A 552154-nucleotide genomic window follows, 5' to 3' on the forward strand; every position below is an offset into this window, starting at 1 on the left:
TTGGTTTTTGTAAGACCTTATTAACAATTTTTTTGAATCTATGATGAATCTGATTGATCATGGCTTTATTTTCTAATTGTTTCCTAATCATCGATTTATTAATTTATTTCACTTTAGTTTTTGTTACAGAAGCAAACATGCACATAGCTATACAATTTCACATTGTACAGTAGAGCCCGATTTGGAAAGTGATAACCCTAGTTGTTCCCCCACATCCCAAACACACAAGTCCCTCTCCCCTGGGTTAGCCACTTAAAACCTCTCCTGTCTTTAGCACTTTTGATGGTTATCACTGTTCACTAAATAACGGGCCTATCACCTTTTATTGGTTCAAACCTCAGAGAATATTAATTATAGTTTTAAAAATTGTTACTGTTATTATTAATATAATCAGACCTCCATTTTTGATTCTCAACTTTAGACATTATCTATTTACTTTCCACAACATATGCAGAAGAAATTGAAGCTCATCTCTCTCTTGCAACCTTTTACATGGTCAAAGTTTGTAACATTTATTTTCATTCTGTAAATATAATTTAGTTCTCTTTATACTTATCCATAAATTAACTCCAAGATTAAATAAATAGTATTTTAAATATTATGAATATTTACATATTATTCATTATAGATCCCAATACTGTGTTGTGGAAGAATCCCTTCTTTCTTTAGCTCCAGGACATTTTCTTCTAGTACTTCCTTGATAATTTGCTGTTATCCTTTTTTTTTTTTTCAGTTTTCTCTTTCAAATTTCTCTGTACGAATATGAGAGCTGCAACAGTGCCTGAACTTCAATTATAGTTTTCACTTTGCTCTGTTTTGAGACATTAATATAACTTTATTTGCTAGAGGACCAACTTCGTCTTTATCTGTGCTCTTATTATTCAGAATGCAATTTAGTTTTCATTTTTGCAATCATATTTGGTTACTAAGACCAGTGTTTGTTTTCTGATTACACTTTTTAAATTTTCCAGTTTTTCTTCTAGAGATACAATTTTCGGTTAAGTTGTTGTTACATATACTAGTAAGAATTATTTTTAATGCACATAATATTCTGAACTTTGCTTTTTTGCTCCTGACATTTTATCTTGGTAATTGTTGTATGTCAGCACTCATACTTCAATCTTTTTATTTATTTATTTATTTATTTATTTATTTATTTATTTTTAATTTATTGGGGTGACAATTGTTAGTAAAATTACATAGATTTCAGGTGTACAATTCTGTATTACATCATCTATAAATCCCATTGTGTGTTCACCACCCAGAGTCAGTCCTCCTTCCATCACCATATATAATAGCTACACTGTATTTCATTTTCTGTTTTACATATATGTAACTTTTTAACAAGTCCCCTAATGATGGATATCTGGCTTTTAAAGTAAGAATTGATATACAAACAAAACTGCAATTATTCTCTTGTATATATATCTTTGTGCATATAGCTTGCTATTTCAAGTAGAATACGTTCCTAGTTGTAAAAAGTGCTGAATTGAAGTGTCTATGCACTGCTGATTTTGACATGCATTGCCAAATCTCCATCCACTGAGTTTATACCTATTTACATTCCCACAGAGTGAAGAAATTTCTATCTTTCCCTCTCCTCCACAAAGTATGCTATCAGACTTAACGTATTCCATCAGTGCAAAATGGTACCGTAGTATAGTTTAATTTGCATTTTTCCAATTATGAGTGATATAGATCCAATTATTATATGTTCAAACGTCTTTTGCAATTCCATTTCTGTTAACTATTTAGTTAAACCTGAACCACATTATTGATATTTTTAAAGTGTTACAGGAATTCTTTATGTGTTAAAGAAATTAGTCTCTTTGATCCTGTGAGTTAAAAGCATTTATTTAGATACTATTTGTGGAGTCTTTGCTATCCTAAGTTTTCAGTAAACTTTTCTAATTTAGAATAGCTTCATATTTTTAAAAAGTAGTGAAGATTGTAATACAGAGTTCCTACATACCGCACCCAGTTTCCCCTGTTATTAACTTCGTAGATTAGTAAGGTTTGATGGTAGCAATTAATCAATATGAATACATTATTATTAACTAAAGTCCATACTTACTATTCACATTTCCTAAGTTTTTACCTAATGTCCCTTATTGTTTCAGGATCCTATCACGTTACATTTAATCATTATGTCTCCTTTGACTCCTCTTGGCTGTGACAGTTTCTCAGACTTTACTTGTTTCTGATGATCTTGACAAGTTTTGAAGAACATTGGTCAGGTATTTCGTAGAATGTCCTTCAGCTGGGGTTTGTGTGCTGTTTTTCTCATGATTAGACCGGGAGAAAGACCACAGAGGTAAAGTACCATTCTCATTACATCACGTAAAGTGAGCGTACCCGAAATGACCTACCACTATTGACGTTAAACTTGATGGCTCAGCTAAGGTAGTCAGGCTTCTCCACTATAAAGTTCTTCTCTTTTCCCTCCTTTCCGTATGTTATTCTCTAGAAGGAAGTCAGTATGCACAGCCCATGTCTAAGGAGTGGGGACTCAGACTTATGTTTCACTTTCTGGAAACACAGTATCTACATGAATTATTGGAAATTCTGCACGACAGATTTATCTCTTCTCTCCCATTTATGATTAATGTAGGTATACACATAGTTGTTTATTTATTCAAGGCTTTATTTGTCAGTATGGACTTATGAATTTTATTTTTCACTCCAGTTTAATAATCCAATACTACTTTAATTTGTTGCTCAAATTGTTCTGCTTTGGACATTGGGAGTTCTTTTAGCTGGCTCCCGTATCCCTTTGACAAACACCCATTGTTGTGTGCATGTGGTTTCTAAGCACTTACTGCAAGATGCTCCAGGCTCATCTTGTATATTTCCTCTCCTACTCTTAACATCAACAATTTCCCTAAGGAGCCCTATTTCTTTTTCTGGAGATTGGTGTTAAAAACCAAGGTATGGGTTCTAGGTGTGCTCATTTTTATTAAAATGTCATTGCTTCTAGGCCATCTCAGCTGACAGGGCAAGGAAATATATATGTGTATACTGACACATGTACACACACATATCTATAAATATTTCTATATGTTACCATCTGAAGCTATATTAAGCTAAACATGAGTTCATATTGATGTCTTCAACTGCAATCCAGTACCACATGGATCTTTCTAGCTTCCTCTCTTACTTATCCTTAAAATCCTATGGTAACAGTGAGACACCTGGCTCCTACCATGTCATCCATTTACTTAATTGTTCAGTCCCAGTATACGTATGTAGAATTTTCAGAATTGATAACTTGTACCTTCTTGGGGAAAACTTTATTACCTAGAGAACAGTGTTTAAGTACAGATTCTACTCATTTCCAAAGGTAATTAGATCAACACCTTTCTCTCACCCTCTTCAGTGTATTTTTTCCATGCATTTGTAATATAGTTAGATTCTTTAGTCACACTCTACTTTCCATCCTAGGATTCCCCCTCCGAATCGCCTAAATTGTTATTATTTTTTAATTTGTGTATGTTAATGTTTACTCTTTGTGTTGTAAAGTTCTATGGTTTTGACAAATGTATAGTATCACATAGCAATTATTACAGTATCATACAGAAGTTTTATCACTCCAAAAATTTCCTGTGCTTCCCCTCCTATTCAACCCTCTCTCTGACCTGAATCACCAGCAGTCACTGACCTATTTACCATTTTTATAGTTTTGCCCTTTTCAGAATGTCATAAAATAACACTGTGGTTTTTTAAAACTGGCTTCTTTCATTTAGCAATATGCATTTAAGATTTTTCTATATGTGGCTTAATGACATCCTTTTTCATCATTGAATAGTATATTCCATTATATGAATGTACCACAGTTTGTTTATCCAGTCATGCATCAAAGGACATCTTGATTACTTCCAATTTTGGGTAATTACAAATAAAACTGCTATAAATATTCATGTGTAGGTTTTTGTATAGACGTAAGTTTTTAAATCACTTAAATACCTAAGAGTATGATTGCTGGATTATATAAGAATATTTTTGACTTTGTAAGAAACTGCAAAATGGGCTTCCAAATGGCTGTACCGTTTTCCCACCAACAGTAAGTAAGAATTCTTGTTTCTTTACATTTTTGTCAGAAGTTAATATTGTCGGTTTTCTTCTTCTTTTTTTGAATTTTAGTCATTCTAATAGGAATGTAGTGGTATCTCATCTCATTGTCATTTTATTTTATTTATGTATTTTTTAAATTAAAGTTTATTGGGGTGACAATTGTTAGTAAAGTTACATAGATTTCAGGTATACAATTCTGTATTACATCGTCTATAAATCCCATTGTGTGTTCATCACCCAGAGTCAGTTTTCCTTCCATCACCATATATTTGATCCCTTTTACCCTCATCTACCACCCCCCTTCCCCCTTCCCCTCTGTCATTGTCATTTTAATTTGCACTTCCCTAATGACAAATGATAGGGAACATACCTTCAATTGTTTATTTACCATCTGTATGTCTTCTTTGATAAAGTGTCTGTTCAGATCTTTGGCCCATTTTTAAGTTGGATTGAATATTTTCTTATTGTTAAGTTTTAAAAGTTCTTTGTATATTTTAAACACTAGCCCTTTACCAAATATGTGTTTGCAAATATTTTCTCCCTGTTTATGATTTGTTTTTTCATTCTCCTAATAGTACCTTTAGCAGAGCAGACATTTTTAACTTTCATAAAATCCAATGTATTGCTTTTTTTTTTTCACAATCATACTTTACATGTTATATCTACAAACTCATCACAAAGCTCAAGGACATGTGGATTTTAACATATATTTGCTTTTAGAAGTTTTATAATTTTATATTTTACATTAGGTCTATGATCCATTTTGAGTTAATTTTTGTGAAATGTATAAGTTCTGTCGTTTTTCTTTTTTCTTTGCTTTTCTTGGTATAGGGAAGTCTATTTCTTCCAGTCCCATTTGTTGCAAAGATTATCCTTTCTCCATTGAATTGCCTTTGTGCCTTTGTCAAAGATTGTTTAACTATATTTTATCCTAAATATTTTTTTATGTTTTTAGAATAATCATTTTTTTAAACCTTCTGGTTTTGTGTTGAGTATATAAGGGCCTTAACTTTTCAAGATTATTTTTTAAATTGTCTCATGTCTTTGCTTAGTATTTTTATGTCGTTGCTTAGCATTTTTATGTCCTTGCTTAGAATTTTATGTTTAAATTTTTGATCCAAATGTAATTTACATAAATTTAAGTGTGAAGAAGAGATTCAAATTTATTTTCTTCTGGTGGCTTCTGAGTTGTCTGAAAACCATGTATTGAAGAATCCATCTTTTCTTTTTTTTTTTTTTTAATTAATTTTATTGGGGTGACAATTGTTAGTAAATTTACATAGATTTCAGGTGTACAATTCTGTATTACATCGTCTATAAATCCCATTGTGTGATCACCACCCAGAGTCAGTTCTCCTTCCATCACCATATATTTGATCCCCTTTACCCTCATCACCCACCCTGAATCCATCTTTTCTACACTAACACACTCTTCTCATATACAGAAATTTTAATGAATGTTGGGTCTATTTTTTCATTCCTTCTTCTATTCCATATTCCACTCATAGATTTTCCAGTCATGTCAATAGAACACTATTTAATTACTATATATTTATAAAATATTTTAATATTCATAAGACTAAATTTCCCTTATTATTTTTATTTTTCATTGTCTCCTTAGAGTTTCTTACATGGTTATTTTTCCATATCAACATATGATTCAACTTATCTGCTTCAGAAACAATTTATTGCTTTTATTGAGTTCAAATAAAATTTAGATACTAAATTAGAAATAACTGAAATCTTTATAATATTGATTTTTCTATCCAATAATACATTATTAAAAACTTATTTTGTGTCTCTCAATAGTATTTTAAGGTTACCTTCATAATAATGTTGTTCAATAATTATATTAAATGCAAATGGTTTAGCCACCCTAATTATAAAGCGGAATTGTCAGATTGGGTAAAAAACTAAGGCCCAGCTACTTGCCTATAAGAAATGCACCTTAAATATAAAGATATAAGTAGGTTAAAAATGAAAGGATGGAAAATGATATAGTACACTGACATTAATCAAAGCGAAGAATATTACCAGAGAGAGAGGGTTATTATGTGATAATAAAGGTATCAGTACATCAAGAGAACAAAACAACCCTAAATGTTTATGTCACAAATAACAGAGATTCAAGATACACAAGCAAAAGCTGACAAACTGCAAAAAGAAATAGATAAATCAAATAATTACTGTTGTAAATTTCAATCCTTCTATCTTAATAATGGACAGAACAAGTAGACAGAAAACTAGTGAAGATAAGGAAGACTTACACAGTATCAACAAACCTGGCCTATTTGACATTTATAGAATACTCACTCCACAACAGTGTAATATATCTTTTTCAAGGGCACATGGAATATTTACCAAGACAGATCAAATTATGGGCCATAAAATGAGTACTAATAAATTTTAAAAGATTGAAACGAGAAAAAGTTTGTTCTTTGACTAAAATGAATATACTAGAAATCCATGCAAGAACAAGACCTAAAAAGTTCCCAAATATTTGGAAATAAATAACACTTTCAAAGAACTTATGGGTCAAAGGAAAAAGTCAAAGGGAAATCGGAAAATATTTGGAAAAAAAAAAAGCACATATTTTGAGATTGCAGATGAAACACTAATTAGGGAGAAATTTATATCAACTAAAGACCTAGAAAAGAAAAGGAAAAAAAAAAAAATCCCAAATCAATTATCTCAGCTTCCATTTCTAGAAACTAGAAAAAGAAGAGGAAATTAAATTTGAGTAAGTAGAAAAAAGAAAACAATAAAGATGATAGTGGAAATCAATGAAATAGAATACAGAAAAACAAAAATCAATGAAAACAAAAACTTTTTTTTGAGAAGATCAAAAAATTGGATAGACCTTTAAACAGATTATGAAAAAGACAGTGGAAATGTATGGTTGTATGCTATGTCAGAGGGGTAGTAGATAAGGGAATGGGGGTTATCATGGTGTGAGGGATATAAATGATAAACATCTATTACATTGTTTTGTACAACTGAAACTAATAAAAAATAAATTAAAAAAGGAAAAGAGAGAGAAGACACTAATTATTAATATAGACATGAAACACACAGCAATACAGATTCTATAGCTATAAAAATGTTTCAAAGAAAACATAAGTAGAGTTTCATGTCAATACATTTTTTTTAATTTAGATGAAGTAGTTAATTTTTTTGAAACACCAACTAGCAATGCTTTTTCAATAAGTAGATAATCTGCAGAAACAAACTCATAGATACAGAGAACATTCTGATAGTTGTCAGATGGGAGAGGGCTAAGGGGAGGGGTGAAAAAGGGGAAGGGATTAAGAAGTACCAATTGCCAGTTATAAAAACAGTCATGAGGATGTAAAGCATAGGGAATATAGACAATAACATTGGTGTCAGATGGGTAGTAGGCTTATTGGGGTGATCACTTCATAAATTATATAAATGTCTAATAACTATGTTGTACACCTGAAACTAATATAATATTGTATGTCAACTGTAATTAAAAAATTAAAAACAATAAGTAGATAAACTGAATAGCCCTATAATATTAAGGAAATTGAACGTGTAGTTAAAACCCTTCTCACAAAGCACCCTAGGCTTAGGTCACATCAATGAGGAATTCCACCTAACATATAAGGAAGAAGAATAGCAACTCTGCACAAACTCTTTTTGAAAATGTAAGAGGAAAGAGTACTTCCTAACTAATTCAATGTGGCCAGCATTACACTAATACCAAAACCAAACAAAAACATTACAAGAAAAGTAAATAGCAGATTAATATTCCTCATGAATATAGATGTGAAAGTTCTTAATAAAACTTTAGCATCCTGAATATACAAAAGGGTAATACATCACAACCAAACTGGATTTATTCCGGAAATGTGAGGCTGGTTTAACATTAGAATATCAATTGATATAATTTGCCATATTACAATCTAAAAAAGAGAAAAACATGGTCAGCTCAATAGATGCAGAAAAAGCATTTGACACAATTCAATATCTATTCATGATAAAAATGCTCATCAAACTAGGAAAAGGAGTGAGTTCCCTCAGTCGAATAAAGAGCATTTTGAAAAACCCTATAGTTAATACCATATATAGTATGAAAAACTGAATGCTTTCTCCCTAAAATCAGGAAAAAGGCAAGGATATCTATTCTCATCACTTCTATTCAACACTTTACCAGAGGTTCTAGTGAGGGCAATAAGAGGGAATTAAAAAAAGGCATTTGGATTAGAAAGGAATAAAACAGTCTTTATTTGCAGATAACATGAATGTCTGTGTAAAATCCCAAAAGATGTACAAAAAAGCTCCTAAAATTAATATGTGAATTTAGCAAGTTTGATATCAAAAAATAACAGTTTTATGTCAATATTTCTATAAATGACAATTTGGAAATATAAATTTAAAAAGTTCTACTTACAATAAAATCATAAACACAAAATATAACAAAATATATTCTAAGATTTGTATGCTGAAACTATAAAACATTAATGAAAGCTATCAAGGCAGGACTAAATAAATGGAAAGTTGTACCTACAAATCAATAAATTCAATGCAACTCCATTAGAAATACCAGCAGGCTTTTTTTGTAGACATCAGAAAGCTGATTCTAAAATCTGTATGGAAAAGTAAATAAATTAGAATAATTAAAACAAATTTAAAAGAACGCAGAGGACTCCTACTTCCTCATTTTTACACTTATTGTAAAACTACAATAATTAAGACAGGATACTATTTGTGACAGGTTAGACATGCTGATAAATGAATGAATCATATATAGATACCAGAAATAGATTTGAACATGGAAGATCAATTGATTTTTGGCTAAGGTCCCAATGTAATTTAATGGATAAAGGATAGTCTTTTCAGCAGCTATTGATGGAACAGTTGGATATCCACACACACACACAGACACACATACACACACACAGCAAAACAAACAAACAAACAAACAAATCCCTCAACTTGTACCTTGTGTCATATACAAAAACTGCTCAAAGGAGCATAAGCCTAAATACCAAATGTAAAACTGTAAAACATAACAAAGAAATTATTAAAGAGAATAGTTTTACTTTCAGTTAGGCAGAGATTTATAAGAGAGGACACGAGAGCACAAACCATAAAATAAAAACGATAAATTGAATTTAATTAAAATTTAAAACTTAGAGCCTTTGAATGGTAAGAAAATAAAACGACTTCCATAGACTGGAAGAAAATGTCTGGAAAAAGTTAAAACTATAGAGGACAAAGTCTGATCAGTGATTGCCAGGAGCTGCAGGTGGAGGGAAGGCATCGATGACAAAGGAGCGCATGGGAACTTTTTAGGATGATAAATACTTTATATTGATTGTGATAGTGATTATATGACTATATATGTTTTACAAAACTCATAGCACTGTACACCTCAAAAGGGTGAACTTTATGTAAATTATACCTGTCAAGAGACAATTCTTCATGGATTTCTTGCATGTACTATGAGTAAGGCAATGATTGTCCCTTGTTCTTGACTATCTTTTTAAGAATGTTTGCATAGCGAATAGCCTTGGTAGACAGAGATAGGGTCACCCTCCAGAGCAAAGTACAGGCATACTATTACTTGTCTAGTATAAGAAAGATAATGTCTACCTCTGGAGCAAAAAGCAAACTTACTGTTGAGTAAGTTCCGGGTTCCTCATCTGCAATGTAATATCCTGTACGTGCAAGTGTCATGTGACCCATGCCATGTCACCATGTGAGAATCAGGGCTCAGGGAACTGGTGCAAACATTATGATACTCTGGTAGCTGTTATCTATGTGAGTAATAAACTGTCCTTCATCTCTGACCCAGGAGTCTGGTAGAACAGCCTCCAGGACACAGCGGCAGGGTGACTTGTTAACTTGCAAGTAGTAAAATCTCTGATCGTCCATAGTTTTGACACTTGCGATAAATATATTGACCAAAATGTATGTTCAATCAGGCAATATATGGCCCTCTACTTTGTTGCCCGTTAGTGAGAAGAAATTGGAGGAGAAATTGCAGGTAAAATACTAGAAAATATATTCAAAGGCAGCTGTCTGAACTGGGCCTTGATGTCATGAATCTCCTCTAGTGGGAGAACTTATTCTCTAGTTTGGTGGTCAGCTTCAAGTTCACCCATTTGTAATAAGTAATTGGCATGCAGGATCTCAGCTCCCGCTCCCCACACAAGAATGCGGGATATGGTGAGGCCAAACAGGAACACCTGTGGAGTGACAGATAGGAGAGTCATACCACTATAGTCTCGCTGGAGGCTGGGTTAGAGACACAGGAAGCAGGAGCCACACGATCCACAACCTGCCATCCGCTCCTCTGCCACCAACCTCACTTGCCAACTGCAATATGCCTTGCTAACTGCAATCCCTACTTGTTAGCTCAGCCACCATCTGCAGCTAGTGTAGCCACAGCAGTTATAATAGTGGCTAATGGCTGACTGGTTACAGATGATGGCCAACTAGCCATAGCTGATGGCCATGCAATCACAGTTGATGGCGATTTACTACCTGAGCCAGCACCTTTCCACGTGAGGCCAAGAGCCTGGAAACTGCACTCCTGGCTCTGTCCCCACAGTAATATTAAGATTTTTCCTGAGGGCAGGAGGTGAAAGGTTCTATTTCTATCAAATAACCATTACAAAAACACCCCCACACACTGAGCATTAAAGGAGGAAAGTTTGTGACCACTATTGCAGAACACAGGAGAACCTATAGACCTTTGGCTGATTCACTTGGGAGAATGAAGGGGGTGGGATGCATAATTCTTGTTAAGGAAGAATGGGAACAGCTGGATCATCTTTTTGCTCAGCCCCTCCCATTGTTTCTTATGCCAACTGCAGGTCCATTTGAAGATGATAGTAAAAGGTTCAGAGTTTTATTTGTTTGTCTGTTTTGTTTTTTTGCAGTAGGTACTGGCTGTGATAATGCAGTTTTCCCTGCAACAGACAAACTCCCCTGGGAAGCCATAAATGAGGCACTGACTGGTAGTAGTGAGTCTTACTGCCCTGAATTGGGTTTACAATAATGATGAAAGTGGCCCGTGCAGAAAGAGAAACTGACCCCCAAAAATCTAGATAAATGCCAGCTGTCAGCCTTGCCACCCTGGAAAATTCCCCTAGCCCTTATGTGGAAATCGAAATAGAACGTAGGAGGTGTTATCTTAGTAATGGGAAAGTGACGCCCAGATTCATGTTGATTCCCCGGAGGTCTCTGTGCGCATCAAGCCTAAGCCAGCCAGAAGATGTACACCCCATGACCCCAGCTGGAAATCGCTGTGGCTATGGCTGCTCAGTCAAGGCGTTTTGAAGGACGAAATAAAAGGTGTCGGCCATGAGGACCTCACCATTCCATATAGTACTGGGGAGGCCCAAACCCATGTTAGTACGTGTGGCTGGGCTGAGAGAAGCTGCTGCACTGCTCAAAATGGAAAGTAAATGTGCCTTGTTATTGGTGTGGAGACACTCTCTCTCGTCCCTTTGATTCATCTATCCCCCACTATCTGAGTTACTTTAAGGAGAACTATGATTAAACACGGGGCTGAAATCTCCTCCTATCAGGAGCAGTAAAGGCAATATGTACCTCTCTGTGTGTGCTAGAGAACTTCGAGGGGGGAAGAGACTCAAATTTTTATGGCTCTGTTGGACACAGGTGCCCAACTCACCACGATACCCATTGCTTGCATTCAGCTAATGGGATTTGAGCAAGGTTCAGAGAGGAGCAGGGAAGTTAACCGATTTTGTGGTTGGGACCCTTCTGGCCAATTCAATGTGCTGTAGTTGTGGCTTCCACTGCTGGATGTATTATTGATCTTGGTGTTTTACATGCATGTTCTGTGAATTCTCATAAAGTCCAGAGAGAGGCTTCTGATCAGAAGAGAACTGCTCAATGAACACTTACTTAGTATTTCCCTGTGGGTGCCTACAACTGCGCTGTGATTTGCTACCAGTGGATGAGCATGAGTTTTAGCGTGAGTGTGTCTTCTCCCTGATGTCCAAAGCCTTTACTTTTTAAATTATGTCCTGTTACTTGGCAAGTCAGAAGCCTGGGTCTCCATGGCTTTAACTGTGATGTGATCACACCTCGGCCAGCAGAGGTGGCTGATAAACCCTGAGAAAATTCAAACCCTGCTCGATGAGTTTCTTGGGACTATGTGGATGGATTCGCTACGCTCAAGGATACCCCTTTTGAAAAGCATCTGTCAGCTTGCTCTTATGGAAAGTGAGTGCCTGATCGTAAAGTCCTTGTGACCCAGGCTCAATGATTAACAGTTTGGGGAGTGCTCAATGAGCTTCACTTGTCAAATGGAAACGGTATATTCATGTACTCAGCGGGTTGGTCTGATAGCATCTGGGATTTATGTGAAAAGTGGCAGCTATTTCTCTGGGAGAAACTTTATCTCCCATCCTACCACTTTGGAAAACTATTTGAAAGTACCTACTAAAGCAGTACATATAGATACATTACGACCCAGCAATTTCTCTTCTAGGTATCTAACAGAAATGCATACATGTGCATATCGAAAGACATTACATCAAATGACACATGTGAGGATATTCATAGTATAATTACAATTAAAAAGCTGGAAATAGCTCAATTGTATAACAATAGAGTAAATAAGCAAATTGTGGCATATTCATGCAAAGAAATATTATGCAGCTATTAAATGAATGAATTAAAATGATAAGAACATGAATGACTTTTGAATATATAATTTGAACAAATCAGGCACAGCATAATAAATACTATGTTATTCCATTTATATAAAATCCAAAAGAATGCAAAAGAATATATGGTTTTAGAAGTCAGGAGAATGGTTAGCTGTATACTTTTACAAAACTGGGTGCAAGGTGACTGGGAGGGATCTTGATGCTATTAGCTTTCTTATTTCCTGATCTGGGTGGTAGTTACATGGGTGAATTTGCTGTATGAAAATTCGTCAAGCTGTTGACTTATAATTGGGACAACTTTTTCTCTGTATTATTGTCATGCGGGAGACCCTGCTCGCTGTGCCATGTGTCGTGTGGGGCGGCCTGCGGGGTCTCTGCTCCTGTTCTCCACATAAGAACATAGGACACGGTAAGGCCAAAAAGGCACACACACGGAGCCATAGATGGGGGAGTCATACTACTATATTCTCACTGGCAGCTGGGCCGGAGACACAGGAAGCAGGATCCACACAATCTGCAACCCGCCGTGCTAACTGCAATCCGTGCTTGCTAGCTCAGCCACCATCTTCTTGCTAGCCCCCATTTTGCTGCTAGCGTAGCCACAGCAGTTATATTAGTGGCCAATGACTCACTGGTTACAGCTGACAGACAACTAGCCACAGCTGATGGCCATCTAATCATAGTTGATGGCCATTTACTACCCGAGTGAGCACCTTTCCATGTGAGGCCGAGAGCCTGGAAACTGCACTCCTGGCTCTGTCCCCACAATTATACTTTAATAAAAGTGACTATTAAATAATCATGCCATTGATAATAAAATGCTGAAAAGACTAGCACAAATACACAAACAATAAATTACATACTAATCATATTTATTAATACAAAAGCAAGAATCCCAAGTAAAATTGTAGCATATCAGATCAACAAGTAAGTTAAAAGCAAAACGTGCCATGATGAAGTAGAGTTCATTTCAGGAATTCAAGTCTGGTTGAATATATTGTCTTCTCTATAGATGCTAAGTGCATTTGAGAAAAATAAAATATCCATTCTGAATAATAATACTTAGTAAATCAAAGATAGAAACGCCCTCATTTGAATATCTATATAATAGCAGCAACCAATATCACACTCCATTGTGAATCAATAAAGGCATTTCCACTTAAATAAGAAAAACAATAAATATGTCTGCCAATACTATTATTGATTATTTTTCTAAAAGTTCCAGACAATGCAATAAGGCAAAAAAAAAAATAATTAATCATCTAAAAACATTGACAATTTGGGACTAAAACTCTTCTTTATTGAAGACTGTATTATTATGTGCCTGAATAAAAAACAAAAGAACAAAAGAATTAATTCCATAGAAGAAATACTGAACAATAATGCTCAGCACGTTGGGTATTTATAAAATATATGTTTTAAAAATTAGAAAGGGTAGTGAAAAAGAAGATTCCCTGACTACAGCAAAACATACATTATAGGAATTTATAGCAAGAAATATATAACATCCATAAGAAAAATATGAAACTTTGCTGAGGACTATAAAGAACTACTTGATAGGATGGAGGGAAATACCAGATTTATAGACTAGAAGGTATATCTGGTAAAGATTTCACTCTCCCATGTTAACTTACTATTTAGAGCTACACCAATAAAAATACTGATATTTTAGAACTTTACAAAATTATCTTATAATTCAACTGGAAAAAATACACAGGTGAACATACTTATGAGAATTATGAAAGTGAATATGGATAGATGACTCATGTTAGACAACATTAAAATGTGCAATGAGGCTGCAATAATTAAGATAGCGCTGTCCAGGAAAAAGAGTTGGCAGACTATTGAAGCGCCTCAGATGTCCAGAAACAGATATTTATATACACACATATATGACTCTAGTTTAAAGGCAGCAAGTAAAATAAGTGAGGAATAGGTAGATGATCCCCATTATTTCCAACCACAGGCAACCATTCTATTATGTTCAGTGTAGATACTTTGGTTATTTATGTTCTTGTAAAATAGGTATTTTCATATTATATGCCCATCCTAGTTCTTGCTTAAGGCCTCATTCAGCCCTTAAAATCCATGCAGGTTACTATGTGAAAATCTAGTGGCTCATTATCTGGAACACAAGCACTCCATGGTGTGCATTCACCACATTTTGGCTATCGACTTCCTCAGCAGCTGGCACCCAGATTGCCTCAACTCTTTAGCATCAGGTAACTTTTCCTGTGACACTAGTGATCTGAGCCTGGAGATTTGAAATCACTTAGAATGGCTGCCTTTTTCTTGACTCTTTTGTTACTGTCTAGGATTTCACCTGCGCTTGGCCATGAGTTTTACGTTTTTTAGTATGAGTCCATTCCCCTTGGCAGAGAAGCATCTGGCCTGTCAGGAGGCTGGGCCATAGTTGGTGGGTGTGGCCTTCCTGTGCAGTCTGTGCCTACGGGCTGTGGTGTCTCCCTTGTCTTCATGGCTGTGCTTTGTGTCCCATTTGTGATCAGCATCCCCAGACCCACCTTTAGACAACGGAAGGCAAGGGAGGTTTTAGAAAATAAGCCGTGTTTTAGGATCCGTCCAATCAGGATTGGAATGCCAGCTCTGCAACCCACAGCTGGACAGCTTTAACCAAACCATGTAGGCTTCCTAAGCCTCAGTTTTACATCAGTGAAATGTGAGTAACAATAGCTAGTGCCTGAGGGCATAGTGAGGCTTAAATGAGATCGTACATGGAAAGTTTACTCGCTGTTCTTTGAACACACATGACTAGGACTCCAGTAGAGTTTGCTTGCAAGACTCTTCCATGCTGACTCACTCCCTTATCGCCTTCAAGTATTTCCCAAATCCCACCTTCTCAGTGAATTCTGTCCTGATTACCTTAATTAAAATGACAAACGACTCTTCTTCGATTCTCAAGTTTTCTTTTTTACACAGCACTTTCACCTTCGAAGATATTAGGCAATTTATTTATGTTCATGTTTCTTGTTAGTTGTCTGTCTCCCCTTGCCAGATCCTGGTTAGGACCCTGGTCTGTGTTTTGTTTACTAATGGATCCTAAGTACTTGGAAATAGCACTCCACGCCACTGTTTCCACGTAGCTTGGAGTCCCTACTAAATAAACATTTGTTAAATGAATAGTTATACTTAGCGTTGCTAAAATCAGAATAGTCCCAAGAGCCTACTAATAAGAATGTGCCAGAATGGTCACTTGAGAAAGTCAGTCTTTAGAGAAGGCAAACACCAGGCTGAGACCTGGACGGGATTGGGGTCTCCCAGCAGGAGTCCTTATTCTCAGTCACTACCTAGGAGACCAGAGGCCCTTGCGGGGAGTAGCCAGGTTGAGTCACCTCTGCATGGAGTAGACAGTTAATAAAGGTCTATGCGCTGGATTTGGACATGACATGCATTTAACTTTGAAGATAGAGACAATTATGCCTTAGGCACCAAGAGCTCCATGATCAAATGGGAAATATCTTTGCTCATTGTCCATTGGCCTGACCATTTGGAAAAGAGCTCAACTTTGATCTAAAATTCAGCCTGGAAGCTGATCCTTCTGGTAACTGAAATGAAAATGGAGTACCCATTGGAAGGGGCTGCTCAGGAGCCTATATAAACAAAGGGGGAATACCATCCCCGTTTTTCAGGCCACACGCATCCTCCCCTGGTGTTGAGAGAAACCTGGTATGGCGCGGGTCACTGGTGACTTGGACGTCAACTTCGCTCAGAAACCTGCTGGTCAAGAGGGGCTCCAGATGGTGCGTTTGGGTGCTGCTGCCTGTGGGGTGGGTAAGCAGTCACCTGTATTAGAAAACAGGTTGTGTTTGAATGGAGAGACAGGGGTCTGGGGTCCCACAGACTCATCTCCACATTTTTCTTTTATGTGCCTCCCGCTCCTTTGCCCCCCTCTCTCCCTCTTCCTTCTTGTCCCTTCACTGCTCTCCTGTCATCCTTCCTCTGTCTCGGGTTCTCTGCTCTAAACCGGCAGTCTCATCACTTTAGTGAGTATCCGAGTCACCGGGAAGCCTCATGGAAACACAGATCATGGGACTTATTCCTCAGGGATGCTGATCTAGTGCTTCCGGGCTGAGGCCGGAGAGCTTGTCTTTCTAGTTAAGTTCCCTTGTGGTGCTGCTGCTCGTGGTTCAGGGTCCACGCTTTGAGAAGCGCTACTCTGTTGCTTGATTTCTCTCTACTCCTCGCTCCACACTGTGTGTCTCTGTCCACCTCTGCCTTTCTGTCTCCTCTCTCCCATTGTTTTTCTCCTTTATGTCCTTATTAACCTCTGTCTCCCCTTTCACTGCTCTGAGGTCACTCTTCTCTCTTTTAGCAACTTAGATTCAGGCGCAGGGTGGAGAAGGAAGCCCAAGTCCCATTACCCAGCATGCTGCATTGCAAACTGGAATTCTCTTGTCTTCTCTCCAACGCTCGTCAGAAGCCCTCCTGCGGAAGCCTCCACACCCTGAGAGCCAAGGTAGGAACTAAAGCCCCAGATCCTTCTGTATGGCAGGCTGGTACCTCTGCTCCTCTCTCCCATGGAGAATGCCTGGGAATCTTCAAAGACCACAGAAGTGGTGGGGAGAGATGAGAGAAAGTGAATCCATGAAAAGGCGTAAAAAACTGACAGTTTCAAAAATAATGATCTGGGTTTCCTCTTATTTAAAACTACCGAGCTGCCCTGCTGCTTTCATTGCTGCTGCAACTGACACTCGGCTATGTTTGGAATTAAAAATACATAAGTGCTTTCTGAAAAAGCTGCTAATTTGAAGGTCATTAGCAGCCAAAAACATTTCCCTTATTTATAAAAAAGGCATGTAATAAAGCTATTAATATTTACTCTTCTCCCCGAGCTCTGGCGTGCTTATTCCCTCCAGCATAACCTGCCTGCTTGGTCCTGGCTCCCAGCAATGGGCCTGGTGGTCTTCACTTCTTTATACCTGCCCTGTCTGGCGCTGGCCTCCAGCACCCCAAGGAGCCTGTGACTCACAGCGGCCTGACAGGAATGGATGTAAATTGCCATTAGAGTCGGTGAAATGGCCCTGTCTTCCAGGGAGAGGGCACTGCCGGCAGTTAAGTGCTGATGGGTTCAGAGGCACTTGCCTTGGTAAAGAGGATATTTGGGATAATTTCCCTTGTGACTGCAGCTTGTGTCCTTGCTCCCAGCAGCCAGGCAGGCATGCGTCTCCTGGGGCCGCTGTGATGGGCAACAGTTGTGTTCGCACTTGACCCAACATCCCTGCATGTCTGGAGGGAGCCTTCCACACCTCGCTCACCCTCCCGCCCCCAACCCAGGCTGTGGCTCACTTGACTTCACATTGCTGTCAGCCACAGCGCCCCAGGACTCTTCCTTTGTGTGAGCACCACTCTCGGAAATTCTGTCTCCTGCCAGCTTCCCTGAGCTGGCCCCACCACACAGCCCCGCCTCCCAGCCCCCTCTCCTCAGCTGTTTGTTTATGAGGGAAATTACTAGAAGACCAGCCTGTCAGCAGCTTCCCGGTGAATCCTACTTGCAGAAGGGAGGGGTAAGGGGTGGGGAGAAAAGCAAGGGGGGAACGGCAATGAAGCTGGGGTTGTGGTTGCCATAGGAATATAGAAATGGCACTGACAACTGAAAAGCATTTCACAGAGCAGAGGAGAAGGAGGAAGTGAGAGGTGCGTGAGGGGCGAAATCACGGTGAGAGGACAGCTCATCAATAGGCAGTCACATAAAATATGTTCAGAAGAAAGACTATGTGGAGATAGGGTCCCGGCCTAGGAGGGCAGGTCCTGTCAGAGGGCAGGGCTGAGATAAAGATGTCATTGCTCAGCCTAGTACTAGGGAAGCAAGCAGCACAGGGGCTACGTGGAGACCGTCCGATCCCCGCCACCCTCACCCCCTGCAGGGCAGTGACCACCAACCTTCTGGTTTGGGCAAGGCAGACCCCTGTGTCGGCCGGATGACCTTGTGATTCCTTCTGAAAGCCTGGTGTGTGGCAAAAGGAAACATACAGCGGTGTACTCTGCCTTAATTTAGCTTCTTTTCCCTGAGATTTATTATTTCATTATTTTTTTTTTAAAAAAAAGTCATTTGGGGCTTACTTAACCAGTTTCTCTCACTGCTCTTATTCCTGCTAATTACATGTGTGAGGCAGCCACCGATTATGCTTGCTGCTCAGTGTGGGCTGGAGAAGGGGACAACCTCCCAGTGGTATGTAGAGTGCAATCAATCTTACTAAGCCCTCAGGATAACGCTGGGGGCTCAGAGGCCACAGAGGTGGGCTGCTGGCTCTGAGAGCCAGGGTGAGGGACAGGCAGCAACTGGGTCATCAGAGCCATTTCCATCAAGGTCAGTGACAGAAGATGCTGCAAGTAAGGGTGCCAGCAGCTGGGGGCCGTGCTTCTAATGCCAACTTTTCTCTGGAGCAAATCTGCTGCTCCCGGCATGTTGTGGATGGCAGTGGGCTGTCTGGAAATGCCCACCTTGTCTCCAGCCAGATCCCTCACCCAGGAGACCAAACCTTCAAAAACTGGCCTCCTACACCCTCCCTCAGGACTCCGGCCTCTATGGCAGCATGCAAATCCCTTTTCTTTCCTCTCCTATGAGACTGCGAGAGCCATTAGAGTAAAGACTGTGCTTGGCTTTTATAGGCATTCAGTAAAGATTTGTGAATGAATGGATGCATGAATGAATAAATACATTTTAGCCTCTTAGTCTTCCAGTCTTCACTGCCACCACCATCCCCCGTCACCAGTTTGTATATCTCTACTTTCCCCTGGCTTCCCGTGGGTCCCCTGGAGAAAGTCTCATCATGTGCTCTAACCAGCCAAGGAAACAGATTCCATGGTGGCTCACTGTTCCCTTTTCTGGTATTTTTGTCCAGGACCACAGTCGTTTTAACACTGAATATCAGCCATCTACTTTTTACTACTCACAGTAATATTCTGAGGAATTGCTTTGTTTCTACATTTCTGTAATATGGGTGGTCACAAGCAGAGTTGTGGTACAACAGGACTCTCTGAAATGGCTTTCAAGAGACCATTGGCAAGGACTGCCTGACAGGGCTGATCAGACAGGCCCAGGATTGGGATTTATTTGGTGAGGCTTTTACAAATATTTTGGATTCCTGACCTTTGTCACACCTCCCTGACTCCAGCCACTGCGTCTCCAGGCCACCTTAGACAGGTTGTGTCCAGGTTGGCTTGACTCTAGAGCAGGTGCTCTTAACCGCTGGTTAGACCAGGCTCAGAGAACTAAGGTCCTTGCGCAGTATGTAGTGCTCCACCTGCTTTTGTAAATAAAGTTTTATTGAAATACAGCCACACCCGTTCATCTATATACCATCTATGACTGCTTTCGTGCTACAATGGCAGCATTGAATTGTTGCCACAGAAACCATATTGTCCACAAGTCTAAAATATCTACTATCTGACCCTTCACAGAAAAGTCTTCGCATCCCCTGCATTAGATCTGCTACACTAGAGTTTAGAAGAGATGCTAGATTTTCTTGCTAGATGCAGGACTCAGAACACACAGAGTTAAATACATCTCAGCACCATATGACAGTGTGCAAATAAGACCAAAGGAATGATGTTCACTCAAATGAAATCAGCTGTACAGTTATGCCCCCTGGGCCAGACAAGTTAATGCTTGGCAAACTACCCTCTCTGTGAAACATCTCAGCAGGAGCTGGGCCCCATGGTGGGAAAAAACAATAAAAAATTGTTAATTGTTAAATTGGATGTCAGAGAAAATATCTTTCAAAGTTGCAGTAAGCACTTTGCATTTGGAAAATATCAGACTGTGAATAAGGCTGGAGGTCACCAATAGGCAAAAGGAGCTCTTCTCCCACTGGGCAAAGTGCATGCAAGGCTTGGTGCCATCTGCTCTGTTCTGCAGAAAGACCCATGACCAGGTGCCCTGTTCAGCTGCTGCATTTCCTTTTAGCAAAAGCACAAATAAAACCACGTGAGTAGGGTAATCTAAACATGGTTCTAAAGAGATGTCGTAAACATGGCCCAACCTGGAGCCTGGGGTGAAGTGACTTTAAGAAGAATCAATATAATCAATGAGTATTGTTGGTCTTTGGTCTCCTCGGTTAAAGGTGACTCATGGCAGAGGTAAATGGATTCAATTATTAGTTCACTTATTCAACAGATTTACTGTGTGATGACTGTGCCCGAGGCCTGCAGATTCAACCATGAATAAGAGAAGCTCTCCAGGTTGGCAAAACTCCTAGTTTGGGAGGGCTGGATACAGATGCATAGACAGACCATTAGAACAGAAAACGAATATCATAATGGTGAGACGCACAGGGAGCTGGGAGGTCTCAGAGGAGAAGCAGCTGACCAGGTGGGAAGACGCCGAGATGTCTTCAAGTAAAACAGGCTCACAGGATGGCCAGGAAGCAGCCAGGTGCGTGGGAGGCGGCCTTCCAGGGCATTGCCCCAGCCGGACCTCCAGGACGAGGGACAGAGCCTTGGATATCAGGACAGTGAGTGCCGTGGAATGTGCCAGAACAGGGGTTGGGAAATGCAAAGAAAAGTGAGTCAAATTCATATGTTTCCAAACTTCTATTTTTCAATTTTCTCCTTCACATTTTTGCCATATCCATATATTAATTGTACCCTTATTTAGTTACTATTTTTTCTTGAAAATAAGACAAAGTTTTACTTGAATATATTTATTTTAAAAGGAGACTTCATAATATCTGTGAAATAATGTATGCATTTTATGTGCTAGATATATTTTTGTCTCTAGTATACATTAAAATAAATGTATAACTATTATGATTTAAATAATTTGAATACATACATTCTAAAACCCTCTGGCTCACTGATGGTACATTTGGCACTCTTGGGAACCCAGCAGGTTGACCCCTGAGGATGGCTTTGCAGTCACAAGAAAATCTCTGAACAGTTATTAGCTGAAAAAAGCTATTTATAGTGACTAATAAGCCCAGAAATTGGTCTTTAATCCAAAGAAGAGATTAGGTTTAGCACCAGAAAGGACAGGCCCTTGGTCTGTGAAAATAAGCGAGCAATATGCCTATGCAACATTGAAGAAGTTTCCAGAATCCAACCGTTGCTCCAATTTGACAGGCAGCCTGGGAATCCACCTAGAAGCAAGGCAAAGCTCGATTCCAATCTCTGCAAACATACAAGGTGAAGGGCAGAAATGATTAAGATGACAGATACATGCAATTGTGAAGTTCACAAAACCCCAAATCCACAGAGGTTAAGGATTGACCTTTATCAGAAGGCATGAAGACTTTTTACAACAAACCTTAGGCACTGATTTGCTTTCTATTTTTAGGTCATGTTCCTAAACCTCTAGAAGTAAAAAAAACTAACTGACACTCGCTACCATTTATTGTGCACTCCCTAAGAACCAGGCTCCAGACCATGTAATTTATATGTGGCCCCTCATTTCACCCTAGTAAAAAACCTTGTGGGTAAATAATACTACCCTCATTTTACAGACACAAAGCTTCAGAGTGTAAATAGGTCACCTGTGCTATGTGACAGGACTGGGATGACCAGTAGAAGTCCTCAGAAGATGCTTAGCTCAGGTGGCAGTATGTTTGGTGATTCAGAAAACACACTTCCGGCAAAAACCTGGGTTCAGATGCTAACTCTTCAGTGAGATCGGAAACAAGCTGTTTGAACTCTGAGCCTTACTAGTTAACACATTAACTAGTTACCAGTTAACTCAAGATGGGTATAATAATAACAATTGTACAAGTACTTGGTGTGCCTGGCTCACAGAAGGACTCAAAACAAGCAGCAATTGCTATTACCAATTATATATTATAATTGAATTTGTGATTATTATTTTTGAGAAATTCTCAAGTGATCATATTTCCAGCCCCCACCCCCGGAATACTTCCTCCAATTAGCTGTTAGAAAGACTCACTTTAAATTCTAAATGTAGAACACTCCCAGCTCTCACTCTTAGATGAAACCTGGCATGGGAGCCCTAATCAGCTTATCTGCCTTTGCAAATCTCTTGGCTATGGTCAGAGATCCCCAAGATGTCTGTGATCTAAAAGGGGAAGTCCTGTTGGTGTGCCAAACCCCACTGGCCTTGAGAGCCGAGCACAAGTATATTCTGCCGCCTGGGTCTGCTGACCTTTCCTAGTGCATGCTGGGAGAGTAGGGCTGAGCTGTCATCAAGCCCTATTGCTCCAGCAGGGAGCAGTGGGGTTGAGGGAACTTGGAGAGTCAACAGAACCACAGCAATCCCCCAAAAGGTGGGCTAACTTCTCAGATTTGGAAGCAGTGTGTTCTCTTTGTACAGCTTAGACATGGGACGCATTCTGAGCTCCTCATTTCGTGCCCATGACCCTGACATGGGCAGATAAAGCCCTGAGGTGACATGTAGCTACCTACCTACTCATCCAACAGATGCCACAACATCTAAACAGGTAAAGATTGCTGTGCACAATCAGGATTGTGTCCCATAGTAGTAAAGGTGCTCTAAGAACAACCCTGCCTCTCCACCCAGTTTAGTGGTTTCTATCCTGTGGGAAAGCTGGGGAAGCAGCTTTGAGGAGGTTGGTGAGCTGCCCAAGCAAACACCAAACTAGAGTGGAAAAGCCAAGGGTTCTCTCTGACCCGTCTGACCTGTCTTCCTGGCCCAGCGGCAGTTTCACGTATGTTGGTTGAATGAATGAGTGGAGTCCCGTTTTGCTATTACCAGTCTCTGCTCCCCAAGTCCACATCCTAGTTCCTGAGACTCTAGGATCCTGAAGCTGGTCTCTGTCCTATGGCTAAGATCCTGATCCTGAAGCACAGATATCCCAGTCCCCCTGCCTGACTGGTTGGTCCTATTTGTCAGACCTTTCCATTCATTAGGATGTCCATGAACTTTCCCTGGACTTTGCGGTGCCTTGGTGACCACCTGTGGCCTCTCACTACCATCCTAGCTCAGCCTCTGTCCCCGGGCACGTTCCATTCTCTGTGACCAAGGCTCTCTTATCCTACTCCTAGAGGCTATCTACTTCTGGACCCCAAATCTCTCAGAATGATACTTCCTTTTGGGTGTAGTCTCCCTTGGCCTGCCCGTGTCTCCCCCAACTCCATAAAGAATTATTATGTGTTGGAGATACGCAGATGAATATGACCCAAGGAGCTCACAGACTAGAAGGATGAATATGATGGAAGTAAGGACAATTGTTTAGGGGATAGACAGGTGACTGACTGCAGACTGTGCCGCCCTCACACATTTGAGCTGGGGCCTAATGGGCCCATGGCTGGGGAGTGGAGGGAATCCTAGCTCAGGGACAATCATGAGTACAGAAACAGAGGTGGAAAGGGTCTGGGCAGGCAGCAGGTATTACCTGGTGGGAAGTTTTGCTGGAGAGGTAGACCTGGGCCTCTCTTCCATGATCATGAATTTGGACTTCATCCCACCGGTAGTGGGTAGCCACAGTGGGAAGTGGGCCTGTGATGTTTTATATTTGTTTCTCACCAGATCCTCTCACTAACCACTTATCCATTTCATCAGAAATGGGCGTGCTGGCCCTATCGCTCTAGCATTCGGATGACAAGGCCCATGGGTTCAATCATGGCTCTTCTACTGTCTGTTTAAGAGGCTGCAGAAACTAAATGATTAGTTGTGAGGAAATTGGAAGGTGAGCTGCACTTCTTCTAGAAACTCATGTCATTCCTCATTTCATTCATCCTCCAAACCCAGGGAGAATGGCTATATTTTAAGCTATCCCATCTCCCCAGCTGTACCCCCCGCCTTCTGTGTGGGTGTGGTTCTCTCCATGGTCGCCCTGTCCTCTTCTTTTCCTCCATGAGTCCTTTTTAATTAGCTCTGAAATGTGCTCAAGCCTTTCCCACTAAAAAATAACAAAATAACAACAACCAAAAGCTGCCTCCTTCAGCTCCATCCCTATTTTTATTCTCCCCTTCGAAGTCCAGTTTCTTCCTGCTTTTATATGTAATTTGGGGAATGGTATCAAAATCCACTTGGTTGCCCAAACCAGAAACTTGGGTGTCACCTTTGATTCCTCTTTCCCTTTCCCCTCAACAGCAAATCCACATCTACCTTCTGCTGATCTGATCTCTCTCATATATCTTCAATCAGTCCACTTTTCTCTATCCCCACTGCCGTCTCACACACTCACCAGGCCACCACCACATTGTCACACCAGCCTCCTAACTTGTCTCCCAGAATTGAGCTTAGTATACCTTACTCCCTTTTGCATTTTGTGGCTGGAATGATTTATATCAAATACAACCCTGTTTCCCCCCAAAAAAGACCTAGCCAGACAATTAGCTCTAATTATAAATAGCTTTCACACAGGATGATTCAGAAAACACACTTTTGGAGCAAAAATTAATATAAGACCCTGTCTTATATCATAGCATATGTATTATTGTGGGGACAGAGTCCCAGAGAGCAGTTTCCAGGCTCTCAGTCTCACGTGGAAAGGTGCTGGCTCTGGTAGTAGATAGCCATCAGCGGTGGCTAGTTGACCATCAGCTGTTTCCGGTTAGCCATTAGCCACTAATATAACTGCCAGTGGCTATGCCGAGGAGGCGGTTGGTTGGTTGGCAGAGAAGCCAACGGCAGGTTGCTGATCATGCGGCTCCTGTTCCCTGTGTCTCCAACCCAGCCGCCAGCGAGAATATAGCGGTATGACTCCCCTATCTATGGCTCCGTGGGTGTTCCTTTTTGGCCTTACCATATCCTGTGTTCTTATGCGGAGAGCAGGACCAGAGACCCCGCATGACAATTATTATATTATATTATTTATATTATAAGACCCGGTCTTATAGTAAAATAAGACCGGGTCTTATATTAATTTTTGCTCCAAAAGATGCATTAGAACTGATTGTCCAGCTAGGTCTTATTTGCGGGGAAACACAGAATTCCCTTGTTTCAACCCACTTTTCATCAATTGCGTTCAGAATAATACCCAGATTTCTTATGCCATATAAGACCCTTAATGAGCTATTCCCCGCCTACCTCCCTTGGCACCTACTCTATTCTCCAGCCCTGCTGAGCAGCCTATGATCTCATAAACATGCCACCTGCTTTTGAACTTTTGTCCATGCTATTCCCTCTACCTTCAACACTAATTCCACCACTAACATCGCCCCCTTCCCAATTTGATCAGTTATTTCACTCCTCATGTTCCAGTTTATCAGATGACCCTTCCTAGAGCTTATTTGACCCTCTAGGGCAGGGGTGTCCAAACTTTTTTCAATGGTTTTCACCAAGGGCCATATGCGGTAAAATACACAAACAGCCGGGCCACTCACTGGAGGTGAAGTATGTATTGCCTCACCTGATTTATTTAGGTAAACTAAATATATTTTTGGAATTTGCTGCGGGCCAATTAACAATGGATCGCGGGCAGCAGTTTGGACACCTCTGCCCTAGGGCAATGACAGTGCCTTTCTCTGTGACCCCATAACCCTGTTTATTTCCCTGTTGAAGTTATGTTAGAAAGTGGAGTTCTGCTATAAAGATGGTAGTTGGAAATTGTCAATCTTATTCTGTATCAGAAAGCCATTTCCAGAGCTACAGCAGTTCCTAATGTACATGCAATTTAATGTACATGTGAATCTATAGACCAGAAACAGAAATTAAAGTCTTCTTGGGGAGAAGAGACTCTTTTTCTTTTAGGAGATCAGAATAACAGGCTCAGTTGCTCAGGACCTTGCAAGTGGCTTATTTACCCATAATTTTGTTTTGTTTTCCTCAACTTTTTTTGTCTTCTTCTGATGAGTGAGTGGCTACTGGAACTCTTGGAGTAAGGATGGCTTTAGAAAGGTCAAACAACTCTTGGAAGAAAGTCTCAGTGTACAAGGACTGGTAAAAGACACAAATGATATTTCCCTGCCAAGGAAGTCCTGCCTGGTTACTCTGCCAGCCAATGTCAACCTGGCAGGACAATAGCCCTGGCTCAGCTTTCAAAAGGATGGGCTGCTCACTGCCCTTCACTGCCCTTCATTTGCCTCCATTGTACCAGGACAGTGCAGCATTCATTGCTGCGTCTTGGGGACTTGGCATGGGGACTGACATTTGGTGGGATGCTGCTTTCTCTGGGCTGTGCTCTGGGGAAGATTCAGACATCATAATAAGGATGCAGACGGGGTTGAAAAGGAGTGTGTTAAACTTCACAAAACTAAAATTAGAATAATTTACAATTGATAGCAGCAGAGAGTAAGTGAGAAAGATTCCAACTAAATACCTAGGGATTAATTTCTCTAAAAGTAGGCTGTTCAAGGTCATGGACTTCTGTAGGTGAAATAATGACATGTTAAACTTTCTCAAGTCAAACTTATTTAAATCACCATATATGTACTGAGTGGCTTCCATGTGTTGGGCAGGGTGTTGGGAGTGGGGTACAGAAGTAAAGAGGACATGGCCTGTGTTCACTCCCACTCCAGAAATCTGGAAGGTTCTAGTTGGGAATGCTGTGTGTCAAGTCATGACTCCCCAGCAACACAAGAACCCATCAAAGGCTTGTGATAACAAGCTCAGCCCTGGAGGGAGGCATGCAGGGGTGCGTGGAAAAGAGAGGCCACTTTTTCTCCCAGGTCTGTGATACAGGTCCATCTTCCACTCCCCAAGGGTGTCCATCCCATCCACCCTTAAGCAGGGTCTGTGGAATACATCCCCCCATACATACGCACCACCACCACCATCACCAGGGCCTATAGTCTCTGAGAGTTTGTTCTTAGACCTTCTTATTTGGAAATTGTTGGTCTCGAGAGATATCCTGGTGGTGATGTCAATCAAACTTGAATGACCTTCCAGTGTGATCCAGGCACTCCCTCCCCTTTTTGACAACCTTTCTGTGACGTCAGCAATTTCCCTCTACCACCACCATCCCCATTGATAGACAATGTAAAACCTCTGGCTACTTTTGAAAATGACCCTGTCACTTCTATATGAAGTGCAAGGCATCTCAATAAATGCTGAGCTCACTCTGACATGGATCTTAAGTGTCCTTTGAGCCTTCCTAGTGGCAGAGAACAGTGGACAGTGCCTGTTTGCTGCTGGTACCCCATCACAGCTGTTCTTCTCCCTTGCTTCTCTTGCCAGGGACCTAAACATGCTCTTAGTCAGTGGGTGCCAGAGCTATTATTATTTCTGAAATGATAACAAGCTTCTCAGGTTAGCCCCCAAAGACCTTCTTGAGAAGAAAAGGCAGCTGTTAGAATCTTTCATTTTTAACTACAACTTTGTAGATTGTCAGCCTCCTGCCTGACGTCTCCCTCTTCCTGCCCTTCAATAATCCTGGACTTCTATCCCTCAATTCTCAATAGCTCCTGTTCTCTTCACACATGCTGGTCAAGGGTAATTTCTAGTCCTCACTTGATTTCAATTATTCTAAGGGACTCCCGTGAGAGCCCAATGACCGAGCTCTACACATAACATTTTTGGGGGTTGGGGGTGTAGAGGGAGGTGGTAGGTGCAGGAGGCATATACTTTTAGCAGTATGTGTTCCTATTTGACATATATGAGCTTCAGTGATCTCCAGATGATACAATAAATATATGCTCTATAGATGTATCTGCTGTCTAGCCTTCATTTCATTCTTTAAAAATTAGAGGGGGGTGAGGAGAGGGCACAGAGATGTGGATCACAATCTCCAAGGCTTCCTGACAAATCGCCTCCGTTCCCATAACCCTGGCTCAGGAATTAATTAAACATCTCCCAGTGTCTCCTGTGCAGTTCCTGCCCACCCGACACTTGGTGGCTGTAGGTGTGCCTGACAGAGGCCCCCTTTCTGTGAGCCATACCCTGGGCTGCACAGCACTTTAGCCCGGCTCACAGGGCCACAGGCCACTGACCACTGTGTGAAGTGTGTTTTCAAGAAAGGATCAAAATTGGAATTAATCCTCCAACAAGTGACGAGGTAGCAGGTCTACCTGAAATTCAGAGAATTGGGGTCTTGCTGCCAGTGAGCATTCTCCTCAAGGAGCTCTTTTGAAAGTATGAGTAAAGTCCCCTGGTGTTAAAGGCCAGATACCTCGGTACAGGAGACAAGCCTCTTCCATCACTGCAGCCCAAGGGTGTGAGAGTTCATTTCCCTCCTTCTGGGTAGCTCAAGAACCTCAATGATTCTCATTCTCTGAGTCCAAGGCTTTACCTTGGACTCAAGGTAAATCTTGAGTCCAAGATAGATTGAATGTATTACCATTCATTCATTCTGGGAAGGTAGGTCAGTGCCCTGCAGTGGTTCAAAAATGTGCTCCCTGAAAAGCACCATCTGGTGAGTTGTGAGAAGTGCAGGCTCTTGGTTTCCATTTCAGATCTACTGAATCAGAAAACCTGGGGGGCGGGGGGGGGCAGTGATCTGTGTTTTAACACACCCTCTAAGTGATGCCAACACGTGCTCAAGCATGAGATCCACGGGGATAGTGGTTCAGAGCGTGGATTTGGATTGCCTGTGTCAAATCCTGATTCCACTACTGTGTCATCTAGGAAAGGTCTTTGTATCTCAGTTTCCTCATCTGAAAACCGGGGACAAAAAAAATGTCTGCTACTACTTCACGAGATGATTGTGAGGAAGAGAGTTAACACATGCAAAGTAGTCGGAATGTGTCTGGCACAGAGAACCTGCTCAGGCATATCAGTCTTTATGAAAGGTGGTTATTACTACCTGATCATACACGTGAGAAGCAAACTGAAGCCCTAAGAGGTTAATGACTGGACTCGTGCTACAGAGGGAAGGCATGATGTCTCAACCACTAGAAACACACCACATTTCAGGCTGTGGGGTGGGGAGCCCTGGCATATGAAGCTGTGCTGGGTATCTGCAGGGAGGGGACACTGTCAAGAGTTTGGTTATGCTCTTCCCACTGAGAATTATGCTTCCAGGCCCTGGCCTTGCTGACCCCTCATGCTTTCCCCTTGTGTACTTTGGGCTCTCTCGTTCTCTCTCTGTCTTTTTAAAGATTTTATTGGGGAAGGGGAACAGGACTCTCTCTTTCTCTCTTTCTCTTTTTAAAGATTTTATTGGGGAAGGGGAACAGGACTTTATTGGGGAACAGTATGTACTTCCAGGACATCTTCTAAGTCAAGTTGTTGTCCTTTCAATCTTAGTTGTGGAGGGCACTGTTCACCATCCCTTACGGGAATCGAACCAGCAAGCTTATGGTTGAGAGCCCACTGGGAATCGAACCAGCAGCCTTCGGCATTAGGAGCATAGAGCTCCAACTGCCTAAGCCACCGGGCCGGCTCTCTCTCTGTCTCTCTCCCCCCTTTCTCTTCTGTCTCTCTCTCTTTCCCTCCCTCCCTCTTTTGTGGGGTCCTGTGGTAAACCCCAACCAAAGAGTGTGGTACGACCTTCACCTTGACCTTGCTTTTCCTGCAGCCAGAAGGTGTGCTGGCATTGGGGAAGGAACAGTGAGGATGTGGGGTAAAGGAAGCTGCCTGAGGAATTTGGTGACAAATTAAAATTCATTCCTGTGGAAAATTGAGAGTAGATTAGTGGAATTGCCTAGGCTTGTACGACACTTCACGGATTGAGGTCTTTGGAGTAATTAGCAAATTGTGCATGGAATTGGTAAGCTATTAGCAAGGGGAAGTTTTCTCTTCTACCTACTGTGTGGCTGTATTGGGGTCCTTTGCAACATATGCAATCCGCTGAGACAGTTCTGACCATCTCCTCCTGCCACCCAGGGGTTAAGCACAAGGGTGGTGCTTTAAGATGGGGCTCCCCTACTTCCCTACTTTGGAGCTGTACCCCTAGGCCTATGAGCCTCTTCAGAAGGTGAGGCCCTCCCCAAGTACAAAGTTACCTTGGACTAGGAAAAAAGGCTCATCTCACCTTAAGTATGTATTAAATAAGCTACGGGGGAATAATAGCTTCCCTTACTACCTCACACTGCTCCCTTCCAACTGCATGTTCAAAGACATATCACAAGAAAGCAATCTAAAACAGTCTTTCGTGGATCTTATAAAATTGGCATGGATGTGAAATTCTTACATGCAATGTCTAAACCGAAATCAGTGTCGAGAGTGTATTATGCGTGATTGTCTATGTTTTTTTCCGGTGACTTTTTAAGCCACATATTTGAGACTTCAGAGCCTCATAATTATTTGGTTCTTCCTTTGGATCACATCAGTGGAAGTGGTTTTCATATATTCTGCTTCTCAGGAGTCACAGGGTCCCAGTGTGTTCCCTCCATCTCATTAGGGGGAAGAAAGATGGTTATTAAGGAATCTCCTGTAACTTGGGGACAGACCCACTGGGGTCCGGGAAGACACACTCTGACACCATTCTATGTAAACCCAGACATGCTTCTGCTCATTTTAATTAGACAGATAAAATTAGCAAGGAGATTAAGGTAAAAGGAGAAATTAAAAATATTTAAATGTTAGGTGGAATTTACAAAAGTGAATTGAAGAATGAGGTACAAGAAGGAATGCAGAGAGACACAGACACATTAGAAACATTCCTCGGATGCCACACGGCTTAAGTCAGTCCACGGATAAGGTAAGAAGAATTCTCCCTTGCCACCTCTTGAATTGCAGATTCCAGGAGTTGGAAGAACATTCTCCAGAAACACTTTCCTTCTCCTTCTCTTCAGATGTTACCAAGAATAATTAATCAGTCAGTATCCTTCTAGAATGGCCCACACTGCATCCAATTCAAACCACTCACCTGTTTCCTATCAGAATTTGCAAGCTCTTGAGAGTTTTTCCCCATTTCATTTTATTTTTCTCCCTACCCTCTCTCCCCACTGAGCCAGTAGGCCAACTGGGCCAATCAGTAACACAGTCAGGCCCCTTTGAATTTCCCAGGGCAAAGACTTCCCAGATCTTTCTTGTTTGCATCTGTTACGAACAAGCACAGTCATTATATAACGCAGACGTACATATGCGTGCTCTCACACACGGAAACAGGTTTTTCTTTTTTTTTTCTTTTTTCCAATTTGTGGTTTCTTTTTTCCTTTTTGCAGAAAATGCAAACAAAAGAAAAACAAGGTTTTCAATTGAAGGTACATCTCTTCTTCAATATGAAGACATTAATTGAATTGGTCAGATCCCCCATGCAGTGGCCAGCAAAATCCTTTGGCAACTGACAGAATGACATCTGGAGACTCAGGAGCTGGGGTTGGTTTGAAGAAACTTCCCTACACGAGTCGTGAGCAAAGGGACATGGGTATGGGAGAAGGGAGAGGACTCTTGGGGAGGAGTACAGAAGGAGAAAAGAAAAGAATGTCATTGGTGAGGAAGAAAATGGAACGCTGCTGTTTCTTCCCTCCACCTCCTTCCCTTCCTTCCTGTGGATGGATGACTCCAGCCCACTGAAGGGGGGAGCTGAGTTTACTCTTGTCCCACAATGCATATTGTTGTGTCTTCACTTCCACTGAACATCACCGTTTCATATTTTCATCATTATGTAGTTGGTTTCCCACGGCATCTTAAACATGCTTCTGTTACTGAGAAATGAAAGTTGACTATTAAGGACAGGTCCAGTTTATTCTTCACTGATGTAATGCATTTCTCAGTGGAGAAGCCAATCTCTCCAGAACATTCTACAGTGGTCAACCTCTGGTTCCCCCTTGAGCCTGGTCCTTTTCCTTCCTCTCCTCCCCCCAGAAGATCAGAGTTCTCATGCCATTGCTGTTGGTGATTGACTCATCTGGACCCTCATAGAATGAATGCTGTTCAGGATCTTCTTTTGATGACCTGCTAAGGTGACCCCTATTCTCAGAAGGTCTCTAGGAGGGAAAAAGCCACAAAAGAAGACACTTTAGTGTTAGAGCAGCTTTTCACAGATCAAAACTCATCATAGAAGGTAAGCTCCTGAGAATAGTTGGGTAGGCAAATAAAAGTGTTTAAAATCCCAGGGGTCCAAGTTTCTGAGTCTTTGGCAAACACCTACCTAGATATTTTCTTGCTCAAGCTCATTTTTTCAACGCAGTGGCCCTTGTCTGCAAATACCCTCCAACTACAACAGTCCTGGAAGTGCTGTACCTGGTTCTTTACCTATCAATTCTGGAGCAGGCCCGTCATCGTGTCCATGACCCTAGGTGAACTAGAACTTTCCTCTGCTATTTTTGTTTAAACACTCCAAGAACACACTGTATGGGGCTTTAGTTATTCTGTAGTGTTTTCAGCCAAAATTAGCGATCACCCACTGTGATTGAAAAGATGTGGGGCTTGCTTGGTTTTCTGATGTTTTTTCCCCTGAGTTTCCGCTTTCTGCCTCTATTTGAATTTTAATATGAATTTGTAAGAAGGGTGATCTCAAAGTAACTTTCAAATATCTGCCCAAGCAGAAATCCAAGGAATATGTTTAGGATAGGGGTTTGGTTTGGATTCATCTTGGAACTGTGAGTCTTAATGTGAAGAAGTTCATGGCTTAATTTTACTTTGGGGAGACCATGCTTCTTTCCTTAGTCAATAATAACAATATATGCCATTGCTTGAGTGCTTTTCATGTGCCATATACTATTTCATTTATACCTATGGAAGCATCTTGTAAAAATTGACAAACCTTTCAAATTCAATGGTAGTAATTTAACAACAATCATTTCTCGTGTACATCCTATAGGCAGGCAATAGGCAATCAGCCAAGTGCTTTGGCATGTGCTATTTCATTTACTTCTCACCACAAAGCAATGGCATGGGCCTTATTATCATCTGCACATTTATAGATGAGGCAAATAGGGCTCAGAGAACTTAAGTAACATGCATAGAATCACACAGTAGGAAAGCAATGGTGGAGCTGGGGTTCAAATTCAAGACCACTTGGCTCTCAGCAACCCTGCAGGGCTGCTCGCAAAGTCTTACTAGGTTCATGACTGTACTCCCCCCAAAGCCCCGGGTCGCCCCGCACAACAGAGTACTTTGTACACTGCGCACCAGACCCCTGAGGAGGACCCTGAGCTGCCCCTGCCTCCGCAATGCCTTGGCTTTCCTGATCCCCCTCCTTTCAGCGGGCGGTCAGTTCCCCAGGGCTGCAACTGCTTTCACTTGTTAAATTGCCCATGTCCTTTTAGCAAACACTTTTGAGAAGCATCGTTGAATTTTGGATTCCCAATCTATTTTATTTAGTTGCTCGTGTTCTTTCCCCATCTTTTATCTCTCAAGAAACAAACTAAATTGCTTCAATAGTGCGTCGACATTTTTTTACTTTGAACTAAATTCCTTAATTTTCAGTTTCATTTTCCTTTTAGTCTTTTCTTTGTTCTTTTTCAGGTGGCTCTTCCTGGACTAAAGGAATTACTCCACTTGATTCCTTCTGTTTGTAGGGGATCAGGTGATAACGGCCCCTATAGTCAGCCAGACCACAGTGGAGAAGCAGGAGTAGCCCTGTTTTCTGTCCCTGCACCCAGGCCCTCAAACATCTGGACCATCCAGATTAACTTTACAAGATGGGGAAGCTGGTTTTCCACTAAGTAAGTATTTCTTTTTTTACTTTTGGTGTCTGCCAATAATTCGCGTCATGGACTGTCCTTTTTAGGTATCCCTAGGAAATGAAATCACATTTTGAAAAACAAGTTGTGAAGTTTAATGGAATCATGGCTAGACGCACATTCAAGCCACCTCCCTGGAGGAAGTGGAGGTTCCATCATTTCTGGCAAGAATAAACCTCAGAGATGGAGCTAGACTGCAGGAAGAGGGCCTGCAAAGCAGGAGTCAGAGACAGAGGCTGAGTGTCAAGCCATCCCTCTGGGGCTCAATTGCCGGGGGTGGATATCCACCCCCTCCCCTGGGACTCAGCACCTGGCCCACCCCAGGGGGTAGCCCTGCACCTAACACTGTGCCTAACACAACAGGTGATCAATGCGTGTTTGTCAACTGCCTGGTGGACTGGCTGATCCTGTACTGTGGGAAATGTGTGTTTAGGAAACCAACCTAGTGTTGTCAGTACACACTGTAGCCTGGGCAGCCAGTCAAGTCTCCTCTGATGTGTGTGTGTGTGGGTGTGTGTGTGTGTATTCAAATTTTGACGGACTTTAGACGTTAGTGGTTCATAAACTTGGCTGCACTATAGAATTACCTGGGGAGTTTTTAAAATCATGATGCCCAGGTCTCAGCACATATCAATTAAATCAGAAGATCTAGCGTGGGAACCAGGCATCAGTACTTCTAAAGATTCCCAGGTGATTCCAGTGTGCAGCAAAGTGGGGGCATCACTGTGGCCCTGGAGTGGACTGGGAGAAGGATATGGAACTGGCAGTCAGGAAAGCAGGCTTTAGCCCCCACTTTGCCACTCATGAGCCCTGAATCTATAGAAACTAACTTCACTTACTTGCTGAGTTCGCTAAATGAAAGGGGTGGAACTATATAAATGTTGGGGGTGCCAAAAAATGTATACAAGTGGACACTGGTCAATGTTGCTCAAGCAGTAGTTCGCTGTAATCGGAAGTGACTGGACGCTGATGGTAACCATACTGAGCACCTCTTGTAATTGCAGAAGTCAAACGTGACTTGTATTCGCCTTTTGTTATCAGTATATATTGAGTATTATAATTTTAATAGTTTTTTTTCCTTTCTTAAAGTATGTATACACTTTTTTGGCACCTTCTGTATTTCCCAAACTAGAGTTTCATAAAACCCTGCCCATCAAAAATATGGCTCCACAGTATTTAATAATTTTAAATGGGTTTCTTTATTTCAGGATTTGTCATGGCCTTTACAATGCTAATATGTGTAGTGAATCTCCAAGAGAGAGATAAAGTATGCAGTATTTCCCCAATTTATTTGACCGGGAGACCTTTTTTCCAAGGAGAACCTATTAACATTTCCCAGAGCTGGTGCTACTCAGAACATTCTTGGGGAAATGATGGACTACATGGGTCTTTAGGACCCTTTCTGACTCTCATTTTATTTGAATAATTTTAGTTTTTGTATTCCTCTATAATCCTGTGGGGGCTGCAGACTGGTACATAATTTGTGGGGGATGAAAATGTATACTTATTTACAAGTGATATCTCAGTACGAATACAAACACCCCCCATATCTGAGAGTGTTGCTGAGTCAGTGTAATGCCTCTTCCTGCTATGTTGTTTAAAGTGCTGGCTGGCTGTGTTCTTTCCATCTGGATGCTCCCTTTGATGGGTTGAGTGCAAAAACTCAAATGGAGGAGAGACTCTCAGTGATCAGGCAAATGACATGCGGCTATGACTGAACAAGTCTCATTTGGGGCCCAGAAGGATCTTGGCCTCCCCACCCACTCCCAGCCTCTTCTCCATCTTTCCAAGGTGCTTTCCCACCAGACCTGGTTCTATACAGAGGCAGAGCTCTGTGTCTGAGGTCATAAATCAGGACTGTCACCATGGGCAATGGCAGGGAAGGAGCCTTGACCCCCCACCCATGGGCTGGACAGAGACGATTCTCATCACTTACTCTGATGTCATCTGGGTGACCAGCTGGAGGGAGGTGAAGCCGGCGGTGAGGAAGCTGTCCCTGTACTGAACCATTTTGATGGCACTGAGCCAGTCATCCACGGTGGTAAAGGCCGTGAAGTCTGGGATGGAGCGGTCTAGCAGAGGCTGGGAAGGCCTATGAGACAGAGAGGAGCAGGTGACCCACAGCTGCAACAGTGCATGGAAGGAGACACTCTGGCTGGACAGTAGACTTCATGGAGGGCCGTATCCCTGACAGGATCAGGATTACAGTGGAGCTCTGAGCTGACCCTTCCTTACAGAATCTTGAGTTGGCAGTTGGCATGGCTTCTCGAGGCCAGGTGGCCAGGCCCTCTGCCACTGGGCACTGTCACATGTCAGTCAGCCCAGAAAGGCAGACTGACCAGCATGCAGTCTGAATGAAAGGGAAGGCCCATAACTCCCTGGTAAACTGAAACCTAAGAGCTTAATCATCCAAAGATATGGTCCTTTTAAAAATACATACAGTTCATTACAACCTCACCAAATCTATTGGTAACATTTTTTTTTCTGGTTCCTTCCTCAGTCAATTGAAATAAATGGAACAGAGCAGCCCACTACTGATCTTCTCTGGCACATTCTTAAAGCAGACACTCAGGTACCCAATTCCGAAAGCAGGGTGCTATCTTGACATCTCCTTCACCCTCAGCACCCATGCCCGATCCTTCACCAAGTCATAAAAATTTGACCTCCAAAATCACTCGAACTTGTCCACTTCTTTCCACGCTATTAGCCTTATTTAAGGCCCTATCTTCTTTATCAGGATTCCTATAATGTTCTTCTATCAGTCTTTCTTTACGCATGCTTGTTCCCCTCAACCTGAGTCCCATACTGTAGCCTGATACTCATTTATAAATGCAGATGTGATCATGTCAGTAACCCTCAGCCAAACCTGATTCATGTCAAACCCTTCATTGGGTGCTCATTGCTCTGAAAATCAATCCCAGAATTCTTAGCAGGGCCTAAAGGCTTTGAGCGCCTAGTGCTTTCCCACCTCGCCAGCTTCAGCCCCTACCCAGTCCCCTCACAAACTGCACTTCCAACACACTGACCCTGTCCTTCCTGCTCTTGGGCCTCTGCACGTGCTGCACCCTTAGCCTGGAACCCTTGTCCGTCTACTCCCATCTTCTTTCATTCAGTTAATGTATCCTCGCCCTTCAGTTCTCAACTGAAATAACACTCATCAGAGATGACTCCCTGACACCAGGCAAAGGTATATGCTCTCCAAACACCACACACTCCCTGCTACAGGGGCTCTCATGGTCTTAATTTTGTATATCTTTGGGTGATCATCTGATCAATGTTTGCTGCTCCTAAATTATTCTACACGTCATGAGGGCAGTGACCATGTCTAGATTGTTCATTTTACAGTCCCAGCAGTGGGCGCAGGGCTTAGCACATAAGCACCCAATAAACTTTGGATGAAAGGATGAATTAATAAATGAGTTCACCCTGCAATGTAGATGACTAATGTACAGCTGACAGTTGCTGACAGTTATTCTGTTTGTTTACTTATAACAAGTCCAATTTATTTGTATTTCTTTGTCTCCCAGGAATCAGGGCCTTTGACTTGCTAATAGGTTGTTCAAAGTTCCAAGTCTGCAGCTCCACCTGCCTAGCAGACTGGTGTGGTTAACAGACAGTGTGTCTTCTGAAAACAGGCTGCCCAAAGGGGGGGCCACATACCAGTCAGATCAGATATGCTCAAATATTAGCGAGCCTAGTGCCTAGCCCATCTGAAGCCAATGGGAGGTGGAGACTCAGACAGGTTGCTTAACATCTATCTACAGCCCATGCTAGATGCGGGGGACATTTTAGAGAGAACCAAGGGAAAAAGGAAGAGTCTTGGAACTTCTTCCATTAGTGGATAAGCTCAGCTACCTCACCCTTGCTCTCAATGGACCAAAAGGCTAGAATCCTTGCTATTGGCCTTGCCCCTGGCTATGAGAATCCTTGCTATTGGCTGTGCTCCTGGCTATGAGACCACCCACACCTCGGAACCACCTTGTTCCAATAAACTCACACAGCGGTGATGGTTGCCACAGTCTTGAGACTTGCCGGGTTCCGGATCATCTTGTCCAGGGTGTTGACAATCTCTGCAAAGCGAGGCCGGCTGTTACGGTCTTTCTGCCAACAGTCCAGCATAAGCTGGTGTAGTGCAGCTGGGCAGTCCATGGGTGGGGGCAGCCGGTAGTCCTGCTCAATGGCATTGATGACCTACAGTGACACACATGGAATAGGAGTGATCGGGTGAGAGGCCCCAATTAGTCATTCACAAATTAGCCCCTGAGGATGGACCCAGGTGCCCTCATTCTGTGCTTCTACCTCCCACCATAATGGATTTTACATGTACTTGGTTTTTCTTGCTAGACTGTGGGCTCCTAGAAAGCTGGGAACACATCTTATTGTCCCTTTGTGTCCCAAGCATCTGATGCTGGGCATGACACACACTAGAACTCTGTAATTGTTTATTGAAGAATGAGTTGGTGAATAGCTTGAGAATCTCCTCTCTTTAAGAGGACATTGACCCAATTCTGCCTTACTGGCAACTGTTGGCACCAGGCAGATGAAACAATGGCACATGGGAAACTTGTAAACCCACTATGTATAATGGACACTCACAAAAGCCTCTGATGGATTTATCCTTTCACTGCTAAGGGGAGAGACATGAAGGAAAGGAATCAGCATTTGAGGGAGAGCCTATTGCGTGCTAGGATCCTCTGACGCTTCCTAGGCATTATTCAAGAGGCAGCAATAGGAATTGGGCTGAAGATACTTTGGTTAAATAAATTGGTTCAGCACAATGAAAATGGTCAAAATAACAAGGTGATCCAAAATCAATATTTCCAATCAGGTTTTGATAATGTTTAGCAGACTTCAGGGGGTAGTTTTATAAAGATTTTAGAATCGTCAAGTCTGTTTTTCAGATTGTTGTGTTTTTCACCCTTTACTTCTTAATTTTCAATGCATTTAACTCAATTATGCCTGTTCTGTGCTTTTTGTAATAGCAAAAATAATTGTACATGGCCCAGTGCAAACATATGAATTTATTATGGTACACCTGTCACACAATGGAAAGCCTGGAATATAATGCAGGCCTTAAAATGAGGTGGCAAAAATGTACCTATTGAAATGGAAATACACTCACATTGTAACATTAAGCAAAAGACAGGCTGCATAACTGCAGGCATGGTATAATCTTGCTTTTGTAAAAAACAAAAATCAAAACAAAAAAACAGTAATTATACACAAGCAGAGAACAGACCTTGGTAGGATGTATACAATGGAGTTAGCGGTGGTTGCCTCTGGGCAGGAAGCAACATGAATGCTCTTTATGTTTTTCTCTTTGCTTGTTAGTTTATTTTTTGTAATTATTAGGCATTGATTTTATATTAAAATAAACAGTTAAAGCTCCTTAAACAACAAAGGAAATAATTTGGAGTTCAGAGAGTTTTAGGTATTTTCGCTTCTAGTTTAAAAAATGTCAGATTCATTTCAACAGATTATTCTTGTGGTGTGTTTTTTTTTCCTTTTACTTTGTGAATTAGTCAGAAAGTGAATATTTTTAATCAGTTTATAGTTTTACAAATTCTCTGCACAGTATATAGGATATGAGATGGGGCATGAGATAATATAGTAACCCGAAGTCATTAGAGATAATCAAGGTGTATGATTCCTTCGATTTAATGTGGCAGAAAAACAAATAAGCTTTCAAACCATACCAATATCATCACTATATAAAAAACCAGTGACTGGGAACATTCACTTTTGAATGATATGTTGCACTACTGACAAATTTTTCTCTCTGCCAAACTGTTGTCAATCAAATTACCTACTATCCTCTTAGGAGGACATTTTAGCCCCATTTTTTCCCATGAGGAAATGGAGGCAGAAGCAGTGAAGTGACTTGCTTGAGGGCACACAGCTAATAAATGACAGGGCTGGGAATAAATCACAGGGGTGTCTGATTTTAAGTTCTGAATACCTTGAAGCCCACTTTTCCTAGCCCTCTCTCTGGCTGCCATTGTAATCTCAGCTTGGAGAACAGTTCTTGGAGCTGTTTGATGTCCTCATGGCAGGCAATAGGAGTATGGGGCTAAAGCAAATAATCCATGAGGATGAACAGCCGGGCAGCATTCCCATCAGTCTGGCTCATAAACCAGCACTCTTTCTCAGCTCCTTCCAGACAGCCAGATTGAGGGGGCTTGTCACACAAGTCCCTGTCACTGTGGAGACAAGTGGGATTACCCATTCAATGACCCCACGAACTCTATCTGGGTTCCCTAAGGACAAGCTAGGTGGAACCAGCAGTAGGGGCTAGTGTCAAAATTCAGCTTCTCACAGGGCTAAAGGCCCCCAAGATCTTCCAGTGCAGGGCAGCTCATGTTCCTCTAAACGGCTGGCATCTCTGTTCAAATTATCTGATGTCCGAGCCCAACATACTAATTTTCCCCACTGACAAGTTTCCTCTCCCATCGCCCTTCACAAGGAGCACTGGAGTGAGGAGGGCCTTTGTGTGGGGGCTCAGCTCCATGGGGTGACCAGCTGACCAAGCACTCCTTGCAGAGCTTTGACAGACTGGGGGACCCATGCAGGCACCGAATCTTCTGCCTATGAGCTTCAGACTGAATGCAACTTAGCAGCCTGTCCCTTCTCTCCTCTGCAGGCCACCTCACTGGAGTTTTGGGAAGACTGTCCTGGCATTTGTTTTTGTATTTCCTCTGCTGGTGCTGACTTTGTTTTCAAGAGGACATCAGAGAACCACTTCAGGTCCACCAGGGGAGCAGACGTGTGTGTTGTGCTGGTGAGGGGATGGCACTATCATTAGAAGCCCAGACCTTGGAGGCCAGGGTTAAATCCTTTTTCCATTTCTTATTAGCTCCAGAAAATTGTTAGAGACACTTGACTTACTGAAACTGCACAGATGGGGTTGTTACAAAGATTGAAAAACACAGTGAGGTGATGTATATCGAGCACTGCACATGTGAGTGATAGAAAGAACCCCGGTATCCCATGGAGGCCATCGTTTCTGCCACGTCTACTCCAGTAAATGTCATCTCTGCAAAGAGGGTTGCTGTTCTGCTGGCCATTTGGAGGTCCAGAAGGTAGTGTTTAAACTCCTTCCAATGCTCATGTCTACAAAATGGGGCTTAACCTCATTTACCATTTCTTCTAGGTAATTTTGTTATTACTTGAGTAACTCTGGGAGCACTGGTGCTTCTTTTACTAATGAAAAATTTAAAAAAGGCTTTACCCTCGATTCCAAAGAAAAAATACCTAGGTCATTAATTGATGTGTATGTAGCATTTATCTACTCAAATCTTTCACCGCAGTGCTATGCCTTTGGAGAATTTTGTTCTCTTTTTAAGGATCTGGGTATTTTCCAATTTTTCTGAGTATATGTAAGTTATAATCAAATTAAAATGTCATTATTTCAAAAAAATAATGATGGTCCCCTAATGGGGCTTTTGGATCATTCTCTGTCATGTCTGCCTTGCTAGTAGGTATGGAAAACAGGGAGGAGGCATTGAGATGCACCTTCAGTCTGCCCATCAGATGGCTCTCCACACCAGTGACCATGTTTGAATTATGTGGAAAATATAGCCCAAGGATGGGGGTATAGGGTGTCCTGCTGAGCAAAACTGAAAATCAGAGTGAGTCCTGAGTCCCTTCCCTTGGTCCATAACAGAATGAGACAAATGGATGTTGAAAAGATTGGAGGTTAGAATGAGATCAGTTTCTAGAGAGAAGGTGAGAGTGAGGGTGTGGGCCATTAGAGAACTAGTATAGGCAGCCGTCACTGGAGCAGGCTGCTGGCGCACTTTGAATGGTCTGCACCAACTCTTTGAGCCATCCTGAAGCAAATGCCCTGAGGCCTAAAGAGACAGGGGTGCGGTGGGGTGAGGGGCTGCCTGTTCACCTGTACTCAGAGATGGCAGGTGTGGGCATTGGGTGGGGACAGGTGCGTGTAGTCTGACCCAAGTGCCGTGAGCACATGGTAAAGTGACTGGAGCTTCTCTGGGAAATGAGCAGGGCTCTTTCCCTTGCCTTGAAGTCATCAGCAGGGGAGCTTCTGATGTCTCCAGACATGCATTTTACCATTAGTGACTCGGGCAGCAGGCAGTACCTGCAGAGTGAAGTGGAGGAGCTCAGAGCAGCAGAGGAACCAGGGCAGAGGGGGTTAAGTTAAGCTCTGATGTTTCAATAAAACAGCAGCTCCTCTCCACAGACACTGCCACTCTCATTATCTCTGTCAATCAGATCCAAGCAGCAGAACTTCCAAGTTCTCTCTCTGGCTGACAAACTCTCTGTACATGTTCAAAGACCTTCCTGGGCTCTGGAAGCCCAATTACCAGCACTCCGACTTGCCTCTACAATTCTCTTTCTTAAAGCCCTTCAATTGTCATCTGTAAAATCTGTTACTGCTACCACCTCAGTGGTTTTTGATGAGTGGGGCTGCAGCTGAACAGCTGGGAGCCCCTCCTGGCTCTCTTGCAGACCATGTCGTAAGATGCTTTCGGAATGGGCAAAAGCCGCCTTTTACAGAGAGCAGAATTGCACTTGGGACAATGCTTAGGGGCTTTATTTGGAGAAATACAACAAAATTAGAATAAACTGCTACGTTGCAGATGGTCCTGTTCCCTTTGAGGCACAGCTCAAGTGTCAAATATCTGGGAAGACTTTCCTTACCTCCCCCACTTAAATATCCCCACAGCCCTATGTATGTGCCACTGGAGTGTAAACCCCCCAAAAATAGAACCAGCAGGCACAATACTTGGTCACAGTTATCATACAATGAGTGTTTGTTGAATGAATGATTTCAACATTCTAGAAGTTTAATATCAGAAATTCCATTTGTCTTTAGCATAGGCGAATGCATTTGCTAAGAATATCTTGAATGTCAAATGTTGCCTGTCAGACAGTTTCATAATCCATTCTATGTGTGCTGAATTGTTCTTAATCAGATTAAAGTCTCTGGGCAGGACAAAATGGGTCTGCTTTTTTTCTGGCTAACATTTATTATTCATCTAGCTGATGGTATGGACGGAACCGGGGTGCAGCTGATTTCATGAAGCAGCCTCGGCATTAATTCCAATGCTTACTGATTTGCCATGGTACAGGAGCAGAGGCGAGGCATGAATAATCATAGATAACAGAGGACCCAGATGCCACACATGGTTGGCATTGGGACCTGGTTAAGGATGCAGCCATTTTGCCTGCTTTGGGCTGAAGCCACCCTACCCCTGGGAGCAGGGGGGATTGTCATAGCAGCATTCAGCTCCTCTTTCATCTCGTTGGAAAATGTTTTCTGGGCTCCCAGATCACTCTCCATCTTCTGAGCCACTGGCATGGCTCTAAACTTCTGGCTGGATAGAGGGCTGGCTGAGGGCAGATTTCTTAAGGTTACCAGACCTCAGAGCTCAGCCAAGCATGGAGGTGCTGGCGGTGGTGCTGGTTGCCCCATCTAGATATCTGGATCGAGGATAGCCCAGCCTCTTCTTGCTTGTAAGTTAGGAAAGATAGTAACTGCCCCACAAGGTGATGGGAAAAGCAAGCAGAGAACAGAGTTATGCAGGCTTTGCAAATAGTAATCCTCTTAGCTCCAAGGGGAACATACATATGCATTCAAAATACAAAGGAGGCATGGTCCTGGGTAATAGCCCAGGGTCTAAGGCAGTGTAGAAATCCAGATAGGACTTTTGATTGGGACTTTATCAAAGAAAATCATCCTTAAACGGCTTCCAACCTTTTAGTAATTATGGAGCAAAAAGTCCCATCAGGAACACCCCCAAAATTCCTCTTCTCTAAGCATCTCAAATGACCTTTTCCCTTCCTTTCCCACCCTTGTTCCTTGAGGGCAGCCTGGAGGGGTGTTGGTGACCTTCACTCGGACAGGGTCCCGCTCCTGTGGCCGGTCTGAATCTGACCAGCTTTGGGAAGCTTGCTCAGCTCTTCCTTAACTATTTGGCTCCTAGAAGAGTGAATTCTTAAGAAAGAAGGGCCCTTTACAATTTAAAGCTGACAGGTGCAAGTGCCAGAGGCAGAGCAGGCCTGGAAGCAGGCCTTAACCAGTGCTGCTTCCCTTCTATCATGCATGGAGAAGGAGAATGCACAGGCTGAGTGCTTTGAAGCAGGGCCGAATTTTCTGCTTTATTTTGGGCCTGATCTATTTATTGTTCACAGCCATTTAGGACCAGCTCACTGCCTTCTGGGTTGGCCTGGGTACCTTTACAGGGTTTGGGGTCCTTGGGACTGTCACATCTCTACGCTGGGCTCTTTGATTAATTCAAACATTGGTGCCAAGGGGGTCCCTGGATCCCCAGCCCTGGACAGGGTATGAGGCCCTGAGCTGAGAACAGTTAGGAGGGCTTGGCCTGCCGTGCCTGTGGGAGCCCTTGGATGGGGGTGTGTGGCAACCAGGTGCTGCTGACACTCACATCTTGGTTGGACATATCCCAGTAGGGTCTCTCTCCAAATGACATGACTTCCCACATGACAATCCCGTAGCTCCAGACGTCGCTGGCAGATGTGAACTTGCGGTAGGCGATGGCCTCTGGAGCCGTCCATCTCACGGGGATCTTCCCTCCCTGGAAGAAGGAAAAGAATGGTCAGCCCAACTGTCAAGTTTCTAGTTGAAGGCAGGTGAAAATAAACTCGGCACACACGTCTTTCCACTCTCCTGCTCCCATGTCTCGTGAATCAGGACAGCTAGGATAGTCCGTGCCCCACAAGCAGGCCTCCATTACTGCACCTAAGTTGCTCGAGGAGGATCAGTGTGTCCTGTGCTGGTCTCACACCACATGTGGGCACACCACATGTGAGGTAATGGCAGCTACAGAAGCTTCGTTTGCCCCCTCCCCCCAATCCCCTGCATCCTGATGCTAATGTCCCTGGTGAGTAGGAAGAGAGTGTAACTGTCATGAACGTACTACAACATAAAATTCCATACTGTGTAAGATAGGCTACATGAGCTTCGTGGTGCACATATGGCTGTCTTTTTTCCACAGCATTGTAAAAGTCACAGCATTTGGGTCAGGAGGAAGCAAAACAAACAAAAAAGGAAGAAAGGGATGAGCAGTGCTTCCTGGGGGAACCCCTACCACAAGATCACACAGTGCTGCCCCGTGTTCCATTTTCCTTGTGCCCCATCTCTGGGAAGATTTCCTCACTCTGCAGCCTGCTGACAACCCTGGGCTGAGGTCTCTGCGGACACTGGCTGTCCTCCCTTCTCCACTGTGGAGGTCGATGTCTTGAGGCGGGAGATACAGTTTTCTAAGGGTTGCTCTTCTTCTTGCTCTGCAACCCCACCCTGGAAATTTCCAACTTGGCCCTCAGTTTTTTTTTGCCTGATCTTGGCCTGTGTTATTTATCTAAGGGATGATACCCATCCATTCATTCATTCACCGTGTCAACAAATAGGCAATGAGCTCTGCTTTGTGCCAGCTTCTTTCTGAGGAGCTGGTGTCCTAGAGACGAGCTGGCCAGGGGTCCTGTCCTCAGGCTGCACAAGGAGTGGGGTGGCAGACGAGAAAACAGAAACTGAAAATGTATTGTTAACAAGATAGAAAGTGATGAGAGTGAGGCCCAGGGGATTCAGGGTGTTCTGAGAACCAGAGGAGAATCCCTGACACAGGATGGGGGTAGGAAAGGTGGCCAGGAGCAGTCAGTGGGGCAGCTAGAGACTTTTTCTGGTGTGGCTACCAGAACTGCTCCTTTCCACCTGCGTGACGAGGGCAATTCACCTAACCTTTTTGTGCCTTGGTTTCTCGACAAAATGGGGGTAATGATCGCAACTACATATTCAGGTTGTTGTGAGGATTAAGTGGGTTACTATCCATATAATGCTTAGGACAGGGCCTGGCGTAGAGGGCAAGCATGGTCCGCATGCCATCTATGACCTCATTATGCTCAGTCCTGGAGGACTAGTAGAAGTTAATTAGGCAAAATGGCCAGAGGAGGGAAGTCCGGGCAGAGAAGCATGTGCAGGTGCTGGGGGTGAGAGAGAGGATGGTAACTACAAGTAAACCAGGATGCCTGAAACATGGATTCTGAAGGGGAAGTAAAGGGAGTGAGCAGAGGGCAGGGTTCACTGTATAGGACACTGATGTCACTTACAGGGGCAAAGAGGGGGCACTCAGCAAGGTTACCCTCCAAAAACTCATCATCTGTTAGTACAAATTTATTTTCAATTTTTGTCATGCAAACACCAGGATCTCATTTTCATGGCCCTTTTGTGAGGACTGGACTCTGCCTCCATAATACGTGAAACCTGCAGCTGCCTCACTCTTTCCTCATCAGCCTCATGCCTTGGCTGAAGGAGGCTATTTTTATACTGACCATTCTCATGATCTGTTCAAATCACTAGAGATACATGTTGAACTTCAGCAAAAATACCTTAAACATGTATAAGTGGTTAATCTGAGCACCAGCGAGAAAGGAGCAAAGTGCCAAGTGTACTTTTATCTGGTCTCCTACCAGGGCCGGGAGTAGACTGCTGATCCCCTAGACGTCCCGGCACACGTCCAGCTTTCTGCAAAGACGTTCGGATTTCCCCTGAGGAGGATGGCAGGCTTTTGTGGTGGGACATGTCCTCAGCTCAAACGCCAGCAACCAGGAAGTGACGAACGCCTGGAGGGCAGGCTTGAGCTGCTGAGCCACAGGACACTCTGTTCCCAACCTCCCACCATGAATATACTGGTGATATCTACATGGCCCCGTGGCTGGGGAAAACCAGTGGAAAATACATCCAGTGAAGCAAGAGCTATCAAAGACCTGGGGTCCAGGGTCCACTAACTAAGGAGCACAATGTTGTAAGTCTCTGTGGGGACAGAGCCAGGAGGGCAGGTTCCAGGCTCTCGGCCTCACGTGGAAAGGTGCTGGCTTGGGTAGTAGATGGCCATCAGCTTTGATCGGATGGCCATCAACTGTTACCGGTTAGCCATTAGCCACTGATATAACTGCTGGTTGATTCGTTGGTTGGTTGGTTGGCAGAGAAGAGGACAGTGAATCGTGGATTGTGTGGCTCCTGCTTCCTGTGTCTCCAATCCAGCCACCAGCAAGACTATAGTGGTGTGACTCCCCTATCTATGGCTCCGTAGATGTTCCTTTTTGGCCTCACCATGTCCTGCATTCTGGTGCGGGGAGTGGAAGCTGAGACCCTGCATGACAGTCACCATTAGGGGAGGGGTGTAGCCACACTTGGAGAAAGTCTGGCCCAAAGGAGAGGAGCAGACAGGTTTCTGCTCTCTCATCCTACCTGGGTTAAGTGAGGTAGGAGAGGGCAGGAATTTAATTAGTGTGACTCTGCGTGTGTGTGTGTGTGTGTGAGAGAGAGAGAGAGAGAGAGAGAAAGAGAGAGAGAGAGAGAGAGAGAGAGAGAGAGAGAGAGAGAGAGAGAGAGAGATTGAATGAGACTCTGTGTGAATGAGAACTCATCAATATGTGGGTGAGAGAGTGAGAGTGAGACAGAGAAAACTTGGCCGGCCCTGCAGGTCTGTGAGTAAAAGAGAGTTAGGGTTTATGTTGTGTGTGTATGTTTGTGTCAGAGATGGGGGAGGGTAGATGAAAGTGTGGTTCTTCTGAATTTCAAAGAGGCGATCTGGGAGTCTGAAGGTGTCCTCTCTGCCAAGTCTGGAGCAGACCCGAGGGGCTGCCAGTGACAGCTGTTGAGCTGCTCCCTCTTGCATGTAAAGCGGCCATGCCAGGCCTGCTGGCAAGGCTCCTCAGCCCTCCTGCCACCTTGTGCTGCTGGGCCTCACTGAACACGGAGTTTGGCCTGTCACTGCCATCCCCCCATCCCAGCAGGTGGCAGAGCCTTCAAGAAGAGCCGCCCTGGACAGGCAGGTGGCAGCTTGTCATGCTAAGAGAGTAGGGGATGCTGAACTCAGGCAGAACAAAAGGAAGGCCAAAGTCAGGGGAGCACAGGGATGGATGCTTTCTTTCTTGGGAATTTTAAACTTTCCTCCCAGCTTTCAAACATCATACGATCAGCGTTGCCTTCTGATGCTCAGAGGTTAGTATGGTGATGAGTATTTAGCTTGTCTTCAATTGTGTGGAAGGATTTCTGTTAATTTAGATGACGGTGACCAGCTCAATGGAAGGGACTAGAAGTAAAGGAAGAGGGATGGTGTTGCAGCAGGCAGGGTTTCTGCTGGCAAGGATGGCCCTCCTGCTGGAAGAGCTGTCTGGATCAGAAGGCCTAAGGCCAACACATTCATTTGACTTCAAAGTGCTCTAAGACTGTCTGGCCCTCACTTGTGTAGGCATGAGGAAGGGACATCGAGGGGTGGTTTGCTCTGTTGGATGGGAAGGAACAGGAGGGAAGAATTCTTGGGTGGGGGCTGAGGAACAGATGAGGCTCACCGGGAAGGAATCTGCATCTACGTGGGCAAAGAGGAGCTGAGCATTGTCCCCTGAACAGGGATTCTCCAAGCACTAAATGCCTTGCTTCCCCTAAGATGCTGAGGGGCCTACACAGTCTGCAGGACCAGGTTTCCCCAGAGCTGTGGCAGGGGGGTGTCACTGTTGGAACATGGAGGAGGGAGAAAAGGAGAGGAGAGGGCTCTGAGCCCCAGATGACTTCATACACTGACCTTCCACATACAGCTTGGCATCGAATGGTTGTGCTGCCAAGAAATTCTTCAAAAGTTTGAAATCCACTGCTTTAGAATAATCATGCCTTAACTTAAGACAAACTATAAAGATTGTATGTGTTTGATGGATAAAGAGAATACATCTGGCAGCAGATTAATTGTAATGCAGCCATCTTCAGGGTCTCCTGCTGATAATCCACACCTGCATCTGCCAGCAGGTGTGATAATAACAGGGAGAAGTTCTACGTAGAGGTAGTTTAGTACGTCAGCCTCAGCCAGCCTGCAGCAAGCATCTTTTTAGCACCCACTCTGCGCAGCACAGTGCTGGGCGTGTGGCAATGATGAGACTCTCAAGAAGGAATACATGTCCCTAATGCCATTAAGCCAGCTCACTGTCTTGCCACAGTGAGATCACGCAGTCATGGTTCATACCTTTGGTTCTAGAACCCACCCAATCATGGAGCTTTCCAGGCCAAAGTCTCAGCGTAGGGTTAGTTCCCCTTGCTAGTTACTTATCCTAGAGCTGTCCATAGGGGTAACACTTCTGTGAGTCCAGGCATTGCTATAGTACTCTTCTCTGCCATCTTGTGTGAAATAAAGTCTCAGCGGGGATATAACATGAGTCCAGACATCTATCAATATTGAGTCTGGGGACAATGGACGTGTTCGTCAAATATTGAAATCCTGCTGCATGAGGAATCGCCTGGAAGTGACAGCATCATGCAATGGCTCTGAATTTCATAATGCCCTGGTTCTAATAGGTTCCTAATGTATATAAAACATTGGGGTATTGTGAAGATCCAACATGACATATATGTAAACCACCCAGTATATTAATGTTGCTATTGAATAAAAATTTATGAATTAGATTATGTACCCCAAAAAGATATGTTCATGTTCTAACCTCCTGTACCTTATTTGAAATAACCTTATTTGAAAATTTGGACTATGAAGATATAACCAAATGAGATGAGATCATACTGGATTAGGGTGGGCCCTCAATCCAACGACTGGTGTCTATATAAGAAGGCCACGTGAAGACAGAGACACACAGTAGAGAATAACATGAAGACAGAAGCAGAGATTGCAATGATGCCTTTATAAGACACGGAACTCCAAGGATTGACAACAACCACCAGCAACAAGGCGCGAGGCACAGAACAGATTTTTCCTGAGAGCTTCAGGAGGAAGCATCACCCAGCCAACACCACAATTCTGGATGTCTAGCCCCCAGAACTGTGAGAGAATAAATTCCTGTTGTTTAAAGCCACCCAGTTTGTAGCACTTTGTTATAGCAGCCACAGGAAATGAATACATTGACTATATACAATTTTATCAGGCACTAGTTTAAAAATACTGTTGTTAAATTCCCAGATGGCAGACCCACCATGAACTACTATTAGGGGACAGTGGGATTCCGAAGTGAGGGTTAACGTTTATGTTGGAGCCCAACAGATAAACCAGACAGAGGTCTCTGTCGTCTTCCTTAGCGCTGTGATCAGACCCGGGCCGTCTACACCGTGAAGGACTGCCTTTTGCCGCGCAGTGTGAGTGCTATGGCGTGAGCACTGGAGAGGCAGCCATGCACTGCCACCGATGTGTAACGAGGACAACAGTCACAAGGCAACTCTGATGATGATCTGGAACCACCACTGCTAATCCCACTCACTGGGGAGGCACGGCGTGTCTGAGGGAGAATTTACCCTACCGTCCGTGTCCCACCCCTGCGGCCACTCCAGGGCTCCGTAGCTGGAGGCAGTGTCCACACTCCTGGGCAAACCCAGAAAGCCTAGCCTGGTGGTTCTCAAGCTTGGCTGCCCATTGGAATCACTCTGGGGATGTTAATTTATTCAGAATCACTGGGAGTGGTGCTCAAGCATTGGTAGGTTTCAACATGCTTCAGGTAATCCGGGTAATGTGTTGTCATTAGTCATGACCACTGGCTGGAGGCAGTGATTTTCGAGTTTGAATGTGCCTCAGCATCTCTCAGAAGGCTTGTGAAAACACACATCACAGCGCTAGAACCCAGACTTTTGAACTTACTAGTTCTAGGATAGGGTTTGAGAATTGACATTTCTAAGAAATTCCCAATATGGGTCCCACACATTGAGAACAACTGGCATAGACCAACCCAGCAAAAGTTATGAATTGAGTGAGGTCTCATCTTGAATACAAACTCTGATTATTATTAGTGTCTGGGTTGAGAAGGATTCTGAAGCTTCATCTGGGCTCAGCAAAGAAGAGTGCCATGACTGAGGAGCAATATCTGCCCAGAGTGAGGGAAGGGGTGGTGGTATATATGGTAAGTATTTGAGAATATTGCACTAAACCTTAAAAGATATTAAAATGAGGGGGGAAAGAGGGAGGTGGAAGGCAGTGACCTGGCTTTATCAAAAGTTTCCGTCAAGTATATTTGTGGCCCAAGGGAAATGGAGGGTGAATTGAAGTTCACATTGCAGAGCAAGCACCCCTCTGGATGCTGTTGGACTCTCTGACTCTCCCCTTGGAGCAGTGACCATCCCTACTGTGCTGCTGGCCAGCCTTGGTGAGGCATCTGCCTAAGAGAGGGGCTCTGCTCTGCCCTTTGTAGACAGTTCAGACATAGATGGCCCTGCCCTCAGGGTACTTCCATGGGACATACCCTCCTCCTGTTCCTCAGTCATGGTCCACTGCCCTGGACTGAGAAGGTTAATGTGGCTCTCAGTGATAAATTAAGAAGGTATTGTAGAATGAATGTCTCTATTTAAAAGCATTCTGAAAGTACACTGACCCATTTTCCCCAACCTAATCAGCAAAGTGATTTTTCCAGATAAGACCCATATCAGCCAAGAAGGAAAAGAAGTTTCTGCCTAAAAGGTTATCTTTCTCTGAATGTTACTAGCTTCTAACAGCCAGTGGAAATGGCTTCTGGCTGCTGAATCACAACTGAGTCTATATAATAAAGAGGCTGTTCCTAGTTCCCCAGGATGCCAGGAATTTGCATGAAAACAGTCTCTCCATCTTCTGAGAGAGTTCATCTGGCCCTGCTGCTTATTTCTTTCCAGAAGCCACAATCTTGATGGTGACACTGTAATTTATTACCATGCGAAGGATTATAATGCAACATACAGAGAATTAGAACTTTAGGTGGGAAATAGGCTGCAGGAACAGGTGAGCTTTTGGAGAGGATGGTCTTATTTGTCATGCAAATGGCACACATAACAGGGAAAAGGGCTGGGAGAGATGACAACCCCAAAAGACGCACTGCATTGGCTGCAGACAAAATTGTTTCTAAATAGAATGTTTTTCAAAGCTTTTCTTGAAGCATTAGCTGCTCCTCCAAAAACGAATGACACAATGTATTTTGTACTAGTAATAAAATATGTGATTTGAATAACTACAAATGGAGAGATTTACAGTCGGTGGGGTCCTTGCTGCCTCTCCCCTGAGCTTTGTGAGCGCTGAAACCCTTCTGTGAGATGCTGGGAAAGGTAATTGCAGCCCAAACATCATTTTCCAGCAGCTAGAGAAAGGCCTATTTGGACATAAATTAACTAAAAATATGCGGATGGTAGTGTGTGTTTCATGTGTGAAGAAGAACAGAAAGGCCACTTGGTGACGTTTCCCAGCTGGGGAAAAAACAAAACAAAAATCCTCTTCAACCAAACAGATGTTTCTCTGCACTACATTGCTGGGGCCCACAGCTGTCTTTTATTACTCACCCCCAAAATAGTCCCTGATGACTGAAGTGTGGGTATTATTATTATTATTATTATTATTATTTTTGCACAGCACTTCTTGAGTTTATAATTAAAAAGAAAGAGTGGAGAGACAAGGGCAGTCAGACAATTCACTGACTGCCTTCATTCATTTGACAAGCAGGCAGTGGTGACTGTCTCTGTGCCAGGCCAGGGTGAGTGGAGGGAAAGGAGCAATACCGCTTCTGCCCTGAGGGAGGCACTCTTCAGGGAATACTGCAGTGACTCAGCTCGGTGACGGTGACGGTGCAGGTTTGGCGTCTCCTTGTGCGATCCGGGAAGCCTGGGCCTCACGATCAGTGCTCCTGAAAAGGCTGCCCCTGGGGAGAGTGGTTGGATGAACTGGCCCAAAGGGCTTTAGAGTCTCTGCACTTTTCCGTCCCAGATATTGGACCGCTGGTAACCTTCGGAGGAAGCCAGTACCCATCAAGGACCGGTGGGCAAGGATGTGTCTGCTCTGCTGCTTTATTCCATTGTCCTCACTGAGCTGACTTAGGCCTGCAATTGTTTTTTTCCCTCCTCTTCACACGATGTAAGCATCTGACAGACTGCCATTGGCAACCCATTTTAATAGACATAGTAGGTATATTCCTTGCTCACAGTGTAATTTTGGGTGCCTTACCAATGCCCACTAGCCACACGATTCTCTCTTCCTGCCCCCACCCTCCAACAGCTATTTAAGAATAATCAGTCATATTAAATAGTTTAAGCTCACTGGCCTCCTGAACTACCCACCTTTCTTGGCACGGTTTCTCCCTCAAACAATTCCAGCAGTTATAACCAAGTCACTTAAACACTGTCTTACCGTTTCCACCTGCCAATAGGGATAATAATGCTTAATTATCTCAGAGGGGTGGATGAGGAGCTGTTAGTAATGCTGCTGGAGCTCGAGATGTGAGAGCGAAGCTACTCCACCTGCCTCCCGACATGAGCCCTGTTCTCTGGGCACCTGTGTGCCTCTGGTGGCAGTGAGGGATGGCCAGGGACGGGCAGAGCCAGCCCCAAGGGAGGCCAGCTCCTTCCTGTACCTTCCCCACGAGTTACCAGGTATTCTGAGGCTCGTTGTACAGACACTGGGAGCTGGGAAGCAGGAAGGTGGCCGTGGGTCCACATCGTATAAAAGATAAAGGGGGCACTTGAAACTGAGCTCCTTCCATTCCAAATCCTGTGCTGCCTTTTCCTCACAGTGGATAACAGGAAAGAAGAAGGCAACATAAATGAAGTGTGTCCCTGTGTATGGAGGGCAGGTGGCATCTTTTCTCTCCCAAAGGAGAAATAAAAGGCGTGGCTTCTGTTCTATTTTCACAGAACCTGGGGCCCAACGCTCTCACCTGTGCCACCTGTGCCATCACCACCCCCAGCTTGTGCAAGTCCCAGTGAGCTTTGGGGTACACAAGACCATGCGAGTATATGGCACTTTTGATGTTTGAAGGACACCTGTGGTGAAATAAGAATATTAAGGTAGTAAGATAAGACTATTAAGAATATCAAAGTGAAATGAGAAAAAAAGTCATTGCTTGCTTTTTAAAATAAATCATCAACAAGCAGAGTGCATAGACTGGGAGTAAGTTAAGAAGACTGATGGTAGCATGTGTGTGTGTGTGTATGTGTGTGTGTGTGAAGGGGGAATGAGGACATGGGGAAATCTCACAAACTGTGGCAGGAGTATAAATTGGCCAAGGTTTTAGAAAATAAACTTCTACCAAAATTTAAAATGTGCAACTCTTAATATGACCACAAGGGGCAGATGAACATCATGTGCCTCCAGATGTGATACCCTGAGAAGGACACACCACCATTTATGTAATGTACCATGCATAACCTGGGTCTAATCATGAGGGGAGATCAGACAACCCCCAACCGAGAAAGGTGCTATTAAAAAGGAGGGGGGCAGTATTCTTAAAAATTATCACTATCATCATAAAAAAAGAAAGGCTGTGAAAATGTTCCAGATTAAAAAACACTAAAATGACTTGACAACGGAATGCAATATTTGATCCTAGACCAGATCCTTCACTAGAAAGAAAACGTGCTAAAAAGGTCATTTTGGGGTCAATTCACAAAATTAGAATACAGACAGAAGATTAAAGTATTTCATCCATGTTAAATTACTGAAGTTGATAACTACACTGTGTTTATAAGAGAATATATGATGGCCATAGTGTGGTGAGTGGGACTGGTGATAACAGTCACTAAGAGCCACAGGAAAAGAGTCAGGAACGGGGTTGGGCGAGCAGACACTGAGGGTCTCTTCCTCCTGCTGTGGAGAACCCAGCTGCCTTGGGACAGCCATATTGCTCCCTGGGAACAGGGGCTCGGCTCCATTCTACATCAACTGGTCTCTTACTTGGTATCTCAGGTCTCCAGGAACATGTTTGTCATTTAGGCATTGATTTCTTATTCACTCCACGAATAGGAACTGAGCAGAACACGACAGCTCAGGGATACCGTGATAAAAGAGGAAGCCACGCCAGCAGCTGAGAGAGAAGATTGCAGAGCTGGGTAAGAACATGAGGAGGGTAGAGGCTTTGAAGAGAATCCGAGCAGTCTGGAGCAGGGCACTGATGTGACACTGGTACAGGAGGTAAGGGCAGTGTTGAGAACAAGGGGAGGCAGGGACGTGGCCGAGCTGCCTGTGCTTGTTCCCAATCTCTCATTCTTTTGGCCTTGGAGTCCGTTGGCCTGCTGGTCCTGTGCTACAGAACCCTTGTTAGGGTGTGCTGGGAGACACAACGCTTTAAACTTTAGCCAGTGCTGCTGGCATCTTACCTGCCCTTGACCCTTGACTGATCTAATTTCTGATCTACCTTGGCATTTATACTACAGTTCCCCATTTCTTAGAAAACCAACTCCTAGAGTTACTTCCACATTCCCAGACCTAATTGTCCCCCAACCTGGTGGGTCTAGACCCCTGGTCTTTGCCTCCCTGACGGCTTCATTTGGGCCTATGGGAGCCTAGGAATAGATTAGCATATGAGTATCCCAAAAGCAGTCAGGTTCTTCACAGCGGGAAGAAGAAATCCTCAGTTTTTGCTCCTCCAACCCTGGACTTGACTATTTCCCTGTGGCTCTTAGTGGCTATTATTACCTGTCCCAATCACTAGACTTGGAGCCTTCCTAATCTTGCCACAGCCTTGAAACTCTGCCTAGAACTGTGGGGCCTCTGTTTCAGAATTTTCTGGAATTATAAGAGTCATGGTAACATCTCCTGCTGAAGTCCAAAGATTCTTTCTTTTCAGAAGGTTCAGAACTCGTTTTATTTGGGGCTGGTGAACTGTAAGCCCTCTAAAACAACTCCCATTTCTATCAGAGCCATGGCTTTCCCCGACCTGGGAACATGTATTCACTGTTTTCTAGGAACCCAGAAGACTTAGGAAATAATCATCAACCACAAGTCAAGAGAAGCTGTGGGAAGCTCCCAAGATCTTTGGCCTCTGCACATGGAAAGCAGAAGCCTTGCCATCTGGCTTTGTTCATCCTGGAGATTCTACCACCTATAGGAATGTTTTAATATTTCCCAAGGCCTATAGGATTTTAACCTTTCTGGGTTCTCCAGGGTTATATTTTACTGCCTGTGGCATAGTGAAATTAGGACAAGTGAAAGGCAGGGTATCCTAGCGCTGGGACAGAGCAGGCATGAGGGCAGAGAAGCAGAAATTAAGAAAATAGCATATTTGTGAAGCTGAGAGGAGCTTGTCTGCTTCCCCCTCATCCTGCCCTCCCCTTCTCTCAAGTAAACCACAGACGGTTTACATCAAACAGTGGGCAGAGTGGATAGTGATAGAACGAGACGAGATCTGAAGAGTCATAGCCTAAAACAGGGAATGGCAACCTGGGAACAGGTGAGAATCTTAATGTTTTTGTTCAAAGGTCATTCCAAAACATCCCAGGCAAAAATCAAAGAGAATGTGATCATCAGAATGTTATTAGGTTGAGTTTCCAAGAAAAGCACAGAAATATTTGATTGGGTTATGGAACTACCATCCAAAATATTTCTTTTTGTCAATGACAAGTGCTGACATGGTGGCTGGATTTGGAAAACATCATTTTGCAGCCAAGATAATACAGACCGGTTCAGACAAGAATCATCAGTGGATACTCAAACAAGGGGAGCAATTTTGATGAAGAGCAGGGTATTACATGGCCTGTCTTCCCACAGCTTGTTTTCTAAGTTATAAGAGAAAAAAAAATGTAATATATACTGTATGAAACTATAAATTGGGGAAGTTGGACAAAATCTTGACCAGGTGATCAAAATTAATAACATCAACAAAGGGAAGATGGACATCATGTGTCTTGAGATATGATACCCTAGGAAGGACACAACATCATGTACAGAGGATTATGGCCAAGTAGAATCTGAATACAATTATGAGGACTACCAGAAAACCCCCACAAGGAGGAATGTTCTATTAATAATAAAAAAAAAGTGACTGTGTTCTTAAAAAATGTCAGTGTCATAAAAGACAAAGACAGTGGAAATGTTCCATGCTGAAGGAGCCCAAAGAGACATGAACTAAATGTAATACCTAATCTTAGACTGCAGGTCCTGGAAGGAATTCACTTCTAATAGAGAATGGTTTCAACAAAACTAAAAATCATATCCATTTTTTTCAAAAATTTTATCCCAATTGAAAAAAAAAAGAGTTCTTACAAATCTCCTCAATTGATTAGGTATCTAAAGGAATTCTCCAAATGATGGCATTTCCTTTTGAAGTTGTTCTTACAGAGGCTGAGAAGAGCCCCGGGACATGTCTATCATGACTTCAAATGTAGACAATAAATAACATGTAATATCGACAATACCCTAGCTTTGGAACTCCTACAATGTAATAAAATTTCCTGGAATCTTCTTTAAAGACTAACATTGGGCAAAGTTTGTAGAGCCCCCTCTAGGCCTGGAAAAAGTATGGTTGGGGACAGAAATATTGACCACATAAAATGACCTAGTGTCATCAAATCTGATGGCCTACACTTTTCAATACTGTACCTGTAGTGGCAAAATCCTTGTCTGAAAGGAAACCTTGGAAAAAGGTCAATATCTAAAACACAGAAGAGAGGAGAGGCTGTGTTTGAAGCAGGGTGGTGGTCTGGAGCCTGGCTAGGTCTCCCCATCACCTCAGCAGGGCCCCTGATCTAATTCTTATTAACTCTAGGACACGGAAAGAAGAGTACTGGGCATAAGAATAGAGAGGCATTCTGGAGACTCATATACAAGGGGTGAACCCACATTTTTTGCCTTTCCTTTGATTCACATATATGTTCTAATATGACTGTTTTAATTTTGATCTTATTATTTAAAACCCTAAACGTTTTCCCTGTCTCGGTCTACTAATGGTTCAACTGTTTATTATGCCTAAATGGAGTGGATGCTTCCTGAAGGTGACTGAATGGACTCCAATTTCCTAATATAGTCACGAATGCTGTAATACATACACATTTCAAAAAAGTATCATTTTGCAAAATTGTGCCATGAAATAACAGAGGCTGTGGGAAAACATTATAAAGGGAGAAGAGCATTCAAAACATAACCACCACAATCCTAATAAAAATAGCAGCACAGGTAAATTACAAGCTTCATTTGCACCAGTATATCAGGTCTTTTTCAGCCTAAACCCTGAGAGTCCTGCGGGGCATTCACATCTCGTAGAGATCAGTTTCATCAAAATGTAAAATCTGATCCAGAGTATAGACTTCCTTGTCAAAAAAAAAATTAAATAAAATTTAACATAGAGGAAAATGTTCTCATAGTTTCCTCATCTTTACTCTCAGCTTCACCAGCTAACAAGGTGGAAACTATAGTGGTTTTGGAGACCACTAAAATAGCCACTACTTGTAATAGAGAAAGGCCTTTCTGTACATGTAACATTTTTCTTCAGGTCGTCTCATTATGCTAAGGCTTTCTCTAGGAAAGCTTGACACTGTCTGCTTCAAAACATAAATATCCTAGGGAAAGATCATATGAGAACCATAGGACTTCCCCATCAGAGGAGCATCATTTCCCCATGGACCAGTCATGTATTGAGTGAGTTTGCATTGAAGAAACAGTCACTGTCACAGAACAGGCTACAGCTCCATTCACATTCTTATGAGGCACCTCATGGGAAGCAACATTTATCAGGTGTCCACTGGGCGCCAACTTCTCTGCTGGCTACTTACATATTTAGTATCATCCAGTTCTCACAATCATACTAAGAGATAGGTTCTTATCCCCATTTTACAGATTAAGAAACAGAGGCTCCTGAAGTAAATACCTCATCCAGTTTCATAATGTGTGAGTAGCAGAGACAGGGCTTAGATTTTGACTGTTGTCAAAATTGTCATCCAAGTTTGTGTTTTTTACATTGCTTAGATTTTATATTAGGATCCTACCACATACATTATTAACTAAAAGGAACTAATCTCACTCATTGCTAATTACATTTAGCATGTCATGTATTGCTGCAATAGATTTTTCCCCCCAAAATCAGGTAAAATGTTTTGTGAAGAGCCAGAATTATTCTATTTCCTCAGCTTTTATAGTAACTTTTATTTGTTTTACATTTTTAAAGCATTTTCAAAACAATATTTTTCCTTTGATCTGTACAATAATCACTTGATATAGAACAAGTATAATATGTTATCCCCATTCAATAGGTAATGGAACAGAGCCTAAGATAAGTTAAGTTACCCCAAGTTAATAACTGGCAGAAACAGGATTCAAACCATGTTTTCTGGCTCAAAATTCAGCCTTGTCATTATAACTGCTTAGGAAACCACCATCAAAATTACCTAGGGTGAAGTCCTGTGTGTTGAATTTGTCATTAGAGCTATTGGACCAAGTTATGCTATATGATTTCAAATGTGATAAAAACACTGAAAAATAAAGAAGGGAAAGAATGAGTTTAGTGTATTTGTTATTGAAGACAATAATTACTTGTAAGATAATGGGTATTAAAAGCCTATACAAATAAACAACCCAAAAAATTGAATAATGGGTTTTAAATGATGTCTTATTTACTTAGTAAAATAATCTTCTGGTGCTGAGAACTATTGTAGAATACTAATCATTATTTTGGATAATAGAACCATAGCATGTGCAATAGGGAAAAGTAATTTAGGAGGAATATAAGCTATCTTAACGTAATATTAAGGGATCAGCCTCCCTTCTGCCTACCTCTTCCCCTTTCCTGGCCAAACCTTTGCCCTTCTAATTCTCAGAGTAGAATATCCAACTACAAAACCATTTCATACCATTTTATTGTGACGTTGGTTTAAAAGCACATGAACTCACACTGCTTGGCAATTTGGGGTGGCGTCTCCTGGATTTTCTGCCATCCTCTAGGCTTCCCGGAGTGGGCCAAATTCCTTTGCAAAGAAGAAGTTTTTAAAAATGACGAGACCTAAAGTCAGAGTGCCCAGATGACTCCTGGCTAAGTCATGGGCCAGCACCCTGGGCTATGTGTCCCAAACATACACATCTAATAGACGGTAAATAAGAAAATGGGTGTGGAAAATGCAGGTATCCTGTCCCATCTGGTATGGAGTAGCAAGATGTGAAGCTGCTGGGTCAGCCCTGGGCACTACTGGGCTGTGGCTTTGCATTCTAATAGGAAATTCTCAGATGATTAATGAATAAATGTCAGTCTTGCTCTTGTCACCTGGGTCACCTCCCCTTCTCTCTCCCCACTGCTCAGTTCCTTGGCCACAAGAGAATAAAGGAATGAATACCTGATAGGTCACCTTGAAAAAAATAGTCATTGCTGACCAAGAAAAAAAAAATACCTTTCTCCAACAAAAGAAAGAGAGCTAGCCATGAGGCGGGGCGAGCAATGTGCAACTCACAAGCTGAATCCATGGCTTTGAACTTTTCTTTATGCCGTTTTCTCTTTTTATCAAACACCCAGATGGCATGTATTCTCTAAGTGAACAATATTAGCAGACGTCTACGTGGATCTTTTCACTGAGAATCTTCTTTTTCCTGTTTCGTACTCTCTCACTTTCTCACAGGGAAAGGGTTTACTGGAATGCTTCTGTGGGAAGATTAAAATAAAATCTTCACCTGTAAAATCTTCCCCACACATTCTCCCTGCAGCTAGAGTATCTGCAGAGTGTTAGCAGCATGACATTTGATCCGCTCTCCTCCTGGTCTTCCCTTCCTCCTCCACTCGGTTCTTTTTCTCTCTCTTACACTCTGACTCCCTTTCTTTCACCTGTAAACTGTATTGGATGAGTTTCTTGGGTGCCTCCAGATTTTTAAATTCGATTTTCCCAGAGGAAATATAATATGCTTAGCTTTGATAGTGCTGGTTGAGTTTCTGGGGTCTTTAGAAAATCACTCTTGCTTCTGTGCGCTCTGGGAGGGATGGATGGAAGGGCCTGTTTTCCCTTTCTTGCTGCCTAGAGATTCTCTAGACCCACAGGTCTCTTTTTCTGAGGGGGCTGTACCCCATGAAGAGCTCCTAGGCCAACTTCTACGAGGTCCTGGAGGCCCTATTAGGCTGGGAACATGGGACGAGCACCTCCACCTCTTGTATCGACTTCTCCAACAATGTACAGGACTCCTGCAGAACTAGAGGGAGATTTGCAAAGACTCCTAGAATCTCAAGCCTGTCAGGCCTTTGGAAACCCGAGCAGTACCTTTATTTAAGCTCTTGTGCTCATAGATCTTTGAAAGAAATGCTCCTGCAAAGATACACTGCCACCCCAGTGAACTCAACAAATCAGGGTTATAAAGTGGTATTTGTGTGTGTGTGTGTGTGTGTGTGTGTGTGTGTGTGTGTGTTAACTTTCCTTAAATCTCATGCAGTCAGGTTCTCCTGAATACCCGGTAAATTCCAGATATGCCCCAGGACCCTCCATGTTGTATCCCACCCTTAACCCTTTATTGTCTGACTACCCACTCATTGCACATCTGTCCAGTGATGGGTTGGAGGTGGTCTCTTGGACTCATGGATTTGTATCAGTCTGCGTGGGCTGCTGTAACACAGCACTATGAACTGGGCGGCTTAAAGAGACAGACATTTACTGCGTCATAGTTCTGGCGGCTGGAAGTCTGAAATCCAGGTGTTGGCAGGATCATTCTCATTCTGAAGCTGGTAGGGGAGAATCCTTCCTTGCCTCTTCTAGTTGCTGGTGTTTGCAGGCACTCTTTCATGTTCCTTGGCTTGTAGATGCATCAATCTAATCTCTGCGTTCGTCATCACAAGGTCATTTTCTCCCCGTGTTTGTCTGTCTAAATTTCCTTTTTCTTATAAGGACACTAGTGATTCCTTGTAGGGTTTACTGTCATCTAGTTTGATCTCATCTTAACTTGATTATAGCTGCAAAGATCCTACTTCCAAATAAGGTCACATTCACAAGTACAGGGGTTAGGATTTCAAAATGTCTTTTGTGGGAACACAATTCAACGGATAACAGGGCCCTTCCATGGCTAACACACCATGATTTTATCGGCATGCACACTTTCTTCCCAACACCAGCCAAATCAGCCTGTTCACCTAGTGAGCATACCAAGTATTTGGTGGCCTTTTTCATTCTGATCAGACTATTACCTCTTTCCGGAAAACTCTCAGACTCTGAGCCCTCATAACCTTGTCCATTTACCCATTGCCCATCCATTCATCCTATAAACAGTTACTGAGTACCTTTATGTGCCTAGGTTTACCACTTAGTTCATACTCAACTCATCCGGCAATCTACCCCATCCCTTTCTCTCACCTCAACTGAAAGCAATCTCTCTTTACTTTCAGTTTATGATTCCAAACTTTTATTTATTAAGTATCCAATCAGTAAAATAAGCCTATATCTTAGTGAATGATTTACAGATACTACTGCTAATCAACATTATTACATATAAATAAAGTTTAATTTCCTACTTTAGCAGAGGTCCTTGCCTCTTGCCCGAAATCATTGATCCTTGATTGATTGGTTCATTGACTTCTTGACCAACTTCCATTGGGACTTCAGTTGAGAAGGTGAAATCTGGCTCACTACCCTCTGCTAGGAGTACTTCCAACCAGGGGCCTCACAATTCAATCCTCTATTTCTTCACAGCACGCCCCACCTCGCCCCTGTGTATTTGCAACTAGACTCTTATTTCCCGTTCTTCCCCTTCTCCTATGCCATGGAGTTCACGTTGGAGCCAAGCTACTATGGACCCACTTGGGCAGCTCACACAGTCCTTACTCCTTGATGCTGACTCACCCTACTTTCCATGTCTCCCCACAGCCCATCTGTACTTGAGCACAAGCTTCCCCATCACCCTTCTCTCCTCCATGCTTGGTCCTTGCTGAGGAAGCTGGGTCTGTGTCCAGCTCTGGCACATGACGCACTGGCTGTACTCTTCCCCTAATTAACTCCTTTCCATCCCTGGGTTTCAGCCCAGATGTTCCTTCTTCAGGGTCCTATGATACATGCTTGATATACGCTTTCCCACAGCACCTAACAATTGTAATTACATAGTTAATTGCATAATTAGTTGTTTAACGTCTGTCTTTTTTGCTAGAAAGGAAATGCAAGGAGCTCAGGAACCAACAGTTTTGTTTACTACTGTGCTTTGCACATACTAAGTGCTCAATAAATGTGTTGGCTGGGAGAACAGGTAGTAGAGGCATTGCATGGGACTGCCACCAGGTGGCTGGCCCCTCCTACAGGCATGACAGGCATGATGACAGGCACTTGGGAGGAGGGCTTTACCTGCCTGACCTCCACACACTAGGCTCCGAGCAGACAGATATGCTCTCTGAGAAACCTGACCCGCACCTTGCTTCAGTCCTCAGGGTATGAGCTGGCTCCGATTCTGGACTCCTATCCTCATCTCACTCATGCTAATAATACACTGGCCTTACTAATAATAATTATGCTGAGTCTTTTTCAAAAGGGCATTTTAGTCAGGGCCTGATATCCCTAACTGAGCATCTGGTGACAAAGTGACCCAGGGAGACATAGCAGAGGAAAGACGAAGGCAGAACTGCCGGAAGAATGATTTGAATGGCAGAGCATGGGGTACAGAGGCATTTGACTTATTCCTCCCTCAACTTAATTAATGCTACAGAAGAACTTCCTGGGGACCAGGATTCGGTTTTATTCTGGCTGCAATTAAAGGGGTCCCCCCTTTTTTCCTTACTTGTCTTTATTCCTCTCTAGTTTCCCATCCACCCAAGAGACAGCCTATTATCCAAGGCTCAATGATTGAAAGAAGGGCGAGAAATCATAATTGGAAAATGGCCTCACGAGGGAAGTCATAGGTCAGAAAGGGAGGAGAAGTGTGATTTAAATGTAAAAACCACCAGGAATTGTGGGAAGGAAAGCTGGACCTGGGATCACTGGACAGAAAGTCAGAAAACTTTTCTCATTCTAAAGGATGAAGGTCCTAGCCTGAGCTGAAACCTGTCAGGCAGAGGGATCAGCCTATTTAGCAGCTTCTTAGTTGCTTAGCAATCTTAGTTGCCTTTCCCCTCTGGTTTCTCCTGAGAAGTTTTCTTCAAAATTCTTCCATGGTGATCTTGTCACAAGAGCCCTCAACTTTTCTTTGTGAACTTCTTAAAGTAGGACTATAAAGTACAGACCGAAGAGGTTGTTTCTGGAAGGTGTGCAGGAAGGATTATCTTTGAGATACTTTTCTGCTTTCTTTGCACCTTTTAAGTATAAGTACATCATAAAGAATAACAGCAACAAAAAAATCTAAAACAGAGTGCAAAAATAGTTAACTCAGTTCTCAGTGGTAATGAAAGGAAGAAGCCTAGCCATTACCCTGTATTGACTCACAAGGTTTGAGTCTGCACGTGGTGTCTCTGGGTAGCCTGGGTGTGTGTGTGTATTTCTCTGTGTGTCTCTGACTCTGTTTTGTGTACCTATATGTGTATACTGCACTGTATACATGTGTGTGCTATGTGTGTATTGCTGATGGCAGCCACTCACCACAGGCTTAGGGGAAAGTGCACAGAGCCTTGCTGTCCACAAAAGTCCCCACAAGGGCTGTGCATAGCATCGCTGGCCCCTGGTGGAACAGAAAGTCTGGGCAGCCTGGACAGAGAGAAACCTGTGCTCCCAGCTCTGCCCTTGGTTCCCTGCTGTTTTAGGGAACAGTCATGCAGGTCTGACACTCCTCTGGGGTGTGCCAAAGTGAAGCAGGTCTCAGACTATTGGTGGCACCCACTTCTCCCATGCAGGTTGGGCTCAGAGCCTGGCATGAAGAAGGGGGAGGGCACCTAAGTCTGATGCTTTGACCTCCTCTTTTCTCTGTGGATGCCCCTCTTTGAAAGATTCTCAGGCACGTTCCCTAGAGAAAGAAGAACTCTCCATCTCAGACATGGGTGACTCCCTCAGGCAACCTTCTCTTTTTTTAAGGCTTATTTACTTACAAAAGATGGGAGCTAAACAAATGCTATGCAAGAAACCCTCTCTGAGCTCCATCCCAGTGTACTAGGCAGCCAGCTCATTGATAACTGTGACAGTGCAGATGACCGAGGTGTTACTTTGCATGTTTTTGCTACTATGGCATAGCAGCAGCTCAAGACTGAGAGTATCCCCACCACAGAGCCCCAAACCAGCATCTGCCTCCAGGTCTTGTGCCCTCCCTGTCTCCTCAGACAGAGGTGATGCTGGGCCAGAGGCACAGGGGCTCCAGACCATGATGCCCAAGTGATGCCCTTCATACGCCCCCTGGGCTTGGGGAAGGAAGGGTTCTAGAATGACAGAAAGTACATTTTCTTTTCTTGCCTGACAGGATAGGGATGCCCTGTCAGATTTAGTTTGATTTTTGAAAAATAGAGTAATTGACATTTCTTGCAATGCAAGTTTGTCAAGGAAGTATATGCCCTTTAAAGTAGTTCAATGAAATGGTCTCCAAGGGTGGTCCAGGACTAACGTTATCAGCATTATCTGGGTACTTCTGTGAAAGGCCCATTTCCGAGCCTCACCTAAGACCTATAGATGAGAAATTCTGGGGGTGGGGTCCAGAAATCTGTGCTTTCACAAGCCCTACAGAGGATTCTGTGGACAGCGAAGTATGAGAACCACAGTTTCAATGGACACAATAATCTTAGTTGCCTTTCCCCTCTGGTTTCTCCTGAGAAGTTTTCTTCAAAATTCTTCCATGGTGATCTTGTCACAAGAGCCCTCAACTTTTCTTTGTGAATGTCAGCTTTAGCTGGGCTTCTCAACACTCTCTGTCCTACTGCTTTCTGTTTTGGAGTGACCAGGAATAGGCAAAGTTATAGGGTCTTATCTGTCAGTTGGCTTTGAAAATGTGCACCTGAGGGTGTCTGGCTGTGGAGTATGAATTCTGAGAGCCTGGAAAGCACTCATGGCAGCATCTACAATGAACACATGAGCTGTGACCAGAGCACAACTTGTACTGGAGGTTGTTTCCACTTCATCACATGGGGTCTTACAAATTTCATTTTCTGGATGAGAAGACCAAAGGCCAAATTTATAGAGCATAGTTTGAATCCAAGTCTTTCACTCTTCCTACCATGTTTAACAAACCATCTTGCCACACCAAAGTAGGACAGTGTTCTAAAGAGGGATTTTTTTTGGCACTTTCCCAGCCTATATTGCTAAAGACAGGCCTCAAATGCACAGTGTAATATCATGGAATAAAGGTCAAATTTTATTGTGAAAGGAAAGGCCCTACAGATTTCAGCATGGATGATTGTGGCTACAGTGGATGTTCTCCTCCAGAAACAGAGTGAAGGTGGAGGCTGCAGTTGAGACAGTAATTCACGGGAATAATGGGGCAGGAAGGGACGAGGGTCCTGCCTCCATGGTGACCTGGGGTGACCGAAATTCATCACAGGGAGACAGGGCGTTTGCCAACCACTTGAGAGGCACGCCTGATTTCCATCAGCAGGTTCAGGATGAGCCATGGGGCCAGGTGCTCACACAGATCACCTTCGGGGAAAGGCTGCCCCTTGTCCCATAGGGAGAATGGACCCTCCATGCCCCGTGCCCCAGACAGAAGTGCAGGAGATCAGCCTGATGCAGACGGAGCAGGTTCTAGAGGAAGTGAAACAGCGGAGCTGTCCCTGGGTGGGTCTAGGCAGTCAATGTGGGACATGAGGGGCTGCAACAGCCAGCTTAGCATGTGAGGAAGAGCTGGTGAAGGCAAACAAGATCAAGTAAGGACCAGGGCGCGGCCAGCAAATGGCCTGAGAAGATAGCTTCTGCTTCCCACGAGGAGGGGCAGATGCCCGAGAAACAGCTCAGTTTGAGATTCACAGAGGGGGACAGAGTAAGGTGGAGAATAATGTCAGCAAATATTAGAAGAGAAAAAGCAAGGAGCAGGAGGAACTGGAGGGCTTGGAAGGAAGGAAGCTTCAGAAGTGGCAGAAAACACAGGGTGTGGGGGAGCCAGGGGCATGAGTGGAGAGGAAGGAGCAGCAGGAGGAGCAAAGGGGACAGGGGTGAGGGAGATCAGAGGCGCCTTGAAGGTGGAGTGCAGTTCATGATAAAACAGGGAGGCCTGCAGGGAGTCGGGCTGAGGGAAGGCATGGAGGAAGGCTGGAGACTTCTCAGAGACAGCCTGGGGCTCTGAAGGATGGCAACGATGACACTACTTTAGCAGAAGGAATCTGGCTGAATACCAAGAAGGGAAAGTTTTGCTCACAAAGGGACTGAATGAGGCCTCTTCTTACTGATCAGAACAGAAACCAAGCCATGCTGGAGTAGAGCTTTGACTTAACCAGCAGAAAGCTGCCATCCAGAAAAGATTTATGGGATCCAGTTGGGGCTCTGTCCACCAATGTGATCTGATAAAGGGTACAGATCAGCTTTGTGAATGTATATGTGGTCCCTAAAATGCAAAGAGCTAATTAAAGATGTAGCACTTTTCCTGGTATGTGTGTGCCTTTTTTCTCTCCTGGTACTAAACAGATGTGACTTGTGGAATCAAACATTGAGAACTGGTCTGTAATACAAGTAGGGTATAATGGACTGAATCCTCACATCCTCCCAAAATTCACATGCTGAAGCCGTAACCCCCAGTGTGATAGTATTTGGGGGTGAATCCTTTAAGACATAATTAGGTTTAGATGAGATCATGAGGGTAGAATCCCCATGATGGATTAGTGTCTTTATAGGAAGAAGAGAGACCAAAGAGTTCTCTCTCTCTCTCTCTCTCTCTCTCTCTCTCTCTCTCTCTCTCTCTCTCAAAGACACAGTGAGAGGTGTCCATTTGCAAGAGAATAAGAGGATTTTCCCTAGGAATTAAATCTACCAGCACCTTGATCTTGGACTTCCCAGCCTCCGGAACTGTGAGAACTAAATGTCTGTTGTTTAAGCCACCCAATCTATGGTATTTTGGTTATAGCTACCCGAGTAAACTAAGATACACGGGAATATTAATTTGAATATCCATAACAGTATTCAGAAACATACCTGCCAAAAAAGAAAGTCGTGTAAATAATATAGGTGTTAGAACCCAGCCCAGCTCATTTATTGGTCCCTCTTAAAGGGTGAGTATGTTAGGAGCAGTTCAGATCTCTTCCCTAGTTTATTGGGTTTATTCCCATTGTAAGAAAGCACAAAGGAACATATTTTGTCTGTTCTTCATTCCAGGAGACTGGTGGGAAGGAAATCCTCCTGGAGCTAGAAATAGCAACTTAAAACAGAGAAGAAAGACCTGTGAAAAAGTATGGTAGAAAATTAAGACAGAATAAGAAATGAAGGTTGAGAGCCTACTAGGAAAAACTAGAAAACTTTAATAGCTACTAATGATGTCTTCACTTATAAAATAAAATAAGACGTACCAGAAGATGGTGATGTTAAAAAAAAGTATTGAAAGAACTGTATGAAAAGGGGGTATGAAGATGGAGCATAGCAATCTTAAGGACTGTTTTATGAAGCTGTTGATTAAGGATAATAAGCTGAAGGTTCCACTTTTGGTTGGAGGAGTATGCTTCCAACAAATGGACTCTCCAGCAAATAACAACAAAATACTAGAGAAAAGGAAAAAAAAAGAAAGAAAGAAAAGAACAAGAATGAAAAGAAAGGAAAAACTACCTGAGAATTCCAGAAACTGAACAACAAGAGGAGAGTTTTACCTTTTGAAGTTTATAGACATCACAGTCTGCCCCTTGGCTAAAACTACAATTGAAAAACCCACCCTCTTTCTTGCTGGAGGGACCAAGGGAAGGAATCCAGAATAATCAGGGTGGCTGGAGAGTTGGGAGAGAATCTCTGGAAACAAAAGAACAAGGGAAAGAGAATCCCAAATTCTGGGTGTAAACTTTTCCCAATTCTCTGGCTGATTCTTGAAACATGAATGTATGATACAGGCTGAAAATACAGGAACTGAAATCTGAGCTACTGCCCACTGCAGACAGGACAGAGTCCACAGGTTGAGTCTAACCAAGTTAACTTCCTGCTAGAAAGCATCAACACTCTTTGTATCAATGTAACAGAATCTACAGTCTCTACATCATAATGTTCATAATATACATAATGCAAAACTACTAGACATACACAAAGAGTGAAATGTGACCCATTTTCATGGGGAATAAAAAAGATATCAACCTGAGGATGAACCAACTTTTAAGCAGCTATTATACTCAATGAGATAAAGAAAAATATGCTCATCATGAATAAAAAGATAAGACATCTCAGCTGAGAATTGGAAAGTATGAAAGAAAGATTAATAAGAAATTGTATGGAAAAAATACAGTATCAGGAAAAAAATCACTTAGAGGGACTTAGTTTTTTAAATAGCAGAATAACAATGAAAAATGAAATAATCGATGAATTTAAAGATAGATCCAAAGAAGATAGGGAAAAAAATGGGAAAACAATGAATAGAGGCTCGGGAACCTGTGGGACAACTTCACAAGTTCTACATACAAGTAATTGTAGTCCTAGAAGGAGAGAAAAAAGGACAGGAAATAATATTTGAAGAATTGTGGCTAAAAGCTTCCCCAATAACAGTGAGACATAAATTTACACATTTAAGAAGCTTAGAAAGTCTCAAACAGGATAAATTTGGGGTGGGGGGAATCATGTCCAGGCACATCATAGTTGAGCTAAAAACCAAAGATAATGAGAAAATCTTGAAAGCAGCCAGAGAAAATCACAGTATATATTCAACAGAACAATAATTCAAGTAACTGTGGGAATTCTCACCAGAAACCATGGCAACCAGAAGACAATGAAACATCTTTAAAGTGCTGAAAGAAAGAAATCTATAAACCTGGATTGTTTATCCAGTAAAAACATCTTTCGGGAATGAATGCAAAATATAGACATTTCTCTGATAAAGGAAAATTAAGATAATTTATTGCCAGAAGGCCTGCATTACAAGAAATGCTAAAGGAAGTTCTTCAGACTGAAGGAATGATACCAGAGGGAAACTTGGATCTTCAGGAATGAAGGAAGAACAGGAGAAATGGTAATAATTTTAAGTTAACATGAAACATTTTCCTCTTAATATCTTGAAAGTACATATCACTATTTAAAGGAAAAATTGTAAGATTTTCTTGTGGGACTTTTAATGTATGTAGATGACAATTATAATGTAAAGGGCAGCAGGAGCGGGGGTGGTAAATGGACCTATATGTTTTGGTTATGTTGTTGTTTCTACATTTTATGTAACGTGGTATAATATTAACCCTAAGTAGACTGTGAAATTGAAAAAAAAATACTGGGGGTGCCAAAAAAATGTATACAAGTGGACACTTTGGTCAACGTTGCTCAAGCAGTAGTTCACCGTAATCAGAAGTGTCTGGATGCTGATGGTATCCACTTTGAGCACCTCTTGTAATTGCAGAAGTCAACTATGACTTGTTTTCATCTTTTGTTATCGGTATATATTATTACAATTTTAATACAGTTTTCCTTTCTTAAAATGCTTACAAATTTTTTGGCACCCTCTGTATACGAGGTATGACAATTAAGTTCACGAGCTCATTCTAGAAAAAGTGCTACATACCTCATTGCTGAATATCACTATGGTCATCTTCGAAGTACTCCCTTTGGGAAGCTATGCACCCATGCCAGTGCCCAGTCCACCTTTCAAAGCAATTTTGGAACTCTTTCTGGAATGGTGATCAGAGCTGTTGTCATATTACATTTGATGTCCTGAATGTCATCAAAATGTCTTCCTTTCAATATTTCCTTTATCTTCAGGTAAAGAAAGAAGTCATTGGGGGCCAGATCTGGTGAGTAGGGAGGGTGTTCCAATACAGTTATTTGATTACTGGCTAAAAACTCCCTCGCAGACATTGCCATGTGAGCTTGTGCATTGTCGTGATGCAAGAGCCATGAATTATTGGCAAAAAGTTCAGGTCTTCTAACTTTTTCATGCAGCCTTTTCAGCACTTCAAAATACTAAAACTTGGTTAACTGTTTGTCCAGTTGGTACAAATTCATAATGAATAATCTTTCTGATATCAAAAAAGGTTTGCAATATCATTGCAACAAGTTTGTAAATTAATTGTCAGACCTTGTATATTTATATATATATAAATTCTAGAGTAACCATGAAAAAATGTACAAAAGTAGAGTTGAAAAACCAATAGATACAGGCAAGTTAGTAGCCCACCCCCGTCTGCCTGAAGATGGAGTTGGGGGAGCTGCAATTTTGCTTGGCCTCTATGTGTATTACCCAAAGGCCAGCAGAGCCAGTGGGCAAAGATGACAGCTGACTTGGACTCTAAAGACAATACTTTGGGAGAAGAGGGGGGAAAAAATAAAGACAGAGATATAGCCTCTCTAGGTTATCATAAATGACCACAGTTGGGCAGGGGTCCAGCACACTGTGAAGTCAGATAGGGGGCCGCTGTGCTGAACACTGGACTCAGAGTCTGGAGACCTAGACTGAAGGGCCAAAGGTGCACTGACAAGCTGTGTGAACTCAAGTAACTTGTTTGACTTCTCTGGGCCCTGGATCCCTTTGCAAGTGAAGGAGTAGGATTTACAGCAAATTCTTAGTAGTTTGCCTCTCTGGAGGAAAGGGACAATTGCACATCCACAACTCTGACTTTGCATTCAGCTGTATTGGTAAATGGTGGGCTCCCATGCTCAGAATGAGGCCATTGCCCACTCCATCCTCTCCCAAGTTAAGTATATTTAAATCCACTGGCTTTTCTTTTTTAATTTTTAAAAAATTTTCAATTACACTTGACATTCAATATTATACAGAGGGTGCCAAAAAAAGTATACACATTTTAAGAAAGGAAAAAACTGCATTAAAATTGTAATACTCAATATATACCGATCACAAAAGATGAATAAAGTCATGTTTGACTTCTGCAATTACAAGAGGTACTCAAAGTGGTTACTATCAGCGTAATTGTGATATAGTTTTTCCTTTCTTATGTGTATACATTTTTGGAACCCTTTGTATTAGTTTCGGGTGCAACATAGTGATTAGAAAATTATACAACTTACAAAGTGATCACCCCAATAAGTCTAATACTCATTTGACACCATACGTAGTTATTACAATATTATTGACTACATTACCTATGCTATATTTTACATCCTCATCACTGTTTTTATAACTTGCATTTGGTACTTCTTAATCCCTTTCCCCTTTTCACCCATTGGATGAAACTTTCCCATCTTGCAATCATCAAAATGTTCCCTGTATCTTGGGTTTGTTTGTTTGTTTTGTTTATTCATTTATTTTGCTTTTTAGTCTCCACATATAAGTGAAATCATATGGCATTTGTCTTTCTCTGTCTGACTTATTTCAGTTAGAATAACACCCTCTAGGTTCACCCATATTGTCGCAAAAGGCAAGATTTCATTCTTTTTTATGGCTGAGTAATATTTCACTGTATATATGTACCACATCTTCTTTATCCATTCCTCTATTGATGGACACTTAGATTGCTGCTATATCTTTGCTACTGTAAATAGTGCTTCAATGAACATGGGGTGGGGTAGGGCATGTCTTTTTTAATTAGTGTTTTGTGTGTTTTTTAATTTATTGGGGTGGCAATTGTTAGTAAAATTACATAGATCTCAGGTGTATAATTCTGTATTACCATCTATAAATTCTGTATTATCATCTATAAATCCGATTGTGTGTTCACCATCCAGAGTCAGTTCTCCTTCCATCACTATATATTTGATCCCCCTTACCCTCATCACCCACCCCTACCCCTTTACCCTCTGGTAACCACTAAACTATTGTCTGTGTCTATGAGTTTTTGTTTCTCATTTGTTTGTCTTGTTCTTTTGTTGGTTTTGGTTTATATACCACATATCAGTGAAATCATATGGTTCTCTGCTTTTTCTGTCTGACTTATTTCGCTTAGCATTATACTCTCAAGATCCATCCATGATGTCACAAATGTTCCTATATCATCTTTTCTTAGCGCCGAATAGTATTCCATTGTGTATATATACCACAACTTCTTTATCCATTCATCTATCGAAGGACATTTTGGTTGTTTCCATATCTTGGGCACCATAAACAAAGATGCAATGAATATTGGAGCACACGTATCTTTATGTATAAATGTTTTCAGATTTTTGGGGTAGATACCCAGGAGAGGGATTCCTGGGTCATATGGTATTTCTATTCATAATTTTTTGAGGAACTTCCACACTGCCTTCCATAACGGCTGCACCAGTCTAAATTCCCACCAACAGTGTATGAGGGTTCCTTTTTCTCCACAGCCTCTCCAACACTTGTTACTATTTGTCTTGTTGATGAAAGCCATTCTGACTGGGGTGAGGTGATATCTCATTGTGGTTTTTATTTGCATTTCTCTGATGATTAGAGATGTTGAGCATTTTTTCATATGTCTATTTGCCATTTGTATGTCCTCTTTGGAGAAATGTCTCTTCAGGTCCTCTGCCCATTTTTCAATTGGGTTGTTTGTTTTTTTGTTGTTGAGTTTCATGAGTTTCTTGTATATTTTGGATATTAGGCCTTTATCGGAGGCACTGTTTACAAAAATCTTCTCCGATTCAGTTGGTTGCCTCTTTATTTTGTCAATGGTTTCTTTTGCTGTGCAGAAGCTTTTAAGTTTCATATAGTCCCATTTGTTTATTTTAGCTTTTACTTCCATTGCCTTTGGAGTCAAATTCATAGAATGCTCTTTGAACCCAAGATCCATAAGTTTAGTAGAAGAAACATAACCTATGTTTTCTTCTATGCAGTTTATTGTGTCAAGTCTTATGCTTAAGTCTTTGATCCATTTTGAATTAATTTTGGTACATGGTGACAGATAGCAATCCAGTTTCATTCTTTTGCACGTGGCTATCCAATTCTCCCAGCTCCATTTATTGAAGAGGCTGTCTTTCCTCCATTGTATGTTTCTTTGTCAAACATTATCTGTCCATATTTATGGGGTTTTATTTCTGGGTTCTCAATTCTATTCCATTGGTCTATGTGTCTGTTTTTCTGCCAATACCATGCTGTTTTGATTACTGTAGCCCTGTAGTACAAGCTAGTCAGGCAGTGTGATACCTCTAGTATTGTTCTTTTTTCTTAAGATTGCTTTGGCTATTCGGGGTCTTTGTGGTTCCAAACAAATCTGATGATTTTTTGTTCTATTTCTTTAAAAATTGCCATTGGGATTTTGATGGGGATTGCATTAAATCTGTATATTGCTTTGGGTAATATGGCCATTTTAACTATGTTGATTCTTCCAATCCATGAGCAGGGAATGTCTTTCCATTTCTTTGTGTCTTCTTCAATTTCTTTCAAAAACATCTTACAGTTTTCAGTATATAGGTCCTTCACATCCTTGGTTAAGTTATTTCTAGGTATTTTATTCTTTTTGCTGCAATTGCAAAAGAAATTGTTTTTGGTATTTCTTTTTCTGAGATTTCATTGTTAGTATATAGGAATGCAATGGACTTTTGTACGTTGATTTTGTAGCCAGCAACTTACTGTATTCGTTGATTGTTTCTAATAGCTTTTTGGTGGAGTCTTTAGGGTTTTCTATATATAGCCTCATGTCGTCTGCAAAGAGTGATAATTTAACTTTTTCATTCCCAATTTGGATGCCTTTTCTTTCTTTGTCTTGTCTGATTGCTCTGGCAAGGTCTTCCAACACTATGTTGAAAAACAGAGGTGATATGGGACAGCCCTGTCGTATTCCTGAACGTAGAGCAAAGGGCTTCAGATTTTCACCATAAATTATGAGATTAGCTGAGGAGTTGTCCTATATGGCCTTTATTATGCTAAGGTTTTTTCCTTGTATACCTATTTTATTAAGTGTTTTAATCATAAATGGATGTTGTATCTTGTCAAATGCTTTTTCTGCATCAATTGATATAATCATATGATTTTTGTCCTTTATTTTGTTTATGTGATGTATCACTTTGATTGATTTGCGGATGTTGAACCATCCTTGTGCCCCAGGGATGAACCCCACTTGGTCGTGATGAATAATCTTTTTAATGCATTGTTGTATTCGATATGCTAGAATTTTGTTTAGGATTTTTGCATCTGTATTCATCAGAGATATTGGTCTGTAGTTTTCTTTTTTTGTGTTGTCCTTACCAGGTTTTGGTATCACGGTAATGTCGGCCTCATAAAATGAGTTAGGGAGTACTGTCTCTTCTTCAATTTTTTGGAAGAGTTTGAGCAGGATTGGTATGAGATCCTCTTTGAAGGTTTGGTAGAATTCACTAGTAAAGCCATCTGGTCCCGGACTTTTGCTTTTGGGAAGGTTTTGGATGACTGATTCAATTTTGTTACTGGTGATCAGTCTGTTTAGATTTTCCAGTTCTTCATGGTTCAGCCTTGGAAGGCTATATGTTTCTAAGAACATGTCCATTTCTTCTAGGTTATTGAGTTTGGTGGCATATAGTCCTTCATAGTATTCTTGGATGATCCTTTGTATTTCTGTGGTGTCCGTGACAACTTCCCCTTTTTCATATCTGATTTTGTTAGTGTCTTCTTTCTTCTTATCTTAGTGAGTGTAGCCAAGGGTTTGTCAATTTTGTTAATTTTTTCAAAGAACCAGCTCTTTGTCACATTAATTTTTTCTATTGTTTTTTGATCTCTATTTCTCTCTGCTCTGATTTTTGTTATTTCCTTTCTTCTGCTGACCTTGGGTTTCACTTGTTCTTCTTTTTCTAGTTCTTTAAGGTGTAACATGAGGTTACTTATTTGGGATTTTTCTTGTTTCTTGAGATAGGCCTGTAATGATATAAATTTCCCTCTTAAAACTGCTTTCCCTGCATCCCAAAGATTTTGGTAGGATGTATTTTCATTGTCATTTGTTTCTATGTATCTTTTGATCTCTCCTCTAATTTCTTTTTTGACCCTGTCGTTCTTCAAAAGTATGTTGTTTAATCTCCATGTATTTCTGTTTTTTCCTGCTTTCTTTTTGCAGTTGATATCCAATTTCAAAGCCTTGTGATCAGAGAACATGCTTAGTATGATTTCAATCTTCTTAAATTTGCTGAGGCTGATTTTATGTCCCAATACACGGTCTATCCTTGAGAATGTTTCGTGTACACTAGAAAAGAATGTATAGTCTGATGTTTTAGGATGAAGTGCTCTATATATGTCAATTATGTCTTTTTCATCTAATGTGTCATTTAGGACTGCTATTTCATTATTTATTTTCTGTTTGGATGATCTATCCATAGCTGTCAATGATGTATTTAAATCCCCTAGTATAATTGTGTTTTGGTCAATTTCTCCCTTTAGTTCTGTTAGTAGTTGCTTGGTATATTTTGGTGCTCCCTGATTGGGGACATAAATATTGATGACTGTTATGTCTTCTTGTTGTATAGTCCCCTTTACCATTATGAAATGTCCATCTTTGTCTCGTTAGCTTTTTCACCCTGAAGTCTGTTTCATCTGATATCAGCATGGCTACACCTGATTTTCTCTGGATACCATTTGCTTGGAGTGTCAATTTCCACCCTTTCACTTTGAGTCTATGCTTGTCCTTGTAACTGAGATGTGTCTCTTGGAGACAGCATATGGTTGGGTTTAGTTTTTTGATCCAATCTGCTACTCTGTGCCTTTTTATTGGTGAGTTCAGTCTATTTACATTTAGGGTGATTATTGATACGTGAGGATTTCCTGTCATTCTGTCTTTAGTTTTCTGGTAAGGCTGTGTCTCCATTGTTTCTTTGCCTTTTTGTTGTTGTCTATTATTTCTGTGTGGTGGTATTCTATGATGTTTCCCTCTGTTTCTTCTTTTATTACAGTATATATTTCAGTTCTGGATTTTTTTTTTTGAGTGGTTACCCTTAAGTTTATGTAAAAAAAAGTTTGATATTTAGAGTATTCCATTTTCTTCAGCACGCTCACTTTCTCCATTGCTCACTTTCTCCATTACTCTCCCCCTTTTTATGTTTTGGTTGCCATAAATTGTCCCTGTTGATGGTGCTTGAATAGCCTCCTTTAGTATTTCTTGTAGTGCAGATCGTGTATTAGAAAATTCCCTCAGCTTCTGTATGTCTGGAAAGGTCTTTATTCCTCCTTCATATCTAAAGGATATCTTTGCTGGATATATTATTCTTGGCTCATAATTTCTCTCTTTCAATAGTTTGAATATTTGGTTCCATTCCTTCCTGGCCTGTAGAGTTTCTGCTGAAAAATCTGATGATAATCTAATGGGCTTTCCTTTGTAGGTTATCGTCTTCTTTTCCCTGGCTCTCTTGATGATTCTTTCTTTGTCGTTGATTTTAGACAGCTTCAATACAATGTGCCATGGAGAAGGCCTGTTGGGATTGAGGTAATTAGGTGTTCTATTTGCTTCTTGGATCCGAGGATCCAGTTCTGTCCACAAGTTTGGGAAGTTCTCATCAACAATTTGTTTGAATATATTCTCTGTTCCCTTCTCTCTTTCTTCTCCTTCTGGTATGCCCATTATTCTTATATTGCTCTTTCTGATGGAGTCAGAAAGTTCTTGTAGAGTTCTTTCATTTCTTTTAAGTCTCAAGTCTCTTTCTTTTTCCATCTGTGTAATTTCCAGGTTTCTATCTTCGATGTCACTGATTCTTTCCTCCATCTGGTCAACTCTACTACCTAAGCTGGTTATTTCATTCTTGATTTCTTCTATTGAGTTCCTAATCTCTAGAAATTCTATTCGGTTCTTTTTTAAAATTTCAATCTCTTTCGTAAAATGCTCATGTTGTTCTTTGATTGTGTTTCTGAGTTCATTAAACTGCTTTTCTGTGTTTTCGTGCATCTCGTTGAGTTTTTTCAGAACTACAATCTTGAATTCTCTGTCATTTAAGTCACATATTTCCATATCTTTAAGTTCCTTTTCTGGAGACTTTTCACTTTCTTTCTGAGCTGTCTTGTTGCCTTGGTTAATCATGGCAATTACTGATTTATTATTTCTCTCCCTAGACATCTACAGGAGTGGCTTCTGCAACAGGTTGATAGGAAGAGGTCTTTCTTTTGTTTTCCAGTACTTATTGATAGAATGTTTTATTTTCTCTCCGACTGCAGCCTTTCTTTTCTCTCTCACACGGTAGTGCTATATTTTCTCTGCACTATTCCAGCTTCTCACACAATGGGGGAATTCCCTGGGAGACAGGCTTCTCCTGTATTAATAGTTTGCCTGGGTCACAGGGCGCAGTGTCTGTGTGGGTATGGAGAGAGCTTTTGAAGTTCCAAAGCTCTTCCTGCACCAGATTCAGAGCCTGTGTGTTTCAGCAGTTCTGTTTACTCCTACAGGGATCCGCCCAGATAGGTGGGGCCAGGGGCAGGTTAAGTTGTGAGAGGTGGCCCAGAGCAATGGTGGCGACCACCACCACAGCCGGTCCGGCTTCCACAGGTTCCTCTCCTTTGCCAGAACTAGTTGGGCTGCGAATCTGTGTCTGCGGTCCACTGTTCTCAGAGCAGCAAATATTCTGTTCTTTTGATCTGACACTGCTATGTTCCGCTTCTAGCACCGGGCAGTTGGGTGTGGGGCGAGCTCTGGGAGGGTAGGGAGGGGGTGGCTAGTCTCAGTGCCTAAGGCTTCCGTTCTCTGCTTGGTAGTGAGGGCTTAAACCACCATTTTCAGCCTTCTTCCCTCAGTCTTTTCTCCGAGGTCTCTGCCGTGAGTTTTGGGTTCAGCCATGTTATATGCTGCCCCCTCAGCCCTGTGGGCCGTAAGTGGAGCCCTAGCAGTCCGAGTTCTTCCCCCTCCCGCAGCTGTGGTAGTTCCGGGAGCAGCGAGCTCGGAGCACTGAGCTAGGTCTGCGTCCTGCGCCCCCGCGGCTCCATCTCCGCACTTCACCCTTCCTTCCTCCCCCGCTTGCAGGATTCTCCCACCTTGAGGTGAATTCAGTAGTGGGTCTGTTCGTCTTGCCTGTCTGCTGTGCAGGGAGTCCTTTGTGGAGTTATTGTTGTTCGATTAGTCGTAAATCCAGGGGAGCTTTATAGAGGCTCACCTCACACCGCCATTTTGATGACATCAAATCTGGTGTTTTGGATTTTTCTGGATAAACATCCAAAAGTGGGATTGCTGGGTGATATGGTAGTTCTATTTTAATTTTTGAGGAACCTCTAAACTGTGTTCCATGATGGCTGCACAAATCTGCAATCCCACCAAAAGTGCTGGAAGATTCCCTTTCCTCCACCTCCTCACCAACACTGTTGCTTGTTGATTTATCGTGATAGCTGTCTGATAGGTGTCAGGTGATATCTCATTGTGGTTTAAATTTGCTTTTCCTTGATAATTAGTGATGTTGAGCATCTTTTCATATGTCTATTGGCCATCTGCATGTTCTCTTTGGAGAAATATCTATTTAAGTCCTCTGCCCATTTTTTAATTAAATTGTTTTTTTTTTTTTGATGTTAAGTTGTGTGAGTTTCTTATATGTTTTGGGTATTATCCCCTTATCCTATGTATCATTTGTGAATATCTTCTCCCAATTATAGGTTGTTTTTTCATTTTGCTGATGGTTTCCTTCATGTACAAAAATGCTTTAGTTTGATATAGTCCCATTTGTTTATTTTTTCTTTTGTTTCCCTTGCCCAAGGAGACACATCCAAAAAGATATTACTAAGAGCGATGTCAAAGAGTTTACAGCTTATGTTTTCTCCTAGGAATTTTATGGTTCTGAGTCTTACATTTAAGTCTTTAATCCATTTTGAATTTATTCTTGTATATGGACACCCACTGTTTTGATTCCTGCCTTTATGTCAATGACTCCTAAATATACATCTGCATTTAGGCTTCTCCTCTATGCTCCAAATGCATATATCCAGCTACCTATTAAGCAGCTCTACTTAGATATTTTACCAGCACATAAACATCAAAATGTTCTAAACAAGTACCTTTCAAAATTTCATAGGTATCAGAATTGCATGGGAAATCTTGATAACAATGCAAAGTCCCAGACCCTACTCTGCTTCAATGAGTCTGTGCCTCTGTGCTCCAGGTAAATCTGATACCTACCCAAATTCGAGAAACACGTTCTAAACCAAAACTATAATCTACCCCCAAGCTTCCTACTACTCCAACCAGTTCCTTTCCAGCATCCCCACTCCAGAGAATGGCACCATCATCCATCCAGAGATACTGGGTATCATCCTTGGACCTCTGTCACCTTTACCCCTAAGTATCATCTACTATCAAGTCCTTTTCATGTTACTCCCTTGATCCCTCTGGGCTTCACTCACATCCTCACCACCCCATAGCCTCCTGACACTTCTTTCTTCTACTGTTGCCTCTCCCACCCATCCTCCACACTGCAGCCAGGGTAAATATTAAAAAAAAAAAAAATCTTTTTTTTGAGATAGTTCAAATCTCTAGGAAAGTTACAAGAATGCTACAAAGAATGTCTGTATACTCTTCATTCAGATGCCCCATTACAACTCTCTACAATTGTCCAGAAATGCCCTCTGAAGGCCTTTTACTGACCTTTTAACACCCTGTTATCAGACCTCTCTAATCCCCTTCAATGTGGAACAGTTGCTCAGTCTCTTTAACTTTTATGACCTTGAAATTTCTGATGATCATAGGCCAGGTGTTTAATAGAATGTGTCTCAATTTTAGTTAATTTGATATTTCCTCATGATGAGACCCAGGTTATACATTTTGAACAGAGTATCTCAAATGCGATGTTCACTTCCTGTTACGTGCTACACAATGTCCTGTTACAGGCATTGTGAACTTGAATCACTTGATTCAGATGGTGTTGTCAAATTTATCTGTAAAGTTACTTTCTCCTCCTTTGTAATAAATATTTAGGGGGAAAATACTTTGAGGCTATGTAAAATCCTGTTGCTCTCCTCACTTTCACCCAAGTTTTAGCATCCATTGATATTTTGTAACTTAATCTGATAGTTACCAAACAGTGATTTTTCTAATAATATCATTTTTTCCACTACTGGAAAAATGTCCTTTTCTCTTCATTTATTTATTCATTTGTATTCATATCAGTGTGGACTCCTTAGTTCCTATTTTATTCAATAGGTTATTATCTGTTACTTCATTATATGTTTTGAGGCTCAAATTATCCATATTTGGACATTGAGAGGACCTTCAAGCTGGATATTGTGTTCTTTTGACATGCCCCGATCATTCTTGGATTACTTTCTTACTTTCTGGCATAAAAAGATATGTTGGGATCATCTTGTACTTTCTCTGCCCAGGCCCTGGAAGGGGCCATTTATCTAATGAGTCTTGGTTGCTTTTAGTGTAAAAGAGTATATAAAATCCAAGATCAGAGTTTTAGGTGTACTCTTCGCTACACCGGTGTCATTGCTTTGAGGCACACTCAGCTTATATTTATTTCTCTATCTTTTTATGTGTTGACAACCATGAGTTCATACCAATACCTTGAATTTTAATTCAACACCATATAATTCATGCCAGCTTTCATGCTTTCCACATTTGTACATCCTTTTCCAACAGCTCCCGTTATTTCCAATATATTTCTCAATGTCCTTGTATATAGCTACTTTTCCAATCTTGCTGGGCTTCCAGTCCCCCTCACACACAGGCCTCAATCTCTGCTAGGGTTTACCTCCCTTGCTCAAACATCTTCCTTTATGGGGCCTGCCAAATCATTTTTTGGTGAAAGAAAAAAGAAAGCTGAGAAAGTGTATTTTGTTTGCTTTTAAAGAACAGAGGGGAAGAGATTGGAAGAACAAAGGCAGGAGAAAAGCCAGGTTACTTTTCTAAAATGAAAATCCATCACCTCTGAGCTATGTGTGTGCATCTACCATGTTTCCCCGAAACTAAGACCTAACCAGAAAATAAGCCCTAGCAGATTTTTCAGGATGACATCCCCTGAACATAAGCCCTAATGCGTCTTTTAGAGTACAACTTAATATAAGACCCAGTCTTATTTTCGGGGAAACACGGTGTGTGTGTGTGTGTGTGTGTGTGTGTGTGTGTGTGCGCGCGCGCACGCACACATGCACTCCCATGCACACACTCACACACACAGCCCTTGAATGGCTTCCTATTGCTCTCAGGCTATAAATGTCATCACAAGGGTCCAGGAGGCCATGCATGATGTAATCGCTGCTGACCTTTCCCTTTCACTTTCACTTTCTCTCCAAACGCCAAGCACAGGGGACCTGTCATCTCCTCTAAAATTCCATCTTCCCTCTTGCCACAGGACCTTTGTATGTGCTGCTTATGTCTCTCAGTGCTCTAACTTGCCACATGCACTTGGGTGACTTATTCTTCAAATCTTTGCTGGTGCACCATCTATCTCTTCCTCTGGAAGCCCTCCTTAATTCCCCCAGATATAGTGAGACTATTTTGTTATTTATTGCTTTATTCATGCTCTCATGGAACACAGTGGCTCTTATCTCAACTGGGAATTATGCACTTATCTGTATATGTGTCTGAGTAATATCCTCTTTCCACATTAAATTTTGAGTGGTGTGAGAATAGCAACAATGTCTCTTTTTGAGCATGAATGTGCCCCTAGTTTGTGGCCCAGTGGCCCAGTATTGGTACATAGTAGATGCTCAATAAATATTTTTTCATGTGAATAATTTGTATTTTTAGAAACATAAAGTGTTTAATCAGCAAACATGGTAATTTTCTCTATTTTGAATGAAAGGCAAACCATGAACGAATAATATGACACATGTGGTGAGGCTGGTGAACGTATGACTGTGAAAAATTCTGAAAACTCCTAGGTCTAAGAGTTTATAAGCTTTATCACTTAGAAAAAACACAAATTCACAAAAAATGATGCAAATAATGTGTATAGGAAAATAATGTGGGAGTCTTTACCTAAGAAAATTTTAATATAAAGCATATACAAATTGCATATTTGACTCACATCATTATACGGGTGATTCAAGGTCATTTAAATGATAGTCCTTCCAAAGATGGAATAGAATTTCATTCAAAATTCAAAGGTGAGTATATACACACAACGTATGTGTGCATATTTTAGCACTGGATAAAGTGATTTTAAATTGCACTTGAAAGAAAAGATATTTGAGAGGAGCCAAGAAAAGCTGTTTTTTGCTTTTAAAAGAGAATGAAGGATGACTTACTTTACCCAAATAGTAAAAGTCTTGCTAAAATTATTATAATCAGAATAATACAGACAATATGACTTTCATTAAAGTTAAGAATCAGAACAATATGGTTTGGCACAAGAGTCAATAAACAGATCAATGGAGCAGAATTGAGAATCAAAACATAGTTCATATAAGGAACTTAATATATAACAAGGATGACATGTGATTCAATTAAAGATGGACAATGTGTTTAATAAGTGGTGCTGGCATGATGATCTATTCACCAGGACGAGAACAGAGTAAGAATATATATCTAATACATATTCAAAAACAAATTTGACAATAGCCCTTGTGCCTATGGACAAGAGATGGATAAATAAGCAATGAATACTACAGTAAATAGGAATAAACTACTGCTACATACAACAATATGAACGAATCTCACAAAGAGAATGCTAAGTAAAAGCAGCCAGACACAACATATGTGTATGGTTCCACTTAAGTGAAGTTCTAGGACAGGCAAAACAAACCTATGGTAGAAAAAAAACAGTGGTTGCCTCTGGGTGTGGGGTAGAATTGTGAATTGACAGGGGAAGGACAAGTGGTAATGTCTCAGTGTGAATGTCCTGTATCGTGATAGGAGTTTGGGATTCGGGGTCATTAAAATATTAGTTCTTCCAAAGGTAGAATCGAATTTCATTCAAAATCCAAAGATGAGTATATACAGATACATATTTGTGCATGTTTCAGAACGGGATAAAGTGATTTTAAATTGCACTTGAAAGAAAAGATATTTGAGAGGAGGAGCCAAGTTGAATGCAAATGTTTAGGGGTGATATGTACTGATGTCTACAACTTATCTGGAAATGCACCAACAAAAAAAGATGGAGGGATAAATGGAGAGAGGGATGGATAGTCATATGGTAAAGCAACCATAGCAAGATATTAATTCTAGAATCTACATAGTGGGTATATGGCTGTCCTCTGTAAAATTCTATCAAGTACCCTGCATGCTTGAAATTTTTCAAAATAAAATCTTGCGAAAAATAAATAAATTTCAGTCTATTAAATGTTTAAATATAGAATAAAATCCCAGTAAATAGTACAGGAAACTTAAAAAGCATTTTATAACCTTGGAGTGAAGAGATCTTTTAAAACAAATTAGAAAACTCAAGAAGACAGAGGGAAAACAGATATTTTCGACTACATGAATATTAACCACTTTTGGAAGCCAAAGGATATCATCATAAACAGTATCAAAAGAAGAACAGATGCGGGTAGAGGGAATAATTGTGTCATATGGCAGACAAAGGTTAGCCTCTCTAATATAAAAAGACTTCCTACAAATTCCTTAAAAAACAGAAAATAGCTTGACAGAAAAGTAGATAACGACATGTATAGATAATTAACAGAAAAGGAAACATGAATCCCAGTAATTGTGTGAAAAGACATTAATATCCCTAGCAGTCAGTTGAAAATGCAAATTAAAACAAAATGAGGTATCATTTCTCATCTTTGGATTGGCACATTTTTAAAGATTGATCACCTCCAGTGCTCGTGAGGATGCTGGAAGATAAGTGCCATACACTCCTGGTGAAGTGTGACTGTTTACAAACTTTTAGAATAGCAACCTGGCAGAAAGAATATCCAGGAGACATACAAGACATAAAGTAGTAATAGGCATAATATGATTCCATTTTTATAAATTTTTTTTTTCAAATTTTGAACAAAGAGAAAAATGTAAAGACATACCTAGATGCCTTGTAAAGAAAAATGTAAAGAAACAGATGCTTTGGGACAGGAGTTGTAAACCATGGCCTAAGTGCCAAATCTGGCTGGTCACCTTGCTTTTAATGGCTCATGAGTTAAGAATGGTGTTTATACCTTTTTAAAGGGGTACATTTTAAATGGCTTTGAAATTTTCTACATTATACCCTCATTTTGACTCTTGGCCAGCAAAGCTTAAAATTTTCACTATATGGCCTTTTAGTTTACTGACCCCTCCTTCCGGGGAATGTAGTTTCTTAGTTATACTTTTTCTCTTATTTCTTTGTATTGTTTTCATTTTTATAATACACATGTATTACCTTTGCAAGTTTAAAGAAAATAGATAGGTAGGTAGGTTGGTGCAAGAGTAATTGGGGTTTTTGCCATTTATTTTTAACCTTTTAAACCGTAATTACTTTTGCACCAACCTAATGGATCAATCATTGCGGATGCTGTTGGGAATAGGCATAGGTGACAAGAGGAAACAAGGGGGACAGTCCAGGTGAAAGAAAAAGGTACTCTGGAATAGGGTGGGGGCAGAGAAAGAAATTGACAGGTTTCATAAGAACCTATAGGAGTTAGTGAGGGATTGGACATGGATCGTGAAGCACAGAGAAAAATCAAGTCTGAGTCCATGATTCCTAGGTTTCAGTGGTCAGTTGAGTGGTGCAATTACTGAGATGGAGAGAGTGGGGAAGGGAAATTGGAGAGTAAATCAAGTCCTCTATTTCGAACCTGTGAAAGTTCTACATGGAATTGTGTGAAGTAGGCAGTTGGACATAGATGATTAGAGTCTCTTGGAATGTGAACGGGGATGCAGAGCAGGAAACACAAATTTAGTAGTATTCTTGATACAGATGGTACTTAACGCTATCTGGAAGCAATGGAACGGGAGGAGAGAAGGGGACCGAGGGTCTACCTGCTGACACACTGCCAACCTAACAGGAGCCTGTTCCCTACTGACCGATGTCTCTGATGTCACTGTCCAGTTGTTTGGATTCCCCCAAATCACCTGTTCCAAAACGTCCTCTTCCCATTTGCCAAGAAACACCATGGCTTCAGAGTAGACACTAACAGCCTATGCCCAATTCTCCCAGATGGATTGTTCTCCCAGAACCTGGCTCCCCCAGTGGAGAGAGGAGTTCAGGTCCCAGTCACTCGCAGTTTGGCCCTGCCTGCCATAGGTCCCCAGACACATGCAGCTACCTTTTACTCATGCCATGCTTTTACCTGAGAATACCAGGAAGGACTCACCAAGGAGCTGGTGTAGGTGGGGTCGGAGGTGTCATCCTGGAGGTAGCGGGAAAGGCCAAAGTCAGACACCTTGCAGACCAGGTTACTGTTGACCAGAATGTTCCTGGCTGCCAGGTCCCGATGCACGTAGTTCATCTCAGCCAGGTACTTCATGCCAGCGGCGATGCCTCTCAGCATCCCCACCAGCTGGATCACCGTGAACTGTCCATCATTTTGCTGTAATAAGACACAAGGGGCATCGGAATCAAGATGGGATTCAGTGGTTAAACAAAAGCTGAGGTGCCACGGCCTTGCTGCTAGTCAGCCTCTGTCAGCGCCGGGCCGAGCGGCTCACTGCCTCCTCCCTCCCCTGCTGCCATCCTCATCCCTCTCCTTGAATGCTGTGCTCTCTTCTCCTTGCCAAGTCCTGTCAATTTCATCTCCAAATTACATCTCAAACTCATCCACTCCTCTCCTTCTCCACTGCCACCATTCTAACCAAGTCATCGTCATCCATCACCTATTACAGCCTCTTTGCACCTACCCCCTCCCTGAGAATCCATTCTCTACACGGCAGCTAGAGCCATCTTTGTAAGACATAAATCAGGGCATGTCACTCCCTAGCATAAAGCTCTCTAATAGCCTCCCATTGCATTAAGAAAAAAAAACAGCAACAACAACAATCCTCCAAACTCCTTAGCATGGCCCACGAGACCTCATGGGATTAACTAATGCCTCACCTTATATGGGTGTTTCCCTCACACCTGTCTAAAGCCACAGTGACTGGCAACTTTTCAATCTTTTCCAAACCACGCTCTCCCTGCCTGAGGGACCTTATACGTGCTATTCTCTCTGTTTTTTCCCAACAGTCAATACTTGCCCTTCAGGTCCCCACTTAAGTGTCATTTCCTCAGGGAGGATGTCTCTATAACTCGTCCCCTCTTCCAAATATAATTAGCTTTTTTTAAATACTATCTTTTAGCGTATACTCTTATTTTTCTTCTTAGCACATATCACAGGTTTTAGGTGTGCATGTGTGCACGCACCTGCCTGTCTGTCTATCTCTGCTGCTTGACTCTAAGCTCTTTGAGGATAAGAACCCTCCCTTTGTATTCCTTACCATTGTATTCTTGGTGCTGAAATCTTTAATGTAGGTAGAAAAAGTTCAATAATCATGGGCTGAATGAATGACGGGTACATCTCTCCCTGTTTACAGAATTAAATGTTAAGGCATCTTCCTTAGGTATCACAAGGGCTATTGGGGTGACCATACCAACCTCATGGGGACTGGTGGTGCAGGAGAAGTGCCCACACAGTGTCTGGCATGAGGACCCTCCTAATGAATGGGAGCTGTTGCTGCTTCTCCTCATGCCAACCTGTGGTGCTGCCCTCTCGCTAATCATCAGTGGGTTCAGTCTCTGGGGTGGATGCCCTCCTCAATGTTAGATGACAGACTCTTCAGTGAATGAATACGTGCCATTCTCCTGCCTCCCCAAAGCCCCTGGGTCTTAGCTCTACACACACTAGTTAAATCAGTAGACGCTGGGCCATGCTGCTAAGAACACATTTCCCATTTAGTCCAGCCCCAGCTTCTCCCCGAAGAGCTCTGAGTTGTCTTCTGTAAGTAGAGCATGGCTCAGTCATTGAAATGCTCGGAATGGGGGAGAGGTAGGAGAAGGCAGACAACCCAAGGTCTAGTCTAGTTACCTGAGCACAGGCCCTGGAAAAAGCAGTCACTTCCTCTGCCCTAGTGTCCTCATGTGAAATGCAGAAAGCATAAACAGTATGAGGAACTCCCATTTGGTGAGTACCTATTGTATGTAAGATGTACACAAGACTCTCACGTGCATTACCTCAGTAAAATATATGTGGGACACATCATTTACACACGTGCTCTTACAAAAGCATTTTCTATGCAAAAATAAGTATGGAAAATAAAAGAGCTGTTATAAAACTACACTGGTTATTAGCGAAAACCCCAACAGAAATAGCTAACAATGATAGCACGAATTGTTGAAGGCTCTATTCCTCATGCAAGATTGCAAGCTTGAGTTTGTGTTCCAGAGTTATGCCCCCCTGATCAGTTGAAGGAGTGGAGCAAACCGATACTCCCTCCACTCCTTTCAGAGACCCCTACCAGAGGATGAGCCCCAAACACACTGAAATTGACACCCCCCCCAAATTCCAGGCTGTTTCTAACTCAAACTTTAATCATTCCCCAACTGTCCCAGAATGCTTTCTCTACAATATTTTCTTCTAACCAACTCCAAAAGAAAGTCCAGAACTATCTTTTGGAAACTCTGATGGGTTTACAGTACATGGTACCCATTCGTGAGAGTTGGGTGTGCCATGAGTGAGGCAAATTCTCCTTACTCATGAACTTCAGTCAGCACCTCCTCAAGAATTAGCCAGGCTTTCACTAGCACCATTCCTTTTCTCTAAGTATGTCTCTGGGGATCTGCCTCCCCAGAAAGCTATCATGCAACTTCAGTATATTAGAAACTGTATCTCAGCTTAAAGTCACCAGGGTCATATTTTTTCAGTTCAGTTTTGTTACTTCCTCTCTGTGAGTGTAGACAACACTCTGTGGTTGAAAACGAATGTCTCCCTCAAGGAGCCAACTTGTATGTAGATGTTAGGGGAGAGGCCCTTGTAGTGGTTGGAAACCACGTAAACCGCGTGTTGAGAAGAGCAATGTTGAATGCATGGAAAGCAATGTGTCTACGTCCCTACTTCAGTCATTTTAGTCTTCACAGAACTGCCTTATTGTCTGATTTATTTTAAAATTTAGATCAATCATCCTTAGAGTTTCTAGGGTCCACAAGACCCAACAAGTGGTTAAAGTCCAAGCTTTGGAGCCAGACAGACCGGGGTTGGATCCAGACTCTGCCGCTCCCTAGCTGCGTGCTCTTGGCCAAGTTAATTAACCTACAGAGCAGTGATTTCCACATCTTTAAATAAGACCATAGTGTCCACTCTTCATAGGACTTTGGAGTGGTTAAATGAGATGAGACATGCGAAAGGGCTTAGCTCAATGACCAGTAAATACTAAGACAGCAGCAATGGTTGCCGGTATTATCAGCAAAGCCACAATGTCGCATAAATCATCTCTCCCATGTACCTGGGCTGCCTGGTGAGAGACTGGCACCCATGTGTGCCTGGCACACATGGGGCCAGAACTGTGGGTTCCTCTTGGCTGCCTGGGTGTGTGTGAGAGACATCCTAGGATTGCTGCCCTTGGAGAATATAGTTCACAGGTTGGCTGCTGTAATAGCCCCTCCCCCCAACAGTAGTGTAGATCGGAAACTAATAATGCAGGCCTGAAATTTGGATCGATTGATCAACCAACTTGACTTTTGAATGGCAAGTCATACATATGTTTTCATCTTTAATATTCATTCTGTGAATGGCAGACAATAGTATATTGTTTTTACAGAGAAGATAAAGGAAGTCCAGAAAGTTTAAGTGATCAGCCTTAAATCACTGTGTGGTTTTGGCTTATAACAAGAATCTAAGTCCAGAACAGAAAGTTGCATCTCTACTGACATTCCATCTCTGATCAATTGGTAATGGCTATCTCAAAGGCTGTGTGGAGAAGAAAGCTGTGTATAAGCTTCACAGGAAAAGAAGCCATGATTGATTAATGATGTCTGCCATGGCCACAGAAAGTAGAGACACTTGTAGCCCATATCTGCTACACTTATCTGACTCTTTTAATTCCTGTCCAGTGCCTTTTCCATTGGAATATGTTGACTTTGTGATGTCCAACGAATTTTCTTTACGATATGCAGGGGACTCACATATCATGATAAGACAGGGTCATGCCCGTTGAGTTCATAATCTTGGTGAAACTTAAAGATATAAACATATTAAGATTTTTCTGACATGTTCAATGGTTTTATGTTCAGTTCATTGAGATAACTCCCCAGGAAGAATCTCCAGTGTTATAAACATTAGCATATAAAGATAAACAAGACAAAAAATAAAAGATTTTTTTAGTGACTTTGGGAAAAGATCTGCCATGCTGAGCAAATGGTAAAAACACAGCACATAGAAGAAATACAGCCTTGGTGAAGTGATTTAAACTTTCTTCCTTATGAAGTGCTTTCTGCTGAAATTGCTTTTCTGAAAATTCACTGAAGCCACTTGCTGGTCCTTTTATTAGACAGGAAGGATTTAGGTTTTTCAATGTTCATTGACAAATCCACTTCAGGAAATGAAACCCTTATTTGATTTGTTTGAAGAGAATGAATCATAGATTTTTTTTTTAACTGAAAGAAACCTTTCAAGATCATCCAGCTCAATGCCTTTAGTTTATAGATTGGGAAATTGAGTTAACAGATTTGTTCAAGGCCACCGGGTGACTCATAGCAGAGCCCAAGCAGAACCTCAGTCCCAGGACTTCCAATCTGGTGTTCTCTTCCTGACATCTGTGTTGCTGTTGTCTAGCTTCAGCCCATGAATGAGCTTCCCTGATGATTAATGTCTCCCTTTGACATTGCTCGGTGACTTCTAAGAGGCTTCCAGTTGTGACCATCTGTAAATGAACCAGCAGCAACCACAAAGCCACGTTTTAGGCACAAAGGACTTACAGAACATGTCGAGCTTCCTGGCTAAGGCATAGGACATTGGTGAGGTTCATCAATGAGATGATGAACCTCATGAATCTGGAGGTTCATAATCTTAGGGATCCTCAGATTATGGGAGAGCTACCAAATTATATCCCCTGGCTTTGAGTGCCAAGAAGGAAATACTTAATTATAGATATGCATGCTGTGTAATCCATGGCAGAGCCATTAAAATAAATGGATAGCAATGAACTTACTGAATGTGTGGTTAAAGAATAATGCTGTTTCTAATCCTTCCAGAATGTGAGAGATTCTAAGTTCTGCAGTGGGAGAGGAGCAGTGAGTAGTGGACCGGGAGAAGCCATGTCTGATGTGCTCATCTCTCAGACACTGACCCACAGCTAGAGCTGGGGCCATTCTCCAAAGACTCCACATCCAGTGTGAAAGGACCGGTTGGAGAGGAGGAAACCCCTGTACAAATGGAGGACTAACCCTTTTCCTTTCTTCTCTGAATGGTGATCCTAAAATTATTCTACTTCCCAGAAGATGGACCCTACAGAACTAAATTGATGACCTACTTTTTGATTTTATCAAGCAGGAGATACATCAATTAATGTTGCTATGCTCCAGGGTTTGGTAGTAAGGTTGGAATTAGATTTATAGATTACCTGCCTCCATGCAGTGCAAGGAGTCAGAAACGCTTCATTTCCCCTCTCCTCCTGGCACTGCCTGTTCTGGCCGTTCCTTTCTGGCCATCCTTTCTCCTCTGTTTTCTTGTGTTCCATTGTTGCCCCAAGTTTTTTGCCCACCACCTGGGCCTCATTATCATGAAAAATACTGGTGTCCAACATGCCCCCATGCCCTGAGCCCCAAATGGAAACAGCCCTAAGCAGAGCAACGGTGTAGGGCTTTGATTTCCCGTGGGCTCCTGAGAATGAATCTCCCTTTTCCCCGGCATGGTCCAGGGAGAGAGTCTGATCACAGTCCCCAGATCATGCTGGGGCTCTCTGCAAAGTACAGGCAGATGACAGGTTGGAAATAAATGACTCTTGAAAGGGTCTGTTTCCAGGAAACCCTTTTTCTTCTCACATTGCCTTCTATTCACTTTTATTTGACTGTCTTCATGAGAGCTCTGATCGTGAATGAATGAACCCAGGAAAGCAGAGTACATACCCTGCTCTGACATGAGAGGTCTGGCTAGAAGGCTGAAAGACCAGGCTTACTCTGGATGACCAGATTTCTCCTGCCACTCCCAGACATTTTGTCCCAGAATTGGTTATATTCGTGTTTTTCATTCAACTAGCATTTACCAGGCACTCACTGTGCTAGGTGCTTGGGTGTCAAAATACAAGGCATAACCCATACCCTCAAGGAGGCTGTGGCAGGAAGTACGTGGGGCCCACAATCCACATTTGTTGTTCCTCCCCCCCACACACACAAAAGCACTACTGCCTAATGACCCAGAAGAGGCAAAAAGTGTGCTCGCCCTACAAAGTTAATTTCAGTGTTGTACAAATGCAGCTTCTAGACGAGTCCCGCAGCTGTCCTTCCATACTGCAGCCACTGAGCTCTGCACTGAGCTTTGGTGCCTCCATCCAGCTGCTAACAGATTACCAAATGGCCACCCGGCTTTGGCCTTTGACCACTCTATCCCATTGTTTCATCAGCCTACCTGCCCTGCTCCCCCACCTGTCTGGCACATCCCTTCTTCTCCAATATCAGATAAATTCTCTCTCCTATATAAAGCCTTCTCTGGCTTCCGCAGGAAGATGTCAGTTCTTTGCTTATGATACCTCTATACTCCATGCATAGAAACAGATAGTATCATAGAGGCAGATGCTTGCTAGAAGCTTTGGATGTTAAGGCCCTCAAGGGCAGGACCCTGGGTAGCATACTGCAGTCTCTAAGATGGATATAATAGGACCTCCCATCCCTTATGTGTAAGAAGATATCAGGTTGTGGTCCTTCATTAAAATATGGGGCTTGTTTCCTCTGCAAAATATGGGGGCCCATCATTATGATTGAAGTGATGCTGCATGACTTCTGAGGCCAGGTTACAAAACAGACACAGCTTCTGCCTTGTCCTCTGGGATGCTTATTTTTGGAACCCAGCTTGCTGTGAGGAAGCTCAAGCAGGCCACGTGGACAGATGCCAGCTGACACTGAGCATCTACCACAAGACAACTGAGTGATGAGCCTTTGGATGATTCCAGGCCTCCGTTCTGAGCTGCCCCAGCTGACACCCCATGAAACAGAGCTATCCTTGCCGAGCCCTGCCCAAATTGCAGATTCATGAGCAAAATAACTCACTGTTGTGCTAAGCCACTAAAGTCTTGGCGTGATTTGCTACACAGCATTAGAGCAATGTCTCTTTTATCTCTATAGGCACAGCACCCAGCACAGGGTGTAACCAGAGCAGTCACCCCATGAATGTTTCAATGACTGACTGTACAAATGATCCTTTGATCTGCAGCTACAGCTACTGTTTGATAGTTTTGGTGACACGCAGAGTCTGCTGCTTGGTATTACCCTGAAGTCCATGCACAGAAGACCTGGCCCTGTTGTTTGGTGCTGCTCCCTGTACCCTTTGCTCTCAGGCTCCCCTGAAATCCCCAGCTGAGCTTTCTGTCCAAGGCAGGTCTTGCTCCCCGGCCTCTGCTCGGTCAGCTTCCTCTCCCTAGATATCAGCATCATGGCCATTCTCACTCACCCCTACTCTGAGTAGCTCTGTGATAACCCATAGAAATAAAAATGGCTCCAATTTGGCGCCATTTGGGTACACTAACAATGATTTTTTACAGATGCCCCAGCCACAGGCCTTCAGATACCCCCCACCGGCACTGCAGGTTGAGTGGGAATCACATTCTTCATCAACCCCAGAAAAGACTTGTCGGTGCTGGTGATCCAGTCTTCCCCTTTCCTGCCCAGAAGCACCTCCTCAGAAGGCAGGTGGCCAGGCTCAGAAAAGGACAACTTGATTTTATCTCTGATCTGCAAGTGTTGAGAGCTGGCTGGGAGAGGAGGGCAACTGTACTGGGGAAAAGGCAGAGATGGCCACTGGCATTCTGCATGAATCGTACAGCAGCTGAAAGTCTCTTCAATCTCTGTGATTCATACAGATGCCAATGGCCATTCTTTGTCCCTTCTATTCATTCTCACTCATCCAACAAGCATTTATCAAGGCCCTACAACATGACATCCTCCTATCAAGGGGTCCACAAGCTCTTTGTTCTTTTCTTTTAGCAACAAATCTGTTAACCTTGTGAACACCTCCGATACCTTCCCACATTTCATCGGGCGATTCCTGAATGGCAGGTTATCCTCATGCAGACACTTCTCCCCAGCCACTGTTCTCCAGCATCCACCAGTGTTAACATCATCCACGCCCCTGAGCTTCTCTTACCCTTAGAAAGGAATCCAAGGCGCCATTCTCCATGAACTCTGTGATGATCATGACTGGCCGACTCTTGGTGACCACGCCCTCCAAGCGAATGATGTTGGGATGATCGAACTGACCCATGATGCTCGCTTCACTCAGAAAGTCCCGACGCTGCTTCTCTGAGTAGCCGGCCTTCAGCGTCTTGATGGCCACGTAGATTTCCCTCTTGCCTGGAAGTTTCAAACGCCCCTTGTATACCTCTCCAAACTCTCCTGCAACAAGAATGCAATTATTACCTGCTTCCTTCTCAGCCTGTCGAACCACTAGGGGAGGCAGCTTATGAAGAACAATGGTGCTCAAGGTGGAATTGTGATTAAAGTGGCAGCAATGGAAATAGTGTTTTCTCATTGTAACTATGATGTCTTGGCTCTAATCAGTTCATGGCAAACAAAGAAGGAATGCTAAAATATGTTCCCTACCTTGGATCTTAGAAACAGTTTGGGTAACTAAAGTGCAATTTCAGAATATAGATTAGTTTGTTTTTCCCCACATTTGGCTTTTCATTTGTGTCCCAGTTGAATAATTGAAATGAAAGGGTCAGTTTCACTTTGGTAGAGTCATAATTCATTTTTAGCCGAGCTTAGTGCGAGAATGTCCAGGGGCTGGGAGATATGTTCAGGTTTTTAATCCTCCGAATGAGATGAATAGCGTTTATGTTCCTACATTGTCCTGAAAATGTGTATGTCTGTTGGGTCCCCCAGAAAGCAGACACTGAGAAGTTAGGAAGGGAAGTTAGCAGATACTGTGCAGGCTGAAAGGGGGAGGGAGCAGGATTGGCCAGAGTCCCAGATCACCATAAAGACCTGACATTAGGAAAAGAAAGGAGGAAGTTAGAAATGGACAAGAAGAGCCCCAGATTGTAATGCAGACCTGGCTGATGCAGACTCGATAGTCTCATCTAATCCAGGGGGAACTCCAGAGTACAGAGCACCTACTCCAGAAAGTTCCAGGTCCTAGCACCCCACTGTGTTCAGTCACTGGCTGGACTGTCAGGAAGAGCTAAAGCAGATCCTGAAGGCACTGCAGCTGGAGGCTGGCAGCTGCCTGAATTCCTGGCAGCTGAACAGCACGTGGTTTTTTCCCAGCAAACACAAGCTCAAGACCTCCATGGGTGCCACAGCATTTAAACATTTTTTTGTAGTAAAATCACCAGGAGTAAAAACAATCTGGTGACACTATTTCATAACTGAAAAAAAGCTGTCGAATCTGTTAAATGTACTTTCAAAGTTATTTGATGATTTAACTTGGTTTTCTAACTTCCAGTTAGAAAACGTGAAGCAGTTTCACGTGAAGCAGTTTCGTATCTACTTGTAAGTGCATCACTGAAATGCGTGTCAAAGGCCTGACAGGAGAAACATGGCTCTCTGCTGGGAAAACTGTCTTTTTTTACTTTCAGCTTCTGGAAGAAAATGACGGAGCACACTGTGAGCAATCAGACAAATTACTGGCCACATTACAAATGCCAGTTAACATCTCCGCTGTGATTCAGTCGGGAGTTCCTTTTGTTTTCTGCTACCAGAAAGATTCCAAAGACAGCTGCATAAAGGGTTTTTCCTGCAAAACTGCTCCAGAGTCAGTGGAACTTGCTAGAATCTAGGGCTAGAGTAGAGGTTGGCTTAAGCATCATTAGGAAGATTTCAACATGGACCTTACAGTACTAAGATATGTATCACGTGTAACACTGGTCGTGGCTTTTAATCACGTGCTGCTTTGGTGAACTGCTTGAGGTCAGGGCACCCCACTGCAGTGCCTGGTACGTGACAGGCACATCAATAAAAATTGGGGTATCATATTTATTATTATTGGTTTGGCTTTGGCTTTGCACATTTTTGGGTTCTAAAGTGCTGGAGGCTCTATCCATGCTCTACCCCAAAGAAACAGAAGTATCAGTATTTACGTTTTTATGAAAGACTGTTTACTGCCGTATCTTCTACAGCCAAACCTGGTACAACCATAACCCGGGGAATGTTTGGAAATGGCACGGCCATGCTGCAGAATGCCCTGAGCTATTGAAAACTAACAGATGCGTGCTATGTACTGACTTCAAAAGATGTCTGTATTATAGTGTTAAGCAAAGGAGAAAAGAAGAGCAAATTATAGAATGTGGTATGTAGTACGTGCCTGTGCGGGGTGTATGTATGTAAAGAAAAAGTATGACGAAAATTCACATCAAATTTATTTTAACTTTAAATTATTTTTAAAAATGGGTTACACTAGAAGGGTGGGAATAGGAGTGGGGAAGCACAGATTGGTAAAATTAATTTGGTTACTTTTATGTTGTTTGAATGGTTATAAGAAGCATTACTTTTGTAGTTCAAATGAATAAAATATAAAGAAAAGTACTGAGCAACAAGGATCTGTCATATATGTGAGTATGTATATGTAAATGTGTATGTGAACAGCATATATATATATATTCCATCCCTCTGACACCTTGACCTAGTAGGTATTCAATAACTATGAGCTGAATGAATACAAATTGCATATTTGGCAAGTATACTAATTGAAGAATATTGGTATTTCTTCCTTGTTATAATAATGAGTTCTTTTTTCTTTTAGCAAAAAACAACACAGTTGAAAGTTGAGGGGAAAGGTATGCTAAGATTTCTTCTTGGAGGAAACATTACACCAATATTTACTGACAACCTACTATGTGCCAAGCATTGTGCTAGGCTCTTTGCATATCTTATATCAATAATCCTCACAATACCGTCATGAGATGAGTACCATTATGTCCATTTTACTAATAAGGAAACTGAGACACAAAGAAAACATGCCCCAAACCGCAGAGCTGTGAGTCAGAGCCAGGGCTGTTGCCCATACCCACTCCTTTTCCTACCGTACTGTCTCTCAGTAGGTCTTTTCGGTAAGCAGTGCCACAGAGAACAGACCTGTGTGGATATGAAGTCACCATCCAGGGACCACTGTGCCCCAAATGTGCAGGTCCTAACAGTTTATATGCAATTACTGTCACAGCAACTCAGTATCCAGGGAACAGAAAACACAATAGAACTATCTCATAGACAAATGTCATATCGAAAGTCCCTGTCTAGCTAGTCCAGTAGGATCAGAATATTTAGGAATCAGAGTATTTATCAATTTCTGTACATCAGTGTGAGAAATTTGGAAAAGCACCCCAGGTGAATCTGATGTTACCCACAACACACACACAAATACCCTCAGGTGAAGACTTCCATTCTACAACAGTGGTTCCCAAAGTTGGCTACACACTGCAACCATCTGGGGAGCTTTCCAAAGGAAAGGGGCATGGGTCTCACCTCCAGTGATTCCAATTAGTTAGTCTGGGTGCAGCCTGGGCATGGACATATTTAAAAGCTGCCCACAGGATCAGCTACCTAATTTGTGGGGCGAAAAAAGAAACAGGATTCCTTGTTCAAAAATTACCAAGAACTTCAAGATGGTGACAGCTGAACATTTAACCAAGTGTGGGCTCTTCTGAGCATGGGGTCCAGTGTGACTGTACTGGTCACAGGCCATGAAGCCAGTTCTTGCTGCCCAGGTGGTTCTTAAGTGCAGCCAAGGTTGAGAACCACGAATCTAAGCCACTCAAGGATCTTTCAAGGGGCTCAGTGAACTCCCAAAGGCCCTGCAATTTTCTCTACCCCTTTGAATTCGTTTGAAAGCAGTGCTTGCATATGGGCCACCTCTCAACGCACAGAGCCCAACGAAGAGGGTGGGTTTTATAGACGTGAGTGGAAAGAAAGAAGAAAAGAAGGAAGAAAGCAACAAAAATGTGGCTTTGGAAAGTTCTAGCCCCATAAAATGGTGTGGATCACATGATTTTCCTAACGGACAAATATTATTTCATTGTTTAATCGTTGTGGTTGATTGGTCTTCAAGTGTAGTGCTTCTAATACTTTAGCTTTAAATTGCACCCTGTGTGGGGGTATCATCATGCAGTTTTAAAAAAGTATACAATAAAAATACGCTCTCCTGAGAGGATTTTTCGGGCAGTGAAACTACTCTGTACAATATGATAATGGTGGATACATGTCATTATTCATTTGTCCAAACCCATAGAATGTACACCACCAAGAGTTACCCCCTTATGTAAACTATGGACTCAGGTCCATACATAATTATGATGTATCAGGGCAGGTTCATCAATTGTAGCAAATGTTCCCTCTGGCGAGGGATGTGGATAATGGGGGAGGCTGTGCATGGGTACATGGGAAATCTCTGTACCTTCCCATCAATTTTGCTGTGAACCTGAAACTGCTCTTAAAAAATAAAGTCTTAGAAAAGATGCTTTCCTTGGGTAGGAAGAGATGGGCTTTGTAGTCAGTCACGACAGTGGCGGCTGCTCTCAGAAATCTGCTCTGCAATCACTGGAAAGCAGTGGCTTAAATGATGGTGAGTCTGTAAAAATAGCTCCTTTCCTGCTTGGCAAAGAAACAACTTCATGTTCTCCAAGCCCAGAGGTTTTCAAAGCACGAACTGCAAATGAAGCCACTTAATCCACAGTCTTCACTCAGAGGCTATGCTCCACCCTGTAATTAAGTGGCCCCCGAGTACAGTTGGGGAAAACTCTGGCCAGGAGTAGAGGAAGAAGTTCACATCCATGCCAAGCCCACCACCCAACTTTGGGCACATGACTTCTCCAGTCTTAGCTTTCCCAGCTCTGTACAATAAGAAATCAATGACGGACTGGTGGCCCTTCCTAACAGGGTGTGGAGTTTGTGAGAAAGCACTTTCTGGAAACTAAACTGTTGGAGACACATGTGGGTAGGGAGTAGGGGAGGGTACTGAAAGAGAAAAGGGAGGAAAGTAGGTTTTGGCAGCCTCGTGGGACTTGGTGGAAGTTGATCTAAGGCGCAGCAGGGCTTTTTGCCAGGGAGAGTGGGGACGTCCTGCTGATGTATCTGGGCTGTGGAGGTTGTCCCCAGGTAAGCCTATGGTGCTAAACTCTGGGGACTCTGGCCCTCTCGTGTCTCCACAGCCTCATAGGGAGTGGGTGGGGGTCAATAGGGATATTGTCGTGATTAGTAACAAACAGAAAATCAAGACCTTCTAATGTTTACAACCTAAGAAACTGCCGTCACGTATGGTCTTTGATCTTAGGTTCTTGTACTATTCTCAGGAAACTATTTTTGCTTTATTGACACCTTTCCTATCATTAGGGCCAGGACTTGAGGTCTGTGGTGCTTAGATTTGCCACGTGAACTGTAAAGAGCTTCCTTTTACAGGAGCTCTCAATCATGACCATACATTTTTCATTTTTTAAATAAAAATTCATAATCCCTAAAAATATTTTCAACCCATCAAGCATTAATATTATACTTCAAACAGATGCTTATAAGAATGACTGGGGTAGTGGTTGTGCTTGATTCTTTCTGTGCCGATCCTTTACTGACAGTAATTGCAGCCAGTCTAATTTTGGTCTAGCTTGACTTTGATTGGCATGCATCTTTGCAGCTGACCTTGGAGGCTCTCTTACAGCAAAACCTCCCCATGGCTAGGACCCAGCTCTAGCTGGAGGACAGTTTGATGGCCAGTAGCTCTCAGCAGGGGCTCTTAAACTGTGGTTTCTGCCCAACAGCAGCACCTGGGACCTTGTTAGAAAAATGCAGATTCTCGAGCCCCGCTTAGACCTACTGGATTAGAAGCTGAGTGGGTGAGGTCTTGTAACTTGGGTTTTCACACGCCTCCAGGTGATTCTGAAGCCTGGCTCACGTCTGAGAACAACTGCCCTCAAGGTTATCAGCTGAGGGTCATTTAGCTAGTTCCTGTGATTGTCCTCCCAGGCAGCGGCTGAAATGATTCTCTACAAGTTTCAGCTCCTTGCCAGTTCCCCTGTCCTACCTTCCTTAGCAAAATGAGGAAGAGAGAAAAAATGGTTCAGCAGCATTAAATGCCTCAACTATTAAGTATAAAGTCAGGAGGAAAGAATTTTCAATTTTTGAAAATGAAACATCCAACCTGCCAGCAGGTATTTCAGGAAGTGGTTATTGGCTGTGTGCAGCAGGAATCTACACACACTTGCACTCTTTTTTTTTTTTTTTTTTTCCAGCAGCATTTTGAAGTCACAAACTGCCTTGGGGGGAAAAAGGAAAGCAGTGCTTCTAGTTACTAATTCAAGCTTCCCCCAGAAAAGGGACTTTTAAAGAATAAATTGAAACTAGGTTTTAAAGTATGATTTCCAGCAAGTTTTATCACAGGAGCCTGTGCAAGGCAAGTAAGTAGGTTATGGCTGAACCAGCGACCGTAAAACCAGACCCTGCACCCAGAGCAGACATTACTAACTGATCACTACCACATTCCTCCTTTTCAGCATAGGCCCTCTGGTTCCCATTACCAGGCCATGGGAGTTGGCAGATGAGATGGAACCGCCACACTGTCCACAATACCTAACACCTAGATGGTGACAGCAAACTCTTTTTTTATCTTCTAGCTTTTAGTAGTCATTAGGCAATGTCATATCTATATATCACTTATTATTTTCCTAACATAAGCAAACACGTAGAATTAAAAATGCTAAACACCTGGGTCCTCACTTTTGTCCTTCTTAAGGCAGATAACTGATCATATTAGTAGAAGAGGAATACTAGCTGATGGTACCAGCGTACTCCAGGAAGAACATACTGTCCCCAGGTAATGTGAGACAGCCTTTGAAGCACACCAGATGGGCATACTAAATTCTAGGACAGGGTCCTTATTCCAAGCGAAGAGGTTTGGGCACACCAAACTACTGGATAGAATTTATCATCAGAAGCAATGTCCCGGTGTACTTAGCTGCTCTTTTCCAGAACAATAACCAAAGTAGCAGATAGTATGGGGGTTACATTCACCACAGTCAAATCAGCCATGCCTGGGTTTCAATTCTTGTGCTATCATTACCTCAACTGGCAGCACGACCTTCAGCAAGTGATCCTCTGAACGTTGATTTCCTCACCAGTGTACACACACATCCAGTGAGTGTTCAATGCATGCCAATTATATTAATTATAAGTACTGAAGACACCTATTTGCTTTCCTCTTCTAGAAACTTCCTGCTGTCACTGTTACCCAAAAGGAGGCTATCCTCATGCTACCCACCCTCACTCTGAATGAGTCATAGAAAGTCAGGCTGGCAGGTGGCCTTTCTACCAAATTATCCTCAAACATCCATCCTCTCCTTCAAAGAGAGAAGGCATGGGCCTAGCTGGTTCCATTCCCATTCGTACACATCACAAATTCCCTCTCCCAACTCTCTGTACCCAGCCTTCTCACCTCAAGCCCCCTTCTTGCTCATAGTAAGCCATCTGTGGAAATGCTGAATCAGCAGCTGCTAGACTTAGATGAAGATGTGTTTATTAACTAAAATACAATTGGCATGTCTTCCCCTAGATGATAGCTTCTCGTGACACCTCTACCTACATTTTCATGCACTTGACAATCACACTCAGGGCTGCTGCATAGTTATACAGGGTACACACTGCATAATCCAGGAGAGCCATTCATGCCATAGGGGCCCAATCATACATAGCAGCCCTGGTTGAGCTCTGGGCAAGTCTACTGATCAAACAGATCAGAATTATCCAGTGCATTGGAATTGACCTATGCCATGATTTTTATTAGTCAGACTCATGGTTACAGAGATGATATTCTCCAAAGACACCAGATAGTCTGCTGCCCTCTCTAAAGATACTCCAATTATTTTCACTATCTTCAGATAGGAAGAGAGAACCCTTCCTCTGAAGGGTTGGCCTCCCTTCATTCCACTGGGTCACTTTCAGAGCACTCCATTTCTCCCCAGTCTTTTCCCATTCTCCCAAGCTCAACCCAGTTCTCATTCCTGTTATGTTTTCCCCAAGGATCTACTTTCATTCGATTATATGCAACAAATATTTAATTGAGCATCTGAGAGCTACACACTAGGCTAGGCAGAGGACAAAAAAGAACTCGCACGTTCTCTTTCCCCCATACAACTTTGAGCCTGATGATGAAACATGGGCATTAAACAAATAGTAACAGAATTATCAATGAATAATTATAGTTCAGACTTCTTGAATGGGACCACACTTGGCTCATAGTTATTTTTTTATTCCTTTGTTCAACATCTTCCACAATTTTAGAAGAAACTGAGGCAGTTGATGCAATTCATCTGCCTCATAGTTTCTAGATTTTACTCTATTGGCTTTTGCTCACCTGCATAACCATTGCTACTCACACTCTGGGAACTGGGTTGCTTTCCTCTCCCTTTAAGATGTTTAATCTTGTTCCCCTCATTTCTGGCCACGGAATCTCTCCATGCCATGTCTCCCCATCAACTCCAGTCACCATGCCCACTAGTTTTTCCATTCACCATGTTTGGATATCTTTTGGTTTAGATCAGTTTAGTTATTTTAGTGAAGCCTTCCTTACCACCCTGGATCCCAGCATCTGACCCCACAAAGCCTCTCTACATTTCCAGGCAAAGCCCCATCCTGGGTCTGCATGCCTTACAAGGCAGTACCCGCCTTCTAGTCCACTCCACACAGAGCATCTATCAGTTTGTTCCCCACCTCATTTCTATCACCTACCCTGCTCAGAAACCTATAGGAATTCACCATTTTCTATTGATAAAATCTATCCCTCAGCCTCTGGGTCTCTGGGAATCAGCTTGAATCTGCAGCCTTAATAATCGATACTTACCCTCAGAAAAATCCCTCCCCAGCAAGCAGCCTTCTCTCCTCCTTGCTCTCAGTAGGTGCTGCACAGAGTGTCAGCCCACGCAAAGCCTCTCCATCCTCAGGGGCCTCACAGATCCCTCTGCCAGGGGTCCTCCTCTGACACCAGGCCTCTCCTTTTCCCACCTCCAAGCATGTGTTGTCCGAGCCCCTCATCTTAGTTCTCAATCCCCTACCTTCCTCTTGTGGAGTGGCCCTGTGTGTCTATGTTAAACAATAACCCACGCAGGACAAGATTGCTGGCATGGAGTGTATTTTCCAGCATCCAGTACAGTCGCAGGCACAGAATCAATGTTTAATGAATGAGGATCGTGAGCTTTGAACTTAATCCCTCCTGCAACAAACACGACCCTCTCCTCTGGCCCTATACTCAGCAGGCATTGGCCGATTCCTCTCCTATGTCTTTGAAATAACCTTGCGCAATCTGGAAACGTGTGGGTAAGTGTTCAACTACCAGCTCTCCCCAAAACAAAGACATAAGGAAACACTTGTAGCATTTACCAGTTCCCATGGTATAAATACTCCTACCAAAGCTGATGTCAAGTTACCAATATGATGTCACTGAACATAGGGATGGAAAGATATGCACACAAGTGGCTCTTGAAAGGTCGTGTAAGCTGGCTCCAGCACACCACTGCTGGAAGGTCATATTACTCTTTCTCCTTAAATCATTACATTCTCCTCTTCTGTCTTATTATCTCATGAGTTTCACAAAAACTTACTTTTTCTGCTAGTTTTCCTCCTGGAAAGCTCAGGCCAAAGGTTATCTCCCTTGGGAAGTCTTCCTGACCATCCCCTTCTCTCCACCCAGATGCTGAGCACCGTTGGCCCAACACACCTGTGTGGTGGATGGTGTAAAATAAGGAACACATTATTGGCCTATTTGCCACTAAGACTGTAAGACCTGGTAGTGGAAGAGCGGTTTGTTCATCTCTGGAATGCCACATCTAGCATACAAGAAGTGTTCAGCAAAACTTGATGAAGAAACGAGTGAAGGAAGCACAGATGACTTCTGATTCTTCTTGTCATGTTTTGTGACGATTGTGCTCAGTTTTTGCTCCCTGCTCTAAATCTGCCAGGTGCCAGGTGGTTAAGAGAAATATAGTCAGTTACACTGTATAAACCTTACCTTACAAAATTATTTGTTTTAACGTGACCTTCACACCAGCTCTTTTACCATGAAGTGAAGTCAGTCTCAGTGAGGCAGGGTGTGGGAGAAGAGTGGGGACTGAGGAGAACAAGAACTGGAGAATGGAGAAAGATTGATTCCAGCCAAGAATCTCTTCTGTAAAAAGGGCATCAAGTTACACATAGTGAATCGCTATCCACAGGAATTAGCTCTGGGATTTCTTAATCTCAAGGAGATGGGTGTCTGGTAGAGGGTAGTCAGCAGAAACCAGGCAGAGGTCTTTATCTCAAGCTACTGGGCATCTTATGAATTGCTCAATGTATCCATCCTTTCCCAGTACCATGTACCACAAAGAGGACTGGGTTTCTCTGAATAGAATGCACAAACATCAGGAAAAGCTACACAAAAATAGAAGGATGGCACAGGGCCATCAACTGTCCTTTTATAGGCACCCAGCAGTCTGTGAGCTCACCCCAATTGTAATTGCCTGGCAGGATCATAAGTGAGAAGGCTCTTTACTCCTTCCCTTGCAAAGGTGGGAGGGGGCTTATGTGTATTCCCTGGAATGAAATGCAGGCCAGGACACATCACTCTAAGCACATGACATAAATAACAACATTAAAATCACTAACACCATTACCACATGACATAACAACAATTAATAATGTGGGGAAACAGGGTGCAGGACTGAAAGCTCGCCTTCCCAAGTTTACTGGAGAAATCTGAGCCCCTGAGAGTAATCCAATCTATCTGGTATTCAGCCTTCCAAGGCAAGATCCTTAAATATGTCAGCATCTAAAGAAGAAAAAATTATCTGCACAGAAGTAAAAGTCGTGGTTCAGTAACATATTTAATGAAAGTCAATGGGAAATATGTAGAGACTCATGTGGATCAGATCATGGCCAGCTGGCTGGAACTCCTGAGGGGCCGGTGGGAGGAGAGTGGTGTGTCCTGACAGGGAGCATCCCAGCACCCACCGCAGTGATGCCATGAGGTTGAGCTCTTTAAGAGGGAAACCAGAGCATGAAAATGGTGGCCTAATGGGTCAAGCTTTCAAATGTGACTTCCAATTTCACAGATGGCTTTTTGACCCCTCAGTGCATTAAGCGAGGGAGTGAATGGAAGAACGGTGACTTTCCCCCTAAAGATAATATATGAAGTGGCTGTCTGTAAGACTTTGACTAAATATATTTTATTGAGTTAAAATATTATTGGAAGAGGCAACTCCATGACTCTCCGAATATATGAATAAAACATTTCTAGACACAGGAGCTACGAAGACTGCAGCTTATGAGTGACGAGAGCTTATACAATGGTTAAAAGAATTAAAGAAGAAGAAAAGACAAAGAATGTTTTAGAAGAATACAAAAGTGGAAAAGAAGACATGAAACAAATGCATCTTTTAAGAGGATCCAAAAGATTCAGAGAGAAGGCAGTAAAGAGATTACTTACAAAGTAATACTATTTGGGGATATTTTACTCATCTACATTAATAAGCCTGGGTCCATTGCCAAATTGACTCAACTACTGGTCCATCAGAGAAAGATGAAAATTCTAGATAAGCCTTTTGGTAGGGTTTCCTGAGAGTTAGGAAGTTAGAGTTAGAAGAGTTAGTCAGGCAGTTAGTTCTCTGCTAGGCTGAATTTCTACTCCAATGCAGTAAGATGGATGAGAGCACACATGTGTCTTGGGAGTGAAATTTGTCTTGTGTTACTATCCGTATCATAGATCTTTTGTAGAAAATATGGTTATGGGTGGGTTTTCTTCTGGAAACAATGGTTCTCCTTCAGTTCACCATGATCTGTCTCCAAATACATGTATGCAGGAAAAGGGTAACTAAAAATATGGGGGAAAATCTTGGCCCAAAGCCATGGAGATATCATTGTCAGTGAGTGGGAGACTAAGGCAAGCTTCTAAAAATTTATATTTCTTTTAAAATCTTCTCAACTGGTTTCCTATATCTTTTTCCTTATCTGAATTTGGTGGTCCATTTCCAGAGCTATTTCTGAATCTTTTAAAACCACAGCTGAATTCTCTGCAACACCAAACATGATCAAGGTCCCCAAAAGATCCCTAGATGCACATTATAGATGTTTTGATCTCATCTTCTAGGGAGAAAGATGGTAGAGAACACCTAGAATGTGGGGGAGAAGATGTTCGGACACCAAGAGAACAGAAATGAGGGGAGGGGAGAGCCATACCTGCTCCGATGACCTCTTCAATTTTCACAAAAGATACATCAATCTCCTTGGCAAACTCCCGGACAGCTTCATTGGGGTCCTCATAAGTGAAGGGGTCAATGTAGATCTTCATCCCTGGGGAGCCTTATTGGAGGAGATAAGCAGGGTTAACATCCCAAAGAGGATATGGTGGCGATTAAGCATAGGTTGCTGTCCCCAGCAGTAAGAGGAATCTCTCCTGTACAATAGGCTGCCTCTCCTTGCCTTGCTAGGCCTCCCATCTCCCTTCCCTCTGGGCCACGCTCGCCTGGTTCTCTGTCCTCTACTTCTCCTCCATCTTCTCTTCTGTATTTGAGCTCTTGATGAAATGTGGAGCAGATTACTTATAAGTGACAGATCGGGACCAGTTCCCACACTGGGCACTCACAGAAGGCACAGTAGCTGATTGATGCCAACCAAATGCATTAGCGGAAAAGTGGTGGTAAAATGGTAGGGTAGATATCAATATTTATCAACTTGACAACTTTCCTGAGTGGAGGCCACTGTTAAGGTTATTACTGACGGTTGTGTCCAGGCCTGGAAGAGGGATGACGATGGATTTAGAAGGGAAAAAAAAAAAAAAAAAGAATTTGCTATTAGGAAAACCTCAAGATGGAAATACCAAGACAGTATACCAGAAGAGAGAATGTGAAGAGAAAAACACAGAAAATACTGACAGAGAAAAGAGCAAAGTCTATGTAGAAAAATGAGGTGGAATGAAAGAAAAATGGTAATTGAATCCCCATGACTTCAGACACACTGAAGTATGAAAAACGAATAAAATGGTGAATGTGAAATACATAAAGGAATATAGACTTTGTCACTGATGTTTACAGTAGCAAGATAACTAGGTGTGCAAGGGGACAAAACAGAGAATTGTCATTGCAGAAAAACTAGATTCAAAAAGTGGAGGACAGGGGACAAAAAAGGAAATGGACCCCAGGAAACAAATGGATTCATTCACAATAGAATGTTTCCACATGTTAGATGTGTTACTAGGCAAAGCATAGAAATTGTTTTCATGGTGGTGGTGTGCTGGGGAGGGAGGCTCCGAAAGCTAAACAACACAGTCTAGCATCCCATCCTGGAGAAGGGGAGTCATTTTCCCTGCCCACCGCTGCTGCCTGGTTCATGGAAGAACCAGGTGAGCAGGGCAGGCAGGTCTAGAGAAACCCAAGTGCTGTGTGCCCGCAGCTGGGGACAAAGGCTGAGACTGGACCTCAGGTTCCCTGAGCTCTGGCCTGTCAGCACTGCACCCTCAATCCAGCTTATCCTTGGGTGATGCCCAGCCCTTCACACATGGTCTAGTTTTGACATTTTTCATCCAAAAATCTTCGGGTGGCTCTCCATCTCTCCTAGATTAATTTTGGCTTGGTCACCAATTCAGGCAAGGATTGACAGTGCCAGAGTACAATCCAAAGGGAGAAAGAAAATACAGCAAAGAATTGAAAGGGATGTTTCTCTAAGCCAAAGAGAGCCAGCTGCCCTGCCCAGAGGAACTGCCTTTTCTGGAATATGGGTTATCCCCAGTCATTATATATAATCACACCTAGCATGCCAGACAGCCTGCTTTAGGCTGGGCAACACCATCCTAGAATGCACCTTGGAAACCTGGGGATGATATCACTGATTTTGGAATCTACTGACTGAAATGTAGACACAACAAATAGAATGTTCTAATCCTGGGGGGTGGAAGGTGCGGGTGGGGAGAGTGAGTGAGAGAGAGAGAAAGAGCGAGAGAGAGAGAAATTGATTCTACTTTAATAACAGTGGATAAAAGGGAAAATAGAGAGGGGCATTTGTCTCTTTCTCATTAGAGAACAAGTGAAGAGCAAGGAGGACTGAAAACAGGCTGAAAGTGTCTAACAAAGCCAGATCAGCCACCTCAGGAGCAAACCTTGAGACAAGGTTTTGAAAACAAATGGCTTATCTGGGAGGTGATCCCAAGAAGTCCCTGTTACCACCATGGGTAACTGAAGCAGGCTAAAGCCCCCTTGGGGCAGCTCTGAGAGCCAATGTAAGCCACCAAAATCTTCATAGTTGGCCCACCCTAGCAGGGAGGGATCTGTGTATTACCACATGATTCCCACCAGTCATTGAGTGGGGGCCACACAGTCTGCTGCATAGGTGGGCAGGAAGCTCCATGGCCAGAGAGAGCATTTATGTAAATTGGGTAAAGGTAGGTCAAGTATATGGTAATGAGGGAAACTAGATTTGGGATGGTGAGCATGTCATAGGGTATATAGATATGAAATTATAATGCTTGACACCTGAAATTTATATGATGTTACTAACGAATGTTACCTAAATAAATTAAATTAAGAAAAAAATGCAGATGCTACAGGTAAAAGTTGGCCAGTGTGCACTGGAGGGGTGAGGGTGAGAGATGAGGCAACAACACGCCCACTTTAAATGCAAAAAGGACAGCAGTCAGTGTCAACAACCTGTGACTTTTCCCAAAGTCTGTGCTGAGATGAGAGGAGGTTGAGAGCCCAGAGGTGCGATCAGAACCTCAAAGCCTCGGAGGAGCCCAGCACAATGCAGCAAGTCCACACCCATCTCTTTTTTTTTTAATTAATTTATTGGGGTGACAATTGTTAGTGAAATTACATAGATTTCAGGTGTACAATTCTGTAATACATCATCTATAAATCCCACTGTGTGTTCACCACCCAGAATCAGTTCTCCTTCCATCACCATATATTTGATCCCCCTTACCCTCACCTCCCTCCCCCCACCTTCCTTATACCCATCTCTTAACAATTTGCGCCTCTGCCAGTGGAGGCAAGAACACCTCCCTTCCAGGCTGGTGGTAACATGAAAGAACATATTGTGAATGACATACCTAGTACAGTGCCTGATGTACAGAGAGGGCTCACAAATTCATATACTCATGATAACTGTTAGTAAATTGTTCTAGGAAGTGTTTGAAGGGGTAAGGAGGGGAAGCGAGGTGGGGTGGGCAGTGGGGGATGTAAGCTGCTTAGGGTTACATCAGTTACTTTAAAAGTAACTACACTGTTATTTTAGATCCAGGGCTTTTAAACGATGTATGCTAAACTGTCCTACAGGATCTCTTCCATGGAAACTAATTAAACAATCTAGAATGTGCTTTAATGAATGGTTTGCAAGTAACGACATATATCAGAATGAATGAGAAAGGATTCTGAGTTAATGAGGTTTACAGATATTGGCCCCAATCAGTTCGGGGAAGCAGCTATTCCCAGAAGGGAATGGTTTATCTCATGATAGTGCCAGGATTTTTTAGGCCAGTAATGGGCAACTAAATGCGCCTAAATGGGAGAAAGTTCATACTGTAATGACAGGTGCAGTTTACTCGCGAAGAAAGGTTTGCTACCTTGCTGTGGGGACAAAACCCCAAAAAACAGTTTCCAGGCTCTCGGCCTCACATAGAAAGGTGCTGGCTCGGGTAGTAAATGGCCATCAACTGTGATCAGATGCCAGCAGCTGTGGCTAGTTGGCCGTCAGCTGTAACCCGTAGGCCATTGGCCACTAATATAACGGCTGTGGCTACGCTAGCAGAGAAGGAATGGGGGCTAGCAAGAAGATGGTGGCTGGCAAGCGCGGACTGCTGTTAGGCAGATTATGTAGATCCTGCTTCCTGTGTCTCCAGCCCAGCCGCCAGCGAGAATATATTGGTTTGACTCCCCTACTTATGGCTCCATGGGTGTTCCTTTTTGGCCTTACCGTGTCCTGCGTTCTTGGGCGGGGAGTGGGAGCTGAGACCCTGCACGACAAATGGCGCAGCGAGCAGGGTACCCTGCATGACACTTGCTGACTTGTAGAATTATGGAGTGTGTGTGTGTGTGTGTGTGTGTGCGCGCGTGTGTGTACATGTGCACGCATGCACACACATGTGATGTCACAGCTACTCTTCTGGGGCCAGGGATTTTGATTGTTACTGAAGCCTTTTTCACAAGAAGCTGAAAAGGCTGCAAGGAGCCTCGCAGTGGTGATGCAATGTTAATTAGAATGTCTGGCCTCCATGCAACAGTAGGAATCACTTGTTTTCCCTGAAATTGAGGATACTGTTGTTACATTGAGGAAGGAAAATGGAAATAAAAAGTCGAATAAATAGCTTAAGCTGGGTGTTTTCTTCTGATAGTGTCTGATGGGGCTGACCTAGGAAATGGTCCTGGCCTGCTTTCTCTGGCTGGGGGAAGTGATCCATCTGCCCTAAATCAGAAGAGTGATTTGGCTGAGCACGTGCACGTAATGGCTCCCACTGCATCACCTCATCTCCGAATGACACATCTCTCCAGACTTCTCTCCCGCATTACAGCTAGCCTTTCTCAAGTCCCAAAAGATGATGAGAAAAAAGAATGCCTTTAGCTAGGCAGAACAGGTCATTTGTCTTTCGGCTCATTTTGTGTTTCTGCATAAATCCTGCATCAGCCTGTTCCTGCTCCCACTTGCCAGTGAGCAGTTTTTAATTATCAGGAAAATGGTATTTAGTGCAATGAATCACCAGACAATGAACAAGGAATTCAAGTCAGCTGCCGACTCGGGCAGAGCCAAACATTTGGAGACGGGGCTCAGAAAATGTGAGTGTTGGGGAAATATTATTAGTGGCAGTAATAATAATATCAAATGTAATATAGCTCAATAATGTAAGGTATTTCACAACACTCTGCCCAATGCCTCCCATTATTATTAATATATGTTTATAATATTTAAGTTTCCAATTATTTTTAACATAAGTTATATATCTTTGGCACAAAAATGGTATGTATGGATCTAAACTTCTGATTGCTAGTGCCTTGAGAGAGAAACATTTTTTTCTAGTTTATGATTTTCTTGTTTATTAATTTGTATTAAAGATCTAATTTATAGATCTCTGTTCTTTGACCTCAAAACCCATTTATGCTATGGCTGGGTCATAGCCTAGACTGCCTAACCCTTTAAAGGATCGTAGTCCTAGAGGATTTACTAAATCTTAAACATGAACCAAGGCTTCAAATATATTAAGTTGGGGGAGAAATGACTTAGCCACAATCCAGAGCCTTCCAGCATGTCACAGAGCAGTCACTGAGGCAAAAGGAACTCTGGGCCATTGTCAGAATCAGGGGGCTGTCAAAAGTGAAGAGGCTGCAACAGATTCTGGGGATGTTGGCAGATGTGTGGAGTGTATCTAAAAGGTCAGTTTACAAGCTTACAAGTGCCTGGTTCTCAGGTAAGAGCAGAAGTGAGCTGGGAAAGGGCCGGTTCCAAACAGTAGGTGACATTTAGGAATTACAAGCTGAGGAAGAAGACTGAATGCTCCTCTTTAGGCCCTCTTGTGCATTCAGAAAGTAATATACAAAGTCAGCATCATGGACGCTGAGTAGGTCCATGGAAAGCACGACTGTCTAGGAGGCTTCCAGGGTGCCAAGAAGAGCCTGATGGCTTCCAGATGGTGAGATTCTTAGAGTCCCACAGTATGGTTCCAGAAAAGATAGTTGGGCTGTTTTCAGCCACTGACATCTTGTGTCCCAGCAGGTTTCATGGAGCCATGAAAAGGAGGCAAGTGTGTTTCCTTGGTCCACACTGTGGACCCAAGGCAGACTTTGTCATCTTTGTGACTCATTTAAATTTGATCCAGCTATCTAAACACAAAAGGGAAGCAGTTCAGAAAGGGAAGCATATGCAATTTAGTCCCTGGAAAGGATTTCATCCTACCCTCTGCCTCAATACATTGATCACTCCTCATTTTTCTCAGCACTGACTGGACACCCAAACAGCACTGTTCCAGGGACTGTGGGAGCTACAGGAAAAATAAAGTTCATGAATTTCTTCAGGCAATTAAGACATGAAATAACTGGGGTACGATGCTGAAGAGGCTAGACTCAGGAGCCCACACCTGGAAACAAGCTGTAAGTGCTGCAGAAACCAGAGAAGGCAGAGATGTATGAATGCCAGTCTTCAAGGTCAGAATCCTAAAAGGACAAGTCACATGGTCATGCATTGGAGAGGGAGAAGCTTGTCATGAGGCGCAGCTCAGGGAGAGGCCCACCATTTCATGAGTGAGGAGAGTGTGACCCACTTGAATGTGGAGAGAAACGGGGTCTAAAGTGGAACAGTGCTGATGTACTAGCATGAGAGGGCCCTGATTACCAAACAAAGGTGTTAGGATTGATTCCATCGGACACTCAGCTAACAACTGTTCCATCAGCAGGGAAGGGGCGTACGGAGAGCAAGGCATTGGGGAGTTCATTTTGCTGGCTGGCTGCAGCATTCACATGCATTGTCGTGGGGAAGGGGCTGGAGGCTGAGAAAACAACTACGAGGTTATTGCAATAATTAAGGTGGAAGATAACAGTATTCCACAGTGAGAACAGAAAATGAAGCAAGAGAAATTTCAAAGGAATTTGGTGAGTAATTAAAGGTAGAGAATTAAGGAGGGACAAGAAGAATTCAAAGCAATGTCAGGATTTCTAGAATGAAGTGGTCCTATGAACCAGGTAATGGACTTTGGGAAAGAAACCCTGTGGTCAGGGGAGTTGGTATATGTGGTTTTAGATTTTGAAGGTGCACATAAAATAGGCAAAGACTCAAAGTCAGAAAACTCAGAATTGAAACGGAGCTGGAAGACTGGATGTGGAGTTGTAGATTTGGGAGGCACATGGGTGGTCGCTGAAGCTGCTGATGGGAAAGGCTGAAGATCGAGCCGTCTCTTGGAATGAACATACCAGAAAGGTTGATGGGCACTAGAAACAGTTTGTTCCACCTGCTTCTGAGGCCTGAGACCAAGACAATGGGTGGTTGTCTTTCTCCAAGAAAAAGCAGAGGTCCTGGGTGTCCAGCCAGGACTTGGGAAAGAATCCAAGAGGAGAGCCCCAGGGCGGGCAACGAGCCTGAACGGAAAAGCATTCTGAGGATCTGACGGTGCTCTTCCTTCCACCTTCTGTTTGGGGGTTTCACCACATTCTCAAGCTTAGTTCTTCACACCACGGTTATTGCCTAATATGTGTCTCCAGGAGGAAAGCGAACCACCACAGTCTAGTTGCTACTGAGGAAGGAATTTCAGGAAAAGGGTTTAACATCTCCCTGCTTCTTAGGTATCAAAGTCGAGGACAGGCAGGTCCTTTCAGGCAAAGTCCACTGGTTCTGGGCCATGAAAATCATTCTGGGAACCTGAGGGCCACAGCCAAGGAGCTCAAGACTAAAAGAGTGAACATGGTTTCTAGAGGCCCTGGCTTAGAGCCAGCAGCAGACACATGGGTGAATCTAGCTCATTAAATTTATTTGCCTTTTAATAAGCACCCACTGAAAACTCAGCCACCTTCTTATACCAGGGGGCCTTTCCTCCTCTCCCCCAAGGCCCTTATTTACTTATGCTCAGTTACAAATGCTCCCGTTACATCAAGAAGAGGCAGCCCAAATTTCCACAGTCTGTCTCCCTCCCTTAGGGGTACACCTGACCTTTACTCTGGTGCCTAAGGTGGTTTTCAGAGGGCTAGATGTTGTATCCCCTATAGTTCTAAAACACACCTACCACCCAGAGTCAAGAAAGCTGGGTGTAGAAACTTGGAGCTAGATGTTTTTTCTGGGTCTAATCTAGTTGAATCTCCCTCCTAAAGCAGAATCTGCTCTACAACATCTTTACCTGACAACTATCTCTGCTTGAATGCTTCTAAGAACAGAGAGCTCACCTCCCCACAAAGCAGCCTGCCTCTGTGTTGGACAGCGCCAGTTTGGGGTCGGGGGGACTCTGTTATATTGCAGCAAGTCTGCCTTCATGGATCTTTCCCTTGATGGTTCCATTTAACCTCATGCAGCACAACAACATTCCTTCCCTTTTCCATGATGGTATCATGCTTGATGACGACCTCTAGGTCCCTGCCTGCATTTCTCCAACACCACACTGGTGCTTCCTAGTCTCTGAAGTAACAGATTAGGACTTGACACCCTCCACAGGCCAGCTGCTGTCCTCTGGATAAGTGCTTTTCTGACAATGTCCTTTCTGAAATGGGGTCCCCAGAAGCAAGAACGTCACTCTTAGACGTGTTCCTATCAGCACAGAGGACAGAGTCTCTGTGCATCACTTCCTCTGATCCGAATTTTAATGGACTACAGAGTCCAACCTGCGTTTGAAAACTGGTTTCACACATCCCTAATTCTAAGACTCCAGACATGTTGCTTGTCCCCTCTTGAGGTTCTGTTTCATCATGTGCAATACCTACCTCACGGGAGAATTATGAAGATTAAATTAGTTAATACAGGTCAAGTCCGCAGTGCTCAAAACTGGAGTATCATTGGAGTATCAAAACTGGAGTATCATTCTGTGTCAGTAACAGGGCCTGGCTCCTTTATCAGCTACATATCACTCAGATTAAGAATGTGGTCAACTAAATACCTACATTTTGTTCCACACAAACAAATAGCTAGTCAGGTCTCCTCCTTTTTGTACTGCTTTCTTTTTGTTTTAACCTAAACACTAGATTCTAGATTTATCCCTCTACCTTTCATCTGGCAGATTTCAAATTAGCATTCAAAGCTGACGGATAGTTCTGAATTTTGATTCTGTCTTCGACGGTGTTAGTTATGCTCGCCGACTCTTACCTGCAAACTTGATAAGCATTGCTAGGCTTGCACCTGACTCATGAATTTAAACACCAATCAAACAAACAAGAGATTGAATTGGACAAGGAGTAGAATAAACCCGGTAACTTCCTGTCTGGCTGACAGAGTCACTAACCCACTTTCTTCTGGTAGAAGACAAGCTGTGTCCCCACTTTACAATGCTTTCCCTTAGGAGAGAATCAAATCTTTTTGTCAAAATGAAAATTGACTGCCTCTACCATTCCTCTTGAATTTACTCAATGTGTAACCCTAGTAAATGCAATAAGGCCCTCATTATTTTTGTCTTAATAATCCTTTGCTGGTGCCTAATGGTCACTGAATTCAGTTTTAAATGCCCAGACGCATGTGCTTCAGTCTCTTCAAGTATTATATTTAGCAGGGATCAAGCTCACCCTTCTGTTCTGCAACCTCCGTGCTCTGCCCTCTTACCCTGTGTGAAAATCAGTGTGTTGGCCGGTCTACGGTCTTTGGGCACATACACCACCCTTTTCTTTTTCTTTTTTTTTTTGCTTTTCTCAAAGCTTAATAATTGTAGTTCTGTGATTATATCTGTTGTTGCCTGCAACATGGAAATGGGTCTGTTAAGGTTGCTTTCTGAAAGCCCCTGACCCCTTACCAAACTTTTATCTTCCCCTCTCCCCACCCCTACACACTCCATCCAGTACCTAGCAGCGTTTCCCAAATGCAGACTCAACTGGAATTTTTCTAAGATAGATTCCCAAGCCCACCTGACATACCTGGATCATCCTGTCCAAGCAATTTTTAGTCAGCCAGCACTTTCTGAGAATTGACCCACATAAACCATGAAGACACTCCATCTTTCTGCCTTTTCTTGGACATGGGAAACACACAGTCCTGCCCACTCACCTTGAACATGAACCACAGGTTCCCAGGCTCTTCATCCAAGCATTCAACACTACATCCAGCATACTTTCTCTTCCCAACCCACCTTTCCTCTAGTCTCCCCAGATCCCAATCTCCGTTTCACATGCCTGTTCACTGTGCTGCAGGCTCAGAAAACAGACATAAACCAGTGTCCTAGAGAGCATGATGATCTCACAGTGACCAGATATGCCATGTCTGGTCACCAGGCAGGCTACAGAAGGTTCTCCATTTGCAAACGTTTACATTAGGTCTCCCACAGCTTTTGTATCATCTTGGGAGGCAGGTCTGAGAGGGAAGGGACCATCAGCCTCTCTCTGGTGCCCTCTGTCCTGCCTGCAGGGATGAGGCAGGGTCCGCTGAGGCACTGATGAATGAGGCTGGAGAGCTGCTGCAGGTTTTCCCTCTGAAACCAGTGACATACATCTGCTGCAGGTTTTCTATCACTCCCAGAGCAGGAAGCCCTCAGAGTTCCAGGTTGCTATCCACATCCCACAGTGAGGGGCATGCATATGGATGCCCCAGGTATAATGACATGCACACCTTCAGATTAGGCTTTATTGAACTTTCTGTCTTCTGTAGTGGGACCCGGGGGGGAGGGGTGGTGAGGTGGGTGGGGACTAACAAACCACCAACCAGGACACCTGGTAATAGTCCTCAGCCCCTTCTCACCTGCGCCTGACCACCAGGCAATTTGAGCCTCTGCAATATGGGAAGAGCATAGGCTCTGCAGCCAGACTTAGGTGATGTGCAGTCCACTTCTTCCACCTATGAGCCATGTGACCTGAGTAAGTCATTTAACCTCTCTAGATTAATGACTGCCTCTGAGAGTGGTTGTCAGGGTCAGAAAAGTGGAAGGGAGCTACCAGAATAAAGTTCCCAAAGCATGATGCAGAATAGGCTTTTTGTAATTAATGATTACTGCCCCTTCCCCATCTGGGACCAGGCAGTCCCCCATCAGAGCCTTGTTTCTTCTTCTATTACATGTGTGCTGAGTCTTCCTCCAGCTCTACAGCCCTCCTGCTGTGATTCTCCAATAGTGATAGCTTTAGTAAGAGGGACTGATGGCCACGGGAGAAAATGCACTAATGCAATTCAATGCGTGAGACTGTAAGTTTAGAGAACCTGGTATAAATTGGAGCCAGGTTTCAGGGACTGGATAAAAAAAAAGAACAGTTATGAATAGAGGAAAAGGACATTTATTAAAGGTGAACTGAATTAAAAAGAAGACAGACTTCTAAGGCAGCCAACGGAGTGAACTCTAGTCCATAAAGAACTCTGTGTCTGTCCGAGTCACAGAAATGGCTAATGCACAGCCTGTCAACACTGTCCTCAGCTGTCCTCACCGGTGGCAACAAGGTTACTATGACTGCAAACTGAGTTTTGGGTGGACCTGGGAACCAGAGAAGCCTGTTTCTGAAAACCTTAGAGGTGACAGAGTCCCCCAGAACAGGGCTGTGAACATTTTGGAAGCACCTCTGTGCATGTGGGTGCCACAGGGTGGCCCAGCAGAGCTGGGCCCTCCAGAGCAGGAGAACGGCCAGATCTCAGGTAGAAGGCCCCAACAAGTCACCAAGCTGCACCTGACTTCATGATTGGGAACTCTCTGTACCCCACCCAACAGGTAATAACAAGGTTTAGCTTGCATGCCTTTAAAATGGGAGCTCTCTCCTAGGACAACCCATTCTAACCGTGGCTACCTGTAATCTTCAAAATGGTATTCCTCCTTTTGAACCCAATTTTGTGTCCTCTGCCTTCAGGTCGACATGGCCATCTCTAAATGTCTCATCCAGAGAGTTCTCAGGATGCCAAATCTAAAGTGGACTTTACTGTGGCCCTCAATGTGGCAAAGAATGAAGAGCAGGGAGCGGGGGAAATGTCAGAAGACTGAGGCAGAGGCCGGGAGGCAGGCAGACGGAGAAAGCCCTTCATAATCCTGCTGTTCCCAGGAGAGGGCACCTTCCCCTGAGAATCATAGATACAATAAAGTCTTTGTTGTTCAGCTGGGGAAGCTAATGCCTTGCCTGCAAGGGTTAATGCACAGATTAATATAAGGGAAAGCACCATTAGATTGCGCCATGAGGCAGGGAGTCAGGATGTGGGAACAGAGAAAGAAGGTAGTAGTGTTTTCCCTCCTGAAACCAGTGACATCTGGTTAAAATGGAGGCCTGGAGTGGCCTACAGTAGGAAAAAAAGTGGGATAAATGGGATTCTGAGTGTTTTAGGAGCTGTGTGTGTGTATTTAGAGAGGGGCCACTGTCTGAAATCCCCACCCCCAGTTTCTGCTGCTGATTGGGGGGCTGCCCTGGATCACCATGGGAGAGCCTCAGGGCCTCTCAGCCAGCACAGTGATGACTGTTTCGACAACAGCCCAGCTGCCAGCGGCTTGGTCCTCTACAAGCCCTCAGCAGGTTCTTGCCTTGGATTGAAAGACCCTAGAGAACAAGACCACACCTACAGAGTGGCTTTCGTACAGCTCAAGCCAGCACTGGCCATGTTAGAACATAAGCTCCTTCATGGTAAAGCTGCTGTGTGGATGTCTTGTAACAGTGGAGAAGGGATGAGTTTGAGCCATGAGAACTTTTGCCTCTAAGCCCATTTTCACTCTCTGAACTGGCCACTCAAGGCATGCTTAGCGTGCGTGTGTAGACAAGGTCTGTTTTCCATGCTCACTGCTGCATGAACAGGAAGAAAAGGGCTTACATTGCAACAGGGGGATTTAACTGAGGTGAGGCTTACAGAAGAAGCCTGTCACAGCACAGCGTAAAGTGCTGGGACAGATTTCTATGGACATCCGTGGAATTCAAAAGGAGTTATTCAGAAACAGATCACGTCTGCTGCAAGGATTAAGCGTACCGCTTTCTAGAGGCAGGAAGATGGCCCAAGTGACCCAGTGAGAGACCTTTTCAGACCATGCAATGTTGTAATTACACAGATGAAAGAATAATTCTGACATAAGACTTTACGTTGCACATTGGTGAGGGGAAATTTTAGCTATAAAAATACTATATGTCATTTTTTAAAGAAAGAGGAGTAGGATAATGAGTGAGAAAAACTTTCAAGGTACTTTTTAAAAGAAAACACTTGGGAGATATCCCCACACTTTGGCCTCTTGGGCTCTGCTATCTTTTTAATTCCCTACATTCATGTTCTCTGGCTTATCTGTGAATTTGGTTAACACATTCCCCAGCCGCTCCGTTGGATAAGATAAGGCAGAAGATGTTAATAGGGAACCCTCCATCTTTTCTCACTGTGTCTGATTTCAGGATTCATTGACTTGCTAAACCAATCTTTTCCCTGCATTCCGTGTCCTATATGGGCTTATCAATGCAGAAGATAATCTACTTGCCAGGCATCCAATGAGTGCCCACAGTGGGCAGTCAGCAGATAGGGCGGCAGCCTGGGCTCCCTGGGGACCTGCAAAGAGAGGCGGTTCTGGGGCACTGGGGGCTGAAAGGAGGCCTGCGGTCAGGACTGGCCAGTCTGGCTACAAGGAGCTCTCCAAGCACTTGCCTGCTCTACTCAGTAGTTCTCCAGGGGTCAGGCAATGGGTGTGTGCTTTCTACTCACCTCTGCCCGTGCTGTAATGCTGGAGCTTGTCGCTGTACACAGCCTCTTTGCTGTAAGCCCGTTTCCTATGAACACAAGGAAGAGGAGCTCTCTCAGCTTTTCTGCTCCACGGAGTTCTGCCTAGGCCTCCTGTCCTGATGGGGGCTTACCCAGGCATCTCCTGGCATGGGGAACTGACTGCAACTCTCACTTTAGGTGTAGCTCCTATCGTGGCAGGTACTGTAGTTTGACCACCTCTGTGGGCAGCTGGGTCTGCTTTCAAGCCAAGGTCTTTCAGAGGCCAGGCAGGGCTATGGGCCCCTTTCAGAGCTTGGGGTAGAGGCTCTTGAGGATGCCTATTAGGGCTCTGGCTGCACTGCAGCACTGCTTGGGAGGGGCCAACCACAGGGCTTTGCACAGCAGAATCTGGGCTAACCACCAAAAGCAGTAGCAACAGCATTAAAAATTCACAAGGCCTTCAGGGCCAGCGCTTCTGCTGAACTCGGAATTCCTCTTTTCCTCCTTGGTTCCCCTACACACAGCTGCCTTGTGCCCTCTGCTGAGAATCTTGGCTCTCTAACCAGAGGATGGGTTGTGGCACAGGCTGTGATGCTCCAGTGGGTCAAATGCAATTTTGTCACTGTCACTCTGAAACATTGTCGTGTGTGAGGGGGGCTAACATCTCGGCTGAAATGAGGCTTGAGGATGGGTGCTGTTTATTCATAGCCTTTCCTAGCTCTTATAGAGGAATTGATCCCAGGCACAGAGAAAATAAATAATCTAGGGAATTCTTGGCTGCCTATGGATTGAGATGGAGTGATGATCAGGAGTTGGACCGTGTGTCCAAGAATGGCCATGACTGGTCCAGGCTGTGTGACCTGAAAGGGATCCAAATGTGGGGCTTCCTAGTCTGAGGAGAGCAGGCTGGGGTGGGAGTGGAGGGCCTACCTGCTGCAGACGATGGAGATAGCCACCAAGGACACAACAAACACAACTCCAGCCGCCGCCGAGCCAGCAATCAGGGGCAGCTGCTCCCTCAGCTCAGACTTGTAATCATCTAGGTGAGAAAGAGACATTAGAATCCTTCCGATACCCTTTGCATACAGCTGGGACTCAACGCATGATACCAAAGACATTTCGTGTGTGTGTGTGTGTGTGTGTGTGTGTGTGTCCCAATATTGCAAGGGAGATACTTAAGAGTAAAACATTATTTATTGTTTATGTGAAATTCAAATTTAACTGGCTGTCCTGTACGTTATCTGGCAACCCTGATGGCAATACCTCTTGAACTGAGGTTCCCATGCCCTGCATCAGAATCTCCTGAGCCCAGTTGTTAAACATGATTATTTCTGGGCCCCTCCTCAGATCTCCTGAATCAGAACCTCTGGGCGAAGAGCAGGTGTCTGCATGTTTACCAAACACTCCAGGTGATTCTTATGCTCCCCAATGTTTGGGAATTAGCCTTCAACTCTGTGGGGGGAGAAATAGACTTCTGAAGAAGGAGGTAGTTCTGGAAGGCCCCCACTTTCTAGAGATCAATTTTAAAGACTAAAGGTAAAGTTTCAGTTTCTCTCTGCTGAGAGCTTTTTGTAACATGGATGCTTTTTAAAAAATTAATCTGGCAAAAGAAAAAGAGCAAGGACCCACCATGAGAAGTCTATAACAATGTCTTTATATATTCAAAACGTCATGAAGCAATGTCACCTTCCCACAGGTCCTCCAGCCTCAATGACCCATCATTGATCAACCTGCAGACTCACCTCGTGCTGCCATCGGGGCCCAAAGCCTCAATGAACATCAGCGAGTGTAATTACTACCGATGTGTGATCCTCAGTCGTTAAGATTAATACTCCCGAATTTGGCCACTTACCAGAACTCTCTTACATCTAGCACCTCTTGGGTTTACAAAACTTAACTGCCAATGTAAAAGGAATAGCCTTCTTGGGAGAAATTTGTTACATCTTGATTTGTCTAGCAGAATTTCCAAGAGACCGGTGCTCAGATCATTTTGAGTTTTGGGCTTTTAATCCTGTGTACCTCTTGATGCCAAAGTGACCATAAATCTAGATGGTAAGTGAGGTGCCAAGAGAGGGACAGAGTCCGTAAGGAAAAGAAGACAGCCTGCGTTTTTTGTCATACAGCAGCATTACTAATCTGAATAAACTGGCTCACCTTTCCACCCCATCTTAACATCCTCAAAATCTGAAGAAATTTCACCTACAATAAACTCAAAATGGGTTGCAAACTCCAGTCCAACAGGAGCCAGACAGCTGGCACTAAAGCATCTAGGAGCAAATCACTGGGAAGTGGTGGGCACTCCACGGAACAGCGGTAGCTCACCGTGGAATGCCCACCAGCACTGCATCCTCTTACAGTTACTCCCAAGGAAATGGATATTATGATTTTTATATGGAATCATATGATTGTTAAATCTTTCTGGTGATTTTTTAAATTGTTAAAAACTGTAATGTGTCAGTATAAAACCTCAAGCTCTGTCAAGTGCCTAGTCAGAGAGTGCTGGCTTCAAATAAAATGTTATATAAGGGCAGGCTTCTTCCTTTATGATTTAAGTAAGAAAGGAAAAATTAAAGGCTTTCCATTTGGGTGATTAGGAATAGATTGACATTTGCAAAACCATCAGGAATAGATCATAAATGAATAAATAAATGTAGATCGTTGGGTAGATAGTATGTAGGTAAATGAATGCATACACTATGGTGAATGGCTAGCTAAGGAAAAGAGTGAGTGAGCCCAATCAGGCAGACGCACCCGACTCAATGCTCAGGTTACACGGAACTCTGATTTTCATTAGTATTAAGGGGGGTGGTCTCAGAGGAGGGGAGGAGATCATTATAATAGGGAACTAATAAAGCCCACAGGTGGAAGTGTTTTTGGTGACTGACTTTCTGGCCTTGGGGACAATTTGGAAAACAGTGGCCATTGTCTCTGGAGACACCTGAGCTGACTAACTGGAGATTACAAATGAAGCTGCTTCAAATGTTCTGAGATGCTGGGTGCATGGGGCTGCCACTCCCCAAATTTTAATCTCTCCATTTCCTTCCTGGAGACATGGGCTCATGCAATGAGGCTTTGAGCTCAGCTCCCAGTGCCTGAGAACAGAGGGCTGCAGTGGGAGTGAGGGTGAAACAGCAGGCTTCTGGGCCCTGCTCCAGAGACACTGAGAGGTGTGTGGTGGGTCTCACTGCTGTGCACGCGCAGGACACACCCAGAGGCCTCTCTGCATGTGGTACAGAGGCCCTTCAAAGGCAAATCCCCTAGATATTGGAGAGACATGCGCCGAACTTTAGACAGATATGCTGTCTGGTGAATGAAGCAAGGAGGCAAACCTATTCCACAGCGCTGTTGGGAGGCAAACCCTTCTGAGGGAATTCTACCAGAATCCAGCTGGAGGTTGGCATTTTGGCGGAGAGTGCGGCTCCTCCCGCCCCAGCTGCCCAGCCTGTGCTCAGGTCACTGGCCTGCCCCTTACCGTCCGTCAAAGTCTGGAAGCACATCTTGCCGCTGAACTTGCCATAGCCGGCCACAGTGCGGGCGCGCACCTGTACCACGTACACCATGCCTGGCCGCAGGCCATCGATCCGCGCCGTGTTGGTCTGGCTCCTGGCCATGGAGGAGTTGAACTCATTGTGTTCCTGAGCAAGAGCAAAGGGAAGGGGTCGGCAGCCCGCTCCTGAGTGCTGCACCCCTAGCCCGCTCTACCTTGGAGTACCCAGGTGCCAGCAGTTCTTGGTCCTGCAGATCTGCTAGAAGTTGTCACCAGACCTAGGCTATCCCTCTGAATGGGGACAGACTGGCCTGGCCTGGGGGAGTGTAGAATTGACTCTGGACTATGGAGTGGCTACACTCTCAGCAAATGGCTGAGCTCTCAGGGCCTGGATGTGGGGTTCATGGTCATTTTCTACTCCTCCCCTCCTCAGGGTTCAGAGGAAGAATAACAAAGCACATCCATCTTTGCAAAGCCTATCCAGTCTCCGAGCTCAGCAGAAACTAACTGGGTAGACTGAGCTGCCCCATTAGTGCCTGCCTCTCCGTGTCTGGCTTCTGCTGTTTTCTTTCCTCTCCTCACTCCAACTCTCCCTGATTACTCCTTACAATGGCTGTTCTAGATCATTCTATAAGTTCCCTCAACTCCTTAAGCAAATAGCTTTACATCTACTCTGCTGAATGTGCATGTCATTTTGGAGTACCTCCCATACCTGCTTCTGCCTTGATCTGTGTCTGTCTGGGTCCCCATCTTCCAGGTCCATCTCCCCCAGATTCCGGGGAGGTCAGGTCCCTTCTTCCTGGAGAGCAGGCCCTGTGTCCTCACCCCTCCTACCTATTTCCCTAAATAGGTAGGCCCCGCCCTTCTGTCTGTCACTCTCTCTAGCACCTTCTGCCCTGTCCTCCACAGTTCCTGTTGTCTGTACACATGTGTTCTCAGTTTCACACAGGTGTTGCTCCTGTTTCTCATCCTTCTGGTTCTTCTGCCTATTGTGAGTGTCCTGAATCAGTTGCTTCTCTTTGCTACTGATCTTACGTATTATAACATTTGGCTTGTGCCTGGATTTTTGTAGCGTCCCATCTTTTCTGCCACTCCCTTCCTGCCTATTCCAAACTTCTTCTTAAAAAAGATTTCTGACCTTCACTAAAATTATTATTAGATTAAAAACAACAAACAAACAAACCTCCTAAAACTAGATTCAAGGGCCCTTCATCATTTCAATCCCTCACATCCCCTAAATCACCACGTTGCTGCCCCTCCAAGGACCACAGCCCTGGCTACCAGACCTTTGCTTAGGCTGTGTTTCCACTGTGCAGTGCCTCTCTCCAGGCATGTCAGGCCCCCCTGTGCCCTCCAGTTCCCTTAGGCCGACACCCCTCAAGGCCTGCTCTTCTGGGAGGGCTTTCCTCACTACTCCAGCCCGCAGACTTTCTTATCTTGTCCTTCATCATTACACCTCATTCTCAGCACCTTCAGACACAACAGCCTTCTCTCTACTCACTTCCATTGGGGGCATCGTGGAGATTAGGGCTTAGTTCCGAGCATGCAGGAACATGAGTTTAGAGTCCGGGCCTGTCCCTGTCTGCACCATGAATCTTAGAGCAAAATGGGGACATTAGTAAAAATGAAGAGCTTGGGTCACTGGGATGGAGGCGCTTAAGTCTCACGTGCAGATCGGGGCTACTGCAACCAGTTCTAGGCACAAAGGTTCCTAGTGACATGGTGACAAATGAGGGGAACGATGATGACAAGAGTTCTATAAACCGCATCCTCCATCGACAACAGATGAAACTTGGGGAGTTGAGTGAAGACAAAAGAAGTATAGTAAAATGAGTAGACATGAATGTTGTCTTAAAATATGTAAAAGTCTACTTTGCAAAGGCGAAGATGACAGGATGTGTGTTCATTCATTCATTTGGCCAGGCAGTCACATGTATGACACATTACCATATACTGGGTGTTATACATGGGCTACAGGCACTAAGGCATGGTCCCTCTCCTCTGGGGACACAACATCTTGTGGGGTAGACCAGAAAATAAACACATAATGACAACCGTGTTGACTGAGTGCCTTGCTTGGCAGAGGGCAGCTTAGGGGGCTGTGGAAGAACAGCAAAGGGTCACACAGTCCAAACTGATAAACAGGGTAGGAGGAGCTCAGAAAAGGATGACATGAGTTGAGTTCTGAAAGATAAAATAAATTAGCCACATAGAGAAATGTAGGGAGTGAGAGCTGAATAGACTATCCCATGGGAACAGAATAAAACATACAAAAATGAGGTCTAAAGGAGTTCAGGAGCCCACAAGTAACTGGGTATAGCTGGAGTGTGGGTGGCATAGGGGGTGGTGATGAATGCTTCAGAAGCAGTTGTAAGGGACCATAGGTGAGAGGCCAGCTTGAATAGACAGTCGAAAGTTACAAAGAGGCCCACGTGCACCTTAATGGAGTCTGGGAGAGACTGCCTGAGGAAGGACTACCCATTTATCATTTGATCTATTTACGAAGCAGGTGGATTCTCCACCATCCCCAATCAGGGATCCAGCAGAAAGAAGACTGTCCACTATAGAAGATGTCACAAAGAAGGCATCTACGTCTTTGGTTATTACTAGCTTGACACAGTGGAGAGCTGAGATCTGAAACTGTGAAAATCACATCACCTTGCAAGTTAGGACAAAATCCCATTGCTACAAAATGAAGGTGGCTGCCTGAGGTCTCTGGTTTTCCTGGAATCTATGGAAGTATGCACTGCTTGAAATAAGTGAAGTATTGACTGGGCAGCTCTTTTACTGACAAATGTGTTTTGATGTATTGGCATTTGGATTTTGAGGATAAAACATTAATGCATAATCATTTTCTAGTCCATACATTTAAGAAGTTCAGTGATTAAAATGAATATCATTCCTTGTTCCCTTCAAATCCATTAACCAACTTCAGGCAAACAAGAGAAGAGCGAAGGTCATGGTTGCTTTTTTTTGGTCACGTATGACTGATTTCATAAGCATGTGGGAGATAGAGGCTGTGGCTGTTGTGGGCAGAGACCGTGTCTCCCTTATTTTTCCATCCCCAATGTGTAGCACAGGGCTGGCACTGCCCGGGTATTCAACCACTCAGTGCTAAATGAATGAATAAACAGTACACTTCTGATCAGTTATTTGAACCAACTGATTGAGCACAAGATATTGCCAAGGTCTGAAAGAGTTTCTGTGAGAAAATGATCCTAAAATTTGAAGGGTAGGAATTCCCAAGGCCGAAACCAGCCCATTCTAGCCTAGACAGTTATTATGAAGAGCAAGTAATAATGCTTTATCATTAAGACAGCCGAGAGCAGATGTAGATGCCCCTCCCATGGTTTGCCTACAAGCATTGACACCAGGAGTGAAAAGTGCTACAAGACAGTAAACGAGAGAGAATGATGAATGGAAATGTATTCAAATGGGGAAGGAGATGAACATGGGAGAGGCTCTGGGAGTGTCATCAGCTCCAGGCATCTGAGCTCTCTATTAATAAGTTGTTGGAAGAGGCAAAAGCCTCATTGATTCTACTCACAGAGGAGAAATTGAAAAGTGTCCCAAGCACAAACCAAGAGGGTGATGGGGGGCAGGAGACCCAGGGAGGGCTTTCAAGGCTTGGAAAACTACAGCCTCTAGCCAGCAACCTGTTTTTGTAATAAAGTTTTCTTGGAACCCAGCCATGCCCATCTATTGACATATTGTTTATGGCTGCTTTCCTGCTATAAAGGCAGAGTTGAGGAGTTGGGATAGAGATTTTATGGCCTACAAGCCTAAAATATTTATTACCTGGTCCTTTACAAAAAATATTTGCTGACTCCTTGTTTAGAAGAAGTGGCATGAGATGGAGGAGTGGTGGGTTTTGTTTCTTTGGACTGAAACCAGGACATCACTAGGCGGAGTTCTATTTGTGTTTGCATCTTCTAAAGACCAGGATTCCAAGGCTGTGTGGAACAGGTGGGCGAATCATTCTGGTTACAAGCAATTGGATTTCAAATTAAGACACAATCTCTTATTTCAGGGTCCACACTAATGTTGAGATTGTCAGCATCGGTATGATTACGTCCAGCCATATACTGAGCTGAGAAATACATTGAAATATAGTAAAAATGTCTGTAGTTCTGGTGCTGTGACTCCCGAGCTGTGACAATATGTGGTCATGGGTAAGTCATTTAACCTTCCTGTGACTTAGTTGCATCATCCATAAATTGGCTATACCTGGCTTTCAAGAATCTTTCTTTTAAGGGTCAGAACTAATATATCTGAGAGAACCTAGCACGTAACAGGCACTTAATAAAGATGAATTATTATCATTGCGGCTATTATTTCAAAATACCCTCACAAGGTAATATCTTTTCTTTAGTCATATTAGAAATGTTCAAGGCAATGTAACAGATTTTATAGTCAAGCACTTTACACGTAAAGGAGCGTTCTAGAGCAACATTCCAAACAGTAACCAATGCTTTGGCAAATAATCTGTGTTCCCAAGGAAAGCATTCTACCCTCTGGAGTGGGGACAATAATATGCTTCACGGAGGTATGGAAAGCGCCTTGGACATTGAGCTGCTGTGCATGTGTGTCTGTTAATAATTAGTATAAATTACTGAGAAGCAGGGACATGGCCTGAAATGGGAGAATAAGCTTTCTCCATAACATCAGAAGTGGAGGTCACTTATAGTATTTTAAGGGAAGAGGTTTGAGTGTACAGGGAAAGGCAACGAAGGAGCTTGGACATGGGCTGGGAAGTGAGGAACCAAGGCGCACAGGCACAATCCTTTCGGGTCTGAGCCTGTCACTAAGGCCTCCACCCCTTTTCCAGGGGTGAATGCCCTTGACAGCAGATGAGGAGGAGGGCAGGGGGTCTCCCATGCATTCAGCCTCTTACCATCACCGCCATTTGCTTCAGGGCAGAGAACCCAGTCTGTAGGCTCACTTCTAACTGTGTGATTACGGAGGAGTTTTTTTTTGTTTGTTTGTTTTTCCTTTTTAACTACTTTTTTCATCGGTTTCTTTACCCATTATCAATGATACTAAAATTCACCACACTGAGTTGTGAGGGGGAAAGGGGATAATGCTTATAAAGCCCCTAGCACCCAATAGGGGCACACTAGGGAGAAATTATTATTCTTTTGAGATCAGTTACAAGGCTCAATTCCATGAGTGAGTGGGAAGGGGGGGCTGGGTGGAACCTTACTGATGACTCTGACTTCATACTGTGTACTGGCCACACATGATACCCTGTTAAAATGTTAGGTCAACTTTGGTGATGAAATGAGATTTTTTGGTCAATTGGTCCAAACAGATTGGTCCAAAACATTTTGGAAAGTCAACATTTACTCTATTAACTGATAAAAACATATGTAGCAAATAAGGGTCCCAAACTCAAAGCTGAATGGATATAATGGTTGCTTATGAATCCAAGTGGTTTAAATTACACCCAATTCACTAAATTTTCTGAATCAACTGTCTACATAACTCAGTATTCTCTAACTGAATAGAACACTGACTAATCCTCACCTTGCTTGCAAGTTCAGCTATAATGGTTGAAGGGCATACCTCCTCACAGACTAGAATGGTGATCCGTCTGCCCCTCCACTTTCAGGGAGATAAATTGCTACCATTTAAAAAATGTGAAAACTGTGACCTAGAGTGATTACCTAATTTGACCACCTCTGCATGGCTGGTTGGTTAGGGAGGGCCCTGGAAACTAGAGCTCCTGCTTTCCAGTACAGTCGTGGCCCATTGTCTAACACTGCCTCTATGTCGGAAGGCTACAGGTCTCCACCCTTGATCCTCTTATTCCCCTTCACCCACTGGATGATCTCACACAGATGCAGGGCTTTCACACTATCCACATACTGACAACTTCCAAATGGACATCCCAACCCCATCCTCTCTCCTGAACTCCAGATGTGCACATCTAGCTGCCTACTCCACATCTCCACTTGACTATCTCAGAGGCATTTTAGACATTGAGCTGAACTTCTGTCCCTTCCTTCTCACCAAACATGCTCCACCCACAGTAATCCCTTTCTCCATCAATGGTGTTTACATCCTTCTAGTGGGTCAGGCTAAAACCTCCCACATCCAAAATCCAATCTGTGGGAAACCCTTTGGGCTCCATATTTAGTTTATATATTTGGAAATTAACTGTTTCATCAGCCCTCTGCTTTCACTCCGATTCAAGCTACCATCATTCTCGTCTTAGATGATTATAATCTAGCAGATCCATTTTTAATAAATGATCCTTTTAAAAATGTAAGTTAGATTTTGTAAAATATAAGTTAGATCCTTTTAAAATGTAAGTTAGACTTTGTCTCTGCTCTGCTTCTAACTCTCCTATGGACCCTCATCTCATTTAGTGGGAAAGCTCGAGTTCTTAAAGCCCAACATGATCACCTCCCCTGATTTCCTCCCTTCCTGTCAACTATTTCCCCATTGCTTTCATCACTCTAATCATGCTGCTCTCCTCCCTGTTCCTTGAACCACCAGTCATGATCTTGCCTCAGGGCTTTTATATAAGCTCTCTGTGCCCCAGATATCTGCTTCACAACACCCTTACTTCCTTCAGGTCTTAAAACCTGTCATCTCCAAGAGGCCTGCCTTTACCATCCCATTTATTTCTGCAACCAACTCCTCCCTCAAACCTCATCCTCTCGATCCCATTTTACCTTACTCTGCCTTTTCTTTTCCCCTTTACAATAGTAATTTTCTGACATACTATATGATTTCCTTAGTTATTATGTCATTGTTCATTGTCCATCTCCTTTTATTGGAAAGTGAGCCCCTTGAGGGAAGAATCTCTTTTTGATCACTAGTATATCCTAAAATAGTACCTGCCAAACAGTAGGCACTTGATAAATACTTGCTGAACAAATAAATGAATGGATCTGGTGCTTTTCAAATAATGTATTGGGTCTGTATAGAAAGAACTGTATTTTCCTGGGATTTTGCAAATGCTGGAGTTTACTATGGTGGGAGGAAGTCCCTGCTTCTCCCACAGACAGACCAGAAACCAACTCCACTGGGCCCCATTTCCTTATTCTTGGCAGTATATGCCCTGCTGTGCCCCCCACCCCCAGCCATAGCTGCAAGAATGTAGTCCAGGAAGATAATATATAAATTTCCATTTCTATTAATTTTTATCTCATCCTTTTAAATTTCCATTTAAATATTTTTAACTTCCATAAATATATTAGTGCGGTAGCACATGCATATGATTTATAAATAGACAATGTCATATTGGAGGTACTTACTCCAAAACTTTGAAGAACACCAGTCTACAAAACCACACAATTTTCAGAAAGTTCAGGTGACCCCTGACAGCTTTGTAGCATCCGCATTAGTACAGCAAGCACATGACTAGGAGAATGGAATTGGTCCTCCCACACCAGCCCAGGGAGCCGTTCAGATAGCAGGGTGACGGGTTGGACGGTTCTCTCCTGAGTCAATATAGTAAATGCCTGGGTTGTGAAGGCTTTTGCCAGGGAAGACCTCTGGTCTCTATCACCAGGTCTCCATCACTCTCCCAGAGAGCCTCTATTCTCCATCACCAGACTCCTCCCTCCCTCAGGACTTCTTCCAGCTTGTCTCCTTGTGTCCTCAGCTGGCCACTGCCTATGGAACAGTGGCTGGCCCTGGGTCTTACAAGCCTGAGGCAGAGCTGGCTCACCTTCTCATAGTATCGGATCTCATAGTCCAGGATGATGCCATTGGGCTGCTCCGGCTGTGGCCATGACAAGGTGATACTCCGCATGGTGGCGCTGACCTGGTGCATGATGGGAACAGTGGAAGGGGCTGTGGAGAAAGGAAGAGACAGGGCATAGAAACAGACCTTCAATTAAATGAGAAGTGCCATCTTTCAGAGATAAGGAGGGAGAGAAATGTCATTAGGTTTGAACCCTGCCCTTTCTTTCTCATCAGCTAAGCTGGATCTGCAGAACTTCCTGCAGGTTTTGCAGAATGAATGGAGTTGGATAACAAAGGAGTGAAAGGTGATAATTTAGGATAGGAGAACATGTATAAGGGCAAGAGCTGGAATGGGCATGGCATTTTCTGGGTAAGGAGGAGGAAGTCTTCACCAAAACAAGAGAAGGTTGGAGGAATCATGGAAAAACAATGTGGCCTGGCAAGCTGGAGCCAATTAGGGACAAGTCTAGGCTTCAGACAATAAGTAGGACAAGAAAAGCAATGGAATGTTTTTGAGCAAAAGGTGTTGAGGGAATCTCAGTCTTACAGTAATGAGCTGGGCTACTGCAGAGAAGAGAACCTGGAGGTAAGAGGTGACAGCAGAGACAGTAGAACTGGTCAGAATTACTGTGCAATGGAAAGGAACATTCTCGGTAAACATCTCTTTCTGAGACTGCTTGGAAAATGTTGCTGCACTTCAAAAGAAAGCAGAGGCATCTCTAAAAAAGACATGAACACAGACCCACAACAGAGCTCTTTCAGACTTCTGGCAGAGTTTTCCAAACGGGGACATTCACAATAAAGAGCTCAGAAATATAAATGAGTAAATGATACACAAACCAAACATTTGGAAACAGGATAATAATTCCAAAATCTGTGAAGTGATTCTGAAACCTCTGTTTGGAAATAATATTATTTATATCCCAATTCAACACTTTTCACATCGTGTAAGAAGAAGGAAAACAGTCTGGAAATAACAGATGAGGACTGTCTTTCTAGGGGAAGAGGCAGGTAATAGATGAGGCTTCAGCCTGCGCTCACTCAGGGGCTGTTACGTTTTGTTCTGGCACTTCTGCGCTGACAAAGGTCGTTTCCTCACAGGAACGCCACTTTACAGGGTTTCTCTGGGGACTGTGGCTGACTGACATTTACTATCCTCAATTTAGATTCCCCTCCAAGACTTGAAATTACAGAGCACGGCCACCGGGTTATGGGGGTCACCACATTCTCTACCACTCGCTGGATTCTCAGTGAGCACCTACTACATGATGGGTGGAGCGTGGTGATGCTGAGCACGTATTCTGAAGATGCTCATAGCCTGGGGAGCCACAAGGAGAGTGTTAGGCTGAGGCCTTCGGATCAGAGTGTCCACCTGGGACTTTGCACAGTTCCCATTAGAGGTCTGGTGGTGGCTGTGAAAATATGACTCTCAAAACTCTTACTGCTGGCAGCATCACTGACTAATGGCCCCAGCTGCTGGGCTCTGCAATCCAGCCCCACGTTCAGAGAGAGGCCTGCTTCCCACAGGCTGCTCCCAGGCAATGACTGACAGTGGCCTGGATGGCAGGACAGGACAATTCCTGACTCTTCAGATGGGCAACTTTCACTCAAAGACGCCCCCTTGGACGTACCACGGCTTCCTTGTGACAGCACCACAGTCTAACACTCTTCCTACCCAACTGTCCTTCCTTCCCTCTCCCTTTCACAAGGATCAGACCTTCATCCCAGCCTCCTCTGGCTTCTACCTCATTTCCCCCACTCTGGCACATCTAATGCCACTGTGGTGTGTGCTTCATGAAGGACTTGAATTCATGCAGTCTTGAATCCTCCTACAATTACTCTGTGCCTGGCCCTGCTATGTCCCCAGGGATAGGAGGCTCACTGCCTCTAGGAGCTATGGCTCCATATTTGGGTAATTTCATCAATCTGCACGTCTTCCTTATTCTTATCTGAAATCTGTCTTATTCCCATTGGTCTCAGTTCTGCCAACTGAAGTAACATAGAATATTCCCTCTGCCATAGAATGGCTTGTCAGATAGCTAAAGAAACTAGTTAGGTCTCCCCTGAGTCTTTCCTGCTGAAAAGAATGGCCAGATACTGGGAACATTTCCTCCATGATACACTGCCACCCAAGCTAGCTCTTTTCCAAATGGGGCTTGTGTTGTCTAAATCTCTCTTTAAGCATGAGGCCCAGAGGTGAACCCAATTCTCCCACTGCTGTTTGAGCAGCAAAGATTAGAGCTAAATTAATATCTACCATGATCTGTGTACCATACATCTATTGATGTGACCATTATTAGCCTTTGGATCCAAAACACACCCCTGCTATTCAGTTCTAAAATCACAGTCAAATATCAGTCACCTTTAGGTTGTCCCATGGTATGCTCCTCATCTTTTGTCTGTAGAGTTGGCTTTTGACTACAGGGATTTACATGTATCTCTTTACCTTTATGATGTTAAATTTGGCCTATTAATCTCGTAAACCAGAATGCTTGTTGATCCTGATTCAACTATTACATGCACCTTCTCTTCCTCCCAACTTAGTATCCTGGCCCAATTCATTAATTAATTGAGGAAACAAATATTTATTGAGCATTAGCTATGTGCCAGGCACTGTGCTAGGTTCTAGAGAGTCCACAGTGAATGGAATAAAATTCCTTTTCCTCACAGAACTTATTTTCTAGTGGAAGGATTCAGAGACTAGATGTAATAAATGAAGCAATCACAAGGAATGTTGAAAATATTAAGTGTAACAGGAAAAAAAAATAGAGGAGAAGAGAAGGGATATAGAATGCCAAAGTGTAGGAGGCAGCTGGGAGAAGGCTGCGACTCTAGATCACATGGTCAGCAAGGCCTGCCTGAGAAGTAGCTGCAGGAGCACAACGTTGACGGAGGGGAGGGAGGGAGACATGCAGCTACTGGGAGAAGAGCATTTGAGAGGGACCGGCCCGGGCAAAGCTCCTGAGGTAGGAGCAGCCTGGTATTTCAGGGGAACAGGAAAGAGCCAGTGGGACTGGAACAGAAGCAAGGCCACAGAGTAGGATCCTGAGACACAGAGTAGGACACTAAGAAGCCTTTGGCTTTTTACTCCGAGTGAGATGGGGAACCATGGGAGGGTCGTGAACAGGGGAGTGACACAATTTAACTTGCATGTTAACGGTATCACTCTCTGCTGTGTTGAATAGAATGCAGGGGCCATGTAAAAGCTGAAAGACCTATCCTGATGCTATTACAATAATCCAGCTGCAAAATCATGGTTACTTGGACCAGGCTTGGAGCAGTGGAGGTGGGGAGAGCAAAGTGTTCAGATTCTGAACACATTTAGAATATTTCAATGGATGTAGGATGCGGAAGAAATAGAAGAGTCAACATGATTCCAGAGTTTTTGGCTTGAGCAACTGGAAGGTGGGGCTGCCAGGAACGGAGATCAGGCAAAACATCAGTAGAAGCAGTTTAAGAGGAAAGAGCAGGTGCTCCTCTTAGGTGTGAGATGCCCAAGATGTTGCAGAGGAGACACTGAGTAGGCAAACGCATGTATAAGACGTCCAGACTGGAGATAGACATTCAAAGTCATCAGTATTTCAAAGATACGGAAAGCAGCAGAACTGGCAGAGAGCACCAAGAGAATGAGTAGAATAGAATATATGCTCTAAGATTCAGGAAATGAGGAGGGAATAGCCAAGGGGCCTGAGAAGAAAAGGCCATGAGGTAGAAGGAAACAAGAGGCCTGATCACCTAGAAACCAAGTGGCAACAAGCATTCCCAGGAGGAGAGAATGTGTCAAATGCTGCTGCTAAATCATATAAAATGAAACTAGGAACTGAGCATGGATTTAGCAATAGCCTAGATTGTTAATGGTGTGGATGGCATATGATCATCTTTTCCAAGACCTTGTGTGCATTGTGCAGAGCCATGGAGAGGAAAAAGGGGCTTCAGAGAAGGTGAGGCATTTTCCAGTGTCAGTCAGATCATTGGCGGGGTGGGGGTGAGATGGGAGGGTCCCAATGGTATCCCACTAAGATGGGCAGAGAATGGCTTCTGATAAGCCTGCTTTCCCCCACTACCACCACTGCTCACTGTGCAGCACGGGCTGCCCTTTCAGACCTATGTAAAACAACGATTCCATGTTATTAATCATGCTATCAGAGCCATACAGGTTTTCAGGATCCTTCTGCCCTGAGAGCTGAAGCATCACGTATTAAAAATTGAAAAGAGGAAATCCTAACGGCGTGAGGATTTTTGTTTTTCTTTGCTTCTAATCCCTGGAAAGCCATCATTTAAGATTCAACATATTTGCCAAACATTGTGCCAGGCCCCTGCTCTAAATACTGGGGACAGAAGGACAAGTAAGAAAGTCACAGCCCTGCCCTGAAGAACTTTGGAGTCTAGCTGGGGTCAGATGATAAAGAAGAAATCATAGGGCAGGATACAGAGGCACTCGGTAGCCAAAACCCACTGAGAAAAACGCCCCTGTTACACAGATGGCAAGCACCTCCCAGCTGCCAAGCAGCAGCCGCAGATCCAGGAGAAGTTGCCAGAGGGTAAAGGTTACCCCCACCTGCATTTCTCCGATTTCTGGCGATGACAGGATGCTCACAGATCCATCCCATGGCAGGTTGTTTAATCTCACACAGGTCACTGTAAGTGTCTTACGTTTTAATTGAGATGGGATTTAGCACATGGGAGAAAATATTACCCTTCCACCCTGAAAATCAGGGGCAGCTTACATGTGGTGCTCTGCCATTGTGATTAACTACAGTGATACAGTTTTCCCCCTTCTCCAAGTGCAATGCCACCTCTGAATCTGGTGCTTTACATGCTATGAAACCTTCAGACAAAACAGAAAATAAAAATGAGCGCAGGTATTTTCTCAAACACCAACTTCTAGCAAAACTAAGGCAGACGAAGGAGAGAGGAGAAGATTGTTTAAAGAAGCAGCCCTTAGGACCCCCAGATATGCTGATTCCAACAGTAAGTCCTGGCCAACTGTCTTTTCTCCAAAACCTGCATCCTCAGATGAAGGAGCAATTTCAATGAACTCTTGAAAGAGTCTCTCTTTTACAAGCACACAAAACACTTTTGATTAAATTAAACGTGCTACTGAGAGAGGAAACAAAACTATAGAGTTCAGAAAATTATTAAAATTTAGGAAAGAAGCAAATGTAGACCTTTAGAAAAAGTAAAAGTACAGAATTAGTTTAGGGACTATTTGGAAAGCAGATACTGAGGCTGAAGAAAGATGTATTTGGCCTAAAGAGAAGATGCTAAAAAAATAATAAAATAAAATAAACAAATATAATCAAAATTGCCCTGCATTCTTTCTTAGCCAAATAAGGAGGCTGACCCAACAGGAAGCCGGGATTCAAAGAAGAGAGGGGGAAGCAATGCAAAATGTCCTGTCAGTCACCGAGGAAAAATCAACTAAGGGCTCGAACAGAATCAGAACCAGGTGTATCTGATAAGAGAATCTAGAGCTAATAGAAGAGGCCCTTTAATGTGTCTAAAGCAGAAAGAGACTCCAACTTCAAACCTCATTGGTCAAGGGGCTCAGGAATGGCTATAACGCAAAGGCAGGCCAAGTGAGTTCTTGTCTCTGTTTTTTTGCCCAGGACAACTTTGGGAAACTGTTACTCCTAAATGGCTTCTGAAGCAGACAGATCCGAGACAGTACATCACACACATCTCGCAGCAAAAGGGCACACAATGTTCTTACCTAAACTGACAAATGAGATGTGTATAAATTGTAGGGACAGGATGCCGCCGCCCCCCCCCCCCACCATAAGTTATGAAAGAACTCACAGGAGACAAGGGAGAAGCATTAGCCCAAACTGGCCACAGGTCACTGCCAGTGACATCAGAGATGGGGCATGGCCGACTATCAGCCAGCCCTCCATATGTAAGAAGGGCTTCAAAGGAGATCATAGGGCCTGCAATCCTGTGAGGCTAATTCTGTGTCGGCAATGGAGGCAGGACTCAATCTCAGCTATTAAGAACCCCCAACCTAGACCCTGGAGTCTTAATGTGCGGAAGCCGTGCTGTCATAGCTCAGCTAGACCATATATTTTTATTTATCACATTCCTTGACCCTTTAATTAGTGACTTGGTCATGTTCAAAGTTTTTTTTTACTCATTTCCCCCCCTTATTTGATAGGAGCATTTTCCCCTAACAATTAAGTATCTCAGATTCCAAAATGTGAGAATGAGTTGATGCTTTTTTCTCCTAGGACAATTATTAAGTGCTGATGTATCATCTTTATTAAAATTATTTTTTACACTTGAATTTTACTAATCACGGTTACCCCAATAAATTTCATAAAAATTAAAAAATAATAATAATAGAATAAAATGTAATTTTATGCATATATAAAACACAAAAAAGTTATTTCCTAATGTCTTAATTGATTTTTGTGTAAAAATAATTCTTCCAATAGTTTTAACCATAATCCATTTGGGATATAATAAATCATATAACAGGTTATTATGTTAAAATGTTTTATTTAAGACATCAAAAGTATAAGTAGTTTTAAAGAGAAATAATAGCAAAACATACCTACATTCAGAATTAAGTTGATCTATTGGAGTAAAGTGTTTGAAGAGATTATACAAATATGAAACTTGGATTTCAGAGTTCAGCAAATCTCCTCTAAGGGGAAAAGTGTTGCTTTTGTGGGTGGAAATCAGACTGGGGACAGCCTTGCTCAGAGGCCACCTGTCACCTGCTCTAGGAGCTGAGCTGAGGTGCAGGTCACAGCTGCGTCTCCTCTACCTTGGCTCACGTGACAGTATATCAAGTCTCCTGGAAGATAAATGGTGTTCAGTTAGGGGGATTTTCATATCTGAACTTCCAAGGAGACCCATGGAAATGGGAACCTATTTGCCTCCCTCACAATGACTCATGCTGGCCAGGGTAGGGGAGCTTTCCTGGGCCCTTTCACATGATTTGTGGGGAGAAGTCCTACTAGTGACCCCTCATAGCGATGCTGCTTCTCCAGCCTCCACAGTGCACCTGAAGATTGGCAGCCACTTCTACCATCCTGTACCTCGCTTTTTCTAGGGCAAAGGTCCATCAGCTGATAGGCATTTGGGTTGTTTCTACATTTTGGCTGTTGTGAATGATGCTGCTAAGAACATTTATGTATAAATTTCTGCACAGATCTATATTTGTATTTATCTTGGGTATAGGCCTCGTGGAATTCCTGGATCATATGGTAATGCTAACCTTTTCTATTCTTTCTAGACTAGCATGTCCCAGCCAAATCATCCTTAGACTAAGCACCTGTAATCCATACCGTAGATGCAAGCTGTGAAGAAAACAAGGTGGGGGAGGGAATGTAGTAAGGAGCCAAGGACCCCAGCTCAGGGCAGTAGAAGTTAGCAGAAATAAAGAAGAGCTATGGTCAGGGCTCTGCAGATGCTGCAGAGGCTATAAAACATGAATATAAATCCTTATGTTATGAATTTTTCATATGTTCTGAGGATGTGCCCTGTTTATCCATTGGTCCTTCCAACTAGATCCAGTCCGCCAGGCCAGGGGACTTGGAGACCACCCCAAAGTCTCCTTCTGGATCCACCACTGTTCACATATGTAAATCAGTCCCTGGGCATTGTTCCCTAGGGTACATGTGAAAAGCACGGTCCAATGACAGCCTTGGGTATTTATTTGATAAAAATCTTTAAGGAAATAAATAAGCATGTGAACCCAGGCAATGTGGAAGCAATGGTATGAATGGATTTGGAGAAAGGGAAGGCTAGCAGTGGGGTTCCCAGGAAAGTAGTGTGCTAAATGTTCCAGAAGACAGATGGTTCCCATCTCAAGATGACCATAAGTTTTTCTGGGAAGTAATCTAGGAAATAAACAATGGGGTGCCTTGTCCTTGAGGATAAAGAGACCCAGTGACGCTGAGAAGAGGTGTGTCATGGCCCACTCTTCCTATGCTATGATCCAAGAGTCGCAAATGCTCTATTAACTTTGTCCCTGCCTTTCTCCTGGACTTGTCACCAGTATCTTCTTACACCTAATATCCTGTCCCAGCTCACTTGTCCACCTCTGGGCCTCTTCACTTCAAACTGACTGCAGCCAGATTAGTATTTCCAAAGCTCGATTTACCCACATTTTCTGATGCGTAAAATCCTTCAATGGCTCGCCATTGGAAAAAGTCCCAACTCTCTCTTTAAGATTTAAGATGTGGCAGCCACCAACCAATGCAGACTGCCTCCCACTGCTCCCTCTCAGGAACCTACTGCTCTCAATTAACTGCTCCACTCACTGTATCCCAGCAGAACTCAGCTGTTGAGATCTCTGCTGTGGAACCACCTGCTCTGGCCACCTCTCTTCATAACTCCACCAGCCTTCAGAGACCCAGATCAGGCCACACACTGCCTCAGGTTAGCCCTGCCAGACTATGCCCCGCAGAGCCCCCCCCCCCCAACTCAAAGTCTTACTTTAATAATTCACTTGGCTGTAATCACCACCTTGGGACACAGTGCACTGTGATCTAACTTTCCAGGTGCTCTCCATCACTGGAATAAACTTTTTAGAACATAAGTCAATAAACTCTTTAGAACATAAGAACATCAGTGTTTAGCCTCTTTCCACCTTATTAGTACATAATTGAGGGTCAGTAAAAGTTTGCCTTTCCTGGAATAATTGCAGTTTTTTTTTTCTCTGAAAACGTCAGAAGTAAAAGGGGTCAGGAAGTTCTGTAGCTGCACCTACCATGAATATGGGCCTTCAAAGGCGAAAGGTGTGTAGGGAGGGGAGGCAGGGCTGTGATTTTGCAGTCTGCAGCTGCAGAGGAATATGAGCGGGTCTAAATATAGTGGCCCCAAGGGAGTGGGGACAGAAGTGTGGTGAAGAGGCAGAAGCAGGGAGGCTGGGGCCATCTCCATCTCACTGTTTTAGCTGAAATGTTACCCTAATGTTAGTAGTCGTTTAACTTTTCTTCTTTTTACGCTGTGGAATCCTTTCTGCAAACAAAATGTTCCTTGTAGCATAGTGCAAAACAGAACAATTCAGAGCTGTTCTGGGTGAGTCAGAAGTGGGAGCCCCTGAGCCTCCGGACCACTCCATTTCAAGGCTCCCCAACTCAGACCCCGAAGGGTCCATAGAGAGATCCAAAAATGTTGGCCAGTCTCCAGAAGTCCCCTTGAGGCTTCAGATTAAATTCTGTGAATTCCTAAAAGGTATGGGTGATGAGATTGAGAGTGAGGAGTTGGGGTGGGTTTCCTTACGTGAAACACATTCTTAGGAAAAAAACAACAACAATACTATATTTAAATGTTAGTGAAAGACTTCAGACCCACAAGTACTGATGACAAAAAAGAACAATTTACGCACAAATAAATTGTGCAAATGAAGTGTGCATAGATGAATTGTGTTTTTTCTGACATTTCTATTTTAGGAGATAACTTTGTTGAGAAGGTACTGCTTAGATAACAGGTTCTCCCTCTGTTGATGAAAACTCATTTCATTGCACAAATATGCTTGAATTTTACATTAAGAAGCCTGACTCATTAAATATGTTTGGTGCAGTAACACTTCTGGTCAAAGTAGATTAAATAAATAAGCAATTAGTTTTGAGACTGGGTACGAATCCAAAAGCAGAATTATCTCTTTTTCTAATTGTTTTTCCCTGTTGTGGAGGTTGACTTCTTTGTTTTCACTCTGGGCCGCACCTTGAGATGACTCCGACAGCCCCTTCCAACCTCCCTCTCTACCTTGGCGTCACCTGGGGACAGAGGGCTGCTTCGAGTGGGTGACATCAATTTGATGCTTTTGAAAGAATGTTGGCTGAGTCTCGTCATAGGCTCAAAGGAGCGGAGATGGGAGAGAAAGTGAGGGTTCAGGCCTGGGTCGCTGAGTTGGCCCCACACCCCCAGATAAGTGCCTCCTTCCCAGGTTAGGTTCCAAGCCAAGGGATGTAGGACAACTAGGGGTTGGGGTTAGGGGCTGATGGAGGGGGTGTGTCTTTTTTGGGACCATCCACCTGACCCTGCTAGTTCTCAAAATGTGGGCCCAGATCAGCACCACCTGGTGAGGAATGCAGACTCGAGCACCAGCACAGACTTCCTGAATCAGAAACTCTGAAAGTGGGGCTCAACAATCTGTGTTTTAACAAGCCCCCCAGGGGATTCTGACGCAAGCTCAAGTTTGAGAACTATTTGTCTGGAAATCTAGAAATCAGAACGTTAAACTTTGAAAGGGTATCCAAGGTCATTCAGTTTTCCGTCAACGCTTACAATTTATGGATTAGAGCACTGAGGGCAAGAGAGTGAAAATAACTTCCCTAAGTCCTCAGCAGTTTCAAGCAGAGCCAGAAATAGCCCTGCTTCCTGTCAGCACTGGGGCCTTTTCTCCCCTCCCCCTACACGCACACACCCAGAACTCCCTTGAGGATGCTCAGCAGGATGGGTGCTGCCTGGTCCCTCAGGGAGATCAGAGGTCCCCTCCAAGGGGGAAGAGTGCAGAGCCCGGTGCCAGAGGAGGAGGCTTCCAGGCTAATGGGGTCCTGGGGTCCCTTGTCCCTCCTAGATCCCCCTGCCTGGCGTCTCCTTCCTGTGGGGGTAACCAGAAGGTACACCCAGGAAGGATAGCAAACCTGAATGCTGTGGGGCCCTATGGTGGCAAGAGGCTGTGAAGGGGTGTGTAAGTTAGAGGGGTCCTTGTCAGGTGATGCCTGTCCTGAGCAGGCTCCCCAGGGTGACTATGAGAGCAGGTCAGAAGACCCAGCAGGACTCACGTGGCAGCTGGGGTTAGGTCCTCAGGACCGCCTCCCACAAGCCTGTGAGACTTTTCTGCTGTGGGACCAGAGCAGTGGCAACTCTGGTTTGTTGAATATTTAGTCATAGAAGGCAGTGCACTGGAAACACTAGTGCTGCAGTGGCCACAGGAGAGCAAAGAAAACCCTACAGCAGGCTGTGCGCCCCTTACTCCCTGGCTGTCACGCACAAGTGTTCAGCAGAGCACCCGTCACAGCTGAAGTTGCTCCCTTTTCAAAGCCACAAATTCCAGTCTTCTGCTTCCTCCTGGCAACCTCTAATGAGCCCACTGCACCTGTCGTTGGCCTCACCTGGCCCTGTCAGCCTTGACTTCCACACGATGCCTCAGCCTTCTCCATTTTTGTTACCGCTCATTAACCAGCTTAGGTTCTATCTTTGCAATAACATAATTGATGATACGCCCTTTACCCCCAGGCAGGCGTTGCCTTTATCTTTTCATAAGATACAACCAGCAAAACTCGACCCACAAGAGGCCCACAATCAATAAATTTCCTGTATGGTCTGCTCTCTAGCAGCCATGCACTGCTGAGAAAGTCACATAACGGGACATATGGGAATCTTTGTAAATACATGATTCCCAACTTCAAATGAACCCTCAACACTTTCTGAAAATGCTGAATTTCTCTGGTTAATTCCATCTCCCATTCTCTGCAATGGCACTGCCAAACTTTTTCCATTCTCCTTCCACCTTCCATCCCAATACTCTCCCTTCACTCTCAGCAACCAAGCTTATCTCCCACCTCACAGAGAAAATAGAAGCCTGCACATCCAACTGCATAAATAATACCTCAACTTGGGTACCCCAAATCTCCACAAATCACACATGCACAGAACTAAACCCACCTCCCCTTGGCACCGTCCCTGAACACTTCTGGGAGCCCCTGGCATGTCTCCCACATATTTGCAAACCATCCTCTCATTCTTCTGCTTTGGTTTCTTTGTGCTTGATGTCAGCTGCCTACAAGACCCCTGAAGGAAAGCCGTTCACCAAGCCAGATTTCTAGTCCGCTCCCCGAGGTGAGGACCTGTGGTCCTGTGGCAACACAGTTCCCCTGTATTCCCTCAGGCAGCACCCCACTCAACCCAACCCCAACAACCCTGCCCCCTGCTTAGTTGCAGCACCTTGTCACCCAGCCTCAAGACTCCCTGCTGTGCTCAAACCTCACCCTGTTCCTCCTGCAAAGCTACCTTCCTTGCCCTCCCAGGCCTCGTCCTGGGCCTTCACTCCCTTCTAGGGCACCTGACGAACCAACTGACGCCAGAGGTCCTGTCTGCAGCCAGCCCTCTGCACTCCCACCTTCTCACAAGCTTCTTTCCCCACATGTAAACCCAGTCCTAAAAACAAATGCCAGCCCACTGGTTTATGAGGTACCACCAGACTGTGAACGTTAGGTAAGGCCGGCCACGACATCCTGGAACAGGACACCATGTGAGCTGCAGAGATTACTAGAGGCGGGAGACCTGGTCTTCAGGAGCTCTCAGTCTATCAGAAGAAATATGGCCTAAGCACCCGTAAAACGAATGCACATTCAAGAACTTGTTGTGTCACCCTTATAACTAGTACAGTTCAGAGAAGGGCAACACACGTCAGGATTTTCTACAGTACAAATAGGCTCACAGGGGGCATGAACGGGCCCTTGTCCTCCTGAGCTCTTCAGGATAGACAACACATTTGCTCTGTCCCATGAAGGAAAGGAAGGAGAGGGAGACAGAGAGAGAAAAGGAAGGAAGGGAGGAAGGGAGGAAGGAAGGAAGGAAGGAAGGAAGGAAGGAAGGAAGGAAGGAAGGAAGGAAGGAAGGAAGGAAGAAAAGAAGGAAGGAAAGAAGGGGCACACATATTTAAAAGGCTTGATTCTATCATTCTACACTTGGCTCTCAGAGGTAAACTGACCCCAAGGTCTGGGGAGGAGTATGGCAAAGAGTCTCCCTTGCACTGGAAAATATTTGTGGCCCAGCATTGCCTTTATTTACCCAGAACATTTAATGTGCCTTTTTTCCCCATCTCTCACATCCGCTCAGAGAAAATGTTAATTTTCTGAAATTAAACACTTAGCTTGATTACTGTTTTGTTAATTGCTGCATTCAAAAACCCCTGGTGCTCCTGCCTGTTTAACATGGATGGTGCTGTGAAAATGATAGGCGCAGAGTTGGTGTGCAGGTGGACAGACAACAGCAATGGAATGTCTCCCTGACTACCCCCAACTGTTCTTGCTCAAGCAGCTGAGTCTCTGCCCATGGGGAAAGGGGGCAGACCAGGTCATAGCAGGTGCCTCTCTCAGGGCCTTGTTTTGGGAGAACAATGCACCCAGGAAGTCCTACGTCTCACCAACATCTGGGAGAACGTAGGAGCCTAACTCCCATCAGAGCACCGGCCCAGAGATGCCTGAGGATGGAAAGACCACAGAGAGAACTTAAGATGCGCCATTTGCTGATGCCTGAGATTAATTGAAGAAAGATTGAGGCATTTTCACCATACATTTATTTGATAATTTCTTAATTCATTCAATGAACATTTATTGAATGCTATTATTTCCAGCACCTAGCTAGACACTGGGGAACAATAGCTAATAAGATGGATACAGGACATGCTCTCTAGGAGATTACGGTCGGCTCATGGAGCAGACATTTACTGGAGGAGCATAGAGTGGACACATCACAAGAACTCCCTGTCCTCCTATCCACTTTGCTGGAGGCATCAGGCAAACAGCAACTGTCTCCTAATCCAAATAGAGGTGCCCTCTGCAGTGAGGGTTTTAACAATCTCATTTGGACTTCGAACAGGGTAAGGTACTTAACTCCAATCTCACTGGCAGCAGTCCGATTTTCACTTAACAAGCCCTGTAGTTAGAGTACCTGGGCCAAGATGGGGTAAAGTGAGCAAATAGGTAACCCATAGGCATCCTCTCAGGGATGCAGGGCGAGGCTTTCTCAGCTGTTTTGGAGCTGTTAGCAGTGTCACTAGCCACTGCGCGGACCTGAAACAGGGAGAATTCCCGCATTCAACTACAGTGTGGCCCAGCAGGTGACATCTGTCCACATGAAGTTCCAATTGGTCAGTTAGTAAATAATAAAACCTCCCACCCAACACTGTCATTGTACAGCAACAACCACCACAGATTGAAATGCTCTCTAGCCACTTGATGTGGTTACACCCTAACTTTTGGAAAGTGAGAGCAGGCATCACAGCAGGTTGTAGTACCAAGAGTCCAGTTGAGGGAGCACGGAGTCCCTTCCCAGAGAGTCACATGCTTATTTGTCACTTTTCTGGGCCTCTGATCCCAGTCTCAGTGAGTACTATGGACTAGAATGTGAGCTCCCCAAGGTTTCGTGTGTTGTTTGCTACTGTGTTTCCAGTGCCCGGAGCTGTGCATGGCCCTCAGAAAGCCTCAGAAAGTATTTGCTGAGTAAGTGAATGAACCAGAGCAGAAACATGGAAAGTAGTCACAAAGACTATGTTGAATGAATTAATACATTTCCAAAGTTAAAGTACTTAAACAAACAAACCCTTGTGAATGTGCTTGAATCTCACTGTGTTCCTCGGAGCAGAGCAGGGCTCCTGGCATATCCTAAAATCATTCCCTTCCATTTTCCTGTTAGGACCCACAGAGGACAAAGCTAGCAAGTCACCTGGCTGACCTGGAGAGATCATCTGACCACCTGTGGACCACCAGGACATATTCTGATCACCACACATCAGCCAAACATTTATATACTAACTCATATGTGGGGACTAAAGAAAACTGGTGAGTATTTATCGAGGGTCTCTGGGGCTAGCACTGTGTGGTCCCTCCCTCATGAAGCTGGGGCAGGTGAGAAAGTCTGAATTCTCCACAGAACTCACCATCTAGTTGATAGCCCCAAGGCTGCTGGGGATGGAAGCCATGACTTCGGTCATGGTCAGTGCTACCTGCCGACTTGATCAGCTCAGCAGACAACACACCACCATTTTGCAAATGGCAAGGACCTTTCTGAGGTTACTTGGAAGTTCCTTCTCAATGCCAAGGCTTAAGAAACAATAAAAACATCCTTTTTAGAATTAACAAGGAGAAGAAAGCAATGAACTATGAAATTGGATTAAGAACAGTGAAAATTTCATTTACTTAGGGTTTTTAAACTTTTCTTTATTAACTGCAATAAAAGTTTTCTTTAAAGTCATTCCAGGATTTTTAAAGTTCTGGCTCAATCTTTTCTCTGCGCTGGAGCAAATTTCGCCTGCTAATTTCCAAGGAGACCAGCCCTTAAAAATGAACTAGTTTTAGCATATGGATCTTAACACTCTAAATTTTTACAGGCAGCAGTGTAATATTGTTTTAATATTTAATTTTGAGATTTACATAATATCTTTCCTCCAAAGACCTCAATATATTGCAATATCATAAAATTTCTTTCATATTCAAAGATTATTCTTTATGCATGCAAATACTATATTTAACTAAGGAATAATGCAAATTAGGTGATGTATTCAGAGAAATCAGTGGGCTAGGTAATTCTTCTGTAGGAAAAGGAGTGTCTCAGTAAGTTAATTGTCTAGGAACTTCAAAAATGCCCTAAAAATGGACAAACTATAGAGGCTTGTGACTATTAACAGAAGTAGTATATGTATTTTTTCAATCAAGTTAAGTAATGGATTGTGTCTGTGTTGTGGGCACGTTGGATATGTTAGTATTCCACATACAATCGGCACAGCAGGCCGTTTATGAACTGTGTGGAATATAAATGTCAGATATCAATATAAATATCTGCTGGTAGCATCACAAAAGCAAAGGGAAAATTGTCGATTCCCCAAACATACGACAAGGAAAGACAGTATACAGGCTTCTCTGAGCTGCAGGATCAGCCTGTGCTGGGTACATAGGTTCTGGCTCCACTCCTGCCTTCAGTATTAACTCATTGGGATGCAAACGTCATTGCTCTCCTTTCTAGTGCTCACTCTTTCCTCATGGAATGGACAAATTGATACCTGTCATTTATCTGATATAGATGACATTAATCCCAAACAAAGAGACTGAGAGGCTTTGAAAGGAAAGAGCCCAGGAAGAAAAAATCCAGCAAATTGCTCTCTGGCTCAGGACATATTCTCAGAAATGATGCTCATCTCCATGGCATGGTTTACAACATGATTCTCTATCCCCTGTCTCATTCGATTGTCACAACACCACTAGAAAGCAGGTGTCATAAGTCCCATTTTATAGTTGAGAAAAGAAGGATCGTGGCAGTTCAATAAACTTGCATGAGTCACATAGGAGCAGAGAAAGGTTACCAACCCCAAAACTCCTCAGCTGCACCCCTGCCACCAGGAGAGCCCAAGAGATGAGGGAGGTGACTGTCCCGTGGTGGAATGAGACTGGAAAGCACAGCATGTTCACCTTTTGAGCTTGAGTAAATCAAATTAGCCCTCTGAATCAAAGGTTGGAAACCACAGCCAAAAGGCCAAATCCAGAACTGGATTTGTTCGACTCTCAAATGTTTTAAAATTTTTTGATTAGTTGTCAACATTTTACATTTGGGTTTCCAGCTTATCAGATGTGGCAACACTGGTTATGGCACCCTGTGCTGGAGCTGAGTAGGGACTGCCCCTGTTGCCTTTAGTTCCCCGTTATCCCCACCACTCCATATTGCCTGAAACCTGCTTTGTTCCTCTCCCTTGCCTGCCTGGCCTCATGGATCTTTGAGTTGGTTCTCTCTGGCTTAGATGGTCCCCAATTCACTGACTTAATCTGGCTACAATTTGATTTTATAGATGTGCTGGTCTGATTTGTCTTATTTACTTTTTCCAAGATTTCCTCTGAGGTCCCCTTCCCCAACTCTGACACTCTGAGTCTAGTTGGCAGAAAAGAGAAGTAAAGTTTGTCATTCACTTTAATTCTCTCTGACAGCTGGATGATCCAGCCATCAGTCTGAATCTGAGGGCAGGTGCCAGAGAGTGACTGGGGGAGTTAGTGGTGATAACAACCTCTCTGCAGATCTCTTGGCCACAGGAACAGGGAGAGTTCCACCTGATCTGGTTTATTTTAAACTCAAGGCAGCTGTATTCAGTGCAAAGCTGCATCCCTGCAGACCTCACATAAATCTGAGCTTGCATAATTCATGACCAACCCTGACCAAAGATGATGGACAATTTTTTGACAGCTAACGTGGCCTCGCTATGTGGCAATCGCTTAGAGAGACCTTAAAACTTACACAGCTCGCCATAATACAATTTTTTATCAATCAGAGGATAAAATGGCCACAAACCGGAGTTTGAAACCCCAAAACATCATTTGCTGGCTGTGAGATGCTGAGCAAATTCCCAAAGCACTCTGGCTCCAGTTTCTTCATCTGACCTGCCTCATCTTTATAAAGAACATGGAGGGGCTTGGCACAATGGAAGTGCTAAAAAAAATGGTAGTTCTCTGCCACTGCCTATGGGCTGGGAGAGGATCCTATCCTGCTACTCTCCAAGTAATACAAGATCCTTGCGTAGTCTGACTACATACGTGACTGGGGTTCATCATGGAAGGAGAGGGAGGCTCTGGATTTCAGGACTCAGCAGAGTCCTGTGCTTGCCTGTGTAAGAAGAACTATATTTATTGTGTGTGCGTCCAGTGGACCAGAAGATGATTACAAAGCCTGCTATAGTCTCTTCTTAGATCACAACCCCTGGGGTCAAGAAAAGCCTGTTGGTGACTTTCTGTGATGGAATGAGACCAAACATAACCCTTTTTGTTGGGTACCTACGTCAGCTAAGATAAGCTGCCTGCCTCTTTTTGGCAGGGCTCGTGAGAGCAGCACGATACAGCATCAATACAGCATGCGTGGGCAGCCCCAAGAAAGACGAGATGACAATCCTGTGTCTGGTGAACAGTAAGCTCTGCATGCCCAGCCACAGATGAGGTCCATAACTCCTAAACAGAGGAGAGCCAGCCCAGTGCAGCGAGCGACTGCTCAAAATAGAGTCGAATGTTCATGAGCATCAGGTTTCAGCTCCAGTCCAGAACCACTTGGCAGCCAACGCATCCAAACCCTTCTCTCATGTGACCCTTATATCCATTGTCAGGGCCCAATTCACCTTGCAAACAACTTGCACCCCTCAACACAAACCCATCTCCCATCTCGATCCAGAGGCAAGGGAAAGCCTTTTATGGTTCAGTGTCACAATGAAAATTATGGAAGGGTAACAGGGGCTGTGAGATCCCTTCCTCTCAGCAGGATGGCATTGGTGGGCTCTGAATAACCCTTCCATGATTGGAGAATATGGAATGGACAGCCCAGAGGGACTGTCTACCTTTTGGGACAGGAAACAGGAAGGCGAAAATAGAGGTGATGTCCTGCTGACTCTCCTCTAATCCTAGATTCTCCAAACCCATTTTAGCCTAGCTTCTGTATCAGAAAAATGGAAACACTAATGCCCAAGTTAGACAGTAATTATGAGGATCAAATGAGTCCATGTATTTCATAATTCTTTGTCAAGTCAAAAGAAACACGATTATGAGGTGTGACCTATAATAAATATTGCCTACTCCTCAATCAGGACCCACTCAGTGGTCCCCAACTATTTCGGTTCAGGTAGTTCCAGACACAGAATGGGCACTCAATAAATGCTATGAGCTGACTTAATGATTGATCCCAGGACCGCTCTTGACCAAATTCTTTACCTGCCGTCTACCGACTCGTGACACAAACAGTAGAAGAGTGGTGGCTACAGGCGCTGACAGGGGTCACACTATACGATGAGGTTGGGGTGGGGAAGCTGACCTGGATCTCCCCCAGGGTGGAAGAATTCAGGGTGCCCTGGAAAGGAGTGAGACATGCCCTGACTTATCGGTGATACCTGAGTCCAGCCACCTCATCCCTTCATGGCTGTGACTCATTAGGTGTTTTTTGTTATGATGCCTGTTATTTACTCTGTCTTTCATCTCTTATAAAATGTAGCTTCCATTCATGTTTCTAAACTGTTCTTGCAGGTATAGGCTCAAGTGCTTATTTTGAAGGTTCTCACTTAAACAAATTATCTGCTGATTGAAGACAGTTTGCATTCACCTATGGATTCACCAAAGCACTGTGATAGCACCACGTCCTCAGAGCCTTGCCACCCACAGATTCGAAACCACTGGTCAACTTGACATTTATTTTATAATAGCCATATGCCACCAAGAAGCAGTTGCATGCTTTGCTTATTGAGTGTCAACTTTCTGACACCCAAATTCTAGAATTCCCAAAGAGAAAAAAGCATAGATTGAAAGGTGATAATGGGACTAGGCCAACAAAATCCAGGAAGGTTAAGAATAAGGGTGGGGGGACAAAGGGAATAAGAATGGGTGAGAAAAATGTCTCTTCATGTCCTCTGCCCATTTTTTAATTGGATTGTTTGTTTTTTTGGTGTGGAATTGAATGAATTTTTTATAAATTTTGGATATTAACCCCTTACGAGATATATCATTGGCAAATATCTTCTCCGATTCAGTAGGCTCCCTTTTCGTTTTATTGATAGTTCCTTAGCTGTGAAAAAACTTTTTAGTTTGACGTAATCCCATATGTTTATTTTTTCTCTTACTTCCTTTGCCCGAGGGGATACATCAGTAAAAATATTACTCTGGGTAATGTCTGTAAATTTTAGAATGGATAATTGGATAAAGAAGACGTGGTCCATATCTACAATGGACTGTCATGTGGCCATTAAAAAGAATGCAATCTTACCATCTACAATAACATGGATGGACCTGGAGGGTATTATGGTAAGTGAAATAAGTTAGACAGAGGAAGAGAAATATCATATAATCTCACTTATGTGTGTAATAAGGAACAAAATAAATGAACAAACAAAACAGAAACAGACTCATAGATACAGAGAACAAACTGATGGTTGCCAGATGGGAAGAGGGTTGAGGGGGCTGGGTGGAAAAGGAGAAGGAATTAGGAAGCACAAATTGGTAGCTACAAAATAGTAATGGGGATGTAAAGTACAGCATAGGGAATATATCAATAATATTGGATTAACTGTGTATGGAGCCAGGTGGATAATCAACTTATTGGGGTGATCACTTCATAAATTACATAAATGTATAACCACTGTGCTTCTGTATACCTGAGACTAATCTAAAATAACATTGAATATCAAGTATAATTAAAAAATAAAAAACTAAAAGGAAGATATTACATCTTCAATCCCCCCCCAAAAAAAAAAGAATGGGTGAGGATAAAAGTGAGTATTTTGAATGTTGGTCATGCAGTGCTCCTTGCAGAAGCCCTGGTCCCTCAGCTCCACTGCAGCTTGGGAAGGTGCAGATGGCAAGACAAGCAGATGGGCAGGTTTGGGAATAGCAGGAAAAGGAAAGGGGGGGGGCAGAAATCAAAGCAAACCGATATAAGTGGCAGGTTTGTTCACACATGCTTAGAAAGAGAAAAGACAGCCAAGCCCAGCAGAACACGACAGCCTGGCAGGATTATTATTCCCAGAAGCTGGGACACTAAAATATTCCAGCCAGTTTTCTGCCTTAAACTCTGCAAGGGAAATACTGCTAACAAAAGCTGCCCATGTTACATGCTCAACATGATGCCGAAAATTACCACTCCCTTTTCTTTGGGTAAGACAGACTGTCACAACCTTTGTCTCCATAGTACCGGGCTGTGGTCACCAGCTGGAGGCTTCCACACTTCCCCTCTTATTTTCTCACTGAACATGTATGCATGCAAACACGTGACCATATACATACATACAAACATGCACACATGAACACGTGCACACACTCTCCAGCAACGACGCAGCCATCTGGACAACCATGGTCTCCTGCAACACCTCTTTTCTTCTCTGTTCTGACAGCTTAAACCCAAGCATCATCTGCCATCAAAGATGCCTGGTATTAAAAGACGCAGAACAAGCTGACAACGAGGAGGTGAGGAGTAGAAGAGGATGGAGTAGGAAAGAAGAGGTCAAGAAGCAGGAAGTACATGGAGGGAGAGAGCAGAAATAAATACTTGGCTCCTGCGATTCCACTAACAAGCAGTCATTTTAGAATTTGTTGATTGAGAAAAATCCATAATTCCAAATAAGATCACGGTTCACTGCCTAAGAGCCCCGTTGTTGCCTACAGACGTGATGTTTACTTCCCTTCTGCAGCCTTGCACCATCAGCCCTGGGGAGAGAGGGTTCATTTCTCTCTAACTCTCCTGGTATTTCATGCATGTGGATAGCACATACTGCTTAGAATACATCACCTTGCAGCTTTGTATGTCCTGTCCGTGTCCTGTAAATTCTTCAATTAATGAGGTTCATGGGAGGAACAATGATGTCCCAGTATCACTTGTATCCCTCCCTCACATCCACAGCTTGGCATACAGTAGGTGCTAACGTGCTAATAACTGTCTTTTAATAATGAGTAAATAAATAAATAAACACATACATACATACATACACACATGCATGAACTGACTGGTTAAATGGATATAAAAAGAGATGGGTTGTTGCAAGAGGTGTGAAAAGTAATAGAGAGAAAAGTTCAGAAGAGCAAGAGATATAGAAATAAAGAGAATAGAACGTTTTGAGCTGTGCATGCCACGAGCAGGTACTGGCTATCAGGAATGACCTATTGCCCACTCTGTGAGGTCTCCATAACACGGTAGCATTCATCTGAGCAAGCCATAAAGGAGAATGCACTCCTGAATTACATGGGTTTAATTGAAATGTAATCTGTAAAGGTAATACTGACTTAATCACATGATTACTAGAAAGTTTCTTTTATTGTATTTTTTTTTTAAGTTAAAGTTTATTGGGGTGACAATTGTTAGTAAAGTTGCATAGATTTCAGGTGTACAATTCTGTATTACATCATCTATAAATCCCATTTTGTGTTCACCACCCAGAGTCAGTTCTCCTTCCATCACCATATATTTGATCCCCTTTACCCTCATCTACCACCCCCCACCCCCCTTACCCTCTGGTAACCACTAAACTATTTTCTGTGTCTTTATTGTATTTTCTAATAGAGTAGCACTGGTGTTTCCAAGACCAAGCAGGGCTTCTACTCATCCACCTACCCATCTATCCATCTGTCCATCCATCCATCCATCTGTCTATCCATCCGTGTTTCCAAGGGCATTGTTGAGTCCCAGCTGGAGCTCAGAGCACTGGGTCCTACTCTGGCTTGGATATACATCTTTGCTTTTGTGCCGGGCCCAAGAAAATCCCTCAGAATCCAGCTCCCTTTCAGAAGTGAAACCTTATACCTATTTCCTCCACGGCCACAGATGCCCATCACCTGACAGCTTCAGTCCTAGGAGGAGGACTGCGGGCATACTAACAGGATGGGTGTGACTGCAGTTTTGTTCCTGCACAGAGATAGACAAAGAGCCAGCCACACAGACAGAAAGAAGGGCACAAACGCGTCCAGACTTACCAGCTTGGTTTGTTGTGATGTTGACAGAGACGTGCTGTGGGGGGAAGGGGCTCTTGCTGGAGACTCCATTGATGGCTTGGATGTCAAAGGTGTAGGGGGTGTGAGCCCACAAGCTGCTGATGGAGACACGGCCCTCAGTCAGGCCCAGCTGCTTGGGCACAAACTCCACGTTGTCGTCGCATCGGGAGCAGCTCCGACGGTCGGCCCGGCACTTTTTACAGATGATGTTGTAAGTCACATCATCCCTCCCACCTGTTTCTCTTGGAGGGTGCCACTCCAGAATGATGGATGTCTCATTGACGATGGAGATGACGTTTCTGGGACCTGATGGGACACCTGGAAGGAGACAAAGAAGGGCCGAGTGAGTGTGGAAAGAAGTTTCCTTGTCCAGTATCTCTTCATCTGTCTTCGGTGTGTTCCCACCCTTCTCACATGCATACATCCCCTCCCCTTCTTCAATCCCAAATCTCCATGCTTCAACCGACTCTGAGAAAAAACGGTGGCCAGAAATGACAGCCTGTCCCAAATTCCCTTTGCAGTCATCCCCACTGAGGTTCTTCTTCTTTCAATCATGTGTGCCAAGGGAAAGGAGGATGCAAACACCGGGGTTCAAGTCTCTCTGTTCTTAGGACCAAGCCACATCTTCCAGCTTTAGTGTCAATGACATGTATGTATATTGGACACTGACTGGATTCTTGGTCTTTTCTTCATTGGTGTAGAACTCAAGGGTTGAGGGATGTGAGTGGACTACCAAAAACCCCAACGTATCCTCACATCCTGCACAAAATCTCACTCAGTTTGAGATTTATGTAGTGTGTGCATGGTGGTGCCCATGTTTCTCTGTAGGTTCAGCTGCCAGAACACCCGGATGGATGAATATTCACATTACACAAGCTTTAGTGCCCAAAGACAAGAAGCAAGGTTGGTGGAAGAGTCATGCAGCCACCATGTTTGACCCCATGACACAAGAAAAGCAGAGGGAGTTGTTCCAGACACTCTGCTAGCTACTTTGCATGCACTTAACACCCCAGCCCCCATAAAACCTACTGGGAAGATAGTCATTAACTCAATTTTATAGAAAGAGAAACTAAAGCTGAGAGTGGGGACTGGCTAAGGATCTTGTGGTCTATAAGAACTGAAGCAAGTATGAACACACATACCTGCCTGATGCCTCATTCCAAAGCTTATGTTTTTAACTAAATCCCTGGGCTGCCTGCTAGTGAAACCGGCTATTGTTTCCACCTAAGGGAAAGCTGTCTCCAACCGCAAACTTGCACTGACATGGTACTGCAAATGTTGGTGGTAGGGTCACATGAGAGTCGAACAGACTCTCCTACAAACCAGCCAGGCTCACTGGGACTCAAGAAGGGCAGCTTCTTCCCTCTGGACAGCTCTGTCTATGACTGCTGTTCTCACTCTGGCAAACGGCCTTGTTGAAAACTCTAGCAAGGTTGGTACTTCGTAGGAGGGCAAAATGTTGCTAAATTAATGGCCAATTTGGGGCATTTTCAGATTAAGTTGGAGAATCTCCTGCCAAAGGACAGAACAGATCACAGCCTCACGTTCCCAAGCTGAGCTTTGCATCTCCCCAATGTCTAACTGATGGAAATGAGTCCTGCCCGGAAGCCACCCCCCCTTCCAAATGCCAGGTCTGCTGGAGCAGCCGCTTCAGATAGTAATACATTCAGGATACACGCACGTGACTGTCGCCAGCTGAATGAAGACATGTGTAAAGTGGTTCATGCTGGAGACAGGAATCAAATGCCAACACACAAAATGAGGGAATAACAACAAGGTCGGGGGGCACCAGGGAAGGATTCTGCGTTGAATCAGTCAACAGCAAGCAGCGAGAGCAGACAGCAAATATTAAATCGAATTCTATTAAAACATGAAAGAAAATCAGTACTGTACTATATATAAAGCCCATTAGGCCTAAGCTAAAGCACAACTTTCATGCACATTTGTGACAAGGCCGGATTCATGAAGCATTTTTACCAAAGTCTTGCAAATAGCATTCAAGAATTCCCTACCCATGTGCCCAGGGATCAAATCCGTTTCTTTTTGAATCTGCACACAGCCAGCACTGGGCAGGCAGTCAGACCCGCCCGAGGTGGGCTCTTCCTGGACAGAGTCTCTCCTTGCATTGTTCATTAACACTGTATTGGCCAGGGCCTGTCTGGGACATGTCTGTTTGCTCAGACTGATGAGACTCAGGCCACAAGCTCCCAGTGGTCAATGCCATTGCTTCTTGTATCACTTTCACAGCAGATGGCCCAGGCTCAGCTACAGGCCACTGTCTCTCATAATAAATACATTCACTGAGTACTTGCTCTATGCCAGGTGTGGGGCAAATCCTTTCACAATGTTATCTGATTGTATCCTTGGGCCATCCTAAGGCTACCACTCAGATAGCAGTCTTAGGCAGAGGGGCAGACACAAGTCCTGTGCTGGATAGTGACCAGCCATCCCTCCCACCCTATAAAGACCACCCTCCTCATTTATCTCCTCATTCCCTTGACCTTCAACTTCACCCGCTCTCTCTCCACCTTCTCCACTTAAATTTGCATAAGTCATTGCTGTTTTAAAATTAAAACACCGTCACCTGGCATCTCTACATTGCATTTTCTCTCTTTACCAAGCTTTTCCATCAAGCTTTTCCAAAGTCGAGTCACATTTGCTGGCTCTCCTCTCTCCCTGCTCCCCCAACTGCAGCCTATTACTGCCCCCTCCTCCATCACACCCGCTTCTCCTTTGGGACTCCTGTTTAACAAGTCCAGGAAACATAATTCAGTCCTTCCCTTTCTGGTCACCCTGTGTTGTCTCCAGCCAGACCCGGAGAGTCACATTTTCTGTATCCCATAGCACACAACTCCATTCCCTTTTCTTCAGGTCTTTCCCTTCCTCTAAATGCCCCATCGCCTCATAACAAAGGGCTTCGTCAATTGTCCTGCCCTACTACAAAATCGTCCTAATGAATTCTCCAACATCGCTTTGCATCTGTCCCATCCATTCACTCCTGTGAGTTCCCAAATGTACATGGAGTCACAGAGTTCCTCTGCTCAACCCCAAGCATCCATAAGTTGACCCTCCTGTCCACATCTTTCAGATGACCTTGATATCATCTCCGGCCACTTGACCCTCACCCTGCAGAGTGGCCAATAGGAAGATTCTTGTGCAGACTAAACTCTCTCCAGACTCCTGAGCCTTTGAACAGTGTCCTTTCCTGTCTGGATTTTTCTCCCTTCTATCTAGTTGATGAACTGCTGCCCACACTTCAAGATCCTGTACCCATTCCACCAGGTTTCCCTGATGCCCAGTCATACATTCTAGCTCCGGGCTTCCATAAGCTCATTCGTAGACACTGAACCCAGATTCCATCATTGCATTGTGAGGGTCTCTTCCTGTGTCATCCTCACCTCACTGTGGCCTCCTGGTGGACAGGGGCTGGTGGCTGACTTGTCTCCATGATCCCTATGTCTAACACTTTATTATCTAAGGGGCCACCTGGTTTTTGACCTCTGTTCAGTGTTCAAGGCTTCAGGTGACATGTATGTCCCCCTCTCCAGCATGAGACAGGATGCCCTGCTGTGGGGCTGATGGAGGACGTGGCAGTGGCAGCAGTAAGGACCCACTGCTTGTGACACTAAGTGGGAAAGGCTTTGGTTAGACAAAAGTGGCAAGTGAGGAGCTGGTATGGAGAGGCCTGTTCTGCCCCTGAGGTGATGGTGTCCGTGGCAGCTGGGGAGACCCACCTCGTCAGTGCTATTCCATGTCTGTTCACTTGCTCCCCACTTAGAAAGAAACGCAATGAGTTTTCAGGGAGGGTTTTCATGTTTATTTAGAAAGCGCCTTCAAACGAAGCTACCACTTCTTCTCATGTATGGTTTCATTCCAGAGCAAAGGTATCTGTGGGGCACGAGTGGGGTCTGATGGAAGCTGTGGTTGTTGAATCCAGGACTGTATAAATCTGAATTGTTTCCTTCCAAGGAGCAGGAATAGACCTGGGTGGCCTTCTCCTGAAGAGCAGACTCAGAGAGCTAGGAGAAATGAACATGCCCTGCTGTCGGTCCTTCCCTAGTCACCTCTTCCCCGGCAGGTTGTATCTTGTCACCTCAGAGCCCAGCACAGGCCACGGCTCGCAGTGTGTATCTGTGGAAGTGGTCTGAGTCTGGACCACAAACAATGACTGGGGCCCCATTCATTACTCATCTGTTCACTCATTCACTCTTTTAATAAATATTCCTTATAGTGTTCTAGGCACCCAGGAGACAGGAAAAAGCAAGACAGGCAAGCTTATGCTCCAATGGAGCTGACACTGTGGTGAGAGGAAAGTGACAGGAATGAAGGAAACACAGAGATAAATGAGATGATTTCAGATAAGAACAAGTGCTAAGAAATAAAACAACCCTCAGTCTTTGATTGCCTCCCAACAATGCTTATAGCTCCTGTTCCTTTGCCCATGGCCTGCTGCAGGCCAGGCATGCCAGGGCCCAGTATTTGGGTGGCTAAAATGATGATGCTGTCAGGTCTCTGCTCCACGGTCCTGACCATAAGGACACATTCCTACAAGTAAGCCGGTTGGCCTCTTCTGTGCCTGAATGAAGAATCTGACTAGACCAGGTTTGGCCTTTGAATAAATCTCTCTAGAGGAATGTGCTAGGGCCACTTCCTACCCATCCAGACTGCACTCCCTGGATTTGGGGCCCTACCCCTGCAGGAAGTATTTGTCCAGAACCAGGACACCTAGCAACATCCTCAGGAAGGAGTCTAGTTGAGACAACCAAACAAAAAAGGTTTAAAGAAGAGTAGAGGGAGGCCAGAGGGAGAAGAAAATCTTTCATCTTCTTTTGCAGAAGCACTTAGGAGGTGCAGTGGCAGGGCTCAGGGCCAAGGTCTCCTTGTGTAAGGCCCCTACTCTTGATCCACACCCTTGTTTTCCTTAATTACATAGAGATAGGCTTTTTGAAGCCTCTCTGATCTGTTGTCATGGTTACTACTGATGGAAACTTCATGTTAAAAAGGCTAGGAAAACTCAGTCCATTAAAAGGATGGGAAAACTACCAAGCTGTGATTCTCTATTTGGGTGGGGGGAACATGGTGGGTCTTGGATTATGGGGATGGGGCTCGATGTCTTCCAGGATGTTCCTGAGAGGTTGACTCAGCCTACATGGAGCATGGCTGGCATTGGGACCTCAAAAAGTTAAACAGAAAATATTCTTCTAGATCCACTGGGCCAGCCAAGTCTTTCCATATTGAGATAGAATCTCCTACTTCTTAGCGTGATTTGGGATAGATGATTTAAAACAAATATGGAGAGATAGAATGGGTGGGAGAGTGGGTAAGTTTATTTGTGGGCATTAAGCTGGAAATAACTATACTCCTGAGTAAGCAAAGGGAAAATCTGCTGAAGACAGGTAAGCCCTGAAAGCCAATTCCTTTATCAGGAATCTTAATAAGGCCAAACTACTGGTCTCAGACTTTAGATGTGAATTTCAGGCCAGTCCCAGGTGCTGAGCAGCAGTGTCCAGCTAAGTGCATTGTTACAGCCAAGGTCTGTGTACTTGGACCCTTCCCAATGGGAAGCTAGTGAGGGTAACAACAAGGTAAGGCAAATGTCCTTTCGGGAGACCCCTCGTGCATGCTGAAACTCTGCTGTTCTGTATTAGGCCATAGACAGGGTCCTCGTCATTGTGTGTATGACCCCTTGGAGAATCTGATGAAAGCAACAAAGCTTTTTCTGAGAAAAATAAACATGTTCTTGAACACATACATTATTTTTCAGAGGCTCTAAGGGGTCTCTCTACCAATGAACCCCCTAAATGTTCATAGCAACCATGTTTAAAAATATTCTCTTGTCGGCAAACCTTGAGAAGGTGAACTTCTAAGTCTTAATTTTCTCATCTGAAAAGTGTTTTTTGTTTTTTTGTTTTAGATTTAATGAAATAACATGCCCAAGGAGTTTAGCTGGGAGGCTGATACACCGAGGAACTCAGTAAATGTCAGCTGCCATTATTATTATTATTATTATTATTATTATTATTATCTGGAATGCTGACCACGCATCTAATTAAGACTGATCTAATTCAGCCACGCATTCCTTAAGCAGACACCCCATACTCAGGACGGGGCTGAGCACTGTGAAACCATGAAGGTATAGAGTTTGGGGAACCCATATGCTTAGTGAGGCAAGACCCAATACCGTGAAGCACTGGGAATTGTAAACACATACAGTTAAGGATCAAAGTAAGCAAGAGAAACACAAAGAGTTACAGAGGTTACATAAAAGGTCAGATCAATGCAGAACAAAATGTTCAGGGATGGTGTCTGGGGGTCTTGTCCACAAAGGTGGAGTTATATTTGGAGAGAAGAACCTTGGAGGCTGTCCGCCCAGTCTATATGCTCTAGTCCACCTAGCCCTGCAAGCACACTCAGGAAGAGGTAGAACCTTAGACTTGGGCATGGGGTCCAGCTTTTTTGGGCTCATGACCTCTGTGTGCACCTTTACTGGCATACCTCAGAGATATTACATGTTCAGCTCCAGACAACCACAATAAAGAGAATATTGCAATAAATCAAGCCACACCAATTTTTCGGTTTCCCAGGGCATATAAAAGTTATGTTTACACTATACTGTAGTGTATTAAGTGTGCAACAGTATTATTTCTAGAAAACAATGCACAAACCGTAATTAATATATACCTTATCGCTAAAAAATGCTAATCATAATCTGAGTCTTCATTTGTTTTGCTGATGAAAGTTCTTGACTTGATGTTGATGGCTGCTGACTCATCAGGATGGTTGTTGATAAAGGTTGGGGTGGCTGTGGCAATTTCTTAAAAGAAAACAACAATGAAGTTTGCTGCACTGATCGACTCTTCCTTTCACGAACAATTGCTCTGTAACATGCTATGCTGTTTGATAGCATTTTATCCACAGCAGAACTTCTTTCAAAATTGGAGTCAATCCTCTCAAACTCTGCTGCGGTTTTAACAACTAAGTTTATACAATATTCTAAACCCTTTGTTGTCAGTTTGACAATCATCACTGCATCTTCACTAGGAGTAAATTCCAACTCAAGAAAGCACTTTCTTGGCTCATCCATAAGAAGTAACTCCTCATCCCTTAAAGTTTTATCATGAGATTGCAGCAATCCAGACACATCTTTAGTCTCCTCTTCTAATTCCAGTTCTCTTGCTATTTCCACCACATCTGCAGTTCCTTCCTCCACTGACGTCTTGAACCCCTCAAAGTCATCCATGAGGGTTGGAATCAACTTCCTCCAAACTCCTGTTAATGCTGATATTTTGACCTCTTTCCACAAATCATGAATTTTCTTAATGATATCTAGAATGGTGAATCCTTTCCAGAAGGTTTTAAATTTACTTTGCCCAGACTCGTCAGAGGAATCATCTCTATGGCAGCTATTATCACCTTATAAAATGTATTTCTTAAATAATAAGACTTGAAAGTCAAAATTACTCCTTGATCTACAGGCTACATATTGGATGTTATGTTATGGGGCCTGAAAACAACATTAATCTCATTGTATATCTCCATCAGAGCTCTTGGGTGACCAATGCATTGTCAATGAGCAGTAATATTTTGAAAAGAATCTTTCTGTGCCGTTCTCAACAGTGGGCTTCAAATATTCGGTAAACCATGTTGTCAATAGATATTCCGACTCTGGGCTTTGTTGTTCCATGTATAGAGCACAGGCAGAATAGATTTAGCAAAATTCTGAAGGGCCCTAGGATTTTCACAATGGTAAATGACCACTGGCTTCAACTCAAAATCACCAGCTGCATTAGCCCCTAACAAGAGAATCAACCTGTCTTTTAAAGCTTTCAAGTCAGGCATTGCCTTCTTCTCCCTGGCTATGAAAGTCCTAGGCTGCATCATCCACATTGAAAATCTGTTGTTTAGGGTAGCTACCTTTATTACTAGGTTGATGCAAAAGTAACTGTGGTTTTTGCAATTATTTTTAACTTTTTAAACCACAATTACTTTTGCACCAAGCTGATAATTACCTTAGCTAATCTTCTGGAGAACTTGCAGCAGCTACTACATCAGGACCGGCTGCTTTACCTTGCACTTTTATGTTATGGAGATGGCTTCTTTTCGTAAACCTCACAAACCAAACTTGCTAGCTTCTAACTTTTCTTCTGCACCTTCCTCACCTCTCTCAGTCTACATAGAATTGAAGAGAGTTAGGGTCTTTCTCTGGATTAGGCTTGGCTTAAGAGAATGTTGTGGCTGGTTTGATCTTTCATTTAGACCACTAAAACTTTTTCCATATCAACAATAAGGCTGCTTTGCTTTCTTATCATTCATATGTGCACTAGGGCCACACTTTAAATTTCCTTCAAGAACTTGTCCTTTGTGTGCACAAATGGGCTAACTCCTATGTCACTTTTGACACGCCTTCCTCCCTAAACATAATCATTTCTAGCTTTTGATTTAAAGTGAGTGATGTGCAACTCCTCGATTCACTTCAACACTTAGAGGCCATTGTACGGTTAATAATTGGCCTAATTTCAATATTGTTGTGTCTCAGGGAATTGAGTGGCCTGAGAGAGGGAAAGAGATGGAGGAACGGTGGTCAGTAGAACAGTAAGAACACAAACATTTAGCGATTAACTTCACACTCTTCCATGGCATAGTTCGTGGTGCCCCAGAACAATTACAACAGTGACATCAAAGATCACTGATCACAGATCACCATACAAATATAATCATAAAAAATGTTTGAAATATTGTGAGATTTACCCACATAGTGACACAGAAACACAAAGTGATCAAATGCTGTTGGAAAAAAAAAAATGGCGCCAATAGATTTGCTGATACAGCATTGCCCAAAACCTTCCATTTGTAAAAAATGTAATATCTGAGAAGTGAAATAAAGCAAAGCACAATAAAACAAGGCATGCCTAGACATATGCTTCCTGGCCTGCCAGGAGATGATCTGGCTTTGACGTGATACTTTGCCTTCCTTGTTCTTCCTCCACCTATGGGCAAGAAATCCTCTTCTTTCCTCCTACAATAAATTGTGTTCTCTCACTATCCCTTTAGAAGAAAGATGTGAGGTAGGGTCTGGGAATGAGCCAGGAAAGAAATTTTATATTCAAGCCTCATGAATACTGTGAGTCAAGAATGCAAAGAGATAATGTTCTCATGGCTGAGAATAGTCAAGATTGTAGTTTGGGGGAAAAATGACTGCATATTTCAATGTGAATTGAGTTAAGAAGGCATAGAGAAGGAGACCAGAAAATGACATCAGGGGAAGTAAGCCAGAAAATGATATCAGGTGAAAAAAGTGTGGTACAAGAGGCCAGAAAGACATGGGAGGTGGTGGTCCAGAATTAGGCATCAAGAATTATAGTTCCATCTCTTTACCCATTGCTTGCTGCAAAATAGCTACTTCAAGAAACCATGTCTGAGGGACTGAAGAAGGAAAGTTCTTTAAGATTTTATGGGAAAATAGGAGTCAAGGAGCAAAGGCAGACAGGAAACGGAGCTGTACATGTCTGAAAAGGTCTTCTATGGAGGCAAAATATGCAGGAAACCAAGTCTGGATAATTGTTATGCCTTTGCCCTCAATACAGCATACAGAGCTGAAAGCAGAATGGATTGGAGGCTAATATAAACCAAAAGAGGGAAAGTTTGCAATTGTCAGAAAGGTAATAATGTTATAAAATAAACATGAAGTCAGTTTCATGTTTAGCTGTGGTTTGTTCTTTCGTACCTGGTTATTTGAAAACCATGTCAAAACAAACGAACAAACAAACAACTTTTTTATTCTTTCTAGCTGCTTTGTGTAGCTATAACACTCCCCGGCCTATGTTCAGCTCTCTCTTTCCCTCCTGAGGCACTAATTCTTCTTCCATTATTCCCTCACTCATTCTTGGGAGAGCTTGGACAAGAACGACAACTGTCCTAAAGGAACTGGTTATGATGCTGTGTACAGAGCTGGTTCAGGACCTTGGAGAAGGGCAGCAGCCTGCTTGTTCCCCAATCCTTTCACTGAGATTCCCTGAATGGCAGCGGGGGAGCTCCTAAAGATTCGATAGCAGGCACCAATAACAACACAATTACAAGGTTTTGTGACAGCAACTGTTGACATGTCTTGTCATTGTGGGATGGGGTGGGGGTTTCTCTTTGTGGCCATATCAGGAAACCAAGAGTAAGTTACAAGGTAACTGGTGGAAAGTAGTGACATCAAAATGGACAGATGGTTGAGGTATCCTCCTCCTCTTCTCAATAGCAGAAACTTAGGCTTGAGGTTTGGGGAAGAAACAGACCAAGAACTGTCTATAATTTTTGAATGATGGGCACCAGACATTTGGAACACCATTTTTCTCAATGTGAAGACGATTGTGTCCAAAGAGGGAGTGGTGCTGGGGGGCCTGCGGTGCCTGTTTCATTGCAAGTTCAAGTGCCCTGGTTCCTACCCGTTGGGCAAAGAAGAGAAGGTGTTAAAACCTGGGGAAATCATGTTGCTTTACTTTGCCTAACAGCTTTGGAATCCCAACATTCCAATTCTATGCCACCTTTGAAATCAATTTAAAATGAGCCCCAGGGATGTAGGTTTCCTGTAGACAGACCCCTGTGCCATCTGCATAGACGTCAGAAGGACAAGGCTCTGATTTATTGGGACTTGTTCATTTCATGCCACGGAGTGAATGATTAATGTTGGTCATTTGCCTGGAGTAGATTTCTACAAGGAGCATCTGAAATAACAGGGATGGTTTTGATTTCCATTTCTATCGAGTTCTGTATGAAGTTTTGAATTTTGTTTTAATAATATGCCCTATACGCAAAGTACTACCTTAGGTGTTTTGGTACATTACTAAATAAAATCTAATTTTCCCAACATCCTATGAGGTAAGAACTATTATCCCCAGGTAACACATGAGGAGAATTAGCTCAAAGGTATTAAATCACTTGCCCAAGTCACATGGCTGGTGAGTGGTAGAATCAAGACTTGAGAGCAGGCCTAGCTCTTTCCACAGTTCATCTTTAACATCTCTTCCACCCAGGGTGGAGGCACTAAGTATGTAATGTGCAGGTGGATGTAAATGCAGCAGGGTGCTAGGTGGTGCAGGGTAGGTTTCTCATGGAGGTGAGAAGCTCTTATTCCTGAATCATATCAGGAACTTCCCTGTAGAAACAGCAACCATGTTTCCAAGATCGTGCTGAGCACGTCTGCACATGTTGCTCATTATGGTCTTGGAACTATTGGGCCTGTACTCAGGCAATTTTCCTAATCATAACAGTTAGTAAGAAGAAGTGACTAGTCAAAACAAGGAGGGACCCTGCAGAGAGGCATTTGGGAAACATCAAAGAACCCAGTGTTACATATTTTACCAAACACCACTGTTTGTAGAAAGTATTTCTTGTTTCTCCTGCTTGAATGGAGTTTACTGTCAGGGAGAAAAGGGGTAGATTTCACTTTCTGGAAAAAGAGCCAGCCCCTCTATCTGGCCTGAGCTGAAGCCTGAGGGTCTAGGTTTCCACTAGGCTGCAGAAGCCTTTGGAGGATGGAGGAGAATCCTACTGACAGGCAGCATCTCTCAGTAGCAATGTATTTAAAACCAGTCTCGCATCACTGTGTGTGTGTGTGTGTGTGTGTGTGTTGGGAGGAGGGATAGAAGGTTGAATCTTCTATTTGTGGCCCAAGGTGAGGGGAGAGAGGAAAGCTTTGACAGGATTCCTCCCTACAGATCCCCTAGGAACACTCCAAGTCAAGGAAAGCTATAGGTCATGTCATCTTAAAGACATGGCCTTCAAGACCTCTTGCTTAGTCCTGAAATGAGGCCTCAGAGCCTTCCATGGTGGTAAAGAATGCACTGGATCCCCAAAGAGCAAACAGGGGCTGCATGTCACCTTTGCTTTAGTGTGACCTTAGGCAGATCCCTTATACTCTCTGAACCTAATCACACACTAACTCTTGACCAATCAATCCATATGTGTTTACTGAAATCCTACTGTGTGCTACACCCTATATGTGAGGTTATGATACAAAATGTTCAATGTTCACAGACGTCTACCCTGGGGAGCTCAAAGTGTGCACAGGAGGTGTGTGCCTGTACAACAGACATGCAAACCGGTGTCTAAGAAGGCTGGTGGAGATGCAGCCCCTGGGCCAAGACAGGGACTTGGGAGGACACTGCTCTCTCCACAATCATGAGGAAATCAAATGGCATAATGCATTACATATCACTGTACTCTACATGCATAAAGGACTGTCTGGTACAGAAACCCAGGTACCCCTGTCCATCTCTTCAGCTTCTAGAAGAGAAAGAATGGCCAGGGCACACCTGTGCAATGAATACTGGGCATTGTCCAGAACACTTGACCTGAAGGCCCTCAGAAGCAGGAAGAACATCTTCCTACCTAGGGCCCCCTAGACCTCTGCAGACCTCCTCTGTAGGACCTCTGATGGCTCCATATAGGACTCCTACCCTAGACTGGAGCAGGTTGTACATTCCCAGGTCCTGTTCATGGCATGTCTGGCCCAGGTAATCTCTCAGAGAAAGGATCTCCATAGGTCTTCCAACTGAAACAGCCATACACTAGGCCCATGCCCTCCCAAAGTAAGCTCAAAGGCGTTTGCTTTCACCAGAGTGAACAGTCTAAGCCAATAAGAATTTTCTTGAAGTCACTGATTCTAGGACACACTTCAATCATTGGCACAACAGAAGAATTGACCCTACTCAGGCAAGGCCTCACTCTGGTATATCATTGTAATTGCTACAAACTCAGATCCTCAACCATCCCAAAACCATGCAGGCATGGGCATGGGCATGGCTAATTTCATGAGAGCCACTTGCAGGCCGTTTCACTGGTCATGGGCACAAAGGCTGCTCTTCACTCACAAGGAGAGCGAATTCTCACCTCACAGGCAAGTTCCCCTTTGTTGGCCAGCAGACAGCATCCTCTTTTGGGGGACTGAGAGGCCTTCCATCTCTGCTCACTGAGCATTGGCAGGGCTTGGTGGTGACCGTGGTTTCCCACCTGTGCATGTCTGGCCGAGGAAAGCCAGGCTGCACCATGCTTCATCTCCTTATACGGCTGCATGTCAGCCTCACTCCACTCCACACTTATTGCCATTTTCAAAGTGAGCAGAGCTCAGAGGTTACCCAGAGGAGTTGCACAAAAGGCATTCTTGGGCATTTCATGCAACTGTAAGCCCATAGCCACAGGGCAGGGGTGGGGGGCAGCCAACCATTACTACCATTGCCCTGACCCCTCTATTCTCGCTACAGAATAGGGACAGAGAACAGAGGGACCTTTGTGTCCAAGTGGCCCTGTGGCCCTCTACCTCTCAGCTGCCATGAGAGAAACCACTCTTCCTGATGTGGCTTCAGAGTCAGAGCACTCTTGATTAAGCGAGACAGAGATGGTCTCTGGCACAGGCCGGAAGGAATCCTGGCCGTTCCACAGGCTGACTTCAGACTACAGCCTGCTCTTTCTCTGCAAAGTCATCCATGATCATTTATTCACTGGGGAGTCCAGCCCCATGTCATAACAGTTTTCAGGTGTCTGGCTCCAACTGGGCACTTTACAGCCAATTGTGTGGAAAGTTTCTCAGTTGACCAGACACACAGCTTTCAAAATAAATCACTACAAAATGCTGGTGTCCTGGTCCTATGCCACACATAATTCAGACAGAATGGACATGCCCAAACAATAATACTCATTTCTGTCCACTTCACCCAGCTTCCCACACAATACAGAAGCCCTCTTGGCAGGTATCCCCAGCACCTCTTTGCATACTTCCAATTAGAGGGAGATCACTAATTACTCAGGCAGCTTTTGATCTCTTGAATAGTGTTCAGAATCTACACTTACACGAAGTTGAAAGTGGCTTCCTTAGAAATCTCTGATGACAGTCAAAGACCTCTGGGGCCCTTGGTCTTTGTCACACCCAATTGAAACCATCAGGGATATGTGTCACTGCACCCACATTGTTGCTTCCACATCTGTTACCAAACCAGGAGATCAGGAAATTCATAGTCCTGGTTTGGAAAAGGTTGGTTGGTACCAGGTTTCCAATATGGCAGCTGAAAGATCAGCACAGGAAGGGGGGGGGGTGGAGCCTGGGATCCCACCCACTGCAATGGAGTTGAGTGCAGATTCTGAACCTAGAGAGGGTCAATGATCAGTAACGGGGGTACAGTGGGCAGATATGGGTTCCAGGAATACCTGGCAGTGGTGACCTTGAAAGGTGACTGCAGAGAGGATGCTGGCCAGAGGTTTAGAGGTGAGTTACATCCCAGACCCCACTATGGGCTTGGGTTTGGCCTCTTGTGTCAGAATTGGATCAGGATCTGATGCTGAGTTACATAAATAAAAATGGAGCGACTGGAGGAACTGGGACCCTAGTCATATCTAAAAACCAACTGTGAGGAGCTGGGTGGGGCATCAAGACGGTCTATACACATGATACATAGATTTGTGATCACATTGTAGGGGGGTAGAGACAGCGCAGTGACGGTGTCAGAATTCAGTCAACCTAGGATGGCTCTCCAGAGCATTTGCTCTAAATTACTCATTTCCCCCGTGCATATATTCTGTTCTTACCTTGTACTGCACAATTTATATATGACTTAAGACTTACCTCTTGAACATTATTCATAACAATCAAAACAAAGACAACAATTTATTGAGCACTTATCATATGTCTGACACTGAGTGAGGGATTTTACATACATCATCACAAGTGGCACAATAATAAATAGTACCTTGATTTTATGGCAAAGAAACAGAAGTTCAGAGAGGTTAATAAAACTACCCAGGGCCACGCTGCAAGGGACGGGTGGAGCCAAGAGTCAACCCTTGTCTATCTGATCCCAACAACAGGTCTCTTACCACTGACTCTTGACTGTGTTGGGCACCTTTGTTTAAGATTATGGAGGCAGTAAAAAGAATACCAGATCAGCATGTCAAGAGCTTCCAGTTAATGGACAGAGAGTCCTATACCTGAATACCTAGCCTGTGTAGAGCATTCAGAGTGCAAGCAAGGCCTCTTCCTTCCAGGGGATGAGGTGAGATTCTGGCAGAAGACAGAGGACCCAGGCACACTCACTTCCACTTGTCTTCTCCTTTGAGGAGGAGAATTGGAGCAGGGAAGATTTAAAAACCCTGAGCTACAGATGCCATCAAGTTCCAGCATCCATCCCAGACTAACCCTTCCTAAGAGCCTGCAAATTTGCTATTAATACCATTGCCTGAAGATGGCCAAGGAGCACTCATGACAATAGAAGGTCCTAAAACCAATGGATGGAGAACTTTGTTCTGATCTTCGAAACAGAGAGTAGATTAAATGAATACACGTTACCTGAATTCCCTCCTACTTCTGAAACTTCACAGTGAAATCAGTGCTTTGTGAGCCTCAAGGGAAGAGTGACAAGAACCAGCCTATCTGTAAGTGCAAGTCAAGCCGAATGACGTTGTTTCTTTTTCTAAAAGTTTATGAGCTTGCAGAAAACAAGAACAAGAATAGCACACCGAGATTTCAACAATGGTAACTGAAAAACTACACAGATACACGTATACCAAAGGAATAAATGTTAGCTAAATAATAATGCCAGTGCTTGGATTTTAGCAACTGTGAAAATAACATTAAAGTAGGCAACCTGGTAAACAACTCCAATAATAGTAATAGAATAACACAGCTTACTTTCATTGACTACTTCCTGTATGCTGAACACTGTTCTAAATAGAATTACTACATTTAATACCCTTGACAACACAGTGAGGCTAACACACACACTCTACCCATTTTATGGATGAGAAAATGGAGACTCAGAAAAGCTATGTCAGTTGCCCCATGTCACACAACTGGCAAGTAGCAGGGCGGGACTTGAACCCAGGCATAGGCTCCAGAGCCCATACTCCTAACAATTATGCTAATACTTCTCACTTGAAAGATGATAAAAATTGGTATTCAAAGTGATCTGTACTGGAAAGAACACTGTGCCTAACCCACAAGGCAAAATTTCTGAAGTCATATTTGTAAGTGCAAAAAAGGAGAGGCCCAAATGCAGCATTTCCTAAAGGGACAAACAAAAATGCTGGATGTTTAGTGGCCCAAAAAGTCTGGTAGGAGCCCAGGGTGTGAGGGCTGCAACCAAAGTAAACAATCAAATGTATCCCAGTTACGGGAGAAAATCCATCACGTTTCCACTGAACTCTGCTCCAGGAAAAGAGTTACCCGTTTCATTCTGGCTGCCATATTTTGCAAGTTGTATTGATAAACATGAGGGATTCAGAAAAGATGAGTCAGGACAGTGGGGCTCAGGAAATCATGTACGTTGGGGAATAGATAACACAACAGATGATTTGCCTACAGTAGGTGATTAAGGAGAGGTGAGAAAATTGCCCTTAAACATTAGAACAGCCGGCCTGCAGAACACTTGTCCTCAATGATGGACCAAAACTAAGTAGGGGAGGCAGGCAGTGCCCAATCCAAGGTCCAGAAGATCTCACCTACACTGATGGATGTTGGCTGCCTAGCAATGGAATAGAGCTGCCCTGAAAAATATATCAGCTGTCTGTCATTACAGACTTTCAGAAAAATAGATGTGGAATGACTGACCACCTGTTAGGGTTGTTGTAGAGAAAAAGCAGATATTGGGGAAGTTTGGGTCGTAGGACCTAGAAGGCTGCTCTGAATGTTAACAAGTGTGACTCCCAATGTTCTTATGATGAAATGCTGAAATGGAAACGCCAGAGCAAGTGCCCAGCTATTAGCTTAAAACTTAGAGCAATAGGATGCCTCCTAAGGGTTATACCCACTTGGGTCAAACAACTGTGAAAAGAAATTGTAGATTATAGAAGTGTGAAAGCTTGTGTACACAGGCAACACTGACCTTTCTTGAAACAGTAGTGACAGTTACAAATAGCTTTCAGCTTGCAGTCACACTCCTCAATTCTGCATCCAGGAGTATAAACCATCCAAATCCAGGCACTCTGAGAAACAGCTTGCCCTACGACGCTTGTTCATCTGTGACCCTTGTCTAAATTTTACCTCAAGGAAAACACTGATCCTCTACCTCTCAGAAGCACAAATGACATATTTTTATGTGCAACATGGACCACGTCTAAGGGTAAAGTCAAGCAGCTCTGTTATCTACAGAACAAGACACAGCAGTATATCTTTTACTAAAGCCCTAGTCCTCAGTGGGTAAAGCCTACTTCAGGTAAAGCTGCCCTTTTTCAATAGGTTGCACCTCCTAGATCAAAGAGGCACATGCTTTTGAAGAAATCTGCCTTTGAAAAGTTGTAAAACTCATCCCAAAACTGCAGTGTACTCCCCAGTGTATAATACTGAGTCTTGTGCTGGGTGGAGCGTTTGCACCCTGAGGGGCCTTCCTGTCCTAGGGTGCCCTGAAGGGCCCCTCCCTGCAGTGGCAATCCCAGAGGCTCCCGCTTGGCCTATTTCCTGCTAAGAGGGTAGAAGACCGTCTGAGGGGGGTAGGCCCATCACCCATTTATAATCCCTTCCCACCTGATTCTCCATTTGAGTTCAGGTGAAGGGTCCTCACCAGTCACTTTGCTTCTGCCTCAGTTTCTCCCTCAGCCCTCCCTGAGCCCACCGCCTCCAGCCAGGTTATGCTCCCTGATCTCTACTCTCTTTCCCCCATCACTGCTCCCAGCCTCAGATGATAGAGGTCTCCACATTGTCCCAATTACCCAAAAGTGAGAATAAACTGGAAACCAAGCCGGAGCTGGTGGGAGTCGTTCTGAGAACTAGTGAGACCTTCCCTTGTAACACTCAAACAAACATATATGTACAGGTACTCATTCATACTCATATCACATCCCACCCCTCCTCTAATCTCCCCCTGTCCCCCTCCCTCTGTCTCTGTCTGTCTGTCTCTCTTCTACCCCTCCATCCTCCCCAGCCAAACCTGGCACACAGGACATTGACGGGGAGGGGCAGGCCCTGCGGTTTCAGTCTGGAGGAATTCACTCAATGGCCTCTCTCCCCAGGAGTCATAAAGCAGAGGACAGAGAAACATAACCTAATTCTAAAGCAATGTTCTAAAACTTGAGCTTGCTTCAGAATTACCTGGCGTTCTTGTTGAAATTCAGATTGCTATCTCCCACCCACCATCACCAGAGCTTCTCATTTAGTACATCTAGGGAGGGGGCTGAGAACAGTATTTCCATGTCCCTAGTGATGTTGAGGCTGCTTGCCTGGGGCCTGCATTTAAAAATCATTGCTGTAAAGGAAAAATACAAAGCATCACTGGCAATCATGATGAGCGTGACCCACAAGGAACCAAGACCAGCTGGAAAAGGTCTATGAGCTGATGTCCCTACAGGCTTTTCACATTGTCCCAAAGGCCATCAATCCTGGCCACAGAGGACTTCCTTCTTCTCCTATCATCCCAAGGCCCTTTCCATGCTCTGGGCCTTAATGTCCTCTTCTACATTCTGGGTAAAGCCACCATGATCCTGGGCAGACCATCCAAGGAGCATGACCCTGCTCCACAGAGACAACCCTACTGCCCTGGGGCAGTTGGGGTGAAACAGGAGGCCAGCTGTCAGCCCCTAAAAGGATGAAACATAAGCTTCAACCAGATAAACTGGCATATGCAGCGGTGCGAGAGGGAAGAACAGGTTCTCATCCTTCTTTGTGGAAGGCAGATTCAAGAGTGAGCGTAACAGCAAATCAGCATCACGCTCATGACCACCTGCACCATCCTCTAAGAGCTACCAAGTTTAGCTCCCAGTATGTGTGAGGTCAGAACATTGGAGGTAGACAAGCCTGAGTTCTCACCTCGAGGCTTCACTGGCATTGCACTCTTGAATTCTCACAACCCCCTAATTCGGTTCCTCCATGCCCAGTTCTGCTGATGAGAAGTCTTGTGCGCAGAGGCTGTAACATGCCCAGGTCACACCCCAGCCCCTGCCTTGCCACTCAGCTTCTATGCCTTTCTGTGTGAGTCAGGATGGAGGTCAGGGCTGGTCCCTGGGGGACACCAGTGGCTGGCTGGCATCGTGCCCCCTCATGTAAGGGGACAGCAGGAGAGCCCAGGGGACAAGACCATGACCTCTGGAGCCCCTACTTCATCCCCTTTCTCTGATCAAAACTGCAGAGGGAAACTCATTGCATGTTACAAAAAGATACAAAGAAATAAGCCAAGCTCCAGCTTGTCTCTGTGATCCATCAAAGTCTTTCCCAGGTGGGTGACAGAAAAAGGGTTTTTGTGGTCAGAAATGTAACAAGGTAATTATTTTTACACCAGTCCTTCTGCATAGTTTTTCACAGACAGCAATTTTATAAGGCATAATTATCTATTTTCACCTGCTTCATAAATTCCTCCTTCCCATTTCGTCTCCCCGTAAACTAGAAACTATTTAAAACTGAAGACACGCATTTCAGTACTTGGTTTCACATTGCTGTGCACTTCCTCATGTGTCCCTGGCTGCTCCCTCTTTCCGCCTGATCCTGTCACACTGCCCGTGACATAAGACCCTCCTGTGGAAAGAAGCGTGTCTGACCCTGAGGTGTCACTCTGTCCCTGCTCCCTGAGAACTTACAGCCAGTCTGGTCTGTCACTGCTGCTGCCCAGCTTCTCAGGCCTCTCAGTCCCAGAGGAGAAGACTCCAGAGCAGCTGGAGTCTTCAGATGCTCGGTCTGCACCTCCCCCCTCCTCCCACAGCACATCTGGTCACAGTGGCCAGGACCGTCACGTTGTTTTCACAAGGACATTCAGGCCAAGGGGAATGTGGAGGCCAGGGCCACACAATGGATTCAGCTGTGATGGTCACAGACCATGTCAACCTGGATTCTCCCTGAGGGCATCGCTTTTAGTTTTAGATCTCCAACATCCTATCACGATGGAAGCTTCCCTATCTGCTGCAGTCTTCACACTTTCCAGAGATACAACCAAAGGCAAGTTCTAACACCAATCGAGAGTTTGCTATGGACCAGGCATGGTGCCAAAGATTCTATAATACTATTTTGCTTCATCCTCATCACAACCCAGAAAGGCATACATTATCGTGAGGTCGTGAGAATAAAACGACAGAATGCAAGACAGTTATGGAATTAGCCCAAGGTCACAGAGAAAGTAAGAGACAGAGGCAAGATTAAAACTTTTGTCTGGGAAGTGCCAAAGCTCATCTTACAAGCACTACAATCAATCGAAGATTCAATAAGCTCTCCCAGAACCCACCAAGATTGGGGCAGTTTGGGGACGCCAGGACTCCCCAGGGAGCTTCCAGGTCTCTGCGCGGTAGCCCAGGGAGGCAGTAGGAGGAAGAAGGTGACGAGTCCCTCAGCGGAAGCTCAGTAAGCCCGAAGTTCAGAGCCAGCTCCTCAGCCCCCACCCGTCGCAGACCCTCCTGGCTAGTGGGCCGCACCTTCCCCTTGACCTCTCTTCCTGTCTCCTGCTGTAAGTGGCCCTTTGGTAACTCCTCACGAAAGGCGAACCCCACTCTTCACATAACCTGGCTTCATTCAGCGAGTTCTGTTAGCAGGGAGGGGTGGGGGTCAACTGTGACCTACCTCTAGCTGTCTCCCAAGCTCCCACCTCATCCTGCCCATGGCTTAGGCTGTCACTCTCTCTCTGAGGGCCTCCCTGACCTGCTGTAGTGTGTATCCTAAAAGCTTACATCAGCCTTCTTGATCGTCTCTCTTTCCAGAGCCTGCAGGGGACAAGGCTTCCTCTTGAATATGAACAGGGATTGGCCAGGCTGGGCAAGGAGGTGGTCAGCCAGGCATTCATGCAGCAGACCCAGAACTCCAGGCAGAGGTGCCAAAGAAGAAGGAAGAAGGAGGCTGGGTGTCTACAAAGCAGCAGCAATGACATCGTCACGCTCAGACACTGAGCTCACTACGCCGCCTCCTCCAGTTACACTTGGAGCTCCAACCAGCTCTTTTAACACTGCCTCGGGGGAGCACACAAATACCTGCTGAGTCCCAAACTTTGTCAAGGACAAGACTGGACACAGAGGGCTTCCAAGGCATCTCCGAGGTCAAGGGGATCCCAGGCTCTCCCAGAAGAGTACAAACAAAAATGAAGAAATGTTTACACAAGGCTACAAAAGTTATCACGCATCGCGAATGCTTAATTTAGAATAAGTGAACATTTTTAACACTATAGAAACACAATGAATATCTATGTGCTGGTCCCAAGAGATTAATGGAATTCATTAAAAAATGTTCGTTTTCAGTGCACTGTAAGTATTTTAGCCTTGTTAAAGAGCACGTTTTGAACTGTAAGATTCTTTATAAAATGTTCAGTGTCGTCAGTGAAAGAGTATGACTGTCGATTTAGTCTCATTTAAAGGTGATGGCAATAGGCCAAACCTGAGGTCTTTCTAGACGTGAAGGCCAGGGATTTTAGACACTCCTGACACTGTCCCCTTTCCCCACGTCCACACGACCCGGACACTCTAGGTGCCCACTGTCCTGCACATTTTAGAAAGACACAGCTCCTCTTTATCTAGGTCTTCCCACTGCCACACTGGACCATGATTGGTTCCTGATTGGATGGATGCAGGATGGCACTTGCAAAGTGGAAAGCACCTGGGCCATCCCCACCTCATCCAGCCTCTCTCAGGCTGGGCTGGGCTCGTGTCCAGCTCCAGTTGTGGAACCAGCCAGGGCCCCTAAAGCCATGGTGTGGGGCTGTGCCTGGCCTCAACAGCTCCAGATATGCTCCCGGTATCTGAAAAATTATTTACTGTGGTGATGTGCAATGTCTTTTTAAGAGAACAGATGGTACCTCCAATTAGAATGCTTTAAAAGGAAACCCTAATGAGATTATAAGAAGCCAACAAATTGACTTTTTCATACAGTACTTCCTTGGTACACAATAAATCAAATATATAATGAGGCTCAATAAAATAGTAGGTTTATTTACACTTGTTTTGCCTACCATTGTGCTGCAGCCTAGACTAGATTCCGAGACCCTCACCAAGTGCTTGCCCCTGCAGGCCGAGGCTGGACAATGCATCAATGAACTGCCATCTCACTGATGGAGCCTGACCACCACAGACAAGTGTGCCTTTGATTTAACAATTTCTAGTCTGGGGAGGTAAGAGCATAGGCCGATGCAAAGGGTGTGGTGATGTAGACATGCCTATCTAGCATTCACCCACACTCTGAGCGGGGCGGGGAAATGATGGGCGGACCACAGCGAGTGAGGAAGGTGTGCCTAACCTCAGAGCTAGCTGGGCCAGAGACAGGAGAGAAAAGCCCGGGACACCTGATTTTAATGACGTGGACTCAGGATAGGGGGAGGCAGGGAGGACTGAGGGTCTACAATTTCACACTGGAGGCTTTGGGACATTCCTATTTATTCCAGGAATCAGTCCTGTTGGTCCAAGCACATCAGGTTAGATGGCTGAAGACAAACCTTGAGAGGTACATAGGAAGAATGCTGTATGGCAAGGAGGACAGCCCCACCTCAGCATTCTGAACATTTGGTCATTGGTGTACCTTCCCTATAGGTGATCTTATAGCGTATATCTGCTGAAGTGGGAAGCTCGGAGGCACAGGCTCCTATTATGTGTGTTCAGTTGATTTGCACAGAGAGCTTAGTCGGTCAGAGAGGGTTCACAAGCAGAAATGGAAGGGAATGTTTTCAGGGGGGAAATTGTGAGACCCTCGGTATATGCTTTGTCAATCATGGAGACCAGTCCTTAGGACATTCAGGCAGGGAGGACAGCATCCTTAAATGACTTCTAAAGTACATTAAGCAATGTTTCTCGGGCTCGTAGAGGCCCAAAGGGGAACCTCTGAAATCAGTAGAGAAGATATTGCAACAGAAAGACAGGGACTCTAGTCAGCAGAAATGGAATCACTTCTGTTCATATCAACCCACCAGAGAGGGAGGTCTGGGGAAAACCAGTTTACAAGAGGATGAGCTTTTCCTCAGTTCAAATCCATAAACATTGATCGACCTCAGGACCTTGATCTAGAAGACACTTTCATTCCTCTTCTTTACCCAGCAAAGGTTACATACACTGCAAGGCCAGAATTAAGAAATTCTACTCAAAGCTAAGTCACTTTTTTGTCCATCAAACTGAAAATATGTAGGAAACATTCCCTCTGTACCCTTCTATTCCAGGGGTGCATGGAAGGGTCTTGGGTACAGGAGGTGAAGGGAAGGTGCTTTTGGCAGGGAGCCAAGCAACAGCATCCAATGCAGAATAAAGTTCTAGCATAATTAATTAGAGGCTAACCTGGAGCATTGACTTTGGCATACAATGGAAATACTGAAAAGAAAAATCGCCCATGCTTTAGGGATGCAATACTTAGGGAGATAGGAGCATGTACTCTAAAGTGCTGTTTAGGGAGAGTGGTGCTTCCTGCCTTCCCACAACTATGGGGGGAAAGACTGGGAAGAAATTTTTGCTTCCCCCATCCCTACCCAGGAAGTGGAGTGACTCGCTCTTCACTTTTGTTAAGATGACTGTTCTTCCTTCTAAAGCAGAGGATGGGATAATGGTGGAGCTGCTGCCTTAGCCCCAACTCCTAAAATATATGCCTCAGAGATGCCCACTGTGGCTAGGACTCTGGTCTTATCATTTGTTGGGGGTACAGACACTGCACCATACTAGGCACTGCAAGGGACACAGGGATATGGATATATGGTCCTGGCACACATTTGGCAACTGAGATGAGAAGGCAAGTACAAAATAATTGAGCAATTAATAAAATTATGAGATTTCTGAGGAGAGCCTGGTCACACAGATACAGGAAGCCAGGTGAAAAGAGGATACTCTCAGCTGACAGGACCAAGAAAGCTTCTTGGAGGAGGTGACTGGAAGATTTGCTAGGAATTGTAATGTTCTAGTGGATCTTGATTTTGCACTCAAATAACTCATCAGGTTGGCAGGAGTTGTCTTGCTTTGGTGGGAAGAAGATTCTCCCATCTGGGAGGAGAAGGTAAGAAAGAACAATCTTGACCTTGTGCAAGTAAGCAGAGAGAGAGGCCCTCCTGCCTGCCCCATACAGGAGCTGTCCGTTTCAGCACCAGAGCTAGCATTTCTGTTTAGTACAGCAGTTGGAAAATGTTGTCTTGGTCTCCTCTGCCCCAGGCCCATCACTTGCACTGTCAGCAAACCAAACTCCCCAGCCCAGAGCCTTTACTATACACTTACTAGTGCATGCCACTTCCGGGGGGTCAAAATCTGCTCGATAATAGCCGGTCCGGCAGGTGCAGATGGGAGACGCCTCTGAAGGGGACCGGCTGTTGGAGGGGCAGTGGGAGCAGCCCTCAGCTTCCTGGCTGGCCTTGAACATCCCTGCAGGGCAGGCTGGAACACAAAGAGACCATCTGAGAATTAATGGAAGAATGGCAGTCAGAGGTCCTTCCCTTGCACTGGAAAATGAAAGATTCTGCCCCCTAAAATGGACATTGAGATAGCCCCTTACACAAAGTGAGCATTTAAGACTGAGAAAACCCCCATTTAACACTTCTAATTCTTCAAACATTCTTAGTGAAAAATGCCTTCCTGGTACCAATGGCCTCTCTCACTTGAACAATATGAATAATAGTCTTCATTTTCAGGTGTGTTGAGATTTGAGAAAATGAATATAATGTGTAGCTCAGCGTCTGGGATCTAAGTGCTCTATAAATGGTTATTCCCTCCCTTTTCTACCTAGTTCACAGCCAGGGTCTTACCCTGAGCCTCCACTGAAGGAACCTTGCCTAATGTCCTTGGATGGAAAAGGGTCCTGGTTGACAATGAACCAGACCCGTGGTTCTTAAATGTCATGTTGCAACACACAAGGGACACTGTGAGCTGTGTTAACAAGCACTTGTTATGAGTGATGGGAAAGGACTGAAATTTATGAGTGATTCTTTAAAAAGAAATTAAAGTGATTTCAAGGTTACTGTGTGAACAACATTATTCTTCTTTAATTGCATTTTGAAATGCTGTAGAGGGTGGGACAAAGAAAAAAAGATAGCTTTGCAGGCAGTGAACCAGAGAATGTGTCATGCACTTGGTGTTATCTGTCATATACATGACTGTGGAGAGTGTTGGGAAAGTCTGGCACAGCCTGAGGTACTCTCAGATAGAAGGCGCTTCCTCTTAATTCCCTATATGGTCAGGCTGTGAAGACCCATGGCCCAAAAAGTCCGATTCCAGCCCATCCTTTGGGCTTTCACCATGCCTCATCTACAGAGACCCTCTACTTCAGATATCAGCCTCTTCCTTGCTGATTCCTCAAACTATTGTTCCTGCTTGCTCTACTTCCCCGAGACCCTTCCTCACCATCTCAGCTCCTGATTCTTCCTGTCCCCAGGAAACCTGCTCTAGTTCATCCTCCTTTGAGAGCAGGTAAAACTGCCTGTATGGTCAATTCATTTGGCTTTCTTCCATTCCTCACTAATTCATTCAACAAACATATACTGTGTCTCTTCTGAGGACCTGATCCAGGGCACATAGAGAACATAGCCTGCCTTCAAGGAGCTCTTGATCCAGTGTCCTCATACAATTACAATGCAAGGTGACCACTGCTGTAACAGAAGTACCATTACGATAGCTTCTACTTATACAAAGTTCATCTTCCCAACTATATAGTTCCCTCATGGAAAGTGCAGAGCATTCTTTAATAATATTAGTAGCCACCATCTGTTAACATTCTTGTTAAGTGCTTTACCTGCATACTCTGTGGGGTAGCTATTATTATCTCCATTTTGCTAATGAGGAAATTGGGACATGAAGAGGCTCAAAAAGTTGCCCAGGATCACACTGTGGGAGAAATGATAGTGATGATATACACATAAACTATCTGGAAAATATCCACAGCTTGTCTGTTAAGACAAGAAGAAAGGACTCTTTCCTGTGCTGGGAAAGTTTTCTCACTTAAAGTGAGGTATTTCAGTTACTCCGTAAGTGCCTTGGGGTGGGAGTTCATCTTGGAGAGGAGGCAATTATTTCTGAAATGGAATGTGCTGGAACTGCATAACCCCAGAGTGATCAACGGCATCCACCTTCTTTGCATTGTTAACACCTGTTACTTACAAAAGGGTTCTAAGACCAGATATTTTTAAAATGTGGATTTAAAAAGTTAATCTCATTTTTTATTACAGAATTTCTCAGAACTTCCAGAAATGGGATATAGAATGTTATATTTTCTCACTGAGAAGCCCTACTTTATAGAGCGTTCTCTGGGATTCAACTCCTATTGAACACACTGGGATAGATGTTGTCTAGATGATCCAGTAAGGTTTTTCAAGATTTGTGTTGTAACCCATGTAAAAATGCACCACTTGCTAACCCATCTTAGCACATTCAAAAGAAACTTCTCTGTAGAAAGAAAAAAAATTAAATCTTTACTAAAGACACAACAAATAAAACAACAAAGGAAAACCATGAATGACATGCCCAAAGTATCCTAGAATTTGGCGTAGTGATCTATTTTTCCAAGCCCACTCAGGATCGTGTCTCCCTCTATTTCTTTACTCCACTCTCTCTCCTTTCCATATCTCTTTGTCGTCTCCTGTAGGAAGCCAATGTTCCTTTCCTCTGTAAATCACCCAGCATTGTTGGCCCCTGTTCAGTTCTTGTGCTGAAGTACACAGAGAAATCCCAAGCCTGTGCTGTTCAAACACAGCAAAAGCTCTTCCCCTGGAAAGTAGGGGAGGGAAATGTACGCCTCTCATACATTCATCTGGTCCCTTCCACACTGTAATTTTCTTAATGTATTAGTCCAAGAGGAACAAGGTGTTTTCACTTTCTTTCCAGCACTTAAAAGCCTCTTTGCTTTATATTTAATACAGCATAAACAATCATCTTGATATCCACAAGTGACGAAAGAATTTAGAAAGTGCTTTCCTAGGATTTCTGATAAAGAAAGACAGAACTGAGGGTCTGGAAGTCTCTGGACTCTAAGGTGGCCACAGGGCAGAAAATGGAGAATAGCAAGTCCAAGCTGGACTTTAAGGAGAGACGCTCACAAAAGATTGGGGAGAGAGGTCCAGGGAGAGGGTATGATTCCATCCTCCCCAAGGCAGGAGGCACCAGGCAGTGGTCAGACACTCCAGGGTCTGATTCCTGTCTCTGCTGGTTGCTCGATGATCACTGGCAAGTTATGTAATCCCCCAGCACCTCAACTTGCTCATCTGTGAAAAGAATCTACAAAAAAATAAATTTACACTTGTCACAACAACTCCCACAGGTCCATAGAATTTGACAAACTTAAATATGAAAATGTGCCTACCATTGATAGGGCTAAATAATGCTAATTCTTCCTCACCCCCACTTACCCTCTCTCTTTTAAAAAACAAGTTTTCTTTGCAGAGACTTTTAGAATTCAGGGTTAGAATATAAGTTTTGAGTCCCAAAGCAGACAAATACATCCTGAAACCAAATGGAAAAATATGTTTCTGCACAGATTATCTTATATATTAGTTGAATCATTATGCCTATAAAAAATAATTTACCTAAAATCACCCAATGGATGAATGTTCTTAATATTCAGATTTCATAAGTTAATGTTTTAATAAAATCGGTGTCTAGGCATTCCGTAATTTATAAAGAAGTAGTATTCCTAGGTCGATTTATTAAACTTTTAGATTGTAACTTTTAAGCAAACTTACTCTCTATTTTCTCACAGAATTAATGCTTTACGTAAGGGTTAAAATGCCAGCCTAGTCCACAAAGCCTTTTTAACTCATCTTGTATCAGACACCACTAATAAGAAATAGAAGTTAACAACAGTGTGATTTTACTAAAAATTTAACATAGGAAAATAAATAAAAATATGCCGTCCCTTGAGAAAAAGCAACTTGAATTAGAGGTAATACGTGGGTAGATTCTGACAAAGAATGCATATAGTCCAAGGAAAGCCAAAGCAAATGGCCCGGGTAAGTCACTTGAGTATGTAAAGAAGCTGGGAGTACCACGGGAGAGCATGGCGTGACTCTGGCATCCTGGAGACCGTACATCTGCTGAAAGGCTCTACGGTTTCAGAAATTAGTGATTATAAACTGTGATCGCCTCACCAAACACGTACTCATACTTAAAAGCAATTTCGAGGTTGATAACACAGTTCTTTGCTTCAGGATCATTTCAAAACTCAGGGGTTGCCTTTCTCTTGAGACTGAATTACGTTCAGCACTGTCCCTAGCATTACAAGCCCCTCCTTCACCAAATGTTCATTGAAGTTCTACCCTGAGCCAGGCACCATGCTAGCAAAACAGAGCAGAGTGCAGGTGCGGGGCAGCCTTTAGGAAGCCCCCTTCCTGGTGAGGGAGGCCGACGACGGAACGCTGATTCCTCCGAGGTAGTGGGATCTCTGCTATGCTTGCGTGCGAACGGGGACACTGGTCAGGGAGAATGTGCATCATTTTGGAGTCCATTGTTATGAGATGAGGACCAGAAGAAACATTTTCTTGTGGTGACTAGGAGGTGAGATTCAGAAGGAGAAGCAAAGACAAAGCAAGAAGGGAACAGGTAGAAGAATAAGAGAGGTAGGAAGGGAAATTAGGTCAGAGTGCCCAGCCCAGAATCTCAGCGGAGATGGTTTCATTATTATTCCAGTGGGTGGGTGGAAAGAGATGAGGCTCAGGTGCTTCGCCGTGTATTCATATTCACACAGACCATTGTAAGCAGGCCACCTGTAACTTGGAGGGCTGTATGTTTCTGATACCAGTGCCGCCCACCATTGCTTTGTTTTTTTAAGAAAAAGGGGTTAACGTTCCTCCATTGCAGTTCACACAGGTGATAAATGGAGTTTTTTGCGGGGAGGGCACCCTCACACACACACTTCTTTCCCTAACCTTGACTTTGGCAGAGAGGAAGAGACCAGACCTGAGTACCCCATCCCTAAGCATGTGTGTATTTTCCATTCCCCAGGCAAAACATACAGATTTCTCTCCTTCAAGTGACGAGGGACTATACATGTGACCTCTAGCGGATATCCAGAAGGTCACCTTGAAATGCCCATCCAACTGCTCAGTGCCTCACTGAGGTAACAAACTACCTTGTGCTTACAATGCTCTTCAGAAACGACGCCCCTCGCGTTCCTGAACGCAGCCTTCCAGTGACACTAAATTCATCACCTACAGCACTATTACTTTATAAAGAAACAGATTAAGTGTCTCATAAACAGTGCAGTGATTGAGATAATGGAAAGCGCCTCTCGTGCCCATCTGCAGCATCAGGTTATAAAGCATTTCCAAGCAGCCAGGAAAAGGAAATTAATAGAAGCAAGAGGGAATAACCACTTTTATGCAATTTCCTCAGGAGATAGTGGACCATCTAATCTTTATTGGAGCCCTTTAACCTGTCACTCAGCACTCACCAGAGCCTCTTTAGCTCTCACAATTTTTCTTGATATCGAGGGAAGATAAAATGAAAACCTCAAAACATGATTGTATAATTTTCACATGTAGAGGGTGCACATAGTTTCTGCCCCTCCCCCCTCAATTGAAGGCTCAGAAAACAACGTTTTTATGCAGCAGAAATGTGGGAGAGCTTAACTATTCCCAGCATATGGTCCAGAGGGTCACAGCTACTCTGCAGGAATGAAATCTCTCCTTGCATTTTTAATGTGATTCTTCCCTCCATTGCCGCCTCCTGTCCTTGCTCTTTCTTTTTAATAATCTGATTACTTCTCCTGATCTAATTTTTCTCCCCCAAATGAGTTTGGAAAGGTTTATGCCAATGAATATTCATCTCCTGCTTAAAAACCGGGTACCTTTTTCTCAAGGCAGGTGCAGCTCAGCAGCTGGCTCAGAGGTCTGCGTGCCTCATGGGGCAACTGCGACAGGGGCAGGGCACCTGGTTTTGGCCAGGAAGAAAAAGGTTCATAGCCCTGAGCTCCTTCTTCCTAACACCTCCCCTTCCTCTCCACACTTTGCTCCAGCAGAAGAGCTGCTCTGGGCAGCTGCGGAGAATCTGTGGTGGGGAGCAAGAGGTCTCTATGGGACATACATGCAGCTCTGCACAGCTCTTCCCTTACGTCTTGTGGCCTCACATTGGGCTCGATATTAAGACTCAGTCCTGGGGCCGAATGTCTCCATCACCTACACATTATTGATGGTTGACACCATGGGTACTTGACTCTGGAATGCCAGGCACGAAGCTCCCTGGAAAGAGGTGACACTGGGGCCGCTGTGCTGGAACCCCCTTGTCTACTTTCACTAACAGTCTTTGCTCTTCCCACAAATAAGTCTCCCTGAACACCCCCAGGACATCCCATTCTGACCCCAGTTCTTGTAATACTCCAATTTCCCCTCATATTCAAGTTAACATGTTGGGCAGATGGATAGCAGAGAAGTCGTTCCCAGGCATGCATGCTTCCACCCATCTGACTACTGTACTAGTCTGAAAGTTCTCTGAAGGCTAATGCTGGGTCTTGTTATCTTTACACTTCCCTCTCCCCGGTGCTTAGCATGAGCTTACACCTGGGCATATGCAGTCTGTGGCTCTTTGGCTTGACTATGCGCCGAAGGCCTGTTGGGATTAAAACCCAAAGATAAAAGCTGTGATAAAAATAACAACCACAACAATAATAATATGCTCTTAATAGTAGAGTGCAATGAGATGATGGGCACTCCCATACAAAGTGTGGATTCCTAAAAGCTTTTCTGTATTAAGATTTTCAAAATGTTCAGGGCTCTGATTCAACAATCGTACTTCTAAAGACTCATTTTAAAGAAAAAGTAAGCAGATGAGGAAAAGGCTTTATGTTAATGGTTGTTTATTCCAGAGTCATTCAAAACATGGAAGGAAGGAAAAAAGAAAGGAAGGAGGAAAAAAAGAAAGAACTGTCAGATGATAGGGTACTGAGTAAATAAATTATGGAACATCCATATATTAGAATACTACGTAGTCATTAATATTATACCATAGGAAAATATTGTAAAAGTAAGTTTAAAACTAAATATGTAGTATAAACGTCATTACAGACACAAATATACACATATACATATGCATATACATATATATGTATGCACCTATATAAGTCATACTCACTAAAATGAAAATTAGGAATGGCAGCATTACTAATGATGATTATTTTGTGCTTTTCTGTAATTTTCCAATGTTTTGCATTGTATATACAGAACTTGAGTAATCAAAGAAAATCTCAGATACTACATGTTTAAACTTTGGGGAGGACACAAAAGTATGGATGGCACCCTCCAATCCCCAAGGAGCTGAGCTGAGCAGGGCAGGTTACACTGGGCTGTTTATAGAGAAAACCTCTGTCCCAGAGGTGGAGATGTCTTTGGAGGAAGGGAAGAGTAAAGGAGAGCTGGGAAGGCTGCATGAAGAAGGCGGTACATGCACAGGTAAAAGTTGATACAGAAATGAGAGGGTGGGGCAACAGGAAAAGAGCGCCCCAAGACTCAGAGAGAGCAGGTCCCTGGCTTGCCTGGAGAAACTTTGGGTAGCTACAGAGGTCGCCAGGAATACGAATCATTTATGGGGGCCATGGCATTTTTTCAATTCTGTGTGGACCGGCACACATGAAGTCAAATGGATCTCCATTTCCTGTCTCCCTGGACCCAGTGCCCGCTGTAATGGCCTGTGCAGAGGGGATACTTAGCTGTGTCACACATTCGTATCACTCTTGGTGACACTTGCTGAAATTGATGAATGCTGTAGGCACCATGACACAGATGAGACTATAACTTCCAGTGCTATTAAGCTGCTCAGACAGCAGCAGCAACAGTGAGCCCAGAATGCATCAATCAGCATGGAAGTTGTTAAAGAGGTGGGGTCAAAATGGGGATGCTTTGCCGGGGTGGAATGGGGAGATCAGTGGTCATGACAGAAGGGCAACAAATAGAAGAGCAATGTCCCGGGGGGTGGGCACTTAGGTTCTTGTCACCAACGGCAGCCTGTCTTCAGGGAGCGGTTAGGCACAGCACAGCCAAGGGCAGGTCCAGGCATGGGAGGCTGGGCTGGGCATCAGAGCCTCACAGAAGGGATTTCAGGGCTACACCCTGCAATCCTGTGAGGAGGCTGAGTCTAGAGAGGTAACCTGGGCACGTGGCCTCAAGCCCCTGGACTTTATACCCTGAGGTCCGTGGAAGAAGTCATCGATGGGATTCAAGTTAAGAAGAAACACAACTGGATTTTTATTTCTGAAAGATCATACTGGCTGCTGGGAAAAGAATGGATTGGAGGAGTGGGGACAATTAGCAGAGATACAGTAGGCCAAAAAGAGCGATAATGAGTAAAGGGGTAGTGGGAAGGGAGCGATGTAGATGGGTTCGAGAGTCATTTAGAAAAGGAGAACCTGGTGATTGATTAAGAATCAGTCATTTGTTCAACAGATATGCACCGAGCCCAACTAGGTGCCAGGCACTGGGCCGGGCGCTGGGAATCTAAGACAAGGACCCATTGTCTGGCTTGTGTCCCTGCTCGTCCTCCAGGTTTCATCCATCTGGGTTAGGCATTTTCCTGTTCCTGGGGTTCTCATTTAAAACTCCAGCACTCTGGCACCTGGTCCCTCCCATGACTTTGAGGGTTTGGTGGGTGACATTAGGAAAGGGCCCAGAGCAGGGAAGGGCCCTTCCCTTTTATATGCATGTCTCATTCATTCAACACACATTTGGGGAGCACTTTCTATGTGTCCTGAGGTGCATATGAGAGAGTCACTTTCTTCACATTGGGAAAGAAGAGTGCTATCGTTGAGAAGTGAAGGTAGACATGCAGGGAATCAGAAGTGGAAGTGGGACCCGGAGGAGCCCCCAATCCAGAGTCAGAAAATGGACAGATGGGGATGCAATTCTCAACGTGTTGGGCTTCAGGGACAGGGCAAGGCCTCCTGGAGAAGAGCCGATGTCACAACCAGGTGGTGAAAGAAGTGGGTGAGCCTTGCTAGGGGAGGGGAGAGAGGATCTGTCCTTTAGAAGAGGGCAGAAGTACCCTGCCAGCAGCCAGAGAAGAGCCCTGCAAGGGAGCATGCTTTCCCCATTTCCTTTTCCACCCCCAGGGAAATGCTTCTCAGGGCAGAGGAAGGTAAGGGCCAGATCACCTTTTGCCTCTCCTAGGGGCCCTAAGTCCTTTATCCCGATTGGATGCATTGGGCCACCAGCTGCCAGGCTTAGACTACCATTGCTATGCCCAGCTTTGAAGCAGGTAGGGAATCCCCAGATGTTCCCTCTCCAGGCCCTCTCTCCACCCAAATCAGAGCCTGGCTGCCAACATTCTAAAAACACCATCAATCTGGTAACTCTGGGCAGCGGGCAAGGGGGACATATGCTAGCAGTCAGACTGCTTCCCATATTTTCAAACTGAAGTGTTTACCCTTTGAGAAAAACCTTGTTTTGAAGTACTTCCCCTGACACAGACCTTGATGAATTTCTTTACAAAATAATTTATAAGCAAGTTCTTAAGACAAACGAAGGTGACTTCTCACTGCAGTTCTCAGGCGGCCGATGCTCTTTCCGGTGAGCCAGGGAGCATGAGCTGGCCACCAGCATACACAGATGCTGAGTGTCATGGGTCATCACATCCAGATTGGCACTGCTTTCCCCTGCAGTGCCCATATGAAAAACAAACAAAAAACAAAACAAAGCAAACAAACAAACAAAAAAAAAACACAAAAAAAGAACAAAAAACAAACAAAAAAAAGAAAAAATCCAGAAACAAAACACCAATCACAAATTTCATTTTCCCTCTAAAACCTGACAAGGCAAATAGTACTCTTCTCTTAGGGAAGGTATTATTATTTCTCCCTTGCCAAGCTTCCTCGCCCCAAGGCTTTGGCGAGACCATAGATCATAGGTAGCCAGGGTGGGAAAGGACCTTAGAAATGCCCTAGAACAGGGTTGGCCAGTACCCAGCACGGCTACCATCACCACCCCTTATGCCAGCCATCACAGACATCACTAATTAATTACAGCACCCTTTCCCACTCAACCCAAACCAGCGCTCCGAATCTTTCACACAATGCCCCAGGCAGCTTCGACCCATGGACCAAATTGGCACATCCGAGAGCTATAATGGGGAAACTGAGGCCTGGGGAAGGCAATGAGTAATTTGGCAGAGGTGCACAGTCAGCAGGGGAACCAGAACAACCCACAGGGTCTGCTTCGCCCAGCCCTGTATCCCAATCATCAGGATGAGCCTGCTGCAGCTCTTCAGACTCACCCTTGCCCTGGAGTCACCTGCCTCAACTCATTCTCCTTCTCATCTTTGGGGTCAGCCCCACAGCACAGCCTCCTCTCTGGCTGGGAGGCCAGGGCACCTAATTATTCTCTCAGTGTGCATCCAGGAAAGAGCTGCGTTATGTTTAAGTAAGTGTAGCTAAGAGGTGCCGCATCTCAAGAGAAGGTCAAGTGCTGCATATGTATAATATAAGATTAAGATTTTTCCCTTCTGTGGTGTACTTGATAAAATAATTTTGCTGTGACCTTTATAGAAACCCAGGAGTAGAAATGGGCACAGTGGAATTTCCAGCTTCTCCCCAGGTCACAAAGTCATAAACACATAAATCTATAACAATATTACATACCATTCAAGTGGGACAAGTGAGCAAAAGAAATGATTTGTATTTTTCAGTAATAATGGAGAAAAGCTTTTGAGGCTGCAAGTCTCAAGCTGTATTACCAGAGATGTCTTGACAGATGATGGGCAGGAATCCTTCCCCCCTCTGCACTGGCCTAGCCTGTGGGCCCAAAGAGTGTGGCATGCCCCCCAAGTTCCCCTGAATGTCAGAGAAAAGAGACCTGTCCAAGGTCACACAGGAGTCAAAGTCAGGTCTAACTGGTTCTGCCACACCTTTGCCAGGAGGGTGTGTTGGGCCTGGTCTCAGCTCCTGAACTGCAGTGATAGTGGATGTGGCCCTTTCCAAGTCTCAGAGTCAACTCTGAAAAAGTGAAATAACCATAAGCAATAATCAACATTGAAATAATAAGGCTACACTTATCCCCAAAATTCTCCTAGTGGGAGTGACCGTGAAAAGGCAGAACCTTTGCATGACATTTATCCAAAAGGCTAAAGGCAGACAAAGTTGGCAGAATCCATTGTCTGACCCATGACTTTTGCCTAGGAACCTTACCAAATCTGAAGTAGCCTCTGAACAGAGAAATGCGGCTCACAGGTTCTGGAATAGGGAAGATGCCCCCCTGAGCATCTGGGCAGGGCCAACCCTAGGCACCACGTGAGTAGGCTAGTGGGTATCACAAAGCAGAGCAGCTGGGAGAGGGTTCTGCTCCTGGGAGAGGCAGAAAAAGGTTGGATAGTGTGTTCTCTCCAGTGCGCATTAGTCCCCAGGTGCTGAGAGGTAATTTGCAGAGTGCTCTGTGTCCTCCCTATTTGCAGTTTCTGGATAAACATTAGCATCACCAACTGCCTCCAGGTTTGTCAGTGAAACATTATTAAGGGAGAAGCTTGCAGCAAGGATCAGAGGTGTTAAGGGGGCACTTAGCACTTCAATCTCAGTGTGCATTTAGGAGAAGCCATTCAACTGAAGACACTGCACCAGGGAAGGCCTAGGGAAGGAACAGCGGGTGGGGACCCTAGGGGGAGCCAGGAGGGAGGAGTAGGGGGAAGTGGGAGCAGGCCCTGCTGAGCAGCTTGGCAAAGGAAACGAGTTCAGGGCTGAAGGGATGACAGGAGTCCAGCTGGACAGGAGGCCACTACACTGGTCCCTCTGATGAAGAGGAAGGGGCCTGCTCTTCCTGGCCCGCTCTCTCCCCCCAGGCCTTTGGGGCAGGCCAGTAAAGGCCTGTAATTAAATGAGAGACGAGTATGTTCTTCAGAGCACAGGATAGGGTAGGCTGTTGGGCCAGCCCCCTCCCACCCTCAGCACCCTTCTAAGACAAGGTCTGTGGATTGCCAAGGTGACTCCCCCCTGCTAGAATCGGTTATAAAGTTGTGTCAATATTAACAACAATAATTTTATTAATTATAACAATCAATGGCCAGTATTTAAATAATCATTTATCATGGGCCAGGTACCTGGATGTTCAGCATGATGTCATTTCATGCTCGTAAGAGTGCTAAGTCATGTGCTACAATTATTTGCATTGTGCACATTAGGAAACTGAGGTTCAAATAAGTCAGCTGCTTGTCAGAAGTCCTAAAGCCAGTGGTAAAGTCAGGAATTGAACACGGACTGCCTGAATCCAAACACTTGATAGATCACTGATTGGAGTGTTTTAAAATCAACTACATTTCCTTGACACCAACACAATTAGTGTGTATCTTGTTAAATATAAAGTATGCCAACATGACTTCTTGGGGCAAGAAGTAAAAATTTCTGAGTTATAGACTCCACTATTTATAGCCATAGGAAGCGAGTTTTATAATCTTTTTGTGTCTCAGTTTTCTCATCTGTAAAAACAGAACAACAATAGTCCCTATGTCATAAACTGTTCTGATGATTGAATAAGATAATGAAAACAGAATGTTTGGTGCAGTACCTGGCATGTAATAACTACTCAATTACAAGTAGCTGTTATATTTTTCTATTACAAAATCATAATGTGTTCACTATAGGTAAGGTGTCATCCATCACCTGGCGACTGTGTTATGTTTTTAAAGGACATTTGTCCCATCACATGGAACACTCCCTTTAAGGCTTGACAATGCATGGGCATTGGCTTGAGTCACTGAGATCTAGGAATACAAGCAGAAGTATATGAGTATGTAGCTCCTGGGCAGTCAGCATAAAGAAAGAAAGCTAGCTCTTCATCCCTCTTTCTTCATTCCTCCTGGCTGGAAAGTGGACATGATGGCTGGAACTCAGGCAGTCATCTTGGACTGTGAGGTGGAAATTGTGTGCTAAGGCTGTCAGAGCAACAAGTTATAATATACCTGGGTCTCCAACACTGTACCATGGAGTACCTTACCAGCCTGGATTTATTTTACACGACAGAGAAACAAATGAACTCTGTAATTTAAAAACCAAATTATCTTATTTTTCTATTTCTCACGGACAAACATAATCATTTGTCTGACCATTCCTTTTCAATTAAACTATGTAAGGAAGGTAGTATCATTCCCATTTCACTGGCAATGACATTGAGGCTCGGAGAGGTAAAACAACTTGCTGGATATTTCACAGCTCGTCTGTGGCAGAGGCAGAATTTGAAACCAGGTCTGCCTGACTTCAAAGCTGATGCCTTTCCAGTTACTTACTAATGTAAGTTATTCACGGAGATCGGGATATTCTGTATGTCTCGGTACGTGCACTAAGGCTCAAGAACGCACGTGTTCAAGTACACGAGGTCAGGTGAGAGGCTTGGGAAACAGACAAGATGTGCTTCTTTTCAGCTCACTGAAGACATCTTGCCCTACTTTCTCTGCTTCCAAAGGGAGGGGAAAAATCAACAATTATGGTCTATGTCATATGCTGGCTCTGAGCCCTCTGAGTCCCTGCCTGCCTGAACGCCTGACCAGATGTAAAAAGGTGATATATGGATGTGGCCGCTAGGTATTCTGCAGAGGCCTTCTCGGAAAGGCAAATTCATCTTTCCAGTAGCTTCCAGTGAGCAGAGGGAAATGAAGAGAGTGTAAATAGTGGGACTGGCTCCATTTTCCAGAGGACCAGAAGGTTCTTGGGCTGCTCAGCAGGGTGGGGGTGGGGGCCAGGGTGAGTGCTCACTGGTAATAACTGTTCCTGCCTCTAATGGGTGCCAGCTTCTTAGAATATGAGAAGCTTGCTATTTGCATGGCATGTGGACACCTATAATTATTGTTTACTGATACCCGAGGTCAAATGTGCTAAAGGGGCCAGTACCTTGATGCCCATTTCCCGGATAACTTCAGGGTAGCATATAGGGCCAGAAGTATCCAGCCTGCTGCCCACCAGCATTAGTGGGCACAGACAGTGAGTGCCAAGGAGACCACGAGCATTAAAGTCTGGATTTCATCATCAGGCTAATAATCATTATAATCCTATGAAATTTCATTACTGAATTCCCTCTTTACCATTTCTACACGTAACGCTCATTTGTTAATAACCAAGATAAAGGTCCATAAAACAATATTGCTCCCATGTAACACGTCTTTCTCCTCGCTTGCAATAAGAATCCAGAATTTCATCAGAGGAATGTAAGCGCATCACCAAGATGTGTCAATTATTTCGAGATGACAGGTATTCGATTCCCAAATTCATCAGTGGGGGCTGAAAATGTATTGGCTCATCAAGCAAAGCACATTTCTGGAAGCGCCCTCACCATTTGGGAATCAAATAATAATTGCACTACCAACACCTCGACTTTCTAATGGAATTTTTCAAGGAGGCTAAAAGGTTTTGACACATTCCCCTACCAATCCATTCTCAGATTCATCTTCTTTGTGGGCTTCTGAAATAGTGATGGCACTGGTTTTATTTTTCCCATTTTGCAGAGGAAAAAATTCAGATTCTCAGCTCAGAAGGTGTGTGACTTACATGAACAAAGCATGTTAGAGGCAGAGGAAAGATAGACAGCAGCTCTTTCACCCCGGGGCTCCAATCACTTGACTATAAGCTTCAGAAACATCCCTCCTTGGATCTAGGCCCTGGCCTGGGTGCTGGAGACACAGAGTAGAGTAAGCTAGAGTCCTCATTCTCAAGGAACACAAATGCTAACGATAATTACAAAATACCATGATTAATGTGAAAAGAGCAGTATGTATAGAAATAGGGAGAAAAGAGGTAGTCCTTCTCTATATTTGTTGGGAGAGAGGGTAGGTTCCTTGGAGGAGAGAGCAACTGATTAGGGTTTTGAAGCATAAATAGGAGTTTACTAGGTAGATAAAAGAAGGCATTCCAGGCAAAGGAAATGGTGGTGGGAAAGAGTCCCACCTCTTATGCTTAGAAGCTAGGCTGGTGCCCATCACCAACCTAATGAAGCAGAAGACTTTTCTTCGTGGGGACAGATATAGGCTGCTCCAAATACACTGGAGGGGGGCAGAATGTTAATTGAGTCTTGAAACAAATACGAACCATGGGTATGTTTCAGGATCACCACCCGCAACCCCCAATACTGAGTCTCTCTTAAAGAATGCTGCCAGTTCCTCACTATGCCAGGTGTTCATTCATTCCTTCCTGCCTTCCTCCTCCTGACTCTCAGAGGTCATCAAAAACCTCCGGCCTGGCTGATTTTGGATAGTGGGGTACGGATGGCTCAGCCCTGGATGGGGCTGCCCAGACTCCCCAACCCTAAGATGAACACCTTCCTAATGACCTGAACCCACCTGCCATGTTCCCCCAAAAATCAGACCTAGCCGGACCATCAGCTCTAATGCATCTTTTGGAGCAAAAATTAATATAAGACCTGGTATTTTATTATATTATATTATGTTCTATTATATTATATCATATTATATAAGACCTAGTCTTATATTATATTGAAACAAGACTGGGTCTTATATTAATTTTTGCTCCAAAAGGCTCATTAGAGCTGATGGTCCGGCTAGGTCTTATTTTCGGGGAAACAGGGTAGGATCTGCAGTCTCTGGGAACTCTTGTCCAGAGCAGAACAACAGAATTACAAAGGGCCCCTCTGAGGAAGGGGCGTTAGTAGTTGCCATGGAATGAATGTTTGTGCTCCCCAAATTCATATGTGAAAGCCCTAATCCTTAGTGTGAAGGTATTTAGAGGTGGCGCCTTTGGGAGGTAATTAGGGTTAGACTAGGTCATGCGAGTCGGGCCCCTGTGATGAGATTAACACCCTTACAAAAAGAGAAAGAGACACGAGATTGCTCTCTTTCTCTCTCGGAGGACAAGCCCCAAACAAAGGGCATGTGAGGACATCACGAGAAGACGCCTCACAAACCAGGACACAGGCCCTCACCAGACCCTGAATCTGTCGGCGTTTTGATCTTAGACTTCCCGACAGCCTCCAGAACTGGGAGAAATAAAGGTCTGGTGTTGAAACCCCTCAGTTCACGGTATTTTGTTAAAGCAGCCCAAGCTCAGGCAGTAGGAATGTATCTTCCTTCTCTCCGAGGCCCTGGCCTTTCGTCCAGGCGTGTGCTGATTCCCTTCTCCTGGGGGTGCCCCCCTCTCTGCTCCGATGCCGGGCTGTACTTCAGGCCTTCCCACTCAGGGCCCAGTGTGGATTTATGATTTAATTTGTGTGTATGGCACGAAGAAATGATTTCTGGGCTGGTCACTTAAGAAATGATTAAAGACCATCATTTCAAACCCACAGTACTCTCTGGGGGAAGGGAAGCAGTTTGAGACAGAAGGAGGTGTCGGTAATACACTGAGAGGGACGCGTGGCCAGCGAGGCCCATCACCAGGCAGGAGACAGAGGCAGGGAGGGCTAGGCCACCTTGCTGCTGCTGCCGTCAGGGGTGAGTGTGTACTGGGAGCATTGGGCGACACCCTCGGGACAAGATGAACCACCCACATCAGACATTTGTGATGCTATCTTTGTCCACACAAGCAGATGCCATCTGAGGCAGGCACAGGAACAGCCAGCCCCGTCTCCCTTCCTTGGCATCTTTACAATCTCAGAGCAGTAAACCTGGCCCCAAAGTGTCTGAGTGTGAAGGAGGAAAACCACTCACAAAGGCCTCCGTCCTCTATACGCTTGCCATGCCTTGACACAAACCGGAAACCCACCGGCAGGAGCTCTAAATCACCCCGATATCTCTTCCAAGCCAACAGCCAAAGTCACACTGTACCAATTTATCAGGTGTGGTTATAAAGACCTGAGACCAGGTAATGAGCTTGGGGAGACACACCCGGCTCCGCTGGGGGGACTCCTCAATGTCAGGGCTGTTCTCAGGACTAACTGGGCCAGAAGTAACCACAACTAAGGCCTGGATCCGCCGGCTCAGGGCTGCACATTCAATATGTGGCCCCAGGATGTCGCAGGAAATAGCAATGGGACAGCAAAATGCACCCTGAGTGTTGACTCCAAACACCTGGGTTCCAGAACCAGTTTTTAAACCTTTGCTACCTATGAGGTTATGGGCAAGTCCCCTTGTAGCCTCTCAGAGCTGCCGTGGACTCACCTGTGAAATAGGGACGTGAAGAGTAAGAACAGCGTCTCACCTTTGTGGTTGATTGGAGAACACAGTCAAGGCTTGATCTGCATGTGAATTACAGTTTCCACAGCTGCTAACCTGAACCTCTCCAACCTCCATCATGATAAATGATACTTTGATTTTTGTAAGCTCCTTCTATTCTAAATAGCAAAAATAACGGCTCGAGCACATGCTCATCTATGCTTTACATCTCAGCCAAAGCAACAGGGGGAGAAGGGCCCCTGGGAAGGACGGAGCTGACCGTCAGGCCAGTTCTGCAGCTCCTGGGTGTGAGTCTCCCTCTCAGGACCACACTGATGCCTTGGGTGAAATTAATGGTTAAACTGGATCCATTGATCTGCCTATCCGGATCTTTAACACACGCTCACTCTCACGGTCATTCATCCATCATGCGGCCACTCAGCACACACCTTCATTGGATAGTGGGGTATGGATGGCTCAGCCCTGGATGACAGGGCTTACTTCATTAAGTAAGGGCCCTGTCTAGTACCGAGACAAGCAAGAAGCGGTCAGTGCCACAGGGAGTGCATGCCCTGATCTGGAAGACCTCTCCCAGCTCTGCGAGGCTCATCCAACTCTGAGCACCGTCCTTTCCAGGCTGTCCCGATGGGTCAGCTGAGGCACCCCAACATGAAAGGCTGAGCTCACCCACTATATGGAAGACAAGGTGGAGACGCAGCTCATCTGGATTCAGGCCTCCCAAGAGTTTGCAGAGTTTCTCCATCAATGCTGATACCAAACGTAATGAAGATACATATTTCGCAACAAACTGTCCCTTTTTCCCATGTGAAAAAGGTATTCAAATTAAAAACACTTTGGTCTCGTTCTCTCTCTCTTTCTCTCTCCTTTACTTTAACTTCATTTTCTTGGCATATCTCTGAGCTAAAAGAAAAAAAAAATCGATTCTGGCAAAGGGAGAGGGAGGACCCATCCAGCAAAGATTCTACCCACTGCCTCGGTAACTATTTTGCTTTTCTGCCACCACAAACACACCCATTGTGAGTGCCTGTTGAGCTGCCATCGTCACCTGCTCCTGGGCACTGAGGGGGCCCCAGGATGGGACTGGAGACCCATGCAGACTAGGGTCTCGAGGACTGCTCTGGGCTTCTTGGGAGGCTAGGGGACAGAGCAAGAGGGACACACATGTGATGGCCAAATTTGGCCTTTATTCTCATTGTTATTTTTATGGTGTAGGATTTAATTAACTTGGCCCATGTACTACTAAGTTCTGCCTACTCCACACACAACTAAAAACTCCAGTTAAAGAAATAGGAGAAGAGCAGGTGGAAGCCTCACCACCTCCCACCTGCCCAACTCCTCCGCCAAGCTCGAGAAGTTTCTCCTTGTGATAGAAATGAACTCTACCTCACCCCACTCACTCTCCCTCTCGGCCCCATTTCAGGCCATTTCTGCTGGGATCAGAGCATTGACCTAATGGTTCCATCCTCTCTTCTGTATCTTCAACCTCCGTCTATAGTCTGTCTCCTGTGGATGGTCCACAGGCCAATGTCCCACAATCTGTGGCTTCCCTAACCCTCCCTCCCGTGTCTCCCCTCCCTCGCATCCCAGTGTCACCATATCCTGTCATCTCAGCATTCTGAGCTATTTTGTCAAAGCTCCCGACTTCTGTCCCACCTTGTCTTGTCACCAGCTCCTTGATTTCCCCGACAGCGGCTTGTCTCCTCTGCACACCTGCCAGAGAGGTCTTTCCATAACACAGAGCTCACAGTGGCCCCTTCCTGCCTAAAACCTCCCAAGTGCTCCCGTGCCATGGCAGTGAGGCCTTGTGGCCAGACAGGGCTTTCCCCCCACCGCCTGGGATCAGTGGCTCTCTCACCCTTCCAGCCTCTCCCGGCCCGGGCCCACACATGTGTCAGAACAACTCAGGGCCCCTCCTCAAGGCAGCACTGCATCTTCTGCCACAGTTCTAGACTCCAATGTGCCTATGTGCCAAGCTTCCCACCTGGCAATGACTGCCTGTTGACCTGCCTGCCTCCCCACCAAGTTCCCCCCAGTACCCTGGGTATCTGTGCCTGCCGATACCTAACCAGCACTCGCACACTCCTGTTAAATGGGCAGAAAAAGTAGGTACAGGCAAGACAAACTTTTAAAAGCTCAGACTTTTTGTTTTTAACTTTTCCCCACTATATGGCTGCTATAATGTTCCAACATGTTGCTAAACATGGATTCCACTCCCTGGTGCTCACTCATGTGGGAACCTGAAATGTGCGTAGCTCACATTGCACTTGATGCACGACAGTCCCTCATTTCCCAGTTGGCCTCCGCGTCTCCTCACACACTGTCCCCTTAGCTCTACATGTGTATTTGTATCCTGTCATCTCCAGCAACACTGTCTCATATCACAGTGCAGGGCATGGAGCAGAGGGGCCCAGAGATAGAGCCTGGCTCCATCTCCCCCAGCAGTCACCAACCTCTCCAAGCCTCATCCTCCCCATCTGCAAACTAGGAATAATAGCTCCTATCTATTACAATAATAACAGTATCATAATAACAATAGCACCTACTTGTACTGAGATGAATCATGGTCATCCATGTAAATGATTTACATAACAGGCAGTCAAAACAGCACATCACCATCAGCATCATTTGGTCTCTCTGTCCACTAAACCGTATGTTTCTGAGACCAGAGGCTGTGTCTGTCCAAGGTCCTGCCCAACCAGCTGGTGGCTTCAGGTCCTTGTTGAATTGAATTCCTTACAAGGCTATCAGCTCTTTGGCTCTCATGTCTGTTCATGGTGACCCTGCAGTCCTCCCACCGAACCCCTGATTTCCCCAGGCTCCTCTCTTATTCCTGGCCCAGTTTAGGGGTCCTTTGGGCAATACAGGATTTCCTGCAACACTGAGTTCTGCCTACCCTGCCAATCACCCATGCTGGGGAGGGCCTGCGTTTAATGCCTCCCAGGCTAGGCCTTCCGCTTGGCTCTCTCCACTCTTGCTGTTCTTCCATCTGCCTCACAGGGAGACACCAAGGCCTCCTATTCTCATTTCCTTTCCTCCCCCAGGAGCTGTGCAGCTCTGAGCTCCCTACCCACAGCAAAACAGCGGGGACTTCTGTGCTGTCCTGATGTTTCCTTGCTTCTGCATTCATGATCGCTCCCTTTTGGGTCTGTAAGTGGTCAGATCCCACCTCAATGGATCCTCAGGCTCATAAAGCATGGGTACTACCTTTCCCAGAATGCTGGCCTGTGGGGGTCTGGATGAGAGCCCACCAATGAGAGGCTCTGCCACCAGATATGGAAGGGGAAAGAGAGGAAGAAGCTTTGAGAGGGCTCTTCAGCAGGGGTGGTGAGCAGCCCATGCGACTTGGCAGATGGGAAGTTTCACAGTGACTTCCAGCTGTCTTCTACGCACCTCTCTCACTGCTAGGGGCAGCTGTGACCATTGCCAGCAGGGTCTTCTGGCTACTGACTCCCTGAAGTTGGTGGCCAACTTGAGAGTGCTCAATGGCCCAGCCTGACAGCTGTCTCCCCACCCATTTCATGAGTTTTGCAAGCATCTAAATTCCTACGTCAAATCTGATTCTACTTGAAATAACCTGGGATATTTCTATGTCAACTTCCTTCCTCCTCCCCTCACACAGTTTTTTTCTAAAATAGGTTAAATACTTCTTCCCAAAGATCTCCTTTCATGCCACACATTTTAAGAACTTGTGAGGAACACATTCAAAGATACCAGGAATATAAAATTCCTCAAAGACTTAACGTGCTTTGCTGATGATAGAGAAGAGGGTAAGATGAGTCCCCCGGGTGGTTACACGCCAAGGGCTGTGTGAGATGCTGTACAGAAATTACATAATTATATTACTTCATTCTCAAAACAACACAATAACCATACACAATAATAATGGCAAATAGCCACTGTGGGCAAGGATTCACTCTGGGTGAGGGTTATGCTAGGTAAGGACTTAGCTACGATGTCATATTCAATTTTTCTACCAGCCTATAAAATAGGTGTTGTCATTACACCTTTTCATAGATGGGGAAACCAAGGTACAGAGAGGTTAATTAGCTCCCTCCAGGTCCTACGGCTGTAAGTGAAAGAATCAAAATTCAACACAGCTCTGTGTTCCTCCTGAGCCTGATTGAAGTTTACAGAAGGTGAGATTTGAAGCTTTGGTCCCTGACCTACAGCAATTTTCACTGGCACTCAAATCCTAAAAATGCCAAGTTGCCCCACTGCCAGCACACCCCCTCTCTGAGTCCTTCTCACACCTGCTGCTTTTTCGCCTTCCCCGGGACCACACTCTCCTCGGTCTGTCCAAACATGGACCTCTGCAGCTTCTGCTTTTTGCCCACAAAGTATGCCCAGGGATCATTTGATGAAAGCAGTTTACCCCTATTTTGTAAAGAAAGCTTGGCTTTCCTCAGAAACAATTTCCTTTAGAAAGAATCTGATGAAACTTGCACGAAGCAACAAATTTGGGGTTTTGGGCAGGATGGGGCTGCTTATCTCTTCTCCTGGCCTCTCTGTTTTTTCTCTTGGCCCCAGCTTCCCCTTCTGGAATCTGGCTCAGGGCCACTCCACCTCATCTGTGAAGCCTTCCTGTGAGCCCAAGGTTTTGTCCTGCTCAGGGCATCATGACTGAACCAGGATTTGCAGTAATATCCCACCCCCCACGAGCCTCTTCTGTCCCCACACCTCCCTTTCCCAATTTTTCAAGTAACTCCCCAACTCAGGAGAACAGTGCCAGCCAGGGAGTCAGTGTGGCTAGTGACAGTACTAGGAAGCAGTGTGCCTCATTAATGGGAGCCAGCCCCCCTAAACCACTCCAAATAAACAGGACTTCTGTTATAAAACAGTGAACATGATTCATAGATATAGGTCTATATCTATAGGTCTATCTTCTCTTCCAGCCAGGGGACACCTCTTAGTTTCTTTTGCACCCAGAAGACATTTGTAGGTGGGCTTGGGGTGGCCATTTCTACTCAGATATTGCATGTCATGCCCACCCTTGGAGAAAGGAGACAGCTGGGGTGAGGGGCGACAGAAGGAGAGGGAGGCAAAGCATCAGTAAAGAGTGAGTCACGTCTCAGATCCCACTGCATTGCCTCTGAGAGAGGGTACACGGGGACTGGTCATTAGGGTACCACATACATAGCCACACATGCACAAATTGCAGAGCCGTTATTTTGTAATTTCCATAACGAGGCTTTTGGAATAACAATCAAGCTGAAAGGAAAGGGAAGGAGAACAGCCCTGAGGGAGCTCAGGACTGCTTTGCCAAGGGCCTCCCTGCCCTGCTCTCCATCACTATCTAAATAAATGGCTGGTCTCCAGGAGACAGGAAGCAGACTGAGGCCTCCTCTCACATGGGGTTTGGGAGCAGAGCCTTTCAAAGTCCTTGCTCTCATTGGGTCAGGGAATATGTGGCAGCAGTCACAGGCAGAAGTCTTCTCACATGGCATCAATTGGATGGATGCATGGGACCCATTTGTGTGGAGACATGGGCCCACTGGTAGGTTACCATGGCTCTGCAGGCTGAGAGCTCTGTGATCACCTCATTTGAGCCTTCTGGGCCATCACCGATCAAGCCCGAGAAGCATCACTTCTCTAAGAAGATGTTATGGTGGGTAACTCGTTAGTGGATGGCTGGTTTGTTTTTAAACTTATGTCCACAACACCCTGCCTGCTCCTAACACAGGCTGGTGTCCAGGAGACAGGAAGCATCTTGGGCTCGGCATTGTGGTGTTGGATGCTGGATGCCAGAGATCTGTGGTGCCTGTTCTCAATTATTCTTACCCCAAGGACTTTCTCTGGAAGATGCTGTGATTTTAGAGATCAGAGAAAAGGAAAGGGGACTCAGAGAAGGGAGTGAGCCTGCCGAGATCGATGAGAAGGACTCTATTCTGGAAGCCAAGCCCATAGTAAGTGCTCAAAAAGTACAGGTTGGATCTGAAGCCACCTTAGGAGAAGGTAAAAATTCTCCTGAATTTTAAGACTCTTCTGCCACTGGATTCTTCTAGGCTCAGCCCCTTGACTGCTGTGAACCCCTGTCCTCCCTAAGAAAGATGCATGATCAGATTCCTCTGGGCATAGCACATCCAAATTCCCAGCCTCCATCTGCTTTCCTCTGCCTCCCTCTTATTTAGGTGGTACCTTCTCTGTCTGTTTGTCCATCAGCTCACTGGCCTTACAGACTACTTTTTCAGAAGATCCCACAAGCTGGCTCTGCCCAGAGAAAGTGCTGGCCTTGCAGTGCCCAAACCACAGGGTGCAGGAGGGTGGACAGAGCTGCTGGTACAGGCTTCTACCTGTGTGCACACTACAGATGTAGGAGCTCAGTGTGAGGCTGGTTTCTCCTGCCACCTGGGGGCCAGGGAACTGGTCTTGGGGTGCTTTGGCTGATCAACTCCTTTCCCTCCAGGAAACAGCCAGCCAGCCTCAGGCCCCTTGGGCTCCCAGGGCACCTCCCTGAGAGGACCTGTACCTCTTTTCTGTTCCAGAGTATGTCAGCTTCTTCTTCTACTCCTTTCCTTCCTCCTCCCTTGCCAGATACAGAGGATGAGCTTGTCTTGAAGGTCTCCAGGCTTCTCATGCTGGGCCCTTAAGAGTCGGGCTTCTTATCCCATCAAACCCCCTGTTAGCAAGGAGCTGTGGGATGCAGGAAGTAAAGACCAACTATTTAGACTCCAATCCAGACTCAGCTGCTGATTGCTTTTCAAACCTTAGATAACTTGCTTTATCCTCTGGTCCTTAGTTCTATCATCTGTAAAATGGAGTGATACTAATGGCACCTACTTCAAAGAGTTCTATGAAGATGTAATAAATCGATGCCTATTAAACGCTTTCTATAGTCTACCACATAATAAGGGCTCCAAAATTGGGCTCAAAGTTCTGAGGGACTGGTTCATACTCAGAAGTAAATGACTAAACCAATGGCAAGGGTCGACCTTCCGGCAGGTCTCAATTCTTGAAATTCCTCAAAGTCAACTCCAGAAAGCCTTAGCTGCTCCTGAGCATCCTACTTCCAGGTGCTGGGCTGTGCCCCAAGAAGGGCCTCCACGGGCTGTTCCAGCCCCTCCTGTGGCAGAAAAGTGCTGTGCATCTGAGGGTCTTTAGGTTTCCCCAGGTCCCACCTCCCACAGTTCCTCTAGCTTCCCTTACCCCACCCCCTCTCCACCCAGTCAGTCCTGCTACCATTTCCACTCCCTAGGTTTAAGACCCAACAAGTCAATGCCCAGCCATGTCTTGGCCCAGCCATCTCATGGCCCAGTGACGTAAACTAGAAAGCAGAGCATACGTGTCAGAGGAAATGGGTTCTGGGACAATGCAGAGGTGGGAGGAAGAGCTGACACCAGAGCTGGAAGAGGGACAGGGCCGTGATGACAAGTTAGAGGCACAGTGGCTGAGGGGGTGCCTTGCTCTCTGAGTGAGGAAGAGCTGAAGCTCGGGGGAAGGCTGTAGCGAGCTGAGGCCTCAGGGAGGAACTGCAGAGCTGCCTAGGGCTGCTACTCCCACGGGGGGAGTAGAAGGGCCACAGGACTCCTCTCCAAGAGCTGAACCGGGAGGTGGCCGCATCCTCTCTGAGGCTGAGACTTGCTCCAAGAGCTTCTTCGCCCACTCTCTTCTTCTCTCCCTCTCCTCTGGCAAAGCACATTCCAAAATCCACCTCTCTCCCTTCTTTCTTTTTTCTTTCTTCAACAGTTTTATGGAGGTATAATTAACATACTATAAAATTCATTGCAAGTGTACAGTTCAGTGATTTTTAGTGAATTCATGCAGTTGTGTGACCATCACCACAATCCAATTTTAGAACATTTTCATCACGCCCAAACGTTCCCGCATGCCCATTTGGAACCAATAACTGCTCCCACCCCCAACTCCAGGCGACCGCTGATCTACTTTCTGTTTCTATAGATTTGCCTTTTCTGGATATTTCATGGAATCATTCTCTATGTTCTTTGCATTTGGCTTCTTTCATTTATCATAATGTTTTTGAGGTTCATCCATACTGTAGCATATATTAGAACCTTATTCCTTTTTATTAATAAATAATGTTCCATTGTATGGACATACTACATTTTGTTTATTCATTCACCAGTTGATAGACATTTCCATAATTTCCACTTTTTGGCTATTATGAATAATGCTTCTGTAAACATCTGCATGCTAGTCATTGTATGGACATATGTTTTCATTCACTTGGGTGGAAACCTATGAGTGGATTTGCTGGGTCATATGGTAAATTTATGCTTAACTTAAGATACTGCCAAATTGTTGTCTAAAGTGGCTGTGCAATTTTACATTCCCACCTATAATATACAAGGGTTCCAGTCTTTAAAATTAAAATTTAGAATTATAGCCATGCTAGTGGGTGTGAAGTGGAATCTCACTGTGCTTTTGATTTGCATTTCCCTGCTGACTAATGATGTTGAGTATCTTTTCATTTGCATATTAGTCATTTGTATATTTTCTTTGCTGAAATATCTGTTCAAATCTTTCGCTCACTTTTTAATTGAGTTATTTGACTTCTTATCATTGGGTTTTAAGAGTTCTATATATTCTGAATATAAGTCCCTTATCAGATATATGATATGCAAATATTTTCTCCCAATCTGTGCCATGGTTTTTCATGGTATTTCTGAAGAGCAAAACTCTTAATTTTAATGAAATCCAACTTATCAATTTTCTCTCTTATAGATTGTGCTTTTGGAGTCATATTTAAGAAATTATTTCCCTAAGATCACAAAATTTTTTTCCTAGAAGTTTTAGTTTTTCCATTTAGGTCTATGATTTATTTTTGAGTTACTATTTGTGCATGGTGTGAGGTAAAGGTCTAATTTTGTTTTTCCTGCATATGGATATTCAACTGTCCCACCACTGTCCCTTCTTTCTAAATGGACACCAGGCATCCACCTCTTGGGATGGTTTATAGCCACCAATGTGACTCAGACCATCCATTCACCCCAGAAGCCTAAAATGGGAGAACAGTTTAACAATGAATACAAGGGGCTAAGGAGAAAGGTCCCAAGGTTCATGTAAGCCCCTTTCAGGGTACCAAGCAGACCTGCTCCCTCTTAGAGTGACATGCCCACTGTTTACACTAGGGAAGATAGCAATGATGGCGGAGAGCTGTGAGGGTGATGGGGATGGAGGCAGAATAGTAGCCTGCTGACAGCTGCCTCTCCCTTCCTACCACAAAGGGGTAGGGGGAGCTGTGGATGACGCCACATAAGCCACCATACTCCATTATTAGCCAGCGCTTGTCTTTGACTAATAAAAGCCCCCCCAGCCCCTAGCTGTTGGCAGTTAGTATTAGAAGCCAAAGAAAGAGATCTTCCATCATTTGTAGATACCTCATCAGGTCCACGTAAGCGTCAGGTGAACTGATTTTCTCTCTGGGGGTGGGGTCACATGCTGACAGAGACGGGGAAAGGTATGCCCTGTGGATGGAGAGCGGGGACACAGACAACACCTCAGCAGCAGGCCTGCTCCTAGAAAGCTGGCGATCGATTCCCATGCAATCCAACCCTGCGGCAGACAAAAGGAAAATGCCAGCAGACTCCCTGGCACTCTAAATGTCTGAATTCCCAGACGGGCAATGCTGCCAGGGTGGCTGGCAAGGTTCCCTCTGACTCCAGGGAGGGCTACAGGGACAGGTGGGAGGTGAACTGAAGGTGTGGGAGCAGCCCTGACCGGAACTGCATGGTCAGTGGAGGGATGGCCCAGGAGTCAGATAGCTATGCTCCAGGAACCATACTTTGAAGACAGCTTCCTGCACCCAGCACCCAGTCTGCCTTCCTTCAGAGACTACCAAACACTCCCAGAGATCTTTCCTAACTTGGTGGGCATCCACTGCTTACACCGGCTTCTCCCACCCAACGTGAGAAAGCTTTGAAAGAACACAGTACACAGAATGGCAAGTGTCTTCCAGCCCTGGCTTCTTTGGGACAGCTGGATGAATTCTGTGCAGAGGGCTCTCCCTCCCGGACTGTGGGTCCCACTCCTTCCTCCCCACCCATCTCCACTGCTGCTGTGCTTGCTCCCTCTGGTGTGGTTCACAAGGCCTTTATCAAGAGGTCACATGCAATAGGGAGGAGGGAGAGCGGTCCAAAATGTAAGGATTGGAAAGCACCTTGGTAAGGACTTGGTAATGTCATCCTTACATGTTAATACGGGGAACCTGCTGTCCAGAGGGGAGGCAATTAGCCCAAGCCTACAGCATCGGAGCCTGGACTAGGCCTAGCTCAGTGCCACTGCCTCTGGACCAGTGACCAGCACCTGCCCAGGTGGGAAACACATTTTCAGAACAGTGAGGTTTGATAATGCAGTGATTCAAAGCTAATGGAAAGTGTTTTGTGCAGTAGCAGATGGATAAGAGTATTCCTAAAAGCAGGGTCTCTTTGTACTACTCAATTAAACTCTAGAGTACAAAGTAAATATTTAAGAAATAGAATTAACCCTGAAAGAAAATCATCCAATGGTTTTGCATATAAAATCTGGAAAGAAAAACTAAAAGCCTATAGAAGGTTCTAAACTTGCATTTGTTCAGTTATTCATTCATGCATTCAACAAATATCTATTGATTAAAATGCACCATGTGAGAGGTCATAAATGGTAAATTCTAACAATTATATTGTTTTGTGCACCTGAAACTAATTTAAAAGTTTAAAAAAAAACCACACATATACCTAAAACTTGGCTAGCCTACCCAGAGGAACCCAGTATGACGTGCTATTTGCTTGCATGCATATATAGATATGTACAAGGCTTTACACGGCAGCATTTTTGGTGATAGTGATAAACTGTGAACAATCTTAATGTGTGTAACAAGAAAATAAATAAATTCTGGAATAGTCATAAAAAATAAAATAAATGCATCATGTATGTTTAAATCTATGAACTCATGATGACACTTAAAATAAAAATCCTCATTGGTCAATTTGGGACACTGTAAGGACCAACTCATTATCTGCAAACGGATAAAGAGAAAGAATCAAGCGTTTATCTGCCTTTCCTGTATAAACAATAGCTCAGGGTAACCAAAGTGGGTAAGTTTCTCCCTATTCAAGTATTCCAGTTAATATGTGCAGAAGGAATAATAGAATTAGAATGTTAACATTTTGTAAGCGCTAATGAAACACTGGATCTGGGCAATGAGAATCAATACCTGTAACATCACAGAGACCACCAGGCGTGATGTGCCTCCTGATAAAGAATGTAAGATGGAAGTGTGTTTTCCAAAGAAACAAACCTGAATCATAAGCAAGCCCCTTACGTCTAATGGACAAGAAATGCAGAGGATAGAGAAACAAGTTCAACAACACTATTGGAATGCACTTAGCAAACCTACACTATGGGACTCTATAGGGCAAAATACCTGGTTTCTTCAACAAATGGGTTTCAAGAAAAAAACAAGAGAGTCAGGAGGAAAACTATAGATTGAAAGAGACTAAAAAGACTTATAAATAATTGCAATTTAAGGACCTTCTTTGGAGCCTGATTCAAACAAACTAAAAAAAAAAAAAAGTGAGACATTCAGGGAACTTTGAAAACTCATTGGATATTTTATGATATTAAGAGATTATTGTAAATTTGTGTAGATGTGTTAATGGTATTGTGGCTATTTTTCTAAAGAACCCTTATCTTTCAGAGATACACACTGAAATATTCACAGAGGAAATGATATGATATCTTGCATTTGTTTCAACATAGGAGAGTAGATGAAAACAGATTTGCCTTGGGCTGAAAACTGTTGAAGCTGAGTGATGAGTAGAAGTAGGTTCATTATACTCTTCTCTACTTTTCTGTGTGTTTGAAATTTGCCATCATAAATATGTTTAAAATATTTTTATTTTGAGCTCAGTGACACGTACAAAGTAGAGAACTGAACCAGACAGGAAATAAAACTATTCTCCTGGGATTCATGGGGCCCCCATTCTAGTGAAGGGAGAGGGGGAGGAAGGAACAGACAAAGGCATAATAAATAAAAGAAAATGTCATGTCGATAAATGCTTTAAAGACAATAGAATAGGGAAAATGAGAGTGATAAGGATGAGGAGTGGAAGGTGCTTTAGACTTTAAGGTCAGAGAAGGTCAGAGCCAACCATGCAAAAGATCAGGGGAAATAGCTTTCTAGGCAGGCGGAACGGCAAGAGCCATAGGCCTCAGGCAGGAAGGACCATGAACATCAGGGAGGGCGGCTGGATTGTCTGCAGCTCCGTGGGCCTGCACAGAGCAGAAAGAGACACATCAGAGATCAGAGTGGGGTCAGGCCATGGAGGGCTGGTAAGGGAATTTGGTTTTATTAGAAAGGAGTGAAAGGATGGCGGACTGGGCTATGTTCTCCAGTGGAGATGAAGCAAAGCAGAGACTGAAACATATTCTTGAGGTAGAGCTGATAGAATCTGTTGGGGGGTTAGAAGCAGGATGGAAGATGTTGAGGAGAGGAATCGAGAATGACCGAACTTTCTGGATTCAACAACTGGATCTGTGTAGGTATCATTACTGAAATGGTGAAAAGCAGGGAGCAATCGATGGGGAGAAAACTAAGAGTTCTCTGTGAGTCGCATTGAGTTTGAAATGCCTGTTAGCCATTCAGGGGGAGAGGTTAAGTCATCAGCTGTATATATGACTCTTGAGCTCAGGTCTTGGCTGGAGAAGTAAATTTGGAAGTCCTGCTCCAAACTGTCTTCCCTTGGGTAATAGGTTATTCTCCATTGACTCACAAAAAGGAGACCACCTTCTGGTGACAGAGAAGTAGTAGCAGAGAGCCCTTAGAGAACCCCTGCTCAGAACATGCAAAACTGCTGACCCACAAGAGGGTTTGGTTTGGCCCAACTCAGAGGTTTTGCTCTGTGTTGAATTGATGTGATTGTTTTCACTGAGTGTGCTACGAACATTAACTCAAATAGATGAAAGGCCGAAATGAAAGAGCTAACACTATATACATGTATATATGTATATATACACATACATGCATGCGTACATACGTGCATGACCACATACGTGCATACGTATGCACGTGCATACGTATGCACGTACGTATGTACGTACGTACATACATACATATATCCCGTCTCCCCAAAAGTAAGACCTAGACGAACAATCAGCTCTAATGTGTCTTTTGGAGCAAAAATTAATATAAGACCCGGTCTTACAAAATACTATGTTAGATAAGACCCGGTCTTATAGATAGTAAAATAAGACTGGGACTTATGTTCATTTTTGCTCCAAAAGATGCATTACAGCTGATTGTCCGGCTAGGTCTTATTTTCAGGGAAACATGGTAATTCTTAGAAGAAAATGTGGGTATAAATCTTTATGATTTTGGATTTAGGTAATGGTTTCTTAGATATGACACAAAAAGTACAACTAACAAAAAATAATAATAGGTAAAATGGAGTTCGTCAAAATTAAAAACTTGTGCTTCAAAGAAGTTGTGGTATATATACACAATTGAATACTATTTGGCGGTAAGAAAAGATGATATAGGAACATTTGTGACAACATGGATGGACCTTGAGAGTATAATGCTAAGTAAAATAAGTCAGACAGAAAAAGCAGAGAACCATATGATTTCACTGATATGTGGTATATAAGCCAAAACAACAAAAGAACAAGACAAACAAATGAGAAACAAAAACTCATAGACACAGACAATAGTTTAGTGGTTACCAGAGGGTCAGGGGGGTGGGGGGAGGGAGATGAGGGTAAGGGGGATCAAATATATGGTGATGGAAGGAGAACTGACTCTGGGTGGTGAACACACAATGGGATTTATAGATGATGTAATACAGAATTGTACACCTGAAATCTATGTAATTTCACTCACAATTGTCACCCCAATAAATTAAAAAAAGGAAGAAAAAAAAAGAAAGTTAAAAGACAACCCACAGAATGGGAGAAAATATTTGCAAACCACATATCTAAAAAGGAACTAGTATTCTGAATCTATAAAGAACTCTTTATAAAACTCAACAATAAAAAGACAACTGACCCAATTTAAAAGTGGGCAAAGGAGTTAGACATTTCTCTGCAAATGTACCAATAGCCCCAATAGGTAAATGAAAAGATGATCAACATTAGTCATTAGGGAAAGGCAAATTAAAATTACAATGAGACATCACTTCTCACCCATGAGGATGGGCATAATAAAAAAAATGGATAATAACAAGTATTGGTGAGGATATGGGAAAACTGGAACCCACATGCATTGGTGGCGGGAATTTTATGTAGCCACTTTGGTGTAGCCACTTTGCAAAACAGTTTCTCAGCTTTTAAAAAAGTTAAACATAAAGTTCAAAAAAGTTAAATATAAAGTTAGGTTTGAAATTCCGATTCCAAACCTAACAGAATTAAAAATATATGTCCAAACAGAAACTTTTACACAAATACTTACTATTGTTTATAATAGCTAAAAAGTAGAAACAACCCAATGTCTATTGACTGATTAATAGATGAAATGTGGCAATCTATACAACGGAACATTATTCAATCGTAAAAAGGAATGAAGTACTAGTACATGCTACAACACGGATAACCTTGAAAACATTATGCTAAGTGAAAAAAGGCAGGTACAAAAGACCACGTATTGTATCATTCCATTCATATGAAATGTCCAGAGTAGGCAAATTCATAGAGACAGAAAGTAAATCAGCAGTTGTCAGAGGCAGGGTGGGGCAAAGTGGTGACTGCTAATGGGCACGGATTTCTTTGGAGGGGGAATAAGATAGGGGTGACAGCTGCACAATTTTGTGGACGTACTAAAATCAACTTTAAAGGGTGAATTTTATGGTACGTGAAATATATCTCAATATTAATTGAGGGAGGGAGGGAGGGAGGGAGAGAGAGAGAGAGAGAGAGAGAGAGAGAGAGAGAGAGAGAGAGAGAGAGAGAGAATACACACTGGCTCTCCCATCCTTCCCCATCACGTTCCCCTGGCTCGGCCCTCATGGACACTGCATCTGAGAATTGTGGCCCAGACTTCTTTGCATCATATGCATGAGCACACTGAGGTCCCAACGAGCCACAGGGACTTGTCCAAGATCACACATTAGCACTAGGAGAGATGGAACCAGAGCCTATATCCCCACACCTCAGAGCCCCTAAAAGTCTATTCAGTTTCCCTAGGAATTTAAGGCCTTAGGATACTATTTGGTGTAAAATATACCCTTTGTTGTTGTTTGTTTGTTTTTTACGTCCACAGTATCACTACCTTCATCCACTCCCATCAGGAAGCAGATGTCCATCAAACCTGAAACAGTCATTGCAACAGACACTGACAGTGAAGCTGGGAGGTGTGGCAACTGTTTCTCCCCCACACCCCCACAGGGGTCAAGGCAGGTCTGTGCTGCACTTTCTTCTCCCCCATTTCCCTCTTCCTTTCCTCCCCTTTCCATTCCCCTCCTCTCCCCTTTTTGAGTTGTTTCAAACAGGTGCCAGTTCACTCCTCATGTAATTGCAAATTGGGAGACTTCCTTGTAATGGGGTGAGCTGCCAGGGGTCAGCTCTACAGGAGAAAAGTGACCCATGTCATGACATTCCAGATAACAGGCTTCTTCAGGCACTCTTGGGTGACATCTGAATTCTAAATGTCAGCTTAGTAGCTGTGAAGCAGTAAATGGTTGTGTTCACTCAGAGAGGACTCCTTCTGTAACAAAATTTTTCCTACCTCCGAAGTAAACCTTGTAGAGAAGATGAATGTAAGTTCCCGGTTTTATCACTGAAAGGAATTTGAACAGAAGAATCTGCTACCATGGGGAGCGACACAGAAGGTGCACACAAAATATTTGCTGATATGATTTGTTTGATAATATTCATAAGGGTCGTTTCCATGAATTTGAGTGAGGTGTCCAGTTTAACAATAAATTGCTTCTCCCAGGCTGTATTCTGTGAGATGTCATTATGTGTTCTGAGGAGAAAAGCTTCCTGTGGTCAAATAAGTTTAGGAGATCCAGAATGATGCTAAAGACAAAGTACCAAGGACACCCCTATTGGGGATGGGCCTTCCTCATCTCCAGGGCATGGACTGGCCCGCTAGCAGCGGGGAAGGGAGTGAGGAAGAGAAGGGCAGAGCCCACTGGCCTGCAGGCGGGCCCCCATTCCTATTCATAGCACGCCCAGCAGCAGAGGATCTGGACATCAGTGCCGCGATGAGGGCACTTCATTCACCTTTTGCCACGTTCACCAAATGAGATTAAGAGCAGAGAATGAAGGAGACAATGAGCGGAGCAGACAGAACGCACCCGTGCAAACCCAGAGTGTGGGGCGCCAGCGCTCAGTGCAGTGTGGCCATTTTTTCCAGCCTCTAATGTGGCTGGTTCATTCCTTTCTCTCCCCATCTGTGCCTGTCCACTGTCTGCCTGACTCACCGCTCCCAGGGGCTTTGATGTGGCCCCCCAGGAGTCCCGTCTTGCACCAGAGAACCCAGACCAGCTTTGGAGGGGCCACCTTCTGGGCGAAATCCCAATGTTTCGGTATCTGATTGCTCTCTACAGCTGATCAGATGTGATTTTCCAGTTGAGAGAGAAAATAAACTCACTAAAAGAAGGGAGTTAAAATGAAGCTAAGCTAAAAGACAAAGCCTGAGGACAATGGCAGCGCAGGTGGGGGCTCAGTCCTGCTGCCTAGAGTGTCTGGGGCTTTCAGTAAAGGCAGCAAGGACATGATTTTGTGTATCCCTACACACATATGCATACCTACCTGTATATACAGTATATGGGCATGTATAGACATGTGCATGCATATGACATGTGTGCACATATGTCAAGAAGTCTGGTTTTGAGATTGGGAAATGTGGTCACCATACTCAGAGAACCTGCAAGGAAGAAAGAGTCACCCACGCCTTGGGGGTGGGGGGACAGAACCCCTCTGAAGACCTAGACAAGGGGGTCAGGCTCAGACTGCCCAGTCCTGTGGAGAGAAAGAGGCAGGAGGGCACCAGAAAGCGTCACAGATGGAATGACACAGACCAGCGTCCTCCGTGGATGTAGGAAGGTGGTTTAAGGCATGCATGGGACCAGGGATTTGTGATTCAGGGCCCGGGGGACTTGATAACCCCAACGGTAGGGCATACCAGAACCTCCCCCAAGGAGAAGAGAATAACAGAAAGGGAAGAAAGAAGGCACAGAGGAAGGCGCTCAGGGAGACCCGTGGTGCTGTCCCAGGAACACAGAGCAGAATGAGCCAGCTGGCCTCAGCACAGGACGCTGAGAGGTCACAGGCTCCTCACACGGAGCCTGCCCACCGGATCTTAAAGTCACTCTGGCTGGTAATCCCTTTGGCCCCCTCTCCTATAAAACTTCCTCACCCGGGGACTCCTGCTGGGAATGACACTCCAAAGATATGTTCGGCTGCATGCGTCACCTGCGAAATCAGGAAGCCTTTGAGGCTGCACTGATTGGCTCCTTCCCCAGTCCCTACCTCACCTGCTCCTGGGGTCAGAGGCAGCAGGAAGGACATAGCCATGACATGCATAGGATGTGGTGGCTTCTTTAAGGTACCCAGTAACCGCCTTATGGGGTGGGGGTTCACTGAACAGGCCCAGAGTGTCTCCCAATCCTGCTCCTCTTCATTAGGGGATGTCCTTCTCTCGGCCTACATGGGTGGGAACTGAGCAGAGCTGGGGAGGGGCAGGGTACCCTGAGCACAGGCACTTGGGTAGGAATCTTCTGGAATGACAGCCCTTGAGCTCACATCCTCTCTGTCTGCCCTATTCCTCAGGCTCCTCGCTTGCAAGTTTTCCTGCTCCCCGAGTCCAGCCTCCCCCCACACAGCTACTCCGTGTCCCACCTGTCTGTCTAGGAGGCCTCCAAGAAGCCCCAAGCAGCTCTGTGTAGCAAATGCATTTAGAAGCATGAAATCTGTTGAAAATCTAATGAGACCAGAGTAAAATAGATAGAATTTAACTTCTTTCTCCCAGTTCTGGATTTGATGCTGCCATCTCATGTCTGCTTAGTGGATCTGCCTTTGCTCAGAAAAGCCCCAGGGCACAGTCAGCATACCTGACTTAGCCTCCACACCAGCTCTGGACCTTCTGGGGGACATTCGCTGCCTCTGGGGCAAAGCAAAGAGTGTCACATCAGCTCTGCCTACAACAGGCCCTTCCAGAGGCTCTAGAGAGTTCAAATACCTGCCAAGGAGGGAACATTGTGGGAAGCGCCTAGCAGGGCTTCTCCATCTAAAGAGGAAGAGAGATGTGGTGTCTGCAGAGCCTCTTCACCTGGAAGGCAGAGAAGGCCCAAGGGGACGAGCAGGCCCGCATAGGGAACCAGCCCATGGGTGCCTGTCCTACGGGAGCGGAGGAGGCAGTGGGCTCCAGCTCTGCTGTGTGAGCAGCCTGTTGCTCCAGAGTAATGTGCAGGCTTCCTGATACAATGTCACCAGGCATAGGTGGCCTGGACTCAGAAGTGAACACCACTCCTTCTCTGGGCAGTAAGCATCTGATGGGTGGGCTATTGGTGCTAAGACAGAAGAGAAAGGGAAGAGCTGTGGGCCAGGCCCAGGGCTGGGATGAGGGAGACCCCCAGGTGGAAGAGCCCTATGGAAACACTGTGTTTCTTGCATCCCTATCCTAAGGGCCACAGGACAAGAAGGTGCCCAAATGGAGAGAGTGGGAGACTCCCTGCAGGTTGGGAAGAATAAGGCCCATTCTGAGACCTGGGCTGTGGAAATGATGTTTGCCAGGTGCCATAGAAATGATGTTTGCCAGGTGCCCTTGTGGGCACCTACCAAGTGCCAGACCTTGTCTGTATGACCTCATTTGTCCTCAAAGGCGGGCTATGTCACTCGCCAGCTGAGTGGCCATCATGAACAAGTCCCAGTCACCTAATTGCCGTGTACCTTGGTGTTCGTATCTTTAAGAAAATGGGAGGCATGGTACCAATTCTATAAGGCTGCTTCAGAAACAAGCAGGCAGCACTTAGCACAGGGTCTGCCCACGGGAGTGCTCGATCGCCGTGAGCCAGCATGATGATTGGGTCTTGCCTAAAAATGTACCCCAAAGGCAGACAGAGAGTTAGGACAATATGTTCTTTGCCGTATTATGCATCATTTTATGAAAAGCAGACACAAACCAAATGTCCAACATTACAGAAATTGTTTTGTATGTGATATTATACCCAAAGGTAGAAAGCCAAATGGACAGCCATTATAAAGAAGGTCCATGATGTTTTATATCAAAAATGCTTAGACGACATTGTGAGGTACACAGTGATAATAAACTAGATAATGAGGCTGCAGTCCAAGAGAACACACCAAAATATTAACAAAATTATAGGTAGTGTTCGCCTACTTCTTTATTATGGTTAACTTTTCACAATTGTGACAGTAGGTATCTGTTAATTATATGTTAAATATTTTAAATATTTAATATTTTATGTACTTGAACAAAAATAAAGAGCCAGAGAAATACTGAGAGCCAGAGAAACACTATGTAGGATGTACGGCATAAGGAGGTAAAAGGGAACAGAATGCATAGGGACAAACGGATGCCTTTGGAAGAAGCCCCTCCAAAATCAGGGAAATACCCAGAAAGGAAAGGATGAAACCCAAGCAGAGAAAACGAAAATTGAATCTGTAATAAATTTGAGTTTCTAAGGAACAAATAGGCAGTGTTTGTGGAAATGGTGTTGCGTCTGGAAAAAAAGAACATAAATATGTATACAATATAAATATTTTATAATAAATCGGTGAAGATCTAATGAGCTCACGTCAGCACTAGCTAGAACTGTGAAAAGTCTGAGGCTCCCGCCACGCTGGTCGGGGTTTTTGGTGCAACACGGACAGACTTAGTTGGCGACGCTCAGAGGCAGCCACCCTCCTTCACCTGTGTGTGATGATGCCATCCGATGTCCACCAGCGCAGAGAGAAACAAGATGCTCTGCGTACAGCATGTTCGTCCTGACATTTCCTCGCATCCACCCAGCGCTCTCTGCATTTTCCTCTCTGCTCCTGGATCTCCAGGTCTCCAAAGACATTGCACCCTATGTTTTGTTCTGCTCCTGTTCCAAGCCAAGCCCCACTCTTCTGGAAAGGGCCCGAAGATGAAAGGCTCAAAAAGGAAAAGAAATGATCATTGAATAGGAACAAATTGAATGCTGGGGGCTATTCAGGGAGTTGGGGCCCTAGCAGTGAATGATACAAGCATGGTCTCAAAGAGGTTAAATTAATGTCAAGTTACTTTGTGCCAGGTCAGACGCAGAGTAGGTGCCTCATGCCTTGAATGAAGAGTGGGATAACTCAACAATGATTTTATCCATTGTATTATTGGTCAGAGTTCTTCAGAAAAACAGACCAATAAGCTCTGTGTGTGTCTGTGTGTGTATTTAGGTAGAGAGAGAAAGAGATTTTAAAGAATTGGCTCTTGGCTTACGGAATTGTGAAGGCTGGCAAGTCCAAAATCTGCAGGATAAGTCATTATCTGAACACCCAGGAAGAGTTACAATTCAAGTTTAAAGGCAGTCTGTTGACAGAATTCCCTCTTCTTCGGGGATGTCAGTCTTATTTTTTGTTGTTGTTTAATATAGGCCTTCAACTGATTGGATGAGGCCCACCCACGTTATGTAATCTGTTTACTCAAAGTCTACTGATTTAAATGTTAATCTCATCTTTAAAATACCTTCATAAAAACATCTAGAATAATGTTTGACCAAATATCTGGATTCCATGGCTTAGCCAAGTTGACATAATAAATTAACTATCACACTAACCTTTTACTTTTATAGATGGAGAAGAAAACACAACTCCTTGGAGACACCATGACTTGGTTACAGAGCTGAAAGAACCTAAACTCAAATTCAACCCTGTATCTAAGTAACGTCCCTCTTCCACTCTTCACCTCTTCAACAAAGAGCAAACATTTCTTTTTCTTTTTCTCTTTCTCTAATCAGCCTTTTCCGTGAACCCAGAAGTCTGATTTCCAGAGCTTATTCAAACTCAGAGACCATCCTGAAGGAGTTATCTATCATTCTGATCAGTTTTCCAGAATATCCAAAAATATTTAATCAACACACACCAGAGACGCACATACTGTCCCGTTAGGCCCATTCTGTGGCTCCAGTTCAGCCTCCAACTTGCCATCTTTTTACACAACCACAGTCTGATGTCTGCTGTAACCAGGGCTGAATATTGACCAACTCTCTCTGCAAGGATCTGGAATTTTTTCCTAAATACTCAAATAGGACCAATCCATGCTTGTTCCAGACAGATTAACTCTATCCTGGCAAAGGCATGGATTAAACTATTAGGTTGATCCATATGAAATTGCTGACCTACAGAAACACCATTTTTAGATAGTTGGAGGAAAAATGAACTCATGTTTTCCTGGGCAGACCTCATCTTCCTTGGTGCCTGTTCTCTGTGGAGGGAGACTTTCCACTCCCTCAGTGGACGGGAATGAAGGATGCTGTTATTAAAAACAATCTAAAGCGATTTGAGAAGTGACAGCCTCTCTTAGAGCAATGAGGTAATGCATCCAGCCTGCCTTCTTTGCCATTTAAATTCCTGACAGGAGGCATGGAATGTGAACAAATTGATTGTCCTGTACAAAGTCAAGTAAATAAATAGCAATGCTGAATGCAATCATTTTCCATATTGCTTCATCAAAACCCACGTAGTCAGAGTCATTTATGAATTACGTAGGTCCCTACCGTTGTCATCTTTCCAGCGTGTTGCTCTCAAAGATGCCTGCAGGTGGGGAGAAATCGGAGAGCAGGTGCTAATCAATCTTGCAACTATGATAAAAAACGATTTAGAAAGATGACAGCTTGCTTAAACCATTCCTAAATTCCAAGAGGAAACCTGCAAGGGACTAAATCATTAGTATAATAATAGAAAGAAGGCTGGGAGCCGGTGTTTATTATTAGGGAGTAACTACCTTGGCGCCTTTCTCTTGCTTCAGGTTTTCAAAGAAAAAAATAAATAAACGTTGGAGATATAATAAGTGAAGATGGTTATGACCCAGGCCCAGAGTGAGGGTGGGCTAGAATAAAATGACTCCAGAATCTAGCTTGTTAGATTTCTTATTTCCCTTCCTTTTGGCCATTCTCAACATTAAGATAACAGAGTCCCAGAAAATCAAAGAGAAAGACTCCAGAGATGAGTGGTGGTTGGGCATCTGAGTCCTTCCATCAGTGAGTATGAGGGGACCAGAGGCGCTGAGGCAAATACTCATGAATGAGATGAAGCCCAAAGCTGCAAGGAGCAAACATGATGCCTTAGCAATCAAAGGCCACACATTCTCCCATGTAGAAAGGATGGGCCCCAGGAGACAGTGACCACAGCACTGATTATTAGTCTGTGGTATGATGACCAAAAAAAAAAAAAATTAAAAATGCAATGTTTTAATAAAGATACGTTCATTTCAATTGAAAAAAAACTATTATTTCCTTACCACTTTGGGGGATGGGGTTAAGGTGTCTTCTCTTTTATAGAATTAACAGTGACTATATGGTTATAATATTTTCAGTGGCCTCATAGGGAAGTTACATCTAACTAAAAGGTTAGGCTATAAATTCAGTACATAAGGCAAAAGCCTTATAGTCTAATCCTTGAAAATATCTCCATTAACCATTCACATGATGGCTTACATGCATCCTCGTATCATTTCCTCTAACTCTTTCTTAGTTAATGATTTATATCACTAAAATGCAAGGAACAGATAACCCACTGCTTAAATTTTGAAGGGAATGCAATGGTTGTGAAGGTTAAAAGGGAAGAGGGAATTAGGCTTCACTCCCAAGGTGAGGCTCCTTGGGGTGCTTGTGCTAGGTGAAAGCTCACAGCAGAACGACATTGTAGACTCAGGGACCAAGCAGCTTTTGACCCATCTCAGGTTTCCAACCAGGAAGGGCACTCAGAGCACAGAGCTCAAAGGTCCAGAAGTTAGTCCCTGCACCCTGAATTCCTCCCAGGCAGAAGGCATGTCTTGCCCCCGTCCCCACATCGAACCTGGCACAAAGTTGACACTCAGGACTATTTGATCAATGAATGACTGAATGAATAAATGAATGAATGAATGGCAAAATGTTCACTCTTCTATGATCACATGTTGTGAGGGGTTTTGAAACATGGTACGCAAAGTACCTGACACTCCTCCCATCAAGAGGTAGGGTCTATGTCTCCTCCCTTAAATCTAGGCTCTGGCTATTTGATGAGTGGAATATGATGTAAACTCTGCTATGCCAGTTTCCAGGCTGAGACCTTAAGAAACTGCTGGCAGCTTTCAATTTTTGTCTCTTGGGATGTTTCTTCATGGAACGCAGCCATCATGCTGTGAGGAAGCCCCGGGCTCAGGAGGGAAAAAGATGTTTTCTGGATGCCAGCTCCAGCTGAGTTCTCAGATGACAGTTACCATCAACTGCCAGACCTGTAAGTGCATAAGCCTTTGCAATGTCTCAGCCCAGCATCCTCTGATTGTAACTGCACAAGACCAGGTGAGCAAGACATGCCCAGCTGAGCCCATCAAACTCCTAGAAGTGTGAGAAATAGTAATGAAACGATTGTGGTTGTATTTAGCCAGCACATTTGTTACACAACAGATGTGGCTTAAAGAGGAAAGCTGAGTCAAAGATTCAAGCAAGGAGATGCTTTCCAAGGAAGACAAAAATCACAATTAGGAGGGCCTACTCAGCTGCTTAAAGCTGCATGCAGCCCAGTGGTGAGGGAGGAGACAGCGCTTGCAGACCAGGCTGCTTCATTTAGATCCCCAAAAAGCCAGTGAACTGTGATGGCCAGAGGCACCATCTCCAGGGTCACAGAAGATAGCCCACTTCTGACCCTGTAAGGAAGCATCTATAAGGGCTAGCACTCCAGCTCTACAGCAAAGTGCGCATAGCAACCAAACTCACAGAAGAAGGAAGCACGAGTGAACTGACTGTTGGTTGTATAGTTGTGCTATTCTATCGTCTCCTGAGACAGACACGAATGTGAAGAGACACGAAGCTGGGTGAAGGAGAAGCCATGGTGGCCCCATAGTCAAGGGTCTCTCAGCCCTGGTATGAGGCTGTAGGCCCAGATACACAATACCCCCTGCCCACCAAATGTGACTAGATCCCAGCATGGGTGTACATGGAGTGGTGGGTGTGGTAACAAAGTGGCTACTCTGCCCCCATATGTCCCATGACATCTACTTCAAACCTAAGTTTATAGGCCCTTGGTGAAGGGAGAGCCTTGCTAAGACTTGAAGAAGACTCAAAGGATAGACTAAAGAAGGCTTCTTCTGCGAGCTCAATCTGTAGTCATGCCCACCCTCCACAGTACCTTTGTTCTTGCCTTCCACTCACCCTTAAAGAAGCCTTAAAGTGTTCCGTTTTCAAATGCTGCCTCTTGGAGGAATCATTCCACGGTCTAGTTCTTCACCTTGCCAATCTAGGTTGATATCTGCTGTCTTCATGGCCTATTCACTCCCTCAGTAACCCTTGAATATCCAGCTTCCAACTACAGCAGGCTTCTTGACCTTGGCACTATCGACGTTTGGGGCTAAATAATTCTTTGTTGTGAGGGGTAATCCTGTGCATTACAGAATGTTGAACAGTATCATCTCTACCCACTATTTGCCCCTACACCCAGCTTTGACAAGCAAAGGGCAAATGTTTCCCAGGGGGAAAAAGGGAAAATATTGCTCCTGTTTAAGAACCACTATCTAGAGTAAAAAGAGGCTTCCACAAAGATGTGAATAAATGTTTGTTAAGAGAAGAACCAAATGAACAGAGAAATGAATGAATGAACCATGAATGGAGTGAATGAATGAATCGATGCACTAGAATGGAAACAGACTGCCCCCAGGAAGCTCTGGGTACATAAAGCTGAGGTCTGCAGGCAAGGAAGCAGTTAATGGGTCAGCCAGCCCTACTGAGGCCCTGAATCCTCAATGGGCTTTTCTGGCCATGCAGTTTGATGTGTTTCCAATTAATAAGAAGACTTGCAAATGCCAATGGATGTTTAATAGGGTCATAGAAATGGGGCTTTTGATAAGCCAGGCTGAAGAGTGTGACCCAGGAAGCTCAGGCACCTCTCTGCCAAGGTGCTGATTCATTCCCTTTGTCAAGTTGCAATTTGGAATGACAGTTTCTCACCTTCTGTTTCCCTAGCTGCCATCTGCAAAGGTTACGTGCTCTAATTTGCCCAGCATTTCTCTTTTCTTGACCTCTCTCTGTCACTTCTCTTTCTCTCTCTTCCTCTATCAGGACCTTTTTAGTAGTTCACTGGACTCTTGTGTGCTGTCCCCTACTAAGGTAGGACCAGTGAAACTTCTGGCTAAAGGTCAGCAGACTTTTTCAATTAGAGGAATAATGCTTTATACTAGAAATCAACTTAAATTATACAGATGCCAAAGGGGCAAATATCAACGGGAACCAAGTCTCTTGGATGGTAGAGTCTAACATTATTTCAGGCAACTAGGCAACTCTGTGGGTCAACAGGTCCCATTTTTACAGATGAAGACAAAATCTAACATTCGTTATCCCATTTGTTAAATATTTACCAAAAATCTACCACCTGCCCTTCCATGAGCAAGTTGCTATGGTTACAACAAAAATAAGAAGCCATCCTCAGCGAGCTCACATGTCCAGCAATGGACAGAGGCACACACCGCAATAATTACAATAGTGTAGGATGAGCTGTATATCAGAAAGTACAAAGCATTTGCTAGAGCAGCAGTTCTCAAATATCTTTTTTAGTCTTAAAGTCCCTTCACATTTTAAAAAATTATTGAGAACCCCAATAATAAACTCATTACATATTAACACAAATAACTATATTTCCAACAAAAATGAGAAGAGTGGCATTGCTTTATTGGTTTGCAAATCTCTTTATGTTCAGCTCAATAGAAGACAGCTGGATCCACACTTTTGCTTCTGCATTCAATGTGATGTAATATATGATTTTGGTTGAAGTACATGAAGAAAACCCATGTCACACAGATATGCAGTTGGAAAAGGGAAAGACATTGTAGTAGCCTTTTTAGATCATTGGGGATATTCTTCTTTAATACTACACCAAAACTCAGTAAGTTTATTTGCAAAGTAGAATCTTCAACTGAATTAGTGAAAATTTTGCAATAAAGTTGCGTTAAAATATGTTCATCTATTTGAGTTATTCATCAAACTTTTATCAATGCTTGATTCGGTCACATCATGTATTGGTCATGTGACAAATATCAGTACAGTAAGTTATGCAGATCTTCCAAATGTTGACTCCTTACATTATACAGTGTCAACAAACTATATTCACAGTCAAGTATTAGGAAACTTGACAGTTTCTAATTTTCACTTACAAGCTCAAATTTTTATCATTAGCAACCAATACTTTCAGTTGATTTTCTCTTTTTATTTTCAAGAAAGTATCTGCCAAATACCTAAGTCTGAATAGTCATAATTTGTGTGCCTGTTGAATTTTTTTAAGTAAAAATTGATGTTCTATGAAAAAAAGTGGCTAGTTCAGCTTGCAACTCAAATAATCATGAGTGCTTTTCCCTGAGACAACCATGATAGTTCAGTGTTTTACTTGAACTTACCATTTCATCACACAAAAGGTTAAATGAACATGTACTCAAGGATAGAGTTGAAAAAAATTACTAACTTTTACTGCTTCAGCAAAGACATACTTAAATAAAACGGGCATTGTTTTTTGTTTTATTTTGTTTTGTTTTGTTTTTAGTGACTGTTGGTAAAAGACAGAATGACCACTAGTACACATTTGGGTGCCAATGCTTAAATTCTTGCTAAGGCAAGAATTAAGAATACTGTCTTCATAGTCAGGTATATCCAAGTTTTACCCACTCCTGATGCAAATACCATGTTTCCCCAAAAATAAGACCTAGCTAGACAATCAGCTATAATGTGTCTTTTGGAGCAAAAATTAATATAAGATCTGGTTTTATTTTACTATAAGACTGGGTATAATATAATATAATATAATATAATAAACATAACATAACATAACATAATATAATATATATAATATAATAAATACAATGTAATGTAATGTAATGTGATGTAATATAGTATAATACCGGATCTTATATTAATTTTTGCTCCAAAAGACACCTTAGAGCTGATTGTCTGGCTAGGTCTTATTTCTGGGGAAACATGGTATCAACGCAGTGAAATAAGCAAATGACATGCAAGTTTTATTATGAAAATAGTTCTGACTTTGAAAACCCCCTAAAGGATTCCCTAGGGGTCCGTGGAACACATTTTGAGAACCTCTATGCTATGGTAGCATTAAATTCTTCAACATTTCTAAGTATCTCCTGAAAAACTACCTTTCGTGTTCATACTCAGCCTTGCTTCTGAGATGCCTCAAGAGATTAAACACAGCAAGAAAAGAAAATGCAAAAGGTAAAAAATGTAGGTAGAAAAACATTTCAGGAAAGATATAGTCTATACTGCAATGTATGATCTAAGTTGAATTAAGCAGGTAGTTTAATTTAGCTTAAAAGGCAATACTTCAAAAACAACCAAATGTGTTAAGACATTGCAGACCTAATTAATATGTTTTCTAACAATAATCAGTAGCATTTATTAAACATTTACTAAGGGACAGGCATTGTGCTGAGACATTTGCCTGTGTTAATTTGTTTGATCTTTCCTGCAACCCTATGAAACAAATATAATTACCTCCATTTATAGGCCAGGAAACTAAGACTCAGAGAGGTGAAGTAATGTGTCACATATTAAACAGTAGTAAATAAGAAAGCAGAATTGTGATTACAAATGGTTCTGTCTGACCAGGAAGCTGGCGTTCGTAGCCTCTATGCTCTGCAGCACCTTGGGGACGGCTGACCACGCAGGCCAAGCTGATGCTAGTCTGCTGCTTGCCAAGGGCTACATGCTGGCCTGTGTCCATGGGGACTGGTCCCTCAGGGCAGATGCAGGCATAGCTGCTCTCCTCCAGGAAAGCAAGTTTTTGACACACTTGTAACCCCTAAGAATGCAGTCGTGCTTTCCGAGGACACCCATTCCCTGTACTTGTTACAGCAGCCACGGCAGCACCAAACTCCCCACAAACCTTGAGGCCCCTCATCACCACTGTACTTGTGACATATACAGAAATGTCTGCCCACTGACATCCTGGGGAGCTACAATAAATATAGGCAGACCTCCTTTTATTTTTATTTTTTAATTAGTGGTTTGAAAGTGAGACAAATTCAGTTTTAATTAAAATCCATTTCCTGATAAATTCACTGCGTGGAACATTCATTACACAAAATCTCCCTGCCAATCCATACCTGTCCTACTCATTCTCAGTGAAAGCCCTGCCCTGACAGACTGCATAAAAAGAGTAGAATCCTGAGGAGACTTCCTGGGTAGGGCTGCAGAGGGATCCTTAGGAAACCAACATACCCACCTCACTGTCCTCCTGTCCTGAGCTTTGGGCAAAATGCAGGTCAGCTTCTCTCCCCTTTTTCCTCCCCAGGCCCTAACTGAGGAAAGGACCTGAGGAGAACAGTCTGAGGTACAAGAGACTAACCTGCCTCAAGGTTTCATCCATGCCAGAGGCAGTCGGATTTCTATGGATGTAAAAGGCTTCCTCCAAAGAAATGCATCTTGGGAATTTCTGGTTTGGAGATGGAGCAGGACCTTCCATGGGAGAGGGCAAGGAGTCCTCAGAGAGTCTCAAACCAGACATGAGGACACATGTATCCTCCAGAGATGGTGTGGAGGGGCAGAGGGAGGAAGAAGGAGACCTGACTAGGAAATTATCCACTGCAGACTTTGGCCCCTGGGAGGTCCAGACCCATAAACACATCTCATGGAGGTTTCACACTCTGAGACAGATATTTGGGCATGAGAGAGAGCCCCGTTTGAGTGCTGATTAAACCTAACCTGTCAAAAGATTACAGAGAAAAGTACCCAACCGTACTTAGAAGTTCAGATATTCCACAGTCTTTGTGCTCTGAGAGTAGGATATAAACAAGAAAATAAAATCCCAGGAGTTAACTTGTTTAACTCCAGTTCAATAGTCTAGCATTTACTCTGTGGTGTGGGGAGCTGTGTATATGCTTAAAGAGGCATTAGGAGATGAGTCAGGAGGCTTCTTCAGATCAGTTGAAGAATGTGCTTGCTGCTCAGAGCAGATAACAAAACAGCATCCTGCCTACCTCGGGCCGCAGACCTTGGTGCAAGTGAATTCCTTGAAAGGAAACAATCAACCCAGTGAAGCTGCCTTACAGAATCAGCAAACTCAACAAACCTCAGTTCAGTGAGCAAAAGCCTACCTACACTGCAGGAGGGCAGTGTGCCTCAGCTACGGCTGCAGAATTCAGCAAATACAATACAAGATGCCCAATTGAATTTGAATTTTAGGCAAACAATATATAACTTGTGTGTGTAAGTATGTCCCAAACATGGCATGGGGCATACTTACACTAAAAAAATTATTCTTTGTGAGAAGCCCATTTGGGACATACTTACATTAAAAAAAAATATTCACTGTTATCTAACGTTTGAAATTACCGGAGCTGTCTAGATTTTACCTGGTCACCCTGTCTTCATCGTCCCAAATCTTGGGCTTCAAATTTTCACCTTCTTGCCCATGATAGCTGGCAGCCTAGTGTTTCCTTTTCCTTTTCAGAGAGACGGGCCTGCTCAAGGCTGTGAAGGAAGGGTAAGACCAAGGGTTTCTTATACAAGACTTGTGGGAATACTGTCATTTAAGAAACCCCATTTGAGGCAGGGGCTCTACAAGAAGGCAAAGATCCCAGCATTACAGTGTGTGTTTCCATAGCCACAGAAGGCTCCTCAGGCATTTCTTGCTTCTCAACATCCAGAGGTTCTGGACCACACAAGTAAACTCCAGGGGTACCACACTGTGGTCTGGGGGAGGACCTGGGGAATGACAGTGCCAGGAACTATTCTCTCCGGGACAGAGACAGAAGGGAAGAAATTAGAATTGCATCTGCAGAGTTTTAAGTAGTTCAACCAACACACCCTTCACTACCTACTGAACAGTGGGTTCATGCATTCCTGCCCTCCTGGTTTACAGACACCATGGAAGGGGTCCCAGGCAGTGGGAAACACTGCTTACTAGAAGGGAATATTTCGCCACAAAAGAAATCCCCTCTGAGGAGATTCACTAAGTCCCGGCTGAGCCTTTCTTAAGGGGCTCCAGACCTTTGCAGCTGGACGTTCACTAATCCCCATAAAATTCCAATGCCCTAAGAAGGGGAAGGAATTATAGATGTAAAATTGTTATCAGGAGGATTCAGGCGGATTTCTCCCCATCCCCTTCCTCTATCTCCTCCTCCTTGTCATGCTACAACAATAATGACGTGCACATATAGAGTGCTTTACAGTTTAGAAAGAGCTTCCCTGTGCTTTATCTGTGAGGCTGGGCAGTGCAGTGACCTGTTTCGGTGGTAACATTATTCCCTGAGCCTTCACAGCTCCTGCTTCAGGATTCTTCACAGCCACGGTCACTAGACTGAATTCCCTCGGCCTCAATCCCTTCTCATTCCCTTTGACACATGCACACACGTGTGCATGGGCACGTGGGCATGCCTGTAGATGCTGACATGTCTACTCCATAAACCCAGTGTTTCTCCTACCCTCCTGGAAAGTCAAGACATGGGCCTCCAGTTCACCAAATGCCCCCCCCCGCCCCGACCCATGGCTCAGAGTCTATGGGTAGCCCTCCCCTATCAACACCACAGGTCCACCAAAGAGAATGAGCTAGGCAGCTCTCAGGCATCACCCTGCAGGTAGGGGAGCTATTCCCAAGACACCTCTGCCTGCGGGAATTCTGGTTTCCTGAAAAAAATATTCAAAGAATATCTTGGATTTACTGCACATCTACTGCACACTTACTGCCAGGCTCTTTATACCACACTACGGTGTATGCATCACAACTCTTCTGGAAGGAAAGTAGTGTTACCTCAGTTGCATAGATGTTGGAACTAAGGTTTTGAGAGAATCAGCATTTGTCTGAGGTCACACAAGTCAAAAAGTGGCAGAGCTAAGATTCAAAGCCTGGAATTCTGACACCAAACACGTGTTTTTATTATTTACAAAGATTTTGTGAGACGGGAATTCAAACAGAGGTTGGTGGGCAAATTCTGCTCTGTGTGACACTGGCCAGGGTCCCTCAATTGTATTTCGCTGGTGGCTGGACTGGACTGGAATGTCCAAAATGGCCTCACTCCCCTGCCTGGCACCTTGACAGGACTGGCTGGCAGGCTGGGCTCAGCTGGACCCTGTAGAGTCAGGGTTTCTCCATATATTCTCTCTAGCAGGGTAATTGGACTTCCTACGTGGCAGCTCAGGAAGCCAAGAGACCGAGGAGGAAGCGACACATGCTATTAAAGACAAGGTCCAGAAGTGCCCAAGTGTTACGTTTGCCATACTCTATTGGTCAAAGTAGTCACAGGCCAGTCCAGATTCAATGGGAAGAAAAATAGTACCCCAAGCTCTATGGGATGAATATCAAAGAATTTGCTGTCATCTTTATTCTACTGCAGGTGATAAGTGAACACACAGATATTACATAAGCCAGGGCTGAGACAAGCTACCCCACTGGAGCTACAAATGGCCAGCCTGTCCCTCCTGCCTTATTCCGGTGAGGGTGATGAAAGGAACAGGCTAGCAGGAAAGGGACACACACCAGAGTTCTGTGACAGGACTACATGTTCCTGGGACTCTGATGCTGGGGGATTTGATAGGTGTAATCAATGCTCATGACAAAAAAAGGGGTCGGGCTTGATAAGGGGCACATCAAAAAAGTATTCCTACATTGACTAAAGAGTTCCTGTAGCTTTTCTTCGTAAATCACCACCAGTTAGAAGCTAATGACACACAACAAATGTGGCCGGATGAAATCTACCATTCAAGCAACACAGGTTAATTAGAACCCACTCCATGTAGATATCAAAGAACCTCCAGCGAATATGAAATCCACATTACAACCCTGAATCTCTCCGCTTGCTCAGTAAGGAGACTGTTTTCCAAAGTGGACCTGAGATACAATGCAACATTTTAGCTGGTGCATTCACTCTATCAACCAAGGGCAAGACACCCACTATACAGAAATCAGCATCGATGAGCATTGGGAATGGATGAGAAATAGATGCATCTCTCACCATAAGCAAGTCACCTAGACTCTCTACACCTTAGTTTCCTCTTATGTAAAATGGGCTTGGTCTACATGATTTCTAACCCTCTTCCAACATTTTTACGTTGCAAATTAGCACCAATGACCTTTAAAAGTCAAATTCATGCAAAACCATTCATTTATTCCCTTACATACCTAACAAGTGCTTTTCTGCACAAAACATTTATCTTCAAGGGACCTCACCCTGAGGGTTTGAACCTTCTCCAGCTTTCAAGCCAAGACTATGGAGAATTCTATCAAATCCTCCCCAGAGGCCAGAGCTTCATCCCACTGTTCTTCTTGTCTCATGGAGATTAGAAACGCAGATCAGACTTCTCATTTTCCACGTGCATCAGGAGTAAGGAGATTGAGTTTCAGAGTGATTTGCTGCACTGAAAACCCCCTACTTTGCTTCCAGGCCCGAGTTGTTATGTTAGCTCCTTGGCATGTGCTAATTCTCTCATTATGGGGCCTGGTGTGAGGGTGGTAGTATCCCAGGATGCTCTCCGTGCCTTGAAAATGTATGATTCTAGACTAACAGCCCATCCATCTTCTCCATAGCCCAGTTACCATCCCAGAGCTTTGGTCCTGCTCACATAGCCTAGCATTCCGCTGCCCAAATTAATAAATAAGGGGAGCAGAAGGCTGTCCTAATGGCCAGATCATGACTGCTTGTCAAGTCTTGCTGCCCACTTTTGTAAACCTCTGCAGCCCTGGATCCCAGCCACTTCAGTCCCCTGCTAGACCCTTCTGCAGATCCTAACTATGGCTTCCACATTTGGGTTTCCTGACCTGGCTGCCTGTTGTCAGCACAACCTGCAATTCTAGAAGTTTCCTAAATTGGTACAAAGAGGCTACTGACCAGAGAAGTTCAGGCACTGATCCCAAGTCAGACGTCTCTCCAGGGGAAGACAAGTGCCAGGACATTGTAACCCACAAGTTACACTGTGATGGTAGCTGAGTTAGGAGGCCCTTCCACAGGTCTGAAGGGTAGAACTAATGGTGAAGGAAACAGTGCCTGAGAGGTGGGAGCCTGCAGAGCACACAGCTCTCTGTCTCAGGGCACAGTAATCTGTACACTGCAGAGAACTCACAGGGAGAGAGGGCACGGAAGGAAAACCAGTGAGGAACCTGCTGACCTCACAGCCCACTAAGGCCTGCCCCCTCCATCCTGACCAGTTTGGTCAGGTGTGTCCCAGTTGTACCACACCCTTGATTAATTATCTCCCTGTTCAATTCAAGCAAGCCCTAGCAGCTTGGTTGGAATGGCCCAAGTCCTCCCTGGCGTAACCCACCCACCCTGTAGTTATAATGTGGGTCTGAGGTGCTAGTCCTCCAGAGGCAGTACCCCATCAGCCTCGCCAAGCTATTTATGCTGACAGTTTTGTTTGCCTTCACTACTCACCTGTGGAGGTCAGGATTGGTTCTCGCTTGCCTCCTTAGCATTTAGCCCAGAGCCTGACAGCCACTAGAAAACACTCAGTGGAAGTATGTAGCATCAATGAATGGATAGAGAGATAGGTGGATGGAAGGGAGGATGGATGGAGTGAGAGCTAAATGAATGGTAGCTCTTAAGGATATTTCTATTCGCCCATGCCCCTCTTTTCCTCAAACCTGTGGACGTGGACCGACCAGATACTTGACAAGTCCCATGAGCCAACCTTCCCAGGGACCACTTTTCTCTTCTTGGTGTTATGGCAGAGTGCTGGCACATTAAAGACAGGCCTCCACATCGGCCAGCATCTGACCACGGCCACCAGCTCATATGCTTTGGAATAGTTGATGAGACACATGCATCACGCAAGAATGTCTGTGGGGTAGGAGATGCCGAAATAGTATCTTGAGGCCAAAGGATGCTGGGCCTCCAGCCAGCCCAGCTGTCCCAGCAACAGGAGCCAGACCCATGTGAATTGGTGTGAGAGCGTCTGCGCTGGTGAGCAGGAGGGTCCTGGGTGGACGACCATGCCCAAACAGAGAACCTGCTGCATTTCAACCTCCTCCTCTAATTACCCAACGATGTGCTCCCTAGGGGGGACTTTAAGACTAAAAGACCTCCTAATTAAAGGTAATTCACTTTCCCAATTCCATTTACCATTGCTTGTAATTATTGTAAATACTGGCTTGGAATAAGAGAATTTTCTTTTTTCCCTATGCAATTCTAGCTTTCCCTTCTGTAGAATTAGGCAGCAAAATCCCACCTCACGGGTAAGAAGCCAGTCCCTCTCAGTGGAAAAAGGCAGCAGACAAGGCTTTGTGGATAAGAGAAAGCACAGATCCGCTGACAAGGGGGACTGCAGGTTTCTCTGCAGCCTCCCCAAGGAAAGATAGAAGCAGGAGGGCAAGAGAGAAAAGGAGTTGTTTGGCACAACTCATACCCACTCTGTGTGAGCAGCAGAACCCTAGGGCTCAGGCCATGTGACTCCAAACCCCAGTGGTGTTAGAAGAATGAGCTGAGAATGTGGCCATGGAAATGGCTCTGAGCTGGCAGCTGGCAGGGGGTGTGCTTATGGGGTGATCACTCCAGCTTGAACAGTGTATGAGCACACGGCCTCTTTCTGGGCCTTCAGTGTTCAGGGATTCTCTCTGTCCTTCTTCAGCTCTGCTAGGCAGCCTCCCTGTCAGCTGTCCTCCTTCCTTCTGGCCCTAAGTCCTACTCAGGTCCCACAGGCAGGGTCCATCCCTTAGGATCCCCATCCAGGAGAAGTTTTGAAGGTTCCCAGATGGTGAGATATTGCACTTGCAAGCCAGCTACAGGGCTGGGCCCCGCCATCTGCTTACATATTCACAAGCCCCCCGCGCCCTCCTCTAGTGACCTTTAAAAGTACCTGCTGCCAGGATTCACAGCAGCTGCCTTGACAGGGTTACCTGAGTTTGTGTGCAGGGCCTCCCTGGGCTAAGCCACATGGAAGCACCCCTGCTCAGGGTCTCTGCAGCTGTGACTTGGGGCCGAGCCTTGTCTGGGCATTAAAGCTATTCCTCCACCGCAGTCCAGCTCTCCAGCTTCCTGCATGGGGTTTCAGCCTCCATTCCTCCCCCAGGCAGACAGCACCTCCTCTCATAGCCTTTGGAACCCGGCTACAGACACTCAATTGGGAGCCTGTAGCCCTCACACACAGTTCCCAGATTGAACCTTCTGTGCTGCATAGGTCCTTCCAGGCAGACCTGACAGTACTTCCCAGCCCTCCTGCCCCCTGCCCTCCCCAGGTGGGACGTGCATATTTTATCTCCAGCAGACCATGAAGGTCTGAAGGAGGCAGGCTGATTTATCAGAGACATAACTATACAGTTGAAATTGTGTCAATATATCTTTGCATAGTGGATTCTGAAGGATGCCCCCTATTTCTCTGGTAAATCATATACACTTAAAGTTTCCAAATGCCTAAATATATATTTATCCAGTAAATCAGCACAGCTTTGAAGTGGCTCATTTCTTTCCTGCAGAAATACAGGATACAGTTTTGCTAACCTTGTTTTTCTTTCCTTCTCCAGGTTGAAAAACAGGAAGAAGAAGAAGAGCAGAGAAATGAAATTCTGAATAATGAATGTTTAAATATTGATGAAGGTTTGACACTAATGGTGTGAGGGAGAGCGTGCAACACAACAGCTCCTCTGCAGTGGGCTCTACAAAGAGAGGCATTCTGCTAAAGCCTTTCCGGCCTTTTCCAGCAGATAAATCCTCTGAATCTGTGACACATTATTGAATGTTCGGGGGTCAAGGCGGAGCACACAGGACTGGGATGGAACCTTCTCAATGAAACAGGAAAGGGCTGGTGATTTATTAGTCTTCATCTCCTGATTCCCTCTCTCAACCAATTTGTAAACAATTTATTCAGAAACAGCAGCTTCTCCTTTTTGAAGGATACAACCCTGGCGCTAGCCATTTCCCATCTTCCGAGGAGAATATCACCACCCATTCATTGTGAAGGAGGATTTACACGTCTGACACCACTAGAGCTGGGTCTGGCACAAGGTAAGTTCTTAATCAATGGTGATCTCTTTCCTAGAGCTTCCAAACCTTTGTGTCAATTGTGTGTTTCACAGGCACATGCTCCAGAAGGCTGCAAACAATCGCCTCACTTTATAGTCAGGAAGGTTGAGGCTTAGTGAATCAACGCATCCAAGAGAACAGCTATCCTGCATGTTTCCTGCAGGGTTAGGTTGCGGGTCGATTCTGGGGACTCCAGTGGCTGTTAACAATGGAAGGTCCCAAGGGGAGCTGACCTTTCCCTCAGGACACATGCTGCCCTATCTTCAAGGTAAGCTTTGGCCATGAGTTTTCTGAGTCTATACCCCTGTGTTTAAGCCAAACCCATAGTAAACGATCCTAGAATCTATCCTGATTGTCACACTGCAGGAAAAGACTTCCGTTGCAGTACCCTATCCCAACACAAATGAAATCCTGCATTGAAACCCAGTGATGTTCTTATTTCCTCTTGGTAATCACTTCAGGTTCCTCTTCCCTGACCCACTGTGCTAGTCATTGTCTTCAGTCTTTGCCACCAATGTCATCTACATTCAAATCTCTGACTCAAACACATGTTTCTCTTTGTACTCCCTAGAGGTCCGCTAAATGACAATCAATAATAGAAAAGGTGTAAACTCCTCACGAACAAGAAGCATTGAGAAGACACAGCACACAAAAGTCTACATGCATTTTTGGAGGACACTGACTTTGAGGAATAGCCACACAATCCTTGATTTCAAAGAGGGCATATGAGCTACTTGGTCACTGCAACTCCTCAGAGGCACTGTTCTCTGAGGTTAGTGGTGGGGCATGCAGGCAGAGATGCCTCTGCTCCAAACAGATAAATAAAATATCAGGTGATTGGAGAAAACTTCTCTTGAGAAATTAGAGGACATTTTAGAAAGGATCTCTGGATTCTGTCCCCAGTGAATTGGTCATCTTGCCATGTGACCACCTGATAGTGGCATCCATCCATCAACGAGCCCCAGCCCTTCCCAGGGAATGTCTGATCATCTTTCAGTGCCACACACTACAATATGAACAGATGGCCTGAATACTCAGATATGTTTTTTAAGCATTCAACATGAGATAGCAAAACCTACAAACAGAAAGTAGATCCAGAAGAAAAAGAAGCAAAGCAGAGAATAAAAGAAAATGTCTAAAATTAAAACAAATATCCTCCGAGAGATGGGAAGATATTACACTTGTGAAAAAAGAACAGGATCCTATGAAAAGAAAGAAGTTTTAGAAAATAAAAACAAAAGCTCCCCCCCCACAAATCAGTAAAAGGGTTGTATGATAAAGTTGAGGAAATCATCTACAAAGAAGAAAAAAATTGAAAATGGATAACGGGAAAAATATTATTTTTAAAAAAAATGGAGGGGGTCCATCCAGGAGGTCTGCTATCTGCTTAATGAGAGTTTTAGAAAGAGATAACACAAAATAGAAAGAAATGATTTAAAAGGAATTAAATAAATTTTATCAGAACAAAGGATATCAGACTCCAGATTGAAATACCCATGTAGTGTGCAGGCCAATGAGTGTTGTCTGTTGAATGTTAAAAATAAAAATAAACATGAATCCCATGGATAACATAGATCTTCAAAGCGTCCAGCGAAGGAAACGAAACCAAACAGCACACCAATAAGGAAAATCAGAATGTCAATGAATATCACAACAGCAGCATTGACAAGTAGAAGACAAATCAGTGTCTTCCAATGATTTTTAACCGAGAATGCATACCAGTCAATCAATCAAGTACAAGAGTGGAATAATCTTTTCAGACATGGCAAGGATACAAAACATTTACCTCCTAAACACCATGTCTTTTAAAGAAAAGTTCTGAAGGATGCACTCAAGCTAAACAAGAGAATAAACCAATAAAGATGAAGATGTAAAGCTCAGGAAGCAAAGAGCACAGTGTATGAAAGTAGCAAAGGAAATTCCTAAGATACTAACTGTGGAGCAGGACTGGAGAGCAAGATCTGAGGAGGACAATAAAGGATTTCAGGAAGGAGTTGGGAGATCATCTGAACCTTCTGAGCACTTGGAAATTACATTGGTTATTAGTGTACATATTTGATTGAGTGTGTGGGAAAAAAAGATTATACATAGAAAATTCAATAAATGAAAAAATGAGAGGAAATCATTAATCCCAAATTTTATAAAAAGTATACAAGAAAGAAAATAACCAGATTAACTCTACTTGGCTCAGCACCGAAAAATAATTGCATGGCTATAATAATGTAAACAATATGGATTTAACCCACAAGTTATACATATGGATTAACAAAATAAATAAATATATATTCTATATTGCACGCATGTAGATATCCCAAAGTGATATATGAAAAAAACCAAAGCATTACAGATACATAAGAGATAGAGCAATAGATATTAACAAAATAAGAAAAGAGGAAGAATGTGGAGAGGAAAGAAATAAGAGAAACAAATCTTCAGCAACCGTAAGGGGAAGTCAGAAAACAATGTTTAAATTGATATCGGTAAATAACATTATAAGCATATAATTCAAAAAACAGAAGTATATATAAGAAACAGATCAAAGTGTTAAGGAACAGGAAGGGTTCAGGGAGGTGGGCAGGAGACTGATCTTTTTTTTTTAATTAAGATTTATTGGGGTGACAATTGTTAGTAAAGAGAACTGACTCTGGGTGGAGAATACACAATGTGATACATAGATGATGTATTACAGAATTGTACACCTGAAATCTATATAACTTGACTGATATTTTTTTCATTTTGGTACTAATCAAATTTTTTAATCCATTACTTTGATAAAAATGAAAATTACTTTTACACTGCAAAGCTGTCATTCCCACAAGTGGGCCCACTACAACATGGAAGAAGAACGCGCTAGTCCACGCCCTGGTGTGGGATGCAGGGAGGCCAAATGAGAAGGGAGCCCCCCAAACACATGTTCCACCCTGGCTGGGAATTGATACACATCTTAAATTCTGGCAACATTCATCCTTGTTTCTAAACCACACAGTTGAAAGGTTTCAAAGAAGGTGGCTCTAGCAGATGAGTTGGAACTTTCCCTCTCTGGGATTAAAATAGAAAAAGTAAAAGTCGTATTTTCACACTATAGCCACACTGGGGCCTTATTTTCATGCTATCACACAGTTTGTGACATGAAAATAAACAATACTGGAAAGGAGGTGTTTCTGTGTTTTCCCCAAGTCTCTTGAGATGAAGTTGGGCAAAGGGTACGCAGCCAAACTGTTTTCACACCATGCCTCGACTGAGTCTCACACTTCTCTGCATTTAGAGGGGATTTTCATCACTGCCTGGTGTTAGAATTGACTAGGTGGAGACTACAAGCTGATAGCTCAGCTCAGCCATCATTAGTGTGTGTGACCTGAACAAAGCGTGGACGGGTTCTGGAAGGGCTGACCGCCTAGTTAAGGTTGCAGAGGGACCATATTTTCAGAATGGCCAAGAATAAACTACTTCATTGGGCATCCGAAATTTCAGCCTGAACCAGTGATATATTCACCTGAAACATCAACATAGATATTAAAAACAATTCCCCTAAAAGACAAGATTTGTTAAAGAGTTTGAATATAAAAATGCACAGAATGAGAATATTCACAACAAAGGAGAATGGGGTAAAAGAGTGGCTGGCCACCACTGCCTGACACAGTTTCTCCCAGAATCCGACTAATAGACCAGTAAAAACTAGACAAGGAAAACCCCCAAAGCCACTAAATTAACCACAATTTGATGTAGTGCTAAAACCTGGAGGGATTTCCATCAATTATAAAGCCCTGGGAGGGGACTGAAAAACAGAAACTGAGGCACACGTACACTTTTTTGCTTGAACTAAGGCCCAACTGAAATAAGACAGGGAGGATGTTATGTTCCTGTATCTGAGCTCAAAACACAAGGGTATGCCACCCTCTGCTGCAGAAATTCTCCACGGTGGGTGATTTCACAATGTCTGGAGACATTTTAGTACATCACAACCTGAGAGGAGGGCATGTTCCTGGCATCCAGTGGGTAGAGACCAGGGATGTTGCTAAACATCCTACAATGCACAGGCTGGCCCCCCAAACAAAGAATTAACCTGGTCAATAATATCGAAGATGAGAAAAACTGCTGTACTATATGGAAGATATAATTTAGGGCAATGAGAATGCCTATTTCCCCATCATACTGAATCTGTCTTTCTCACTAATGTGCGCGCGGACACACACACACACACACACACACACACACACACACACTACATCAGGTTGGAAGGCCCTAATATTGCTACCTAAAAGGACTTTAAAAAAATATATATTCAGGCAGGAGAAAAAGCAAAACAAAATCAAGAACCAATGAAGGACTAAGTTCAGACCACCTCTGAACAACACAAAGGCAAGAACAGAAGACAGTAAAACAACATCCACTGAGTTTTGCAGAAAATGGTTGTGGCCAGAAATTTTATACTCAACCAATACATTGCCTAAATGCGAAGCAACAAAAACATTTCAAGATATGAATGAACTCTAAACTTATAACATGTATCATTTGTAAAAGAAAATATTACTTGAAAACACACTCTACCAGAATGAAGTGAGTGATAAATCAAAACGAAGAATCCAAGAATGGGAAAGCTGGAGGTGAGCGATAAAACCCATTTAAATGTAAAGTTCTCTATATTATTATTGTAAATAATGAGAATGAGGGGAAACAAATAACGTACGTAACAAGAAAGGATACAAGCACAGACACAGCATTTTCTTCTAGTTCAAAAAAAAATCTCAGTACAGCACTGTGCTAAGGAATTGAAAAATCTCAACAAATTGAACAGTTCTCCTGGAAAATGTAAATTATCAAAGTGTGACACCAGAAAAAATAAAAACCTTAAATGGTCAATTATGAGAGTAGAATAAAAAACTACCAAACGGGGGTCCCTTCAAACTTTTAAGAAACAGATAATTCCATGCTATATTAATCATATCATGAAAATATAGGAAATATACTCTATCTACTTCATTTTATGTAGCAAAACTTATACCAAATGTGCCAATATAACTAAAAAACAAAAAGGGAAACTTTGATATGAATACTGATGTGGACATCTGAGTAAGAGCACTATAAAGCAAACATAGCATTCACGATGGCCAACTAAGGTTTATTCTAAAAACTGAAAATATAACTTTATGTATTTTTATTAATATTAATAAAAACCTCATGTCAAGTGAGCAATAAAAAACAATATGTTTATCTCAAAACATACTGAATATATTCTTCTTCATTATTCTTTCAAGTATATATACATTATTTTTCTTCCTAGTTTTCTATTTTAAACCTATACTCTTCTTAATAATGAAACAACTAAAGTCATTTCCATTAAAATTAGAAATAAAATGAGCCTATTCCTTCTCACTAGTGCTTTACAGTGTTCTGGAAGATCAGGCCAACGCAATAAGAAATGAAACAGAAATTACAGATGTAACAATTAGAAAGGAAGAAAGAAATAATCATTGCTTCAGACATTATGATTAGAGACATAGAAACTGCAAAGGAAACAACTGGAAAATATAATTAGAAAAGAGGGATCAAGAAAGTAGACCATTATAAAAGAAAAGGGGGAAAAAAGAGCCTTCTTTAATATCAGAAATAACTAGTTTTAAAAATCTGCTCACAAAAGCAATAAAAAACATCAAAAGCAAAGACAGCAGAATAGCCCTAAACTGTGGCACCAAAATGAAGAATATTAAAAACATTACTAAAATACACAAAACAAGATTTGACAAAATGGGGAGAGGTGCTCCTAGATGGAAGGCTGAATGCAATCAATTCCCCAAATGATACATAAGTTTAAAACATGACCAGTGAAATTACCAGCGCTTGTTTGGTGGTGGGGAAAAGGCATTGTTAAAGAGAAGGAATTTTGACCAAAAATATTCTAAGATATTCTGGTAAAATTAATGGAAAAAGAATTAAGAAAGTCTATAAAAAGAATAAACCAGATGTACTCTATTTTACAACTATTGTAAACCAGATGTACCCTATTTTACAACTGTTGGCACAGCACTGGTGCAATCATTGATAAATGGGACACTGCAACAGAGAGTCTTGAATAAACCCAAGTACATTTAAGAAATAATAAATGAAAAAGGAAACAATGTAAGTAAATAGGATAGAAATGCACTGCAACAATTGGTTATTGGACAAAAAATTAAATTAGACTCTTACCATGTTACTATTTACTAACATACATGCCAGCTGGATTGAGGAGTTGATATAAAAATAAAGCCATTTGAAACAGGACTATATCTATATATTATGTTGAGATGTAATTATTTTAATATTTTAATGAAGCAATTTAAAAAAATCTATCAGACAATATAGTTGTAAATAGAACTGAAGGAATTTTAAGCATTAAAAGCCCTGGCGGGGGGGGGGGGTGGACACGGGGAAATAACAAGACGGCGCAGTAGATAAACGCAGTACTTACCTTCTGTCACAACTACATCAAAATTACAACTAAACTACAAAACAGCCATCACTAAGAATCACCTAAAATCTTGCTGAACCGAAGCTCTACAACTAAAGACATGCAGAAGAAGCCACCAGAAGACTGGTAGGAAGGGCAGAGATGCAGAATGGGCTGGTCCCACACCCGAGTGTGACCATTAAAGACTGGGAGGGCTATTTCAGCTGTGGAGGTCCAGAGGAGCGAGAGGTCCTTGCCCCACCTCAGCCCAGGCTTCCAATGCCAGGGAGAGAAGTGCCCATAATTTCTGGTTGTGGAAACCAGCGAAGTGAGACTGAGTGAGGCTGCACTCCAAGGCGCTCCTCTTAAAGGAACTGTACACAGACTTACCCACAAGCGGAATCTCTCTCTCTGAGCTCCAGCACTGGGGCAGCAGCTGGAAAGGCAGCAGGGACATGTGGTGGGGAACTGAATTGTCTGGCTTGGGACCCGGGCTGGAAAGGTGGCTTTCTCCCAGACGAAGGAGCTGGCGGAGACTATTGTTTCTTTGTTGAGCCCTCCCCCTTCCAGCTTGTGGACACAGGTGACCATATGTGAGTCTCCGTCCTTCATTTGCCAGCCCTGGTCATTCAAGACCCCGCCCCACCCAACTTTTGGGCACATCCAAGCCACTTCCAGTGGCTTTTTCATACAAACCACCTACCTTAACTCAAGCTACAGACTTTCCTAGGGACTCTCACAGGTTCACAGAACCCAGACAAGCAGCATCAGGCTTCAGCGTGTCCTATTCCTCTGGCTGAGCAGCCATAACCTCAGCACTAGCAGCAGCCAGCCTTGGTTCATGGATTGGCCTCTCAAGGCACATCCAAGCACGGCACAGGTGGCAGCCATCTTCAGATTTCTTTGTGACTCCTGCCGGTGGCCCCGTGTAGGGAACAGGCTGTGGTTGAATCTGACATATACCAGATTCCCTCCAAGGTGGTCCTGGCACGGGCGCCCCCAGTGGCCAGCTTTGAAACGAGCTGGAGAATTACTCAGCCACCTCCAAGTATGACACACCCAAGGGATGGATTGGGCAGGCACCAGCGTCCTGCTGAGGCAGATCCTGTTCTGTAGGATCAGCCCCTGCACAACAACTCTTCCACTGCAGTCAAGGCCAGTCCTCACAACCAGGGAGCCCAAGGGTCAGTCTTTCCCATTGATGTGCAATCATCAACCAAGGCTCAACTACAACAGGACGGCACATACAACCCACACAAGGGACATACCTGGAGTGCATGGTTCAGGTGACCAGAAAGACTGCACCACTGAACCCCACCGCATACCTACTATATAAGTCCACTCTACTAAGACTGGAAGACATAGCATCAGCCCTACCTAATACATAGAAACAAACAGGGAGGCAGCCAAAATGAGGAGACAAAGAATAGAAGAACACAACAAAGCTCCAGAAAAAGGACTAAACAAAATGGAGATAAGCAATATATCAGACGCAGAGCTCCAAACACTGGTTATAAGGATGCTCCCTGATCTCAGGGAGAACTTGAACAAAGAGATAAGAAACATAAAAATGGGGATAGAAAACATGAAAAAGAACCAGTCAGAAATAAAGAATACAATAATGGAAATGAAGAATATATTACAGGGAATCACAGTAGATTAGATGAAGCAGAGGATCCAACTAGTGATGTAGAAAATACGGTAGCAGAAAACACCCAACCAGAACAGCAAAAAGAGAAAAGAATCCAAAAATCTGAGGAGAATTTAAGGGGCCTCTGAGACAACATCAAGCATACCAACATTCACATTATAGGGGTACCAGAAGGAGAACAGAGAAAGCAAGGGATTGAGAACATATTTGAAGAAATAATAACAGAAAACTTCCCTAACCTGGTGAAGGAAATAGACATACAATCCCAGGAAGCACAGAGAGTCCCAAACAAGATGAACCCAAAGAGGCCCACACCAAGACACGTCATAATTAAAATGCCAAAGGTTAAAGACAAAAGACAGAATTTTAAAAACAGCAAGAGAAAAGCGGTTAGTTACCTACAAGGGAGCCCCCATAAGACTGGCAGCTGATTTCTCAACAGAAACTTTCCCTTTTTAGGGAGTGGCAGGAAATATTCAAATTGATGAAAAGTAAGGACCTACAACCAAGATTACTGTACATAGCAAAGCTATCATTTAGTATCAAAGGACAGGTAAACAGCTTCCCACACAGAAAAAGCTAAATGAGTTTATCACCACCAAACCAGTATTACAAGCAATCTTAGAGGGACTTCTTTAAGATGGGAGAGGGTTAAGAATGGGTGAAAAGGGGAAGGGATTAAGAACTACAAATTGGTTGTTACACAATAGTCATGGAGATGTAGGGTATAGCATAAGGAATATAGTCCATAATATTATAATAACTAGGTATGGTGCCAGATAGGTACTAGAGCTATCAGGGTGATAGAAGGGAATAGGGTTAAGGGCAGGGTGAAAAGGTAAAGGTATTAAAAAATACAAATTGGTAGTTACAAAATAGTCATGGGGATGTAAAGTATAGAGAATATAATTAATAACATGGTAAAAACTATGTATAGTGCCAGGTGGTACTAGTTAGGGGGATCACTTCCTAAATTATATAAATGTCTAACCACTGTGCTGTACACTTGAAACCAATATAAAATAACATTGAATGTCAACTCTAATTGAAAATTTTAAAAAGGGGAGAAAAAATGAATAATACTGTTTTAGCGTGGTACAGTGTCAGATGGTTGCTGGACTTATCACAGCGATCACTTCTTTAGCATAGGGAATAAAATCAATAATGTGGTAAGAACACTGCATAGAGCTACGTGGGTACTGTTGAATACCTATGATGTACACCTGAAACTAATATAATATTATATGTTAGCCTACCTTAATAACAAGAACTTAAAAAAAAAAAAGTCCTGGGGAGGAAGGGGGTAGATCAAAAAAGGAAAGCTCAAAACACTCAGTACACAAAAATTCAAAACTTCTATTAAAAATCATAAGCAAAATTTAATGGTAAATTGAGGTACTGAGACATGCTACAACCTTGAAGATATTCTTCTAAGTGACAGAAGCCAGTTACAAAAGACCAGATATTGCATGATGATTCCACTTACATGAAATGTCTGTAATAGGCAAATTCACAGAGACAGAAAGTAGATTAGTCGTTGCCAGGAGCTGGGGAGAGTGGGAAGCTGAGGTGAAATGGGGAATGACTGCTGATAAGTAGGTTTCTTTTTAGGATGACAAAATGTTCTAAAATGTCATGAGGGTTGCAAAACTCTCTGAATATGCTAAAAACACTGAATCTGTACACGTTAATGGAGTGAATTGTATGGCATATGAATTACATCTCAATAAAGTTGTTATTAAAATTCTAATGGCAAATAACCAACTGGGAGAAATATTTGTAACATATTTGGACAAATATTCATAATCTCGATACATAAGGAACACTTAAAATAAGAAATAAGATACAGACACCCTATCGCAAAATTGGGCAACATCAATGAACACACAATAAATGACTAAGAAACTAACAATAGAAAGAAACTCGATAGAGTTTATTCTAGCAAGTTAGCAGAGATTCAAGAAACAGTAACAGGCAAAGCAGAAGAAGGTGCCAGACAAGGACATTCTCATCTACTGTAGCAGAACCTTCATCTGGAGACGGTGCTGGAAAGCAACTTGGGAATAAGCATTGAGATCATTACCAAATACACACCCCTTTATTCTACGTCTAGGAATCTGTCCCTAAGCAATAAGCACAAAGTGCCCAAGGATTTATGTATGAGGATGTTCACAGCATCATCATTTGTGGATATTTATAACATGCACAAATTAGAATGAATATAAATGCTCAAAAAGGGAGAAATGGTTAAATAAATTATGGATCAGCCACAAGACTGAATATTATGCAGCCATTAAAAAATGATGTTCTCAAATAAATTTAGTGACAGGGAAAATGATCACAATGTAATGGTCAAAGGATGAAGTATTGCTTACAATAGGATCCCATACACACACAATGCTAAAATGATCTCAAGATCATGGCATTCTGGGTGATTTCTATTTTTATCTTTATATTTCCCACATCTTCCATGTTTTGTACAATAGGCATATTTTAGTTCTGCAATTCAAAAATGAAAAATGATTTCTTTTTTCTGGAATATTCTTCTACAGCCTTTGGCCAGAAAGAGATGAATAACTGCAATGCAATTCCTCTAAGAGCTGTTATCTGCTTTGCACAGAAATCCCCCTTGCTTTGCCTTACCCCAGACTCCTAGGTTGGAGACAGTTTTAAAGGCCCACCAGGCTTCCGGAGGCAGCCCTGCCCTGCCTTGCCCTGCTTGACCGGCCAGGCTGTTTAAGTCGTGCAGATTGCTGTAACAAAACACCACAGACTGAATGGCTTATAAACAACAGAAATCTACTTCTTACAATTCTGGAGGCTGGAAGTCTGACTTCAGGATACTAGCAAAGTCGGGTAAGGGCCCTCCCTCTTCTGGGTTACAGAGTTTTCATTGGGTCTTCACATGGCCCAAGGGGCATGGGAGCTCTCTGGAGCCCCTTTCCAAAGGGCACTGATCTCATTTGTGAGTGTTCTACCCTCATGACCTAATCACCTCCCAAAGACGATCACCTTAGGGGTTAGGATTTCAACATTCACATTTGGGGGGGACACAAATATTCAGATCATAGCACTGACTAAGGGCCCCCTCCAACTCCTATGCTCCAGCTCATCTAGGCTTCTTATTTCTGTGGGGCTGAGTCTCTCAAAGAATACTTAAGTTGACAACATTGGTAAGTCTGAACGTCTTTGCATCCAAAGTGGTATTTATTCTGGCAAGAAACACATGAAAGACCAAAGAACTTTTAGAATTCAGTGAAATGAATGTCTCATGATTAAAGAAAATGTAATATATATAAAACTCATAGTAACAGAGAGTAGAATGGTACTTACCAGAGGCTGGGGCATGAAGGAAATGGGGAGACAGAAGTAGAATGGTAGTTGCCAAGAACTGGGGGGAGAGAGTCATGAGGAGTTATTATTTAATGGGTATAGATAGAGTTTCAGTTTTGCGAGATGAAAAGTGTTCTGGAGATGGAGGGTAGTGATGGTTGCACGACAATATGAACGTACTTAATACTACTGAATTGTATACTCAGAAATGGTTAAGATAGTTATGCGTATTTCCCCACAATAAAAAATAAAAAGAATGTCTCATGGTGAAATTTTAGGCATCTGGAAGGGATAGGGAGGAATTCGCACTCAGCCCCCAAGCCCACTGCTGTGGGGCAGCCCCCTCCCACGCTGGAGCTGAAGACTGGGGCCTCCAGGTAATTTGCAGCACTGCACGCACGGCTCAGCTGGGCGGCCTGTGGTGGGTAAGCCTTGGCAGAAAGGCAAGATCACTCAGAACACACACACATTCTCAGGCTGACTTACCCAGGCTGCCTCAGGCCCCCTCAACCCCTCTGCCTCGGCCTCTCCAAGGCACAGCGTCAGCCTGGAATTCCTGTGCCTCAGTCCCCATCAGCTGGCAGGACTCACTCCCATCTAGCAGTGAAAAGGAAAGGAGCTCTTCCCTTAAAGCCCACGTACAATTCCTGTCACACAGTGTCACTCAAAAAGTTTTAGGAAATTGGTCTGTGAAGGCAATATGCCCTGCATTTATTCAGCAGCTACTAGGCTAGGGGAATGAGATGCTCTCCCTGTCCTGGGAAGCTCATGGACTACTGGGTCCCAGGAAAAGGCAGATCAGGAGTAAACATGACACAGGACGGACAGTAGTCACGGTGTACACAGAGGAGTCCAGAACCTGCTCAGGGGAGGAAGGCGACATCTGACTGGTCACTGAGACGGGAGGGAGGCCGTCACAGAAAGAACTCACAGCATCACAAAGTCTCCTCGGTGGGAGGAGTGTCAGGTGGGCCCTGTAGATTAAGCCCTCCAGAAAGCCTCCTAGGAGGCCAGTCCTTGCTCAGCACGCCCTTCCTAGTGGCCGAAAGGCCTTGCTGGCCCCGCATCAGCACTATCCCGGAGGACCTCTGCCTCCACAGATCTAAGTGGGGCAGAGTGTGGGAAAGATGGGGGTAACTGCTGCTGCACGGACCCCTCATGATGGGGGCTTCACAAAGCCTGGCCATCTGCCCAGGCCGTTTGCACACCATCTCTGTGGGGACAGAGCCAGGAGGGCAGTTTCCAGGCTCTCGGCCTCATGTGGAAAGGTGCTGGCTCAGGTAGTATATGGCCATCAACTGTGACTGGATGGCCATCAGCTGTGGCTAGTTGGCCATCAGCTGTACCCAGTGAGCCATTGGCCACTAATATAACTGCTGTGGCTACGCTAGCAGCAAAATGGGGATGAGCAGGAAGATGGTGGCTGAGCTAGCAAGCGGCGGAGTGTGGATTGCGGATCATGCGGCTCCTGCTTCCCGTGTCTCCAACCCAGCCGCCAGTGAGACTACAGTAGTATAACTCCCCTACCTATGGGTCCGTGTGTGTTCCTTTTTGGCCTCACCATGTCCTGCGTTCCTATGTGGGGAGCGGGAGCTGAGACCCCGCAGGCCGCCACGCACAACAACCTCTTACCTTCCTGCTTCTCCTCCCCCTCACCCCCCTGTCCTCCCCAGTGTTCCCCTCACACCTCACCTCACAGCCCAGGAGCAGTGGATGCACTTGTCAAAGATGACTGTGAGACATAATGTGTCTGAATGTATGAAGGTCCCTCCTGTCCCCATTCATTCATTCATTTAACCAAAATATACTGAGCGAGCACAGTGGGCCAGGCCCTGTGGCGGATACTTGGGAATGCCACAGTAAGAGACACAGCCCTTGACCCCAACTTTTCCTGCCTCTCGTAGATGAGACAGACCAAAGTAAAGCCCCGTGCTGAGTCCCCTGAGCACAGACAGAGACAGTCAGCTCCGCAGGGAGGTAAGAGTGGAAGGCTGCATAAAGCGGGGTGGGTGGTCATGCTGAAAGCCATGGCAGAGAGGCTCCCACGGTGTGCCCACCCCCCAGGCCCAGCCAGGTGCTGTGGGCAGGCAGGGGAGGCTGACAATGGTCTGTGCAGGTGCCTGGGACACCTGAGCATTTAGCTGCAGCCACACAAGGCCCACGTTTGGCTTCCCCTGCCAATTCTAACCCATAGGCACCTGAATTTAAGATTCATCAGCGGGCTCTGGCTGCTGGGAAATGATTTGTTCTGTCACACACACACACACACACACACACACACACAATTTGCAATGCTTTGTTCTTGGTTTCCTACACATTTAATTACCTCAGGATAAATCTGATTTCCCCCCTTGGAAAATCTCTCTTTTGTTTTCTTTTCATTTCCCTTTCTTTCACGTTACATTTGACAAAGTTGGGAGAGACAACCAAGACAGATGAGCACGGAGGGTGGGAAAGGCAGAGAAGCCAGCGTGGCCCACGCAGGCGGGCCCTGGGATGACGCAGGCCGCCTCAGCTCCAGACCGGAGCTATAAATTAGAAGTGCCCTGTACTTATATTTAATTCAATAACAAATACTTACTCACATAAAAATAACTTATTTTCATTCTGAGAGGGGAAGGCCTAAATTTAAACAATGTTTCCCAGCCTGCCCAGGAAAAAGACTGCCAATTCTGCCTCTTCCTCCCTCTCAAGCTCGAGACCTTCATCGCAGCTTGGAGAGGAAGGGGGGTGGGGGTCATCCCTAGCTAAAGCCCAGGCCAGTGGGGAGGACTAGCTGGAACTTTCTGGAAAGGAAAGTACTCCTGACCAGAGTCCGAAGGCATAAGCGTAACAGACATTCTTAAGGGAAAGACACCCAATGGATGGGATGATAGCCATGCTTATCTAGTGAAATTCCTGTTCTGATCTTGAAAGAAGAGGAAAAATAAATCTATTGATTTCCCCTGCAAATGGGAGGAGCCAGAGCTCTGGGAGGCAGGATGCTCCCGCTGAAAATCCAGGCACTGGCCTGAGAGGGGAAGGCAGCGCCCCCTCCTGGTTTGCCAGGGCCTGGGCAGCACAGGATTTGGGTCTTGATTTTACCTGTCACTCAGGTGCTGGGTGGCAATGGGATGGACAAGAGGCCCTTCTCAGCCTTAGTCCTCTCACGGACTCCTCTTCTGACTCCACTACAACCATCTCTCCTGATGCACTGGCCAGAATGGTGGTTGTCTTGTTTATTAGTACTATTATCAACTAAAATCAGATCATTTGTTCCCCTCCTCCAAACTCTCCAGTGTCTTTCTTCACACATAGAAGGGGAATACTTCAGCCCAAGCTTGTTTCTCTGTTTTATTGGCAAATGGTGAACAAGGAGAAAGCCTGAAACCAGCAAAGCCACTGGCCCAGCTACTTGGGTGAAAACCACATCCACCCATCATGCCATGTGCTATATTTGCGTATCTCTGTTTTATTGGAAAGCACGGGGCCAGTTGGCTGGAAGTACTTCAGGATGACCAAAACCTCCCTTTCACAATAGATGTGGCACCCGATTACTTCCAAGGAACGGCCCTGCAATCTGCAAAATCATCCCCACCTTTACCCATTCAGGATGGGGTATGGTGCTGCTGAACGGAAGGTGGGTCATCTCCATTTGTCAACAAAGGAAATTGAGAGCAACTTACAAGTCCTGTACCACGTGAGCCTATTTTTCAGAGCTCGTCTCTCCCCTTTACTCCGTGCTGCAGCTACCGTGCTGGGATGGGACCCCGACTTTGCCAAGATCTTCCCACCTCAGAGCCTTTGTACTTGCTGGGTCCTCTGCCTGGACTGCTCTTCCCACATACCTACTCGTGAGTAGTACCTCATTTTTCTGCCCTTAGCTCAGGTGTCACTTCCTCAGAGAGGCCTTCCCTGACTACCCTTCGAAATCAGCCCCAGCCCCAGGCACTCGCTCTCCTACCTTTCTTCCCAGTCCTTGCCATAAGCTGAAATCCTTGTTGATCTGTTGCTGAGCCCCCCACCCCCCAAAGACGGAGTGTGCTGTAGGGGAGGGTGGGGTTGAGACTAAAAGGACCTGTTTTTCTCTCCAGGGGCATTGTCAAAGGGCAGATCCATTAAAACAAACAAATAAACAACTATGGGAGTCTTGCTGTAGACCTAGATCAAGATTGTGGCTATATTTGGGGCCTAGACTGAGAGTCTAGCCCCAATTCTGGGCTCTCGACTCAGCCCCACCAGCTACAGAAACACCATTCAAACCCAGCACGTCTTCCTCATGGTCCACTTCTGACCTAACCCTTCCTCCTCCTAACCTTTTCTTGGTTCCCCCTTTGGGGTCATCCAAAGAAAAAAGAACCTCAGAACATTGCTTCTTAACCATAGCAGCTCATGGGAATCACCTGAGATTTTAAACTGCTACTGTCCATACTCTATATGGGCCAATCAGTCAGCATGGCAGGGAAAGAGCAGGAACTGGCACTCGTGTTTGGTTAAAAGCTCCCTAGGCCTTCTCAAGTTCAACCAGGTTAAGAACGCTTGGGTCAGTGCTTCGGGGCTGTCTGCTACCTTTTCATTGGGGACGATCCCGGTCTTCTCTTGGGGGCATGTCAAAGCCATCGGGTCAGGGTGAGCAGCCAGGGAGTCTTAGGCTCCAGCTGACGGGCACTGAGTTGCACAGTGACTTCCAGGTGGGGGAGCAGGCACTGGACAGCAGCAAAAACAGCACAGAAACCGAAAGGTGGGAGCTACGGCCCTTCCCTCAGTCAGGCTCTGGGCCAAAATGGGACGACCATGCAAGGGAAGCGTCAGGACCAAAGCCTGGGTGCCGCCTGGGGTACTAACACCCCAAATACATTTGCAATCCTTTGTTTGCAAAACCTGGTAGCCCAAATATCCTTTCGTTCCCTAAAGACAAGGGGGAAATCTGTGATTTGCTGTGACCTGTAGTTCTGTCCCTCTTGAGGGCTGTTAAATAAGAAGAACGCAAAAACTGAAACAAATAGCTATCACAACCCATAAAGGAGTGGGTGACTCGTGCCAACATGAAAGCTGGGCTCTAGGTGAGTTGCTACTGTTGAATGCCAGGGCCTTGCTTGACACTTCACAAAGGCCTGCTGGGCACCTGCTCTGTGAATGAATGGCACATGCTCCTACCAGGCAGGCAGTCTTCAAAATAGGAGCCATTTGGATCAGTGATCTGGAAGCTGGGCAGCCGTGTCTCCTCCACCAGTGCCTCAGCTCCATGAGGGCACATGTTTCCTGGCGTTTAGCACAGTGCTTGCCACCAGCACACACTCGATAGCCATTTCTGGATTATGAGTGGGCACGTCGCGATCCACTGAATAGTTATGGTCTTCTTTCTAGAAGCAGCCTTCCCCTAAGAAACACCTGGCTAACTCAAAACTCAGCACCACTCTTGTATCAGTGAGGATTCCTGGCTGCAAGCAACAGAAATGGACTGTGGTTAAATGAAAACAACAAAAACTGAAAACAGAGGAGGAAAGATGCCTCTGGAAAGCTATGGAGCAGTGCTCAGGACCATTGGAAATGATGGGGCAGGAGACAGGACAGGCTGGGCCCCAGAGCCCGGGCCGCACCTCAGGAAGGGTCTGGATGTGACTAGACGTTCCAAATAGCAACTCTGCCCTGCCCACCCTCCAAACACATAATGAGGGTGCATCTGTGGGATTTGACATGGCCAGTGTTCCAACTCTCCGGAATCTTCAAGTTGTTCCCTCCCAAGTCAAAGCCTCAGTCAGGAGCATCCAGGTAGCTGAGCTGGAGTAAGTTGTCTATGCCCTAGCTCCCTGGAGGTGGGAAGGAAGACAGCAATGGTCCTTCAGTTTTCCTGCCACTCTCCAGGTAGACACCCCACCCAACAATGCAAGCAGAAAGAAGGATTCAGATTTTGGGCAATGCCCCCATCCTACCATGACCACACGTGTCCACTCCAACACAGAATCCCATCATCAACTTTCGGATTGACTTTATGTCATCAGAGTTTTCTTTGTTTTGTTTTAAGTAGCTGAGTTTAAGCAGGAACAACTCTCTTGCTTGATATGTAATTGAGTCAGTCTTATAATCTAGTGTTTACAATGTGCTAAATCTACAGCCAAGAGGAAACTCTGCTGCAATTGAAACTTTAGTTTCTGGTTACCAAGAGAGGCTGAAGACTCCATCATCAGGGAGATATTTGGAAAGAAGCTAAGCACCCTTAGAAAGCTAGGTTGTTTCCAGTTTGGGGCTTAGTATGTGGGAGGGGTGGCTGCAATCTTGGCTGGAGGCAGGCGTCTGGACAAAATGACTTTTCTTTCCTCGTGGTGTTTAGCCCCTACCAGGGTTCTCAGTCCAATGGCTGACCTCTCCTCTTTTCCCCCTCTGTACTCTCCCCCTAAGAGTGTCTGTCTAATCTGCCACCAGCTCTCCCAGATGTGTCTTCTGACATATGGACTCTGTGGCATGCGGTGTTGATACACAGAGGGTCGGGCTGCTGCTCTCCAGTGCCTGCAATCTGCTCATCTCACCCCCCGACAGGCAGTTTTGATTCTACAGCTGTCCCGATGAGGAGGCAAGTAGCTCTGGGTGGGCAGACCACACACGAGTGTGCAAATGTGTGACTGTGGATGAGGGCCCTCCCCTCCGCGCCTTTCCCGATCTCGGGTATCTGTTGCTAATGTCCTGAGTCAGCAGGTTTATCATCATCTGTTCCATGTTTCTAGGTATAAGTAAGGTGTTTCCGTTACTCCCTTCTGTGCTCTCAACTTTCCTTTCTCGCAAGTGGTGATGACCCTCCTTTTGTTTGGCACGATCCTAAATGGGCAAAGGTGGGGATGACTTTGGAGACTGACGGGTCTTCTTTCTGAAGTGGTTAAGTGCCACATCTATTATGATGTCATGGCTTGAAACTACACAGAAGAAGGGTGTTTTGGGTCACCCTCCAGTACTTCCAAGCAACATTCCCTGTTTTGCATAACGTACAAATATGCACATGATAGCACATAACATGAAGAGTGAATGTGGCTTTCAGCCAAGGAGCTCGGGCAGTGGGTTCAGTGGTTTTAGACTTTCTCCTGCATCACCAATGCCAATAAAATAGCCTTTGCAGAGAAACACACTGAGAAGCTTGGGCTGCCGTTTATTCCCCGTCTGAAGGAGTTGGCTTCTGGAATCCTCACAGAACTGACCTGCTACAGCTGCAGGAGCCCCGGCAGCGGGATCAGAGTGCCAGGCACCTGTTGGTCATGTGCCACCCGTCCCCAGCCCCCCAGCTCTCAGTCCATTAGCCATGTTAAGTGGAGAAAGGGGAAGAAATAAGCCAATGAAACGTGTAACAAGTTGAACCACATCCTGGCCTCAGCCAACACAGAAAGGTAGGAGCAAGCAAAGTTGTTTCTAAAACCTTCTATCTCCTCCCACGTATTTCTAACCGAATACACAAAGGAAAAAGGATTTTTCTTGTAGGAAGAGAAGAAAGATCAAGCCTCATTAAAATAAAGAAACAGCCAGCACTACAAGCCACATACTAGAAATGCAGTGGAATTCAGAAGAATATTGAAGGCTGACGCAAATCTCCTCAGACTTTGGACAAGATTTGGATTTCTCTAAAAGAGAATGTTGCATCTTGAAAGCCCCTCCAGCGATAGGAAAGCCATGCATGCAGGGGAAGGTGTGGGAACCTGGGGACTAGCTCAGAGGGTGTTCTTCCCTCCATCTGTCTCTGCCTCCTCCCACCCCCATCTCCAACAGCCCCAGGATAAGGGCTCCTGGCTGAGAGAAACTTCCAGGAGCGTGTGGAAGAGGCAGGGAAACAGCTTGGTGGTTCACAGCCCACATCCCTTGTCACAAAAGGCATATCCACCATCACACGCTTTGCTAATGCTCTGTGGGGGTGACCCCAGAAGTAAAGCACAAACCATTCCAAAGCACACGGCAGAAAGGTTTCCTAATTGGAAGGTTGAAACTGCCACTTGACAAAGTCGAAATACATCGCAAGATCAAATCAAGAAACATCCTGGTGAATCACTAAGCCTCAAGAATAAGGAAGGAATCTTCTGGACATCCAGGTGGAGAAAAGCAAATCACCTTATAAAGGTAAAAATCAGGCTCACCCTCAACTGACCACAGCAGCAATGTTCAGTGCCAGAAGAATTCTGAGCAAAGGAATGTATGTGGCCTATTTTGAACCCAGGCAGGTGCTCCTTACCCCATGTACACAAATTGGCAAGAAGATCCCAGCATTCTCAAGCATTCCACAATTCAGGGAACATAGCACCCATAAGCATGGGGGTGGCTGGTGGGAAGGGTATTGAGGGCGAAGATATACTCTGGTCAACCAAGAAGTAAACATAGTATCTTAGAACCTCTCCATCAAAGTGTGGTTCTTGCAGCCGCACCATTTACATCATAAGAGAGATTGTTATTATAGAAATACTGACCCTCCAGCCCCACCTCAGACCTCAGACCCAAATCTGCATTTTGACCAAATTCCCACGGGATTCTTATCACTTTAAGGTCTAGAATCATTGCCCTGGAATAAAAAAGCCCTGGCGGAAGGACAGGTGAATGGCAGGTGAGTGGCTGGAAGGAAGGCCAAGACAGCAAGGAATGGAATGCAAATTCTACAAACCTTATCAGTGTGAAAATAATAGCCCAAGAAATCCAGAGTTGAAGGGAGTAGGCAAGGTGGCAGGACATCAATAGCGACTGTGAAACTCTAAAACTGGGAATAAACCTCATCTTCCCAAAATAAATAAATAACTTTAGAGAAAATTCTTTCAGAAATTAATGTAACTTGTAATGAAGAAAAATATTTCTGAACTTCAGTAATTTTTGCAACTTCATTTTAATTTTTTTCTAAACTCAAATCAAACTAAACATATTGCTTTTAATTTGAAGATATGTACAGTAAGATTCTATTTTTGTAAAAGTGTTTCAATTTACCTAATTAGCTAGCTTTCAATCGGAGAGCGAGAGAGCTGTGATGATGTTCACCAAATGTCAATAATTTTTTCTCCATGTTGGAATTTGGAGTATTTTTTAAAAATTTTTCTTGGTACTTTTGTATATTACTTGTTTAAAAAACCAAAAAACAAATAACACGCTTGTATCATTTTCACACCAAAAAATTCTTTAAAAGCATAATCAGAAAGGTCTTTGTTTTAAGTAACAGATTTAAATGATGCCTCATTAGTGCTTCGATTTTATAAATCTTAAGGAAAAAAATAATTAAAATGAGGTTAAAAGAAGTCAGATTGGGAGACAAGCTAGCTAAATACTTAACTGCTCTAGATCCACTAACTACTGTTTTGCCATTACAGGGATGTTAGAAAATCCTTGCAATGCTTTCTTTTCAGAAGCTTCTCCAATAATTTGCAAACTCGGGATCTGTCCAGGGCTCGGCTCCCAAGCTGGTGCCCGCAGCTTTGGCTGTGGCGCCTTCTCAGTGTTGACACCCAGACTGAGCTCACCTCGTCCCCCTTTTGCTTCTCCATCCTCTGCTGCTTTCTGCCTCTGAAGAGCTAGATTCAGGGGAGCGTGCAGATTGTGTTACCTTAGCTGCACAATAAAACACCCAGAGCTTGAAGAAATGACTCTGCGAGCCACCTCCCAGACCATTGGTTCTCAAATTTTGACAGTTATCAGAATCATCCTAGGGAAAGTTGGTAAAAATGTACCCGCCAAGGTCTGTCTTTCGAGGCTCCTGGGGACCGTGTGTGCTTTTGCAGCTCTCCAGGTGACCCTGATCCCCACCAAAGTGTGAGGACGCAGTCAGACTCCAAGTGGGCTGGGGAGGTGGGCCGGAGCGTTGGCGGACTTCCAGCCTTCCCAAGAGGCTCTAACTGCAGCCAGGGCTGAGAACCACTGCGCTCACATCTGCTCCGAGATCTAGTGAAGAATGCAGGCTTATGCAGCTCCCCTTTTCCCCAGGCCACCCAGGACCCTGTGACTTTGCAGCAGCGTGGGGTAGACAGGTAGGTCCATGCCCCATTGACCATACCTGTCCCGTGAAGGGTCTGCGGGCACTGACTGCACTTATCCTGCTGACACCCAGATAGGTAATTTACGTTCCCCCATCTCAAGACATACTGAACTTTTGCTTAAGAAAATAACTACACTGAAGTTGTCTTTTAGGTCAGCCTCATCTTTGCACAAATGAAGCAACTGAAGACCAAGGCGTCAGGTGGCGGCAAAGCTCTCCCTTGATACAAAACTTCTGCTGCTGGCTCTGTGGCCTCCCCACTTGGCTAGGAAATGGCACCATGTATTTGGCACATGATGCGACATCTTTTGAGATAGATTATTTAACAACTCCTCACAGCAATCACTTTCACCTCTCCCACTTAGCTGAGAGTAGAATCCACAAGGGACTACTGGCCCTGAAAGATGGTCTTGAAGACTGGAATCCCTGGGATTTTCCAAGTCCTCTTTCTAGACGTCAAACATACCAGTGCATGCCTTGAAATTCATTCCATGATACGATGGAGACTGAGCTTTACCAGACCGTGGAGGGAAGTGTTTGAGAGCACACACTCTGGAGCCAGCTTGCTTGTATTTCAATCCTGGAGGTACGGCTCGGGGTAAATTATTAAACCCTCCTCTGGGCCTCAGTGTCCTCGTCTGTAAAATTGGGATAATAATGACACCTGCCCCATAGGAAGTGTGAGAAAAAATGAGTTCAGATATATCAGTGAGCATAGGCTACTGTCTGGCTCATAGACAGCACTATGTATATGTTTGCTATTATTATTTTCAAATTGCATCTATACGTTTGAATGCAACGAGCCTTCTGTCCCCTTCAGCTCTATGTCCCAAGCCAGTGCTTTGCCCGAGTAGGCTCCATTGTCTCTGCGGCATCTACTTCTGTCTTGATAGTTAGAACCCAAGCACCAACAGCAGCTCTCCTGGTTGAAGCCCCACCTCTTCCCACAGTCCCGGTCATCCTGACCTCAGCAGAGAGTCTGAGCCTCTTATGATTTTGCCACCATGCTGATGGTTGCCTAAGACCTCAGCCATCCCATTAGTAAGAAGTCTGCTAGATAACTGTATCCCGTCAGCCTTGAGAAACGGGATGTCATCACCTGACACTGCCCTTGGTCCTGACCTAATCAACATTGTAATCCATAAAGGGAGGAAAAAATATTTAACGGAATGTATATCAAATCAGGAAGTGACAGAAAGCTGGAAGAAATGGCTAAAATGCTGGGTAGTGCATTAAGAGTCACTCAGATTGATCAAGGGGGTTTGGAAATCTGGACTGAAGCCAAGAGAAGATGATCTTTAGATGGGACAAGTGTACATTATAAATCAAGGCCCCTGGGCTGTGCAGCACATTATGTGAAGAAGACCTAGGTATGCCAGATGACAACATGCTCCCTGCACAGATCCAGGGCAGCGCTGCACCCCAGACAGGGTTGCCCCACTGTCCTCTGAATTCAGGAGTCCCTCCCAAAGAATCCTGCACTGTTGTGGAAGCCACTGGCTAACAAAAACATTACTGACTAGGGTTTGCAGATAATTCATTTATTCATGAATCCATTCACCATTCATTTATTTCAGACTTTATCTTTGCAAGAGCTACTGGAAGAACTGCATACACTTGTTCTGGGTCTTCAGAAGGTCTAAAATTAGGAGTTAGAAAACCAGGAGGGGCATTTGACAGAGCAGAATCTTACTGACAGGAAGGAGTGAGCTTCCCGCCACTGGCTGTGTACAGAGGCTCTCGTCACTGGGAAGGGAACATAGCAAGAACTCTTACAGTGTGAGGCAGCTGGACCGCTTAGGTGCTCTTCCAAGGTGCCATTCCACGGTTCTACGAATCACATGATAAGGTTGAGGCAACAAATAGAGGGAGGCTGCATAAGGGGTAAACTGAATCCGGAATCTTTCTTTCACTCCCCAGCCAGCCAGACCTCCCTTGTGCTTCCAGGCAGCTCCTGACCTATTTCTGGCATGACCTAGGACCAAGGTGACTTCTGATCTGTGGAGTTTCTGACAGTCACCGAACACATGGCATAAGCCCCTAAGACAAATGCAAATTCAATCTGCAAGGGACACCACATTTCAGCTGTCAGGTAGCAAACATTAAAATGTTTGAGGTCAGACTGGGATTGGTGTCAAACCAACCTTAAGTCCCATGGGTCAGAGCATTACCTAGCACAATCCCTTGAAATAAAATTTAGCATCATGTATAAAAATTCAAAATACATGTACTCTCCTACTCTGAAACCCCATTTCTGGGATTATGTCATACAGACATACTTGGATTCTTACAGACTGCCCTATTGTTTAAGGAAGTTCACAGTAGCATTCTTTTCTTTTTTTCTTAAGTCTTCAGCAGAATATTGTTATCTGTCTATTGTCACTTCTTTTCATTGTGGTAAAATGTATGTAACATGATAATTATCATTTTAAATATTTGCAAGCATATAATCCAGTGACATTAAATGCATTCACGATATTGCCTAGCCATCACCACTATTTATACCCAAAATATTTTCATCATTCCCAACATAAACCTCTGTAGCCATTAAACAACAACTCCTCATTCTTCTTTACCCCTTGCCTTTAGTATCCCCCATTCTATTTTTGACTCTATGAATCTGTCTATTCTAAGTACCTCATATAAGTGGATTCATAAATATTTGTCCTTCTACGTGAGGCTTCTTTTAATTAGCAATGTTTTCAAGATTCACCCATGTTGTAGCATGCATCAATATTTCATTCCTTTTCATGGCTGAGTAATAGTCCATTGTGTGTACGTACCATATTTTGTTTGTCTATTCATTTCCTATGGACACTTGGGTTGTTTCTGCCTTTTGGCTATTGTGAATAAAGCTGCTATAAATATTTTTGTACAAATATCTGTTTGAGTCCCTGCTTTCTTTTGTGTAGTATTCTTTTTAATGGCAAAAAGATTAGAAAAAAACAAAATAACTATTAATAAGGAATTATTTAAATAAGTTATTGTACATCCGCACATTAGAATACTATGCAATCCTGTGGAGTGAGGCAGGTTTATGAGTCTTGGTATGGAATTACCAATAAGATATAGTATTATGTAAAAAAAGAAGAAGAAAGAGGAGGAGGAAAAAGAAGAGCAGCAGCAGCAGCAGCAGCAGCGGCGGCGGCACAGACGACTGAGGAGCAGGAGGTCCTGATTGCATGCCTGATGCAGATTGTCTCTGGAAGGCTCCATGGCAGCCAGTGAGAGCCATGCTGGGAGGCCCCTGGGCCCAGGGTCAGCAGAGAGAGAAGACCTACTCTTCACTATATGCCCTTTGTACTGTTGGAAATATTTTAATGAACTGAATGTTTTGCCTTCTGAAAAGTAATCAATATGTTTTTTAATTGGCATGTGATCACTTAAGATCCGGAGTTTGGTCATGGGTCCAGTAGAAGGTGGGGATGTGTGACAGCAGGGAGGCTGCAAAGCATCCCTGGGAAATGGAAGCAAAGCAAAACAGCAAAACAAAACAAACAGAAAAGTCTGACGTTTATCCCTTCAAGCCCTACAAACATCACCACTGCTGCCCCTGTCTTCGAACACTGAGCTCACTGTCAAAAGCCTCTCCATTCCAATGCCCCTATTCTCTCCTTCTCTTCTCCGTCTCCTAGAAAAGTAACTTAGAGAGCTACAAGATGAAGGGTGTGGGCTCACCCTGCCTGGCTGCTCATGCTTCAATCTCCTGGACAGGGAATTCATGGAGGGAGACTTGAAAGTTGCAGGGATACCCTGCCCCGAGGAGGGTCACGCTCCATCAGGAGAGGCGTCTGTCATCCTCCTCCAGACCAGACATGTAGAAAAGGTGCCTGCTCAGAGCCAGCTGAACAGACCTCATGGGATGATCATCAAATCACATTGGAAAATGAGATGAGGAAGGGAGTCAGAACAAAAGCCTGTGAAAAGCAAAATAAGGTGGAAGTTGCAGAAATTGGTGCTCTGTATTCTAAGGGCTGCCCGGCTCCTGGCAGGGTTTGAGATTAGTGTTGATAATAGCTTCACCATAGGACCACAAAAAAAATCAATGGAACTGGGACTGAGGCAGGATCCATTTATCTTCTTGGGGTGAAATAGAAGGTGTGATTTTAAAAAGACAAATTATACCAAATGCGTGTAATTGATGTGCATACACAGAACCGCGCAGGGGAGGCCAAACGCACACAATTGCACAATATCAGGCATTATTCTCATCAAGAGTTTCTTGTAACAATGCCAACCCCAGGGCATGGTTCAAGTACCCTGGAGAGCAGTGCTAGGCATTGAGTTCTAGAATATGGGGCATTATTTTTGCATGGTTAATTATCTGTTTGAAAGGGCGATGAAGAATACTGAAAGGAAAAGCGAACCAGCAGGTCCTGCCTTAATAATGAAACTACTTGGTGGGGACAGGACTCCAGATGTCACTTCATCCATCCCTTTGCCTTTCATTTAAATGGACTGTCTACCCCTGAAATGAGTTTTTGTCCTTAGTTTAAAGCTTCTATTTATGTGAGTCTCTTTCAGTGAGCTATATATGCCCTCTCATAGGCGGGATGCTGGCCTATTACCTCTATGGTGTCAGGGCCTGACATACAGAAGGGTCTCAAAGGCATTTGATTGAGTAGTTGATTAAATAATTAATTAAGTGAGACCTTGGTTTTCAACCCAAGAAGGCTATCACAAGCTGAAGTTCAGGGCTGTGTATTTCACCTCCAGCTTCCTTGTCCAGCTGACAGTGCTAAACAAGTCTAGTTGACGGTTCAAGCTAGTCCATGAAGAGGTAAATTACCAGGGAGGGGGTGAGCAGGGGCGCAGACGGGAGTGAGGAGAGCCATTGCCTGGTGTCTGGGGATCAGAGGACTTAGGACAAAGACCATCTCCACAGAGGTTTACTGTATGTTCACAGTTGATGTACTTCAAATCTCTGAAGACAAGTATGGACCAATGCCCCATGACATCTGACAGGTGAGGAAAAGACCTTCCCACCCCAGCTTAATCAAAGCCACTTCCTAAAAGTCTTCCTCAAACCTTCTAGAATAGGCCAACGGCCACCTTAACAAGATGATTTCTTTTGTGGTTCCACCCAACAACAGGTCTACAGGCCTCTTCTACCCTAGGCTGACAGCCAACCCTTTAAAGCTCTTCCTTTTTCCACACAAAGCCTGGCTGTATAGCTGTGCTTTGCCCCCTACCCCTCCCCTGCAGACAACCCCTCCTCCTTTAGTAGGAGGCCAGAGAAGAGTGCCCTCAGCATCTCTCCTGGCCACCTTAAGGTATCTCTTCACAGCCCATGGTCTTCCATTTCCCATCCAACAAATCCCCTGCACTTCCGTGCCCAGGAACCTTACTGGTCCCCTGAGAGGCAGCTCTTGCCCTCAAGAAGCTCTCAGACCAACCCCTGCTCTCCACCTATCTGATTTTATCCACTTCAGATCAGACTGAGATTGGCTTTTTCAACTATTCCTTCTCTGTCTTGCAAATTTCTTTTTCTAGTCACAATCTCTTTCCCTCAGGATATAAAGCTGATCAAATCTTCCCCCTTCCAACAACAGCAACAACAATAACCAAAACAAAAAGCCTTTTGGCATGCTGATTTCCCCTCAAGCCCTCGTGTTTCTGTACTTTTCCTTTAAAAATCTGTATTGAACTGCTTCCAGCTCCTCAATCCACTCAACCTTTCAACTGGGGAAGGGACTGTCTCTATCATGCTTCTGTAACTAAAGGTCACCAGTGACTGGCCAGGCATCAAATCTGCTTCATTCCTCATGCTTCTCAGCCCCGTGGCCCACACTGCCATCACTGACCAGTCTTTCTCATCCAGCCTTCTCCCACCACCCCTGCTCTGCTCGCTCCCTGCTGCTCAGGCTGTGACTTCTTTGTCTCCCTTGTTGGCACTTCTTCCTCCTGCTGCTGCCATGTCCCTCAAAGCCCAGTGTTCTGTCCTCTCTCCTTTTATGTGTTTCTCTTTCTCCATTCTCTTCCTTGGCAATCATATCCCAGTTTAAATCGAAAAATATCTACTAAATATTATGCACAAGACACTGTGTGAGGCACTGCTGATGTCGTGGCAATTATAATTCTTTCAAAAAGCTGACAGACACGTGGGGGTGGGGGGAATGATAAATAAATGACTTAACACACTATATTAAGGAGACTTTCTGGCTCAAAATGGGGACAGCAGCCCCAAGGTGCTTACAATTTTTCAGTACAAGTATTATGATGTTGAAAATTTATAACGACCTTTCTTCAAATATTGGCAGTGTCAGAATGGAGAGGGGGAGTATCTGCATCAGAGACCAATTGAGAAAATCCACCCAGCTTAGGACATGCTCCTCCTGATTCTACTGCTTGAAACGGACTGCTTGGGGAAAAAAGGGGATGAGGGGAATAAGGGTGGTGATCAAAGCTACCTTCTATCCCTGCCTTAGAGACCTAGGGCTATGACCAGTGCAGAACTGGGTTATGTTGTGAGTCAAGGATTTTTCCATTTCACCCTTTATACTCTCTGCCCTTCCCAGAAAACAACTACGGAGAACATAACTATCTAAGGCCTGAAAGTGCTGTCACGCATTTTGAGAACTGTTGGTCTCAGCACTTGTGGGAAGGGGTAAGCACAATAATGCCCAGAAGCGGTGCCTTCGGGGAATTGTACTTTTCACACAAGGCATCAGACCAGAAGAACCAAAGAACCAGGTGCTGCAGGTCAAAGGAATAGTTCAACCTGAACAAAGCACAGAGACATCAAGGGAAAATCTTTTAGATATGAGAAATTGGACTGGGACTTACGCACATCAATGTCCACAGCTGGTGCACAAACAAGAAGGGAATGAAATCAAGCCAGTGTGCAGAAGTAAAACGGCAGGATGAGCCACTCACCCTGCCTGTGGAATCTCACCAAGCCTTACCAACGTCCCTTGTGCTTTAAGGGAAAAGGGAAAACGTCACATGGTACAAGAATGGGAACATTGTTCTCTAGAGTGGCACACCTCTACAAATGAGGGACTGCAGAATTCAGAAGAAAAATTCAGGAATGTATTCACTTTTCCAGGTGTGTACAAGAAAGCCTGGAGCAGAAAGTCACAAGAAGGGAAAATCAGCAGGAAAAGATGAAAAGAAAGATGCATTCAAAATGGAAGGATGGCAAGGAAACTAAAAATGCAACAGCAGACACAAAGCCACTTGCAGACTATCAAGTCAATAACATAGAAAAAATGTGAAAGGAATTAAAACAGCATGGCAGAAGGTGAAAGATTTGGAAAATAGAGAAATGAAGAACCACGTGTAGAAAATGAGGATTCCTAAAATAGAATCCACAACAAATGAAGCAGAAGAGAAATGAAAGATATAATGTAATAAAATGTTACTGAGCTGAAGATAAAGGCCTGGTGTACAGACAGATGGGCTCGCCAGGCAAAGTCAGCGAAAAGAGACCCTAGACACATCATGAAAAATAATAAAGATAATGTGGGAAAGAGAAAGCAGGCTGCTCTCAGGTTGAATAAGGTGGCTTCAGACATCTTTGTGACACAGACCAGATCTAAGAATTACTCAGGGAACAAGGCAGGGACACAGTTAGCTACTGAAAAATAAGTTAAATCCATACTTTATACTAAATCCCCAAAATGAATCCCTGCTGGATTAAATATTTAAATAAAAAAATTGAGCCATAAAAGTAATATGGAAAAACACAGATGAATGTTTATATAACTTTAGCATAAGGATGAGTTTGCAAAGAAGGAATCAAAGGGAAAAGGACATATAGAATAAGACGGATAACCTAAACTACATAAAAAATGTTAAAGTTTGCTGCAAAAATACAGTTCTGAATCAAATTTAAAAAGTAGAGAAAAATGAAATATATATGACAAAGAGTAGTGTCTTGCAAACCAATAGAAAAATAGGTAAAGAATATAAACAGGCAATTCACAACAGAAGAAATACAAATAAGTATTTTGTGCAACTGGTAATAAAATTTAAAAATCTAAATTAAGATAACTAAGGTCTAGCATTTTCCAGCTATCAGACTAACAAAGAATCAAAAGAATTATGACCATTGTTGGAAACAGTAGGGGCAAGCGGTCACTGTCATGGGCATCTGGGATATGAAGGGGACAAATCAATACAGCATTTCTGAACGGCAATCAGGAATTTTTACCAAAAACTTTAATAATGGGGGACACTTTAAAAAATTGTACTTACTGGAATTTATCTTGAGAATGTCATCCATTAAGTTATTTAATATATATGAACAAGAAACTTAATTAGATATTATTTACAATAGCAGGAGAAAAAATTGAAATGGCCTAAATATCTAAGTTTAGTGAAATAAGCCATTACATTTAATATAAAGCAAGATTAATATGATAACATGGACCCCCATTGAAATGGAGGGGAGAAACAATATTTCATTTAAAAAAGTCATAAAAATAGAGAGCACCATTTTTGATAAAGAAATTCACGCGCGCGCGCGCGCACACACACACACACACACACACACACACACAGTAGTTTTATCTAGATACCAAGATTACCTGAGATTTTTTCCTATATATTTATTGTATTTCTACTTTTTTTACTATGAATGTGAATTATGTACGATTTTTAAAAAAACATTTAAAAATACAATTAAAAGGTCCAAAAGTGCAATTGCTGGATCATATGATAAACACATGTTAATTTTTCTAAGAAACTGTGATACTCTTTTCTAGAGTGGCTATACCATTTTAAATTCCCTCTGTCGATGTCTTTAGTCAGTTTCTCCACATCCTTGCCAGCACTTAGTGTTATCACCATTTTTTTAATTTAGCCATTCTGACAGATGTGTAATGGCATCTCATTGTGGTTTAACTGGTGTGTGCCTAATGTCTGATGATGTTGAACATCTTTGCATGTGCTTGTTTGGCCAACTGTAGAAAAATGAAAAAATATGTGCATGGCAGCTTTATTCATACATAATTGCCCCAAACTGGAAATAACCCAAATGTCTCTCAACAGGTAAATGGTTAAACAAACTCCAGTACATCCATATCATGGACTAACACTCAGCAAATAAAAAGGAATACACTATTGATACACACAAGAATGTGAATGAATCTCAATGGATTAATGCTGAGTGAACAAAGCTAACCTCTAAAAGTTACATACTGTGTGATTCCATTTATGCAGCATTCTGGACAAGACAAAATTATGATGATGGAGAACAGATTGGTTGTCGGGGAGGAGGGAAGCGAAGGAGAAAAGAAGTCAGTTAGGGCTATAGGAGAGTAGCTCTAGGGATGATTGTGATGGAGCTGCTATGTTCCTTGACTATGAAGGTGGTCGTAGGATGCTATACGTGTTTCAAAATTTAATAGCTCTAAATATACATGCATAAGTGGGTGCATGTAAAACTGGTGAACTCAGAATAAGGCCAATACACAGTATCAGTGTTAATTTCTTCACATGCTATTGCACTATAATTCTGCAAGATGTTACTATTGGGGAGAACTGGATGAAAGGCATATGTATATGGGTCTTTCTATATTGTGTCTTGCAACTGTATTAATTTTGAGATGATTATAGATAATTATAATTATCTCAAAATAAAACATTAAAAAATGGGACATAAAAATAGATAATGAAAACGCAAGAAGATACACGCTAAGACCTAACTACGTAGAGCAATGTCAACGCTGGAGGTTGGGGGACGCACAGTGGGCATTTTGCCCCACAGGGGATTCAGGGAGGTCTTCCCGGAGGAGGTTATCACTGATAAGTCTGGGGGTGTTATGAATGGCAAGAGCATCCCCAGGCATGGTACAAACCATGGAGATGGGAATGCAGCCTGAGATCCTGTGATGACTGCATATCTGAGGCCTCAGAAGCCTGTTGGGGAGGGGCCAGAAGCAGAGCAGACAGGGAGAGGGGATATCCTGGGAGGGCCAATTCTATGCCCACTACGTCATATTGTTTTATTTATTTACCATGTCATTCATTTATGCATTCATTCACCCACTTGTTCAACAAATACCTTCTATATGCCAGACACTGCACCATGTCCAAGGGATAAAACGATAAATAAAAGACCAGCATTTCCCACCTCACCCCAGTCTTGATGGGGAGACAGACAAGTAAACGGAAGAATGCAAACACATAATTGTGTGAAAAGTGTTATGACAGGGTGTGCACAGGCTGAATATGAAAGGGGCACCCAACCCTAGTGGGCTTCTTAAAAGAAGTGGCATCTGGGCTAAAACCGGAAGCATCAATGAAAGAAATCTAAATGAGCAGAAGGTGGGGAAGGATGGCCTTCAGGTAAAAGGAACTGATGGCTTGTACAAAGGCCCGAGATAAGGATGTGTGTCACAGCTGGGGAAAGCCAAGATGTTAAATGTGGCTAGAGCACTGAGTTGGAAACCTGATAAGACTTGAGCGAGGCTGAAAAGCTCATCCAACCCAGGGTTCCACAGCACCCTGAATGCCACGCTAAGGAATCTGGACTGATTCTTTGGGGGATGGAGGAACCATTGAAGTCTTTTCCACAGGGGAGGCTAATGATCAGAATTGGATCATCAGATGATGACTCTGAGAGTAGGGAGGGAAACAAGCTGTGGTGGTGCAGGGGACCCCAGCTTCAGCCCCCATCCATGCTTCAGGTCAACACCACCTCCTTTTAGAGCTCTCTCACAGCTTCCTGGGATCCCAGTACTATGGTCAGCACACATCTCCCCTCTCAGGAAGCACTGAGCTCTGATGGTTTATGGAGTTCTGAGCTCCTGGTTCAAACTCTCTCCCATCCCCGATCAATTGCTCCCTGTCACAAGCTGATCTTGTTCCAGTTCTTCACTTTCTGCATCATAAAGTTGTCCTCTGTGTGACTTAGGAGGCTCTGCGGAGCTGGGCATTTATAACCCAGAGATACCTGTGCAGTCAGCAGCCCCCATTAGTGTGCTGCTTGACAATTTAGCTGTCCCCTCCGAGGCCAGGATTAAATCTATCTGTTTCCCCAGGTCTGGCTTGCCTGGCATAAGGATGAGACTGGATGGATTCCCAGGCTGTGCTTTGGCAGCAAGAGCAGCCGGCAGCCTGTGCTGCTGTGGCTTCGAAACTGACAGAATAAGAACTGTAGACAGGCAAGCTGGCAGCAGGGGACAGGGGCAGCACCCCTTCTGGCCAGGCAGGTATCATCCTGGGCTTTGAGATGCCTGTTGGGAACAAGTGCGATCTGGGGAGAGGCTTTCAGAAAAAGGCCGGAGGTCTGTGACCTGGAGGACAGGGCCAGAGGACAGTGGGGAGAGCACCGGTCAGCCCCACATCCTAGTGAGAAGCAAAGGGTGGAAATCCACAGAGCTGGAAGCAGTGCTAGGTAGAGGCCACAACAGCAGGGCCAGTGGGATAGGTCGGGGGGAAGGGATTCCAGTGTTCAGAACATAGAGGGAAGAAGAGGGTCTGTGAGATGACCATCCATTGCTTGTCTCACTGAGAGATGAAGGAGATAGGTCTTGCCCTCAGGGAGCTCACAGCATGGGGGTGGGGAGGTATGACAGCCACAAGGCTCCACCCTGCTCCAATCTGACTCCACACTCTGCTAGGGCTGTGGGCCCAAGGGACTTAGGGCGTTTACCGTGGCAGTACAAACACTAGAAAGATCCCTCCTCTATGGCAGGATCACTTGTGTTGGTGTGCAAATGATTACAACAGCGCCTGATACCTACTGTGTTTCCCTGAAAATAAGACCTACCCTGAAAATAAGCCCCAGTTAAGATAGTCAGCCAGACGAACGCATTTAGTACATTATGACAATGTTCCAGAAGATGACATGACTGTATTTGAATAAATGTAGATTGTTGTACATGAAAAAATAAGACATCCCCTGAAAATACGCCCTAATGCATCTTTTGAAGCAAAAATTAATGTAAGACCAGGTCTTATTTTCGGGGAAACACGGTAGTGGCTGCTCAGTCAATACTTGTGGGATATTTGTCTTGGTTGAACCTCTGTCTCAGGAAATAAGAACACAAACAAGCTTGCTTTCACCACACTGACCAGAAGTTTGGGCAATGTCATCCAGAGGGAAGCTTGAAGCAGGTACTATTTGCTCACAGAGAGCTCCATGGGGCTGCCTCTCTCAAAGGGATCTCCCCGTTCCACAAGCTTCCAGCTGGAAATGAGAGTCTCCGATAGAGCCAGGCCCCGAGAGCAGATTCCAGGCCTTCAGCTATTCCCCAGGGCAGCCCACTGGCTGCCAGAACCACCCCTCAGGTGCTGGGCTAGTGTCTTGTCACCATGTCTCCCTGGCGTCTCTGGATGCAGTATCTCATCTTAGGTCCCAACACTGAGCTCCTTGACAGTGTGACCTTCCCAAAAATTGAAAAGGAAAAGCAGTTTTCCCTCACAGGTGACCTGGGATTAAAGGTTCCAAAATGCAGCTAGAAAAAGCACAGGCTGAGAGAGACACGGGGAGAAAGGGATAACAGCAATAAACAGCTCTGGAAACGGGTCTGCTTTTAGACTTACCCATCAATGGAAAGTCCTGAAAAAGTTCAACTGCACACCATGAATTTGGAGAAGAGGAAATTCTCACCACAGGACCAGAGAGGTGTGTGTGCGAATGATAGAGGATTGGCCTTGGGTGAGGGGTCTGTGAGGTCTCCTTGAGGAGGCGACATTTGAGCTGAGATCAGGTAGGGAGAAAGAAAGGAGGGATCTAGGCAGAGAGATCAATATTAGAAAGGTCTCAAGTTGGAAGGGAATGTGGAATAAGCAAGGAACCAAAAGCAGTCCTGCGGCCAGGGAGGCCAGCTAGGGGCGAGGTGCTTTGCACTGGGGTGAGGGGTGAGACACAAGTCTGTGGGGCCAATCTAGCCCAGTTGATGAGTTAGCCCAACTGATGACCTAGAGGTCAAAATTCCTTCTAGACCCTTAGGGTTGGAAAGGAGCAGGCTGAAAGGGTACTTTTTGAAATCTTTTTCTTTTCAGGGCTGACACCCTTATAGACAGAGAAGCTGCAAGTCTCCACTCGGAAGCAGGGAAACAATTCAAAGGCCAAGGTTTTCTACCTACCACCACCCCAATCTCGAGGGGGATCAGCCCTGGTTTGAAACATTAACAAAATCCAAGCCAGATCCATGAAAGATGTGCACAGATCCAGTGAGCTTTCCACACACCCCCGCACCAGGCACAGAAAGGGGTTGAGAAGGAATAACCCAGCGCTTAAACTGTGGCTCAGCTGCAAAGACAAGTTGTCCTCAGCCAAAGTGGGCCATGTCAAGAAGAAGTCCCCCATTCCATATCGGAGAAACAAAGGCCTGCAGAGCTGCCATTGTTCAGTGTGAACACTAAGAAATGAACAGCAGGGCAAACACGCAATTCCATTACCAATGGCATCAAAAAAATAAGAAAGGGGAAAAAAACAGAAATAGAAGTCAGTATGGAAAAAATTATAGCCCCAGAAACAGAAGGAAAGTATCCAGAAGGATTCTTTTTCAGAAAAATTCAATAATACGAAAGCTCAAACCCAGATGATGAAACAATAGAATAAAATTAAAAGAGAGATTGCAAAGTTAAAGAAACAAGTTATGGACCAAAATAACAACACTATAAAACTAATTTAAAAAAAAAAAAGAAATGGCTACAGAATTGATAGAGTTTAAGATCAAACCACTAACATAGAGTAAATACATAAAAAAAATCAGTGATTAGCAAAGAACACACCCAAAATAATCTATAGAGGACCACTGGTATCCCTAAATTAGAGGCCACAGCCCTCCATCCCCTCATCCCCCCAAAAAAGATATTCAGAGCGCCAACAGAAAAAAAAAATTATTAAAAGGAAGGAATAATCAGCAAAGTCAAAGGCATAGCTTGGTAAAGTTGTTAAATTTCAAAAATAAAGTATTCAGCCAGCAAGTCACTTCTAAAGAGAAGCATAAACTAGCCACAGCCTTGTCTATAGTGACATTCCCAAGCAGATGTTCTCATGGATGTAGAAGTTCAGGTAATGGAGAGTGCTTCCAGGGGAGAAAATTACTTCATAATGAAATTCGATCAACCAAGAGATAGATAAATCAAAATAATGACCAGTTTAGAGAAATTGTGATGAAGCAACTGGGAGTCTTTGCAGTCTTTAAACCTAGAAATAAAACTAAAACATTCTGAAATTGTTGTAAACCTTAAAATGAAAAAAAATAATTAAAAAAAAAACTAACAAAAATTAGGAAATGGGGAAAAGAAACGGAATAGAAGAAACAGAAGTATACAATTTTCTTCATCGTTCATAGCAAGGGGTTAGTGGATACTATTTAAAATTGAAATATGAAGTCCAGAATAATGACTCAAATTGCATTGTTTTTATAATATTCTTTCTTAATCTTAAGAACATCTTTCAGGAAATAATATATTTTGTGGTGAAGAAACATTTATCAAATGTAGCAATTTCCTCTATTTTATAGCAGTCTCTTTTTCTTCAGTTATACTTAAACAAAATTAAATTAATGTGTTAAAGATTTCCATGACCACATTATTCTAAAATTAGTTCTGACTCGCCATCTATCTTTCTAACTATAGTGAAGATAGATTATAGACATAGCTAAAGTGATGTTGACCAAAATTTAACCATCATAGTTTCTGGATTTTTTTCAGTTATTTTTTTACTTTCCTTATTATACCTTTTTTTGTTTTTCTCTGAAATAAAAATGTGTAATTTCACTGAAAACAAAGAGTCACTTTTCTAAAAATAAAAATATCACACAAAAACATCAATAACATGTTGTATAAGTTAAAGTAATAATTATGATTTTTCATGTTAGTAATTCCCATTTATTAGCAGTGATTTGTTAAAACATTTTCAGAATCTCCCTCTCTAGTTTTGAAAGGACTTTTGTAATTTTCCTGCTCTGGTGCAGCCAATGCACACACTAATTCACTTTTTCATTTCCCCTCTCGTTGCCCTCCAATCAAATATTCAGACCCCCTTTTGATTTATGTCATCCTCTACTTGGACCCTGTCTCATTGCTTCCACCGGGGTGCCAGAAACACACAGTAATCAGGAAGTTTGAAACATTTTCAGAAATCTTTATTTAATTTATGTAGAAGAGCTTTGTAGGTGTCTAACTTCTCAGCCTCCATATAAGCATGGCGGAATAGACAGCCAGAGCTGCTCAGCCCCTGGCCTAGAACTCTGATCGCAGGTCAGACACATCTCAGCCACCTTCCCAGAACAGACTCGGACACAGGAAGGCATCCCAGGTCTCCCTCCCCACTTTCTCCCTCCTTGCCTCCTTTCCTTTTTTCCTTCCTTCTTTCCTTCCTTCCTTCCTTCCCACTGCATCCTTCACACTTCCATCACACTACATAGTGAAGCATTTCCTACTGCTCTGCTTTCTACCCACTCCCTCTTTTCTCCTTCCACCCACCCGTTCCTCTACTTCTAAATTATCCCCAACAGTAGTGACTCAAACCCTGAGTATTCTGAAACAGAAATTCTCCAAGTTACAGAAATAAATCCAAGGATACCAGAATTTCATAAAAAGAGAATCAGTGTTTGGGGAGGGATTACTGTACACATAAATTCCTGTACGTAATCCAAGTAAAAACCACATGGATATGGATACCTGAATAATTGTACTGTGTATCTGTCATGGCCACCCCAACTAGTATCCATTAGCAATAGTCAGAGGGACAACGGGGCGGGCATCTTCTTGTATTGATAGTCCTATTTTCAGTCTAATGGCCCATTCGTTTACTGTGGTTGCTTTTATTAGGGCAGTTAGCACTTCAAGATACAATTTATAGAACCTGACAGTGATTTGTTCTGCTTATGTTTACTCATTTAATTAGACTAACTGCTCTTCTTTGCAAAAAATATAGTTAGGCTGTTCTAAAACTATGTTTGCACACATTAAACTGAAGACAAGAGGATGCCATTTAGAGGCCACAGCCCCCCACCCCACGCCCACCCCCCAAAAAGATATTCAGGGCGCTAATAGAAAAAAACAATTCTTAAAGGGAAGGAATAATCAGCAAAGTCAAAGGCATAGCCTTGCAAAGTTGTTAAATTTCAAAAATAAAGTATTCAGCCAGCAACTCACTTCTAAAGGGAAGCATAAAGTAGCCACAGTCTCATCTATAGTGACATTCCCAAGCAGATGTTCTCATGTATGTAGAAGTTCAGGTAATGGAGAGTGCTTCTAGGGGGGGAAATTAGCTCATAATGAAATTCGATCAACCAAGAGATAAGTCAAGTCCCGTTAGCATTTCTCCAGCTCTTACCTACTTTGTGCCCAGCTTGGAGCCCAGAACTATGGATTCATTCTCTTTCTACCATAACAGCCCACTGGGCTGGCAGGCATTTTACAACACAGAGCCTTGTATCATGTGGCTCAGAGGGACAGAGCTACTGGCTCAGACTGAAGAGTAAGGACTTGGGCCGCCCTCCAACCTCAGCGTAAAGAAGTCTCCTTAATGGATAGCAGCTCAGGTCCTGGAAAAAAGCCAAGCTCCACAAGTTCTGTTCGACCTTGTACAAGCCAGTCACAACGCCAGGATCCACAGTCCTCCTCGGCAAAATGGAGCTAACGGAAGTACAAATGCCAAGTGCTGTTGTATTAGTCTGCTTCGGCTGCCATAACAAAATCCCAGACTGGGACAGAAACCTATTTTCTCACAGTTCTAGAGGTTGGAAGTCTAAGAGCAAGGTGCCAGTAGGGCTGGTTTCTAGTGAGAGCTCTCTTCTCGGCTTGCAGATGGCCTTCTCACTATGTCCTCACATGGCTGGCCTTTTCTCTGTGCATGATGTAGAGAGAGCCCTGGTGCCACTTCCTCGATTTATAAGGACAGTGATCCTATTAGATGAGAGATCCACCCTTTGGAACTCATTTAACTTTCTTAAACTTTCTTAATCACCTTCTTAAAGGCCCTATCTCCAAATACAGTCACATTGGAGGTTAGAGCTTCAACATGGGAAAAAATTCAGTCCCTAACAGTTGCTGTAATGATTAAATTAGCAAACACATGTAATGTACCTAGGTAGGACAGTGCCTAGACATGCTACATGCTTAATAAATGTTAGCCATAATTATTGTTGATAGTTATGATCAAAATATTGAGTCATAATAGGCTAATGTTGGAAGAATAGTGAGTTCCCAATATTTCATGGTAAATAGGTTTTGAGGGTTGTATGAGATAAGAAAGGGAATGTCCTTCATCTTAAGATCAGGTTAGACCAGTTATTCCCATAATTGGATCTGCCAGAATTAAGAAAATCATATGAACACAACAGGCATAAATGTAATATAATGAGATTTTCATGATTTTCATCAAGATTAAATTCTTAAAGGTTTAAATTCTGAGATTATATCCTTTTACCTTGTGTTTTTGAAAACATATGGTTAGGCTGTTCTAGGACTATGGTAACACACATTAAGTTAAAGACAAAGGAATCCCTCCCTTTGTCTGTTTTTTGGTATTAAACTAACCTTCCTTTAAAAAATATTGCACTGATGATGGAAAGAAGCTCGCTTGTTTTTATTTGGTGTGTGTCTGTGTGTGTGTGTGTGTGTGTGTGTGTGTGTGTTTGATATTCTTAATGTAAAGCTTATATTAGTAACCCGATATTTTGGGGATTATTTTTGGTCCAAAAGTCTAGAGTTCATGGGCTGGACTGTGGTCCAACATACACTGAAAATTCAGAGTTCTCTGCCCCAGGCTTCCATTTTCCAGATGGGTAAGTTGGATCATGACCCCACTTGGGTGTTTCCAAGTGCTCTGGCTGGAGTCTGGAATCAGCTGCATGTTGGCTTGGACGTTCAATGCCATACGCAAAGACACATATCAATGCATATGCTTATTTGTGGGGACTGGCAATTAAGAAAGCCTCGTTTACGCTGCATTGCATTTGACAGAAATGACTTAAAAGGAAGTATCTAAGAGATAAAGCACCCTGAGTTGGCTGAACTCTGGCTAAATTTGCTGAACACTCTGTCACCACTTTTCCCAAATGAAAAAGATAGTTTCATGGAATAATCATGAGGGATTCTCCTGGCACTCACATTCTTTAATTATCTAGAAAACAGTCACTCTTCGTGATCATGGGATGAAGTGAGGGGTTGGCATTTGAATCATCGCATCCTGACCTGATGTATTAAGCCTGAATTCATAATCTAAAGCAATAGGAGAAATGCAGACTTTGTTATTCGCATCTCACTCCCGAGTTTTTGCAAATCTGTGTGTAATGGCCATATTCTGGGGCAAACATGTTTTCTGCTTGGCTGCAATTGGATGTGACTCCTAGGGCCATTTGTGTCATGAATAAGCCAATGATTGAGGCTCGAACCACACTGACCTCGGAATTATGGGGTCCTGGCATCCAAAGCCAATAAGCAACACAGATCCTAAGCCATCTTCAGTAAGTGCAGATGTTCTTGGAAGAAAGGAATCTCAGTAAAAATAACAGAACAATAACACCAGGAACTTGAATGCTAATGTTTACTGAGGGTTTGCTATGTTCTACTATCATGGTGAGCATTTTACTCATCTCATTTAATTCTTCCTACAACCCTATTAAATAGGTTCTATTATTATCCCATTTTATAGAGGAAAAATCTGAGGCACAAGTAGCACGTGGTGATGTAGTTACAGAAAAATTGTGGTTGCTGTTTTCAAGGAGCTTTCCAATCTCTGGAGCAATCAAGCATAAATGGCCTGTTGGCAATTCCAACAGAAAGCCATCTTCCATCTTCTTGAACCCCACCTCGGGCAGTCCAAGGTCCCAGGGGTCAAGCTAAGTCTTGTAGGTGTTCTACTGAAAGTGGCCCAGAGTAGAAACCCAAGGTCAGGACCGGAAGGCTAAATTGGGTAGTTGTGCAATAAAAAAGACTCAGATGAAAATGTGACAACAGAGTGGTGGTCCCCACTGATCCAGTTTCCTCTTGGAGTAAACTCTGGGAATCACAAACTCCATGAGGTCCCACCAGCCCCACATCCTTCCAAGGCTGTACCTTAAGGCCACCAAGCTCCCTTACCATGGCCACAAGGTGGAGCCTGACGTGGTTGTCTTCCTTCTGCTACCTCACCTCTCCCTTGGCCTCAACCACCCTCCACCCCCAACACACACACACTCCTTTTGGCCTCTTGTAGCACACCCCACTCCACAGTACACAAAGCTATTGCTTTTCTGAATCTTCTCCCCACAACTCCCTTGCTCACCAGGAAACACATGCCTAGATGTGTGAGACATCTAATGTGGCAAAAGTAGCTCAGTGTAGGCCCTTGGGCTGGGAGCACCAAACTCTCTGGAACTCTGGGCACGGACCCTTCCTTCTCTGGGGCCTGGAAGTGGTTGGTCCCCCTATACCCTCCAGAGAGGCATCTTGGAGAGCTAATATTCCATTCTGTTGCCTGCTTACCATCTGATGTTGACCTTCATTCTTCCTTTGGACCCTGCCTTCTCCCTTTTCTCCCCTTCCTGCAACCCCATCTCCTCTAGGCCTTGAGCTATGGAGAGGGGCTCTCTGAAGGCTGCTATCAGGGTCTCAGTCTATCCACAAGATTGGTATGCTTCAGTGGGGAAGGAAAGAGAACTCTGGCCGCAGGGGAGCTCACAGCTGGGGGCTATTGGGAGGATGGGTTCTTGCCCTGAAGAGAGCTATCTCAAGCTGTTCCCAGGCCTTCACTTTCAGCTGGCAGTGAGAGAGAGGCTCAGCCACGACTAGCAAAGCTCAGGGCCAATAATTTTGCCCTCGCTCCTACTTCTTCATCCTTTTGACCCTTTGGAGATATTTTACCACAACTGTATTGCACGTGAGAAATTCCCTATAACCACCACGAGTCACCCACTCCCTGGCAAGGCACAGCATTTATTCTTTATCGACCAAGTTCCACAACTGAAGTCACTCTCACCTGAACATAAGGACATGCTGGGGGCCGACCAGGAAGGTGCGGGAGAATGTCACTCTCACTTGGTGGATGAATGGCTGAGGCCAAGGGTGCCACTGTGACATAGTGTGGTAGCTATGAAAGCTTCCCAGATACTTGTCCAGACTTTCATCAATCTCTTCTGTCTATGAGGGTTTTGGTCACTGCTTGGGCAAAGGGTGGTAGGAGAGGAAGCCACCCACGGCAGGCCCTTCAGGAAAACCAAGCCCTTTACACAGGGTTTCACCCGAGGAGACGCCAGGCCTGCAAGGTGGAGGTGCTACAGACCAAGGACCCAGTGAATGCTCGGCTTTGCGCGGGTGGCATGGTGAGAAAGAAGCTCACTGGCTAAGCTTCTGACTCTGTGCAGCCTCCCCAAAACTCTGCCCTGCTCCCCATTCACCTCCATGTCCCTTCTTGCTCTGAAACACTTCCCACCTCCCCCATGGGCCCCTCTCCCAAGGAGATGCTCTGGCCAGAGGATGAGGCGGAACCCAGAAAGTGAGGGAGAATTAGCACTGAGCCCCACTGAGCCATGAAGGGAAGTGAAGAGGTGAATATTTTACACCTGCAATTAGTCACACATACAGAACTCTGCTCACAACTAGTTGCACCTACAAGTGGTTAACTGCTAAATACCAAATGCAATTAGGCCCTTATACATTATCTCTAGGACAAAAGTTGCCAACACAGTAGTCACTAGTATACACATGGTCATGCACACGCACACACACGCACACACACAAACAGGGACACATATACATATTACATGCAGGGGCACACACATGTACAGGGGCATACATACATAGGGCCACACACACACTCCCTGAGGGAGGAGTGAACGCTGAATAAAGCAATTTGACCCTCCAATATAGAGGCTGAAAGACACTAAAGGGGGGAGGGGCTTTTTATTAAAACGTCAAGAAGATGCATTAAAAGAATCTAGGTTAACTCAAGCCTTATATCAATATATAGGACACAGCTGAAGGCTCCAGCACCAGATAAGAACAGCACGGGACTGCAGATAGTTCTTTTGATAAAGCCTGAGTAATCAGGGAAAACAAATTGGACCTGGCACACAGGGCCGGGCTGCAGAAAGGCCGATGCCTTCAGACTGCACATACCACTATTAAACCATTATTTAACAGCATAGCTATAATCGTCATTTTAGCAGTTTGGTGGGTTTTTTTTTTTTAATCTCAAAATATTGCTTTGGATAGTAACACAAAATCGGGGAGTGACCTTTAAAAATTCTGTTTAAGGCCTCTTTTGTAGCCCTTTCTTCCTTCCTCCAGTTTCTCTGAGCTGTGATACTGAGTTGTCATATTTTTCAAAAAATATTTCCTCTTCAGCAGCCGAGTGAAGAGGAATACATCTGTGTATTTAATTGTCGTTGGTTCAGACGTGGTAGACTGAAGGACCTCTTCAGCGGTAATGAGACACGGAGGCACAGGACTGATAGACGGAGGGAGAGGGCTGAAGATCAGGGTGTGAGAGCAGCGCGGCTGATTCACGGAACCCCTCTCTGCAGGATCACACTCGCCTGCCTTCGCACACAGCTGCCACCTCGCTGTCAATCTTTCATTGTATGTGAAAAGAATCAAGGTCTCTCCGTCCTCTCCTCCTTTGTTCCTATCTTCCCTCCTTCTTTCTTCCCTTCCTTTCTTCTTTCCCTCTCTCCCTACTTCATTCATTCATTCATCAAAAAGGAATCAAATGATCAGAACTCACTGGACATGATCCCTGCCTTCTCAGTTGTCATAGTACAACTGCAAAGAATAATCTTTGTTGTTGCCAGGTCTCTGATTCAGAGTAAAAATTGCATAAGCATTAAAGAAAGATATGTCATGTAGCCACTGAAGACTAAGGACTTGGACTTGCTGAAATTTAAACCTTACCTCTGCCGCTTAGTAGCTGTATGACCTTGGACAAGTGACCTAACCCCTGTGGGACTAAATTTACTCATTTGTAAATGGGCATAACATAGCCAACCACCCAAAACTACAGTGAAGGTTAAATAGAAGTCTTAGCAAAATGTCTGGATTATTGTAAGTGCTCAATAATAACAAAATAATAGTCATTACCACGCTTAATCGTCAATGACATATTGTCGAGAAAGGATCCAACAATACTGGATATCTTCATGGAGAGTCTAACTACAGCCTGAGGAAGTTGGACAGATTTTGAACAACGCCAGGAAGATCATGGACTTCTCCAGGGAACCTTTTAGTTCCATATGCTTAGCGTCTAGAGCCATACCTGACAGGTGCCGTTAAGCATTGGATAGGCAGATTGGTACATAGATGGTTGCATGCAGGCATGCATGCATGAATGAAAAGGTGAAGAAGCAAAGAGTATCCTAAGACAGGGCAAAGATACTGATTTAAGGGGCATTGTGGTAGCCATGTGGCACTCAGTGCAATTTTTTTTTCCAGCTGTCTGTGTTTCAGGGACATGGTAGGATTGCACTTTCTGGCCCTTTTGAGGTAGGGGTGAGGCCATGAGTCTAGTTCTGGCCAATGAGTTGTAAATAGAAATGATGTATGTCACTTCCAAACCAGGGCATTTAATTGTCAATGCAAGACCTACCAGTTCCCTTTCCCTCTGACAGATGACTTTCAATGTCATGGAACAGAATCCCTGCCAACCCAAGATGATGATGAACAAGCACTTTGGGGGAAAACTAAACCTGTGTTGTTATAAGCCACTAAGGTTGGGGGAGCTTGTTACACTGCAACATAACCTAGCCTATGCAGACGGGTATAAGCACAATTTCATGACAAAAATTTGGTGTGGCTGGAGTCCTGGTAAAAGGCCCACCATGTGGGGAATGAGGTAGAAAGTTCATTTGGGGCCACCTTTGACTACCAAGAATAAAGAAGTTGGTCAACATGTGTCTCAGGAGATCCTAATGTGACCGTGATGGCTTAGTACAACAAGGGTGACTCTACAAAGTCTAATACCCCATGTCCTGTGCTCATCCACCTGACCCAGCCTTAGAGGGGGAGTACCTTTGGAGTACATGAATAAAATGCTTTGAATTCCCAGGAAACTATCTCTTCAGCCTCCCTTCTCAGAGAGGTTCTCAATCCTTTTACTCCCAAGGATTTTGCCAGATAAAATATCTTCCCTCCAAAGTGATGCAGTGTTATGGCTTATGAGATTCTCAAATCATGAAAAGCTCATGGTGTCCGATAAACATGCACGGAGTATGTATCCCCAGCAGAGGATGGCAAAGTCCAGCTCTTCTCTGACCTGGTATTGCCAGGGAAAACTAATGGGACAATTTGGAAAGCCTGTCTTCTCTATAGAGGGTATTACCGGAGTCCATTGCTAACAAGTGTCTCTAGAAGTTATCTTGTTGATTCCTTTCTTCCAGATATCATGGAAACTAGATCAATCTAGTTAGAAGGTAAATAATCTGTTGTGGTTTTAAAAACACGGCTGCAAATTCTTGACACCCCTCCCATTGGGGTTGGGGGGGGGGAGGTCTATGTCTCCTCCTCCTGAATCAGGGTGGGCTTGTGACTTTTTTGACCAGTGGGGCGTGGCAGAAATGACAGTGTGTGATTCCTGAGACTAAGTCATATACCTTATGCCTTGTTCACTCAAACATTCTCTCTCGGAAACTTGGACCACCATGTAAAAAGTCTAACTGATCCGAGGCCACTATTCAATGAAGAAACTCAAGATACACATAGAGTGCACCTCTAAGGACACCAGAATTCTTAGCTGAATTCTGCCTTCTCCTTCTAGTTATCCCATCCCAGGTGCCAGACATGTGAATGAAGAAGGCTCCAGACAATTCTGTCTCTCAGGTATTCAAATCTCCCCACTGAGGCCCCTGCTATAATGGAGCAGAAGCAACCTACCGCTGTAGTACCCTGTCCAAATTCCTGATCCAGAGAATCTGTGAGCATAAGAAAAATGGTTGCTGTTGGATGAACGAATTCATTCAGAGGAGTAAAACAGAGTACAATGGAGGAGTAAAATGGTGATTTGTTAAGCAGCAATAGGTAACCAAAACACAAGTTTACCAGTTAAGATCCCTGCAGTGCAATGTGGGGATAACCTAAATAGTCTTTGCATTCGGGTATCAAAGTAACAGCAAAAAACAGAAAACAAAAAACATGATTTAGGGAGAGATGATCTGGGCTCAAACACCGTCTATAACCACACTGACAGGATGGTCTTAGGCTGGTCACTCGACCATTCTTATTTCCTTTGTTTGTTTTTTTTATTCTACAAAATGGGAATAATAATGATCACAGTAATAACGTCCTCACAAGGTCAATTAAAAAAAGAAATGAGAAAGTGCAGCCTGCCAAGCCCTGTATAAATGCTCGTTGTTTCTGTCAATAGTGAAAGAGGTCCTTTCTAAAATGTTTTTTTGAGGCAAAAACATAATCTGAAGCTATTTAAGGAGAATGGAGTGAGTTACACGCACACAATCCCTGGTTGCCCCTTGCTGAAGACAATGGATTCCTTTGGAACAAAAGTCTAAAGTTACAGAGAAAACTGAAACACGTCAATCTGGTTTTTTTTCTTTCTTTCAACATGCTCTGTTACCAAAGTTTTAAAATTATAAAATAGCTTCCAAAGATCTAATCATTAGATGTCTTCCTAAGATTAAAAATAACTTAAATACATGTCTCCTGTCATTCAAATCATAAGGTAGAAGATACTGTACCACTCTAAATATAAGTTGAGAATATTTCTTTCTCTAAAGAAAAACCTTCCAACATCTTGATTTTGTTTCCTTGGGGGCTTTGACAAGCTGCATGGGGCCAGAAATCCTGAGTGTTTGTGTAGTTTCCAGATGCCAAGACCAGGGAGCCTGGCCCCACCCTCCATGGGGACAGCATGTTGGGGGAGGAAACCCAGGAAGCTGGTTCCGTGTTTCTCCTCTGAAGCCAGATGGCAGCAGTGTCCACCACCTCTCACATTACTGTGTAGTACCCATACTCCTCTCTCATTCATTCATTCAACACGAGTGTAATAAGTTCTCGTAATCCCTGCACTGGGCCAGGTGTGGAGCTACCGAAGTGACCTGGAAGCCATCCTGCCCTCAGGGAGATCACAGTCTAATGGGAGGACCAGGAGAGAGAACATTCTGCCTGTACAGTGTGATAAACACTACAGGAATCAAGGCTCACAAAGCAGTGGGGGCACAGAGGCAAGAGCCGCCAACATGTTTTTGCGGAGGAAGACGGGAAAGGCTTAGAAAGGAGGAAACATTGGAGCAGACTGGAGTTCTACCAACGCAACAGAGAGAAAAGGGAAATCCAGGAAGAAAAAAGAAAAAAGTGTCAGTAACATTGAGGACCAGACTCAATTCTGGGAACGCCTGGAACAGGCGAAGTTAGAAGTTTGAAGTGGGGCCACAGGAAATGGGTCTGGAGATGCAGTCCAGGGGTCAGGTTACTAAATGCCCTGATGCTAAGGGGGCAGGAGTGCATCAGACTTTATCCTGGAAGTAATGGAGAGACCTAAAGCATCTTGCGTACGTGGCCAGGACCAGCTATACCTTTGGGGAAAACCCCTGGGGCAGCCATATGGAAGATGCACTGAGGGGATAGGAACCAGGGAGACCAGATTGGACCCAGCCATACAGGGTAGGGCAATGGAGAGAAAGAGGAGGTTCCAGAGATCTTCACTGGTAGAATGAACAGATTGGGAAGCTCAATGACTTGGGGAGCTCAATGACATAGGAGAGATTCCTATGGGAAAAGGAGGGCAAACCTTGGACCTCCAATTTTTGAGCCTCCACAAGCAGTCCTCTGCCCCCTCAGCCACAGGCTGATGTGTGGGTATGGATTACATTGTCTGAGGATCCTCCATACAGGCCTGGCACTGTGGGAAGAAAAACGGAGGCCATGGAGGGAAACACTTGGTAAGGCTCCTTTTTCCATAGGTGGAGCCAGCCCACCAGGCTGAGCTGAGGAGGCTAGAGCTCTGTTCCCAGCCCTGGTGGATTCCCACATTCACTGGAGTCAGGCCTCAACCTTTATACCTTTTATGGACAGCCCAATGAATGCCAGTGCATCTGGAGAGAACAGAAAATTCACACTATCCATATGAAGTGGGAAGGAGAAGCCACGAGAAGGCAGAGGGGAGGGCGACCAGGGAGAGTCACAGTAAGTAAACCGGTGGGGAGTACCCCCCACAGACAAGATAAAACTGGGCATTTTACGCCAGGAGAAAACTGGGGGCCCCAAGGTACACTGTAACCTGAATGTGCTCAGAATGATGGTGAGAAACTGGGGTGGGAGACTTGGGAGGGAAAGGGACAAAAAGGTGACCCAGTCACTGAAGGAGAGTCTGCCAGAAACATTTGGAGCCTTGCTATCTTTCCTGAAAAGAAAGCTTGAACGTGAAGGAACAGGTATTTTGGGGAAGTCCCTGCAACATGGAGGTTCTATTAAAGGAACGCAGGACGCAGGAGTCCATTTCGCCCAGGATGACTTTCCCATTGACCTATCTCCCCCCTCCCCAGAGCACGGCTTTGCTGAAAGACAACAGGCCCAGCGCTGGGGATTTTCTGAGGCATTCTCCTTCACATCCTAGGCCACTCACTGTGACAGTGCCTTGTGACGTGGAAAGCACAAACTGAAAGTCGACACAGTGCTTTCTGTAAGCGGTGGCTGTTCGTAGCAGCTTCAAGCACCTCCCCACATCCACTCTGTTAAGCTATGAAGGGGGGAATGCAGATGTAGGAGCACTAAAGACATTTCTGCCAGTGTTAAAACATTCATGTGGAAGTTTCAAACTCTTAATTTTGATACACTGGGTCTCAACTCGAAATCAATGCCCTCCAGGACCTACATTTCCGAGAAGACACTGGCCTCAGGGTCCAAGGCGACAGAGCATCCACCTGCGGGGAGGCTGGGTGCAAAGGCTGGAAGCAACTTATCTGGGCGGCGGGTTTTGTTAGGACTGCTGCTTTTCTTAGGGCTTTGGCTACAAAGTTCCACAGATATTGATTTACAAACCCTAACCTTCCTTTCCCCAGAAGCCCTGCTGTAGAGTACCATTTTGCAGAAGCGGTTGTGTAGGGAAGTACATTTGGCACGAGAGAAGGAATGCCTGGGCTAATGCAAGTGTTATAGGTACACAGAGGAGGAGACTGGGTGACTGCTAGGAAAGTAACCTTTGAGCTGAGATCCAATAAAAGAAGTTAGCCAGGTGAAAAGGAGGGCAAAATTGTTCTGAACAAAATCCAAACACTATTAGAAAGCTGGCAAGCAAGCCAAAGGCTCCATGTTTTCTCAGGATAGTTCGATCACCTTTCAACTTTCCTGTGAACTGGCCTTACCCAAAGTGGCCTTCATTGAACCAGGTGAGGAGCTGGCAGGCTTCAATGCCCAGAGGAGCTATTGCATGGACCCAGCCAGACCCTGGGCCCCTCCTCTCTGCCGCTGCCCAGGAGCCCGGGGTAGATAAGATCAGGCTAGGTTGCTGCTCTCCTGGCTGCTTCCAGAGAGCTTTGAACTCATGTAGGGGAGAGGTGGTCAAAATGCATGGCTTCAGAACCCAAAATGGGGCAGGTTAGACCTGGTGACAACCAACCAGTCCATCCAGAGGGCCCACCTCTGACTTTGGGCGTCAGGACCTTCAGCTACAGATCATCTTACTTCCTGCTTTCATTTTCCCCTCACCTAATATCCTCATCAATTCACTTGATTCTGTTGGTTTATTTATATATGTCCATCGTCATTCCCCAAAAGATTTAATGCAGCCTACATGTGCAAATACACATCCTCCAGTCAGCAAAATGTTGTCTTTCCCCCCCTTCAATTCTGCTCCTTTAGATCTTTCTATTATTCTATCTTTAGAACTTTTGTAACCCATAGCCCTTGGCTAACTTTAATCTAGTCCTATAACGTCATCTTACCTATAAAGCAAGATGGAACTAATACGACCTGCATCCTGACGTTACTGGGGGGATTAATGAGATGACACAGGCAAAGCCCTTAGCAAGTGTTGGATCCATATGGGCTGTAGGTGGGAAGAGGTGAGACAGTCCCAAGAATCTGTCCCTGATTCCAGAGCAGCAGGAGCCATGGCCTCCCCGGCAAATTCCTACCACTGTTCTTCTCCCCCAACCTGCCCCTCACCCCATGGAGCCTACAATATGTCTGTTTTGTCTTTGCTCACTCTCTCTATATGCTCTTCAGCCCTGTCCGCAAATCCAGGCCCTCTGCAAGGCCTCTGCCTTTGCTCAAGGCTCTCTACCACCAGACTTGGGCCTTCTAAAGAGACGGCGACCCTGACCCCCAGCTCCTAAGATGTGGCATCAGAGGTCCCCGAGCTCTCTGCATCTCTGGAAAAAAGTTTCCAACATCGACTCCAAACTCAATAGAACAAAGTAAACAGCTTTGGAAACAGCTTTCTTCCTACGTTTAAAAATAAGATCATGAAAAGTGCCCCAGAAAAATCAATGCTGGCTTTTTAAAACTCCAAATCAATATGATGTGTGAAAGTTCTCATTAAGAGAGAAGTGGGGGAGGTTCGAGAAATAAGGAAAACTAAAAAGGAAGAGATGGAAAGAGGGGGAGACAAAAAGAGAAACAGAGGGAAAGTGGGGGTGGCCGGGAGAAGAGCACAGAAAAGGGAAGAAGGAAGAGAGGCAGCGAGGCGCAAAGCTCAGAAGCAGCCCCACTAACAAAAAAGTACTGAAAGCCTCTCCCCCTGCAAGAAAGAGAGCAAAGAAGAAGAATGGGACTGCTGACCCTTCAGGGGCTACAGTCAGCCTCAGGCACTTGGGGGTCAGAGAGGCAGAGAGGACAGGGGAACAAATAGGCAATGAGAGACAGGTGCACACAGAAAAGTCAATTATGGCCCGTTGTCAATTAGAGCAAGAAATCAAAACCTCGATGTAGAAGAGGCAGACACTCAGGTAGGCCTTGAAGAGCTGATGAGAAATAAAATTTGAACTGCTGGAGTTGAGGGGGCAGGGGTGCCAGCATGCTCCGTGTGAGGTAGAGAATAACAACGGCTCATACACAATGAATGCTGTCTGAGAGCCAGCAACATCCTAAGCATTTTGCAAGCATGAATTCATCCAACTCTCACAACCACGCTCAGAAGTAGGTTATGAATATGCCCATTTTACAGTGGAGGAAACGGAGGCACAGAGAGGTACAGTAACTTACCCAAAGTCACCCAGCTAGTAGGTGGTGCAGCAGAGTTCAAACCCAGGTGGTCTGGACCCAGAGTTTACACTGTGAATCCAGCTGGGTTTGGGGCCTGTGGTGTTTGTGCATATGTGTGAACTCCTGAATGCTTACCTGAGTATGTGCTCTTATAGCAATGAGGCACCAGAAGAGTTGGTGAGCATAGCGACCACTGCCCCAGTCTGGGATTTAGGAAGATGAATCTGGAGACGGGCTGAACCTAGAGTACTGGAGCGGAGTTTGGTTAGAGGCCATTGCAGCTGGCAGAGTCTCCAAGTAGAAGGATAAAGGCAGAGAGACAGGACACGCCCCTCCATCTCAGGCGCAGCTCGAAATCCCTGCACAGCATATTCTGAAGACTATTCCTACAGCCAAATCACCAACTCACCGCTGGCCTTTGGGTCATCCCTCCCGCAGACATGTTTGTCTGTTTTTTCCAGATCAGACAGCACTTTTCGGAGTCTCCCTAAGGAGATAAGGCACACTGTCTTGCTCAGGCCTGAGAGCCTGGAGCTGCAGCATTCTCCTCTAGGAGTATTCCAGCAATGTTTTCTCCCCAGATTCCTTGACCACCAGCACGCCAATTCCCCCTTGTCACTCCTGGGCATTTCAGTTCTGCTCAGAGGATTCCTTCTGAAAGACCAGAATTCAAAGAGAACTTCTGCTCAAGTCCGCTCTTGTTGCCAGACCTGCCATTGGCTCCCCCATCATAAAGAAGTAGAGAGCATTTCCGTCAGGCTGCGCTGGGGCCTCGTCTGGAGCTTTGAACCTTGGTTAACACTTCTGTTGACCATCAGGTCCCCCTGCCCTACTCCCTTAGGAAGGCAAGGGAACCAGTCAGGACAGCCAGAAAAAGCAGTCCCTCGGTATGTGACTGCCCAGAGAACAGACTGCAGAGCTGCGTATGAGGGCACACAGACATCCACATGCATCTGAGACCACAGGGGGAGCCACAGGTCAGGGCTCCTGCAAGATGACACCTTCCCACACCCACGGAGGGAAGTGACTGTGCTCAGTCAGGCGTCAGCTTTATCTGTCCAATGAATCAGACTCCAAATGACCCTGTCTATGGAGCACCTACTGGATGGTAGAGGGAGCAGGAGAGCACTCCAGTCCCCAGAGACAAGGGTTGAGTCTGAGGCCGACCTGGGATGTGCAGAAGGACCCACCTGGGTCCCAGCTGCCCACTCTCCTGGACTCTGGGCTGAGTAGGGCTGTCACAGGCAGGGTAGGAGGGCCATCTAGTCCCACTCGCCTTCAGGAAAGTCCTCAGATTCAGACTCAGTGAGATATACTCAGAACTGAAGTGAGAAGTCCTTCACAACTTAAAAATGTGTCCCAGTATCCAACCAGCCTGCCTCTAGGGCGCTGCACATGAATACATTTTATAAATCCTATAAGTATCTTTTTATAGCATAACATGGAGTATTGCAATTTTGTGTTAAAGGCACTTATTTGTTGATGCAAACATTTAAATCATACCACAATTTTTGGAACTCTGTTTTGACATTATCCTGTGCACACAGCCCTGCACGGAGCATTGGCTTATCGCAAGGATGGTTTAAAGGGGGAGCAAGGGAAGGGACCCAGGGAGGAGAGGCGGCCTGTCCTGGGGCAGGTCTCCCCAGAGAAATCATGGGAGGCAGGTGTGGCCAAAGTCACAGAAGGCAAGAAGCGATTCTCAGACACTGCTAGTTTCTGTTTCTCACCTGTGAGACCCCCATTTAGCTGGTAACACATTAAAAGGGAAAAGAAAAAAGAAAAAGAAAAAACAAAGGAAGACATTTCAACCAGCTCTGCTTGGGCTTCTTTTCTGTGAATTATTGCAAGTGTTGATAGGCATCTTCCTTAAAATATAATTTAAAAAATATTGCAAGTGGGATCCCCCCCTCATAGTTGCGATGACTCAAAATCAGCATCTCCTCCCCACTGAACAGAAGCAAATTTATCAAAGGGGAAAGAAAATTAGCCGACTTGGTCCATCCAGTGGTAGAAACAAGACAGAAATAGGAGACAACGTGGGTTTGCTTTTCTGGGAACAAACATAGTATGTGACCAGATTTCAAACAGGCCAGGAGCCTGAGCTGTTCAAAGATCATCAAAGAGCAGGGCTAGCTGAACCAGAACAGTACGCCAGGATCCACTGGACCTGCAGGGTACCTCTTGAGATGGGAGGTGGCGTGGTATCTAGGGGACCGGTGCCTGGGCAGCGAGGAAGGGAAAGGGACTGCCACCAGCCCACACCAGCCAGGTTCTGGCAGACACAGCAGCAGCCCTCCCATCTTGTTTTCATCAGTGCCCCAAACTCCAAATGAACATTCGCTTTAAAAACAGTGTGCTTGCTATGCAAATGCAGCCTTCAAGCCTCCAGCCAGGCCCCTCCCCACCCAACCAACCACACTGTTGCCCAAGCCCCTCCTAGGCGGAAATTCCAGAGGAGACCCCAGGGAGACACAGCGTCCTACATCACTGCACCGGCTACTCAAGAGGCCTAAAGCAGAGTGATGTTGGAACTTAGGGTAGGGACAGAATGAAGAGAGGCTCCCTAGCAGGGGATAGAATCCACTAATCCCCCTACCCCACTTTACTTAATCCGCCCTCTTTTCTTCTGGTCTCACCATATTTTTGCACTGTTTGCTTCTCTGATTCCCAGGGCCTCCCACTTGATGAGTTAAGCCCATCGCTGGAACTGAAGCACTATTAGCCAGTTGAAAGCTTCCATTCTAGCCAACTTTGCCTCCTAAACAGCTTTCCCGGAATGTCTCCCTGCCCTCCCAACCACCTCAACTCTGAGTTACTTCTAACACCCAGGATTGGGGCCTGATTAGAATTTAAGATAATTTTCCCAAGACATTAGAGCATTTTCTGTCTTTCAAGGGGCATAAGGGTGAAAAGGGGATAAAGCTTAAGTTTCAAGGAACAAATGCTTTAAGACTGTGAGGGAAAATGGTTTAATTACTTAAGTCCTTAGAGCCTCAAACAATATGGTGGGCGGGTCGTTGAGAGAACAGCTTTGGGGTACAGTGTTAACTTGGGCAAACCTGTTTGGCCTGATGAACATGTGAGGCAGGGAAGCCACCAGCTCAGGAGGCTCACTTCTGATCTGATCTGCTCTGCCTGCCTAGGAGCTTCCATCAGCCACCCCTCCACCTTCTGCCTCTGCAGCCATGTGCCCAAGCGGACACCAGCCTCTTCGCACATTCAATGCTTATCATTCACTCGGGACAACATCAGTTAACAAGTGTGTACTCAAATATTGCTGCCCTCACGCAGCCCGCATTCTAGTGAGGAGAGACAAATAATGCATGTAATCAGTAAGCAACTTGTGCACTATGGAAGAGATGGTAACTGCTATGGAGAAAAATAGAGGGCTACAAATAAAGAGGAAGCGCTGTTGAGGGTTGTCGACACTGAGAGGAGAGTGGTCAGGGTAGGGGTCACCGAGAAGGTAATATTCAAGTAAAGGCGTGGAGGAATCCACACAGTTCTCTGGTGTTAGAACAACTGGATATCAGAGGCAACATCATCATAAAATGAACCTCAACCTGAACCTCATGCCTTCAATAAAAGCTACCTCAAAATGGATCACAGACCTAAATGTAGTAAAATATAAAACTTTTAGAAGAAGACATTAGGAAAAAACCTTTGTGACCTGCGATTGGGAAATAGAATCATTGGACATGACATCAAAAGTATAATCCATAACCAGGATAAATTTAAAAAAAAAAGGATAAATTCTCCAAACAATGGAAATTATTCAGCTCTACAAAGAAATGAACTGTCAAGCCATGAAAAGTCATGGAAAAACCTGAAATGCGTATTACTAAGTGAAAGAAGCCAGTATATAAAGGCTACGTACTGCATGATTACAACTGTTTGACATTCTGGAAAAGGTGAAATTATGGAGACAGTAAAAAGATCAGTGGTTGCCAGGAGTTGGGGGTTAGGTAGGGATGAATTAATAGGCAGAGCACCGAGGATTTTTAGGGCAGTGAAAATACTCTGTATGATACCATAACGATGGATACGTGGCATTGTGCATTTGCCCAAACCCACGGAATGTACATCAAGAGCGAACCCTAATGTAAACTGTGGACTTTGGGTGACAATGATATATCAATGTAGCTGCATCAATTGCAATAAATGTTCCACTCTGTTAGGGGACACTGTTAACGAGGGAGTCTATGCATGCGTGGGGGCAGTGTGTATACGGGAAATCTCTGTACCTTCCTCTCAATTTTGCTATGAACCTAAAACTGCTCTGAGAAAATACAGTCTTTACAAAGAAAAAAAAATTTAATAGATCAGTTGGATTTCATCAAAATGAAAGATTGTTTTGTAAAAGACATTGTTAAAAGACAGCAGGGACAAGTTATAGACTGGAAGAAAATATTTGCAAATCATATACTCATAAACAGCACTTGTATCCAAATATATAAAGAAATCTCCACCCTCAGTGGTAAGAAACAAAACAACTTAACAAAAATGTGGACAAAATTGTTAAATAAACACTTCACCAAAGAGTATAAACAGATGGCCAATAAGCACATGAAAGATATTCAACATCATTATTCACTAGAGAAATGCAAATTAAAACCACCATGAGATACGAGGACATACCAATTAGAATAGCTAAAATAAAAACTACTGACAATAGCAAGAGCTGACATCTGTGTGCTAGAAACTGGTCCACTGCATATGGACTCCTGAAAAGTTCATCTTGAGACCTTATTCCAGAATCGGGATTTTTCCCAAGAGATTCCAATGGGGTCATTCTCTCTTCTCATGTGTAGCCATCACCTTCAACCACCACCCGCGGAAGAGAATGAACCAAGTTAGTCCTTTCTTTCCAGGTTCTATTTCCTTTTCCTTTCTTTCTCCCTGACAAGTCAGTACCAATGTGCACCGTAATGAGACTTCTACTGTGCTCATCTTAATTGGTTTACATTCACAAGAAATCAGAAGATTATCTCATTTTTTTTGAATACACAGATCAAAATCTTTATGTCTACAAACATGAGTCAACTCATCTTATGCCTGAAGAAACTGCATCTCTAGAGAGACCGAGTCAACAGGTAAAACCTCCCTCCCTATAACTGACAGCATCTCTGGGCCTTCAGAGCGAGACTGGCTGAATGAAGCAATGGCAGCTCCACTCTAAACCATGGCAGAACCGCCAGGCAGGTGCCTTGGCTGCTGTGGTATCCAGAACCTTCTGTGAGCATGAAGTGAGTTCGAAGAGTTCAGGGTCAGAGCAGGGTCCTGTCTGAACACTGGCTGCTGTCTCCCCAGGCAGCCAACACTTCAGCGCCATGCATCAGGACGGCTCGTGGAAAACTTAATGACACAGGGCTGGGGAAAGAAATACCCTGGTGAACCAAGAATAGGACAGAGTGAAAAAAAAGCCCTGACAGAAAGTTTTGATTTGTTAGAGGATATTTTCCAAGCTGGGGCTTCCTGATGACTCAGCTGCTCCTGTATGGGGAAGCTCTCCTCTCCTCCCTCCCACCCTGGGACGAGAAGCCAGTGATTTCCCACTCTCTATCAGCCAGAACAAAAATTACCAATAAAAGGATACACTTAAATGTCCCCAAAATAGACACTGTTGTTTACTGAGCTATTGAGAGAGTGTGAAAAAGATAAGAAGAGCTAGGGTAGGTGGACACTAGCCATGGGAGTTTATAAGAAACTGTCATTTCTTGTTTCCTTCTCTTCTGTGATGGGAGGTTAGGACAAAGCCCCTCTTTGCCATTCTGAAGAAGAAGCTTTGTTGCTTATTTTGTCAAAATATCCCTCCCAAGCCCCTTCAGGGCCCCCTTGTTCTTCCCTCAGTGGCTCATAAATGCTGGCTGATTTGCACAGGAGCTGTCCTCTCTGTTGTATCCCTCCTCCAGGCTTACTCTCATTCTCTTGCTCTAATTAGCAACTGCTTTTTTCTTTTTTTCTTTTTTTAATTTTTGTATGCACGTTCAAAGGCAGAGAGCGAGGGGCGGAGAGAGTGAAAGGGAGAAAGCAAAGGTCTGCGTGAAAGGAGAGAGCAGATGGCTTCTTCCTCACCCCCTCTGTGTACCCGGGCCCCCGTGTTGGCAAACAACACACAATGTCTGTCTACAGAGCCCTTTGTGGTCCAGAAGGAAGGGCTAGCATTCAGCTACAAGCAGGAAAGGAGACTGTGGGGGACGGTCTGAAGAGGCCTGGCCACTGTGGGAAGCCAGGATAGGGAGAGGATCAAAGCTACCACCCCCTGGGATGTGCACAGGCAGCCACCTCTGCCTTGTTCTCCTGGGTCAGGACAAAGTGGGTGTGTGGATGACCAATTGGCTGTGTACTGATGCTATCAGCTCTCTGGGTAGCAAATATCCACTGTCCTCAATGGGGAGGGCATCTGCTGCTCCTTTGGCACAGTTAGTTCACTTTTTCGCTCTCCAGGTGGGCCAGGAGCAGGCAGTAAGCACACTTTGATGGGGTTCAGAGAAAAGACAAGTGAGAAGGCCAATCCCCAAAGATGAAACACTCTTCCAAATAATTGAGTTTTCATTACAGAAAGTTCTTAGGTGAGTGGGCAGGGTAGGTGGGCAAAGATCCCCACAAGAGGGAAAAGAGTTATCAACCTGAAAGACTGAATCAGTCACCCTGTTTGGAAATGTTCAATTCAATAATGAATAGCTTTGGTTACTGGTCCTTAACTAGTAGCTGGATTGCAAGATTTGAAAGATGTTAGAATAAAAGGGAAGCTAGAAAGAATTCTCAGAAGCCACGAATAATCAAGAACGGGGTTGAAGAAGCTGAAATAAGCAGCGTATGCTCCAGAAAAAGTAAAGAAATGAGCACAGGGGAGAAGGGCATTCTACACACACACACAGACAAAAGCTATTGTTCTTTTCAATGAATGATCCTATTATCGACATGTGGGATTATATATTAATTTGATGACAAAAATCCCTCTTGTAATATTTGCAATTGATGTCAATGATGAACATTGATTTCCTGTATTTTACTATAGGAAAGAATTCATTTTTATTGCAATTTGCATCTAAACAGTTTCCTAGGGAAAAAGATAAAAACAATGAATAGAAATAGCCATCCATTCATTAAAATTCTACCAATGAAATGTGTTTTCTTTTTTTTTTTTTTCTCTTTTCGAAGCAAATCAAGAGAGAAGACAAGGGAACAGAATACATGGAGGAAAAGAAAACAGGGGAGCTAAATTTGGCCAAAGATGCAGAGGGAAAGACAAACAGACCCAGAGAGAAAAGAAAACTTGCAAGTGACAAGGGTCACCACATTCGAATGAATGTAGCCGTGTGTGACAGACCTAGAAACCAAACAGAAACCCTCAAATTGCCTAATTCCCGGAACAGGCAAAATTTTGCCAAGTTCATGATTTGGTGGAGTTCTTGCATATTCCATACAATTTCAATGAGAAGCTCTATCCTTTTTGTACAAAGAGCTGACTGTCATTTTCCACTTGAAACGCACACATTGCACTGACCTTATGTCCTCTGTCAAACTGAGACGTTATCACCAACTTTTAGTGAAAGTGTTTCATGACGCATGAGCTTGTGACCATTCTGTTGATTTAGTTCTCTGTGTGTGTGCACAACGTTGTCACTATATTGGACAACAGACAGACAAGGCCTCTGCCATCACTGGTCACTTCCTCCATCTGGTCCTGCTTTCATCACCTCTGCAAATGCATGTATTGTCAGCAGACTCGTGCCTGGTCCTGACTCGTTTCTTCGGAGCTTATGCTACTCAGTGCTGCTGGGATGTTTTCTTACACATCCTAATGCAAAACCTCTCTTCCTCCTCAGTTCACATCCTGCTTCCACAAATTTTGTTTTCAACGCATTTTGTTTTGTTCTCATTTAACAGATGGCACAAAGTAGGCATTTGAGATGCAGAGAAGCATCAGGCATGACCCTGCCAATGAGGAGCTCAGAAAGGAGAAGAGTAAGAGTGAGAGCTGGGCCGAAGATAGAAGTGGGAGGGTGGGGGGTTCAACGGCACCCTCATTCTTGCCAGTGGGCGCAATCACACCATGAACTCCAGGGTTAGTTCATTCTTGGCCAACGAGAAATGAAGATCAAACCCTGATTGCTTTTCTTTGGGTACCCTAGTGAAGTTTATATCTCAGCCCAAATGGGACACTGAAGTCCCAGCTGCCATCACAAATCACAAATCTGCCCCTAAACGAATCTTGCTCTTCTTCATCTGAGGGAGGAGTAGAGAACGGCGGTTATTAGCTGGGCCTGAGTCCTACTTTATATGACCTTGGCAATGGTACTTAGCTTCTCTGTGCCTCAGTATCTTCAACTGAAAAATGAGGATGTTAATCATGTGCACCTCATAGGGCTATGGTGAGGATTTAAGAGAGAATGCAGGAAAAGAATTTGGCAGTGCGTCTGGCACGTAATGGGTGCTCCATGAATGACAGCCACGCTGTAGCAGTGTTTCCATGCAAGCTGGAAGCCAATCCAGAAAACTCTGTTCCATGCTCAAATTATAGTTATCACGTGATCTGACAACAAAACATGGGAATTCCTTGAAGAGTTTATAAGCTACTTTCTCAGCCCAGGTAAACAGGGCAAGTCAGCATTCTTTTCAAACATGTTATTTGCATATTACCTTTATTGGGTTTTTTAATTTTTTAATTTTTTTTTTGCCGTAACTACAAGCCAGGTTTTTAATTTACTATTTACTATTTTCTTTAAGTTGTCTCATATTTTAACCTGAAAGTATTTATTTTAATGGAAAAGTAGTGACAAAGGAAGGGAGGGAGGGAGGCAAGAAGGAAAAGGAGGGGAGGGGAGAGGAGAAGAGAGGGAGAATGAGGCAAGTAAGAGAGGTAGAGAAAAAGAATTGCTGCAGAGTTGGAAAAACCAGAAGGAAGTGGTGGCCGTGGGCAGTGACCCAGGGCTAAGCCAACGCTCACTGGTAGAACCAGGGCCTGGGCTTCAGCAGGGCTGTGGGAAGGTGTGTGCTCCAGCCTGGGACATAGACAGCTGGTCAGAGATGGGGCTGACACTGGTTTACGGATTCCAGGGAAGGGGTGGCAAGTCTGGTGAGGCTGGGTTGGTACAGAAGAAATGAAGAGAAGGCTAGAGGCTGGTGACAAGAAGAGGCAGCTGATGGGGAATCATCAGGGTGAGCCGAGGCCCAAGGACCCGGATGTTAGCTGGTAAAGGACGGGATTGGGGAGTGAAGGGATGGGGCCGAGAGGTGAGAGATTCACCTCACTGCAGAGCAGGGCTGCAATGGATCAGCAGAGATGCCAGAAAAGGCCTCAGGCAGGGAAGGAAGATGGAAAAGTGAGGTGTGTTTCCCCAGAAACCAGGCTGGGCTGGCTTTCCTGAGAGGACCTGAGAATGGCATGGCCCTTCCGCAACAGCACTTGCCCTTGTCCTGCCCCATCTGCAGGCCTTTCATCTACCATCATCTGGAAAACGCTGAAATAGGTGTATGGCATGTACCAAAATGCCTTGATGCTACAGATGAGCAAAGAACACATGAAGGATGGGATGCAGGCAGGAGGGAATGGAGCAGAGGCAAGTGAAGGGTGGACCACATCATGAAGTGAGCAGACTCCAAACTGTCCGCAACATGCAAACTCACTTGATGATGCATTAGACAGGAAAGCTTGTGTCTCACCTCCTGAGCAGGGCAACGCAGGGCACTGTGCCACATCCAGTGGCCCTCAGAGCGAGACAGAAGCAAACTCACACCAGGATGGGATGCCGATTTTCATCTATCAGATTGGCCAAGTTAAACATGATTGACATTTTACTATCTTTGCAAAGGTATAGGGAATAGGAGCCCTCTTACATTGTTGGTGGGAGCAAAAACTGGTAGAATATGCCGTTTTCTTGGAGGACGACTTGGGAATATCTATCAATATTAAACATTTATATACTCTTGATTCAGCAAGTTTACTTCTAAGAATTTTTCCATTCTTAGCTCTTAGAGAAGTGCTTAGCACATAGAAAGTTCTCAATAAATATGCATTGAATAAATTAATTCCTGAGTCTGTCTCACAGATATGCTCACACGGAGGTGCAAACATGAATACACAAGGATGTTTGTTGAAACATGGTTTAGAAATAACAAAAAACAGGAAGCAACCTAGATGTAAATAAATGAAGGACCAATTAAATAAAGGTACATCCATCCAATGGAATACTACACAATCATTGGAAAGAACAGGCAGATTTCTATGTAACATAACCAAATTATTGTTAACCTTCATTGTTAATTAAGTAAGAAAGGGGGTAAGGGGAACCAGATGAACAGCCTGTGCAGTATGGCCCTTTGCAGATGGGAGAAGGAATGTCTATATTCCGGGTATGCAAATACATGGACCTTCTCTGCAAGAGACTGCCAGAAACTGTAACAATGAGGAACCCTGGTGAGGACCAGAGTGGGAGGGAAACGTACTTTTTCTATGCATTACCTGTTAAAAACATTTTTTAAAATAATAACAACAAAAGATAACTTGGGAGAAGGGAGATTTGCATAAAAGTTCTACCATAGGGACTGGAGCAGTACTAGGAAGAAGGGCTCAGAGATGAACCAGGCTGCCTCAGGGCGTGTAAGTGTCCCATCACTGGGGGTGTCTAAAAGCTGGCTGGGGGAGCACTGTGGGAAAGCAAAGTTAAGCGTCATCTGGCAGGCTGAACTCACTGTCACTAGAGGTCTTGCCTAGCTGGGAAAAGTCATCTTCCATTGGGTTCTCCAGGACAACAGAGCCCCTCGTGGCCCTCTTGTCCTCTGGACATTGCAAGCATTTTCAGAGAGCATGCTAAGAATGTAGCAAATTCTTAGACATAAAAGTGTTCAATCTGAGTACGTAAGTATAAAGGGTGTGGCTCATCTAGGTGCCCGTTAAATACCTAAAGAAAGAATGAGCACAGGGTCCACTCACTCTACATGAACTCACGAGTGGGATCCAACTTGATTGGGGAATTGGACCGCAAGGAGATGGCCAGAGCAGGCCCCCAGGGTCATACCCAAAGACCAGGTAACTCCAACCTGCATGTGCGCACACACGAGCACACCAGAAGATGTGTCCAGCACACCTGCAGATGCAGACTCGTCTTACATTAGGCTGGGTGGAGATAAGATGGTCTCTGTCATATGGGATGGATGTTGAGGCCCAGAGCAGACCCAGACACACTCCTCTGTACTAAGCCACATCTCCCAGGATTATTAGCCTGTCCTGCTTGTTAACTGGCCCTTGAAACGAAAGTGGAGGGCTCAGCTGCCATCCCAGGTAACTGGTACTCAAACTCTTAACTGAGCCAGCAAGGAGAGTGTAGATAGGACTCCTGCAGGCAGAGACCTCTCCTATGAGGAAAGACCACGACCACCCCTCTCTCAATGTCCCTGTCCAAGCCTTCCTGGCAAAATAAAGCTTGCTCCTGACAGTGTGCCTGAGTTTGGGATGCATTCCTTCTCCATCTGCAAAAGTCCTGGGAAGACTCTTCTTCACCCCATTGCCTTGAGGGAGAACTAAAGTCCAGGGGCACTGGACACAGGTGACACAGCTCGCCAATGGCCACAAGCACTGGAAACGGAACTCAGACCCTCAGAGCTCTCCAGGGCCCAGAATTGAAGGCTCTCACTCTAGACAGGCTCAGATTCAATTCTTCTTCTACATCCTTCAAACTCAAAAGAGATAGTTCTCCCTCCAGGCGAGTAAGTTCTACAGAAAGGGACTGTCCAGCTCCAGAGAGAGATGGGGACAGAAAGCAAAGAGGGTAAATCTGACCACAGCCTGAGCTGGGTTTCAGCCCCAGGGGCCCACACTTGTCCTTGATGCAGATATGTAAATTAAAGAGCTACAACCAGGCCCCCAGCCTGCAGCCCTGCTACCTTCCCTCTGTCCTTTTCTGTAAGCACAAAGCCTTAGATCTCACCCTTCCCAGGGAGCTTGCGGTTGGCCTACACAACGCTGTGCACGCTCTGGATGGCTCACAGGCAGGGCAACCTGTCTGAGCATCTGCAGAGATTGTACTTCGACGGGGTTATCAAGTTAACACGGAGCTCCGTGCTTGGTGCTGCATGGCTCCAGGGAGTGCCCAGAACCCAAGAAAACAAGGGACAACACAGATACAAGAGAAAGAATCCATGAGAGAGCAGCTGACAGAAGTTTGATATTCCTGGAAATACTTGTTGTGCTTTTAAGGATGGTTAATTTTAACAACATCTAATCTCAGAAGCAGAGGCAGATGGTGGCCTCTCCAGACCTGGGTTCTGATCCCAGCTGTGACGTAAACTAGCTGGGGCTCCCTAGGTTGGTGCCCAGAAGTGCTCCCTGGCTGCCCTCTTTCTGTGGATAATGAGGTGATCAGAATAGATGGTCTCTCAGCATCCCACACACTCCCACCCCAGCTTGGGCAGTTGCAGACTCTATAGTTCTTCATGGCCAATGATAGTGTAATAAGTGGCACTAGGGGCCCAGCTGCGCTGCTAGCCCAGTGACGTTTTCACTACCTCCGTAACGACCCTATACTGTCTTTGTTATCATCTTGGTAACACATGTTTATTAGGTCATGAACTTCTACCCAGAGCAGCGTTCCTGCACAAAACACTGCCCGTCATTCTCAGTAACTCTAGCACTGACCTGGGACAATCATGATTGTTTGGTCAACACCACTGGGATTGGGGTACATCAATCCCTGTCTTTCAAAGGCAGAAGGGGCAGTGCCGAGCACAATGGGACTTGGAACCCAGAGTGGCCCCTCCCTTCTGCCTCCTTGCCATCCGCTGCCATTCCCGGAGCCTGGGACCGAGTTGCCATGCCTGGTATGCTGGAGTCAGTATGGCAGAGGGGCATTCTTCTAGCTCTGCTTGCTGTTGCTCATGCTGGTGTCATAGCCCATTACATGCCGTCAATTACATCAGATTCCTCTTTGGGGAATACTGGGCAGAGCCATCATGGGGATCAGAGGAGGCCCGAGAGGTTTCTAAATGAAGAAGCCTGTCGGGAAATCCTATTATGAAGCTCATCTTACAGGGCTGAAGTGTTAATGATCTTGGCCTCCCTGGGCCCTGCGCAGAGCTGGTCTCCCGGGGGCTTGAGAGGAGGCTGTCTGAACTGTGGCCTTCCTCTCACTCACCAGCCAGATGCTGATGGGCAAGAGAGATCAGAAAGGTTTCCTCAGTGCGTGAATGCAGCTGCCAGTGCAGTGCACCCTACACACACACACACACACACACACACACACACACACACACACACACACACATGCATGACAGCTCTCCCTCAGGCCGCCACTTTCTCTTTCAGCATCCAGGATGAGGAGGCAGGTGGAGACCCAGAGCAGAAATCAACAACCCTTAGGGAGATTGAAATAGGCTCCAGAAACTTTTTCCCAAGAGGAACTAAATTAGACACATTTTTCTCCACTTTCGTATCCTGCAGATTTTTCATCTCAACTCCCCCAGGCTTATACATTGGTTCACCTCAGCTGCTCAGGTTGACAAAGGCACCGAAATGGTTAAAAGGTTCACAATATCCCTTGGGTTTCCAGGCATGAAAGCATTTACGTGTAGGTGGAAAATTACCCAGGAAAACAAGTCCCCAGTTGGAGAAAGGAGAGGAGTGAAGAAGCAGCCTCAGAAAGAGAAGAGCCCTCTGAGGAGAAGGCAGGGCAGTGTCTGGTCTGACCAGTGCTTGGGAGAGCTGCACAAGGCAGTGACCTCCAGGAGGTTTCAGGCCCCAACTCAGGGCTTTGACAGATATGTGGGGAGCGGGAAAGACACAGAACAGGGAGACAGATGAATGAAGAACTGTTCTGTTCTTCAGTTGTCAAAGCCCCGCCAACATCCAGAGTTGGATGGGTCTTAGCTGACCCGAGAGCCTCCTCCGAAAGTCGCATAGACCCCTGGTTACAGAACCTGGATCCTCAGCCCAGCCCTGACTGGCAGGCCCCGAGCAGAGCATGGGAATCCTGCGGGTTTCATGCGCCCTTGAGCACAATGGCGGCACCCCTGCTGTTCAGAGGACAGTCCTGAGCGAACAGCTGGTGCTGGACAGCTACGGGGAAGGCTGGTCTTTGCTGGAACCCCTAGACAGTCCACCCTCAGCGTCCTGTCTCTGTCTTCTCTGCCCAGAGCCCTTCTCGGGCTTCCTCGCAGCTGAGGTGCCAGTCTACACCACCTGGCATCATTAGGACCCTGCACAGCGGTCCCATACTCCAGGTGCACTGACGCTAGTCTCCTCCCTACCGGCCTGCAGGCCTCGTGCTCAGCCCACCCAGCCTCCAGCCTGCTCCTGCAGTCCCTGATCCCAGACTCCTTCTATGTCCCCTCAAGTTCTCAGGTCTACCCCTTGTACAAATCCCACAGGCCCAAGGACGCCTTCGGTGACATCCCCTGGGGCCCGTTTCTTCTAGACTCCAGCTATATAGATGGTCCTGGTCTGAAGCTTACACCCAGGGTTCAGGGCCTGGGCCCCAACCAGACCTACTAAATACAGTCTCAGAAGGAGGCACCTGGGATGCCATTTCATAAAAGCTTTCCTGTGCGTTCTCATGCCCACCCTGGGATCAAGAATTACTGCTGCATAAGACCATCATTCTTTGTCCAGCTTGGGGAGTCTTCTTACCCTACTCAGACATCCAGTTTACAAAGACCACCTGCCCAGACCCCCTGCCTCAAGGCAGGCCACATGAGCCACACCTTTCAAACGTGTGTTAACTGACCCATTGACGTGTTGAGTGACAGTGGGTCACACCCATGTGCTGATTTCACTGGCCATTGTTGAAAGTCATGGAGCTGGACCCGGGTAGGTGCAGGGAGGTAAACGACTGATCGTTCAGGACTCCTGCTGACCTGTGTCTCTGGGTGGGAGCACCACATGCCACCTTCATTCCAGAATCTTATTCCCTTAGTAACCAGAGTCAGATGGTATGCTTTAGGGCTTGAGGGCAATGACACCTCGCAATATATGGCATTGCATGGCTTCCAGAGCATTCTCATATCCATCGTCACACTGGATTTTCACAAACCCTGAGAAATAGGCATAGACGATAGGACTGTCACTGGGAAAGGACTTGCCTAAAAGCCATCCAGAAGTTCACAGCAGAGCCAGGACTCAAATCAACTCCTGTCTCTAGGTTAGGCCTCTTCCACCTGGACACACTCCATTCCCCTTTTGCAAGTGACAGCACCAAGAATGAGGGCCTAGGCACTGTAGCTCAGTGTGTGCCCTCTGCAGTGGTGAGCCAAGGCTGGCCTGGATACCTCAGGGGCAGGAGCAAGGGAGGATGGCAGGAAGGGGTATGTGTAGCATTGTATTGTCATTTCCTGAGTTCTAGCAGTGGCTAGAGAGGAAAGCTAATGAGGAAGCTCTTTCTGGAAGTTCCAGGGACTATGCCTGGGAGGGAAAGCCATAGGGGCAGACATAGGTGTAAGCCCCATGGGTGCACTGCTCCACCTACGACCTGGTTGCCAGAGGCTGTCCCAGCACACGGGACCCCTCCTTGGACACCCATAGGAGATATTGCAGCCCCCAAGCTCTAACAGACAGGTAAGGGGCCTACCCATGCCAGGTTCCCGCTAACAACTCAGTCTTAGCTCCCCCATCTTCCCCGAGACCAACTTTAGCTAATGCAGTATTTTACACTCCACTGCACAGAAAAAGCTTGTTGAGCACCAACTCTTGGCCTCCCTGGCCCAGGGACAGTTAGAATACGGGACCCACACAGGGGCTTGCCTTAGTCATCAACCTGAACAGGGAAGGTATGAGGGTGGGTAAAGACAAAGCCATGATTTCTCATTAATCCACTGTACCGTGAGCATGAAACTTGAAGTGGGGACAGATGGGCCATTTTCCTAGTAATTAACAATTTTATAGAGACAAACACATGATGGGGTCAGAGTCACTAGTGGGGTCAGCAGGCAGCTGTGCTCTTACCTGATTGGTCCAACCTGTGCATATAGAAAGGATAAGTCAGGAACAGGCGCTGTTCCACGGGGCCCTCGAGAAAATGTGTAAACCGCTTGCTGCACATTCTAATGGGCAAGCTCTCCCCACAGCGTCTTCTGCTTGTCTGCCCATCCTCCCTTGTCACAACAGGAACACCTGTAGGCCAGGACCACCTTTTGCTGGCTAGGTTGCCTAATTGGTCTCCAGGTGCTCTGCACAACCAAGCAACTGGTCACCATGACATTGACAGGAGAGGGTTTAACAGATGAACAGTGCAAGTCAGGAGAATAAGGTCCCTGCCCGTCACAAAAGTCTGGCATGCCAGAAAAATAACATAAAGGATATTTTTTCCACTGTCCTATAAATTCAACCCATGCAAAGGCCCAGATTCAAATGTCCATAAAAGAAAATCTATCAAATCGACATACCTGTGTGAATAACAAAATCACCCAGCCTTCCAAGCCTGGCTCCAGGGTATCAATTCTCAAGGTTTGGGAGACAGTAACTTGCCTCTCCTTCCTTCTCCAGGGCAGCCGATGGAGGTTCACTATTTCTCACTTGTGATTGCCTGGCATCCACCAGGCTCAGTGCTCCTGGCCTAATGAGTCTTGGCTATACCACCCCAGAACTGCTGGGAACAGCCATGGTGCCCGCCTGACAGCCCAGCTTGAGCACCCAAAATAGGTGGGTACCTTCTTTTGAAGACAGACCACGGGACCCGTCACAGACCTTTCCACACACACGGCCCACCCCAAACCAAAGGGTGCATAGCTCTATCAGAATCACCACCTATGCCCACGGGCCCCTCACCTCCTGGGGGAAGCTGGCTATGCGCTCTGGGAAGGGAGATCTGACTCAGCCATCAAGACCAGGTTACCAGCAAAGAAAAAGGCAAAAAAAATTGGAAGATGCAAATTAAAGTTCTTGAGACAGGGGAAATGGGGGCTTCTCTGCCATTCTAGAGCACTGAGCTCAGCCAGGCTGCTGGGCAGCAGGACCCACGATGCCACCTCATTGCCACTCTCCACTTTCAGAAATGCTACAAAATGTGGTTGCCTATGCCTCTACAATGGCAAAGGGATGATGTCCTAGGTTCTCCATTTCCTTCACACTCGAATAAGTTTATAAGAAGCAGTTTGTAATGTCAAGCCAGGTTCACAATAACTTTAGATAAGGAATATCCCCCAAAAGTCTGGAGGGGCTTGGGGCTAGAGAGGGAAAATGGAAAGAAACCACTTAGATTTAAATATTTGTCCCCAAAGGCCCTCCCAAGACAACCACCGGAGGTGACGGACAAGCAACATGGACAGCAGAACCCCCCAAAAGAGAAAAGTTCCAATTAGCCCAAAGAAATGAGCCTGTTCCCAGAGTCCCAATTAAATCAGGACCAATCAATGCTTGCCCAGGTTCCTGCCGTTTCACTCAGGAAATAATGAGAAAAACGAGAGGGCCCCAGCCAGCAAGTGTGGTATGGCAGCCCTTTGAAGTCTGGAGAAATCACCCACACTGTTGCAAGTGTGCCTGGCAGCTGCTGCACCTGCCCCTTTAAGAGCTCAGCCTGGTGCCTGGATCCCCACTCAGACCCTGACAAATGCCAAAGAGGGCACCTCCTGCCCCTCCTCCAACCAATGGGACAAAGAAGAACGCTCTGGGACCAGACCGAGCTGGTTTTAAAACTGTCTGTGTTGATTCATCACTTGATCTGGCACTCTCTGCCCCCTGTTTCCACACCATCCATCATGGGTACCATAACCAAGAAATCCAATAAAGACACAATGGCACAGCTCTCGCTCTCAGCAGGCCTCAGAAAGGCTGTGTGAGTGCCCCTACCCAGGCAATTAGATGAGTTCAAAGGATCGCAGAGCTGATGGGCATTAGTAATCCCATCTGAGCCTGGTGCTTTGCCTTCAGGTGTCTGGGGAGCAAGGTGAGGGGAGAAGGAGACATGCAAGGGATGGTCTGGTGCTCAGGTGGGGTGGGGGTGACAAGAGAGGACAGCTGGCAGGAGGTTCACAATAAAGAAGGAGAAACTAATACAGCCTCCCACCTCCAATTTGTCCCAAAGGACTGGGGCCACCCAAGTGGTGGGTTAGGGTCAAGGAGGTCATTTCCAAGGTCCACGTGGGAAGCCCCATTCTTGAAAGAATCTGAAACTTTGAGGGCCACAAACAAAATTGAATAAAGGAAAGCAGTCTTCTCTTCCCCAACTCTGGATTCCCCCATGTTCATCTTCCATGCATTTAGGCAACAGATAAGGTATGCACCCTCCAGATCTTTCTATTCACTCCCAGAGAAGACGATGTTTGAGCCAGGTCAGCACATTGATTGCCACATATAGGACACGTGCTGCTTTGGGCTTAGGAGAGCTTAGGTGAGCACACAGTACCCTAACCCCCCAAAACTGCAAAGTTTGCATCATCTGGAAGCAAAGGTAATAGAATTCATGACACCATCCCACCCCCATTCCAAAAGCTCCATCTCCTTCCAGGATACACCAAAGCTAGCTCCCTCCCTGCCCCAGGGCCTGGCATTGAGCCCCTGGAGGAAGACAGCCAAGCCAGAGGGCTTTGAGTTAATGAGCTACATGGGTTCAGTACCAAGTTGAGTGCTGTGGGAGCTGGATTGAAATCAACTAAAATATTTTCCAAATTCAGTCACTTCTCAATTACCCTTGAGTGAATTGTCCATGACAACCCAAATTCTCCATGTCTCAGAGTGTGGAGCTGGACAGGATGCAGGGCTGTGTGTGTGTGTGTGTGTGTGTGTGTGTGTGTGTGTGTGTGTGTGTGTGAGAGAGAGAGAGAGAGAGAGAGAGAGAGAGAGAGAGAGAGAGAGAGAGAAAGAGAGAGAGAGAGAGAGAGAGAGAGAGAAAGTGAAAATGTCCCCAAATTAAATATAACTGAGTGGGTTAGTTATTATCCATTATTTGGAATTATCCCCATCTCTTCCCCCTGCCATGAATACAGACATTCTGATTGGACACAATTGGAAAATCATCAGGCGTCATATTAGGGAACTTCCCCGGAGCTTTATATTGTAAGAGCCATTGGGCTGCTCTGTTCCTGTGTGATCCAGAGCTGGAGGTGGGGAAACCTTGCAGACTTGACCCTGCCCCAGCAGAGGCCTCAAGAGGCCCCAGAGCTTACCCTTGCAGGCCACGCTGTCCTCAGCCTCATAGCCAGGCTTGCAGGTGCAGCGCCCAATGGGCACCATCCATTCCCCATCCCCGTTGCAGTAGAGTTTGATGGGCACGTCCACTTCCTCTGCGTTGGGGATGCAGGTGCCCCGAGCAATCACCAGAGATGTGCTCTCCGCCCCTGTCATGGTCTCTGGGAACACTGCAAAATTTTGCACAATGCTGGGACACTTTTTGAAGAAGACACGGACAGAAAGGAGAGACATACAGGCTCCATAATCCTGGAAAGCAAGGTAAAAACCATTCCGAGTAAGAGGCCCAAAGCTCCTGACTTCTGTGTTGACCTTCATCAACCTTCCCCCGAAGTCCACCTGGGAGAAGCTCTCATCTGCAGCAATGGTGTCTACTTTGAGGTAGGGGGCCTCAGACCAGAAGGCTGACTTCTTGGTGGCAATGACGGAGTCTGTCTCATAGTAGTACAAGTTGAAGGTCTCCTTGCAGGAGCCTGGGACGTTGGGAAGGCTGCTGCAGTCTCTCACAGTGAAACGCATCTCCGTGTAGATGCGGTGGGCCCCCCGCCTGTTGATGAAGGTGGTGAGCAGCCAGTTGTTCTGGTTGGGCTCGAAGACGTTGCACACCTGGTAGGTGCGGATGGTATTCAGGTTTTCATCATAGCCACTGACTTCTTCCCACTGTACCAAGTAGGACACAGGCACACACATGCAAAAACACAAAATAGACAGTGAGCACACAAAGAGAGGCAGAGCACAGGAGAAGCCTGGCACTGGACGGGGGCCTTAAGAGCTCAGCAGTCTCGCTGAGAAATGAACACATCTAACCCGCTTTGAAAGCTCTCTTGTAAGCAGACTTCAGAATATGTCTCTGCGGCCCATCCCAAAATATAACAGACTTCACTCTAGAAAGCCTTTCTTCATCTAACCCACTACTCACACGCTGTGACTATGGCTCATTACATCCATGGGGACAACCTGCAGCTTTCGGCCCCACGTGATGACAGGAACTTTCTTCCTCAATGACACCGCCTCTACTCTCAACAGCCACTCTATGGATTAGGCATCTGACTGCATGACACCCCCACCTTGAATACTAATTACTCAACCTAATTTCTTAATTGTGGTGAAACTCCTTTATATCTCTAAAAAGCATATGAATATGAAGTCTTTCAGAATTTCTCAACAACTCCGGTTCTCATAAACTTTTGTTTTATAACATCAACTCTTTGAAAGAGCTAGATTGTCAAACCGGTAAGAGTAGGAGCTGTTAAAAGAGATCCTTAATGGAGAAAATTAAGCTTCATTTTGTACAAATGTCAAGCAAAGAAGTGATGGAAGAGAATGTTGGAAGGTATTACGAAGGGAGAAAGGAAAGCTTCTCAACAAGGGACAGATGATCAGGCTTCCAGTTGAAAAAAAGTACTCTCATTTTTATCAGCCCTTTAGATTGGAAGAACAGGAGGAACAATGCATTTATTAAGTAATGCCTCTCAATCTTCTCAACACTTCCCAATAGAAATAGATACTATTATCCCCAATTTACAGACAAAAAGATATCATGCAATTCATCCATGGTCATATGACCATAAGAGAAGATGGGGAGGAGAGGAGATAGAAAGAAGTGCTTTGAATGGCCAAAGGAATTCTCTGAATAACTTATTTCAGTAACAGGCAATAAAAGGAGTGGGGCCCGTGAAGGCATGGCTTCCTTAACTGACCCACTTTGGGCGAGGGGCCAAAGAAGAGTTGCTGGATCATTCTTTCTTCCTGTGCTGGGAGAGGGAGCAGCTGCCCACACTGGTGGGGGTGAGGGGGTGGGCATGGGCTCAGGACCCTAATCTCAAGAACTGGGAATATTCCCAGGAACTTTCAGTGTGTTGGCTTAAGAAGTAAACAAAGGAGAGAAGAAATTCAACTTCCTAAAGTGAAGGGAAAATGGATTAAGATCCTTGACAATTTAGCAGCACTGATAAAAGAAACTAAACACTACCTATTTCTTTAAATATTGTGCTCATTGCTTCTTATTCACCGTGTGGAGTTGAAATACATAATCTAGGATTCTCCGTTAAAAGAGCTAACAGCCTATTATGTGTGCAAGGGAAATATACCACGGCAGTTTCTCACACAGACTCCTGTAGGAGCAGGAAGGCAGAAGCAAGGCTGTCTTTCAAACATGTACCATTATCTGAAGACCTGGCACGATGCGGAGGAACAAATGGGCACATGGAGAGCTGGCCCTGCATACCGAGGCCTGCAAAGTGACCTCACACCACTCCAGCTGCCTGGGCCACTGCCACTCAGGCACCTGAGCTTCAGTCTATCCAGGGACTGAATAGACTGGGGCTTCTTCCCCAGCCCCTCCCACCACTGCCAGGGGGCCAGTTCCCTCCCCATCCCAGAGTCCTTGGTGCACTCCATCTGGGCTCCTTGCACACTGCCCAACTTCACCTGGACTTTACCTAACTTCTTATTGGCTCTCCAGATGTCGAGGACCACTTCTGATTCCTTCTTTAAGATTGTAGTATCCTCTATTTAAATGTGTTTGTTATACTTATGTTCGGCTTGCCTGGTGTTTTGGAATCAGAAAACCAATATGTTAGGGAAAAGTAGCTGGCAGTTATTTCCATTCAAATTTGGACCTCTCTCCCTTTCCATGGCGATTTTGAAATAATGTTTTCCCAGTTGGCCCTGCATGACTTTCGAGAGAAGGACAGGTTTATTTTGCTGTTCTGTAATTGTTTAAACACAGCAGGTCCCACGATCCATCATTTCAGTTGTGCTGAATAAGGTCTCAGCAGAAACATGGGGCCCCTTTGTTAAAGCACAGGTGAAGCCTGTGGCCCCCATTTAGGCTGTGGGCCTGATTCCAGCCAGAGTCCTTAACCCATCCAAGACTAACGCAGCTCTGTCTGCTGTGTGGGAGCCAGACAGGAAGTCCACCTTTCGGGGCTCCCCTTAGCATGGAGACTGTCACCACCAGTAGGCCATAACATAGACTGAATGAGGATTTTCAGTCTTGTGGAGCTGGGATATTGAGAACATTTATCTTAGAAAATGACACTGATTGGTATTATAAGACCCAACAGAGGTAATTGTTTCAAACATTAACCTTTCTGGGCCTCAGTTTTCTCATCTGTAAAATGAGGAATCATACTGGGTGACCTCAAGTCATAAAATTCTACCAATCTAATTGATTCCATGACAGCTCCTAAGGGAGAGATCAAAGCAAATTAAGGGGAAGATAGCTGTATATTCACAGGGAAAGGGTAGAGAGAAATTGAGAGAAAAGAAATAACTCCCTGTTGTTTGGGAAAAGGCCATCACGGGGTCTCCCAATCATTTTTCCCCCTATTTTGTTCTTCTCCTGCCAGTGGATGCTATAAGGAGTTGGAAAAATCAGTGATCTGAGTGGGCTAGAAGAGTTATAAATGCTTTCCAAGCAAGTGGCAATTAGGATCAGGAAAAGGAAGAGACCTAGTTTGGTAAATCAAGATGAGGGTAGAATGGCATTCCCAGCAGGGAGGGACAAATACTATTATTTGTTTATGATACTTGGAATCAGTCTCCGTGCTTTATACCTTGTTGATAGGTCAATGAAAAAAATATTTACTGAATGCCATCGTTATGCCAGGCATTCCATTAGCCACTGGAATCCAGCAACATGAATCTTATAATCTAGTGAGAGAAACAGAAATTAGACGAATGGTTATTAAAATAACTAAATAATTACAATTGTGCTAACTGCTGTGAGGGAAAATTACAAGGTGCCAAGAGAGGGGGTGTACCTGATATACAGAGGAATGTCAGGGAAGACCCTCCAAGCTGAGAGGGAATGGATGAATAGAAGTTAGACAGAAGTGTGTATCCTCTGGGAGCAGAGAGGGGCAGAGCAGTGAGACCTGGGAACAGAAAGTACAAAGGCTCTATGGCGGGGAACAGTGACCGGGCACCCTTGAGGAATGAAACCTGTGTGCCAAAAGAGGCATAAAAAGCCACAGGTGGCAGGAATAAGACTAAGGGGACGGGAGGTCAAACTGGGAACTTTGAATTTCATCTTGAGGGTAACTGGAAGTCATGGATGAATTTTAGGGAGGAAAGTACAGGGGATTAGAGTTGAGTTTTTAAAAGATTTCTCTGATGCAGAGTACAAACTGGGCTGGAGGGCAGCTTGAGTACATGAAAAGGACCACTGGCGGCCGCGGTGGTAGTCCAGGCAGAAGATGATGGTGGGTAGACCACACTGATGAAGACCGGAAAGATATTTTGGGGTAGACTCTCTAGGTTCTCACTGAGCCAAGTGCATGTGTGTTGGGAGGGGGCGGAGCGAGGGGCACAGAGAGAAGCTGGTTTACCCAGACTCCCTGGGCCATGTGTTCCCTTCACTCTCTCATGCATCAGCCCTCCCTCCCCAACCAGGCTTTGAGCTCCTATGTCCCCAGGCACCACTTCCCAGATCCTTAACAAAGGGAAGTTTTACCACTCTTGGTCTACTACCCCACAGATGCCCAATTTCTCATTCAGGACCCAGTGTCTTTCACCCAAGGCCTGTGCTAGCTTCGGGCCCTGCAGCGCGCTCACTGCCGGTCCCAAAGCCAATGTCCAAAAGGTCTGTATTCAGGAGCAGCTTTTCAGCCTCCACTTCTAGGCATTTGACATATTACCTCCTGTCTTCTTGTATGTAATTATCTCCTTCCATTAAAACAACAACAAAGCACCACGATTTGCTTATCAGATTGGCAAAAAATTAAAAAGATAAACTATCAAGTCTTGGTAAGAAGTGTAGAGTACAGTTGCTACTTGCAGTCGCCACCATCTCCAGAGCTTTATATATGCCCAGGGCACTTGGAAGTGGCTGGGTCTCATTGGATCAGGGACTGGGGACAATGCAGCACGTGCTCTGAGTGGGGTTTCTGGGAGCTTCACACAGTCATGGTGGAAAGAACCATGAACTGAGATTAAAATTCTCACCATTCAGTGAGATAGGGGCCTGAGAGTCTGAAATAATTTGACTAAAAGAAAATAACGTCCAGGACATTTCTTGACCATCTTTATCTGTGTAGTAAGATTGGTAATGCTGCATGACCATCTGACTGTAGTCCTCCCTTTTTGGAATCTCAACTGGCCTTTAATATGACTCCTATGACCTTCACGTCCATTGATTAGTAAATGCATAAACAAAATAGGATGTAGCTATACAATGGCATACTATTCCGAAATAAAAAAGAATGAATTATGGTCACATGCAACAACATAGATAAACCTCTAAAACATTGTGCTAAATGAAAGAAGCTAGACTCAACAGACCACATAGTGTATGATTCCAGAGACGTGAAATGCCCAGAAAAGGGAACTCTGTAGACAGGAAAGTATTCGTGTTTCGCTGGCACTGGAGACGGGAGAGGGGAGTTGACTGCAAATGGTCATGAAGAATCTTTCTGGGGAGTGATGGAAATGTTCTGAAATGGGATTATAGTGATAATTACACAATTCTGTGAACTTACTAAAAATCATTGAATTGCACATTTAAATGACTAAATTTTATGACATGTAACTAATATGTCAATATAGCTTTAAAAAAAAACTTTCTGTTATCTGGTTCAGCCTACACCTCAATATCCCAACAGTGCTGGCATGGTCTCTATTACCCACAGAAAGTCTGGCTGCACAGGCAGCTTCATGCCCCTGCTCTCCTATCCTCTGAGGCAGGGATGCCCTTCTCACCCCTTTATCCTTGTATCCCAAGGGACAAATATCTGCTAAATCAAGTTTGTTTGTGGATGAACTAGTGATACTTAAATTGGGGCAAAAGTGGCATCTAGGGCAGGCACAGGTGACAAAGGAAGCAACCCTATCATGGACACCAAGGGCCAGAGTAGAATCGGGAGGGTGGTTCAAAAATGGGATCAGAATCTTGGGCCCAGGACCCCACTCAAAAAAACCACTTGATTTTCCAACCTGGAATCAGGCAAGTACCAGGCCAGAAACTCCCTATACATCCAACACATCCAATTTGTCACCATCATTTGCCATTTCTTCCAGAACAATATTCCCCCTATCTGGCCTCTTTCTTGTATTCTCATGGCCATGTGCTAGGGCTGGCATTACTTTCTTCCTGGACTAATGCTCTGGTCCACTATTTGGTCAGAAATTAATGACAACAGACCAGGCAGGAGATGGCAGAGGCTCAAACCGGGGCCATATCCTCTCACATCTGGACACCAAGACTGTCCATTTCTGACCGTTGATGTGGTCCTCGCTGTTCTGACTGGCCCTAATACTTTTCTTCCACCCCACTCTCATCCCATCTCAACTCTTCCAAGACACAGAACCGGAGAATAACAGATCTGGCTGGAAGCCACTATAGATCATGTTGATGAAGACCTTTTGTTGACAAATGGGCAACTGAGACCCAGAGCCCTTCAATAACTGGCCTGAAGTCAGGTGATGGGTGGCAGAACCAAGCTCTCTTTGCAGCTCCCTCCTCGGAAGGAGCTCAGTCTCATTTCCTCCCTGATGCCTTCCCAGCTTATATTATTCAGGGACCATTTTTCTGAATGCTTAAAGCATGATTGAACTTATTCCACACAATTTAGCATTCGATAATACCCTGTTTTGAACTATTCGTTAATTGCTTCGTGTGTGTGACTTTAGATTCTGCTACCAGGCTGTGAGCTCCTTGAGGACAGGGAATTATGTTTTGACTAAATTATTAGTTCATTTTAACAAGCGAAATAATTCCATGCATTTAGCTTTACAACCCTGGTATTACACAAAGGACATTTTTATTCAGTTCTGTCTGGGGCCAGTCAAGTCCACGGGCTTCTCAGGGCACCACCCTCACTCCCTTCTCCTCACTTAATATCCTGAGTGATCTCATCCACATACAAGGCTGTAACCACCATGGGGTACATCACTGACCTCTCCCCAAAGCCCCAGACTTGTTCATCCAGCTGCCTGCTGGACGCCTTCCCATAAACACCTGACCTCACTGCCTTGCTCTCAGCAGTCCTGCTGCAGTCTGACAAATCCATCTCTCCCACCCCACACACCAAACACACACACACACACACACACACACACACACACACACTAGAGAGCAGAACCCCATGCTGGAGACCCCTACATATTCCCATGCCTAGCCTTCTATAAATACTGGCAGATTGAGGGGATGAGCAAAGCCCCGGTCTGTTCCTCAATTTCTTTGCCTCCTCAGACCCTGATCCTTTCCTCCGGGACTTACTGCTGGTGTCTCACCAGGTTCACTGGTCCCTGGAAGAAGAAGAAACAAAGCAGCCTTGTGCAACCAGCACAGTATGAAGAGCCTTTGAAAGGGCACTATTACTGATGCAAACGGCCACCTGTCCTTGAGATAAGCATAATAAAGAAAACAATGACACCTATTAGAAAGTACTTGTTCAGGCTTTCAGACCAGGAGTTTGACACATGAGAAAGACACCTGTAGGTTCCTCTAGATCTACATGTGTTAGACTTGCTTGTTGGAAATCAGAGCTCGCAAGGCTCAATAGTGGCCCAGAGTGCCTGTTGACATTTGGACATTGCATATTGACTGTTAGCAGTCTGGCTGATTGTGTGTGCACATTTCTTTGAGCATGTGTAGATGTGGTTGTGTGTGTGTGTGTGTGTGTGTGTATGTAACATGCTGTTCCCCTTCAAAACCACTGCCATAAACTCCAGCCACTGGTCCATCTACACTGCCTTGTAGAACAAACTTCAGAGACTTGAACACATTCTCTATCCTCCCGGGGTACATGTGGATTTTGGAAACAGGCAAAGGTCATTTGGAGCCAAATCTGATGAGTTAGATGGATGGGCTAGCAAAAGAATATTTCTTGGTCAAAAATGAAGAGCCGTTATCAAATGAAGTTCACGACTACAAAAACAAAAATAAAGTGAGCTGATTCCATTCTCTGCCTCTGAAGATAGTTCCAGGCACGGGTTCTGCAAAGATATGTGATAGTTGGCCCCTCCTTAGACAGCTACAACCTCCCCAGGCCAACTCGGCCCCTCGCAGAATGCCCAATGGCTACCATGATGCTACATCATAAAACAACCACAAGTAAGCCAATTCTACAGGGCCTGGCCAGAAAGCGTCACTTCCTCTGGACATTGCTATTTAAGATGAGGATAGAAACCATTGACATTGGTGTTTGGGCCTTCATTGGCTTAACCAGATCCCAGCTATTCTGATTTGTTTCAAATCTAGCTTATTTAATCCAGTTTTCAAACCAAGAATTAAGCGACTACTTGCATCCCCAAACAGTGTTCTAGGTGATGGTGACACAGCAATGACAAAGTCCCTGCCCCCATGGGCTTTCTATTCTAATAGGGTGAACAAGCAAACAAATGAATAATATAAAGTCTGATCGTGTTACACACGATTGAGGAGCAAGTAAGGGGATGGTGTGAGTGACACCCAGCAGTGGGGCCATCAGGGAAAGGCTCCTTCTGAGCAGAGATCTGAATGGCATGCAGGAGCTACCAGCCTGGAGGGTACATGAGGGAGGAGTATTCCAGGCTCAAAGAACAAGAACACTCTCCTGAGAAGAGCACACCTGACATGTCACCAAGGAAGCCAGGAGGCCCGCATGGCTGCCAAACTGCACAGAGCAAGGGGAACGTGGGTGGAGAGGAGCTGCGGAGATTGCCAGGGACAGGTGAACCCCACCTCTGCTAGTTACAGTTCTGTGACTGGGAACAACCTTCTGAGCTTCCGTTTCCTCATCTGCAAAATACTATTTACCTTTCTGGGTGTCGTGAGGACTGAACGATCACGTAACTCATCTAGTGCTGTGCCTGCAAGTAACCACCATTCACTAAGTACTAATTATTATTGCTATCAGTCTCAGCAACATCACCATCGTGTTAACCTCAGCATACACCTCTGGCTGACTCACCAGGGTGTGGAAATCATGTCCTTCATCTTGGATAAATAATCCTGCCCTTTGCTCAGCAGAACACAGGGCCTAAAGAGCCAAACTCCGTTTCCTTACAGACCCAGAGGACCAGCCAGCAGCCCCCTCCCAGCTCCTCCAGGAACTCCAGCACTTCCTCTGGGCGGGCTTCAGTATGGGTTCTCTTCTCTCAACCAGGCAGGCCATCCTTCGGCCCCTGTCAGCCACCAGCTCAGACCATAGGGAGACAAAATTGGACATGGCTCACAGGTTTCAGTCCCACTCAGCAGTCTATATTTAGGCAGAAACTGCTGTCTGTTGGAACCTGTTATTTTTCAAACAGTCCCTGCCTCGTGGGAGCATCATGGAACTTCCCTGGCATTGCCCAATCAGAGGAAACCCAAAGACCCACGTTCAGGCCCCCAGTTAGAGATGGCTGCCTCTCTGAAGAAGAAGCCCACTGAGGCCCAGGCAGCACACAGCTTTACAGAGCCCACGAGAGGCCCAAGAATCTCCAGGCAGCCACCACCACTGATCAGCCTGGACCCCCAAACCACAGCTCCTAGGTAGACAATTGACTAAGCCTGAAGGAACTCGTATATAAGACAAGCTAGAGGGCTAATTAAAATGTGAAATGTGGTCTGTGGGGCATATATTCCTACAAGTCCGGAGGGATCTACCACTTAGTACACCAACCAACCGACCAAGGAAGCATTCACTCAATAGCTCCCTGAGGGATACGAGCACCAGCTCACCTCCCAATATGTTTAATTTACCTCCCAGATGTGCTGGGCTGGAAGAACACGAATGGCCCCCCATTCATTACCACGGCCCCATATAATGTGCCAAAGAGCTGCGAGGCTGACTTGAGTTAGGGCACTGCTTCTGAAAGCCCAGAGCCTTGACAGGGCACCGTACTGCAGTGCGCAAAGCAATGATTTAGTGATTCCCTGACTAGTATCTACTCACTCACTCCTTGGAATGGGGTGACGGACGCACGTAGAATATGGAAATGATTAGAATAAGGAAAACATACACCCATTATTTCTCAGTAGAGTCTCTAAGAGTCTCCACAAAATCCTTTTGGAAACTTTAGATGGTGGAAAAATACAAGAAATACTATATGGAAGTGGGCGTGGCAGAAATGGCCCCAAGTGGAATATATTTGGATTGCTGGGAAGGTTACAAAAAGATTGGGGTTAAGAAGCACTGCTGTTACTCTGCCTAACCCTGAACCCTAGAGGTCATAGTGACCCCTGGCTTAGCACAGGAGTCCAGTTCACAGACTCTGGGGTCAGCCAGACCCAGCTGCATGACCATGGGCAAGTCTTTAAACCTCTCTGAGCCTCAGTTTCCCCTTCTAACCCAGGGACACAAATAGTACCTACCTCATGAGGTGGCTGTGAGGATTGCATGTGATAAAGTTGAGGAAGAGACCCCTGAGAGTCAATTAGTATGATATCAGTCCTCCAAAGACACATGCTTAGCCTCTCTCTGAGCTCAGGTCAGTTATGTCTCCTTGAAAGTCTTGCCTCTGCTTCCACGATACATGTGATCTATGACTCTCTTCTGTCTCTGGTTGTGTGTACCTGCACATCATCTCCAGTGTGTGCCTGTGTGCATATGTATGCATGTGTATTGCATATGTGCGTGCATGTGTGTACATGCCTGTGTGCCTGTGTGCATGTATGGGTACATGCACGCGTGTGTGTGTGTGTAGTTGGGGGTGCTGGCTGTGGCCAAGGTGAGGCCTGTGTACCCTCTCTCAGGTATGTCCACCCATGAAATTCCGTGTGAACACTGGTCAGCTCTGCCCACTCCTGGCCAGGCTGAGTGCCCCTCACTGTTCAGAGATCCCTGGGCTTTGGGCTGTGGGAGTCACATTAACAGAGGGTGAGGCCAGGCAGGCCCAGAGCCCAGATGGTGCATGTCTGTCTGCATCCTGGTACATTTCACACCCAAGGCACTGCCAACAGGCCAGGAGCAACACTGCAGGCTTGTGCCTCAGGAGGGAGCTCCTTGCCCACAGCCCCAGGCCGCTGTAACCCCCACCAGGCAACAGCATTTCTACCAGGGCTTGCCTGGAGTGGGGTCTTCAGCCTTCATGACAGCTGCTGCTGCTGTTGACACTGCAACAGTGACAAATTCATCCTTCTGACAAGATCCTTTAAATAATTCACAGGGAGCTGGGGATTAAGACACTGTTTCTCCCAGTCTCTGTTGAGATTTAAAACACCTCCAGCTGGGGTATTTAAAGAAAGCATAATGGGCTGCCCCTATTGGGTCTCCCCTCCCCCTTTCCTCCTCTTTCCCATTTCCCAAATTCATCCCCCACCCCACCAGTCAGCCCTATAACAAGGAGGCCCAGAAAACAAGAAAAAAAGGGAGGGAATCAGTGCTTGGCTGGTCACTATGGCAACGGTGGCAGGGTATTCAGCTGTCATTATCCCAGTGCCTCACACATGTGATTATCTTAAGCTGTCTATTGAATGTGGTCCTCACTGCTGCCCAACAAGGCCTTGTCGAACAAGGCCGGGGTGGGAGTTGGCCCCAGGCCTCAGCAGCCTGATACTGCTGCCCAAGCCTCAGCTCCACTGCTGAGGAACAGAGTTACCCCTGGGAGAGTCTGCTGACATTTCCCTTCAGCTTGGAAGGATCTCTGCACAGAACACAGAGCACAGGCCAGCCAGAAGCTGGGCCACCACCGCACGTTACAGGATGGGGAAATGGGCTCCTCATTCCATGAGTGCAGAGTTTGGGTTGTGCATAGGCCAGGCTGACTGTGAGCAGCTGGAGAGGTCTTGGAACCGAGAGAGCTAGCCATGGTGGGAGGAAGAGGCTGGCCTTCGTAGAGAAGCTCTTGGCTTCATTCCATTCTCAGTGTTGGGGAGAATCCCGTTCTCAAGGTGCAAAACAATCAAATCTGGCCTGTGAAGAGGACACACCTACCTCCATCCTGTCTACTCCTCCTGCCCAAATCGTGGGAATGCGGCCACTGTGTGTGACCCACTTCAGGGGACTTTTTCCTGGACTGCAGCTGCTGGAGCTTGGTCCTGGGAAGCCTGGGGAAGACTTGATCTTACTCCTTAGCCTCCTGGACCTCGCTTCAGATTGTCTCTGGGCTGAGGTCCCCAGGTCCACAAACACTCTTTGAATGACAGGATCACTGGTCACCACCCCCCTACACACACACTAGGCACACTCCAGGTTTTCCAATGTCTCTTTTAAAAATTCAGCTCCCAGAGTAAGCCCATTGTGACAGATGTGCTCCGGCCAGCAGAGCACACAATGACACCACCAACACCTGCGACTTGGATTGCTCCGAATACCACCAGCTCAGTCTAGCCTTTGCTACACTTACATCCTGTGGTCAGTCCCCATGAATATGTGGCCAGGCACATGCAAGTCCCCGCCACCTGAGTCACCGCCCACTGGAGTCACCTCTGGCTTGTTGCTGCACAATGAACTGTGTCTGCACCTAAACGCAAACACAAAGCCTTACCACTGGCCATGCTAGTCTGAAGGCAGGCCTCCCAACCAGCAAGATAAGTGTGAATCTTGACTCCAATGTCTTTCATGTCGGCTGTCCTTTGGGACGTAGGGAAATGTGTTGGACACCCACCAGGATGGTGAACAGGACGTGGCACGTGGAGATAAGGATGTACCATGATTAGAACCCTCCTTCTGTCAGCAGAGGAGCACCTTAAATAGAGGATGAGGTGGATCAGTAGAACTGACATTGAGGCTATTGGATGGGACAAAGCAGTTCCCTGAGGCCACTTCATTTCTCTCCTTTCCCAGGAATCCTCACTTCCTGAACATTGGTCAAGGCGTGGAGATTGGAGCTGACGCACAGGCTCCTCCATCACTGTTTGGAGCCAGCCATTCCAGGGACCCCCTGTGACCTCCTCTGAATCGCTGGCCAGGTCTCACCTGCTCTGGGAGTGGAGCCTACCCATCCAGGCTCCTCCTGAACCTGCCACTCTTTGCCCCCAAACCCCACACATCACAAAACACTTGCTCCACCTCTCCCCATACAGCTGGTTTAGAAAACGACGCATGGGGCGCGTCACATATGTGCTACTCACTGGCACGTGGCTTTAAACCTACACTTCTCTTTGTAGAAACTGAAAAACTTGCCTCTCCTCGCCCCTGGTCTCTGGCTTCTGAATGATATATGACTCTGAAGTCCCTTCCTCACACTCCCTCCAGGAGAGAGGTACGAGAGTGACCATTGTGGATAGACAGACCTGGGTCAATCTCAGTCAAACTCATGAGCAGTTCCATGATTTTGAATAATCCCCCCCGAGCTTGTATGTGCTCTGTAAAATGGGAGACGCAACACCTGGCTGGAAGGATCCTAGTGAGAATTCAGTGAGGTAACAGAAGTGAGGTTCAGTGCCTGGTACACAGTTGGCACTTACTTAACGATAACTGGTAGTACCGTGGTTATCACTATTATTAATAACACTTATTAATAGCAGGAAGCACCCTCTGACGGTATTCACGGAAGAGTCACGACCTAACAGAAACGCTGGAATGCTGACCTTGTATATTTCATCCAGGTGCCATCCTTGTCCCATGCAAGTTAAATCCCTCAAACAAGAGTCACTGTGACCCCTACTACTAGTCAGGGCAGGCGGTGTTGACTGAGCTTTAGAGTTTACAAAGAAGGTAAACACACTTTAATCCTGCCAACCACTGTGGAAATGCAGTCTTACATTACTCATGGGATAGAGGCCGAAAATAGGCTCAGAGAAGTTAAAGAACTTAGAGGGAAATGGAAATATATCTAGGACATTAGATTCGAAACCCTGGGCTTGCTCCTTTCTACTGCCAAAGGACAGTGGGGACGGGGCCAAATTATTCTCACACTTTTGGCCATAACTAGAGGTAAGGCCAAAGGCATCAGCCCAGTTCCCACCGAGGCTAGGCTCCTTCCAGAGCCAGGCTCAGAGTCCCCGTATGTCTTCTGCCCAGTGTGTTTTCTGCCCACTTTGGCCCTCCCTTCTTCATCTGTTTTCCTCCAGTCCATCTTCTCTAGGCCTCTTAACTCTGCCTCACCTTCCTCCTAATGCTGTCTTCCCCAGGAATATATTTCTTTCCTTCACCAAGGCACCTGGTGTGAGGAAGCTGTGAGCTCAGGCCGCCAGCACAATGAGTCCCTGCTGACCCACCTAAGCTCTGTCCTGGTGCCTGAATCAAGAGTCCTGTTTCTTTCTCCGGCCCTGAGAGCCACTCCTGCCTTCAACTTAAGAAGAGCTGTCATCAGGCAGTTGGTCCTCAAGCTCACGTACCCATGGGAGAAAGGTTGCCAGGAATGGGACAAGGGACCTGGTAGAGGGACGGCCTCCCTGGGTAAGGCTTTAGAGAAAAGAAAAGAAGCCTGTCTATCCAAGCAAACCTGGGTTAAGCCTAGGGGAAGGGGGACGGGGTGACCTCTGGGATTTTCTCACAGACTCCATGGACAGAAATATCTCCTGCTCTACTGACGAATGAGTCTGTGAGCCATTTCCAAAAGCGAAAACATAAATCTGCCAGACGGTAAGATTCTGGTGAACCACCACAATTCCTCAAATTCTTTAATACAGCAAGCTAGAGAAGCGTCTCTCTCTGCATCAGTCTCTCTCCCCTCCACCCATACCTCCCCCAAAACATACATATATACATAAATACCCCATGTATTTCTGCCACCAATGCAATAATTAATGTTCTACTCAATGACACTGTTATCTGTAACTTTGTATTCACCTCTATTAAAGGCACAACCATGCCCACAAAAAAAAAAAAAAAAAAAAAAAAAAAAAAAGCTCACATAAAAGCTCCATGAGACAGCAACTACAAACAATGAAGCCAAACAGCATGGTTCCCTTGCTGCTCACCTGGCCCATCACCCCCTCTCTGGGGATGCACCCAGCCTCAGCCAACCCACCACACGGCCATCACACTCTTCCCAGAGCAGCGTCTAAACCTCATGGACCACTTTCCCTGTCCCCAGGGCCCCGCCTCCATGGCTGTCATCCTGAGACCCCCATGCCTTTGTCTATCAACTGTCTGTCAGACAGGTGATTTTAAACTTCCATTCCTAAAAGACGTATGTTACATAAAGAAATGTTTTAAGTGCCTCGGGGTGTTTTGTTCTCATTGCTTCATAAATGTGACATTAATAGCCAGGGAAGAGCACTGCTGAGTGCAATTACAGAGGATGTTTCAGGTATGAAAGCTGTTTTGAGCCTGCTAATGTTTCCTAATTACAGGCCTTTTGGTAGTGAGAGAAAAAGATAAAGAGTGGGTGGGAGTCCCAGGGTAGGGAGCTCTGACTTATCTCAGTGGTTTTACCTGAAGAGGACAGGGGAGGGGAGAGGAGGAGAGACGGAGGAGAGAGGTCAGAGCCCACCCGCTGGGATGCAGGGCCTCTCATTGAGAAAGTCTTACTAATTCCTGGGGAACTGCTCAGGAAAAGGATACCACCCACGTCTTGTACCGTGAGAACAAACCTTTTATATACTGAGCCTGAATTGGAGGAACCCAGAGCAGTTTAACCTGGTAGCTGCTTCTGAAGTCCCCCTCTGAAGATGCATGGTGAGCAGCATTGCATTGGGGAAGTCCATACAGCATGGTTTTCAGCAGGAGAGCAGACTGCAGGAGGTTAACCATCAGCCCTGGCACTGTCTACCCCTGTGGCCGTCGATAATTTAACAGCTACTCTGTCTTTAGTTTCCTCATCTGTAAATTGGGGCTGTTGTGAGGGTTACTGTGTATAAGGCTGTGAAGTACTTCGGGCCTGTGACACAGTATTAGATTTTATTTTTCCCTACCTAGATTTTATTTATCTTTCCGACACGTGTATCCCAATTCCTTCTGGGGAATTACTCCCTCCCATTCTTCAGTCTCCAGGGATTCTGGGAGGCTCTGCACAGCACAGGATCTGAGATCACTGACCAGTACTTTATTTTTCCTTGCTGCAGGGACTGGTTCAGGGAAGGCATGGGATTCAAGCCCAGCCAGTCAGATCCATTTAGAGACAGAAAAAAAGAATGGAATGGTGGAGGTGGGGTGAAAAGAGAGCTGGATCGAAGAATCTGGATGCCACCAGTCCCTGGACCATTCAGTTACCTGAAGATACTTCCTTTAAGACTGAGTTGTGCTTTTCTGTCACTGGCCACCACAAAGCCCTGACTGATACAAAAGCGTAGCTTCCAGAAAATAGCGATCAGGCCACAGGCTTCTACTAAGTCCCAAGCAGTGGTATCACTCTGAGAGAGAATGACTAGCCCAGCCGCCTTTGCCCACCTGCCCCTGGCACAGCCTGCTTGAAATTCAAATACTGTGAAACTCCATTCACAAAATCACTTTGCCCAGACCTAAATTTCTCTTGGATTTGACTAATTTAGCTTAGGCTTTTCTGTCTTAATTAGCATGATTGAGTCATCAAGGAAGAAAAGAGAAACTCGAGCCCTCCAGAGGGTTAGTACAATGCTAACGCTTCCTGAATGTCTACCTAGGACGCTTTTTACCCACGTTGTTTCACACTGTGTTTCCCGGAAATGAAGACCGGGTCTTATATCAATTTTTGCTCCAAAAGATGCATTAGGGCGTACTTTCAGGAGATGTCTTATTTTTTTCATGTACAACAATCTACATTTATTCAAATACAGTCATGTCCTCTTCTTTTGGAACATCGTCATAACATACTAAATGTGTCCGTCTGATTGACGATCTTAATTGGGGCTTATTTTCAGGGTAGGTCTTATTTTCTGGGAAACACAGTATATGGGACAGTTACTATCCTTGCCCCACTCAGAAGAGGAGGAAATGGTCTGAAAGAGTCTAAATGGTAGGCCCAAGATCACACAGCCAGAGAGCTGCAGAGCTGGAATGAGAGCTGGTTTATTTGATACAAGACCTGGAGCCTTCACTCTCCTCCATAAACTTCTCCCCCATCAGACCAGATAAGTTCCAATTGATTTTGCTTGGCCTTGGAACAAATGGGCTGTTGTTGGAGTAGATTTCTCTGAGGGTGCTTTCCTTATTTCCCGTGATGTGGGCAGCCAGCAAGGGTGCCTCAAGGATCTGACAGACAGGGAGAGAGGAGGCAGTCAGGGATGATGGCCAAGTGACCAGGAGGGTCCACACGTGGATAAGTGGTGGCTGTGCAGGCCCCAGTGTGCCATGCCTCATGGTCAGGAGTGAGCTGACCAGACACCGAAATTCAAATAGGCATGTTGGCTTTACATTGGCCTCCAATGGAAGGTCTCCATTGAGTTGAATAATCCATCCATCATTTAAGGTATTTCCAGAACTCTAGGAACTGCCTACAGAGCTGTAAAGTGAAATCAGCTCATTGAACTTCACACACGCTCACACACACCTATACACCTACCCACATACACACACACACACAGACGTGCACACTGGGATCAGAGGCATGCACACACCCTGCATGCTCATCCTGATCAGGCTTGGCTCTGGATTCCTTTTCCATCTTTCCTCTGTCAAATCCCCCTTCCCACGAAGAAGGTCTGCCAGTATTAAATTAGTGAACAGAGTATGTCACAGTCTGTGAAGGTGGTTCCAAAGGGCACACAGATGGCTTTGGAGTCTGGAAGCCCATGGATCTCCCTTTGAAGATAACTCTGATAGATGTTCACACTTAGGCCACACGTCCCACAGACACAGAAACTGACATGCACAGAGACCATCGGCAGCCCAGGTGCAAAAGCCGGTGAGCCCTGGCAAAACTCAGAAAGTAAAAGAACTCTGGGCTTGAATTTCCAACAAGCAAGTTAAATAAGCCTCATTATCAGAGGGACCAAGGCTTGCCTTTCTAATCCATCACAGCCAATGCCTGAAAGTAATAGGGACCTTCTGGTGGATGTCTTGGTCTCTCTCATCATGCTTATCTCAGAAGAGGTGACTCTTTTTGAATAATTAAGCTCTTTATGTATTGAGAGGCCTACGACAAACATTTTATTGGGCTACAATAAACCTAAATTGAGCATCTCCTAAATTCGGAATACTGAATTGGAGATGTAGAGAATTACCAAGAAAGATCTGGTCCTTCCTCATTTGTTTGGCCAAGAAACATTTATTGAAGCTTATCCCCAGCTGGGCCAATGCTGTGCACTGGAGACACAGAGATGAAGCTGCTTCATTCTCTGGCCAGTGGGAGAGACCACACATCAACACATGTTTAGCTCGCAGAGAGATGGACAATATGTTAGAAGTTGGCAGCAAGCCCTCTGGCCTTTAGCAGGAAGGTACCTACCAGAGACCTAGTGGGGAGGGGCATCCAGGAGGGCTCGCTGGGGGATGAGAACAGAGAGGACACCTGAGGGACAAAAAGCGATGCAAGGACGGAGTGTCAGGGAGAAGGAAGAGTGGAGAGGGCCAGGCAACATCTAGAAACTGGGGCAGACTGTTGAGAGGGCACCGTGTGCCAACATACAGACCCCCGCTCACCGAGTACTGCCTGTGCCTGTGCATGGTACTGTGTGTTTACCCGACTGCCCCGAAATCCTGAAATGTGAAGGTCAGGGATCTTTTGGAGCAGGGCTGGAAGCAAAAGTTTGGGAGAGGTAACTGAAGCCCTGCTGAGGGAGAAGTCACCATGGTCACCAGTGAGGGTCCTGGGGACACCTTTTGGTGGGAGCTCAGCCCCTCCCCGGCATTTGTTATTTTAAAAATGTATTTGTTACTTTCTCTCTCTGCTTACCAGGTGGCCTCTGATTCAGGTTTACACATAAAGGCTTTAAATTAAAGCTGCCATTAGATGAGAAAGCAACATTTTGCATTTGAGCCTAAACACTTTGTTTTTCACATGTAATATTATAACCCACTTTCCAGCAATATAACTGAAAACAGTTTGTGGGCTATGTGTGTGGGGGCAGTCTAACCCCTTCTCATATCTGGCAGCTCTTAAGTGCAGCAGTAAAGACTCCCAGTGAGCCCCATAAAAGAAAGAGCCCCTTGGCCTCTCCCTGAGGAGGCCCGCTTCCCAGGCCCTGCCCTGTGGGTAGAGTTCATTACAATGCCAGCTGGGTTCCCTGGAAGAATTATGGTACCTCTTCTGGATGAAGCAAACCTCAGTTCCCTGGGAATCTCTGGGCTACCAGAATAATGCCACCCACCCTTCTCCATCTTAAGCATTCATGCATGGGATCCTGTCTGCAGATGACAATCTAAGACCTTGGACCCCTTTCTGGAGTAGGGGGTGGGGCGTCTCCTCCCTACTGGGTCCCAGGAAAATGTGGAGCACCCACTAAGCCCCCTAACTTTGTACATACCTGACCCTGGCCTCACCTCACTGTCCAGATCTCTCCATCACCCGAAAGTACTTTGTGTGTCTTAAATCCAAGCCCAGACTCAGGTCATAGCGTCCGTCCTCCTCTAGTCTCACTGAGAGCTCCATCTGGGTGCCTGCACTTTGTCACAACGGCCAGTCTCTTCTGGCTTCACTCTTCTTCTTGTTGGATATATGCCATGATATAAGATGCCAACTCTTCTCGCCAGGGTCCTCAGCCTCTCCCCTCTGTAGGCCCACCATTCTTACACAACTAAGGAGGACTCCACCACCACACCTCCTCCAGATCTGGTCAGACAGCTGAAGGGGGCCTGCAGCCACCAGTAGGCCTTACTCCCAGCCATATTCCTTTGAAACATGTCAGCTTCTCTCTGCCTGTCCAATCATAGCAGTTACTTCAAACCTTTTCTATGCTCCTAAAAACTTCTACACAAGACTCCCTGCTCCTCCCTCTCTGAACCTTGTCTCCCACTTCAGAGAGGATATGGCTTTTGCCACCACATCTGAGTACTCACATCTTTCTGTAGACACTGTATCTCTGACTTGACATTTCAACAAAAAGAGTCCCTTGCCCTGCAAGGTGAACATGCTCACAGTCTCCTGCGACCCTGCCTTCCCTCCCGTCACAAACTGCTGTGGGCATCTCACTTCCCGCTGACACTTCAACTCTCTGCTCTCTGGCTTCCTACTTCTGTCCCCTCTGAAACCTTCCACGTTAGTCCCCAACACGATCCTTGGAACTATGACCAGTGAAAACATTCAATGCCCAGCAGCACCTGTCAATTTTGTCCCCTCTTCCTCCTTGACACTTTCTTCTTCTGGCTTCTGTGAAAGGACAACCTCTTGGTTTGCTCCTGGGTCCCCTTTTGTTTCTCTATGTGACACTGCAATGCAGGTTATCCATCCAAAGCTATCACCTTGCTCCCTCCACGCTCGCCGAGAGACGGAAGGCACCCCCTGCCCCCCACCCTTTGATGTAGGGCAACCGTCTGATTCCACTGCCCATGTGTCAAGTGCTGGAACCATCCCTCCCCATGGGTACCCCAGAAGCACTTTAAACTCAGCAGGTCTAATACTGACTTCAGCCCTCAGCCTCTTCCCACCCCAGCAAGCCCCTCCTCCTGAGTCCCCCATCTCCAGGAATGACACCATCAGCCACCCACTTGCCTAAGTCAGAAACCCGCAGTGTACACTGAATCCGGCAGTGAACTAGCTGCCACTTCCGATGGTGAACAAAGAGGCAGAGTCCCCACCTCCTTGGAGGTTACAACACGGCCAAAGCGGGGCAGGAAAGAAAGGAACCCAATACTAACACAGAGATGTAAATTCGTAACTGTGAAAGTGCGACTGAGAGAAGCTCCCCGGCCCTGAGAGGACCTGTGATGGGGAAGCCAGTGTTGTTTGGGATACAGTGAAGGAGTCCCTCAGGCTGGGGCTGAGCGAAATGAGGCCTGAAGATGATAAAGGAGAAGTCAAGAGTCGCTCTGTTTTCTGGTCTTTATAATGTGCTCAGACAGAGCCCCTGTGTGTTGGCGGGGGAAGGAGAGGAGGGTGCCATGTGGAGACCGATATGCCTGTGAGTGTCCCATGAAAGATGTGGCAGTTGGATATGCCCAGGTGAACCTGGGATAGGGACACCAAGTTAGGAGCCAATGGCATGTGCAGAGAACTGGAGGCAACTGTCCAGGAAGGGAAAAGAGGGAGAAGGGGAGAGCGGACTTGGGATGGAAGCAGCCCTTGATCCTCCCTCTCGACCCAGGCTGAGGGCCAACCTGACTCTCCTGCTGCTCACTACAGACCAGAAAGCCTCTGAATCTGCTCAGGACACCAACAGAATGGTCTGCATATCCCCAAGAGAAGAGCAAGAATGTCAGGGAAAAGCAGCTGAGCAGTGGCTGCTAACCAGTGGGAAAACAAGCAGAGAGCGGCCCAGCCAGCTGCTGTCTTTAAAGGGCATCCCTTCACTTTGAATGTTTTCCTAAAGGACAATCTTCCTTGGGAAAGAAGACGACTGGCTTAAAGAAGACAGGTGGTGTGCACCGAGATCAAGGGAAAAATTAACCATAAATCAAGCCAATGCTTTGTGAAAACATACAAGCCTTCAAACAATAACATAATTTATAAGAGTGGCAACTTCTCAGCATCCAGACAACATGAACAGTTGCCATATCATCAGCTTTGCATAACGTCCTCAAGGAGAAGTGGGAAGGGCTCCCTAGCTGCCCACAGTGTTCCCAGCAGGATGTGCCGACCACCCCCCTTGGGAAACCCCAGCTCGTCCTAGTCCTGGCCCTCCCACCCTGAGGCAGGATGCATGTTCCTGGGGCTGTGTGTTTCAGAAAACGCTGGAAGAGGTACAAGCAACAGTGCACAGGTGAGAGCGGGACTGCCCAGCGATCTGAATGGCCCAGTTAGAATTGGGCCAGAACTGGACCTGTTGGGACTGGAAGTGTACCACAGGGTGCAGCGGGGTCGTGGGCCCTGGGCAGAGGTTCCCAAGGCAGGGAAGGAGAGGGGAGGTGTGGGGCAGGTGAGGAGCCTGGGCCCCCCCACCCTAGCCAACTTCACCCCCTCACTGGAGAGCGAAGTCCGTTCACCGCTCCTGCCCTCTCCCTGTGGGCTGAAGCCCTGCAGCGAGCTAGTGGCCCATGCCAGGCACACGGACTTCATCTCCACCCCCTCCCTCTCCCCTGACAGTTTGTCCTTTGCCAAATGGAGCCGATGTTTGCTCCTTAGCTGCGCTCCAACTGCTCTCTGACGATTCTGTTTTGATTCCACTCTTCCAATCCACCCAAGACAGCTGAAAGAGACTTTGCAATGCTTTTCTCTCAACTGTTCTCCACAGTCCTGTCAACAAGTGTGACTATTTTCTTCTCCTGCCCGGGGTCTCTCCATTAGCCACAGGACAAAATCCAAATGGCCGTCAGAGTCCTTCTGCACCATGCCATTTTCTAATCTACACCAGCCCCATCTCAGCTCTGCCCACACCCTGCCATGTCCCAGACACACAGACTCTTCTCTCTCATGTTTTTTCATGACCTCATCCCTTGAAGCAACTATTCTTCCTGCTTGGAGTATCTCTGCCAACTCCCCATTCACCACCTATCAAACTCCTACTCACGCTCCCAAACCCAGCTTGTAGTCTCCTTGTTTTCCTCCAAACGTTCTCACTCCCAGCTCTGTGCCCACACCTGCCTGTCGAACTCTCCACTGCCACCAAGGAGAGATGCACTTCAGCTTATTTGTGAACTTGGCTTTCTCCAAAGGAAGCCATGAACTCCTCAAGGCTGTTCCATTTTTGAAGGTACAGGGTCTGGCCAGGTGCAAGGGTGCTGAACAAGTGAATCAAGAACGTCTCTGTGAGGCAAGCTCCGGGTGAAGGGAGCCTCGGCCCTTCTGAGTCCCAGGTCCTCCTCATGCCTTTGCCCTCTCAGCAGTCCCGTGGGCATCGCAGGACTCTGATCTGTACCAGCGTCCCTGGCCTCAGTGCCCAGCTATCGGCAATCACTGCCCCATTCCCTCACAGGCATGACCCTAGTCCCCTAGGGGCCAGCTCCCTGAAGGACTTTTCAGGAGATGGTCTGCATCACCACACGAGGGAGCACATCGGGCATGAGAGCCCTGGTGCTGCCACTCTGGGGATGGGCATTGGATGCCGCCATTCTCACCTGCATTCCATGCCCCAAAGCTGCTGCTCTAGGCTGCTACCTGGCAGAAAATTGTTGTAAGAAATACACCTTGTTATAATAAATAATAATTGTTATAATAAAGTGTATCATATTAAGATAATAAGTTACATTAGTCTATAATTATATTGTTATAATAAATAACAAGACTCTCTTCCCCTAGCCACCCTACAGGCCCAGGACTACCCAGCAGGATTGAAGGATGGAGATTCTGACACTCACCCCTGATGCAGGATTGGCTGTCCAGCCCAGCTCTGCGGTGGCTGTCCTGGTGTCCATTAAAGTTTCTGCAGATCACAAAAGAGAAAATCTGGTGAGTCAGAGGATTGCTGGCCAATGGCCCTTACGTTCATGAAGTTTCTTATGACCGTAAATGTCAGTGCTAAAGGCCTTGGGCCCCTCTGCAAACTGGAAAGGGAAGAAGTCTGCCAGAATGACACAGCTCGTGGCAGAATTGGAGGCAGCCTTCAGTTCTCCTGATGCTCAGGCCGCTGCTGTCTCCCCAAATGACCCCAAGCTGCCTGTGTGGGGTGAAGTCATCTGCCCACCCATAACTGTATCCCCAAAACATGGCTTCTTCCCGTAATACTCTACAAAGACACTCTTCCAGGGCCACGTTGACCCAACAGCCAAATTGCATTCTTTCCTCAGGCCTCCTGGGCCACCTCTTTCTGCCCTCTTCCTCCCCAGTGGGCTGTACCTCCAACCTCACCTGTCTTTCCTACCGTCCTCTCCTCTGCCTCCCTCTCAGGCATCTGCGTTAACACCCTCAGGTGATTCCCCATCAATTCCTCTGGCCCTAACCACTTTCCCAAGATTCGGCCCTCCTGCAGGTCCCTTTGCCCTTGGGCCCAGATACAGGCCCAAACCCTTCCCCAAGACTCTTCTGGGGACTCACACAGCTTTGGCAAAGGCCTCACCCAGAACACAAATGCACACCTCAGACCCCAACACCCTGCTTTGTGGTGACCAATCCCTCTGGCCAATAAGGGAAAAGCAGACACCCTGACTCGGCTATGAGCTCCTGGAAGCTCTCAGGGTGGCTACAGGACACACGCCAAGATCACCAGGTAACATGTAGTGATCACAGAGTTGTTATGTTATAGCAATTTTCCACCAGATAGCAGTAACCTGTCCTGAGACTAGAGCACCGCTTTCTTTTTTTTTCTCTTCAGTCTATTATTGACCATCATCACCCCCCCTTCTCAACAGAAACTGCTCCCCAAAGGTTGCTCATCAGCTCCTGATCAGTGAACCAAAAGCCTTTTTCATTTTTAACAGCTTTATTGAGGTATAAATTGCATACAATAAACTGCGCAGAATTAAGGCATACCATCTGATAACCCATGAAACAATCACCACAATCCAGATAATAAACATATCTGACATTTCCAGAAGTTTCCTTGTCCCCTTAGAACACCTCCTTCCCTCCTGCCCCTGCCCCATGCTGTCACTGTCACCGAGTAGTGACTGATCTGCTTTCTGTCACTATACATTAATTGGCATTTTCTAGAATTTTATATAAATGGAGTCACATACTACATATATATTTTTTTATCTGGCTTCCTTCATCCAGAATAATTGTTTTAAGATTCATCAAAGTTTTGTGTATATCAATAGTTCATTCCTTCTTATTGCTGAGTAATATTCTATTGTATGGCCACACTAAAGTTTGTCTACCCATTCACTGGGTGTCTCCAGTTTAGCGCTAATACGTGGTGGTGTATGAAAGTTCTATTTCTTCCACACCCTCCCTGCATCTGGCATGGTCAGTCATTTTTAATTCGGCCATTTTAATAGGTGTGCCATAGAATCTCATTGTGGTTTTAATTTTCATTTTCTTAATGATAAACAATATTAAATATTTTTTCACATGCTTATTTGCCATCTGTATACTTTTTTAGTGACGTGTCTGTTCAGTATTTTTCCCATTTTAAAGTGGGTTGTTTTTGTTTTTATTATTGAGTTTGGAGAGTTCTGTATGTGTTCTGGACACAAGTCCTATATCAGACTTGTATGATATAGGACTTATATGTTTTGCAAACATTTCCTCCTACTCTGTGGCTTGTTTTTTCATTCTTCTAACAGTGTATTTCAACAAACAGAAGTTATAAATTTTGATGAAATACAATTTCTCATTTTTTTTCTTTTATGGTTTGGTGTCATATCTTTGCCAAATCCCAAGGTCACGAAGATTTTTCTCCTACCTAGGTTTACTCTCTATTTTGAGTTAATTTTTACATACAGGGGGAGGAATTAATAAAATGTACAATTGTCTGTTTTTTTTTCACCTGGATATCCAGTTGTTTGAAAGGGGTACCTTTTTAAAATTCACACAGTGGTGTTGTATAGGCCGGTGGAGGTGCCTTATCTACCTGGATTTCCCGAGGCATGTATCAAAGGAACAGGCACAACACATCCTAGCTTCACAGATGCTCAACAAATAGGGAGGGAGAAAATATGCATGATATGCTGTTTGTTTTTTTCCTTTTTCTCCCGAACACCCCTCCATCTCATGTGACCAGCCATTCTGTGCTCACTGCTTCAGGCAGGAGAGGAGAAATATGAATGCAGAGTTATAAAACTTAGGAAACGCAGGACTTCTGGCATAAAGCAAAGGTTTGAGAAGAAACACACCTCACAGGCAGGACTGAAGGAGTCAAATTAGAAGTGATAAATGAGGGGCGGCATTGAGCAAGGCGGTTCCCTTTGCTCTTGTGCTCAATCCCAGAGAAGAGATAAATGGTGGGAGTCTGTGCAGGTGACAGGGCTTTGGACACCCCAGTGTGGTGACGGGGTTGCAAGTGACCCCACAAGGCGGATATGGGACAGATGGAGCAGCGAGAGCCTTGGCACTTGACCAGGGTCTAATGAAGGGGACCCAGAACCACCTAGTGTGACCTGCATGGACTATAAGCAAGGGTCAGACCAGGGTTGGGGTATCGCAAAGGGTATCCACGTGGATAGGAGCCAGTAGGGCCACTGGGACAGCCTTCTCCACAATGTGACACTATGTAGACTGCCTGTAGCCTGGATAATGTTTCTGGCACCGCAGTGGAATGGGGATCAAACTGCAAACTGAGGGAGTAAAGTAAAGAAAGCAAGCTCTATTTTCTGGCCCATTTGAGTTTGAGTTTGGATTGAGAGTCATACACCGTGCACCTCTGAAGGAACGCAAGCACTGGAGCAGACTTTCCGAGTTCGTTTTCTCTTCCGATTCTTTTGACAGCTGGGGAGGCTGATCCCTGCATGGAGCAACCCTCCCTCTCCCCCCGCATCTCCACTTCACAGCACTAATAATGATCATAATGACACACCAAATTTACATAACACACTTCTCAAAAGACACGCCATGAGTCTCTGAAGAAATTCATCTCCATGATTAAAATGCCTCTGCCAGGTGGCCCTGAGGCAGGAGCCACTAAACCCATTTGGCAGCATTAGGGAGCAGGGCACAGAAAGGTACAAAACTTTCTACAGGGTCACACAGCATCCCAAACTGAAGCTCCTAGCCTCAAATCTCAGCGTGCCGCCTTCTAGGCAGACCTGGGCTTCCCGGGGCTCTGCTGTGACCCTGGGCTAGGGGATGTGGGGGGTCCTTGCTCATAAAACCAAGAAGTCACTAAAGCCCCCAGAATAATGCAGCGCCCCCAGCCTCAGGATCATGTTGAAGTAACAGTGAAAAGGCAGAGGATATGGGCAGCGAGGAAATTTAAGTCCAGAACCAAAAATAAGAATCAGCCTTCACTCCGACACTTTTCAAAAATTGGTTTGTTCTGTTAACTCCATTAATACAACCTAAGACTTCATTATACTCATAGTCACCTGCTGAAGGGCTGTAATTGAATCTGTTTCCAAATAATGTTTCCTATCCACCCTAGTGGACAAAAATTGCTGCAAAAGGAATCCATTATTTTGCATCCTGCCCGTCATGGAAACAGAGACCACAAAACCATAAACCATCCACTCGATATGATTAAGGGCAGTTTCTTTTCTGGCACAGAGAGCCCCTGATTATGGCATTACACTCTGGTGGGGGCTGCATAAAAGTGATTTGAGGAGGCTTACATCTCCCCAGAGAGGAAGAGAGCTCTCATTTGCATTTATAAAGCATATTGAGAGTTCTGGCAGAAAGTTATGGTGAAAGCACAATTAAATATTTACCATCACTTCTGCTCTCAAACAGTGGCATGGGGACCAAACCAGCTGGAGGTGCATGTGTTACTGTCAGATCTGATGCCTACAGGGGACATAACTCTGGGACCCATGCCCAGTGCCTGGCCTCTGCCCTCTGGGAGCATGTACTCACTGCCCACAGGAGGAGAGCCTGGCAAGGGCATACATAAAGTGGAAAGAGGCAGAATGGGTCCAGATCCCACTTGCACCACTTAATGACAATCTCCCTCTTCCTCTCTCCCTCCCTCTCCCTCTCTCTCTCTGTCTCTTTCTCCTTTCCCTCCCTCCCTCCTCATCTGCAGAATGGGGCTAGAGCTAGCTAGGACACGGGACTGGGGGAAGAGGGGACTATGTGAGACAAAGCACCCCAAAATATGTTATTATCATTATAATGTAATGACTCCAAGCTTCAGTTTCCTTAGATATAAAAGATAATCTAATCATGGTATCTTTAAGATACCTATAAGATATCTGTAAGAATCAATGATGTTAGCTATCTCATGATATCTGCTCTGCCTTCTTCCTTGCATGGTTTTAAACACCAAGGAGTAACACACATTGGGGACACAGCAGTGAATCAGAGTGGTGGGTGCCCGAGAGGGACTCACAGTCAAGTCCAGGGCGTGGGGACAGGAAGCAAAGTCACACTTGGCATCCGATCCTGGCGGAGCCCATGAGAAGGGGATTGAGAAACTCAAGTGAATGGACAGGGTTCTGCACGTGGGGAATAAGTGGGCCCGTCCCAACAGGGAGACCCAGGGGCCTCATGCTGTGCAGAGGCAAATGGAGATTCTTGTGGTCTCCTGGACAGGGGTGGGCAGTGGTGGGAAGGGAAGAGTGGAGAGCTCCACAGGGCTCTTGGGACAGAGGCGACAGAGCTACCAGGGGAGGGACAGAGAGGGGTTGACAAGAATGAAGTGGGAACCACCCCAAACATAGGGGAGAGTGAGGATGACAGTGAGCAAGTGGGGAAGAGAGGCAGCGAGGGGAGACAGAAGGGGACCTCTGGCAAGGACAGGCAAGAACTGAAGAAGGGTGGGGTGCATAAGAAGCCTGGCACAGAGACCCCATTTTCCCAGGGAACAATTTCCCAGTAGTGGCTTTGATATAAAAACCCTCAGGTTGCCCTCTCCAACCACAGGGGGCCGCCGCCTGGGAGTCTAGGAGGTAGGGCCGGGTCTGAGCCCCCTGAGAGGAGGAAGAGGCAGCTGCCACCTGGCTCTGCAGGCACTTACTGTTTTCTGTCTGGATTGGCACCTTGGGATATATTGACATTTGCGATGAATTCCATCATGGTGAAAGAGAGATAAATAACCCCTCTCCTCACAGCTCCGCCATTCTTTTTGGAGAGACATTCAGCTGAAAATATTTACAACATCCTTTCATCGTGGTAGCAATATACAACAACATATACAGATGGAATAGGAGCTTCCAGGCCTCTCTGAGCAGTTACTCACGTGTATGTGACAAGGTGGATCCATGGACCCTCCAAGCAGGGAAGGACCACTGCAGCCATATTGTCATTGCCCTGTGCTGCCCTCCTGGCCACAGAACTCGGGGAGCCTAGACGCCAAACCAATGGAGTGGTTTCAAGAACCACACTCTTACTGTGGAAATGCAAGGAGCGGAGGGTCGCCCCACTGCAGCCCTGACTCCCTCCCTCAGCCTCCACAAGGGGTCAGGATGGCTGGCAAAGGGCTGACATATGGTGGCATAAAGAGATTTTGGTATCCATTCAATAAAGTTTGAGCAGCTCCCGCAGGCAGTGTGAACACTGTGCAGGCACAGAGACAGGGCAGAGAACACACAGACACCCAGCCCTCAGGGAGCTTGCAGACAAGTGAGGAAACAGAAATTGATCACATAACCAGGCAGATACAGCTGCAATTACAGCCTCAGTGAGTGGTAGGAAGGTGGGATCCCAGGGACAGCTGTGAACACTAAATACAATGACAGGTGTACGGAGCCTGGCACGCAGCTGGCACTTCCTCCTTCCTTCCCCAGCCCCCGGCTGATGAAAGCACAGGATCAGCCCCTTCACACACCTCCACCACCACCACCACCACCACCACCACCACCACCACCACCCAAGAGTGAGTCTGTAACGGCAGGAATAAAACATGTATAAAATAGTCTCCCCACTCCCCCATCCAGACTGCGCTGGCCGCCCCCAACCACGAGGCCCTCCACCATTTCAGGGAATCCTGTGCTGCCCTCCAGACCTGGCCTCAGCCCGGAGCACCTCTTGGAGCAGACATCCTCCAGCCACCACCATATGCCCCCCACTCCCTGGCCCTTCTCTGTCCCTCACGGTGGTGGGTCAAGTACTCCAGCCCAGCCTCACCTCAGAGGCCTTGTGGAGCTCTTGTCCCTGACCTTCCTCGAGGCCGTGTCCTGTCTCCACATGCCCTGCTCACTGGGCAAGCCAGCCTTGTTAGCACAGAACTTCTGAATGATACCCAATGGCTCCTCAGGGGGTTTGCCGCCCTCTCCATCCTCAGCCCCAGAGACAGGGTCCCACAACCAACAGCTTCTAAACCCCAACTTCACACCATACCCAGACCTCCCACTGCCAGTACAGGTTGGCTTTCCTGTAATCGCATCCCTGCCCTTCTGCATTGGTCTCTAGTTGCCTCCCTGGACCAGGGGAGAGAGTTTTTGCCAGTTCTGGGTTTGGGGATCGTGTTGGTTGAGTGTGAAGTGTTAAGGGCACCAGCCATCCTCAGGGGCCCATATTCTGGCATGACTGGGCCCTGGGCCCAGTACGGCTACAAAAGGTTGAAGTGAGAAAGTGTTCCAACTGAGCCTTTCATGTCCCATGCCATGTGTCCACCCCACCTAAATGTTGTCTCCACATCAGATCTCCTCTTCGTCACGCTGCCCCCCACAAACTCTCCTACTGCCCTTTCCTGGAGCTCAGTGTGGAACCTCAGAGGCATTTAGCTTCAATTCCTGTTGTCCTTTAGTCTCTTATCAGATGATTCACCAGGCCACAGCGAGTCTTTCTTTGCAGCATCCTCTTCAGATGAATATTCTTTTACATTCTCAACACCTGTCCAAGTCCAGGACTTCACCCACGCACACCGAAACCAGGACACAGCAACCCCGTCCTGCCTGGTGTCTCACCAGAAGCCCCCACCTGAACCATTCTCCAAGCAGTTTCGAAGTTCATCTTCCGATGCCAGTGGAAATGGTTCAAAAGCAGTAAGGTCACACTAAGCAAAGCCTTATAGAATCTCAGGTCCTCTGACCAGCCAGGGATTTCACCCCCAAGAATCTGTCCAAAGGAAATAATTCCAGAGGAAAAGAAAACAAAACGCTCTATATCATGAAGATGTTCAGTGCAGCATTATCGAGAATGTGAGAACACTAGAGCCTGTCTATCCATAGGGCAAGGAAGACGTGCAGGCTAACACGCTCATGGCCACGCTCCGGACGTGTTATGAAGTCAAAGTAACAGCATTCAGAAGGCCAGCAATCAATCATAAAGCGGGAACCGGCACTGTGTGCGCCCCACAGACGCAACTCTGGAAACAGTGCTTCCACGGAGTGAAATGGCAGCATAAGCACAAAGACTACAAGACAAGGGACAACAGCTCAGGGTGAGGGAGGGCTGGTTACAGATGAGCTTCCTGATTACTACGATGCTGTTATAGAAGACATCAATCCTACGTTGTGATTCTCAGTCTTTCCACTAACTCCAACATCGGCCACAAATTTATGGCCTTCGTGAACCTTCTGACCAAGCCCACCTTTTCCAAATTAATCTTCAGTTCCCCCAAAAGGAAACCCATCACCTCCCCTTGTCGGTGCAAGCAGCTCTTCCTGCCTGGAATGTCTTCTTCCTCCTCTCTACCTGAAATTTTGTTTTTGAATCTTTCCTTCTCGAGTACATTGTACGTACCTTGATAGGGCAGAGCTGTGACTTCTGTCCCATAGAGCTTGACCAGAGGCCTCACACGGCATAAATGTTCAATCAACTCTGGAGACCTGGGTTCAAGCCCCAGCTCTACAACTGATGAACAAATCAAGTCATGTCTGAGTGTCAAAGCCTGATCGTCACAGGAAGAGGTACTCATGTTGCATCCAAGAGCCAGTGAGAACATGCCCAGAAAGATGCTCTGTATATTCTTAAAAACACCCATTGGACTAACATTTATTTACTGTCTTTGCCAAGTGTAAAACGCTAGGCAAAGAGAAGCTATTATTATATGTCTCCATTGATTGATGTGTGATAGTGGCCAGTGAGGAAGAGAAACAAGCCTGAGTACACTGAATGAGCCAGGCCAACCCATCTGCTGAATGACTGACTGATTGAATGAGTCGAAACAGGCACTTATATTATAAATACAAACTGTGAAATTTGCTCTTTTAAAGAACACACAAATCAACGCAATCCTCCCCATCACACCCTTCTCCTTCTGTTTCTTCTATTTTCCAAGGTGCAATTAACCATCAAATAGAAAGAAGCCACAGCTTAGATGGGTGATAACATAAAAATATGCCTTAGGGAGTTGGGATGGCTCCAGATCTGGTCTCGGCTGGCCTGTGGCACAGCCCATGAACAAGCAGGAAGGCCCAGGGGCACGGTTCCGATGTCCCTCCCTCCCAGGGCTCTGCCAAGTGAGGCTCCTTGGGAAGCTGACCAGAGCATGGGGACAGAACATGGTCTGCTCAGCTGGGGACCTAGAAAGGGCAGGGGTTCAGCCTCAGAATGGCTGCCTTTTCTGCTCAGCCAGCCTCAGGCTTGGCACATGGTTTATGGGGGTCGCTCTGGCTCCCTGTTCTTAGAGTGGTCTCTAGAAAATATGCCAGGGAAACTTTGGAATCAGGGCAGACCCTCTGCCTCCTGAATCACCAGGTCTGGCTTCTTCCTATGGTGACGTCACAATCGATACACTTTTACCCTGCAAATGCTTTTTACTAATAAAATATGGAAATTGCGAGGAGTTGTATTAGTTTCCTAGGGCCGCTATAACAAAGGACCATAACGAGGTGGCTTAAAACAACAGAAATGTCTCATCTCACGGTTCGGGAGGCTCAAAGTCTAAATTCAAGGTGTCGGCAGGGCTATGCTCCCTCTGTAACCTTCCTTGCCTCTTCCTTGCCTCTTCCAGCTTCTGGTGGTTTGCCAGCCATCCTTAATGATCTCTGGTTTGCATCTAAATCATTCCAGTTTCTGCCTCCATCATGGCATAGCATCTTCCCTGTGTCTCTGTCTCCATGTGGGCCCATCTTACGAGGACACCAGTCATGCTGGATTAGACGCCCACCCTACTTGAGTATGACTTCACCTTAACTAATTATATCCACAATAACCTCATTTCCAAATAAGGTCATGTTATAAGGCACTGGGGGTCAGGACTTCAATGTACCTTTTGGGGAGGGGGGAACACAATTCAACCGATAACAGGAGGATAGGATGCCAGGAGGTAGGGCTGTTGGGTTTCCTCCAACATATACTCAGGCCCAGTGCTGGGAGCTTGGGACATACAGGGACAGTCTCCATTTGCTCCTCCAGATCCAATCACCACCCTTTTCTTCCCTGCTTTGTCCCAGGAGGCAGACCTTTATAGATGACATTGACTGGGCCCTCACTGTGGAGCCTAGAGGGTGTGGGGAGTGAGAGGCTGGGGTACTTCCGGGCTCCTCCCTGCTGAGCTTCATACAGTGGTGACCCTTTCCTACAGCGTGCTTCTGGAAACATGGCCCCACCCCTTGTCCGCAGGCCAAGGGTGGTCAAAGCCTCCCACTGTGGCCAGTCCCTATGTGTTTCATCATCCGTATTGCGGTTCTTTATGCAAATCTTTCATTACACTGCCCTCCGTCGCCTCTCTGGACGGCACCATGTGTTTCTGCCAGGCCCCTCGTGACACTCAGGGTTAGCAGGCAGCACTGTCTGCTGTCCCCGTCCCCCCATGTCCAGCAGCACTGCACACAAGACTGCAGCCATCTGCCCGAGTGGCCATGTCCTAATCGCACTGGACTTGGATCAGACAGACCTGGGTGTGAGTGCCAGCTCCACCGCTCTCCAGTTATCAGACCTCGGGCAAGTCACTTCGACCCCTAAAGCTCATGTTCAGCCACCCATTAAATGGCAATAATGATGCTAGCTTCACAAGGCATTTGTGGAGAGCCAAAGAGATGTTATTCACCAAGTACTTACTGTCATCTGACAAGGTGCAGCTCGTCCTCACATAGTTGTCATTGAGATGTTCCATGTTTGGACCTGGTAGAGGCTCTCATAGGCCTGAGGTCCCTAGCTGTGCACTCTGAGACAGGGCTGGCCACTGAGTCTCCAACCCAAAGCCCACTTTAAAGCATGGGCTTTGGCTCCACCGGGCCTGGCAGCCTCATTTGACAGAGAAGGGCCCCCTCATCCTCCAGCCACACTCGAATCTCTCCTCAGCCACCCCTGCCCCACCACAGGCAGGGGCGCTTGGTGCAGTTTCCTCCTCCCCACATACACTGAATAGAGGATTCAGGGCAGGGCTGCAGCCTCAGCAAAAGCACTAAATGCCTGTCGGGTAGACTGCTCCTGAAGACAAGCCGGACCCTGTGTGGCCCCATCTGGGTCTGGAGCAATGGGGAAGGCCAACGAGAACGAGCCCACAGAGCCAAGTGGCTCCCCCACCCCCAGACACACACTGAGGCCCAGGAAGCTGTCCTGGGCTTTTCCTGCGTCTGACGCTCCTCTCGGTGCCCTGGTGCTCAGGCAGAGCCCCCAAGGCTGGCGCTGAAAGGGCTCTGGTCCCAGGCTCTGCTCTGTTTCCTGTGCCACCAGAGAGTGTTCCCTCTGGGGAGGTCACCAAGAACCCCATGCAAGAGTCTCTCCTTGTATCCACAGCCCTTAGGAAGGGGGTCAGCAAGCCCCTCCACTACCCTTTGAGTTTTCCTAAGGGGCCAAGGTCAGGGCTAATGCTCCAGCACAAAGAGAGGATGACCACAGTGTCCGCCCTGTTACCCTCTCAGATGACATGCTGTTACTCTTCCTGATGTATGGGGCCTGATGGGTTCATTCTTTACAGTGAAAGGATTTCAACAGTATTCCTGCTTAACGGGAGGAGGAAGCTCCTGCTGGCGCTGCCCTCAGGAGACTGCTGTCACGGAGGGTGGCGCCCAGGGCCCTCCGTGCACCCCATCACACAGCCTGTGCTCCTATGTCTGTGTGATCCCCACCACCGGAGATGGCCTGAGGCTCCCGCACCCGGGCCTGCCTACTCTTAGCACAACTTCTCATCTCCTTAAGGGTCATGGGTGGAGGAGGGGCCTAGTGACGCCAGGACTGGTCGCAGCTCTCCCACAGGGAGAAACCCTGAGCCAGAGAGTAAACACAGGAACAGGGAGAGGGGAGCCTGATAGCCTTCCACGTGGGGTGAAAAGTTCCAAATAGCCACAGTCTTTTTCTTTGCCAGATTCCTTCTTTTGCCTTCTTTTCCTTCTATCTCCGTTCCCTTTTCCATTGTCATCTCTCATCCTTTAATATGGCCAGACACCCGCCCAGACCCACATGCCCCCACTAAGTCTGAAAATACGCCGCAGCCAGAGAACCAAGAAGAAAAATCACATCTCATCCCCCCTTGCTAGGGATCTCCAGCCCACTGCTGCTCAGTACTTCATCTATTTGCATTTTTGTGGGAAGAGTCAAAGACATATTACAATTGAGGAGCCTGGCATTTTCCAGTCTTCCAGGACCACGAATTCTAAAGAAGATCGAATCTGTTTGCCTTGGCCACTCTGACAGACCCATGAGTTGGCACCAATGGCGCACAGGTTAGAAACATACCTAATAAGCTGCTGCCTCCTGCTCCTCATGGGCACGAGGAACAAGGGCCTCTTGCTTTCTGAGATGTGGGCACCTAGGGGGCATCAATCACTCTGGAGAAGAGCATGGAGGAGAGCCCGCGGGTCCATGCAAAATGACTGTCTGCAGCCCTAACGAAGGCTGGCGATGGATGGTAGCCGGGGCTCGTTAATCAGAGGTACATGCTGCCGTCTGCTTCCCCTTCCAGGCCCTTCTGCACCCTCATCCTGGATTGATCGGTGGCATAGTAGCTCTCAGATGTCACTGGTACAGGGCTGCCTCCCTAGGGCCCCTGCATGCACTGGCAGCAGCCAGAGAGCCAAAGGCCCCTGGGGAGATAACTGTGGCAGGGACGTGGAGAATGTGCCAGGTGAGGGGCACCAACCAGTCAGAAAAAGAAGGAAGGGGGGCTAGCCAGTCAGGCTCTGGTGTTCACCTGGACACATCCTGACCCACCCTAGGACTGCTGAGTCTGCAGGGGCCAGCAGAGCTGCAGGACCCCTCAGAGCTGCCCCACTGTGCGCCTCCCACCAGGTGCTAACACTCTCAGCTGACATCCTCTTCCACGTGCCTCTTTCCTCAGTGCTGCAGACGGCGGCTACCACCACCCCATGGCACTGCGTTCGTGACTGTTAACCTCCATGCCCTGCCTCACTGCCCACCCAACTTCCCACGTAGAGACCTGTCCTTCCCTCTCTGGAGAGCCAGGCTAGCTCACTGCAGCCCTCCAGACTCACCACTCAGGTCTCCCAGATAGAATCTGTCCTCCTCACACCCTGACTCTTCCCCCCACCCAACCCTCCAGCTGTCTCAGGCCCGGCTGTAGTCCCTCTCGCCCCTTCTGGAAGCCTACCTGACCATCCAGCCTTGCTTTCCTCCTGTCCCTGAAGAGGTAACCCACCCCCACTGCACCCTAGCTTGGTAGGGCCTGCATTTTGTGTCACCCTCTCTGGTTTCCTGTCAGTGTCCTGTAGGCTCTGTGAGAGCAGTGGCAGTAACGTCACTCTCCTCCACGGGCACCTCCCAGGGCACTTCGTATGTGGTAACCCACAGCCATCGCTGGGGAACTGGCAATGGGCCCAGCCCTGCTGTGCGAATCAGGCCTGGCGGTTCAAAGCCTGCAGGCTGCAAGGCAGAGGCCCGGGGACGTACTCCAAGAGGCCTCCCTGATTACTCAAGCCCGCATGTTGGTACAGAGTCACAATGAGGTACAGGCCTCAATCACTCTGCTTTTTATCATTCTGCCCCTTTTCTGTGGGGTTGATTTTTGAACTGCTTGCAATGGCCTGTCTGTCCCGGGTCCTAACCCTGTCCTGTTGTACCACACAACCACTGGTAACTGTACAGAGGGCCGAAGGAAGGCAGGTAGAGGTGGGAGCAATGGATCACCAGGAGCAGATGCCACAATAGGAGCCTGCCAGGGGACTGGCTCACTCTCGGCTGTGCGGTCATACTTCTGGCCTCCCCTCACTGTGCGGTTGCAGGGGATTGATGGAGTGATGCCCAAGGCCCCGGCAGTGCTGCTCCTCTAACTCTATAGATACCTCTTGTCCTCAGGAATGGACCTTCTGACACTTTCCTTTCCTCGTCAGGGAACATCTGTCAAGCCTTGCGTATCTCTCATCCTCCTAAGGCCTCTCTGTCATCACCAAGACATATAGAGAGAGCTGGGGAAGACTTCTATTTCTGTTTCCCACTCAATAGCATTGACTACCTCCTGGTATCCAGCATTTCCTGAGATCTCAAATAGTCTCAATGCCACAATCTCCCACCCAGACCTTGCAAAGCTCTTGAAGGGCACGCCTTTGTGTAGAAATACCTCCAGAGGGATTTGAAGGTCCAGGCAAAGTTCCCTTGCTGGCCTGAGAGGGGTCCTTCTGGGTTCCCATAGCTGGAGACAAGCAGGCCGGGTGGCCACAGAGTCCCACTGTCCTCCTACTCTGGCCGTGAGCACGTGATCTGCCCTCTGCAGCATGACAGGGGCATGGGCGCCTAAAACCTCCCAGAGCAAGAGCTGTCACACTCCCACAGGTACCAAGGCTTTGGCTTTGTAGCTTTAGGAAATTCTCCATCCCAACCTGGATGTCCTAGGCCTAAGGACAGCACTCTTAGCTACAGAGGGGTCACTTTATGGAATTGTTCCCACCTAATAAACAGCTAAAGTGAGATCTGGAGAAGAGAGGCCTTCTACACATTGGTTTGTCAGAGGGAATAGACACGAGCCAGCTGACCTGGACTATAGGCCTAGCTGTCATAGGCCATCAGCAAGCGGTGTGAGCCTGGACCTCTCTATGGCCAGTCTCCCTGGCGGACAATAAATGGGATTGTACTGAGCACTCTTGACCCTTCTGGACCAAAACTTTTGCCTGTGTAGAAGCCAAAGTGTAGCTCCTGGCCTCCTAACAATGGGCAGACAGGGATCCCTGGAATTCACCTCCTCTTCAATGCTGGTAGCTCAAGGGGAGAGTCATTCATCAACATTGCCTTGCATTCTCCCTGCTGCGTTGGGGCAAAGGTTTCCTTGAGAGGTTGGAGCCTCTCAGCTCTCTATCTTGGTTTTCTGGCCAAAAGAACAGGCTTCACGAAAAATGACCCCTGCAGGAAAAATGGCACCTATAGGTCTCTTCCTTTCGGAACTGAGAAAAGATCAAGTTCATTGGCTTCAAAATCTGGCACTGTGTTCCATGTCTTCTAGCTTGGACTTGATGACTGGTCCAGACTTCAACCGCCCACTCATATCACTTCCTAACCAAATGCAGCAGGGGATTGGACCCCAAATCCAGGCACCATGCTCAGTTCAGACCTCTCAAGGTTTGAAAGCCTCCAGAGGTTTGGTATACTCCTCCAGCCCAAGCTTGGGCCTCTGCTATAGTGCCCACACCCGTTAGTCATTCAGTCTCTGCTGCATACCACGGAAGATGGCACTTCCTACCTCCCCAAGCTGGCTATTTTCTTGTCAGAAGGTCCCAACTGTCAGAAGGCTGGCTTCTTGGGATTTCCTCTTTTTGGCCCTTGTTGTACCCTGGAAAGGGCACCCACAGAACCAACTGCTCTCCTTTCTCCATGGCAGCCCTTTGGATTATGAGGAAGGCAGACCCTTCTGAGGGGGGCCTTTTCTCTTTCCCAGTGCCCACTCTCCTGGTTCCATCAGCTTTTCTTCCAGCCCTCACCACTTTGTCTGCGCTGTCTTCTGACGGGACGGTGTCCACTGCTGAGCCCACGTGCACCACAGGACTGGAGCAGCAGAGGGGAAGGAAAGGGGCTGTCCTCTCCCTGGTGTAACACCCTGCTTCTCTCTCTGTCTCCCTATCGATTCCCTTTATGATTCCCACCGAGCATGCCTGGGTCTCTCGAGGGGAAACATGGCTCCTTAGGCCTCTGGATCCATCCCCAGGACCTGAAGGACTCCAGCAAGCAGCTCTTTTTATATCCTATGGCTGCTCTTCTCCCCTCCCTCCTCACCCTTCACGCCTCCTCCCTCCTGTTCCCATTCTGTCCTCTCTCCTCCCTCTTTGTGCTCTTGTTACTGCTTCATAGGGTGTTTCTGGGATGAATAGTGTTTTCAGCCCTGGCTGGGAATACATCCGGCCTTTCCCAGCCCGCCTCTGTCCTCAAGGCACTGGTGGAGTTCTGTGGAGAGCTGGGCCCAGACAATGGGCCAGCAGATTCACTTGAGAACTCACAAAAGCCCCATTTCCCTTCACACAGTGCAGACTGACAGGCACAGGGAACAAATCCCCTTCCCTGCCCGTTGCCCACAGTGGATATTGTGTGGGCACGGGGCCCTGTGCAGTGAGGGTGGAGCCCTGGGTACTGGGCCCGAGAATGCTGATGGAAAAGGCAGTCAGAGCTCACAGAGCTGCAGGGGCCCAGAGGCCTGGCAAGGCCCCCATTCCACACATTCATGGGGAATATGAGCACGTCCACCCCAGACACACTGAAGCCGACAGAAGCATATGCAGAAGGCCCCACATCTTGTGTTTAGAATCTGAAAGATGAGGGCTTACAACGAGGAAGATGTCCAGCTCCCAGGACTCCTGCTCAGTGGACTCCACTCTGGGCTCCCTAAGGGTAGAAACTATGCCCAGGTGAGGGTCAGACACATAGTAGAGGCCCACACACGTCCGCTGCGAGGATGGGTGAATAGGTCAGTGACTGAATTACTGAGGGAATGAGATGTTAGTGTGGCCACCAGCTTTGGCCGATAGCATCTCAGGGAAGGAAACTTATCTGAATGTATTGGTCCCCAACTCTATACCACGAGACTGAATTTAAGGGCAGCAACATGTTGGAGGCCTGCAGAGGGGAAAGCCAAGTTCTGGCATGCAGGAGGGGAGAGTGCATATGAGGCAAGCACACGAGTGTACAGTTATGCCTCGCTTCCCAAGTACACCCAGTTGGTGATATCTAAATGGGGATGTGTTCCAAGACGTCTATTAATGTTGAGTAATACAACCAAGTGTACACTCTTTCTTTAGGATGTCTACTATCTTCACTTTTGCTTCATTTCCATCACCAGTACTACCGGCTGGATTTCTTGGGAGGGAAGAGGGTCACATTTTCCCCACTTCATAAGTTACTCTAATGTATATAACATAACGTAATGATGATAAATGGCAAATAGCAAAGCAACTGTGTCCCTCCTGGAAGTTCATGTCTCAGCAAAATGACATAGAGCTGCACTCTACAACAGCTAAAACTCAGTGTTAAATCTGGGAATGGCTGAAGACTACTGAGCTGTGTTTTCTTTGTATCACCAAGGCTCTTGGGCCTGTCTGCCCTTCCTTTAGAGAACGGGTGCAAAGCTTTACAAAGGTACAAATGATACACACCTGTGTCTTTTAGGACTAGTATATGGTCCAGCTAAAAGAGCCCTGGAGTTGAAGTCAGAAGACATGGGTTCTAATCCAGGCTGGGTGGATAACATCAGTGTGGCCCTGGTCAACCCACAAACCAATCTGAGGCTCGGATTCCTCACCAGTAACATGAGTGCAATATACTTGTTTCTCAAGGGAACATCAAGATCATAGGAAATGCTATTTGTATAGTGTTCATTACTGTACCTGGCCTATAATAATTACTCATCGGGTTACCTATTATTATTTCTAAACAGTGGGACAAAATATTAAGATGTATGTTTTTTACGAAAGGCATAGGTGTGTGTCTAGATTCATTTTTCAGCATGTTGATGTCCAGTTGTTCCAGCCTTTGTTGAAGAAACTATCTTTGCTTCCTTGTGTTGCCTTTGTTCCTTTGTCAAAGATCAGATGACTATATTCATGTGGGCTTATTTCTGGGCTCTCTCTTCTGTTCCATTGATCTGCTTGTCTACTCTTTCACCAATACCGCACTTCGTGATTACTGTAGCTTTATAGGAAGTTTTGAAGCCAAGTAGAACCAGTCCTCCAACTTTGTTCTTCTTCAATATTGTGTTGACTATTCTGCGTCTTTTGCCTTCTCTATATACTTTAGAATCAGTTTGTCTATCTACATAAAATAACTTGTTAGGATTTTGACTGGGATGGTGTTTAATGTATTAATCGAACTGGGAAGCACTGACATCTTGACAATATTGAATCTTCCTATCCATGAATGTAGAATATCTCTCCATTTATTTAGTTCTTCTTTACTTTCATTCATCAGAGTTCTGTAGTTTGCTTCAGATAGATCTTGCATGTATTTTGTTAGATTCATACCTAAGTATTGCATGGGGGGGAGGATGGATGCTAACACATACTTTTCATAAATATCCCTTAGAGTTTATAAAATGTTTTCACCGCCGTTACCACATCCTCAGAAGACCATTAAGAGCTAGGTATGCGCTCTCCGCTTGATATCTCATTACACCAATGGGCCACAACACCATCATTTGAATGGGTCTTGGCTTGCATTCCTTTGGCCTCCACAGGTGATACAACATCATGGCTGGGAAAGAACATAAGAGCTCCAGAGGAAGTCCGACAGCCTGCCCAGGAGCACACCTTCCCAGGTTAGTTTACCACGAGCTCTTAAGTGCTGGGCTGCTATGACGTGTGCTATGATGGTCTACACTGAAAATGGGCAAACTTTCTGTCCAGGGCCAGAGAGTAAATATTCTAGGCTTTGTGGGCCATAAGGTCTCTTTTGCAGCTATACAAATCTGCCATTGTCACTGCAGCATGAAAACACGCTAGATTGGGCTAGATTGGGCCCGTGGGCTACCATACCATTTACCTACCCCTAGTCTAGATAGGAAAGGGCTCTGGTCTGCACAAATATGCTGACAGAATTTGTCCTGTGATATTTAAATTTTTTCTTGTAATTTTAATCAACTAACTCATTATTTTAGCACACAGTAATAAAATACCCTTCCAGCTATCAGCATACCTACAGACTTCCACAGAAGCCTGGGTGACCTTCAGAACACCAGAAGGACATCAGCTGGGACACTGGGGATTTTTAGCAAACGGAAAAAAAATTCAGTAAGGTTTATATTCACAGGTCATCTAAGCAAAGGGTACCTATGTGAGACGACTGGCCAGATTCTGATCTGAGATGTCCTCCTTTTAGGCTAGCTCATTCCTACCAGACCCAGGAGGGAATTTGAGTCCTTCCTAGAGGATCTAAAGGGAAACGGGAGAAACATGGGGAGCATAAGTTTCACCCATGACTAATGAACTTGCAGAGGAGCATGTATAATTAGTAAGTTTGTCGTCTGGGGGTATGTAGACTTGGCCCACCAATGGACATGTGTCACCATGGGAGCACTCCAAGGGCCCTGAGCTCAAGGATGAACCATCATCAGAGGCATGAGGAAGGAGATCCGTTGGGAGAAAATATGGCACAACAAAAGCAGGCGGTAGAGGAGAGAAGCTAGCAGATGGGCAGAAGAGGCCTCAGAAGGGAGGCCAATGGCAAGATGCTCACCCACAACAGGCCAAGGCCTGTGCAGAAATCTCGGGGAAATGGCACGGCTCTGCCTGCCTTCCACAGCCTAGAGGGCAGCTGAGGGGAAATGGACACAGCAAGGCCCTTGTCACCACCAAGGACAAATGTAAGCAGAAGATCAGTCCCGGCTAGTCCAGACCTCAGAAGCAGGAGGGAGCTGGGATCCACACTGGTACCCCTCAGAGCCTCATGCATGAGGAGCAGCTCTAACCAGCATCGTGACCAGCAGTTCCCATAGCTGTCTCCAAAGCTCCACCCGCAGTGAAGAGAGAACGCATGGGTCCACAAAGATCAGACAATAGCCAGAGAGAAGGTAATACCCAAGGCTGAGTCTGTGCCATGCCTGGATTACATTACTGTGAATGGCTGAGAGTATAGGTCATAATGGGGTAATAGCCAGGACTCCTGAGTGAGGAAGCAGGTCCCTAAACATAACTCCAATGAGTAGGAGCAAGGGCCAGTGTAGTGGGGTGAATTGTGTCCCCCAAACGATATATCCAAATCCTAGCCCCCAATACCTGTGAATGTGACCTCATTTGGAAATAGGGTCTTTGCTGATGTGATTAGGTTAAGGATCTCACGATAAGATCCTCCTGGATCCAGGGTCACTCCTAAATCCAACGACTGGTGTTCTTATAAGAGAAAAGAGAGAAAGATTTGACACCCAGAGATACACAGAGGGGAAGATCATGTGAAGACAGAGGCAGAGATTGAATTACTGCACCTACAACCAAGGAACACCAGGGATTGTCAGCAACCACAAGAAGTTAAGAGACAATCATTGAATGGATTCTCCCTCAGAACTTCCAGAAGGAACCAACTCTGCCAACACCTTGATTTCAGACTTCTGGCCTCCAGAATGGTGAGAGAATAAATTTTTACTGTTTAAGACCCCAGCTTGCGGTGATTATTTACAGCAGCCCCAGGAAGCTAATCCAACAGGGATGGCATGTCCCCTCCCTGGTCCCAGGGAACTGGTCTCTTGTCCACACCTATGTCCTCATCTCCAGGCACACAAATACTCATCAGCTGCTTGGTACATAGATGGTCAGGGCTGTTTGAGGCCATCAGCTGGCTAATGGGTGGTCCCTGGGCCTGAGGGTGGGACAAGAGGAGGGTGCTTAGCCGGTGAAGGCTCTAACCTGAAGGCTGTGGAGTTCTTTGCCTTGGCTTGGGAGGTCCCGAGGTCAGGGCCACTAGGGCAGTGGAGTGAAGAAGTGTGCCAAGTGACAGCAGAGGTCGGAGAGCAAGCTGGGAGTAGTGGCCGGGTTCTTGGAAAGCCATGATCCGGGGGTTTGTGGTAGTCCTGATAAATCCCCTTATCCCCTCAATCTCCAAAAGAATCCTTGAAGCTAACTGGTCCAAACTACCAGAATCCTGGGGAGGAGAGAAGAGCAGGTGAGCCTGGAGTGGTCAGGAAAGACTTCCTGCAAGAGGCAGACTGCAGGCAGAGCTGAGATTATGCAAAGCATTGTGGGTAGGAAGAAAAATGAGAGGATGGAGGGTTTGAAGCAATGTTTCCCAGAGGGTGGTCTGTGGAACTGGGGAGACAATACGTGTTTCAAGGGAAAAATAGGTTGGGCGGTCAGATTACTTCAGGAACTTAGTTAAACCAGGTTCCTTACTGCAGGATTCTTCAGACTGAGGGTGAAGGAGGGAACTGAGAAGTGGGGATCCAGGAACAAAGACAATCTCCAGTAGCTGTCACTAGAGAAGTACTCTGGCTGCGAAGGAGAGGGACAGTAAATGGACAGTGGACAGTGTGGCCACAGCAGAGCCAGGTTGGTATCGGCTGGCAGAACGCAGGGCCAGTCTTCACCGTACCCAGCCTTCCACACCCATGGCTCAGGAGCTGGGAATGAAGCCAGGTGAGAGGGGCCCAGGTCTATGGTGAATGCAAATCTAGTGAGACGCCGAGGGGCAAAGGACCCTCCCACACGAGCACAAGCACCGTTATGCTGTATCTTCTCTGGTGAGGAGGAAAATGTCCTAATGGAAAAAGGCGGCAAGATGACAGGGCACAGGCCGTGTTTACCTTCATTTCATATCCTTTAACGTGAGCTTAAGGATAGCGTTCCACTTTGGAACAACTCCAGGGTCGTAAACAGCCCATCGATCCTGATTTAGTTCATTCTCTGCTCACTCCTTCCTGGGAATCCCTGCCCAGCTCCCCAAACTGTGCTCATTTCAAGAGGGGGCAGTGGGAAGTGGAGCGGGTGGGAAGCAGCCCCACGCCTGGGTAGCCTCTTCACCACTCAGCCCCCATCCTCAGAGCAGCATCTACTCCAAAGATCCCTGCTTCCCAGCATCCCGGGCCTCTGGAACTCTCTGCCGTCTCCTGGCCAGGGCAGTTCCCCAGGTGGCCCATAGTGTGCTGTGCCTGAAGGCCATGTGACTGACCCACCACAGACCACCTAAGCATCTTTATCAGCTGGCAGTCTGTACAGATGTGCTGAAGGCACGGATAAAGCACATCTGTTTTCCAAAGCAGAGCTTTGCCCTCCTACCTAGGCTGGCAGTGGCTGGGGAGTCAAGACTTTCCAGGGTGACAGTAGGAATGCTTGACAGCGTGGAGGGTGACTGGGGAGGGCTGTGTGGAAGGAGAGGTGTGGCAGTGGCTGCAGTGAGCAGAATACAGGATCAGTCTGGTCAGCCAGCAGATTGTGTAACTCACAGAGGGAAAAGTCTTAGCTTCCCAGGAGGCTCCTGGGGGTCTCTCAGACAGCACTTTTGAGAGCTCCAAAGAGGAAAACTGAAGGAGCTTATCCCCACTGGCTTCTCACCCTCCTCCTCCTGCTGCAACTTAGAAGAGCATTCGAAACAGGACCTTCCCCGAGGGACGGCATCTTTCTGCAGATTTGGAGGATGAGGCAGACCCTTCTGATGAAAGGGTCTCACCCACGTACCCACCCACCCCCAGCAATCTCTATCTCCTCATGCCCTGAGGGACTGTCCTTGATGACCTAGCCTCATTCCTTTTGTTGGGCAGATTCGGCTCCTATGGAGATCCTTTCTCTCTTAAAGTGCAACCCTGTGACTGAGGTTTGGGCATCTGCCACCAGGTGCAAAGCCCTCTCCCCACAAATGCCCAGGTTAAAGTGGAGAGGTGGAAGAGCTGGTCGTGGTTGACCAAAACAAACAACTTTGTGTCAACAATAAATCACCTTCAGACCAGCTACGCTTGAGCAAATTATACAAACACTGTATGTAGATGCCTTAAAGTAGTTTTCAAAGCTTGTGTTTTATAAATACCATCCACGGTCTTCCCTGACTACCTCCCAATGTGATCAGGAGTAGAATTCACTTCCTCACTCCCACACTTGGGATCCACAAAGCCTAGCTTCTTCAGTTTGCAGCCTTGAATCTCTCTGCCACAGCCCCTCTGTTCGGAGGTACTTCTACCAACCATGAACTTGCCCCCATGAAGACATACCGAGCTCCGCAAGTGTAAAGGCCTGACGCCGTGGACCCTCCTCCCAGCAGGCTCTGGGGGACGTCTCACCCGACCCTACAGGGCTCACCTACATCCTAAAGAACTGTGCTCATGGCCCCCGGGTCCCCACCCTCGCCATCCCCTGCATACCCAGCAGCTGCCTCCTTTCACAAACTGCCTCCTCAGAAAGACGAAAGGGACTATGTCCCTTAAACAGAAGAGAATATTTTGAACAGAGAATTAACAGCAGATTAAACTGGTTCCATTGTACTCATTCATGCACAAAATGAGTGTGGGAGTTAAGTGGAGACAAAAAACCAAACAGGCGATGCATTGCGATAATCAGAGGGCAGAATCCAGCCGCAGAAGGAAATAATCACTCAGGGGAGGAAAGCGCCACGCAGTATGGATTCCTAATTGGTCAGGAGCGCTAGCTTTCGCGCTTCTTTCACCCAGAGTCATCCCTTTCCAGGCTGGGAGCCCCAAAGGGGCTGAGAGGTCTCTGCAGCTCCTTTGGGCTGCAGCTGGGACCATTATAGGTGGACACACTCTCCTAAAACCACCCCAGGTGACTGCCCCTGGCTCCTGGAGCGGGAGCAGCTGTTTGACTGCCTCTGCATACTCAAGCAAAAATGTTACAGCAACAACCAATTAGGGCCCATAATCCTCCAGTCTCCTTCCTTCATGGGCATATTTGGCTGCGATGGGGTCGCAGAGGAATAGGTTAGCACAGGAGTAATATGCAAGCCCATCAGTCTCCTGTGGATTCATCAGGGCCCAGGATTAGCAGCAACAAAATAATAACCAGCCTTAGGACACCGAACAATTTTAAACAACCCCACAAATCTCTTTCCTGCCAACTCTGCCTGGTTAATCTATTATCTGATTCCCATCTCTGGTGGGTGCCCAGGCCCCTCCCTTTGCAGAGGTCTCACCATCCTCCTCCCTAGAAATAAACCTGGTATAGTTGTACACAGCCCAGGCAGCGTAGGAGGGGAGGGTCAGTGAGCAGTGAGAGGACCCCAGACCTCCAGCCCTCAGGACCTTCTGAGAAGGTGATTCTTATAAAGGGCAACGATGATCCTATGCAAATTCATTTTTAACCACAAGGGATGCTGCTAAATATGCCAGCGTTCACTGTGCACGCCAACACAGCCCAGGCCTTGGGGCAAGCTGGGATTTCTCTCCTGGCCAGACTGCTAAAGAGGCCAGAGAGGGTGGATATGATGTCCACAGAGAGGGTGGATAGCTTTTCCCTACCCCTTCCCTTCTCCACACACTCACCCTTGCTTTTCCAGCACAAACAAGACCCACCTCAACAGCCAGACTCATGAGCTGCAAGGGCACCCGGAATGTAGGAGCTCAGACTGAAGCTGTGAGCCGGCTGCTCAGAGCCTCACCAGCCTTAACCGCCTTCTACACGGCACATTGCCACCTTCAGCTTGGTACAGGGCAACTCAGAGCTCTAAGAGGAGTGCTGGCACTTCTACTTCTTTTGAATATATAAAAGATAAAAGAAAAAGCTAAGCTTTAATTATACCAAATATACAGATAGCCCCTGGTGCCCTCACTTGGGCTATGGTTGGACATCACGTGTTCAGTACAGCTTCTGAGGTGTCCTAGAGTAGCATGCAGAAGGGTGACCAGAGTGCCCTAACTCTGTGTTCACATTTCCAGTGTGACATACTGGAATTTATACTGCAGTTTAGAGATACCAGGTGAAGAGCATTTAGAGGTCATGTTATCTGGTTTACAAACTAACCCTTACAAAAATGGACTGAGTGGCTTTTAAAGATTCCTGCAAAGAACACATAAGATGAACCATTCCAATCCTGCAGGTGTAACAAAGCCCATGGGCCTGAGGTTGCTGACACCTGCCCTAAGCCTAGTAACCGCTCTTTACCAGCCAGGTGAAGAGCTAAGAGCCATGATAGCCTAATGAGATCTGACAAGAAATTGGCCAAAAACATCAAATAATCAAGAAGACTATTTGAAATATGGATATACATCTACGATCATTAATGATGAACCTCTCTCTAGAGGTGCACTTTGCCTTGCAGGACCAACTAATGAGATTAAGAAGCCATGCTAATCACAGAAAGATATTTTAAAATATTGTTTACTTCATCTTTATCTGATTCTTTAATTATTTTATTTTATTGCATATATTAAAATGCACAGACTATATTAGAACAGTAGCACAGACATTCACTAAATACATACATGCACAAGTACTAGGGTGCCCGCTGGCTCTGGGACCCCCTAACCCTCCCCCATTTTAGTGCAGGGCACTCCCCTCCTGCCAGAGACTCAATCCAAAACCCTGGACTCCTGGGTCCCCTCTTCCACCCACTTTCTCTATCACCTCCTCTCTGTGTTTAATCTCTGAAGACCTCCCACTAAGTGCACTTCCCTCCATCTCCACTGCCATCATCCACCCAAGCCAGGCCCCTCCCTCTGGAAACTGCATCAGCCCCTAACTACTCTCACCCCCTTTCTTGCACTTCCTTCTCCATCTAACAGATGGGTCAGGCTTCCTACAATGCAAATCTGATCATATGTCTCTCTGACCCAAAAGCTTTCAATAGCTTCCAATGGATCTCAGGAAAAGTCCAAGCTTTCTTCCCCTCCTCCACCACAATGCCATCATCATCATCATCACCATCACCACCACCAATAACATCCATTGACCCCTTTCTTTGCCAGGTGCATTCTAAATGTTCTGCATGCACTATCTCTTTTGATCTCCTCAATCCCTTTGAGAGGTAATCACAGGCATGTTTCCACTCTACAGATGAGAACGAAGGAGGTTAAGAGACCATCCCAAGTTCCCACAGCTCTGCTCTGCCTCTGCTCCCCACCCCAGCCCTCTTTCACGTGGTGTCAACCTTGCCACCGACCTTCCAGCTCCTCAGAAATGTTCTCAGTGCTGACATGATCTCTCTTACGCCCGAGCTTAATTCAGGGTCCCTTTTCCTTCCCTCTCCTTCCCTTCCCTTTCCTGGATGACTCTTCTCACCCTAAGCTTTAGCTTAGATGCTGCAATGAATGAAATGTCTAGGTTACAGCTGCCAATAGCTGCCTGTGAAAAGCCTGTGGAGAAACCAAATCACGCTCAGTCTGTCCAGGCCTCTCGGCCTAACCCTCAGTGTACAGGATGTCCCAGGGACCGAGGAACACTCTAACGGACACCATGGGGATATGCTCAACAAAACCCAGACTCTGAGACACTCCACAGGACACATGCCGGGTTTATTCAACAAATCAATTACCTGAAAAAAATAAGAAGGGCGGGGAACCTATGGATTAGAAGAGACTTGAGAGACAAGTCACCCAAATATAACATGGCTCTAGTTTGGATCCTGATTTGAATACACCAACTGTAACCACTTTTATGAACCACACAGGGAAATTGGAGCATTAACTAGATATCTGATAATACTAAGGAATGAGTGTTAATTTTTTAGATGTGATAATCGTATTGTGGTTAGGGTAAAGAATAAAAATATGGACATATTTACATAAATTTTTAAAATTATGCCTATTAAAATGGTGATAAATAAGATAAAAAGATAAAGGCTGTTTTATAAACAAGTTGCCTTCCCCAAGCTCCCAAGTATGAGTAAGGTACTTGTATGAACTCTCAATGAATCCCCGGAATTACCCACCAGCAAGTCACCATGCTTTCAAGTAACGATTTCATTAACACCATTCTTCCCCTTGTAACTGTGAGCTATGTGAGGGTGGAAGTGTATCTTTCGGTCAGTACTGGGTCCTTCAGACACACGTGCGTGCACACACACACTCATACACATGCACACATTTCCCCCCAACACCTACACACACCCGGAAACACCTATACCCCCCACAAACACAGCCCCACATCCATGCTTGCCCTCACATGCCCAAATGCTTTTCCCACCTCTCTGCTCAAGTCTACGTCCCACTGTGCCTCATGAGCCCAAGGGGGAGAAAGAAGCTCCAAGACATCCAGAGGCCCCAGTCCAGGCCACTTCAGAGTGTGCTTGGATTGTCCTGATTCACAGGCTCACAGTTCTTCTCCCCTCCACAGATCCTACTCCCTACAACCAATCCTATGCACATACCACTGCCAGAGTCTTCTTCCTTTACCACTTTCATGCTGCGTCTTCCTGCCTCAAAATTCTTCTTAGGGTATGATCTCGACTCAACTATTCACACAAAAACTGAGCAGCCAGTTAAGCACATGCTCTGTGTTAGGCACACTGGCAGATCTAAAGATGTAAATGGTAAGATCCCTGCTCCCAAAGACCTTGGCTTCTCAGCCAGGAGGGTCTCGATTGCAGCCACCATGTCTGAGGACCTATGGCATGCTTTACCTGTATCACTCCCTTGATTCCCACAGCAGCCTATGGGATAGGCTTCATTATGACATTCCCAGAGAATGAGAAATGGAGGCTCAAAGAAGAGGAAGCCTCAGAACATACTGCACCCAGAGCCTGATTCCAACCAAGGTGTCACTAACCCCAAAGTCTATTGTCCTAGCATGGTTTTATCAGCTTAGACACCAACAACCTCCACGACCCACTCAGCCTATGTCCCACCATTCCTAGCCTAGAATGAAGCTCTGGGGCCATCAGTCTCCCCATCACCTCACAAACTCACCAGGCGTAGTCATGACCCCCTGCCATCCCCCCTGCTGAGCCTCTACCTAGAAAGCTCCTTCCCTCAATAAGTTCAAAGTTTAATATGTATTTTGGGTGCTTAAAAACAGAAAAGATATCAACTTTAGAATGTGATAAACACCATCCTGGGAAAGATATTTATTCTGCCTGATGGAAGGGGTGCTTAAACTGGGGCTTAGCTCATGAATGGGAGTGTGGTAGTCAAAGAAGCATGGAAGGGCTTTCTAGGCAGAGGATACAGCAAGGAAAAAGGCACTGAAGCATGCAAGAGTGGGGGTGCTTTGGGGGCCAGCAAGCTGCCCAGGGTAGAAACTCAGAGGCACTGACAAGAAGGAATGAACATCCTAGGCCAGCCTCAGTGAGGGGCAGCCTCATCCTTTGCCTAGAACATCCAGTGTGTCCCCAGGGCTGAGGATGACGATGATGATGATGATGAAGAACTTTCTGTATCAGGGTCCAAGGTGTCTTTTGTATGCCTAACCCCTGGGAAGTGCTCTGTGAGCACCTTGGATGGTTTGAAGAGCCCATAGCCCTCCTCTCATCCTCTACCCCACTGACCAGCACACTGGGAAATTAAGAAAATTGGACTAAATAGGGAAGTCTACCTCATCTGATGGGAGATAACCAGGAACGGGCACATGACATCCTCCAGACGACGCTGCCCCACATAGTGCCCTCTACCCCCACTCCCTCAGCGGACTGGCCAGAATTAGAATTCTGGGTACTGCTGGGCCTGAGACCCAGCTGATATGTGGCATAGTTGGCACGGCACACTGCCTTCCCACAAGGAAGGAAAACACCAAGGTGTCCCCAGGGCCTGGAGGCAGAGGTCCCAAAGGCTAGACCCACCTCCTAAGAAGCCCTGACACTTCTTAGCGTGGAAATAAAATGACACATGCAAGAGGGCAGACAGTCCCACTCCTGAGCAGTAGTTGTTTCCTCAATAAGCAGACAGCCCACACAGACACTGCTCTCCTCCACAGATGGGTGCCTAGAAAACACAACATTGCTTCCAAACTCCAGATTGTGCCGAAGCCTGTATCACCTGCCAGCATGGAGACTTTGCTGCCACATGCCTGGAGTCTCCTAGATGTCAGGGCTGACCTGCCACCAACTACAGAGAGAACCTGAATCAGTGCCATTAAGCGAGAGTTCAGTTTTAGATGATGGGGTCCGCAGGAAGGACGAGCCAGTGGAGACGGGGCTGCAAATCTTCCAGACCTGGCTTCTCCTCCCAGTCCTGCCATCCGCACTCATACTACCATGCTCAACTCATTTTCCCATCTAAAAACAGGCTGTTAATGAAGCCCCTTTACAGGGATGATACTTGGAGTTGCGAGGTGATGACGGCAAATGTACAACGTATAGGAGGTTGGCCACAAAGTTGATAAGCTGGGATGACAAAATGCTTGGCTCATGTGTGGCCACACTTCTCCCCCTCATCATGACACACATTGCCAGTAGACTCAGGCACACTTATTCACCAAGTCACCATTCTCACCACAGCCCACCCCACAGACACTCCGATCAATGCCAGCTGGTACAGGAGATAACATCGATTTGCCTTCTCGGGATTAATCAGTGAGGCCCTGAATCCTTAGGGGGATGTTTAATGGTGAAATGCAGGGACAGTCACAGCCTTGGACCATGGTCCACATGCAGTGTGGCTCTAAGAGAGGAGAAAAGATGCTGCGTGCAGAAGACATCCTCAATCCACCCCCTTCATCAGGGCACTGAGAAATCCAGCGGCAGAGCAGAAAGATGTCCCCCTCCTCATGGAAGGAGCTCAGATGCAAGGCCACTTGGGCTGGTGCCCCAAACCCACTCCAGTCTTTCACGGCCAAGCCCAGGGTTTCCAAGTCAAGATGAAAAAAGGTCTGGGGTGAGAAATAATGGCCCCCATGTGAGGAGTGATGATTCATCCACGATCCATTCCATGCATCAGTCAATAGTGCAAAGGAAGGATGAGGGCTGGCTACTTCAGAGCCTGCGGTCAGGGGAGGCTGCACAGAGAAAATGGCCCTCTGAGGTCTGCATGAGTATGGCGCTGAAGAGACCAGCGGGGAAGGCACCCCGAGCAAAGGAAAACTATGGTGCTGAGGTTTGGACACTTCTGTGATTGAGGACCACCTTCAGGGACCTGCCTGTGACCCCACTCCCCTGCTTTCCTGGTCTGCACACCTGGTTGTGGTCCCTCTCTGTTGAAGGGCTGCTGCTTCTCTGGCCCTCCCTCTTCGCCTTTGGTCAGAGCTGCGGGGTTTAGGGAGTGGCTGGGATTGGGGCATCGCTCCCTTAATGATGCTGTGACTCCTCATAGCTCCCCGGGCCAAAGAGAGATTGGAATCTTCCAGACCCCTGAGGACGATGAGCTGACCAAGAAGAAAACAGCTCTTTAGGAATAAACATGGTGAGGGGACTGGGGCATGTCCGGGGTCTCCTGACTTTAACCTCATTGTAAGAAAGAATCAGGGAGTACCTCTGCCCTCACCTTTGCAGGAAAACTCTCCGAGGCACAGTCATGTCACCAGGGCCGGAGCCTCCCTCCTCCTACCCTGTTGGCCTATGTCCCCCCGCTCTTGCACAGCTGTGCTGCTGAAGAGACAGACACCATGGGAAGAGAGTGACGTCTGCCATGTGAAGCTCCTCATTCAGCTTCCTTGCCCCATTATAAGGCTGAGCCAGCACAGGGCTCTTGTGGGGCCTCAGAACAGCCGGAGGACCCCTGCAGCTGCCAGCTCTGCATTCAGATTGTCACCTTTGTCAACACCCAACCTGGGGTGTTTTCTAGAACGCCTGCCCGGGTGGGGCTGCCCTCTGTGCCTGACACCCAGGATACATCAGGGTGGAGGATTGGGATGAAAGAGGATGACTCCACGACGCTCTGCCTGGAGACGAGCCTGCGCAGGAGCAGGCCTTTGACAGGAGGAAACCATCATGTCATTCGGCACGAGGAAAGGTGAGCAGTGACACGCCAGCGCGCTGGAAATCATGATTGTCATTATAATAACAGGAATATCCACCCCAACAGCATCAACATTCCCAGGTGTTTAGGAAGTGCCAGGCACGGTCTGTTAGCCCTCAATGACCCCATGAGTTGACTGACAGGTAACTCACACCCAGGTTATGGGAGGGAGGGTGCCAAGGCTGAAGAAAACAGGTTGGAGAAGAAGTTCAGTGTCAAGCAGATGCAAAGGAAACACAGACTCAGCATCTCTGAGATGACTTCTGCAGGGAGGGCAGGGAGGAGGAGCTTGTGGGCTGTGAGCAGCCTGCAGGTCTCGGAGGTCTGTGTGACATCTCAGAGCTCCTTCCCTTGGCATCTACATGCCACGTACCTAACATGTGAGCCATTAAAATGCTTCTATTTCCATATCTCCCCAGTGATCCCAGGAAGGCCACAACCTTCTGCTAGATGTTACACAGATGAAAGACGGAGAAGGAATCAAAGATAAGATTCCAGATCCTTGCTTCTCCCCAGCCCCTCCCTCATCCTCAAGCCTGGGTTGCCTGCTCTGGATATGCTTGGCAAAGGCTTGAGAAATTGGGACTAAAAGAGAAAGGTGGAGAGCAGCCTTAGGGAGGGACCCATGGGCCTTTCATTTTGCATTTGAACCCCATTCCCCTGCCCTGACCACTGGGTTCAAAAGTAGAAGAAAATTCTGGCATGCTTTTCTATCAATCAAGCCACCTTCTCTAGCAGTGTAAACCTAAATAAAAACGTAAGCTGCCCTTCTTCACATTCAGGTGGCTTTTCCTCTTAGAGTTTATAAACGAATTCACTTTTGTTTACATGAGTACTACAAAGATATCTGAGCATGTTTAATGGAAGGAAAGCATGTTTCCAGATTGTGTACCTGTACACAAAAGGTCCTAGCACCATATTTTACTTTTCATCTTCTCCCAAGCCCAGACAATTTCCACTTCAAAGCTGTGACTTTCTTAGTTTCTTTGTGGAAAAAAATGCATTGGTAACAGATTATTCTCCCCAGCTCACCTTCTCCCTGTGCATGATGACAGAAGAACAGGCACTGACTCTTCAACACACCCTTACTGTACTGGGCTCCAAGACCGCTCTTGTGTCCATCTGGACCCTCCTGACTCTCTGTCACTGGGCACCATGTTTAATACCCTGGGCATCCAGTGAGACAGCAAATGCAGGGTGAGAAAACAAGATAGAGGTGATTTTGACCTCTGTGAGTGTCAACTCCTGAGGACCAAGCTTGGCTAGAAAAGGCAAGGCAGCCCCACAATGCCACAGGACGGAGCCGAGGCAGACATGGGGCATTGGGGCTGTCCCAATGCAGACTCCTATTCTGCATTAATTTCTTTGACGTCACACCTCTTAAACTGCAAATTTCTAGAAGACAGGGGGATGATTATTACAGCAGAAGATTTGGCCGTGCATGAAGGAACGGGAAGTCTGTTTCTGTGCAGAAGTCTAAGACTGGAGTCGGTCACTCCTTGCAGATTCTGGGGATGTACCAAACTCAAATAAGAAAAGGAGAGGCCCTAGCACAACAGCCGTGTTTCCTTATTCCCAGAGACAAAGAGAAAATGAGAAACTAGAGAGAAAAATACCAGTTGGGAGAATAAAGTCATCAGAGGGGGACATTTCCTCGAAACAAAGTGCTTGGTTCTTCAACATATCTCTGCGGCTCAAAAAGAGGCAGGGGAAATGTTCCCTCTATGACTAGTGTATTCACGAAACGCTGAACTAAGGAGTGAATTTTGAAAAGCCCACGCAGAGAGTTTAGGTACAGAGGCTGACTGGTCTACCACATCAGAGCTCTTGCTCTGAACATAAGTCCCCATCATTCTTCCAGAACCTTATTTCAGTTGCCAGAACCCGAACAAAGAACCAAACCAACAATCCTGAACTTCATAAACACAGCTGAACAGGGAGAAGGACAATACAGAGAACACAGCATTTCAGAGAAGAAATGAGTGGACCAGGTGCTACCTTTTCTGAAGGTTAGGGATGGCTTAGATGACCTCTTAGAAGGCTTCTAGGCTGGGAAGATGGACTCTTTGCATTTCTGCTTCAGAGAGTTCAAATCGCATTATTACAAAGAGGACTCAGATTAGGAAACTGAGGCCCATGACAGATAACTGAGACTGGGGAGTAGTAGTTCAAGGTAGCATAGGGAGCTGACCCACCTAAAGCTGGGCCTCGCCACCACTCCACTCCTCCTCCCACACGCCACACCACATTGAACTCAGACGTGGTGACAAGGGGAGATCCAGGGCAGGGACACTTCTGAATGAGGTCAATGAATCTGAAGTAAGCTCGTGTGCACCCGGCTGTTGGAATCTGAAGCTAGAAGAAGCTGAGCCCCTATTCTTTAAGACTTCACTCCAGTGGGGAGAAACCAGAATGGGCTCGACTCAGAAAGAACAGCCATGCTGTACAGCAATAAAGGAGGTGGGATGAGGGTAGAAAACAGAGGAAGCAAATAAATAAAAGGGAAGTTTCATATTTCAATGCAAGTATCTCCCAACAACCAAGTGAGGAAAGACCTGTTACTCTTCTGCATTCCTTCCTTCACACAGTTCTGCTCATGGATACTTAGGGAGCACTGACTCTTTGGATAAATCCCAGAATGTAACAGACAGGAGCTCAACCCCCAGGAAGTATAAGGTCTGGAGGGACAGACAGACATCATGCAAGGAGTGGCCCAAATACTCAAGTTATGACCACTGCACTAAGTGACACAGAAGAATGACAGTGGGTGATGGAGTTGATAATGGGACCTAGCTCACTGTAGAGGATGGAATGTTTCCTGGAAGAAGTAGCTTTCAGGTTGAGACAAGAGGGATGAGTAGACGGGGCCTGATGTAGGAGGGGGACTGGTACTGGGTAACACTCATCAGGCAGAGGCAATGGTGGGTCCAAAGCCCAGCACTCCTGAGTAAGTGAAAGGCCTGTGTGTGTGTGTGTGTGCCTGTAGGGTGGGAGTGTGCTCTTACATCGGCGAGAGTACAGGGAGACCAGGCAGGCTGGGCCTCGTAAGCCACACTAAGATGCACTTTGTTTAGATTTATGGTTTGTTTGCTTGTTTTTCTACTTTATTCTCAGTGCAAATGGAAACCACTAAAGTGTTTGAGGCAGAGCAGCCCATGAACAAATTTGTTCATTCCTCATTTCGGTTAACACAGTTGAGATTTACATTCTTTATGTGAATTCTAGATGCAAACAACAAAGGTTTTATAGGCCTACACTTGCTAATTATATAACTAATTAAGTCTATAATCAGGACAATCTCTAGGCCCCCCAACACCATCAGCACCCAGGACTGCACTACGGGGAAGTGGACCATCCTTAGCACATCTTTTCCTAAGTTCTCGTAACTTAATTCATTCTCAGATGAATGCCTTGATATTTTTCATTATATTTGGCTAGAAAAAGATGCAGACAGAGGGCTGATAATCATGTGTGTGAGCATGTGTCTCTGTGCAGGCTGTATGCATTCTGTTTGCAAGGGGCTTGACCCAAGCTGAGCAAGTGGTGCTGAACTAGCTGGGGCTCGGCAAAGCAATCCATTTATTATAATTCTGCTGAGAAGAGGCCCAGTAAATCAAAGAGACAACCTGACTGCAAACAAATTACACACCAAAAGATAGGATGGAGGGAGGGAGAGGAGAGCAGAGTCATGGCCAATTGGGAAAAGTGAGAATAAAAAGGAAGGGGGTAGGGAAAGTCAGAGAATAGAGACCTACAGAGATGCCTGGAGTCAGAAAGAAAGAAAAATGGAGCCTAATTTGTCCATCAGAAATAAAACAAAAAGTATCCTACTAAGGGAAATCCTATTTGCTGGTAACCCATAACTTACAAACCCTTGACTTAAAAAAATCAACTGCCCTTTGTTCTCCAGAGGGGTCACCTAGGGAGTGATTGACAGGAAGTTGCTTTCTCTTGTGCAAATGAACAGAGTTCTCTTTTCTCATGCAAATAGAAAGGGTGACCTCTTTTTAAAAACAGAGTTAACCTGTTCCTGGCACCCCTGATGTACGTAGGCAACCCACACTAAGAATCCTCCAGAAGCAACTGCCCTTTTGGAGATAATGGGCCAAGATCAGAAAGATGGGCTTTTGGGGAAGGTCCCAGCATGGAACTCAGCCCAGCTTCCTGTCCCAAGAATGTGACAACCGGTCAGCAGCCATGGTTAGACTGCCATAACACATCCCTAGTAGGGACATTAAGCACTAAATGGGCAAGAAGGCCGAGAGGAGGACATAGTTCAAGTGCTAGTTAAAGTATTCTTTCTCTGAAAAACTACACTCCTCAATCCAAATATCTCCTTTATGATCAACTCTGAAAAAAGAACTGCTTGGAACACTGGGAAGTACTTCTATTGAACAGGAATAGGATTGGGAGATCTGCTTAGACAAGGAGAGTTACACCACAGTTTCCAAACCCACTCATAAAGAAAAAAGCCTGACTGAGGAGAGAATAATCTGAGATACAATAAGAGGTTGTGGTCCATGGTCAGTCCCAAGGAGTCCGACCAGACTCCTTCCATCTGAGATGCCATCCTACTCTGTGACAAGATTAGGGAGAAGATAATCTCTAGAATGCTGAAGTCTATGAAACATATGGAGATCCAAATAATCATAGGACTGGTTCTCAGTGTGAATGTTGAAGTTGAAAGGAGGACTCTACCACCAAATTCAATCAGGGTGCTTCACACATAGTTCCCAAACACCCAGACAGGCCTTTGAAATCAATCTTGTTCAAGAGTATCAATGCAAAAGGCCTAAATAAATTATTAGCAGAGAATCTAGCAAAACACAGAAATAGGATGTAGCGTTCATTGTAAGGCGAGCATGGTTCAATATTAGAGAATCTGTAATATAATTTACCATATTAATATATCCAAAGCATTATCTAAACATCTCAAAGGACATTGAAAAGGCAATGTCTTTATTTTTAAAAAGAACTCATAATAAAATAGAAATAGAGGAATATTCTCTGACATGATGATATATATCTTCCTCAACACAAAATGCTTAATGAAAAAACACCAGAATTTTTCCCATAAAAATTAGGAACAAGACAAAATTTCCATATATAGCACTATTGTTTAGCAACATTGTGGGGCAATAGGCAAAACAATTAATCTAGGAAAATAGGTGTATAAATAAGCAGGAGATAAACATGACCAACATTGGTAGAGAATATGATTGTATACCTGACAAACCCAAGACAATCAAATGACAACCTGCTCTAAATAGTAAAGGGACAAGTTATCAAAGCAATATGTAGAAAGCAATGGTTTTTATAATTACAAACAACAAGAATATAATGGAAGAGAAAAACTTCATTTATAACAGCAACAAAATGACAAAATATATGGAGATATACTTACAATAAGAAAATATAAGTTCCATAATCTTGGATATGGATTCTAAACATCAAAAAGACATTAATTATTTCTAAATTAATTTATAAATTAATCCTATAATGCTGTTATTTATTCATATGTTAATTTGAAACTAGTCAAGATAATTCTAAATTTAAAACAGAAAAACAGGTGCAATCACTTCAAAATGCAGTTCAACCTTATCTAGGAGAACTGATTAAGTGTACCGTGTTTCCCTGAAAATAAGACCTAGCCCGCCAATCAGCTCTAATGTGTCTTTTGGAGCAAAAATTAATATAATATCCTGTCTTATTTTACTATAAGACCTGGTTTAATATATTATATATAATATATAATAATATATATAATATGTAACATATTATATATAATACAAGAGACCTGGTCTTATATAATATATAATACAATACAATGCAATATAACATAATATAATAAATATAATGTAATATAATATAATACCAGGTCTTATATTAATTTTTGCTCCAAAAGACGCATTAGAGCTGATTGTCCGGCTAGTTCTTATTTTTGGGGAAACAGTATATCCTGAGAACAAGCAATTCCATTCCTAGGTATAGATCAAGAGATCCAAGGAAAATTCATAGAAATGTAGACAAATGTCAGCATAAGTATTGCTTATAATGGTGGAAAATTGTATGCAAAGAAGCTAAATGTCCATCAACAGGAAAATAATAAATTGTGGTATTTTCATACAACAAAATATCACACAGCTGTGTCAATACGGACTAGAACACATTGTCTCAATATGGATGAATCTTTCAAACAAAATACTGAGTTGGGAGAAAAAGGTCAAGATTCAGAAGAACACATAAGTATAATACCATTTATATAAAATTTAGAAACATCTAGGAGAGATCCAAGATGGCGGAGTAGATAAAAACAGTGCCTGCTTCCTTCTGTAAACACATTAAAGCTACAGCTAAATTACAGAACAATCAACTTGGAGAACAAACTGAAGTCTAGCTGAAAGAAGTTTTATAACTAAGAATATAAAGAAGCCACATTGAGACTGGTAGGAGGGGTGAAGATGTGCAACGGGCTGGCCCCAAACTTCCAGGTGGTGGTTGAGAACCAGGAGGAATATCTCAGCCGTGGAGGTTTCCGCCAGAGGAGTGAAGAACGCCAGCCCGACTCAAGGCTCCCCAGCCCAGAGCACTAGCCAGGAAGAAGAGCTCCCACAACATCTGGCTGTTAAAAACAGTAAGGATTCCAACCATCCGGGTGGGACAGAAGGCTGCAGGAAACCCAGACCTCCACTTAAAGGGCCTACACACAGACTCACTCGCTCACAGACACTCAACCTGGGCTCCAGGGTGGGGAAGGTGACTTGGGGGCTGTCAAAGGCATACAGCTGGCAGACTGAAGTGTGTGGCTTCAAAGTGAGTGCTGGAGGATGGTGGCCATTTTCCCTGTGAGGGGGCCTCCTCTCACGCAGCCAGCAGGTAGATGCCATGTGTTGAGCCCTACCCCAACACAGCCAAAGCTGAACCTGATTGGCCTCGTGAGCTCCATTGCTGCACCCAGCTGACTCCTTGAGACCTCAACTCACAGAACTCTCTCAACACAGGACTACTTTCTCTGCAAGCAGCCAGCCCTGCCCACATGGCACTCTTTTTTTGGAAACTATCAGAGTCCATGGGCACCAGGCGAGTGATGACTGGCTTTGGTGTATACTCTAAGGCTTTTGCTGGGTAGCTCCAGGCTCAGCATTGGCACCAAACCAGAATCTACATTAACCTGATGACCACAGCTCTTCCCACTCTAATGACTCTCTGAGACCACTCACCCAACTTGCATACCACAAGGATTTATCAGTGGCTGAACATGAAGAGAGCAAGCAGGTGGCAGTAGGCCTTGATGTGCCCTGCCTCTTTGCGGAGCTACCCCAGACCTGGTACTGGTAGCAGACATCCTCAGTTCACAGTGTGGCCTCTCCCACGTGCCTCCAGGTTTAGCACAGGCAGCAAACAACCTCGGATCATTCTGTAGCTCCTACCAGGTAGTCCCCGGCCAGTCACAGGCAATGGGTGACCTGGGCCTGCACCCTCCCAAGAGGCCCTGGAACCAACATACTTGGAGGTTGGCTTCAGACCACAGCAGAGTACCACCCAATTAGCCCCACAAGCAGCATAACCAAAGGGCGGTCTCAACAGGCACCAGATACTGCTGGGGCAAATCCCACTCAGTGGGGTAAGCACCATCCCACCCCCCACCCCACAACCCCCACACAGCAGCCTATAAGCTGTGGACATGGCCAAACCCCACAGCCAATCAGCCTCAGGGTTAAGCCTACCCACAAACATGCCAACAGCAACAATGAAGGCTCAACTATAGTAGGAGGGCACACACAATCCACACCATAGACACTCCTGGAGCACCAGCGTAAGTGATCAGGGAGACTGTGCCAGGGCCCCACGGGGCACCTACTACATAAGGGCAACCAGCCAAGACTGGGGAAACATAGAAACAAACACAGAGAGGCAGCCAAAAGGAGGAAACAAAGAAATACATCCCAATGAAAGAACAGGAGAAAACTCCAGATAAAGAACTAAACTAAATGGAGGCAAGCAACCTACCCCATATAGAGTTCAAAACAATGGTTATAAGAATATTCAAGGAACTTAATGAGAACTTCAACAAAGAGATAGCAAGTATAAAAAAGGACATAGACACCATAAAAAAAGAACCAGCCTGAAGTAAAAAATACAATAACTGAAGAACAGTTATTGTATCTGTTGAAGAACACACTAGAAACAATCACTAGCAGACTAGATGAAGCAGAGAATTTGAATCAGCAATTTGAAAGAGAAGGTAGCAGAAAACAGCCAATCAGAACAGCAAAAAGAAAAAAGAATTAAAAAAAAAAATGGGGAAAGTTTATGAGACATCTGGGACAAGATCAAGCATACAAACATAGGAGTACCAGAAGGAGAAGAGAGAAAGCAAGGGATTGAGAACCTATTCGAAGAAACAATGACTGAAAATTTTCCTAATCTGGCAAAGGAAATAAACATACAAGTCCAAGAAGCACAGAGTCCCAAACAAGAGGAACTCAAACAGGCCCACTCCTAGACACATTGTAATTAGAATGGCAAAGGTTAAAGACAAAGAGAGAATCTTAAAAACAGCAAAAGAAAGCCAAGGAGTAACTTATAAGCCAGGTCCCATAAGATCATCAGCTGATTCCTCAATAAGAGCTTTGCAGGCCAGAAGGGATTCGCACAAAATATTCAACAACCTTTGAAAAGCCAGGACCTACAATCCAGACTACTCTGCCCAGCAAGGCTATCATTTAAAATTGAAGAACAGATAACGAGCTTCCCAGACAAGAAAAAGCTGAAAGAGTTCATCACCACCAAGGCAGTATTACAAGGAATGTTAGAGGGACTTCTTTAAGATGGAGAAAAAAAAGATCAAAACCATAAATTAAAAAATGGCAATAGCTACATATCTATCAACAATTACTTTCAATGTAAATGGATTAAATGTTTCAATCAAAAGACATAGGAAGGCTGACTGGATAAGAAAACCAAACTCTTACATATGCTGCCTATGAGTAACTCACTTCATATTGAAAGACACACAGATGGAAACTAAAGGAATGGAAAAAGATATTCCATGAAAATGGAAACAACAATAACAAAAAGCTTTGGTAACAATACTTTTACAGGACAAAACAGTCTTTAAAACAAAGGCTATAACAAGAGACAAAGAAGGACCCAGTAATCCCACCTCAGGGTATTTATCCAAAGAAACCCAAAACACTACTTTGAGGGGACATGTGCCTCCATATATTCGTTGCAGCATTGTTTACAATGGCCAAGATGTGGAGGCAGCCTGGGTTTATGACAACAGAAGAATGGATAAAGAGGAGGTGGTACATATATACAGTGGAATATTGCTTGGCCAGGGAAGGGAATGGGTTCTTGCCATCTGCGGCAGCATGGATGGACCTGGGGGATATTGTGTTGAGTGGAGTATGTCAGACAGAGAAAGACAGATGCAATGTGATTTCACTTATATGTGGAATCTAAAGAAAAAAACAAACAAAACAGAAACAAACTCATAGATACAGAAAACATTTTGATGGTTGCCAGATGGAAGGGGGGTTGGGGATATGGGTGAAAAAAAGGGGAAGAGATTAAGAATTACAAATTGGTTGTTACAAAGTAGAATATAGCATAAGGAATATATAGTCAATAATATTGTAATAACTGTATATAGTGTCAGATTGGTCTAGATTTGTTGAGGTAATAGATGGGAGGGGGTGAGGTACACAGTGAAAAAGGTGAAGGGATTAAGAAGTACAAATTGGTAGTTACAAAATAGTCATGGATGTAAAGTACAACATAGGGAATATAGTCAATAACATGGCAATAACTATAGAGCCAGGTGGGTACTAGACTAGTCAGATCACTTCTTCAATTATCTAAATGTCTAACCTCTATGCTGTACGCCTGAAATTAATATAAAATATATTGAATATCAACTGTAATTAAAAAATTTTCAAAGTGGGGGAAAGATGAAGGGGAATAAGAGGTCCAAATTTCCAGGTATGTAATGTACAGGGATGTAATGTACAGCATAGGGAACATAGTCAATATTGTGATAACATGGTATGCTACCAGATGGTTGCTGGACTTATCATAGTGATCACTTCCTTAGGTACGCAAATGTTGAATAAACTATGGTGCACCCCTGAAACTAATATAATATTGTATGTTAGCTATATTTTTAATAATAATCTTTAAATAAAAGAAACATCTAGATTACAGTTTTGCTTAGGCCCACATACACAGGCATTAAACATGAATAAAGCACATGGAAATAAAACACACCAAACCCAGTGACTGCCCCCATGGGAGGACGGGCAGCGAGTGAGGTGATATGGATGGAGCTTTCTCCAAATTTGTAGAGGAAATTGGAGATATTTTAGAAGCTGGGTCATAGGTAGATCAGGGTTGGTAAGACACTTCTTTTGCTTTTTTTTAAAATGCTGCATTATTCCCTATAGTTGTTATACGTCTGAAACATCTTAAAACATTTAGTGTAAGATAAATAAGCAAGAATGTTAAGGAAATCGTTCAAAAAAAGAACAAGAGGCAACTAGTCCCACTAGATATTAAAACATATTATCATGCCATAGCTAGTATAAACAGTCTGACACTAGCATCAAAAGAGGCCACTTAGTGGAATAAAATAGAAAGTCTGGAAATATCCCTGCCTTTCTTTTTCCAGAGGACTACCTACTTATTCTAACACAGTAGTTTCTGTATGGTAGTGATTCTCACAGTTTTGCACGCATGTATCCCTCATGATAAGGTGGTGGTGAGCAAGGGACGACAGCCCAAAGTGGTCCACCATGGGGGGAAGACTTCTTTGAAGACTCAAGTTTTATCGTTGCAGTGAATGCAGAACTTGCAATCTACTCAAAAATGTGTTCTTATGTATAATCCCCCCAGCCCAGGCCACCATCCCCTCAGGCCCAGTCTCCTGCACCTTCCTCCTCATGGGTCCCCCTCCTCCCAGCTTCCTCTTTTGTGTCCCTGTTCAACAGCTAGAGGTATCTTTGAAACATGTAGATCATATCCATTCACCCTACTGCTAAAAACAGCATCCCGCTGCACTCAGTGGAAAATCTAAATTCTTCACCAGGACCTATGAATGGTTCCTAAAGAGTCTACCTGGGTCCACCTCTGAGCCCTGGGCCCTGTACTCCCCACCAATTGACCTTCTCTCTGCTACTTCTCTCTGCTACTGGAATCTGCCGAACTCCTCTCCCTCAGAGCTTTGCGATACCTGCCTTCCCTTTCTAGAACATTCTTCGAAGCTCCAGGAGAGCAGAGATTTTTGTCTGTCTTATTCATCGCTGTGCCTCCATTCCTAGCACAGTGCCCGGTGCCACTCAAAATATTTGATGAATAAGCAAATTATATGTGGGATGAGACTGACTCTCCAGGAAGATATACTTTATTTCCAGAAAGGAAGGGGTGTCTCTTCCTAACAAGGACCAGAGATATAGGCCACATCAGTCCACAGAATGCTTTTATTGCAGGTCCTTAGATGCCCTAAAGAACTCCCCTCCCTCATGACATGGAGCTCACTGAGGAGACATTCCAGGTTGAAGTGGAACTGGGTGAGATTGCCCTAGTTTCTCTCTCAGTGAACTGTGCACCAGGCCCAGTCTGGCCTAGTCATGGGAAGGCCCCAGTGTTCCGGCGGGCTGTCCCAGTGTGAAACCAGATGCTGCCTATCAGGGGGATATTCTCCCTCACCGGCAGAAAGGATTCTCTCTGTGAACAAGCCTCAGCTGTCCCTGGTGGCTATCCTCCGGAAGGGACAGAGACGCACCAAAGGTGAAACCTGCCACACTGCCCTCTCTTGGAGCTTCCTATCAAGAGGAGCTCAAGTCCCCCAGGCACAAAATCCCTTCTTTGTACAAATTCTTATTCTGCCCTTTGCCAAGAGGAATGGGTGAAGACAGTCAACACACATCCAGGTTGGAGGCCCCTGAAAATCAGAAGTGAATTCTTCCAGGTGGAAAATATGACCTGTCTTCTGTTACGTGGCATTTTGATAGCTGTTTGATGATTCCTCTAAAATTGATAGAGTTCTCTCTCCTTATAGGAGCTCTAAATACTTCATGGATATGGTCTCATTAATCTTCAACTTTCTACCAACAGGCAATATGGATCACCCTGCAGAGTTAAAATAACAAAACTTGAGTTTCCTTCATCATGACTCTCCAAACAACTTTGCATTATTCAGATTTGTAGTGAGTTGTTCTGGTAGCCTTTGCACTAATATCAAAAGACATAAATGGAAATAAATACCTCTTATTCTTTCCCACGCAAATGTCACTCTCTGACTTCCCTGTATCCCAAACCCAGTGTGGTAAATGGTTATAATAACAGACCCCATTGAATCTTGCCATCTTGGGTTATGCCTCTTGTAATGTGACTTTGCCACTCCTTCCCTTAACAGATGGTGTCTGTTTCGCACCCCGCTGAAGCCAGGCTGTCCTTGTGCTTGCTTTAACTAATTGTATGGGTGGAAGTGAATTCAGGAGCTCAGGCAGCTTGACAGTCTCCACTCTTGTCCTCTGACCTTCAGCCCACCATGCAATGAAGGAGCCCAGTCGAGCCTACTAGAAGATGAGAGGTCACACGGAACAGAACAAGGCCCCCAGCCAACAGCCAGTGCCAACTGCCACATATATGAATGAGGCCACTTCAGAGGTCCCAGCCCTCCAGCTAAATGCAGCTGCACAAGTGAGCCCGGGTGAAACCAGAAAAGAAACAACCCAGGCTATCTACAGAATTATGAGAAATAATAAATTGTCCGTGTTTTAATCCATTACATTTTGGGGTGCTTTGCTGTGTAGCAATGGATAATTGTTGCCCTATGTCTATTGCCCCTTGATTCTGTATTTCTAATGTGTTTTTTTTTTCTTATTTCCCAATGTCCTCTCAAGTGAACTCACTGTTTCGGAAAGAGCATCACTGATTTTTAATCACTTTGTAATAGCTTCTGACAGAAGTCATGTTGTCTTCTCAGACGCCACCACTCACTATGTGACAGGATAAGTAACTTAAAGCCACTCTCTGCCTCAATTTCCTCACCTATAAAATAGGGATAATTACAAAGCCAACCCAGGATTGTTGGGAGTGTCAGACAAAACATGCAAAAGATTTGTACAGTTCCCAGCACATAAAGAGTGCTCAAGATATATTAGCTGCTATTCTGACTATGACTGTAAAATATTTATTCAAGAAATACTTTATTGAATGTTTCATCAAATTGTTATTTGCAGGGAGGAAAGGCCTAACATTTTAAAGAGAACTTTCTCTGTGCCATGGATCTTTATTTCTTTTTATCTTTACAATGACATGCCACGTAGGCATGGCAAAAATAGTGCCTGAGTTTGATTCTCATCTCTGCCACTGACAAGCTCTGTGACCTTGGGTAAATGACTTAACATCTCTGTGCCTCAGTTTTGTCACCTGTGAAATATAGGGACAAAAAAATGTACTTATCTTCTGGGGTTGTTGTGAGAAGTAAATCAGTTATTTCCTGTCAAGCATGAAGGGAAAGAAGTAGCTGGCCACAGTAAGCATTCAATACATATTAGCAACAGGTTATAATCCCCCTGGGTCAGACGATGGTGCTGGGGCTCAGAAAACATGAGTAATATGAACAGGGCCACACAGGTAATAAACAGAAGAGCCATCTGACTCCATGCCTTCTGCTCTTGCCACAATTGCACTTGTGCAAACGCCCCCATCTCCAAACCTCCTACTTCTGCTGAACTCAACTGGGAGAGGTGGCCTCTCCATACTTCAAATTTTATTTTTCTGCCCAAGTAAATTCACTGCTGAATCACCCACGTCTCCCAGGAAAGTTTTTTTTTTTTTTTTAATTCATTAACTTTTCAACCAACACTCAGCTTTCTATGGCACCACTTCTGTGCATGAGTATAGCCTCCAATTCTGCCCAATCTGCTTCTTTCTCAGCCCATCTTCAACTGCCCTCAATACAAGTGCTCTCTCTCACACCACACATCTTCAGGCTCACACATGACTTCTCTATGGATCCTGTCCGTTTCCAGTCAAGCCACCATCTGCCATTTGTTGGCAGGGCAGTGTCTCCCAAAGGACTCACCTGAATGAAGCACCCCAGTAGTGAAAGGACACATTTCTTTGAAGGAGTTCCTTAACCAAGACTAGGAACTACTACTCTCTCTCTCTCCTTCACCAGGAGTCTGAAGTCCTGCCAACTCAGCAATAAGTAAGCCCACTCACTTGACTTTGTTGTCTCCAAGGTTTCTCAAACTTTCTCAGCCATGGAACCCTTCTTGCTCATGATATTAGTTATGTTCCACAAAATTCCTTGGAGGCCATGTAAGGAAATTTGGTTAGGGAGTCTCAGACTTACAGAACTGCAGAAGACTCTTGCCCACTGGTTAACTGTCCTCAAACCTGGGATTGCCTGTCAAATATATAAATACAAATAGGTGGATATGGGCATATTTGTTTTCCTGGAAGGCATGACAAGAAACTGTTACTCATGATTATTACTTGAGAAAGAAATGGGGGTGCAGATTGGGGAAAGCATTTGTTTCTTTTCATTCTTCTGCACTTTTGTCTGCTATTTGAATTTTCTAACTTTATACACATACTATTGTGTTGTTGTTTTTTAATGCCAACAGTTCACTAAGGCCCTGTTTATTATTCTTCAGTCTTTTATCTTCCTGTTTCATTTTGGATTGTTTGTTTTACTATGTCTTCAAGTTCACTAACTTTTTCAATCCAGTGTATTTCGCATCTTCAGGTGTTCATCTCTAGATGTTTGATTTAGACATTTTTAAAAACGATCTTCTATGTCTCTCCTTATCATGCTCATGCATTCCTCTGCCTTCTCAAAAAGTAGAGGTAACCCTCTGCACCATTAACATCCAAACTTTTTATTTATTAGTTTCAGGCATACAGAACAACAAAGTGCACAGAAATTTACGTAACTCAAAAAGGGATCACGCAACAAGTCTACTACCCACCCAACACTATACATAGCTGAAAACTTTTTATTTTAATTACTCAGGGAATTCAAAACAAGCCAGCCTTTCAGATCTGTAGTATGAGAATCACTGCATCTACTCTTTGTGTTTCCTCCAAGGGCTGCCTTTATTTATATAAGGGTTCAATAAATGCGTCCTGATTGGTTGACTGCAGTTCCTAAGACCAGGTCTAAATAGATGGATTGCTCAATTCCTGCTCATTGGTCCAGGACCTTCCTTGTGTCCACACATGACAGCTCAATCCACAGAGTGTAAGAAATGGAGAGGCTTTCTTGCCAATATTCTAGTACCCCAGTACCTAGGCCTCTTAAAATGCAAAGATTCAAATTAGCCAAAGGAAATGTGGTCTGGGTCATTCAGGTCTTTTGAAAGGAAATGGTATTATTAACTCATATCCTATTGCTTATTTATGCTCATTTTTGATATTTGTTTAACTAACAGAACCATGCGTAAGGCTCACTCAGTCTTTGAATCCCAACTAATTAGAACCCACTATTATCTCTAGCAAGGATCGACTACCTTCTGATCAAATGACCTTCTGAATTCCCAGGAATGGCTTCTAAGCAACATTGTCTTCAAGTACACGTTTTCAAAGAGTTGAAAGAAAGCTTACGCTCATTTATTTATATTGAGCGTATTGAGGCTTCGTGAAGTAATAGAATTGTGATCACTCATGAACTCAGAATTATTCCAGCTGTGCACTTCCCAACAAAGAATATGCGGATCCCAAATTCTCCACATTATCCCTGCTCTCTGGTCTATCACAAGGGGGGACCACAGCCTCTAACGGGACTTAGCCAATGGTGAGTCACACTGGAACACTGATCGTGCACTTGAACATCACTGACCCAGCAGTCCGGCCACAGCCACAAGGCCTGACGCATATGGCACAGAATGGAAGGCAGCACAAGGCAGTGCACCTAGCTCTAGAATGGAGGGACCTGGGTTCAAATCCCAGCCTCCCACCACCACCTACCAGTAGTGTCGCCTTGTACACGTCATTTAAACTCATGGTGGCTACATTTCCTCACCTCTTAAACCAGGGCAACGGTTTTTGACTCAGAGCTGCCATGAGATTATGTATGGAATGCATTTAGCACAGTGCCGAGCACCAGGAAGGCACCTAAGGGCTATCTCCCTAACCACTCCAAGGTGTCTAACCCAACTCCAAGGTAAGACACCACCTGCCCTCTGAGCATCTCAGCCCTGCTGAAAACGGCTACAGTGGCCCTATGGTAACCAGAGGTTACTCAGAATGGTCCAATCTCACAAAGGCAGTGATCCCTTTGTCCAGGCCCCATCCAAATTCCTCTTTCTGAGCGAAACAATGTCCTTAATTTTTTAGTGGCTAATTCAGGGTTCACCGCCAGTTGTTAAAAGCTAGCTGAGGAACCCTCTCCTCTTCCAGAAATCTGAAATGCATCACTTGATCTTCCTGGGAGGGTTTAAAGTTGGTCTGGCTTGCAATCTCAGAGTTATAAAATGCAAGGATTAAACAGGACCTTTCAAATTCAGCACTTGAATCCCCTGAACATTTCTGCCAGGAGGTTGAACAACTTCTTCTTGGGATGGAGTGTTCACTATCCCCATAGCAGGACATTTCTATTGAAGACAGCCAGGGCCCGAATCAGACATGTAAGCTCTACATGAGAGAGCCCTCTTCTTTGCAGCGACTCTCATGTCTGTCTGCCTCTTAAATTTTTCCTCTCTTGCCTGTATCCATTTCTTCAATGGTCCTTCTTAGGTCAGGTTTCCAATTTCTGCTCCTCGAAACAGACGATACCTTCTTTCTCCTCCTTCGAGGGGAGTGTCAACATATTGGGATGAGCAAATTGGGGGACACTGTATATCCCTTCCAGGCCTAAGAAATCCTAATTGTGGGAGAGAAGAAATGTTCTTATAGCACATACTTCGCCAGATCTCCAACTCCACCATTTTAGAGTAGACACCCCCCCATATATCCCCCCATACACACACACACACACACACACACACACACACACACACACACACACACACACGTTGATTCTTCATAGCAAATCTGTATTATAGCCATCTGGACTCTGATGCTTCGTAATTGGGAATTTTTTTTTATAGCTTTAATTATTTCCTCTGTTCTCTTTTCTTTTTTATATACAATGAATCATTCTGTTCCTGAGAGAGGAAAAATAAAAAGATTTTTGAAAGTTATGGCTGTAATTTCAATAGAAGGAGATTGGGCTTTGAGGAATATGAGCATTTGTTGTATTTTCTGAGTCCATTTTTCATCCACACTGGTTAATGAAGATGTTATTTCTCCCATACATTTCAGTTGTTAATTTCTGACAAGTGTTTTTTTTTTAGTTATGGCTGGTTCCGTGCCTCTCTGTTCCTCCCTCTTTTGTATACTTGATGAAATATGCAGTTCTTCTTGATAGGATAAGGTTTGATTCACCCTTGGTTGTGATTAATTGCGTTAGCATTTTGGGACGTAATTTATGTTTATATGATTCCTTTAGTGTTTCCATTTTTTTCCTAATTATCCATTTTTTCCCATCTTTTTTCCTGAAATTAGTACTGAATTAGCTTGCCTCTGATTACACTCTTGGATGCATCCCAAGGAATACTGTTGGACAGCTCTCCATTATCATTTCATTCCGTGAAGTCTTTGTTTGGTTTTCGCAATAAAGCTTTATTAACCCTCTGTGAACCCTTATTTTCATTTACTCAGTCATCTTTGATTGGAAGCTGCGCCAAGCTACGGTCAGACATTTCAGCAGTCACTCCCATGTTTTCTTCTACAGCCTGCCAAGTCGAGCTCTTTTTCAAAAGTCAGAATTCCAGGGATTAAAAATAAGATCTCTGCTTGTGGTAAGGGGCTGATTTGTCTAAGAGGCTCTTCCCCCCTTTAGTTGTTTACGTACCATTGTGGTGTGGATGTCTGTTGAGGTAGCTCTGCCAAAGGACATAAGAAGCAATTAGTGTCCCTTGTCGGTCCTCTTTCCCTTATAGGTCTTTGCTGGTTTATAAAGACAGGTCCTTCAGAATAGCAACCCTTCTGACCTGGCCCCACAGATGGCTACATTCAGCCTCTGCCAACGCGTCTCTCCAGTGACCCCCATCAGTTTGAGGTAAGTGGGGCCCCAGGTGAAGCTGGGGTTTGAATAGGGGTTTGTCTCATCCATCATTAACCAAGGCATCTTTATTTCAAGTCAGGGTAGGGTCTGCATTTTGCTTCTTGGTGTTCTTCTTTCTGACAATTCCCTGCCCGCATCTGTCTACACACACTTACATGCCCCATCCCACCACACACACATCGATATACAACATGCTACTGCGTACATGCCACACACCAGATACACCCATCCACAAGGGAAACACACACACACACACACACACACACACACACACACACACACACCTCTTCCCATGAAGCCTCTGCCTCCCTGAGACATGCTATTTCTTGCTTTAGGAATGATGGTACAAAAGCTCTGGGCCATTGCAAACCACGGTCCTCCCACAAGCAGCAAAGGCTCAGCTACCCAGAATCTCCCACGACATCAGAGTGCTCATACTGTTCTGACCAGGGCCCTCTGCTACCCTTATCTGCCAAGGTGCGTGTGGACATGGCACTGTTCCAACAAGGAATACCTTTATTCCTCTTAACTGCATCCTGAGCCCCGGAACCCCTGGCCTTGTAATTCTCACATCACCCTTTCCTCTCACAGATAAAGCAGTAACATCTCTTCCCCAGAAGCCCAATTCCAAGCTGCCTAACTTTCCTGTGAGGACACACCTGGGATTCTCAGCAGTGTTGAGTGGTGCCCCTGGTAGGGCTGCAGGCCTTTGCCCTCCAGCTCGGCTCTATAGCCCAGCTGCTCATATACTGCAGCCTTGCCCTGCCTGAGCACTGGCTGGGAGGCCCAAGCATGGCCCAGGAAGACGAATCTTGGCTGAGCAGCGATATGGACCTAACTGTGTGGCCTTGTGGTCCCTGGTGATGGGTTCTCAAAGCCATGCCTTCCAAAATGGTTGGGACCATCTCTTGGCCATGTGGAGGGCTACTGCCATCTTTAGGAAGAGACTCTTGGTTGGGTGGACAACAGTCAGCCACCACCAGCAGGGCTGCTCTGGGAACCTTTCAGGTCAGTGATGAGAGGGACGGACGAAGGAGAAAGAACAGAACCAGCCTCCCATAGGCAGCACCCAGCCTGTGCCCTCTGCAAAGTGGAAAACCAGCCCTAAAGGCAGCCTCACCAAAGCCCCCTTTTTGGCCCATGAGGCTGTTCACAATCCTAAAATGTCACCGAGGCATCTTGAAGGAACAAGCTTGCACAGAAACCTCAGAGCAAAGCAGCCCAGATCTCAGTACCGCACCCTAGGTGTTGCACTCAGTCCTTCAGCCCTTCAGCAGTGGGAACATGGCAACGTCCTTGTCACCTTTGGCTCTATGTTCACTGTTTGGTACAGGTACCACACGAAAGCATACTGAAGATTTACGGAGAAATGCACACGCCTTTCAACCCCTTGGCAATCCTTCTGATTACCTTGGGGGAGAAAGCCTTAGTTTGAGAGGGTGTGGTATTTCTTTAACACCTCCTGAACACTTAATACTAAAAATGAAGAAAACAGGCCTTACATTTTAGCTAAAGCTTAATATCATTTTTTTTCATTTTGACCGCTGTCTTCTATTTATTGCCTAGGTCCAATTTTCTATACTAGAATGATTTAAACTTTTACAAATGAATGCAATTACATTTTTAAAATGTGAATCAACAAGAGTACAGATAATAAACTCATATGGTAAAAATTCATCAAAGTGATTGGTATGTAGACAGTCCAGACAGTGCTGGGCTAGGTGACCCTGGAGACCCTTCCCAACCTCAGCACTGGACTCCGGACTGGGTACACTGCCTATCCCTATAATCACAATTGTCACGATGGGCCCAGTAGTCCCTGCCAACCAGCTATCTGGAAGTCAGAGAAAGTCACAGCAGAGAGACCCCTGTCCCAGGTGCTCAACCCTCTGGACCTTCAGGCTCTCCTGGCACTCGGTGACAAGCTCACCTCTCTAGCGGCTGATGATGACACCAACCCCTCAGGTGAGCTCTCTCCATCAACCCAGTGGTTTTTAATTCATAGGGTTCCCAGCCTCTCTTTGTTCTTTAATAATTTTAGTAAGAGCTGCCAACTATTCCTGCCCCACATCTGGCTGATTCTCCATTAAGGGAATAAGCAAATCTAAGCTTGGAAGAGGAAAATGAATTATTTGGAGTAGCTCATTTCACCTGAGCCATTTCTTAAGGAATTTGTTGAAGAACAGCCTGAAACTTATTCTTAATTCATAGTATACAAATATCCCTCAGAAAGATCCATGGAGACAGGGCCAGAAGTTTCTCTGGGGAGTCCCAGCCTCGGCACCCAAGGCCATCCTCCACTGGGGTGTGAGGAACTGACTTACTCAGCGCCCACTGTCGCCGAGAGGGCTGGCAGTGACCTCCACGCAGAGGCAGAGGAAGGGCCAGCCTTTCCTCAGCTCCCCTACCCATGGACTTGTGTGATTCACTCCAACTTCACCTAGTGGCACTGGGGGCTGGGCAGGGAGGACTATTGCAAAAGGGAAGGAGGAAGGTCTAGAGCTGAACTTGCCCGACCCCCGACCTTGATGAGTGACACTGTCAGCCCAGCACAGCCGCCTCACGGTCCCCAGGTAATGGGGCTGCACTGTGGGTATGAGAAGCTGCAGGTAACACACAGTCCTCGGCTCCCTAAAGTACAGACACCCTCTTCTCTCCCACCCAGGAAAGTACATGGGAGTGAGGGGGAAGTTGTTATAGGGAACCTTGAACCTCTATAATTTGTTAAAGTAGTAAATTATTCACAAACGGGGGTTCTCGGTTATCAGGAACGCTTTCCTTGTGGTCTGTCTCTCAGCTGATGGTGACCCTGTCTCTGGGAAGGTGGATGTCACGGGTGCTCAGGTAACTGCCAAGGGGGACTGATTCAACGTGGAGGCCTGAGGTCAGAAGAGGATAAGGAGAGATGCTCATAAAGGAAGGAACACAGCTCCAGGGCTCGCCCTGCTCCTTGAGGACCACAGCAACAGCCACTGGGTTGATTTCTGCCCAATAAGGAAAGGACCAGCTCCTATGACATTGTGCCACTCATCACTATCCTCGCTGAGCAGCACTCCCATCCAAAGCTAAGGTCCTCCAGGTATCCTGTCCATGAAGTGACGTTCTCGGCCCACAAAGGAGTGGCCCCAAATGGTGGATCTTACCAGACCACTCGACCCACAGGATCTGGACTGGTGCGCCCAGCAGGGTCCACACCTATTGCCAGCACTACGGCCCCAAGTCTGCCATCTGGCTCTGGACTCTTCTCAGGATGGTTCCCTTCGTGCACGAGCATCCAGTGGGCTCATAGGTACCAAGCCCCATGTGGTGCAGGCCTGGGGTCAGATGGCGAGGAGTCAGAGCTGAATGGGACACCCTCCCCAGCCTCAGGTGGCTAACAGTACAATGGGAGAAACAGGTGCATGAGAACAATAGTAGAAATATTCATTCTACTCTGATAAGAGCAGCAAGGCAAATGGGAAGCACATAACCTCCTGGGAGAAGCGGGAGTAGCCAGGGAAGGTGTGCTGGAATCTGCTCTGCTTGCCAGCCCAGAAGGCATGGTCCCTTTCTTTAGTAAGAGCACCAGATTCTGTTCTGATAAAATACTCCTTCCCACATGCAGTGCACTAGATTCAGCCCTCCTCATACCCTCCTCATCCTGCCCCAAACATCTGCCCTGTCCTACCAATCACCCCCAGCCATACGACGGGCCAGTCCTGTGACTGAAACCAGCCTATTGGGCACCTGCTGGTACTGTTGTGGAGATGCACTGTCTGCCTCTGAAGCCTGACCCTGTGGGTGACCACCTATGCCACCACTTTGGGGGCCTGCCTACGGATGAAGCTTGCAGAGAAGACAGGAGAGCCATGAGATCCCAGAGACCAAGTCCTAGATTTGCCTGAGCACCTGGATCCAGAAAGCATGCAACTTCTCAGTTTTATGAATCGATAAATTCTCTTTTCCTTTAAGTTCCTTTGAGTTGGATTTCCATTACTTGCAACGCTACGAAGGCTGAGTCATGAAGCCTGGGCAGAAAAGTGGCAAATGAAGAGGGATGGAGGAAGAAGAAAGGGCATCTTGGAGGTGTGCCAGCAAAGACAGAGAGCCCAGTAGCAGCTTAGGTAGGGTCTGAGAACACGCTGACCCATCAGCGCTGGGAATTTAGGCTGGAGGTTGGTGAGGAGTGGGTAGAGGACGATGGGCTGGAGGGGTGGGCAGGGGATGGCCCCAGAGGACGGAGGGGCCATGATTCTTACCCTGCAGGGCCTGAGGAGCCCTAACCCATATGCCTGGGGACAAGACTGTGCCCCATCTGTCGTCTCATTCCCAGCTCCCTGCCTCACACAGAGCTTTGTGCACCTCTCTTACGTGAAGGCTGAATTATATCCTGAAGACTGTGAAGCGGGAAGATGAGGACACCAGGGGCACGGTTTTCCAAAGCTCCCTCTGGAGGCTGTGTGTAGGATGCGCTGTACGGGGGAGGGCAGACGGGTGCTGGGAGGCTGGGAGGGGGCGGAGGCAACCGTCAGTTCAAGCAGGAGACAACAAAGGCTCAAAAGAGGCCCTGTGGCCACTTCCCTGACCTGTTCCATTTGGGATGTCTTTAAAATTTTTACTTTAAAGACCTGGAAGAAAAATAAGTACTTGAGAAATGGAATAAAAATAGGTAAACATAATAATCATCTCACTTAGCCACAGCCATCTATGGTATTTCAAGCCGGTTCACAAACATTAGCTCATCACCACGTTGAGAGGTGCTTATTATCCACATGTTGTAGATGTAGAATCAAAAGCTCAGAGGTGCTGAGTAACTTCCTGTGACTGGCAGCATCAATGCAGAGAGCAGATCTGTAGTGCCATGCTGACTGGGGTCCTCTGAAGGCCATCAGCCCCTCACGCCCTGCAGTTCCGTGCATGCTCCTGCCTTCCGCAGGAAACCCAGGGCCTGACTCCTCTCCATACTGACCACATGCGTCCGTCCCCATTGCCAGCAGTGCCTCCATCTGCCCTAACGCTCCCTCCCAACTGGCCTTCTGCTCCCCTCTGCCAGCCAACACAAAGCCCTGGTGAGATACCAGGCGGGCAGGTCAGCTGTTCCTGGCTGATTCAAATGGGAAGGGATCTGGGACAACACTCAGTTTATCCCCAGGAGGCAGCAGAGCCACATACCAGAGTCTGAGCCGAACTGCCCTCCTTCTTTGCCTTGCAAGCCCCAAGACTGTCAACAAGCACTGTGGGAGGACAAACTTTGGGAGATGAGTTCCTAAGGGTGCTGGGAGCCAAGCTCTGAGCAGCACCCCAGAAAAGATGCCAACGCCTTCTCTGCTGGCCTGCCCAATCAAAAAAACAAGAGGAATGGGAGGGAAGAGGACTGTCTCTGTTATGAAGTCAGGGAGACAGTAGCTGAAGTAGATAGCATCGGGGACCCTCAGCTTCAGGAGGGCACAGCGACACAAGCTCCGTCTGCTAGAGAGACAAGCAGAGCGATGACAGTAATCTGCCAGGTAACTACTATAACAAGCGCAGCCTGTGCATTGATTCAGAAGGTTGCTCCTGCAGAAAATTCTCCTGCAAGAAGAGGAAGGCGTCTCCACATCAGGAGTGACTTCCGTGCTCTCGGCTGAGGAATGGAGAACCACCGAGTGTCCAAAGGTACGCATGGTATTCAGCACGAAAGTCTCACCAGGTCACCCAGTCCAGCCTGCTGCCTCCAGGAGCCAAACGACCCACAATTCCAATGCTGCCCACAGACTTTTGGGGGAGAGTGGAAGGAGCAGTGTATCGTGTTTGAAAAATCTGTTGCTAATATTTAAAACGTGAAGATTCCACATAAAAACCCAAATTTCTGGATTCCATGAAAGAGCATCTGAAGATCTGGCCGTGCGTGCTGCTGCTGGAAGTCAGCGGCAGGGCCTCCGTGGTGGCAGCACTGCCCGCCTCTGCCAAGGTGTTTCCATCCCACAATCAACCCATGGAAGCAGCTGACTTTCTGCTTCTATGATAGTTTTCCTAGAGAGGAGTACTCCCCTTTCTTCTCCTCAGCCTTTTTTTGTAACTTCTCAGGCCAATCTGAGTGCAAACCTCTGCCCAGCGACTCCTTAGTAGGAGCTAGAATCTGAGGTTGAGTGGAGAGACTTCACTTCCTTGTTCTTGTTTATTTTTGTTCTTCAACCCACACTGGAGGCCCCGCCAGTACCCTTAAACCCACCCCAACCAGCCCTCCTCAGAGCTACCACAGGACACAATCTGATCTCCTGCTGGCCCAGAATGCATGACTGGGCCACCGGTAATGGGAAACACTGTGGCAGTCCAGCTTCCCAGAAGGGCAGCAGGCAGAAGTGGGGAGTCAAGTGAATTAAGGGGAGAGGCCATCTCCTGGTTGCATGACAGGCAGCTCCGAGCAGAACCTTGTGAATTAGCAACAGTATGTAATGAGTCCCCACTGCCATATTTCCTCAACAAATGTATACACGATTATTGCTGAGATGCAGACAGATAAAAAGATAATTATTGTGGTTGGCTATTAGAATACAGATCAATTCAGTATAAATCCCCAAACCATCTGGGTGGCTCAGATGGCAAGGACACTCCAGAAAAGTCTTTTCTTACTTGGGGTAAGCATGAAGAAAATTAGGTTTTACGGGCAGTCTAAATTACAAATCCTTTATCATATTCAGAGCTGCAAGCTGTTTGGGCCACAAAGAATACAAGGAAACCAGAACAAAGGAGAAAGCTCTGCCTGTCCCCACTCACTCTGGAGCATGCTCTCACAGCTCCTTCTCTCTCTCTCTCTCTCTCTCTCTCTCTCTCTCTCTCTCTCTCTCTCTCTCTCAATCCTGCTCTCCCTCCCTCCTTTTTTCTCCCTTGTGTATGAGTTTGTTCATATTCTCTCAATCTCTGTCATAGCAGGGCTAGTTAGGTTGGCATAATTCTAATGTAAGAGGCCAATTTAATGGCTCATGTTTAAGGGTCTATGCTGAAGTAGAGTATTAATGGCTCAAGTTTAAGGGTCTATGCTTAGATAGAAAATTCCAGGTATCAAATATCTAGAAATGTCACTTTGTGAATTTTGGCTCAAACGTGAGCCATGTCAGGTCCATGAGATGTTCACCAGCCCATCCTCACGCTCGTCCCCAGTATCTCGAGTTGACCATTCAGTCATTCATCCACTCAGCAAACCTCTCTGCTGGGTTCTCTCAGGATGCCAGGCTCTGTGCTAGTCAAAGTATACCAAGAAAATAAGTGTGGCCCCTGCCTCACAGGACACCCAGTTGGGTGAGGCAGGCACAAGGGAATATTCTTTCTCAGTACAGTGTCATATGTGCCGTGATGGAGGGGAGCACTAAGGTATTCACCTGTCATTCTAATTTATGGGAAGACATTGAAGGGGCTTAAGCAGGGAGTGACATGATCACTCATGTAATTGAGTAAATTAGATGTCAAGAAAGCACTGCTCTGTCCACAATATTGTTAGTTGGATTGTTATACAACTGGCGGCCCCCATTCTAGCTTTGCTTTATTTATTGGAAATCTGTGGTGTGTAATGTGAGAGGTTGGTCATAAAAACGTCTAATCACTACATGTGAAATAGCCATGTCTTTCAGCTTTTCATGAAAACAGCAAATTCTGCTTAATGTTCCAGTCTCCTTTACAGCCAGATTAATAGCACTAGATCCAAATTATAAGGAATAGAAGAGGCAATGGGAGAGAGAAGTAAGACACGTAGCAAAAGGATTCTCCCTGAATGGGAATTATCTTTCAGATGTGCTTACAAGTTCCTGGTAAACCATGTCAAGGCTATTTATGAGGTATCCCAGAGACCTCTAAGTAGGTAAGGTCATTGGTCCTAGGGAGGCAAAGTATACCCTGAACCTAGCCATCCTTTGTCGATATGTTGTGAGAGGTCATCCTTCATCTTCAGGTGTCAGGTGAGGCTCAGAACAAACAGATTGCACCCAAGGAAAAAGGGAGGGGTAGGACAGAACCGGAAAGTCAAGGATTTTAGAACATAAGAGGTCCCACATGAGGAACAAGAGAAGATACAGGTATCATAGGTGGATGGAAGGGCAATTTGGCAGCCCCTGTGACCACATGGAACCATAGCCCCCAGGTCTTGATATCAAATAACTACCCACATGGGTCCGTTCTAGTGCCTCTGCACTTCCCTTCCCTCAGACCTGGCCCTTGGTTGTTTGGGGCAGTTAACTCCCCTAGGTAGGCTGGCTGCTGGCTATCCCTGGGCCACACTGATGTCGCCCCTGTGAGGATAATCCAGAGCTTTAGGGCAACCACTGCTCATTCCACTGCCCCACCGACCTCTGCCCCACCCCCTACCTTCCCACACACAGCCACACTTGCTCCCTCACCTGCAGCTGCTGGGGTGCTGAATATCATTGCAAAGACCCGAGGGTCCAGACACGGTAATCCTTCTATACGAGTGAGCATGAGTCAGCTAAGGAACCCTTTCCCAGGGGATCCCCACACTCTCTTTTTTGGGAGCAGCACGCAAGTAGGTTTGTCTTGGAAAGGTAGCCTGATTTTGGAAAAGAGTATTGGGTTTGAACTTCATCTCTGCCACTTACAAGCTTAGATGACCTTAGGCAAGATACGTAATACCTTTGAACTTCAACTTCCTATAAAATTGAGCAAATGAAAGCTACTTTGCTAGGTTATTATTGAAATAATAAAAAAAAAAAAAACATTTGTTCATGAATTTACTCAGTAAATATTCACTGAGAGCCTACCATGTTCCAGACACTGTGAATGGCCAATCAGAGTAGAACCCACACACAAATGGTTCATGCTCTGGTAAAGTCTACACTCCAGTGCATGTAATCAAATAAGGGAGTTTCAGATAATTACACGTGCTACATGTGATAAAGCATGATGATATGGTAAGGAGCAGTAGGGGGTGTTGTTTAACTAAGGTGTGCTGGGAAGGCCTCTCTTCGAAGCTGACATTTAGTGAAACCTGACTGATGAGAAGGAAACTGTTCTGGGAAGCTCTGAGGAAAACCATGCCAGGAAGAGGGGATAGCAACTGCTAAGGCCCTGAGGTGGGAACAAGTGTGTTCTGTGAAAGGGCCAGGAAGGTCGGTGCAGCCTGAAGAGCATTGAGGAAGAGAAAGCAAGGTTGCAGAAAGCAAAGCTCAGAGCATGTGGGGACCTGAGGGCCATGGGGATTTTATATTAAGTGTAATGAGACGGCACCAGGAGGGAGGTTTTCAGTTGGAAAGAGCAATTATCTGACTTAGAATGGGTGATAAGGAACCAGGAAGCTGCGATGTCTATTGATTAGGAGGCAAAAGATGACAGGGGGCTAGGTGAGGTGGAGGGAAGAGGACAGATCCAGCAGGCGCTTTGGAAGAAGAGCCAGCAGGGTCTGTGGGCAGACTGGATGAGGGCCCCAAGGGAACAGGAGGGATTAAAGGTGAACCAGGTACATCAAACACCATTTACTGTGATGCAAAGACTAGCAATGAGCAGTTCCCTTTGGGCAGCTATGGCTGAGGAGGAGCCTGTCAGGCATCCCAGTGGAAAGATCCAGGGACAAAGCGGAAATTATGTGTTTGCCGGAAGTACTCTACTTCCTGGGCTGGAAGTAAGTCTGGGGGTCATCAACGTCCAGATATTTAAAGTGCCGCGATTGGTTGAGATTTCCTAGGGAGCTCTGGAATATGAAGTGCAGTACACTCAAGAAAATAAAGGCAATAACAATGATGAACATAAATAATAAATATGGTGAGGTGGTGGATCAACAGCCACACATTTGCCCTGGCAACTGAATCCACTTTGAACAAAGGACCCTGAGTACTCCAGAGTTTACCCCTCCCCCATCACCCCAGTGCCAGTGTCTGGGGACCTCAGGTACTGAATTCCTCACTCCCTCATCCCAGCCAATCCCCCAGCCCAGAAAATTCACCAAATGAACTCATTTGTTGCTCAGATTGTGAAAGGTACCCAACCTGCCTAGACCTAGGGGCGCATGTGCCGTAATAGCAAGAAAGCGGCAGTGTTATAAATAAGTGATGGGTTCCTTGTTGGGCCCTGACCTGTAGTTATCACGCAGCTCCGCTCATACCCTGAGCTGCAGCTGGTTTAAAATGTCGTTATCCAATATTGTGTTAGTAAGTAGGTATTCCCATGGCCTCCACTTTTCTAATCTCTGCTTCATTATTAAGCTGAGGCCTTTCTCACCATGCAGTAACCCATGGTGAAGGGTCATAGGCCACCCATGCCAGGGGCAGGAAGGGCCTGCGCTAGTGGAGAGGCAGCAGCCTGCCTGTGTGTGAACCAAGCTCAGGGTAGGAGGAAAAGACGGAGCTCCAGGACCCTGTTCTGCCACTCTTAGGCCAAATAAACAAGACAAATCGCTTAACGTCTGTATCAGTTTCCATGGCTGAAAACCAGGGAGATGTGGCTAAGCAGAAGCTGGTACTTACTGAGTACTTACTCTGTACTGGGAACTTGGTGATTCTCTTCCTTTCATCTTCACAGCTGTCTGTGAGGTAGGTATCCTTGTTCTCATTTGATTACGGAGGTTCCTGAGAGCTGCTCTACATAGGGCTGGGGTTTTCTGAGGCTGGGCTCTCCTAGTACATCACAGCTGATGTCAAGCAGTCCCTGGACCATTAAATGGTGCCAGCCTCGGCCCAAGATTTTGAATCCAGCGGGATTCAAAAGTTGTCGCTCCTGCCTGGGTCCTTGGCCAAAGGGGTCAATGCCTTTCTGGCTTTCTCGGGTGGGCAGCCCCTTCTAAATACATTCCTCAGGTGACCCGAAGGGAATATTCCTGTGTGTGAGCTAGGCTAACCCTGCTTTGCTCTGACACCTGGCGCCAGGGGCTGGCATCCTCTTCTCTTTCCCACACACAGCCTGATGGATTGAGAGTAGGCAGGTGGAGGCTACACTTTTTTGATATCCCCACCCTGCACACATGAGCTCTGCCTGGGTGTCTTCCTGGCTCAGGTAACATGCCCACAGATTCTGCCGATCATTCTAGGACCTCCCCTTCTCTCTTACCCATCCCATACAGATCCAGTTCACTCTCTCAAGATCTGTAATTGCCCAGATGTGCTGGTCATCTGAGAGCAAGTTCAGGCAGTGGAAATGCTCTTTGATGACCTTATCTGGTTTGCCTGCTTTACCTGCTTTTTCCATTCACTCTGCCAAATGCATAGGCCCAATGCCCACAACACTGTGACAGCTCAGGGAGACCCTTGCATTTTTGCCCCATGAGTTAAATAGAATGCATACCCAGAGTCTGCAGTGTTTGTCCCTATACCTGTTTGCCAGTTATAAATACTTAATTTAATGAAATATTATAAATACTTAATTGAATGAAATATTAATAAACCAATGATATATGACTGTGAAGCGAAAGAGCTGTTGCTTCTATGACACTAAGTTGAATGCTTTAAAAAGACACAACAAATGCAAGTTGCTAAAAAAATGCTCACTCTTTTGATAGCATAAGACAAAGCTAAAATATCAGAAACAAAACATCACTAAAAATCTAGCAGATTTTGCACTCAAACTACTTTAGAATTTTAAAGTTTGTGCTTCATTAAAGGAAAGCAGAGGTAGACTTTGTGGATACGTTTCAGATGGCGAGAGGGGGTGGTCTCCCAGTGCTCCGCCGACCTCAGCGAGTGGTTCAGGCTCAGGCACACGCTCAGCCCTTCCAGGGTCCATCCAAGGAGTGTGGGAACAAAGACGCTTGCTATTATCTCTCACTGAATTCATCCTTAAAGGCTGTAGAGCCAGGAACTGCCCACAGCCATCTTGATGAGGTCATGCTCTCATCACAGAGAGTCCGTGAAAATGGCGTCAACCCAGAGGGAGTGGCCAATGAGGGAGAGAGCCACCAGATCCATAGCACTGTTTGACCTTCCTGGTCCACTGGGAAAGTCAATACATTTTCTGTTTGCTTAAGCCAAGTTAAGATGGGCTTTCAATCATCTGCCTAGCTTTTTCTCCTCTAAGAACGCTCTTCCAGTCCTAATTTTTTAGACAATTTCTCTTTCTCTTCCACCATCAAAGCTAATACTATTGTAACACATCTAATCCTTCCAAGAGCGCTGTGAAGTAAGTACCACTGTGAGGAAACTGAGGCATGGAGATGTTAAGTGATTTGCTCAAGGCTATGCAGCTTGTAAGAGGCAGAGGTAGGATTTGAACTCACCTAATTATCCCTCTGGTGAGAGCTCATCAAAGCCTGGAGGCCCATGGCCTCAAATGCACCAAGTGTCTGCTCAGTGGCACATGACAGCAGCGGGTCCAGCATGACAGCAGGCCTGCTCGATGGATTCATTATTTTCCCATCAGGTCCCACATTGTGCCTTACACAAACATCTATTATTGAATAGGCCACAGGTATATCACATCTAACTGTTTACCGCCCCATTTTTTCCACTATTTTGCAAACAACTTGAAGACAACAATGTGTTTTATGTCTTTTTGTATCCCAAGAAGCTGACAAATAGTAGGTGCTCAATAAACGTCTACTGAACGCAACTGTGCCATTCAGGCCCATACTCCGTATCTCACTTCTCAAACCTTCCAAGATACCTTCTCACTTCAAAGACCAACTTCTCTATGGATTCTCCCTCTGATGTCCAGAGGTTAAGACTACCTTTCCCCTGGCATCAACCCTGCACTTCCTCTCCCCCATCTCATTCTCTGTATCCATTTCCCTTCTTGGTAAAACATAAGAACATCTGTATTCCTCGTAACCTTCACCACACATTACAGCTGCAGCACCCAGGAGGCAGCTGATTTTCTCCAAAGCACTCTGCCAGTCATAAGTGGGCAGTGGCGCCTTTGCATATGGCCTTAGTGTCCAAACAGCTGAGCTTCACACAGGAGTGATTAATGGCGGCAAGATGGTAAAAAGTCTCCTCTTAGTCATGCTTTTTAAGTTATAATATAACTCTTTGTTAAAACAGTGAAGCCAGAGAGCCTAAGCACCATCAATCATGTCCCCATTTAAAAATCTGATATATAATTTAAGATCAAGAGGCAAAGAAAGATCAGCACTTAAGCACAATTTGGTATCTTTGCATTAAACCTTAACTCGTCAGTCCGTGACTCATCGAACCCTGGTCTTCTCCCGTGGCTGCAGCGGAACCCTCCTTCCAATCTCCCTGAAGTTTATATTTAGAGATGAATACCCTCTGTTAGTTCCGATCCTCCTCCAATTCACTCAACTCCTTGTCCACTATGGGCTGGAGGGACTGTCGGTGACACTGCCCATGGGAAGGGGACACCGACATGTCATGCTCACAACATTTCCCTCAGAAGCCCTGGCAGACCGGCCTACTCTCCACTCAACCTTATCTCATCACTCTCAGCATAGATTCCAATGGGAAGTGACGTGGTACCAAACTCCCCAATTGAGCAGTCCCCAAGACTGCTTTGGTCTTGGGTCACCTCCTTTTTCTACACTCCCTCTTAAACGATTTCATTCATTCCTTCATGTGAGTGAGTCACCACCATCTTTTGCTTCTACGATTTTTAGAACAAAATCTTGAACTGAGTTCCAAGTTTGAGATTAACTACCAGGGCAAGAGAATTGGGGCCAAAGGGCATGGAGAGTGGGATTCTCCATCCCCATCACCATGACTAATTTGAATATCCAATCCTGAACTAATTGAGCATCTTTTCTCCAAGACTTCCCAACGCCAGCTGGAATTATGTCTTCTTACCTCTGATATTGAGTCAGCTTCTGAATCCTGTTGTTTCCTCCTCACAAAGGTCACTAGTACCTCTTACTCTCTTTCACCTGTCTGCTTCTCCCAGCCCAGGCCCTCGGGCTGCTCATGGGTCCTGCTGAAGCAGCTTCCTACCTGGCCCCTGCCCACCTCCTACTCACTCCATTCCATCTGCTCAGCACTTCCTGATTAATTTCACAGGGCCCCACTGACTGAGATCACACCATTCTCTTTACGGACCACTGTCCAGCACTGATTCTGGTATCTGAGTAGTGGGGTGATGGGTAAAACATAGGCAGAAAATGACAGGGAGAGTAAAATCCTCCCCTGCCAAAATGAATAAATAAATACACAACTTGGAAAGACATCAACGCATGGTGTTTTCAGAGGGAGACTAAAGATATCTGTCCAGCTAGGATCAACGATAACTGAATTAAAGGTATTCATAAGGCTAATGAAGGACTGTGCCCCACAGGGGGAGTGGCCACACCCAGAGAATAAAAGGAAACTTCTCAGAGGCAATTAAGCCATGACCCTCCCAGCATTGCCCACCCCCACCCCAATACACACACATATACATTTCCCATTCTCAGTGAAAGGGATCAGCCGCCAGGTATCCAATGATACCCTGTGTAGTTCAGATTCCTACCTGCCAAAGGCTTTCTGATGCTGGTGTTCTACCCCTCTGGAGTTGCCCGAGGGACAAGGTATGCTGGCCAGAGAGCCTGGGTCTTCTCCCCTTGGCAGTTGTGTCCTCAGGGTAAGGAACAGATGGGGACGAGTCCATAAATGTGTGTCTGGGAACCTGGAGTGTAGGACTCTACCTTGGAGAGATGGATCTGTCTTCCATGTGCTGATGAAAACAAATTTCCAAGCTCCCCATGGTGATGGAGTGCCTAGATAAGTGTTGCCCTGTGACGACCTAACTGAATATCCTGTCAGCCGCGCCGGGATCCTGGTTAGCATGAGAAACCTGAAATCAAATTAGCATGGGCTTTGGAGTGAACAAACGAGCTGACACCTCTATCCTTAGCTCCAACTCCCCCCACCCCAGCAGTAGCCAGTCCATTAAGACACCTGCCCGGGTGAGCCGAGGATCCTGAGAACCTCACCGAACTTGACCACCAAGCTGGGCAGCAGGCAACAAGTCCTGGGTGTGAGAGAGGTGGTCCCTGCCTGTGGGCAGCTTTCCTCAGGCCTGGGCCTTCTGCAGCCCTGCCTTGGGAAGGAAAAAGCCCCACTTGCACTTGGTCCAGCCTCCAGGCTAGATACTCTTTGAGTGATGCTTTTTTTTTTTTTGCCACATGCAATTACATTCAAAATTTAAAGCTCTGAAAAGTTACATTTCTAACCCCTTCTCACCACACCATCCACACATACCTAGACAGAGGAAAGGATAAAGGAGGGAGACAGAGACATTCTCCAGCTGCTGGTCCACACTGCCCCAGCCTCTTTTCACTGTCCGGGGCTAGTCTTGCCTGGGACTCACAGGTGAGGTGAGTCCCACCTGTGGGACGGCCTCTGTTTACCCTCCTCTCGGGCATGGCGCTGCTCTTGGTTCTGTCTTAGCTCAGCATGACCCCAGTCCTTTCCCATAAACCACCTCAGAGAGTCCTTATTTTGAACAGGTCCTAGTGAGAAGTCACTTCCTACCCGTCTCCAGGTGACTTCACTTACCTTATCCTTCCTTTATGCATATATTATGTTGGACCATGTTACCTTCTTTATTCAAAAGGTAACATACTAAATACTTTGTTTTGCATCTTACTTCTTTGACTTAATATATCTTGGCAATCTTTCCAATTCAGGTTATTGAGAGCTTCCCGCCCTTTTTCTATACAGCTGCAGAATATTCTTCCATGGTGTAGATGTTCCGCTGGATATGCAACCAATCCCCAATGACGGATATTTGGGTTGTTTCCAATCTTTTACTAGTATCAACAATAGAGCAAAGGATTATCTTCAACATCATTTTGCACAATTATATCTGTGAGATAAGTTCCTAGAAATGGAATGTCAGGTCAATGGGTGTATGTACTTGTAAGTTTGACAGATATTGCCCAAAGGCCCTCATTAAGAATGTGCTAATTTACACTCCCACGAGTGATGCAAGAGAGTTCTGGATCAGCAATTCTTAATATTTTCCTTTAGATCCGTGTTTTCCAAAGTGCAGGTTGTGACTCATTACTGGGTCATGAAATCAGTTTCGTTGGTTGCAATCAGTATTTTTTTAATGAATAGAATAGGATAGCTTATAATAGAATCAAGAAAAGAACAGTAAATATCACATTGACTAGCATGTAGAAAGGGTAAGTATTGTGGGCAGAACTTTTGTATCACAGATAGATACAGAGAGAGAGCTATATGAAGATAAATATAGAGATATAGATTAAAACATAGATATGGATATACCCCAAACACACATAAGCACACACTCACAGATGTGTGAGACAAGGTGAAGATATGTAGTTTTTACTATAGGTCTTGCTCAAAAATTTTTGAAAGCAAGTCTTATATCTTGAATCTATTCAAGAATCTGAGAAGAACTGTAGAAATTTCCCCAAAGAGTCACCAACACACATCGCAGCTCATTTCTCTGACTCTCGGAGACCCACGCAGGGATTCCAGGTCGGCAGCCTGCCCAGGTCAATGGCTGCGAGCCAGTGGAGGTGTAAGGGTTGTCTTCACTCCCCCTCTGGCCCGCATGGCTGGCAAGGAGTGGGCATTCCATAAACATCTGCTGTGCCAAAGAAACACACCAACCATGTCTCCTCCTGACGTGTTACCTACACATGCCTTCTACTGCTCCCTCTTTTTCCCAGCCACGCAGAGACTGTCCCCAACCTGCTGCCTGGTTCTTATGAAAAGCAAGCAGGAATAGTTTTCAGAGAGATAAACTAATCATTTCTCTCCTTGGAGTCACTGATTACTTTTTTTACTCTGAGCCTGCATCTCCCTAGAGAAATAGAACCCACGGAGAAAGATTGGGTGGGGAAGAGAAGGGAGGGAGAAAGAGCAAACTGGAATGAGAGGGACCATCAGTTGGTCCGGAGCCAAGGTTTAGAAAAGGCCAAGGGAAGAAAGGCGGCAAGGACATGCCAGGACAGGAGCCTGTGTGTGCACAGGTATCCAAACAAACAGAGGAAAGGTGAGCCAGGGGGAGCTCAGGGAAAGGAACAGTCAGCTTGGCTTTTGAAGTAAAGCATCTTTCCAAGCAGCTGGGAACCGGGGCCCAGGTCTCTGGGAGCCCTCTCCTGACACTGGGGTTGCTGAGCACACAGAACAGGGGATTCAAAGAAAGGAGGTAAACTGAACCTCACACCAAAGCAATGAACTTCAGGGGGTCCAGAAGAAGGGCAGGGGTAGGCGAATGAACAAGCATGAAAAGGCCCAGTGCTGGAGCACAGGGTGCAGCCACCATCTCTGCTGCTCTTGAGAAGAACAGAGGACAGAATGCACCACTTTCCTGAAAGCATTTGCCAGTGAGACAGCGTCATCCTGATACCAGCTGAGACACTGTGACTTAGCCACAACACTGTCCCCAAGCCCCACTGTCCCCAAGCCCCACTGCCCCACCACCCATCCCCTCAATGAAACTAATGTGGCTGTGAGATGGCATGCAACCATGTCGCCCACTTTTATTATCTGCTGTCACTCCCTGGGAGCAGGGGCCTAGGGCGCAGGGACACAGTCTGGGGCGGAATGTTGGACACTCAGGACTTCAACCAGGTAGGCCTGTCTTTCCTGGTCTCTGCTTTCGATGTGAAGCTGAGCAAGAAGGTAACAGCGTTAGAAAGAAGGAACGCTGCTGTGCAGGGGAGGCCACACCTGGTCTTCTATTTCCAGGCTCTGAAGTGAAAAAGCAAATTGGAAATGGGGAGTTTCTTTCCAAGCTGGCTCCAGGAGCCCTGGAATAATCGCTACTATTCCCCAGAAGCAAGTCTAGTAAAAGACTGTTAAGTCTTTAAAAACCCAACACCAATATTGATTCTCCTTTTACCTAATTTCTTCCTCCTTTTGTTCCTGGTAGAGCTTGTTGCCACTTACGAGCATCGGGTTGAAAAGACGAGCACACATAAGGTTATTGATTTTCTCCTAAGAACTCACCTGCTCCAGAAGTGAGCTCACGTCTAGTAGGCGGGGGCCTGGGTTGTGGCCTGGCGACCCCAGCCCCTGCAGGTAGGGAGTGCTGGACAGAGATTGCAGGGGCTCTTTCATACCCAGACACTTTGTTCCTGTCCAAACAGAGCTCTTCCTTAGAAGAGTGAAATATAAAATTCTTACAGTTTAAGAGTTGATGAGTAAGCACAAAAATTAGTGGACGATAAAGAGATAAGTAAAGGTCAATTACTACCCTGAAAAAACACACCGCCTACTACACAGGCAAACTATAACTTGATACTATTTATTAACCTATGCCCTAATGTCTATGAAGGTACTGAGATGGTTCTGGACATAAGTAATTGCAATATGCTGTGAAACAGGCCAATTCAGACCAACAGACAGAGGTAGAGGAGCAGCAAGAAGACGCATCTAACTGGGCCAAAGGGAGGAGCTGGCCCGGGACAACTTTAAAGACACATCTTACTACTTTCGGTAATCTACCAGTTAGCTGGGAGACTGGAGTGTCTGAACAGAGGGCCTTTGTATCCATAGACATGGTAGGAGACGAGAGAAGACAGGTAGGAGGGCCCGGGGTGACACAAGGCCATGAATACCAGGTCAGCCAGGTCACATGGAGCCTAGGACCCACCCCAGCAAATGACCAGAGATCCCTGGAGCAAAGCCACACACACACCACCAAGGGCAGGCCCACGTTCCATACGAAGGGGAAGGAAAACAGCACTCACAAATGCCCTTGTGATTTTGAGTCAAGGTGACTGTCAGGTGTGGTGCATGCGAAGCCCCCTGTGTGACTTGCAGCCCTTCCTACTCTGAGCCCCACAGGACAGCTTCTGCCTGTTCCACCTGCAGCGAGCACCTGCTGTGAGCCCCTTTGCGTCCAGGAGGAGGAGCAAGAAGGTCACCAACTGTGCCAGGGGGCTGAAGGCCTCAGCAAGAAGGATGTCCTGTTCCCCGGACCCAAAGCCAGCCTTTGGTTTCTTGATCTCCAAACCCCACACAGCCAGAGTAGCATGTCCAGCTGGTTCCTCAGCCGCCCTACCACCAAGGCTGGTGCTTCGCGGCCACCAGGCCTTATTGCTAATGCTTGTTGGGAGCACTTTAATTAGTGCTTTATTTTAATTGATGATATGTTTTAATTAGTGTTTCAATGTAATTAAAGTTTTATTCCAATTGGGTATCTTTTTCTTTTGATCTCACAAAGTTCAAACAAAAGAAAGAACAATAGCTTCTCCAGAAAAATAAATCCATAACCAAACAAGCCAGTATCCCTGGGGGAAGAACTGAGGTTAAGATAAGTGTAAGTAGTTTTAGGACTCCTTGGTCCAAAGAGGTCAGAGGTGTGTACTCCATGGATGTCCTTAGTCTAGCTCCTACACACCTCTGACATCTTTGGGACCAACTCAAACTCTTCTACCTCTCTCCCTGCGGCCCCTCCACCTCCAAACCGACCCCAGCTACTCCTTCCCCAGAGAGCTAGGTACTTCTCCCAGACACCAGCCCCAGTACTAGACGCCCAGGTGGTCTTGCTCGTGAGCCCCACCGCCCATTTTCAACAGCTATAAAAAAATGTTCAGAAATAATCCACTCTTCAGAGATTACCAAAAGAAAGAAAAAGAAGAAAAAAAGCTAAGTATACAATATACTTATTCCCAGTTTCACAAAATGGGGGAACGGTTAAACATTATACAGCTACTTGATAAACTATGGCAAAGCCATCAGAAAATTAAAGTTACAGAGATCATGCAAAGCTAGTAAATCTGTATGCATCTGGACACAGACTGGAAGAGGAATCATCAAAAAATGAACCTGGTGGTTTGGTAATATAAATCATTATTTTGAAAAGGGGAAAGTTGGCAAATAATGCATGTTAGTGGAATGAATGAGTGCTCCTGGCTGGGAAGTTCAAAGTCCTAATGGTGCAGCTGGCAGCTCCATGGGAACACAAGTCAGGGTCCCAAGACTCAGAGGGAAGATACTATGAAACCTGTGACTGGCCACTGCAGGCTCCAGCAGAAGGCTCAGTGCGGTCTCAGCCAGGGGGTTGAGGTATCAGGCTCTACAGAGCAGCACCCTGGGACAGGCCCCCTAGCGATCTCAAGTATGGGACCACTGGAGCCAGATTAGGTGCAGACCTGCCACATGTCATGATCAGAATGGCTCAGAACAGGCTGGAAACCTCCCACCACTGCCCAAGTTAACTTTTAGCAGAATGCTTGGGGTGGAGAGTGTTGCCCAAGGCAAGTTTCTCTTATGCCTCTTGGTTACCATCACCCTGAGGCTGTGCTTGAGATTTTTCTCTGCTGGTTGGCAACCAACTGTTGTTTGATTAAAACCCAATGAGACCTAAGGAGGAACAATTAGAGAGAGAGGAAGGAGAGAAGCTATTACACCATGTGTCCCTGGGTCAGAGCCTAAAACACTTCACTAAAAGAAACTGATGAGAAGAGGGGCATGAGAAAGAAACCGAGAGAAGTCCAGGCTGTTTTTCTGCCCCTCAGAAGCACGTGGGAAAAGAAAGCCCTCGAAACCTCTCTGAATTCCTCCTCCACTTCCTTCATGGGTCTCGGTTCTTGAGGCCATGAAGGTAGGGAAGACATGGTATAAGCAGCTAACCCCACACGTGGCTATGAAACAGAATGTGCTGGAGCCCACCCAAGAATTCCTGCTCATCCTATAGCGGCCCAGTGTTGTCAATAGGTGGCTCCAAGGGATCTGCCAGGGAGGGCAGGCTGAGCTTTGGGGACCCTTGGGGGAGATGTCCTGGCTGAAGACGCTGGCTGGCTGGTCCTGACATGAGCTCTGTCACTGACTCTGTGATCACTTCCTCTCCTTGCTGCCTCAGTTTCCTCAGCAGTCAGACAAGCTCTCCTTCTAAATAGAGACTATTATTTCATGTTGTTATTTCTAGCAGCACTTAGAGAGCAGAGCTTTCCTATGTCCCGTACTGGAAGTGATTTTGGGGTCAGGTTACATAAGCTCCAGGCTCCTTAATTCATGCTGGAACTGCTCGGTGGGCTGCTGATGGGAACAGACTTTAAATCTCCCTTGCCATGTGGAGTGCAAACACAGCATCACTTGCGTGCCTAACAACACCCGCCATCAATGAAACTCCATATTTAGCAGATGTTCGGCAGCAATTACCTGGACATCAGATATGTGCTGCCTGCTTAATTAGTCGGCTATGGTAGCCCCAGATGCCCTCCCACGCGCCTCTCTGAGTGCTCACATAAACACTCTCAAAGCACCTCCCTGATGCTGACCAGTTAGGAAATCAAATGAGTGCTTGGGATAGTACGAGGACAGGCTTTTGGGGACCCGAGCAAGGAGTACATATCTCTCCAACCTACAGTGACGTCCTGGAGATGACAGTGATCGTGACGACGTTGATGGGACCATATTGCTTGCCATCAACCATATATTTGATCCCCCTTACCCTCATCTCCCTCCCCCCACGCCCCTTACCCTCTAATAACCACTGAGCTATTGTCTGATAGAATTTTAATACTCAGTTGCATCAAATTCCAGCAGGCTCTGCCTTCATCTCCACCCTGGGGATGCATTGGGTATCCCGGCTGGACAAGTGGTTAGGGTGGGCCAGGTGCATAGTGCCAGGACGGACTTTATTTCTGTTTTCTGTTTGTTTTCATGACCATCCCCATTGTCATAATGCCCATCAGGCCCAGCTTCCTTGCCCTCTGCTCGGGGGCACATGCCCAGCTAGCATCCAAACAGAGGTAGCGACTGAGTGAATCAGAAACCAGTTTTGACCCTGGGGTCGACATCCTCATCTGGTCAGTGGCCATTACATGGCCTGGTGAGAAAAGGTGAACCTCGCCAACCAGAATGCGTCTGTAAGGAGAATGATGCCAGACCTGCCGGGAGGAGGCAGCTAGGAGGAGCTGAGGCTGAATAGAAAGATGTGAGGCAGGTCTGGACAAGCTGGAAGGAAGCAGGAACTCAGAGGGAGGGAAAAGATACTGAGAGAAGAGGGAGCACAAACGCCAGCGGGAGCAGACAGAATGGGGACAGGCACTAGGAAACTCGGAGATATATGCTGGCCAGGGGGCAGCCCTGCTCTCCCGGGAGCCCACCTGGTGGAGCTTACCACCCCCCCCACTCCACCCCACCTCCGGGGCTAGCTCATTCAGCTTCCCCTGGTTTCTTGACATCACGTGCTTGCCACAACTCCCTGTCCTTCCTTTGGGAGGGTGTCAATCCCCACAACTAAAAGAACCTGACTAAATGTGACCTCCTTCTTTAAATGATGCATTCCTTCTTTAGATGCATTTTTGCAACAACAATTCACACGGTTCAATGAGATGTGCAAAAAGCACAAAATGCCTCCTTTTTGCTTTTCAACCTTCTTCATTGTCTAAAATAGTGATGTCCAACAGAAATATAATGCAAGTCACACATGTCATTTAAAACTTTTCAGTCGCCTTATTAAAAGTTAAGAAGGGTAAAAGTAATTTTAATAAATTATTTTACTTCCCTCAACATGGCCAAAATATTACCATTTAAATATGTAATCAACAGAACAATTATTGATTTTTCAGATTAATTCTTCAAAATCTAAGGTATATTTCATACTTACAGCACCTCTCAGTTAGGACTAAGTCACATTTCAGCTGCTCAGTAGCCACATGTGGCCAGTAGCTACCGTAATGGACAAAACAGGTCTAAACTTTGATGTCTTATCTTGCTCATCAGCCCCCACTGCTGTTGATGGCACAAAAAATAAATTGCAAAGTTAAAAAAAACTCCGTTTCTCCCACTTAAAAGCTCTTTTCAGATATACTCTGGTTCATGCACCCTCCCTCCCCCAAGCCCGAGATGGAGTGGGGTGCAGGGAAGCTGAGCTATCCTCGTGGGGGTGTGGTGCCATGAAAGGTGGTTGTCTGCGCATGTCCCCACCCACCCTGAGTACTCGGCCTGCCCTCTGAGGGGAGGCTGAACTGCGTGACTCATCATGCTCATGGAACAGTGGAGGCCCTGGGTGCAGGGACAGGGCCACTCCGCTGGTTCTCTCTACACACCCACTCCCCCAAACCTGTCTAGGGGTCTCCAAGCCCATGGCACCCCACAAACTACCCCCACACCAAAGTGGGTTCCACCCTTGCCTTCCTCCAGGAACCAAGGGCGTTCTTTTTTGTACTCCTGAGTGGGCCCTGAGCCTTGGGAGGGTAAGGCCGCCGTCTATAATCAAGCCACTCGACTTTGGATCTTGACTCCAATCATTTGTTGCTACATGACCTTGAATACATTACTTGACTCCTCTCTTCCTCTATGTCATCATCTGCAAAATGGGTATAATCCTAATACTACCATCTCAGAGATGCTTTGTGAATTGAATGATGAACACACATAAAATACTCAGAAGAGTGCCTGGTACCAGGTCAGAGCTCAATAACATGAGTTATTCCAGTGGATATACTGCTCTGCCCCCAGTATCACTGGAAGAAGGGCTACAGGGAAATAAACCAGTCTATAGATACAGAAAAAGGCATTAGGAGATACTTCTAAACTATCATCCCCATTATACTTAGTACACTCAATCAGGTGACAGCCCATCTATAACCAGGGGTCGTCTTGATGCTTTCAAGTGACTTCTGACCTCTTTGCTCAGATGAGTGGTAGGTAGGTCGCTCAGAAGGTGCACATTCCCCTCTTTTCTAACACCTCTTAGTTGTCCGAGTGTGCTGTCTACAACAGGTAAGCGTCTTCCAGTCTCACTGTGGGATCCAATGGGCACCCCTGAACTTCCTCCATTGTGTTCGAAATGTCCTCAAGGACCTGAGGGAGGCAACCTTTCCAGGGCAAGTACACCCCAGAGGCAACTCTCCCTCACCCCAGGCCGGAACCTCTGGCTTTTGGCAACCCCTGGGGGTCATTCTCTAGATTTTGCTGTAGGCCTTGCCTCACCCTGGGTTCCAAAGCTTCCCTGGAAGTCCCTGCCTTAAATCTAACATTTTATTTTATTTACAACCCACTCTATTTGAGAAGATTTAAGATGGTTTACCACGATCATGTAAAATACTGTAAGATATGGAAGTAACAAAGTAAAAAACATATATGCTATTTTTAAAGTTACCATACACTGTGTGCAATGTGGTGAGATTGTAGTGTGAAGACTGTGCACAGGTGTGTCCGTGTTTGTGCACACCTGTGTGCTGGTCGCTCACACGTGTATAGGAAACAGACAGATAAGTGGATCACAAAATGTAACAGATTGCCACAAGGAGGGGCTGAAGATTAGAGTTGACTTAGTTTTCTTTACACTTTTTTTTATATTTTCTTAACTTTTGTAGAATACCTATATTTGTTTTATAATACAAAAAAAAAAAAGAAGCAATAAAAAAATCTCTGAAGAAAAACAGGTGAGAAAGGAAAAGCCAAACCAAGAGTAAAGACATAAACTGGAGCTCACAGTGAGGCAAAAACAACTATTTTATGGCCAAGCGACACAGCTGGAGTGGGATTTCCTAACAGTGGTGCATGAGGAAAAGCTGATCAGTTACACGGGTCACGGGGTCCATAGGACATAAACACAATGAGTGTTCAGAAAAGCCCGGCTGTTGTTGATATGGAAGATTGAAGCAAATGCCTCCCCTGGGACCCCACAGAGGACACCATGTCATGCAATGACTGCTGCCAACGACACCTCGCAATAAACACCACTGGGAGTTGCACGGGGCTGTTCTTCGAAAGCCCCTCAGTGCAGGATGATGACCTCTCGCCAAAGTGCAGTGCGTGCTAAAATCAATTCCTCGAGGAGTGGAAGCCATGGGACTTGAGTTCATGGTGGATCTGACTTAATCCAGAGGGAGATGTTAAAGGATCAAGGCAAGAACACAGACCACCTTTCAGGGAACCTCCTCCTTCAGCATGGCTCCTCCCAAACTCAGCTCAGCTCCGTCTCCCAGGTCTCCAGGCAGAATGCCTCTGCCCCCAACAGGCTGCAGGCACTGACTCATCGAGACGCTTATTCATTCCACACACATTCGTTGAGTACCTACTGGGCACTCCTGTTATACAGTTCCTCCCAATAATCCCAGGTCCATCGTAACACCCAGAGCCCCAAGCCAGCCTCACCCAACATCGTCTTGGGGCTTGCAGCCAGACAAACATCACTTTTCTGCATGGGTGCCCAGGGTTAATCCCCATGGCAGGAAAGGAACATGTGTGCCTGCTTGCAGACCAATAGGATTAACAGCGGGTATTAGCTGGCTGAAGCAAAGGATTCTGAGGCTGAGTATGGCTCATCGGAAAGACTCCGTGATGGATGGACTCTGGGTCCTGGTTGAGGACAATGCGCTTTGCAGAGATGTGATGTCACTCCTGTATGGAACCCATTTCTCATATTTTCCACTCCTACTGTAGCTCTGGGTAGGGGGACTAGGGGTAGGGCAAAGCCTTTTCTCCCCCCGCCCCAAACCTTCTCTTGTCTCCACCTCACTGAGAAGAGGCCAAGAATACAGCTGGGCCATGGTGCTTCTCATGGGGCAGCCACCATCTGTATACCCACGGCTACCAACTTTCCATCGACCCAACCACAGACCTCTCCTCCAAGCCCCAGATCCACACACCCAATCTGCTTCTCAATATTCACTTGAAGTCTCATGGGCATCTCCAAGTCAGCACATTTGAGTCCCCCAAATATGGGAGTTGTCCATTTCCCATTTCAACAAGTGGCACCACCATCCACTGACTGTAAAAGCCAAAAACCTGGACGCCATCTTTGAGGACTCCCTCTTCCCGAATCACAGTCAACCCATCACTAAAATCTGTTGATTTTATCCCTAAAACATGTCTGCCATTTCTTTCCATTTCCAGGTCTATTGTGAGAGGTTACCCAAAACCACCACATGAATTGGGGGAGTCCTCAGGGGCACCCGCGGTCTCCTCTGGCTTTCTTCAGGCTGACCCACAGAGGGTGGGGGCCAGAAGTCATACAGAGGCAGAAACACACACCACCTCTCCAAGTCCCGCGATGTGCTTCTCTCCTCTCTTCCTCTGACAACACCATCTGCTAGTAAGCATTTCCCTTGTTCTTTCTCCTCCCTTTTCTTCTCTCACCTGTTTTAATCTTCCAGTCTGTTTCTTTCTCTTCTACTCCTTGGCCTTATCTATGTCTTTTCTCTTCTTTCTCTCTGCCCCGCCCTCAGCTGTATTCTCTTCCTCTTCTTCAGCTAGGACAGTCATAGAAACTCAGAGTGGACAGTGACCTCACTTGCCCTCCTGGCTTTCTAAATGAGGAACGTGAGGCTCAGAGTGTAAAGCCACTCACCTCCACTGCCACAGCACTTGGCAGCAGGGTTAGCCCTGGGAATATCCCCAGCCCAGCCCAGAATTCTCCCCCACTCAGACCTCACTATTTCACTGACTTCCCTTAGCCCATGACTGCAGCCCTCTGCTACAGACAAGGCTGGTCATTCTTCATACAACACAAATCAATAATCAGGTCCCTTGGGTATATCTCTCTCTCTCCATATTTACCATACACATGGACACCTGAAGTCTCAGAAGGGAGTGATTTCACCCTCTCCAAATGTTACTTTTGGGGCTTGTCAAGACTTCAGTTCTCCTTCTGGGGAGGCTGATGCATTTTGTTGCCATTAGGTGCACCTATAAAACTCTTCAAAATCCCATCACTTCACCACAGAAGATTTACTGAAATACCATGAAAAAGGTGCCTGAAAGAGACACAGGGTGGGGGAAGGAAGGGGGGGAGTAAGTGCCTGACCCTCTGCCCTTCTCTCCTGTAGCCCCATATGGTCTTGGCACAGGAGGGCTGCAGAAATCAAATCACACCTTCGGATCCCATCCAGATTTAACAGAGCCATCTGTGAAAACGCTGCTCGCCAGGGTGGGAGTGGCGGGGTGCGCTGTGGCTACAGATTTAGGGTCAAGGCAGACTGCCAGAGGGGTGGGGCAGCTGAAAGAAAGGGACCATTGAGGACAGTGGTGGGAGGTAGAGGCAGGCGGATGACACCAGATGGCAGTGCACTGTCGTGTTGTGACCACTTAAAACAGGTAGGTAACCGCCCCGAGGTGGGCTAAGTGCACAGCCAACTGCACGGGATGGGGCGGGGAACATAATCTGAAGTTGGACAGACCCTGTAGCCCTGCTGTGCTATTGAAAATCCACCTTTAAGCAGAGTTGGAGCTCTGCTTTAAGAAAGGAGGCATGAAGATCCAGACTCTTCTTAAGGTCCACAGAAGCACATCAGGCCCCCAGACATGGCTCGGTTCTGAGCCTGGGTGTAGACACAAAAAGGAAAAAAGACTACAATTATTTTTTTTTCAGATTGCCAAGATTTTGTACCATTTTATGATTTTCAGCCAACCTAATTCATTACACATGTAACCAAGGGGATTTAATATTTATACCTTCTTTTATAAGACTTAACATGTGAACTAACCTCAGATCCCGTCAGGCAGTGAAGAGTGGCCACAGTGCCCATGGGTCAGGGCACTGAGAACATTGAGCATGATTGTGCCCCCATGATGAATTGGCAGTAGTCCAAGGACAAGGCTGCAGTAGGTAGCCAAGACAGCCCGCGTAAACCTTGTCATGCAAACCAATACACAGAGTTCAAGGTGTGCATTCACTAGGGAGCGGGGCCTGTGGTCAGGAAGAGGGGACTATAGAAGGAAGGGAACTTATAGAAGGAGGAGGAAGGGGGGGATCAGAGAAAGTGGAGGGGGTGAGGAGGGAGAATAAGAGAGGGGAAGGGAAAAGAGATGAAGAGGAGGAAATAACCAGTGCAGAGGAGAGAGGAAGCACAGGGAAGGAAAGAGGCAGTGGGGAGAGACAGCTGAGGGTAGGGGGTTAGTGCCAGGAGGAGAGAGAAGAGGAAGAGCTGGAAGGCGGAACACTAGGAACTCCCTTAGGGAAGAGGCTGTGAGGGTTGGACAGTGGACACCCCAGGGGAGGCGCTCAAAAGGAGTCTCTCCAGAGACCTTAACCACCCCTCGAAACCTGTTGGGAGAAGATGGCATTCCGTTAAGGAGCTGTGTGTGCGCTTGCTTGTCTCCATTCACCCTGGATCTTCCCTCCAGACAAGGGCTGCCTGGCCCTGGGGGCCCCAGGACTCCCCCGCTTTTCTCTTAGCTGGACCCAGCCAGACCTTGCAGGGACACAGAACCAGCACCTTTCCACACAAACACACTCGGACCTTCAGCCCAGGAGGAAACAGGACAATGGTCCAAAACAGAAAGAGGGAAGAAAAGCAGTTCCTGATTCAGGCCAGAAGGCCAAGACCCATCCTTCCATTGTGATGTAATTTCCCTTCCAGCTGCTTCTGCAGGGCTGTCCCCAAGGGGCAGGGGACAAATACCCACCCTGGCTCTGTACCAACCAGCCAGAGGATCTGCTGACCCCACTCCACAGGGAGGCACCTTCCTCATATCCACAAGGGCAGCCATGAGAGCTCCCTAGGGAATGGGGAGTGGGATGGATTATGACCCCTATTTCCATTAGATGAGTCAAGAATCCCAGCCAGTGTGGACACAAGAATGCGGGCTGCTCCTCTTTGCTCAGGCACAATTCTCAAAGCCCTCTGGGGCCAGTGTGAGCTGCTGGCTCCAGGACTCCCAAGTCAGACCCAGGCTACGGCCCTCTCACCTCTGTGCCTAGGACACAGGCCTCTTCCTGCCCCACACTTCCCTCAGGGGTGAGTAAGCCCAGAGCACCAAGAAGACCGAGGGGTCCCCCACCCCTGTAGACCTCCTGGCCGCAGACTGGAGCAGTCTCCCAAGGGGTCAACGTGGAGGACGCCTTCTGTGGCGGAGAAGGTCTCAGCCAGCAGGCTGGCTCCCCCATAGCCCTGGGAAGCACTGAGGACAGGTTCCTCTCTCCTCTCCAGGGGCTCTGTACTGCTTTGATGCAGAATAGCGATGACAACAGCAGTAACTGGTGGGAAAGAGCTTTAATGCTGCTGTTTTAAATGACAGCCATTGTTCCTTGGCAATTTTATGATCAAGGCAAAGAAAGAGGCCTTTTAAGAAACTACAAGTAGCACATTTAAGAAGCCCTAGAGGATTGGGGAAGGTGGAAGAATGAAGGGACTCCAAAGAGAAGTCAGCTCTACGCTAGATCTACGATGTTATCCCCTCCCCAGCGTCCCAAATCACAGCCCATCAGGATCAGCCTCCCAGCACCACCGAGGGACTCCTCAGGGAGGCACCAAGAAGGCCAAGGCCATCCTGCTACTGAGTGACCCCCAAAGCTGGGCCCAGAAGATGACACAGGTAGGTGGCAGTCCTCTTTCCACAGTGGTGGTCCTTTCCCCACAATAGGGGGGTTGGTGGAGAACGCCAAGAAGTCCATCCCTCCCCTTATTGTACCCCTCCCAGCACAGGTGGCAATATAGGCAAAAGCAATTAATCCAAACAGTAGGTTTGGGGTGATGGGACATGAATCACAGGTCCTCCTGATGGGGTCCAAACTGGGCTGTATCTGAGGAGGCAGCTGTCCAGCTGTCATGAATGGCTTCTAACCCCTGATCCTAACTCTGCCCTCAGGGACCTCCTGCATCTCACGGGGGCAGCAGCAGCTGCTCGTGCCCCTCGCCCCTCTCTGGAGATGAAGATCAACTCCAACTCCAATGTCCACCTGCTGGCCCACCTCCATGTCAACGGCAAAGGTTCTTAAGGCAAACACCTTCTCCCTGAGGCCCACTACCCTCCAAACTTCCCATTTCCAACTCTCGCCCTGTTACGTTCCAGGGGACTTCTCCTTGTCTCTCCTTGGTCGTGTTCTACTCCTCCTGCAAAGGGCAAAAGGCCCCTTCTCCATGAAGCCCTCCCGGCCTTGGTCTTAGCAGTCTTTCCTTAGTCTATCGCACTGGTTCTCAAAGTGTGGTCTCACGAGCATCATCAGGGAACTTGTTTGCAATGCAATTTTTTGCATTCTACCTGAGAGCTCTTTCATCAGCAGCTCCAGGTGTGGGAGCAGCAATCGGTGACAACAGCCCTCCCCGTGACCGATGCCAGAGCATGAGCACCGCTGGGGAAGGGCACACCGCGGGTGTGAATGCTGATGCTCTGTGCCCAGCACCACACTTTGAGAACCACTGCTGTAAACGCTCTGTCCCAACTGTTCATCTGAGACCCAGGCCTGCCTTGTGCAGGGACCTGGCATCTGCAGGGCAGGGATGAGCTTTGCCTCTTTTGGGATCTCCATAATACCCTGCAGACACCAGCTCCTGTATTGGATTGGAAAACAGAGGCCTATGACTTCTGGGCATGCTTCCACCATGAAGAGACAGCCTCAACCCACCAACGACCTTTTGCTTTCTCAACGAAGAACACACGAGATTCGGTGGGCTGCATGTCATGGAGGAGCTTCCCGCAAAGAGACGCCCTCCCTCCTAAGTGGCTGGCACCTTGAGCTTTGGGTTGGAGAGTGGCAGCCAAGTGCAGCAGGGGAAGGAAGCACGACAGCTTGTGATGGCTCCCTCCACATCTCTGGTACCATTATCACATCCGCACCATAATGGCAAGAAAAAGTTATTTCTATTTTAAATTGTCAATATTAATCTAATGCTGGTGATGAATGGAGTGGTGATGATAAATGGGGTGTTTAATAAAGATGAAAGCTCCAGCAGCCTAGGAGAAAACCTCTTTTGACTTAAAGTTATCATCTTGATTAAAATTTCCATTTTATTATCCTAATCAGCAGTCTTTGTTCAATGTGCTACAATTTCTATTTTCTCCACTTAGAGAGATAATTAACAACACTATAAACATATTAAAAGTAAAAATGTTTATTAAAATTGCTCTGTTATCCATATTTAACTTATTTTTAGCAATGCTTTATTGAAACATACTCCTGCCTCTGCGAAGACTTCCCTGCAACCTGCCTCTCTGCTGAGGATCTCATCCTGTTCCCGAGACCCCAGAAAACAGACAACTCTTGGTCCTGGTCACACGTTCCTGTGTTCAACAATTCTGTCAGTTTAACTCAGTTTAATTTCATTTCATCCAATCTGACATCTCTTTATGCACAGCATGAGAAACGAATCACTCTCCATTATGAATGTGTGGCTGGGGTCGAGTAGAGACACAGATGGGAAACTAAGGCATAGGAAAATGCAAACATTGCGCCAAATAAATTACTGTGGCATCTCTCTGGAATGCAAAAGTTTTAATTACAAGTACTTAATGAGCAAATAGCCACTATGCACTGACTATCAGCAAGGCTCCATGGGAGGAAGCCACAGCCCCTCACCATCTAGACTTGCAGGGATGTCCAAACTTTTTTCAAGGGCCATGTGCGGTAAAATACACAAACAGCCGGGCCACTCACTCGAGGCGAAGTACGTATTGCTTCACCTGGTTTATTTAAGTAAACTAAATATATTTTTGGAATTTTCTGTGAGCCAATTAAAAATGGATCACAGGCCGCAGTTGGCCCACGGGCGGCAGTTTGGACACCCCTGCTCTAGAGCTTAACTCCGAGCAGGGCACCAGGAACACAATGTCTCGAGGCCAGAGTGGGAAAATCGAGTAAGCTTGTTTTGGGGTTTTTGAAACAAAAGGAAAAACAAAACACTGATTCTTCTCCAGACACAAACTGTGACTCCCCACATGAAATGCCTGCTCCACCTCAGGTCACCCGGTGAAGCTGGGGGAGGGAGCGCGCTGGCCGAGGGCCTTCTGGTTTCCTCCTCCTGGCCTCTTCCTGACCCTCTCATCTTAGGGCGGTCCCACAGACTCAATCTACCCACCTGATCTCGTCCGTGAAACAAGGCTAATACTGCACCAGGAGTTGTTCTCCCTGCCATCACCAGGAGATCAGAAGGGCCATGAGAGGTCACCGTTCCTGGGTAGGACTTTGGTTTAATGGCACTTGGCACAGATCTCATTTAATGCTCTCCAAGGCCTCGTGAAGAAGGTGCAATCTCCACATTTACAGATGAGGAAACTGAGACTTGGTGAGGTTAGGTACCTTTGTCCAAGTCACAGAGCTGAGGGGCTGGTGGGAACACTGCTGGCTGTCCTACTCCCAGATGTCTCCTGGGGACTCAACACTCCAGCCCACTTCTCCGGCCACAGGAAGAAGGGTTACCTCTAGGGGAGGAGGGGAACGAAGGCTTGTGCTGCTTCTGTGGACAGCCCCTGGTGGGATGGGTTTTTCCATGATGTGTGTTGTAACCTGGGTCACCTCTGGCTGTCCTGGAGTCTTCCACATGGAAGAGCACATTCTCGTAATAGCATGAAGCAGCGCACACCCTCTGACCCCGTGGAAAGGAAGGCATACCGGAGTTGACAACACTTAGGGACATGGAGGAAACGGCAATCCACACAGGCCCAGGGGGAAGGGCCATTAATCTCCCTCTACTGAAGGAAATGAAATCATTATGTCTGCAGCTACAGAATCCAAAAGAACAAATTTCCTGCCAGAATAATAAATGGATTCTTTTGTGTTCGCCTCGACTCCCATCATATGACCCTCCAGCCCATTCCTCATCCAGGTGACTGGGCTGTGTAAATACCCGGAGGTTTCAGTTTCGACTTCCAAAACGGACTGGGGAGCGGCCCACCAGAGCTCTCGGCCAGCTTGTCCCATCTGCCCTCAACCTTTCCTGCCCAAGACACTATCCACAAAGGTGAGCAAGGCTTCTGTGCATTTCCATCCTCTCCACAAAGGCTTTCATAAAGAGAACCATCCCCCTCCCTCAGCCAGGAGCAAGTTTAGAAATAACTCCATGGAGAGGAGGGGGGAAAGCCATTTTACCACTGCACAGACATGATACAAGACGTACTTTGGAAACAATAATGAATAGTAAATATGGGCTATAAAGTGCCCAGGGCCAGCCAAGGAGCACCCAGGCAATGCTCCCAATGATGTGTGTGGAGGGAACAATATGGGGCTTGGGAGGTGTCGTGAAGGCAACGTTATGGGCAACTTGGGCTACACTAGGCGGCACTAACATTCCCCTGACTGCAGCCCGGAGCCGTGCTCTCGCAGGTCCAAACGTGCAATCAGTGAACCACTTCATAATGAGCTTATGTACAGACACAACACTGAGCACTCAGCTTCTAAAATGGGTCTGTGTTTGCAAAGAAAGATGTTTGCTGGCTTAACCTGCGGCAAGAGCCATGGTGCCTGGTGAACAGATCCTGGGAAAATCTGTGTGCTGCTCCTTGACCCCCTGTCCCCTGGGGCCCTGAGAAGAGGCAACACCTGAAGCAGAGAAAAAAAAAGGCAACTCCTGGCCCAGGTTGGCAACCTCACTTTCCCCCAAGGATGAAGCCACTGCAGAAAACCTTCTGCAGAGATGAAGATAAAGGACCAGAGGTACTCTTCTCTCTGACCTGGCACAAAACTCTGCACCTCCTAAGTGTGTGTGTGTGTGTGTGTGTGTGTGTGTGTGTGTGTCCTGGAGTGAGGAGGAGCTAGCCCTAGTCACCTAACAGAAGCAGGGGTGACTCTTCTGTGAAAAAAAAAAAAAGTGAGATGAGAGCTTGCTAGGTGCTCCTGGACACCACTGAAAAACTGTAACATGTGAGTGCTTTGCAGTAAAACAATGGATAGAAATGATCCACATCTTGGAAGGACAAATAAAACTGAACCTCTTAGAGAGGCAATGCGAGCACAAATATGGCTGCTACTGTCAGAGGTCTGCTGCGTTATCTCCCAAGATGGGACCAGACCTTGGGATTCTACGGGATGAAGAAAGTAGCTAGGTGGTTTTGTCTCTATCCACCCTTGGCCTCCTGCCCCTGAGCAGAGACTCTCAAAGCCACAAAGAAGGGCCATATATACCAGATCCCCCACTCCAATGTTACTCCTCTGGCTTCTGTACCTGAAGCTCTCCATTCATGCCTTCTACAGTTCTTGCCCACAGGATTGTAAATTATCTACATGTCTGTCTCTCCACTAGATGTGTTTCTCAAGATCACACATCTTGTCTCGCTTTTCTCTGCATTTGTAGAAAGATGGATGGATAAGCCAGGCTAATCAAGGTATATTATCTTCATCAACCCCACATTTTATGGGAAGAAAGGAAAGAATAGTTACAAAGCACTACTACATGATGGGTATTGTTCTAGATGATTTCTATACCTTTTTTAATTCATAAAACTACCCTAAGAAGTGAATTATATTGTTGACATTTCACAGCTGAGAAACTAAGGATCTATAAGGTGAAACACTGTACTTGACACCCAAAGCCAGGTCTGTATGAGACCACATCCTGTGTTCAAATGGATCACACCATCTGTCAGCCATTTTTCAGATCATAAGTGCAACAAACATTTGTTGGGCACCTGCGGTGCACCAGGCACGATGCCACGCATTGAGGATTCAAAAGCAAATCCAAAGTGGGTTCAGAAGGTGCTCTTGGGTAATGAAATCCAAGCTCTCCAGTGACTCCACAACCAAGAAAAAGCTAATCACATCAAAAAATAATACACAACCTGGTAGAGACTCATGGCTAGAGCAGAGGGAGGCACTTGGCAAATCTTTTTTAAAAACACACAAAACTATAAAGCTGGCAAACATGACAAACCAACTACCTCAGAACTCTGAAAAGACAATCTGAGAAGTGTGTCTGTTTCAAAGGCTGAATTTTAGGTAAAAACCGTGGTAATCTGTGGCATTTGGGCCTCGGGCTGCTCCCTCCTCTCCACCCACCCCATGCTCTGTTGACACAGAAGTTCTACCAGGGAAGGAAATGACATGAGAACAGCAGAGTTGTGGGGTTGAAGGAGACTCACTTGATTTGGAGTGGTGGGTAATGCCTACGTCTAGCAACATTGTCAGTCATGGTGGGGGCAAGCACACTCCTGGCTAAGGCTGCACACTTACCCAATGAAGACCAGAGAGGACCCAAGATACCCACATACTCCTAGCCAGCCCTAAGGCTGTGCCTACTCATAGGAGAAGCAAAATGTCTCACTGGAAAGTCAAAGCCAGAGCAGATTTCAAAATGGCCTGAACTCTGAATATGCTTCGTTACCCACACACAAATCCATCAGGAGAGAATAGGACTTGCTGGCTGGAAGTGTTTGAGCACAACTGCTATCTAACCCGTGACAGACGGGTGAGCTACATAGACAAAGAAGCAAAACTTAAATGTAAAAAAAAATAATAATAAAAATAAAAACTAAACCAACACATCAGTGGCCACAGTGGTCAGGGGAGTCAGATTTCACAGATTTGGCCCAAGCCAGTTAATAAATAAACAAAATAGTAACAACAACAGCCTTCAAGGGTAAAAATAAGAACCCAGGGTTGCTACAATATATTATCTAAAATTTTCAGTTTTCAATAAAAATTATGACACATTCAAATAAATAGAATAGTGTAACCTGTATTCGAGAAAAAAATGCAGTCTATAGAAACTGTGTCTGAGTCCCCAGATGTTGGACTCAGCTGAAAAAGACTTCAAAGTAGCTATTATAAATACGTTCAAGAACTAAAGGAAACCGTGTTTAAGAAATTAGGGAAAGTATGATAACAATGAAACAACAGAGATTTTCATAAGAAGATAGAAATTATAAAGAAAGAACCAAGAAAAAAAATGGAAATTTCAAAGTTGAAAAAGTATAGTAACTTAAATGAAAAACTTACTAGAGGAGCTCAATAGATGCTTCAAAGTGGAAAAAAATAGTGAACTTAAAGATAAATCAATGGAAATTATCATATCTGTAAAACACAAAATGATTAAAGTAAAAATCTACAGAAACCTAACATTAAGCACACCAATTAAACATTTGATGAGATATGAAGAGAAAAAAGGACAGAAAAAATTTGAAAAACAATAGCTTAAAACTTTTCAAATATGATGAAAAACATTTTTCTTCACACATTCAAAAGGTCACTGAACCCAAAGTAGGATAAGTACAAGGAGACTCATATGTTGATACCTAACAGTCATACTTTTAACAAAGAGAACATTTTGAATGCAACAAGAGAAAAATGATTAACATACAAAAGAACATCAATGTGATTAATACCTGACTTTCTTTCTGAAACAATGGAGGCCCAAAGGCAGTGGAATGATATTCAAAGTGCTAAAAACAAAATTATCAATTATCAACCAAGATAGGAATGGCAGCAGTGGGACGCACTTTTTTAGTTCTCCTCCAGATCTTATCACAAACGGGACATCTATAACCCATCAAAGAACTTTCTGCTCATCACGCAGAACAGCTAAGAGACTCGTGCAAGGATTACTTGAAGGTGGGCAAATTGGGCGAGCAGGGGAAGAGAGAAAGGAGCAGAATGGAGACGCAGCCCACATCTGTGGCTGTGGGGAAGCGGTCGGCATCTGCGGTGGTGGGGACGCAGCCTGCACCTTCAGCTGTGGAAACATGCCTGCATCTGCGGAGGTGGAAACGCACATGGAACATACAGATGGCAAACAGACATATAAAGAAATGCTCAACCTCACTAACCATCAGAGAAATGCAAATAAAAACAATGAGATACCACCTCACCCCAGTCAAAATGGCTATCAGCAATAAATCAACAAACAACAAGTGTTGGCGTGGATGTGGAGAAAAGGGAACACTTGTGCACTGTTGGTGGGATTGAAGATTGGTGCAGCCGCTATGGAAAACAGTATGGAGGTATCTCAAAAATCTGAAAATGGAACTACCCTATGATCCAGCAATTCCACTCCTAGGTATCTATCTGGAGAAATCCAAAACTCTAATTCAAAAATCTCTATGCACTCCTATGTTTATTGCAACACTATACACAATAGCCAAGACATGGAAACAACCAAAATGCCCATCAGTAGATAACTGGATTAAGAAACTATGGTACATTTATACAATGGAGTATTACGCAGCCATAAAGAAAGAAATCTTACCATTTGCAACAACATGGATGGACCTAGAGGATATTAGGCTAAGTGAAATAAGTCAGACAGAGAAAGACAAATACCATATGATCTCACTTATATGTGGAATCTAAAGAAAAGAACAAGAGAACGAACTAATCAGAAACAGTTTTGGAGACAAAGAGGAAAAACTGAGGGTTGCTAGATGAGTGGGGGGGTGGGGACAAAGGGGAAGGTGAGGGGATTAGAAAACAGTCGGTAACCACAAGATGGCCACGGGGTTTTGAAAATTAATTTGGGGAATGTAATCAATAATGTTGTAAAGATTTTGTAGGGTATCCGATGGACACTGTCTCATTAGGGAGACCACCTCAGGGATGATGTAGATGCCTGATCACTGCACTGTACACCTGAAGCTGAACAATAATGAATGCCAACTATAATTTTATATATATATATGTATATATATGTATGTATATACTTACAAGAAGCAGAGTACAGCATTAGGAATAGAGACAGTGGAAATGTAATGGCTCTGTGCGATGTCAGAGGGATAGTGGTTAGGGGGGAGGGGGATTATACAGTGTGAGGGATATAAATGATAAACGTCTAAGTATTACTTTGTCTTGTGCACCTGAAACTAATAAAAAAATTTTTTTTTAAATTATCAACCAAGAATTCCATATCCAGTAAAAGTATCCTGCAAAAAAGAAAGGCAAAATAAAGACATTCCTAAAGTGAACTCACTGCTAGCAAAGCTGCCCTACAAAAAAATAGTAAATTATATTATTCAAGATGGAAGGAAATGACACCAGAAGATAACTTGAACACATAGGAAGACACAAAAAGTATACTTGAAATGGCAAATATGTGGGTTAATGTAAAAGACTCTAAAAATATATTTTTCCTCATGTCTTACTGTCTTTAAAAAGCATTAGACTACATAATGTAATAATTGTAATACTGTATTGTTGAGTTTATAATACCTATAAATATAATTAATACAACATTAACAGCATAAAGGAGAGGATCAGGGCACAGTTCAACTGGGCCATGAAGGATGTGGGGGATATTAAGAGATGGGGAAAATGGGAAAGGTACTCTAAGCAGAGAGAACTGAACAGCCAAAAGTGTACAGATAAGAGAGCTGTATTTGAGGAAGGGCAAGATGTCTGATTGGAGGGTCTAGAGCATAAGGTTGAAAGAATCAGCTATAGATAAGTAAAGAGGCTTGTGGAAATCCAGGCTAAGGAAATGGGACTAGTTTTTCCCCAATCAAAAAATGGACCATTTTTTTTCCCCAGCTAGAAGGCTTGTTTTATTTTGTTTTAATTAGGGGAACTGACCTTTCTAATCAGTGGCTTCGAAAGGGTCTTCTGGCTACAGGCACTGCAATGGCTCAAGTCCTAGATGCACGGAGTACTGTGATGGCATGGGCTCTAGACAGAGTGGGCATGGAGGAGCAAGGCTCACATTAGGGAGGTCTTTTAGGAGCCCACCAGAATGATATGCAGTGATATGTCTAACATCCTCTCGTGTTTATTCTCTCCCCAGCCCTCAAAGTCCCTGCAAATAAACTCAGCAAGGTATTAAGCAATGAGGGAGACCCCAAGGAGTAGACAATCCAAATGAATAAGGGAATAAAAGAATGTAAATCAATCCATACACAAAAGACACACTGAGAAGCACCTCAAATTCCCTCAGTTAAGGCTGAAAGGGAGCTTTTATCAAACCCATTTTATAGAGGAGGACACACTGGTCACACAGAGTATGGGGGAAAGCAGGATACAGACGCATGCATGCCTGATTGAATACTCATGCTCTTCTCCCAGTTTCAGTCCTCTCTTTTGGGTTAGAAGGTGCCCACTCCTAACAGTTTTTCAGTCAAGCAAATGGGTGAAATAAGTAGAGAACTCTTTAAGCTACAGTTGCTCTTGCCCTCTTTCAGGAATCTCTCATTCCATTGCCCCCATCCCTGTCAACGTTCCCAGAAAGCAAAACACCTGCACGCAACATGCTCCGTGGTGATTTATTTCAGTACCTCCTACCCACCACCATGCTGACTGACATATGCCTTTTCAGGAAAAGCAACCACTACCGCAAGGCAACCCCAGGTGACCAGCAGCACAAGTAGCAAGTGGAATGAGGCTGCTGGGACAGGTAGCCCCACTCTTCCAAGGCTCCCAAGCTGGGTCTGTACATGGCCAGGCAAGCAGAGTACCTAATGGCATTCCAGAGATGTCCTGGCCACGGCCCGTTGTTATATCAGAGCTCTTCCTGGAAACCATAAAAATGCCCTGCAAGGGGCAGGAGCGCCAGCTACACCGCAGTACCGGTGAGTTCTGTCCCTTCTTGGCGCACACAGCCTCTCCTGGAGGGGTACAGCCAGAGAAAGAGGCTTGGAGAGGGTGGGAGACCAGGAAGGGAGCCCATCCCCTGAAGGAGCCCTGAGATGGGGCAGCACGTCACAGTTTAAAACATACCCTTCTTAATTACACCTGAGATCACTGGCCCTGGGACTATCACCACCATAATGAGCCAATCTGGAAGTGAGCTGTAGAGCCATCAGCCACTAAGGCCCACCCCTGCACTGGAAACTTCTCAGGGGACTATTAAAGGGAGAGGGGAGCTCACATCTACCACAGGAGAGGCCAAGGGGGCAGTCAGGGAACTGGCATTTACAACGTGTACCAGTTCTGCACATTGTAAAACAGCATCCAGATTACAACTTTCTCACCAACTTCATAAAACACATTTTATTGGTATTGTTATGGTTCTGACTCAAACAACTTCATAAAAATTTCCTTCATACGAAGTGGGTACTCTTGCACATTCACTCATTTGGAAGACAGAAGTTCAATTGCCAAGGCCTATTTAATTAGGCATAAGCACTGCAAAGCTATTTTTTAAGGATTAGGGCATATACAGGCTCTTTGTGATGCTTTAATTTAGAGGTTTTAATGTATCTGAGAGCCAGATTGATTTTATTCAGCCTGCACATAATGTACAAAGAAAAAAAAGCATTTTGTCGACATTTAAAAGTTGGGGACTATCCCCCTGAAAATCCAAGATGAGGCAATGCCTATGTAGCTAGCTGAGGCCTGGCTCATCTGTTCACATGGCCCCACCAGGCAACTGCAACTGGTTATGAAACCTGTGAGTCCCCAGCAGGTATCCAGATTTGGGGTCTCTGCTCTAAATTAACTACAAACACTAACAGCGTAGTCTAGTACACTGTGGCAGAGCCTGTGCCAGGTGAAACAGTTAAATAAGACCTAGTGACTCATGCTGCCTGGGGAGACAGACAGACTGCCTTACAAAAAGAACTGGTCCAAAGAGGAATGAGATTCAGGACATAATGGAGGCATCATGTGGAGATAAAGAGATTTCTTACAGAGAGACAGAGGAGCGATGTGGTCCCATCAAGAAATGCTACTCCTACATAGAGGAAAAACTGAGGGTTGCTAGATGGGCGGGGAGGTGGGGATAAAGGGGAAGGTGAGGGGATTAGAAAACAGTCGGTAACCACAAGATGGCCACGGGGTTTTGAAAATTAATTTGGGGAATGTAATCAATAATGTTGTAAAGATTTTGTAGGGTATGCGATTGATACGTGTCCCATTTGGGAGCCCACCTCAGGGAAGATGTAGATGCCTGATCACTGAAGCTGAACAATAATGAATGCCAACTATAATTTCATATATATGTGTGTGTGTGTGTGTGTGTGTGTGTGTATACTTACAAAAAGTGGAGTACAGCATTAGCAATAGAGACAGTGGAAATGTAATGGCTCTGTGCAATGTCAGCGGGATAGTGGATGCAGGGAGGGGGGTTCACACAGTGTGAGTGATATAAATGATAAACGTCTAAGTATTACTTTGTCTTGTGCACCTGAAACTAATAAAAAAAATAAAAACAAAACAAAACAAAAAAAAAGAAATGCTACTCCTTACTCCTGCCCCAGGACCTCCTGGCAGGATGCCCCAGGGTCCCTAAAGAGATATCAGTCCTAGCGGGTCCTGAGCTAATCCTCAGTAAAGCAGAAGCACACTCAACCTTTCACTCGTTAATTCAACAAAGGGTGTCCAGGGCAGACGGCAGCATCACCTCAAAGCTTTTCCACCCCGCACACAAACAGATCCCACCATCTATAGAACTGGGCTCCCTCTGTGATGGGGTGTCTGGTCGTGGAGACATGGAAAAACACTTGCCACATGGATCGGAGGTCTATCCGCCATTCCTCACCACTGTGCCGTCCTATGCCAGATCCTATCCTAAGCAACAGTCTCTCTCTCGGGACTGCCCACTGCACTGGTCATCTTACTCAGGGGCAGCCTGGCATGAAGACATGACGCAGTCAGGGGCCCAGGACCTTGCGCCTGAAGCCCGGTACAGCAGAGCCATATCAGTGTTCAACAGCAGAGGCATTTTCAAGACACGTTCTGCTTTATAACAGATTAACTGCTGTCACATTATCTTCCCTAGGACTCACTCATGGCAGGCAAAGGCTGGTAACTCAACCAGAATCACCACCAACAAAGGAACATACTCTAGAAGTCCACATAAAACTCAGATCGGTAATTCTAGCAATACCATGGAAAGAGCCACAAGCCAGTGCCAAGCACGGTGAGAGCAGGGATGTGCCTTTTGAGGGCTGGTGCTAGGAGCACACAGGACTCTGCAGAATCAGCAGGCAGTGAGGGAGGAAAGTCAAGTACAGCCCTGGACCGGAACCGTCAAGGCACATCCTAACCCTGAGTGCCAGATTATGTGGCTTTGCCTGTTAACCACTCTGCATCTGTAAAATAGGAATAATATTTGTGGGTTGTGTATCGCGAATCAAACGAGGTAACATGTCTAAAGTGCTTAATACAGTGCCTGGCATATAGTAGGCACTACATAAATATTACTTCTCTTTCACCTGAACATTCATTGATAATTAATGGATGAATATAGAGTAAAAAAGGATTCATTTACTTGAACACGTTCCAGCCTGTTCCTAAGTATCTAATTATTGTTGTCTTTATTAGAATTTTCCCTGGATTCACCCTATAGAATGTTCACCTATATATTCTAGCTTCAAAGTGGCATGCAAGAAAGCTGCCTTCTTTTTACGCACTTCTATTGTAATTAGGGTACACTGCCACCAGGTGGCAGTGGCTGCTTTGGGCTCATCATCAAGCTGAAGGCAACAGGATTTGTCTTCATTCGCTGTAAGCATGAATTTTCCAGATATTAATTTTCAAAGAACAAGAGAGGCTACATGTGATTGATTATAGGGTTCTATTAAGTGAAGGATTTTTGTAGAGGAAAGTGTTAAGCAATTATTCTCCCATGACTTTTGAGTACAGCATGAAAGGATAAGGTTTTAATTTGGGGCAAAAGAGATGACAGATACAGTAGTCTCCCCTTATCTGCAGTTTCGCTTTCCCTGGTTTCAGTGATCCACAGTCAATTGCAAACTGAAAATATAAGATGGAAAATTCCAAAAATTAACAATTCATAAGTTTTAAATTATATGCCCTTCTGAATAGTGTGATGAAATCTCATGCTGTCCCACTCTGTTGCATCCAGGATATGAATCACCCTTTGTCTAGTGTATCCACACAGTATACACTACCCGCCCATTAGTCACTTAGTAGCTGTCTTGGTTATCAACTGTCTCCGGTATTGCAGGGCTTGTTTTCAAGTAGCCCTTAGTTTACTTAATAATGACCCCACAGCACAAGAATACTGACGCTGGCAATTTGGATACGACAAACAGAAACCATAAAGTGCTTCCCTTGAGTGAAAAGATGAAAGTTCTTAACTTAATAAGGAAAGAAAAAAATGTATGTTGAGGCTGCTAAGAGCTACAGTAAAAATGAATTTTCTATCTGTGAAATTGTGAAGAAGGAAAATGAAATTCACGCTAGTCGGCTGAGAAAGACCACATTCACATAACTTTTATTACAGTATTGTTATAATTGTTCTATTTTAGTATTAGCTATTGCTGTTAATCTCTCACTGTGCCTAATTTATAAATTAAACTTTATCAGAGGTATGGATATATAGGATAAAACAGGCACAGAGGGTTTGGTACTATCTATGGTTTCTGTCATCCACTGGGGGTCTTGGAATGTATCCCCCACAGAGAAGGGGGGACTCCTATACTTAAAGAACAATCATACCAAAAGGATGATAAAATTTTAGCATAAACTGCTAGGAGAATCTGTGGGGGAAGACATCCAGGAGATGTCCCCAAAAGCCAAAGTAAGCCTAAGAAAGCTGTGAGGGCACAATAGCCTAGGACAGGAAGCAGGGTTTCCTGTTGGCTCTGCTTCTACCCGTGTTTCCCCGAAAATAAGACTTAGCCGGACAATCAGCTCTAACGCGTCTTTTGGGGCAAAAATTAATATAAGACCCGGTATTATATTATACCATATCATATCATATTGTATCAGACCCGGTCTTATAGTAAAATAAGAGTGGGTCTTATATTAATTTTTGCTCCAAAAGACGCATTAGAGCTGATTATCTGGCTAGGTCTTATTTTCGGGGAAACACCATAACACACCTCAACACTCTGGCCAGATCAGCAAACTTTCCTGGGCCTCATTTCCCTTAAATGTAAAAGGAAATGAGGCAGTAAATGATCTCTTACAGCTCCCATGACCTCAGCCAACATGAATCTTCCACCTTCTGTGTGGCATTGCCCTGATCCTAGCCTCGGTCCTCCATGGTGACAACCACTCCCCCGCCCTGATGGCAAAGCCCAGACCAGACTCCCAGGAGGCCAGTTGCACCCCCCATGCTACAAGAAACCTGCCCACTGGGCATGAAGGTGTTGGAGGCAAGAGTAAGGTGGAAGCACAGTCAGGACCAGGATTCCTTAAAGCCTCCCTAATAATCCTGAAGCAAAACCCTGCTCCAACAACGCCCCTATTCTGTGTTATCCGTCTTCCTAGCCACTGCTGCTTGCCTGCGCTTGGGGTCCAAGCAGGTACCTTTCCCTCTTTTTACATGGCTGTGAATGTCCATGCTTGTTCTGTGGGGCGAATGTGACCGCTTATATTATCTAGAACGCATCCGTAAGAGAAATGGCATGAATGAAGCTATTCATGTCCCCCACTTTCTTTTAAAATTTTTCTTGTATGGAAACTTAAAAAGTCTACCAAATAAGCCCCAAACACCTAGGTTCTTCCTATTGATTGGCTCATTCTCAATCTCCAGGGGCCAGAAAACTTTCTTTGGTACTTGGTTCTTTTGTCAAAACCATGCTTTTATAGATATAAGCAAGCAAGGCCTAAAGAAGCCCCAGGACAAAACTCCCTCTCTCCTCCCCACTCGGGGGATCTCCTGTGGGTATCCTGCCCCAACAACCCTACCCCTACCCTGTCCCAGCAAGGTCTGCATGACAGGATTGATTGTCCCTTCCCCTGCCGTCTCCCAGGACAGCCAGGGGCCTTCTGCAAAGCAGCCTGCGCCCATGAGAACCCTGTGGTGGGTATCCCGGAGCTTGTATGGACAACATCTGCATCCAACATCAGCATGTGAACCAAGAAGGATGACAATCAGAGATTCTTTCAAAGTAAATCAGGCCTTAAAACATCTATTTTTAAAAAATTAACCTCAATTTTGAAAACATTAATTGGCTTTCGTGTAGTTTAAAAGATATGCTCAAGTTCAAAAACAATCATGGAAGAGAGAATATACCTTTTAGTTAAAAGAAATGTTTTACAAGTAGGTCCCATTGGCTCCTGGCACGCTGGTTGCTAGCATTCCCATAGTCAAGTTGGGTCACTCTTTAACTGCAGGGACACTACGGCACCCAGCCACGTGAACCAGTAGCTCTCATCTTTTCCAATATCAACTTTACGAGTCAAAGCTAAGGGCGAGCACCTTAAGAGATAGATACTTGCACATGAGTAATTTCAACTAAAGTCATTTACCCAAACTCATCAAAATATTAAAATGATAAACCAAGTTTTTAATAACAATAGCCTTATCTGTAAATGGAGAAACAATGCCTTCTTTCTTTATAGACAAATTTATTCAAGATTAGTCCCTTGGGAATTGGACAAGCAAGAGAGCTCCTATTTCTTTTCCTGTCAATGAATTTACAGGAAGGAGAAGCTAAATGTTGAAATAGCTGCATAATAAAAGACAGTAAGTTTCTTATCTTGATTAGACTGAGGCCAATTCATATTTACTTTTACTTTTTAAAACCCACGTTTCATATCTATAACTAACACACTAACAATGCTTGTACATGTTTGTGTTAAAATGTGCTTTAGTTGAATTCATAATATATAAATACACAGTTTTAACCAAACAAAATAGTTTGAATGCCTGTTATTTGTTATACTTCATTTGCCTAATATAGTTTTTGTTTTTAATTCACCAAATATATAGATATAGATATAGATATAGATATAGATATAGATATAGATATAGATATAGATATAGATATCCATTAGATTGGAGATGGTTTGCATCTTAATTTATAAATATCTGCTTCAATTTGTATTAATAAGTGAAATTCCGAAAAGATTACTACACTTTCAGAATTAAAAACTTGCAAAATTAAAAACAAACACATGAAATAATTCTTTAAATGCTCCTTTTTAAAAACTACATCTGATTTTTTAAAACTACTACTGATTTATGAAAAACAAGGATCTATAAACCATTATTAAGATTTACCTTTTAATTGAGCAAACTGAGTATAATAGGTGTTGCAATCATGCCTTGCGTTGACTACTGCTGTCAAATCAACTTGAGAACAAATTGTGCAGTTGGCAGTGCTCAGCCTGTCCGATGAAGCCAGAGGGACTGGATAGCTCTCCCTCAGCGGGGGACCCATCCCCTTCCCCTCTCCAAACACCCGCTGCATCAAGTTTTGCCTTCAAATGAAATGTCCACAGACAATACAAACTGCTGATTGTGACGTATCCTTTCACTAAAACCTTATTTAGAAAAAAAGCTTGCTGACTCTTGCAGAGTGCTGGTCATTTCATTGCTGGACCAAAACAGCTCTCATATTGCAGCCTCCATCCTGTGACCAAAGGAGCCTTCAGGATAGGGAGACAGGCCCCAAGGTTCTTGTGAAGAGGATGATGATGTGGGGCCCAGAATGGATGCAGTCCTGGGGAGCCCAGGAAACCCTGACACCCCTCTCCTGCCCACCTCCCTGGCCTTCCTCCTTCCCAGTCAAGCTCTTCCTTCACAGAGCCACACTTGGGTCTCAGTAGCCTGTTTTCTCACCCCTAGCCCCAGACTCTGTCCCACCTGGCTGGATGAATCAGGTGCTGGAACAGAAAGAACAGAGGCTTTGGAACCAGACTGTTCTGGGCTGGACTCTTGGCTTCCACCATTTCTACTTACCTTGAGAATGTCACCTTGCCTTTCTGGGCCTCCTGGTCCTTATCTATAAAGATGTGTGGTCAAGATTCAAGACAATGCAGGTAAAGGCACCAGACCAATGCCTGGACGCACTGTCAGCATCAACAAATGTCATGTTCACACATGAATCGATGTGTTCTCATTATCAACCCTCTGCAGGGCTAGAAGTAGCAATCATAGGGGCTGGCATCTGGAATCTACCACCATTAAATACTATCTAGCCTGAGGAAGATAAGGGGTCTCCAGTGTTCTGACCCCAGGCCCACTAGGATGGACCTGGTTTCTCCAGAGTCCCCACCACCGCCAGGCAACGGCTTGACTAAGGCACTACCATAGGGAGTAACACATCTATGCAGATGCTAGTAAAGCTTCTCGCACTGTCACCTTCTGACAGACCCCAGAACCTGAATCCCAGACACCTTGTGGAGGCCAAGAAAAAATGAGGTTGCCAACCCATTACGCATGTGTCCAGCCAACCATGAGAGAGTGCCTCAACACTACCCCGTGCACTTGACTGGGGAAGTTGCATTTGTTTTTATTTTCTAGGACAGACAGTCAATCACTCGAATGTGACAGAAATAAAGATAAATATCACCCACTGAACTTTAAATCAAAATGCTAATCCCAGGCTGACTGCTCTGTCAAGGTCTGACACTGCGGTAATCCAGCAGGCTTTGACGATGCCCCAAGTTAATGATCTGGTGGAGATTATGTCTATTAATCACAGATGTTGATGGCATGGCTGCTCATGTTCTCCCACTGGATGACATCCAAAACTGTCCTCATGGCCAGGAGACCTTCTGGGTGTCCTAAAGTCACAGATTATAAGGCAACCTCCTGTTGGGGAGTCTTCGAAAAGAACACTTGATGTTTACATGGTAAAAAGGATTAATGGGTTGGATCATCCCTAAGAAGTTAGAAGGTGACGTGTTCTGGGCATTAAAAAATGGCAAAGCACCAAGCAAGAGAGACTTGGCCTGGCCAACATGAGTCCAGCAGAAAATTCCTGAGAGTGGGCCCCAGGGGTGACCACACCACAGACAGGCCCAAACAACCAGCACTCACATCCCAAAAGACCATCCATAAGTCAGGAGTTTGGTTTTTGTGGCAGAGAGAGGAGAAAAGAGGAGAGGAGAGAAGAGGGGAGGGGAGGGGAGGGGAGGGGAGGGGAGGGGAGGGGAGGGGAGGGGAAGAGAGGAGAGGAGAGGAGAGGGAGGGAGGGGGGGAGAGAGAGAGAGAGAGAGAGAGAGAGAGAGAGAGAGAGAGAGATAGTTCTTGTCTCTGGAAGTCAAATATAGGGGACAGTTAGGAATCCATATTGGAATACCAAATGCCCATTTCATCTCCACACAGCTGGAGTCCCTAAATCTCCTGTCAGTCAGAATCTCTCACTCTACACGTGTATATATTCATCATTTACTGTTTATCAGACTCTATTCTAGGCGTTTGGGATATGTCTGAACAAAACAGATTACGGTCCCTGCCCTCAAGGCATTTGCATTCTAAAGAGGTTAGCGATCAATCCCTCTGGTCCAGGCCTCCCCATTCCCTGCCTAGAATGACACAGAAGCCTTCTAGATGGTCATTTCCTTCTGTCTTAGCCTCCCGCCTATCACCCACACAACTGTCAGTGCAACTGCCTTAAATGTAAACTGGACCAAAATCCCCTGCCTAAGATTGAAAGTTCATACTTCTTACCCAGTTCTGTTCTTCTTATCAGGTTCTAGGGGGCCTCCATTATCCCCTCTTATCCCTGCAGGCTTAACTCACTTCAGAAATATGGGCGACAGCAGAACTTCAGCATACACTGTGCTGGTCAACCCCCTGCTCCATTGTTGGCAGTTCACTCTGCTTGGCATGCCCTGTAGCCCTGCTCTTTCTTCACCCATTAAACACCTCCTCACCCTTCAAGACTCTGCTCAGGGCAGCTCCTCCAGATGCCCTCGGGCTCAGCTGGCCCCTCTGCTGTACACCACTGCACGTTCGGCCTCTTCAATCCACCATGCGGAGTTGCCACTACCCACTCATTTGCTCTCTGCCCATCTCTCCCATGAGACTGAACACCATTTAGCCTGAAACAGTGCTTTACACATTTTGTAGTCCTAGCACTGTGTGTGGAACATATTAGGTGCTCAATGAAAGTTTACTATCCTGAACCAATCATACTATAAAACCTAACCACCCTTTACTACATTGTTTCCATGGAAAAATTGTATTCCAAGTTCTGCCTGTCCTGTCGGGAACATGGCTCACCCATTCACAGTTCCAACGGTAAGACTGTCATTCTATCCTGTACTGTCCAGCACATTCTATCCTGTACTGTCCTGCTCATCAAACTGGAGGGCCTAGGTTTGGGGTGGGCGTGGGGGTCACGGGGTTAGTGTGGGTCCTCCAGCAGATCAAAGCTCAAGAGTCTAGTTAGCTTTACCCCGTGGCCTCACTCACGGGGGAATGAGAATCCCAAAGGATCCCAACGTGGTTTCTGCCAGATATCTGCTCATGGCTCATCATCTCTGAGGTGGAGCACGCAGGATTTGGGATCAGGTCACCTTGAACATGCACTGCAGACACTCAGACTCCTACCTACAACGTTCACACCTCTTCTCCACAGAGAAAAGAAATTCATTTATAAAGTAGTTTAACAAGAAAAAGAAAAATACAGCATTCCTGGCCATTGCTAAGCCATACCCAATACCACCACTTCCTAGAGGTGAGAGTCGTATTAACCATGAACGCACAGACACAGCATTAAATATGCTGACTTGCAGGGGTAGAAGGTTGAATGTACCCTTTGCCGTTCTCCTTTGGTCCTTCGGATTAGGTCGAGAAGAAAGTTTCAAAGACTAGTGTGCCATTAGCACCTCTCTACCACTTACTAATTTCACTTTTTAAGGAATTTGAGAGCAGGTTTCAGACTCAGAGTCAAAAGTTCGAGTTCAATAACATCAATTTCATTGTCCTTATGTTTACAGTCATCTGCAATTTGTGGAAAGTGAGACTGCTTTTCCACTGAGAGTGGTGGAATCGAGTTTCCTTTTTGAAATACATTTAGTCAAGGTTTTAAGTGAATTGATTTATGGACAAATATTAGGTATCATACTAGCACAGGTGGTAAGGTGATAATGGGGGAATTGTGGCAGTGACACTCAGGTGACCAAGTATGGGGGACAGAAGAGGATCCCAGATTAGCAGGGCAAATTCTCGGGTTGGTATGATAAATCAGACACTTCATTCGAAGGTTTGGAAGTTCAGTTGTCTCACGACCTGTCACAGATTTCTTTTCAGCTCCATTCTGTCGATACTTTGCTCCCAGCCTGACCTTGGGTCCATTCTGTGAGGCCTTTAGCTAGGCTCACAGATGCCCTGGGTTACCTAGCTCTGTCCTGTGTGTCCCTGCCAGGTTGCCAGTTTCAGCAAACCAACAAACAACAGGCTGCTCAGCTAAATTTGAATTTCAGATAAACAACAACATTTTTTAGTATAAGTATGTCCCCCGTGTTGCATGCAATATGTCAGTGCATGTCCCATAATATTTTGTACATACTTATACTAAAATTGATCCATTGCGTATCTGGAATCCAAATTTAACTGAGTATCCTGTATTTTATCCAGCAACCCTACCCGGCCATGACTCTGACCAATGCTGCTCTCACAATATGTTGGCACATTCGAACAATTTCAGAAAGCGTCAGTTGATATTTTTCTTTTTCAGAGTAACACCCTCAAATGCTCTCAAGCATATCATACAAACATTCAAAGGGGCAGGTTCTCCCTGAATGTAGTTGAACCAAGGAAGAATAGATAATCTCCTCTTTGGAAAATTAGAAAAGCTCAGAAGCATGCATTTTCTTTGTAATTGGTGGGGCGGGGGAGGGGGGGGGTGATAAACAAATGTTATAAAATGGAAAAGCACTGGGCCAAGCCACAATCTCCGCCTGAAGTCCGAGAAGGTAAAACATGTAGTCTGTTGTGTCGAGACAATGTTTAGGAAAGTGAGAGGTGAAAAGTCGATCCAATTGTAGGGAAAATGTCTTCAAGGAGGTGGAGGCAGCTTGTGGAGATGCTTGAAGGCATGGAGAAAACATCAGAGGGAAAGGATAGGCCAGAAGCAAAGTTTCATTGCTAGTTTTGAAGGGAATTGAGCAAGTTTGTAAACTTGGGGAAGGAAAGCTGGAGAAAGTAAGCATAGGAAAGGGTTGGAAGGTATGGTCTCAGAGTATCTGCTGGCTCCTAAATCTGCCCAGCTATGTGGTCAGGCTGCTGGTCTAGAATTGTGGGGCCAGAGCCCAAGTCAACAGGTCATAGCTACCCTTGTTAGAACCTAGAACTCTGTGGGCCCACTCCTGGCCTCCCAGCCATGCTCTCAAGATGCATGACGGATTGAAAGCCATGCCTGCAAGTGTTTTCAGAGCTCTTGGAAGCAGTTTGCCGGGACAGGACACTGGAACTCTATCGTGCCAAGGAGAAGCTGTCTTATGATCCATCTCTTCCCCAGAGACTGCTCCAGAATTTCTTTATTAGAAGGGTTTCGAAGCAATCCCTAGTCGAATGGGGGATGTCATCGTTGTTTACATGAGAGCAGAAAAATCATTGTCCATTTCAGGAATGAATGCAAAGCTGATGGAAATTATGAGACATTTAATGCCTCCCTCTCCTCCCAAAGGCCTTGCTGACTTCTCTAATTGGAGTTGTCCTCATTCTCTCCTTTCTTCACCCCGGTTTATAACACGTATCCAGCCAGGACTCTCTTGTCCTTGGTAGGAAAAGTGAGGCACCCAGGAACTCATCAGTGACCCCCATGCTCTCCAGGGCAGAGGCATGCCAGAACCCTATGATCCACCAGACAGTACCCAGCTGAAAGGGGGTTCCCTGAACACAATCTTTCCCACTAATCTATCACACACTCCAGGTTCCTCTCTTCATGTTTCTCTCCAAAGAAAGAGGGGGGAAAAACCATGAACAACAGTCTCTGCTCAGAGAAACCCGTACGTTATTCTAGTGACTTCCAAAAAAGCTGCTCTGAGCTGAGCCTTTCTTCCACCTGTGCTCTCCTCCCCACCCTCCTCTATCTAGACTCTTACCTACTCCAAACAGGTCAAAATTCCTTAAAATCCTGGCCTGCTCTTGCTCCAAAACTCCGCCCTTTCCTCAGGATACCCCAATTTCCCTTCCCAGAGCTCAGTCTGCCTAATCTGACCAAGAATCATAATCAAGTGCAAATGTTAGCTCACCTGCCCTGCATGGGGGAAGGAACCCTAGGGATGGGTGGATTTTAAAAGAGAAGCTGGTGAACACTGTTAAACTCTTCAGGGGCTGGCTCAGGACTGGAGCTCCAAATGCTGTCCTCACAAGAGTCCCCCTCACACCTACTTTCTTTGCAAGGGAATGAGGCGCAGGGACATCGTTTTAGCTTTGGAGGGACCCATTATTCCTAGAGTTACTTATGGATAGTCATGAATGAGATGGGAGCAAATGGGAAGCCCTCAAACCTCCATTCCTGAGACCTCAGGATGGAGAAGTGCCTCCTGTGAGGACGTCACCTTTTCCACCACGTTCTCTGGTGTTTCCAGCCCATCTTCTGTGTTAACTCTGAAAGGGGATCTGTTCACGCTGAGAAACGGGACTAATAACAGCTGTGAGTTCCCATACTTACAACCACAGCCTTAAGAAAACAGCAGGCTAAACATACAGCATCTTCTCTCTGCTTTAGGTAAGGAGGGCAGAAACCCAGAGCCACAGAGAGAATGAAGTAAAGACTTCATGCAATTCCTTGAAGAGCGCTGATGGACAAGTGCTTCCTTTCAAAGCAAAACAGAAAGCCATAGACAAGAACTTGCAGCTAAGAGAGTTGCAGCTAAGAAACAATCTAGAAAAGGACCCAGTTTTTATGTCATATTCTTAAATGTGAATCACTAGATCTTTAAGGAATCCTGCAACACAAAAGATAAATGGTCAATTTAGGGAATAGGTTTATTTCAGCCTTTCCTCACCTTCTTCCTCATTTAAAAATTCTCAAAACAATACCCTCAGAAAGAAACAAGATATTGGATCCAAAGAGCAAGAACAGGATAGTATTAAAAAAAGAAATAAATATAAAACAGCAAATAGGAAAGTGATCTTACAAAACTTTGAAAATTATTTTTGAAATATACATACACATATACACACACACACACACACACCTGTGTGTGTGTGTGTGTGTTGTAGAATGAAACCAAGGAAACTCTCCCAACATACAACAGGAAATAAGAAGAGGTAAGAGTCATAGAGCATCACTCCAGGCATCCAGCTCCCATTTACAGGCAACTAATGTAAAGTTTATTTTCCATGCACCATTTCTTAGAAATTATTAGTGGGTGAAGTGCAGTCAAACAAGAAGAAAAACCAATAAACTGAAAGAGAAAGACCCAGTGGATCCAATCCAAGGGATCAGGGATGAGAATTCCTGGGGACCCCGGGTGCACAGACCTAGAGAGAAGCAGCCCAGATAGGAGGACAGAGAGCTTCAGGAGGGAAGTCCTGTTTGGAAAAGTGAGGAGTGCAAGCTAAGATACATGCTGTGATGGAGTGTTTGGAAATGCTTTGGGGAAAACATTATTGGGAAGAGGGGTAGAACCTAAAGATACTCTTGGCATAAATTACAAGAAAAAAGAAAAGCAATCCAAACTCTAGAGGGAAAAAAAGGATAAAGAAGGCATCATCCAAACATGAAACCAACCAAATGAAGGCATCATTTTGAGCAACTAGTGGCACGTAAAAAAAGAATGCCACCTCCTTACACCATATACAAAATAATATACAAAAATAAATTCAAAATGACTTAAAGACTTAAATGTAAGATCTGAAACCATAAAATTCCTAGAAGAAAATATAGGAAGAAAGTTTACAGACATTACCCGGAATAAGATTTTTACTGATATATCTCCTCGCACAAGGGAAGTAAGGGAAAAAATAAACATGTGGGATTACATCAAACTAAAAAGTTTTTTCACAGAAAAGGAAACCATCAATAAAACAAAAAGGGACCTACTGCATGGGAAAAGATATTTGCCAATGATATATCTGATAAGGGGTTAATATCACAAATTTTAAAAAACTCAACTCAACTCCAAAAAAACAAACAACCCAATTAAAAAATGGGCAGAGGACATGAAGAGACATTTTTCTAAAAAGGACATACAGATGGCAAACAGGCATATGAAAAAATGCTCAAATTCACTAATCATTAGAGAAATGCAAATAAAAACCACAATGAGATACCACCTCACCCCAGTCAGAATTGTTATATCAATAAATCAACAAACAGCAAGTGCTGGCGCGGATGTGGAGAAAAGGGAACGCTTGTACACTGTTGGTGGGATTGCAGATTGGTGCAGCCACTATGGAAAGCAGTATGGAGATATCTCAAAAATCTGAAAATGAGTTTTTCTTTCTCATTTGTTTGTCTTGTTCTTTTGTTGTTTTTGGTTTATATACCACATATCAGTGAAATCATAGTGTTCTCTGCTTTTTCACAAATATATGGTGATGGAAGGAGAACTGACTCTGGGTGGTGAACACACAATGGGATTTACAGATGATGTAATACAGAATTGTACACCTGAAATCTATGTAAATTTACTGACAATTGTCACCCTAATAAATTTAATAAAAAAATAAATAAATAAAAATAACTTAAAAAAATAAATCTGTTAGCTCTATAGAAAAAAAAAATCTGAAAATGGAACTACCTTATGATCCAGCAATTCCACTCCTAGGTATCTATCCGGAGAAATCCAAAACTCTATATGCACTTAAAAATCTATATGCACTCCTATGTTTATTGCAGCACCATACACAATAGCCAAGACGTGGAAACAACTGAAATGCCCATCGGTAGACGACTGGATTAAGAAACAGTGGTACATTTATACAATGGAGTATTACGCAGCCATAAAGAAAAAAGGAATCTTACCATTTGCAACAACATGGATGGATCTAGAGAACATTATGTTAAGTGAAATAAGTCAGACAGAGAAAGACAAATACCACATGATCTCACTTATATGTGGAATCTAAAGAAAAGAATAAGTGAATGAACTAATCAGAAACAGTTTTGGAGACATAGAGGAAAAACTGAGGGTTGCTAGATGGGCGGGGGGGGTGGTGATAAGGGGGAAGGTGAGGGGATTAGAAAACAGTCGGTAACCACAAGATGGCCACGGGGTTTTGAAAATTAATTTGGGGAATGTAATCAATAATGTTTAAAGATTTTGTAGGGTATCTGATGGACACGTGTCCCATTTGGGAGCCCACCTCAGGGGTGATGTAGATGCCTGATCACTGCACTGTACACCTGAAGCTGAACAATAATGAATGTCAACTATAATTTTATATATATATATATGTATGTGTATATATATATATATATGTATGTATATACTTACAAGAAGCGGAGTACAGCATTAGGAATAGAGACAGTGGAAATGTAATGGCTCTGTGCGATGTCAGAGGGATAGTGGATGGGGGGAGGGGGTTTACATAGTGTGAAGGATATAAAAGATAAATGTCTAGTATTACTTTGTCTTGTGCACCTGAAACTAATATAAATAAATAAATAAATAAATAAATAAATAAATAAATAAATAAGAATGCTAGAAATATTTCATTATAAATGGCTCAAGACTAAGGACACTAGAAATTTGGAAAAGAAAGTGGGGTTGCAGCATATAGTTTGGCCTTGCAGTGAATGTCATTTTTAAACTATGATGTCATCAATGCTATGTATGGGGTTTTGAGTTTTAGAATCAACCCAGAGTCAACTTATGGCAACGTTGGCTCTGATTGAAGAACTGATTATGAATTTCAACCTTGACCATGTAACAGTGAAGGTGGGCAGACAAGAGTTGGGATGAGTTGTAGGGAGAGTGAAAGAAGTGCCAATGTCCTCACCATATTAAAAAATGGAGAATCAGGAGATGCTGTCTGGTGGGCCAAACAAGAAATAAAAATTTAGGTATTTGGAGGAGTGGGGTGGGGAGAAGGTGAGGGATTAGTGTGTTAAATCTCCAATCTATTATTCAGGCAAGTCCATAGTCTATTGCATTTGATAAATCAAGAAATATGAATATACGTACAAGTGTTACATACAGACATGAGCATAATCACCAGAAGAATGAAAAACAAATATAATAAAAACTGGTCACTTGTGAGATGTAGAACTGAGAGTGGGGAAAGATGGAGCACAGGTATGTGCCTTTTCATTTTAACCCCTTCAGAGCTAGCTTAGTTTTAAATGTGCATTTATGTTGATGAAAAACTAAAATTTTAATTAAATATACTTTTAAAAGATAAAAGAGGTCAAAATATATATTTTTCTTTTGCGAGAAAGGCATTAGTAGAAAATTTGCAAAATGGGAAGTTCTAGAAGGGAAATGAATCACACAGAAAAAGGCAAATGCCGTATGATCTCACTTATATGTGAAATCTAAAAAACAAATAAATGAACAAACAAAACAAAAAGAGACTCATAGATATAGAACAAACAAATGATTGTCAGATGGGAAAGGGTTTGGGGTTGGGGGCCAAAAGGGTGTGGGATTAAGAAGTACAAATAGTCAGTTATAAAAACAGTGACGAGGATGTAAAGTACAACATAGAGAATATAGTCAATAATACTGTAATAACTAGGTATGACGCCAGGTGGGGACTAGATTTACTGGGGTGATCCCTTGCCAAGGTATATAAATCTAATCACTACATTGAACACCTGAAACTAGTATAATATTGTATGTCAACTATAATTGAAAAATAAATTTTTTTAAATGGGAAAAATGTGAAGGTCTATAAATTTGATACAGTACTGTAACAGTATTGTATTGATATTTATTCCCTGATTGTGATCATTGTGCTATAGTTATGTGAGAGAATTTCCTTGCTTTTAGGAAACAAACACTAAAATATTTAGGAGTAAACAGACATCATATATCCAACTTACTTCCAAACATGTCAGAAAATCGCAATTCTACGTGTGCACATGAGTGTATATGAGCAGGGGGAGGGATGACAGAGCAACGTGGGAAGGTGTTCACATCTGAGGAATCTGAGTAAAGGGTTGTATTAGTTTGCTAGGGCTGCTGTAACAAGGTGCCACAAACTGGGGGACTGTAACGAGAGCAATGCAATGTCTCACAGTTTTGGAAGCTACAACTCCAAGATCAACGTGGCAGCAGAGTTGGTTCCTTCTGTGGGTTGTGAGGGAAAGATCTGTTCCATGCCTGTTTCCTAGCTTCTGGTGTTTCGCTGCCAATCTTTGGTGTTCCTTGGCTTATTTATGCATTACCCCAATCTCTGCCTTGGTGTTCACAAGGCGTTCTCTCTGTGTGTGCGTTGTTCTACTTTCCCCTTTTAATAAGAAAACCAGTCATATTGGCTTAGAGTTCCACCCTACTCCAGTATGACTTCATCTTAATTTAACTAATTACATCTGTAACTCCCCATTTTCAAATAAGGTCACACTCTGAGGTACTGGGGGTTAGGACTTCAACATATCTTTGTTGGGGAGACACAATGCAACACATAACCAAGGTATAATGGAGTTACTTCTACTCTAATTAAAACTTTTCTATAGGTCTGAAATTATTTCAAAATTATTATTTTTTAAAAGAAGATAAACGGTAAGGAGATTTAAGAAGGACTGAAGGGAGGGTGGACCCTTTCAGAGCTGCAGGGTTCTAAAGGCCCACTAAGGAGGCAGCCATTGAGAGGTCCCTTGGGGAGACGACTTCCCCAAGTACCCACATCCTCAGGACAAAGGGAGCCACCTTCCCCCAAGGTGATAGACGTAGGTCCTTGAAGAGGAGGCTTACTCTGGATCCAGACATAAATTTTCTTCCCTTCAAAACAGGCCTGTGGCAGGGCATACTTGCTCAGCATCTCAATAGATGCTCGTGGTGGTTAATTAGAAGAATGTTGCTAAACAAAGACAGCTAAATAATTGTATGTTTCACAGAATTTCATTCCTTAACTAGTATCTCTTAAAAATAGCACACTCCATATGAGAGTTTTCCTTTTATTCAAATCATGTCTCAGAAACAGCACATTTCTACAGCAATATTTCATTGACTAGGAGGGGGAAGGGGCCCGAGGAGACTGTGTGCTCCCCAGAGCATGAGCTGGGCGATGGAGGGCCCCACCTGCCAGCCTCAGACAGCTCATGTCTGAGCCACTCAGACCTCCTCCTTGAACATCTCTAGAGATGGGATTCAGTGGCCATCCTGTCTGACCCACCCCAGCATTCTATCACTCTGACAGCTCTGTTTTTCTGCAGTACAGAAAACACTGGAGTGGCATCTTCTTAACTGGAAACTTGTGTTCTTGAGAAGCATCACCAAGACAATCCAGGTGTGCAGGCACTGCATCAGTGTTCACACATGCCCAGGACAGAGCTGACCAGTCTCCAGAAAGCACCATTAGACCCTGTCCATGGCCCTCAGCCTCCTTCTGGCTGGAGATGGCCTGCAGTCCCTAAGCCTTCCTCACAGAGTCATTCTCCATCCTTAAATGCCCTGCTGGGCCGCCCTGCACAACTACAGAGATTGGAGAGGGCACCAGATAAGATTTCCACTTGCAGCTGTGCCTCTAACCCATTGCATGACCCTGGGGAATTAATTCCACTTCTCGGGATCTCAGATTCCTGATCTGTAAAATGATTACGTTGAGTCATGCAGAGAATTAACACATTGTCAGGGATTGTGGCCCAGCTGGGGACTAGGCTCCAAGAAGGTTCTCACTGACCAGGAACAGAGCAAGAGGATAACCTCCCAGCCCCAAATGCCCCATCAGTTTTAATCCCACTTGTGGGACTGGGAGGACTATTCCAGTCTCCTCATTGTGGCACTGTATTCAGACTCATATTTGTCATCATCTTTTTTGCTCCCACTCACACACCGTTGGTTTTGCCTTCATGCTTCGCTGCAGTGATTTTCACCAACTATTCACCAAAAGCCTCGAATACCACTGAGACGTGAATTTTGCACCTTTATTCCAACTTAAACATAATCTCTTTTCTTGAAAACTATCCAAGGTGCCAAGCAAATGTCTTTCTTGAATGGGGTATCAAATAAGGGAAAAGGGAAATCCAAAATCACAGGACCTCAAGGGAGGAAGCTTCCAGGGCCCAGGTGGTCAGGAAGCCTTCCTCAGTTTAATAAAGCATGAAATAAGCCATAAGGTACAGGGGAATTCAGATGGGAAGGGTGGAAAACAGGGACAGGTCAAAAAGCATCAGCAAAGAGATGCTGGTAGGACAGAAAAATGCCCACCTGAGGAGCAGCCCAACCAGAGCACTCAGGATTGGGTACCAAGGAAGATGTCATGCGGGGTCTCTGGTCCTACTCCCCACACCAGAATGTAGGATATGGTGAGGCCAAAAAGGAACACCGACGGAGCCATAGATAGGGGAGTCATACCACTATATTCTCGCTGGCGGCTGAGTTGGAGATACAGGAAGCAGGAGCCTCAATCTGCCGTCCACTTCTCTGCCAACCAACCAACCCCCTAGTGTAGCCACAGCTGTTATATTAGTGGCTAATGGCTAACTAGTTACAGCTGATGGCCAACTAGTCACAGCTGACAGACATCTACTACCCGAGCCAGCACCTTTCCACGTGAGGCCGAGAGCCTGGAACTTGCTCTCCTGTCTCTGTCCCCACAGAAGGGCTGGGTTGTTTTCTGTCAGCCAGCACCATTTGTCCTACTTTTCATAACTTTCCCATATTCTTTGTTTGCAATCCCACCCTCCTTTAGAGTGCCCCACACCTCACCCCTGGCTCCCCAGGGGAAGGAGTAATCTGGGCCAATCAATTCCAGCCCCTAGGAATGGTGACTGGTTCAGGGACCTAGAGTGGGATAACTCAGACTCTTGGCAGGAACTACCAAGAAGTGAATCTCCCTGTTTCTGTTACAGTCAGAACAATGGACCTGGTGACCATGATGGGAGAGCATGAAACGAACCCAGACGCAGTGGGGCCGAAAAACTGAGTCCTGATAGCATCCTGAATCCAGCCATACCTGACACCAACATCACACTGTACTTTCAATTACATGGGCCAATAAGGGGTGTGCATATGTGTGCACATGTATTGGTTTTGCTTACTGTCACTCAAAACCAAAATAACAGATACAGCATAAAGCTCTAGTTAGACAGAAGAGAAAGTACTAGACTAGGGTGTTGGGTAAATCTGGCCTCATATCTCAGCACTACCACATGAGAGCTGTGTGAGTTTGAATAAGCCACTTAAGTTCCACAAGCCTCAGTTTCCTCATCTACCAAATGGGCATAATAATTCATGAGCTGCTGTGTGTGAAAGTGCAGGCTTCTTGAATATTGGTAGAATCTATGGTTTTTATACTTAGTGCCACGGGAGACCCTGCAGCACTCTGGGCAGAGAATTCGCTCTAAGGAAGATGTACTTTATCTTCATTAGCCTGGGCACTTACAGGTTGGATCAAGGGAATCATGCCCACCCAGGGCACCCATTGCCTGATGCACGCCAGGTGGGAAGGGGCAACACACTCCACAGGTGCCAGTTCTGGATGCTGAGTAGAGAGCTGAGGCCTCTTTCACACCACGTACTGTGCTGGCTAGGGGGTGCGCATAAAGTCACCTGTACCTCCATAGGTCTTTCCCCCCATAAAACAGATAAATGATTGCTCCCCTCTTTCTCTAGGAATGGCTCGAGAATTAACTATGAGCTCTACAAACTACTTTGTACTCCCCGTGGAAAAGCTGCTATATAGCTATAAGGGGGTGATTAATTTTATCTCTTTAAATGGCTCAGTATCATTTGCCAAAAATGATGATTTATTACTAAGACAACGTTTATATTTCCAATGGGCTTTAAAATCATTTATAGTAAAGAAAGAAATAAAACTGATTAGGGCCCTGAAAAACAGGGGTGGGGAAGAAATGCACAAGGAACTGGAGGTTATTTATCCAGAACCAGAGAAGGCAGATGAAGGACACAGCAAAAGTGATCAATTATATGTAAAGCAGTGCCACTAAGGAGAGGTCCATGTCATCCTCCTCCACAATGAGGGGGAAAGGAAAGAGATGGCAGTGAATCTGGACTGATTTAACTGGGCATTAAGATAATAACAGGAAGAACTCCCTAAAAATAATATAGGTTCTAATCTCAGCATCTAACAAATACTTTCCATCACCTTTTATAGTGTAATACTATTTGGAGGAAAATAGTGATACAACACAGAAAGACACTGCAGATATGGTTAAAGAAAGGCATCTTCAAGGAAAAAGGGGATGAAAGAAATGGTGCGGGGGGAAAGAGGGTAAATGTAGAATTTCTTTAACGGAGAAAAAGACAGTGAACACTGTATGTCATGAGCCAAACCATGGTAGAAGGTGGAGACTGGAGAATATTTATATGCAAAGGAAACAGAGATCCCCTGGAAGCATCATGGGTTAAGAACCACCAAACCTATCTGCCATTCTTCTTGAAAGTTTTCCTAGACCACGAGATCACAGTGTGTCTAGAGTTCAGTAAAGCACTTCATAAGATGGTGGATCAGAGGGAGAACTGTATGCGTGCTGAGACAAGTACAATTGGTGGATTCACAGCTGGCAGAATAACAGAACCCAAAGAGGGCCCAATGGAAGCAGCATGTCCTGTGAGATTTCATAGGCTCTCTCCTCCTTGGCATTTTTATCAACTGCTTGGATGAAACCCTGCAAGGGACATTCATCCAATCTCAATTGCTGCAATGCTCAGCCAAAACCAACCACATGAAATGAACACTCCTGCACACTGAGGTTCAAAACCATCCCATCACAGTGAGACGAGGTCTGGCCTGACAGGCATTTATGTTGCCAAACTGCAGACCAACCGCCAAGCTTCTGGAGTTGACTGACAGATGATCCGCAAACCTCCTGCGTGCCCTCCTAAGAGCAGGATTCACTAATACTCAGGCCACTGCCCTTCTCCTTCTGGTTTTGAAGGTCTAAGGCCTTGGACCCTAGAGCCCTCCAGAGGAACGGTCACAGGCCATGACTGTGGCACTGACCTGGGGCCCGTCTGGCTTTTGTCTCACATGAAAGCTTCAAGTGATTGCTTGTGTTCCTGTTACCTACCTTGTGGAACAAATCACCGTGGAAACTAGTGGCTTGAGACAATAATGTTTTATTATGTCGCAGTTTTCATATTGGCTGGACTCAGTTGGGTAGTTCTCACCTGGGGTTGCTCAGGAGGTTGCTGCCAGATGTTGGCAGGGGCTACAGTCACCAGAAACCTCTACTAAGCTCGATGCCCAAATGGCCCACTCACATTGCTGGCAGTTGATGCTGGCTAACAGTTGGGAGCTCACCTGGTTGCCATCGACTGGAGCCCTACACGTAGCTTCTCCATGTGGCTTGGGCATCTTACAACATGGCAACTGGGGTCCCAGAGTGAGCATTTTATTAGCTAGATTCCCCGAGAGCCAAGTGGAAGCTGTGAGTCTGTATACGACGAACTTTGAAAGTCCCATCACTTCTGCCACATTGTTTTGGTCGAGCAAGTTACCAAGACCAGTCCAGATTCAAGGAGAGGGAAATTAGACTCTATGCTGGCAAGGTCCCGTTGCCAAAGAGACTGTGGGATAGGAGACATCACGGTAGCCATCTTGGAGCAATACAGTCGGCCACAGCTTTTAACAACATGGAGCACTGTGATGGGGATTCCAGTCGGCAAGAGCATACAGCAGTGCTGTGTGTCACACCCTGGGAAGCCCAGACCTAGACCCTTTAAACCCAGTGTGCACTGTCTGGCTGTCTGCCCCAGCACATTCAGCTTCTGGTCTCCTGCTTCCGGTCTCCTTCCTGAAACTCATTTGTCCCCCAGGGCGTGGCACCCGACTGGCCTTGTCTCATCGTCATCTCCACCCTGGCATGCCCTGTCAACGGGAATGAATAACCTCACCAAGCTAGGCACACAAGGAACCAACCACAACTTAATCAACTGCAAGAGCCCAGGAGTACAAAAAGCAAAAAAAAAAAAAAAAGAAAAAAGAAATATTGTCCTTTGTGCAAATATTCAAAAAGTACTTTTACAAAAATCATATTTATCTTTGGTTATTCTGTGAGTTTGGAAGCTGAAGCATTCAATGGTTCATAAAATCCATGTATTGGTTCCAAATGCCAGTCTGTCCCCTTCTAAGCAGCAGCAGTAGATGCTGGGGGGAGGGTGGACGAAGGACCTTCAGCATCTGTGCTACTAGATCACGTCCTACATCCTTTCCGCCCTGGCTCCCCATTTCCCTGCTTGTTCCTCTCTCTGCAGGCATCTATCTGTGACATCATAGCTTGTTGCCATGGAAGCAGATGCTATCACTGACTTCTGACTTCAGGCAATACAATGTCTTTGTATTTACAATTTCCTGAGGATATCAGCATGTATCTTCAAGTGTATGATGGTCCACAGGAAACTTACCCACTTCCTGAGTACTCATTGGGTTCTACCACTGATTGCCTCAAGGAAATGGTAGAAAGAACGCTGGCATTACTTTGGTCAGGCTGGGTTTTTGTTTCCCTAACCGTAAAATGGAAATGAAAACGCTCTCCTTCGGAGTTATTGTGAGGGGTACGTGAGAGCTCCATGTGACAGGGCCTGAGACAAGACAGACACCCAACAGGTAAGTCTTACAAGTCTTCTGCATACTCCTTCTTCCCCTCCAGACCCCAGAGCTCTGGCAAAGAGCTTGCGCAGTGCTTTAGCAGGGATCCTGGCAGACATCAGGGGATGGAGATGACAGCTGGAAATTCTGAGCTACTGAAAGGATCGTGATGGCATCAACTCCACTACCCCTCACTGTCCCCTCCCTCTTTCTCCCTTCTTTCTATGTTCGCGCTCTCCACTTCTCTTGGGTTCTGCCAGGTGATTCTGCTCAGAAAGGGCCAAGTGACGCAGAACAAAGTTATACTCAGCCCCAACCCACCTCTCCCTTTTGCTTTCTCCTTCCCTCCCTCACTTCTCTTCCCTTCCTCCCTTTCTCCCCTCACTCCACCATCCAGGGCCTGACCCTCCATTAATCCAGAAAGGTATCCTTCCCACCCCACCCCCACCCCAGGGGCACTCACCTTTCAGTCTGGGTAGCCCCATCTGAGAAGACCTCAGTAGCTCTGAATGCTATGGGGAAGCTCTGTCTGAGGATTTGCACACTGGCCTCCTTCCAGCCAAGAGTCAAAGTCCCACCCAGGAGACTGCACACGAATGTCCTGGTCTTCCCTGCGGACATTGCTCTTTCCAATTCTCAAGTCCAGAATGATCCCTTCCACCCTTTCCCTTTTCCTCGTGCAAGCTCAGTCCCACTTCATTCATCAAGCCTATTGCTGACAGAAGACACTTCCCTCCTGCGAGAGCCTGGCCTATGCAGCCATCCCTAGTTTTCTGGAAGCTTCTCTATGAATTTACCTCCCCCATTAAGGAGGCAGGTGAGTCACTTACACCACTTCACACCTTCTCCAGAGAGATGTAATGGCTTTTAAGAAAAAGCAATTATCTGACAGGCCACAGGCCTGAGGCAAGCTGATGGAGTCTTTCCACCCAGTGCTGGGTGCTTAGAGGGTACAGGGAACTAGTAAGTCGGATGGTCCTGGTGGGGGTGAGAAGTGGCCCAGTTCACACCATCAGGGACGCTTCTGCTTCCCGTGTGGCCACATCTGAGGCAAAGGTGCAGATTTGCTGAGTCTGATCGCTGGGTTTGTTTATGCCAAGCCACAGCTACAATCTGCTGCTCCAGTTCCCACGAACCATCCCAGCACTCAGCACTTCTGAGGACACAAGTCTCTTCTAAGGTGATTGGGGAGGAAAAAGAAGTTAATAGCAAAACTACCCTATTTAAAAACAGAAGGGTCCCTGGCGTAACTTAGATCTGTTGTCTTTGCGAAATGAGGCAAAATAGAAAAGCATCGTGCTTTGGTACAGGATGGCTCATTGGAGCAGGGCAGGGGGAAGGTCTTGCCCACAAATGGTAAGAAATAATATCTTACAACTTTCCCTAAGAATCATGGGCATTCCTGAGTGCCGGGGCAAGGGCTTGACTTTAGGAAGTATATGCTTTTGCAAAGGGGACGAGAAAGGAATACACGTATATTGACTAGTACCCCCTCCACCTACGCGTACCATCAGCCTGTAACATCTGTAGCCCAAGTCTGAGTGAAAGGTGGCCAATATCGGGGGCTGAGAGATACCTGTGCCCAGGCTGCCTTGGATAGAGGAGTCTGTGGAGTTAGCCCACGTCTGGGGGACAGCCCTGCAGCCAGTGTGGAGACAGGGCCCGTGGGAACCAGAAGCTGCGGAGCCTAGAGGCGGGGTTTTTCAGAAAATTTTTTCAGAAAATTTCTCCCTGCAGCCCCCCTACCCCTGTCTTTTTCTTCCTTTCCTCCTTCTGTCCAGCATTTATGTCCCCTTGCAGACAGGCTGCCTTTTATGAAAAGGAAGAATAGTTGCTTAGGGGTAATTTTTCAGATTGTGGAGGCTGGCTCTCTAATCACGAGCAAAACGTTACCCAGGCAAGCAGTTGGGTAATTGGGGCCCAAGCCCTTCTTCAACAGCAAGTTTTTGGTCATTGTTTTTCATGTATTTATGCTTGTCCAGGCAGCCTGCAGTGTGTCCCCCACACTGTCCGCCTTCTCTATTCCTGGCACTCCCCGTGCTTCCTCCTGCCTTGGAACATTTGCACCTGCTGTTCCTGCGGCTGGAGGAAAGAACAAAAGTCAGATAGGCTTTAAAAGGTAGAACAGATTTTAACAATTAAGAAGAAGTGCTAGTATTCAGAATACATGGAAATTAAAAAATGATAATAAAATGGTAAAAACCAGGGAACTGGCTCTTCAAAGAATTACTGGAAAGTGAAAAAAGGTTCAAGATAAAAGATAGGGATTAAAAATAATGGTGGGGGGAAAAAAGCATAAACCCAAATTGACAAGATAAAACGTGAAATCTAGAAACCTGAAATACTCGAGGGCTAAGCTGTAGAATACAAGAAGACAAAACTCAGAAGAAAACAAACATGCCCAAACTCTAAGGAATGAGGGCAGAGGCCTGGCTCTGTGTTCCAGGAGGACATCTGTCTCTTTCTCTGGCGATTCTTGGGTGTGAAAAGTTCCAGTGCAAACAGAGACACATTTCTCTTTCGGAGAAAGAGGCTCTGCGTGGGGATGGCAATGCGGGGGACGCCTGACTCTGTCATGCCCCAGGAGTCTCCCTTTTCTCCCTGTGTTTGGGACAGTTGTGAGGGGCAAGGAGGGTGGGAGGTCAGAATTGGCGGCCACACACTAAGAACAGAGTGGCCTCTCCCAGACAGTGTGTCCAGGAGAACACTGGTTAAATGAAGAGTGAAAGACAGTGCTAAAATGGGGCAGGAGGAAGGATGGCGTGTCATGAAAGGCTTGTGCTGTCTGGGAACTAATTTAGGGACTAGGAGATCTCAAGGCTCCACTCTGGACTTGGGGAATGTATCCTGGGTGTGCAGGAAGACTTCAGTTGGCTGAGATACTCCCATTCCCTCCTACTGCCCTCCTATCAGGAACCCCGCCTCTAGGCTCCACAGCTTCTGGTTCCCACGGGCCCTGTCTCCACACTGGCTGCAGGGCTGTCCCCCAGACGTGGGCTAACTCCACAGACTCCTCTATCCAAGGCAGCCTGGGTACTGGTACCTCTCAGCCCCCGATATTGGCCACCTTTCACTCAGACTTGGGCTACAGATGTTATAGGCTGATGGTATGCCTAGGTGGATGGGGTACTCCAGGGTGGACAAGCTTCCCCAGGGCCAGCGAGGCATTTGCCCCTGTCCCTAGGCTGCAGAGGCAGGGTGTTGCAGCAGGGCCACTGCCACCTCCTCTGTAAACTGGTGCCCTCTTTCTGAACAAGAGCTCACTCCATTTCTCAGCTCATGTCTGGGTGGGACCATGAGAGGAGAGGAAGTGATGCATCACCTCCGGGCTCAAGTAGGTAAGAGAGGGTGTGCCATCTCCTCCGTCATCACGGGTCCATGAATGGCGGGCTGGAACAGAGCCCGCCACTGGGCTCACTGGACTGTGATCTGAAGAAGAAATACATGTTTGTCTTATTGGATAACCAACTTGGAGTCAGTTGTTATAGCAATTAGCTGACACTGGCCAAATCAGAAATTGGCGTCTGTCCCCTGAGCTGGGCCCACCCCAGCAAGACACAGAGCAGGAGATGGGGGAGCCGAGGTCGAGTAATGACAGGAGACACCAGTGCCCCTCGTTGTCTGTCACCGGGAAGCCCTCCAGCAGAGCAGAGATGAGAAATGCAGAACTGCAGGAACACTCATTACTGGTCAGCCTCCTTGTCCACAAGGAGAAACTGCAAGGGCAGTGTCTCAGCAGCCTGCAGGAGGCAAGGCGGGGGTGCAACGTGGAGACTCAGCTTCTCCAGACAGAACCCCACACTACTGCCTTGAAGGAGAAGGCAGGGAAGAAGGGAGGGAGGGAGCGAAGAAGGGAGGAAGCATTTACTGAGTGCCTACTGTATACCCAGCACTGCACAGGCACTGGCCTTATGCTACTGCCCTCACTCACTCACTCCCCTACAAGGAGGTGTTATTCATTCCCACTTCACAGAGGAGATGCCTGTCCAAGGCCCACACCTCAAGAGTGGCCAAGTGAGGATGGGCACCTGGTGTCTGAGACCACCCAAGGAGCACCATTCTACCTCCCTTGTGCGAAATGGGGAATCACCAGCAGGGGGCATCCCGCCAACCTGTTCAAGGCACCCATGCAAAAATAGGTGGCTCCCAGCCTTCAAGGCAAAGGAAGGAGAGACACACACCAAACAGAAACCCTCAATTTATTATGGAAATAAGACAGAGGGGTGTTGGTACCTACCCAACTCCCATTCTTCTGTGTTCAGTCAGGAATCCACCTCTGCATACAGCAAAACACCCACCTACCAAAGCACGCTCCTGTCTGACACCCCGTGTTTAAGACTGTCTCTATCCTGCTCATACGGTCCCCTCTACTCATGAACTGGTCACTGAGTGTCCCACTGCACTCTGAAGATTAAGACTGTCCTCACCTGCCACCTCCACCCCATTTCCAGCCACGTGGCCTGTTTCTTTCTGCTCCCCGGCCTCAGATCAGCCCCCTGTTCACCCTAAAATACAGTCCTGTGGGAGGAGAGGCCAGACGCTGGAAGACGCGTTCTCAGGGGACCATATTACTGTCCCTAGCAGCATGGCCACACCACCGTCAGTCATACATTGCACCAAGGGAGCCCCGACCCGGCGGTCTGCCTGTCAGGCTCTTACACAAGGCTTCAGGGACTTCCAATCTCATAACTCAAGAGCCGGCCACAAATTTCACTTCCTGTGGAGGGAAGGGCCAAAGAAAGGTGAAAGCGAAATCTAGAGCCATGACCTTGTAATCACCCAGGAGTGTGAGATAATCACCCAGGGGACATATCCTGGTACTTGGTTATGCCTTCTCTTTCCATGTGGCTCTTAGGAGAGGCAGGGGAACGGACAGCCCCGAAAGACTTAGGTGAGCAAGGAGAGGGGCAAGGAAAGGGAGCATTGGGGAGCCACCTGTTTGAGGAATAGGTGGTCGGAGCACAGGCATTGGACCTCAAGGGGTGCTGTGAACCTCGCTAGACGTGGAGGAGACCCTCTGCCTGTCCCTGCAGTTTCCCACTCTGTGCTGGGGTATGGTGTGGCCCACTCTTGAGGTGTGGGCCTTGGACAGGCATCTCCTCCTCTGTGAAGTGGGAATGAATAACACCTCCTTGTAGGGGAGTGAGTGAGTGAGGGCAGTAGCATAAGGCCAGTGCCTGGTACAGTGCTGGGTATACAGTAGGCATTCAGTAAATGCTTCCTCCCTTCTTCGCTGTGCCTCTTCTTTCCCTTCTCCTTCAAGGCAGTAGTGTGGGGTTCTGTCTGGAGAAGCTGAGTCTCCACGTTGCACCCCCACCTTGCCTTGACTTGATCGCCCTCTATGAAGAAGACCGTTCGGCCAGGCTTGGTCTGAGAAGATGGCACTGCCCACAGGAATCAATTGCATCCACTGTTACGATAGGAGCAGCTTGCAGTTCCAGAGCACATCCCAGTTCTGGGACAAAGTATTTCACGTGCATTGGCTCCAATTCCTACTCCACAACCTTTTACTGAAGTCCCCAGAGGGGAGGAGCTTGGACTCCATCGCCACCATTGGACCGGGGAGAAAGCTGAGCCTCAGGGAAATAAGATGAATTTGCAAGATCACCAGCAGTAAACATGAGCCAGTTCTCTGACTCCCAGTACCACGTCTCCTCCATGGAGGTGTATCTTCCGTTCTAAGGTTAGGGATGGGCCTCGAGAGCATCCCTCAACCAGGACAGGGAAACCAGCACCACCCAGCACTATTTGAACCTTCCACACATTCCCATCTCCAGGCCTCAGTTCTCCCTTGGCCAAGCCGTGCTGGCCATTGGCCTGGGGAGCGAGGTGCTTGGAGCGTCAGTGTGCCTAGCCCTTTAAAGAATGAAAGAACTGCATCCTCGAGAGTGCAGCTTTATTGATATTGCTATACTGAAGACAACAAGTGCCAGGAGTACGCTTTCCAGGGGCGCCCTATTCCTGGAGCCATGGGGTGGGGGGACACACTGAGACCTTCCAACTTTCTGTTAAAACTTTATGTTTTATTTTCAAACACAGGCAACCAGCCCACAGGCCAGAGTTTAAAGATCTGATTTTCTTAAATAGTGCATTAAAATATTTAGCTTGGTGACTGAGCGTTTTGGTACGCCCTTACATTTTACGCCCGAGGTGAGTGCATCTCTCCTCTCACCCTAGTCCCAGCCTTTTGTTTCCCCTTTCCCACAAACTTAAATTCTGATCCAGTGAGAAGAAATCCTGAAGATGGGCGCGGAAGGGAGCAGTGGGCCACAGGCCCTTTCCTAGCTATGCCAGGGCTGCTGGGAAATCATCCAGACCTGCTCACCTGGGGGGGAGGTGACACAGGAGGCCCTGCTGACAGAGGCCTGGGGTTCTGGTCATGATGTGTGAGGTCAGACTACTGACCATCACCCCAAAAACGTGCCTCAAGACCAACTGTTCAGAAATGGGGGGCACTGGCCCTCCAAATCTACTGCAGTAGACAAGACAGAGCCACACACTGGCAATATATGGACCAGAGAGGGGACTGGCAGGCAGGGTACAGACTTCGGGATCAATATTCCTGGAGGAGGTGGCCTGTTGATCCATTTGAAATGAAAAGAGAGATACAGAGGAAATGAGAATAATAATGGTGACCGTATGCTTCAAGCAGTTTATCTCCTTTCTCTTTCACAACAATCTTAAGAGGTGAGTGGCACCATCCCCACTTATCAGATAGATATACAGAGACAAGGAGAGGTTAAGTCGTTTGCGCAAGATTAGAGATGGAATTCGAATTCAGGTCTGTCCAACCCCAATACTCTATTAAACTGCTTCAGAAACAAAAAAAAACAAACAAACAAAATATATATATATGTGTGTATATAGATATCAATTCTATCTATTCAGGAAGCAATTTAGGGAAAGCTGGGAGACGGGAGATGAAGGACAAGGTACAGAGGACATGCTGTTTGGCTCCATAACTTACCTTTGGCACTTACTCCATTTTGCTGAGTTTTAATTCCCAACCTTCCCCAAAAATGTACACTGACAAATAAATATGGTAAAATATTAACAACTGTCAAATTTGGGTGGTGGGCTATGAATGTTCATTGCACTATGACTTTTCTGTACTTTTAGAAATATTCATAATAAATTGGGGAAAAAACAAAATGTCCCCAGGTCAAAACTGATATATGACCCCATCAAAAAAGTCCCTGGCATCAAAATAGCTGAATAAAAATAGCTACTTCAAACAGCTGCACCAACCCTCCCAGAGCATGGTGAGAATACAAATTGGTTCAGCCTATTGGGAGTGTAATTTGCAACATCTAGCAAACTTTTAAACAAAACATACTTTTTAAACTTTTTTATTTTTAAAATAATAGCAATCGCACAGGAAAGTTGCACAAATTTAACAGAGAACCCCTATATACCTTCTATTCTGATTTATCAATTTTTAACATTTTTGCCACATTTTCTTTATCATTCTCTCTCTCTACACATATTTTATAGTAGAATAAAATAGAATATATTACATATATAGTTTATATTATATATACCTTTACTATAAATATACACACACATTTTTTGTTAATTTTACTCCTTGAGCTCTCTGAGAGTAGGGTGCACACATCAAGAGAACAAGAATATTCTCTTATTTGACTACAATATCGTTATCAAATTTGGGAAGTTTAACATTTTTGTAATACCTACATCGAAGGAGACCCTCTTCATTAATTTGGGGAGTCTATGTCAATTGTCAATTTTCCAAAGAAATCCTTTAGAACAATTTTTTTCCAGTACAGAATCAAGTAAAGGATCATGCGTTATATTTACTTGTCATGTCTCTTTAGTCTTTTTAAATCCAAAATGGTTCCCTTAAGAAAATGCTCAGAAAAAGGTGTGTTAAATTGTCTAAAGAGGCCACTTCCCCAATTCAGAAGTTTAGAGCCTGGGACTCTTGATCAAGGCAGATCCAGATTTGGTCGCTGTGATGCAGGGCCTGAGATTCTGCACTTCTAATAAGCTCCCAGGTGAAGCCCACGTGCTGGTTCAAAGAACACATGCTGAGTGGTGAGATCACAGAAGTGAAAAGACCACTGCTTCTTGCAAGTCCAGACCACTGCAAGAAGCACCTTGCTTTCCTCTCAGTGAAGCCCTGTTGGCAGTGTTAGCTGAGCCATGGGACTCAGGACACAGCAATGATGCTGAGCCCTCCCCTACAGGAACACCTGCTAGGCTTTCCGGAGTCAGGAAGTCCAAGTCAGAGGGGCACATGTCACAGAAACAGGCTTCTCTGCAAGTTCCCCATCCCAGATAATTTTGGCCTTCAGCCTGGCTGGAAGGGAATCCTATACTTTGCCTCCTCTACCAGCATGAACCCTCTATCCTGCCACAGGTACCCCCTCCTTCAGGAAGCCATCCTGGTTACCCTAGCCCACTCCAATCTCTCCTCTGACCAATCTCACCAGCCACCTGGCTTGACCACTGAGCACTCGTTTGACTGTCATTCCTATTCCAGGTACTCGCTTTTCCTTTCCCATCGCCATGCCTCTGCTTCTGCTGTTTCTCCCATGATGTTCACCCCGCCACTCTCCATCTCCATTTGTTCAAGGCACAGTTTACCAGTCAGCTTCCCCTAGAAACAGGTCCTTTCAGTGGCGGTTCCTTGTTTGAAGCCTCTTCAGGTCTCTCTAACCAGGACCAAGTGTATCAGTCTCGTCTCCCAGCTAGGTCACCAGGGTTTCCTATGTTACTGTAGTTTCTCCCTGAGTGATCCTGTGCAGTGTGATAAGGACCCACGCCATCCGCCATCCATCCATCACATTTACCTACTCTGTGCCTACTCTGTGCCAAGCCCTGGGCTGGATTCTGGGGACTCACACAGCCTTCCCTGCCCAGAGCCAGATGGGACTCAGTGTCAGCTGCATCTTTGCTCGTGGGTAGAAGAGGCACTCATGAGAAGTGACGTAGGGCCCAGCTGAGCACACAGACTTTTGATGATACCCTGGAAGGCCTCCCTAGCCTTGTCATGTGTCACCTCCCCCATGATTACTGTGATCACTGATAATCATCGCGCGAATAACAGTCAACATGTCAGAAGCACCTACAATATCCCCGGCACTGAAAAGCCTGTGAAATCCTGAGTTGGTCATCTAAAGTTCAGAAATGACCAAAGTCCTTCTCCACAGCTTGAAAGCAGCACACACCAGGGAAAGTTCTCGGGAGTTGGAGTAGCCAGAAGAAAGGTGAGGAGCAGCCTGGGGCACCCAGCACCCTATCAAACGAGACCACTCTTAAGAGGCCGGGCGACTCTGGGTGTGCTTCCTCGTGCAGCTTCAGGCTACCATCACAGGGCGTCTTATACAGAAGAATCACACCTTTCTCCATAACAATAAAACCCGAAACCTAAAGACACCTGTAATAAGAACACCCTAGAGAAGCAGGATATTTGGAGATTTCTGCTGCCACCACAACAGAAGCATAGCTCCCCCTGCAATGATGGGCAGGGTGGGGGCACAGGCCCTTCCTTCATACCCAGGATACGGTGGAGACAAGGTTGGAACTTAGGGATGACACACAGGAAATATGCACAGGGTACCACAATCCCAGATCTCCTGCAGAGGCTCACATACGCCCATAGCGAGGACCACTTTCCAAGGTCCTGGCCCGCCTGGGAATGCACTTCCTTCCTGATACCTGACACCCATCCTTGTTGAGAAGATGCTGGCCTATCCCTACCCCACTTCCAGGAATGAGACCCGGCAGGTACCAACCTATGGCCTCCTCACACAACATAGCAACTCAGTCAGGCCGGAGTGGGAGTGAAGCTCCCCTCTTACCTCCAAATAACCACACAAGTTTAAAATGAATCTGAAATACACAACCCAACAACAGCAAAAAATGAACAAAAGATCAGAACACCCATTTCATCAAATATATATGAATGACTAAGAAGCACATGAACATCACTAGTCATTAGAGAAATGCAAATGAAAACCATAATGAAATGCTATTCTGTTCCCAGGATAATGGCTAAAATTAAAAAGACTGATAACATCAACTGTTGGTGATACCAGGGCTTTCATACACCGCTGGCAGGAATTCAAAGTAGGACAGCCACTTTGGAAAACAAATTGGCAGTCTCTTATAAATTTAAACTTACACTTACCATATTATCTAGCAATTGCACCCTTAGGTAGTTACCCAAGAGAAATGAAAACTTGTTTTTCATTTTGTGTCTACACAGAGACGTATGCTCCAATGTTCACAGTAGCGCTCTTCATAAAAACCAAAAAATAGAAACTACAAAAAAGTCCATCCATTGTTGGATGGATAAAACAATTGTGATAGCTCTATGCCGTGGACTACTACTCAGCAAAAAAAAGAAATAAACCATTGATACTTGCCACAACGTGGATGAATCTCCAATGCATTATGCTAAGTGAAAGAAGCCACACAAATGTAGACGACATACTCTGTGATTCCATTTACTTAAACTTCAAAGGCAAAACTCCTGAGCCAAAAACCACATCGGTCGTGGCCAGAGGCCAGGGGTAGAGGGAAGGTTGTGCTATGGGAGGGATCTGAGGGTGAATAAAATGTTCTGTACCGTGTGTGTGTGGTGGCTACACAACTACATTCATTTGTCAAGTCTCACGGAACTATTCACCTAAAATTGATGATTCTACATATATTATACCTCAAAAAAGCTTATTTATTCAAAAAATTGACCCAGACTCAAGAACCTATTTTCAAATCCGGGCCCACATTCCGGGCTGAAGTCAGGACCAGAGCTGACGTTCAGTTAGTACAGGCTGACAAAATCATAGTCATTAAAATACTAAAATACTTCCACAACTCCTGGTAAATCACCAGACCCAAGGTTTCTGGTAAGCCTCGTGCTCTGGGCCTTCACTGGGCCTCTGGACCACCCAGGACCCAACAACTAAAGCAGGGACCTCCTGGCCCAGCTAAGGTAGACAGCCTTTCCAATGCTCCATCACACTGGGTAAGTTACATGGAAAAACAGGTGGTGCGAAGCCGTGCTCCAACTCAGCTGAAGGCTGGCTTATTTGCTGCCAGACTTATTTCATTTTGATCATATATTCCGATCATATATCTCTGAACAAGACCAAAATGATTCTCAGGGACGTGGGGGTGTAAAAAATCTTATTTAGATGTTACAATGGTTTGTGGCCCTTCAAAGGGTCTCAGGACATAAAGGAAGTGGCCACATGAGCCCCTGTTATCCTTCTTTATAAGACATCCATTCACGGGAAAGCCAGTCACTCACTCTCCGGCCATGAAAGGCTTTAAACCAACTCAACTCAGCAAATTCTCACCAGGACCCCAGGACCAGCACCCAGCGAAGCCCTGACTACCGAGATGGCTCCACCTGGGACTTCACACTGAGGTCCACACGCAGACAAATAGAAAGCCAAGGACTTGTACCCCTTTCCTACCTGACATCTTAGCTTCCTGGACCCATCGGGGCAGAAGTGCACACAGCACATGTGTGGTTTTGTGCTGCTATTAAGAAATGAAGACCACTTCCAGGTGAGAAGAAATTAAGCACCGTCGTGGAGTCCCTGCTTTGTCAAGCTCAGCAGAGCCGGAGCCCCCTTGGGAACGGCTTGCTTTGTGCACTTATGCATTATGACAATACTCTAATTGTTCTTTCAGCTTTTTCCAGATATTTAATAACAACGTGAAGTGGGAGTTGCAAAGGTCAGCCTAACTGTAGAATGAGTCTTGTTCTTATTGTGCTTTTCTGAATAGCATCCTCCTTCTGCCTGGCAGTTCCATGCCAGTGAGCCCTGGTGGTGGAGGCCCGGCGCTGTTACAAAGCAGCACCACCGACTCAGATGCTTAGAATCAGAATATTCTAATTTGCTAAATGGTCCGGTGCCACGGTCTGTCTACGTCAGCTGCATAAATACACACACAAGCGCACACACAGACACACACATGCTGGGCTCTCCCTCGCTCCTCCCGTGCTACCCACTCTACAAGCCCAGGAAAGTAAAGAATATCAACCGCCAAGACTAGAGAAACCAGGTGCTATACATATTTGGCATATTCCTTTGGGCAATTACGCTTCCTGGTTAGGTGAGAAGTGAAATTTCCCAGGACCTCAAATAACTAGAGTCTCACATATATGTTTAAATAAAGCTTGAAATGTATTATGAAAGTTCACAATAGTTGGCAAATGGGTGTCACTCTTTTCAGCACGCATGGAAGAGTGAGCAAGCATTAGAAATGCCCTGGGCTCTCATCTCTCCTCGGAATGTTCCAGGTGCCTGCCCCACCCTGGGGAAGTCATTTCACCTCTCTGAGCCTCCGCTGTCAGATCCGTAAAATGGACCTATTTCACTGCCTACCTGCAGACAGGACACTCCTCCAGTGCTGAGACCTGTGATTCTCTTTCTGAAGACATACCTGTATATCAGAGGCCAGTTTTCAGAAACCATTGGATTATTTGGGGGCATTTCAGTGCAAGGGTCGTTTAGAAGGCTTCATGCTCAGATAAGGTACGAAGGAATGGCATTATAATACAGAACCTGTGTGAGGCGAGTGAACGTGCTTTGTGTCTGGGCAGGGCTCGGTTTGGCAACTCAGGTGCTATGAAAAAGGGTGAGGCAGCCCTGGCAGAACTGTCAAAGAGCAGTTTGTACCTAATCCCCAGGGCATGACAGTTGCTAAGGAACCATTGAGATGCAAATGAATTGGCAAATACTTAGCAGCGAGATATCAGAAAAGGGTGGGTAGGGGAGGCTCTGAACAAGGTAGTCAGGTGAGTGAAAGGAAAATTACTTTCTTCTGATTGGAAAAAGAAAACCATGGGTTTTCATGCAAAGCAGGAGCATTGTGCTACCGTGTAGTAAAAAAAAAAAACAGAAAAGAAAAGAAAAAAAAGCCTGTTCTTTTCTGCTCAGCTAGGAGTAGAGGAAACTTGTTGCAGCCTTGGAAGTTAGAGCCAGGAAACTTGGAAGGACAAATGGGCTCTTCCTCTGATGAACTTGAAGCAGATTTTAAACGCTTCTCTCTCAAATGAGAAAGAGACAGCTAAGGTATGAAGGAGACGTCTGCAAAGGACTTTGAAGATCTTCTGTCTTTATACAAGTCTCAAAACCTAGACGAAAATTGTGAATAAATATTCTAGCGGTGCAAAATGGAAATTCCAGGCGAGACTAAGCCATGACTGATAATGGTGAAAAATGAAGGGAAAGGAGTTATGTCATTGTATCTGTGAGTTTGTATTTCTTTCATTCTTGCTCTCTACTGGGCATGCAATGTAAATGCAATCGTTAGGTTAAGATGTTCTTATATCTGTGTCGGAAAGCAGAGAATCACAGTGAGAAGTATGGCTCCTCACTCACCGTTTCTCACCTCGGCCTAAATAGAAACCCACCTGCTTCAGTCTAGTTGAGATACACTGATCGTTTTTGGTTTTTTCTATGACATTTGACATTCAATATTTTATTGGTTTCAAGTGTACAACATAGTGATTAAACATTTATGTAACTTACGAGGTGATCCCCCCCATAAGTCTAGTACCCATCTGACACCATACACAGTTATTACAATATTTGACTCTATTCCCTATGCTTAACTTTACATCCCCGTGACTGCTGTGTAACTGCAATGTGTACTCTTAATCCCCTCACCTTTTTCACCCAGCAGCCCCTAAGGCCCCTCCCATGTGTGACCACAAGATACACTAGTCTTAACATGACTTTGCCTTTGGCCAGCCCCCGTCTGCCTCGTTTTGAGTTTGATCGTGATGCTCAGAAACATAGGGAACATTCTTATCAAGAAAGAAGCTGCTTGCCCAGCCATCTCCAGCTCTCCCTTCCTGGGTTTTCACTTTTCTATCATCTTCAGTTCCCCTGGCTTTCCTCTTCTCTCCATCCAGGACCATCACAGTCACAGCTCCTTCCTTCTGTTCCCCAGAGCACATGCCCTTTCCTTTGCTGCACACACTAGCTCTCCATTAGCTTCCATGATTCAGTTATGCAGGAAGGTCGAATGGGTGTAGAAGACTGTTGCCTGTTCAGCACCCACTCCTGCATCTTCTGAGAACAGCACCCTGACATTTCTGTGGGAGCCACTCCTTCCCCATCTCAGGCCAGGTTTCCCAGGTGGGTCTGGGTTAACCCTCTCCCCCTAGCTCCAGAGATGGGTAGTCACATGCCGCAAACTTGGCCAATGAATGCATTCCATCATCTTGGTGGCAAATCCTGGTTCACGGAGAGGCTTAGAACCCAAAAAAGGCCAAGGAGACAAAACTTCCAGGGTTTTTGCTAGAGCTACTAGGAGAGAGAATTTATCTTTCTGCTGCAGTTTCAAGAGCATGTGAGTATGAGCTGCCAGCAGCCCCATGACCATCTCACAGGGGAGCCTGCTTGATGGTGACATCATCATAAATGACCCTGTGCTGATTATTCTCCATGGTCCCTCCAGGCCCTCTCCCCACCTTTGCCCTCTTCTGTGAACCAGCCTTCCATGCCCTCTGCCTTCTTGTTGAGTTCATCCAGTGGAGGCGCTGGCAGATTAGAAAGTGGAAGAGAAAGAGTTCAAGGAATGTAATGCCCCCTACTGCCACCCCCCACATGGTTTGGGCAGCAGCTGCATTCCTCTGTCTCTGTCTACAGCTCCTGTCAGGGAGCCGTCTCCCATGCTACAGCTCTTTCCTGGTCTGCATGGCACCATCCCTTCCACTTGCCCCTTCTGGCCTTGGGAAGTAATGGCCTCCAACTCTTGCCAGTGCCTGAGTGCATGTCCATTTTTATCAGTTCCCTTAACCCTGTTCATACCTCTGTAGAAAGTCTCTCATTAAACTGTCCTCAACTAACTCACTCTGAGAGTGCCGGCGGTTTTCCTCCAGCACCTTGGCTATCACAGACACAGACTTGAAGAATGAAAAAAGGGAGACTGAGTCCTGAGACAGCACTGGTATCCCCAGATATAATCATAACCTAAGTCCCAAACCGTCCAATAATCACAAGAGCCAGTAACCACCCCCTACGCTTTGCTTTCATCCAGCTGGAGTTGAACATCGGTCTCTACAACCAAAGAAATGGCTAATGGAATAGGTAACGCCCTTAAGGAGAGCTCTGGACGTCCACCTTTATGACGTAGAAAGTAGAACGACTATCAGTCTTCATTTCTCCTTCCTACCCACTCCCATCTCCATTTGACAAACGTATACCCATCTTCCACAGAGCTTTACCGTGTGTCACTGTCTCTGCCTCTCTCTTCCACAGACACACACACACACTCTCCTTCCTCAAATCCTTCCCTTTGGAAAGGTGACCCTGTCATTTGGTTTCTCCAGGAGCTGATGTGTACCTGCTACACCACATCTACCAGGCTCCCTCATATGTCCTCTTACAGCCGTCGTTTGCATGGCTCTGTCTCCCCCACCAGTCTGTTAATAGGTGAGCTTCTTCAAGGAAAAGCTGTTTCTTCTTTACCTTCCTGTATTCCGTTTCAAGTACACTATTTCTCATGTAGATGCTCAATAAATGTGTTCTGTATGTTAATTGGTGAACCAATGGCTCCTACACAAAGCTGCCCATGCTATTTCTCTGCTCCCACTTTCCATTTGCCTCTTCTATAATTTGGGCTCTCAAGTCTGGGAATGGCTCAGCCCTCACTTGGACACCCCAAGATGGGGTTGTCTCATCCTCTCAGCCTATTCTAGCTTGGTTCAGCTTGGCTGGAAAGAATTTCGTAACCAAGCCGTATCTATCCCCCATGCAGAATAAAGCTAAGCTGCTTGGCAAGACCACCCTTCAAGTATTCACAGAGAGGGGCCTTCCCTTCCCCACCTTCTTTCCCCATGTTAAGTTGCCCAGCCTGAACCCAGCTCTCTCAGTCAGGTCACTCTATTTACTTCCTTTATAGCACTTTCCTGAAATTACACTCTACATTATTTGTCTTCTTAATGATGGCCTAGCCCCCCACTAGGACACTCCCCAGCACTGGAACATTTCCTGTTTTGTTCACAAGGCCTAGCACATAGTAGAAGATTAACAACTAGTGGGTAAGGTGGGAGGGGGGTGGTAGATGAGGGTAAAGGGGAACAAATATATGGTGATGGAAGGAGAACTGACTCTGGGTGGTGAACACACAGTGGGATTTATAGACGATGTAATACAGAATTGTACACCTATGTAACTTTACTAACAATTGTCACCCCAATAAACTTTAATTTAAAAAAAAATTAACAAATATTTGTTAAATGTTGACTGAGTGAGATACCATATCTTCTCCACTTCTCCAGCCTTCCCCTAAATCCTCGCTAATGTTCTCTAAACCATTTTTCTTCTACTACTTCTAGGATATTTCAGTTATCAATTGTTGCATAACAGACCAACTCAAAACTTACTAGTGTTCAACAAAGGTAACATTTATTTTGTTCATGGATCTGCGATTTGGATAGGACACAGTGAGGAAAGCCTGTCTCCTCCCACTGAGAGTAAGCAAGGATTGTTGGAAGGATGGGGGCTACAACCAATTGAAGTCTCACTCGCTCAGATGCCTGGCATTTGATGCTAGCTATGGGCTATGATTTGAGCTGGGGCCACAGCCAGCACATCTACACGTGGCCTCTCCATGTCACTTGGGCTTCCTCATAACATGGGGCTGGGTCACAAGGGCAAGCCTCTCAGGAGACAGGGAGCCAAGCAGAAGCTGAGTATCTATTCTGATCTCACCTCCAAAGTTACGCAGGATGACTTCTAACAATATTCTGTTAATTAGAGTGAGGTGGAAAACCAACCCATGTTTAAGGGCAGAGGACTTGGGTTTCATGTATTCATAAGAAGAGTATCAAAACACTTGCAGACATGTTTCAAAATACCACATGGGACATGACTTCAGGTTTTTAAAGTATTTTGTTGATCTTTTTGTTCATGAATACATGACTGACACCACCTATGTGCAACATGCTGGGGATACCATGAAAATTAGGATAGAGTTCACCCTTCAGGGACTCACAGAACTGTGGGATACCCAGCAGAATCAACACAGACCTACAGACTAGTGTGGAATATGCTCCATGGAGGGGAGCAGGGGCAGCTGAAACGGGGACCAGTGGGCCACCTAATGTAGCCTGGGATTGGAGGGAAGGCTTCCAGGAGGAGGTGACTGCTGTGATGAATTCTAAGGAAAAAATTAGGGTTTGCCAAGAAAAGATCAGTGAAAAATTCAACACAGGAGGGCAAGCAGGTACAGACCCAGAGGTACATGGTTAATAGTAAAATCAGACAAAGAAAGCGATGCCCAGGGTATGTGTACCTGTGTAGTATGTGTGCAAATGTGCCTGAGAAGAGTGGGGGAGGAAAGGAGGGCACAGACTGGGAAGGGTCTTGCACTAGTCTTGAAGGTGCTGGAAGAGATTCACACATGTGGTGACCAGGTAAACCCAAAAACCAAGGTGTGATCTGACACCCAAAGTGTGGTCTGATGCGTGAGTGCCACAGGCCCCTGGGCATCTGACCAAAACTTGGTGGATTTTCTAATGATACTGAGGTGCTCTTCCTTTGCCCAAAGTTTGCAGCCTATGCCCAACCACTCAGGTCATTTGGATGCATTGCCAAAGTGGCAGAGAGGATCCCTACCTGGGAAGGCTCCTCTCCTATCTCTGCTCCCCTCCACACTTACCACCCAGCTCCAGCCTCAGCATCAATGAGAAAGCCAAGGGCAAAGGTCCTACCTTCATGTGCTAGAAAAATAGCAAGAGGAAAACAACAGAACAATGAACTGCAGGGCCCAGCTGTCTCTCACAGATAAGGTATTTTCTCTCCCGCCACTGTGGAAGAAGCGGTCTGCAATGATTCCCTATCCTCCTGTTCAGCCCTTTCCACTGTCACAGCCCCAAGGGGGACCGACCGGCCACTGTCCAGTGAGACTAGGATGCTAAGGAGTCTTTCTCCTCGCCCTCCTCCCACGTCCTTCCACGCTCAAAGCTGATGCTAAACTCCAGTGTCTTCCTCTGATCTCACGGTGTCTGTAATCTGGCCAGATGGGCAGAAACAGACAGAACTCAAGAAGCGACAAAACCCCAGGCAGGGCAGGGTCCACAGGGCAGAAATCAGGGAGGTCCCCAAAGGTGAATACCCACAGCTGGCGCTTCCTCTGGAAGGTGGGCTTATGGAGGGAGCTCTAAGAGACCCACAGCAACCCTGCTCCCCAAACACCCCCATCACCACTAAGAGCCAGGCACAGACGACAAACTGCAAGCATCTAAGAAACACAGCTCATCAAAGAGCCAGATGGACAGGCACATAAAGAAAACAATAATGACCACAGTGGGGGACTGACTGGTCGGGACACATGGGAAAGGCCACGTGCATACAGGAAAATACAAACCAAGACAGAAAACGGTTTTCTTCCAGCTGGGCACAGGTGGGGCACTTCCAGAGAGCCTGGGAGAGCCTGGCTACTGGGACCAGAGCGAGGAGAACAGAGCAGGACTGTCTGGCACCTTTGATAGCACCTGGCAGGACAGTGCACAAACAGCTGGTGCTTAATAGGTGCTCCCTGACTTGTTTCATGAATAAGCAACGTTAAATAGAAAAGGCACTAAACAGGGAGGCAGAGGCCTGAGGAGTTGTCTAACTTGTCAAAACTTCAGTTTGAATCTTAGCTCTTGTATCAGCAACTTAACTTGTCAAAGCCTCAGCTTCCTCACCTGTAAAATGGGAGCATGAAAATGAATGCTTGGATATCAAAGATATGGGGATCGATATACATACAAAGAGATTAACACACGATAAATACACGGTGGCAGATGGGAACTTAGTCTAGCCCTGGCTCTAGAGAGGCCAGGCTATAAAATTTCTGGAAAGTTTCTTCCCTGCCCTAAAACTTGTCTCCAATTCTGCTCCCGACCAAGGAGCAGAGGGTCATGTGAGAGCCAATGGACCCTTCTTACCCCCTGGTCTGCGCCCTGGAGCTCAAACAGCCCCAGAATCAGTCCCAGAGACCTCAGAAACCAGTGCTAGGCTACAACATGGGGCCCCTGCTCCCTTGCCTGCCCCCTCCCCTCCAGGCCACCTGCCTCTGCCCATTTCTCTGCTCATTATCACCTCCACTAGGGGACGGAGAAGCAGGGCAAGAAGGTTAAATTCAAATCAGTCATTTTGTCACTTGCTGCCAGGAAGCCAGAGGGGAGAGAGGAGGGGTGCAGAGCCTCAGGTGCAACCTGCAGGCAGAAATGATTCCTGGTAATTCTCAGGAAATTTCCTACACTTTCTCACGTGGGCCCAGTTCTGTTACAGAGAACTCTGGGGAAACCTTCCATGAGGGAACAGAGTAGCCACCTTAAGTAGCTGATGGTGTTGTCTGGGATTTCACCTGACCTGGGAGGACATTTCTACTGGTGACAGAGGGGCAAGGGGACCACCTTCTTCATCACCTCTGTACCCCCTTTAGCAAATGGATCATCCTGAAGCGTCATCAGCAGGGTCATTACAGGGAGGTGAAGGGCCCCCCATCTTCAGCTCTGGGCATTCTTCCCACAAAGCTGAGTTATACTCCATGTTGGCTGGGGAAGGAGTGAGCAGGTGAATAAGATGCTTTTTTTTTTCCTTTCACAAAGATAGAGGCAAACTGATCAGCCAATTGCACGGAGAGGTACTTGGCAGGTGATTCTACATGGTTCCACTGGGGACTGCGGCCCCAATGCAGCCTACACTCCCTACATAGGCCTGGGCCTGCTTCTGGCCAAGGAAAGGCCCGTGGGGCAGGGTCCCCTCCTGGAGGGCACCAGGCTAAAGCCCTTCTTGATGCCGGCCAAGCTCACTGTGACTCATCTCTGAGGCCTGAAAATTAGGACCTGAGCTGCCCCTGCAGAACCCCTGCCAGCCGATGGAGACCCCGGCCCACCCACAATTAGCCCGCAGGTCACCATGCCCCAGATTGCATTTTATCTACAACTGTCAACCTCTCACTGCTTCTACCCTGGAGGTACCCCCACCTAAGCCCCTGCTCCCCTCTCCACCAGAATGACCCGTCCCCCAGTCTGACTCAACAATGAGAACACAGAGGCACAGGGAGGGAGAGAAAAATACTTTTCCTTTAGCTAAGAAAAACCCACCCCACCTGCCAGACCTACCTGGAAAGTGTGTTCCCATCTCTCTAACGCCCAGAGGAGTGACCAACAAAAGCCAGCAAGGTGGCCCAGACATCAAGCGTCAGGGCTCTTTGACGGAGCAGGTGACCCTGACCTGGCCACTCAATGCTCCGCTCTAAGCACAGCCAAACACTAAACACTGACCAGAGGGCCTGACTATTGAAATGGAGTCTCAGAAGGAGCTGAGGAATTTCTTACCCAAAATTTTGCTTTGAAACATGAACTCTCTCTCAGGGCATTACTTTATTATTACAGTAATTTCTTCAGAAGGGTAGGCGTCAATGCTCTGTGTCTCCATCGCCTTTGGAGACATAGAAATCGGATAGAAATATTCGGGTTGCTTAAGTGGCAAGTGCAGAAGAAGGAGACATAAAGGGAAGTCTTCCAAGGAAGCTGACTCCTAGAATCCAGATGCAAAGGATGTGCTCTAGAGAGGCAGGTGGAGACAGGAAGGGTGCCGCGTACTCCCTCCAGAGCTTCCAAGATGCATAGGGCACTCAGGCCCATCTCTTTCTGGGACACCTGTCTGTGATCATTTCTACCTTAGGAGAGCTGGCCAGAGCAAGGACAGGAGCAAGGATATTCCCAGTCCGTCTTAGCAGAAGCCATGCTCTGGTGCAGGTCTCCAGCCCTGTGTCCACATGTGTACAGAGCGGGGGTGGCAGAGAGAAGCACAAAGGCAGCTACATGGTAACTGGTATGTGAGCTGAAGTGTTGGAATTAGCTGAACATTTTGCTCATCTCTTCTCCCAAGACCATGGACAGCTGGGGTCTCCAGTAATCAGTGAAGTACCAACGACCAGTGGCTGAGTCAGCACCAGAATTCTTCCTCTCTGTGGATTTTGACTGCTCTGAACTTTTCTTCGTACAAAGCCCTCAAAAGCGCAGTACCGCGGCAGTGTTAAGAACACAGACTCTAGAACCTGACTGCCTGGGTTCAAATGCAGGCTACGTACTACCTTTGTGACCTTATCAAACTACTTAACTACATTACATCTCTGTCACCTCATCGAACACTGGGAGACGAGGGTTGATAATAATAATACCTACGTGATAAGGTATTATCCTTATCCTAGAATTGCACCTCGTGTTAAGTGTTAGCCAGTATCAGTCATTCCCAAATATACTGGTACCAGGCCTTCTGCATCTGAATCGCTGGCGCCCTTTGTTAAAAGTGCAAGTACCCAGGCCATCCTGACTCAGCAAGCGCGAAGTGGGGCGAGACCTGCCCAGGCTTTCTAACAGCAGCCCAGTTTAGAACTATTCCCCCAGGGCAGCATTTCCAGAAAGCACCTACATTAGTTTTGCCTCGGAGGCCACAGCGTAGGGGTTCAGGGTCCATTCAGACCTGCTGAACTTTGGAATTAGAGTCCAGGACTTGGGAGCAAATTACCCAGGTGACATATAGGTTTCCTGAAGCCTGAGAACCACTATCTGAGATGGTAGCCACCCCTCTTCTGCCTTTCAAAATTGCCTCCACCTTTTTTTATGTCCATGCTGGAAAAACACTATGCTCTTGAACTTGAGTGTTACTCTAAGAACTTGTAGAAATTAGCTGTGATTTTTTAAATGTTTTAAATTTAATACTATGAATGTATCTTTGACTTCAATTGCATCTTTATTTTTAAACTAGTACAGGTATATCCTCATAATGTATGTTTCTTGTCCAACTTCTAAGGTTGGAATAGGTGAGCGTCATGTTCCACTGTACAAAGAAAGACACTGACCAGGAGCACTGGTGATTTTCCCAAGTGAGAGACGTGGGAGATGAAAAGCCAGGTAGAGAACTCTGGCTTCATGGTCCAACAATCTGTCTCCCGACTAGTTGATTTCAAGCCCATCTGCACAGCTCGACCCCAGTCCTGACGCTGCAACACTTTCACCGCCCGAGTTCATGAAATTCAGTCAACCAATTGCAGAATCAGTAGTTTCCAGTACATGGCGCCGGGGGCGGGGGGGGGGCACACACTAGAAGGGTGCATTCCCTGGCACCCTTCCCCTTTGGTCCAATTTGCTTTATGAAAGCTTACTTGTTAATGGGTAGAATACAAAAAAGTGCACATAATGCCTCTGCCTTATGGGCTTTTCCCAAAGCGTATCTTGGTAATTAGGACCCATCCTTGTGATGGGCTACGGTCAGGCCTCTGAGATCTGGGTCTGTCTGGGCCTGCACAGGTCAACAAAAAGGCAACGGGAACTGGAGCAGGATCCTGGGTGGCCCCGCAAGTCCTCCCCCGCGCTCCTGGGCATCTGGAGCTTCTGGCAGCTCTGCTCTGCCAATCCAGAAGGTTGAGGCTGGGGCTTGGTCCAGACCTCTGCAGCTGTTCGCATCACCAGGATTGTCTCCAGCCACTGCCTTGAGCTGCACTGCCCTCCCTCACCAGCATGCATTCCTCTCCCGCGTTGGAGGGGGCCCCTCTACAAACACTGAGCAATAAGCAACTTTTTCACGATGCACAGAAAATAAAATCAGAGCATGGAGAGGAGGTTCTCAAATTTCCTTTTCTCTCCCAGACAGTTTTGTAAATCTTTGGCGCCTGCTACTGCTTGCAGGCTCAGGCACTCTCACCGACACCCAACACAGATGCACACACAGCAAACAAATATTAACAGAAAAATGCGGAAACAGCCTGGTACCCTATTATAGACACGTGGGCGAAGGTGGAGGGTTTTTCACCATGATGTGACGAAGACAATGGAGTTTAGTGTCCTTGCATTTTGAGGTGGGGTATGCCACAAAGTGGTACAGGAACTCAGGTGTGTGTTCCTGGGTCCGCAATGCCTACTGAGAACCTACTATTTGCCAAGCCCTAGGAAATTTACCACCAAATGAAACACATGTGCACATTCAAGGCTGCCAAGCCCAGGACTTCATCTAGACCACACCAAAGAGCAGATCTCCTCGGAGTTTCAGGTTAGCCAGTGTCCAGCCACTGAGGCCACCTGCAGGTATACGATCATTTGTGGACATAGAGGGTGGGGCTGGGAGGATGCTATTACCTGTCAGTGATGCTGGATTGCTGCCTGCTGGAAGGGCCAACGTGCTCCATCCAGGGAGCACCTCCCCTCCCCCCCCCCCAGGGAGGAGTGTCTGCTGACAGCCCAACACATCCCTGCTGCTACAGAAGCACCTGGGGAGAAGCCCAGGTCTCCCAACCCTGCCTCAAAGGGCAGGTCAGAGAATGCAGGCAGTTGTCTTCCTTCCCAGGGAGAGGCAGGCCATTCTCAACAAGCTTTCAAACACAGTGTAAAAAGACAAGGGCTTGAGAGACTGTTATTTTGCGGAGCCTGCTTCTGTGGTCGGAGTATGTCAGCATCCCTGCCTCTACAGCCTGCCCTACTCCCTCTGAAAACACTTACAAAGCCCTCAGAGAGCCTTTTCCTGCAGTGCCACCTCTCTCCCCACAGGACAGAGCCACCCCACCAGCTGGAAACAGGGAAGGAGCCAGAAGGGGAAGGATCGAGCTCTCTCCTTCACTCTGAGTTTCCCACACCCCAGGTCAACCAGCCCCTGCCCTCCTTCCTCCACCCAGGTGTGGTGAGGTGGGGTCTCATAGGGTCCTGCCTGCCACTGGCCACTTATCTCCACCTGGCCCAAGGCTGCTGCTGTCCATTTGTTGCTGTCCTGGCCTGGACGAGGACCTGGCTGGTCTTAGAGCTGCTTGCCCTGAGTGACAAGAACCCACTGAGATTCCACCAGAGACCCCTAGATGAAAGACAGCAGACAGATAGACATATAAGTGGCCGAACCAGCAAGGAGAGATACCCCCTGGCCACAGCAGAGTTTGGGAAAGATCTGCTATCCGTGTAGGCAGCTCATTGATCCACTTTTCTAATAATTATTCTTCATTCATCACAAACAGAATGACGCTGGTCCCAGCCCAACCAGGCAGGCCGGAAGGCGTCTCTGTGTGAGGAGAGTAGAAAATGAACCTGCCTGTGTTCATTTGAGGAAAGGAAGGAGTGAATGGTGTGTACTATCCCTGTGCACTGAGCAGGGACCATGGGGCTGCTTTAATATTCTGCTGAATGTGGTGTTTCATTTAACCCTTGCTAGAGAGATTTTCAGCCCAGATCGGCTCCTTCCTACCAGGCTACTGACAAAGTTTCTGGGGCTGCTCCAAGAAAAGGGCCACAGCCCCTCTCCCCCATACACCCCTACACACACACACACACACACACACACACACACACACACACAACGTGAGCTACTCCAGACAGCTGGGGGACAGGGCCTGTATAGAGGGCTGGGCATGGCACAAGGGCACCCTGCCTCGCACCAGCCAGCCGAGCTGACAGGGAGCTCTGGCAGAGTCTCCGGAGGAAACTGCGCTCCGCCAGGCGCGTGGTGTGCTCCCTCACCTTTGCTCTCCAAACAATTTCGTTGGCAGGCATGTGCCCTCCTTTATCGACGGAGGCTCAATGCCAAGACCAAGATCTCAAAGTGGGCCCCTATCTGCTGTCCGAGGCCCAGCCCCTGACCCTCTGAGAGGCGGGGAGAGCGGTGGGCAGGACTCGCAGCCCCCACGTTAATAGTAAGTACGGTTTGGCCTCGCCCGCTGCAAATACTCACCCAGGCTGCCCTGCCGGCTTTGGAAGTGTACATCGCCTTGCTTGTTATATTCAACTGCTCCCGCACTTGCTCCCAAGAAGTCAAACCCAAGCATCCCCGCCCCACACCACTCCAGTCCCTGCACGTTCCGAAAAGCACCCCCCTCCGCACAGGCCAGCAGGCGGGAGGGCAGCGGGAGGCAGAGGGCAGACAAAAAGCCGCCTTTGGAAAAGCAGGCGAGAGGCTTTCTAGGCATTAATCGCCGCCCCTCCCCCCTTCCGCCCCCAGCGCGGCCACCAGAAGGAACGCGGGGTATGGTGGTCTTCGCTACAACGCGAGGGGATCTCAGCCCCCCCCCCAGGGCCCCCATGCCCGGCTTCGCATCGAGAAGGGCAGCGCTTTCCGGAGGGGTCCTGGGCGCCGCACCACAGTTGGCTTTTTTTTCTTACTGGGCAACCGGTAACAGTTTGACCAGGAACGGGATATCCCAGTGGAGCGAGCTCCCAGCTTGGAAGGTGGTGTGAGCCCCTGCGGAGTTCCACCCGGTGGAGGGCACCGGAAAGTGGGGATGTACGTGGGGCTGGGTGGTGCCTCACCCCCAAGAGCTGCTTCCATGCCGGGAACTCAACTGGGCGCTAAGGCGAAGGCGCGTTCCCAGGAGAGGGCTGCTGCGGCAGGTCCGCTGCGAGAAGCGGGGGGAAGGGCGGGGGCGCGGAGCGGGGCAGGGATTTCCCACAGGGACGCGCAGCCCGCCACCAAGGGCGAGAGGTCCGGCCGCCCCCGGCGCGGTGCTGGCGGAGCGCGCTTTTCTGCACAGCCCGAGGCACAGCCAAGGCCGATGTGGCTGGAGGGGTATCGCTGCGCGTCAGCTCCCGGCCTCCGAATCACCCTGCTCAGTGTGCGGAGACGCTGGACTCCTTCCGGCAGGACCCACCCCCACCCCACCCCTGGCTCAAGAGGTGACAAAGGTGTCCACTTCATCATGACTGCCCCGGGAAGGATGAGCCCCGCAGGCTCCTGGAGCACCAAGCTGTCCCAGGGGGTACGGCCAGGGAACTCAGCCCCTCTCCTTCAGCGGCCACTTTCGGGGTACCAGGGCAGAGCTTCCCCGGCCCCCCCCAGCCCCCCGCACACAGTGCCAGCCTGCCGAGCCCAGAGTCCTGGAGCCTGCGGACGCCAAGCTGTGGAAAAGGAGAAGTGGCACGCGGCCGCCTAAGCGCAACGGTGCCCGGGGTTGGAAGGGAGTGGACAGGCGCCGGCACTCCAGAGGCCGGATGGCCCGAGGCGCCCCTTCTCCCCCAACGCCCAGCTGTGCCGGGAGCTACGAAGCCTGCACCGCAATGCAGCGAGTGGGCTCCGCGCTCTCCCAGCCGAGGTTGCGGGAGGCCAGGGCTGCCAGGGAGCGCCGGGTGCAGGAGCCAAGGAACTCGGCGAGCCAGCCGGGGGCGCGCTGATGGGTGCCGCCCCAGCACTGTGCTCGGCCCCGGCCGCGGCTCCGGAACACTGCCCTCAGGTCGCGGGATGCAGGCGCTGCGAAGCAGCCAGACAAGCCCCGCGGATACAACCGTCGGCAACCAACTTGCTCGGCGGAGGGTACGTTACCTTCCATCGCGGCCACTGCGGAGGCCAGGAGGAGCAGCAGCAGGCAGTCCAGGGCCATTGCCGGCCGGCGGCCCCCAGGCCGAGCCGGAGCCAAGGCCGGAGCGCGGGGAGGGCGCCGCGTCCCAGGCTCCCCGCCGGCGGCTTCTCCGTATCCTTTCGCGCTCTAGCTGGGACCGGACTCCCCCGAGCGCAGCGTGGGCGTGGGCGGTAGTGTGCGCGCGTGGGGCGGTGCGGGCGCGCGTGGATGTGGGTGTGCATGTGTGTGTGTGTGTTTATGGGAGAGGTGGGTGTGTGCGTGCGTGTGTGGGAGAGAGAGGACGAAGGAGTGCTGGCTGGGGAGAGCGCGCGAGTGCGTGTGCGTCCTGCTGTCACTGCGAGCTACAGCGAAGCCGGCGAGAGGACACAGCCGGCCAGACTGACGAGGGAGGGAGCGGGATCCCCCGCCATCAGCTCTCTCCCCACCCCTAACACCTCCTGTCCAATCAAGGAATCAAACCTGCAAAAATCTCCTGTCCAATCAGGCGCGAGCACCTCCTCACACAGGCATTGTTAGTTTAAGAAAAACTTTTGCTTGCTAGGCCGTGCGGGAGGGCTCGGAAGGCGCTAGGAGGGGTCCGGGCTCCCCCTCGCGGTGCTCTAGGAGAACCGCACCGGCCCGCCCCCGTTCCCCACGCCCCGGACGTGGGGGGCCTCGCCAAGGAGCAGGTTGAGGCCCTTACCCTTATGGCCCACCCAGGCTGGGTGAGCTTTAAGTAATCAACTTTATCTTCTTTCATCTTCTCAGAGAGACTCGCCTTGACTACCCTATGTAGTGCAATCCCGTGACATACCCTGTCCCTCCTATCCATAGCACTCCAACTTCTCACGGTGTGTTTGTTACTAATCAATTTTGTTCGTGGTGGGTCTCCCATTGCTAGAACCTCCATTCGTGGAATTCGTGTCTGTTTTCTTCACTGCAGAATCCCCAGGGACTACAGAGAAAATGATGAGCTACATATATGTATCTGATGAATGAATGAATAAGGTTCAGAGAGTCTTTGGGTTCAGACACTGCTGCTCCAGTGTGTGCTGGGCACTGGAAATGCTTCCTATGCAAATGCTGCAATCATCCTCCAGAAGGCCCTGGCTGTCTTGAGGTTTCGGTTTCACTTCTGAATGCCTTCTGTGAGCATCCGCAGAAGGCCCTGACCCCAGAAGACCAGTGTGGGAGAGACCAGTGGTCACACAGTCGCTGTGAAAAGCTAAGAATGCAATAGGGGCAGCAGCAGAGGTGAGACACACAGAGGATGGCACCACACTGTGAGTGAGGCCTTGAGCATGGGGTGGAAGGACTTACACAGGCAGCGACAGAGGGACAGGGCATCTCAATATAGGAGGGATTCTCCCAGGGTCAGCTCCACCTTCTTTTCCTGTCTCTGGAGATAGCCAGAGTGTTCTAGAGCACGGACCTGCCTTGAGGCTGTAATGTTATGCTGGAGACGTGTTTTCACCCTATCACCCCAATTCCAGACCTGTTGATGGTCTGGTCCTTCAGGGTCAGGGAGGACCTGTTAGATGACCTTACCACCAACTTCAAAGGCAGCTGCCTCTTCCCCACCAAGCCCTTCCCAGAGTTGTTAATGAGCTAACAGTGGGCAGATGTAACAACCTGTCCCCTGCTCCCATCCTGCATTTTGAGCTTTGCTAAATCAGTTTCCCACCCCGAGTGTTTAGTTTCTCCTTTCCTGGGACCAACCCCCCTCCCTCAGTCACAGCCAGACTCCCCCCTTCCTGGCAGTGGTTTTCTTCCCCCACTGGGACTCAGGCTGCCTCCCTTCTCCCTCCCTCCATCCTGCCCTCAGCACCTGAAGGGAAGATCCCATCGGCCTCACTCCCTCATCATCATCATCTGTAATGCCATGCCAGCTGTCCTCTGCCCCGCCATGCACCAGCAACTGTGTCCCAACACCTGTGGAGCCATCACCCTGGAAATGACCCACATTACTCCTAGTTACTCATTAGCCTCCTGGACCCTCAACACCTTCTAACGGAAGTGACTAGCAGGTCTCCTGTGCCCTTGCCTCAGTTTCCATGGTCCTGGTTCTCCTCCTCCCTGTTTTTTCCACTTCTTCCTGTTCCCTCTGTTCCCTCATGAACCTCAAAAGAGGTTTCCCATCAGCTCTGTCCTTGAAACCTCTGCTCCCCGGTCCGTGGACAATTCCTTGGCTCCAGCACCCCCTCACAGGCGGATGATGGCTGGCTAGATGAGTCCCACTCTTCTCTCCTTCACAACAGCACAGTCTTTTGAGAGGCATGCTGGGCAGAGTCCCCCACTGCCACATCCTCTTCCAAATGCCCTTGTCCCAATCCTTTGAGCCTGTCCCAGTTCCAGCCTACACTGCTTTCCCCTGGACAACTGGGGAGTCTCAGAATGGTCACCCAGCTTCCATCCCCTCCCCTTTCTAATCCTTCCGCACTCCTGCCAAACTAATCTTTCTCAAGCCAAGCTGGATCTTATCTCCTCCCAGCACAGAAAGCTAGTGGCTCCTCACTGTCTGCTGAAGAAAGACCAACCACTCTGGTGTGGCATTCTGATTTCTCCACAAGCTCCCTGGAACCTGCCTTCTTAGCCCTGACTCTGCCAGCCTCCCTCTGGGCCTGGGCTGCTAAGCCAGCTTGATTCCCTCGCCATCCCCACATCCACACCCACACCCAGCCTCTCTTCCTTGCATCCAGCTAGTCATGCTCTCACCCACTCACCCACTCAGCAAATATTTGTTTAGTGCCTACTATGATCCAGGCAGGCCCTGCTCTAGGCCATGGGGACTCTAGATATGGGCCTGCTCCAAGGGAACTTCCAGTGTAGTGAAAAAGGATGGCAGTGAAGGCACAATAATATGTCGGGTGGTGAGAAGGACTAGAGAAGAAAGCAAGGAAACAGCTAAAGGGCGATTGTAGGTAGTTAGACATGAGGGGAATGACTTCTGTTTATTAAGCACCTTCTGCATGCATGTACTGCACTGGACATTTACATGCAAAACTGAAATGAAATAAATTGAATTTCTTGCCCTTGACTTCTACCGAAACTCCACCTCCCCCAGGAAGCCTTAGTCTCCCTCATCTGGTCCCTCTAACAGTCTCATGCTACATCTCTTTGCGTGGGTACTGAGTGGCTCTTCCAGACCTGGCTGAAGACAAAAGTGACATTATTCAGCTTCAAAACATCACTCCTGGAAGACCAAAGTACAGGGTTCCAAGGACACCTGGCCAGGGTCTCTCAACCTGCAGGCAAATTATACAAGAATAGCCAGCTTAATAATACTTTCTGATCCCTAGCCTCACCCCTGGGGAATTTAAGTCAGCAGGGATGAGGTGGGCCTGCAAATGTGATTGGATAGCCCCCACCCCAGCTGCTTCTTCTGGACAATGAGATTTGGGGGTCACTGTTCTGGGCCTATGAGTTTAAAACTGTGCTCTGAGGCCTTCTCAGGGGACACCCAGCTGGAGAAATATGGGAGTGGTGAGGGGGCAGGGCTGCAGACCTCCCCTCTGTTTGGCAGCTTTTCATTATACTGGATATCTATATCAGGTTTTGTTTCAAGGAAAGGTTCTGTGGCAAGAAGAGAAGAAGGTAGGGGGAAAGTAAGAGGGATTCGAGGAGAAGGTTGGATTGGGGTGGGGATGGGAAGGGTGAGGAAGACAGCACTGATGGCTTCTACAACATGCTGATGGCTCAGGTAAGGATAGCAGCAGTTTAGGGCTCTGGTTAATTTCCCTAATAACCTAGAGGACTGACTTTTCTTGAGCAAGTTAACTATTAATTTAGCTCTGCAGACTGATCTTTCTCTTGCAGTGGGTTATGATCTGTAAATATCCCTAAAAGCACCTCTGGTTTAGGATTCTAAGCCTGGGTGCCCAATTTCCCCAAAGCATCCCCTTGGCTATTTTTTTTTTCTCTCTGATGTCAAATGCTCACTTGTTTTCTTGATTAATCACCCAGCTATTTGTTATCACTAAATCATTCCTTCAAAGCTACAGATGCTTGCCTCCGATCCAGCCACTGAGGGCTCTCAGGCAACTCAAGGGTGACTTGACCCCTTTGCTAGGGCTCCAAGGCCCTTCTGACTGGAAGGTTTTGGGGCAGCCAACCTGTTTACCCCCATCTCTAAATGGTTTTGTGTCTGAAAGATTGAAAAGCATGTCTAGTGAAAGCAATTGCACAACTTCCCTTCATAATTCTATGCATTATGAAGCCATCCTATTAGAGAATTCCTGCTCGCCTCTAGCCTACATCCCTTTTCTTGTCATTGCATCCTGTTCTCTTGATTCTACTTAGCAGTACAGAGCATAGACAAATAGCAGCCATCCTGAAGATGATTGTACGGGTGTCTTGTCTATGAGAAGATCTTAAGTTGCTCCCTTACCCCATCTTTTTATTTTTAAATATTGCTTAACCCCATAAGTGAAAGGTTTAGTTCTATACTCCATGACCCAAGCTATCTTTACTTTGATTCATAAGCTGCAAGACACATTTTCATCAATTCTTTCTGGAGAGGCAGTTGGACCATTTATGAGTCATTAAAAACAGTTTCACAATGCATGATAGACAAATAACAAAAAGCTTCTTTGCCCTCTTTTGTTCTTTCATCACTAATTGGACAGCAATTCTGTGCCATTTGCCTTCAAGGTGCTGGGGACCCAGCGATGTCTGCAATCCTTTAAGGATCTCATGGTCTCTCTAGGAAGATAGATATGGAAATGCATTGCGGGACACTCTACAAAATGGCCTCTGGCTAGAAGCTTCCAACAAGCCTCTCCTTGTTTCTCAGGAAAATACCTCAGAGAATACAGACAAATATGAAGACTCATACTAACAAGGTGAATGAACAGTGACAGACAACCTAATTGTCAGGATATGGAAGGAACTGACAATACTTATAAGATAGATGAAGCTGGATGGAGAAAAACCTATCAGGCACATGTATGACATATGCCAAGTTCTCTTCTATAAAGAGAATCTGTTTTAAAGAAATTGGTAGGAAAGATATGTTGTAGTTTCCTCTCTGTTGATATCTAATTCAGACAGCCAGGATCTCTACTAACCAGAGAATGGAGTAAATATCCACCACCATTCCTGCTTAGCTTTAATCCAAACAAAGAACAGTTTCCCCTGGTCATTCTCCCCTCTTCTCCAAGGTCTTCTTATACCCAGGAAGAGCCTGAAAATGAGAAAGACAACTGGACAGATGGATGGGCTGCTGTGACACAATGCATTCTGGAGGTGAAGAATGGTCAAGAGGCTGGAGCGGCCTCATAATAACTGTGGGAGTCTTGCAGCCTGCTGTTTCTAGTTTTTCTGTGATACATCAGATCAGAGCACCAGAGAGAGGGGTTGATGGTTGCAGAAAGACGCCACCTCAGTAGAGCAGATATAAACTAGGTGAAGCCTGTTGGCAACTGGCAATTGAACATTGGCTAGCCCTCCAGTGTAGGTCTAAAAAGGTGATAAAACCATCAGGCGAGCAGAGACGTGGAGGTCCAAGGCCAACTGACTAATCCTGCCTAGTAAAAAACAGCAAGAACTGATGAGTCTCTCTCTTCTCAAGGAGTAAAGAGGTGTCAAGACAGCTCTGTGGCCAATTAGAGCCTGCAGAATAAAGAGCAGGAACAGCACCTCCAAGATCCAGTGGGGGAACATCTCTTTGAAAATGATGCTCTACACAGTCTTCAGGAAGCTTCTTGGTGAGCATGAAGACAAACTCCATGAAATAGAAACGTACTTATGAGAAAACAGGTTAAGCAGAAAAGGCAACAGAATGAGGGAACGAAAGAGACAAAGAGAAGGGTTTAAGGAAACAAAAATGCACTGTCAGAATTAAACTCCACATTGGTGTGGCAAGAAAAAGCACATTTGTTGCTGCTGAACATTGAATGGACTATGTGGAAGACAAACTGGAGAATATTTCCAAGAATACATACAAAATGGACAGAAAAGAAAAAACGTTGAGAGAGAATACAAAATACGTAGAAGACAGGAGATAGAAAACCAACGTATATAAAACTGTGTCGGTTGCTTGCAAGGGGCTGGAGACCTGAAAGAGTCCCCAAAAGCATTCCTAGAAAAGTTTAGCATTCCTAAAAGATATACCAGCACAAATGCCATGAAAGTAAGGTCAAAACTATAAAAGAGTAAAATTTTTCTTAGCTGATTAAAGATCTGATAGTCACATCATGGTAATGTTTTTGAACCATATAGGTATTTTAAAGAAATCTTAATATTTATCCAAGGACACACATGAACAGACACATAGAAAAACAGATTACCTACAGTAGAATAAATACCTTTAACTTCATAACACTAAATTCCAAAAGAAAATGGAGCCAGAGCTATAGAGCTTTATGAGGGAAAATTTGTGATACAAAAAATATATTTCCAGCAGGATGAAAGCAGCAGATATTTTCAGTTACATGTTCAGATCTCAGAAAAGTTGCAACAGATTAGAATAATATTATTTGAAAATATATTCCAATTGGCAAAGAGATGTGGTTTGGTGGCAAGCAATAAAAATCAATTAAAATAGAAGTCTAAATGTTTGCAGACTGCTTTTAAGTTAAATTAAAATGTCAAAAGTAGTCTCATGAAAGAATATACATGCGAAAATTCTAATTACAAAAACCTAAGCCTAATCGCTGAAATTATATTAAGACCAAAGAGAAGAGGAACGTAAGGAAAGAGAGCAAAGCTATGTTAAATTCCTTGCCCACATAGGAGAGATTCAGAAGTTTTTCTTTTTGTGCTTGAATCTTACAAATTCTGAAATTGGTTTAAAACAGTTAAAGTTGGCTTGAAAACCAATTTAAATAGTTAAAGTTTTCCACAAATATACTTTAAAGAAGTGCATATGCTTTTGAAAATACTGGAAAAGATAAAAACAAAATATAACGCCTATGTTTTTAAAAAAAATGAAAAAAATAAGAAAGGAAGTTATTGTTTAAACAATAAGAATTTATAAGAAATGACAAAAATCATTTCCAATAGCAAATAGGAATGAATTGAATCTGATTTAAAAGATTCTTGGCTGAAAAATAATATTATTACATATTGTACCTAAAAGGGGGAAATAATTAAACAGTAAAAGAGTAACTTTTATTTGTGGCACTGTTATAGGGCGACCTACAACATTCTTGTGCAATGCACCTAGAAACACTCAATAATATGTAAAATAGTTTCTTTTCAATATATTGCAGAGCCCATAAGAAGTATCCCAACAGTCTAGAAAAGAAAGAAGTGCCATTAGGTTGGTACAAAAGTAATTGTGGGTTAAAAGGTTAAAAATTGCAATTACTTTTGCACCAACCTAATAAAATCCTGAATGGTAAATGTAGGTGCCTTCACTTCAGTGTGGGCAGGAATTAGTCGCTGGGTGGGAAATGTAATGGCTTGAATTTTAATGTACATCAATTGGAGACAAGGCTTTGAATGAATGCAAGACAGCAAGGTGGAATTGAGACCACTGCAAAGTGCAATACCTTCATTGAAAGAATGGACTAAGAAAAAGTTTACCCACAATCATAGAGAAGAACAAGGACGCTTACCTCTCTGCCTGGGCTGAGGATATAGGAGAAAATACCCCTCCCTGAACATTCTTATCAGGAACCTTTACTTACATAGGTTTTGAGGTAGGATAGGTAACCTAGGGAACCAGCCCCCTCCAGGATACAAAGTGAAGCACCTCCCTAATTTGTTTCAGTTTCACAAGGAACAGTATCCCGCTCCTGCAGCTAAAAAAGAACAGGAACCAGTTTTGCTGGGCAGAGGCAGCATCCGTGACCAGGTGAGTACAATGTCATGATGTCATTTGAATTTTAGTTCCTGTGACTCCCAGCAGTCATCTGATGCCATGATAGATCTGGAGGAACCAAATAAGGAAGAAAAAGCTGGAAACAGAGGGTCGCACCCAGCGGGAGGAGAAAACAATAGGACTTCCCCACCTGCTGCCCCCAGGAGGAATAAAAACCCGTGATCCAGATTTCCTTGGGGTGACTTGACCTCTGAGTTCACCTACACTTCTTTAATAAACTCCTTGTGTTTTTGTGCATCTGTCTCGCCCTGGAATTTTTTTCTTGAGTGGAGACAAGACCCTGGTCACCACTGCTCCAGGTAGAGTCTTCTCTTGGACATCCGCGTGAGCCTCGGGTCACGGTTTGGAGTTCAGATTTATACTACTTGATCTTAGATCTCCCAAGCCAAGAACTCAGTTGAAGAAAATTAGTTGTAAATGAATAGGTAAAAGGAAATGCGAGAAGGATACACCCTCCACAAGATTCCCACAGATAAACCCTGCCAAATATGAACTCACCATCCAAAATCACACAACACACAAATCAATTTGCCATGAGTGAAATTCAGCAGACAAAACAAACAGGAGTGGATCCCTATGATTGTAGAACTATCAGAGAAAGAGTTTCAAATATCAATATTTAAAATAACAAGACAAATTTTTAAAAAATTGATGGATTTGAGAGAGAACCACACAGAATAGGAAAAATTTTAAATAGGCATTGAAATTTTAAAAAATACACAGATAGGTTTAAGAGATTAAATACACTTGGAGAGGTTTACTGATCTCCATGTTAAATCTGAGAAAATTTACTTTTCTCAGTAAATTTCTCAGTTGCATTATAGTTAAGAGATGTAAAACATTAAAAGAAATTGAGAGATATGGGTTGAAGCAATAAGAAGGCTATCATTTTTTAAATACTTAAGAAGAAACAATAGGAAGAATGGGGGGGGATAAACAGTATTAAGAGAAAATGGCAGGTAAATTTTCAGAACTGTTGAAAGAAATGAATTATTCAAATTCAGGAAGAACAGATTTAGGGTGACCTGAAGAGAATAAACAAAAAACTTTATGACTAAACAAAATTGTAATGAAACTTTAGGATACCAAAAACAGAAATTAAAAAAAGAAGTCCTAAAAACAATCAGAGAGAAATAACAGGTTACTTGTAAGAAATGACAATTCATTTTCTCAGTAGCAAAATAAGTACAGAAAGGAAATAACTATCAAATTAAAATTTTATGTAACCTAAACCCTATATCCAGCTAAATTTTTATTAAAGACTGAGAACAAAATAGACACTTGCAAACAAGGCTGAGGGAGTTTACCACGAAGATACTGACCCTGAGCTCTAAAGGGAACAGTTCAGGAATAAGAGAATTAAACCCGGAAGAGCAAAGTAAGATGAAAGAAGCAATAATGAGTAAAGGAACTGGTCAACATGTGGGTAGATCTTTGGGGTTAATACAAGAAAGAAAACACTAAAATACTGAATGATAATAGCATCTAAGATGGGTGTTAAAAAGATAAAAGATTTCTAAAACCATTCTGGGGGCAGGCAGACATTTTGAATAATTTTCAATGCTGTCAAGTCAACCATGATTGAAAATGTTGAGGGTAGCTACTTTCAGATAAGAAGGTGGGGAAAAGGGGAATAAAGAAACTTAATCAATACAATGGAAAGTAGGAAAGGAGAAAAAAAGGAAAGAAAAGCATAGCATAAGTGCAAAATAAGATGATGGAAATGAATCCAAATATAGTATGAGCAATCACAGTAAATAGAAATGAAATAATCTCGTCACTTAAAAAGACAAACATCAGATTGGTTAAGTGAGAAATCCAGTTATATACTGTTAGAAGAAACACATTCAAAATGTAAGGACTCACATCTGTGAAAAGTAAATGGATAAGAAAAAATATACCAGGAAAATATTAATTTTAAAAATCTGTTATAGCTAGAGTAACACCAAAAAAAGTTTACGGAAAAAACCTTGTTAGTAATAAAAGAAGCACTACGTAATATTAAAAGGAATAATATTTAAGAAGATATGTGAATGCTGAATATCTCTGTATCTAAGGTGTGATCTCAAATTATATAAAGAAAAAAAAAGCAGAATTTCAAGCAGAAACTGATAGATCTATCATTATATAGAGAGATTTTAACATATGTCATTGGTTATTTATAGATCAAGCGGCTTATAATTGGTAAGTAAATGGAAGATTGGAACAACATAATTAAGCAACTTAATTTAGTAGATATATAGAAAGCCCTATCCAATTACTAGTGATTGTACATTTTTCTCAAATACAGGTACAATTGCAAAAATTAACTACTTACCAGGCCACAAATTAAGTCTCAACAAAGACCAAATAATTCATCATACAAATCACATTACCTGACCTCATAGCAATTCAGTTATAAATCAATAACAAAAGAAATTTTAAATATACTCTAATAAACTTTAAATAAGAAACCATAATAGAAAATGAAAAAATTTCAAATTTAATGATAATTCAAATTTGACCTCTCAAAACTTTCACATGCAGGCATTTAAGGGAAAATTTATATTTTATATTGGAATATTAGCATGTATACCAGAATACAAGAAATTTGCTAAGTTAAACAGCTAATTCAAAGAGCTTTTTAAAAAGCAATAAAACTGAGACTAACTCAAGGGGAAAAAATACAATATAAATAAAGGAATGGAAAAATAAAGAAATTATCCATAAAACTCCACATCTCAAAGCTCTCTGCCTGAAAAAAAAAAAAAACTAATAAAATTTTAAAAGTTTCTGACAAAATTGAGCTGGTGTGCGAGGAGTGTGTAATGAGACAAAGCATAAGGGATGGAAAGAGGGACATACGTATTAAATAAAAGTTTAATATTAGAGAATACTGTGAACCACTTGAATAAAATAGAAATTTTTCTTTAAAAGAAATATAGCATAGCATATCTACTTCACAAAAAATTAGAATATTTGTATAGACCCATTACCATGAAATAATTTGAATCAGTAATTAAAGCTCTACCCACTCAAAAAGAAACAATATTTAGTCCAGATGGTTGTGCCATTGAGTTCTACTCCAAACATTCAAGGACATATTCCCCAAATCATCTTAGGAATCTAATATAACCTTGATACTGAAACCTGAGAGGAACAGTGCAAGAAAGGAAAATAAAGGACCAAATAAAGGCACTGTCGTGGAGGGTGTCAGGCGGGGTCTCAGCTCCTGCTCCCCACATAAGAACGCAGGACATGGTGAGGCCAAAAAGGAACACCCACAGAGCCATAAGTAGGGGAGTCACACCACTATATTCTCACCAGCGGCATCCGCCTCTCTGCAATCCGCTCTTGCTAGCCCCCATTTTCTGCTAGCGTAGCCACAGCAGTTATATTAGTGGCCAATGGCTGACTGGTTACAGCTGATGGCCAACTAGCCATAGCTGATGGCCATCCAATCACAGTTTCTATGTGAGGCCGAGAGCCTGGAAACTGCTTTCTGGGGTTCTGTCCCCACATGCACAAATATAAAATATCATCAAGCGAGGAGATCCAACATGGCAGAGTACATAAATGCTATGCTTGCCCCATCCCATGAACACATCAAAAGTACAACTAAATTATAGGACAATCAGCCTGGACAACCATCTGAATGAAATTTAGCTGAACGGAGGTTTTATAACTAAGATAATGAAGAAGCCATGACGAGATTGGTAGGAGGGGCAGAGACGTGAAAATGGGCCAGTCCCAAACCTCCATGTGGAAGGTATAATTGGGAGGTATATTTTGGCCACAGAGGTTCCCCATGGAGGAGCAAGAAACCCCAGCCCCACACCAGCCTCCCCAGCCTGGAGTACTGGTGCCGGGAAGAGGAGTCCCCCACAACACCTTGCTGTAAACAACAGTTGGGATCCTGACCCTCTGGGTGGAACGGAAGTCTGTGGGAAACCCAAACATCCTCTTAAAAGGCTCGTGCAGGCACTTACCTTGAGGTCTGACAGAGGGATGGTGACTCTTGGGTCGTCAGAGACATGGGGTTGTGTAACTTCAGGGAAAGGATTGGAGGAACCGTCCCCATTTTCCCTGTGTGGGGCTCTTCTCCCATATAGCCGACAGGTGGGAGTCATCTTCCCTGTGTAGAGCCCGCCCCCACAGGCCAAATCTGAATCTAATTGACCTGGTGAGCTCTGCTGCTCCACCCTGCTGACTCACTGAGAACCTGCCTCACCCAACTTGATTTTTGCTGGAGGCTTTATCAGTGGCTGAACCTTATGGGAGCCAGCAGGTGGCAGTAGGCCTTAGGGAGTTCTGGATTTTTGCAGAGCTACCCCAAGCCCGATACTGGTACCTCCAGGTACAGCACAGGCAGTGACCAACTGTGGGTCACTTTGTAGCTCCTAATAGGTATTCCTGGGCCAGTCACAGCTAGTGGCTGACCTAGGCCTGCACCAGAGCCCCTCCCAAGAGGCTTCAGAGCCAACATACTTGGAAGTTGGCTTCAGACCACAGCAGAGTCCCACTCAATTAGAGGCATACAAAAAGGGTGGTGGCAACAGACACCAGAGCCCACTGGGGTGAATCCCGCTTCATGGGGTAAGCTCACAGCATAGCAGCCTGTGAGCTGTGGACGTGGCCAAACCCCACAACCAATCAGCCTGAGGGTCAATACCACCTACTAACATGCCAACATCAATCGAGGCTCAACATTAACAGGAGGGCACACACAACTTACACAAGGGACACTCCTGGAGCACCCAGCACAGGTGACCAAGGAGACTTGCCAAGATTGGGAAACAAGCAGACCTATCTAATACATAGAAGCAAACAGAGAGGCAGCCAAAATGAGGAAACAAAGAAATACGTCCCAAATGAAAGAACAGGAGAAAACTCCAGAAAAAGAACTAAACAAAATAGAGGCAAAGCAACCTACCAGATACAGAGTTCCAAACAATGGTAATAAGGATGCTCAAAGAACTTAATGAGAATTTCGACAAAGAGATAGCAAGCATTAAAAAAGGGGCATAGAAAACATAAAAAAGAACCAGTCAGATGTGAAAAATACAATAACTGAAATGAGGAATGCACTAGAAGGAAACACCAGGAGACTAGATGAAGCAGAGGATCTAATTAGCAATTTGGAAGACAAAGTAGCAGAAAACAGCCAATCAGAACAGCAAAACAAAAAAAGAATCAAAAAAAAAAAATGAGGACAGTTTAAGAGACCTCTGGGACATTATCAAGTGTAACATTATCAAGTATAACAACATTTGCATCATAGGGATACTAGAAGAAGAAAGAAAGCAAGGGACTGAGAATCTATTTGAAAAAATAATGACTGAAAAATTTCCTAACCTGGCAAAGGAAATAGACATACAAGCCCAGGAAGTGCAGAGAGTCCCTAAAAAAGATGAACCCAAATACGCCCACACCAAGACATATAAGTAGAATGGCAAAGTTAAAGACAAAGAGAGACTCCTAAAAGCAGCAAGAGAAAGACAACTAGTACCATAAGGGAGCTCCCATAAAATTGTCAGCTGATTTCTCAGCAGAAACTTTGCAGGCCAGACGGGATTAGTACAAAATAGTCAACATGATGAAAAGCAAGGACCTACCACCAAGGGTACTCTACCCAGCAAGGCTATCATTTAGAATCGAAGGTCAGATAAAGAGCTCCCCAGGCAAGAAAAAGCTAAAGGAGTTCATCATCACCAGACCAGTATTACAAGGAATCTTAGAGGGACTTCTTTAAGATGGAAAACATATATATATATATATATATATATATATATATATATGAATAATAAAATGACAATAACTACTTATCTATCAACAATTGCTTACGATGCAAGTGGAGTAAATGCTCCAATCAAAAACACAGGGTGGCTAAATGGATAAAAAAACCAAAATCTTTACATATGCTGCCTACAAGAGACTCACTTCAGATTGAAAGACACACACAGATTGAAAGTAAAGGGATGGAAAAAGTTATTTCATGAAAATGGAAAGAAGGGGTGGCCCGGTGGCTCAGGTGGTTGGAGCGCCGTGCTCCTAATGCTGAAGGCCACTGGTTCGATTTCCACATGGGCCAGTGAGCTGCGCCCTCTTCAGCTAAGACTGTGAACAATGACTCTCCCTGGAGCTGGGTGCTGTGAGCTGCCGTGGGCAGCGGTGGGCTGCCATGAGTGGCCAGCAGCCATTGTAAGTGGCTGGCACCCAATGAGAGCTGGCGTGAGCTGCTGTGAGTGGCTGACCAGTGACCGACGGCCTCAGCCGGGGGGAGCGCAAGACTGATAATACCAGCATGGGCCAGGGAGCTGCACACTGCAACTAGAGTGAGAAACAATGGCTTAAAAACCAGGGCGTTGGGGGCAAAAAAAAAGAAAAAAGAAAATGGAAACAAACAAATAATAATTAGTAATACTTATACCAGGCAAAATAGGTTTTAAAACAAAGGCTATAACAAGAGACAAAGAAGGACCCAGTAATCCCACTTCCTGGTATTTATCTGAAGAAACCTAAAACACCACTTTAAGGGAATATGTGTATCCATATGTTTATTGCAGCATTGTTTACAATGGCCAAGGTGTGGAGGCAGCGTGAGTGCCTGTCGATAGATGAATGGATAAAGAGGAGGTGGTACATATTTACAGTGGAATATTGCTTGGCCAAGGAAGGGAATGGGTTCTTGCCATCTGCGGTGGCATGGATGGACCTGGAGAGTATTGTGCGGAGAGGAGTATGTCAAACAGTGAAAGACAGACACAATGTTATTTCACTTATATGTGGAATCTAAAGAACAAAATAAAAAAACAAAACAGAAATAGACTCATAGATACAGAGAACATTTTGATGGTTGCAGAGAGGAGGGGGATTGGGGTGGTGGATGAAAAAGGGGGAGGGATTAAGAAGTACAAATTGGTTGTTCCAAAGTAGTCATGGGGATATAGGGTATAGCATAAGGATTATAGTCAATAATATTGTAATAACTATATTTGGTGTCAGATGGGTGCTTGATTTATTGGAGTGATAGATAGGAGGGGGTTGGGGGACAGGGTGGAAAAGGTGAAAGGGTTAAGTAGTACAAATTGGTAGTTACAAAATAATCATGGGGATGTAAAGTAAAACATAGGGAATATAGTCAATAATATGGTAATAATTATCTACAGTGCCAGGTGGGTACTAGACTAGTCAGGGGGATCACTTCTTAAATTACATAAATGTCTAACCACTATGCTATACACATAAAATTAATGTAAAATAATTTTTTTATTAAAGTTTATTGGGGTGACGACTGTTAATAAAGTTACATAGGTTTCAGGTATACAATTCTGTAATACATCATCTCATGTGATTTCACTGATATATGGAATGTAAAATAATATTAAATGTCATCTGTAACTGAAAAATTAAAAAGGGGGAGGGAAGGTAAAGGGCAATAGTGGTCCAAATTTCCAGGAATAAAACAAGTAAGTCGTGGGGATGTAATATACAGCATAGGGAATAGAGTAAATAATATTGTGATAACATGGCACGGTGTCAGGTGGTTACTAGACTTAATGGTGATCACTTCTTTAGGTATATAAATGTTGAATAAGTATTGTGTACACCTGAAAGTAACATAATATTGTATGCTAACTATGTTTTAATAAACATCTTTTAAAAATAATTTTTTTAATTAAAGTTTATTGGGGTGACAACTGTTAGTAAAATTACATCGATTTCAAGTGTACAATTCTGTATTACATCATCTATAAATCCCATTGTGTGTTCACCACCCAGAGTCAGTTCTCTGTCCATCACCATACATTGGGTCCCTTTTACCCTCATCTACCACCCCCCTCTAATTTAGGTTCATTTCAGGATTGAAGGGATGGTCTAATTTTAAATAAATCTATCACTTCATTTACTGATTAAAGGGCAAAATGTATATAATCATCTCAACAGAGACAGATAAGACATTTGATAAAAATTCAGAACTTGTTCACAATTTAAAAAGTATTTAATAAGAGGAAGAGAAAGGAAATTTACCTTGAAACATGGTATCTATCAAAACCCCAGAACAAGTAGTACATTTAATATTGAAACATCAGAAGCATTGTCTTTAAAGTGAGAAAAAGAAAAGGGTGGCTACTCTCCTTGTTTCTACTCAGCATTTTACTTAATGTCCTAGCTAGCTGGCACTCTAAAAGATAAAAAAGTAATGCAAGCTATACAGAGAGGAAAGAAGAAAGAAAATCATATTAAGTCACAAATAGTAAGATTATCTATATAGAAATCCAAGAGACTATACAGATAAACCATTAGACCAAACATGAGAGATGAGCAAGTTTGCTGGTTACAAAGTGAACGTATAAAAATATATCACCTTTCTAAACATTAACAAAAGCAATAAGTAATTTTTAAGAATATGGCATTTTAATAGCAACAAAAACTGCAAAGCATCCTGGAACAAATCCAAAGAAAGCTTTAAAAAGCCGATATGGAAAAAAATTATGAGACTTCATTAAAGACTATTTAAATAACTGGGGAGAGGTACCATATTCATGGGTGAGAAAAACTAATGACAATTCTCCCCAATTTTAACCATAAATTTAGTTAAAGTACAAGATAAGTATCCACAATATTTTTGAAGAATTTGACAATATGAGCAAAATTCAAAGACAAAAGGCAAAACAACCAAGATAATTTTGAAGACAAGCAGAATGGAGCATCTTGCCTTACCCGCCATCCACACTTATTATAAAGCTGCCATAAATAAAACAATACGGAACTGGTGTAGGGATTTAGGACCAACATATATAGAGAGAAAATCCATATCAAGGGAAGCATTACAATGTCCTGGGAAAAGGATAAACCAATAAATGTTGCTGAGACAATTTGAAAAATAAAATTAGACTTATCTTTCACACCAAATATAATCAATTCCAGGAAGAAGCTTAACATGTGCTCCGTTATGTATTAATTAAATACATGCTACCATAAGACAGATATGGATTAAATGTAAAGAAGTTTTTTTCTGTCTCACATCAGTCTCAAAGTTTATTATCCTGATCAATAGGACAACTTTGATCCTCATCGTCATTCAGGTACTCTCTTCCTCCCGAGTCATTGCTCTGCCATCATCTGGGACTCTGTCATTTTCTGCAAAGTTGAAGTTGGGTTACAACCACGCGTGGGTGTTGGTTCATGGAAAGAGAGAAGAGAGCATGGAGGAGGTATATCCACTACCTTAAAGCTCTGATCCCAAAGGGAGGAGTGAAAAGCTGCTTTGATTCCATCGCTGAGAACGGAGTCACATAACCACATCTAACCATAAGAGAATCTGGGAAAGATGTCCAGCTAGACATCATGTGTGAAGATGGGGAGAAGGGATTTGACGGGACAACCAGCAACCTCCACTACACCCTAGGACTCAGCAATTTCATAGTTTCTGCATATGTGCAGCAGGAGATACACACAAGAAAGCTCTTAGGCACACAATTCATAAGAGGAAAAAAACAGGAAACAGGCCAAAGGTCCAACGTTGTTGAACAGAAAAATAAATCTTGTGGCATATTTATATACAAGAGCAAAAATGAAGAAATTGTGGCTGCACAATTGGAAAGATGCTCCTAAGGCTATATTAATATTCATCTGAGTGGTAGGTATTAATATTTACCTCGTATGTCTATGCATACATATACACATATATGTACATTCTGTTTATTATTTTGCATATACTTGCAAAAACTAAGTTACCTCCTCAAAATGAACTAGATATAATTTTTCAGCCAACAGGCTGGTAAAAACAAATGTTTGTTAATATTAAATGTGAGCAAGGATGTGGGCAGATGGACAGTAAAAGTATAAATTGCAATTTTTATTCTGTAGGGCATTTTGGCTAAAACCCCTTAAATTGGGAATTTCTATGAACTACAGTTTCACTGCTCGGCCCTAACCTAGAGAAGCAACCATAGAGGCCCAGAGGAGACAACATATAGAGATGTTCAGTGCAGCAAACTTTCAAGTAGCAAAAAATGAGAATAACCTAAATGCCATTAATTAAGGAAATGACCAACTCAACTATGACCCAGCCATTCTACTAAATATTATACAAGAGTAAAAAGAGTGACGTGAAACTATTCATGCTTAACGTGAGTCGATCCTCAAGTCCTAGTGTTCTGTGAAAAGGCAAGTTGCAGAACAAGAGAGAAAACAGTATTATAGTTCCCAGAGGTCGGTGTGTGTGTGTGCGTGTGTGCGTGTGTGTGTGTGTGTTATTTTTCTGAATTGTCTCCAAAAGGAATTTGCTGTTTTAAAAAGCCTATGTGAGGAACTATACTTTTAAAATATTTAGTTTAAAAATGTTTTTAAACCAATAAAAGAGACTCGACCATCTAAATAAAACTAAAAGAAGAGAGGATGGAACTCATCCATTCATTCAAAAGTATGTATTGAGTGCACACAGTGTGTCAGAATCTGGGATATAGCAGTGAATTACAAAAAAAAAAAAAAAAACACAAAAATTCCTTCTTTACAAATTCTAATCATCTGAAGGATTGAATTCCACCAGAAGTGAAACTCAGAAACCACAGTACTAACCATCTCCATGTATTTTCATCAAGCAAACTCTCTGGGTTTTACATTTTTTTAAGTGAGTCAATTGGACAAGTACAGTAATTGGTCAAAGCCTCCATCTACCCATTTGAAAAATGAGATGAGCATACGTATAGCCCGCTCAAAAGTCAGTCAGTCACTCGTAAGTGTGAAATCTGGCCATTCTCTTTATGAAGTGCTATGTGTAGTTAATCAAGGGGAAGAAATAAGGGCAATTTCTCTTGCTCTTCACAAAGAGTATAAGGTATGAAATGCTAATCATTATAACAAGAAATCCCGTCCAGATCAAAATACGTTAGATGATCACACAACTAATTGGAACATGAGAACCGAAGGGGACTTATTAGTGATAAAACCCAGGAGTCCTTTTCCAGGAGGTCGATGCAAAACGTGTGCCTTTTTAAACACCTACGCCAAGAACTCTGTAATGCCAGAGAAAGCATGTTGGTTAAATTTGTGCCTGTCACCTTTCGCTTTTTGAAATCTTCCTTTTGAAAAATTAGAGTTAAGAATAGTTGTCTTTTCTAATGATTTGTAGATGAACCTCAGAGGCACTAGGATGGCTCTGCTCACACCTCTTCTGGGTGAAGTGGTCCTGATTCCCCAAACAGCACTCAGCATCATTGTCATGGCTTGTCCATCTGCCCCTCTTCCAATTAGTACCCTGAATGGTTTCCAAGGCCTTAAAAATATTGATCTGAAAGTCCCTACAGCGTCTTAGGCAAGTTGTCCCTACTTCTACCCCCTCTTGACTGCTACCAGCATCAGACCCTGCCTCACTTCCATGATCTCCAACTCTGGAAATCCCCCTCTTGGACTGGGACATCCCATGCTTCCAGCATCACTCTCCCCTGGCCCCTCATAGCTCCATTGTGAACCTCAGTCCTCAACCCCAACTCAGTTTCCCCACATCATCAGGAACATCAGGTACTCCTGGCTTCACCTGCCTCCTGGTCTAGCCTAGACCTCATGGTCAGGCGAGTTCAACAAAGCCAAGATTGCTACCAGAGACTCTAGAACTGAGCTCCATTATGGTAGCCTTTAGCCACATGTGCCTACTGAGCACTTGATATGCGGCTAGTCCAAATGGGAATGGACCTCCGGTATAAAATATACTGAAATTTGTACCAGACGTCAAGGATTTAGTATAAAAAAATGTAAAATAAATCATTGATAATGTTTATATTGATTACATGTTGAAGGGATAATTTAATATATTGAGTTAAATTACATTAAAATGAATCTCCCCTGTTTCTTTTACCTTTATAATGGGTACCAGAAAATATATAGCTTGCATTATATTTCTACCCCAACCAGCTACTGACTGGAACTATGGGAAACAGAATCTGAAAAAAAAAGAATCTGTTTCTCTGGGGCCAGGGGTTGGCAAGGATTAGGTGGGTGTCGAGGCCCCACAGAGGCAGGTTGTGGTGCAGGGCATCCCAGAGGGGCTACCATGCTGAGAAGGTGAGTCAGAACCCCAGCCCTACAGCACCACAGCTATCTTTGTCCACAGACAGAGTGGGGAGGTGGTTTGCTGAGAAAGCAGCTGGCCATGGTGGTAAGAGCTGGCATTTTTGCCATGTCAGCTGTTAGTGTTCACTGCCCAGACCTGATGCAGAAAAGAAAGGAATTGGGGCAGGCAGAAAGATACCTGAATGACAGCAAGAATGAGAAGGCCGAAAGAGAGAGCCTGGTCACTCTAGAAGGAGAGGTACCATCCCTCACATAAAGAAGGATAAAGAGAGAAGGGGTCACTGTCTGAATAACTCCACCAATTATTCAAAATAACCTCCAGAACCAAAGGGACAAGTGGAAACCTGCATATACCATCAAGAGAGTTAAGGTCTTTCATCTCCTGGAGATCTAGGTAAATCTGTCTCCCATTCCATACCCCAGAATCAGACCCTGAGACAAAGATTAGAGTTTCAGTCTGTATGGAGGTACACTGGGTGCTCTGGGTTCATCAGGGACTCCCTTTTCTGGCCCAGGCGCCCATCCTCCAGTTTCAAATGCTGGTTGCCAACAGCTTACAGGAAGCACTTTTCTGGAGCATTGCCTTTGAACGAATGGGCACTGCCTCAGTTAAAAGGATATGCCAGCCCACCCCTATCCTTCAGAGTAACCCTCAGAAAACATCTAACTGAAATAGAGATTCCAAAGGCCAGCCCCCTTGACTCCAGGGAAGAACCAGCTCTGTGGTATTATTTGTGCTCCTGTGCGCCCCCAGAGATCAGGCTGAAGCCATTCTCCAGCCAAGACCACAGCTTTGCTCAGTTCCTTGCCCCGCCCCATCCTATAGCCCTTTCTCCTCCTCCCTGACAGCACCCCACCACCATCACAAATAAGTTACGTGAACAAGACCCTGTCTCAGGCTCTGCTTCTAGGGACCTCACTCAGACAGGAGGGGCAGGAAACATGGACAGATGAGTGAGAAGCGAAACCACAAAGGAGAAGCAGCCACTAACGGTGTACTATCAAGCCAGGTACCACTATGGGTAACTGGAGATTAATCCTGTGGATAACAAACTCTGGAAGCCAGTGTAGAACACACACCTACGAGTCACCCACCCCAGGGGCAAGGCAGCTGGGCTATTCATACACCAGTTCTCACCAGACATTGGTTCAGTCTGCTGGGATAGGGAGCATCACCTCCACAGCATTTCCAGATGCATGAAAATGGACAGCCCTCCAAGGTCTCAGAGAAAGTCCTCGGGCCCAAAGCTGGCAGTTGGAAGTCAGGCCACTCGGACTGAAGTGCTAGAGCTGAGGCAGGGTAGGCATAAGAATTTTCAATTCTCCCCCCAAACGTTTGTTTCTGTTTCATGAGTTCAATGCATGGACCTCCATGACACCCAACTGACCCAAACACACGTGGCCCCTTCTCTCCATTCTCACACACACACGTACCATGCGCACACAGCATTTGTGTGTGTGGTAGACTTCACTGCGCATTCATCAGCGATGAAGGAGACAGTTACTTTGCAGACATACAAACAGCCTCAGAGATACCATTCTGCATTCCTCTTCTTCCAAGACCTCCTGCCACCCCAGGAGCCCTTGCTGGCTGCCTCAGCTCTAGGCTACCTTTGTGGACAAGAGACCATCAGTGGAACAAAAGGGTCTTTCATTTTACAAGACTCACTCTCCTTAGAAGGTATTTATGGATTAATAAAGTAATTTTCCTCTCTATTACATTAGTATCGTGGCATGCCATTATATTGCTTTCAGTTAAGAATTAAGTTTTAAGTTTGTGTGCTAAATTGGAGAGTAAATTGTTCGTTGTGTCATTTCTTGGCTGAGTGACTTAGCACAAGGGAGGGAGTAGGAATGCAGATACCAGCATCGCCCAGAGATCCTGTGGAAGAGAATAAGAAGTAAATGGGAGGAAGTGGACATCAGCCTGTTGGGAGAGGTCGTCAAGAGGACGTGACCACTGGTTGACCATCGAGCTGGCCCCGGGAAATCAGAGGCTCTTCAGGTCTGCTCTGACCTTGAAATGTGCATTCTGCCCACTGTTCTCATGGTGGGTGCCATTTCTAGGACAGTCTTGAGAGAGCCCTATGTGGTTGACACCTTCTGGACAGTATATGTGACTGAACTCCGTTCAGGCCTCTATATGAGCTTTTAAGATTCTGATGGGCAGGTGCTAAGATCTTATTTTGCAGCTGCCCAAGACAAGCATTGCAGGTAAGTTCCCTTGCTTGTTAAAACTGCCACCTACCAAGCTGGAGTGGTCTGCCTCTTTGTTTGATCTCTTCTTGCCCTTCATGTACAGCGGCCAGTTTGTGAGCCAACATGGTCACATGGGGGTGGGGGGGGAGGTGTCCATTAGGAAATGATGCCCAGGGATGCTAGTGGGAACTGTTTCCTTCCCTGTGGCACCCAGAGGACAGTGCTTACAGCCCCCGAGGCAGCCTCTGCAGTGGCAAGGCAAGGCTCTCTGCTCCTGCTGTTAGTTATTTACTCAGCATGATTTCTCTGAACACCTGTTGCATGCTGGGCACCAGTCTGGGCAATGGGAAAATAATAATGAGGACAGAAAATCTCTGTTCTCATAGGTGTTAAAGAAGAGGCACATCCTCCCCCCAAAACTAAGCAAATACCCTAAGTAAGCATCTCCGATGATGCCAACTAAGAACCACATAGAAAGTAAAACACTGCGCGGCGAGGGTGGCTATTGATGGGATGAGGTATCCAACCTCACACCGGGCCCTTTGGGAGGACAGCTGTGAGGACATAAAATTCAATCAGGGGAAGTAAACAAAAATGTCAAAAAACGGTGGCTGAGAGGGAATGGTAGGGCGGAAGCATCGTAAGTGAGAGTAAGCTGCTGAAAATGTAGCACGTGAGTTTGGAAAGACAGACAGGGCTTATTGATGTGGAGGCCACTTGGTTCTGAGTTACAACTTCAAGTACGGTGTTCACAGAGACAGTTTGCTAGGGACTGCAAAGGGAACCGGGGGTAACATGGCAGGGTGTGCTTGCCCTTTCCCCGACCGCCACCACTAATAACAGCAGTGCCTGAGACCTAATTATCAAAATAGACTTGGCCTGTGTGGGTGCCTTTTGGTCTGGGCTAAGGGAGTGACTTGAGCGGCCTCCAAAAGTCCCTCCCAGCCATGCCATGTAGAGCGGGCTCTGAGAGACTGGCTCTGCAGGAAAGGAGCCCACTTGATTGCCCACCTGTGAGTCATGACTGGGTCTCTCGTCTTTTCTGAGGCTTTGGCTCCACGCCTGCAAACAGAAGCAGGAACTTGCAGCCTAGAATGGAGGAGGAGAGCAAGGAAGTCGCTGCAGTTGTTCTCCAGCTGGCCAGCCTGTGAGCCCCTGGGCCCTGCTATCTCAATGAGCACATGGGCGCTGGTGGGAGCCTGGGGCTGCAAGCACCTTCCAAGGGGCACCTCTGGAGTATGTGAAAGAAGAGGCCACAGCTGCTGCCCATGCTTTGGAACCTGGATGTCCCCTTCCCAAGAAAAGTTCTCTGACCACAGGCTTTCGGAGCAACAGCCTGGATAGTTGTCTCCACCTATGGAAAGCCAAATTTACTGCTCCTCATCCCAAATGCTACAAGAAGCACAAACTGAGTCACCACCAAGCTGTACTGGGAACCACCCTTCAGCTCCTGACATGACCAAGCTCTCTGCTCCTTCTTGGGAACAGTCAAACGCCACAAGGAAACGTCTGCACTCTGCTGATGACACTGAAGTCCATCTTGGAAGGTCATGGGGAAGCAGTGGGAGCCTTCCAGGGGGTGCTGCAGAGGCCCAGCCCCTGGGTGCACGCTCAGCAGGAACTCACGAGGAGAGTCTAGGTGAGAGAAGACCCTGCATCTGAAGTCGAGTGTCTCTGCATCCTTTCCATACGGTGCATTTCCACAACACAAGGGAGATAATTGGGAATAGAAAGGGAGAAGAAAATGGAGGATAAAAAAGAAAGGGGAGGGGAGAAATGGGGAGAAAAGAGAAAACAGAAAAGAAGCTTAAGAGAAACCTTGCCTGGCTCTCTGTCAAGTGCTCGCCCCTGAAGCAACTGGCACAAGTACAAGGTGTCCACAAGCCAAGTGTCTCCCTCGGTCATTACAGTCTCCCATTATGGCCGACTAACAGAAATCAATCTTCTTAATGCTTCCTCGAACAGAGAGGGAGGCCAGCCAAGTCTAGCAAGAGGACCCCGCCATGCATCAGCTGTACCGGGTGTCTGGCATTAAAGGGTCAGATTTCTCCCATCCACCTCCTCTCCTGGCACCGAAAGAGAACAATGCCCACAGTGCCTCCAGGGGAGAAGGCAACAGGGCAGCCAAGGCTGATGGTTCAGATGGGCCTGGCGAGGATTCCTTTGCTCAGCATACCTGTCTCCGCTTCTACCCCTCCCACCCTGGCTGGCTGGATCCACTTTCCCACATGAAGAAGTCTGCAACTTGATCTCACCAGCACGTTTGCAAATAGGCCCTCATTCCTGCAGTGTCTAAGTCAGGGATCCAGACTGCATGTAGCTTTCAGAATATCCTTGAAAAATATTCTGGATTCCTCCAGGGTCAGTGGATAGCAACTAGAAGAAATGAAGTATCCTGGATCTGCTATGTTCTGAGGGTGGAGATGGGCATGGATTGCTCTTGGCTAGACTTTTAGTCTGTCTGCCTCTACTCAGCCTGGAAAAGGATAGCGAAGATTCTCTTGGCTGGATTCAGGAAGCCGGCAGAGTTAATGAATGGAGTGGAAGCTGGAGGCTGGGTTGCCCTTCCTTGAGTAACTTACTCTACTGAGAGTGTCAGTGCCCAGGAATGAAAGCCAGGATGTTGGCTCCCCTTGTCAGCATCTGCCCCAATGTGTTCTTGAAGCTACCTTTGGGCCAACATGGCTTGATAATATTGTATCAGATTTGGGGACAGTTGCTAAGGGAATCAGGAGAAAGTGTTTGGTATGTAAATCTTATTGTTTTCCAAATTAGTGTCAACACTAGTTGTAACTTTGAAAGACTTTGAAGCTAATTAGCCCATGTACTAGTGATTAAGATAAAACAGACACAGGAGAACCCAGGAGTGGGCCTATTATTTAACTATTTACTGTTTCCCTTTGCCAAGGCTAAGAAGAAGGTGGAAGCTAAGAGGGAGAATGGCAAAGACCCTGGGAGTAGGGAGATCACCCCACAACCCTAGTCAGCTATGATCCAGTTAACTGGTGATCATGCTGGGAAGGAAAAATATCGCAGCATCTTAAATACTGTTTGATGACAAACTAGCTGAATGTCTCAAAATCATAAAGGGAAGATGGTTAAATTCTGAAAGCAGAGATTAGGGTGAGAACTACCACTGAATACTGAGAATAAATCAAGTCAGTGGAAAAGAAATGGAAGATAAGTTGAAAGAATTATAATTTTTCGGAAGTATTTGCAATTCTTTAATTTTTTTCTCCAAATAATGCAGCTTTATTGATGTAATCTTTTAGCTTAAGCCAGTTTACACTTAATAACTTTAAGACATATTTTCTTTTTCTAGAAAAGAACATAACTTTGTGAAAAGAGCATATTCAAATGCAGTGATTTCTAAAGTCTTATAGACTGGCTACATCAGAATCTCTTGGGGATTCTATTTGTAAAACATAACGTAAACAGAGCCACTTTAACATAGAGTCAAAGCTGCCATCCCAGAGGAACTGCCTTTCAGGTCTCATGCCTCAACCCTTTGGCATGTTAAAACAGGGCAGAATAACCTTTGGACTGGGCCTAAAGCAAGAGTGTCCCAAAGAACTGTTTGCAAAGATAACAAGAAAGCAGACTTTACGGGACTGATGATTACCGGATTGAAAATTAAAAACATTGTTTAGAATTAACATCACTGTGTTAACTTATCTGTACCAATAAAAATGCCTTACTTCTACTGATGTAATTGCTCCCCTTCCCTCTCTCATAAATACCCCTTGCCTTTGTCTCCTAATGGGAACATTATTTAGGTTTCTGCCTGAATCAATGCTTTAGAAATAGCTTTTCTTTTTTATCTCAAGTAAATGCTTGTTGCCTCTCACTTAGAAAGGCTATTTTTAGGTTCATCTCATAGACTGGCTACATAGGAATCTCTTGGGGGTTCCATTAAAAGTATGGATTTGAGACCTCCACTATTGAACATCCTCATTTAGTGGGTCTGGATGGGAGCCAGTAGTATGAATTGTCACCTATATTTCCAGGATATTTTGACAGACAGCCAGATTTGAGAACTGTGATCTGGTCTCTCTGTTGTCTATCTACCCACCGGACTTCAAAAGCTGCAAAGCCAAGGACGTACAACATATTTGCTGGCAGCTTACCTTAATGGGGAAAGCATCTCCATGAGAAAAGTAGCCTTGACGCACTGGCTCTGCACATCAGTGAAATGATAGGGAAAACACTCTGAGACATGATAGAGGAGCTGGCATAATAGAGTTCCCCCATGGATTCAGAGATGAACCCATTTGCACCCCACCTCCCAGGGCTGAAGACATGATATAAGTGGGAATCGAAATAACTGTAGGCTCTCATCCCATACCTGTATCTCATCTCTGCCCCTTTTGGGTAAACATAAACTGGCCAGATGAGAGGTCAGAAAAGTGCTCAGAGGGGAGGATGATGACTAGAACCAAGTCTGGCTATAATCTTCCCAAAAGCCGACCTCCTCACTCCCCCACATCTTCCTGGGGCCCCTTATGGTCAGGCTTTGGGGTTACTCCTCTGGTGGAGCAACCACTAACAACAAGGAATTTTTAGAGTGCATTACTAACCAACCATCCAATCAGGAAATATTTATCAAGTTTCAATTATGTGCCAGGCACCTGAGCAGCAATTCTCAATGTACATTAGAGTCACTGAGGAAACTTAAAAATTACAAATGTCCAGGCCCCATGCCAGAAGTTTGTAGTCAGTTTATTTCATATAGGTCCAGGAAGCTGTAGTTCCGAGAGCATTCCAGGTGACCCTACTGCACACGCAAGGTCAAGACTCACTCTGCTAGTGATACACCGGATGTCCAAACATGAGCCAGCATCAGAATCACCTGAGGGCTTGGGAAGACAGATTTCTGCCTTCACCCTGAGACTTTCTGCTTCAGCAGGCCTGAGGTAGGGCCCAAGAATTTGCTTTTCTTCAAGTTCCCAGTGTGACTAAACCAAAGGGGGTCCGCCCACCCGACGTGCAGCAGAGCAAACAGTGAACACCCAGTTTTGCAGTGAAGAAATGAGAGCTATCTACTGGCAAGGCACCAAGCCAGGAGAATAGGAAGTTATAGCTTAAAACCCAATCTCTCCAATGGTTTTTAATCAAGGATTTCTAAAACACAAAGATGGAGGATTCACCGGCAAAGCTAATTGGTTAGTTCTTAGGCAAGCCTTAGTGGTAGTCTTTAGTCTAATTAATTTAGGTCCTGGCATCATCTTGTGAAGACTTTGAAACTGTGGTCAGCTAATCTTAACTGAGTGGAGGAACCAAGATTTTGCAGAATATCTCATGATTGTGCATCAGGGATGTTAACTTTAAAGAAAAAAGCAGAAACTAAACATCCTGTGACCATTGTTACCGTTCAAGCTGTTATTGCTTTATGCTTCATTCACTACATTTTTCTATTATCCCAAGCAAAGTGTACTTTTAAACATTTTTCCTGGAACTTGCTTTATAGGCAGGCCTCTAAAACATGACCTACATGCTTTCTTAATCTTTAATTATAAGTTATGTGACAAAGTAATTGAAACATTTAGTTAGAGCCTATTCCTCTATTTCTAGACTCTGCGATCTAATACTTAAACACATTTACTCTTAAGTTGGTTTCACCAGGTGATGCTGATCCTGGTGAATTGTGATCGTGATCACCATGGCAACCAGGTAACTACAGTCAACTAAAAAGCTGTTCTCTTGCCTGTTCCTTAGCCAGCAAGAGAGCTTACCTAGAAATCATACCTCACAGCCACCCCAAGCTATTCTACTCCACGAGTCTCCAAGCTCAAACCCTTGTTCTGAATCCCAGGCCTACTTTGATGAGAAAGGTTCAGAGAGCTGCATTCTCAGGTGGGGAGGGGTGGGAATCTGCTCCCAAGTTCAGTCAGGTTGTTACCAGGATCCAGCTGCTTGAGGTTGTAGGACTGTGGTCCTGTTCCTTTGCTGGCTGTCAGCCAAGGCTCCTCTTAGCTCCTAGAAATCTCTCTGATTCTTCAACATGGCCCCTGTATGTTCGAGGCAGCAATAGCATATCAAAGATAAGATTCATCAGTAGCATCCTTCTCATTCTTGGAATCTCTCCCGCTGCCCTCTTCTGCTTTTGAGGGCTCATGCAATCACACGAGACCCAACTGGACAATCCAGGATAATAAGCCTGTCATAAAGCCAGCTGACTAGCAGACTTAATGCATCTTCAAAGTCCCTTCACAACAGTACCTAGGTTAGTGTTTGATTGAATAACCAGCGGACAGGAATTTTGAGACATCTTTAAACCCCTGCCTAGACCACCATGCTACCTGTTTGTAGTGCTTTCCAATGAGCAGGCACTTGGAGAAGGTACCCCTTTCTGTGTCAGCCAGGTAAATAGTCAGTACCTGGCCATCCAGCATCCCAGGGCTGCAAGCACCCAGGCCAGCACAGAGTTGGGAAGAAACTCCAGTGCTGACTGAGAAGAGAGGAAGATTCTCAGTGCCTCTGGCACAGAGATCAGGAAAAGAAGGAAAAGTGCCTCTGGTCACTGTGAAAGTTTTCATTGCCTTAATTAGAGGCTCCAGTTAACTGTTCAGCAGGCCTGGCGAAATTAAGATTTGTAGGCAAAGTCGGCAGCAGGACAAATGAGGCCCTTGTTTCTGGGAAATTCAGGTCTAACTAGCTAAAGATAATCCTCAGTAATGGGCTAGCCTATTGCAGATCGCCTCCAGGCTTATTGCCTATAATCCATTGGCCATACCACAACCACCTGAAGGATCATCCAAAATGCAAATCTAATCATGTTCCTGCCTGTTTCTGTTAATTCTGTGTCTCCTCATTCGATGCCCAAGATTCCAAGTTCCTTGAGTATACAGAAGGCCTCTGATCTGGCCCCTGTGGGTCCCTCCAGCCTTGTTCCTCCTGGCCCCACGTTGTGTCCTGCCTACGTGTCTCAGGCTCCTGGCACACGCTGGGACATTCCACACCTCCAGATCTTTGCTCTGGCAGACTCAGCCTAGAATACCTTTTCCCCTAGTCTCTGACTAATCTTGAATCATCCATCCCCTTCACAAAGGCTCTTCTCTCTCCATGGCTAGGCCGGATGAGGTGGCCTTGAGTGTTGGTTACCCAGTGCGTGGTGCCTGGCACAGCATGGGCACTCAAAAACATTTACTTACAAGCAACAAGAACAAGGCCTTTGGCAAGAACTTAGAGTTATCAGACCCAGATTTGTGCATCGGAAGTTACTTTGGAATAATCAGTGTAGGAGTCAGGAAAGGGCCAGAATAGGGCCCAGTCTGCCACAAGTACTTCTTCACTTACAGGGCCTTTTAAAATAGGAAAATGCAGTGCCCCTTGTTAATCAGTTACTAAGAATTTGAAGATGAAAGTGCATTAAACCAAGCATGGGGTGTTTCTGAGTGTGGAGACATGTGCGAGTTCACAGGTTGTACCCCTGTCATTTGGCCTACCAGTCTAGAATCTTGACATAGGCTAAAGGATGGGGCCAAGAAGGCCGGATTACTCACCTTCCATTTCCCAAAAACCCTCAAAGTTGATTTTAAATGTTTATGAAGTTAATCTATTGAAATAGTCCTTTGGTTAAAGGGGGGAATGCTATTCAGTCTCCAATTGAGGCCTCGTCCTTTGGCTTAGAGGAAGATACAACCTACATTACAACACTGGCCACATAGTATAAAGCGTGTTTACGAGTATGTCAACAGCCAAGGACCTGAGAATCTGTGAGCCCATTTTCTCGACATAGAGGTTGAAAAGGCCAAGTCACGGCAATGTGCACATGTCCACGGCCAGCCTCTTCCCACAGCTGGGCCCAGAGGGCTCCAGGTAGCAAGATGGAGCCAAATGGGAGGGCTGGGATGCCCACCAGATTAGCAAAGCCCAGTTCGCGTAGTGGGATGGGCATCCACATGGAGGAAACAGCCTCTGGAGAGAACCAATCAGTCCCAGACACACAACCAGTAAGAGGGAGTCCCACTGAAGGTCAGAGCTGCGAAGGACAGAGACCTCTCAAGCCGCTTTAAAACGCTGTTGGGTAGGGGTGGGGCAGAGCTCTGGCTGGATGCCACAGGGGGAAACCCGAAGCACCATGCTGTGGACAAACGGGAATTTAAAGGCGGCCAAGGAGCAAGGAAGCTCTGAGGACACTTTTCTCGCTGGGCACCCTTGCTTTCCCTAACTCGGAACCATTTGACTTCCCTTCTCCTCTGACAAGCAGGTGAGCTAAAGTTTATTCTTTGGGCAGGAGGAAGAAGCCTTGGCATGGGGGCGCTGTTTCATTCACTGGTGGGTTTGAGGGAGCAAGCCCTTTCCAAATTCTGCAAGCTCCCCCTGTCTGGGTGTGAGAGGTAAGTGCAGCAAGAATGACCATCAAGTGGCTGTGGACATCTCAGGTCTTGGAGAGAGGCTCCAGGACAAGAGTGGGACCACAACAAAGGTCCGCCATGATGAAGACAGCTGGGCAGGAAAAGTAAATTAGCGCAAGGCAACAAGGCAAGGATTGTCACCTGTACTCTATCGAGTCAGGATGGAAGGAGCCAGAGGGAGTGGTCCAGGGGCGAGCACAAGGGTGCTCTCAGAAGGCTTTGGAAAGAGGAACCCCACTCTGAACTTGGTGGGGGCTTGTCCCTGAAGTCCCACCAGAAAGTGTTCACTTTCCTTTAAAGACTAGGAATGTGGGAACTCATGCAGCTGCTTGGCACTGAAACACACTAGAAATAAGAGGCTAGACTTGCTTGTAGAACCATGACAAGCAGCACCATATGCTTCTAAATCTCCCATCTCTGTGCAATTTCCTCGCAGATACTCTTCACTTGCCAACAGAATATATTCTACACGGTCAATGAAGCTAGCCGCGGGCTGCCTTCTGACCCAGAGAGTATACAGAGGAGGAATTCACCTACAGTCCTGATCACGCTACCTTGTGCCTTTTGAGGGGGTATCCCAAGAAATAAACAGGGAGTGGTGGTGACCCTAAAAGTAGATTTGCCACATGGAGCCAGAAAAGCATTGACTGGATCACTAAGAATGGGACATTACTTAAAATTATCACTTATCTTAAATAAGGCCAGAGGTCAGAATGAGGGACACCAAGGTCAACATTTCAGATATCTGGTGGAGACACTTGATCCACAGGAAACGTACTGTTCTGGAAAGAACGTGCTTTGGAGGTCAGTATTCATCCAAAACACAGCTAACTCTCTCATTTCAGGCAAGTTACTCAGCCCTTCTGACTCTCGGTGTTATCTCAAAACAGAAACAAAAATATCTACTACACAGGGTTGTTTGGAGAATTACACAAGATACCACAGTACCTCTCATAGACACCTCCTCATACCTCTAGATTATGGACTCTCGGCCTGTCTAAATCCTGTTCATCGCAGGAAGGTACCTATGGAACTTCGTAACGCAGCCCTTAACGATAGAAAAGCCATGATTTCTAGTGAGCCTTGTAAATTACTTTAACAAGTGATGAGAAACTGTTCCTGTCCTCCTAGTTGATTTGATAAAGTGTCTGCCTTCTTATTCACAGTTAGAAATGTCACTAGCACAGACCCAACAAGTTGCCTGGTGAGCTTTCTGGGACTCCCAGGAGGAACATCTCATCCCTACTTTATTCGCTAAGTCCTGAAATTGTAGCTGGGGCTATTTTTTTGTTTGTTTGTTTAGTTTTGTTTTGTTTTGGCTGATGAAGTCCACTGTATTCATTTGCAAGAGCTGCCTGTCACAAAGTCCCACAAACTGGGTGGCTTAATCAACAGAAATGTATCACAGTTTTGGAGGTTCAACATTCAAAATTCAGGTGTTGGCAGGGTCTCACACAGCTGAGGGCTATGAGAGAAAGGTCTGTCCCAGGCTCTCTCTGTGGCTTGTACATGGCTATCTTCTCCCTGTGTCTCTTCACATCATCTGTCCTCTATGCAGATTTGTGTCCAAATTCCCCCTTCTTATAAGGACACCAGTCATATTGAACTATGGCCCACCCTAATGACTTCATTTTGACTTGATTACCTCTATAAACACCCTATCTCCAAATAAGATACAAGGTACTGGAGGTTACAACTTTAACATATGAATGGAGGGGGGGCGTGGGGGCATACAATTCAACCTATAACATCCCACAACCCCACTTGTGCCAAATGGGGGAAGAGAGTACAGTGTTACCTGGCCTGCCTCCTTCTGCAAATGGCACATTTCCGCAGTGGAGGGGAGAAATTCCGCTCCATACAATATCCGCCCTCAGCAAAGCCCATCCCAGGGTAGCTCACTAGGCAGGCATGCACTTGCCTCTCGCAGGCTTGTTTCCTTTAGGCCTCCCAATATTTGTGGAGTCTGGGCCTACAGGCCAGGCCTATTTTCTTGGCCATGTTAACCATCCTATAGGCAAGGCCCTTCACCCAGTGGCATCGATGCGTCTGGCTGGTCTCATACATCAGAAACTACATAACATCGCCAGGGGGTCAATATCAAGGTTTCTCACCTCTCATTCTGCCCAATTAGCTACAAAATGTGCAGACTCCGTTATATCTCAGGAGAAGAACTCTGGGAGGTTTTTCTCCTGTAGGAAGAATAAGAAGCGGGTGGGCAGTTAAAGGGAATCAGTGTGGTAGGTAATATGTGGAGAGAAGAGAGCCAAGGGTTCTGCTTGCTTTCACGTTTGGTGACTGGGAGCTTCAGATAAATATCCCAGCAGCACCTCCACCTTAGGGACAGAGAAAGAAAAGTGGGGGACTAAGGCACATTCGAGAATTTACACGTAGGGAAAAAAGAATAAAAGGTAAGAGATGAAGAGGCAGTCTTTGCAAATTCTGTTCTGAACCTCCGAGGCAAATCAGAAGCACCAATATCAGGGCTGGCTGGACAGAGCACCCAGAAGGCAGCCAGATTCCTGCCTCTGAGGGCCTCATCCCCTCGCTGCCCAAAGTGGAGGCTGTGCCTCACTGGTGGCTCTCTCAGCCAAAGCATTGTTTCCCCCATGCCCTTTTGGACAATATGAATTTTTAAGTGGCATCCAGGGGACACTCCTCAGAGCCACACTCTCTGAAGGCTCAGCCCAAGAGGGCATAATGCCAAGGGGGAGACCAGGAGACCCCCATGTCAGGAGCACGTCGCCTGGAGGGAGTCCAACTCCTGACCTTCTCCCCTGGGCTGCAGCAGGCCTATTTCTACACCAGGCCCTCTCCCAGCCTCCTTCAGTTCCCATATTCACGTTTGTAAGAATTAAAAGCCCTGAAGATTTAATTAGGGGGCCCTGTTGGGAAAACGAATGGGCAGAGCTTGGTGGGCAGCCAAGGGAAACTTGCAGACTCAGGGTGAGGGGGTGTCTGAGCATTTAAATGGAGAAAACGGTGGATGTGCAGAGGAATCACGCCAGTGACAATGGAACCTGGTTCCAGCTCTTTCTCAGATACAAAACCGAAGTGATTTTGCCTTAGACTGTTATGATTTAAGACATTTTTAAAAGAAATTGAAGAAGACACAAAGAAATGGAAAGACATTCTGTGTTCATGGATTGGGAGAATCAACATAGTTAAAATGGCCATATTATTCAAAGCAATAGACAGATTTAATGCAATCCCCATCAAAATCCCAACGGCATTTTTTTAAAGAAATAGAACAAAAAATCATCAGGTTTGTTTGGAACCACAAAAGACCCCAAATAGCCAAAGCAATCTTAAGAAAAAAAGAACAATACTGGAGGTATCACACTCCCTGACTTTAGCTTGTACTACAGGGCAACAATAATCAAAACATCATGGTATTGGCAGAAAAAAAGACACGTGGACCAATAGAATTGAGAACTCAGAAGTAAAACCACATAAATATGGACAGATAATTTTTGACAAAGAAGCAAAAAAACATACAATGGAGGAAAGACAGCCTCTTCAATAAATGGTGCTGGGAGAATTGGATAGCCACGTGCAAAAGAATGAAACTGGACTGCTATCTGTCACCATGTACCAAAATTAATTCAAAATGGATCAAAGACTTAAGCATAAGACCTGACACAATAAACTGCATAGAAGAAAACATAGGTACTAAACTTATGGACCTTGGGTTCAAAGAACATTTTATGAATTTGACTCCAAAGGCAAGGGAAGTAAAAGCTAAAATAAATGAATGGGACTATATGAAACTTAAAAGCTTCTGCACAGCAAAAGAAACCATCGACAAAATAAAGAGGCAACCAACTGAATGGGAGAAGATTTTTGCAAACAGTGCCTCCGATAAGGGGCTAATATACAAGGAACTCATGCAACTCAACAACAAAAAATCAAACAACCCAATTGAAAAATGGGCAGAGGACCTGAAGAGATATTTCTCCAAAGAGGACTTACAAATGGCAAAGAGACATATGAAAAAAATACTCAACATCACTAATCATCAGAGAAATGCAAATAAAAACCACAATGAGATATCACCTCACACCAGTTAGAATGGCTATCATCAACAAGACAAATAGTAACAAGTGTTGGAGAGGCTGTGGAGAAAAAGGAACCCTCATACACTGTTGGTGGGAATGCAGACTGGTGCAGCCGCAATGGAAGGCAGTGTGGAGGTTCCTCAAAAAATTATGAATAGAATTACCGTATGACCCAGCAATCCCTCTCCTGCATATCTACCCAAAAAATCTGAAAACATTTATCCATAAAGACACATGTGCTCCAATATTCATTACAGCTTTATTTACGGTGGCCAAGACATGGAAACAACCAAAATGTCCTCCGATAAATGAATGGATAAAGAAGTTGTAATACTATTTGGCGGTAAGAAAAGATGAAATAGGACCATTTGTGAAAACAGGATGGATCTTGAGATTATAATGCTAAGCAAAATAAGTCAGACAGAAAAAGCAGAGAACCATATGATTTCACTGATATGTGGTCTATAAACCAAAACAACAAAAGAACAAGACAAACAAATGAGAAACAAAAACTCATAGACAGACAATAGTTTAGTGGTTACCAGAGAGTAAGGGGAGTGGGGGGAGGGAGATGAAGGTAAGGGGATCAAATATATGGTGATGGAAGGAGAACTGATTCTGGGTGGTGAACACACAATGGGATTTATAGATGATATAATACAGAATTGTACACCTGAAATCTATGTAATTTCACTAACAATTGTCACCCCAATAAACTTTAATTTGAAAAAAAGAATATTATGATTTAAGAGCAAAAGATACCTCTCAGTCCTTTTTTTTTTTTTTTAACAACAGTCTTTTGAGCAACAAGTGTAGTCATTCCAAAGAATTAAAACTTCAAATACCTGGCAGAGTCTGGACTAAGAATCAGCGCTGAGGCAGTAAGCAAGTGGCAGAAGTACCTTGCAGAAGTATGTTCCAAACCAAGGAGGTCTCCGGACAGTAGTGTCCCACAGAAGTCTGCAAGTAGTAGTCAGGAAACTATTTGCATTAAGCTCGGAGTTCCTATCATGCCAAGAGCATGTGAGCATTTCCAGCTCTTGCTTGGCCACTGACTCGTGTAGCTGTGTGACCTCAAATAAGTTCCTTAACCTCTCTAGTCTCCACTTCATAGCATTGTTATAGAGATTGAATGAGCACATGATAATGCAGTAACACCATTCCTAGCAGACATGTAGGAATTGCTCAATAACAGCTAACCCTCCTAATTATCCTAATTACTCCCCCATGACACTGGGCTGTGGCCATGCTCTGTGGATATGCCTAACAGAACAGGGAGGGGAGAGCTGACTTTTCTTCAGACCAGTCTCTTGACCTCAATTTCATCTGAAGAATGGAGTTAAGGATTTCTGCCTGCTGCTTTGGGCATCAAAATGAAACCACAAATGGGAAAGCGCTTTGGGATCTGTGATGGTGCAAATTAATATTTTTACATTGGATATAAGAGCACATTCCCTAGAGTCAGACTAATGGAGAGTTCTAATTGTTTTTTAGGCAATTACTTAACCTCTCTGTGCTCCAGTTTTCCAACGGCAAAGCAGGGATAACGAAGGCAAACGTCTTGTAGGCTATTACGAAGATGAAAATGTATGTGCTGAATGCTTAGAAGCGTGCCTGGCACATCCTAAACATTCGTTCATCTTCCTTCCTTATCATCCTCCCTTTCCTGTCCTCATTGTTACCTATAGTAGTATGTGTGATAATCAGGGCTGTTTTTAGGGTCTGCTTGCCCCGGAAAGTCTTTCAAGCTTACACATTACTGCCCGTGATCCCTATTCCTTATATAAAACTCTAAACATCTGGAAAGTCACTTGGTTTTCCCTCTTCCCATGCTAAGCACCACTTTAACCAGGGTTCTTTCCGTACCACACCCTACAAGTGTTTCCAGTTTTAAAATGCAAGTGCTGTAAGTCAGAGTCAGGGCCTGCCTGTTTCCTGTTCATTTGGATTGATTTCTGTTGTTGGGAAGCTGGATGGTCTCATGGAGGCAGCTTGAGGGGAGAGGAAGGTTTTCTTTGCCAGGAAAATCCAGTGGGTGATGATGGCAGAGGCAGAGGTTATGTCGTCAGTATGGGGCCAGTTCATGCAGAAACACTAATGAGCTGGCAAGTAAAGGCCCTGATTGCTAAGAAGTCATGGGCCTCAGCCATAAAAGGCTGCCCTTATAATAGGGGAGAAAGACCCATTTGGCTAGAGACTATATTCATTTCCTATTGCTATTGTAAAAACAAACAAACAAACAAAAAACCACTGTGGTTTAAAATAACACAAGTTTATTATCTCATGGTTCTGGGGCTCAGAAGCCTAAAATTAAGGTGTCAGCAGAACTACGTTCTTTCTGGAAGTTCCTGGGGGAGAATCTGTTTCCTTGCCTCTTACAGCTTTTGGGAACTTCAGGTGTTCCTTGGCTTGTATCAGCATCTCTCCCAACTTTGTCTCCATCTTCACATGGCCTTCTCCTCCTTTCCAAGTCTTTTCCTCTTCTGTCCCTTATAAGGACATTTGTCCTTGGATTTAGGGCCCACGTGGATAATCCAGGATGCTCTCATCTCCAGATCCTTAACTAGATTACATCTACAAAAACCCTTTCTCCAAATAAAGTCACATTCACAAGTAGTAGGGATTAGGACCCCATATATTTTGGAGGTCACTACTCAACTCACTGTGGATGGAATTGTTGGATCCATGAATTACCGAACAGGGGCCTTGCCTACTCCGTAATAACAAGAACCCATCCTGTGAGGAGGTACACACAGAGGTGGTCTGTAGGCTGGAAGGACCCAGGGCGTCCCAGTTCAGCACTAAAGCTGAAGGTAAGCCCCCAGGGGAGTGGAAAACCCACTGGGTAACAAAACAACATGTGTCCTGGGGAACGCTGGGATTGGGTATTGGTGACACATCAGGGGAAATGGAGCTGCTATTGAGTAAGGGAACCCTAAATTTTGGTGACAAAGAGCAGAAAGGGAAATAATGCTTAGGGTGTGGTCCCAGGCTGGCTTGGGGAGCTGTGCTCACACCGAGAGAGGGCAGGGTGGCCTATGAGGCTAGGATGCCCAGAAGGGCCATGTCTAGAGGACTAGGGTATGGTTGCACTGAAATAAGCCTGGACAGAGCCAGGCTGAGGGGCCCAACACGTGAGGACTAGGGACAGACAGTCAGCATTCTCCATGGAGCTGCTCCTCAGGCCAGCAAGCAGGAAGCCCAAAGAAGCCAGACTCTTCCACAGGAAATAGCCTATCAGTTACTGGCCCAGCACCTTACAGACAAGGAAACCAAGGCCCAGGGAGAGATGGACATCCCCCATGGCACAATAGTCAGCGCTGCGCCTGCAGCTACAGCCTCAGCTCTTGGTTCTGGGTCTAGCACCTTTCCTCTGCGTGGAAAGTGTCACTGTCTCCTCTGTTTGGGGGAGTCGGGATCATGTGACCATGTTCCCCAGAGAGTCATCAGGCCCTATAAGTGGTACAGCACATGACAGACAGGAGTGGAGTTCAATGCAGAGCTCCAGTGCTGCCTATCACCTGAAATGTGGGTAATAAGCGGGCGGTGAAAGGTGACCCAACGCAATGTTCTGATGAAACATGCCATGCTTTACGGGAAGAATTTCTTGATGTTCTGTTGGATGCAAGGCTTCAGGGCAGGGGGTACCTACCTGGGAAGACTCTAAAAGGCAGAGGACAGAAAGGAGAAAGAGGAGAGAGCTGGGCAAGGGGGCGAGCTGGAGAGGGGATAAGGATGGGGATGGTGGGCCCACGGCGGACAGTCAATGAATACTGTAAGAGGGGGGCAGCGGCGGGCTTTCCAGATGTCACCGCCGTGCCCTAATGCTTACAGGACCTCCGCGGCCTTCAGAAAAGCCTGTTCTGCTCAGGGAAGCGGGTGTGCAGCGCTCCAAGGAGAGTTTACTTTGTGTGGGTGTTGAGATGACACAAGCAGCGTTGGGGACAGAGAAGGCCATGAACAAACCCATGTCCAGACGGTGGGGGGGTGGGTGCTTTGAACTCTCACAGACTGAAATTGGGGTGGGTTTGAGCCCATCTCACCCAGCTCTGCAAAGGGCAAGGAGATTCCAGCTGACACTGAAGGTACATGTTTTCACCCTAACGTTCCATAAATAGTCGATAATTGTCATGACAGCCATGATCAGGGACGGCTTTGTCACAGACAAGTTGTACTTTTAAGTGTTTTTCCCTTTTGTTAACGCATCTCCACACAATTTCAGTGGTCCACCCCCCTTCTGCCTTAGCCCCGGCGCTCACGGTCACACACATGGGGACACACACACGCTCGCATCCAGTCCCCACTCCCTGCTCTCCTGGCCCCTCAGCTGGGCCCAAGGTTGAAGCCCCTATACCAATCTCCTTCTCTCACCAGTGCCGGAGCCTGCCCCTGCCCCCTTCCCTCCCTCTTTAGGCTCTCTGCTCACTTCTGCACCCTAAATCCCCCCTTTCTCTGATTCCTCCACCAAAGTACAAGTCTATGAAGTTCTCAGCCTTAAAAACTGATCCTTCCCTGACCCTTCTCGCACTCACACCACTGCTCTCTTTTCCTTCACTGCCAAGGGGGTCTTCTTCATGTCCTTGGCACCCACTCCTGATTGTCCTGTAGACTGCCTTCAACTCCCCTCCAGGGTCGCCTTTCCCTCAGGCTCACCCCCAGTGCCTTTCTCCTCAGCCGGGTCTGGGAGACCCTTGGCCCTGCGGACACAGCCGACCATGGAAGTTTCCCATCCGTGTCTCAGGGACTGTCGGCACCCTGTTTCCTCTTTCCTCCCAGCTGCTGTGCCTTCTTTGGCTTCCATCCTGTCTCCCATAGCCTCCTACTACACACACACACCTGACTTAAACTTAATCATCACTCTTCTTTTCCCTAGTTGTATACATTCCTTCTCTCTTTAGGACTGACAAATTTGGAACAATTCTTGATTCCTCTTTCTCACAGAAGTGGGAGCTACATGGCCAGTGTTGAACTTTGGTGTAGAACTCAGAACTCTATATTTCCATGATGAGGTTGTCCTATCAGTACTTCCATTCAATTCAACAATATTTGTTAAATATGCACAGGACTTGGTGACTGGTGGAATACTGGGGAAAGAACATAGAGATCTTAACCTAAACTCAGGAAAGCTGGGATGTGGACGTTAGAAAGTACTCTTATGAGAGACCATCCAGACCAGGAACAGTCGAAACTGTCCTGCAGATGCTGAGTACAGACCTTCGCCTCAGACTGGGCCAGTGCTCGAGCAAGAAGGGCTCAGTGATCATCAGGAGCTTCTGTCCGTCCTGCCTCCAGCCTCACTGATTCGTTTCCCAGCAGGACCCAAAGCTCCTCCTGCCCCCGGAAGAGGCTCAGGCCACCCTGTGGGTTACATGGGCAAGACGTTCTCCAAACTAGGGCAACTTCCCCTGCACCATCCCTCAGAGGCAGAGTGTGAACACCATTTTGTGCTGTTTCATCAGCAACTATTTAGCTGAACATTGCATTTGGGGACAGGTGAAGCACCGATCCAGTTCTCACAGCTCTTTCTGGCATCCAACACTTTCTGACATCAAACAACTTGCAACTACTTAGCAACAGGTATCCCAGCTGTGCAAGGAAGGTACCAAAGCTGGGATTCCTCTCGGGATTTCCTCCGCAAAGGGAACCAGGCTGAAGGAGGGAGGGCAAAGAAGCTGAGATTTGGCCACAGCCACAGAAGAGGCACTTTGCACAGAGCTAGGGAAAGCTCTGCTGTGTGAACAGGCCCCAGCCAAGCAGTAGGCACAGGAGACTAAAGAAGGGGGCGCTGCTCTCTCCCTGCGTAGAGGACAAATCAGCTATGGAGCAGCCCTGTGGCTGTCCTCAAGCAAAATTGCTTTGTGCATACAATATGGTGGATCCCATCCCTTGTCTCCAGCAGAGCTCCCGGAAGAGGCCCTGTGGAAGCTGAGAGATGCTGACCACTTGAGGGCTTGGTCATCATTCACAGATCCTCCACTAGAGGGCAGCTGTGCGTGAGGGCAGCGCTCTGCCCCTCCTGGGAGCTACCAGGACCTCCAGAACTCAGGGCCCCTGGCTCTGGAAAAAGCTCCCAGATAGTGGAGGACAAGGTGCTCCCCTTCACTCCCCCTTTTACCTGTTGGGTCTTCCATACGTCAGCTCTCAGAGGCCACACGGCCCAGCACCTATTGTGTGAGTCACATCTGAGTCACTGCCCGAGAGGCCTCACGTGCGCTGGCCAAGACACCGGTGCTGAAGAGGGAGCCCAGGTGCAGCTCATGAGAGAGGCGTCTCCAAGGTGCCCCTGCAACCCCTGAACGTCCCTGCCAGCCCTCTTGTGGTCTGCTTCTCCTGGACCCACTGGGCAGGGAGGGAGGGTTTTGAGAGGGTGAAAGCTTGTCTGTCCCTAATTAGTAGTCATAGGAAAGGGGGACTGGGGCCCTTTTTAAGACAAATAAAATGGTGGCACAGGTCAGAGTGCTGGCCTAGTCAAGCTCTTAGAAGACAGCCCAATTTACAGAATACATAAAATCAGGGCTGCGCTGGTCAAAGGAAGGTAAACAGACTCCCACCCTCTGAGTACCCTGTAACCACCTACCCTCTCCACCCCCAGCTTTGAGCAGTCCCTGAAGCACCTCTTGGAGAGGCAGAGAGTCTCAAAATACACTTTGAAAATCTCGGGGCTAGGCATCCTGAGGCTTTGGGACATAGCCATAAGTCCAGGCAGCCCCAGGAAAGTGCACATGGGAGAGTGGGCTACTGCTGGACCAAGGGAAGGTGTTAGGAAGCAGGAGGAGACCCTCCTCACACTGGGGCAGCCCTTCTGTTGACAAGACGAGCTGTGTTATCTGCCAAAACCTTAGCAGAAAACGCTGGCTTTTTAAGTAGATTCCTGAAGGGGGAAAAAGGACAGCCCAAGGTCTCTGAGCGTGAGCCCCGCTGCTCCAATGGCTGTTACAGCCTCAGGGCACTAAAGGACAAGGCCTCACGGAGTCCTTGAGGCTGAGACAGGCTTGCCTGGCTGGCCTAGCCCCAATCACCTTGCATGTGTGGGGCAGGACACCAGGGCAGACGAGTGTGCTCCAGCCTGGAAGGGAGAAGTCTTACACCTGGCACGTCCTTTGGGCTCATGGTTACTATTTTGTCACGTTTTCAGTAAAGCCTGAAAGGGGCATTTTACATTGTTTTAAGGGGCTCCCTAAAAAGAGGAATCAGACCTTAAGCAGCACACGTACACACAACCCCACACATGTGCACATATAAACCTCACGGCCACTCCCAATATGCCCATACACACCAGGGTGTGGCTTACACACACTTGTGGACCGTATTCCAGTGCCCCGAGGCAGTACATAATGCAAAGTGTCTGGAGCGTGGACCCTGGAACAAGAGCACTCTGTTGCTGTCTAGCTCTGTGAACTCAGGTTAATAACCCCACCTCTCTGAGCTTTTGCTTCCTCATTAGTAAAAGCGCATGTGTCAGAGCCATCTACCTCCAAGGTACATTGTGAGGATGGAATGGGAAGCTGGCCTGCAAAGCTCTAGCCTGAGACCTATGCCTGGCCAGGTGCATGGGTGCCACTCAGGACCATGGCACTGAGTGGGGGGCTCAGGAAACAAGGAGGTGCTGATCACTGTCTAAGTGATGGAGAATGGCCCGGGCAGCTACCGTATCACTGCCTTCAGGCCAGTTTTCCAACTCCAGTGGTCCATGGGTAGCGAGGGTCCTTAGCCAGTGTCAGAAGACCTGCAGGCCTTGGACCATCAGAGGGCTGGAGTTAGCTGGGCACTTTCAGCCTGCGTGCTGCTTGCCTAGAAGACTCAGGAGTTAATAACACGTCCCCGTGGAAGGAGGCACTGACCGCAGGGAGACAATGAAGAGAAAAGAGAGCTGGGATAAATATAGAGGAATGAAACTGTAAATAGAGCGGTGACAGATGCAAAGAGAACGAGAAGAGAGGGCCTGTATATAGAGATCAGCTTAGGAAGAACATATGGAGACAGCCAGCCAGAAACCTACTGACAGACAGAGAGAAGGACCACTTCTAGGGTCGTGGGCTTGAGTAATCACAGCAGCACAGACCCCTACAATTGAGGAGAGAGAACAAAGGATGAAAACACACAGCCCCATCTGCCTATGACCTTCGTGCCCACTTCGTGCCTGGACTCCCCAAAGGCCCTTCCTTCCTGGCAGCTGAGTTTCTGCCAGGCTGCTGGCCACCAGATCTGAGTCGTGCCTGGGCAGCAGTAGAGCAGAGCGGGTGGTCAGGAGGGGGACAGCACAGGTCACCAGCAAGCTGGGCTGGAGGGGAGGAGGAGACAAGCAGCTCAATCCCGTGGACACAGGCTACCCCCTAGGACCTTCACTTGTCAGCCCTGCATTTTAACAGCATTAATGAGACCTCGGGCGATTTTCTCCCTGGAGAAGGTGCTATTATTCTGTGATTCCTGGAGGAATCTGCACCACTTCCCTTACCTGGCTTCGCTCAGTCTGTGGGGGAAAGTGGTGGAAATTCTTTCTGTCTTCTTTTTATGATTGTAATTAATTCTTTCCAAGGGAGACAAAGGAACATGCTGTCCACGTACCTAGTCCACTGAATTAGTCCACTGCCATCCCTCCGGTAATTCATCAGGAGAGGATCTGGCCACCATCCACCACTATGTCCCTCCTTCAGGCTTCCCTCTCCTTGAAGGAGAATGTCGGTCACGTCACATGCTCACAGCCCACACGTGTTAGACACTGACCTCAGGCACCGGGCTGGTTGCAGTGACGGTCACATCTGATATGGCCTCTGCCCTAGGAACATGCACCCAATTGTCCACATGCAAGGTGGATGGGTTGATTCACCTTAAAATATCTCCCCTTGTGAGTTCTGATTCCTTCCTACCTCTCGGAGCATTTTTCTTGGTCTCTTTAACTGATTACTATTTTTCCACCTGCCCTTAAATGTCAGGGTTCCCCAGGCGCCTCTTTTGGCCCTCTTCTGTCTTCTTACTCTAAAGCCCTAATTCAGAAGTCCATTCACCATCAGGCCCCACTGGACAAGCATGCCAGCCTCTGAGCCAGGCCCAGGGGAGCAGAGAGGAAAGACGAGTCCCTGCCCTCAAGGATCCCCGTCTTCCAGGAGAGCAGCCAGAAACAAAGCAACACTAAAATCAATCTATCCCATGCTCTGTGCCCATGGGATAGAAGAAGTGCCAAGGGAAGTGCCAAGGGAGTCCAGCACTTTTTTCCTTATATGGAAAATGAGGATTTGGTAGAACTTTATAGGGTTGTTGGGGTGGTTGGATAGTAGAAAGTGCTTACAGCAGTGCCTGAGACGAGGATAAATGCTCAATAAAGGAAGATGCATATCATGGCCTGAACCGCTGATGAGACCCACTTCAGGCCCCAGCCAACACCTTTCCCTGTGGTGCAGGTGAGCACACCTCGCCCTCCCTCCAGGGATGGCCACGTGGGCATGCAACAGATACTTCAGATCGAACAAGCCCTAATGGAACGCATCTCCCAGTCACTACCTTTCCTCCCCGTGGTGATGGCATTGCCCTTCACCCATTGGTCTAGTGGCCTGAGCTACAACCTGGGAGGCATTTGTGCAGTCTCAGTGTCCTGGGAACTCTAGCAGGGTCAGGCTGTGGCATGAAAACACCTGAACTGAAAATACGGTTCCTCAAAAAGATAAACATCAGATTATCATATAACCCTTCCCCATATATACCATTCCAACTCACAGGTATATACCCAGAATAATTGAAATGAGTACTCAGACAATTCTTTATATACAGATATTTGCAGCAACACTATTCACAATAGTCAAAAAGTGGTAACAACCCAAATATCTATCAATGGATGACTAGATAAATGAAATATGGTATATCTATACAACGGAATTCTATTCAGCCATAAAAGGAGCAAAGTACTATTCCATGCTACCATGGGGATGAACCTCAAAATTATTCTAAGTGACAAAAGGCAGACACAGAAAGTTACATGTTGTGTGATTCCATGCATACGAAGAGTCCAGAAGAGGCAAATCCACAGAAAGAGAAAGCATACGGGCAGTTGCCAGGGATGGGGAAAAGGGTGGACAGGGAAATAACTGCTTAATGTATACAGGGTTTTATTTTGGGGTGACAGAGTGTTTTGAAACTAGATAGAGGTGGTGGTTGTGAATGTACTAAATGCCACTGAAGTGTTCATTTTTAAACGGTTGATTTTATATTATGTGAATTTTACCTTATTTTTTTTAAAAGAAGTCTGTGAGGTTTTCTCTGGAGGATACAAATATGTCGGTCTTGGCCATAGACCCCTTTCTGTATCAGAGTAGGAATACCCATAGCTCTCAGGTGAGATAGGTTGAAAGTTAGGGCCAGAGGAGCAATAGATGACTTACGGAAAGCCCCTTTCTCCTATAGACCCCTCCTCAGACAAGCTGGCCTCCCCACCTGCCCCATGGGGAGGCTTCAGTCCCATCAGTGTAGGGTTGGGGGTCTCTTGGCAAGAGGAGCTTTCCTGTGTGGGGTACAGGCACCAGCGCTGAGGCCTGACCCCAGCCACCCAGAGGCTCAGAGCAGCCCTGCGGCTATCTAATCAAAGCAGGAGGTAACTCCACACCATCCACCAGCTGCTCAGGGAAAATCAGGGAACTCCTGTGGCTCTGGGCTCAGGACTGCTGTCAGTAGCCCTACTCTGGAAGTTCGCAGTATCAGGGACAGGAAGATGGGATCTGTGGGGCCACTCTTCCAGAAGGTGCCTACAGGGATCAGGCCATTTACTAGCAGGGAGGAAAGCGCTCTGGCCAAAGCAGCAGGCCAGAGCCCATAGCCAGAGTTCCCTCCCCATCGTGCCATCCAGCTGTAGTCAGTGTCTGACCTGGTCTTGGATAAACATCCATGCTTGAAGGATCCATGAAGAGCTCACACTGGGAACGTTGGCCAGGGTATAATAATGGTGATTCGGTCTCTAGAGCATTGCAAGCTGTAGGACCTGGGAAAGCAGCAGGGCAGGTAAAGCAGGTGAGACATTATAGTAAAGAATGATTGGGCTAAATGGAGCCCTTGCTGACAAGTGCCCCCTCTCTCCAATGCCAAGCTCAAGTCCCGAATCAGCTGGTAGCAAGAGCTCCATTAACCCCGTGGACCTCCCACGGGGTTTCAGGGCACCCACCCCTCCACCGGCAAGGTTCAGGGCTGGAAGCTCGGGTCTGTCTCTGTCCTCGCTCCACCTCTGCCTGACCAGTTCTCCTGGTCTCTACCTTCCAGCTGGTCATGATTCCCTGCTTGTCTATCATTTGGTTTAATCATCCTACTTGATCTTCCTGGGGGCATTTTTCCTTTCTTTTGAACAATTCCTGTGACTCTTCTAAGTAGGAGGGGAAAGAGGCAGAAGGAATAAAGGGAGGGAAAGTCTGCCTCTCTGTACGGTTCCTCTGGTTGCGCAGACTGACTCCTCCCTGCTCTGGAAACTTCAAGATGGTGATAAGATCCACTTGGATTTTTATATTATCCTTTTCTCAAATGACTCACGTCCTATTGACTCTTCTTCCCACGCCCCTCTCTCCATCCCCGCACCCCGGGTTCAGTATTTTTCAGCTCTCCCTGGAATCACTGCGGCAGCCTTCTAAGCCGCCTCTCTGTCCCCGCTGGGCCCTCTGCCATCCAGCCGAGGAAATCTGAGCATTTCACGTCCCTGTTTCCGTGGTGCTCAGGTGTGGTCCCCAGACCAGCGGCATCAGCATCCCCTGGGAATTGGTGACAAATGCAAATTCTCAGGATGCATCCCAGACCGACTGATTCAGCAGCTCCAGGACCAGGCCAAACAGTTTGTTGTAGCAAGCTCTCCAAGTGATGGTAATGCCTGTTAAAGTTGAAAACCACTGACCTACTTAAAAGCCTTCAGTGGCTCCTACTGCCAGGCCCAGATTCCTTGGCAGAACTTCTGGGACCTACTTGCTGCCTCTCTTCTGAGTCCTGCCTCCTCCTCCCCAACCCTTCTCCCCAAGCCCCTCCCAACACACCTTGCAGCAACTCTTCCCACCTGCCAACGGTGCCTTGAGCAGGGGCTGTTCCAGGCCTCTGTGTCGTGTTCCCTCAGGCTGGGGTGTCCTTCCCTCCCCCCTCAGAGCACACTGACCACTTCCTCTCCAGGTGCCCCCTTGAGCCCTGACTAGCCTTCATCCTTATGGCACTTTATCAGTCTGTTGTTCATTCTCTCCATAGACGATGAACTCTTAGAGAGCAGGCCCATGTGTTTGCACTTGTGAATTCTAGCACCCTGCACAATACGTGGCACCTGATTCAAGCTGTGACTTAAGTTGGGTCCCCTGGGTCATCACAAGATCCCTGGACACACACCAGCCCACAGGTACGGTTGTTTCATTTTGCTAATTGGGTTACTATTACTGCAAAGAGGTTACTGGGCCCCTGAGGGGTGCACAGCTCGCTCCCTGCAACGCTCCCAGACCCATGTCCTTGATAAGGTAGCTTTTGGGGACATCCAGAGCGGGTGCAAAGAACAAGGGAGTCAGAGTCCAATGACCTGTGTTTGTACTCTGGCTCCCACTTTCTAGTCCTATGATCTCAGAAAAAGCTGCAGGACTCAATTTTCTCATCTGTAAAATGGAATTGTACTAACTTTAGATAAGTGTATGTCTTAATTTGAGTCCCCCGGAAAGCAGAGTCTGAAACAAGGCCTTGGGTGCTGGTAATTTATTGAGGAAGTCATCCCAGCGAGCAGGAAGGAAGGTTTGGAAAGAGCAAGTCAGAAAAGAGGAAAGACCACTATAACTATTGTTGTAGGTAATGGGGGGCTCTATCCTGCTGGGACCTCTGAGAAGCATACAGAATGCCCCCCAGGACTGTCCATGTAAAGGACAGGAAGTGGAGTCCTTTTTATCACCCCTCCCATCTCCCATTAACTCCCCTCTCCCTCTTCTGGACTATACTTCTGAGGCGCTCTTGTTTGCGGCTTTGTGGATTTCTGATGCTTGAGGGAAGGCCTGAGGCAGAGAAAGAGGTGCAGGGAGCAAGGCGCGCTTGAGCTAGGACTGAGCTCACGTGGAACTTTCCACCACAGCTGCAGCTGACGTCGGAGGTGGGCCAAGGGGATGTGAAATGGAACCCTAAGAGCATCCACTCGAGTCTGTAAACACGCACTCACATAGACCATCATGACTACCTCTGATGAGACCCTGTTTCTCGGAACCAAGAGCACTTGTTCGGTTGTCCATGTCCTGCCTTGACAGCGGTGTCTTTGAGGACAAAAACAATGTCCGTCTTGCTCATCCCTGCATCCGCAGTGCCAAAGAGAGAGCTCTCCACAGTTAACATCCTCAACAGTATTTGTGGAATGACTGGATGAATGGAAGTACCTCTCTCATGAGGGGTATTCAAGACAATAAACCATAGCAATCCTCTGACTTTCTGAACTGGAGGAGAGAATGCAGTTTTCCGATCAAGTTGCAGAGAATTGTTCAAGATGAGTGGGTTGGAATTCCTTTTCCATTCGACATGGACTAAGACAGAGCAGGTTTACCCTTTGACCTGAAGCAACTACAAGGCCAGACAAAACATACGAAACAATGGTGCACAAGCCTTTGGGTATTGGGCAAAAAGAAAGGTTATCCCCGAGAGACAGGAAACAAATGAGGTGAACCCAGTGATTGCCTCATTTAATGCTTAGAGAAAGTTTCCAGGCAGCAATGGGAAGCAGGGCAGTGGGTAGGAGAAGGAGGGACAGGTTACAAAGGGCCATAAGGAGGCAATAGACATGAGAAAACGCTCCACATCACCAATCATCAGAGAAATGCAAATAAAAACCACAATGAGATATCACCTCACTCCAGTTAGAATGGCTATCATCAATAAGACAAATAGTTACAAGTGTAGGAGAGGCTGTGGAGAAAAAGGAACACTCATACACTGTTGGTGGGAATGCAGACTGGTGCAGCCACTATGGAAGCAGTGTGGAGGCTCCTCAAAAAATTAAAAACAGAATTACCATATGACCCAGCAATCCCTCTCCTGGGTATCTACCCAAAAAATCTGAAAACATTTATCCATAAAGACACGTGTGCTCCAATTCTTCATTGCAGCTTTGTTTACAGTGGCCAAGACATGGAAACAACCAAAATGTCCTTCGATAGATGAATGGATAAAGAAGTTGTGGTATATATACACTATGGAATACTATTTGGCGGTAAGAAAAGATGATATAGGAACATTTGTGACAACATGGATGGATCTTGAGATTATAATGCTAAGTGAAATAAGTGAGACAGAAAAAGCAGAGAACCCTATGATTGCACTGATATGTGGTATATAAACCAAAAACAACAAAAGAACAAAACAAACAAATGAGAAACAAAAACTCATAGACATGGACAATAGTTCAGTGGTTACCAGAGGGTAAGGGGAGAGGGGGTGGTAGATGAGGGTAAGGGGGGATCACATATATGGTGATGGAAGGAGAACTGACTCTAGGTGGTGAACACACAATGGGATTTATAGACGATGTAATACAGAATTGTACACCCGAAATCTATGTAACTTTACTAACAATTAAAAAAAACAACAACAAAAACAAAAAAACAAAGGGCCATAAGGAAACAGTTTAGCATGCTGGATATGTTCACGATCCTGATTGTGGAGATGATTTCACACATATATACATACGTCAAAACTTATCAAATTGTACACTTCATTATACTTCAATAAACCTGGCTTTTTAAAAGAAAAAAAAAAGATGAGGGGACTGGCATTTCTGTTTAGGTAATGGAGAATAATCTACCTTAGAAAAACACATGCAGAAACTCATTAAAGAGTGTATTTGTAAGATCTTTCTGGTAAGATCCTTATCTGCTTTTTGACAAATCATCTTTGTCTAAAATTTGGATCCAGTTTCCAGTGGGGGTTCAGAATTTTGTCAGCAGGCCCACAGAATCAGGAACACATTTATAAGCTCCATGTGAGTCACTCTCCCATCCCTGTCAGAACCCCTTGCCGTGGGAGGGGCACATCTAACTAATTAGGCCACATGCCAGGCGGTGTTCAGCTGGGGGCTCCAACCTATTCCCCACAGTCCACTGCTCCCATCAGAGAAACCCTAGGAGGCTCCTTCCCTCAGCTTCCCTCCCACACCTAGACATTGTCACCACCTTGCCATCTCTATCCTTTGATGCCCTCTGCTCCTGCCCACCACCCTGCTGCCTCTGGCTGCAGCCACCGGTTCCTCCACTGCCCCCTCACTCCCTTCTTTCCCAACTCTCTGCTCTGGACCAGGAGAAGGAGAGTGCCCCGTACAGAGATACTTCGGTCCCTAGGGGGATGTTTCATCCTGAGTTACTCTCTATTTCCCTAGCAGAATAGCTTAAGTTCCTAAAGACACAATTCTTTCTGTTTGATCTTATAACTACCTCTTCAAGAATCTAAAGGTGTCCCCAGGGAGCCATACTGGGGTGTGTTCAAGTATAACCTAATACTGCTTCTGGTCAGGACCTGAGGCTAAGTCTGGCCACTGTGCCAAACCCCTTCTGTATTAACTTGATCGGTTTTGCACACTACATTCCATCCGCCCTCTCCCCCGACCCATGCTCCAACCCTACCATCAAGCTATATATGTAACTGAATCTCAACTATGGACAAGGCTCTGGTTAATTCCCACTGGGATTCGGAGTCCAGTGGAAATCAGCACAGGTGGGTGGTTGGGAGTCGTGGGTGGACATTACACTCCATGGGGACCCACAGGGACAGATTAGTAGTTCAGGGTGGCTTTACTTTTTGTAAAGCTCTGCAAAAAGTACCATGACTTCTAGGCTCTGCCTCCTCATAACACATTTGTGTGTTGGGGGACGGGGGTAGTAGGTGCGACGAGAGGCAAAGTTGTAAACTACAGGGCCTTATCTTAAAAAGTCTTGGGCCCTGGGAAAGGAGAGCTTGCTGTGCTATGGCTGGAATGTTTGATGGAAGTGTGTCAGGAGAAAGGGAGGCTTTTGGAGGACCTCACTACAACAGGGGAAGCAGCCTTTGTCAGGTTCCTATTGAGGCAGATGTGCTCAGTTTTCAAGCTGGGTGTCGGGGATAAGTACATGAAAAATACTGGTCTGATGTCCTAGCTCGCACCCTGTTGCAAACTTTTGCAGCCTATGACATTCCAAGTGGGACGAGCAGACTCGCGTCCACCCCAGCGGCTCAGTGAAGTAGGCCAGTAGTACCCAGTGCTCGTAACGTGGAGAGAATCCTAACTCCAATAGTTCCAGGAGCTCCAACATCCCCTTCTTCCCTGTTCTCATGGCTTGACCCAAATCCCCACCCCTTACCTGGGTTCCTGCAGCAAGATTTCTGCCTCCAGTCGTGAGCCCTCCCAGCCAGCTTTTTCTACTCTGCTACCAGGGAGAGTTTTCTGAAAAATGGTGCTATGGTTTCCTCTGCTTAGTGGCCCTGCTGGCTCCCTGCTGCCTGGTGAGGAAATACACCATCCTGGCCCATCCACCATTTAGTCGAATATCCTGGTGTCTCCCACCCACCGAGTCCCATGTTCCTGCCACTCTGGACTTGCCGCCATTCACCCAAGGCACCAGACCACCTTCCGTACAACCCCGTCATCCTCGGTGTTTGTAGGGAAGGAGCCAAAGGAGAGGGACCAGGTGGAGAGAGAGAAGAGGGGAAGATGGTAGAGAGAAGGGACCCAGGAGTTGATGACAACTGAGTTATTTAGAAGTATGTTTTTAAATTTCAAAATATATGGGGTTTTAAAATTATTTTTAGCTGGTATTTGTTTTTCACTTAATTGCATTGGGATCAGATGTGTGCTCTCTATGTTATGGATTCTTTGAAATGTACAGAGACCTAATTAATGGCCTACTTTTTGGTTAGTTTTTAGACATGATCCTTGTGTACTTGAGAATACGGGGGGTGCCAAAGAATGTATACAAGTGGACACTTTGGTCAATGTCGCTCAAGCAGTAGTTCGCCGTAATCAGAAGTGTCTGGATGCTGATGGCAACCAGCTGATGGCAACCACTGATTGGGCACCTCTTGTAATTGCAGAAGCCAAACGTGACTTGTATTCATCTTTTGTTATCGGTATATATTGAGTATTACAATTTTAATAGCTTTTTTCCTTTCTTGTGTATACATTTTTTGGGCACCATCTGTATATATGCTCAATTTCTTGATACAGGTTTCTATTGTATCAAGTTCGTTAATTATATTGTTCAAATATCCTAAAATATTTGTTGTCTGTTTGATCTATTCATTACTGAGAGAGATATCTCGCAATTTTCTCAATGTGATGTATATTTGTCAATTTATCCTTGTTGGTCTGTCAAGTTGTGCTTTATATATTTTAAGACTGTGTGATGAAGTACATTAGTAGATGAAGTTTATAGTGTTTATCTTTTCCTAACAAATTAAAGATTTCATCATTACATTTTGGTCCTCTTCTTTTTTTAATAAAACCTAATATTAATATAGCTATACTAGCTTTGTTTTGGTTCTTTTACCTGGCAAATATGTATTTTCCATCCTTTTATTTTCAGCCTTTTCATGTCCTCTTGCTTTAGATTTTTAAATTTAGATAATTCTATCTTTTAACTAGAGAGTTTGGTACATTTATATTGTGATTATAGCTATATTTATATAAAATAATTTTCCCAAGTTATTTTGTGTTTTATGTTTACCCTGCTATCACTATTATTTTTTTTATTTAAAATTGCTTTTTTTAAGGAATTGATTTCTCTTGCTATGAAAAAAAAATTATCTGGAATTCGGTAAGTCTATCGGTTAACCCTAACATTTTCTTCTGCTAAATCCAAGGAAAATTAAAAGTATTATTACATATTTGTATATATGTATACATACACACATATCTATTTATATCTACTTTTCCTACAATGAACATATATCACTTTTGTAATCTGAAAATTATTTCGAGAGATATAGTTTAATATATAAATGTACGAGTATAAATAAATAATATTTATGTGGAACTGGTATTGTTGTTATAACCAGGTAGACTTACCAACAGTCATAAAATGTGGTCTGAAGGCAGAATCTCTTCAACCCCTCCCGTCCTAAATATTTTCACCTGTGATGAGTAAATACCAACAGAAAAAGAATGGATGCTGGCAGGAATGTCTGAGCTGAGCCCCTCAGCTTATAATAAGGTTGCCAGATTTAGCAAATAAAAATATTGCATGGAATATATTATACTAAAAACACTGCATGTTGTTTATCTGAGATTCAAATATAACTAGGTGTACTATATTTTATTTGGCAGCCCTACTGAACAGGTCAGCCTCACCCATTCATTACACTGGGGAGCGGAGAGGAACAAGAGGGCTTCCTTGTAAACCCTGATCTCTCTGCTGAATTGAGTTAGAAATGTGTCCTCTCTATTTGGACACTGAGATTCATCGTCTCTTACTTACACTTACTAACACTCTCCCAGGATCCCATTTAGCACTTAATCTAGGAAATGAGGACACTATTGTCATTAGTTTTCAGCATCCTAGAACTTCCATCTGGCCTCTTGCCAACAATACACACAGACCTTCTGCCCAGGTCAAACCTCAGAAGCTAGAACAGACCAGGAAACCCCCCACACACACACTGAAGGATCACGGCCAAGCATTGCCTTCTCCCTGAGTTCAAGAAAAGACTGCTAATCGGTTGTCCACACAGGACTTCCCTTGTTCAAAAACAACAAACTTCTTGATTCCAGTGGGTAGGGGTACCTCAAAATCACTACAAAGTCCTCCTGGATCTTTTGATCACCCCCTCCCCATCTTAACCCATGAGTTTTCCTGTTAACAATGATTCAGAGGTCTCCAATATTTCATCCTCTATGCTTTATTATAATAAGCTAACAATTGAGCATTTTTTACAAAACTCTTAAATACCCTGTATATTCTTCCTTTGTATCTGTGATGATTATTTCTTAGTCCAACTCTGACTGAGAAAGCATGGGCCCTGACCCAGAAAGACTTGAGTTTGAGGCCTAGATAAATCATTTATTAGTTTATGACTTTGGCCAATTCACAAAACTTATCTGAGGCTTCTATCCCACATCTGTAAAATGGGACTGGTACAAGTGACTTCTTTGAACCAAACCTATTCTATTAGAAACCATTTAGATCAACAAGGGAAAAAAACTGTGAACTCTATATTTTAACTATATCTTATCCATTTGTAAGCCATACAAATTAATAGGAAAACATTGTAAACTTCATTTGCAGCAGAACTAGGGACCAAAGACCAGATTATGATATATCCACAGTGGACTATTATGCAGCCGTTAAAAATGAGGAAATTATTTAATCCTCACAACTGTAAGAGGGAGGCTTTATTTTAGTGAGAAAAGAAAGATGGGAAATAGCATGTGTAACATGCTGTGTTTTGTATAGAAAAAGAAGGGATACAAAAATATTTTTATTTGTTCGTTTTACATAGGTAATGCACAGAACTTAATAAAAGTGGTTAAATCTGATGTGAGGATGGGGGATAGTGGTTCAGAGCAGGAGGGGGAATAAGATTTTTCACGATATATCATTTTATATTGTTTTAATTTCAGAACCATTTGAATATACAACTTATTCAAAACTAAAAATTAAAGTTGAACATTTTTAAAAATTAAAAATAAAATCCTAAAAGTTTTAAAAATTAAAAATAAAATCCTAAAAAAAACTAAAAGTTGTGAGTTAAATGAGACTATGTATGTAGCGTGTGTGTGTATTGTACGCCTGTATATGTGTGTGTGGGGGGGTCTGTGCCTAGTACCCAGAAACCTACATGGCATATAATAAGCATTCATTAAATGTAGCACCTTTTCCTTCTTTATATTTAGTTTTCTAATTCTAAAATTGTATATTTTGAATATTTTGCAAACTAGAGAAACGTCTAAGGCAAATAAAATAATCACCCATTACCCAATACTCAGAGACAAATCTGTTAACATTTTGCATATTGCTTATCAATCTTTATATTTTCACGTAAATATTTTTGCACAGGGTAATATATATAATTTTTTAACTTGCATTTACCTTAAAGCAAAGCCATCCCTTGCAACTTCTGTTTTTAACATCTGTATTATACCCCATTATGTAATTGGCCTTTGTCACTATTTCCTTGGATATGACCCCATGGTCCTATCAACTCCTTGAGGAGAGGGACTGTGTCTCATTCATCTTTGTGTCACCTGTGTGTGGCTTGTAGATGGATCTTGATAAATACCTGTTGAATAAATGCAAACATTAATTACCAAAAGAATTACCAAGTAGTCATTTGTTGTTGGATGTTTGGGTCATTTCCAATTGTTTACACTCCTCTAAATAATGCTGGCAGAGTCATCCGTGTACATAAATCACAAATCACTACACAGATATTTGTTTCCTTAGGTGAAATTCCTAGAAGTGGAATTACTGGCTCAATGGATAGGAAAAAACTTAAGGTTGTTGAAATCACATTGCTTATTTGGCTTCCAAAAAGTTGTCCCAGTATGCACTCTCAGCAGTTGCTTCGGCGAGGCCAGGCACTGGTGCTCACCGAAATTAGGAGCTTGATTCCTTAAATCTTTGCTCATTCCTTGGGAAGAGAAATGGCATTCTATTGTTTTCACTTAAAGTTTTTAAATTTTTTTGGTGAGATTGAACAGGGTTTCAAATTTTATTAGAAGTGAATAAAATTTAAACAAGTTGTCTGTTTTCAAACATTTCGTATATCTATCTCCTTGGGCCTTCTTGTTTTTCTTCTGTATCTTCTCTTTTTAAATTTGGAATCTCTCTGCTTTTTCCTTGCTTCATAGTTTATCTAATTGTCTTCAGGAAATTTTTGTTTTTACAGCTTTAAGGAAGGTTTCTATTGTGGAAAATTTCCAACAGACACAGAAGTTGAGAGAATAATGAACCCCCATGTTCCTGTCCCCCAGCTTCAACAACTCTAAACACTTTGACAATCTTGCTTTATCTGTATCTGTTTCTTCCCCAACACACACATACGGACATTTAAAAAAAAATTTTCCTGAAGTATTTTAGGCAACTCCTAGATATTTTACCGATAAACATCCAAAGAACTTTTACGCTGCCATGTGAGTATTTCTATTTAAGAAGTACAAGGATTGGCTTCACAATAAGGAATGTATTTATAATATTTCAGAATCCTGCCCTCTATCGTTTCTCTGCTTTTGGTTGACTATGTAAACCGGGGCCTTTATCCTTCGTCAGCCCATTTGCATGTACTCCGTGGGGTGTTGGTGAAATATTATAGCAATGCACTTTGGACAAATGAACAGACAAGGACTCGTCAAAGTCACCCAGATCAGCAGGAAAGGAGACTCATCAATTCGCATTTGCTGAGCCCATACACAACTCCTCTCCAGACTGTGTTTTGCTAACTGATCACCTGCCTTAATCAAACTCATAATTCAATAACATTAACACTGTTAAATCTGAATTCATCTTCATTAAACAGTAGCTCACGTTGAGATGGGAAAATGGGTTTACTCCCCTCATCTGCCCTCTGCTCCCTATCAAATGGAGACTGCTTAGTCCTGCTGCAAACAATGACTCTCCTTGCCTTTCTTTTTGCAGACAGCTTTCAGGTTTTAAGTAGAACTCCAAGATGGTGGCAGTATCTTGATTTCCAATGTTGGAACCAATTAATCCAATTTCAAATCTCTGTAGAAATCAGAATCCCAGCAAGTTGCTTCAACTTTGACGACAATGGGTGTGCAGGGTGGAGAAGGCAGGAGGGGAGATTGAGAGAGAGATCATAAGGAACACAGGTCTGCACAACAGCAAAAGGAGTTTTTAAAAAATAAGTGCTTGCAAAGACGTAACTGCAGCCAGGCTGGAAGAGGAGAAGGCCACGCCACCCCCGCGCTCCGGACCGGCCGTTCCCTGTGCTAATCCCGGTGAGAGCAATAAGAGCTGCCGGAATCTGAGCTGCCTGCCTGACTTCAGCATCTGGCGCTGGAGGCCGGGGCTGTAGATCAGGGAAGTTATGTTGTGCGAGTGAAGAAATACCAGCTTGTCAAGGCCCAGGACCGGCCGTGGATAGGATCGCAAGCCTGCTCCAGAAAAGTCTAAATGCCCTTTATTGACCAGCACTTGCATTCGGGTCAAGCTTTCGCCCTGTGCCAGCCCTTTAGCATCTCCTGGCCTGGTGTGCTACAGAGAAAGAGCAAGTGACAGCTCAGCCAGCCCTGATATCAGGGAATGCTCTTGCTCTGTGTGTGTGTGTGTGTGTGTGTGTGTGTGTGTTGCCATGTTGTGCTTCGGGAGCTGAAAGTTATAAAGCACCTCATTGGAAATGAAGTCTGCTGTCAAGTGGTAAACAAGGTGGATTCTGGGGATTAAAATGTCAAGCCTGACCCCAAACCAGTCCTATGCTAACATGCATGGTGGCGGGTGGTGCTGGGAAAGGTTTTCAAAGGCTCGAGGCCGGCATGAGTGTGTGAAACCAGAGCTTGGCCTTTCTGTGGAAAAAGCTAGGGGAGAACCGGAGGAGACAGGCTCTCTCGCCATGAAACGTGTTTAAAGAAGAATCTCTTGAATTAAAATAGATGCACTCCTGAAATAATCTTGTTTTGAAACATCAGAAATCTTAGGAAGAGGAAAAAGCTATCAATACACTTACCCTTTGAGTCTGTTATGGCCCTTGCTATTTATAATGTATTTTTCCTCCATGTGGCTTAAAATAATCAAAGGACATTATCACATTAACTCTTGCAGTTCCCCCTGCCCTTGCATGGGCTCCCGTCTTTCAGGGCCACAGAGGACACAGGCCCGGCTCCGTGGCTGTGGCCTCCACTGCCCTCACTCCTTGAGCACCCTGGCTTGCCCAGCCTGGGGCGGTGTCCTCACCATCACAGTTCACAGTGTTTCCTCATCCGTACTTCATCTGGGGAGCAGGGCGCCTGCTGGAGGAAAATGCTGGAGCATCAAAGCCTATAGGACCCTGGAGACACCCTAAGCCTCAGTCCCTGCTGCAGTGTCCTGACCTACTGCTGTCACCATGAGGCCCATGTCTAGTCTCTCTTGCCATCAATAAGGCTGTGGTGCTTACAAGTTGTTTATTTTTTTCCAAGTAAATTAGAGCAGGGTAAAATTATCTCAAGAAAGGGTGCTCACACCATATGTATGTGTTAACCTTTAAAACTCAGGAGAATTCACATAAAAATTTATATTATCAGCTTCTCTTGGAAAACCCAGGGCTGGTGTTCCCAAGAGTCAGCCCTCAATAGGAGCTGAGTGGCCCTGCCCGTTCAGTGGGGAGAAGGGCTCTCTCTGAGTCACGGTGAGTTCCTGAGTGGGCATATAGTCTCCCAGGGGATGGTAGTGCTGGCCCAGTCGTAGGCATTTGGGATATGACCTCTGGCACCAGGAGCAGAACCAGGTTTCCTGGGAGCCAAAACCTGTACAATTTGTGGGGCATATTTTAAGAAAAACAATACCAAACCACAGATACAAAGTTACATGCAAAATAAATATTTATTTAGAATGAGAGAAGAAATGACAACAATTACAAATCTGATGACAAACCTCAATGATGATGATTACAGAGTCATCACAATACACATATAATTTTTTTTAATAATATTTCACTGTATGACATACCTCTATAATACCTTTTTCTTGTAGTTTTTGGTTGCATACTCTTTAATTAAGTCTCTATCTGAAAACAATTTTGTAATATTTTCTCTAGCAAGGATAGAAATTCAGTCTTCCCTCTAGATAAGCTGGTTGAAGTTTGGTTTAAATTATTGATAGTTTAGAAAAGTTTCTTTTAGCTTCACCCCTCCTTATTGGTAATGTCATATGCATTTTTAGAATTGTTGTCAAATTTAGGAAAATCTTCATCAAGTTATTTTCATATATGAGCTGTTGTGTTGTACTTGTATAGCAGTTTGAAATACTGCTGTAGGACTGTGTCTGTAGCGTAGGAATTCTAATCAATTCTATTTTACACGATTCCCATCCAAAAGGAAATATAAATATACATAGTACAATTATAAGTTTGGGTTCTGCCTTATTGAATATATTCTTGCATGAGTGAACTTCTGTTTTGACTAGGCATTGATGAGAATTGATCCACTGCTTACAATTTTACATGCCTAATAATTGGAAAATTATCCTACTATATGTAGGCTCTGTACATTTCAAGGCTTGTTTCTCTTGCATTACCCACATATTTCAGGAGTTAGTGCCATGGGTGCATTCATGTCACGATGCTGAGAGAGTTCACAGAATGGGCAGTGGGGACATTCTTGGAAGTCGTTCTTATACCAGTATGACCAGCCATGACTTATCCTTGAGAGTGATGCAATCCACAGAAATACATCCCGCTAAACTCAACTTAAATGCACCCCGACTCAAACTCCCTTAACAGATATCAGGAAAGTCCTTGGCTACTCCAGTGCCACCTGACACAAAGAGAAGTTTGACAGGGCAGAAGAGAGAATGGACAGTGACAGTGATTGCACTATTACAGCTCAAATCCCTCACCTTTGCAAATTTTACAAAACCATAGAACCATATGCACACATTGCAAAGGTACCCCCTAGGATTCTTGAAAGGAGCCTGGAAAGTGAGAGGCCTGAAATAGAGGCTTCACTTGTTTCTGGGTGAATCGTCCTCTGATAGATAACAGTCCCACACCCTGCATTCTTGAATGGAAAAGGAAGACATTAAATAACCTGTAGAGATGCTGGACTTACACTTCACTCATAGCTCCTAGGATCAAAGCCACAACCCCGTGTGAGTGCCTTTTACTGCAGTATCACTACTCATCATGTTGCTTGTCAATTACTGAAGTGACTTACTTCTCCAAAATTATTTTTTGGAGTTTTGTCAAAATCCAGATCTTGTGCAGGAAACGCATCTTACATGTGACCGTTGACTATCAGATATGCTCCACCTGCGGAAAAATTGTAGAGGACTACGGTGCTGGTGGGAGGTCCTTTTTGTTAACAGAGAAGTGAGAACTGTCCGAGGTTGTTGGGGCCAGGATTAGACTCCTCCGAAACCATCCTTAGCCCAAAGCTTTTTCTACTAGTTCAGAGAATAGTCTAAGCTTTAAGGTGGCTCTACCATCACTTCTCACACCTGGTGAAATACCGCAGGGGGACACATTTTAAGAAAAACAACTAAAAACCATAGATACAAAGTTAAGTGCAAAATAAATATTTACTTTGGGTCTTCCAATGGGACTTACATAGTGTATTGGTCAGGTATTGTTCCAAAGTTGTATAACCATCTACACCAAAATTCTTTGGCTTAAAACAACTATCATTTACTCTCAGGGATCTATGGGTTGGCTACAGAAGCTCTGCTTCATGCTATAGGATTGTGGGTCTACGTTTGTTCCACACATTTTTCATGCCCCTTGGAAAACTAGCATAGGCTTGTTCTTCTCAAGGTGATGGCAGAGGTACAAGACAATGAACAGAACATGTGAGGTCTCTTAAGACTTAGGCTTGGAACTGGCATACTGTGGCTTTCCTACACCTGCCATTGGCCACAGCAAATCATATATCCAAAATCAAAGTAAGGGCTGTAAAGTGTACTCCACTCATAGAGCTATGGCAAGGGAGTGAATGCATGGAGGGGGGAAATTGGGGGCAATAATTCAATCTACTACACCTAGGAAGGAGCACAGATGACAAATGGGCAAATCCAGCAGCCCACTGCAGAGATGAGAGAATTGGGGAGTGCCACAGACAACAGAGCTTTAGCAGCGTATTTGGCAAGGGCAAATGTGGACAGCTGGGTAGATTTATTGCTGAACCACTGTGCCCAAAGAGCATTGACTAAAGGATTGATGTCCATCTGGAAGAGGTTTGCAGTAGCATACCATCAGCTTCTGCCCTACTCCACTGTTTTCATCCACATCTTGGATGCAGGTATTAGAATCATGTTCTATCAGATTTGCAGATGATACACAGCTGAGTAGCGTGACTAATACCTTTTGGTGACAATATCAAAATTCAAATTGGTATCAACAGGCTGGATTTATGGACCCAAAACAACAAGGAAGAATAAATTAAAAGGGGAACTAACACTTTAGTGAACACCTACTAAAATGCCAGATACACATTTCGTTTAATCCTGAAACAATACTTTGAAGCAAATATACTATTTTTTCAGATTAAAAAAAAACACCTATATCCTAGAAGAAGAAACTATATCCAAATCAAACAAAAGGAAAGTAATAAAAAATTAGCATGGAAATTAATAAAACAGAGAATATAAAAACAATAGAGAAAATGAACAAAATCAAAATTGATTCTTTAAAAAAGATCAACAAAATTGGCAAAACTTTAGTGAGGGAAAAAGAGAGAAACCTCAAATCACTACAATAAGGAATGAGAGGATATCACTAATAACCTTACAGAAATAAGATGGATTATAAGGGAATACTATAAACAACTATATAGCAACAAATTAGGTAACTTAAGTGAAATGGACAAGTTCCTAGAAAGACACAAACAAAAAACAAAAAAAAAAAGAAAAACACAAACGACTGAGGCTGATTCAAGAAGAAAAAACAAAACAGAAAACATGAATAAGCCTTGAACAAGTAAAGAGATCAAATTAGTACTTTAAAAATTTCCCATGGAGATAAGCTGCCCAGGCCCAAAGGGAGTCACTGATGAATTCTACTAAACTTTCAAAGAAGAATTAATACCAATCATTCACAAGCTCTTAGGGACATTTGAAGAGGAGGGAATACTCTTCAATCCAATTCTATGAAGCCTGTATTACCCTGATATTAAAATCAGACATAGACATCACAATAAAAAAAAACCCTACAGAACAATATCCTTTATGACTATAGATGCAAAAATACATCAACAAACTACTAGCAAACCAAAACCAGCTATATATAAAAAAATTACATGCCATGAACAAGTGGGATTTGTCCTAAGAATCCAAAGTTTGTTTAACCTTCAAAAATCAATTAATGTAATATACCACATGAGTGAAATAAAAGACAGAAACCACAAGATCATTTCAATAAATTTAGAAATAGTATTTGACAAAAATCAATACCCTTGCATGTTAAAAACACTCAACTGGGAACAGAATGGAACTTCCTCAATCTGGTCAAAGGAATCTATGAAAAACCCACAACTAGCATCATACTAAACAGTGAAAAACTGAAATCTTTCCATCTGGAATTAGGAACAAGATAAGGATGTCCGTTCTTACCGTTTCAATTTAACATGTGTTGGAGGTTCTAGTCAGGGCAATTAGGTAAGAGAAAAAAATAAAAGGCATCAAGACTGGAAAGAAAGTAAAATTCTATTTTCAGATGACATGATCTTATTACAGAAATGCTAAGGAATCCACTAAAACACTATTTGAACTAATAAACGTGTTCACCAGTGTGGCAGGATATAATATCAATATGGATGTCATTTACTCTCTGTCACTGGCCTCAGCCTTAGGTCTTTGCCCTAATTAAAGACACTCACTACAAAGAAATGTTAGAACAAGGCTTCAGTAGGCCATTATCATCTCTTCTATATTACTCTTTAGCAAATCACCCTTTTACAAGGGGATGTGTTTTGTTTTGCAAGAAAATAAGATAACTCGAGCTAACTAAAGAAAGACAGAGACAGAGAGAGAGAGAGAGAGACAGAGAGAGAGACAGAGAGAGAGAGAGAGAGAGAGAAGCAGGGCTGACACTGTAAGCATATGGCAATGCATGATGACATCTGGGACAGGGATCACTGCCAGCCCGCAGGATGGCCCTGGGACCTCAGCAGCAAGAGCTTCAACAGCCTCACCCAGTTCCCTGCCATTATTCACCTGGCTAGCCATTGGCCACATGTTCAAATCTGCATACTCAGCTACCAACTGACTTACGTTTCACTGTCCCATTCTCACATCCTGGAAGAGGAATCTCATTGGACCAGCTCCTATGTTGCTCCAGACAATAGGCTATCCCTAGTATAAGTCTCTTCTCTTTTCTAGATATCTGTGGCCAGAAGAGAAATCACAGATGTGGCAAGCCGAGGCCACCACCCTTCAGCAAGTCTGTGAACAGCACCTCTGGAATGTGGTGCTCCCCTAACCCCCACTCTGAATTTGTCGTGTACATCCCTCCTCTTGCTCCTGAGTGTTGCTGCAAAGATTCAGGTGCCCAGCCTCATGTTGTCCCAGTAAGAGTATAAAGTGATCAGGCCGTCAGGCAACACAGAATGACTGTCTTTCCAAATGGTGGGGGCAGTGGGGTGGGGTGGGGGTGCCATTGCACATGACTCTGAGAACAGTGCCGGGAGAGGGTTTGAGATGAAGGGAAAGGAGGAAATCCACCAAAGCTCAGGTGTCCTCTGCACCTCTGGCCTATCATGAGGGAGGTTCATGTCTGTGTGTCCATGCTGTACCAGGAACGGGGGCTGTAGTATGACAGATTGGACTGACCCTGTGACTCCTAGCTATGCATGGAACAAACCACACAGGAGTTCCCATACGCCTCTGCTCAGAGACTGAAACCCCCCAAACCTCGCATCCCTTCCCTGCAGGGTTTTCAGGGGACTCACCGGGGAAAGGGCCAGACCTAGAGGACTAAGGTGCCAGGGAGTGCCAAGACACCCAGCAACTCAGCCACCTACTCCTTACAGAGGAAGAAGCTGAACACCTGACAATATGAGCATCTGAGGGTTCACCAGCCCTAAACTGAAGACTCCATTCCCAGGAAAATATACAGTCAGAGAGACTGGAGGGAATTCTAAGGGATACACTCGTTCCAGGCACTGCAAGAGAATTGGACACAGTAATTAATGGAACCTTATAAAACAAATTTAAATTGATCAGTCAGTAAATGAAAGTATTGCCACCCAGACTGAAACTGATTTAAAGAAACATAAATTGAGTCAAAATAAATGTGGAAAAAGACAGGAGTCAGGGGAAAGCATCTAATGTAGCATTATTAGAGGTGATGTTATTTATTACAAGGAATTAATAGTAATAAAAAAAGCTCCCATGACAAAGCCTTTGAAAGAAACTACAATGTAAAACTTAGATCTATAAGTAAGATCTGGTTGGTTTTAGGAGCTTAATTGAAAATATTAAATAGAGGACAGCAATTTAATTAAATATAAAGATGATGATAAATTGCTGGGATTATATCTAGTCATGGGAAGAAAGATCGTGAACAAAGGGCTCTGGTGTGATCAGAGTGCTGGGAAACACAGACATTTTTGTAAAGAGGAAATTTGCAGAGCATTGATTCTGAGCTTCCTTCCATTCTGCCACATACAGTTCCCTGTAGGAGATAGTACCAGGACCACTTTAAGTGGCCAAGGCCTTCTGGAGTCTGTCTGTCTCCCACCCTGCTCCAAAGAGAGAATAGCACCTTCCCTCCCCTTGCTGCACAGCCCTGCTGGCACCAGCCCCATTCCTGCATGTGCAAACATGCAGGCCCTGCCCCTGTCCATGGTACACAGAGTGGGCAATCCCAGTATCACCCACATTATATTTATAAACCTGAGCTGAAAGGAGTGCCATTCATCACCAGGTGACTCTGATGAATAAGTGAGGAAATTCTGGATAGAGAGCTGTGACGCTGCTTAATCCTGGAGCAGCTGACCTCCAACCCCTTGCCACCTAAGCAGAGGGTCCAGAATACTCCGCCAGCACCTAACAATGCTATCCAGCATCACTCCTCCACATAGGCTCACACAAGAGAGGTTGCAGCCAGGCTCAGGCTATGCGTGGAGAGGGAAAGACAGTGGTGTCCCAAAAACGGGAGAAGAGGGAGCATGTAGATTACAGGGTGGAACCATGAGGCAAGACGGGTTGGGATGACTCGAACAGCAAGAGACAGAACCCAGCCACAAAGCAGCAAGGCCTTCTCCTCCTCGGCCATGAAGACTTGTTAGCATCAACGAGTCAGGAAGACGTCTCTGGAGTTCCTGCCTCCCCAGGTGGGGTTGGGGTATCCTCCTCTGGGCTCCCAGGACACTCGCTACATAAGCTTCTACCCAGGCACTTAGCTTGTCGTCTGACAGTTACCAGTTCCACAGCCTGTCTCCCCACTGGAGTGGGTCTCATTGCAGTCTCCCCATAGCACCCGATAGAACCAGTCACCCCAAGCATGACCTTGCAATGTCCCTGAAACTATCTGGCAACAGGCCCATTGTGCCAGTCCGAGGGGGTGTGAGGCCAATCCTGGGACTTTGAAATAGCCCTGGGGCTGGACTGGAGAATGTCTGCACTGACAATGTCCCAAGCAAGTTGTGGACTGAGGCATGGGTTCCCGCCATCCTGTGCAGCCCCAGTTCTTCTCATCCAACTCACCACATTCGTTTCAGCCTTGTCCTACTTCTTCCAGCCACCGTTCTCACTTAGTCACAGTGAAGCCAGTGCAGCAGAGAGGAACGAAACTGAATTTAGATAGAAGAACTCTAAGTTGAAATCCATGCCTAATCCCAACCAGCTGTATTTGTTCTTTTTCTCTGACATCAACTGATGACCAATCATATTCCGGTCACAGAGGCCTAAACAACTCAACCAAGACCACACAGCTCTATCGTCCCCAAAGTCTGGATGCTTTCCATTATTCCAGATTGTCTCTATAATGGGAAGGGAGAAATTTTATTTCCAGGACAGACACAAAGTATCACTGGGAGAACATTTAAAAACAAGTACTGCACTACGTAAATGTTCATTTGCTAATTCAAGAATTGTTTCCTCGAGTTCCTATGCCAGATGTAGACCTCGTCCTCAAAGAGGGCTTAGTTCTGTGTGGGAGGAAGACGCCAGGACCAATAACCACAGCTCAGTGATAAGGTCTCTGACGCCACCCCCACTTATTTCTGGGGGTTCTCAGATATCTCTCAAATGCTTGTGAACATGTCCCAAGACCAATCATTTACCAGCCGTCGTTTTCCTTCTCTTCCATTCCTTCTTTTCCAGGACTACTGGCTGGAGGCCTTAGTTGTCTCTAAGCACCCCAGTGCCCGCGCCGCAGCCACCCTCACCACATGCCACCTCCCCCATCACAACAAGATGATTATTACAGAATTGTACACCTGAAACCAATGTAACTTTACTAACAATTGTCACCGCAATGAACTTTAATTAAAAAGAAAGAAAGAAAAGAAAGCTCTGGAGTCCTGATGCCACCAAAATCAGGCAATAGTACCTGGAGCCCAAAGGCTGAGACCACATTCTGTGCCTGAAAGGAAAGAATGTTCCCCTCCCTCTGCTTCTCTCCCCATGGGATGCTCTGTCACCTGTTGCCCAAAGCAAGGTTGTCTTCACCCAAAGTCTTCCAAGGTCTCCACTGAAATATTGCCTTTCATCTGTACCCTGGGTCTCATATGTGTCCATGGGACACTGAGCTGGAGACAAATCCAAGTGACAGCTCCTTTAATGACAGAGCTTTGGGTCCTGAGTCTAACTCCTGCCTGACCCTGTTCCCAGGAAGCTATTCCATCCCTCATGAAAGTAGTCTAGCCCCACCCCCACTAATCTTCCAGATGCACGCTGACATGGCTGAGAGCCTACGGTCTGCTGACTCCCAATACGCACGGACATGCACGCACACACGCACACAGGCACAGCTGTCCCCCAGCCCACCCTGGATCATCCGCCGGCTCATCCTTCCATGGTCAAGGTCCAACACTCTTAAACCTTATTATTTTGGGATCAAAGGAGGCTGGAGGGCATGTGTCCCCACACCATCTCAGGCCAATGTCCTGAAATTTCAAGGGATACAAACATTTAGTAATTGGTGGCTATGTAATAGCACATAAAATCTGATAGTCTGGATAAGATGCACAAAATGGGAAATACTTGCCAGAACTGTGTTTGTGTATCGATGGGGTAAAAGGCACAAACTTTTTAATCAGCTAGAATCTGCAAAACAGAGAAATATGAGGGCCATCTCAAGCACAGAGGCCCTGACTGGCAGGTCACACTGAGCTTCTAAATTTCAAGCTTTCTTGATCATTCCCTCAATGACCTATGAAGATGACGAAAATCCCCCCTTCTGTGACCTATTCCCTTGGAGCCCTCGCCTCTGCCAGGCAAAGCTTTATTGTTGTTGGAAATCCCTGACCAAGTGGACAAATTAACCTCTGATGAAAGATTAATGCAAGGATGGCAAATGGATTTCATTTCTGCTGCCAGCTGTGATTGATCAGCGGGGTTACCTAGCGGGCTCATGTGAGAAGGACTGTGGCCAGTGCTTAACTCAGCAAGCAAGAGTGCCCGGATCAATTCAAGATGTCTGCCTGAGTCCTCCAGGGACAATGGAATTGTAGGCACTGTTTGCTTACCATCCTAGGATTAGTGGCTCTCCCTCCCTCCCTGGGTGCATGCTTGCATTTTGTCATGGCCCTTGGGGGAAGGAAGTCTTATTCCAGACAATACAAGACCTCAAGCCCATGAAGAGATGTAAGTCCACCAAGAGGTACCAGCCCTCTTGAGAACAGCCTTTTCCACATCCCAGAAGGACCTGACCTTGCCAGCATCATCACAAAGAACCTTCAGCAGTGCTCCAGCCCAGGGGAGCAGCCATCAATTCTAGTTCATCTCATTGAGCATCGTTAACTTGTACCCTCCAGGGGACTGACAACTGCCCACATGTGACTAATGTGAGCTGCCCATTGGTGGGCAGCCCCAGGTACAAGTGAGCAGTTACCACCTGTTCTGGGGACTCAGGTCCCAGGAAGGAGAGCTGGAGTCTGATCAGGCACTCACCAAGTGAAGAGAAAGTGGATCAATCCTGTAAATAAACCCTGGCTGCACTGAGGCCATGCATATTTAGACCTCACAGTAGATCCAGAAGGGATGGGGGAGCCCCAGCCTCTGGCAGGTTATTTTTCATTTTGTTTGCTTTTCTCGGGCTGCAGATATGCTTGCTAAAGTACAAAGTATAAAGGGCATTGTGTGGGACCCATGATTCTTGGACACTGGGTAGGAGACCCAGGATGTTAGCGGAAAACCAAGCTGCTTCTGTTCTGCTTCTGTGGCTCTGCACACCCTGGGCTCTCTCCCTCCAGGAGCTCAAAAACTCCTGCCAGGCCCCACCTCTCCAGCAAGCCATGCCCTTCCATTCTGGGATCCACACACTATTTGTGGAGGATTCCAGCCGATGAACAAGTCCTAGCTTGCCCAGCCTGACCAAATAAAGCACATAGGAGCCATGATGGCAGATTGGCTCGTCGGCCTGGTGCACTGGGAGCAGACTCCTACAAATAGCAGGCATGAGCTAGTCCTGGCTACGGAGGAGACAGACCTCTGTAAGAACATCTCCCCATGGGCAGAGTTGGGGTGGAACACTCTTAATCACGTTGATTTCTGGATTCAAGGGGAATGCACTTCTAGATAGGCTCCTGCCCTGGCACCTTCATGGCAGTAGTTCCCTCTGTCTGGAAAGCTCTTCCCCCAGAGAGCCCATGGCTCACTCCTTCAGCAAGTCTCTGCTCAAATGCCACCTCTCGTAAAGCCCTGCCTGTCTACCCTATTGAGTAATGCAAACTACCCCCACCCCAGACACCCTATTCCCTCCTTACTCAACTTTTCTTCTCTTTTCCATGGGTCTCATCACCTTCTAACACATTCTATAATTGAACTATTTATTATGATAATTGTTTCCCATCTGACCTCTCCCCCAACGTGGGTGAATCTCTGTGAGGATAAGCATCCTGTCTATTTTGTCTCTTTTATGCCAAACACCTAAAGCAGCATTTAGCACATAGTCAGAGCTCAATTAATATTTTCGAATAACTACTGATGGATGTATCAATAATTTTTAATGTTATATTATGCCCTTGATCAGCATCAAGCATATCAACCTTTACCCATGACGGTCTTTATATCCATAGTATTTCATTCATTCATTCAAGGAAGAAAGAATTTTTAGAAAAGAAAAGAACTTTGAGCACTGCATGCCAAGCACAACCACACTACTTGGGCTTCCAATTGGACATGGTGGTTTGCACACACGTGTCTTCCCCAAACCTCTATAAAATGCAAAAGTGATATCACAGCAGAAGTAACCCCTAAACACAAAAAGAATCAGAGGGAGATGACAGCAGACAAGACATAGCAAAAAAATATAATATGGAAAGCAGATGGACAAGGGACGACCATTGGCAGACTAGCCACAGGTGGAGGGAGGGACGCCAGCAAGGAAGCTGGTTCCTGCCATAACATCTGAAACTTTAAGAAGAGAGACTGCTTTGAAGGCTCTGGGGCAGGCGGGGCTGAACACAGAGAATGAATGGGTTGAAGGTCAGGATAACAGACAGTGAGACCCTCACAGCCCTTCCCATGCTGCACGAACAGCAACTGCACATGAACTACTGATTGAATCCAACGTGTGATATAACTAAATGGGAATGATGTTATTGGGAAGTGGCTGTGTGATGGGGGAGGGAGCTAAGAAAGATAAGTCTTATTCCTTGATGGGAATTCAGTAGAAAATAACTAAAACCTGAAACTCAAAAGCCAGCAGTATAAGGATGGAGGAAATTGCCAAGAGAGTTGCAAATGTTCACCTCTGAGAAGTGTGGAGTGTGACAGAGGCAGGATGGAATAGGAGCCTGCTGTGTTTCATTACAAGCCTTATAAAACTATTTGTCTTTTTAAACTATATCTGTATATTACTTTTATAAAAATAAAAATTGAAGTTCTGGCAGCTGTGTGAATAGATTGGAGAAGGGCAAGAAAGGAAGCAGGGAAACCCATTAAGCGGTCCAGGAGAGAAACGATGAGGGCTGGGGCCAGACGTGGTAGAAATGGAAGTGGAGAAAATGGGATGCATTTGCAAAGCTTTGGGGACAGAGTCAACACAACTTCCTGATGGATTAAATATAGATGTTAAAAATGTAAGAGGAGTAAAATGTAATTTCTAGGCATTTGGCTGGAGCAACTTGGTGCAGACAGGATGAGGAAGAGCTTGAGAAAAGCAAGGTGCCCAGGACAACAGCATTCAAGGAAGCCTCCCTCTCAGGACCATGCTGGTGCCGGTGGGCACCTGAAAGTGACGGCCTCCTGAAAGGTCCTTGCCAACCCTAGTCCCAGCCTTGAATTTGTAGGCTCTGATGCTATTTACTGAGTTGCGGAAATTGGTGGCATAAGCATAGGGGTCAATGCTTTTGGAGGCCAGAGAGGGCAAAACGTTTTATTTTGGACAAGTCATGGTTGAATCTATTAGTGATCCATGTGGAATTGTTGAGCAATACGAGACTGCCACTCATGGGGGCAGTCAGGTTCGAGATAGAAATTTAAACGTCTCAGCATAGAGATGACGCTTAAAGCCATGGGTTGGAACCGGATAACCCAGAGAGGGTAAGTGTGAAGTGTACAGGAGCGGCCAGATCAAAGACATTTTGACACGTAATAGTGAGAAGAAGAGGAACTGAGAGGGTAGACAGAGAAGGAGCAGCCAGGGAGGAGAGAGGTAAACCAGGAGAGGCTAGTGTTCCACAAATCAGGAAGAAAGCCTTGGCAGAGGGAGACTGTCCTGAGTGCTTTACATCCGCAATCGTTTACAGAAATGGGGCTGTGAAGAAGGCAAAATGCTTTTTGGCCTCTGTCTTACCTAAGGTCAGCCTGTGGTATGTCCATCTGGGACTTCTGATAACCCATGCCCTTCTCCACTATGGCATGGCCTCGCCATTCCTGCTCCTTCCCAACTCCCAGGCCTCCTCTTGCCTCTGCAGTCTGCAGCTCTGCCCATTCCCCAGGAAAGTGCCAGGCACTGCATATACAGAGGTGATTAGAACAAATGTTCTCCAGAAGGGCCCTGTGACACTTCCTCTTCTGGGCTCCTTCAGATAAAACATCCCACCTTCCCAACTCTGAATTCTGGCTCCAGCCCCCAGACCAGACCCTCAGGCAAGCCCACTGAGCCTCTATGGGGTGGTGAGGGGCCTAAACCTTTCCTCTCCCATGAGGTGCAGCCGCATTGGAGCACAGAAGCTTCCACCTGGAGAAAGCCATGTCCAGGATGGGCCAAAGAAGAGCCAGCTGGTGATGTGCCCATTCACCCCAGGGTCCTAGTACAGTGCCTGGGACATAGGGGTGCGTGGAATGATGGATGAGTAAATGAAATGCTCACCCTGTGTGAGCCCATGAGGCCACCATTTTGGCACACCCCCTGTGCAGGACGGCAAGCCCTGGCAGGCTGTCTTCTGTGTCTGGACAACTGGCACGTTCATGCTGTGCACGCTGTCCTCTCTGGGGACACCTGTGCACCAGGGGATGACCCCCATCCCGCTCTGTGGTCACGCCTGAAATCAGCTGGTGCTCTCCTCCCAACCCCATCAGCTTCATCTGTGTTTCTGTGTTGATTTTCCCAATTAGTTGAACAGTTTATTGTAAGTTGTCCTGAAGATTTTACGAAAATGAAAAAATATCCAAGTACTAATATTGACAGGAACAAGTTCAAAGCTCAACACAGTGCACAGGAAAGTGGAAATCTGCAGACATTACTGAAAGAAGCAAACCTGTAGCCTCAAGTGAAGCTCATTAGACTTAGGCTCATCAGCCTCGTGTGTGTGTGTGTGTGTGTGTGTGTGTGTGTGTGTGTGTGTACGTATGACATTCTAAAGGAATGTCATTAATGTTTGTTCAGCCTCTGAAACACTGTTATCTACCCTGGCCGCTTTAATAATGTGAGATTTTGTTGTAGAGCCTGTCCCCTCCTATGTGCACATTTTCCGGAAGGGGCACTCCCAAAGCTGGGGGCTGCCTCTGCTTCAGTAGGTAGTGTGTGCCTCACCATGCCAAACGCCCGGATAACAAGTGCGGTCCTGTAGTGTAAGACAAAGCCTCTGCCCCACGCTATGCTTTTCCTTTTTTTTTTTTTTTTTTTAATTTTTGCTGTGTTAAGCCAACAGCCTACTTCTTCTTCACATATCTTCATGGTGCTAGTTTCACCTTACGGAGTAATGCATAGGAAAGCCACCCTCTTTTTCACAGGATGGCCCTTCAAACATTCGATGCCAGCTGCTTTGTTCACACTACCTCACTTTTCAAGGTGAAAGGATTCTCAGTCTGTCAATAATTCACACCAGACCAACCATGGGCCCCCAGACACGTTCCTTAAAGGTGGACTGGGGCTTTGCAATGGATATCAAGGAACTCAACCATGTTCCAGTTTTATTTCCATAATCTGACTTCCAGAAATCCATCCTAAAGAAATGGTCACATACTCGTACGAAGCCAAGTTTTGCTCATACAGCTATTCCTGAAGTATTAGTCTTTATTATGCAAGAATATACAATCATGGGAAAATGGGCAAATCAATTATGTCATAGCTATGCAATGAGACAGTATTATACAACCATAAGCACTATCTTTTTGAGGAATAAGGAAAAAATGCAGTTGTGCACTCAATATCATACACATGTACACCCACATCACACACTCACACACATCTATGCACATACAAGCCAGACAATTAAGTTCGTGAACTTTCCTCTGTGTAAGTGCACCATAAGTGCATGCGTGCACACACACACACACACACACACACACACAACAGGAAGGAACACCCTTAAATGTGAACAGTGGGACTACACATTAGTGGCATTATGGGTGATGATTCTTTTATATTTTGTCTGCATTTCTCAAATATTCTACAATGGGTCTAAACAACTTCTAATTTGCAACTAGCAAAGCTATTGTTTGAAAATCAGAAGTGGATTAAGGACCCTCGCAGGGTCCCAGCAGCACAGGGTGTGGGTCACTCTCCCTGTGCTGTGCCCTCGCCTTCCTTGTCCTGAAGCCTTCGACTATTGTCAACCAACTGCCCTAAGGCTTTTTGCAGGAGCTGCCCTTACCCGGTACCGCTGCTAGTGACACCATAAGGCATGTATTTCCCCCCCGTGCATGCCTTGTTCCAGTCAGCAAATACACAAGCAGCAGAAGACAGAAGACGGTGATTCAAGCGTACGTCCTGTTTAGGGAATTAAGAAAATCTTGCCCACAGCAACAGGCCTGCCTATCACATGCTCCCCTTGGGATCAGCTTTTGCCAGACCATTTTCATACACTGAGAGTGGCCAGATGGGCAGATTTCACTTATGTGGTAAGTCCCCGGAGTCTGTAAACGAGCCCACCCAGGTGGCTGTCTTACTATACTGACAAGGTGGCAAACAACGCCAGTAGGGCAAAGGAAGAGTGCCATGAGATAGTGAAAGGCCCAGAGGCACTTACTAGCTTTGTGACCTCTGGGAAGTTCCTTACCCTCGCTGAGCCTTAGCTTCCACCAGTGTAAAATGGAGATAATACTAGGACTACATGCCCTGGTTGTTGTGAGGATTCACCAGGTGTAGTACTTGGAAGCACTTAGAACAGAAAACTCTGAGCCATCAATGTTCACAGTCTGCATGTGGCAGACAAGGCCACCTGATTCTATATGAAGTGCGTCGACCATCCAGCCTGACACTTTCTTTCTTCCTCGTTTTCAATAGATTTGCTGTGTGTAGACGAGCTGCTTATCTCATCTACATGAACGTAGAAGGATGCGTGCACAGGCCTCTGTGCATTTCTCTGGGAGTGGTCTGTTCGCCTTTCCCTCAGGACTCCACAGGGCCTTACGCGGTGCCTCTGCCAGGCAGTGCCTCATCCCGGCTTCCCCAACACAGCTAGCGGCTGTGGCACACCTTCATCTGCCAGGATCCATGACAGCCTGTTCACAAAGACCAACGGGGCCCAACTTCTTCCTGTGAGTCGCATATCTGGTCCAAGGAAGTGAAAAAGGTCACTGCCATGTGTGGGCAGGCCCCCTCTCTTGGTAAACCTATCTCTCAATAAATTACGAGTGTTACCACCTCTCACTCGAGAGGCCAGAACGATGTGTGCTCAAGTCTTTCCAATTGAGGTTGTTTCCACAGGCCTTTGGCTTCTGTGGGGAACATTTGGTTTAAAAGGAAATGGAATTTTCCCTTCAATATTCTTCTTGGATGACAGGTCTGTGATTGGAATCAGGGCATGAAAAATCATGCCCCGGTGGTTATTTCCATTAGTGGCTTTTGACTTTGCAGGGACACCTGGAGAACAGAGTGCTCCTCTCCCACCCCCCCACCTCCCACCCCCCACAGCTCAGACAGGTCCCGGCTGGCTGACCCTGGAGCTTCTTGGTATTTGAGAGCCCTGTGCTTTCTTATCAAGAGCTTGGTTAATTCATCTTTGCAAGAACCCACTACGTGGTCCTTCCTCACATTACTGCCCCATAAGCCTGTGTCCTAGTCCCACCTTCTTCCTCTTCACAATGTGATGGAACTCCTGACATACACACACACACACACACACACACACACACACACATGCACACACACACGCATACAACAAGAGCTTGCTTTTCTGCCTGCAATAAACAATCACAGGGAAGTACTAATTGTCATACATGATGAGAAAGGAAAAAACTTATTCATTGTCTACATTGCAAGGTAGCAGAACCCAATGGAGCACCACTGAAAGAAATGGAGAAATGGAGGTAGGGTCTGGAAACTCAAAAGAAGACTAAAATGAGACTTTACTCAAGAATGAGTCCTTGAAGAGGGTGTGGTGAGAAATACTGCTGCAGAAGCAGCAGGCCACATCATGGATGGCTTGTGTGTCTGTCTCCTGTCCTAGCCTGGAAGCCCGAGGGAACAGCCACACATCTGTGTGTCCCTCACACCCGGCGCAGGTTTGGGCCCAGACTAGCACTCAGGAAATGTTTGATGATGATGGAACAAAGGAAGAAACAAGAGGAACAGGGTAGCTAGCTTCTACTCAGAGACTCTGGGGCAGACTTAACTTGGGGCGGGGTTTGAAGAACAACAGTGTGTGTGTGTGCTGAGCAGGATGTAAACTCAAAGAAGAAGGGACTTCAGCAGCCAGAGGAGGAGCCTGGTCTGAGGTCTGGGAGGGGAAGGCATCAACTACACAGCGCTCACAGACCTGCTCCTAGACCAGGAGGGCAGGTGGACGGCTGAAGCATGGTGCACGGGGAGACTGCACCTGCCTGCCAGCAGCATAGAGCCCACCCCCAAACCCAGTAACACTGGAAAGACATCAAGACCCCACTAGCCTTCATAGCAAACAACAGCCATGCTCAGGGACTGGAGGATTTGCTTCCTGGAGGGAGGCCAGAGGCCAGTGGACCAATGAAGAAGGTTAGCATCTGGGCCGGGGCGAGGAGCACTGCCCACGTGCCCATAGTACAGCTGCCAACAGTCCCACAAGATGCCATTGCCTTCCTCCCAGAGCCCTGAGCACCCATCTCTAGGATACAAGTATGTACAGGTGGTGGCAATCAGCGGGGGATGTTTCTATCCCACCACTAGGATGACACGGACCGAGAACACTCTGCCAGGCCCCCTAGAATTCAGGCTGGTGACCATGCAAGTGACGCAGAAACATCTTGGGAGAGCGGCCGGTCCTTTTCACTCAGGTTCTCTCAACACCTTCACGGTGAGGCTCTGAAGGGTCTGGTGACTGTGAGCAGATATTGGTACCCAATGAATTCAGCCCAGAGATGAAGAATCACTTCTCTACAGAGGCTCCTGCCTCCTGGGAACGTCTGAGCCCCAAGTACAGCTATAAACAAGCCATAAATTAGCTCATTTTTTTTCTGCTCCCTGCCACTTTATATAAAGAATCTTTCCATCCAATAAAGAAAACAAATAACACCTTTCATTGTTTAAGAATTGTGTTTGGCAATAGAAATCTGAAAAATAGTGACTTAAACACAATTGGGGTTTTATTTATTTATGTATGTATTTATGCTTACAGGAGAAACCAGGAAATCATCAATCTAAGGCTTTCTCAGCAGCTCCATGAAGCCTCCGAGGGACCCAGTCTCTGTCTTGCCCTTAGCCTCGCTATCCTGGCATGGCCCTGGTCTTTACATCTGCAAGCTGACGCTGAGCTACAGCCATCCCAGCTGAATTCCCGACAGGAAAATGAAATAGGATAAAGGGCAAAACCTGTGAGTGATGAATCCAGTTTGTTTTAAATACATTTTTCTCGAAGTCCCCCGCCCCAACAATTTTCTTGAATATCTCATTGGCCAAAAGCAAACCACATGACCATTACAGCTGCAAGGGAGGCTGGGACATTTTCCTCTGGACTCATTGCTGTCCCAACAAATTGGAGTTTCTGTTAAGAAGGAAGAAAGGAAGAAAGGATAGGGAGTGGGTCACTGCCATGCCCCTGTCTAACAGCTCTTGTCTCAACCAGTTAGTGGAAGTGTTTGGGCAATGGATTAGAGAGAGGAAGAAGACAAGACAGAGGGTGAAGAGAAGAGAGAAGCAGAGCCTGTAATCAGAGACCAGAGCCGGCATGCCCGGGCTAGCTTGAAAGGAAGTGTGTGTGCCTGTGTGTTAGGGTGGCCGACAGTCCTAGTTTGCCAAGGACACAGGACTTTCAGTGTTAAAACCAGGACAGTCCAAGGCAAACAGCGACAGCTGCTCACCCTAAGTGTGTATATGAGTATGTGTGTGAAAGGGGTGTTATTAGACAAGATATCCTAAACCAGTGCTTCTCAAAGTTTTGAGAGCAAGAACCAAGGACTGCTGAAGGCCCTCAAGATCTGTGAGGTCAGGCTATTTTAGGGGATTTGTGAGGTTAGACTATTTTTCTAATCAATTAAGGTATTTTTGCCTCTTTCACTTTCTTTCCTCTCCCAGGTATACAAAGGAGTTTTCCAGAGGTTATATGACTTGTGCTATTGCGACAGATTGGATGCAAAAGCAGATAAAGTCTCATATTCTATTAGAGAAAGAAAATGGAGACACCAGACACCAAAAAGATTTTTTTAATATGAAAGAATGCCACCTTTCTCACTGTTAACTTTTGTTTTGAAAAACAGAGTCATTTTCATTAAAAATACATTATGTTAGCATGTAATGATTTATTATGATTAGGATAATTTATCATGGTTTAAAATAAATAATTTTTTTTTAATTTCTCGGTTTTAACTTCTAATGTGATAAATATTGAGAGGTATAATCTACATTTTTAAAAAGACTTTTACATCCTTTACAATGTGTAAGGCTGTAAAGGGGTCCTGAGACCAAAGAGTGGAAGAGCTACTGTCCTAGACTAGGCTCAGAAGGGTATGAGGATAGAGTTAGAATGTAGAATCTGGTGGGAACTAAAGACTAGGAACAGGAGAAAAACCGGACCTCGGGGGCACTGGCCTCCGAAGGCAGCAGCTCCGTGAACCTCGGCAGCAGTGGATGTGAGGCTAACTGCTTTTGTGCAGCTGGAAATGGGCTCCATGGATTAAGGCAAGACTTGCAAACTATTCGCAATAGTCACTGTTGAGATAAGTACAAAAATCAAGAGTAGCATATAGAAACGTACATGTCAACTTGATAGAGTAACGTTACGTCCATTGAAACTAATAAAATGAAAAGTTGGGTTTGTATTTTGTACGTCTTCTCTTTTTCATTTCATTTCTTCTAGCAATTTATTTTTACCATACTTTATCAAAGTATTCCAGGATGCATTGGAAATTATTAAAATAAGGTCCTTTTATGCCTGAGATGAATCCTAAAGGATAAATACTGGTTACCCAAGCAAAACAGGGGACAAATATTACATGGAAATTTTGTGCTTCGAAGGAGAACGATACATGGTTGAGAACACACTCTTCCTACTTAACTGACTCTAGCCCTTCATTGAGCTATTTTACAGTTTTTAAAATTGTAGATAACTAATAGCAATGCAGAATAATTTCTGCCTATAGACATGCAAAACTTTTGTCGTGCAATTGTTAAGGTAACCTTGTGCCCATTTGTAGGCAATCCCTATGCTCAAGGCAAACTCTACTTCCCATAGATTTGCCTTTCCTGGGCATCTCCTATAAATGGAATTGTACAACATACATGCTTTGGAGTTTCATTCGTTATGCGCATACTATCAGTACTTTGTTTCTTTTTATAGCCAACTCGCATTCCACTGTACGGATGTGTCACAGTTTGTTTATCCATTCATCGGTTGGTGGACATTTTGATTGTTGCCACTTTTGGCTATCAATGTTGCTGTACAAGTCTTTGTGTGGATTTATGGTTTCATTTCTATTGAGTAAGTACATAGGAGTAGAATTTCTGGGTCATATGGTAACCTTATGTTTAACTTTTTAGAAAGTGCCAAATTGTTTTCTGAAGTACCTATACATGTTTACACTCCTACCAGCAACACAGGCGAGTTCCAGTTGTTCCACATTCTCATCAGCACTTATTATTGTCTGTCTTTTCAATTGTAGCTATTTGTAAGTTGGGAATTGGGATCCTGAGCCACATAAAATGAGGGCAGGTCATAGCCGTGGCTGACCCATCCAGGGCAGAGGACCAAGGAGGCCGTCCCTCATCCTGCCACAGATCCCAGGCAGCCTAGATACCTGTCTTTCTTGAGGCCTGATTATTCTACTCTCTTTGGGGTCTATGTATCACCTCCATGTCCTTAAAATAAAATGCATTGGTTTTTAATTTAAGTTAGGTTGAATGGGGTTCTTTCATTTGCAATAGCACCCATTTGAATTGCACACTTCCCACAGCCCTTCATTCCTGACCCCACTTGGAGGTGACATGCCCAAAGTTTACCTGTTGGGATGAGCCCGGCAGGTATCATGGGGTCAGGATTTGTTCTTAACACAGACAAACACTGGGTAAACCCCTTTAGCAATAAGGGGGATGGCATTATCTTCCAGCTCTTCAGGCACCTGGGGTGACATTCGTTCAGGCTGTAGCTCATCTATGGACCTGCTACAGGCTCAGCTGAGTTAAAGTTAGAGTTTCTCCAGAGAATTACATAAAGTAGTGAGAAATTTGATGAAGAGGGAGGCACACTTGGTGGGGATCAGAAAATGTGTGTTTTGGTGCATTTTGAGAATTTCTCCAAGGCACGTTTTTCCTGGGTGACCAAAGTTGGTTCATTGAAAGCATAGAGAGCTGTGTGACCTGGTGAAAGTCATCTGACCTCTTGGAGCTGTAGTTTACAGGACTGTTATGAGGCTTGGTGATGAGAAGAGCATCTGCATGGTGTTGCACATGGTTGGCACTTTTCCCAACATTGTCATTGTGCCAAATTTTGCTGAAGGGAAGTGAAATAAAGTGACCTTGCCCCAGTCTTTTGCTTTAGGGGAGGGACCTCAGCATCACAGTAAAGAAAATGAGCTTCCATGCTGGATGTAGCTAGTGCAAGTCATACTGTACCTGTTGTGTGCAGTCAGGCAAGTTACCCTATTTCTCTTAGCCTCAGTTTCTCCATCCCTAAAATGACATCCATGATAGTACTTCACTCACTCAGTGCATCGTGAGGCTCACATGTTACAATGAACAGGGAGCACTGAGCCCAGTTCCTGATACCTGAGTGGTAGTCGTCAGCATTTGCTGTTCTGTAGGGCTGTTCCTTGCATTTCACTGACCTTTTCATGGTTTAGGGGTGCTCTTACCCCCAGCTGATGTGGAACTGTCTTAGGGAAGAGTCTGTGCTATGTCTGGGGTGGCTAGTAAGGGCCCAGGATGGCATGAGGGAATGCTTGAGGACCCAGAGCAGCCCCCACTGTCCCCATCAGGACTCTGGTTATGGGACCCTGCTGCTGCCCCTTGGCCAGAAAGTACCTCAGCCTGCCAAGGACACTGCTGACCCCACCCCAGGCCAGATGTATGCTTGGTCGCCTGAGCTCTCCCGCCCCTCCCTGCCCAAGACAACCGGTGTATGTGCTCAGTAACTTGAGCCTACCTTCTGAGGGCCTGAGAAATTGAGAGAGGACAGACAACTCTTTCTCCAGAGTACCACACGGCCAATAAACAAGTTTTCAGGGAGACCATGGCCAGCTCAGGATTCTACAGGGCCGGCTGTTAGTTTGGGGATTGTCCAGAACCTTTGCTTTTCACAACAAAAATAGCAGCAGCAACAGCAGCAGCAGCAGCAGCAGCAGCGCCATTTGCTGAACATGCAGTGGGTGCCAGCACTGCTCCAGGTCCTTTCCATGACTTTCCCATTTCTGCCTCTCTAAAGCCCTGTGGGGGGAGGGACTGATAAGAGCAGAGACTCTAGAGTCACACCAGGGCTTGAACCCCAGGATCTCCCACAAGCTGACTGTTTGACCTTGAGCATATCAATGAACCTCTTGGAGACTCAGTTTTCCCATCTGTAAAATATAGGTGATAATAGCTACTTCATGTGTTTTGAGGAGTTAGATGAGATAATATAGGGAACAGTGGTAGCCCAGAGCCTGGCACAGAGGAAGTCCTCAATATACGACAGCCAAACCTATTATCTGAGCAGTGTCCCCACTGTAAGTATGAGGACACTGAGCCCATTCGTCCAGACATGAAGTGGGTCTGACGAACTCATGCTCATCACTCCCTCACCCCCTGGTTGTTCCCCAAGCTCTGGTAACTCTGCTGGTAGACAGACTAGAGGGAAGTAAACCCCTGGGTTTAGAGTTCCAGCCAGAAAGAGGTAGAAAGGACCAGCTAAGAAAGAAGGTGGCATCATCTATGGCTTCAGATGGCCCAAGCTCTTCTGCTCCCAAAAGCAGAACACTCTTCAGAAAGGGCTAAAGATGGGCACCTAGAGATGAAATCCCAAGTTACCTTCTTCTAAACACAGACTCTAATCAATACACAGAGAGCCACAGATTACAGAGCATAGACATGCCCAGACTCTGAGACAAAAGGCAAAGGATAGAAGCAGATGAGAATCCTCACGCAAGGGATGTGATGAGTGTCCCCAGAGAGAGCCCTTCAGTGTGTCTGTGTGTGGGCACACTCATGGATGCTGTGGTCAAACAGGGCACACCCACAGGTCAAAAAGAGGGCCTGAGTGACCACAGTTCCCCAAATAAAATCCTAATTATTCTGGTCATTGCTTCATCTCAACATAATCTAAACTGGTATAAAAGCATTCATAAATAAAATGCTTGGCATGGGTTTACATATTTTCTCCATACAAACAATTTTATACATGATGTTCAAGTTATAAGTTTAAATCCATAAAGGTCTGTTTAAATTATAATATTTCAGCAATACTATTTCTTTTACTGAAATAGTATTCATTACTATTCATTAAATTACTAATAGTATTCATTACTAAACACATTAAACATGGACAGCCCAATTAAACACAATACAATGTCTATCCAGCATCCAACTCTTCTTTCCTCCTCCACTTAAGCCATATGACCCCAAGGCCCCTGGACTGGTCCTAGCTCCAGCCAGGGTCCTGATTGGTGGAACCAGCATGATAAGTAAATCTCTTGCCAGTGTTATATTTAGGAATCCAATCAGCACTTGGCATCTCTCTGGTGACTGTCATTGGTCCAGGGAGGGATGTGAAACCTAAGTTGGTCCAGTTGGACTGCAGGAAAGTTCTTTTATCCTATGGGTGGAAGACAGGTTTCCTTGCTCTCGCTGAACATGAACACACAGCACGTTGTCCCAGGGGCTGCTGGCGGCCAGCTTGCCAGCACAAGTGATGCCTGCTAAGAACAAAGCAGCAACAGATGGATGCAGGGCCAAAGATCTTAGGGAAACCAAGGCTGGGCCTCTCGGTGCTGTGCCACATCAGCCCTATCTCTGGACTTCCTGTTTTGTAGGATGGCAAATTCCTTTACAGAATTAGAGGGGATTTTCTATTATATCCAACAGGAACGCATCCTTGAGCTGGAAGAGGAATGTCTAGAGATGAATAGAAAGAAAAGGACTCCCTTGAGATGATGAGATGAAGATTGAAAGAGATGGTTGAAGAAGATAAGGGATTAATGAAGAAGCCTGTGCTTAAGCAATAAAGACATTTGCCCACATAGAATTACAATATTTGACAGGAGGGTTATGAGAAAAGATTAAAAAGAGGACTTGACTTGGGCCTCAACCCCCGAGGGAGAAGGGAGGTGAAAGTGGAGAGATATTTTTCTGTAGCTAGAACCACATAATCAGCTCAGAGCAGCTTGGCCCCCCACTATTCAAAGAAGAGTGGGAGCAGTGGAGATAGTGAGCCCACATGGGAAAGGGCACTGAGGGGACATGCAGTCTGCTGCCCATGGTCACGCACCAGGTTATGAGCTCACGTTCCCAGGATATGGGCACATTTCAAGGGTCTCTGAGCAACTTTGAACCTAAAGCCTCGAGAGGCAGCTTGTGTCATCTACCATGGGCTTCCTTCCAGCCTCGGATATACACAAGAGATGTCTTTTTACTTTTCTCTGTATCCAAAAGAAGATGTTCTTAACACTTCTCATGGCCTCAGTCAACTCTACATTGCCTCCATGGCAAAAGGCAAATAAGAATGAAAAATGTCTTCCAGCAATTTGCTTTCTTGTAACTTTGTAGTGCACACCTGCTGTTTTGCCTGCCTCGCATCCATTTCTCCTGGGTCTGTTAACAGCACCCCATTTTGCCCTGAGGCAATGTGGTTTGCAGTGGGTTTGACCCCACCCCAGATCCTAGGGTGAGCACATGCCTCAGGTCTAGCCAAGGAGAGTATTCCATCTCCCTGCTGAGAGTAATTCAAGTGTGGGCAGGTGACCCCAACCCAGTCAATCGAAGCAAATGAGATGGAACTGGTGGTGGTGGGAAGTGGGGAAAGAAGTTCTTTATCAGCTAAGTTTATAAAGATGCTTGTAGCTGCTGGAGAGATTTTGGTGGTTTATGAGAAGAACCTGCATAAAAATGAAGCAAACATTGACAGAGGAAAGCAGAGTGCAAGACAGATTGTGTCCTGATTATAACATTTGAGCCCTGTGTCTAAAGCCAATGTCCTGGACTTTTCATTTACGTGAGCAATGTTATATTCTCTATGTTCGTCTAATCACCTAAATTGATTTTTCTGCCACTTGTAACTGATGGAGTTTGGGTTGATAGCATATCTCAATATTAGAAAAGAATAACTTTCCCTCTCTCTGATTATTTAGTTGTAGATCCTATATGAAAGACCTAGGTTATTTCTAACATACGTACATCAAATTCTTGCTGTCTGAACTTGAACAAGTCATACCAATGTGTTTTCATCACTAAAATCAGGGTATTGGACCTGATATCCCAGGTTCCTTCCAGCTCTGAAATTGTATACTTCTATGAATAGTCTCTTAGCAGCCTCCACACTCAGAATTAGATACAAAACTATTTTGTTCAAGAACCTGGATTCAAAGCATTAAAATAAAACTTTAAAAAGTTTAATCAAATGTCGCGTGATAGAAACCATGCAAAGCCTCTTTGCTTTAGCAAGGCATGGAACCACATTCATGGTGCAGATATATCTATCATCTGCTGATTTCTGGTGCCTGAAAACGTCTACTCCTCCTGCCCCTTCTAAGGAAGAATGCCCAGTTGTAGCTATAGCTAGTCTGTCTACCTCACTCTGCCCTTTAATCCACAAGTGCTTTCAGAGGTAGGGGAGGTAGAACAGTTAATAATCTTCAGAAAGGTTTAAACACAAAACTTTAGTTGCTTTGTCCATAGAATCTAGGAGTAGGGCCCCTACTCAAAGCCCTTTAGTAACTCTCTTTCACCCAGATTCCAAGTCTGACACCTGCCCTCAAGCTCCCATTTCTTCTCCCACTCCTGCCTATTTGAGCACCCTTGATGCATTACTTAATCTCTCTGTGCCTCCGTTTCCTCATCTGTGAAATAGTACCTTTCTCCAAAAGCTGTTGTGAGTACTGAATGAGTAAAGGCCTCAGAACAGTGCCCAGCATGTAGGAAACACGGTATAAATGTTTGCTCCATCGTCATCATTATCCTGATTAGATTTCTCTATGCTGCATGTCCGGTTGTTTGGATGGGTGGATGAATAAATAGGGTAAATCATGAAGTACTCAAAAACATTTTACATCTGTACTTTATCAGTAAATGCTTATTAACAACGGTGTTCTTCTAGAGATATAAAAGTAGCAACTCAGAAGGGACAAATCACACAGCCTGCTCCCTTTCCTGCTAGTCTTGCCAGCTCCCGAGTCCCCAACAATGCCCTTCTTTTTGGAGCTTTTGCTATTGGCTTACAGGGCCCAGGACTTCTAGTTAGTGATGATTTACAACTCTCATAGTAAATTTGCTCTTCTTGGTATCTAATATGAACTGCTCCCAATACAATCGTAGACTCATTTCTCAATCATGTCTGTTTTAGCTAAAAGACACCCAAAGTGACTGGCTGACCCCAGAACTCAATTCACTAGGACACTCAAAAGTGACAGGACATGGGAACCAATTCTTCTAACGTGCTCTTAAGTGGAACCAATTGATGACCCAGAAAGATCATTTACTGAGTGTGATGGGAAATAGATTGGCTAGGAGCCCAGTCCCTGGCATTGCCCAGAGACCTCCCTCCCAGAAGACTCACCCTCTGAGCACCAAAAGCTGCTCCCTGGATACAGCACAGGAACAAAGCTGGGCTGACTGACCAGGAGGCTGAAAGCCTCCAAATGACCGGAAGAGTATAATGAGAGTAGGCCAAAGAGTCTGCGGGCGGATAGGTTGTTACTCTAGCAAGATTTATGCTAGCTGGGTGACTCTGGGCAGATGTCTAACTTCTCTGACTTCTTCACATGTAAAATGGAGCCATACACTTGCCCCATGGAGTCACTGTGAGAGCAGACATGCAGATTGCCAGCCACATCAACGAATGGTACAGCTCATTGTTTTGAATGCCCTTCCTCCTCTAGGAAGTACTTCTGTGCCAGGAGTCAGCATCAGCCCCCAGACTTACTCACTCTCCCCCACACTGATAGGTGAACTCGGAACAGTTTTCATGCTGTTCCCCTTTTCCCAGATTCCACCATCTTCTGCCGTGACATCATGGCACTCCTCCCACTAAAAAACACTCCAGTAGCTTCTAGTTTAACACTCACGATATTTCACCCCAAATCAGCGCTTCTTAGCATTCTATGGGTCAGACATATTTAAGAATCTAATGAAAGCTCTGGTCCTTATTCCCATAGAAAGGACCATACATTTGCCCACCGTTTTCTGAGCTCAGAGACTCCACGAAACTTCTCTACGGGCCTCCTAGGGCCACATGTACCTCGAGATTAAGATCCCCTGCCTTAATCGACCTTAGTGGCTTCTGGCCTTCCCATCTGTTCTTGGCCAGTGCTCCTATTGGCCACGAGTTCACGAGTCATCCCTGAAAGGTGCAGGGTAACAGTCCTTCACTTCACAGTTTACGAAGTGCCACAGAACAAAGTGACATGTTCTCACTCGAACAGGGGCCAATTCCATCCCCCCTCAGGTCTCTCTTCATGGTGTCAGCCTCAAGAGGTGTGCTTTCCCAGCTATGTCCTCCAAACTGGAGGGCCCCTTACAGAAACGGGGCCTGCCGAGGGTCCACCTCCCATCCCCCACCCACCCTTCGCTCTGCCCATCCTTCAACCTCTTACCAATCAGAACCCTGCCCCTGCATGTTCCCAGACTCCTGTCCCAAGAGCCACCTGTCCTGTGGCTTCACTAACAAGTACCGCTGTCCTGCAAAGCTCCTCCAGGCTCAGCTGCCAAGGCAGGAGGGAAGAATTAAGATACCAGAGTTGAAAGATATCATGCTTCAGAAGCAAGTTCTAAACAGACTTGAACAGCAGAAAGTTTCAAAGGTACCCGCTGAAGTCCTTGTAAAACTCCTGCCACCTCCTCTGTGAGCTGGCAGATTCGAGCTCTTTTAGATCTCTCTGAGCAGTCAGTGCATTAAGCCACCAGTCTGGGCCTGCAAGGGAACCAAAGGGCCTTTTGTACGTAATCCTTTCAGTAGAAAGAGACTGGTGGGGCTTTGAACTCTCCCCACCTGAAACATGAATATCTTATAACATTACTCAGCCAGAAATTTTCTACCCTCTCCCATCAGGAAATGATGGCACTTTTGAGTTGGAAGGGAACTTTCGTCATAAGTCTCAACATGCTCATCTTGCGGATGAGGAGACTGAGACAGTAAAATCTGCTTGTTTTCTCACACCCCTCAGGGAGCGAGTGGTCAAGCTGCACATGCTCGTGGTTGTCCAGAATTCTTGTCTCGTCAGTATGCACAGCGTCCGCAAAGAGTGACTTCAACGAGTTATGGAGCCTGTTCCTCAACAGCCAGTGTTTTGGGAAACTTAACGTTGTTGACAAGACTAAGACCCGTGAAAAACTGAATGTAAACAAGTGGTCACAGAATTAAACAGTCTTAAAGTGTATGTGTCTATTCACTTGCTAAGGCTGCCATAACAAAATACCATAGCCCAGGCGGCTTAAACAACAGAAATTTATTTTCTCACAGTTCTAGAGGCTGGATGTCTGAGATCTAGGTGTCGGCAGGGTGGGTTTCTCCTGCAACCTCTCTCCTTGGCTTGCAGGTGGCTACCCTCTTGCTGTGTCCTTATATGGTCTTTCCTCTGTGTGCCCAACCCTGATGGGTCTTCTTCGTCTTGTAAGGACACCAGTCCTATCAGATGAGGGCCCCACCTTATGCTCATTTTACCTTAACTATCTCTTTAAAGGTCCTGTCTCCAAATACAGTCACATTCTGAGGCACTTCAGTATATGAATGGGGGGGAGACACAATTCAGCCCATAACCACACGTATGTTCTTAAAAGAGAAAATGTAACTACCTTGGGGATATAAGAGCACAGTGGGAAGCCCTCACGGGAGGCTGGTGCTCAGCAGCACAGGGTGGGGACAGGCCCCTGGGCTGCGCTGAGACCTAAGTGCAGGGCTTCCTGGCTTCCTCTGCCACCCAGCAGCTGAATGACGGTCTCCTGTGGCCAGAGATTGTTTAGACGCTTACATCAAGCAAGGAAAGAGTGCAAGCTTAGAACCATTCAGTTGTCTCTTCACTGAAGTGGGGCTAACCTGTCCTGAACACTTCATGGGTAAGTAGGGAAGATCAAATACGATAAAGCAAATAAGTGGCAGCATTATGTGAACTGCAAACATACTGACTAAGTGAAAGTTCTTAAAATGTGTGTTCCTTTTCAATAAACTAGCATATCACCCACAAAAAGATGACATTTCCAAAGGCATGACTACCAATGGGAGTGCTTCTTATTGGCCCATGTCCGATAGGCCCATATGTCACCAGCTCTCTGCAAGGCTACAACATAACTTGTGCTGAGACCTGCATGAGCTCTGGGGGTGATGTGCTTTGCCCTGGTGAATGGCACCTGTAAAGGGCTCATTCACTGCTGTGCCAGGAAGCTCCAGGTGAGCTGAGCATAGCTCGTGTGGAGGTAGAGGTGAACGTGAACTGGGCAATTCCTGAGCACCGTGGACATGACCAGACACTGGCATTCCAAGTGGAGGACAAGTTAGCAATGGGTGGGGGCATAGCTACAGTAATGGCACGGTACGGTGGGCACGGGCCAGCCCCTGGAGCTGGGACATAGCTACAGTAATGGCACGGTACGGTGGGCACGGGCCAGCCCCTGGAGCTGGGCTTGTATCCACCTCCACAACCTTGGTCAGGTTATTTCGCACACCAGGCCTCAGTATTCTCATCTGTAAAATGAGGACAGTTGTGTCCACTTCATAAGGTTGTTGTGGGGTTTCAATGATTTACTATACAAAGATGTCTTATACGGTGCCTGGCACATAGTGAGTGGCCAGGGAGGATTTACCTTCATTAAACATTGATTGAGTGGCTGGTATGTGGCCACATACCCCAGGAACACAGCCTTGCCCTCCAGAAGCACATAGCATGCATAGATGTGAAAACTACTTAAACAATGTGATAAATAGCCTCCCTGAGAGAAGCCCAACAAGCTGTGGAAAGCAGAGAGAGCACATGACCTGGCCTAAGTGGGGGTGGAAGGAGGGCAGACATGGGATGGGGTGTCTAAAAAGGCATCCCCACGACAGTGTTACCTGGTCCAATGTTAAAGGAAGAGAAAGACTTTCATGGAGAGGTCAGGGGGTAGGAGGGTACCATGTGCAGAGAGTCATACAGCTGTGTGGTCCCTGTGGCAACTAACCTATAGTTCTGGTTTGGAGGAGCTTAAGCGTAAGCAGAGACAACAAGAAAAGCATCTGAGAAGCAGGTGAGAGCTAGCTCCTGGTGGCCCACGTTCCCTGCCAAAACAAAGGCTGGGACTTGATCCCGTGTGGGTTTGAGCAGAGAGTGGCACACCTAGATTTGTGTTTTAAACATGAGCATAGCAAGAGATGGAACTGGAAGGGAGAACACTAGAGCAAACTGACCCATGAGCTGGCTGGTTTGAGGGCAATAGTGATAGGAATGCAGAGAGAGCAAAGACACCAGGAATCCTTAAGAAGGGGCATGGCATGAGGAGGAGGAGAGGGTGACTAGGTCCATGGAAGGTGCTTCCAAAAGAGGAAGAGGCCAGACGAGGATGAGTATAAAGTGCATGCCGGGGTCCAGTTGTGAGGAATCAAGCATGGAGGCAGCAGCCCAGGGGAAGGGAGCAGAATCAGAGCAAAGGCCCAGCCCAGAGTCAGAGGAGGCACAAATGTCCAGGCATGATTAGGTAAAGCAGGGACCATCCTGTAGCAGAGGAGCCAAGAGATCTCAGAGCCCTCCCAGATGGACCAAGTGGGGATCAGGAAGTTGAAGGCCAGGATGTGCCTGGGATTGGCCACAGGAGGGCAGTAGAGTGCCCGGGGAGTGTGGGGTAGGGACCCAGAAGCAGAGGGTTAAGAGGGAAACGCATGGAGAGGAAATAGAATAGCAAGGGTGGACCACTCTTTGCGAGGTTTGAGTGAAATGGAGAAAAGAAAAAGGTGTGAAGTGGAGTCAGGAGAGAATTCTTTTATAAACGGAAGAAGTGTGAACCAGGAGCCAATAGAGGCAGAGGTGGAAAGGTGGAGGGGAGTGCTGCCTGAGGGGACTGGCATGTGTGCCAACCTGGGTTTCTTTGGGGGTAAGTGACAGAAAACCTGATCCACCCTGACCTAAGAAGCAGAGAATTTGTTGGCTCATGTAACTGAAACATTCCGAAGTAGTCTCACTTCCGGCACAACTCGATATAGGACCCAGCAGTATCGCAGGATCTGGTTTCTCTTCCTCCCTCTACCGACCCTGATTCTTCTGTCAACCCCATTCTCAAAAATGTTTGCCTTTTGTTATTCTTCCTTTTAAAAACTGACATATAATTAACTTATAAAATTTATCTTTTTAAAGTATACAATTGCACTTTATAATTATCTTAACTGTATTTACAAGGTTGTGCAACTATCACCACTACCTAATTCTAAAACATTTCCACCACCTCCCAAAAACCTGTGCCCTTTAGTAGCCACTCCCCATTTCCCCCTACAGCCCCTGGCAAACATTAATTCTCAATCTCTCTCTCTCTCTCTCTCTCTCTCTCTCTCTCTCTCTCTGTATTTGCCCTTTCTAGTTACTAAATATAAGTGAAATCATAAAATACATGGCCTTTTGTGTCTGGCTTCTTTCACTTACAAAAGTTTTGTACCCATGTTGTAGTATGTCCCTATACTTCACCCCTTTTTATGCCTAAATAATATTCCATTGCATAGATATACCGCAGCTTGTTTATCCCTTCATCCATTAATGGTGATTTGACTTGATCCCACGTTTTGACTATTATATATAGTGCTGCTATCAACATCCGTGTGTACGTTTGTGTGTGAACATATGTTTTCAAGCCTCTTGGATGTATACTTAGGAATAGAATTTCTGGGTCATATGGTAACTCTATGTTTAACTTTTTGAGGAATTGCCAAACTGTTTTCCAAAGTGACTGCATCGTTTTAAATTCCCACCACCTGTGTATGAGGATTCTAATTTCTCCACATCCTCACCAATGTTTATTATTACCTCTTTTTGTTTATAGCTATCCTAGTGGGTGTAAAGTGGTACCTCATCATAGTTTTGATTTACATTTTCTTAATGAAAAATGATGCTGATTATCTTTTCATGGGTTTAGTGATCACTGTGCATTTTCTTTGCAGAAATGTATATTCTGATCCCTTACCCATTATTTAATTATGTTTTCTTTTTATTATGGAGATATAAGAATTCTTTATATAGTCTAGGTATAAGTCCCTTATGAGATATATGATTTGAAAATAACTTCTCCCATTCTGTGAGTTGTCTTCTCACTTTCTTTATAGTGACCTTGGCAACACAAACATTTTTAATTTTAAGGAAGTCCAATTTATCTATGTTTCCTTTGCTCATGGTTTAGGTGTTATGTCTAAGGAACTAAACCCAAAGTCATAAAGATTTAAACCTATGTTTTCTTCTAAGAGTTTTATAGTTTTAGCTCTTACGTGAGGTCTATGACACATTTTCAGTTACTTTTCGTTTATGATGTGAGGCAGATATCCAACTTCATTCTTTTGCATGTAGCTATCCAGTTGTCCCAGCACAATTTGTTGAAAAGACTCTTCTTTCCCCCATTTAATTTTCTTAACACTCTTGTCAAAAATCAATTGACCATAGATGTGTGGATTTATTTCTGGACTCTGAGTGATGTAGCGCACCCTTTTTTTATATATATAGAGGGTTTCTGTGGTCTTTGGAGAGACAGAAACATCATTTTCAAAAGTTGTTTAAACACTCCACCCTACACACTTATTTAAGGATTGCTCAACTTGACATCCTGCCTATGCCTGGAGGTTCCCAAGGGACACCTCTGGCCAGCCCAGGTCAGAATGCTCACTGTGCCTGACTCCACACTCCTCACCTGCATACACACGCACAGCTTCCCTCAGCTCACAAGGCCCTATTTTATAGATGAAGAAATTGGCTAAGAGAGATAGGGAAAACCCCACCACTTATGATGTCCCACAAGTCATGAGAGTCAGGGCAAAGTCTCAAACCCTTCTGTGTGATTTCTAAGGCATTACGACAACCCCTCAATGCCTCCTGTGCAGGGAGCATTTTGTTCACTGCACCCAGCAGACACTCATACAGTCTCTGTTTAAACACGTCCCCAAATGCAGGACTCCATGTTTTCTTTTTCATTTTCACACCTATTATTTTTATTATGAAATATTTCAAACATATAGAAAAGTACAGCAGTTGATCATTAATAAATGTGTATGTGCCCACCACCGGGAGGGAACAAAGATTAACATTCTTTTTATATTCGCTTCAGATCACTTTTGAAAGTAAACTATTACAGATGCATTGATGATCTACATGAATTGCTCCCCTGTTTTCTCTCCCCACAGAGGAATCACTAGCCTCACATAGTGGTACATTCTATTCACTTTTGTATACTTTTGCCACACGTGTATATATCTGTTGACAATACGAGTGCATCATATTGTTTTGGATGTTTTAAAACTGTATCTAAGTGAGATCACACTACAATATCCTTCCAACCCTAGTTTATTCATTCAGTTTTATGTTACACACGTTTATCCATATGGTTCTATGAAGATCTAGTTCATTCGTGGTAATTTTAATATAGAATTCCAGTGTGGAAAGATACGACAATTTGTACAAACATCCCTGCCATGGACACTTCCAAGTTTGTAAGTTTTACAAACTCTGTTGTAATAAACAACCTTGACATGATATGAGCTGGGTCATGGGGCATGCACATTTTAACTTTATTAGATGTTACCAAATTGCTCTCTAAATGTACTATAACAGTTTATATTCCCACCAGTCAGCTGTGAGCAGGCCATTTACCCACAGCAAATCATGGTATTGCAGACTTCACTATGCTCTAATGTGAACGGTGGGAATTCACTGTTGTTCTCAGCAACACCAGCTCTTTCCATGGCTGACTTTTTAAGGAACTTCTTTACAAAGATGAAACACGACCTTGTTTCCCCTCTGTGTCCTCACTCTGTTCTCTTCACCCTGCAGGCTCAGATTGTGGCCATCTAAGACCCTTTAGAGCATTTCCCCAAGGGCTCATAACAAATCAAATGCCCCCTAGTTAGCAACTGATTTTTTTTCACCCAAATTTCAATTTTATATCCAGAGGTGCTATGGTGGTTCGCAAAGCAAAGAGTGTGTTCATACTGGAGGCAAAAAACTTACAAGACCGTCTGTGAAAATAACTCAGAGAGCCTCAAAAATCATATTTGATTTTAGCTATCTAGTTAGTAATAGTTGAAAATCTTTTCTTGTACTCAGAAATTATTTGCCAGTCCCCACATTCCATCTTTTTAACCTGCACTCTATTTTCGCTTAAGACCTTTGATCCAATAACCCAATTATTTCAGTTCTCCAGAAGCCAAGGAACAACGACTAAAGAGCTTTATTATGACTGAAATCACCATCCCACCCATCAATAAGTAACATGAAGTGAGTCACAGTTAACCTGGGTCAGAATTGGTGTTATGCAAAATACTTAATGATGCACCCCACACAGAAGCTGGCCAATCAGATCAGATCGCAGCTATCAACAATCTGGTGCAGCCATACCATGCAAACCAGCTGAAGAGCAAGCCCCAGAGCCTCCTGTCATTACTGCACTGCCAGACCCTTGCATTACGTGGGCCACAAGCATCAGAGTGGAAGGAGTGGGTAGAGGGGGAAGCCAAGACATCTCCCTAATGCAGTGTCTGATGAGAACCCTAAGACTGCTGCTCTGAATCCATGATCTGTGTTTCTCTGACTCCACAGTCTGCCTCCCTTTCATTCCCTGTACTTTGAAGATTGAGTGTCTCTGAGATATAGGACAGATTCCTTTGGTGGTGAGAGTGAACATGGTAGAGATGGTGGAAATAGTGATGGTGTGGGAGGGGGGTAGAGGTAGAGGTGAAAATGGAAGTGGAGGTTGTGGCTTCTTGATAGAAATGTGGCAATAAGATACGCTTTATTACATATTGGAGTGATTATGTCATGTGGTATATAAATGTTGAATCACTATGTGGTACACCTAAAATGAATGTAACATTGTATGTCAACTATACTTTAATATAAAATTTAATTAAAATCTAAAACCTAAGCATCTGCTTTATTAAAAACCAGCCCAAGGTGAAAGCAGAGCGTGCTTTCACCTGTGTGGAAATCTTCAAGATGTGAGTGGCAGTATACTGGAAGAGCCATTGAGTTCAGTTAAAAGAAGAAACAAATTATTTTATCATGAGAGTTAACTGGACACCACTCAGAAACGAAGCCATTCAGAAGGTATGGAGGGAGGAGATACAAGATGGTGGAGTAGATAAACACTGTGCCTACTTCCATCTGTAATGAACACATTAAAATTACAGCTAAATTATAGAACAATCAATCTGGAGAACCATCTGAGTCTAGCTGAATGGAAGTTTTATAACTTAGGATATAAAGAAGCCACATTGATACTAGTAGGAGGGGTAGAGACACTGAACTGGCTAACCCCAAACCTCTGTGTGGCAGTGAATAGAGAGGGATATCTTGGCCACAGAGTTCCCCTCAAATGAGCGAGGGACCCCAGCCCCACACCAACCTCCCCAGCCCAGGGTACTGGTACCTGAAAAAGGAGCCCCCACAACATCTGGCTATGAAAAACAATGGCCATCCAGGTGGGATAGAAGGTGACGGGAAACCCAAGCATCCTCTTAAAGGGCTCACTACAGGCTGCCTTACTCCCAGGAACTCACCTTGGGCTCCAGCAGAGGGACAGTAACTTGGGGGGTTGGAGACATGCAGGGGTAAGCTGAGTTGTGTTGCTTCAGCTTGAGGGCCGGAGGACAGTCGCCACTTCCCTGTGAGGAGGTCCTCCTCTCATGCAGCAGACAGACAGGTGCCATCTTTCCTGTGCTGAGCCTGCCCCACATGGCCAAATCTGAATCTGATTGGTCTGGTGAACTCCACAGCTCGGTGATACTGACTCACTGGGACCCCACCTGGCCCAACACCAGAGGCCCAACACTTGCTTTCTCCAAGAGCATCAGCCCTGCCTGCATTGCCCTTTCTTGGAAAACTATCAGAGTCTGACAGACCCCAGGTGGGTGACAGCGACTGGCCTTGGTGTGTTCTGAAACTTTTGCTAAGTAGCTTAAGGCTCAGCACTGGCACCAAACTAGAATTTACATTAATCTGGTGACCACAACTCTTCCCATTTTAGTGAATCCAAGACTCTGCCTCACCCGACTTGTGTACTGTACAAGGCGCTATCAGCAGTTGAACCCTCAGGGAGCTGGTATGTCGCAGCAGGCTTCAGGGTGTCCTGTCTTTTTACAGAGCTTCCCCAGGTCCTGTACTGGTGGCAGATGTCCGTGGTTCACAACAAGGCCTCTCCCACACACCCCCA

At 45.3% G+C, this 552154-nt stretch overlaps 1 protein-coding gene across 3 annotated transcripts; it reads right to left on the reverse strand.

Annotated features, from left to right (window-relative positions):
- Window positions 1-30981: 30981 nt before the first annotated feature.
- On the reverse strand, window positions 30982-458948 carry EPHB1 (EPH receptor B1). Of its 3 annotated transcripts, XM_081072777.1 has the most exons (16): window positions 458564-458948; window positions 321764-321828; window positions 298637-299318; window positions 176284-176439; window positions 152155-152490; window positions 129987-130111; window positions 122291-122453; window positions 119749-119857; window positions 118822-118886; window positions 105769-105891; window positions 93734-93981; window positions 85784-85999; window positions 44537-44686; window positions 38122-38315; window positions 36061-36216; window positions 30982-32423 (listed from the first exon to the last, which is right to left on the reverse strand). In XM_081072777.1, the coding sequence occupies exons 1-16, from the start codon at window positions 458619-458621 to the stop codon at window positions 32315-32317; spliced, it is 2955 nt and encodes a 984-aa protein (XP_080928903.1). In that variant the 5' UTR covers window positions 458622-458948; the 3' UTR covers window positions 30982-32314. The 3 variants fall into 3 exon arrangements, with proteins under 3 accessions (XP_080928903.1, XP_080928905.1, XP_080928904.1); XM_081072779.1 differs by lacking the exon at window positions 176284-176439 and having other exon boundaries at window positions 458564-458762; XM_081072778.1 differs by lacking the exon at window positions 105769-105891 and having other exon boundaries at window positions 31627-32423.
- Window positions 458949-552154: the final 93206 nt, after the last annotated feature.

This window comes from Rhinolophus hipposideros, assembly GCF_964194185.1.
Source record: "Rhinolophus hipposideros genome assembly, chromosome: 14".
NCBI lineage: Eukaryota > Metazoa > Chordata > Mammalia > Chiroptera > Rhinolophidae > Rhinolophus > Rhinolophus hipposideros.

Excerpts from the sequence above, each read along its gene's own strand:
- EPHB1 (XM_081072777.1), bottom strand. The coding sequence starts at position 458,621 with ATGGCCCTGGACTGCCTGCTGCTGCTCCTCCTGGCCTCCGCAGTGGCC. Across the intron at positions 38,316-44,536 it reads GGGATATGTCCAACCAAGAT|GTCATCAATGCCATTGAGCA; the intron begins GTGAGTGTCAGC and ends GTGTCACTGTAG. Across the intron at positions 32,424-36,060 it reads GTCACCCAGATGACATCAGA|AGACCTTCTGAGAATAGGGG; the intron begins GTAAGTGATGAG and ends TTTCCCTCCTAG.